Source organism: Dendronephthya gigantea, unplaced genomic scaffold (genome assembly GCF_004324835.1).
Source record: "Dendronephthya gigantea isolate DGI-Jeju-01 unplaced genomic scaffold, DenGig_1.0 000034F, whole genome shotgun sequence".
Lineage (NCBI taxonomy): Eukaryota > Metazoa > Cnidaria > Anthozoa > Malacalcyonacea > Nephtheidae > Dendronephthya > Dendronephthya gigantea.
The window spans coordinates 23,448-566,848 of NW_021163044.1; the positions used below are offsets into that span (position 1 = coordinate 23,448).

Sequence of the window (543,401 nt, forward strand, 5' to 3'; positions counted from 1 at the left end):
ACAAGGAACTGGCAGAAACTTAAATATACAAGACAATATCCTGAAAAACATGTTGTGTATGTGATTATTCAGTGAAAACAAAGCTGTTAACGTTAAATCGCACTCTGTAAACCTCGTAAACATACAAGAAGCAGGCGAAATATTTCGCGGAGAAAAAGCGCCTGTGGAATTAGGCCCTTAAGTTTTGCAGCAGTGAGATCAATGTTTGTGACGTCATCTGAAATGTTGCCAGGGAACGCTGACCAAGTTGTCAAGGGCAACTGTCATTTTTGTGACTATTAATACTTTTAATAATAGTAACACATCTATATAGCGATTAATAGCCGCTATTTTTGAAGTGGTCTATTTATAGCCGTTGAAAAGCTTGACATTTTTTCCCTGACAACTTGGACAGCATCACCTAGTAACATTATTAGAGGATGTCACAATTCACAAACATTGCTTTGAAATACAAAACGTACTCAAAACAATGAAACGAAATAAAACGATTGATGTTTGTATATGTATGTAACATAAAAAAACCAACAGTTTTGCTTTGAAAGCAATCATGAAGTTTGCACGTTTCACAAGTTTTACTTACACACGTTACAAGGTTTCACAGTAATATCCTCATTAAATACTTCTGCACTTCCTGCCATCATATGCTACCATGCACCTTCCGTCTCATATTACACTCCATATAGATGGTTTGTCATTAATTAAGTGTCATTAATTAAGTGTGATTAACCTTATGCCGTCATGTGATCTTCGTATGGTATATATAGCAGTTATCATATGCTTGCGTTCCCTTTCTCCTTCAACTCTTAGCAAGTTCACTATTTGGCAAGTGGGAAAGTTTGTAGACCTTTCGGCACATATATAAATGTCTGACACTGAGGTTAGTAAAGCGAGCAAGGAGATTTTTATTTTTCAATAACATTGAGAATATGGTAATTGGTATCCCTATATTAAATTGATCTTCGTTTCGTATGTAGATTGAAAGTGTTTTAACAATGTTTTGTGTGGCTGGTAAAAAAACTTACTATGGGAAAAAATTTTCCATGTTTGGGGATTTCTCGCTCAAAATATTTGGGAAGCTAAAGCTGAAAGAAGAAGAAAATTCTGCTGGGCATTGGGTTTGCTGTTGTGGTTCAGCCTCCGAAGATGAGGAAACTACGATCAGGTTTGTGTAGTGTTAAACGATATACATTTATTGTTTCTCCGCACACTGGAGTTTTTTATGCATGGTAAATACGCTCGTGCGCACAATATAGTTTTTCGTGTATAAAAACAAATGGAACTATTGAAGTTGTATATACACATTAGGGCAATATATACGAGCGAAAATAAGTCGCAGCTGAAATGACGCGTTGTTTAAACGTCACAAACAATTCGAATGAATAGGAACAGTAAATTTGTTCGCAAACTGCCGCTACAATAAGGCAAAAGTGTAAACCTAGGCCAACATAAGCTTATTGTAAATGGGATTTTTATACGAGTTCTTCGCGACTCATTAAAGTACTGGGTGGTTTCTTGTTTTAGTATGAAAATGGTCCTTTTGTGTCCTTGCGCAGACTTGTGCATTTCCATACATACGATATTAGATGTATACGATTAACAGTCACTCAATTTGAATAAACTAGACCCTATACGAAATGTATTTTAAAATATGCACATCATCGTATATAGCCAGTTTACACACTGAATATAGGCTCTAAACAACCGCGTCATTGTCCATACTAATTTCACAATGCGTTTCCAATGCAGCGGCATGTGTGATAATTAGGGCACATTATCATGGCACCTATATAGATACACATAAAATATGTATCGGGATACAAAAGTAATATTTGATAATATACTTTTTTTGCTTTGATATTAAATGAAATTATTTTCACACCTTAAGATTAATAAAAAACACAAACAGCGATTAGCAAAGGTGTAAGGAACAGGCTTACAGAAGTAGGAGGTGGAAAAATCTGGCATCGCTAAAATACCCGCGAAAGTTTTGATCGCCTTTTTCTCGAAAGAAAATTTCGCTCAGTTCTCTAAAAAAATTAGTTTTCCAGTGCTCACGTTTTGACCAATTTCTGCCAATTTCTTCTTATTTACGTTGATTAATTATAATGTGCCTGATTTTTAAGTACAAACATGTTCTTATAAATAGTTTAGAAGTAGATAGCTTTCAAAGACTACGCGAACGATACAATTGCATGTGCCATCTGGTGTTTTTTCAGACTTATCGTATTGAACGTCAATTGTTTCGACTCGAAGCAACGTTTCATTGACTCATTAAGAGCTGCTTATGGAGAAGGAACGTTCTTATTGGGGCCGCACATGACGTCAGCTGTCGTTCATTCGTACGCCTGCTACCTGAAAGAAGACTTCTCCCAACAAGAGAACAAAAGGGTTTTCCATGAAACGCGTTTCATGGGATACCAAGGGAATAATCAATACTGGATTATTTCCAATGATGTATGTTGTATTACGCTTGTATAAATATTTACCTAGTTGTGCATTTGAAAGAAAAACATAACTATTCTAAAACGAAACAACCAAAACTAGAATATTGAGATCTGTTGATTTCTAAAGTTCGCGTTTAGTTTATATCCCTTCTCCAACTGAAAGCATTTTGTTTAGCCCCTGGGAACGTTCTCTTTATTAGTTTATTTAATTATTCAATTTCAATTATTACAGGTGCATATTGAGAATGGTAAAGTGTTAGATCCAATTGATCATAAGTATCTAATATTGGACAAGTCTTTAAAAAACCACCAATTGCAAATTAACGAAAGCTTACTGAACGATTACGCAAAGTTGAATCGTTCTGTTGCAAGGTAAAAATGCGGTGTTTTTGGGCTACGAAACATCTACAGCGCACTACTAGACTTTTTTGGCCAACTATTTTCAAGTGTCACTTGGACTACATAAACGATTATACCAAATAATTTTTTAATTATATATTCATTTTTTTCTAAGGTGCATACTACTTTCGCAATGCTTGGGCCCTAATATGGACAAATTTTTGCTGGCAACAGCATTCACTGTGGCTCGGTTGCTGAGGAATGCTCTCAATCCTGAAGATGTTTGGAGTAAGTTACTGTTTGAATGAACAGGTAGCTCAATCGCGGAAAGTGAAAGACGTAAATAACTTCACTGTACAGTACTACCATAGACAGTATTACCATTTTGCAATTTCTTTTCTCATAGTTACCTTTGTTTTTAACGTCTTCGTCATTTAGGAGAGAGTTCTATTGGCATGATATTCTCCGAAGAAAGGAGCATAGGGAAATCGGAGAGTCTAAATCTCCTTGCTCAGGGTGTTGGAATTCCCAATGGATCGCACGTAATGTTACTAAGTGGTGGAGACTCCCAGACATGTGGGACATCTACGTGAGTTTCACGTTAAAATTATACGTTGTGTATAAAAAATTTTTTCGCAAATGTTTGAAAAGCAGACTTCAATTATTTTTAATAGAAAGAAAATGCAAGAGATAGCATCGAGAACGACTGGGGTCATAATGATTGATGACCCTAAACCCAATGTTAACTTCAGCGAGTTTCTGCTGCAAGCACAAGGGCGACTGATGTCTGGATTAAATAAGGTGGGGATGACATCCATCAAGGCCGCCACGTTAATATCGACGAATTCTCTCGAAGTTTCCGGGTAGTACACTTATGCAATTATTAATGAATTGTCTTTTAATTCTTAAACTGAAATTACGTTATTAACATTTAGCCTTCGAAATCTGTTTCATTGTAGATTAGTAGGGAGAGTTATTAGGTTTAATTACGTGAGCTGGAACGAGGAACAGAATGAACAAGCCAAGTTTGACGACAAGCAACTGAAGGTTATGCGAGAGTTCATGCAAGAAAACAAGGTATGTTTTAGTCTATATGGAAATGTAAACGTCGTGTACTTCAACTTAACCATAAATTATTTTAGGCTACTATACCTTCAAAATCCATGACCATATATGTCATTGTTATATAGGGTATTTTGCTTGTCTGGGCAATTAAATACCTGGAGTTATGGGCTGAGGTTTTTGAACATGCGCGTGAAATTGTCGAAGAGGTCGTCCAAGCGATCTTCGATGAAAACGACCTGAAGGTGCAGGCAAGGTGGTTGTCTTGTATTGCCGCGGTACTTGTCGCAAATGCTCTGGTATGTGAAACTCAAATAACTCGCAAAAAATAGATCGGACTAGTTTTCAATAATAGAGCTCATTTTTACATGACTTATGTTTCTCATTTAGTTACGTCTCTCGTGTGGTAACCAAGCGAACACCAAAGATTACGTATTGTTTGCATGCGGCGAGTTATTAAAGGTGCAGACAGTCAGTATACGTTCAACAATGCAAAGGCTAGAAGCTACATCATTGAAAAGATAGCCGAGGAAAAAGACCCGGTTTGTTTTCTTTCATTTTTCTATTTACAAAAAAAAAATTCCGGACAAAATAAAGTATTAAATGGCGCCATATACACAGTGTTCGATTTCCTTGGATATAACATTCACAGATTTTGCTGATCTCTTTTAAGATTCTTACATGGCTGCACCCTAAAGTTACTGTCAAAACATCGAAGGGATGAAGGTTCCAGGCATTGCGCTACTGTCAACTGCTGTCGACAGTTTTGTCGATATTTCACATACAGTGAGTAACACGTACAGTGTTGGAGTCTAACGCGGTCTTGTGACTGCATTTCACAAAATGTTTGTTGTTTTAATAGGAATTCAAAGAATTGCAAAGTACGCTTGTACGGGAGCCGGGGACAATAGGGATATACTTCGGCAAAAACAGGGAATGCACCTTGGAGCAAATGATTAAAAGGAAACACGTTTGCCAGAAAAGAGCGTACCGAATTCCTCTGGGGAAACTGATGCCATTCACGCAACATATGATAGCGTGTGGTAAGAAAGTTTTAAATAAATTTCTATGCAATTCTTTCTGGTTCGAAGTTTAGGCTTGTTTTGTATCTTGAATGTTGTTGTTCTAACAATATTACTCATTAGCCAGTGGAATTCGGGATGATGCCCCCAATGAGAGTGATGGAAGAAATCAACAATCCAGCAACAACAATATCGGACGAAGGTTGCGAAAGCTTGGACACTCTCGAAAACGAGTTGAGGATAAAGTTAGAAGGTATACAGAAATAACAGAATCAGATGAGGATTACTATTTGAGTATTTCATCAGCATATTAAATATTTTGAAACCTTTGATAACACATTTGTATAGCATTTAAAAATAGTCAAGTCATGCAATATCGCGAAAATACAACTGCACCTACCGAAAGTGAAGAGGAGCTCGACTTCAGTTTTACAGAGGTATGCAGGCTTACTCAGTTAGGAGATTGTATGAGCAGTTTAACGACTTGTCTAATCTGTGTTTCACGGTGTATCCTTGCTATTCAAATAGAAACTTACACCGAACACAAAGGCTAGATATAACAACCTGACTCCAAGAAAAAGGAAAACATTTGCTTGGGTATGTCATATTAAATTATCAAAACGAATTACTAACGAGTTTTGATGCTTTTGTAGTTTTTTTAATGTTTTTAACGATGTTATAAAGTTTTAAGCGTTACAAATTTTTCTGTGTCTAATTTACAGGCCATTGAAGTCGCGCAAAAAATAATAAAGAGACCCAAAATAGGTTCGTTTTATTTGACTTATTCAGCTTGCATGCGAATATTTATGCTCGTTACAACAGTTGCGTGCACCTAACTCAATGCAATACCTGTTTCTGCCCGGCATACAATTCATTTACGTTATTTTGCTCTTTCCAATTATATTAGATCACAATGCAACAGACGTGAGTACTTCCCAAGACAAAATTCCCGATTCAACCCCAATAGCAACTGGCGATCAAAACGTGTGCGATTAAGCAAATGAAATGCCTGCAAGAGGTAAACGATATACAATGTGTCATGTGTGGTTTGCAGGTACGATTATATAAATTACTGTATATATATAATATATATATATAACATAAATATGTCTATGCCTTTTAACTAATTACAGGTGAATCGCACGCCAGAAAGCGATTATTTGCAAAAGGTGCTATTGGCGTTCTTCCTTGGAGTAAGTAAAAGAAATTCTGATTAACAAGTAACCCGCCCACCGGAAGTGACATCATAATTAGAATAAGTGGGCGTGTCTCATCATGCCCACAAAAAATCGGAAGTTGAAAGTTAAAGCGTAAGGAACTAGCGAAATAAGCCCCGCCAACCAGAAATGACGTCATAATTAGATTAAATAGGCGTGTCTGACCTCGCCCACAAAAAATCAAAAGTTGAAAGTCAAAGCGTAAGGAAGTAGCGAAATAAGCCTCGCATACCAAAAGTGACATCATATTTATATTAAGTGTGCGTGTCTGATCACGCCCACAAAAAATCGGAAGTTGAAAGTCAAAGCATAAGGAAGTAGTAAAATAAGCCCCGCCCACAGGAATGACGTCATAATTAGATTAAGTGGGCGTGTTTGATCGTGCCAACAAAAAATTGGAAGTTGAAAGTCAAAGCATAAGGAAGTAGCAAAATAAGCCCCGTCCACTGGAAGTGACGTCATAATTAGATTAAGTAGGCATTTTTCACCACGCCCACAAAAAATCGGACGTTGAAAGTCAAAGCGTAAGGAAGTAGCGAAATAAGCCCCGCATACCGGAAGTTGCATCATAGTTAGATTAAGTCGGCGTGTCTGATCGCGCCCACAAAAAATCGGAAGTTGAAAGTCAAAGCGTAAGGAAGTAGGGAAAAAAGACCCGCCCACCGGAAGTGACATCATAATTAGATTAAGTCGGAGTGTCTCACCACGCCTACAAAAAATCGAAAGTTGAAAGTGTCTGACCACGCCCACAAAAAATTGGAATTTGAAAGTCAAAGCGTTAGGAAGTAGCGAAATAAGCCCCGCCTACCAAAAGTGATGTCATAATTAGATTAAGTTAGCGTGTCTGATCGCGCCCACAAAAAATCGGAAGTTGAAAGTCAAAGCGTAAGGAAGTAGCGAAATAAGCCCCGCCCACCAGAAGTGACATCATAAATAAATTAAGTGGGTGTGTCTGACCATTTCCACAAAAAATTGGAAGTCGAAAGTCAAGGCGTAAGAAAGTAGTGAAATAAGCCCAGCCCACCGGAAGTGACGTCATAATTAGATTAAGCTGGCGTGTCCGACCTCGCCCATAAAAAAATCAGAAGTTGAAAGTCAAAGCGTAAGGAAGTAGCAAAATAAGCCCTGCCCACCGGAAGTGACGTCGTAATTAGAATAAGTGGGTGTGTCTGACCATTACCGCAAAAAATAGAAAGTTGAAAGTCAAAGCGTAAGGAAGTAGCGAAATAAGCCCTGCCCACTGGAAGCGACGTCATAATTAGATTAAGCGGGCGTGTGTGACCACGCTCACAAAAAATTGAAAGTGGAAAGTCAAAGCGTAACGAAGTAGTGAAATAAGTCGCGCCCACCAGTAGTGACATGATAATTAGAATAAGTGGGCGTGTCTGATCACGCCCACGAAAAATCGGAAGTTGAAAGTCAAAGCGTAAGGAAGTAATGAAATAAGCCCCGCCCACCAGAAGAGACGTCATAATTAGATTAAGTGGGCGTGTCTGATCACGCCCACAAAAAATCGGAAGTTGAAAGTCAAAGCGTAAGGAAGTAGCGAAATAAGCCCTGCAGACCGGAAGTGACGTGATAATTAGATTAAGTGGGCGTGTCTTACCACGCTTTTCGAAAAACCGGAGGTCAAAAGTCAAAGCGTAAGGAGGTAGCGAAATAAGCCCCGCTGACCGGAAGTGACGTCATAATTAGATTAAGTGGGCGTGTCTGATCACGCCCATCGAAAAACCGGAAGTCAAAAGTCAAAGCATAAGAAAGTAGCGAAATAAGCCCTGCGGACTGGAAGTGACGTCATAATTAGATTCAGTGGACGTGTCGGTGATTCACAGCTTTAGGTAAAAGAAATTGTATATTACATACCAAACCCACAATATAAGGACTGCCGATGCTGTGGCTCTGTCTGTATCTACAAAGAAACAAGACAATTGCTAACACTTATATCATAGAAATGTCTTTACGGAAATATTAATTATATGTTTAATTTCAGATATACATGTTTAACTTACATAAGAAAGAACAATATATCTTAAAGCTAGGATCAAGGGCATAACAAGGAATGGCATACTGGATCATCTCTTATTGATTCAGCGTTACTACAGCAGGAAACCTACACAAACTAACTTTATTTACATTGGATAATTCTGTCAGTTCTAAACAGTTCTTCCTGCAGTAAGCAACATCTGTTGTTTAAAATCACCTACCAGCGTAACATATGTTTCGCATCATTCAACCATGAACGACGAATGATAACATCCTTGTCTGCAACAATATCACCCTGACTCTTTTCAATTTGCCCCTAGACAGGTTCAAACAACAGATATAAAGCCCAAGATGATAAGAAGCACACCCAAGATTGGAGTTACCAGAAACACATCAAGTAATAACATGTTTATTTCACATGTTTACATACCCTGTGTTTTCTCTATTATAAAATTATTGCCACCACGAAATGCGGAAGATACATTTGAACCAAGAACATACCAAATTATTCATTAACCTACCATTTTCCTTCTTTTTTAACATATCTGACTTCTAACTCACTGTATGAAATCAGTAAAAGCTTACATAGGTGTTTATTAAGTAGTGTGCTAAGAAATGTTGTTAAGGACCAGATAACGAGGCAATAGATCATAATGAGCTTGCAACTGTATCTTTCACAAATATAGCCAAATATTGGAGCAAATATCATATAGCTTGCAATGAATATTGTCTGGAGAAGGCCTCTTAAGGCATAATTTATGCTGAAAACAGTAATTAAATAATGATTGTGTACAAAAATTATATTGCATTCACATGTGATAGCAATTCTGACAGGATTGGGTAATGATAAAGGAGTGTAATCATATCTTGTGTAATAATTGCAGTAAAATTAACCACCAGCATTTCCAAATTTTTCTTGATTGCATACAAAATATTAGTTGAATTTGAGGTTGATATTGTTATCATATTTTAACTACAATGTATAGGTTGGGATGTTATACCAGGAAATTACATGACAATTATCAATTATATGTCCGATTTTTAGAAGTCTTCACTTCAGTCTCACCATGCACAAATATTAGAGCATCTACGAAATTTTGCGAAGGTGAAGTGTCAGAAGCGATGGTTTGCAAAAGCGATGGCGTGGTTTTTCTTTGTGGTGAATGTGGTTGAATTTTCAGGATTTTTTTTTTCTTGCTCAGAGAAGTGAGAGAACGAATGGTGAAACATCATGTAATACGATAGGTAGCCCAACATTCGTGTTCTGTGCGCGTACATGCTACTCAGTGATTAGCATATATTAATTTATACTAAGGTTGGCAACTTTATCACCAATTATCAATAATGCATACATGTCAAACTTCGATAATTTGGATTCAAAACTATAGTCAAGAACCTCACCTGTGTCAACCGAAATAACAATATCAATTCCAAAGTTTGCAGTGAACCCTCGCACTTAGACCATGTGCTATCATAACTCACAGCAATCTCTGCAATATCTGACTCAACAATGACTGTGCTATTTCCATATCTACGAGACTCATCATCGGTAACTTTCAACTCTCCGCCTAATTCCCAATTATGCAAGGACTGAAATGCACTTGCTAGGTTTGAAAGTTCAATCATTCGATAACCATACTCGCCATCAAAATCCTCTCCTATCTATATCTTCACTTGTAAGCTTTCGTATTGAAGCAGTTTCATTCAGTGATGTTGACCCACATGGCATTGATGTCTATGATGAAACACACTCAGAAGAGCTACTTTGACCATTGAAGCATGATTATCTTGCTCATAAATCTGAATCCTGCAATATTAGAACAGAGTACGAAGGTATTTTATAAACAAAATCATTATCTGAGTATAATCTTTTATCCAAATTTAATAATCATCCAACAATCACTGTAAAAATAATTATACACAGTATCTCAAACTTAGATAAAATCGACAAACTTACAGGAGATATCTTCCAGTAGTTGTTTTTCAAAATATTTATTTGGTTGTCTTTTAAAAGACAATTGTTGAATGGTTTTATAAAGCTCCACTCTTCACTCTTGATGCGTCCGCCATTTTAATTTAGTTTTCTGAATACTTCATGTTGTGCAAATGAAATGGATTCACACCAAAACGAAAAATATAAACAAAGCTCGCACATGCGTAGAAGCGAAAGGAAATTGCGGTGAAGAGCGGTGGAAATTGCGGTGAAGAGCGGTGGAAATTGCGGTGAAAAGCGGTGGAAATTGCGGTGAAGAGCGGTGGAAATTGCGGTGAAGAGAGCCGAAATTGCGGTGAAGAGCGGTTGAAATTTCTTATTTTTTTTGCCTGTTTTAAAGACACGGCTTCTGCGCGTGCGCCAGCCTGGGGACTCCACGGCAAGTTGATAATCCCCCGGATTGTTCAGTCTGTTTACTTTTCGCTATTCTCAGAGGAGCGAAAAAAAAAGCGAACTGCGTCATGTCGTCGAGTAGAAAAGAATATTATGCTAGTAGAGATGCCTCTAAAGTGTATTTGTTGGGTCCTTTCCCTCGATGGAGAGCGTTTAAGGAGCAGCATAAATTGAGAACAGACAAGGATGTGGCGGATATGCTTCTTGACAGCTATCTTGCGATGAATCGTATAGTTTGGTAAGTATAAAATGATAAAACCTCTGACCTTTTTTGTGTGTTATTTGTTTACTTGATAATGCTTTTTATGTATGTGTTGAACTCACTTTAGCAATGCAGAAACGCAAACCGAAACGGTAATGGAATCAACGGATATGCCGCCAAGACGACACCTTCCAAATATTTTTCTTCTCCCAGTAAGAACATATGTTTTAAAGTGCTGCTCCAAAAACGTAAACATTTATTATTTTTTAAAATATTCGCATAAAACATTCGTATGAAATATTTTATAGTTAAAACCTCAACGCCAAGCGCGCACTCAAATCCGCGTCCATTGTCTGCTTTGTCGGATGTTAGAACATCATATTCTATCAGGTAATTTGAAACTTATTGTGATTACTGAGTTTATAATTTGAAACCCATACATGCAAAGTTTCGCGCAGAGAGTATTACTTTTTAAATACGCAATATGTGTTTATATCTCAGGTCGGGTCAGAGTGTGATTTCTGACAGTCGAACATTGACAACCAAATATGATAGTTCTGATGATGATAATGACAATTTTGGTGAACACACTATCCAGGCAGACCAGGTTTTGTCGGACGATTCTCTTGAGTAAGTGATGATGCAAAACCTCAATAATAATCTTTGTGACATTCCTACTGTAATGCTTATTGATTTAAAACATAAATATACACATTATATATCACTGAATATGGCATAAAATATTTTGTCCAATAATATCTCTTACTGCCATTTTACTGTAGTGTATGTCCCCCGGGTTTTGACGTGCCATTACTGGATGACTTGCTCAATGTGAGAATCCGTGGACATGATAGAGATGAGCCCACAGAAGATGTTGGAACCCAACAACAACAACAGCAGCAACATAAGATGACTCAACCAGAATACATCTCTACTGTGGAAGAAGTCAGTCCTGAAGATGCAATCAAGAAGGAAAAGTGTATTGTGTTTACAGACACTCTTATAGCTTTGATAACATCATTACATGGGAGTGTTTGTAAACGACAAGGATGTGGCTGTGTGTTGAGCTATAAGAAAACATATGTTGGAACATGCCTGGTCGTATCCTGGGGGTGTAGGTCTGGTCATGTTGGAGGCAGATGGGCAGCTCAACCCTCTTGCAACAAGAGCAGGCAACCTCATGCTTGCTTCTGCTTTGTTGTTGTCTGGCAATTCCTACGCCAAGGTGGGGTTGATGTTCAACTTCTGTAATCTGCAGTATTTCTCATCAATATTATTCAATCAGTATCAGAAGTTGTACATCATCCCTGCCATTAATGACTACTGGGAAGAACACAAACAGAAATGTTGGAAAGAAAGAGAGAACAAAGAGGTTATATTGAGTGGTGATGGAAGGAATGACTCGCCTGGCCATAGTGCACAATATTGTGCTTACAGCTTGGCTGATACAGTACCAATGATCGTGCCATACTGCAAATGAATGTGGTTGATGTGAGAGAAGCTGCTGGTAAGAGCAATAATATGGAGAGGATTGGGTTTGAAAGAGGGATGGACACACTGCTTGCATCACCAATAGTTATGAAGGAGGTGGTAACTGATGGTCATATTGAAATTGCTGCATTGATGAGTAAGTATCTACATTATAACAATATGGCAATTCCTGAAACTCTAATAGTTCAACCTGTTATAATCAATATTGTCAGACTTTCAATAATTTAACAACTTCATTTGCAGATTGATTACAATGTTATATAATTAATTGTGTTTACCCTTTAAAAGACAGTAAGGGAATATTTACAACATGCATTTGTTTATTAATTAAGCATTATTGCATTTTTTAGAAAGGGAAGAGAAATATAAGGAGGCACACATCAGAATGATGTGTGGCATGGAGCAAAGAACATTGCAAAGAAAATCACTACTGTAAGTGTTGAAGATATCAACCAGCAATTAGTTAAAAAACTTTCCTTATTTAGAATTGATTTTATTCTTTAGGCTGCTAAATCTAAAGACAATGCAGATTTGACCTTGTGGGCACCATCAATAAGGAACCATTTTTGGTATTGTTCAAAAACATGTGCTAATGACTCAAAAAATCTCAAAGTAAGATTCACATTGAAGTACTACTGGTTTTTGCAGCAATACTTATCTAGTTCGTGCAATCTGTACATACATGTGTTAATATGTAGTCACTTTATGTTGTATTTTTTATATTTTTTTAATAGGATAAGTGGATTGGTATTTTACACCATGTTGTTGATGAGCATGAGTGGGTGTTGGAGGAAGGTGTAAATGGTGGAAAATGTGAACATGATCCTCTTAATGAAAGTGAGAGAAAGAAGCCATAACTTAAGAAAGAGTCTTCTGCCCATAAAGCACTGGCAAAGATCATTCTGGACACTTGCTTTTTAAACACTTTGGTGTATTATGTTAACTTCAGGTAACAAATGAGATTGGATATTTGAAAATTTCAGATAAGTTATATCATCTCAAAGTTTGAAATATTTTTTAGGCACACAGGATTTTTAGAGTCCTTTCATAATGTAATTTTGATGTATGCTCCAAAGCGCCATGCCTATTCGTAAGTATATGACATATTATTACAAAGGTAACAGCTAATAAAACTCCTATCATGGTTGATTTCCATGCAAGGAAGCATTGTTAATAAAAGAATAATGATGTTTGTTGTATCTTCAGATACTCAGTATACCAAGCTAGAAACCAGCTTGCTGCCTTGGACTTTAACCACCACAGAGGCCGAGCACCAGCAACTACAGCTGATGGGAAAGAAAGGTACTGATATTGAAATTTTTGTCTTAGTGCTCCCATCCTAAGTGTGAACAACTTTTCAGGTCCTGTGCATTCTTATAGTGTAATGGTACTCATATTGTATGGAATTGTAAAGTTTTTTTTTTATTAGGTACGGTCGGAAGTTCAGTAAGCGTACACAACAGTGGTGCCGTGTTCGTGTTCTTGTACCAAAAGAATTTAGTTACATTCCTGAACTGATGCAGAAGGTTTTTATAAAGAGGATCACATCAGAAGGGAATGTAAACAAAAGACTTGGTATTCCAAGTGATGATCCTAGACAAATTGCACCCAATATTGCCCCTGTTCCTCCTCCATCAGTACAGACACTTGTCGACACACATAAAACAAGATTTTAATGGTTGTGTGTAAAATCAAGTTACTTTGGGTAGGTGGAGCCCATTAGCCATGGTAGGCAGTTCACCTAAGAGAAGGAAAACTCTAATTTCAAACCCCCAGACCCTAGGTCAGGCTGTCCATGTCGGAATCATTGATGTTATCATCATTTCATTTGTGTTTCCTAGGCATTCTGACGAGCTCTGATATAGAGCGAAACAGCCATAAATTTAAGAGCCCATTATCAATGAAATATGACACATAATATCTTAAATGGAATGTTTTATTAAATTATTATGATATATGTATAGGGTGTCCCGAAAAACTAAACACTTTGAAATTGGAAAATTAGCATTTAGATTGATGCTGATCATGCACACGGACAATTACAACAACTAAATCAGCATTACAATGTATGAAATGAAAAATTTACCCAGCTATATATTTTATTACCTTGCTGGCGCAGCCCAATTCTAAAAATGTTCACTTTGGGCCTGCTATTACATCAGACCAAAAACATATTTATGCCCACAAACATCGATTGTGGTTTATTTTGGTCTACTTTTTGGGGGCACTATTTATACTTTAAGTGCTAAATTATCTAAACACGTGCAGGCAAATATCCCCTGTACTGTCCATTAGGTGAAGGATAACGGTTACGAATAGCAACCACACAACAGCTTGGTACTACTCTCCTATTTCCTCTTCCTAATCTACCATGTTGCCATAGAACACACTGTCTATATGCAGCATGGCGAAAGTTTTCATTGTTCCTGACATTGTTCAACTCCAAAACATCTTCTCTGTATCGCATTGAGATCTCCAAAACATTCCCATCAAGGATTAGTTGACTGAAAAGATTTGTTCTTGAGATACAAGAACGTCTTGATCGGGTGCAGCATTTGTTCTCTTCTTGAGTGGGCATAATAATGCAGCACCCACACTTGCACCCAATCTGGAGCATCATTATCAGGTTCTGGGTTTGGTGGTTGGGGTTCATTTCCGCTCACAAGCTCACCATTAACAATGTCAGCAAATGCTGCTGGCTGTCTTCTTAGCAATTCAAGAGCAAGCCTTCTCAGGTTGTCTATATTCATTGCCTCAACTAGATCCTGAAATCAGCAAAAGAGTAAAATATAAGATATGCTGCATGTGGTATTATGTTTTATTGTTTTTACACAAAGGCTTTTAAGAATAATTGTATGAAATCAAGTGTTGACAAAGGCTCATCTTAATTCTTACCACTAAATGCTGCTCATGATCTGCTTGATTTTCAGCAATATTTGGCTCATCTAACAAACGCCCTCTCCCGCTACCTCTACCACGACCTCTTCCACGACCTCTTCCACGACCTCTTCCACTACCTCCCCTTCCACGTCTCTGTGAAGCAGTACCTTGCCCTCTTCCCTGACCTCTTGCTCTCCCCCTTGGACGACCTCTTCCCCTACCACGTCCTCTCTTTTCAATCTGCAGCTGCTGCTCGCCCTCATTCTCACTTTCCTCTATAGTGAACTCAGAGTCCTAGATAATTGCAAATCACAAAGTAAACAAAGTGGAAAAATATTTCCACAATGAAACCAGCCCTCTTGGCTCTCTCCCACCCATATATTTAAAGAATGACATAATCTTACTTACACTCTCATCACTATCGCTTTCTTGAACAAGTCGGTTGTTCATGCAACAGCCAAAGTCTTCGCCATGACACGCGCTCGAACACAAGCTATTGATGCTTCTGCACGGACAGAAATTCCGTCCTTTTTCACGAAGACAGTGCCCTCTACATTTGCACACTGTGATTTTGTCACGGTTAGGCATAGCCGCTGCGTTTTCCAAAACATTAGCTTCGAAATCTTCAAGCGAAAAGCTTCCTTCAATTGCTCCTGCCATGACTGTGAGTGACCACCCTGGTATGAATGAGTTTTCGACGGCGGAAAGATACCGCACAGTATATTTCATTATTAAAGACATTACTAACACTTCCAAGGCTATCAAGTCCCAAATATAAACAAACCAAAAGCGAACCGATTAGAACTCGCGCCTTTGTATGACAACTTCGGCCGCCGCTCCAGCTGTTAATCTACGATTTCAAAGCGGCTTTTCATCCACTGTTGTAAAGTGTTTCCGTAAAATGTTGTATTTGCTTATTTTCGGTTTTTTCTATAGTTTTTTTCCGCAAATATATTTTTGAAAGAAGCGTCGCTCCTCTCTTTTTTTGTACCACTGTGAAGTACGCACCACATTCAACACGACATTCAACACGATAATCAACACGACATTCAAAAACACCGTACGACTCATTTCCATCATTCAAACGTTCGAAATTCAAATACTGTTTAAAACCCTTTCCAAACATTTATTAAGAGGAATAATGCACTAAATCGATCAATTGGGGCTTAAACTTTATACCTTGTAACAAAACAGGCGGAATCAACTTAAAATGTGCCCAAAAAAAGAGATTTTGTACCAACATTTTTATCGCTAATTTTGTAATTCGCGCTGCAAAGAACAATTTCCTAAATTTCTCAACCCCAATTCCATAGAAATCCTTTGAACTTTTATATTTAGTGGAGAATTATATGCTCTTTCAAACGATGTGTAACATGAAAGTGGATTGGCCATAGAAATATATAAAATTCCGTCTTTAAATGAAACATATTTGCACGCGCGTCTCTTATAAGCTAATTAATAATACCTATATTAGCGCGCAGCAAAGCCGGGCGACAGTAATTCCTAAAGAATCACAGTTTTCTCAGCCGCTATTCTATAGAATTTCTTCAAATTTCCGTATTTAGTTCGAAGTAATATGCTCTTTCAAACCATGTGTAACATGAAAGTGGATTGGCCGTAAAAATATGCTCTTTCAAACAATGCGTAACATGAAAGTGGGTTACGCCAGAAAACAATGAAATTCCTTCTTAAAATGAAACGTCTCGAATGTCGTGCGTACTTCACACTTTGGTGCGGTTGTGTTTGAGACAGAATTTCTTACATTTCGAAAGAGGAATCACTTTAACATTACAAACCTCCTAAAAGAGTGTGTCATTCTGTACTATTTACGAAAGTATAGTGAAGTTCCACAGAATAAAGGCTGAGAAAATTGCGATTGTTTAACGAGTAGTCTTTTCGCGTTTTTTACTCTTACTAATGCGCAGGCATGTCTTAATATATTCCAATTTTCTCAGCCGCTATTCTATAGAATGTCTTCAAATCTCCGTATTTAGTTCGAAGTAATATGCTCTTTCAAACAATGCGTAACATGAAAGTGGGTTACGCCAAAAAACGATGAAATTTCGTGTTTAAATGAAACATGTTTGCTCGCGCGTTTCTTATAAGTAATTACTAATTCCAATTAGCGTGCAGCAAAGCCGGGCAACAGTTATTCCTAAAGAATCACGGTTTTCTCAGCCGCTATTCTATAGAATTTCTTCAAATCTCCGTATTTAGTTCGAAGTAATATGCTCTTTCAAACAGTGTGTAACATGAAAGTGGGTTACGCCAGAAAACAATGAAATTCCTTCTTAAAATGAAACGTCTCGAATGTCGTGCGTACTTCACACTTTGGTGCGGTTGTGTTTGAGACAGAATTTCTTACATTTCGAAAGAGGAATCACTTTAACATTACAAACCTCCTAAAAGAGTGTGTCATTCTGTACTATTTACGAAAGTATAGTGAAGTTCCATAGAATAGAGGCTGAGAAAATTGCGATTGTTTAACGAGTAGTCTTTTCGCGTTTTTTACTCTTACTAATGCGCAGGCATGTCTTAATATATTGCAATTTTCTCAGCCGCTATTCTATAGAATTTCTTCAAATCTCCGTATTTAGTTCGAAGTAATATGCTCTTTCAAACAATGCGTAACATGAAAGTGGGTTACGTTAAAAAACAATAAAATTCCGTCTTAAAATCAAACGTGTCGAATGTCGTGATTCCTAAAAAGATTCCTAAGTTTGAAATACCTATTCATTTTACTGCGGAAAATTAAGAAAATGTTACCAGAAACCAAAAAAATCATTTCTTACCGTATTCTAAAAAAAGAAATTATGTGCAACCCAATGTTTGCGCGGTCGCTGCACTGACATGTTCTACCCTTAAATAAATGGGACCGACCATAGAAAAGTGATGTATAATATGCAACATAAGACAAGCAAATATTGAAAAGAAAAATGTACAAAAATTTAGAGTGATGTTACGAAATGTTTACAAAATATTTATAGAAATTAAATCGTAACAACAGGTGAATGCCAAATAGACCATGCATGAAACAAAACCAACTGTGTTGTCTAAATCGCGGGAAACAGAAGACTAGAAGGCGTACACCATTGATATAACACTAATTAAATTCAAATAGCAATTATTTAAAGCTATTTAGCTATTCTCAATGTTTAAAATCGGCATGTTCAACGAGTTACGTCATTGACGTCACACCAGGCATGAATAAGAAACCAACAATCAGTTACGGCGGGATAATAATTCTTCACATGTTCAACCTTATTATATAATAGTTAATAAAACTACATTTACAATATTTTATAACTAATATCAAATAGGTAATCTAAATAACTATTTATTAAAAATAACTTCTCAGCCTCTTCTCAGTTTGCTAATAGTGTAATTGGAATCAGTAATTGATTTATAAGAAACGCGCGAGCAAATATGTTTGACTTGAAAACGTAATTTCACCTTTTTTTGACGTAACCCACTTTCATGTTACACATTGTTTGAAAGAGCATATTACTTCGAACTAAATACGGAGTTTTGAAGAAATTCTATAGAATAGCGGCTGAGAAAATTGTGATTCTTTAGGAATTAGTGTCGCCCGGCTTTGCTGCGCGCTAATAGGTATTATTAATTAGTTTATAAGAGACGCGCGTGCAAATATGTTCCATTTAAAGACGGAATTTTACATATTTTTACGGCCAATCCACTTTCATGTTACACATGGTTTGAAAGAGCATATTACTTCGAACTAAATACGGAAATTTGAAGAAATTCTATAGAATAGCGGCTGAGAAAACTATGATTCTTTAGGAATTACTGTCGCCCGGCTTTGCTGCGCGCTAATATAGGTATTATTAATTAGCTTATAAGAGACGCGCGTGCAAATATGTTTCATTTAAAGACGGAATTTTATATATTTCTATGGCCAATCCACTTTCATGTTACACATCGTTTGAAAGAGCATATAATTCTCCACTAAATATAAAAGTTCAAAGGATTTCTATGGAATTGGGGTTGAGAAATTTAGGAAATTGTTCTTTGCAGCGCGAATTACAAAATTAGCGATAAAAATGTTGGTACAAAATCTCTTTTTTTGGGCACATTTTAAGTTGATTCCGCCTGTTTTGTTACAAGATATAAAGTTTAAGCCCCAATTGATCGATTTAGTGCATTATTCCTCTTAATAAATGTTTGGAAAGGGTTTTAAACAATATTTGAATTTCGAACGTTTGAATGATGGAAATGAGTCGTACGGTGTTTTTGAATGTCGTGTTGATTATCGTGTTGAATGTCGTGTTGAATGTGGTGCGTACTTCACAGTGGTTTTTTTTGTTAATATCATTGCGAATATATGATATACTTCATGTTGTAGAATCATTGCGGATCAAAACAAAAAATGTAAACAAAGCTCGCGCATGCGCAGAAGCCGCTGTAACCTGTCTTTAATATTTATTCGATATCATATACTTTTTATAAAGCATGCACAATACAAAAGAAAAAAAAATTACGCATATAAACTTAGATATAAACTAGAGAAAACTACTTTTTCTTTATATCTTTATCTCCAAGAAGGACTACCACGAACACACACACAACGTGTTTTTTCAAGTCACAAATGCAAAATACACGCATATATTAATAGAACAATACCTATCATTCGCTGCGAGCAAGCCTTTACGTTTCTCCTTCCCCATCTTTCGGCGCCATAGTTCGTTCTGAAATCAAATAAGCAAGGAAAAACTAAATTAAAGTAACCGCTCTCTTGCATTTGACATTTTCAACCGGAATATACAAGATGAAGCAGTAAAAATCGGCAGGAATATCACCACGTACCTAAGCAAGACTTCCAACTTTTCCCGAACTTCTTCGAGACTGCAAGTGCAAAGACTGAGTTTCGTCTAGATTCTAGGTTCAACTGCCTTTTATTACTTCAAAGACAATGTTTTAAACAGTGGTTTTTAAACAGGAGGCCTGGTAAATTTCAAAATTTTCTTGGGGGAGGAGATGGTCCCCCCATCCTTTGTTCCCAGGTTTTTCGAGTACAGGAGATGCCCTTACCCTTGACAGTGCTCTATCCCCGCGGCCCTGACCATGAGGACCTATTACGTGCTAATCCCAATGCCAGATATTTCCTATTTATTACGTAAATTACGTAATGATTCCACAACCATGTTTTTAAAATTCTTTTACGACAGTGTTCTGGGAATCGAACCCAGAAACCACAAACGCGTTTTTATCACAATCAAACAATACGTTTTGGTTTGGCCCCAGGCCAGGACACTGTTTTTAAAGCCAAACGAAAAGGAGGGAAACCGGAGTGCCCGGTGAAAAACCCTCCAAAGGTAACCTGAATTTCAGGTTACCTGACCGGCGGTCCGAATTTGGTATTTTTATTAGAAATCGTCCGCAATGACATGCACTTCAGTTTTTATCTATAATTCATCGTTTCAGTTCCGCTCATTTAAACCGAGTCCCAGGAATTGCCACGCAATTCTTGATCCTCGTTAATTCGATTCTTCTGGTGGTCTAACCTGCGGAGCGCGCGCATATTTAGAGCGCGCAAAACATCATGCTCTTAGACATTCAACTGCGCTTTGTCCGACAATGGCAAGGAAAATTATTTCCGAATTATTCAAATGTTAATTTTATGATAAAAAAATACTTCGTATTCACGACTTGCATGCTTTTTCATATCAAACTGATGTAGACAATAACACTTTTCTTCTACCCCTTTTTTAAGACATGCCTCATGCACTGTTTTTATTTTTATTTTATACGTTCTGGATTACGGTTGACCGAATATGAAGGAAATAAACGTAATCGGGCTGAACATGCAACTTACTCAATATAGCTAATCAATAATGTCGCCTTACCTTTAAATTTTCGTAACGTATAATTACCTTTGGTAAACAATGTATCGAATTTCACTTGCTTCATTGCTCCACTCCAAACAGTTATGTTCTTCAACAGCATCTCGACGGTTGGGCGTGTAAGAAATTAAACAACATAGTAAGTGTGTCAAAATGCAAAGGGTTTTCTTTAAAGGGTTGGCTTTTCAGGCAAGAGAGTACTATAAAATATTAAAACCTACAGTTTAAACATTATACCTCGAGATACCCCCAACTATAAGTCCAGTTATCATGCAATGCAATATGGGAGGTATATTTTTTCCTCTTATACAAATTTCATCAAGTTAGTCAAAGTGATTAGATTACGTTTATTTCCTTCATGTTCGGGATTAATCGGATTTTTCAAAGCTTACAACTGCAAACCACAAAATTAATACGAACAAGGGAAAAAGATGAGTACTAGTGTCTAAACAGCAAAGCACTCATTTTGTTTTCATTTCAAACTTCAAAATTCCATGCTAAGGTATAATTTTTGTTGCCACTGACGGACGGTCCTTCGAAACGCATTATAACAGGCTGAACAGAGAACTTATATAATCATATAAGTACTCGCGATTACCTTCGTATTAATCTAAAATTAGGCTAATACGAATTCAATATTTTCTCTAACAAATTGCATTTTGTTAGTTTCTTTTGAACGCTTTAAAGCCATCATGCATACGCAGACGCTACGTCGTTGGATTTCACACGTATTCACACAAGTGACAAAACTAGGAATTTTTTTATCGAGAAAACTCGAAAAATGCCCTCATAAGAGCTGTGAGAAATTTCCTGTTATCATGCATAGTCGAAAAGATTGAAATGTCACTTGATGTGTGAATATACTAGGTTAGACCACCAGGAGGATCCAATGCCATGCAGCATGCACTAATCATGCATACCTATAGTATATACCTCAACCAGCTTCCACTTGATCCTGCGACGAACCGTGTGATCCTGCGACGATCCTCCAACATCTAATTCATCACTGATCCTGCGACGCTCCTCCAACATCTAATTCATCACTGATCCCGCGACAATCCTCCAACATCTAATTCATCACTGATACTGCGACGCTCCTCCAACATCTAATTCATCACTGATCCTGCGACGCTCCTCCAACATCTAATTCATCACTGATCCTGCGACGCTCCTCCAACATCTAATTCATCACTGATCCTGCGACGCTCCTCCAACATCTAATTCATCACTGATCCTGCGACGCTCCTCCAACATCTAATTCATCACTGATCCTGCGATGCTCCTCCAACATCTAATTCATCACTGATCCTGCGACGCTCTTCCAACATCTAATTCATCACTGATCCTGCGACGCTCCTCCAACATCTAATTAATCGCTGATCCTGCGACGCTCCTCCAACATCTAATTCATGACTGATCCTGCGACGCTCCTCCAACATCTAATTCATCACTGATCCTGCGACGCTCCTCCAACATCTAATTCATCACTGATCCTGCGACGCTCCTTCAACATCTAGTTCATCACTGATCTTGCGACGCTCCTTCAACATCTAATTCATCACTGATCCTGCGACGCTCCTTCAACATCTAATTCATCACTGATCCTGCGACGCTCCTTCAACATCTAATTCATCACTGATCCTGCGACGCTCCTTCAACATCTAATTCATCACTGATCCTGCGACGCTCCTTCAACATCTAATTCATCACTGATCCTGCGACGCTCCTTCAACATCTAATTCATCACTGATCATGCGACGCTCCTTCAACATCTAGTTCATCACTGATCTTGCGACGCTCCTTCAACATCTAATTCATCACTGATCCTGCGACGCTCCTTCAACATCTAATTCATCACTGATCCTGCGACGCTCCTTCAACATCTAATTCATCACTGATCCTGCGACGCCCTTCAACATCTAATTCATCACTGATCCTGCGACGCTCCTTCAACATCTAGTTCATCACTGATCTTGCGACGCTCCTTCAACATCTAATTCATCACTGATCCTGCGACGCTCCTTCAACATCTAATTCATCACTGATCCTGCGACGCTCCTTCAACATCTAATTCATCACTGATCCTGCGACGCTCCTTCAACATCTAATTCATCACTGATCCTGCGACGCTCCTTCAACATCTAATTCATCACTGATCATGCGACGCTCCTTCAACATCTAGTTCATCACTGATCCTGCGACGCTCCTCCAACATCTAATTCATCACTGATCCTGCGACGCTCCTTCAACATCTAATTCATCACTGATCCTGCGACGCTCCTTCAACATCTAATTCATCACTGATCCTGCGACACTCCTTCAACATCTAATTCATCACTGATCCTGCGACGATCCTTCAACATCTAATTCATCACTGATCCTGCGACGATCCTTCAACATCTAATTCATCACTGATCCTGCGACGATCCGTCTGATCCTGCGACGATCCTTCAACATCTGATCCTGCGACGATCCTTCAACATCTGATCCTGCAACGATACTTTATCACAATGATATGACATTAATTTTCAACTCACAAATATCACTTAGGTAGCAATATCATACCATACCATACCATACCATACCATACCATACCATACCATACCATACCATACCATACCATACCATACCATACCATACCATATCATACCATACCATACCATACCATACCATACCATACCATACCATACCATACCATACCATACCATACCATCTGATCCTGCGACGATTCTTCAACATCTGATGCTGCGATGATCCTCCTGATCCTGCGACGATCATTCATCATCTGACAACAAAAGTATGATATGAATAATTTCCAAGAGAGAAATGTCACTTATGTATAAAGCACTCAGGATAAATTATATCGAACCTCCAACACTCCAACGTCAGTCACTCGTGGCCTTTGCATTGCGCACGCGAATACAAAATGTCATGAACGTTTGAATACAAAATGTCATGCACGTTTTAAAACAAAATGTCATGCACGTTTTAATACAAAATGTCATGCGCGTTTTAATACAAAATGTCATGCGCGTTTTAATACAAAATGTCATGCACGTTTTTGTACAAGAAAGCAAGAACACTGGACTATCATTAGAAATACATATTTCATGTTTTTATGTTTTAGGCGCTCTCCGAGCGATATTTTTGTCCGGACTATATAGTCGTCAAGATGGAGAAAACACAAGCGATTGGGGCCCCAGAATCACTTGTATTCACTCCGCATGCGCTTGATACGACCAGACTTCATGCATGCAAAAGTCATGCACAGGCGGAAACTTGGGAATGAAGGAGGTAAACAGAAGAGTGTTCAGTTTATATCTCAGTCTCAAAAAAGCCAAATTCCATGCAATTTTTACTCATGCATATTGTCGAAATCGAATTTTGTATTTGCGTGCATAAATGTCCCAAGGCATGTCCGACATCTATTTACGATTCTTTCGTTCTACAAAAACAGAACTTGGGTAAAACAAAAGGACAGGGAAGTCTAGCATAGTACAATCATATACCAATACAAATAATTATATAGGCATTGAGTTTCAATCCGTCTTTCCCTTTCAAAACGAGCATTCTCTTTGGGCAACCCTGTCCGAAAAACGAATAGGCCAGCCGGGAAAGTTAGTTACAGTCATAAAGTTCGAATTCCTTTCTATATATCAAAACTATTCTAGTCTCGTCCACCCTGACTGTCCGTTAACAAAGTGCAAACGTGTTTTTTCAGGTCACAAATGCAAAATATACATATATTAATAGAACAATACCTATTATTCGCTGCGAGCAAGCCTTTACGTTTCTCCTTCCCCATTTTTCGGCGCCGTAATTCGTTCTGAAATCAAATAAGCAAGGAAAAACAAAACTAAAGTAACAGCTCACTTGCATTGGACATTTTCAATCGAAATATACAAGATAAAGCAGTAATAATCGGCAAGAATATTGCTCCACTCACTAACGTCTTCCCACGCTATTCAAATCAACACAGCGATCAGTCAATTTGTTTACAAAGCCAAAGATCAAGCCAAAAGCTGTTCAAACTAACAATCACCATGTACCTACAAGAATCTTCCAACTTTTCCTGAACTTCGTTGACTAATGCTTCCTTTTCGAGACTGCAACGACTGAGTTTCGTCTAGATTCAACCGCCTTTTATTACTTCAACAAACAAAGAAAATTCCAACGGACAATGAACGCATTGACAACAATAGATAATCAACTAACTCATGGCAGACTTGCCCGGAATGGATATAAATTAGCCAAATAAATATGTTTTGCATATTTCTATTGTCCGTTTTAAGTGATTAGCAAAATTCCTCTCCGTGAAGCGATTAATGGAAAATACTCTTAGCTTAAGATATAAAAGCCTTCTCTTTTCGCGTTAATCTTTTCAAACTAAAACTATAACAACTTTTTTTCTCGGTTCCTGGTAGCAATTTTCTTTTACCATTTCTTTTATTTTTCGATATTTGCAAACGCCGAAATTGAACCACCGAAAATACCTGGTTAGTTTTTGAGTTATTCCAGGGTCTGGTTTATTTTCTCAGTCTGCTTTGTCCTTTATAAGATTCTGAGTGTTTTGTAAATGGAAAATAGCCGTCAGCCGACCCTCTCTGCCCGTGGAAAATTGCACACCTAAATACAAAATTTTATCCTTTTCCAGTGTCATGCCAAACATCTCAGGTATTCAGGGCAAACTTGAAATATATAATGATTTAAATTTCAAGTACTTCATTAGTTTGACTTGTAACAACAGATATACACCCAAGCTTAATTTTTGAGCTCCCCTTTCTTTTTTACTACAATCTGGCACTTGTTTACTGCCATTTAAAAAATCTCATTGTTTCCTTCATTGGTAACTGATGGGCACTCTTAAAAACCTACAGCACCAAATGAATATATTTTGCAAGTTTTTTACCTGCATTAGCTTTCACCTACTCAGTTCATGCGTTTGTTTGCCAGGACGAAGCTCCTTTTTTAGTCCAAGTAATAAAAATAGTTTCCTTATGCGAGCAGCATTGATCTCTGGCCACCATACACTGAAAAGCCTTTCAAAACTTTCTCTAGACTCAACTTAATAACATAAAATGTTTATTTCTGAGAACATTACCAATAAAGATCTTGTTGTAACGAGACACAGAGGTAATTGATGGAAATTTACCAGCATTGAATGTATCAATAAGGGAAGTCATGCCACATGCTTGGTTTGAAAGTCTTTCCAGTTTATGGTGATCTTTGGCCACCATACACTGGAAAGACTTTCAAAACTTTCTCTTGACTCAACCTAATAAAATAAAATGTTTATTTAAAATAAATATATGCAAATTTTGGAATTTCCCCCTTTGTAATCCTGTTTGTTGAAAATTTCACTACAAATCGTCCAAACGAGTTTATTTTAAGCAAAATAGATGAAAATATAGATCACAAAGTAAGGTACAAATATTTGTAGGTTTTTAGGCGAGATTGCTGGAAGGCTTCGATTTAAAAAGCATATGATCGGCAATAAATATCTTGGGCTTGGCTTATAGGAAAGCTTTTGAAATGAACTAAACTTATACAAATATTTCCTAATAAGATCAGCGGAACATGTCAGTTGTGGAAAACAATTGAATACCATCAGTTCGATAGGTATGCAATCTCTTTCAATGATAATCACGAAGATAAATGAAGTTGTTTTTCCAAAAGCTGCTGGTACCACCCAAGGTACCAAGGTTTGCTTTAAATGAGGTTTGCGAGGAAGGTTCATATCAGGAAGGTTTGCGGAATTGCATTGTTAACAACGGACACGGGATGACACAATGGTGCCGTATTTGGTTAAACAGTTGAGATCTACTTGAAAACTTTTGGAGACTTGTTAAGAATGTAAATGATATGTCTCTACCGACTTTCAAAGGATTCAAACGATCTTCGCTGATAAACAGGTTCTGTTTCATTAGATCACTGCTGAACATCACGAGTTTTATGTGGAACGTTTGAAATTTTGCGAAATTGCTGCACAATTTTAGACGGATAGTGGAGCGGTAAAAACACAAACTTTGTTACCGGGCCTCTACTCATCAACTGTTACTATACAAAAGGAAACCTGAACTAAAATAACTTTATTTATACTAGATAGATCTGTCATTTCTAAACTGTTCTTCCTAGAGATCCAGTAACTCAGTAAGCCTAAGGATAATCTCTTATTGATCCAGTGTTACTACAGGTGGAAATCTCTAGTAGTGAGTAGTAATAAGGTGTGTTTGTTTATACAACGTCTATGTCTTTATATATTCTGTTGGATGACTTCAATCTTCTGCGTAAGAGAGGACCTACAGGAATTCCCTAACTTTGTCCCCAAAATTTACTTGTTGTAATTTATCACATTAACACTAACACTGCATTTATTTCAACCGGGTAATAAACAATTATTTGATACGTTATTACTTCTACTCTTCCACATGATCAAACAAGCTACTTCAAGCATTATATATGCGTGACAAAATTAAAACATTCAAGGCAAGCAAATAACTTTCTTCCCTTTCCATATTTCATCCTGAACTTTATCACTCGATGTAGATTTCTCAGCCTGGCCAGAGAATATCGCACACAGGAAGACTAGTAAAGTTCCTCCTAATGCTGAATAGAATGCCCAACCAAGAGAACAATCGCCAAGTTTGAACGCTGACGGTTTGTTTTCATCGTCATTTGGGGTTTCATAACAGTATTTCACAAATTTCTCATTTTCACTTCCCCATCCTGCAGGCCACAATACCAGGCCAACTAGAAGGAACAAACCTATAATAAAGAGGATTAACGTTAAAATACCACGCCAATTGCATTCCTTTGGTTCAAAACCTTGTTTCTACGGGATGGTCTACGTCGCAGCCGGATATAGCGTATGAGAAAAATTCGAATCACATACAATTATTGTAACTTACAATACCTGCAATTGCTTGAACGACTCCTACAATGGGTATCAATGGTTTTCTTCCAATCTTATGGACACAAAACGCAAGCAACGACATACACACGCATATTGCAGTCACGGCGCTACCAAAGACCGTAAAAATGAGACTTGCTTTCCAGAAATTACTGGGTAATTCATCGAGATTTTCGACATATCTGTAACACGACCATCTTGTTTTTCCCGCAGCTAATAACTGTTGGCCACATCGAGAATATAAACCAATGGTCGGTCTTTTTTCTGTGGTATTATAATATCCATCACGTGCAGTGTTCCAGTTCGGTGAAATAATCGCTGCGATTAAAGCCATAGCTGCTGTCAGGGACATTAACATCCATAATAAGTTACGAACGGTTACAATAACGAATCCCATCGTCTCGCTTAACTGTGGTTACGAGTTCAGCTAGAAAATACGTGTATAATTATAAGATGAACATTTAATAGTACTTCGTCGTAATCGATTGGAACTTTAAAAAATCACCAGAGATTGTTAATAACTAAATATGCTATAAATATGCTATAAATTATAAAGACTAAAATAAAGTTATGATGTAGAAAGGACGTGTTTCACCACAATCTGGAAAGACAAAGGCTTTACAGCGTTTATGGATTTACGACACTTTCATTAAAATTAAACTCCGACGACTTATTAAATACCGGTATAGCCTTGGGATATAAAAGAATAACAGGAAAACTTAACCCAGTTACCCTGATTCAACTAATATTCATTCCCGCACGCATGCGCGAGATAAGGATATGTTTTTATTGCGATATAGATATGCCCGCATGCGATATAGATGATGTAGGGAACCGCGTGCATGGAGAAATCTTATCTCTTTAAAATTAAAACTTGCAAAATGCAAATACCTGTCAGGTTCCATATGAGATTAATATAAAACACACCTAATCAGGCATCATATTAAATAATACGTTGAATTTGAAATCCGTACTTCAGATATATTAGTTACCTATAGCTGCATTAACTCGCTACTTACAAATTTCCTTGTTCCTTACAATTAATATTTTTACATCCAAAAACTTTTAGTTTTCTTTACCTTCGTACAAAACATTACTTACAACAGTAGAAAAAACCGAGTCTTATATATTATATATAGACTTTATGACACATGATTTTAAATGACTGCCTATTTTCAAGAAAGTACTTATAAAACCATTATAATACAGAATGTTTCAAATCAGACAAGATGCATGACAGTGTAGATATCATGTTTCGCACGTTTAGTATAGAACAATAATTTAAGTAAAAAAGAAAGGTATATACGCCCGTACTTTACAACGCTCATGAAATAATCCTTACTTTAAATATTATTGGCTTTAAATTTCTGTCACGAAACAAATCTCAGGTAAAGAGATGAAATGAAATATGTGAAATGAAGGTCATGTTACCAGACTTACACATTCATAGCGATCCTATACTTGAGATAGTCGAGCACGCGGCACGCCTGACAAGATTTGTTTGGATAAAGATTCTTTTACATGGATAAAATGAAGCATCGACGTTTCCGTCTCCATTAGACATTCACATCACATCGACTCATAATTATAAACCTCATAATTTCGTACTAAATAGGTATTTTAGATTTTCCTAAGTTATGTCTTTCCCTGTCGAGGGAGACATCTGCGTGACGTCAGACAAATACAATAGTAACGTATTTATTCATGCAGTGGTGTGTAATTTAAATCCGTCGCTTGCTAAGAACTGATAACAGCATTTATTCATTCGAGATGTTTCATGAACCTCTTTTACTTCGATAACATACCTCATGAATATTGACTAATTGTTATGATCAAGTAGCTATTATTTTCCAAGCGTATTTCATAACTGACTCGGCATACGAATACTTGAGCTATTTCTCCTGAGCTCATTTTATATTATTCTAATTCTTTCAACGTTTCCATTTCGATTTGATGAAAATTGCGTGTCATTTTTATTTAATGTGTTTTCATTTCCTTAATTTGTTTTAATTAACTAAGACGTTATAAGGTAACAACTTTCCTTCTAAAAAGTCAAGAGAGCTTATAAATGTCTTTCAAGAAAGATTGATCAAGTATCCGCTATGACATATATAACATATTTATGCCACACATTTCACAGTTTACATAAAGCATTTGGTTGTAATCCGACATACAAGGCTGTTAAATACACGTTAACTTACCTTATTTACTCTGGATTATATCGTCTGTGCCTGAAAGAAAACGAGTTTATTAGATTATTTCTCTCGATATATATATATATATATATATATATATATATATATATATATATATATATATATATATATATATATATATATATATTTATATATATATATCAGAAGAAGAGGAGACATGCAGTTGTTTTAACAAGTTGGTTTTTGTTGAACTTCAACATTGAAGTCGTCGTGATAGACGAACGTCAAATCCTGGTCCCCATTTTAACTTGTTTAAAGGACAATAAATTCGTGTTTCTTACTAACATTCCACAAAACCCGACATTTATCTAGTTGCGACAAAGCCAAAGGCTAAGGTCATTCTGCACCTATAAACTCATCGAATCAACACGAAAATACAGTAACCTTTACATGAATATCTATATAAAGATGTTTTCGTAGTCTCAATTTGGGAAGGAATTAATCAATGTTATCCAAGTCAACAGTTTAGCTGAAACACAGCAGGCTGGCCACATGAAAACCACAAGCCGTGTTGCCTGTTAGGCCTATATATTCGACTAATCACAGGGTAACTCTCATTCAGCGGAAAGATTCAAGTAGATTATTTACTATTGTTGGACAGTACAGATGACTTCTCTTAAACATTCAATACACAAGAGATTTGTATAACTCGCGTTCTGGGAGGCTTTCAAAGTGCGACATCCACATTCAATAATTAGTACCAAATTATTTTGAATTAATGAATGAGACATGAAAACGACGGAAGTCTTATTGTAAAGCCGTTTTCATAATAAATGATAAATGCTGAAATGAATACTTTCTTTTAAAACATGAAAATAAAAATATAGTATAGAAAATTACCATGCAATGTATTTATCTACATCATATATATAATCTATATACTTATATAGATATAAACCAACAATGGATAACACGCGGCTGCAACTTTAACGATAAATAATATAAAAAAGTTAGTCGCTAAATTCCGAACATACAAGGTATCATTTAACCAGTCTATATACACGTCAATGCGCCCGGGCAGAACTTTTACGCACGTATAAACACACGTAAAATACTCTAAAAACCAAGGAATATTGATGAATATATTGAAACCAAGCAGCCAATATATACAGTATCGGGTTTTGTTTTATGAATATGTGCTATATATGAGGCCTGCGTGATACTGGCGGGATAATTTATAATTATCATCTAGACAGAATTTGAAAATTACATGCATGCTCTTTATCTGAATACCATGGTGTCATAATGAATAATAAAAAACAGCCAACTCACGATTGTTGACAGCGTCGTCTGAATAAAGAATTTTATGGAAGACTAAGATTATTTCACTCCACAAATTTCAGTACCAATCTTGTATCAGTTATATGAAATACTAAAATTCTTTACAGTGGCTGGGGCTGCGAGAAAAACAGCGACTCAGTACTGTCTCGGTGCTTGGTATATATATATATATATATACATATATATGAATGGAATGTCTATATAGGGAATAAAACCTAACAACGCTACGTTTTTCACAATGAGCTACGAACATAAAGTTAATCTTTACTTTACGACAATAATCTTAAGTCTTAGGGCTGAATCGGGCTGAATATATTGAATCATTAGAGACAAAATAAACGAATCTGCTTTACCTTTGCAATCCAATGCTATCTTGAAAAGCCAAATGACTAGGTTCAAAGCCAAAGCGATCACAATATTATTGCACAGGAGTTTCTTGTTTAACACGTCTTTTTCAGGATCGTCTTGCTATCTAGTCTTGCTAGTTAAGTCACACGTACGAACTTAGATATATACACACATGAGTTCAACAACATATTAATGTATATAGCTGTGAGACGCGAGTGCGAGCGGATATGACATCACGCTGTGGGTATAAAAACAACACGCCCAGGTGGCACGACGGGAAATTATAAAGAGTTGGTCATTAGCTTGACCACCCTGGCTGGAAGTTTACACACAGCCTTCACGACCAGGTTTTAATTATTCCAATATATATCATGATCATTTTCTTGTGGAAACCAGACATTTTACATTATGTATTTTTCATGCCTATAAACTTTGAATTAATTTGAATTAAAACTAGAATATCCAGGAATGCAATTGTTCTTGAAGTTAAATGTATAGAAATACCTTGACTCATATATTTCTAGTAATTTTAGAATAGTAAGATGTTATTGACTTGTAGTTCAAAATTTCTTATTAAAATTTGGCAATGCTGTCTTTAGTTCTTTAATGGAAGTAGGTAATGATGGTAATGATGGTAAGTTAATGTTGGATAAGTTTGGAACACTTGGACTAAAGTTTTTAACTGCAGCTACTGCTCTTACTGGAGCAGCGGTTATACCAGCCTAAAAAATTATAAAGGATATCATTTTACTCATTTAGATAAATCCTCATTTAGAAAAGTTATACACTTAAAAACTTACTTCTGATTTTTCAAGTTTGTTTTGTGCTTCAATATGACTTAGGATTTCAGACATATTTGTTTCCAATACCATTCCACCCATGACTATTTCAGATAGTATATAATGAACCTAAAAAGAAAACCATGCTCATTGGATATTTTGGAAAATGGATTTAAATCACCCTAGGTTTATTGTAAGTAAAAATAGTTTTAAATGCAAGATGCACATATAGTTTTATCATATAGTTATTACCAATGTAGGGGCAATTATGACTTATGATTTACAAATACCTTATCAACATGAAATATCAAGTCAAGTTCACAGACATTTTCAAATGTCTTGTCAAGTGTTTCAACAAAAACCTGAATTAAAAGATGATATTTTAAATTTATAAAATAAAATGAAACATTGCATCTTATCTATGACCAGTGATCTTACCTGTATCAAATCAAGTATACCAAGTTCACTCTCTGATGAGTCAACACAAAATACAAAATATAATGTAGCATAATGACGATACACAATCTTCACATCTGTCCCATCAATCAAGCTGTGAAATGAACGCATCACAATAGTTAAAATTTGAAGAGATTTATCAGAAAAGCATGGATAAAAAACTAAAGAGAGGGAGAAGAACTGGTTAATTTGAAACCACCAGGTCTCCATCTACATATGAAAAAGAGTTTAACATTCCTTATCACTTTAAAATCATTGTTCACAGGAAATAAAGTATTTTCAAATGCATATAAATGTTTGAAATGATACCTAATGTGTTCGTCTGCTCAAAATTTGGAAAGAAAAGTTCTTTCCTAACATTTCTTTAACTTATCCTAACATTGCATCACAGAATAAACATCACTTGGTAGTTGGTACTAAATATGTTCAAAAACAATTACCTCCCACTTTCCAAGAAGTTACAACAGCTATCATCCCTTTTTGCCAACAAGTGAAACGTTTCTCTTATTATCTGTTGTTGGACATCTTCTGGCTAAACATTTTAATGAAGATAATCACTTTCTCCTTTCTTCATTTCTATATCTGGTTCTGGTATTGTGTCATTTGTGTCAAATTAACCTAGACTCCTAGTACCGGTATTTCAAAGTGGATACATGTACCCCAATGAAGAAAAACTGTCGAATACTTACATAGTATGTGAAAAACTTTGACATTCGAGGTTTTCCATGATTATTAAATATCAAAATTGCTTTTATCATGTTGCTTATATATTAATTTAAAAATATACAAGATGGCGGAGAAGCGAGAAGTCTGGAACGAGTGTCATCTTGACGAGTTCAATGACGAGTTCATGACGAAATTTTATCCTAAAAGTGGATATACCACCATATTGAGAATTTTTAGGGTTTTTCTTCGGCTTTTCCCGACGCTTCACCTGGATACTTCATATTCATATGTTCAACGTATTGCCTTTTGGTTTCTACACTGCAACGTATACTGTGTCCTTTTGTTCCGATTGAGTATGACTATGAGATTACGGCCCATCATATTAAGGGTGATCCATATGCTGCGGGTTTACTGATAACCAGGACACGGCAATGATCGTAGAGGTGGGAAGTTCACTTTGCAAGAATTAGCTTACAAAATCGCTTTAAAACCTTGGCAGAATTATAAATGTATATAATTCCCCGTATATTATACAATATTATATAAAAACTATGAATTCATTACAACGTTTTCTTTTCATGCTATAGAGCCGGAATTCGTCAATGCACTATCATGGTCTTCCATAGTTTAGCACAATTTTTTTTCAGAAAACTTTAAACCTAAAAGGAAATATAAATACGAGTTAAGCTGAGGAATAGGAGATTTAACTCGCAAAAAAACATATTCCATACTTACGTCAGTACATTCTAGATTTTCTTGACTGTCTTGTGTCTCTCTATCGCGATCCAAAGCGTATCCATAATTATCCAGGGTATTTTTAAAACAATGTACATCTTCTTTTAGATGATCTAAATTATCCGCCCTGACAGTTCTATGAACTTCACTTGTAGTAAAACACTCAACAGTTTGTTTCAATACATTTGTCTCACTAGATGAACGAATTTTTAAACGAGGTTTTGCGACAGGACGGATTCTCTTCTCGACTTTAGGTTTCTGATCACAGGATTTTGACGTACTTTCCGTGTACCTTTCAGACATCCTAAGATCACTCAGTGCTTGCAACTTCAATCGTGGCTCACGAAAACTTGCGTGGATGCTCCCATCTCGCACGCATGCGTGTGATTTAAGTTCAAGTGATGACATTGTTCTTCTGCCAATACCCAGGCTGTTCTTATCTTCCTCCTCAATGAGGCTATTGATTCGAGATGAACTCCCACGTGATTCTCGTGCATACAACTCGAGTATTTTATCTGTAGATACAGTCTGTAGGTCACTAAGTCCACCAGATAATGACCGCGGTTTTGTATTCTTTTTTCGCGAGAGAAGTTTCCTCGCGCCGACATTGTCCCAAAATGTTTCCTTTTCAGGGTTTTGGTCTGTAGGCGAGAGATCCGAATCTGAGCTCTCTTTGCTTGTTTTCTGACTGGTGGTTTCATTTTCTTCAAGTTTCGATTGCTTGTTGATTTCTGTACAGGAAGCTCGGCGTTCTAAGATACCTTGGTTTGGTTTGCTACGGTTGAAAGCGACATCACTAGCAGATCGCATGAACCTTAGATCTTTATCACAAAGAGATTTTGGTCTATTATTTTTATTTCTCGTGTTAGATCTTCGCATAACAACAGCGCTATCATCAACTGACGTCTGTGATTTGGAATCGGGTTTAAATTTTCCAACTAGAGAAAAGAAAAAGTCAGCGTTGTTTTTCTTGTCATGTATTTTCCTTAGAGACTTGTTATTGTTGCGTAATTAAATTTACTTAAGAACAATTTTACAGAGAATTATAATGTTAAAGGATCCTCACTTTCAGGTGGACTCGTGTCTTTCGTTTTTTTATTTTTCACAAGTTGTAAACGCCGAGTTGACATCAGCTGATGCGTTACCATGGCAATCTCTTTACTAGGAAAATAAACGAGAAAATATCATGAGCGGATCGCATTAATCCGGACGCTGCGTTTTCAAGGGGCTGTTGTTAAATGACGAGGTTTAGGATAGTTCAGTATTAATAGTTCACTATCAATAATTTTTATAAGATGTAGAATTGTTTGGTAACAAATACGACTAAATCTTTAAGAAGATTTAACAACGTTTGTTAGCAATTGATGAACCTGGCAATAAGAGTTCAACTTACGCCTTGACTTTTTCAGCGGGGGGTATTTCAGCAATGCCTGTTGTTGAAACAACAGGAATAGAATCACTTGTATTACTTCCTTGACGCACTAGTTTAAGATGTTGTACATCCTGTACTTCAGGATCTGAATTGATCATGCGACTTCTTGGAGAAATGTTCTGCGGTCGTCGTTTACTTCAACATTAAATGTAAAAAATATTCTCAGGAGATTTGTCATTAGGTTATTCACGCAATCATACCATTTACACAGAGTATGAAAATGGTTGTTAACTATTCTTTCTGTGAGTCAGGGGAAGGAATTGCTATTTAGAGAACAAGTATGTGAATGTATAGAGGAAAACATCTTTTTCTAAATAAAACTTACTCGGCTTCAGTAAAAGTGCTCTTAGGGCTTTCTCCATCAGGAAAATTACGTTCTCGAATTCCAATCGAAACTTTTTTATCACTTTGAGAAATATCTTCTATTTGATTGCCACATTCATCCTAGAAATTATGAGCATTGGTGATTAAGAAAACAAACGAGTGATTATACGAAAGACTCTATTTAGTATTTACAAAAGAGAAAATCTCATACAACAAGCGCCCCAACAGTCTCAGGTCTATGCGGCAAATCTTTTGGAAACGACTTTTTTCTTGCTTTCAAGTTCTGAAAAAGAGGTAATCCAAATAATAATAGTTGCACCTTGTACACTACCTTGTACACTACCTGTCCCTTACCTTGTATACTACCTGTCCCTTCGGGCGCCGAAAGCAGTTTAGGGCGGCGGGGGCAAAATTAAGCTTTAATGTGAAGTACACACAACTTGGAGATCCACAAGAGAACGTTCCCCGTGAACGTTTCCTCTGACCCCGTGGCTACGGAAACTCTGTTTTAATTCTTAAAATTCCCGTACACCCTCAACTAACACCCAACTAACTAACTTATATAAGCTCCACAATCATCCTAACTATCCCTCACCTCAACAGATTTCTTAAGTTCTTTGTTCTCCTTCTTATATCCGTTTACTTCACGAAACAATGTTGCTACACGAGATGCCAAGATCCAACAAGACTCGGCCATTAATAAATATCTTGAACATATCGATTGTTTTTGTATATAGGCGACACTTGACGCTGTTAAGCCTTCGTGATCTTTCGCCAGAACATCGGCACCATGTTCAACCAATGTTTGAATGCAAGCCGGATGACCCATTTTAGCGGATGCGTGTAGGGGTGATTGCCCAGTTGCGTCAATGATATCTGTAGTATATAAGTCTTTTATCAGAATACACTCCGGGCCTGGTAACGAAGACCAACTGATTTTTCACAATATTGTACAATACCTGTTGTAATCTTGCGTTTTTCCATGAAGGCCAGAAGATAAATCAAACATTGTTCCATTCCTTCTGATGCAGCATGATGTAATAAATGAGTCTGTCCATCTCGTACGGCAAGCTCAACATAAGCACTGCTTTCTTCTACTAACCATTTCAGACAATTCACGTGACCATTCTAGGAAACAGAGAGCAATAAAGTGTTCATCATATCACACATTCTAAATTTCTGTAGTCGAGCATTACATGCCGGCTAGAAAAAATATCACTCTATTGAATAAGACAATAACCTCAAGGCAATTTTTCTTTCTGCCGATTTACTTACTTTTGCAGCATGAGCTGCGGGTGTCATGCCTGAATTGTCCAGGCTGGAAACCTGATCAGGTACTTGGGATGCAAGAAATTTCAGACATTTCAGGTAACCACCCTTGGCAGCCTTGTGAAGTGGAGTCTCTCCATTATTGTCTTTAGTCGTACATAACGCAGTCGAGTCTTCAGAATTTTTATTTACGAGTACCTGCTGTATAACGACAAGGGCTTGATATTTTATCAAAACGATTAATAATTATTCACTGCAAACAAGAGCTTTAGAAAATATTTACCATAGTTCCGAGGTCTCCTTTGTCCGAGCTAACTAGCATTAACTCTGATGCATCTAGGGACCCTAATACAGGTCTTTCCATTTGCGTAACTACTACCTTATCACACGTAACGGTTGCACCCTCGTGACAATCAGTGTCTGTTTGTTGAATGTTAGCAGCCGCCGTAGCAATATCATACATCGTCTCTTTTTTGGCTGGGGAGGAAGCATTGACTTCCTTTCCATTTTGCTTCGGTTTTTCGCTTTCTGACACTTTCCGTTTATCCTTTTCCGCTTCTTTTTTCTTTTCCTTGGCAGAGCTATATTTTCTCGGTAATTTTCGTATACTGTTCCTCATTGTCTTACGAGGTAAGGGCTCCGGCCGGACTACAAAGGGAACTTTAACCCCGGGCAATGTTGCTATGTCACTATAATTGTTTTGCCGGTCAGATTCACTTCTTGAGCAAGTGTCCAAGTATTTGAGCTGTTGAACAAAACAATAAATAATTCAGGTTCGTCGTATTTTCTAGAGTAGAGTGTAGTGTAAATTAGAGTCTAGAGATAAATTAGCCTGAAATTACACTGAGCTCTGAGTAGTAAGAGGTAAATCACAAGAGAACATCAGGTCTGGCAAAGGCACCGATAGAGCAAAAAATATCGTTACCTGACTAGCGTGAGTAGCAAGTATTTCCTTCTGATTTCCAGTCTCCCTTCTTCTACGGTCATTAGTTAAATCACGTCGTATCTCATTAGTCATTGCCTAGCGCATAACGACCTATCAAGTAAATGAATAATTCACCAAGTGAAGTATAACAATAATTTTTATTACATTTAAATGGTTTTCTATTTTTAAGATCAAGCCGAATCACTATAGGCTTGTATTCAGTACACATCAGCCAACCCGACCTTTTTGACCAAGAAAAAGAAAGAAGCTTCGCCTCATTTGATGAAGCGAAGCAATGTAAATGTTAATTGCGTATTTTCATTCAGTTTCCACGCAGTTTGATGTATCTTGTGTATGTAATAAAAATTATATAAACTAAGCACTAGTCCTCTCACCGAGTTTTTAATAGGGACAATCACAGACTGATACAAAACATTTACATAACAACATAGATATAGTGAATATTCTCCATGACAATATTTGTACGGAAGATAGAAATAATTAATGTTTTCAACTATAATAAGCCAGCTTAATCCCATATTTAACCAATGTTATGGTTTTTACATCTTTATATGCATTAAATATCTTGTGAGTAACAAAATATTTGCCCCAGCAAGGCGTAATTACGATAATATGAATACTATTTCCATTTTTGCTGAAAAAATAGGCTCCTATTATAAGACTGTTAATCTTTTGGTACAAAGTACATGTTAAGAATCTACATATTCATCGTTCCCCCTGTTTTATGTCACATTTGGTATTACGTCATTACCATGAAATGATTCGTGACATCTTGTGAAGTAACAAACGGTCAAATTCGCTAAATATATTATCGATTGAATTGGAATAATTTTTGATAAGCCCTGGCATTTCACTTTGGAAGAAAAGAAAGAACATCGTCGGCTAACATTCAAGTGAACCAAATGAAGTACAGCGTAAAATGGCACACAACTTCACACACAGTTTTATACGATGTCAATCCGTCACTTAAGCCTCACGAAGTTGAGTCTGAATGACGCTTTTTCAGTTCTTCCATTATTGTAATATTACAATCTGCTGATCCATTATAACTTTATAAAAATACTCAGCAAAAAGATTTTATTTCAACGTATTTGAATCAATGTCATCATGTAATTAATACGTTCATAACTATAATCTGCTTACTTCGTTATTGGGTGCACTTGACACTCGCACCTTGGATGCAGGAGGCTAAGTAACTATTGAAATCAAGCAATACCATAATTTTTAGCTTACCGTTGAACTCCTTAAAGAAACGTGAACCCTTTAAACCGAATCTGATCATATTTAAATCCACTTTTTAGTACAAAAAATAAAACTAACTGAAGCACAAATGATATCAAACCAGTTCTCACGATTTCTCACGCTTGTACCGACTAACTAAAGACTTGGATAGAAAATAGCCAATGAAAAACGCAATACAAATCAAATAGACACGTGTGGTTTGGCATACACAATACAGCACACCATCAGGGGTCCAATCAAATTGTGATAATAACATCATGGGGGTTGTTCATCTATTCTTTAAAATTGTTGGGAAACACTGATGAATATATCGTGTTCAAGCAAGTACATCGTAAAGAAAGGACCACTCCGTTAAAAATTAACTGTTTGCATATTTGTCAATAGTGAATTATTGGTCACGATAACTTTATATATAGCAAGCATAATAAAATATTCGAGCAAAAAAAGTTTTAAGTCGATAATTTATTGACATAATTTTAACAATATTTCTGGCAAACCATTCAAAAAGAACACCGTCTTACGAGGAATGCCGAACTTAACGACCAGATGAAAGTTAATTCCGACAAATATTGCGGAAGGATTAAAAAGTGGTCATGAACTACAGTCAGTAAACACTTAAAATATTTAGTTTGAATTAAGAACTTTCAATCTGATACCAAAGAAACCGGCGATAAAAAATTCACAATGTCTTTCTTTGAGATTGTTCTAGAAACTATACAAAAGTATTAACTCATAGTGTTGTGTCTTGGAACCCTCTGGAAATAATATAATTTAAATAAGCTTTTCTCTGAGTCAGCAGAGTCACGATTATTAATGGCATTACGGCCTACTGTCAATATTATTGAACCATGTTTACAAAAGATTAACTTTTATAGAGGTATTCATTTTATGGATTTGGCTAAAGGGTATTGCCAAATTCTTTATGATTAGTTGAAATGATTTCACCGCCAAAACATTTGTAAATAAAGGTGCGGAGTATTAAGTCTTTTCCGTAACGGAAAATGAACTTCGGCCAAGGCACAGCCACTGATCTGAAATTTCAGATCAGTGGGCACAGCCTGTATATCAGGTATTGGATTACAGAATGTGACGTCTACCACTGAGCTCATAAAGTGAATGAACATTTCAAATCACATTCCAGACTATTTGATATAGATCATGTGGTGATAACAGTATCTGTCTTTAAATATAAATATGTTAAGAATGTCCTTACGGAATTCACTAAATAGACTAAAACTTAAACTGTTCGACTAAAAAACATCTAAAAATCTTCTTGTATATCTACATTAACACTACCGAGGGACATTTCTCGGACATATTTCTCTCTAGGTTTTTCAATTCCTAGATAATTATATCATCGCTGATGTTATTGTACAACTGAGTTAAGACGTTTTCTTTTAGTTTAATTTATGACAAAAAATTGACACAAAACCGTCATAACATATGTCTTCTGTGTGCAGATTAGCTGATTATAAACACTAAATTGTTTGTCTAAATAAACATATTTGATATCCACAATACCTTGAAGGCCACCACCGATGCTAATAGACTATTTAACTACTCTTTCTCTCTCTCTCTCTTTTTAATAACTCCACAACCAGCGTAAAATATGTCCGTCTTTATACAAGGCAAGAGTAGGAGATCAGTTCTATACAAATCACATGTATGCTTTTACTTCAACAAAGGCGCTCAGACGCTAGATTGCCACTTCATTATGAAAAGTTTCCCCTCAAGAATTTCCGGTGTGACCTGCCAAGCTCACTTTAGGTGGCGTATTGAACTCAGTTGAACTCACATCTTATAAATGTACATTTGTCCAGAACCAATTTCAAGTACAAACAAGATGACTAGCAAACTGATTCCCATTCACTCACTTCATCGTATAACTTCTTTGCCAATCTTATATGGTAATACCATTTTTGAACAGTCTTGAGTTATTTAACCATTTGGTAATGTTAATTAGGTAGCTTAATAAATAGACATGATCTGTGTGTGCATTTAGCAATAATCTACCGCAATGTTCATATCTGATTTTAATCATCTTATTAAAATAAGAGTTACTTTGTCACGACTAGTGTTCATTCAAGTTATCAGTGTTTCATATCCATCCCTGCATGACCCTGTATCGATAAATATTTCTGAAACGTTGTAAATTACAGTCAAAGAACTTAATGACTTGCCAATTTATCACAAATGCATTCACTAGCGTACGTCAGTGATTTTTAAACAGCATTTATTCAAACAAACCAGTAAGGGGTGAATGAGATGATGGTCTATATATCATCTTGCATTGCATGGCTGAATTCAAGACCGGCGAATGCCATCTAATTCACCCGGCTGTAGATCTGCATTAAAACATTTATAGTAGCTAATTACCTAATTGTTACAATATGAAATCTAAACCATGATTGATCCGGAAGGATATCATGTGATCCAGATATAATCAATAAAATTTAACAGAGAAAAATTGTGATTTCCGTTGGTAGAACAATAGTTAACTTGCCTACTAAGGTGACTAAGGACGAATTGAATTAAATATTGTTACTTCCTTTGTATTGTGTGCAGATTATTAATGAGCAATAACTAATTGCTTTCTTTGATAAGTGCTTTCATTCCTAAAGTCCTATGTCTGATAGCGGTTTTTTCAATCCCCTCCAAATTGCCCGTTATTTGGTATAACTTTGATTAAATCTTAGTATTCGTAAATTGATGATCCTCTTTAATAATTGTTGCTTCCAAAGATGAAATTTTATCGCTTTTCGAGAATTGTTAAAACGGTTGAAAAAATCTATGTAACGATAAGCGCAACATCAATGGAGCTGACACTTTGATTTCTAGTAAGTTCGCATTATAAATATATTAACGTTATTATATACTACGTTATATTATCTACGTTACACTGTACGTTATAAGGTCATAAGACTGTTCTGTAAAATCAGAATATTTAAACGGTTTCAAACAACGTCTTCAAAGACAGTGGATAACATTGCAACTGTTAACTTAACGAAACCTGGCAAGAATCGCATTTTAATCTGGTGCAACTCCCTTATTACAATGGTCAAGTTAATGGATGGTGACTTAAAAATACATATTATTTTATATATATTAAAACATCTTCAATATTACCATAAACCTTATGTATACTTATTTCATTGAGATCTCTATAGTCACTTACTTTCATCCCTTGGTTGAAATCTTTTCTTTGGCATCAAGGACTGATTCCTTTTTGTGTTTGGTCGTGAAGATTGATTGGAATAACAAACAAAAAACTAAAATGAATTTACAACATTTGCATAAATTTAAAATAAAAGTGATTTTAGTTATCTGCAGCCAGTTGTTCAAAGCTAGGTAAGTGATTACCCAAGTGCTTCTTTAGGAAAAATGGCTTTTTGTCGGTCCAGAAAATACTTATGAAAAAAGATATTCTACTTTGTAAACACCCAGGGTTAAGCTAACTGGCATTTGAACAACTGGCCCCAGGAAAGGGAAATTACACAGTATGTCAATGAGTTGAATAAAAGTAAATAGACATGAACTTGATAGTGACTTGGGGGTGTCGCAAATAATTTATTCTGGTCTACATTTCCAAATCAACAAAGTGTAATAAGGTAAAATAAGCCCCAAAATATTTTGTGAAAATCCAAAGTATTTAAAACATTGACCAGAACCACATTGACCACATTGAAGTCAGGGTACTTCCATTCCTCTTGTTCATGCTGCTGGTATTTCAAGTACAATAAAAAAATTTTATCATGTTCTTCATGAATTCTTCGTCTACTCATTTATATTCACATATCTTGATTGATCAAAAGCAGTGCAACTACAAAGTGATGATGAAGAAGGAAACTATAGATGTATAAACTTTAGACTATAGTCTAGTCATAGCAATCTTCTCAGGAATCAGTTGTTGGAGCTGTTATTGCTAGGATTGTTTGAAATACTGTTCAAACAACACCACAAGACTCCTGCATATAAAAACCCTAACATAATATTAAAATAGTCAGACAATTCCTGAATCACTCTCAACCTCTTATGGTCTGAGTAAAATACAGCCTTCAAAAAATATTTTTCATCAATGAAACATTATGTGAAAGATGGACCACCTGAACTCAAGAGATCTTTTACTATATGTAAGAAGTTTGATATTTTTCTTTTCCCAAACTATATATTCCCTCCTCTCCCAGTTACTGAGAGAAGCAGATAAGCCAAAATAAGTATATTTACAATATGTTGACCTTATATGGCAACAAACAATATGACCCGAACAACATCTAATTCAGAAACTAATTTAAATCACATTGAAAAATTTATGTAATGTTCCTGAAATATTTGTAAAAGCATGCACTAAACTTGTTTGTGCACCAATTACGGTCCAAAAGAGTTAATATCAAATACCACTTGTCTGTTATCAATATCTATAAGCGATAAACGGTAAAATTGATGATCTTATATCAAACAAGACCCTGTCAATTTTGCCTCCTTTTGTTACGACAAACAATACAAAACATTCGTGTAGCATAAAATAACACGACACGTTTGACAATCTCACTCAGACTCATGCAATACACAGTTCCAATGTATAGCATAATATAACAAAATTGTCGAATACATTGACACTCTATATTCTCGTTTGTATAAGAAATGTTATATATTACAAACCTCAACCAATATTTCACGTCAACAATTTATAAATTAATTTAAAGTCCTATGATCGGGTCAGCAACTGAAATGGACGAATTGTACTCCTTGTATTCCTTTCTTTTTTTCTCAACCGGCAAGCCAGACAATGCTAAATGTCTTCTTGATGTTCTGACAGGAAAGAACAGTCAACGAGCTCACAACTTTCCAAATCTCATATTACAATCTTGAAATTTAATACTCGTTTTTAAAATAATCTACTTGTCGCGGCTCGTGAGTTTTTGTCGCGGGTCGCGGGATTTCTTGTTCGCGGGTGTTTGTCAGAAGAAATAAAAAATTAAATAAAAACATTTTCAGTTTCGGCTTGTGGTGGGGCTTGCACATGCAGGCTGGCGGTCTGTAGGGGGTCATTTGGATGTACTGCATATTAAATGGCTACAAAACTTCATCCACGTAAATATCTCATAGTGTTATCCATAGTTGCCAAATGGGCTGAGTCGCGACACCCCGGTGGTGATCCGAAACCACCAGCTATATCTTTGCACGACTAATGCGCCTCCCAGAGGGAATGTTACATATTGCCAATTTCAGCGAAAAAAGTGGCGGAATTAACTTCGACAATTAAGTTGTGAACCTACATATTAATTTTCCTACATCTATCAATTGTGATATCAATTCTGGTTATCTAAAATACAACGATAACAACCTCCAGGTGTATTACTTACATAGCACTGTATTAAATATTTTACAATAACAAAAACGTAAAAAAATGATAATATTAGTTTCTTTAATCAGTATCGTCTAGGTCGTCTCTAATTACTTACTCAAGGCCAATAACATTTCCCTTGGTGTGTTTGCTTTCCCACCGAATGCAATATTTTAGCAAAGATCTAAATCTTTCTAGGAGAGACTGAGTTTATACGTATATATTTCCATTGGTTTTAGTTTGATTGTTGCATCTCGATCAACTGTTTTAATGTTGTGCATTAGCGTGAGAGATGTTTGTTGAATATTTCTAACCTCAAGATCCTTAAATAATCGCTGGAATGAAATCTGTAAAGAAAAATAGAATTTCTTTCCGATTTCTTCCATATTGTAATGAAGATTTCAGGAGGAATACCTTTCTGGGGAAGATCATTTTGGAACAGATTAATGTTCAATAACAGTGAAGTAGACAGACAAAACTATACACGGAGACAAGCTGAAAAACTCACCTTTCCTGACGTAGTTTTACACCAAGTGGGGAACGAACAATCGTAGCCATGACGACGTAACAATAATGCAGCTTCATCTGTTGGTTCTGGTTCCACACCTTTTTGTATCGTTCTCAAATTCACGACAAACATATCACATGGTAAAGGACGGGATAAACCCGCAAATATAGACGTCAATGTTGACGGTTCAGTATGTGAATGATGTAATATTGATATCGGTTGAGAAAGATGTTGGGAGATTGTATTACTTGCAAGAGAATGGTATGTCAGAGGAACGCCAACAGATGACTCATCTTGTAGTGCTTGAAATTTCTCAACAAATAATCTGAAATTTGCAGGTGTTCTTTTGTTATCCATTACCCCCTGTCCCAATCCTCGGTTATCATCTTGAGTTAAACGTCTATCTAGGATCACTTCAAGGGAACCTGATTTAAGGCTAGCGACACCATTAGCCTGCGCCGAGTGCAATGTGAGGCGAGTTTTCTTATCTTGGATAATCGCTGAGTTTGGCATTGGATAGAAATTAGCTTGTAAAGGAAGCTTGGTTAAAGTTTTGTGAAGTTGCATCTGCAACGGAAGTGAAGGGATAAACATCAAAAGGTTATGGTCGGAAAATATTGAACAAAATATTCATAATACTATGATAATACCTGAAAGCCATTTAGGTCTGTGAATATCTCATTGTTATTCAGAATATTAGTTGAAAATCGCATTGCAAGTTCCTAGAAGAAGAGTAAGGTTGAAATGATCGGACTAGCTTTAATATATAGAGTTACCACGTTGCTAACATACCCTGTTATGTTCCTCTCGTATATCAACAGCATTTTCAATGTCGATAGTCATTCCTTCTGGACCTAAACAAAAAGAAATGAGGTTTATCGTCACTTTTAAGAATTGTCTATACGTTATAGCCATGTTGATCTTAATGTCATACCTGGAACGTTATAAAGTCTGACTCGATGTTGAACAAGGGGTAGTTGTACAGTTAGTTCATTGAATATCCTTCCTTTCAGTACGATAATTCTTGAGTGAGAGGGTAAATTTAATGGCTAGACAGAAAATACATAGAAATTAGGGACTTAGGCCAGGTTAACTCGTCACTATTCTTTCCCAATGACTATGATCACAATATATATAAAACAAACGGACCTGAGCAGGGCCATCGGGAAGGAATAAATACGCTCCACTTCTGTCAGATGCATGAGCTGTGCCATAGGTCATGAAAGCCATAAGTAGATCCAACGTTTTACCATCTTCTACAGTTGTTAGTTTCTAAGAGAAGAAGGTTGGAAAATGTTCTCGCAATAATTAAGATAAGAGACGACAAGTGAGTCCTGACTATTAATTAAAGAGCTAGGCGACATTTACCACCATTGTACCATGTGAACTGTCGAATGTAACATGAAGGGCATCATTTTCCAAAACAATATCTCCCGAATCCCAATCTTTGCGCTCCACTGTGAATTCCTTGCTGTTGGTAAAAATCAAATTTAGGAATAATAAATTTTAGGAATAAAGACAAATCGAGAGATACATACTCCAGATTCACGTCGCCAACGTGATGATAAAGATAGACAGAACTTAGGGAATTCACACTTGATGTCTCTTCAATTGTATACGTCGCCAGACCCAATGGCGGAATATTTGCCACAAAATGAACCTTGAAATGAAAAGTTTCATGTTCAAAAAGATGGGCATCACAATGAGATAACCTGGTGTTAAAATCACAAATGAACTGATTGAAAATCAGTAAAAAAAACTTTACTCACTCTGTAACTGTTTGGCACAGGCTTAAAATCGTTGTCAAAAACTGGACTAACTTGAAAGGAAATTGTGTGTCCAGTGGCATTTGTCACCTGGTCAGAATATAGAAAGAAACAATGATTCATATTTCTTATTGCATGGTCTTGTTTTCATGGAAGAAATTGATGGTTTCATCGTATTTGGACCAGTAAATACAAGTGGAATGATACCTTGATTTTCAGTGTTGAAACTAAAATACTGACTACTTGTACACGATAACCCTCCAGTGAATTATACAGTGTTACTTTTCTAAAATCAACAGATATAAGAGATGACATGGCAGTACATCACAGTACATGGCAGTACATCACAGTACATCACAGTACATGGCAGTACATGGCAATATCACAGTACATGACAGTACATCACAGTACATCACAGTACATGGCAATATCACAGTACATGACAGTACATCACAGTACATCACAGTACATGGCAATATCACAGTACATGGCAATACATATCACAATACTGTACAAGTATGACTTTGTCAAAGACAGTATTTCTAATACAAGCATACCTTGGCTTAGAGCTTTTGACTGCCAGAATCCTTTTTGTAGGAAAGCCATCTTGACCTTTTCTTTCTTCATCCTGTTGTAGATTAAAATGTTCAGATTTGGACATGAAGTCAAGAAGTGAATATGACCGAGAATGGTATACTTACATATTGAACCATAGTTAGCGACTCGTCATTTGGTTTGTAATCTTTTCTGGATTTATGCAACAGAAAATATGACGAATCCTCAATAATACGAGCAGTGTCTTGAAGTGAACGCAACAGTCTAAATGTAATAATAATGTAAAAGGTTGAACATAGATAGTGAAATAGTTTAATGATTAGCTACAATAGATTTTCAACATTGCACCTACCGGAATCCATAATCAACCACAACATGATCCTTAGCTGTCCCTGTGATCCCATCATGATGTTGAAAGACTCCTAAGTTTCGTCTGGCTTGCATCAATAGGTGGAATAAATTAGTTGATGGAAATAACTTCACCCCATCTTTACGGGCATGAGAATAAGCAAGATGATAAATTATTTCTGCAGCTCGCAATCTTGATTCCAGAACACGATCCATATTTTTATAGAAAGGTCTAGTTGTGAAATATCCACTCCAATAATGATCATCTCTGTTAAATTAATACACAAACATTAAGTTTCATATATGGTGTTTTACACTTTCATTAGGAAAATCTATGAGATAACTCTAACCTGTCAGCGTAAGTATAAAAATCCCCACTTAAAGTTGGATATCCTGGAGGTTGTTTCCCAGGTTTAACCCCGTTTTTTTCCCAAAGCTTGTTAAAGTAATCTGACAGTGTTCCAAACTGAGCCTGTGAAAAAAATCAGTGGTAGACAAGGAAATGTTTGGAGATGAAGCGACCAATGATCAAATGAAGCTAGTCTGCCTTCACAACTTGATCAGTTTCATTATTATTACAAAATGGAAACTTCTCAATACCTTAACCTTGAGTTTTGGATGAGAATTCATATAATCAAACAATCTCTAAGAAAATGAAAGAGAATATTAAAATTAACAAACATTCTAAAAGTAAATTAAAGTAAAACTATATTGTGAATGGTAGAGAGAGACCTCAACATTCATCAGTGATTGCTCATCTTCAATGTGATAGATTTCACCTGTAAACACTGACTCTACCTGATAGTTTGAGAATTGTTCTGTTGTTTCAAATTTCATTTCATATCTGAAGTCATCTCCAAGAGGAATTAATACAATGTTACTTTTATACAGGGTTGCCTTTTTTCTGTATTGATCCAGTAACTTTTCCGCTCTACAAACAAAAAATAAAAATATAATTTCATTCTTTAAGAGACTATACTCTGTGAATCACATTGGTTATGTAAAATCCAGGATGCCAATGATTCAGACATAGATTGTATACCTGAGAAATATACCTAGCACTTTAACATTCTACAGTACATATATGATATATATAGCATCATTATAGTTACATTATAAAAGAGTTATTCCAGTCATGATACAAAAACACTACTTTTCCAACTACCTTTGAGCAACATTATTATCATCAATTTTTACAGGTGAAATATGCCAAGGGCATTGTATTCCTCCACCAGGAAGTCGTCGAAAATCAAATTGACAACAAATCTAAACAAAAGCACATTGAGCATTTTTATTTTATTCATTTCCTATGCATTGAACCATTTTGATAGAATACACTTGTCATCTTATTTTGTGTCACAGTTCAAACCAGATATACATATACTATCCAAGCCAGTTTCTATGAATAAACACATTCATTTTACTGTACATACTGCAGGTTCAGGTCCACAAGTGTGTGGTACATCATAACTATAAAAAGGCATCATATGACAGAACATGTCTGTTGAAGAAGAATGATCTAAAAATTTAAGAAATAGTACCATTAATATAATGCAATACAATTATAAAAGAGAAATTCTGGGCATGTTTAACATTTGGGCATGCAATTCTTCAGTGATATTCTGTCTGACAACAGACAATTCACTCAATAAATTCAAAAATCTCTTAAACTAAATCAACACTCTGAAATTTAGAACTTTCAGTCATACCCCAGTTTTGTCTCCACATGAACTCCAGCTTCTTCCTCCGAGCCAAATACTTCTTTACAGCATAATGTGTTCTTTGAATTAACATTGAATGAAAACCAGATCGTTTTAAAATATAAGCCATGGTTGGAGTGTGACCAAAAGGATCTATAGCCCAGCCTGCCTGAGGCTTAACACCTGTTCAAAATTTAGTCAAATACAAATGTCAGCAATCAACATGAATGCAAGTACACTGATATTTTGGATAATGTTTACCTATATTAGCTTCTAGCCACTGCTGTCCTTCAATCAATTGATCAATCATAGCAAAATAGTGGGTGTTTGCCTCATCATTCATTACCCATCCTCCTGTAACAATTTCCATCTGACCATTTTTCACTTGTCTGAAAATATAGTTCAGGGTATGATTTAAGTAATGATTATTAGAATATTACTGCTAGAATATACTTCATTAGCTTTAGGAATTATACAAATTCTAACATACTCTTTAAATAACTTCTTTCTTCTATCGTCCACCTCTTCCCACCACATTGACAGGTAAGACATTTCAGCCCAGATAAATTTCCTTCGTTTATCAAGAGCCAATGCATCAACAACATTGTCCAAAATATGTCTGGTCTGATCCTGATAGTATGCATCCAGTGTTTTTATCCATCCTGGAAGAGATTGTTTAAATTCATAGATGTGCTACCCTTAATCATCCATTATGTTGGGTGGACATTACAAGATATAAGGTGAAAAGAGTGTATGAGTATAATTATGTACAAACCAGGATCATTGTGGGAATGTGGGATAACAAAGACATCCAAGTGTTCTTCATTCTTTTCACGCTGAACATTCCAGCCTTGTTTCCAGGCTCCACCATCTGGGTTATCAAATGGGAGAAAGTCGTAGACATCTAACATCTTTGATGAAAAAATGTGTATTACAAACCAGTTCTCTTCTAGCACCTGTGTTAGGACTCCAATGTGCCATATTTATGCAATTAAATGGAGCTAAATCTCTACAAAAACAGTCTTCTATAGTTTCGTTCTTAGGTCTCTTACCTTGACATCTGAAGAAAGGCCAGAAGGGGTCTTTGAGAATTTACATCCACTGTCATTTTCTTTATCAACATGAACAAGTGACTGAAATGTTTTTCTTGGACTTGTGTTGCTATTAAGAATAGGTTGATCACTGACAGGGTTGTCACCCAACTTTGTTGCATCACCTTTTAATTGATTGACAGCTTTTTCTGACAATTTTATCTTCTTTTCCAGTCTATCCATATCTTTTTCAATCTTCACTAAAGGTTCAATTACCTTTCTATTTACCTGCGGAAAGAAGATTGTGGGAAACAAAGTGAATTTTATTTGGGTAAAATTTCATATACACGTATAGGATAGTGGGAACATATAAACAGCAACAGCTCAGCAGTTGAAATTATTCTATTGTATAATTTGTATTCAATAAATTAGGTGGAATGTTTAAGAACAAAAGAAAAGGACTGTAATATTGTTTCCTATAAGTTGCACAAGTTTGCTTAATGTTTGGACAAGGTCCTACTGATAAAAACACCTGCCAATATCATTTTATCCCCCCCATGCATACTATCATTTAATTTAAACTGACAGACTAGCTGTATTTTCTGAAAAGTATATTATTAAATACCAACATAAAAATATATTTTTTGTACACATGTAGATGAATGCATACATGTATAGTACAATTTTTGAATCTCAATAATATTTAACTTAGTTAAAAATGCATCACTAAGGACAACGTATTTAATTACCTGTGCTTCTATAACGCTTTCATAACTAGGCATTTTAGATAATTGGTCCACAACTAGATATATCGATAAAGACATCACTACGAATAAAGCACCTCCAAAAAATGCTATAGACTTCCGCATGATGTGCTGCTATTCCTTGCCTAATTGGTCATTGATGATAAAAGAAGTTCCTGATACACAAATATACGTTTTCAAGAAGAACTCGAATTATAATTTCAAACTCTAAATTTTATTAAATTACAGGAAACTTTCGGGTCAACTTCGTTACCATTTCGGAAAATGTCGCGATACGATTATGTTCACTGGCGCGACATTTTATTGATATATGCCGTATGCAACTTATTTTTAAACGATAAACAATTCTACAACACAGGTGCAATGGTATCAAACTTTAAAACTTTAGAATTAAAAGAAAATAATTTGAAATTATATCATTTAAAGTACATGACTGGGAAACTGCTACGTGTCATATGTTGCATTACTTCATGTAAAATTTGTCAACTGCCCCAAGTCCGATTCGTGCGCTCCCCCCATAACTAATCAGTGCTTTGATCAATAATTCAGGATTGTACAAATTTGACTAATCTGGTTGCCTTAGGTTCTTGTGTCTTTATCCACCAGTATTTTTGCTATATATTCATCCGCCTTAAGATAGATACGAGCAAGAAATACGGTGGTTTACGACACAAATGGTAAAATATTATGTGCATGATATAATTTTATGTACTGAAATAGATCAAGTCAGAATAACTTCCCGACATTTGAAGTTACTCCTTTGGCCAACTCTGAAGTATCTTTCAGTTCAATGGCTTGTTTTCTAATGCGTCGAGCCTGTAATTTATCTTGAAGTGCCTGATCAAGACGGGCTTTGTTGACGTCTTGTGCTTTAGAGAACTGCGCAACTTGTTCCTCGTATTTTGTCTTCAACTCTTCGATATTTCCAAAAAGAACGTCCATATCGGGAACTGGAGCAAGTTCTACCAATGGCTTCAACTTCATTGCCGTCTCTAGTAGCTCTGCAATCTCTATATAATGCAAGAAAGGTGATTAGGACTTTATATTCTACATATAAAAACGCTGCCCACGTTTCCCACAGGAAACATCAGTCTGGTCTCAGAGAGAGCTGTTAGTAAAATCTTCTTACTAGCGTCATCTTCCTGCGTTTCATTCGTTTCCGCGACGTCTTTACTTGGTTGGTCTGGGGCGGTCTCTGTTGCCATGGTTAAGGCGGGTGATTCTTCACCATCCCCTGTTGAACGCGAAGAGAGATTTGTTTCTGTGTTTGGAGGCGGCGTTCCTTCGTCGTCTTTCCCAACGGGAGTAGTTAAAGAAGCGTCCTTCTCAGGGGAAGAACTTTCTTTAGAAGAAGATGTGTGAGCAGGAACAGAAGAGCTTTCTTCACCAGGAAGAGGAGGAGGAACATCAGGTTCTTCGTTCAGTGACCACTGCGTCTGGCTTAGCGATGTGTGTATCGCTTTGCATTTCAGTCAACTGTTCAGGTTCATTACCCAAGAACAAAACTTCATCTGGCATGTCTTCACTTGTATCTTCACCTTGTAGTTCTTTAATCTTGACATGAATCAATCTGCAAATAACAACAAATTTATAATAGTAAAGGAACATGTATTACGCATGAATTCAAGAAAATCACCAAGAACTCTTCATACCTCAATCGTTCACGTTTTAAAGCTAACACTTTCTCCTTCCAAAGTGGAACAATCAGTTCAAGATCTTTGTTGATGTTTTTTTCTAGTACCATGGTGATCCACAATAGCAGTGAGTTTGCTTTGTTATTGAAAGAACTGTAGGTTTGGAGTGCTTGCATATACGATTCTCTGGTCATTACATCATTGAAGATTGTTGATATTGAGTGGTTCAAAAGCTTAAGAGATGATCATAATTAAGAATTATGTCAACAGAAATACTGCTGGCATTCATGTATCAGATTTTGCAAGGCCAAATTTTCTTACCTTCAAATCATCACTGGTAAAATATGGCAAAGTAACATTGGGTAAAAAACGATGTGTGTTGGTAATATTCTGTGAAGCTGGAATCAAGTAATTCCTTGTTTCCGCCACCATTGAGTATCGAGCCTACAAAGATAAATATGATGGTTGAATGTTTACTGTTTTAAACAGAGATATATACACATGAAGTAAGCCTATTATGTTTTGAATTTACCTGCACCATAGACTGATTGACAGTGTTTATCTGTGCCCATCTTCTAGTTGAGTGTGCAAGTTGTTGTGCAGCATGTTCCATCAGAACTTTAGCATTACTCCAGTAATTTCTTGTTCTAACTATCAGCTCTTTACGTTCAGTCAACAAATCTGCTTCAGTCTCAAGTTGTTCCTCAACTTCACTTCCATATTTACCATTAAATATTTCATGCAACTTTTTCTCATGTTCTTCTCGTAATCTCTGCAACTCTTCACATTGCTTTTGTAAGGACTCAACCTCTGCATAAAGAGCATTATACTCTTGTTGTTGGCTTTTTAACTCCTTTTCTGCAACCTCTTGTCTGTTCAACGCATCCATGTATTCTCGTTGTTCCTTCGCCATTCGTGACTGAAGTTGGTAAATATCAGAAAACATTGCTCTTACATTTGGATGTTGTATGGCGGCAACATCTCCGTATTCTTTAGCTCTAAAAATTTCATCATATATAAAATAGAAATGAAATAAAAAAATGATTAAATGAGGCACACTCTACGATGATTTTTCTCAACTGAAATAAAATATATAATTATATAACTTCTCATCTTTTATGGTCATGCACTCATTGCAAAAATTAATTTAATTACATACGTTTGCTGTTTAAGGCTCTCCACCTTTTTCTGTGTTGCTTGCAAATCAGCATATCGACTAACAAGTAACTTATGTTGTGTTTGATATTGTCCCACAACACCTTTTCTTTCCATGGAACTTAACTCCTTTTCCAAATTGAGAACATTTTGCAATGATTGTTCTGTATATGTAGGAACTGACTTCTTAGTGCTTGGTTCATCCTTCACTGATTTTTCTTTACTTGGCTCAACATTTTTAGGCTCTGGAGGTGGTGGTTTAGAAACTGGCTTATCTGGTTGCTTTGGTTGGACTGGTTTACTCTGTTCTTGAACAGCGTTTACCACAACTTGTTGTGCCTGTCCATTTAAGTCTTCTTTCACATTTTCAACATTATTATTTAACTCTGATTCTTGTCTCATAACTCCTGTACTTGCACCACAACCCATTTTACCACCTCAGGATGTTAATCACCTTAACGTTTGAGAAGTTTTTAATTAGAATATCTACCAGCTGCCTTCATGAACTGGTTAAAATTTGTGTATAAAAAATTGAATGACAAGAGTGAAAGTGTACCATGAACGTCACAGTAACAACAGAGATTCAAAAGCTGCCCATGACAGGACGCCTTCATAAAATACCTTGAATCCACTGAAATTTTGTCCACCATAAGACGTATGAGAAATAAGTCAATATTGAGATGTCAGTCGTTGTGACAAAAAACACTCAAAAAAGCTGGTAATTAGCCCTTTAATACAGTAAGTAGCACGTTATATGAACGTGCTATAACAACGATGTCTCACTTGCTGCAAAACACAGGAATTTGTTGTTAAAATTTGTATTTTGTGTTGCCGTGGTTTTTATTAAAGTTGTAAATGAACCAGTCGTCATAGTAACCAGACGAAATATAACATAATATGGACAAATATACGGGACTCTATGGGACTATTGTGAACAGATAACCCACAACACAGCACTATTTTCTACAAAAGCCTGGCTTGCAAGTTTGGCCATACGCTTCTTTGCGCTAACGTTACTTCAAATGATTCATGTGCATATCATCTCGTAACCTGAATATCAGTCAGGTACTCATCTTGTATCAGGCGAATACGACACGAGCGCTAACAACGCCCCCTCACAAACAAGCGCTGTCAGACCCATGTCAGACCCCAGAGATTTCACCTGGCGCTCCTACATCCCCGTCTTTCGTACGAACACAGTGGTAAAAAAAAACAGTGGGTAGACCCCCCGCCGGAATTGGCATGAAAACCCGCATCTTTTTCATTCTAGACATTGTTCATCTTAACTTGGCAAAAAGTTTCGATGGTTTTGCGTGAATAAAGGAATAGTAGAAAATACTTTTAGAATTGTTAAAAATCCTTTATTACATAGAACATATAGTAACTTTTACATGCAGAACAAAAATCTAATTATTCCAATACCATAATATCTTTCGTATATCCGGCCGTAAGATAAGAACATTAAAATTGCTTGATGTTTGGTATAGGCTGCTTATTGTACCCTTTCCAACATGTAAAAGAGAAAAGATCAGGCCTGAAGGTTCGGCTCTAAAGAAATACTTCGGTTTACAAAAGTGAGAATCCATGAACGATCAAAGCTGTCACAAAGAGTGTTATACTTGATATTGTTTGCGCTGAGGAAGGAAACACCAGACATAAAGCATCAACATTCACTTCTCCAGGAACAAGTCTTGCACTATATTAATCAGAATGTTTGATATATTAGTCAAGTTGTGGAATGCCATAGTAAATTTAATGAGCTAATTAATTCCTTACCAATTCAGATATTGGTTACATTTTTGTCTGGTGAAGTTGGCTACAATATGTTCACCATCACTAGAGCACCATGGATGACGACAGTGTACATTAAGAAGCCTTTGACGACAAGTTTTGTGCAAAGTTAAGTTCACACGGTGTATGGTGACATTTAAATACTGGATAAGGTTTTGATCGTAGTAGTCAATATACCATCTCGGAAGCTAGTAAAATAAACAGGGTAATGAAATTTAAACAATGCATCTATCAAATCCTTTTTCTGGATCATTTCTACTTATACCTTTCCATAATGTTTCCCGTTACATCTTGTATCTAGATCATAGGATAAGCATCTGTCACTCTCCCAACCAAAAGGTGTGTATGAAAGATGATCACAAATAAAGTAATTCGCGCTCATAAACCGCATCGCAACAAGTGAATTACACGCAGCAAAAATTTTCAAACATTTCATCTTGATATCAGGATCATGAACGATGAATCTTTGGATGTCAAGACTTTCATATCTCGGATTGACTTGCTTCTTACATCTCGGAAAAAGTTGTGCACAAAGGAAGGCCTTGTAAGCGTTGACACACTGAGGACGGCTATCCAAGCGCATTATGTCTTTAGATTTTCTGTATATAGTTTCAATCATAATTTCATAGCGTTTCGAGGCATAGTCTGGGACGAAATAATCAAATGTGATATTACAAGGAGGCTCTTCAGGAACACGATTGCACTCGCTTAGTTTAGAAAGAATATATTCTTTGCAGTAAAAGCTTCTAATGGATATCAAGATAGTGAAGATCCATGATTTGTAAGACGCCATACTTGCTTGTATGAAAACGAAGCCACCCGCTTGAAAGTATGTTGTTGTTTAAATTGTGGTTGATATCACTGTTATTTATAGCGATATTTGTCACAATAAAACAGAAGTAGTGTTTTATTCTACAAGATTTGTACTTAGAGCAGAGATTTACATCTTCAACTACGTCTACGTTCTGCCATAAAATCTCTAAAAGGTTTTAACAACGTAAATATAGCCCATATACATTTTAACTCGGTCATTATGTTTCCGCAAAAATTAGTTTAAATAACGTTCAATCAAACTTATAAGACTGTCATACACTGTCTGATCATTCGAGATACTGTTTTAAAAAGGAAAGTCACTTGAACTTCAAAACGAAAGCACACATACATCTTACTTGCCGTCAGCATATTGTTCCAACTTTTCCACCAGCAATGTTGTGTCAAACCTATATACACGTGAAATAATTTACTAGTTTTTACCTCCGTGGTTTTAAGAGTGGTAAACGTCACAGAGGCGACGCGTAATACCTTGTTTGATCTTCAACAACCTCCATGGAGTTATCTTCTGATTCGCTGAGGTAACCTGACGGCGTTACATCACTATCAGTGTCTAAAAGTATTGATGATCACGATCATGAAAATGTCATCATATTCCGTCAAATGCTTTTGAAAAACTCCAAGCATTTTAACATTAATTGCCGATCACAATTTAACAAAACTCACCATTTCTTAAGTTGTTTCTTGATCCTATGGCACTGAAAAATCCAGTGGAATCAGAATCTTCTTTAGCGCTCAGATATAGTGACTCGTCATCACTTTCATCATCTTCACTTTGTTGTTGTTTACTATGGTTCAGAATTTGACTGAAGTTTGCGGCCAACAAACGCTTACCTACAGTATTATATTAAGAAGAAATTGTTACTTTGTTTTACTATAAACAATTCTCATGCATGTTAGTTAGTTAGTTAGTTGACCAATAATTACATCTATCAAATCATTTCAATTCTTTTTAGTTACTCTGACTTTTTGACGTGTATAAATGGTAGATAATGTTTCCTTCCATACCTTTAGGTGTCCCAGATGAGAGACTTCCCAAACTCTGTGTATTTTTACTATCTTGTACTGTGTTGTCTTTTCTTGGAGTCACGGTTATCTCTGAGCTGCATTTTATCAAACCATCGTGTGGAATAGTATCATCTCTGGTAAGATCTTCGGAATAACTGCGACGCAAAACATGGTCTGGTCGTTCAAGGCCGTTATTCGTTCGGTCAAGTTCGTTATCATCCTGATTTGATTCAAGATTATAATCTGCTCGGTGAAGACCATAATCTTGTTTAGCACCGCCATCCGCTCGGTCGACGCCATAACCCAGGACACTATCATCTTCCTTCAGTTTGGTGGTATCTGTTTTCACGGTGATTTCCGAGGACTGGTTCAGATAATACTCGGGGGCTGATGTTATCGGGTGACCACTTGCGAAAGACAAGACGGGAATGTCCTTATTCTCATATAAGTCATCTTTAAGTACGGGTTTTTCACTGCTGTTATTTACCTCCTCTGTGTTTGAGGAAAACGGGATATCTGGCATGAAATGAGCACTTTCAGACAACTGAACATTTGAAACTGTTATGGGTTCCATAAAATTTCCTCGCACATCAACAGCGCTTGTAATTGGCGTCTTTGAATTAACGTTCTCATCTAAATTCATTGATACTAGGTTTGCAAGATCCTTCTCAGATTCTTCATGTTCTTTTTCAATATCTTCTTCAGTTTTGAGTCTCTGATCGCAAATACGATTATCAGAACTACCATGTTCCAGCCTCCCATCATCATCTTTCATGTTTTCAATTTCAGAAATATCTGCACCTGGCACAGTTGTATCCATATTTAACATTTCAAACATGCTGTTCAGTTGAGAAATATCAGCACAAGACACGACCTGGTGTTCCACAGAGGCTATAGGAGGTTCGTTCACAACTTTCTTCTCGCTATTCTGGCTCTCTAAAGATATGGGTGAAGAAAACTCAAAGCTTTCAGATTGGTTCAGTTCAAAGCTGGCATCTTCAAACGCAGGAGACGGAAATTCTTTGTTCATTTGTTTTAAGACATTCTCTTTCTGTTCTGCGATAATTTTGTCAACTACAGCTGGCTCTGAACGTTGAGTTATGGAAGTCTATAGAAAAAACAATAAAAAAACAAAATGTTCATGGAAAGTTGGTACTTTAATTGGAGAATTGTGGTATAAAAAAGATGATATAATTAAGTAGACATCCATCATTACCTTTCTGTTAGTTTCTGTTCCAATGTTTGAGGATTTGTCTTTGTAAATAGCAAAACCTTGTTCTACTAATCTCTTTTCAATATTCACATCCTGGAGAAAACAAACTCCCAATTAACAGTGAAACGTTTTTTTACTTCCAAAAAAAGTTGTTAAAACAACTCTATTGCTCTACAAACACTTGGTTCATATCTCAAATACCAGGAACTTACTTCTTCAGTATTTGTGTCAATCAGTTCAATGCAAGGTACCCCATTGTCATCATAATATGCAACTCTGGCCATCAATGGCTTCCACTGGGCACAATAACTGAGCTTTTCAAACATTTCTGAGGCTTCCTGACTCCAGTTTTTACCTGAAATATTAAGAGAAAAGTGAATTTAGTCAGTTCAGCCTCGTGGTAAATGATTATGACTAATGATAAGGTCATAGACTCTCTCTTGACATAGTAAAAGAAATTAGAGCATACCTGCTGGTTTTACATTTGCCATATAACATTCAATTGCTTGAAATGGCAGAGTGCAATATTCTTCCCTGTAAGATGAGTAATTATCCATTTAATCATCTATGATTAAAACTTGATCATATGATTACTGATTATCAATACCTTATTTCTTTGACATTTGACATTGAAACAACATCGCTATCACCAAAATCAAGATATTGAACTTGAACTTCATTTCTCTCCTCAATAACTTTGACAATCTCACTTCTATACCAAGACTCGTCATGTTGAAAGGTTGCACAACATATGTCACCAACTTTTGGTGGCGTAAGTCTTTTACCATGACATTTATCTCCATAAAACTGAGTCATTTCTTCAACAAGAACATCAAGCTGCTTGGCATCTGATACAATATTCTGTATCCAAAAATGTTCAGGTGTGTCCATGGCTGATACATACACTGCAAAGTAGTCTCCATGAACAGGTAAATGTGCAAAGGTCAGCTTGTTTTTTGCTATAAAGGAGTATATTTTCACATTTAACAACAAAAAATATTAAGATGGAACAGTCAAATTACAATGTATAGACATGTAAGAATGATAAAAGGTTCCTAATATATTTTAATACCCTCTTGAGTTCTTTTCTTCTTTTTTCTGAAATCTTCATCCTCCGCTATCTTTTCATCAATCAATTGCTTTGCACATTCAATCTGTGTTTTTGTCCCAGTAATGTCACATGTCCGTAGCTTGTTTGTCTCATTATCCTGATCAAATTTAATTTTTGCACCTTAAATGGAACAAACAAGAATGGTGCAATGAGAGAAAAAGAAAATTTCATATCCTAGAAGAATTTCTATATGTCAAGTAAATGTGTTTTATAATTTAAAATTTGTGCCTAGAGTATCATATATTTAATATATTTTGATCCACAATGTATTCATACCAGATATACGGCACAACTGTCTAATTGTCTTGCCACCTTTTCCAATGATCCTGCCAATAGCTAATTCAGGTATTTCAACTACAACTTTCTCTAACACAGGTTGTTCATCTATCAATTTCTTAATCAAAACTTCAGCACGCTTTATTCTTTCTCGTGTTCCTCGTATCACAACTGTTCTGACTTGTGGTTTCCCTTCCTCGGTTAGTTCATCTCCTGATTCTTCCTTATCATCTTTTAAATTGATTCGAGTGTCACTTTCTTTTTGTATCTGCTTGATAACACATCCTCCACGGCCTAAGATTGATCAATATCACAAACAAATTACTGTCGGAAGCCAGGTAAAAGACTTCACTATGTGTGGTTTCAAGAGATCTGAAATGATCAGTTGCAAGCTGCAAACTGCAACAAAATTTTAAAAAGGTGGTAGCAAGACCTTTTTTGTGTAAATGCAAGCAGAAACAAGTTTTCAAACTTGGACAGAGAACCACTTTGTTTTCAAAAGTTTCAAACATAAAAAAACTCTTTACATAAATGTCCCAGCGGTATTTGAAAACGACAAATTTTACCTAAATGCAGAATATTAAAGTTGTTTGAAGCATCACTCTTCACAATAATTTGTCATTAATTTAACAATATATTTACTACCACGAGATACTTAAGAAGTAAATTACCAATGATAGCACCAATATGATAGCACCAACATGACATTGAGGTATCTGCAATTCAGACACCAGATCAGCACTGGAAACAAATTCATCTTCTGTGCCAACTTCATCTTCATCATCTTCTTCACGCCATTTTAACAAAACATAAAACAATATTCCAACAATAGGAATACTGACAGCCAAGGCTATCTTCTGATTTGTCGTTAGTGTCGGCATTGATTTAAAATACCAAGTTCTTTAGTTAATTTACCTTCGTAAAAAAACACATGCGTTCAAAAATGACGCCATTTTGTATATTCATTAACAAACATCGCGGTTCCGATGTGTGACGACAAGCAACGAATACACTACGAAGATCTCAATCATCAATCATCTCAATCATGTAAGATTTAGATAGACCACATTGATAAACCTAAGGGTTTCTTGCCTTTACAAAAAAATTAAATTGTACTTTAATATCAATTGAATGAGTGGCAGAAACAAACTTGAGTTACTCTAATACAGACTGTGTTGATGGATTAACTGTCGTATTTTTACCAACCATGTACCTGGAACCCTCACCCTATCCGCCTATCATGAGTATCACCCAGAAGATTGCAGCCAAATTTTTGCGTGTTTGAAGTCTGAACCCCAAAGCACACATGGGAATGCTCAGACTAGAAGGATTAAACACTTCACTCGTGGTTGAGTCTTTAATTTTGTTCCAGTAGCATTTCAGTCCAGTTCGTTTAGAAAAGCACATTCATCAAAGATGCAGACTTCCTGATGTTTAGGTTCGCCTCTTGATAAAAGAACGTTAGAATAGTCGAGTTCATTGCAGCCATCCCCGTTGAATACATTACACTCGAAGTTTTTGTTAAGATACTTTAGTTTTCACGACACATATCTATGATTATAAAACATGTGAAACTCTGCAAAGTCTTTCTTGCCTCATGTCGTAACAGTGGTTTCTTCCAAAGAAATATCGAAACATTCAATATTGAATTGAAAAATATAAAAGAAGCCCCCCAAATTAACAAAGCATTTTGCATCTGCCAATTCTCAGTATCCTTAACAAAAATAAAAACTGACGGTCCTGGAATGAAGCAGATAAAGAAACACACGACTACAAGAAGACACACTTTCGCAAGTTTGATGTCTTTGAGAAGTTCTCGTTTTCTCATTCTTTGGCTCTGTGAGACATTTTCATTATCTGCTTGTGGAAAAACACGACATCTCTTAGAAGCAACAACGACTATTCTTGTATAAGCTACCACAACAAACAATGCACAGGGTGGAAGAACTATCAACAAGAACAGCGTTGTTACACCTTGGTAAAAGAAAGACAAACTCACGACAGTTAAAAAGAAGGAATAAATGATGATCAAAATAATGGTGATTCTTTTCTTCGTGACCTTATTTCGATGGTAGATCGGATGCACTATTGACATAAACCTAAAACGACAGAAGAAAAAAATGGTTAGAGACTTCATGACTCGATGAAATATGACTCAAGAAAACATGTGCCAGGACACGTAGGGACACGGATGATTAATAGAATCATACAGTGCTTACCTTTCGTAAGTCATAAGTACATACATCATCATCGAAATTCCAAGAAGTACGAAGGCAATCTTTACTTCTAATACAACCAAAATACAGTTATTAGGAGCAGAGGATATCTCAGAAAAGACAACATAGGTTGTTAATGGAATATTAAACAGCCCTACGCACAGATCTGCACAGGACTGTAACATCATCACAAAAAAACAGACTTTTTCATAAAGTTTCCTTGATTTCCAGATCGTAACAAAAGCGACGAAGTTTAGATCTACACTTAAAACTGCCAAAATTATATTGACAATAACGTTCAGCGCATTATTAACTATGAAGTTAGTAGAATATTGTCGAGGTATTTTATTTCCTTTCTCACCAAACATTTCACATTTCATAATATGTTCGGTAATGTTTCCTGTCAATGTTGTCTCATTCATAGTGCTTTTACTTTTAAATTTTAGAAGTTTGTTCCACGAAGTAATATTTCATAATGATCATTTTGATATTTTACTTTCCACTCGATAAATCATACGTGCTTGTTATTGTAAACTGACTCTATTGATTAAGATATATTAAGTTGTAAAGAAAATTATCCAAAGGAAATGAAATGTATATATTATTAAAAGTTAAACAGTTAGGCCTGTTCTCCACTTCAATCGTAGGGAACCGTGAGAAATGATATATGCTACGTGTCGCCTCAATACGGTTGAAGTGGAAAACAGACATACACAACTGATTCATAGCAGAATATATTAGGTAAAGTCATTAGATTAATATTCAATATTTTTTTTCCATGCAATAAAACTTTAATCAGAAAAAGTTATACATAATTATCGCGTCACTGTTCTACTAATAAAATCATTTCCTAAAGCTTTATTAAATATTAAAAGCGGTTGGATTAAATATTTTTAACTGTCGTGTTGTTTCCTGTAATTTGGATCAACCCTAAAACAAAATATTGCAATGAAATACTGAATTAGAATTGAAATACCGTCTTATACTTGCCATGCCCATGCTATGCACGTCTGGTATACTGACCTTATAACTTCGTCAGGAATGAAAATAAAATCCGTTTTGATGTAACTTGACAGTTCTTTTAAATTGTTCACAAATTTTAATTTTCTCGCAAAATTAGAGCTAAAGCAATACACAGATCAGTCAGCATAAACTCAATACTTTTGAGGGAGATGCTAGCTTACATTATTACGCATTAAGCAGAGTGAAGTTATAAAATATTACCTTAAAAATGGACGACAAAGTCTGAAGACACTTTTCAGCCAAAGATTAGGATGGACTACGAATACTTTGGTGACGCTCTTTCGTAATCTAAATTACATAGCAAAAAGTCCGGTATTATTAAACAAAGACCCTGTTGTACGTACGTAAACCAGACATGTTTGTAATCATGAAAGGTAGTTAAGGTACTGTAAGGAACTCTTTTCATTTGTAAATGACGTGGAATGACGCATTCCTGGAATGCTAATTTATACACTAACCTGTGGTCAATATACTGGTAATATTTCTTTAACCATGAAAAACTTGGCGATTGATTCTTGCTTGTTCCTCCATGAAAATAGACAAAGATATAATCTTCTGATGTTACCAGTAAATCCATAGTACTGATTATAAAGCTGTGAAAAAAAATATAAAAAACATACATGGGAGAATTGGGAAATTACTTAATTCTCTTGCAACTTGTGCAGAGGACCAGCAATTGAACAAAAAAATTACTATTTTAGTAGTTTGTCTTTTTTAAAAACTTAGTGTTGTCATTCAATGATTTTATAATTACGTCCAATTAAATCTGGTTAATACAAACAAGTACACATGGAGAAATTAAGATTTCCACTTCTCTCCAGTCTGCATGAGATATTTTAACTTCAGGCACTTGCAGCCAGTGTGCTTATACCTAGGATTCCAACATTTGACACTCATGGACTAATGAAATTAGCAAACCAACTTACAAGAAAAGTTGTTCCATCAAAAATGCATATCTTTTCATCTTCTTATTTGGTAAATTACAAGCAGTTAGTACAACAATGACAGTCTTTTTGTCTCCTTCATGATGATACCCTGAGACAAGAATATTAATGAAACATTATAATGTACATTCCAATTTCCAAAGTAAATATTACTCCATATGAAAATTACATAAAGCAATCGAAAAACTGCCTTTACCTCCATGTGTTAACACCTTGAGAAAAGGTTCGAGTAATTTCAAGTCAATGACTTTGTGTTGGCCATTAAAAACGACAGTTTGCCATCTTAATGGATCATTCAATCCATTATATTCCTGAATATCCATTATTTCTCCTCTTTGTGTCTCATTGTGTCCCTCATCCTCCTCATTTACACCTTCTCTTTCTACAATTTCATGTTCAGAGTCCTTCTCCTCCATGATTTCATGTTGAAGTTCTTCAAATGCTGCCATAAGTTCTTCCCTGGTTGGAGCTTTCTTTCGTTGTTCTTTAGCAGAAGGCTTTTTACATTCCAGTGACATTGCCCGACGTCTTAGAGGGCCTAAATCTACAATAAAAGAAAGTCATCAACAAAGTTTGATTACATGACACAACATATAATTCAACGTACAACATATAATTTATATGTACCTTGATCATCATCATCACTATCTTCAGAAATCATTTCACAAAGATCATCAATACTCTGGGACATCCTTTGATTTCTCTTTGTTCTTTCATCTCCTGATTCATTGTCACTGTCATCTTGAACGGCCAAGAACACAGGACATAATAACTCTGGGGCTTTCAAACGATGATGGTCTTCAAAGGATAACTCATGCAGGATAACCTTGTGTTTCTCTAATTATAGTAACAACAAATATGCATTATCACAAAGAGCTTACAGACCATCCAATCACTAAATTCATTTATAGACCAGGAATATATCAAGACTATGACAGATACCTTCAGGTTTTGATTTCATCCTGGTCTCATCTTGCAAACCTTTCATACTGGCCTCCCAATCAGTGTCAAATTCTAAGGTTACATTTCCAAATGCACTTGATTGCCGTGATAGTGTTCTAGGACTGGATGGATCCCCAAGAGAAGACTCATCACCAGATATTTCTTGCAATGTTCTCACATATTCTGCAATATGATGTCCATCTTTAGGTAGGTTTGTATCATGTTCCATGGACTGATCTTGAAGTGGTTTTTGCTGACCAGCACCACTATTGCTACCATATTTTAAATCTTCAGGGATGATGTTAGATGTTTCTGTTGTTGGTAAGCTTATGTCAAGATCATGAGACATGTCATTAGCAACTGGTGTACTCTGACGAGGGCCTGGGGTTATTGTGGTGTCTACAAATCTTTCTGGAGTACTTTGCATTACTGTAGTCTCCTGCAAAAATTCTTTATCAAAATGTAGACCAGAACTTTCATTTGACTGTTCTTGAAAATCATCAGCTGTTGTAAACATTTCCGAATCGATTGTTGTGGTGCCATTTTCTTGGGTTTCATTATTTGTCATTAAGAAACTATTGCTTGACTTGTACATTGTTGAATTAGCTGTAGTGAAACCTGAGAAACTTTCTGTGCTATTCGAATCCTTTTTTCCAACTACTGTTTCTAAATAATTTTCATCTGCAGTACCTCTTCCATCAGGTAAATTGCACTTGTCAATACTGTTACTAATACTTTGCTCAACAATTGACTGATCATTTCCTTGTTGAGTGTCAATGCCTATATTTTCAATATCATTTTCCATATCACAAACCAAAAAAGGATCATTCTGCAAGTGTTTACCATCTGCCATCCCACACTTCTCATAGGCATTTCTTATTATGCTAAGAGATAAATCTTGAAAATAATTAGAGACACCATCAGAATTTTTAATACAATCAAGTGAATGTATTTTCTTTTGTGATACTCCATTATCCTTTATCATTTCCTGGCCCTCCAAGTCAAATATTTGCTGTAATTCATCATAAACATCATTTAATGTAACTTCAACAAGTTTAGAACATCTCTCTTGTAAATAGACACTTGTAATTTCATCAGATGCAATTTCTGGCAAATCATGATAGTGGATAGAACTTGTTTCTATAACTGAATCTTTGAAAGACTCCTCATTCAAACATTCCAAGAGTGACTCTTCATCATACATTATCTCCAAGGTCTGGTCAGCAATCTTCTCAATTGCAGTTCTAACAACATTGGTCGTGACTTGGCTAAGAAATTTGTCCAGACTTATACCATTTGCAGTCATGTTGCTTTCAAAATTTGTCTAAATATATTAATAAAGTATTTCACAAAGTGCAGTATAATCATGATTAATCATTATGATTAAGTATTTAATTCCAATGTGCATCCTATGTAGATAATTTTACAGTAGACTTTTATCATAAAATTTGCATGTTTTAAAGAGTTATTTTTTTGAAGATCTGTATCATATAATACATATATCATACATTGTTTTTCATATGAAGGTTGACCTACCCATTATATTAATTGTAGGGTAAGCTTTCAAATTAGGGTTTATTGATGTGGTTTCGGGGTGAGTTTAGTAGGTTTAGCTTGCTTTTAACTGTCTTTTAATAATAAATAAGAATGAAAACCTTGCTTTGTACTCCCCAGCAATCATTATGTGGTATCATTGATCTCACGATAGATTGCGCAAATCATAATATTCATACATACTGATTTTAATTATTTTAATACTAATCTATTGTCAAAATATTCCGAACACTATCAACTATTTAGCAGTAGAAAGTTTAAGCATTTACTCATTACTTCCTATTTACCTCAATCCCTCAAAGATAAACATGCATAATGAAAACTAACAAGGGTAAAATTATCAACAGTTTAAACGAAATCTCACCTTGAATACACAGGAACTCGATGACAATCTAGGCAATATCACTTTGATTAATTTTCACTCGTCGATACGTGTTTTGACTGTTCTCGTATTACACAAAAATAATGTAGATTTTGTCCTTCTATAAATTGCACACCACAGCGTATCTTCACATATTTAGACAGTCACATCTCTTTTACTTAAGATAAAAAAGAGCAAACTTTTTAAATAATTTTATTTTTCCCCCTTTTGTATCGTTTGATTTAGTTATCGACCTGTTAAAAAGAACAGGGTCACAGGCGGCCCAAAATTTTTGGGCACAATAGCCCGAGAAGCAATTACGCAATAGTGGAGGAGGAATCATGGATGATGTCAGGGACGACGGAACCAACCTCGCAAGTCAGGTTTTTTTACCTAGAAACCATCACTGCCCTTTGCTTACGACGGCGAAGCGGGCGGTGGGGCAACCCCGTGGCCTTTGCTACCATGTCATAGTATCAGACATTCACTAGAGCAGAACTTGAAATTAAAGAAAGTAATTCCACCTTGTCAAACTTTCATGAGGACAGGAAAGAAAATACACTTAACTGGAGATACTTCACCTCTGTCAATTACTTTAGATCATTTCCTACAACTTTCTTAGAGAAATTGACCAATCACGCGTCGAATTGAAACAAGCCAAAGCTGATTGCAAATGATAATTACATTTTCAACCAATCAGAGGACATATTTCTAGTATTACACAATTTAAAATAATAACTTCGTAAAAATAAAGCATATTAATGACATTAATGCCGTAATCAGATGATATGACGACGACGCGGGGAAAGGAAAAATCACTTTTTTCAGTACGTGCCAATTAGATTCATTAACGACGATATACTCTTTTGTAAGAACTGAGCATTCGTTAGCAAGTGTCTTTCAAGCACATCTTTGAAGATTTAGAGTTTCAAATGGTACGACTGAGAGGAACACGCTTGTATTTCGTTGTTATTGGAGTGTTAGTGCTGGTCTTATCTCTAACATTCGTAATTTGTACAAACATAGTGCTTCACAAATATTCGGCAGGAATACAATGGTACTCTCTGTTTTACTTATATGTAAGTAGTAATCAGCTTTCTATATAAGACTATTTGTCCTTTATAATATGTGTGTACTTTTTATCAATTAATACGCTGGCAATAAAACGTATTTAAGACTTGAAGAGGGGACAAGTGACAGCTGCTTGCCTAAGACGAAGAAGCCATCCGACGTAGAATAAATCCAAAACTAGAATATATTAAAACCGAATCATTTCGCCAGCCCCAAAACAGGAACTTCTAATTATAATGTGTAACGTTATTAAAATGAACGTTTAAACAATCTTTTGCAATGAAACAGTATTTTTTTTAAAGATATATGAATATATTTCACATATACAATAAAATATTCATGTTGTCATCTGTTCATTAAAGTCCGCTCAGCCGCCTCTGAAAAAATAAGCTCAAGGATTAAGTTTATAATGTTATGTCTCTCAGTTTTTAATTCAGAAGGTAGTTTCGCCTCATGAAAGATCTGTAAATATGCACTATAACAATTTAAAATCTTGACAAACGAAAGGTTAATTTGTATATAAAACCAAATATGATTTTAGTAGTCGGCGCGCATATATTAGAAACACCTGCCATGAAGATTTTTTCTGGTCAGAAGAACTATATCCTGTCGACAATATATATCTTAGCAATATTTTCTTTCCTCTCACAGTACGCAATTCCCGGGGTGTTTTTAGCATTTTGTCTGGAGTCAAACCACATCTTCCACAATTTATGTAAGTTAACATCGGATATTTTGTTATCCCAGGAAGAGTGGGCCGAAAGGGAAGACAAACACTTCCCAAAAACATAGAATATGTGCATGTTTTATATTCAGAGAATAATTACATATCTTATGTATTTTTAGGTGAAAGCTTCCATTGGATTTCATATCATTTCAGTTGTCGTTTCCACAATTGGAGCTGCAGTTAGCTCAGTGTTTTGGCAGATGTATAAAGAGCCCGATGCTTGTGGAAAGACTATAACAGGAGAATGCATTTGTTTTAAGAAATCGCGTAAGTTTCATGGTAATGGAAGATGTTTTTCATGGATCAACTCCAAAGTTTGCCATAAATATTTCAGTTTGCCCATGCGGGTACAAAACGTAGTAGATTATTTTAACTATGTCTTTAATTGTTTTACCTTTTTTAAAGTAATCCTAATTTTCTATAATTTCTACAAAAATCTTTAGATGCCATAAGTTGCAAAGATGGTGATGTATCACGTGTTTTGCTCTCTGTGTTAACGGCAGCAAACATTCTCATGATAATGACGTCATTTATTGGTTCAATCTTAGCCTGCACCAATGTCTGTTGTGATCCTGTTCAATCAGTGAGTCAGTTTCTTCATCATGGATGCATTCATAGAAATATTCCTTAAAAAAGTGGTTGATTACTATATTTTCTTTAGGATAATACTGTCTCTCGCAACGACACAAGTCACAGTGAACAAACTATCGTGTCCGGCAGTACCCAAGTCTCTCATAATAACACACACGAACCAATTGCTGTATGCTTGAATTCAGTTGAAACAAGTATCGAACTGAGAAATTACAACGGACCATCTTCAATGTAAAAACATTATACTTCAAATATTTCAATAGTTCGTTAGCTGGTGGGTAAGAAAACAGCTTTTTATAGATCACAAACCTTTAATTTATGGTGAAAACGTTAAATTCATGGGTGAGATTTGCATATCGGTAGTCAGGCGTTGGAGGCTTTCCGGAGGTACACGATTCACTGGCGTCGACGTACACTCGGCGACAGATCGAAGTTCGGAAATTTGACGAAGCATTGTCTTCCCGTCTTCACGAGTCTGAAAAATAAATTTCTTTTTAAAATGCATATCGTTTGTTAGTTAATCGTATGTTATCGCTGCTCTCTAGTATTACCTCCGCATAATCACAACATTTTTGGGCAAATTTTGCAGCATCATCATATTTCTTTTTATTAATGAAATGGCGAGTTAAAAATTTTTAGGCACCAGGTAGATCCTCAGTCGACAAAACCTGAAAGTATTTCAATAGATTTTGAATGAGTTTGTCGATATTTTAGCAAATGACTTTCATCTTTCTGGTGGAAAGATAGTAATCAGAGCTCCTCACCCCAAGAACTTCAATCTTTTTTATGTAATTTGTGTAATATTTCTCTGCCTCATCTTCCTCAAGGAGTCGTTCATGCAATCTGAAAGATTACAAAATAAGTTTGAATTGAAAAGTGAGATCGTTCAGCAATATTGAAGTTTCACTTTTATTTTTTTCAGCGTCTTGAGAATAAGGCCGAGTCGCAAATTAATTACCTTGCTAACTGTAAAACAGCAATGCCATCAAAATCCCCCACTGCTATAGCTCGTCTATAACACTATTAACAAATATAAAGTCAGTTAATATACAGATACATGCGTAATAATTTAATCTTCTACATCCCCCTATATCCTTCTATACCTTCTTAGCCTCGTCCACACGATTGAGTTTCTGATAACACTCTCCGAGTGCAACAACCATACGAGAGTCGTTTGGTCTGAACAATTCAATAAAATTATTAAATTAATAGGAATTTGTTTTAACTTTGCGAGATTGTGAAGCTGTGACAAACATAAAATGACGTCTCAACGACTCACTCACTTCAACCGTTGAGCTTGAGAAAAGTAGTACAAACTATACAGCGGCATTTTTAATATTTCATATGTCTGACCCAGTCCATACCATGCTCGATAATCTCGCGGACTAACCTCTAGAGAATTCAGAAACTAAAGTTAGTGAAAAAAGTGTACGTTCTAAAAGGCTAATTTTGCTAGATGTTCATGATGAATGTCGGCAGTTGACAAATCAAAAACGAGGACGTACCGATTGCTTGACGATAAGACTCGATAGCTGCCGAAGTGTTTTTCATTTCCATATATTCATGTCCCATTAACGTCCAAGCTGACAGATATCGTGGGTTAAGCCGTAATGCTCGTTGGAAATAAAGAATAGCTTTCTCATGACATGCTTGTAAACTGTAGAAGTTCGCTGAAATATTTATTATCATAATTAGAGAATAGTATATTGAAGTTCTCTACGCCTATCCCCTTACCCCTTACCCCACCTTCTTTACACAAAGCAGTTCCTACTCACCAACAACACAGCATGTTTCCACTCGGTATTTATTAATTTCAAAACAGTGATGAGCTAAATGACTAAGTTCTGGTTTCATTTCCTAGAAAATATATATTTGTTACAAATACTTTCAAGTAAATTCATGAAATCATTTGACATACAATCATTTATGACAACATACTTTAACATATAAGATATTGGAGTATGTGTCCATGTTATCAACAGAAAACGGATCAACTTTATTAACTTCATCATAGAGTTCAACAGCGGCATCAAAATCTAGAAAATAAAGCAATAATTTTAATTTACCTTAACAACACATAGCGTTGTAACTGGACTTGCCCTGAACGCAATTTACACGAGAGATTTCATTCCATTGCGGACATTACCTTTCAAGTTATACTGTGCCAGAGCTAACTGAGACATAATATATGAACTTCTCTTAAAGCCGTTGTTCAAAAGATCTGTGTACATTTGAAGAGCTTCGTTATTCTGTTGTAGCCCAATAGCTACCTGACCGTCGAAAAACATCCTTATCCAGTGTTTCGGTAACGTTAGATTTTGAACCTGGAAAAACACGCGCGAATTCAAGGTCAATGAACATACGCTGTGATACCTTGAACTAACCAAGCGTGGATCAAGACTGATGGGAATGCAATATCAGTTCAAACTTCACAAACATAAAAAACCGTTGGAACTAAATACTACAGTGTAAGTGAGAATTAAGTGATGTTGAACCTCTTCTTTTGTGTTACAGAGAGCTGCAATTTCTAGCCAACTTGCCCAAAGTAATGGTTCTTTTTGCACAGACTGTTGAAGTATGTCTAATGCTTCTTGTTTCAAGTCTAGCTCCTTCAATACAATTCCAAACCTGCATAATTCATTAATATAACATTATATTCCCTCTCAAATGCTGCAAATTAGTAAATTAATGTACATTTCAAAATTATACTTACATATAAAGACCAAAGCCATCTAAATGTTTTTGCTTTTTAGAAAGCTCTATCTTGAGTAATTCAAGATTTTTGTTAACAATTGAAGTTTTTTCTAAAGGGCCTAAAATTTAAAGAAAAATATATTAATTAAGGTTAACTGTTTACTTGTCCAGTTACCATGCACCAAAAGCAAAGAGAACCTAGGAGCAGGTATATAGTAAGCAAATTTAATGAACAACTACTTTAGACCTACCAAGAAGATCAGTTTTCTGGTCATTTTTCTTCTTCTCGCCAGCCTGAAAATTTAGTTCAATAACTAGTCAATTTTTGCTGATGTCTATTTTGTACATTGCACTAAATATGTGTCATATAACCATGCACCAAAAACTATAAAGTTTTTTCTTTGGTGTACAAAAGCTTTCTAAAGCCACATAATATACTTAATGTTTGTATCATTTTCTCCGTGATTAAAACCTTTGCCCACAACTGGTCTGGAGGCTCGAGCTGAGACTGAACATCATCTCTTGGCTTACATTATAATTATGCTTACCAAATACAAGGAATAAACCTTGAGAAAATAACAATGATGACTTTGACAATCTTCCAAATAAAAGGCAGCCCTTTGAAATTCGTTGGAATCAAAACATGATTTACCCAATAAATAGCGGTCGTACTCAGACCATAATGCAATATCCGGGGTTGTCTTTGGTTGTTCAGAAGGTAGAGTAACATTGATATTTAGGGATAAGTCCGCAGCCCTTCGTGGTAAAAAAAACTTTGTATAAATGTGATAGCATTGCCAAAACTATTTGGGCCCCAACAGAGTGAGTGGGTGAGTTAGTGCAGTATGTAACAGGTCTATCCTGGAGCATGCATTGGGTGCAGGGGGGGAGGGAGTAATTGTTGAGTCCATGAACATGCCTTTAAACTATGGTTGAGCTGATTCAACTATACAAAACAGTTTTTTATTAGTATGGAGTAGAATGAGACGGGAAATATACCTATTTCATGATATTTTTTATAATAAAAATAATTTTCTTGCAGCATAAAAGATGGTCCACACTTGGGGTTAGGTATGAGTGTATGACCTGTGTTTGATCTGTTAGTGTTGTTTAAATTGACTTACCATTTTGCAGTATGGACAAGCCCCCTGGACAAACACTTTTCAGCACAAATACGAAGGTCATTCTTTATTTCTCGTAAGTTATTTTCATTAATCAAATTTACCGCCATCTTGATGTGCACCCGATTCGCATTATTTGTTTTTGGCGAAGCAGGATGACGAACTATTACCATGACAACAAGCACGAAAACAATATGGAGGTCGCGAAATGCAATAAATTCTGCAATAAATGACTTTTTTCATACCAAATACGTTTAAAAACAGTCCAATTGCTTAGGAAATAATAATGGGAAAGAGAGGGAGCGTCGAGAAACCCTCCTCTACAAATATAACTGATAAAAACATAAATGAAGTTAGCAACGAAAGTTTTCCAGATGAGGGAGAGGGTTAGTTGACGTGAATCTTAACTTAGTTTTTTCATGGATAATAAAATCACAAATAAAATAATAAAATCTTTTAACTATCCAGGGTTATATACAGCACCTCGCTTTTTTATCAGGGCAAATTTTTTAGCTAACTACCATTAATTTGAATGACACATTGTAGGTCCGTATGCGTTGACGAATAACTTTGCTCAGGATTTTCATGAATTAGCGAAGAGAGCAGGATTTCCTGAGTTACGAGTTGTACCAAGACCTTGCCGTCCAAAATCTAAGAAAATCAGTAGTGCTGGTCCAGAAAGCACTCAGCCTCCCGCGAAAGGGGATAAAAAAGATGGTATTTTAATACACCTGCTTATGATCATAGTTGACTACCTTTCTTTCACACACGGTGCACCATTTTTTTGACTTAGTTAGACACAGTAATAGTGGATAAAATTTATAGTTTATTCTTTCAAAAACTGTTGGTTACAGTATATATAACAAATTTCAGATAAAAAAGATGATTTAAAAATGGATAGAACCATGTCTCAATCCACAAATAGAAGCGATGTTGATCGTCCACCAGCAACATTCGCTCTCAAAGAAAAATACGAATATTTTAAACCTTGCGTACAAGCTGTTTGGGAAGTCTATGAAGGGACAAAATCCATGGCAAAAGAAGTTTATATCAGAGGATGGAAAATAGATAATCAAATTATGGAAATTTTGAGTTTAACATTACCTACGCAAGACAAATTGGTTAAAATTGAGTAAGCTATGTTATGCCTTCTACATGGTACTAAAATGAGCGTATTACCGCGGTAAATTGATATCTCCACTGCCTTTCTTTTTAGTTTCAATAACACAGGTCTAACTGATCATCTACTTGAAGTCTTGGCAAATGTCATGAAACATTTACCTTTGTTAAGGTGCGTCTGCGTGTCCCAATATCTTTACGGATATATCTTTGATATTCTTTACGGACGATTTTTTTGTCTTAGGAGTCTCTCACTCGATGGCAACCCTGTGCATCTGCAAAGTTATGGAATGTTTTTGCCGGAAGAAAGCACGTATGTATAAAAATGTAAAAAATAATTTCGTGGTATTCTCGTCAGAATGAGAAGATCAGTCTTCGTTATAATGTCACTCCACATGACACGCGTCTTTCTAAAAACTCTATTTATCTCTAGACTACAAAATTTATCTCTGAGGAACTGTTATGTGAATGATCAAGGAGCCACTCGTATTGGCCAAGCTCTGACATCAAACAAACATCTTCTTACATTAAACTTGTGTTTTAACAAAATTTCATGCGAAGGAGTAGATTCGATCGCTAGGGTATGGTAATGATATATTTGGCTGTCTACGAGTAACAATTTGGATGAGAATTAAGGATTCGAAACTATTCCAAACCTGTTATTTTGCGTATTCTTATTTAGGGATTAAGAACAAATAGAACGTTGTTATGTCTTGATCTCGGAAGCAATTTGATTAAAGACGCTGGTGCGATAAAGCTTGCAGAAGTATGTCCCCCCCCCTGTAATTCCGGCAAAGCTGGGGCATATAGTTGATGATACAACATATCTTTTCTCATCTCTCAGGTGATTTCAAAATTTGCGTTAAATCACGAGGAAACTGTCGCTCGTCGTCTTCTCATGTCAAAGAAAAATGTCGAGGAGGTGAAAATTTTATCACATTTGTTGATGTGCGGAAATAAGGTGTTTGACTAACGAAATGCCTGGAGCCAAACGTGTAGCGATTCTCAATAAATCTTTGTTCAGTTTTTAATTAAATAGGTTAAATTACTAATCGTTAAAACCTTTTGCTTAAACGTGGTAAGAAAACAGAACTTAAACATTGTAATAAATAACTATAACTCTAAAAATATAAGTGTCGCAGCGCGTCTTCAAACAACAACTTTACATTAGATGTGGTTTAAAAAACTGCCTAAAATAAAATTTTGTCTATTTCAGACAGTTGCTATACCACATTTTATACTGAAAATTTATTTTATTCAGCAAGTATTTACTAATCCTGAAGCAGTCTTCGTTGCAAACGATCACCACACTTTACAGAAGAGAAAATCTAACCATAAAGTAACATTCATAACCGTAAGTTTTAGCTAATCCTGCGTGCCTGCCTGCCTGCCATGTCAAAAAACTATATAAACCTTCAATCTAACGTCAATTCTCGCAAATAAAACCACGTATCAATCACACAATAAACTGATACAAATATTAAGAATAAAAACGTCCTCAGAATGTAGATCATCTCAGATTACGAATAAGAGTTTTATTAAATCCGGTAAAATTTGCAGCCCGCTGGAACGCCATCGAAATCAGTCAGTCATGGAGTTGGGAAAAGTGAAAGACCTCCCAGTGTACGAAGTGGGTAAGTCCAGGGATGATGGGGTATATTCCAGGGTATATATTGTACAGCAAGACGAATGAATAGGGAACATTACCAAATCTTCACTGATATTCTATGTGTTCATTCTCTCTAACAGAAGTCATCTTGGTAAAGATCAGAAGAAAGACAAACAGAAAGGAGCAAAGAAGGTATGTTAAATCTCCGGAAAAATTTATTCTGTTTCTCTTTTCCCTGAATGTTTCTCTTGGTATCTTGTATTTCCAGGAAAGCAAGAAGATCTCAGTGGATGACAAACCGTTGAAAAAAGGTTTGATATATTAGAAGTTGATTATCAACCCAATCTTACCGTAACGGTAAAGATAAAAACGAAATCCATTGTATTCCCAAGCTTCTTCAACAGACGCGTCAAAGGACGCAAAGAAGGGAAAGAAAACATCGATGGTAAAAGTTGACAGAAAAGGATTTAGTGGAGTTGTTGATCAAGATGTAAGAGTTTATCTTTCGAAAGCTTTCTAAGGATAGTTGAAAGAACCTTTGCATTTAAATAGCATGTTTTCTGTTTGCAGGCTTCGGACGTTGTAGAATTTCCAAATCCATTGTTAGAGCCGGTGGAAGAGATTAAAGGACAACTTTATATCCCTGGAAATAGAGCTCTTATCAATCTTAATGTTTCTGGTAAAATATTGCTTTTCTGCATTTGCTCGTTTATACTATTCATGAGGAAAACCTTCCAGTTGAAATTGTTGTTTTGATATTTAGCAAATAAGATTGGTGAACCTGGAATGAAAAGTCTGCTTCATGCAGTACAATATCAGTCACAATTAGCTGTAGCTCAGGCAAGACATGTTGGCATTGGCTTGCTAAGACTCTCAATAAAGGTAAGACAAATAACGCATGGAATACTAAAATGACATCATTTCTTATGATCTGGAATAAAAATGATTTACTTCTTTAGAGGAATGACATTTCAGATGATAATGTGGTGTACCAGACCTTGCAAGAATTGATGATAACAAGGGATCCATTTTTCAAACCAGACAATGCCTCTCATGATGACGCCGGATCGATAAAGGTTTTAGAAGAATATAAAACATTAAGTTTGTTTATTTTTGTGAAGTTACCGAATAGTCTTGTTTCCTTCATTGTAGGAGATGGAGTGAGGAAGACTTATCTTTGTGGAGAACAAGAACAGCTTCCAGCTTTAGAAAAAGTTCCAGCTTTTCTTCCTGAGTGTGAAATGAGGAAAGATTAAAGATGTTTTTGTAGCTGATGTAAATATTGTTCTCTGTACACGGAGGAAACAAATGAAGGATTTCAACAGTCATGGAGTAAATCAATCCTGGGCATGAATCATTCATTTATCTGATGAAAACTGGTTAACTGTTTATTTTACAAAATATTCAACAAAATATACAGTTCTTTAAGAACTTAATACGTCTCTTTGTTTATGATAACATGACGTTCTTTTATGATAAATAAACCATTTCAAGATCAATGTTGAGTTACTGTACTTATTGAATGATACATACAAAAATTTCACTCAGGAAGGGATATCCCATTTAGCATTTCTTTCACTTTACCAAGGATTTCTTCATACATAGTTGGATTATCAAACATTTTATAAAGCTCTTCTACAAATTCTTCTATGCAATCTTCACTGGGCTCGCGATCAGACTGTGGTAGACGGACATCAGCTAGACTTTGAGCCAACATTTGACGTACATGTGTGAGATTGGATTGAAGTGTTTTATTTTCTTCTCTAGATTTTGACACTTCTTCCTCAAGTTTATCAATAGCGGACTTCATGTTGTCAATATGTTTACTCAACATGACATTCTGCTCTTCATAATCGTTGTTTGCTCTACGCAAATCTCCTAACTTGCGTAGTTCAGCTTCTCGACCTGTCAATAGGAGCATGATTTAATATGCCATATTTCTATTCATTTGTCGGCCATTTGAGCAATAAGCATATTCAAAAATAAGCCTTACTTCTATTGTAGTTGAGAAATTCTTCAGAAAATATAGGAATGTCAAAACTAATTTCACCAAGATGAGCACTGAATGTGTTTCCCTTTTTCAAGTCATTGTTTCCTACACCATGTTTTCCAGTCTCCCTTAATTTCTCTGCAATTTGAGCACTTGTCTCTGTTTTATGAGCTTCTGAGATTTTCTGACTGTTGGAATTTTCATGTTCTCTCTCAGCTGTTAATGTCAATTTCATAACAAAAAAAATTGAGGAAAATAACCAATACTTGCAAGAAAAATAATTTCTAGTAATCTAACCTTGCTCTTGTTTAGCAACAAAGGATTTATAGGCATCAGATTGTTGATATTCTACTAATTCTTTACTGTATCTTTCCTTATCCTTTTCAGCTTCATTGAGGTAGGACTAGAAAAACAATCATATTTTGTTAAAATATTTATGAAGTTCCAATGGCATAAACCGCCTAATACTGAGTAATCAATTATACCTGTTTCTGTTCTTGTGGCATTTGACTCCACATTGTTCCTAGAATTTTTGTGATTTCATAGAAAGGTAACTCTGGTTTTTCCTGACGTACTTTCTCACGATGTTCATTTAAAAAACGAACATATCCAGTCAGTGGTGCCTTAGGGGCATTAGTGTCTTTCATGGATTTCTTACGCTTCTTTCCTTTGGATGCTTTACTAGGAGGTTCCTGGGAGATAATTTAAGTATTTTTTAAAAAAAAACTAGAAGTCAACATGTCAATATTTTTTTTTGTTTTGTACCTTCAATATGATTTCTTGTTTCTCTGGACAAGGACTATTGTTGCTGCTACTTGGAGATACTTTATCAGACATTTGACAGTCTGGTAACTCAGCACCATCATTACTGGAGATTGACCTAGTCAACGACAAACTCAATTAGATGACACTAGCAGGTGTACAATAATTTACAGTCCCTCTTCACTTTAATAGAACCATACATTACAATTCATTAGGTTAATAGCCTTCAATAAAAAACTCCAACAACCTCAGCTTACACCTCTATGACATTATGAAAGGAGGTCCTGATGTGATTTCAAAATTATAAACAAATAAAACAGTACTTTTGCTGACAGGAATTTCATGCAATTAAATATATTTTAAAATGTTTATTGCAATAACAGCACTCAAATATGAAACGTACAAAGCTATTGTTTGTTGCAACTAGCCACGTACGTTAAAAAATTAATATTAAATATAAACATATTTCAACATATCAGACGTGACTTGTATGAAATATGGCACTTACTGCGGTGTTACGGATCGTTCGTCTTCCATTTTCAAAAATACAAGTTCCAGAACAATACGTTCAATTGATAATGATGCAATATTTGAAATACATCCCCATCTTCGTGGAAATATTAATACTATACTTTCAATATATTAGACCATTACAAGTACATAAATTTTTAATAGTCCCAAATTGTAGTACCGTATCATGAAATTCACCTCGCAATTCTTTAATTTAGCAAGGAACTAGGAACTCTTAAATCACCAGATCACGCAGATTGATCGAAATATAATTTTTGCAATCGAAAAAAAAAATAAAATAAAAGCAAGAAATTATTTCTTTCCAACAACATGTAAGGCACGTGCGAGAGGCCTAGACCGAGAACCATGATATCACTCTTTACACGACGTACCCTCATATTCACTACATTTGTTTTGTAAATATATTGCTTTGAAATTTTCACTGCTTTAAAATATTATTCCAGTTAAATAATCACCGAAATGGATAACATACAGGTACAAAGGTACGTACACTGAATGCCAAATATGCTCGTTGTTTTAGACACAGGGTTTTTTTCAACTCCCCCCCCCTGTCCTCTCACAGTATCAACCCCCTTTATAAGGATTTAGATGTACTACAATGCCATTGATTCACATGTAATATAGACATTATATCAATTCATTTGGTTGACTCTAATACTTTTGCTACGCAGGTCTATCGCTGGTACGACCACCCCAGAAATATCTAGTATGACCTCTACAACAGGTGTCATTGGATCTTCCTCTGTTAGAACCTTAGAAACTATTACGCCAGGCAGTACTAGTATCCAGATGCAACCAAAGCTTACTGGCACAACCACTAGTCCTAGTTCATCACTTTTCAGAAGCACTCTTGTTGTAACTAGTGGAAAACGAAAACTCTGGCAAGATGAGAATGCACCTAAAGCTCCACTGAGTGCATACCTTCAGTTTCTAAACAAGAATCGTGAAGCTTTTCGAACAAAAAATCCAAGCATGGGTGTCCATGATATTACAAAATGTCTTGGGAGTATGTGGAGTGAGTTACCCCCAGACCAAAAACAGGTTGGTACTCAAAATTTGGAAGATTTGCAATAAATACAACATGACTTATCCTCACATGGAATTTTAGATTTATCTTGACCAAGCAGAAAGAGATAAAAAACAATATGTGATTGAATTAAAGGAGTACCATAGCTCAGACACATACAAAAAATTTGTTGAAGAACGAGAAAAAGCAATCAAAGGTGAGGAAATTACAGATTAAATTCTATGCAATAATAAAAAATGCTTGTTCAAAATGAATCTCGTTCATCTTCATAGCTCTCAAACAAGAAGAATTATCATCTGTGAGTTAAAATTTGTTACCATAATGGTTAAAACTCAATAATTCACCAAGCACTTGTTGGATGGTGAATTCTACTAAACAATTTTTTTTCCTAACAGCCAGGAAGTCATCTGGTCTGCATTCCATGTAACAAGTGGTTTGAGAGCACACATAACTTTAGAGAACATTCAAAAAGCCGTAAACACCAGCGTAATGTGCTAGAAACTCAAAGTCATGATAGAAAAACAACAAAAATAACTGTTCCTGGAAAACAGGAGCTTCCTGTGGAGGCAGTTAGGGAGAAGAAGACAGTGGCGCAGGGTATGATGTGAAGACTATCACAGTTCTGTTTGTTCTCAGAGTATTTTATTGTATTCTCATCATCAGCTAATGCATGTCAATAGCATTGGTAGATTGCACATTGAAGTATTTGATACCAATCAGAATGTTTAATGGACTTATATTAAACCTCATGCATCACCCTCAGGTGCTCCTCAGCCCAGTACTACACAAGCAAGCAACTTTCCAGATATGTCTGGTATTTCTGAAGCTGATTTAGAAGTTCCTATATTCTCAGAAGCCTTCCTACATTATAATAAAAGTAAGTTACCTATAACAGCCAAGGTAATGATTGCGATGTTATTGCATCAGAGAGGGAAAACATTTATTGATGATGAGCAAACTGGTTCAAAAAATCTACTAAAATTGTTCTTTCCCAGGTCGAGAGTCTGAGCTGCGGAAGCTACGTAAAGCAACAACGGAAATAGAGGAACAAAATGCGATTTTAAGCAAACATATTGACAATCTTAACTCGGCGATTGGTAAACTGGATGATGAAAAAATAGAATCAGAGCAGGACATTAAGGGACTGAAAACATATTTGAAGAACATTCGAGAACTCTTGGCGCAGAGTTTTTCCAATTCCGAACTACTTGACACTACAGATGTTACACTCTCTGAGTTGAGAGAGCTTTTGGTAAAGTTATGTAATTCAAGAGACAATGCGATAACAAACAAAGTAAAAAAAGCCATAAAGGACTTAGATTATCCAAAGTATGCAAAAAATAGTTTGTTGCTCGAATATTACGTTGAAATAAATACGAATCAGGACTTAAGAGTAACCATTAAGATCTAACCATTCTTTTTTTTTCAGCTGTTTGAACAATCTGTCTTGAGACGAACAACGGTGTTTCTGAGAGATGACGTGGACAATTCCTGCATTTTGATCCATGTTCTAAAAGAGTGTAAAAGAAGACTGCTTTTCATGATTCATTCATATAATGCTGTAATATAATAAATGTTTTAACACGAAAATCTGGTTTTTAAATGATTTAGTTTCTGTCGAAACCTATATATATAAACATATACTGATTACTAGCTGTTTTTTAAAGATTTAATCCTAGTTCTGTATTGTTTTAACCACGCGAGTTGGTGGAAACAAACCAAGGTCAAGGACAACTTGCTATGAAATATTTCACACCTGCTCGGGTTGTTAGAGTACCTGCTATAGTTTGGTCTATACAGACAAGGATTTTCTAAAACGGCGTATGTATAAATTTGGTTCTTGAAGATGGATCTCTAGTACAAGAGAAATGTCGATTCCTTGACTCTAGTTTATTCATGGGGTTGTTTCAATCGACTGGACCATTCACATGGGATGAACTTAAAGACTATCAGGTAGTGATAATATATAATATCACCAGGTAATGATAATAACTTCAACATAAACTTCCATGTAAGTTCGTTTACAGCAGCTCGGATGCACTGTGAGAATAAGAGCTTTCCTTGTGGGCAGCTCTTCTCTATTACGAAAACTGCCTTCTCTTAGTTACGCGGAGGTAACAGTATCTAACAGATCTATTAAAACACCTTGTTGAGGTAGATCCTTTAGAGTATCTGGATCTGGTAAAGAGGCACATTCGTCAACTGAGAGCACGGCTAATTCATGGCTGATTTTTTACACCTAGTTTAGGGCAGACCCTCAGAGCATTTTCTTAACAAGCCAGAATCATGAAGAAGATCCTTCTTGATAGATCATTCCTAAACATATAGTTACGAGGCAGACGTATTGGCCTATGGTAGATAATGACAGATTCAAAAAAGTACCCAGTTTAGGGCAGTCAATCAGACCATCTCATTGATAACAGAATAAACGGATCACGTGATTCACGTCGTATTACGTGTGTGGGAAGGTGTAGGTCCAATCAATAAATGAAAAGGGTCTTGAGTCTGCGAAGAAAAGCTAAGACCGCTAGGTTTTAATACGAAAAACACGTGAAAAAATGTCAGCCTCGTGTAAATAATCGCGATTAAGGTAAACTTTCCGTATATACTTTGACCTATGTATGGTCAGTATGGAAGAGTAAAATAATCTTCACGGGAGGTTATCCTCCCACCCACACGCTGATACCAACTTCTGGCGTATCCATATTAGTATCCCAAAATACAAACTATAAATAAACAGCAGGCAAAGGAACTATGAAGAAAGTTTTATAATCTTTTGGCTTTATTGATCGTTAAACTTCCTTAATATCATGGGCTCTCATCATTCACAATTTAGCGAAGAAGAACTTAGAGATTATCAGGTATTTTTTGACCGAAACATTACGAAAATTACTCAGAAAAATGATCAAACCTGACATTACGTGTGTTTGTTTACATTGTATATTTATGTTGTTACCGCTTTCCAACTGTTCATAACCTATGAAACTAGTATTATATATTAAAATAATATAAAAAATAATATTTTTAGGAGCTCACGTATTTTACACAAAAAGAGATTCTTCAGTAAGTGAATGAATGTGTGTTTTTTTTGAATAAAATATTATTCGGCAATTATTAAATTAAAACCACGTTCAATAATGAATTGTTGCATTCTTCATATAAAATTTCTAAATATTCAGTGTCCACAAACGGTTCAGTCAACTCGACCCAGAGGCTGTACGACGAGATAAGAATGCCAAACTACCAATGAGATTAATACTTACGTTGCCGGAATTACATGTAAGAGAACTTTACTTTATATGCTCAATTGGTATTTTATGTTCAATTAGGAAAAAAAATAAAAAATTCTATTGGAAGAGAGAAGTTTATGATGTTGCTTGCATGCTTTTTATTTTAGGTAAATCCTTTTCGAGATCGGATATGTAAAGTGTTTTCATCTTCTGGTGATGGAGCTTTGACATTTGAAGATTTTCTGGATATGATGTCTGTGTTCAGTGAGGCTGTGAGTACATTTCTTTGTCTATGTTGACACAGGTGTTTGTATCACACAAATATTTGTGATAAAGGTTGGATATCATAATACTTACAGAGCAAAAAGTTTGCCACACTTTACTTTATAATTTGTAATGACATCTGACAGACAATACATACCTATCATGACCACAATTTAGGCTCCAAAAAGTGTCAAAGTTGAATATGCATTTAGGATATATGGTAAGGATTTATAAAATTATTTATTGGTTTGTATGTTGGTAGCAAAGCTGACCGACTTAATTCCTTTGTAGATTTCAATGAAGATGATTATATATGTGAGAATGACTTGAAGAAAATGATCACAAAACTTTGTGGAGAACAGAGATTGCCTGAGGATAGCATCCAAAATGTCATTGATAAAGTAAGAAAGTTGCAATAGCATACAACTTATGATCTACCTATTTCATAGTATATGACTTGCTTTTTAGATATTTATTGAAGCAGATCTGGATGAAGATAACCAACTCTCATTTGCAGAATTTGAACATGTCATATCAAAAGCTCCAGATTTTGTAGAGTATGTTTGTTATGTTGACATTAATTGCTCTCACAGTTGTGTATTTTGGTTCTCTAAAAAGACAAAATGTTTCATCTACCTTTTCTTACCATTACAATGTAATACTTTAAAAATACCTGTTCTTTCTTTCTAGTGCCTTTCGTATTCGAATGTAATATATGGTTTATGGATGTTTGACTGAAGAACATTTTATAAATTGTGTAAAATAGTACTTTTGTAGCAATTATAACCAGCAAGCCTTCAGGGATGGTTGACATTCATTAGTTTCAGCTCTAAACTATTTATTATGTATCACTGCTAGTTTGATATGATTTTGCTGCTCTATACTGTTAATTTAATTGATCATGTATAGTGTGATAGAGTATTTTTATAAAAATAAAATGCTGTGACATGTATTAATCATTCGCTTTCATGTCGAATAAAATGATGGTATATTTAGATAGTGGTGAAGATTGACATGGTACATCCTTAAAGAATATGTTCCTACATGTCATGCAACCATTAACTAACCTGTTGAGTCCTATCCACAGTTTCACGAGGTACCATCTTAAAATCTCTGTGGAACAAATAAAAATACTACTAACTCTTCCAGACTAGTACTCCAACTTCAAAAAAAGCAAACGAAACTTGTAAGCCCATCACTGTCAAGACACTGACCTCTAAGCATGCCTGATCAACCATTGAATGTCTACAATCGTCTTGGGTAGAGACATGAATCATCGTACTTCTGCCGGATCGCAGGCAGAAACTTGTGAGGAGGGTGAATAAAATCTGTGGTGAAGATTGGTTCACTCCAAAGACGATAACTCGCAACCTGGCGTATCTTAGCCTAGACGTAAATCTTTTATAGAACTTGATTTCCTTTTGATAAACTGCCAGTCACCTGCTCCTACAAAACCATTGATGTTGGAATTAGACAATTGATCTCATATACTTCGACAGTGTTGCCAAACATTGCTTAAGACATTAAAGTGCCAACAGATATTATAACAATATGCCTTATAAACCTTACACAGTTGATTAGATCCAATTATTCTGTGGCAGAAATTATGCATTCATTGTTTGTGCAAAACAGTGTTACTGAAGGAAGCAAGGAAGCCTTTTCATAGTATAAAGAAATTTTAGTTTCAGATTCACATTTCAAATCAATGAAAACTCTTACTTCCTAACTACAAAAAACCAAGCCAGACATTGTTCTACAAATGTACCATATTAATACACTTACATAAGACGACCAAAATAATTCAATGACAATAACAAATCAAATTTTTCATGTTATCACAAATTAGTTCTGTATGCAAAATCTACTTGGTTAAATATTTATACTTTTCACATTTTCTATAATTATAACAGCAAATTTGAAGATGCTGTATTGAAGGGCATGAACATTGATCGTAAAAAAATGCTTTGCTTTAATTCCAATGTAATTTTGAATTCTATGAGGCTACGAATGTTGTCAAGCACTGCAACATTGAACTTTTTTCTTGTCCATGTCTGTTGTTGGTGCAACATGAATCGTCTGTACATTGTTGCTAGGATGGTTACTTGAGGAAGGTGTATCGCTGATCTGCTTTTGTGATACAATGTGATATATTTCTAAAACAGAACAAATACATAAAGGATATACAAAAACACCTTTCCAGGAAGTATGTTCTAATGCCACAAAATTAGACCAAAATCTTATTATCGCAAATAAGTAATAAAGTGAGAAAGCTTTACCTGTTAAAATATTTTGAAATGCTTGTTCAACATTTGTTGAATCTAAGGCAGAAGTCTCAATGAAAGAAAGACTGTTCTTTTCTAAAAATGAAAAAATATGTGGTTGCTGTATTTGTATTAATTACCATCAGTGAAAGTTCTTGATTTGATACTTTACAAAGTATACTAGTTTTTTTTTTCAAACCAAAACCAGGACTATTTCAGAAGTCTAGTCATCTTATCAGATCACTAACAACTAAAATTATTGTAAGCAAATTTATTACCTGCAAATGCTTTTGCTTCATCAGTTGGTACCGCCCTAAGATGCCTCAAGTCACTTTTGTTGCCAACAAGCATAATGACAATATTACTGTCAGCATGGTCCCGGAGTTCTTTCAACCATCTCTCCACATTTTCATATGTCAAATGTTTGGCAATATCATAGACTAACAATGCACCTACAGCACCACGGTAATACCTACATAATGTGTTGCAGAATAATTAAATTTTTAATCAAAGATCTGTAGTTATGATTGATTGTTTTGAAGGCTTGCTGTCTGCCATTGTAATTTGTCACTTCTATGCTCAAACAGTTTATTAATTAATTTTTACAATATATTGAGCTGCCAATGGATTCTTTGAAGTATCCTAGTCATCCTACTTTGATATTGTAATGTTTCCAATGCTTTTACTTGTATGTGACAATGTTTTCAAATTAATATGTTAGATTTATACTCCAATTATTGGGAATGACTATTCATTTAGGATTTCATTTAGGCTTACAGACAATAACCACAAATTTGCAAGGGAAAACTTGTTCATATATTAGCCTTTGAATTTCAATATAAGACAACATTCTTCAGAGTTCAGGCTTTGCCTATGAAAGGCCTTCTTATGTAATTCTGCCAAACTTAGCTGCAATATGCATTTTCCCCTTTCATAAATCGCCCACATATTAATAAACATCTGACAAACAGTTGAACAATACTTACGCACTAGTTATAGCTCTGTATCTCTCTTGGCCAGCTAAAAAACAAATTGTAAAGCGGAAGTCATATTACCAAAGCAGTATAAAGGTCGTCTACATAAAATTTTTATATTGTCAACTTATTGAAGTCACCCAAAAATTGTTATCGCCCCTTAAAAACTAGACTCAGCAATGATTACTTTTATCAAACATAAATATAGGATCAAAACACAACTTTACATACTTGTAGGCATCAAATGTTTTTTTAAACGGAAGGGCTCGAAGATGCATTTTGTTTGGATATTGCCCAACATAAATAATCTTGAAAAAAATCTACAGGACTTACCCGTGTCCCAAATTTGAGCTTTTATCGTTTTATTATCAACTTGGATGCTTCTCGTCGCAAATTCAACGCCAATAGTTGATTTTGACTCTAAATTAAACTCGTTGCGAGTAAATCTTGACAGCAAGTTTGATTTCCCGACGCCAGAATCGCCAATTAAAACAACTGCATACAAATACAAGACAAAAGAAATTCTTATCATTAGGCAGACGATCGTGCATTTTAAACTCACTTCTTGTCCAAACTAGAAGCGCAATTGTATAACATTAAGTGTAATTCAGAAAAATCACCTTTGAATAAGTAGTCGTATTCATCGTCTTTCGTCCCCATATTTCCGTCAAAGTCCTTGGACTTAAACGTTTAAAATATACCCCAAAATAAAACTGGGAGGCGCTTTTCTTCTTGTCAAGGCTGCGTTAGGATCACTTCTTTGTTAAAATCGTTAACGATCTTGACACAGATAACACAGACAGAAGATTGAAAAGGATTCTCAAAAGCTTTTGAAAATTCAAAACGGATAAATAAAATGGCCGCCGAAGCCGAGCCCAAACAACGTCACGTGATGCATTCCTCGATAATTACGTCATTCTGGTATGGGTACAGACACATTTTCGGCATACTTTGACCACAGGTCTTTGACTCCGGGTCTTTGCAGGTTTAAAAAGTTCTTTCTCGCTTTTTTCTAGACAACAACTTTACTCTACGCAGTTAGCCACATTAAAGCAAGGTCGCAAAAAAATGCGCAAAATGCAGAATGTAAACAGCAGTAAGCAGAGTTGAAAGCGGCAATAATATGAACATGCAGAAACATGTCCCTAAAATGCTGAGGCTTTTTAAAAGTCTAGTGACTTACAGAAGATTGAGTTTGCATTCTTTTGCCCTGATAATATTAACAGAATATTTCTTCTCTAATAAGATATGTTTTTTTTAAAGCAACCGTGTATTGTAGTAGCCTGGGTTTTATCCATAAAAGTATATCTTTAAAAAGTTAAAATATTAATGTTCACAGAGACAAATCTCATTTAGAGCCATGTGGCAGATTCTGATCCTCTGACAATTACATCGTGTGTGAAAGAATCATCTCAGTCGCAATAAAGTCATATTTTATTAGTTCTCATCAACAAGATTCAACAGATATTGTCAGTCTGTCACACAGACCCTCTCAATTTCAAGGAAACCCGTTTACACTACAAGATCTTATATTGTGGTTACGTAGCCTGTCCCATTAGTCAACGGTTCCTTCCGATTGAGCTGCCGGTTTGAAGACGACAAAGACTCGTATGAACTTCGGCGAGAGCCGCTTGTGGAATCTGAGGAGTGAGAAATTCGTCTTTTCTGACAATGACTACAGACTTTATTTCTCTTGATCCAAACCTCGGAGTCGTCAGGGCATTGGCAACGCAGTGAATCTCTTGCACCTTTTTCGTCGTTCAGATCACGATCTGTAAAAACAACACTAACATTAGAATAGAGAACATTAGTTAAGGGATCAATTCATGACAGCAGACAATGTACAACACTCCGGGTTGACCCGAAAGGTGAAAAATACTGAAAGCAATATTTGCTATTGTATTTTGGTAGTTTTTTTGAGAGAGATGTGGAGCTTAGTAAAGGTCAACTATAGAAAAAAAGAATTTAGATTTAAGATTAAAAGATCAAACAGTGGATAATTAATGAAGGAGATGAAGGAAATGATGCAGTATAATCACAAGACAAAAGACGGGAACTTCAATATTTACCAACCTACGCACATGAAACTAAACAAGGAAACAAGCACTATATTCGAAGACAGTATAAATATAAGTTACCACATCCTCAAGGAAAACAATGTTTTGATTATAAGAGTGTTTATTCTCACCGTTTTCTTCGGAGTCAAAGCGAGCAGTTCTCACGATGTGTCGTCCCGATATCGGAGAGCTTCGTGAGCACTCGTCACCAGAACGTGCTACTTCTAGACAATCATCACGACCACCTGTCCCCTTGCGTCCCTCTTTACCCTTTGTCGCCTTCGCAGAATGTTTTGCAGGGATCTCCGAGAGTGGTATGTCAGACGACGTGTTACGCCGACCATTTGCCGAACTTTGACGACCCGATGTGGAACGGTTTAATTGCGACTCCTGCGACAACCTCAAATTATCGTCGATCAGGTCGTCGCCTCCAGAATGTTTTTTAGTTTTTGAAGATGATTTCTTTTTCGTTCGTGGAGAAGAGTAAGAAGCTTCGGATTTTTTCCCACGGGACTTTTCCCCCACACGCAGTTGTCCAACACTACTTGTGAGATCATTAATAACATCCTTCGTGCTCTGATCTCGTGATGTCGCAGCTTGATCATCTAGGGAACTGTCACTTCGTTTCCGATCGTTTGAAGACGGCTTTCGATCTTTTCTTTTGTCATCAGACCATCTCACACCTTTTGTTTTGTATCCAGAATCTGTTTCACCATTCTAAAATTACAATTGAAATATTTTGTTCAGTTAACCACTGTATCTGGTGATATTTTTCAATGTTCCTTTGGTGCTTTGTGCTGTACGATTGCGAAAAGATGACCACAATCATCACAAGAAAATCAAAAACTGACAGTTGACGATTGTACATTACGTTTTAAAATTCTGAAATTATTAAATGACATGCTACAAAGATACGATATTATAAGTCAGCTGTAACCCAGGTTTATAACCAGGAAAGTTCATTGTTCAGAAAGTATATCGCTTTCTAAAAAAGTAAATCATTTTCATTTAAACACACAAACCTCCTTCGTGCGTGAATTCTGTCTTCCAGTCTCTTTCATATCGTCGGCGCTTCCAGTAAAACTATTCAACGAATGTGCATCACGTGATCTTCCCTTGGTTCGAGGTGTTGACGGTGATCCGTTTTCTTGCCGAAGAATACCGTTTTGTTTCCGAGTCTGTGACGGAGAACTCCGAGAAGGATTTAAAGTTTTATAATTTTGTAGGTTCTTGATTGCGGCGCCAGCACCTTTAGATATTGACTTATTCTTGGAACTGACAAATGGTTTAAGTACGGCCATTGCACCCATTTTAAGAAGAATCTCTTGATCTTGTTCGCACCGCGCTGACAGGTTCCATAATATACCGCACGCGTTGCCAATAACACGCAAACTTGGAGAACGCATATTAGCGAGTAACATTTTAAAACATTCGTGTTCACGTAATATCGCGCGGTACTCGGGTTTCACTGCGATTTGTGATGAGAGATTTCGTAAGATTCCTCCACTGCTTTCGACAACAGAAAGAGAGTTGCTGGGACTTTTATAAGCCAACATTTCAACAAGAAAAGCAAGCGCTTTATGAGTTTCGCATATTTGAACTTTGTTCTCCGAGCTATGAGCTGATAGATTCCAGACTGCATAAAGTATCGGGCGTAAAGTGGATTCGCCGCTGACTTTTTGTGCTGCAGTCATCAAGGTTGAGACCGCATTGCATTCTTGCAGGACAAGCTTACTTCGTTCGTCGGATTTACAGGAAAGATTCCGAATTACGCTTGCTGAGACTTGTATAAGACCCTCGTCATCATACACACTCAAGTTTTTAAGCAGAGCCTTAACAATACCTTGTGAGTTGCCAAGCAACGCCTTGCTGCGGGTTTTTTCAAACGTCATATTTGTGAGAGTCATCGAGGCGTATTTACGAACGTTAGAACCTGAAAAGAGAAAAATAATTAAAATATATTTCCTGGACGACGAAGGTTTATCGCATCAGAAAAATTACGCCATTCACGGCTACTCGTCAGGTCATAAAAATACTAAAATAATTCATAAAAAACTTACTCAATGAATGATCTTTGTTGAGACAACTAAGTTCCATGAATTCCCCAATAGCTTCCACTCCCCCCAGATCTCCAATAGCGACGCGATGCTCCTCTTCAAAAGAGAACTTCATAATGGCTGCCAACGCGGTATCAAGGACACGCAATTTAGACGAGCTCGGAACGCTACGCAAATAACGAACTTCGATACAATAAGAACGAACGATTTCTATTAACTTCAACACGCGACGTTCGCGTTTTCCACGTTTATCTTCCATTCCTGCCGTGATAATATTCCTCATTGCTTGCGCAGACCTCATGCGAACCTCGTGACCAACACGTGGGTCTCGTAATTTTGACTTGTGCTGAAGTTCGATCAGAAGAGGGAGACAACCAGATAACCTCATTGCTTGACAGTGTTCTTTGGATGTTGAAAGACTATATAATGTTTGCGCTGTTTCTCTTGCATCTTTCGTGTTGATCACCGCTAAAAGATTTCTTATTTGATCAACTTGCGAATCTAAATCTTGGTGTGTGGATCCTTCGCTCGTAAAACTCATAACACTAGCTGTTTCTATCCCATCTCGATGCGGCGTGGAACAGTAAACAGCAAGACTTGATTGACTTCCACTGCATGTTGACATCACAGGGCTGATGTCACTCTCGGAAACTGTCGTGATGTCGTCGGGAAAGTCAGAGTAGACGCTTGTGTCAGGTATGTTTGCTGGAAAATCAAGTTGATGTCCTGCTATAACACGTTGGTGATCATGTGACATACCTCGGCGACCGTCAGATGACGAGAGATCACGACGAGCATCAGGATGGAAGTCGGGAACACCACCAGAAACAGATAGGACCTCTGGGGCTGGGTATCCCCGCTGGTGTTCTGAGGGGGGTATTTTTCGATGTATTTCAGGTACAGGCCCCCCTCTGGGTCGATCTGGAGGAGGTATGTTCCGTTGTGCCCCTGGGGCGAAATTGATCACTTCATCTTCAGCAAAATCATCAGCGTTGTGTAGAGGAGGTTGGTGCTGAATTGGTATTTGAGGTTGTCTGACTTGATATTGCCAATTACCGGAGTGTCCACCATAGTAAGGTGAATCATATCTGTTTATCGGCAGACGAGGTGGTGATTTTACACCACGTTGTGCACGTGGGTTGTAGTAGCCTCCAGGGTAGGGACGAGATATATTAGAATATGAAGGATTGTTTGGGTTTACTTGGGATCTATTAGGATTCCCTTGAGGTCTTGGTCGAAATTGTCGAGGATTGAAAGCTGGCATGCCATTGAATGATTTTAGACTGGATTGTTGTACGAATTCTCCACCAGAACGAGGCCCAGTATACGACATACGTGTATTTGGGAGACGGTTAGTGTAGGGTGGGTTTAACGGATATGAAGACATAGCCGCCATGTTGGAAGAATCGTAGTAAGGTTCACTACCAGCGTATCGAGGTGATGGGTATCTGGCGTTATTGTAAAGATCACCATAAGCTCTCGTTTGTGGAGGCCTGGTTGCAGAATTTACTATATTATTTCGATCAGAACTTGGTGCTTGGAGTGTTCGTCTCTGCACAGGAAGTTGCTCTGGTTTAGCAGAAGTTCCACTTTCGACAGCACGAAGGTTTTGTGTGGGTTCAGTCAATGGTTTGCTTGGTACAGAGGGAATAAGGTCTGGTTTTAGTGGTGCCTGGGTATGGGTGGTTGTTGGTGTACTAGAGAGGATTGCTGTAGTTGTTGGTGGATCATCAGATGGCAGTTCATTGTCATCTATCACTTGTTCTTCACCATCCTAAAATAGAGAATACACCCAAAGATTTTAAATATTTGATATTTGCAAACAAACATTATTCTATATAGTTCTAACTGTCTTATGCTGGGATATCTTGATTAACTGGTTTACCTTGCAGGAAGATTCTTTATCAGTATCTAACCACGGTGGTGTCAGAGATATATCTTCAGAAGAAGGACGGCAAGAAAGTTCCAAAGAACCCTCCTCTGCATAATTCTACAACATCAAACAAAATAACATTTAGTTGGAGATTATTACAAGTGATTTCATAGCTGAAGATCTCACAACTAACCCTGGTAAAATCCATTGCATCCTCCTCTTGCCAAGCTGTAGTTCCAATCCTGGCATCAGCTCTTAACTTAGCTTGTGATATCATATTATCAACATGAAAGCCTTTTGTTTCATTTTGTGCAACACCAGCAATTTTATCACCCTCTAAGTCTATCCCATCTTCCTCTGGATATCCCAGTGGCCAGGGGGGTGATAGACACAGCTGTTCTTCAGATGGTATGCGACTAATACCTTCACTCTCAAAATTCTAAAGAAAATTCCTAATTTATTAGGTTGCTATAGTAAAAAGTATTGCCCAAAAAAAGGTGAAAATAATCACCACAGGGCTAAAAACTTTAGATATTTTCACAAGCTTGATTTGTGCAAACTGTTACCTTTACTGAATCTACATCATCATAAGGAATTGGCTGACGTATACGTTCCTCAGCAGCACGGATAACAATTGCCTCATCAGTTCTTTCCATGTACTTTTCTTCTTGTTCACGATAATGTACTGTAAAATCCTAAATGGGTGGCATATCCATGTATATTAATAACAAACCTTATTGCCAGAGTTCATTTAACATATCACGTAATCACACTGCCTTTACCGACCTTTACAGAGTCCTTTTCTGCATCATCATCCCATTTATGTCCATTTTGAACAGCCTCTGTCCCTTTAGTTGAATTCTACACATGGAGATTGAATATCTACATATCCTGTGATGAATACCTAACAATGTCACTTGAAATACTTTCCATTGAATAGGGCAAAAATCTCTAACCTGTTTTACTTGTTGTTTTGGCCGATCCTTACAATTCAACAATTTTGCTTGTTCTTCCACTTCATCAGGTTCTTCCTCAGACATTTCCCATCTGAAATATATTAATGTGATATTTTACTCAGAGTGGAAAGTTGACTACCATCGAAAGTTGAAAAACATAACCTACCTTGGTGTCTCACGCTCATCAATTTCATGCATATTTTGTTCAAATATGTCATCTTAAAATACAAGATTAAAGCAACTAAATCAATCATAAAATATTCACAATCTGTACGGCAATCATGATCAAGACATAAACATGGCAGAATGCTGAACTACAGAGGGGAAAAATCAAAGATCTGTAGAAATGAAATGACTATGCCAATTCAATTCATTGTTATGAGTTTACCACTAAGCACAATATGCAGTTTCAGACAGCCTGAAACAGGCAAAACACAATTTGTGACAAGCTACGATACTTAATGACATAGTAAATATACACAGCATGATATTGAGGCTCTAGCTATGGCAGACCAACAAAACACAATGATAAATTAATTTATTTTGCTTCTCTGTACAACACAAATATCTTCGTATACCAACCTCCAATCTCATCATCTCCGTTCTCCATAGTTTTAAGCTTATCACATGAAATATTTTCTTCACAGAAGCATCGTAAAGACAACGTATTGTAGGGTCAATACATAAACAAAATTCATGTTTACATATTTACATTCCAGTTCGGGTCGCTGACAATTCAATGAAAATAATTCCTTTACTGTTCCCAACAGCCTAGCAATTTCATGTGGAAAACCATCTTAAAGCGTTGGCTTGTACAATGAAATAGTAAAAATTTGATATACTTCTTTTAAAATGTACTATTTCTCAGTTTAAACGTGCTCCGAGAGCAAATCTTTTCGTTAAAAATTTGACAATTAATGAATCGAGCAGTCGTGACTAAACGGAGATTGTTCGGAAAGAGTCGTGTCACACGAACAGCATGACGGCAAAGATGGAGTTTGACCCCAGAGATCTTACAATTGTAACACTAAAAGATTATATTTGAAACGGTATTTAGGGCACGTTCTACTTAGTGAAAGTGTAGAACGACATTTTGTAGAGATGATCTAAAAACCCTTGACCTTACGGTTGAGTACTCATTGCTATTTGCTACACCAACACTTCTTCTTGACCGTCAACTAATCCTCCAATCGACACTTTAATTTAGCTGATGGGGACGCCTCTCTGTGGGGCTACCATTTAGTTTGTCTGAAAAAACATAAAAAAATTATCTCTGGCATGCATCAACACTACCCGTGGCCTCGTGCTCAAGTGCACGTTTAAAGCGATGCTCGTATTTCATTGCCAGAAGATTGAGTATTGTCTTTCACATGTGATAGATGCTTATGTATATACATGACAGATGTCAGTATAAATTGTGATGGATTATTGATTTGCTTTGACTGAAGTTGGTTGAAAAGTTTCTTTCTTGTAAGATTGAAATGCCGGAATCACGCATTGGTAATCAACACGTGAAAAAGACGGACAAAATAGGATTTTTGACCCAAAACGGATTACTTGACATATTCATCGTACTATTTATGATCGTCTTTAGACATAAAAACGCCAAATTTAAAAAAAAATTAGCCATTTAATATCCTCAGGTAAAATTTTCTTGATAGTCTACAGCTTAGCATCAAAAGTGGTATAACAACTGCCTAAAATAGACAAAACACTTAGTGAAGGTCCTCAAGTCGAAACGTCGAGAAGTGTAGTTTACAGATCGCGGATCCTCAATAAATCGGGGTTTAAAAACAATAGAGTCTGTCAAGCATGTAAGACGATCAGGCACCAACTCATAACTTATTATCAAATTACATTATCTTTATAGGCTGAACTTGCACTATCGCGGACAGTTTCGGAGGCCGGGATACGACAGAAGTCTTGAACGTTTGCGCCTTACGAAATATATCTGAGATGACCTCAAACAAAGACACGAATGGTAAGTTTTAATGACATACAATATTGTTGCATAAAGAAGAATAGTGAAAGAATAAGTTATCATTAAGACCGCGGCCTTTGGAAAAACTAGCTTGCTCTAAGGCCCTCTACACTAATGCGTTTTCGTTTGAAAAGAAGAACCTTCCGTCCAAACTAAAACAACTGATGTTACCATCTTTATTTTAGCAAGATTCATTAAATTCCGGGGGTTTACATGTTTACAGTCACAAAAAAATTTGGTGTCGTTTTAAATCACGAGTTATCGCACACTCGACTTCGTAGTTCGAGTGTTTAGTGCTACAAATCGTGAAGCGAGAGCATCAGTATTGTTTATAAGAGTAAAATAATGTATTAGATTGTGGTCACAAACTGGTTTTCCAGTTGTAAATGTAAAGTAAATATTAACATTCATTATTAATCTACATTTTCTTATCTATTGAATTTCCTGTATAATATAAATCTATCACCGTAAATCATCTCCGCTCACTTTTTTATACCGTTTTCGTTGTGCAATGATGAAAAAATGGTCTTCACCGGCAAAAGCTCGGAAGCTCTCAACTTTGCATATATATTGTCTTGGCATCATTATATACTTTTTTATTATATTGTCTTGGCATCATGTCTCGACATAGCGTCTTGTGCAAACTTTCACAACATGCACTCGCGCTGGCTCCTCGAATCTTTGAGCGTTTTATTTCGCAATATTAGATATCATGAACGAGATTTTATAAATGTAACTTGGATGCATGTATGCCGCGGGCAACAGATTTGGAAATAATAACATTGCGTATGTAAGAATCTTCGAAAGATTTGCGCTTGAATATGTTGAAAGGTGAGAATCAATCTGACTTTATAGAAATTGGACTGAACATTTAATATTCATGCGGTTAATTGTATACTATAATTGGAATCTTGTTCGTCGTCGTGCATGTAAATATCTCAAAAGGTTCAATAACATATATCAAGTTTCATATGAAAGTTAGATTTTCCTAAATTTTAATATTATACCAAGTAAACCGAGAACGCATATTTTAAAAAAATTCCCCCTTTAATTTCGCGCCCCCAAGTTCAATTCGTTCGCTAATTTTTTAGATTGTTGCATTGGTCCAGGATATGCCACTCCATTGGATGCAATGAAGAATGGTCCTCGAGAAAAAATTGTTTATCTCCCATGTGTTTATCAAAGTACTGGCATTAAGAAACCTGATTATTTAGCTACAGTTGACGTGGATCCACAGTCACTAGATTACTGCAAGGTACCCCAGTTTGTAAAAATAAGGAGAATACATGATTCACTCAGACAAAATATGATTGGTTTTCTAAATATAGGTGATCCATCGTCTCCCAGTACTTCATTTGGAAGATGAGTTACATCACAGCGGCTGGAATGCATGCAGTAGGTTAGTGAGATCAGTTACCTTGACGACGTCTTCCATCAGGTTGTCCAGGATATGAAACAATTATTTTTTATTTAGTTGCCACGGTGATCCAAGCAGAAAACGAGACTCCTTAATAATGCCTTCCATTATAAGCAGTCGTATTTACATCTTTGATGTCGCTACCGATCCTCGGACACCCAGAATTCGCAAGGTATCAGAAGATTATCCTATCACCTGATTCAGAATCTGCTTCTTTCTGCCCATAAATATAATTTAGATGACGTTGAATGATCCATTCCATGTGAATGCCAGAACCATATTATGCTAATAAAAAACAAATATTAATGTTGACTGAATAATGATCATAATGATGTCAAACGCAGAAATCCTGATGTTACACGATGCTTGCTTCGCTCTTTAGTTCGCGGCTCCCCGTCTGACGTCATTATGAGAAAGGTCTATTTTACTACCATTCGCATGATTACCTTTATATAAACACAAGTTACACACATCTGGATTTCTACGATGATATATTCTATCGCATGATTATTGATTGAGTTCAGGTGATTGAGCCAGAAGAAGTATTTGAAAAATCCGGTTTAGCTTACCTGCATACGTCACATTGTCTTGGTAACGGTGACATCATGATCAGTGCAATGGGAGATCCACAAGGCAATGCTAAAGGTAACAAAACAGACATAAAATTGCGTTTACTCGAGGTCGTCAAAGAAATTGATAAGTTCAAATGATAGGCGGGTTTGTTCTGGTGGATGGAAAGGACTATTCAGTGAAGGGCAAATGGCAAGAACAAACTACGGAGTTTGGTTATGACTTCTGGTACCAGCCTCGACACAATGTGATGATCAGCTCAGAGTGGGGAGAACCTAAATCATTGTGCACTGGATTTAATCCGCAACATGTAGCTGATGGTAAGTGTTTCAGCGATGAAAAGCTTTCTTGGAATGGCTTAGTGTTTTAAGTAAGAACAAACCTAAATAATTCCAATTTTTTATTCTTTCAATTTAGGCAAATATGGCCAGAGCATCCATGTCTGGGACTGGACGACACGTGAACTAAAGAAAAGTATAAATTTGGGAGATGAAGGAAAGATTCCACTGGAATTAAGATTTCTGCACAATCCTGAGGCTAACTTGGGATATGTTGGTTGTGCTCTATCAAGCACTGTCTTTGCTTACTATCCGAACAAGGTGATGATAATTCCTATTTTATTTTCTTCTGACGTTGACCATCATTTTCTGACGATCCTATAAACTGTTGATTTAGAACGGTGAATGGGTCGCTGAAAAAGTAATTTCTATTCCAAGCAAGAAGGTTGAAGGATGGGCGTTGCCAGAAATGCCAGGTAATAATGGGCTCAGAGGCTATATAAACTGCTGTAAGTTTTGATTGAGTTACTTAAATGTTATTTATATTCTTGACACTTAAGACGAGAACGAAAAATAAATCTTTTTTTAGGTTTGATAACAGATATTTTGATCTCCCTGGATGACAGATTTCTTTACTTCAGCAACTGGTTGCACGGGGATATCCGTCAGTATGACATCACAGACCGACTACACCCAAAACTCGTTGGCCAGGTGAGACGACGTCACCTATGACATGCAAATCTGAGAGATTATCAGCGTGAAAATATGGATTAATACAATCATACTTCAAATATCGTAACCTATTTCTAGGTATTCATTGGTGGCAGTATAGCCAAAGGAGGAACAGTCAAAGTGATCAAAGACGATGAGTTGAAAGAACAACCCGAGGCTGCTTATGCCAAAGGAAAAAAGATTCAAGGAGGAGCTCAAATGATTCAATTAAGTTTGGATGGAAAACGACTTTATTTAACAACATCTCTTTTCAGCATATGGGACAAACAGTTTTATCCGGAAATGATGAAGTAAGAGATTATTTGAGAATGAATTAAAAGACAAAGAAGGATCACTAGAAACGAAACAGTGGTGCATTGGGGGTTACGACCATGACACTGAGTCTATAAAGGATATAATTATTGATATATTCCATCATTTTCTTTTAGAAAAGGCTCCATGCTTTTAAAGGTAGATGTAGACACAGAGAAAGGAGGTTTAACACTGGACAAAGAATTTGGTGTTGATTTTGGAGAGGAACCTGACGGTCCAGCTCTCGCACACGAGATCAGATATCCTGGTGGTGATTGCTCGTCAGATATATGGATCTAATTCGGTTATTTCATAGACTTATTCAATTATTGATCACTCAAGCCGCGCGCAATTATGTCATATTTACATTTAATAATTTGAAAAATTACTAGCGATAATACAATTAATAAAACGATGGTTTTAAATGAAGTATAAACGGGCTGATGAATAATTAGTTTCAAATTTATAGATTTAGCAAGTTTAGATATAATGAACCATTAAGGTAGCTATCCACGTCCTAATATCGCGACGACCTTCCAGCGTGCCATGATAATTCATTGACATAGACATAGGTGCATGCATGATTATAAAAATGAGCAAACGTCCGCAAGGGGAACCTCACGTGCCGACGCTATTAGTTATAAAATCAGGCAATAAATAAGGATACGGTAAATGTGCACTTTTCACGCGAATAGCGTTAGCAAATGCCATCTTTTTAGTTACCATAACTAAGTCAGTTGCCACGAAATTTTTCACAAAGTTTCTGGCCTTCTCATCCTGGAGTTTCGAACCATAATCAAATAACTTATCCAAATGCGACGAAGCAATATTTGATGTGAATTCTATCTGGTCCTGAAATTGAAAAAAACGGAAAGTTGCTCACAAAAAAATGTGAGGAATATTATAATGATTATCATGGAAACATTGTTATTACCAGAGCTTTGTTTTTGTTGCCAAACATAAGATTTGAGAAGATATCATTATTTTCATCGTCAGCAAAAAGTCTATAAGGAGCATTTGGTAGGAAGCCAGCGTATTCCAACTGAGGGAAGGTCACAGAAGCATGATACCCAGTTGATAACCATAACAGTTTTGAAAGAACGTCTTTCAAGCTTTGTTTGTCTCGTGGAGACCTCTTCACCTGAAATAAAAAATACAAAAAAAAATTCTAAAACAGAAGATTATTAAAGTGATAAAAATCATAAAATGGCTTCAGGATTTCATATGATATCTTATTGTGAAAAATTTGACAATTAATAAAATGGAGTAGTCGTGACTAAACGGAGCTTGTTCGGAGAGAGTCGTATCACGAACAACATGACGGCGAAGGCTATCTTTTAAAATAGGGAACCGGGGAACCGGTTAACAGGGGATCAGGGCTTCTTCCTGTTTCCCGGTCCCCTATTTTAAAGATAGCCTGACGGCGAAGATGGAGTTTGTTCCCAGAGATAAAATTGTAACACTAAAAAAATATATTTGAAACGGTATTTAGGGCACGTTCTACTTAGTGAAAGTGAGGAACACTAAAATTATCAAACATTTTTCCAGAGATGACCTAAAAACCCTTGATTACAGTTAAGTACCCATAATAAGTACTCAGTACGGTTAAGTATGAGTTTATATGACAAAACAAAAAAAAATTAAGACGATTTCAAACCAGGATTGCTATAGATTACTGAAGAAAGAAGCCGACATTGTTGTGGTCGGCCCTTTTGATTTCTTTCGGTAATTCTGTTTGAAACAAAGAAAACAGCGATTATAGTAATGATATTTGGCTAATTTATTCAGTAGTCTGGCAACCCTTTCAAACCGCCATGTTTGGCAAATTATCTCTGGTATGCATCAATACCACCCGTGGCCTTTCATGGAAATCCTACCATTTATTGTTGTTTTTAAACCGATGCTCGTTTTTCATTGCCATTTGCCAAAAGATTAGTGATTGTGTTTTATATGTGATAGATGTATATAGATGTATAAATTGTGATAGATTATTGATTTGCGCTGACTCAAATTTGTCGGGAAAAATTTCCTTAAAAAAATCCAACTTCGTTAGCATTGAAAAGCCGGAATCACACATATGCAATCACACGTAAAAAGACAAAGAAGTTGATTTATTTAATTGTCGATAGACTACAGCTGTAATCTGTCAACCATGTAAGACAATCAGGGGCAAACTCATTACTCATATTATCCGTTTATAGGCTGAACGATCCGCGAATGGTTCCGGAGGATACGACAGAAGTCTTGAACGTTTGCGCCTTACCTACGAAGTATGTCTCAAATGAGCTCTAACAAGGATACGAATGGTACGTTTTTAATGACATACACCAAACATTAAACAATATTGTTCAATGTTCAAGAAAAATGCATCGTGAAAGAATAACTGATTGTCAATAAGACCACGGTCCTTTGGAAAAAACTAGCTTACTCTAAAACTCGTCTTCTTATGAAAGATTTCCTTACACTATGTAGCTGATATTACCATTTAAAGTTAATTTAGCCTTCTTAATTTGAATTTCTCACGAATTTTGCTTAGTTACGTAACTTACGATCTTGCATGCGCTTGCTTTTTAAAATTGCTTACCAGGGCGCTAATATATATAGCTAGGGCGGTGCAACGCAATAACTATAAGCGCCTTGTAGCCCTTGTTGCTTACATGTACGCTTGTAAATATAACGATATTCTTGCATAATTGCTGAAGATGAATCAGAATTGATTCGAAATATACAGTTTCAAGTAATAGTTTAACGCATTTTAATATTACCATTTATACCATCTTTATTTAGTTTCATTGAACCCCGGGTTTACATCGCCGTGACAAAAAAAATTGGTGTCGTTTTAAATCACGAGTTACCGCACACTCGACTTCATAGTTCGAGTTTAGTGCTACAAATCGTAAAGCGAGAGCATCAGTATTGTTTATAAGAGTAAAATAATGTATTAGATTGTGGTCACAAACTGGTTTTCCAGTTCTAAATGTAAAGTAAATATTATCATTAATATGAACTATGATCCTTTGCTAATTTTTTAGATTGTTGCATTGGTCCAGGATATGCCACTCCATTGGATGCAATGAAGAATGGTCCTCGAGAAAAAATTGTTTATCTTCCATGTGTTTATCAAAGTACTGGCATTAAGAAACCTGATTATTTAGCTACAGTCGACGTGGATCCCCAGTCACTAGATTACTGCAAGGTACCCCAGTTTGTAAAAATAAGAAGAATACATGATTCACTCAGACAAAATATGATTGGTTTTCTAAATATTTAGGTGATCCATCGTCTCCCAGTACTTCATTTGGAAGATGAGTTACATCACAGCGGCTGGAATGCATGCAGTAGGTTAGTGAGATCAGTTACCTTGACGACGTCTTCAATCAGGTTATCCAGAATATGAAACAATTAATTTTTATTTAGTTGCCACGGTGATCCAAGCAGAAAACGAGACTCCTTAATAATGCCTTCCATTATAAGCAGTCGTATTTACATCTTTGATGTCGCTACCGATCCTCGGACACCCAGAATTCGCAAGGTATCAGAAGATTATCCTATCACCTGATTCAGAATCTGCTTCTTTCTGCCAATAAATATAATTTAGATGACGTTGAATGATCCATTCCATGCGAATATCAGAGCCATATTATGCTAATAAAAAACAAATATTAATGCATGTTGACTGAACAATCAAACATCACAAATCACTTGACCCTAACACAGAACGTAGACGTTAGTCGATGATTATTGTTTCTCATAATGATGTCAATTGTCAAACGCAAAAATCCTGATGTCAAACGATGCTTGCTTCGCTCTTTAGTTTGCGGCTCCCCGTCTGACGCTATTATGAGAAAGGTCTATTTTACTCCCATTCGCATGATTACCTTTATATAAACACAAGTTACACACATCTGGATTTCTACGATGATATATTCTACCACATGATTATTGATTGAGTTCAGGTGATTGAGCCAGAAGAAGTATTTGAAAAATCCGGTTTAGCTTACCTGCATACGTCACATTGTCTTGGTAACGGTGACATCATGATCAGTGCAATGGGAGATCCACAAGGCAATGCTAAAGGTAACAAAACAGACGCAAAATTGCGTTTAGTCGAGGTCGTCAAAGAAATTGATAAGTTCAAATGATAGGCGGGTTTGTTCTGGTGGATGGAAAGGACTATTCAGTGAAGGGCAAATGGCAAGAACAAACTACGGAGTTTGGTTATGACTTCTGGTACCAGCCTCGACACAATGTGATGATCAGCTCAGAGTGGGGAGAACCTAAATCATTGTGCACTGGATTTAACCCGCAACATGTAGCTGACGGTAAGTGTTTCAGCGATAGAAACCTTTCTTGGAATGGCTTAGTGTTTTAAGACTTAAGTAAGAACACACCTAAATGATTCCAATTTTTTTATTTTTAATTTTAGGCAAATATGGCCAGAGCATCCATGTCTGGGACTGGACGACACGTGAACTAAAGAAAAGTATAAACTTGGGAGATGAAGGAAAGATTCCACTGGAATTAAGATTTCTGCACAATCCTGAGGCTAACTTGGGATATGTTGGTTGTGCTCTATCAAGCACTGTCTTTGCTTACTATCCGAACAAGGTGATGATAATTCCTATTTTATTTTCTTCTCACGTTGACCATCATCTTCTGACGATCTTATAAACTGTTGATTTAGAACGGTGAATGGGTCGCTGAAAAAGTAATTTCTATTCCAAGCAAGAAGGTTGAAGGATGGGCGTTGCCAGAAATGCCAGGTAATAATGGGCTCAGAGGCTATATAAACTGCTGTAAGTTTTGATTGAGTTACCTGAATGTTATTTATATTCTTGACACTTAAGACGAGAACGATATTTTGATCTCCCTGGATGACAGATTTCTTTACTTCAGCAACTGGTTGCACGGGGATATCCGTCAGTATGACATCACAGACCGACTACACCCAAAACTCGTTGGCCAGGTGAGACGACGTCGCCTATGACATGCAAATCTGAGAGATTATCAGCGTGAAAATATGGATTAATACAATCATACTTCAAATATCGTAAACTATTTCTAGGTATTCATTGGTGGCAGTATAGCCAAAGGAGGGACAGTCAAAGTGATCAAAGACGATGAGTTGAAAGAACAACCCGAGGCTGCTTATGCCAAAGGAAAAAAGATTCAAGGAGGAGCTCAAATGATTCAATTGAGTTTGGATGGAAAACGACTTTATTTAACAACATCTCTTTTCAGCATATGGGACAAACAGTTTTATCCGGAAATGATGAAGTAAGAGATTATTTGAGAATGAATTAAAAGACAAAGAAGGATCACTAGAAACGAAACAGTGGTGCATTGGGGGTTACGACCATGACACTGAGTCTATAAAGGATATAATTATTGATATATTCCATCATTTTCTTTTAGAAAAGGCTCCATGCTTTTAAAGGTAGATGTAGACACAGAGAAAGGAGGTTTAACACTGGACAAAGAATTTGGTGTTGATTTTGGAGAGGAACCTGACGGTCCAGCTCTCGCACACGAGATCAGATATCCTGGTGGTGATTGCTCGTCAGATATATGGATCTAATTCGGTTATTTCATAGACTTATTCAATCATTGATCACTCAAGCCGCGCGCAATTATGTCATATTTACATTTAATAATTTGAAAAATTACTAGCGATAATACAATTAATAAAACGATGGTTTTAAATGAAGTATAAACGGGCTGATGAATAATTAGTTTCAAATTTATAGATTTAGCAAGTTTAGATATAATGAACCATTAAGGTAGCTATCCACGTCCTAATATCGCGACGACTTTCCAGGGTGCCATGATAATTCATTGACATAGACATTGGTGCATGCATGATTATAAAAATGAGCCAAAATCCGCAAGGGGAACCTCGCCTCACGTGCCGACGCTATTAGTTATAAAATCAGGCAATAAATAAGGATACGGTAAATGTGCACTTTTCACGCGAATAGCGTTAGCAAATGCCATCTTTTTAGTTACCATAACTAAGTCAGTTGCCACGAAATTTTTCACAAAGTTTCTGGCCTTCTCATCCTGGAGTTTTGAACCATAATCAAATAACTTATCCAAATGCGACGAAGCAATATTTGATGTGAATTCGATCTGGTCCTGAAATTGAAAAAAACGTAAAGTTGCTCACAAAAAAATGTGAGGAATATTATAGCGATTATCATGGAAACATTGTTATTACCAGAGCTTTGTTTTTGTTGCCAAACATAAGATTTGAGAAGATATCATTATTTTCATCGTCAGCAAAAAGTCTATAAGGAGCATTTGGTAGGAAGCCAGCGTATTCCAACTGAGGGAAGGTCACAGCAGCATGATACCCAGTTGATAACCACAATAGTTTTGAAAGAACGTCTTTCAAGCTTTGTTTGTTTTCAAATTTTTGTGGAAACCTCTTCACCTGGAATAACAAATACAAAAAAAGCTAAAACAGAAAATTATTAAAATGGCTTCAGGATTTCATTTGATATCATACCATGCCTCGGGATAACGCTGTTTGATTTCCTTCAACTGACAAGAGATCTGCCCATTGTTGTAACTCCTCATCTTCTCTTAAATCTGATTCAGTTACGTAATATCTGAACGAACAAAATTATGTCTGTAAGCTAGAAATGACTCGAGCAAAGCAGCCTCTGAAAAGCGGGTTTGTAAAACTGGACAAGTCGAAAATCTCACTTACAAATCAACAAAACCATTGACAAAGGATTTGATGCATTCACTGATCAATTTCCCATCATCTCGATACGGATAATACGGAACAATATTCTCTTCATCAAGACCTCGTTTCTAAATGAAAGTTTGACATGTAGTTGACACTAGAAAAATCAACTTAACGCACAACACCACACGTACTTTTCAACTAGTTGTTCCATGAAATTGTGACAGGCATAAAAACTAGCATCCATAATGTCACACCAGGCCGGATAGTTTATTACTTCGAAGTATATTTACCTTCATATCAGACGCTAAATCAACATTATCCATCGTCAGATCCTTAAAATTTTTGTTGATTATTTCTACCGATGTGGAATAGTCCACGGATAGCAAATTATAAAGTGGTCCAGTTGGTCCTACAGAGATAAAACTACGTTACTGTTTGGCCTAAGTGCGAGTTAGTTCCATCTTGTTTTCTACCATGTTTGAACATTCCCATTCGTTTAAAAATATACAATTTTCATGTCTTACCATAAAACTTCATTTGATGTAGTTTATTTGTTTCCAGAGTGGCGCGGCAATGATATTGCAACATGTCGTAGATTGGATGAAATTCAGAAAATATTCGCTCCATGAGAAGACAAATTGGCTCCATAAAAAGATGACTTTTCAACCGTTTGTGGACAATCTACATATAAATAAGTGCGATGATCATGTCAGGTGTCAATGATTCAACATATCAACATTATTTTCTATAACTGTCAGTTAAATGTTACCTGCAAAACATTAAAATCAGCTCTTTGTACGAGAGACTTCGCAAAGAACCATTGTTTACCATCAGCAGGAACAAAAACTCTGGCTTCAGGAATAGCATCAACTTGTATTGCAACCGTTTCCAAGTCTTGACTGTCGCCATTGTCTTTCATTATGAACATTGTAATTGGTGCAGTAAATTTAATCGTAGTTTGATTAATTAAACGTTTGTCTATTAATTGAACATTGTTTAAAGCAACGTCTTCAAGTTCTGGATACCAGGCTACGAACAGCTTGTTTGCATCAACAGCCTAGATTGAAAATAGAAATATGAAACGAATAAGACAAGTGATTCAATTGAGAGTTTGCAACTGCAACATAATCAAAGCATATTTCACCTACCATATCAATAGCTCGCTCATTCTGAGTCCCTAGAATCCCATTCACCGCGGCATTCCAGTCAAAATGTTTGTTTAATTTACTCTGAAGAAGCTCCCAGTCAAGCCCTCTGCCATCTGTGAAAAGAAAAGAAAATGTGTCAAGCCCTTTGCCTTTGAAAAAGTGTTAATAGTTCAGGGACAAACAAACAACATCTGATGTGCCAAACTAGCTTCTTACCTTTGCGACTCGTTACTTTATAAATTTGCCAAACATTCGCTCCGGCAAAACGCTGGTCAACAAATGCTCTGTCTTTAAAGAAATTTGCTTCAACCGACGGATTTTGTTTCAAAACGCTCATTGCACTTTTCGTCTAAAAGTACAACAATTACTTGTCTTCGTAAATTGTAAAAGGCGGCAGGAAAGAATACACTTTCTGTGCGATCTTTACCCTGTGTTGTTTGTAGAAATATTCAAATATCGTCGATAAATCTTTAAGAGTGGGTTGATTATGAAATTTCTTATCCAGTAGAGTAAAATGAGCATGCGCGTTTGAGTTTGCATTGATGGTATCTTGCATCTTCATGTACCATTCTATGGTAAAAGGATTTGTTGACGCTTCTTTGATGAATGATTTGTAGGAATGAACCAACATTTGTGGGATTAATACCGACGTAAATCTAAAAAGAAACAGGTCATAATTTCTTCTCAAACTCAATGCATTTCTCGTCTTATTGAAAACCAACTCAATAGCGCAACCATAAAAAAAACTCTACCTGTTCCGTCGTATGAATTGCCCAGCAGTTATCAATGAAAATGCTTTCTGTCGCTTTTTATGGTCAGTTTGCCTCTTCCTGCGGCATCGCCGCGAGGCGTATTTCAAAAGACTTATGCTACATTGCAACTCTAAGAGAAGATAATTTCAGGTGTTTGTCAGTTTTTATTTCGGAAATCAAAATATTCTCAACTAAACTTACGTTGACATTTTACCCCTTTGTAGTCTTTCCGGCACTTGCAGAAATAACCATCTATATAATTATCATCAACAAAGCATTGGCCATCATGAAGACAGGGTTTGCTGGAACAAGCGTCTTTATTGTTGTTGGTAACTAAAAGAAGAGAAACACCAGCCTTGTGTGAATGAAAAATTGCTTGAACAGTTTTCATTTCAGGTTTCCTAATCATTCCTCAATATCATCAAAAATTTATGGAACGAAAGAGAATAAAGAAAATCAGAATTAAGTCCTCAGCACAACGGCATAAATCAATTGATCTCTTGCATTTAAAAACCGATTCTTGAGAAGCTGATTATTGTGATATAAGTGTCTATCGATAATGATTATCAATCTGACCTACTGTGAAATACTCATTGTAAACAAACAACCTTTTGAGAGTCCAGAAAGTGCTTCATTTCATTTTATGTGTTGGGTACGACCAGTTTTTATGCTTTGGCGTATATTTCAACATACCTATTTCACCTTCTTCAGGATTCCATAGTTTTTCCTTGTTTTCAATAAAGTTATGTAGATTTGCCTGGGGTAGGCAACAACTAATATATATCCCACAAAGAATGTGGAGTACTGAAAAAACAATCCTCATTGTGGAAACTGTTCTTCAGTTATACATTCTTCGGCTACCAAGAGAGTCATTTATTGATGTTATAAGATAAGAACGTGTAATTCAGTCATTTCAGGTGAAACAAAATGGCAGCCATGTTGTAAAGGTAGATCAGGCCACCAGTCAAACGACCTGCAACGGAAATTTCAAACAATAACAAAACGGAAAAAGCTATAATGAAAAAGACAAGATATACGCATGATTGGGGATGTTAGATGAAAGCAATAAAAAAACTCGTAGGGTTTAACTAGAAGTACCTTTCTAGCTTGCAAAATCGTATAGTAGGACAACTACTGGGCATAAAACACAATAATAGAAACTTAAGACACTGACGAATGAAACAACACGATTATTACATCGTGGGATGAGGTATACGAACAATCTTGATAGGTTGTATGAGACTACAGGCCGGTACCTGTCAGAGTGGCCAAACACGAATAAACTAAAGATGGAAAACAAATATCCCTTACTAATATATTTAGAGGGGAAAAAGTAATATTTAGGAACAAAATTCTCTTCAAAGATTTGTCTCAAAATGATACGATGAAAGTACAATTCATTCTTCTTTTGGTCGCTTCAAGTTTTGTTCAAAGTTCTCCCCTGCACGGTAAGCAGAAATCTTACGAATCTTTGCAGTAAATTTATAGACAAAAGACGGTCAAAACAAATCTGTATTTGCAGGTTTTATAAACACTTGGATACGTACACCTTTCTTAAAAGTTTTTGCGCTTTAAAAAAAGTCTTCTCCAACTATATGAGAGACTTTTTGTCCTGAGAGAATTTGCATTTCAAAATACAATTGTCTATGTTCATATTTGTTCCAACGAGCCCATAACACGGATATAATGAAATCTAACAATGAAATTCAATTAAGACAACTTTTTATTAGCAAATGTTTACAAGGCAAATGCTAAAAAAATTTCTCATATACGATTTTTAACATCTTCATAGACTAAACTGTGAAGATTGTATTTGTGATTTCTAATCTTTCCATTTCAGCACGAAATAGCAAAGGATTGACCCGGCAAAAGGCCAATGAGGAAGGTAATTTTTTATCGATAAATTCGGTTCAGTATCATACGAAGATCGAAGACATACGGACCTCTTATTTTGTAAAACATTTTTTTTTAAAGTACGTTCCATCATCTCGGCCATTGTTGATGCTATTCTTGATGGAGATCGAAAAAGAAGATCTGAAGTTGAAGGTAATGAGGCTTTATTTGCAGATAAATAAACACGCAGGCAAGCACGCACGCACGCATCAGCCTTCATGGATATGTTAAGTTTAACGTTGCTCGTTCACCTTAGATTTTGATGATGAAAGTACCCATGACGGAAACCCAAAACATACCAAAGGTAATTTATGAAAAGCAGTCTAGCGTTTTTTTAACGGGTTAAAATGGAAAAACTCTATCGCGACTTGATCAAATTTACCCAACACTTAGATGTGAGAATTGTGCATGTGTTAGACGAACACCGGTACAATATTTTTTTCTATTTTAGTAAATGAAGCACAAGACGAGACAATGAAAAAAAGGAAATTCTCAAAACGTCAGGAAGATGAGGATAACAGCGTACCATTAGCTAACGTCATGGCGACCAGTGATGTGAACTCCACAGAAGATCAAAATGAAATATTCAAGAAAGACATTATAGGACACGTTGATGACAAGAATACTTTGAAAAATGTTTTAAAAAAATCAGAGTATGGTAGCGGAGGCGAAAGCATGGATAATGAAGGAATCTCGGAGATACAGTTACCTAAGTTTCTTTACGGAATGATCAATGATGAAGAATCATCTAGCTCAAGAAATGAGGGGAAAGAATCACACGAAATATCTGCTGAGGAAGGATCTAAAACAACTGCGGATGATACGGATAAGAAGATCAAAAACAAAGAAGGAACTGTCGGGAAAGATGCTGAAAATAATAATAAAAAGACGGGGTCAAAAAAGACAAACAAAAAAGAAAAAATTACACCCGAGTTAAGTCCTTCTAAGAAGACACACAAAAAATCTGCAAAAAAAACTACAGACGGGAAGCGTAAAAAACACGATAATGAACGTTCTGTAGCCGAAAGCTATTCTGATTTTTTGAAAATAGCGAAAAATCCAAACCCGTTAGTAAAACACGAATCTATAAAACACGTGAGAGATGATTCTGAGATGAACGAGGATCCTTCCATCTTCGAGAAGACAACGAAACTGCAAGAATCCGAAGAAACCATGGATACAGACGAGGAGGAGGATGTTTTATCGGAATCAAAACGAAATAAAGACAAAAAAGAGGACGACGATTCCACGGAGGAGTCGAGCGATAAATCTAAGGCTGATGACGATGATCATGGAACAACTAATCAAGGAGAGGAAACCGATGATCAAGATGATGATGACACAGATAATCAAGGTGCTGAAACCAATAATCACGATGGAGACACCAATGATCACGACAATGGGGACACCAATAATCACGATGGTGACACCAATGATCAAGATGGTGAAACCAATAATCATGATGGTGACACCAATGATCAAGATGGTGACACCAATGATCACGATGGTGAAACCAATAATCATGATGGTGACACCAATGATCAAGATGGTGAAACCAATAACCACGATGGTGACACCAATGATCAAGATGGTGAAAACAATAATCACGATGATGACACCAATGATCACGATAGTGAAACCAATAATCATGATGGTGACACCAATGATCAAGATGGTGAAACCAATAATGAAGATAGTGAAACATCAAATCAAGATGAAGAAACAGATAACGAGGATGACGAAACTGATGAGAACGCAGATAATCACGATATGGATAACAGTAAACTACACTTTGATGTTGATTCGACCACCGAAAAGCACCTAAACAAACCAAGAAAGACTGAGAAAGAAACAGCGGAAACACTTCCAAATTCTACAGACCATTCTAAAACGCAATCCGAGGACATGACATCAACGGATGATCCTGACAGAGAAGATAATTCTAATAAAGATCAAGAAACAAGTCATTCTAAAGGGTCCGAAGATGATGCCATGGGATCAGAAGCCGATTCCATGGGATCTGTGGATCATTCACAGGAGGTTTCTGAAGACAAATCTAGCAGCAGTCAAGACGATGAAATGAAATCCGTAGCAGAATCCAATGGTTCCTCAGAGGAATCTCAATCTGAGGAAAAGGATGATTTGGCATCAGGTTCTGCAGACGAGTTAAATGATTTCCACGTGGTCTCTGATGGGTCACAACAAGACTCTGATGGATCACAAAAAGACTCTGATGGATCACAACAAGACTCTGATGGATCACAACAAGATGGAATGCAACAGGACTCTTATGGAACTCAAAAAGACTCAAAAGAAAAGCAAAAAGATTCAAAAGAAGAGCAAAAAGATTCAAAAGAAAAGCAAAAAGACTCGAAAGAAACCCACAACAAGAGTCCAGTGGAATCACAAGAAGAGGCTAATGGATCTAAACAAGACTCTAATGAACCACAGCAAGACCCCAATGGTTCGAAAGATACCAATGGATCACAAGAAGGCTCTGAAGAAAAGCAAAAAGAAACTCACAACAAGACTCCAATGGAATCACAACAAGACTCTGATGCATTGAAAGAAGACTCTAACGGATCACAACAAGACCTTAATGGATCACAACTAGAGTCTAATGAACCACAACAAGACTCTAATGAACCACAACAAGACTCTAATGGACCACAACAAGACTCTAATGGACCACAACAAGACTCTAATGGACCACAACAAGACTCTAATGGATCACAACAAGACTCTAATGAACCACAACAAGACTCTAATGGACCACAACAAGACTCTAAAGGATCACAACAAGACTCTAATGAACTACAACAAGACTCTGACGGATCACAACAAGACTCTAATGGACCACAACAAGACTCTAATGGATCACAACAAGACTCTAATGGACCACAACAAGACGTTAATGGGTCACAACAAGGCACTGCTTTGCCGCAAGTCTCCAATGGATTGCAACAAGACCCTGCGAGATTGGCCTCCAAGGAAAAATATTTAAAGAGTTCTCAGGATCAAGTTGCAGAATCAGGTCCCGCTGGGAATCCCGCGCAATCCAGGGTAGACTCTAGTGATTTCAAAACCCCAAACGCTGCGACAGACAAAACACCACCCATCCTTGTAAATGAGGATAAAACTGATGTCAAATATGTGAACAACGAAGAGACTGATTCATCTTTAGGAAAGAGTTCTGGCAGTGAAGTCGATGATAAGAATAATTTCAAGTATATAAGCACAGAGAATTCCGGAGAGAGTTCTGGCAGAATCGCAGAAGACGGTGCTAAGATCACTGCAAACGACATAAACACAGGCTCGGCAGATATTGAAGAAGACGGTTCAACAGGAAATTCAGAAATCGAAGCCAGTTCATATGAAGACAGCTCACAAGCACCTGAATTTGACGCAAGTTTACAAAATAATCAGGAAACGCATGAAAAAGGAGTTGCTCTAGAGAAGAATAAGAAGGTAATTAGCAATAATATTGACGATGAAGTTAGCTCGGAAGATGATAATTCTAATGATGGTGAAGCGACGGACACAGAGGAACATCAAACTAACGACTCTGAACAAAGCAAAAGTATTGATGAGAATGATAGCATGGACACAGGATCGAGTTCCGAGGATTCCAGTTATGACGACACGACCCGAAACGAAGAAGAAAAAGACAATAACAATACCAACCAGAAACCGTTGAAGATCACTTCAAAAACTAAACATGGTGCGGCCTCCACATCGATAAATGATATGCAAAGTCCTCAAACTGCAGAAAATAAAGATAAAGAGGTAAAGCCAGAAGAAAGCGGAAAGATTATAGAAACGTCGTATAGATTTAATGATGAAGACACGCCTGACGATGAAGATTTTAAAAATCAAGGTACGGGGGGAGGATTGATACAATATATAGGGAGGTACAATACAAGTTTAACTCATTGAAACGTTGTCTATCTCTTTCTCACTTAAACAGGCAATGAAGCCTGGACGGGTAGTTCTAACCAGGATCCAGTTTTGATCGGTGACGACACTCCTGATCTGACTGGAGAGGATGCAGGGATTGCCATGGATGAAAACCCACAGGTTCAGGATGACTCAAGGCTTGTCACAAATCAACCCAGCAATGATAATGGTATATATGAGGATAGTCTTAACAAACAAGCTCCTGATCTCAAGCAGTGGGAACATAGTAAAATGTGAGTATTAATGTGAGTATCTGCGTACTTCATTGAAAGTACAGACATTGATTATATTGTTTTATACATAAACAGGCAAATTCCACCACCAAGCAATGATTACAACTGGATGGAGAATGCTCTGGCAAATAATCAAGAATCAAACTTAGAAACCATTCAAGATAGATTGCAGGATTATCAAAATACGGAGTGGAATGGGAGAGAAACACCTTACCTCAATAAAGGACAAAGACAGGAATATCAAACAACAGAACAGCCAGAGCTGGAGAGGAAAACTTCCATTCCAAAAGGTAAGTTTCTGGGGAAAATATAACCCCAAAATATGAACTCTCTGGATCAACAGCGCAACAGTATAATCAGGGACAGTTATTTAGCCTCGAACCACTAATAGTGGGGGGAGGGAAGAAAGAAAACTTCTAGAAATCAACCAAATACAAACAAGGCTTTTCATTCCAACATAGGCAACAAGTTATCCAACCCTCCCACAAAAAGTCAGCATTATACAGCTCCGGCAGACGCGTTTACTGACAATGATGTATTTGGTTACGCTGGGAGTATCGGGCCATTCCTTCAGAAACGAACTTTTATCCCAAACAAGCTTGGTAAGAATGCTTGTATACAGAATGTTGAGAGTAAGGCATGAAACTAGCACCACAACCGGTTGTCAGACATCTTGAGAATGGTATTTTGTGAGAAAAACCCATCAACATTATCAATTGCAAAACAGAATTACAAATATTTCAAATATTTTAGATGAACCTTCGGAGACAGCAAAGAAGGGCGACATCTTAGAAAGTTTGATGACAGATGTGGATGAACCATGGATCAAGAAATTCTTAAGTAAGACTCTGAAGATGGCTGTCAATGGGAATAAAGAAATACTTCGTTCAGAAGACGATGACAAGAGACAAAGTGAAGGTAATTTAAATACGACGTGTTTAGGCTTTGCTATTAAAAAAATAAATAAATAAGGAAGTAAACACGAACCAGCTGTTTGCGTTTAGACTTTCCAGAAATACGGAGAGATAAAGTGAATCATTTAGAGTCCAAGGCAAGTAAGAAAACTACAGAACAAGATGATGCTATGCCACTTGATGCAACAAATAACAAAGACACACTGGATGATGAAGATGATCCTGATCAACCTGCCACCCATTCCACAGAGAAGGACGACTACAGCATTGGTGATGAATATGAAAAACAGAAAGAAAAGGTCAGTTATGCTATAAATTCTGATTTTTTCTTGTATATCGTTTAGAAATCTCATCTGTAGTACCTTTTTCACATTCAGGATGAAGAAAAATCTGACGATTTAAATGAAGCACTAACAACACATGAGAATATACCAGACAGTACCTCAGAATCAAATGGAAAAATGGAGGGATTGCCCCTGAGCGAGGTTGTCAAACATATTCCTATGTCAAAGTCACCAGTGGCTGATATTGGCACCATACCATCTCAGGGAGATAGTCCTATCAAATCAGTCATTAGAATAACGGCACGAGTTCCATCAAACCCATCCTTTTCAACACCAGAACAGATTCCGTCGAACCAACAAGATCCGTTTCAGACTTCGCCACCAAGATCATCACCAGAAATCATACCATCAACACCAAAACTACCAGAACTAGTACCATTAGATCCACCACCAAGTGTAGTTGGAACGTTGGAACCAAACATATCATTACCACCATTCACAGAAAACCAATCACCAAAACCAGCACCAACATCAAATAATCAAATTGTTGACCCTAGTACACCAGTAGCACCAAAACAAGACGTAACATCAAGTAACCAAGCCAAGCAATCGCCTCAACAAAATCTTACACCAAGTAACCTAGCAGCCTCCGCCGTAATTGGTCCAATTATCAAAGTAATTACGTCACCAGCAAAAACGGTTACAGTCAAAGATGAGAGAGTCGATAAAGAAAACGGAAAAATTCAAACTGAGATAAACAACGCTTTAAACAATAGTAAGTGAATCAAAATCTTGCCGTGTAGGACCTGTTTAATCTAACTTGATCAACTTGATTTACCTGGAGCTATCTTGATCTACCTTAGGTATTCAAAACATCGGAATATCATCCGCAAATGACGTGTTAGAAAACACCATAAAGGAAGCAGAGGTAAGGATGTCATAAACTACTTCAAAACACTGAAGTTACGAAACTCGCTCAAGTTAAACTCACCCCTTCTTTACAGCTCATTCAGGTTCTCAAAGATGCCATTCCAGTCAACCAACGGAGACCAGTTGGAACAGAAGATGATCTAAAACGAGGTAAGAATACAAATTACAAAAAATGAAGCACTGCAATTGCTAGTACGATGTTAAAACTATTTTACCATCTATTCAGGCTTAGATGATTTAAAAGATTATGCAGTTGCGCTGACAGAAGCCAAGGGACTCTCACAGACTCAGAGAAATGGTGTAGTGGAAAAATTAGCGCGTGATCTTCTGGATGAAATGAGAGTGATGGACGGAAGAAAACAAAAATTATTGAACGAATTGATGTCTTTTGTCACTGCCATGGAAGTTTCAACATTCAAAGGTTTTATTTTCTTGTCTAGAATTGTTTTTATCAAAGGCGTGTGGATGTAATAACGTTAATAACGAAAGTTCTAAATGCTTCGCTACCCTGATATCTAACAAAATCTATTTGGTAAAATATATCTTAGTTAATACATTCCTTTACTTACATTGCTTTAGAGCGATTGAAGGAGATAAAATCCCAAGTCATCTCGGTGTCCTCACAGAATCCTGAAGACACTGAAAAAATACGATCAACAGCAATCAAGCTTCTTGATGAACTCTTTGAAGAACTTCCACTACCTAAAGGTCGAATTGAAAAAACAGAAAAACAAATTGGTCAATCAAACTTACTCAAAAGTCTTATAAAAGCGGGAGAAAAAAGAGTTTTAAGAAGTAAACTTAAAAAAGCACTGACAGATTTAGTCGCCGACAAACTTTTGTAGTTTTGTAGCCACGGCTGCATGTAATTTGTAAAAAAGAGAGCAATAAAATAACTAAGACTTGAAATGCAGAAAATAAGATGAACCACAGGATATGTTCGTAATGGTTTCATCGTTCTTTTTCCAAAATTATATAAACTACGAGATGAAACCAAAACGGAGGAACCATGATATAAATAGGAGCAGGTTTTATTTTCAAAATCTCCCGCGTTAGTGACCGCAGGTTTCCAGTGACATAATTTCATACTTGAGTAATTACGATAGCTCAAATACTAAATATAATTTTGCTTGTTAGACAAGCATATAACAATCTAAACTCTACGACATGAAAAACGTGTTAGAAAGATCGATGTAGATGCACAACGGATACTAAATTAAATACTGGCTGTACATATTTGGGAACAAAATATAAAAACTTGTGTTTTTAAGAAGATTGATGTTTTGTCAGCAGGTACCGGGTTGAACCAATAGTTCTGACTGTGTTTGCCATTTTGTCGAAAGATATTGGCGAAAAGATACAATGATCATATAAGAACAACGCTTTGTAGAACTGTTAAACCAACGACTATGAGAGAAAGGTTTCATTTCAACAGGTGATAATATTTTATACTAACAAGCGTTCAACTGTCGAGACATTGAAGACAGAACAATATATTGAAGTACAATAAGGATAATCAAAGAACTAAACAAATCTTCTAACGGATACTTCATTAGAAACACAGCTTTCATTGAAAAAAAGGAAAAGACACTGGTTATTGCAAAGTATTTCTTTGTTTATATGTGATTGCAAAAATTAATGGTGAATAACTGAATGTCCAGAGATTTAAACATTTTAAAGTTTCAGGGATATTTTAAAAATTGTTCACGATAAAAAATTGTCGATCCAAAGGAATTGCATTCGAGAGAAAGATATAGTCCTTAGCCAACGTCTCAGAGGTTGGAATACAAGTCCAAATTTATACATGGGTTTCTATGGGAAATTGGATTACAACGTTTGGGTTACCAGAGGTTATTGAAGGACTCCTGTGCTGTACAACATCAACTGTTAATGCCTTGTGTTCCTCGTGTACTACAAAATACCCTAGATTCATCTTCTCGCTGTTTTTACTTTTTGCAACCGTATCAAGCTTTGTGGTACTCAGTCCTAACATGCGCAGTAGTCTTGATAAACTGCCGTATTTCTGCACCACAATAACTACAGAACAAATGTGTGACAACCTGGTTGGTTATGGTGCAGTCTATCGTATTTGTTTGTCGTTGGCAATATTTTACGGTGTTTTTGCTTTGCTTATGATAAATACAAACACAACAAGAGACATTCGAGTCACGTTCCATAACGGATACTGGTTTTTAAAACTGGTTTTACTGATAGGGATTTTCGTTGGTACATTTCATATTCCTCGTCATACGGATTTTGGTTTATTGTTGATGTACGTTGGATTAACCGCTGGCTTTGTTTTTATCATGATCCAAATATTACTTGTCATTGACTTTGCGCATTCCTGGAGCTTCTCTTGGGCAGAAAAGATGGAGTCTGGGAACAGTTATATTTGGGGATTTGCGTTGGTTTTCTCAACAGTCCTGCTCTACTCAACAGCAATCACAATGGCAATATTTTATTATCTATACTTCACTAATTTACAAAATCTTTCAAAATGTCGAGGAAATATGTTCCTTATATCCTTCAATGTACTCCAGTGTTTATTAGCGTCTATTATATCCATTCTCCCGCAAGTACAAGACTCGGCTCCAGGCTCAGGCCTTTTACAATCATCCATCGTTAGTCTTTACACCATGTACCTAACATGGTGCACGCTGAGCAGTGAGCCTGACAGCTCCTGCAACCCCATGGGTGACGTCATTTTGGAATATGACAAAGTCTCAGGAGTAAATGGTCAGGCAATATTTGACTGTGTTCTGATGTTTGCGCTTTTGATATTCGCATGTAATGTTAGAGCAAGCACTTCTAAACTGGAAAAAATCGGGTTTTCATTATCAAGAAACCCAACAAAAGAAGACCACGCCCTAAATCATCGCGCTAAAAATGATGTCGAAAAATATGCGGAAGAAGAAAATATTGAATTGGAATATAATTATTCTTTCTTTCATTTTGTGATGTTTCTAGCATCGCTACAATTAATGATGGTAGTTACAAACTGGCACAGTCCAGATGATTTAGCTGACCTCAAAAAACTCGTCAAGAATTGGGCGACAGTTTGGATACAATTATCTTCTAGTTTTCTATGCATCTTATTTTATATCTGGGCAACTGTGACTCCACTTCTTGTCAGAACATGGGGATCATGCTTAGGACTAGATTACGAGAGTATTCCTACTGAAGACGATTACGACCGACGACGACGAGAAATGATACAAGCTAAGCGCAAAGCGAATAGGAAGATCGAGGGAAGCTTGAGAAATCCTACCAAAGAAGATAGTAAGAAGAAGATAAGGAGGGAACAGGATTTTGGCTACTCTGAAGAAAATGAGGATTTTGTAGTAGTTCATTCACCCTCGGTTCACGGAGGTTTGGAGTCTGGTAGATATTTGACGAACACCATTACGGAAGAAGATTTGAAAGAGGATTCTGAAGTAAAAAATGATTTTAATAGTTCTCAACAGAGAAATGAGAAAGCGTTCGAAAATTCATCATTATCTTTTTGTAAGAATGAGCGAGGAAAAGTTGAACTAAGAGAAGAGATAACTCAAGATAGTGGGATGTGCGATGCCTCTAACTTAACAAATATTTCCAGATCAATTTCTAGAACAAGCGCGCGAGGAAATCTCTCAAAATCAACAGTTGATGAAAGGCTGGCCTCTGAAAACACACGAGAGTCTGTGTTAGACGACTGTCTGGTAGCAGACAGTGAAACAGAAAGAAAAAATAACAGGATAGAACTAGATATAAATGACTCAGATAAGAAAGAGATAAAAGATCTGAAACTGGACATCAATAACTTTACTCTTTCTGGAAAAGAAAGAAAAATAACAACCAGGCCGCATTCTTCAATGGCCTTTACCAATCGGAAATATATAAAAGAGAGCAAAATTCTAGCGCACAATTCTTCTTTCGTTAAAGAAAATTTGCCAACTAGGCCTATGAGCTGTGTACCATCTTTAAAAATGAACAGAAAACCTTTCCTGACAAAAGGGGAAGAAATTAACGAAAGCCTTTCATTTGACGCAGTTAATATTTCGTCCGAAAGTCAACGTTTTGCAACGTCAGGTACAAGACAGAAAACAGAAGAAAATATTCTAGAAACCTCAAGAAACAATACAGGTACTTGCTCAGTGGACTCACTGACAAACCAACCACATAAAAACAACGTTTTATTATCACAAGAAGATACCATTTTAGAAAACACATCTGATGCATTGCTTCATCAGAGTAAAGAAGAGGTTAAATATGACAATGATAGGCTAGAGCATTGTGATGGACGAACTACTGTTTCAAGAAATAATGATGTGAAATGTGAACCTGCAACAATGCTGAAGATGAAAGACCATTTAAAATGGGTGAAAAGCCTGAAGAAAACAAGACGTATGTTTGGAAATATAGAAACAATCAACAACCAAAATGACAGTCATGGTGTGACAAAGGAAAGTCAAGCAAGTGAAAGAACAAGCCAAGAAATATTAGAAAATAAATCACTTGATGATGATACTGGAAGATTAACCTTGAATGAAAGAAATCTAGAGACATTGGAGCAAAGTTTGAAGATAAAAGAATGTAATACTAATGAAACAACTTGCAATGAGCCTCGCAAGGGTCAAAATGAGTTACAGACACCTAGTGTTGCGAGGGAGATTTTAAGACTTCAGCAGAAGATTTTAAAATTTCAAGCAAAAGTTGTGAAGACACAACAAAGAATATTTGAAATGCAACAGGAAGGTGATGTGTAGAATATTTGTGTAATTCTAGGAAAAATATTTCAACCATCCATCTTGTAATATAGTAGTTATTCATTCCTTTATTATCTGGTTTCTAAATAAAATTAAAAAATCATGATTTTAATCAGGTGTACTAAAATCTTTAATTATGTTTCAAGAAAGTGTGGAACATGCAGCATCAGCTTATAATATCAGTTATATATTACATATTTCTGATTATGCCAGACCTAAATTTAAATGTTCCAACATTTACAATAAATGCAGGTAACAGGTACTGTCATGGTTGAGTAGGTGAAAAGATATCTAATGTATAAATACGGCTTAATGTTTTCCTGCAAAAGTTACCGTAAGTTCAGTCATAGCCGGATATTAAAGGATATTTGGAATGGCATCAAATACCAAAAAGAATCTTTTCAGAAGATGTGTTAATTACATCTCCCAAACATTTACCTCTGGTTTGCATGCACAAGAAACACATAGTTTTAATAGAACTAAAGAAAACTTACGTGACTCTCCATCTGAAATTCGTCTTGAAAGTGACAAAGAGGGAAAGGACATATGCCATGATGAGAGCAAGTCTGCCTTAGTTTTAACCAATTCTTCATCGGAAGAAATAGTTGGGAATATGACTAGAAAAAATCAAGAAAACACAGGTGATAAAGCAATTATAAAAGACGCCAATTCACACACTCTTGACATTGAAAATGAGAAGGAAGTTGATTCAAATATTAAAGAACAAACAAGTGCTGCTAATAAACAGAGAGAACTGGAAATTCTACGTCTACAGGAAAAGGTCTTAAGATTGCAAGAGAAAATTTGTAAACTTCAAAAGAAAGTTTCCACATTGCAAGGAGTTAGCTTAGAAACTTGACAGCATCACTGCCGATATACATGGTTTTTAGTTACCTGATTAGCTGAAGTTGGCGTAAATTTTAAACTTTCCCCTGTAACCTAACCCTAAAGACCACCATCCACCATCTTGTTATTCTTGTATGGTTGTAGTTTTAAAAATACCATCAAGGTTGCAAAATTTCACAGTGCAACTTTAAATAATAATAAATTTGCCAATGCAGACGTGGTTGTCTCCGTGGCGCAATCGGTTAGCGCGTTCGGCTGTTAACCGAAAGGTTGGTGGTTCAAGCCCACCCGGGGACGCAACTTCCTTTTTCCAACCCAAATTTAATCCAATATTTCTATTGACGTTCTTATTTCTCTCAAAACGATACAAAATTAAACTACATTTCATTCAATTAAACCGTTCTATTTTTTCCATGTATTTTTCAGTTTAGAGAAGCTATCTTTGCCCCAGGTCTCAAAAGCCGCTCTGCTGCCAGCTGCGCTAATAATTAACCAAATTTGCATAGATAATTTTTTAATGAAACGTAAAAATATAGTTAATAATTTTACAAAATTGACTAGAATATACTCTACAATATATAATATGCCGATGATAAATATTTTGGGGCATAATTTGATCTGTATCTTCATAAAGCAAACTCTATCTTATTATTTAAATATTGTACTACAAGATATTACAGTACATTCATTTAGATCTCCGACTCTTTATACTTCTCAAAAAATTCCACTTCATCGCGCACGATTGAGGAAGAGCACCGACTAATTTTACAGAGATTCTGATGCTCAGTAAACTGCTTCTTCTAGCAAGTGGCCTTTCCATGTCATTCACCCCTGTTAGATAATAATTCGCAGCTAATATACCAAAGAAGAGGATAAGGCTGAAGGCTTATGAAAGGCTTAGACCTCTAAGACCTCTAAAAAGCCTCTATACCGCATTTGAACCTCTGTGATCGGGATGCGTGCCGTAACAAAACGTCTATAGTAATTGTGTCATTTCTCTTCCCACTTCTTGCATCTGAGAACTTGTTAGAAAAGATGCACTGATGCCGTTGTCAACTTCACCATGAAACTGTTGTATTACTACAGTGCAGTTTCATTTGGGTGAGTTGACTCAGTGTCGTCTTGCATAGAGATTCTATCGCGAAGACTAGAAATCTAACGGAACAGATAAATAATAAAATGAGATTATCTCAGAAGATTAAAAAACAGATAAATGATTACATGATGAAATCTGATGAGATGATCTCACCTGTTTTTCGTGTTTTTCCATCATGGTCATCATTTGTGACTCTAATTTCTTTACTCTTGCTGTATGTTTCTTCTTTGCTTTTTCATATGCTGCAACCAGGGCGCCATTTGCTCTTTTCAAATCAGAAATATACTCTCCAGCTTGTTGATGTCGACTTTCAGTGCTCTTAGATTGTTTCTCAAGAGTATCAACAAGCTCTCTGATGCGAGATTTTAGTTTCTTCTCACGTCTTGCAGCCTCATACAGGTCAGCGGGTATATCTTCATCACTTGTGCGAAGTTCAGCTAATGTGATCGCTGGTGTGGCTGAACTACATGATGTTTCACCATCCTAGATCAAAATATCTTTTTAGTCTGAAGTGAACAACTCGCTATCTGCTTATCAGAAAACCCACCAAGAGGAGTAATGTGGGCTTTCAGCTATCCGAATTGCAACTATGAAAACTTTCATGCATATATATGCTGGTTAATACATATTTAATCATACAATGACTACTTACGCTGGCCTTCGAGCCCTGAATAGCACGAGCAGTCTCCTCCAGTTTCCGCCTTTTTCTGATCTGATCTTTGAGCTCAGTCTTCAAATGTTCAATATGAACCACATAGGCTTGTTCTTGCGCTTCTCTTGATGATAATTGTAACTCAAGTGCCTTCTTTTCCTTCTCTGTTAAATAAACTTTTGCTCTGAGTTCTGCTTTCTCCTCTTTGAGAGCCATTAATTCTTGCAATAATACTGCGTTTTCTAAGTCTAGTTTAGCATCAAGTGAGTCTAACTCAATCCTGGCAACAGGAACTAAAACATCATGAACACTTTGCAGCTCCATCAATGTCGTCCGTACTGTCTCTCTTTCGTCTTTTAACCTGGATAAATAAGCCCTGAGCCTGCCCTCCTCTTCTTTGCTGAAATCTAGTTCAGCGGATGACCCGGTGGAACTCGTGGCGCTAGTCCGGCTGACTGAGGATAATTCTTCCCAAGGGCGATTCGCCCCCGTCGAAACGTTGCCATCAGAGCCCTTGTCGTATTTCTGTAATAAAGACCTCGCTTGTGTCTCGGCATGTCGTCGCCGTTCGTAGCATCCTGACGCCATAGTATCATCATCATCTTCGTAAATGTCCGGACAACGAAGACGAGATTCGCTCCCACCTCGGGATAACGAACGATAACGAAATAAATCGATACCATCAGCATTACAGTTTATACTTAGTACTTCTTGTTCGCTCTCCAGCAAATACACAAACGCCTCGTATCCATCAATCGTGCGATCACAGAGTTCAAGTTCCACTTGCAGGGCCATACATTGTGACTCATACTTTCCTAGAATATTGAATGAGTTTTCAATAAATCTTGCCAAGCTATAGTTCCCAGAAACGTTCAGAAAATAAATCTTACCTATCAACAAGGAAAGTTGTTCGCTGTTGCTCTTGCTTTCATCCATGGACAAAGCAATGACGTTATTCTGCGCTCTGATGTGTTCCAGTTTAGTCTGTAAACGTTCAACTTCAATCTGATATTCATGAATCTGGTCACCAGACTGCTGAGTCCAGTGCGAGTGTAGTGCGTGAAAAACATCACGTAATGTCTGACATGAGTGAAGAGTATTTACGAGAGATTCTGGCATCTTGTCAAACTCTGGAAGTTGATGCTGGAGATAAGACAAAGTATTTTAAAATGATAAACAACATTACGTTGCCACAAGTGTTAAAATCAAGGCAGTTGATAGACGTTCTTTGTAATTACAAAAGCTCAACTATCCTGGTATTATGAGATAATTTTAAAGATGATAAAACTAACCAATATCTTGATCAGTTTCTCCCCAGTAAGGCCTTCAATTAATTCATTTTCTCCATCGCTTTTAACGCTATCCTTTTTCTGTCTGCTCACTAACACAGCATCAGGACAACTGACCACCGAAGATCCCAGATCACTTGATGCGTTCTTCCAACTGCCTTGGGCTGACTTCACTATAAAAATACAGAATTCAATGACTGAGAAACATTGAATAGCGCCATCACACATAACACACTCGTAATTAAATGCACTCACCGCTTCCAGGAGGAGAGTTTTTGATGGATTTCAAGGAAGAGCCAGGACTTTCTCCTAGCGTCCAAGATCTATTAAAACTATGACGTCTTGCTACCGGGGATGTTGGTGTTGTGACATGAGGTCGGTTGAGACGTGGGGAAAACTGAGACGAGTTTTGTTGTGCAACTGGTGAAAAGGCCGAGTTAGTACTGTACGAGCGACTGGGGCGAGGTGATGGTGGCTCACTATTGTCACTGACGTCATTTCTTGAGCCGTTCGTTAAAGAACGGTGGAGCTTACTGCATTCCTGGTGCTAAAATTTTATTATCATTGTGAGAGACACGAAATCACTGATATCAATAACAACCATAAGCTACAGTATAGCCAGACAGACAACTAGCAACATTATGTAAGCATGAATCACCTTTCTCTTCCAACTATCTCGTTCTTCTCGCAATGATTTCGCCATTGATTTGCTGTTCTCAAGTTCTTGCTCCAGTTTTAACACTCGGGCGTTGATCAACTCTCGTTCTTTTGTCATATTTAATACTTGCTGTTGTAACTAATCACAAATGAGATTCATTATTAAGATGGAGATGAACAGGAAGTATTCAACAGAAGATGCAAGTGTTTATACCTCAGCGCCTTCGCTTGATCTTTTACGACTAACATACTCAGCGACGCTAGCTTGTTGGATCTGTTTTTCAACTAGGAGTAAAAACATCAGTACTTCAATTTAATAGCTCATTTAGCTCAAAAAACTCGAGGCTCAGCAAGTTCTCTTTATCCAAGTGCTACAAGAAGAGAAGCCTAAACTATACCTACATACTCAAAAGCTCTATTTTAAAGTGATTTTTTTAGACGTTCATTGAAGAAAATATAAACCCATCATACTTTGATGCTTTCTCTTTTCCAATTCTTGACATTGATCTTTGAGTTCAGTCAGTTTTTTCTGAAGCTGAAGAAATATGGAACGACTCAGTTCCAACTGTTTAGCGTCATCTGGTTTTTCTTTCACCGGACTTGAAACGCTGTGTCGAAGAGATTGGAGTTTCTGGTTCGTCTTCGAGAGAGTATTGAAGTGAACCTCGTCCACATGATCCGAATCTGTGGCTCGCTGTTCGTTCAGTTCAAACACTTCAGCCGTGTCTGTGTCTTCCTGATCACTCCCGCCTTGAGAAGCATTTGATGCTAAATATATGATGTGATATTTACGTGAATATATCGCAAAACTCTAGTTCCAAATAATTGAAATATTTTGACTTACAATTTCCAGCGCCATCAGAACTTGGTGTTTCCTCTTCTTCTTCATCTTCTTCAGCGATGCAGTTGACTGATGCTTGATCAAGTTTACGTCTCAATTCCGCGATAACACTTTGTAACTCCGTCACCTAATATGGAATTAGACAACATTAGATTGATTGCCATTACGTAAAACAGGCAAAGTGTTGAAATTCCAGAGCTGGCTTGCTTGATTACCTGCTGTTCTTGCTCATGTAACCGCTCCTCATATTTCACAATCAGTCGATCTTTCTCGTCCCTAGACTCCTTTAGTGTGCGCCGATACGAGTCTCGTTCTGACGTCACTTTCTTAACTTGTTTTTGTAATTCGTTGATTTCACTCTTCAGCGATGCGAGGGCAGCAAAGTGGAGCTAAAAGGTCAAGGAAAATGAGTATTAGCGATCAAATTTCTGATTCTGTCCACAGATTCTGCATTCCAGGTTATTTTGAAAGTGACAATGTGACATCCTTTATAAGTTTGCTTTGTTAGACAAACACAAAACACAACTTAGCCTGTAGGATATCCGCTGGCAATATAAATAGAGCAGTCGTGGGCTTTTTACAAAATATAACTTTGAAACCACCGAACATTAAAATATCCAAAGATTAGGGCAGACAATCGACAGAACTAAGAAAAGGCCTGTAATTAAATTAGCAACTTTATTATTGAAAGATCAGTCAACACACAGCGCAATAAGACAAGAATATCTGAATATAAGCGAACGTTTCCTATCCTAGAACTTTCTTGAAAGATTTCTTTATATTCAAACAAACAATTCAACTTCCTTGGCTAAAAGACATTTATCATTTTTACTTGCACGAATTATGAACTGTGATGGTGTTCCCATAACAAAAGACTATGTCTAGAGTCAAACTAAAACAATGTGTTATATGATATTATAGATAACACAGCTATTTTATACAACAATTATTCTTAAAATAACGAGACTGACGACCTTTGACAAAATTTCCTCAAGCTTCTGTACACATTTTATTCTACGCTGTTCAATTCAGGTCATATGACTCATCAAATACCCAGCAAAGTATTACATATAAATCATTCACCTGAGCTGCTGATATAAACAGTCATTACAATGGTCTATAAACACGTACCCTTCGTAATTTCAGCAATCTTTGGCGAACAAATTCGGTTGAAAAAAAGGGATAATATTTCTGGCGTATGTCAGAATCCATTTTCAAAGCGAAATAGAAAAGGAATACAAATTGGTCTCTAGCAATTGTCATAAATGCCCTCAAGGTAAAAAGCCTTTGTCAGGAAATTGTCCGTTGAAGAGTCTAAGTACCTCAAGATATAAAGCAATGGTCTTGTGAATAGTTAAGTGTTTAATAATATTCATGATGCGTTGACATGAACAAGGAGGGGGACAATAAACATCATTGGCAGAAGTAAGAAGTTATGAAAAATTCCAGACACACATCCTGACAAAATGTCACCGACACCGGTGTTGTGTGGGAAACGTGTTTCTGAAGATGATCCACAGGAATTTAGGTTTTGTTTTAGGCTCTTAAAATGGTCAAGATTTGATTAGTATTATCGCATTATCCTGACGCCAATGATAAGAAAATTCTGTCTACTGTATTAACATTGTTCTTGATCAAGCGCGCTTTACATGGAATTATTTTATGGCGAAATCCAGTAAAACCAAATAAAACCAAGTCAACCCTGATATAGTCAAGTAAGATCATTTAAACACTGAGAGAGTTTCACTTTCTTTGCGCGTGCGCTTTGCAGCTTTACTAAATGAGAATATTTTGACGTCATACAATAGTGAAGAGTTTTTCAGGAATGATTCGCTTATGTTAAACAGAAAAATGTTTCTACAGTCTTTCATTTTAGGATTTGTATTTGAATTCCACTTCATTATAGGCATGGAATATAGACAGTTTTGTCAAGCAAAAACCTTTGAAAATTTGGTATTCAGTTCATTCATCAAGTAAATTATACATCAACGCTCTTCGCCCACGTAAAAATATCTTACATATAAAAGTACTGTATCAAATTTCCATAAAACTTTATCTTCATATTTCCGTCTTTTGACAGTATTTGTTAGGACAACTTGCGAGAAGGCTGTTATATGATCATTGAATTTGGCACAAGGAGGATGTGTCTACATGTATCAACATGTGAAATCTTAAAGATTGCATCTGAAATCACAGTCAACAATGTATCTTTTCAGAGTATCACTTGATCTCTACCTGAAGATTTTTTTCTATTTGGTTTTGATTGTTTATCATGCAGTACACGTCTATTACGACTGGGCTGTGTACAAAGAATCATCGACAGACAATTGGATTTTAGAAGAGGCCAGTGTTACCATTCGTGCTGTTTTCTTAGGAAGCTGTATTGCTGGGACGACTACGAGTATTCTTTTGGGCTTTATTTATGGTTATTACATTAAATTTCATCGTAGTTTTTTACCAAGCAGGAATAACTACGACCCTCTGGAGATGAACCGCCGCGTTATTACAATGGAACTAACTATCTCATGTTGCGAGCTGTTTTTCAAAGAGCTTATTCAAAGCTCCATATTATTTACAGCATTCAACTCAAGTTTACCGACAACTTGTGTAAGCAAGACAATCAAAACATTCACAGTATGTTGTCTCATAGCAAATATAAAACTGCTGGTTATCTTTTACGCGAAGCTGTGTGGATTTGGGACTGGAGAAGAAATAAAGTCCATTATAAAAGCAATCGTCTGTTGCGTGGGGTGTTCAGGCGCCTTACTTGGCCTGTGGTTTACAGTATTGTATTATTCAGAAATTCAGAATCTCTTTTCGTGTGCTGACATGTAGAGTAATACCATCTAATTAACATATCATGCGATCCAAAGATACATACGCCAAAAAAGTTTTTCCGTTTTGCTCACAGAGGGACTTCCTTAGATTTCCTGAGGCATGATTATCTGACGGGGGGGGGAAGATCCTTTCAAAGATTAGGGGGTATCACAAAAATATTTGAAATGTTACACTCTAAATTAGAGTTAACACCTGATCTGTCTCTTTACAATCAGTAAAATTAGAATATAACATATAATGCCCAGATACAATTTAGAAAATTGTTCTTGTACATACTGAGATACAAATAATAAAATTGTACATAACTTTCGATGTACCATATGTAATAACCATGTTTAATACACAATGAATAATATAACAATTTGTACATGTTTGAATAACTTTTTCCCAACTTGAAATATAATAAAAACTCCATGCTTCAAATCATGCAGAAAATCTTGTTTAGTCATATTTCTACCATTTATTTGAGTTTAGGCAGTGAAAGTCACTAGGTAAAAATGAAATAATAAAATTTGGTGCATTTAGCTTTGGCTGCAATGTAAAACGGACAAGCGCCAGGTTTTAATAATGACTTAATAGGCCTAAATCTACCCTAAAGATCTTTTATAATAAAACATCATTACCTTGGTTGAAACAGACAAAGCAAAGGATATTAAGAAACAGTTGGATACCAAATTGATTAATTTACATTATTTTAATATTGTTTGCATGTGTGAGACATGGGAGAATCTCATGGAATTGTGTCTTGTGAACTTTAAAATATTGGTTCATCTTTTTTATTTAGTATTCACATGCAAGGTCAAAGCTGTAATTTATTTCCACTCTCAGTCCAAATCTCTTCATTATTTCAAGTGCAAATATCTTATATTCAGGAACACATTTGACTCATCCACCAGATTAATTCAATCCACTTTTGTCTCAATAATCATACAAATATATCTAAAGGCTGCCAAGAAACTTTCAATTGTTCAATTGTTTCCACACAAGAATGACTAAGGTTTTAAAGAGACAGATGCTGTGTGCATAATTCATGAAATACTCAAGTCCTATTTAACCTGTCTGAAAGCAACTTCTCAATTTCCAATTGCAGCCTAGTACTCACACACTTTATGACTATGGTTCTTTCAAAAAAATATAGCCATTAAAAATTAGACAACACATACTATATAATGCCAATATTCGAAACCATATCATATATACAAACTTGCTAGACATATTAATATGCAACTCATATAAATATTATAAGCCCATTTAGAGAGAACATGTAGTGCAAATTAATTTGCCTTATTAAAAATCGAAAATTCTAAGTTTGAGATCTTACTAAAACATATTTTAAATCCATTTCTCATTCTATAGTAAAAATTGTAACAATTTTTGAATTCCTAATTTGCAACATATATTGCCACTTCTACTCAAAGATGGGAAAATTATGGTTTAAAATTTCAATACTCGTATTTGTTTATTTAACAAACCCAAAATAAGAGGGGAATATTTTGAATTCCTGCATTAAAATTGTTTATATCTAAGAGGACTACATATGAAAACACACTGAAAGCAACAGGTTAAGATAGCATTCGCATGGCGAGGCATTGTTTGTAGAAATTATTACACAATGACATTATTAAATATGAGTACAGAAGCCGGCTTGACAAATCTATGTTCTCTAAATTAATCTATTATTTGAAACAGAAAGCTTTTGAGATAGGTCGTTAAAACTTTGAAAAGTTCAAAGCTTTCTGAAAACAATCGCGAGACAAAGAATATGCTTCAAATTCCAGTAGAAATCACAAGTCGCAAACTATTTCCAAACATGCAAAGTGACAAAAAAGCAAAATATTTGGATAAACACAATATAAAATATTACTTACGCTGGACAATTTTGGACAATACAAACATATAACGTCAAAGAATACAAAAAACTACTAAAATTTTTATTAAAACATCGATAATGTTTCTCTAACGGTGCGTACTTACTGTGTTTGCGAGTTCCAAAAAATTTGTTCCTCTGCTAATATTATTTCCTACAGTTGACTTTACGATGTTTGGTTCAGCGTTAGATACAACGTTTGCTTTCTCAGAGACACTTGATATAGTAGCTCCATCGTCGATAAAAACATCCGTTGAAGTACAGGAATTTGTTTCACTACCTTGATCTGTGTTGGTTTGAGGGAAACCACGCAGCAAGTCTTCTAAGCATTCAAGTGAGACATCGCCACCTCCTTTTAACTTACTCATAACTTCTTGGATTTTACGATCTTCCATGCCTTTTTGCCGACAAATTGAAGTAGCTTCGTCCCTATTTAATAGCAGAAAAAAGCCTTATATCAACAACTCTTTGCAGCATATACGACCGACAGAACAATCACGCATACAATGAAACGAGACTTCACATTAAGCAGCTTAATAAAATTGCTTTTAATGTTTAAACAGCTACAAAACTAGAATATTTTATATTTGTTTTTTAGCAACGATTGTAACGAAGTAATCGCGTTCCAAAATACTTCTTCAGAACAATTCAGAAATGACAAAATAAGCAGTCACTTGGAAAATAATACAACGTGAATTCATGACACCTATTATAAAGCGGTGTCTTACATAATAGAATACAGTGAGCGTTTGATTTTTTTTTACTTACTTGGTTAATGAAACTTCTCTCGCATTCTTTGTGTTCTGTATAACATTTAACACGTCTTGTTTCCACTGGGAATCGCCATTATTTGTCACAGTTGTCGACACATGTTGGCATTTCGAGTTGAATCCATTCGCTTCATCGTTCGTTTGCTCACTCGACTGCATAATGTATTCAAAGCAATTTAAACACTCGCTCTCTTTCCTGCGGTCTCTAAGTTACAAAGTGGACGAATAAACTACTCCTTTATATTCTTTAACACCTACATTTTAACAATTTAAAGACAAAACGCATGTTTTTTTGTACACTTGCGCTTCTAGTTTGTGGTTGTAAAGTGTGAAGTGCGCGTGGAACGTGTGTCTATTTTAGTCCCGCGTGATTCCCGGGGGAGTTAAGTTATTAAAAAAGGAAATAGCAACAACAGCCGCAATTTATTCAAAAACTCGATTTTCAAAATATGAATTACTTGGTTCTAACTTCTAATAAATATCTCACTTTGGTTAAATTGGATCGAGTCCCAAAAACTGGTAATATATATTCACGCTGATGTGACTATATATTTTTCATAGGTTGTAAAGTTTAAAATATTAACACTATAGGATTTCCTTATATGCCTAATTCTTGTTTTTTTGTTAGTATTACTGGGATAAAAGCAATAGAGCTTCCGGGATTTATCGGCAAGCTGAAACAAACGTAATAAAAATTTGCTTTCGTTAAAGACGAAACATCGTATTTTACATAAGCTTTATCTCTGCCTACTCGCAACAAAAATTTCTTTCATCACACCATTCAAAACTTGATAAAGCAGTTTTTGCTGGAAAACTAGTAGAATTTACTAATACTACACGTGAAATATGATCGCCAATAGTCAACTATGGCCTTTGGATTTTCTTTTTAAATCCATTTTCAAAATCGTCTTTCCTCTTGGGCACGTTTTCTTCCGCATGTTTTTCTTCAGTTTGCGAAAATGCAACGCTTAATGTGTGCTCAAAAACATGCAGGTGTTCATCTTACATATCATGAAAGAAACATTCATAACCATGTTACTAGAAACAGCATGCGCTTTTTCCTACACTCCAGCCAAACATGAAACAACATTACAAACATTTTTTGCTGAGAGAATTATTTAATAATCTTCAAGTTACGGATTATCAATTCAATATTTATTGCTTTTTTCCTGAAGCCTTTCTTTTCTTCTCCACCACTTTCTTTCTGGCTTCTTTGCTTCGCTCCTGTGCAAGAATAGCAGCTCTCTTGGTGGTCTTTGCATGTGGGTTCAACTTCAACATTACACCAAGATTTTTCAGTGGGTTCTTCTTCAGTTGCGCATGTCTAGTTGCCAACCTAATGAAATGTTTCATGTCACATATGAATTTATCAATTTTGCACTCTGGTAAAAGACACACACATCATGACAGTGTTGGCCAAATATCCAAACACTTGTATCAAAAAAAGGCTTGAATTCAAGGCCAATTCATACTTAGCTGGTCGAACAACTTTTTGGATTTCTTCTGAATTGATCAGTCGAGCCAAATCACTGTTCTTCATAATGGGTTTGGGCAAACTATGAGTGGAAAATATATTTAAAATTCATCTCTCAAGTTATAGATATAACCCAGTTATGTCACGGAAAGCAACATTTACATACTTATACGAGGTCTTTTCAGTGGAAGCTTTGCGCCATGTTCCATAAATACCATCAAGCTTCTCAAAGGCACCTTGGGTCCAAATACAGAATCTAAATTTTCAAAGTAAAACTTGGTGAATTGTGCCATCAAAAGAATGGGTTAATTAAGTTAAAAATGTTTAAAATAATTGTGAGAAAAATATTGTCATGTAAAGACCTTCCAAGATGTCCTCCAGGGCATAAATTGAGGAGATTCATTCGGTCAACGTTAAGCAGTTCAACACCAGGCAAATTCCGGAATGCTTGGCGAATGCCATGATCCTCATTGTATATTATAAGCGGACCTTTCCTTTGTACATAACGCCGGTTCCTCATCTTACCCTAAAAAGTACAAACATGTCTTTTGAATGGTGTAATACTTGATGCAACAATGCTACAACTACTACAAGTAGACTCCTGCAACATATAATGATAGCAATTGCATGTCTTGGCTATTATCCCTAATTATAACATTTATAACAAGGATATCCTACCTTTCCAGCCCTAATCTTCTTTGAGTTCTTGCAACGCTTCACATCATCATAAGCATTCAAGTCTTTCAAAAGTTTCACAGCATTTGACGTCTTTTGAACAGACTCAATACCATTAGCAACAACCAAAGGCACTTCAGGAATATTCTCAATACGGTGACCTCGAGCCATGACGAGCGCTGGCAAAGCTGAACCAGCAAGTGCTGAGCACATGGCATAACGTTTCTGGTTCACATTAATCTTACGATGCCATCTACGCCATGTTTTAGTTGGGGCAAACATACGACCTCCTCTACACATCTTTATTAAAGTTAAGCAAATTTATATTTAACAGGTAAAATACTATCTGAATAATTTGGCTGCTGTCCTGGTGTTAGTTTTTTAACACCAACCCTTGGCTAAAACATACAAAACTATCATAAGGATACATTTCCATAAGCACCTTGGCCTGAGCGATGCGTACCACCACCTCGCACACGAGGTATTCTAGCAACAGCACGACCAGTACCCCAAGACTCAGCAGAGGTTTGGTGACCTGCTTTACTGCTGACAGCATATGGCTGGCGCTTGTTTTTTGCCATATTTGTGTGTACAAAATTGACAACATCTGGTCGTATTGGAGCTTTGAAAACCGCAGGAAGGGCTACTGAGTTTGATGTAGCTTCACCTTGCTCATTATAAACTGTTATCAATGGACGAGCAGCCTGTTTGAAATATTTACAAATATTTATTAAATTTGTGATTATGACATGTGTGTGTGTGTCCGATGTCTCATGACTACCTGGTTTTGTTTATCTCAATCTAGATTTTGGTTCAAGAAAGAAAAGCTCAGTGGTAACATAACATCCCAGTTAATGGATATCTACATCTTTATACGGCACTTTTTTAATAATGGCTTAAAATTAACGAATAATTCATCCAGTTTTTATATGAAGAAGTCGTAAATTTAGGGTAGGAATCAGCGCTATTCTAAACAGCTTTAAAGCTTTCTTTGGGGGCTACATGAAACCTTAGACTATATTCTACGCTTTTGTTTCGAAAACTGCGTAAAAACCTGTAAATCGAGCCTACCATGATCGAAATATTTTCAACCAAATCCTAATTTTCCAAAATGGCTGTTCTTTCTCGAAAAGAAAGAATACACGTGAGAATAGGCCACAATGCAGCGCGCGCCGTGAGTGCAGACAAACCCCGATCGGAGAAAGAATACCAGTGCAGTCTTCTCCAACTAACTACAATAACGCTTCTGATAGAAATCGTGCTGTAATCATTTATCGAATTGTAAATGTATTTATACTGAAATTATTCAGGGCATGATAACGTTTATTTTTCAATACAGTCATTCTATACGTTTGTTCAAAATTAATATCTTGAGTACTGTCTCTATATGTTGCCGACCCAGTTGACGTCAGAGAGCAAAGCCAAATCTGAAACTTCAATGCTATATTTTCTTAAAGCAATGCGTCTCTTATGAATCCTCTGAAAATAACGAGCTGCGAAGTCAATAATATCACTGGGGAACTCTTGTGAAGCGGCCATACAGAATCCTTCCATCAGCTCCAAAAACTCTGCTGTGACCTCAATGACAGGTTTCTCAGCGGCTACAACCGGTGCTGCAGTGGTTACATGACTAGTTCCTTCCTCTACAGGTTTCTCCTCCTCTCTGACGTCGTTACGGTCACCCACATCATCTTCGCTTTTGCTTTCCTGACAGATGAGAAGTTGATCACTTTCATCAGTCCTTTCCATCTCAGCGTCTTTGTGTTCAATCATTACGAAATCTTCTTCTTTATTTCTGTTCTCTTCGTTCTTATTTTCCGCACTGTCAGCCAGTTTCTCAATAACCTCCGACTGCTTCGTATTCTGACTCACTTCAGTAGCAGGTGTTGGCGCTTGTGTCCTGAAATGAGTATGAATTTATGTAAGACACCAGCCTATATATTATTGTATACTTGGAAATAAAAGAAAAGCAACAACATACTTGGTTGCTGAAACATCACATTTGTTCTCGCTTTTCATTCTTTTAGGTTCTGCTCTTGTCTCCTGTTTAGTTTCAATAGAAGCACCAAGTATAACAATTGGATCTCCAAATGTACTCTTCTTTTCCTTCGGTATTTTTTCCTGAGACGATTGTCTTGGTTGCTCTGTTGGTGCGGACTCTGTTGTTGAAGTGGCTACAGTAGATTTCTCACAGGCAATATTTTCATCTTTGGATTGCTTCAGAGTTTCAAGAACTTCATTCTCTGACTCTCCAACGTTTTGTATGCTTTTATCCTTGTCTACTCCAATAACGCCTTCATCGTCCCACTCATTTTTACCCTCAGATACTCCTATATTGCCATCCTCTTCTCTATGTTTATCCTCAGATGTTTCTGTGACGACTGTCTCTTCGTCAGGGTCCTTATTCTCAGGTACTTCCATAATGGCTGCCTCTTTTTCTCCATCTTTGTCCTCAGATCCCCTCACATCTTTGTTATCATTTGCTACATTCAAATCACTTTTGCTTGTCACTTTTCCCTCGTATTCGATATTTTGATCTATTTGATGAGATTCTACTCCTTTCTGCTCATCCAACTGACTCATGGGTGCTCCTGAATCTTCACTGGAATCCTGAGTGGTCTTCGTACCTTCACCTTCATCATTAAACTGTTTCACAGGTGTTCCTGAATCTTGAGTCGTCTTTATACCTTCATCGTTAAAGTTCAAAGATTCTCCCATCAGACCAGTTTCGACAGTGTTGTCTTGACTCTCGGGGGATAACACTTTATCTGAATCATTGGTTAGGTCTTGTAAATCGATGTCTTTCTCACCATTCTGTTCTGTGATAGCTGTGGGTGTCTTGTTGTCATCTAATGCAGTCGTTGTTTCAGTCTTTGCGGAATCATCAATTATAGTTTTATCACTGCTCTCATCTAATTTACCATTATCCTGACTCTCTTGGTTTTCAAAGTTACCATCTCCCCTTGGTTCCTCGCTTACTGGTACTTCAGTCTTATCACTATCTTCAACACTCCTTTCAGTTCCTGTTGTGGTACCATCTCCACTTAGCTCTTCGCTTACTGGTACTTCAGTCTTATCACTATCTTCGCCACTCCGTTCAGTTCCTGCTGTGGTACCATCTCCGCTTGGTTCCTCGCTTACTGGTACTTCAGTCTTATCACTTTCTTCAACACTCCTTTCAGTTCCTGTTGTGGTACCATCTCTGCTTGGTTCCTCGCTTACTGGTACTTCAGTCTTATCATTATCTTCAACACTCCTTTCAGTTCTTGTTCCGGTACCATCTCCGTTTGGTTCCTCGCTTACTGGTACTTCAGTCTTATCACTATCTTCAACACTCCTTTCAGTTCCTGTTGTGGTACCATCTCCACTTGGTTCCTCGCTTACTGGCACTTCAGTCTTATCACCATCTTCAACACTCCTTTCAGTTCCTGTTGTGGTACCATCTCCGCTTGGTTCCTCGCTTACCGGTACTTCAGGCTTATCACTATCTTCAACACTCCTTTCAGTTCCTGTTGTGGTACCATCTCCGCTTGGTTCCTCGCTTACTGGTACTTCAGTCTTATCACTTTCTTCAACACTCCTTTCAGTTCCTGTTGTGGTACCATCTCTGCTTGGTTCCTCGCTTACTGGTACTTCAGTCTTATCACTATCTTCAACACTCCTTTCAGTTCCTGTTGTGGTACCATCTCTGCTTGGTTCCTCGCTTACTGGTACTTCAGTCTTATCATTATCTTCAACACTCCTTTCAGTTCTTGTTCCGGTACCATCTCCGTTTGGTTCCTCGCTTACTGGTACTTCAGTCTTATCACTATCTTCAACACTCCTTTCAGTTCCTGTTGTGGTACCATCTCCACTTGGTTCCTCGCTTACTGGCACTTCAGTCTTATCACCATCTTCAACACTCCTTTCAGTTCCTGTTGTGGTACCATCTCCGCTTGGTTCCTCGCTTACTGGTACTTCAGGCTTATCACTATCTTCAACACTCCTTTCAGTTCCTGTTGTGGTACCATCTCCGCTTGGTTCCTCGCTTATTGGTACTTCAGTCTTATCATTGTTTTCGACACATTTTTCATTGTCATTAGAAGATACATATTTATCATCGCCACTGTCTTTGCTCAAGTTTTGCTCCCCCTCAGTGTTTTCTGGGGCTGCGCCCACAGTTTCATCCGTGCTGGTTGGGGATATGTTTGGCTTGCTGCTGTCCTCCTGGGTATTCGTACCTTCGACAACTTCAGATTCCTCTTTATTCTGACTAGCATTTTCGGCTGAATCACTATGATCTTCAACCTTAGCCGTGCCCATTGAGTCATGAATGGTATCGTCATCATCTGGTTCATGAATGGTATCGTCATCATTTGGTTTCTCTCCATCTTTATCATCTACTCTGTTCTCCTCTTCTTTCGTTGTTACCTCATCCTCGTGAGATTTGTCATCTGGGATTGTTGTTGTACGTTCCTCAATTGTTGTTGATATTGTATCGCTGTTTTCGTTGGTTATAGCTTCAACACCAGTTCCAAGGTTCTTCGTATTTTCCGAATCCTTGTCCACATCGTTGTCAACGTCTTGCAAAGCATTTTTCTCAACACCTTTGCTCTCGTCAGTTTCGTCGCCGTTACTGACTTTTACATCGTTCTGAGTTTCCTTTTGGTCGTCGAGTTTTTCACCAGCCGAGATCGTATCCTGATGCGTTGCTTCCGCATTCTCTCTTTCAACATTCTCTTCAGTAGATTTGTTTTCAATGTTGACTTTGTCTTTCGATGAATCTTTATTTTCTTGTTGTTGAGTTTGCTCGCCACTTTCTTTATCTTTTGCATCATTTGATATCATAGCTACTTCAGAACTGGCTGCAGCTGCTGTTTTCGTTGCGCTATCATCTTTCAATTCTTTGCTTTCGTCTTGGTCTAAGTTTACGTTTGGTTCCTTTAATATCAACAAGTTGATAGATTATTAAGAACAAATGCTATCATATAAAGAGTAATCTATTAGTCATTAAAACATTTCAGAAATACAAGGTTAGCGCCTGAACATCTCATCATCTGAAAACGTCTGAACAATTAACTAACCTCTTTCTTCAAATCTCCGCTCGTTTGTTCTTTGTCTTCATTCTCCTTCCCTTCAATGTCTTCTGGAGCACAAACAACATTTGATTCTGCAATACCGTCCTTCAAATTATTTTCACAAGTTGCGCTGTCGTTTTCACTTTTAGAAAGCTTGTCTTTTTCCGAATCAATTCCAGTTTCTTTATCCAGAATTGTGCTTTGGTTGTCATCTTCATTCTTGACAACGGTCTCATTGCTTTCAACCAAAGATTCGGCCATTATACGAAAATTATAAAGAAATTATAGTGTGGATGTTTTGCTTTACGTGATCTTAATTAATTCGCAGATAATTGCCAATTAACAGTACCATGACGTCATGAATGCTGGGAATTACGAGTGACGCACTTATCATGCAGTGCTTGACGTCAGCGGCTACACAGCGCTGGACATCACTTACATATAGCGACCAAATAGATATATACTACAGTATTATACTCTTAGTATTTCCTTTATCCTGAATTTGACTTTTATCTTTCGTTAATACAAAAGAACTCAAAGAGATGGCCATGCATGCTATCATTAAGCATTTCTGGAAACGGTAATCAGACAAACTGCATAGCGAAACCAATTTGTTTGTGACAGCTCTTATTGTTTCACAATGAAGCATGAGACTTAAGTTGAGTATATTGTTATTTAAATTTTCGGTTCAAAGCAATTATGCACGCCTCTTATAACATACAAACACACAACTAAATTCCTTCAAATTTCGAAAGAAATTCTTCGTTACAGAACACAAATTTGGTTACAATCACTGCGATTTTTTGATAGCACTGACGAGCCCGATAGTCCCTTCCCAGTTTGGAGTTAATATGAACTCTCAAGACGATTGTCGCTGATTGTGTGTATTACGAAATAAATAAAAATGTCTTTACCAAATTCTAAATAAGTCTGTAGCCTTAAGCAAATTCCAAAGAGCTATATCTCGAGTTGTGATCAAAGAGGCTTTACCTGCCATTTTGACTGGGCTGTCAAATGAGGGTTAGGGGGTAATTAGGCCCTCATTATCATGACATTTGTATTTACCAAAATAACCAATGATTCATTAAACTAGAACTATATTCATATAGTGTAAGCCTATCCCTAATCCCTAAATAAATACAACAATAAAAAATCTCATTTCACTTTTAAAATAAGCACGCTGATTTTTGCCTGTGTAGCGATTCTAGATCCTAAATGGCATGGTTTAGACGTTTATAAAGGATGCTGTGAGTTGAATTACGAACATTTTCAACCATCTTTGTTCTGGTTAAGATCACAAATTTGTTTCAGCTGAGTTTGCGATTACAGGAATTTATATATGCGAAGACGGGATTTATCAACAAACAAATAAAGATGAGTTGTCAGTGGAATGCATTAAATGTCAATGTTATTAAAACACGGAAGATTGAATGTGCAAAACTTCAACTACCAGCAACTCTAGCGAAATCTTCTCGAAATTCTGCCGCTACACCAAAGTTGGCGCCAACCAGCAAAGAAAAGTTGAATTCATCAAGTGAAAAAAGCAATGAGGCACTTCGTCAAAATCACTCGAGCATAATTGACAGTATAATTCCTCTTTTATCAACTGACGAAAGCCTAAATTCGTCAGCGTATACCGAAGACGAAGTTTTTCAAGAGTCTTTTGAAACTCCTCCAGAAAAGGACAGCATTTTCAGCGAAAATGCAACAAAAAGATGTCTTTCTCTCCCATCTTATTTAACCTTTGAGGAATATTCCTACAGCAGAGAATCCGGTGCCCGTTTTGCACCGAGGCGTCTGTTTGAAGAAGCATTAAATTTAGAAAGTTATTCGGGACGTTTGCCAGCCACCAGGGTTGATTCTGAAGAGTTTAGTGAAGACTTTACTGACCATATATTCCCACGCTTGCAAGAACACATCCTGAAGAGGAATGCAAGCGGAACGGGTCATGCTGGGCAAATGAAAAAGAGCAAATCGTCCTCACAAATTAATTGTGATGACAACAATAACGTTAGATATGATCAAAATCATTTGCAGAGTACTGATATTAATTTCGCAACACAATCAAAAGAGAAATTTGATGTCAGAGATTGGGAGCAAAAGGTGCTAGTGTTGACATCTGATTACGAGTTTGGTACAGAATATAGCAAGAAACCAAGAGATGAAATAGACGCCAGATCAAGGAGTGTTGCGCTGACTGAGAATATTTCTACATTTGCGAGCGATAAGATTTGTAAAGATCAGACTAGCCAAAGGCAAGTTAAATCTGAAACACACTCAGAGATGCCAAAATTACAAACTGTTGTTTGGGATTACATAAAGCGGAGGTCAACGAAAAAGAAAAGAAAGAATGACAATAGTCGTTTAGAACAAAATGATAACCTAAAAGGAGAAAATTTGAAGGCGACAAATCAGGAGAGTTCGTCTGGTCCAGACAGACGAAAGAGTAAAGATGAATCATCTCCCAAGGTGAAAAACGTCCAAGGGGAATCTGTATTAAAATCTGATCGAAATAACGCTGGATCATCAACACCTGGTATTTCGAGAGTAAGTGATAATTTGATGCATTCATTACGAAGGCCTACCTTACATAGCGAGAATCACCGTATGCCGATGGCAAATTATTAAGATACTTCAGAAATCACCAGCCATAGCCCATAAGAATCTTTCCCAATCACATAAGTGATAAACGATATTTCAGTAATCTATATACCTGTATGCATCTCGTTCCTTCATACATCAATAATATATCATTAAATATACTTAATTAAAACTGACATTAATTTTACATTTTCCCGAGTGGGAAATGCAAATATCCCGGCTCGTCTTTTTGAGAAGGGGTGCAGAGATACGTGAGAAACCTGAAGAGGAATATAAACTAGAATGATATGAAGTATTTTTTTAGATTGCTGCTAATTTTGTGGCTTGTACTGCGAACTATCAAACATGCCCTAACTGCCTAAGTTTCTCAAATTGTCTAAAATTTCATATTTTTCGTTGTAGAAATCAAGAGCCATCAGGTCATGGAAGTCAGACCCAAATTTAAACTCAAATCGTCGTAGTGGAAATATCAAACTACGAAGATACAATTCACATAATATTTTGTCTTCCTGCAGCGATAAATTTCCTCCCAAATTACCAAAAATGGAACGCCAAATGAACTCCAAAACTTTGACTTTTCTGCTGACGACAGCACCTGAAGAGAAGTCGATTGAAGAACGAATGATGACGTTGAAAATGTCACGTGAATGGTTGCTCAAGGAGCTAAAAAGCATGCGTGAGCAAGACCGCAAACTTGCAAGACAGTTTATTCACTTACGCAGTGCTATAGTTGAAATGAAAGAGTATTGTGAGAAAGAAGATTCGGAATATGAGTCTGAATGCGAGGCTGGAACACAAGATATACACAAAAATCATAAAAGAAGTGAGATCAGTAAAGAACGCAAAATTCCAATTCACAACACTCCTACAATAAATATTCTAAGTTACTGTTGAGAAATCCAATCTGATTGACAATGATGACTGTGGTATAAAACTGAATCTTTGAAATTTGAACATAAAAACTTTAGAATAAATAATATAGGTTAAATTTTTGAATGAATCAGTAAGTGATTTAGCTAAAGCCTGAAGTGTGAATATGATGATGTTATATACATAATTTTGTAAAATATTTGTAAAAATTGACAAAAATAATACAGCGTACTATAATCGAGATTTTGTGATTGAAAAATCTGTAGTGATATTTATAGTTGACATTACTCTAACTGTGATTAATTTTTATTAAAGACTAACTCATCACGAGAATTTATCAGTAGCCAGGCAGGACACTAATTTTGACTCAGTGTGAAACTAATAGTAAACTAACTAAAATATCTGCATGATCATGCATGCACGTTCTAGATCTGCATCTTGTTCAACGCCTCAGGACTCTACCAAAACTAAAAATATCTGCTCCCTAAAACCTTTTGAACACAATCAAGATGTATGCATGTAAAGTTGCAAAAAAAAGAAAACAAAAAATTTTGAAGATATCGATGACAAAAATTTAAAGTTTAGGCGCCCACCCTAAACAACATGAAGACGACTTGATCACAAAACTTCGAAAGATCAGGGAGTCTGAACACCATTTTTTGTGTTGTAAAAGGAAACACGCAAAAATATGTCTTTCGTTTGATTTCTTTTCATGATTTATTAACCAATTCGTTTTGAATTTATCGTTATAATTCTTATTCGTCAGAGTTTATGGTTTTATATGTATTTTTTATTAGTTCATGCAAAGGTGATTTGGGAGAACCACCTTCTTTAGTTGTGTTTACTGATCCGGCGTCTGATGACACGCTTCTTTTAAAATTATACAAAAGTTGGATTATTTATATGGTTTGTCAAATTTTCTTGTTAGGAAGGAAAACCTCATAGGAACCTTTTTAATATTATAAGACATTTTCAAATCATGTTTACACTCAAACCGTGTATATAGAAATCAGTAAACACTTTGACAAATGTTGGGTGAAGATCAGTAGTAGCCACGAGAAGGACTCATAATAATATATGTAATATTGGCAACCTTAAAAGGTCTTAAATTTTAAAACCTTGAACACGGCGCAATTACTTGAGAGCAAAATCGATTCGTTTGTTTGTAAACATTTTTTCCAGTAACAATAGAATAAAAATCAAACTTCAAAGGTCATTTTCATATTAGCTTGACAGGTGGCTGTTTTTCGCTCAAAAATATTCAATTATTCATCAAGCTTGTCTATTGCATATGCAAATCCACAATAAGACTGCAAACTACTCTCAATACGAACTTCCTGCTAAAGTAGTGTTCCTCCATCTTAACGGTTCAAAATCAACGGTCCGACAAACAAGTAGCGTCGTATTGTATTTAATTACCACGAATATTGTACGAAAGCTTGAATTCATCGACGTTCTGCTGGCTAAGGTGAGATTTGTCTGTATGTTTTTAATATCCGTTGTACATAATGGGGATGAATAAAACAATGATAGGCAATAATAAAATATTGTAAAACCGTAGCTTTAATCTAAGAAATAAAATACAAAACCTAGCTGATATCATTGAATAGTATTTAAGACATGCAGTGATTAAAATTCTGCGTTTTAATGTCTGGCGATCCTTTTCAATTTTCATGCAACAAGGCGACTGCAATAGTTTCAAAGCGTGAGTGCAATTTTCACTGAATTATTATTTACAATAAACCCTACTCCTCATGATCTACAGATGAATTAAGTTTATGTGACATTTTCAAGAAATTTTGAATCTTTCTTTAATAAAAATATATATTAAAGTTGCATTGTAAACTTGAAATAAAAAATAGCTTTATTTCGCCTTCATTGCCAATGGTAATCAAACACAAAGGAAAACTAAGCATTGACGATGCAATTCGTCAAGTTGGTGATGCTTTAGACAAGCCAATAAAGTTGACAACGATCACGAAATAACATGTTACCTAGGACTAGTCTAGGACGCAGAAATCAAGTGGACTAGACACAACACTCTGTTTTTCACGAATAAATATCACGATAATTTAAACTCAAAATATAGAGCGTTCCCCTCCGCCCGGGCAATTTAAATTATTTTGGTAAACCTCCTAGAGTGTTGTAAAGACATAAATAGCAGAGATTTATAACCTCCAACTCTTAGGAGTCCAACTCTAATAAACAACTACAAGTTATCCCTGAGATCATTCTTTATTTTCATCGTTCCTTACTGTATGAAATACAATGCATGCTAGCTATATATGTGTATATTTTCCAATGTATATTCCATCTATATGCAGCTTATAAAATCTTTCCTGTTTGGAATGGACTAACGTAAAGAGGACTCAAAATCTGTTAAATCTTTGTGTAGAGAAATTATGAAAACGTCTTCAAACAGGCTGACTCTTTCGTGTTAAGATTGCGTGCCGTTGTCAAGATATTTTAACTAATTATCATCTAACAATCCGTGCATTTAGATTCGTCTATGTGATACCTAGGTTACCTGACTACGAAAAATGATTCACAAAATTATGCTTTACAACACAAATTAAAATAAATATGACTTGCATGACCACCTGGGAAGACCATGACAAATGATTTTGAAATCTTTTTTTTCATGACAAAACATATAGCTCAAGAAATAGAAAATCTTCATTGCCAACTTCTCCTGATTAAGCATCATCGAGACAAGTCATCATGCATGTGGTTGGCTAAGTAGTTTGGTGAATAAAATCAAGAGTAATATTCATTGAGAATGAATTTATCTTGCACGTTATTACCCCCAAATATTATACCCCCGTCATAAGGCATATATATATATATTTGTCCTAGAGCAGAATTAGTGGACATAAACTCGTAGAAAAATAACGATTCTGAAAAGAATTGAACTGGAACTGTTCAAGTATTTTGTATCCATTAAAACATCTGAATATGGTCAGCATTAAAGTAATATACTATGGTTTGAATTGTGTTTGTACGTGAGCTGTTTCAAAAAGAAAGATGAATGCCCAATCATGGCAGTTAGCTGATGGTCAGTTCTACAAATTATTTACTAGGCCCGTGAAAGAGATCTTTATCAAGAGATATTTAGAAGTCGTTCAAAATGATGTAAACTTCAATAAAGTTGACAAGCTTTGTGCGATGCTGTGATAAAGAGTAGAATATTCATGACAGGTGGTTAAGACGAAATGTGATGTAGTTTCTATAACTCATGTCACAGCCAGTGGTAGTAAGTTGAACATTTTTCTTTCATATAGCCTAAGACTCGTTTTAAACTCAGCCTTGATATTAGCTTCTTGTAAAAAAGAGTCATTCTACTTATGCATTTCATTCATCTATATAATCACCCTCAATCAAATACCTTTTCTTTCAATAAACCTGGGTCACGCCTTTCAGATCGGTGAAGGTGAGAAAATTGTGACAGTTATCTTGCTTCAAGGAGATCGAGTAAACGTTAGAATACAAGTAGGTACAATCCAAACAATGAAAGGTGTTGTTTGTTGTTATACACAAGGGTAAATATAATCTAGCTGGGAGACTAACATACACAGTGATCTCTGCATAAAAAATAAGCTGATGTATTATAGATCATTGGATCAACAATATATTAGTTTCAAATGTTTCAATTTTCGTCTTTCTTTTAGAAAAATGCGATCGGGCAAGAGTTGTTCAATCACGTTGTCAAACACATCGGACTCCGAGAAACTTGGTATTTCGGTCTTATGTTCATCAAAGGTATTCATTTTTCAACTGGAACAAAGTTCATAAATTATAACACTCTTAATCTTAGTCTTGACAATTATTTTCAGACTCAGAACAAGTTTTCTTCAACTTGGATGACAGGGTGTCGAAATTAGCAAAATTCGCTCCGAATCTTTGGCGAGATGATGTGAGCAACGAAGTCTGATCTTGAACGGTGTAATCAAAGATTGTGTGTTTGATACTAAACATAGCGTCTGAAATAATCTCTTCATGTTTTTAGAGCTCACGTAATTCATCTCTCACGTTTACAATGTTTTTCCGTGTCAAATATTATGTCGAGAATATTTGCCTGCTAAGGTGTGTCCTTCCAAAACTCTTTACAGCTTCGTAATTATATTCATTATACAGAGGTCTTAGTGTAAATATATCTGATGCTAGGGACAAACTAAAGCCGAATATTTCTTTGTAGAGAGCAGACGACGCGACATCTATACTATCTTCAACTAAGACGAGATGTATTGGATGGGAATGTTTACGTTCACGAAGAGACAGCCTTACTACTTGCTTCGTACGCTCTACAAGCTGAGATCAATGATCACAACGCAGGCGGACCAAGCTCTTTGTATTTTGCTCCTGAGAAGTACTTACCTCAGAGGGTAGGTGAATTAAGCCTCGTGCATGAGGACAACGTCTATAATGTCAGTAACACGCACGTTCATATAAGCAAAAGAAACAATGCCCTACCTTTTTATGCAGGCCATTATGAAATTGACTCCTGAACAAATACGTCATCAACTTCCCAAGATGCATCACTCTCATCGTGGATTGTCAGATGCTCAGGCAGAAATCGAGTTTTTAAAAGTAAATTATCTCCTATAATGGAATATTAGAATATTCAATCAGGGTACTTTTTAACTGCGGCTAATGTTAGCGGGATCTTTACAGGAGGCTCAGAAACTACAGGAATACGGGGTCTTATTCCATAAAGTTTCCAAGGTTGGTAAACACTATTACATGTTTCCCTATTTTACTGTGCCTAAGAGAAGTTGCGTTGATGAAAATTTATATTTGTAGTACAAGAAAGATAAGCGTGGAGGATTCAGTCTTGGAATATGTGTTCGAGGAATGCTTGTCTATGAGGTAAGGGCCTCGGAAGAACTCAATGACTTTAATAAATCACATTGTAGAAACATTTGAATATCGAAATATATTTTAGGAGCGCGGGTTCATGAAATCACCGATCTTTCGTCATCCCTGGCAACATATAAAAAGGATGGCATTTCACGTGAGTAAACGGTAGCTTGAGAGTTACGGTAGCTTGAGAGTTACGGTTCTTAACTATGTTTAGAATTGATACAAATATATTATTTATGAATTATAGAAACGCAGATTTTTCATCGAGGCTCAGGGAACAAAGGAGACTGAAAAGATCACCTTGTTCACAAGTGGATACAAACAGTAAGAAACCACATTTCTTGGAAAGAGAAGTTTAATAAGGTCTCTAATTATAATAATTTTTTATGTTGCAGATCTAGATATCTCCTGCGCATGTGCACTGACTTCTACAAGTTTCAGTGTACGATGGAGTCCAGTTTAACTGATCTCAGAGATAATCGTTCTGTTGATAGTAAGCAATATAGAGTAACACACGGACTCATAAGAATTATCAACTTAAATTTTTGTTGTATTTTTTCATTCTCTCTTGCAGCTCCTACGAATTGTGTTGGAACAACAAGCAATGGGATAGAACAAGACTCGTTGTAGTAGCCAGGCGAATGGCTCTGCCGTTAACCATCTCACGGTATGACCATAATGCTGTGCATAATTACCTAAACATTGCGTTTGTCTAATTTCATTTATTCTTTTCTGTTAGAGTAACAATTATCAAATAGAACTGAACAAAGTGAACGGAAGTTTTGGATTCAATGTCATGGTAAAGAACCGCAAGTTGAGCTCATTCTTCATGAAAGTTCTGGTAATTTTTTTATTTACTTTTCCACAGGGAGGTGTTGAGGAAGGGGGAATTTTTCTTAAGTCAGTCACACCAAATGGTCCTGCATCAAAATCTGGAAGAATGCTCGTGGGTGAGTGGTGTAAACGTTCTAATTCATATTCAACTAAAATGATTACCATCCTTACATTTTGTTGACACATTCTATCAACAATTAGCCTTTGCTCCAAACGTGCAAGTTCTGATCACGGTTTTTGGTTTATCTATCCATAGAAGACCACATTACAATCCGAACTATGCAGAGTCATCAATGCATTGTCAAATAGGATTAATCAATAGTATTTCATACTCTTGTTAAGGTGACAAGCTCTTAGAGATTAATGGAAAATCAATCGGAGATAAAAGTAGACAAGAGGTAAAATGAATGAACAAAAACGAAATAGTAAACATAAGAACGGAATCCTTGGATTAAGATCTGCAAGTAATTCATGAAATTATTAATGATTTGGGATCTTAACGACAAACAAAATTATCATAATTGCAAGACCACAAGAATGCACCCTCGTAGGCGATAAGTCATTAGGCAGTAAGTTGTTATAGTAAACTTCATGCCTCGTTGGAAATTAGTATAAACTTTTAATCTCTGTCCATATCCATACGATCTTTCAAGACTATCAAGACCTTTGTGAGGTCCTTACGCCGACGATTTAACTAAATTTCGTTACATGACCTACTGTTTATAAAGTTGAAGTGACTTCTTCATCTCATCACTTCATCAGGTAGTTCAATTATTGCGTAGTGGACCAGCGTCAGTCACGCTAAAGATGCAAACAGGAGATGCCTCGTCTCTTTCTTCCATTGCTTCACGGCACCGCACCAGCACGTCAAGCGAACAGCTACCTTTGACTTTCAGAAATATTAATAACATGAAAAGATCAGAGAAAGATGCTCCGGTAAGAGTTGTCGTTTTCTCTTAAGTCTTGTCCTCTTCATTTTTATCAAGGAAATGCGACTCCGTGTCTTGCATGTGATAGTCACATTTTTATAATGGTATATATTCTCTTTTAACAGATTTGTTTGACGATAGAATTGCCAAAACTTAACGGCAGTTTTGGGATCAGTTTAACGGTAGAAGTTAATTTATTTTTAATGAATTGACTTGCATAATAAATTAACGGAATTAATCTCACAAAGATATCCAGCCATTTTAAGTAAATCACTCACTGATATAATTGATATCATTGCAGGGAGGTCCAGAAATCGGTGGGATATTTGTCAAAACTTTACTTCCTGGCGGAGCTGCCGAACAAAGTGGCTCAATTCTCGTCGGTACGACCACAGATCATGTCAATTTACACTCATATCAATTTCTTCTTTAAACTTCATTTGTAACCTTACAATCAATTCTATTTTCAGGAGATCGGGTTTTGGAAATCAATGGGAAAAACTTAGAGCAATATAACAGAAAACAGGTGATAAAACACATTTTCTTACCGTGGTTCGTCTGAAATCACACAATTCAATATTTTCTAATGATTCATTTCCAACACCAATCTTGTGTTCAGGCCGCACAGTTATTACGAGCATCACCAGCTACTGTTAGGATCATTCTTGAACGGTACAAAGGCGCCGGAGCTCAACTGGACGAAAAAGCGATGTCAATTGAACAGGATATATTAAAATCATCAGTATGTTCTTATCTTCAACTCTATGATATATCTGAGAGACTTTATAAAGTTTCCCGTGTTAAATTCATGAACGAGTTCATTGTTGAAAGTATTCTGCGTTGATACTTTATTTTTCACTTCTTAGCCGACCAACATTCTTGTTGAGATTCAAAAACAACAACAAAGTCTGGGTCTGAGTGTTGTGGTAAGAGGATTTCTGATTATCTTTAATGTTTTATTTTTTCCACTCGAGAGTTTGTGGTTCAAAATGGCTGATAATTAATCATGAAAGACTTTTCAAAAAAACTGGCATTTACCGGCAACTTCAATGTGTTTGGCTAATTTCATAACATCGCTCATCTATATTACTTCCATTGTTCTTCCAGGGTGGGGTTGAACTCGGGGGAATTTACGTGAGAACACTGAATCCAAATGGCGCTGCTGCAGCTGATGGACAAATATCTGTTGGTAAGAAACTTGTTTCAACGGTGCTTAAACGCAAGTAATTAAACGTACATATTCTCATATAATAGGTGACCGTATTTTGTGTGTGAACGCAGTGAGTCTTATCGGAGCAAGTAGACAAGAGGTGGGTGACTTTATCAAGTCTCTTCTGGTCATAGCATAATGAAAAAGGTTGTTTTAAGAGACATACAATGGACTCTATATGTTTCAGGCTGTCGATGTGATGCGCAGTGCAGGAAGGACAGTGAGAATGGTGGTTGATAAATGTGAACCATCTCATGATGCAATGTCAGATTCAATGATCAGTTTCCAAAGCTTACAAACTCTTGGTAAACTAAAAATAACTCCTGTATTTATCTGAGTTGTGAAAGAAAATGATGCATTCTATCTTTCTTGCAGAGGAGTTGGACAAACCGTTTGAAGTGATACTTTATAAACAAGACTCTGGTCTGGGGATGCGTCTTGTTGGTGGAGGTCAACATGGTACGAATCTCTCCCCCCTGCATTAACCATTCGTTTGCTCATCTATTATATATTGTTAGGTCCAATATGCATAAAAACTCTAATCCCGGGGGGACCTTCAGCAGACTGCGGTGCCTTGGAAGTAGGAGACATCTTATTACAAGTAAGTGTGTAAATATGAAATATTTTCGTAGATCATTTCTACTAAAGGAAATGCGCTTAACCGGAGATTTTCTTCTTCGTTTTCAGGTGAATGGAAATAGCTTGGAGCGACTAACGTACAAGGTATAGCTACGTTTTCTGAACAATTTTCTGAAACTTCTTTCTTGATTCTTCATTTTTCCTATATTTTTTCTTTGCTATCAGGATGCTCTGTCGATCTTACGATGTTGTCCACCTGAAGTTCGTCTTCTTGTTCAGAGACCAAGGACATCTCTTCTTCATAACAGTTACAATGAGCCATGAGACAGACAGCTCAATTATCATTTCAAATCTTCTAAATTCATTCCAAGTTATCACTGCACTAAGTACTTAGTTCTCCCAAAGTGAACAATACCAAACATCTAACACTTTTTGCCAAAATTTTTTTGTGGTTCAACTGAGGGTTATAGAGTAATGATAGCAGCTTTTTAAGATATTGATTACTATACAGCACATAAATTGTTTATTTCATGTGTTAAATTGGTTATATAGCTAGGCTTAGGATGGCATTATCCATGACATTAAAATTAGTATATATGTATATATATATTGCTATTCATGGTGTAGATCTGTCTAGGGGATTTTTATACAGCTTTTAATTACTGAGGCAAATAATTTCTACCATGTCATCAACAAATTTAATGGAATAAAATCATCATTTTGTTTGATTTTGTAATTGTAGTAATTGGTGTAATTCTTAGAATTTCTGCCAAGACTTATTCAGGTGGTAATGCTCCTTTTACAAGAATTATATTCCCATATAAAGCTGTTTCTCTAAAAGTGAAATGCAAAAACTGCCATCAGAGGAATCACATTTGCTTCCCAGGGAAATATCTGATTGCAAAACCAGAATTTTGACATTATCGACTTTGAGATGTACAAACTTGTACAAAATGTTTCAGCTTTTAATAAAGATGAAACTAAAATAACTTACCCAGTAGCTACAACGGCGAAAGATTTTTTTGCTCTTTCATAAAAAGCAAATCTTTCAATTGTCCCAACCGAAATCTAAATAAGAAAATGATTGTCTGTTGTGGAACTGATCAATGGGGCAGAAAGAAGAAAAATATAGCAGGATAAACTTTACCCACCTCATGGCCTTCAGCTTTGTTTATTTTTTGCTTGTAATCACCCCAAATGGTTGGTGATTTCATTCCTTTTTGAACATCACTTGGTGTGACTTCCATTAAAAGTGCCTAAAGTTTTGACACAACTGATCATTGAGATATTCATCAAGAGTTTAATAATGAAATGCCAGGTAATTATTGCAGAAATCAGTGAATAGAGAGATTGGCGAGAGAGCCAACGTACTGGTGACGGAACATAGGTGTCCAAAGGAAAAAACTTTAATATTGCTTCGAGCAACTCTGGAATACCATGACCTGAAAATTTGATGATAAATTTGAGATTTACACAATTTCGTGTCCACCATGGACTGGATATACTATGCCATGGATAAAAAGATGAAAAAGGAGATAATTTACCATCAGCTCGTATCTCTTCTGGTCCATTGTTGCAAATTGAACTTGATGGAAAATTTGCATCAGCTAAAACTGTTCAAGAATATTGTTTTGTGAGCAGAAAAATGGCTTCCAATAATAACTATCAGCACATGTTTGCAAAACGTACCCAGCTCGTCGCCATGACCCATGCGAGACATGGCATATAGCAATTGAGGTGATAAAATACGTGGAACCCCTTTCAAAACCACCATCTTGAATACTTGATGAAGATATCTCTTGCCCCCCTGAAACCACATGGTGGAACAAACTTTATATATTAACCTTTGCATCTTCTCAGGGGGGAGATTTGAGATATTGAAACCCATTCAGTACTCCAGGTAACTTTATTAGAAATCGAAAATTGCAATAATATATAATCGGCAAGAAAATAAAATACTTGTTTGCAAATCTTTAATCCTTTTGATTGTATTCTCTAATTAATTTATAAATTACTCTTCTATAAATAATCATTATTCTAATTAATATCAAATCGATAATTAAGTTACTTTACAAATTTCCTATCAAATTCTGTACAAAAAATAACGATGATGATAATCTAATGTCAGTTCGATGTCATATTTGTTTAATTTATATTTATAAATGAAATTGAACTGACTACAGATATGCTGCCTCTTTCACACCAAAGACCTCACCTCTGTCACCTCCATAAGTTGCAATATGTTGATGGTACGACTGTGGTTTAGCTACTGGTAAGTTGGGACAACTGTAGTTTAGATCTAGGCTAGCTAGGGTAAGGCTAAACCACAGCTATTATACCCCGACCTATTGCAAACTGTCATGCTGCTGATGAGATGAGTGCTTCAGTGCTTCATACAGCAACCTTATTCTCGTTCCAAAACTGTCAGCTTCTGAAATCGATCATCAGATATCTGATATTTAAAAAAACCCTACATTTATAGCAGAAACCCCTGAACAAAAGCATCATTCATTAGATCACTTTCAAAGAATTGCTATTTATAGTGTCGGGGATAGCTACATTTTCTAGAGACACCGCAGATGCAGTAAAGGTAAATGACACAGAATACGTCTTGTTCGCATCAACCATTAAATACATTGGATCAGTTTCATTGTGAGCCCTCTGTACCACTGCACGTATCACCGCAGCAGGAACTCTCGCTTCACGATCGTTTGATGGCGTGTACATACTCAATATCTTCTGGACCTGAAAAAGAAAGAAAAACTCCGCATGCTGACTGACTGGATGATGGTTAGTGTACTACCAGCTATGGATATTTGTTCAGTATGAAGAGAGATATCCAGATAGCAGGTTCATCTTTGGTAGTAACGTTAATTGAATAAGACTGAATAGTCCTCACTCGAATTCTTGAAGAGAGACTTTACCTGCAACGTGTTTAGAGAACTGCAAACTTCACAAATTGCGTCCACATCGTCCAACGTACTCTTGCTTACTTGAAGTAATTGTGTAGCTTGGATAATACACTTTAGTCCTTCTAGTATATTACCGCTGTCGAGTTGGTTAATTCTCACCCAATCTTCTAATACACTCAAATTAAACCTTAAGAAACAACAAATGTCGTTAGGACTGACTAAAGGAATCTTTCATCTTTGTAACTGAGGTCAGAATCTTGTGAATGTATGGAGTTGTCTCTTTGTCCCAGAGTGGAAAGTAGGTTTATTCTACCAAACATGATCCCTGGTTACCTGGAAAAAAAGCCCCTAACTAGATATGGTACGAAATTGAATTTGCTCTTCCTACCTGATCTGCATGCCCCTGGACCAATGACACATATCTTTCCGAAGGAGAATGTTGTTTAACATTGAGGCACCAATAAAATGAAAGATCTTAATGAAAGTAAAAGAAGTTTATCCTCACTGTAGATTTCATCTGATTCAACAAAGAAATTTTTGTCTAATTAAATGTCTCTTAATCCCAACATGACTTACTTGTCTAAATACTTGCTTTATGATGTCTGGATCAACACAATGTGTATTCAAAATTGCCAACACATAAGATAACTGAAGACGAAGAAGAAACATAATATCAGAAATACTCGTGTTTAGTTTAGCAATGATGCATGTGAAACTTACATATTTTGTGATCGTCTTCACGGTAATGTCTTCATTCTTGCTTCGAGTTCTCTGTCGCATGTTCGTTCTGCCAAACGGTTTGGAACTAGACACTGCAGGAATCGACTCAAACTCCAGTAGACCAGGAACTAAAATAAGAGAATATCACACTTTAACCATCCCAGGCCAAGTATATATCCTTCATCATCACCGTTTACCACAACATCATCACCAAACGTACCAATATATCCTTGGATAGACTCTCTAATTGCAGTCAAGATATCATTATAAATATGAACGGCAAGATCATCCAGCAACTGCCGATATTCTGTGAGATCAAAATTCTTCAAACAATGTTCATTCTGTTCTGGTGTGTTGTGTGTTTGAAATGCCTTGAAAAAATAAGAATGGTAGCTCAGATTGTGCTTCAAAACAACGATAATTCTTCCTCAAACAAATATCCACGGACGGAGCAGTCCACTAGAAATAGTTTGGATTACTTTCAGTAGTTACAGACGACCAGAAATAAGAAGTTTCTCAAGTTGTGTCTTATACCTTGTCCCCACTGTATTGCTTCAAATCATGTAATAAACGACAAGTATTCGACAGCCAGAAAACCAAAACATCCAAATCATTCGGAGATTTCTAGGAACATGAATATTCTCAGTCACAACAAAGGTTGACGAGTGTCAAAGTTCACAGTCCATCGTTACCTTGGTGACAACACCGATAGCACTAATAGCTGACGTCAGCAAGGTCTGCAACTTTTCATCATCGTTCACGTGATCACAGTAACGTACGCACATGAAGAGAAGGTGTGCGGGAAGTCCTGGAATCTGGTCTGACACGTGACCAGGTGACAAGTCATGAATGAGTTGTTTTACGATCAAATCAACATCGGATATGGCAAACTCGATCATTCCTCGTTTCTTGCCTTCCTCAGGAACTGTTGCTTCACCCTAATGAATCAGTGAATGAAATATATTCAAAATGAAAGACTAGACAAATTGGTTACAGCAGCGTCATTGGTGCCAGGAATATCATTAAAACCTGCTCACCGAATCTTTTGGATTCTTTCGCAATAAACCAGCAAAGTTCATCATCTGTAAGACATAGAAATACTCACTTTATTGGCGAAAGAGACTTCAAAATGATGAATGACTTTAATACCTACCACTCTACCGGCGATAGGGTCCAGGGAACTTCTATGACCGGAGCTTGTTCTTCTTCTCAACTCGGCCTCCGCTGTGAAGACAAAGAGATAAGATTAGAAAACATCTCGTTGTTTTTCAGTCACAAACAGGATCTTTGAAAATCACTAGTAAATCTTTAATAACCTTTATTCCACGAGGTTGCTCTCTTACGGAAATTCTCATGTTCGCTTTTAGCTAACGTGTTTTGTTGCTGATTTTTCATTCGTTCTTCGAGCTTCTCTATTTGTTCTTTCAAGTCCTAGAGACAAACGAATGCCTGCATTATTAAAAAGCCAAAGACCTGATGCGAATTCATGTTCACTTGCACTCTCATACTTTGATTTAAGAAAAAGTCTTCAAACAGCTTACCAAATTTTCCTCAACCAATCTGGATATTTCTGATTGTACATCAGCAGTGATTGAATGATTTTCTCCGTGAATCTAAAGAAATGCCAGATTATGAGAGCAAGCACACATAAAGTGTGGACTAGAGCAAGATCAGAAAACATACTTTCTCTAATTTCAGCTTTGCGAGTTCATTCCATAAGTTTTCATGCGCCGTTTGCATATCAGTTTCTTTAGCTAACAAATCCTGCAATTCTCGTTGTAGAACCTCGTTTGCTTGTTCAAAAAAACACTGGCTTTGAAGGATATAGGCGCTTATATCAGGAGATACGTTTCATCTTATCTCCACGTCGGTCAAATCCTTCGTCACGGAAGCAAAACGAATAAGCTCTGAGCGAAATTTCTGATATTCCTGTTTATAATCGTCTCTCTCTTTAGTAAGTTTAGTGATATTATCATCTTTTATTGCGATTATTGAATCGCTCATGTCTTTTTCTGACACCGAGTCACGTCTGTTCACTATTTCACGGAAAATATTCAACTCGGTGTTAAGTTTATTATTTTCTTTTGTTAAAGACTTGATATCCGGTGAATGAACGACTTTTTTCGGGCTATTTTTCGTTTCCAGATCATTTTCTTGATTATTGCGTGGCAGTTCTATTGTTGGAATTTCATTGGTTGACCTGGAGTTCATCTCCAGTTCTCTAATGCGTTGTTTAAGTTCAGAAATAAGAGCATCTTCTTGTTTCATCTTTGGTGATTTTGTGCTCGAGACGTTCTCATCATTTTCTACCAAAATGAAGAAACATTCATTAGTAATAAAGCAACGAGTTGTAATATTTATCCAAAGATATCTAAGCTACTCTCAACACACCTTTCATGGGATCTTTGTTAGGACTCACAGTTGGACTTTGTAAAATTTCCACTTCATCCTGAAGATTTTCATATCTTTGTTGTAATCTATTGTAATCTTTCAAAATACGTTGATGATGCGATCTCTCAGCTTCAATCTCGGCCATGAGTTGACTTTTTTCAGCATCAAACTGCGCTCGCATTTCATCTAAAATATCCAATTTAAAGATAGAATTAGAGGGGTTCAACTGTCAGTGTTTTTTCCGGAGAAATTCTGTTCTGGGTTTCTTACAAAATCCCGCGCCCAAAACAGAACGTCTTTCATCACAGCGAAGTCATATTTCCTCGTGCATTAAAGGAGGGAAACGATGTTCAAACCTTCTTTATCCTTGGCACTCTTTTCTTTTTTATCCTCCAAATTTTTCAAGTCGTCCTTCAACTTGACAATTTCCCAACGTAAGACTTCACTCGCCTTAACGATGACATTAAAAACATACTCAGGACACCTTAACATCACACTGAACGCGCGAGTGACGTCACCACACAGAGCTATATATATATATGGAACGAGAGATGGCAGCTGGAGTGTGTACAGCTTATGTAACAACCTACCTCTTCAATTTCATCTTTCTCTTCATTTGCCTTCTGCAGAATTTCATCTTTTTCAGCTGACATCTTAGCCAGTTGTTGTTTCAATTCACTTATAACTTTCTCGTATTCAACAATCGTAGCAGTTGCTGTCTGATAATCCATCTTCCACATCTTAGCGGCGTCTAGCTCAAGCCTGAGGTCACCAATCTCCTGTAGTTTAGAATTCAGTTCTTCGTTCTTACGGATCTGGAGAAAACGGAAAAGGGAAATCAATAACCTAATTAACGGCACGTTTCCATGCGGTGAAAATTCCTCTGCCTCCCGAAGGTCATGTATAGTCAGTCATTGAGTGAATGAAAATCATTCTTACTTCGCTAGTAAGCTTCTGTTGTAAGGAAATAATCTTATTTTCCATTCCACGGTTGAGATTTTTGTAATGTTCCACAGATCTTGCTTCAATCTGAGAAAAAGCGCAGAAAAGCAAATAGAATCAAAAGTTATGCTTGAGATTCATATTCCAAGAAGTCGTACTCCAAAACACACCTTAAGTTTCTTGAGCTCCCTCTGCGCAATTAGTCTTCTTATGCAACACTGTATCAATATAATCTTTTTACGTTTGGCGATGAATGTACGACGAGCGAGGAAGACCCGAACAGCTCGCTGAAGCACGATCGCTTTGGCTTCGTAAAGTAATCGTTTCTTCAACAACCGCGCCTGTCTGCCACGGTACTGGGACTGAATGACCAGTGTAGCATACCGCACGCGCTGGTAACGACTTCGGGCTTTGTGACATCGCCAAGCTGTTTGTAAAGTGATAGCTGCCTTTGTGCGACGAAGATGATGAGCAAGTCTATAAGAAACGCATGATAACTTCTTAGTCCATAAACAATGATATTTTGCTACATTATAGTATATTAATATTTTTACCTTCGTGCTTGATGACCTCGTGCCCAGGCCTGTAGTACAATAGCAGCATTTCTCATCTTCACATATTTCTTTCTAACTTGCCAACACCGCACCGTCTTCTGAATCATAACACAACTCTCATACATCTTGTCTCCTCGAAGTTTCTCCAGGTATGCCACCTTAACAAAGAGATACTTATCACAACAACTCATATAGTGATGGAAATTAAAAAATTAGAATTTGGATAAAATCTTCAATCACATTGAAGTCAGCGCTACTAACCTGACCAGCTCTGAAGAATATTTTAGTTTTACCGAACTGATACTTGTCTGGATCCTAACGATAAGAAAGAAAATGAAAGATTCTTCTGTCATTTGGTTCATACCAAGTCTCAAACGTTCTTTCAATAAACTCAAATAACAAACAGACCACAAAAGAAATTCTTTGACACCCAGATTGGAAAACATTACTTACATTTAACAAAGTATTTAAAATGTCTTCACAGCTCAATCTGAGGTCATTCTTTTTAATCCTGCTCCACTTTACTAACATTCGATATCGATAAAAGAAATCCACATACGACCATCTTGAGGGATAACCAGCAGCACTGATTTTAATCGTCTCTAGAACACCACACGCTCTTAATTGTTGCATTGCTCGCTTTGGTTCAAAAGTGAAAGCCTTCTTTTCGTCATTTGGTTTAATGCAACGAACGTAATGAGGTGTGGTAGAATTGAGTGTCTCCATCAATTTGGTAAGCGAGTCACGAAACTAGAAGAGAGTTATAATTGGTAAAGATACGTCGCCCTGGTATAAAGGTCTGTCTGGTAAACTGTACCTACCTGTGAGCCGACAGTCTTCTTTGCAGCCGATGCTGTTTTAGTTGCTTTTAAATTCGCGCGCTTCCGTTGTGCTGGAACGGTTGTTTTTTGTTCTGTAAATAATTCTCCAACAAAACTGTGCTAAAAATAAAATAACTCAAAATTAGCAACTCTGAATTCGTAGGGGATTCGCAAGGAAAGTCTCGATACCTCGCTTGCTTTCAACAGTAAAATATGTTCTTCATTCACGTTGTCTCTGTTCTTCTCCAAGAAACCCTCGCTATCATACGTCACAGTATCAGCAAAGTGCACAACTAAAAACGCCATTTCTGACATGCGTGGCTTCTCAAAATGAACGTTAGGTTTCTTCTTTATATGTTCTTGGTAAAGCTTACGAGTCCAGTTTGCATCCGAGCCTTTTGTCAACTAAACAACGTTTTCAGACGCAAGTTGAATGCCAACGATTATTGTTTCATATTCCTAAAATGCTCAAACATCTCTTGCATGAAAAGCAATTCATTCAATTACCTTGCACTCCTCATCAAGAAGGTCTAAGATGCCGAGTTTTCCTTCAATGAGATCAATGCATGGTTGATTGTCGTAATACCTGATAAATGACCAGTCAATTTCTTCTCTTACATATTCCTCTTGTTCCAATTTAAACACATGCTGCGATGAAAAAATAAGAAAAGATTTGTTTTGGCAGTGCAGTCTTTCAGAAAGAAAATCCCAACACCAGGACCAAACCTCGTTCCCAGGGTAAATATCGTCACTTACCATTGTGAATTGTTGTTGAAGTTTTTCGTTCGCGTAATTAATACAAAATTGTTCGAAACTGTTCACCTCAAATGTTTCAAAACTAGAAAATATGGAATTGTACTTTGGATATTCAAATTGCAGTAGAAGAAATGTGTGAATGCCTAATTTTACACTACTGGCAGAGGTTATCCTTGCTTACCCATATATATCCAATACTCCAATAAATGAGTGAACTTTTTTCTGATCCAAAGGCATCAAAGCTTTGTTAATACTTGCAACAATGAAGTTGAATATTTGAGCATATATGTGCTTGGATAGAGCTTCTTTTGCAACAGTTGCCTAAAGAAACAATACCCAAACATTTATTATCATGAATGTAGATCATGCATGTGTTAGGTCTATCAAAAAGGATTTTGATAAACATACTTGTTGCAGGTTGAGATTTCCGATCACAATTTCTCTATGTGCAACAATTTTCCTAAAGCAAAGCCATTTCTGGAACTGAGCTCGATCAATTCCAAGGAGAAAAGCAGCTATAGCTAAGTGGAAGTCATCATTCTAGAAAGAAGGAGGCAATGTATGCAATCATAATTCACATCTCAAAGACTTGGGAACCAACAGTACACTCACATCTATACAAGTGCCTTCACGTCCATCATCTTCTTCAATGTTTATGTTCCCCAAATGCAAGATAGCAGCAAGAACTTGAAATATTTTTGCCTGTTCATCCTGATGTACTCCCAGCAGGTCAAAAGCTTCACATGTTTCTTCAAACAGTTCGGAATCATCAACACCATTTATACAAGGATTCCCACCTTGGTTCAGGTAGAGAAAATCATCTGGGTGGCCTGAAAAAAAACAAAACATTGTCTATAATAATTGACGTCTAGCAAAGAAATATATATTTCTAAAATTAAATTAATGTCATCAAGGAATGTAAGGCTTCATCATCTAGAGGAAAAGAGACATCAAAAAACAACATATTTTACCCAGTCGTAGATTAGTGAATTTTGGTTCCTCCGAATGGGCACACAGTTGATAAAAGATGTGATAATTTCTTTCATCAGAGGCTTGGAACACCACACGTGATTTTTCCAAGAGATAAGTCCGAATATGTGCTCCAATGATATGATGATTTTGGTTGAAGTTAATCTCAAGATACTTCCCAAATCTACTGCTATTGTTATTACGTATTGTCTTTGCATTACCAAATGCCTGGAAATAGACAATTAAATCATAGATTAAGGTATAATTGAACACTCATATACTAGACTAACTACTAGAGCAAAACTCTCACCTCCATAACAGGATTTGAAGCAAGTACTTTTTTCTCAATATGTGTTTCAGATTCAGAGCCTCCAACAGCAGCAAAATATCTCATGGCATACTTTGCACTCACAGTCTTACCAGCTCCACTTTCTCCACTTACAATTATAGATTGATTTTGTTCTTCTCTATAGGAAATAACCAGTTTGATAAACAATCAGCATGTGTCCTATATTGTGCCTATATATGTTTCTCAGATGAATTAATTAACATTATTTTATGTGTTATTAATAATGAATACCTGCTCATAGTCCTGAATGCATCTTCAGCAACAGCAAAAATGTGAGGATCCATTTCCTCCATTGCAGCACCGTTGTATGCAGAGATTATATCGAAACCATAGAGAGGGATCTCTTCATAAGGATTGATAGCTACAAGAACTATACCTAATAATAACATAATATTGATTGATTAAATAATTATATTGTTGGTGAATAAAAACAAATGTTTAACAAATGAAATATTTTAACATATTATAACAGAATTCATTTTGTTCTTTACATCAATATCAAAAATTAAACCACATACCACAATAGGTATAGATTGTGTTGTATTCTTGAAATCTCATTTTTAAGTTGTGCAAAACTGAAATAATTAGGTCATAATTAGTACGTAGGGTGAGGACCAGATTGCCTTCATATTTGATTGATGATCACCTACCAGCTGGTTCGTGAAGATAGCTAAGTGTTGTCAAGTCATTTTCGCCAACCAAGACTTCAGGATTTCTTAATGGAGGTAAACCATTTTTCTCAACATCATAGGCTATGACCTAATGTAACAATTTTAGCTAATTAGTAAGAGAACAAGTCCTTATGCGACCTTTATGCAAGGTGATTGAGCACTGAAACAGGACAAAAGACTCAATCAAAAGCCTGGAATCTCCCCCTGCCCATGTACAATACTAAACAATACAATGTTATAGTCCAGCCTATAGTAAACACCTATTGACTTTTGTAACACATTAACATATTCCATCATAATAGAATACTTAAATTGAAACACCAAACAAAAAATATAAAGATAAGAAATTAAAATGCACAACACAAACAAATCATAATCGTACAAATTACCAACATAGAATATTTGCAACAACACTTTACCTAAATATTGTACATTCCTCATAATATAAACAAGTTCTTTATGACAAGTCAAGTGGGGGTTATAATATATTAAGGACACTTAGACACCCCAAAATATGCTAACTTCCGAAGTATTTTTAATTATATTTCAAGCATATTAAGCAATTTTGTTGGCAGAGACGAAGTTATTCGGTTTTAAAATACTCTTAAAACCTTATTATCAAACATACCTCTCCATCAACTGTTTGAATGCTTAGCAAACTGCTTTCAAGATCATGACAAACTTCCCCTGAAACCCAGACGTTTGTCTCATCAGGAAGCCAAACTCGAGCGCCCTATCCAACAAAGAATAAACATAAACACATATTTGCCCTTACGTGCCAATATAAAGTTGTCATTTCGATGAAAAATTAGTCTTCTTTTTCGTTACCTTAGTATATAATACTTGGGCGCTCATTTTAGCTTTTCTTCGGCGTTATATAAAAGCCCTTAGATTAAGCTAAGTGCAGAAAATTTCACCTATCAATTGTATCGTTCAAAATACAAATGAAAGGCTGCATATTTGAAATGCAAAATATTTATTCATTTAATAATCCTGGAAAATTTATCTAGCCTCGTTATCATGCTATCAGTTTTCCACCGGAAGTCAGTTTGCTGGACCAGCTGGGACCAATTGCTGGGACCTTGCTGGAAGACCTTCTCTAGAAAATCTTTAACACACCTTAGAATACCCCCTTTTAACTAGTTAGTGTTTGTGCATGTTAGTATTCTAGATTTTTAGTCAGAAAATTAAAAAATCAAGCCAGGTAACCCAAATTCTTGATACTTGGGATGGGGATATGTTAAACTTGTCACAAGATCGGAATTAATAAAAATGATAGACTAGTATTCACAGAATTCAAGAACTGCGAAAAAAGGGGCGTGCACTTAGTATATTTGTGAAACACTCGTAGACGAGTTGAGCTCTCTTAGGTTGGATTCCGTGCTATATATCTCAGTTGTATCGGAAACGTCGACACGATATTCATTTGTTATTTATCTTAAGGTAAGATTTGCTCGTATTAAATGGTTACAAGTGAGTAGCGACAAGATTATTTATTATTATATCTAGAGCAGCTAACCATCAGGCCGTTCCTCACCATGTTTACAAACACAGCACAATTCGGCAGTCGATAGAGTAGTATGGATTAATGCGGGGTTGTCATCTTTGGTAGTGATTGGAAAATATCTTCTGCTTTAAGTAAAATATGAAAGTTATCATCACGCAAAAATTGCATTCCCTACTTTGTTCTTAAGAGAAACGATTGTTATATTTGAATCCAGATAATTATCCTTGTTCGGACTAGGAGACGACACCATCAGTATCATCAGTGTTACAGCTGAACTATCCTCTATTCACTGTTGGTTTGTAAAAATTAACCGTAATAATTCTAGCTGGATAGTTTTTAGTTGTTTGAAAGTTTTGGAGAGCACAGCGTAAAATAATGCTGCAAGAATAGTGTGTACTAGAACGATAGTTTCCACCATGTTCTTTGTATTGCGTCGTCGTTTCTAGGGAAACATTGATGTAAGTGACTTCCGTCGACTGGTACTCGCTCATAATTATCAGTATCAAGTTATCTTGAGTTATTTGCAGGCGCGTCGTCCTGTTGAGCGCGTCGTAAAACATAAAATCATACAACCTTATTTGCTTGAAATATTTAAAGCTATAAACGTTACATTAATCATAGTAAACTTCTGAATAATAATACAAACATTTCAATATTGAGAATGCCTCACACGAAGGCGTCGGAATAGCAACGCTGTCGTTGAGCCATCACCAGTCATATGCAAGACTTGAGACGCCTGTGACGTTTCGTTGTTTTGCAAGCGCGTCGTTGAGCTGCATGGGCTGGTCGTAAACTGCATTATATAAGCAATTTTGAAATCGTCCCTGCACAATAGACCGTGCTCCCTCAAGACTGTCATATAACAGCCATTTGATAAAACGTCCAGAGAATTCGTATTTAGCGATCTATGTAACACAACCGCAATAACATAATCATTTTAATCTATTGTTTGAATATAAATTAAAACATTTGCATCTCCCTCAAACATTTGTTATTTGTGTGACACTCCACACAACATCACGGGATTCACGGCCGAAATACACACTATTTCTATGAAATAATGAAAATCACGCAGTGTTTCTATGAAATTGCACAATCACAACAGGCATAAAGTATATATCAACAAGTCTCTAGCTTTTGAAGTAAAAAATGGTATACCGTCATTTATTTATAACAGTTCCGAGCTGCTGAACGTATCAATTGAAAACATCGTTCAACTTCCTGATGCGATCAAAGATGTATCATTCTTGGCTTTCTATCATTGTTTTAACGTTGGTTGGTTTCCAGCACAGTTATGGTCAAGACACCCCAGATTACATATGCGGTGGTGAGGACGACAAGGACGGAAAATCTGTTTGTGAATGCAGCGAGTCCGTTTGCTATTTTAAACTGAATATTGAACACTTTCAGGTTAGACGTACCAGTATTTCGCCCGACCGTTTTTACTTTTTAAAGTCTCTTAATATGATCCAAGAAATTCTGAAGTATGGAATGTATATACATTCCAGACTTCAGAATTTCTTGGATCATTATCGGTTATTGATAAAGCAGTACTGCATTGGCTTCAGTTGATTTCTTGCCCCAATATTCATCACAAGTCATTGTTTTGTTCTTTCATATTTTGATCTTTCCAGACATTCACAGCCTACCTGAAAAATGCACCAATAGGTACTCGTGGTCGAGTTTTTTTTGTTAACGATGCGGGGCAACTTGAATCAACTTTGGAAGATAGTCCAACATCACCCTGCAATGACACAAGCAAGTGCACACAAGCTAACACTGTGGATGGAAAAAGCTATCGATCATTTATCGGTGTGAATAAAAGAATTCCTGGACCGACCATAATAGTTCCTGAGGGGGCTACTGTGGTTGTGGATGTCACCAACAATTTGTTCACAGAAGAAACATCAATCCACTGGCATGGTATGCATCAGAGAAACACACCTTGGATGGATGGAGTAGGCTTCATCACACAATGCCCTATCGAGGCTGGTTCGAGTTTTCGTTACATCTTTGAGGCAAAACCAGCCGGAACCTTTTGGTATCACTCCCACAGCGGTCCCCAAAGAACTGATGGTCTATTTGGAGCACTCATAGTTAAAGAGAAAAATCTGACCGAAGCATTCAGTGGTTATGGTTCGTTTCAAGATCTACCAGGACAACACACTCTATCTTTAATAGACTGGCAAAGAGAATCTTCCCTAGATCTATTTGTCCAAATCCATTCGTCACTAGGCTACTTTGAAGACACGGCAGTCGATGAGGTTCCAACACGACGTAATTCAAGGTAAGCAGTAGCTGGCACAGAATTTTACAGTTATATACTGTAGTGTGCGTCAGAACCACCAGAAAATATATATCTTGCGTAATCCCTGATACATTAAGTTATAATCACTTTTAAAAATGACAGTTCAACACAGGCAAACGTTTTTTAGGTACATGTCGACATGTTCACCAGACGCAGCCGAGGTCGGTCCAATTCCTTATTGGTCAGGAATCATCAATGGTCTTGGAAAACATAAAACAGTACCTTTTAAGAACTCTAAACTTAGCGCGTTTTACGTGAAACGTGGAGAAACATATCGTTTTAGGTTAATTGGTGCTCAGGCGAATTATGCTTACAAGTTTTATATCGGAGGTCATAAACTGCGTGTTATTGCGACAGATGGCTTTTTCATCGAACCAATTTCTGCGGATTTCCTGATAGTGAACACTGGAGAACGTTATGATTTCTTGTTAGAAGCTGATCAAACAAGTGGATCTGATTTTCTTATCAGAGCAGAAACCTTGGAAGTAAATTGCTTAAGTCTCGTGAAAGATGGAAAGTTAGACACGAATGATGCAATCGCTGCATTGAGCTACGGAGGATCTGTAAATATGACAGCCATCGAAGGAGCCTATATCGATGACTTTTCAAAACCACTTTGTATCGAGCAAGCTCCATGCACCATTGTCAACTGTCCCTTTGAAAGTTGGCCTGAACCTGGTTATAAATGTGTTAATGTCGACAAGTTTGTACTGTTGGTACCAACACAGCAAAACGAACTGCCTGTTTTCACACCAGAATGGAGCGCGGATGAAGCAACATTCTTCTTCAATTTTGGTTTTGATAGTATAGAACTGACGAGCACGGTAAACGGACGAAATTTTCTTGTTCCAAATATATCTCTACAAACAGAACCAAAATATAAAAGAGATGTGAGTTTATGTTCAAATGTGAGTAAACCCTGCGAAAAGAAAGATTGTCAGTGTACACAAATGTTGGAGATTGGAGATAAATTTTACAAGAAGCCAGTAAGGTAGGTTTTGAAGCGCTTCTGCCGGTGTGAAAAACTTATTATTTGATGCAATATGACACCTTGTTTTTGAAGTTTTCAAAATCCCTTGCAAACCTATATTATTTCTATGTCTACAGATTTGTGTTTTCATCCTTGAGTGCAGCAAACAACAGTAGATTTTCCCACCCCATTCATTTACATGGACACAGCTTTCACGTCGTCAAAGTTGGCTATGCTGAATATGACTCACAAGGAAGACTCGTGAGAGCGACCCAAGATTTGGATTGTGAAACACCCTGTACGCGGGCCCCGACATGGAAGGGAAACAAGCCTCCTGTTGGTATTCAGGCGCTGAACAGAACCGTGCGCAAGGATACGGTTATTGTCCCCTCAGGTGGTTATGTCGTGGTGGAATTTATCGCCGATAACCCCGGATATTGGTTCATGCATTGTCACATTGAACCTCATCAGTTGGAAGGTATGGCCTTGGTGATAAATGAAGTCGAGTCTCGCCAGAATCCTGCACCAAAAGGAATGGAAAGTTGTAGAAGTTTCACCTGGAGTGTGGAAGATTTCAACGAGAAACGTAATTGGGTTAGTCGCGCTTGTAAACCAGCTGTGAAATATCTGGTTTTGATCATACCGCTCATCGCACAATTCATGACATAAGAACTACATAAAAACGCTTAACTTTGACACTTGTTTTCACATAGTTTAGCTCCATTTATTACTAAAGTAGTACAAAGCTAATTGCATGCAAAATATTACTCTTATTCATTTTATATCATAAATACCAATAGTTTGAACCAATACTTTTAAGTATAAATACTTTTAAGATACACGTTGTTTTGAAATAATTCGTTTAATACATTAGTAACGCTGTAAAAAACGTTTAACGTGGATTCACACACAATATATAATGTATGAGTTACGTATATACATATATATGTATGTGGTAATAAAATGTCTCGTAGTTGGATAATACAAGAAAACAACTTGAATTCCTCGGTTTACTTAATCTGTGAAAAATTAGAAAAAAACTATTATTAAAAGTTTTTGATGGTAAATTTAACAAAGAGACGGATAATCTGATTCTATCTCTTGGGCGGTGCGTCAACTTCCCAAATCTTGCACCAGTAAGCCTTGTGTATAACCACTCTTTCGTGAACGATCTTTAATTTTGGAACCACGCTTTTGAGGCATGACATTTCCAAGCGACCACATGATTGACACGTGCAATCCATACTATTTCGTAACTCTTTTATGCATGGCTCTAGCCGTCTAGGCTCTTCTGCCACAATCCCCCAATGAGGAGGGAGAGTTGTAAAGTTGAAACTTTGTTTATCTGCACATAGGCTAATATACTTCGGTCTTTTAACCTTGTGTCTCATTGCAGGTTATCTAAGCAGCCGTCTAAACAATCTAATCACAGCCACAGGGAGTTTAATCTCTCCTTTCACATGGAATCATCAGTTTAAAATGCAAGTAAAAGTCAGCGTATTTAAAATGCATGCAAAATGTTCAATAATAGCTTAATTCTGGAAAATAAAAAATTCGCCAATGGCTTTTTTTCTACACCACCAACAATTAGAGGTTGGCGAAAGGATGCCATTTTCAGGCCTGATTGCCAAGTTTCCAGGAATTGTTCCTACTGGTAAGGACTAGTTTATACTTTGCATTTTGGTCGCGTCAAATGCATTTCAAACAATAGATAATAAGGTGGTTATAACGCGTGTTTGAGTCACAACTTCCGAGTCTCTCTTTTGTGCTTGAGTATATTTCAGATATTGCTGAGGAAGGTTCAACCAGGGAAAGAATACGAGCTCTAGTAAAGTGCCTCGGAGATCACACCAAAGATAAAAAAAGTATTAACAAGGTAAAGACCGGCATGTGTTATAAAGTGTAGGTATTTTACAAATCTAGGTTCTGTTGAATTAAATATAATTGTATACGTTAAGGTCATGATGCATGACGATAGTAGATAGTCAGTCGTATAAACGTTTCGATCGTGGTATCAATATTTGATGACCAGCTGCTATTGTAGCCTGTAGTTATAAAACAACTCTCGCGTTTCAGCTGCTTTCATACCGTTGAGCCAGAGCCGCCTCATTCGAAAACGCCTATAGAGAATGGCCACACTAGGAACACAAGTTGTTATACATGGCCTTTTGAGATATTGCTTTTGATCTGCAAGCGCGTCGTCAAACTGGGTGCGTCGCAAAACATAAAATCCCTATTTTTCTTGAAATATTGAAAGCTATAGTATAACTTTAGCTATATACGAGATATCAATCATGCTGCACTTTTGAATAATAATACAATACTATCAGTATCATCAGTGTTACGGCTGAACTATCCTCTATTCACTGTTGGTTTGTAAAAATTAACCGTAATAATTCTAGCTAGACAATTATTAGCTGTTTGAAAGTTTTGGAGAGCACAGCGTAAAATAGTGCTGCAAGAATAGTGTGTACTAAAACGAAAGTTTCCACCGAGATTTAATTCTTGGATTAGTATTCTTTGTATTGCGTGGTCGTTTCTAGGGAAACATTGATGTAAGCGACTTCCGTCGACTGGTACTCGCTCATAATTATCAATCCTCTCTTAATTCCTACTGATTATTCAGCGCTGTCGAGAGCAATGCATACATGCTTTATTTCAATGTTCACGAATAACACTGATATTCTGATGTGATTCTTCAATCCGAATTCTCTGGCTTTTACATTCTATAGCTAAAGTTGGACTTTAAATCTTCATCTTTGCAGCAATTTACACTAGCTACAAGATGTTGGCTCAAGGCTGCCATTTCCAGGTCTGATTGCAAGTTTCCAGGAATCGTTGCGTCGCGTCTTATGCATTTCAAACAATAGATAATGATTACATGAGTCACAACTTCCGAGTCTTACTGTTTGAGTTTATTTCATAGATATCACTGCGTGGGGAAGGTTCCACCCAAGTTGCAACGAGGAAAAAATACGAGCTCTAGTAAAGTGTTTCGGAGATCACACCAAAAAAAAAGATAAAAAAGTATTAACAAGGTAAAGACCTGCATGTATTATCAAGTGTATATCTATTTTATTAATTTATAGCTTCTTTGTATACGCAGTTAGGTCATGATGCATGACGCGTTATATAAAAACATGCAGTTTAATTCAGAACAGTAGTATCGTACGCTGAGTTATTATTGTTGATAGAGTAATGTGAAGAAGTTTGAAGTGAGTAGACCATACTTTAATCTGAAACTGAGGAAAAAGAACAAAGAGCTCCTTGAGTTGAACGTCATCACCCAACGCTCTGTCGACGTTTTTTTGACTCAAGTAAAACATCATCGGCCGCGGCATACTGCCAGCAGTATTATTTCAGTTCTGCATGTTTTGTTTGAAATAAGTTACGAGAGATTAATCATGCTGGACTTTTGAATAATCGCCGGCAGCATAAACGTTTCGCGATTGTTTTAGAAAACTCCAATGTCCATGCAGCTGCAGTTCCAATACGTTACAAAGCAACTCTCGCGTTGCAGCTGCTTTCTTGTTGTTCAGCCAAGCGCTGGAAAAATTAATGCCTCATTCGAAAACGCCTAAAAAATGGGAACACAAGACTGATTAATTGTTATGCGTATAGCGTTTTGAGATATTTTTTTTTGCAGCGCGTCGTCGAGTTGAGCGCGTCGTAAAACATAAATCATACAACCCTATTTTGCTTGAAATATTTAAAGCTAAATTAATCATAGTAGACTTCTGAATAATCATACAAACATTTCAATTGTGAGAATGTCTCACACGAAGGCGTCAGAATAGCAACGCTGTAGTTGGGCCACCAGTCATATACACCAGTCATACAGACTTGAGACGCCTGTGATGTTTCTTTGTTTTGCAAGCGCGTCATTGAGCTGCATTGGCTGGTCGACGGCGTCGTAAATCGTAAACTGCATTATATAAGCAATTTTGAAATCGTCCCTGCACATAGCCGTGCTCCCTCAAGGCTGTCATATAACAGCCATTTGATAAAAAGTCCAGGGAATTCGTATTTAGCGATCTATATAACACAGGCCGCAATAACATAATCATTTTAATCTATTGTTTGAATATAAATTAAAATATTTGCATCTCCCTCAAACATTTGTTATTTGTGTAACACTCCACACAACATCACGGGATTCACCGCCGAAATACACACTATTTCTATGAAATAATGAAAATCACGCAGTGTTTCTATGAAATTGCACAATCACAACAGGCATAAAGTATAAGCAACTATATATCAACATTGATATATCAACATTGAAGTCGCACTAGCTTTTGAAGTAAGAGATGAAGGTATAACATCATTTATTTGTAACAGTTCCGAGCTGCTGAACGTATCCATTGAAAACATCGTTCAACTTCCTGATGCGATCAAAGATGTATCATTCTTGGCTTTCTATCATTGTTTTATTGTTGGTTGGTCTTCAGTACAGTTATGGTCAAGACACTCCAGATTATTTATGCGGTGGTGAGGACGACAAGGATGGAAAATCTGAAGCGGAATGCAGCGAGTCCATTTGCTATTTTAAACTGAATATTGAACACTTTCAGGTTAGACGTACCAGTATTTCGCCCGACCATTTTTACTTTTTTAAAGTCTCTTCATATGATCCAAGTAATTCAATGTAGTCAGATATTGATAAAGCAGTTATTCATCACAAGTCATTGTTTAATTTGTTTTGTTCTTTCATATTTTGATCTTTCCAGACATTCACAGCCTACCTGAAAGACGCACCAATAGGCACTCGTGGTCGAGTTTTTTTTGTTAACGATTCGGGGCAACTTGAATCAACTTTAGAAGATAGTCCAACGTCACCCTGTAATGATACAAGCAAGTGCACACAAGCTAACACTGTAGATGGAAAAAGCTATCGATCATTTATCGGTGTGAATAAAAGAATTCCTGGACCGACCATAATAGTTCCTGAGGGAGCTACTGTGGTTGTGGATGTCACCAACAATTTGTTCACAGAAGAAACATCAATCCACTGGCATGGTATGCATCAGAGAAACACACCTTGGATGGATGGAGTAGGCTTCATCACACAATGCCCTATCGAGGCTGGTTCGAGTTTTCGTTACATCTTTGAGGCAACACCCGCTGGAACCTTTTGGTATCACTCCCACAGCGGTCCCCAAAGAACTGATGGTCTATTTGGAGCACTCATAGTTAAAGAGAAAAATCTGACCGAAGCATACAGTGGTTATGGTTCGTTTCAAGATCTACCAGGACAACACACTCTATCTTTAATGGACTGGCAGAGAGAATCTTCCCTAGATCTATTTGTCCAAATCCATTCGTCACTAGGCTACTTTGAAGACACGGCAGTCGATGAGGTTCCAACACGACGTAATTCAAGGTAAGGGTAGTGGACAGTATTTTACAGGTAGTGTGTGTCAAAACTGTATATCTTGCGTAATGCCTGACGCATTAAGTTATAATCACTTTTAAAAATGGCATTTCAATACAGAGAAACGTTTTTTTTAGGTACATGTCGACATGTTCACAAGACGCAGCTGAGGTCGGTCCAGTTCCTTATTGGTCTGGAATCATCAATGGTCTTGGAAAACATAAAACTGTACCTTTTAAGAACTCTAAACTTAGCGAGTTTTACGTGAGCCGTGGAAAAACATATCGTTTTAGGTTGATTGGTGCTCAGGCGAATTATGCTTACAAGTTTTATATCGGAGGGCATAAACTGCGTGTTATTGCGACAGATGGGTTTTTCATCGAACCAATTTCTGCGGATTTTCTGATAGTGAACACAGGTGAACGTTATGATTTCTTGTTAAAAGCTGATCAAACAAGTGGATCTGATTTTCTTATCAGAGCAGAAACCTTGGAAGTGAATTGCTCAAGTCTCGTGAGAGATGAAAAGTTAGACACGAATGACGCAATCGCAGCATTGAGCTACGGAAGATCTGTAAATATGACAGCCATCGAAGGAGCCTATATCGATGACTTTTCAAAACCAACTAATTGTACCAGTCAAAATCCATGCACCATTGTGAACTGTCCCTTTAAAACCTGGTCCGCTGAACCTGGTTATAAATGTGTTAATGTCGACCAGTTTGTACTGTTGGTACCAACACAGAAAAACGAACTGCCTGTTTTCACATCAGAATGGAGCGCGGATGAAGCAACATTCTTCTTCAATTTTGGTTTTGACAGTATAGAACTGACGAGCACGGTAAACGGACGAAATTTTCTTGTCCCAAATATATCGCTACAAACAGAACCAAAATATAAAAGAGATGTGAGTTTATGTTCAAATGTGAGTAAACCCTGCGAAAAGAAAGATTGTCAGTGTACACAAATGGTGGAGATTGGAGATAAGTTTTACAAAAAGCCAGTAAGGTAGGTTTTGAAGCGCTTCTGCCCGTGTGAAAAACTTATTATTTGATGCAATATAACACCTTGTTTTTGAAGTTTTCAAAATCCCTTCCAAACCTATATTATTTTTATGTCTACAGATTTGTGTTTTCATCCTTGAGTGCAGCAAACAACAGCAGATTTTCCCATCCCATTCATTTACATGGACACAGCTTTCACGTCGTTAAAGTTGGTTATGGTGAATATGACTCTGGAAGACTCGTGAGAGCGACCCAAGATTTGGATTGTGAAACACCCTGTACGCGGGCCCCGACATGGAAGGAAAACAAGCCTCCTGCTGGTATTCAGGCGCTGAACAGAACCGTGCGCAAGGATACGGTTATCGTCCCCTCAGGTGGTTATGTCGTGATAGAATTTATCGCCGATAACCCCGGATATTGGTTCATGCATTGTCACATTGAACCTCATCAGTTGGAAGGCATGGCCTTGGTGGTAAATGAAGTCGAGTCTCGTCAAAATCCTGCACCAAAAGGAATGGAAAGTTGTAGAAGTTTCACCTGGAGTGTGGAAGATTTCAATGAGAAACGTAATTGGGTTAGTAGCGCTTGTAAACCTGCTTTGAAATATCTGGTTTTGATCATTCCGCTCATCGCACAATTTTTGACATAAGAACTACATAAAAACCTTTAACTTTTACACTTGTCTTGACATAGTTTAGCTCCATTTATTATTAAAGTAGTACAAAGTAATTGCATGCAAAATATTACTCTTATTCATTTTATATCATAAATACTAATAGTTTGAACAAATCTAGATCTTTTAAGATACACATTTTTCTGAAATGATTCGTATATATATATACAAGAAAACAACTTGAATTCGACGGTTTACTTAATCTGTGAAAAATTAGAAAAAAACTATTATTAAAAGTTTTTGATTGTAAATTTAACAAAGAGACGGATAATCTGAAAAAGCTTCTATCTCTTGGGCGGTGCGTCAACTTCCCAAATCTTGCACCAGTAAGCCTTGTGCATAACCACTCTCTCGTGAACGATCTTTAATTTTGGAACCACGCTTTTGAGGCATGACATTTCCAAGCGTCCACATGATTGACACGTGCAATGCATACTCTTTCTTAACTCTTTTAAGGCTCTAAGCTCTTCTTGCTCTTTTTACAGTCTTTTTCTGCCACAATGCCCCAATGAGGAGTGGAGAGTTGTAAAGTTGAAACTTTGTTTATCTGCACATAATATACTTCGGTCTTTATAACCTTGTGTCTCATTGAGGGTTATCTAAACAGCCGTCTAAACAATCTAATCACAAGGAGTTTAATCTCTCCTTTCACGTGGAATCATCAGTTTAAAATGCAAGTAAAGTCAGCGTATTTAAAATGCATGCGAAATGTTCAATAATAGAATAATTCTGGGAAATTTGCCAATGGCCTTTTTTCTACACCACCAACAATTAGAGGTTGGCGAAAGGATGCCATTTTCAGGCCTGATTGCCAAGTTTCCAGGAATTGTTCCTACTGGTAAGGACTAGTTTATACTTTGCATTTTGGTCGCGTCTAATGCATTTCAAACAATAGCTAATAAGGTGGTTATAATGCGTGTTTGAGTCACAACTTCCGAGTCTCTCTTTTGTGCTTGAGTATATTCCAGATATTGCTGAGGAAGGTTCAACCAGGGAAAAAATACAAGCTCTAGTAAAGTGCCTCGGAGATCACACCAAAGATAAAAAGTATTAACAAGGTAAAGACTGGCATGTGTTATAAAGTGTAGGTATTTTACAAATCTGGGTTCTGTTGAATTAAATAATTGTATACGTTAAGGTCATGATGCATGACGATAGTAGATAGTCGTATAAACGTTTCGATCGTGGTATCAATATTTGATGACCAGCTCCTACTGTAGCCTGTAGTTATAAAACAACTCTCGCGTCGCAGCTGCTTTCATATCGTTGAGCCAGAGCCGCCTCATTCGAAAACGCCTATAAAGAATGGCCACACTGGGAACACAAGTTGTTTTACATGGCCTTTTGAGATATTGCTTTTGATCTGCAAGCGCGTCGTCAAACTGGGCGCGTCGTAAAACATAAAATCCCTATTTTTCTTGAAATATTGAAAGCTATTTACGAGATATCAATCATGCTGCACTTTTGAATACTAATACAAATATTTCAATTGTGAAAATGCCTCATATGCTTGAAGGCGTCGTAAAAGCAGGAACGCTGTCGTAGGCGGCCACCATGCAGTTAGGCATTGCGTTTGAGAAGCCTGTGGTGTTTCTTTGATTTTTTTTTGCAAGCGCGTCGTTGATCGTAATTTCCTTATAATCATATACAACTTTGAAGTCATTCCAGTTTGCTCACACAAGATTCTGTTATAACTGCCAGTCTGCCATTTAATAAAAAGTTCAGAAAATGCGTATTTAGCGACCTATATAAACACAGCGGCAATAACATAATCATTTTGATATATTGTTTAAATAGAAATTAAGATATTGGAATCTGAACTGAAGTACCGCGTGAATATTTTAAGTTCTTATAAACTTGTAGACGAATTTAAATAAAACACCCCATGCACCCAACATCACCGTCGTAAAACATACACACTATGAAATAATGTAGATAACGCAGCTGTTTCTATAGGACATTGTACTGTACAATCACAACGGGCATATAAGCAACTATCAACAAGTCAATTTTATATTAAAAACGTATCTAAAGGTAAAAAAATCGTTCATCTATCATGCTTCTCTGAAAACTCATTTATTTATAACAGTTCCGAGCTGCTGAACGTATCATCGCTCAACTTCCTGATGCGATCAAAGATGTATCATTCTTGGCTTTCTATCATTGTTTTAACGTTGGTTGGTTTCCAGTACAGTTATAGTCAAGACACCCCAGATTACATATGCGGTGGTGATGACGACAAGGACGGAAGAACTGTTTGTGAATGCAGCAAGTCCATTTGCTATTTTAAACTGAATATTGAACATTTTCAGGTTTGTTGTACCAGTATTTCGCCCGACCGTTTTTTCTTTTTTAAAGTCTCTTCAAATGATCCAAGTAACTTCTGAAGTATGGAATGTAGTGTGGTATTGATAAAGCAGTTATTCATCACAAGTCATTGTTTTGTTCTTTCATATTTTGATCTTTCCAGACATTCACAGCCTACCTGAAAGACGCACCAATAGGCACTCGTGGTCGAGTTTTTTTTGTTAACGATTCGGGGCAACTTGAGTCAACTTTAAAAGATAGTCGAACGTCACCCTGCAATGATACAAGCAAGTGCACACAACCTAACACTGTGGATGGAAAAAGCTATCGATCATTTATCGGTGTGAATAAAAGAATTCCTGGACCGACCATAATAGTTACTGAGGGAGCTACTGTGGTTGTGGATGTCACCAACAATTTGTTCACAGAAGAAACATCAATCCACTGGCATGGTATGCATCAGAGAAACACACCTTGGATGGATGGGGTAGGCTTCATCACACAATGCCCTATCGAGGCTGGTTCGAGTTTTCGTTACATCTTTGAGGCAACACCAGCTGGAACCTTTTGGTATCACTCTCACAGCGGTCCTCAAAGAACTGATGGTCTATTTGGAGCACTCATAGTTAAAGAGAAAAATCTGACCGAAGCATACAGTGGTTATGGTTCGTTTCAAGATCTACCAGGAGAACACACTCTATCTTTAATAGACTGGCAGAGAGAATCTTCCCTAGATCTATTTGTCCAAATCCATTCGTCACTAGGCTTCTTTGAAGACACGGCAGTCGATGAGGTCCCAACACGACGTAATTCAGGGTAAGCAGTGCAGGCACAGAATTATGAGATGTGTTGTGGTGCATTCCTTAGAGCTACAATATTTTACAGTTATTATACCGTGGTTTCCGTTTTAAAAATATGTATCATGGGTAATGGTATATGCGCTGAGTTATAAAGTAATGGTACCAGGTTATATAGTATTTCATTTATTCATCAAAATTTACAATCATCAACATGCACGTCGAAACCAGATTAAAAATGGCAGTTCAATACATACAAACGTTTTTTTTAGGTACGTGCCAACATGTTCACCAGACGACGCCGAGGTCGGTCCAATTCCTTATTGGTCTGGAATCATCAATGGTCTTGGAAAACATAAAACAGTACCTTTTAAGAACTCTAAACTTAGCGCGTTTTACGTAAGACGTGGAGAAACATATCGTTTTAGGTTGATTGGTGCTCAGGCGAATTATGCCTACAAGTTTTATATCGGAGGTCATAAACTGCGTGTTATTGCGACAGATGGCTTTTTCATTGAACCAATTTCTGCGGATTTCCTGATAGTGAACACAGGTGAACGTTATGATTTCTTGTTAAAAGCTGATCAAACAAATGGATCTGATTTTCTTATCAGAGCAGAAACTTTGGAAGTAAATTGCTCAAGCCTCGTGAAAGATGAAAAGTTAGACACGAATGATGCAATCGCAGCATTGAGCTACGGAAGATCTGTAAATATGACAGCCATCGAAGGAGCCTATATCGATGACTTTTCAAAACCAACTAATTGTACCAGTCAATATCCATGCACCATTGTGAACTGTCCTTTTAAAAGCTGGCCAGCTGAACCTGGTTATAAATGTGTTAATGTCGACCAGTTTGTACTGTTGGTACCAACACAGCAAAACGAACTGCCTGTTTTCACACCAGAATGGAGCGCGGATGAAGCAACATTCTTCTTCAATTTTGGTTTTGACAGTATGGAACTGACGAGCACGGTAAACGGACGAAATTTTCTTGTTCCAAATATATCTCTACAAACAGAACCAAAATATAAAAGAGATGTGAGTTTATGTTCAAATGTGAGTAAACCCTGCGAAAAGAAAGATTGTCAGTGTACACAAATGGTGGAGATTGGAGATAAGTTTTACGAAAAGCCAGTAAGGAAGGAAGGTAGGTTTTGAAGCGCTTCTGCCCGTGTGAAAAAGAAGAAATAACTGCTTCATCATATTATTATTACACCCTGTTGCATGATGTTATCATTATTTAACTAATATAATTATCTTCTTTTGATTAACCTATATTCATACGTTCGTTTGTCCACAGATTTGTGTTTACATCACTGAGTACAGCAAGGACCAATATTAGATTTTCCCATCCCATTCATTTACATGGACACAGCTTTCACGTCGTTAAAGTTGGTTATGGTGAATATGACTCTCAAGGAAGACTCGTGAGAGCGACCCAAGATTTGGATTGTGAAACACGCTGTATGCGGGCCCCGACATGGAAGGGAAACAGGCCTCCTGTTGGTATTCAGGCGCTGAACAGAACCGTGCGCAAGGATACGGTTATTGTCCCCTCAGGTGGTTATGTCGTGATAGAATTTATCGCCGATAACCCCGGATATTGGTTCATGCATTGTCACATTGAACCCCATCAGTTGGAAGGCATGGCCTTGGTGGTAAATGAAGTCGAGTCTCGCCAAAATCCTGCACCAAAAGGAATGGAAAGTTGTAGAAGTTTCACCTGGAGTGTAGAAGATTTCAATGAGAAACGTGATTGGGATAGTGGGGCTTGTAAACCAGCTTTGAAATATCTCGTTTTGATCATACCGCTCATCGCACAATTCATGACATAAGAACTACATAAAAACCTTTAACTTTTACATTTGTCTTCACATAGTTTAGCTCCATTTATTACTAAAGTAGTACAAAGTAATTGCATGCAAAATATTACTCTTATTCATTTTATATAAATACCAATAGTTTGAACCAATCTAGATCTTTTAAGATATACATTTTTTCAAATAATTCGTTTAATACATCAGTAACACTGTAAAAAATGTTTAACGTGGATTCACTGCACACAGTATATAATGCATGAGTATCGTATATAGTATATACATATGTATGTATATGTGGTAATAAAATTTCTAGTAGTTGGATAATACAAGAAAACAACTTGAATTCCACGGTTTACTTAATCAGTGAAAAATTAGATAAAAACTATTATTAAAAGTTTTTGATGGTAAATTTAACAAAGAGACGGATAATCTGAACAAGCTTCTATCTCTTGGGGGGTGCGTCAACTTCCCAAATCTTGCACCAGTAAGCCTTGTGCATAACCACTCTCTCATGAACGATCTTTAATTTTGGAACCACGCTTTTGAGGCATGACATTTCCAAGCGTCCACATGATTGACACGTGCAATCCATACTCTTTCGTAACTCTTTCAAGGCCCCAAGTTCCTCTAAATCTTTCCATTTTAATTTGCTCTCTTTACTCTTCAATGCTTTCAGCGATTCCGTGACTTGAAAGAGTTGGTTCTCAGTTCCAAACCTACAGCACAAAAGATCAGTCGAAGAAAATTATTCTAACGAAATCTCTGCAGACTCTCTGCATGCAGCCACGATATTACTAAAACTGGAATTATATTTCTGATACTTACATAACAAAATAAGCTTTCTCAGTTTTGAAATGATGACGCAGATACGCCAGTCTAAAGATATCTTTCAAGCATCTTTCACGGAATTGAGAAGAATTCTCAGATTTCATCTTAGCAAGGCTGAGCTCAACACACACGGCAGGAACACTATTAATATCCTGAGGATCTTCTTTGCTGGTGTTGAATATAGCAAAATCGACTGCTCTGGGATTACCACTGATATCTTGGCCCGCTTTTGAAAACTGCTGTACGCTGGCCAACGGGCATTGCATTCTGACGTATTTAGAAGCTCCTTTGCGCTTTGTCCGCCATCGTTCGTATAAACACCATTGAATGAAGCGCTCGTCTTGAAGAACTTCAGGCATTTTTACGATTTTCTGATCCATAACATAGTCACAAGCATTAATTAGATCTTCTTTCCAAGCCGAGAGTGCGCTTCCCATCCTAGAAAAACATAATTAAAATATTATTAAATTACTCTTGAGCTGTTCCACTGATTATGGCCCGCGTTATAACGGGAAAAAAGCTTTCCCAAAAACAAATTTACATCATGGAGGATAATCAACTAAATATTTACATACTAAACGACGTTTTTCTTAAACCATCCCCTTATTTGCCTGTCAGGATTCTTGGCATGACAAGGGAAGAAAAAGAAAAGAAAGAAAAGAAACACCTGAAAATTGAAATATATTTCCTAATTTGTTGAAACTTTAAACGTTATCTCTCAGGTAAACTGGACGATTTCACTGCATCTTCTAACGCATGTGTGGAAACGAAACAAGCATATATAACATAGTTGACGCTGCATAGGTACAACATGACAAAAGTGAACTCTTACCTTACGTAGATATCTTCTTCTTTCGTCAAACGCTGACGAGGAAACAAATTTTAGTTTTTGTATACAGGTATCACGAATGACGCCAAGTTCTTTACGAATACTTGAACGGTGACACTCGTTGTTATTCAGAGCGTCGTTTGTGGTCGTGGTTCGACTGGTGGCAATGCAATTTGACAAATAAAATATCTTCGTGTAAAACTATTTAAATATCACTTTATTATCAACACTCCATTCGAGAATATATTATAATTATATATCATGATGTTCGAAAGGATTTTACAGACTTAACAGTTCAGTGATGTAGATGTGGACTTCCCACTACATTTTTAAATGCTTAAAATCAATAAATCTATAAGCTACTGCATGACATCCTTGCGATAAATACGTCATTCCGCGAAGCAGGGAGCCTGAGTATAAAAGACTTATCGTAAGGATGCATTTATTGAAAAAAGATAAATTTAGATTATGGATATAGCAGTCTCTTCCATCCAACGGAGAGTCTTTCGAGCCCCGAGAACCGGAGGTTTTATTTTTCTTTGAGGACGACCTGAAATGGTTTTGGTTCCAACACCGCTGTTGTAAGTTCTTCAGTGTCTGGTGGCTCAGATCCCACGGGAACTTCAAATGTGAACTCGTGCAGTAGACTGCTGACAAATAGGTATTGTATGGCATTAGATAGACCTTCCCCCAGACAGACTCTTCTTCCGGCCGAGAATGGAATATAGCTACATCGACTAGCTGATGGTGGATCATATTCCCCTTCAGCGTTAAAAAACCGTTCTGGTTTAAATTCAAACGGTTCACTCCACCAATCAGGATCGTGGTTCATTCCCCAAAGATTTAGGAACACTGTGGTATCTTTAGGGATATTGTAACCACACAGTGTCGTGTCACAAGTGACCCGATGTGGAATAGGAATTGGAACTGGGCTGGCACACCTCAATACCTCGTTCAGAGTAGCTTGAAGATATGGAACTGCTTGTCGATCTTTTAAACCCGGTGGTTTGGAGAAGGTAGAAATTTCCTTGTGTATACGGTTCTGAACCTCAGGGTTATTGAGAAGGTATACAAAAACCCATCGGAGATTCGTCGCAGTAGTCTTAAACCCGGCAATGAAACAGTCAGCTAATATGGCTTTTAAATGATTTTCAGTCAGCGAGGTTTTCAAGTCGTTTTCTGAATCCAAAAGCTCACGCTCCGCTTTTAGAATTGCATCCGTCAAATCGCGTATATTATTCTCGTCAAATGTCGCTTTATGCTCGACATATTTCGTGTCTAAGATCTCATCTCTTATAGCAACTGCGTGTCTCAATTTCCGGAGACTGGTCAACGGGAAATTTGCTAACCACGGGAAAACATCCACCAGTTGACCGGGCTTTAGACCCTCAGTGAAGCAGGTATTAAAATATACTATACGTTGAAACTCGTCGTCTTCTGGTTCGTAATGGACTCCAAACAGTAAGCAACATATTACGTTCAGTATTGCTAAATCAATCTCGGGCCCAATCTCCAACGATTTTCCCACGCGTGATCGCAATCTCTTGACAAGTTTCTCAACCTCTGTAGTCACGTGATCCTCCATTGTTTTACCGAAGAAAGATTTGAGAGCTGACTCAGCAATCTTTCTTTGCTGTCTCCATTCTGGTGTAACATCTCCGAAGCCAATATTTCTCCCTTGATCGCCAACCAATTGGCAACCATAAGGCAAATCACCGGGGTATGGTCTTCCGGAGAAAGTATCCCGTTGTCGGAGAATTGCCTCCCGTGCCTCCGTAATACTGCTGATCACAACGATCGGGGTATGACCTAAGAAGATACTGTATACAGGTCCGTATATTGATCTTAGTGTGTTCAAATGCAGGTGTAGTTTAGTTCCCAGGTAATGTAGGTTGCCAATAAGAGGGAGCGTTGCTGGACCAGGAGGGAATCCGGGTGGTCTTGAGGGTTTCGTTAAGTAAAGAACAAGGATTGTGGTTGATAATATTAGAATAAAAATTTCAAACAGCATGTCCACCTCATACAAAGAACGTCTCAGAAGAATATCTAGAAAATAGAAACATAAAAGCAGAGTAAATTGTTTGCATTGTGTAAAACACCAAGATCTATAAACCTTTTCTATACCAATACCACGACTCAGCAAGCTTTACTTTTCTACGTTGTGCTTCAATAAGATCATTAAGATCACATTCCTACCTCTTTTTATTTGTATTGAGTTTGCTGTTGTGAGTTGATTGATAATCTTCCGTCAATATGGTTTGTCATTGCCTTGAATCTTGACTTGAATTCAATACTTTGTAAAATGATTCCGTTCAAAATATTACAAGCGATGATAAGTTTACTTCAGAGATACAAAGAATGATCAGAGATCATCTGTTGTGACTCTAAGTGGTTTGAAATCTTTACAAAGCTGAGAATTGACGTTCTTCAAATGTTTTGGTTGTGATGTATTGAAGAACACAGCCGGTGGTACCTAATGAACTGTGGAAAATATTCATACAGTATTTTATCAAGATAAATAAAACACAAATAATTTGCATGCAGGAAATTGTATTTTGAATGACAATGTAAGACAGACGTTGTTCCAGTTGAAAACAGCTTTAAAAAGAATCTGACGTATCGGGTAAAGCTGTGTTGAAGAAGTCACAAATTGAAATAGATTTTAGATTGATGAGATATTTTATTCATATATAACTTTACAATCTAGATCTCACAAGTCACAAGCTGCAGAAATTTCCGAGCAAAACCTAAAAAAGAAATCATCTTTGTTTAGTTGTCTTAATACTGACGATAAGTACACTTGCATGCCAGTAGATAAAGAGAAGAATAGCTGTCTTTTACCTTGACTAACAACTATACAAGAGATTAGCTTGTTTAGCATCAAGAACGCTCAGTCTTTTTCTCTGTCCAATAGAAACACCAGCTTTTTTAGGTCTGATTGTGGTTTGCCAAGGCCATTTAGCAAAATCTCTCTGCCCATAATGCATTATTGATCCGTAGTCATATTCGACACCGAGATTGTCGATTGTTGATCGTCCATATCTATTAAAGTTGAATTTATTGTCTAGAAAGTAAACAAAAGTTATGAAAGATTGTCCTAACATGTACCTAAAGTTTTCCAAGTTAAGTTATAAGTATCTTTTGCAACAGTGCCGTCTTTAACATTGAGATTTAAAGCATCAGAAGAACTGATAAATAAGAATAAATAAACAAGTTTGCAACTTGTCTTACCTTTTATGATGTTTTCCTAAATATCCTAAAATCATTTCTATCGGGACCGCTCTCTCGCCGATGATAAAATCCAAACCAAAACCTACCTTCTTTGATGTTATCCCAGAGTATTTCAACGTAATTATCTCGATCAGGTCGACTCTGCTCGTGGTAAAATCCTAACGCGTGACCAATCTCATGAACAGCCACACCGTGTGTGAAACAGCCAAACCCGAGAGAGATGGACTGTTTGCCTCCAACACGACCAACATGAGAATAACATCTACAAAAAAGAATTGAAAATTTAGCAGCTATATACTCGTCCTCAGGCTAATATTGGGCAGAAGAACCAGACATTCTTTCCACTCATAGTCAAGACTTAAGACATGGAAATTATAAAGAACTTTCAGGAGAAGCGTCAGGGCCAATGAATCCACAGCTAAATCTTACTTTCCGAAGCCGCCATCAATAAACTCAACATAAGATGCTTGATTGGTTCTTGGAACAAATCTGATACATGTCTTCTCTTCCCATTCTTTCATAGCGCCACGGATAGCGTTCTCAGTTGGACCTTTTAAACCAACAAGGTTTAGAACTGGATTCTCTACAAGACCGAGACAGAGCCAAGTCATTTACCATACTTCAACTTCAATAATCAAATACACCAGATACAGAAAAATTAAAAAAGATCTCATCGTTGATCTCCTAGATTGCAAAGATGTGACATTCATATAACAGTAGTCTAATTTTTCTACTATGAATCCTGTCGGTTGGCAAACTTTAATCGCACATAGGCAGCATGCTATTTCTATAGTTTTGTTATATATTATCTCAAGTAATTTTTGACTTACTGACGCTGCTGCTGAACACGTAGGGCACGACACCGTTTGGCCAGAGTCGATTTCTTCTCGCTTTTCGAGTTCTCCCTGGGGAAGAATCCAAATCTTCGCCATGTATCGCCCTCTCCACTTCCTCCACTGGCATTATCATATCTCCTTCAAACATCATCTCGTTCTTCGTCGCATCTGCAAATACAAAAAGCAATTCATATACGCAAACTTACGATTTCACAACGGCTGTACGATTTCACAAAGTTGGGATCGTTATCTGGATAGTGGAATTGGACGAGCTTTGAGTTACCAATATTTGAAAATCAAGATCTTTATCATATATTTTATTTTCATTCCCGAAGGTCTAGCAGCAAAATTTCTGAAAGCAAACTGTCTTCTTACCTCGTTTCTCCAATGGTAAAGAAGAGACGGAAACCAGGCCAACAAAGATGAAGATAGCAAATAGAAGATTCATATTTTTGATAAATCAAAAAATTTTTTTAGCTCCCTACATACAAGAACGCGTGATTCACTGATGAGGCTAATTGTTGAAAACAATTCTATTTAACATCAAAACGACGAACGAAAACATTAATTAAAATGAATGAAAAGGAACTAAGGCCAATTATGACGTTATTAAGAAGAGTTTGGAGAGCTGTGTTTATTTTTATATAAGTTTGAAAAGAAGTGATTAATAGGAAAATTAAAATATTCACAAACTTTTATATACATTTGCTTATCAAAAATAACATTGAAATCTAGCAAATGACATGTAAACATTTAGCAACTCTAAAAAGGAATCTTAAAATCTAATGAAGGTTGGTTATTCCAGCTTCATAAACATCATTAAAATTTCTCGACTGTGACTGGTTTTGTGTGGACTCTATCTTGGACTCTATCTTATCAATTGATATGAAATATCTTCACTCTGACGTAGAAAATCTTCACTCTGACGTAGAAAATCTTCACTCTGACGTAGAAAATCTTCACTCTGACTATGAATCTTGATACGAGGGATGCATACATATGCTTCTAAACACTAGTCTAAAGCCTAAACTACTCAAAACTAAGCAAGAAAGAGCTTTCCTTCTTCAATTGACGAGTAGTCAGTCCTTCTAACTTCAGAGCAAGCAGTCCATCCAAATGTATCTTCAAATGTTCCATTGCTTTTGAATATTCTGGTTCCAAAACCACTGCGCTAGGTTCATAAAACTTCATTATTTTCTTTTGAACATCTTCACTGGACAAAACCTCAAACCATCGACTGAGAAGTTCGTGTTGAATACATTCGTAGATAAACATGCGAAACTTCTGTTCAATGCCGTCTTCCTTGATTCTTTCCATCTCCTTAAGACCAACAGATGTAATCTAAAAACAAAATTTTTGTTAATACAAAATGTACAGCTATCAGTGTAAAATATACAAGAATAAAAAACGCGGTGATAAATGAAGTTACCTTACAAACAGTTTGACAAATACTCCACACGTTTGTACCAATAGAAAAGAGAGAAATACCAAGAAAGCTTTTCTTTAACCCATGTTCAAGCAACTCGTAAAGAACTTTGCATAAATCGTTAAAAATTAGTCTTTCAACTTCGGCACTGTCATTTTTTACCCTCAGAATCTTCCCTACACATTCTTCAACCCGTTTAGCAAATGTCCATGTTGGTCCAGTGAATTTACATATATCAGTTTCTCCACATTTCCCGGGAACATCAGGGTCCTCATCGGAGTCAATCGGTGGATGCACGTCGATAACTCGTAGAACTTCGTGTTCATCTAGGAACTCCGATTCCGACGCGCTGCATCTGACACGTGAAATGAGCTGTCTATCACATGCTTGTGTGTGACTGTCACGTGCGCTAGTGTCTGTGAACGAGTAACGTATATTTGAATCCGACAACGACCGACGTATCCCGATATCACTTGCATGAGAATGGTTTGGTTGATGTTCTTTTTGAAACAGTAACCCTTCTGATATTGAGGGAAGCAGTAATTTGCCACATGAAATGGTGGATTGACTTGGGTTGATATCAGAATGAAGATTGTCTTTAGTGTGGTTTGATTCAATTCTCTCAAGACTGGGTTGAGGTTCAACTGTGACAATCGACTGGCATACGACTGTCTGGTTTTCATTTGGCTCAGTAAACAAGCTGTTCTGACAGGAGAAATTGTCGCATTTTGCGCTCTCATTAGTTGCATCCAACGAGTTAATTGCATCATTGTTATTCTTAGCATCATCAGATAAATCCGTAATTGTGGCATTCCGAGAAACTAGACAATCACTACCAGCATTGTCTGACATTGGTCTATCATTTTCATTCTGTTTAGCGAAATTGCCAGCCTTTTCTATTTCATTCTGATTTCTGTCATCACAATCGTATTGCGCTGTACATGTACCATTCCGGGAAACCTCACCCCCTGGGATATCGTTTTCACCCGACAAAATCTCGTTGTTTGCACCATTACGAATATCATCGTTTCCAATATCATCATCATTTTTACGAATACTATCATCACTTTTACGAATATCATCATCACTTTTACGATTATCATCATCACTTTTACGATTATCGTCATCACTTTTACGAATATCATCATCACTTTTACGAATATCATCATCACTTTTACGATTATCATCATCACTTTTACGAATATCATCATCACTTTTACGAATATCATCATCACTTTTACGATTATCATCATCACTTTTACGAATATCATCATCACTTTTACGAATATCATCATCACTTTTACGAATATCATCATCACTTTTACGAATATCATGACCAACGTGATAACCAATATCACTGTTACCAATATCATCACTGTTACCAATATCATCACTGTTACCAATATCATCACAGTTACCAATATCATCACTGTTACCAATATCATCACTGTTACCAATATTATCACTGATACCAATATCACCCTGGCGACCATCATCAGTGAATCTTTGCCAATCCTGGAGACGAGGATGCATCAAGTCATTATTCAAAGCAAAATGATCATCATAAAAACACAATTCTTCATCCGTCTTGCAAGATTTCTTCAGTTGATCAGCGCGTGTTTCTGTTAACCAATCACTAACTTTCTTTCTTTGATAGTGCGTCAAGTACTACAAAAAATTTGAAGCAAGAACTAATTCAATTATCAGGGGCCGGTTGTGTAAAACTCTTCCACATTGTCAATTCAAACGGATCACTCACTGACCAGCTTCCATCGTATTTCAGCTATTTTTTCATGATCGGATTTTTTCACGCTGTTTCTTGGAATCAACTTGCTTCTTGCAACAATCTTGCCTGAGAGTTTGAGAAAAGAGAATTAAAAACATTCTCACGATAGAATCTTACTTCAGAATTCCACAAATTTCAACCACAGTACATCAACCTAGTCTATACTACAGTCTAGAGTTCGATACGAGAACAGCCTTGGTGCTTGCACGAATGAAGCAACGCAAACTCACCATCCTTCTGATAACTAACTGGATTGTCATTCATACAAAACTGCAGTTCTGAAAAAAAGATATATATGGAATTAAGTGAGCTTTAGTAAACGACACACTGTAAACGACTCGATGGTAATTCTACTAACCATCGCCACTCTCATAATGTAAAAACAGTCCTGGATCGAAGCAACTCAACTCGTTTAGTTTTGAAGCGATTACTTCAAGTTTCAATATCTGAAAAGAAACATATTAGTGTCGATCTAATAATAGGAGTCATCGATGCTATAGAAAGCTGCTCTATTTAAAAAGTCGGCTTTCTCTTAACTGAATCCATCATTGCTTGACGGTCTGTTGTGGAGGATTCGTTCCCAAACTAACCTCTTTGGCCGTTATTGTAGCCAGAACCGGAAGAACTTCGTAAGAAAAATCAGTGAAATGAACAACGAGAAGTTTCTGATGGTGCTCCATGACAAACAAGCAATTTCCTTCTTTATCCAGAGCGCGCAGAGATTCGTCTTTTCCAACACGTCTCCCTGTTTTAAAATTATGGATACAATGAACCCAGAGATACAAAAAACTGACGAAACTATTCCGTTTGTGTCCTGATGTAACGTGAGCTGTCTATCTTAGGAGAGATGACATATATCTCAATAATTAGTGTACCTGTCCCTGTCGTGTCTACCGCCCAGAGGCCACATGACTGATGACGTATTTTACAAACGGAACATTTGCTTGGCTGACAAGCGAGGGAGAACAAGCGTGTGTGTATGTCAGTAAATGTTGAAGTGTCACTGACAAGAAGACCTGTCATTTCACCATTCCATAATGTAAAAAATACACGATGTTTTTCACCATCCAGGCTGAAACAATTGTTGAAACAAATTCACATCATTTCTGTATTAAATAAGAAATCTTCAAGCTCTCCATCTTAAGTGTCTTACCTTTCCAATGCTTCATCTGGACCCTCCAAGGTCACCTGCATGAGCAAAAGTTTTTTAAAACAAATGTAAGCTAGAGTTAGGAAACAATCCTATTCTTCTGATTAGTCAATGTGTCCAACTACAGACTTTTTTTAAAGGATAATTCTGACTCATCTAGAATGGAAGCAATAACCTAGTTGTATTTACCCTTCGTGGACGTCCATATTGCTTTTGTTTTTCTCGATCAATCCAAAATTTCACAGCATGTCTCAAGTTGTCAATCCATTGTTGAATATTTAAACCACCCTAAAACACAAATCACTCACTCATTTATGTCATCAAATTAGTTTGGAATAAGATAAATGTATACATGTGTTTCTCTCACCAGCTCTTTTGCAGGACATTTAAACTGCTCAACAGCTCCTGTTTTCAAAACTATTTTAAAGCATCTTTTTGAAAATTTTCTTTCAGTTTCACTCACTTCATCAACCTAATTAGGACACAAAAATGGATTATATTTTACACTTGACAGTTGTTAAGAGCTCATATTGTCACAGTGAATATTGTTGTTAGATTAATATATATGAAAAGCATGTTGTACCTGCGTCAGGGATATTTTAGATAGGACCTGGTTTTTATCTTTCCTGCTTCGTGGATAGAGATAAATAGTGTTGGCAGAAACCTTGGGGAAAATGTGGAAATGTGTCTTTAATGTGGTCCTCCTGTTTAGGAGGTAAATGAGTTGGAAGAGAGGGAAATGAAACATTAGAGAATATATGTAATCTCAACAATTTTTCAAATTCAAGTGATTTAAAAAATAAAAGATATGGATATTGAAAATAAAATATCGTGAATGTTAAATCATGCCAATACTCTTCATAGTAATAATATCCAGATTAGGTTAGTATTAGCACGAGTATTTTATTATATAGTTATTCACCTGAAAATATATATCACGCCAAATTAAACCATGTTTCCACTGCAGTTCCCCTCCTATATCTTTGGGTTTTTTCTAGAAAGACAAAAATGAACAGAACATGAACGTTAAAGTCAACAGTTTGCAGCACTGCCATCAGACAATATTATGAGCAACAGACGAGAAGATCAACTTTTTTTTATATTTGAGACACTAACGTTTTCAGAAAACAAGGGAAAGCCTACCCATTGATTTTCACTCATGATTCTAATATTCTTGTGAAAATAAACAAGAACAATAATTTTTCAAAAGTCAAAATTTCAGTTCAAAACAAACTGTTTATAACATCTTTTAAAATTTCGACAACTTCCTCCAGTGAGTAGGATAAAACTCCGGTAATATAATTTAATCTCTCCAACAAAACCAGATGAAAAGACAGATGTTCGTAGAGAAACAAGAGTCACTAAACGTAAACCATTTTAAAGAATAATGGCAGGAGTTATAAAGGATATATCATAAAATAATAAACTAAATAAAGTTAAAACTTTGATCTTAAAACCCGTATTGGCACAGGGCTTTTTACACAGAGGTCAAACGTCGTATGTTTATTTCAACAGGACTTCCGAAATCATTGTCTTTATGTTTGCGCGATTAATTTATAGAAAACATTTCAGCTTAACTCGCAGTTCTTGTCTTCGTTTCATTCAAACAAGAACAATGAAGTTCTTAACACAAGAAGAAGCGCAAAAAATTGACCAGGAGCTTTTTAATGAGTTTGCATTCAGCGTTGATCAATTGATGGAACTGGCTGGTTTTAGTGTTGCTCTTGCACTTACCAAAGCTTATCCTAACACACTTGGAAAACCCAGTGCTGTTTTAGTTTGTTGTGGTCCTGGAAATAATGGAGGAGATGGTTTGGTTGCAGCTAGACACTTAAAAATGTTTGTAAGTAGGGTTAAATACTGTATTTGGTTAATAATTAGATGCAATTAATCTGTAAATTGGGTCATTAATCAGCACCTTAATTGATCTGTTTAGATATAGAACATATAATACTGCCATGACAACATTAACCTATATATTTCATTATTTCAGGGCTATAACCCATCAATATTTTATCCTAAGAGAACTGACAAACAGCTGTATAAAAACCTTGTCACGCAATGTACCATGATGGACATACCATTTATCACAGACCTTCCTGCAGCCTCAGACATTGATGGAACATATAGTTTTATTGTTGATGCAATATTTGGCTTCAGTTTCAAAGGGAATATCAGAGAACCATTTTGTGGTGTTATCAACACACTGAAAAATGTTACAGTTCCTCTATGTTCAGTGGATGTTCCCTCTGGTAAATTCTTGTATTTGGTCAAAATCATCCAAGTTTACTACCATGCATACATAACTATGTTTGCTTTAAGCTTTCCTCAACATTTCTTTTAGGTTGGGATGTGGAAAAAGGTGCCCCAGATGGTCTACAGCCAGATTTTCTTATCTCTCTCACAGCTCCTAAACTTTGTGCCAAATTATTCAAAGGGAAATATCACTATATTGGAGGCAGATTTGTACCAAACATTTTGCATGATAGATATAAACTTGAACTACCTGACTACCCAGGAACTGATTGTTGTGTTAGAGTTGACAACTGATGTGTTCATACAATGCTAAAAAGTGTAGTGATTTGCTATGTACCGAAATAAATATTGTATGTGTCTATTGGAATTTCATAGCAGTTTGAACACTATAGGCTTTTATAGGAAAGCTGACACCATCTTTCCAAACAGCAACAGGCTGAAACAATCTTGTACAAGTCCTCTTGTTCCCCTCACAGTCCTCCATTGCAAACTCTCCTGTTATTAACCTTAGGATTGTGATGTCTGCAAGCGCTCCAATGCTCAATGAGCCAATGCGGTTGCCCCAGCCGATTGCATTTGCTGCTTGTGATGTAACTGCTTTGATAACATCATATATATTCATTCCAAGGTGATAAAATTTTGACATGACTGTTACCAAATCATATGCTGGCCCATTAACGCTTAACAAGTGTAGATCTGTGCTGATGAGATGTGGATAAAATCCTTCATGTGATGCAATATCAGCAACCTTAAAAACATAATTCCTTTTTGAGGCACTTTCAGTAAATAGGTAATAATTATTTCCTAATAGTCTAGTAAAACTAACCTTCCAACTGAAAGAACCTTGCCCATGACCAACATCAAACAAAATTCCATTTTGATTCGCTGTCTTATGAACAATTGGATGCAAGCTATTTCGATCAAGATCAGCTATGGTGCTCTTATGGCCATGAAAGGTGTGAGTGTAGATGTCGCCTGCTCTTAGATTTCCAGGACACGAGAGTTGAACATTAGAATCTAGTAATTATGAGAAAGGCTGACCTTTATAATACAGTTTACATAGTCACAATGTGAAAAAAAATATGGTTATCATTACCTAAAGGGATACTGGAAATGGTATGATGTACCATTAATGGTACTTTAGCTTCCTTTGATGCCATCAATGCTCTCCTATATAAAAGTAGTAAATGTACAATAAATCTATTGTAGTAAACAGGTTAAAGAGAGTGTTTCTGCGACTATAAATACCTATATGCCTCTTGTTCATTTGCACCATTGTTTGAAATACTTTCACTCAATCTAATCTTGATTCCAACAATGACATCTTTGTTGTCTTCAATACACTTCACACATTCGTCCAGTTGCAAATGATTCAGCGAGTCCAATTCTCCACCAGCAGCTAAAATAAAAAGTGGTGCCATTTGATTATCTTTAAATGAGGATCAACACTATTTGGACAAAGTCATAAAAATAGATTTACCATCCGCAGAGCATCCGGCTCCAGCCAGTCCATGTGATGTGATATGGAGAAAAGCCAATACTCTGGTGTGATTTCTCTCTATAATAAATTTCCGAAGTCCTTGGAATGTGCCACACCCTGGAAATTAAGTGAAATATGTCAATCTGTGAGTCCATAATGGTTGGAAGAATTGGGGCTCCCCCCAATGTTGTCTGTGTTCCGATCATACCTTAAGGCAGATTGTTAAGGTCTCAGATGACTGATCATTTCTTAAAAGTAGCAACCAGTTTGAAAGGTTTGTCTGTGGTCAAACTGACCTGCACTGCCTGCATCAACAACTGTAGTTACCCCACGTGACAAACAGGCATCATCAGGGTTGATACCAAGTGATGTCACATGCTCATAACAATGCACATGGACATCAATCAGCCCAGGAGTGAGGTAACATCCTGAAGCATCAAAAATCTCACTTGCAGTATAAGTATTCTCCCCTGGCTTAAATATATTCAATATTTTTCCATCCTTCACTGCAATGTCCAGCTGAATTTGGTCAATATCATTAGCTGGATCAATAACTAGACCGTTTATAATTAGTAGATCACACTCCAATGACATTTTTCTTAATTAGCTTGAATTGCGCAAATGAATGATTGCGTTTCCCGCGCCCGCACAGAGCAGGCAATTTCCTGCTGCACTACTTTATGTCATAAAAACAACGTGTGTCTTCGTAAGAGCGTATGGAGGCGAGGTTATAGATAATAAAATCAAGGATTAGAATAGATCTACAACTTTTTATATATCAAGAAGATACTGAAAATATACAAAATTAGGCAAAAGCTAAAACAAAGTTTTAATATAAATACAGAAATATCAAATGATTAAACTCTTTCAAATATTATACTCCTAAAAGGATTAACTTCGCTGGTATGTTTAATTCATAAATAGTTTAGTTGATCTTGGTTGATCCTGGGTTACACACTACCTACACACGAGTGTTTAGACTGTCCATCCAACAGATCCATGTTTAGACAGTCCATCAAACCATCAGACCAACCACTTTACAACATCCGTCACTTTTTTTTATATAAAATATTTATAATTTACAATCTTTATGCTGATGCAACCTCATTGATCAGGAAGATGAGGATAGAGAAAGCACGTCAAGACCTCAATTTTCTTTCTTCTTTGTCTCTTCTATCCCCTGCAATTGAACGAACATCTGTTTCATTTCATCCAAACTGCTAAGAACGTGGTTGATGAATCTTTCAGAGTCGGTCTGCACGGAGGACTTCTTGGATGAGATGTGGAAGAAGAAATATTTCTCATCTGGTACCATGTATGAAACACCGTAACCATCATCTGCTACTGGACCAAACCCACCTCCAGGACAGATCTAGAAAAATACCACGCTCAATGATAATAAAGTCTAGGGATTTCTATCCTTTTATGAAGATCACCCTTGACTGCATGGGCCAAGGTTTTTTAAAACTATTAAAATATTTGAAGTAGTTGATCTTAGTGAAAAGCGGCGTACTAGATAAGGACAATAACAAATCATCAAGTTATTTAAGTATGACGTGAATGCGTACCAAGTCACGGAACACTGGATCAGATATAGAACAGCCAGGAATTCTGAACGTTTGCTGTTGTGGCTGTTGACTTGTCGAAAGTGTCCATGGAAGAGTTAGCGCTCGCTTTAAGAATTCGCAGTCCTAGAAATTGATAAAGGTCAAACAAAAATTTTAGGGACTCTGAGTATAAAATAAGGGAGATACTGCTTGGAGAGAACAATTAATGAACTTACGTGTCCTTGTCCTTTGGATACAACAAATAAAGAAAACAAGTGTCTATCTATTCCTTTACCATTCATACAGTCTTTGTACAAAACCTAGAAACATATGATAGTCAGAAACCAGAGAATAGTCCCAGTAGATAATCATGTATAATTATTATATCATTCATACCTGATGTCGTTTAACCATGGCACGGAGAAGTCTCACTCTCTCTTCAACTGAAACCTCAGCATTTTCCATTGCCCTGAGTGAAATAACGTGTTCTCATTTTAAAAGGTTACTCAAGATTTTCTTCATGGTATTCAGATTACCTCAGAGTGCATGAGTATATCAGAGACAACCCTAAGTTTGAATGCAACTTACAGTATGAATTCCTTGGACTCGTTGGTCAAAGATCGCACTGTTTCAGTTCTTCCTTGTAAATATAACCTTGTCATTGAACTTTCATAGGTAAGAGGAAGACGGCCGCCACTGTCTCTGTAGTAGGCCAGATGTAACGCAGCTTGAATGAAACCATCAGGGCTCATCTGTAAAAACGTTTTTCATCGAAACATTGGTGCGTTGTTCTACTGGACAGTCAGCGTGAATGCATGATTACTAGCTCATATCGTTATTGCTTTTCCGAAGAACAAGGCAAAACTCAGAGGTAAAACTGAGATATCGATCATTCAAGTAATATTTTGTAGAACATCACGGGTTGGCGATTATATTTACGCTGAGCTGTTTTCTGGTGGGAAAATTAGTGGCGATTATCTGATCTAACCTTACAATATTTCTTGATAAATCCTTTACCGACTCCATCATAGGCCAGAACGCGAAGTTGGAGGTCATCAATTTGCTGGAAAAGAAAAGAAAACATGGGAAATATTTAAGAGTTTGTTTGCAAGCTGAAAGTTTTTATGACTTGGGGTTTGTTTTTAGGCTGAAACCAGTTCACAAATGTCAACTAAACGATGACCAACCTTCGAAGCACGGGTATATGCATCATTGATAGAAGAGGCAAGATTCTGAGTGACGTCAAAATACAACTTCATCGGATTAGCAACTTCGCCTTTCGATTTATGGTACTTCCCAAAAGGTTTACATCTTCCATTGTCGTTGTAAGTGCGATATATAAACCTATCAAAATAAACAAGCCTCCCATATTCAGGATTGGTGATACAAGAAATATAATCATTTTGCAGGGATGCAATCAAAATCATATGTCGATCCAGGACTTGAAGGCTCATATATCGCTGGTGAGAGGTTGAGAAATATCAGAGTTGGACAATGACTTACTCTTCAGTGACCGTGTACTCAATCATATGGCCAATGACGGGGGCATCTCCCCAGGAATGTTCAGCATTCACACCAATTTTACCATCAGCAAATGCCACAACACAGAAGCTTTTATCAAACCACAATGTCTTGCCATCACCATGAAGTAAATATTTACCACGACTGCTAAGATCTGTGAACTCGTGTTCATCCAGAACAAGCTGAAAATGTAGAGATCAGAATCAATGATGACCTTAAAACAAGGCTAATATGAACATGGTTCCAGGTGCGCCCAGGCAAACCTCTATAATGTTACATTCAAAATCATGACTTACAATAAACAAAGCTTTATCAATGATATCTAGAGAATCTTTGTTGATACCATCTGAGAAATGGTCTCTACGGATATTGTACCATTCTGTTCGAGGAAGGCTCGTCAGGGCTGGTATACACCCTTCTGGTGTGTCTTTACTGACTGTTGAAACAACAGAGAAATGATTGAAGCAAATGACAGACATAGACAGACAATTGTTTATCATTTGAAGAAATTTTGGGTTGATCTAAGATGAAAAGAAATTACTCAAACTTACAATCAGAATGGTGAGCATCGTGCTTGATCCATTCCAATTGTTTTTCAAGATCCAACAATGTTATCGGTGAACCATAACTGTCAGAAATTTTCACTTCATAAAAATTGCCGTTACAGAACACAACCAGATGCTAAAAACGGTAGAAAATTAATTTTAACCTCATTTCAAGTATTTACCATGCAAGTGCGACCCCAGTCTTAAAAAAAACAATTGTTAAACTCAAGGCTGCCGGAGAATACAATATATATACCTCATTGAAGGAGTGATCATAGTGAACCAAATCATCTATCTCTTCACCAGGAATTCTATAAAACATAAAGTTATGTTAGACTTGCATGGCACTTGTAAAACCGTGTAGCTAGTATATCTGTTCTGTTTTTTACTTCGATCTTTTCCCAAGCAGTTTGTTGCAAGCTAGACCACACTCAATGTTGAATGCTTGGTGATAATTCATTCACATGCAGGAGCAGGAATGATTTCTAACCTGGTTGTTTTGAAAGTTCTCTCATATTGCCCCATACAGAGAGGTATTGTGTTCCTGATGATCAATGGTTCTAGTTCTTCAGTCTCAACATGATGACGGTACTCCAAGAGAAGAAATGAAAAAACAGCAGCTCTAGAAACAGAACCATGGACTATAGGATGACACAGTAATTGAAGTATTATAGCAGATGTTTGTGGTCCCAGGTATGCCCTAGTCACCTCACCTTGCCGTTTGCACACCAGTGGGTTTCCAGAAGGCATGATCAAGACAATAGTAGTTACTGTTGATGGCAATTGAATCCCTATTCATTAAGTAAACATACTTCTCCCTTGAATGGAAATAGATAAAAATAGGTGCTAATGCATAAATGCAGCAGAAAAATTTGCAATACTATGAAGACTATTACAATTTTGATTTCATTCATGCAATGTAAAATTTTAACAATAAGACAATTATTTTCATTACCACCAGTCTGTGTGATAATTTCCTTTGAACCATGATCTCAGTTGAAGAATAAACTGTAATTTTGGACCAAGATTTTTCTCAAAATCCTGAATGCAGAAGAGAGTTATATATAAGAAGCAAATTACGGAATATAGAGTATAATACTAAATACAAAATTTCAACCTTTGCCAGTTCCTCCATCTCTTTATATTCTTTATCAGGCAAAATATGTTTGACAGATCTCAAAAATCCTTGACAAGTATCTTGCAAAGCTGGCACAGGCATACGCGGCAAGCTGTTCTGGTAACTGTAGAGCCGTGGGTGAGCTCCACCAATAACTCGAACGAGACCACCCCATAACAATGTCTTATAACTTTGACTTCTAGGATTTTCATCTGCAGAAAGAAATGAAATCAGAATTTTTTTCACAATGATACAGGATCTTACATCAACTAGATGTATTACATAAGCAAGTATTTCTATTATTTTTATGGTCTATACACACTTACACATCCATCCTCTGTACGACAACAGTATCCGCAGTGCATATTGCCTGGCATACCAAACAAAAACAAAAAATCCAACTGCTGTTATCAAAGAGATGCAAAAGATCCGAAAAAGAAGATGGTAGGACTGATCAAGGTAAATAAATTTGCCAAGAGACCAGAGTCTTGATGTTATAGGATTCACATATTTGTTATCCCAATATAACATACACACCAAGGCTATCCACACTACTATCAAATTGCTAGGTGATGTTGGCCAAAGGCCATTGGAAATTTGAGCTCTACAAATAAAAATAACAATGTTATATAACTTAATAGTATCTGAAAGTATATTAATCAAAACTTGGAATTAGTTATGTAACTCGGAATGGGGTTTATATCATTAAAGAATGTGACTCTGGACCGCGGACACCAACCAGTGATAAGCGAGATTGTGAGGGAGTGTATAGGGGTGTCAACGACACGTTGTTTTCATGGGATTAAATTTATCTTTTCTACTTTCACATATATTTTCTAACTTTTTCAAATCACCCAACGACAGAAATATCCTACACATTGGCAGTCCAAACAATTATCAGTATAAAAAACCGTTTTAGTTGACAAGAGAAATTCACCCCGAAATCGTGAGTCACGGGACAATGATATTGTGATATTTAGTAATTTAACACTTTTACAGGTTTCATACTGCGTTTTAACAACGTTTATGAACAAAGTCCAACACCAAACTCTAATTTAGAAACAGCTGCATACGTGTAGATATTTTTTTCCGAAAACTACGACTAATATCATTATTGAACTACTTTACGGTGGTTCAAAGAAAACTTCCCATCCAGACTACAATAGTTTATTCTATACGTTTAAATATACTTAAATAACAGACTGGTTTGAACTGAAGATTGTTGTTTTCTAGTTAAAACCATGGTTAGTCTATCATGTTTAATACTGAAGTAACGAGTGGAGTTTGAATAAGGGGAATAAAATGACTGGATGATAGTACAATACGGAATTTACTGTACATATATCGAACAACTTTTACCTGGTGCGTCGAAGGCATTTCTTGGTCGATTTATAAAAATACTTCAAAAACTCGGCTTCTGCTTCAGCTGTGCTCGTCCCCGAGGCTTTGTAATCAACTTTAATCTTCGACACGGCAGCACGAGCTTCAGCCATGTCGGTTTACAATCAACGAACAAAATACTGTATGAATCAAATATCAAAAAAAGTACAACAATTACTGCAAACGTTCTCGAAACCCAAAATAAATTGTCGTAGTTCACCGGCTCAACGACAATACTATATTTCCAATTGCCGACAGCCAATCAGATTGCGTTATGAAAGAGTAACCAATCAAATTTTGTTTTAAAAATACTGTTTATTATGGACTTTGTACTTATACTATTATTTACATTTTCATTTACAAGTTTCATAACAATCAGTGCAGTTGTTTTTGTAGACATGTTTATATAACATAGTGACATAAGTGCTACTTGATATGGCTTCTTAGTGCTCTTTTTATCACCATTCCACCATGCAAATAATTGTTTTCAGATTTCATTTCACCTCGTGCAAAAGTAGCTAGTATTTATGGTAAATTTGCATCGTCAGCACACGTCATCACGATAATTCTGACCAGTTTGAAGAGAGAATGCCGACTTCCACGAAGAAGAAACAGTTCATATATTCCGTTGAAAATTTAGCTAACAAGCTACAGCGCTGGCAACAGAGCTTGACCAGCTTGACATTACAAGGGTGGTGGGCTGGTGGCATCAATTATTGTCACCAGTGTACGCTAATTACCTTGTTGCCAAAATGTTTTACTAGTTACTACAACGACAGTGTTCTGGGAATCTAACCCAGAAGCCAAACTTACACACGCTTCGGCAAGTTTATGTACACTGACAAGAATAGTTCAAGATCTTTGATCGCTTTCGAGTTTGTTTTGAGTTTTTCAAGTGCGATGTTTTGGTTTCCTGTTTAAACAAGCTCGTCTTTATAAGAGCGTCTTGGTTTGGCTCCAGACATGGACACTGTGTACATGCCAAATATGAAAAGGAGGGAAACCGGAGTGCCCGGAGAAAAACCCTCCTGACCGCGCAAAATGAAATCCGGATTTCAAATTACCTGGTCTGGCCGGCGGCCCAATTTGGTATTTTGATTTAAAAATTGCCCGCAATTGAGACAGTACATACCGGATTCGGTTTTATCTATCGATAACCGTTTGAATTACGCTCATTTGAACCGACTCCCAAGAATTGTCATGCAAAGAAGCTTGAATCCTGGTGGTCTAGCGTGCGCATGCGTGCATATCCGGCGTTGCAAACCAGCAGCTGTTAGCATTTTTTAAAATTGAACTGCGCTTTGTCCGACAGTGGCAATAAAAAATTATTTTCAGTGATTACATTGTTGAAATGGTCGAAAAACAATAAAATTTTGTTGTTTTTGGAATTCTGAAGCTTTTGTAATGATTTTTCTTGTGTGATTTCATCTTTATTGATTCACGAGTAGCATGCTTTTTGGTTTTAAACAGATGTAGACAACAACACTCTTGTTTATTAGAATATCCCTCATGCACCGTTTTTTCAGGTTTTTGTGGATTAAGCTTAACTGAGCATGCGGGGGATAAACGTAAAACCCTTAACATCTGGTATAACTACAATGATCGATATTTAATGTCCCTTACCTTTACCTTACCTCACCTTAGCACCTTACAATTACCTTTTGTTGACAGTTGACCAGCAATTACCAGTGTGAACAATACCGAATTTTGCTTGCTTGAATTTCTCTTTCATTCCAAAACTTGCATCCTTTCAGACCTTAACACAAGATCTCAAAATACGGTGAAGCGGATCAAAGGATAAAACAGAAGGGTGTCAAAGGGGTCTTCAGTTCTACAGCACAGATAAAACAGTCTCGATATTATCCACATACAAATTTCATGGAGTAAATGCCTTGTAGGTAAACTAAGTAGGGCCTAAGTATGTAATTTGATGTCAACATGCATGCAAAATTCCAACAATCTTGATTCATGAAGTTAGTGAAAGTGATTTATGAAACAAAATTTAAACGATCAGAAAATGGAAAATCAAGAAGGAAACAGAAGAGTGTTGTGTCTAAACATCAAATTGATTTCTCTTAGTATTCAATGAAAGTTAAAGAAAAAAAAAGTCGAAAGTCAGTTTTTTTCATGCAGTTTTTCGTCGCTTTTAAACCAGAATGCAACATGCATGCACCATGCTCCGGAATATCAAACTGAGTATAATTTTTAATGCCACTGACGTCCTTTGAAAAGGTCGATTTATAAGCAGGCTATAAACAAAGCAACTTATATGATCATATAAGGGCTCGCGATTACCTTCGTATTAATCTAAAGTTAGGCTAATACGAATTCGATTATATTTTTGTTTTGCGTGCGCGTCTGCGTCGACCCATGCGAATTGCGATTGTTAGTTTCATTTGAGCGCTTTAGAGCTATCATGCTTATTACGCAGCCGCTGCGATTCACACACAAGTGACAAAACTGGGAATGTTTTATTGAGAAAGCTCGAAAACGCATGCAATCATCAGAACTGTGAGGAAATTTGGTGTTATCATGCATGCACTGCAGAAAAGAATAAAATGTCACTTGTGTGAATATACTAGTTTAGACCACCAGGATGACCGGATTCCACAACAATCATGCATTACTCTAAAAGCATGTACCGGTACCTCACTTGTAACCAAAATCGATCGGTGCTCCCTCGACGTTTGATCGGTGCTCCCTCGACGTTTGATCGGTGCTCCCTCGACGTCTGATCGGCGCTCCCTCGACGTCTGATTATTTGCTGTCCATCATCGTCTGATCGGTGCTCCCTCGACGTCTGATTATTTGCTGTCCATCATCGTCTGATCGGCGCTCCCTCGACGTCTGATCGGCGCTCCCTCGACGTCTGATTATTTGCTGTCCATCATCGTCTGATCGGTGCTCCCTCGAAGTCTGATCGGCGCTCCAGCAACAACTGATTTGCATTGCTGAAAAGGGTAAAATTTCATTTTGTGTGTGAATACAGTAGGTTAGACCACCAGGATGAACCTGACCAGAACAACCACGCACTTACAAGAAAATAATCATGCATTACTCTATAACCAGTATACCTATAGTATGTAACTCACTTGAATATCCGCTCGTCGACCAACATCAGAGTGGCGATCCATCATCGTCTGATCGGCGATCCATCGACGTCGGATTTGAGATCCTTCAACAAAGATACAAAGATATGAGATGACTAATTTCCAAAAGAAGGAAATGTTACTTATTGTATAGAAAAAATTCAGAATAGATTATCACTCAAAATCTTGTATATCTTCCAACTCTTTAACACGCTTCATCATATTCCCAGTGGGCACGCAAGTACAAAATGTCCATGCATATTTTTTGTTTTTAAATAAAGACAAACCTCACAGTTTTTATCTCTTCAAATTGCTCAAGACACATGTTTGAAATGGTACGTTTATCACCAAATTTTGCGAGAATTAGACTTATGAAATATCATGCATATTTGTTTTAACGATGTGGACAAAATCACTCGACTGTTATCGTTTTTGTTGATTTAATTTTAAAGATCATTTCTCATTTCTGTTTTAGGCATGCGAGCAAAATTTTTGCCTATAGTCGTCCGAGCATTAAGAAAATACAAGTGATGGGGCCCCAAATCACTTATATTTACTCCTTACTCGGGACAACACTAACACCGGAGTTTCTGAAATCCGAAAATTGAAAAGGCCATGCAAGCCGAAATAAGTCGCATGCACACGTGAAACTATTATTTTCGACATTATGTATTTGCGTGCATTTAGTGATTGTCGTAGCTTTACTTCCCTCGTTCGTCTATAAAGAAGAAAAGAAAGGTTGATAAGAAGGCAGTTATACACACAAATGCATGGTTCAGTCTAAATGGAGGGCTTCCAAAAAAACAGCATGCTCAAATAACACGTGGTATCTCAACAGCTATAACCATGCATACAGATGCTTTTCTAGTAACATGAGAAATACAGTGGTTTGAAACAAGTTCAGATGCAATCATGCAACTTGTACCCGACACTGTTCATGAAAGAGTACATCGTGGAAAAGAGCTATTCAGATATAGGATTTGGCTAAAACATTGGCATATAAACCTTGCCTTGCATGGCCAGAAACTTTGGTACTATATTTACGAAACCCGTCCCGCCTGATTATCTCTCAAATAACTTGGATAGGTTTCTGCAGAAGGGACTACACACTTCGCTCAAAATCAAAGATAATTTAAACAATGATTTCTAAAGCGGCGCCTAACGGCAAAACTGTCTTGTTTTATACATGCAATAACACACGAATACTGAAATTGGACTATTGCAACATCGCCATTAACACGAGTGTTATACACTATAACAGCAACAAATACTTGGCAAGCAAGTTAATACCTTTTCCCTGCAAGAAGCACGTTGTCCGTTGTCTTAAGTTTTCCCAGTTTCGTCGACAAAGTTCGGAGCTAGAAAAAAGGCAAACACGAGTAATAATCCGACATTTTAAATCTAAAACTATCGTCAAACGCCAACGACAACTCGTAAGTTTCAATTCAACGACATGCAATGGTTTGATGTGATGACTCTTACATGGATCCTTTGCCTTTGGTGAATGATTATATGAAGCCAGATTCTTCAAGGCATCTTCGATCTCTCTCTTTTAAACTGTTTCTTGTATTTCTTCCGTCGATATTTGAAAGATCTAGCCAAGTAAACGTCTGCGAGAATAAAAACACTTATCCTTTTAGCTGCTTCAATTTATAGACATATGAGCAAACTTGGTCTCGCATGAGGTTGGTGTTGATTGGCCAATGTTCTTGATCTATTATTTGATGATAAACCATTGTTATTCATGGTTAAAGCAGAGCTGCTGGAAAATGAATAAATTAGCCAAATGTTCATTAGTGCAGCCAGAAAACAAAGAAACAAAAGCCTGCAAACAATGAACTAATTTATTCAGCTCCTGTGCTATCCTGGTCATGTAAACGACATGACCCAGTTCAAACGAGATAAACGGCCGGTTTTCCTATGACATAATTCGCTATAATTCGTCGTAATTTCTTGTGATTCGGTTTTCATGACATATCAGTATTCTGCATTACAACGAATCGACGAATTTGACGTGTGAGAACCAGCCTTAAGCAAACCGCGGATGCATGTAAGTATGAAAGTCTTAGCTTTATTAATGACGTTATCTATTGAGCTAACGACCACTTTGGGTATGATGATTCAACTCTATTCATTTGAGGGATGATCTGCCTTGTATAATGAACTATGATGGGTACAGAGGTACAGTGTGTACAATTAAATACACCATGATGGATAAAGAGGTACAATTTGTATAATACACTATGGGTAGAGAGGTGAAATTCTTTCGACTACAACAGCTTGCAAGCTGTGCATGTGCATTTAATATTCGACAGATTATATAATGCGTTTTTTGTGTCTGGAAGTTCTTAAATTTACAAAATAGTTTAAATATTATACAACAAATATATTCCAATGACTGGAATTATTCTCTGTGTTCATTTCAACCTAAATGCTAGGTATACGTTTTACAACAGTTGAATGTTTTTCCCCTCACAAGCCTGTTCTGTTTAATTAAAGTAGGAGTCTTCAGTCTAAAAAGTACTTTTCAACCATGAATCAACAGCGCTCGGGATAAATTCCTTGATAAGGCAAGACGAATTGGTTGAAAAAGGCCATTTTTATCCTGCTCTTCGACCTTGAAAATAGAAATGAAACTAATAAATATGAACCGAGTCACTCATGAAATGTCCACATAGATTTAGACACGTACCTTTGTATTCAACACTGTATCAATATTTTCTTTATCTTCGGCAGATTTATCAGTTTTTCCCAGGTATTCGTCTGATTTGAACGATAGACGCAGGTCCTCAAGACATCTCATTAATTCATACGTTTGTTCACTTGTAAAAATCACCTGGAACATTCATGTATTTCAATAACTTTAGAGTTCGGAGGCTAGGGTTAAAAGCGAGGTTTCACCCATGATAACGTTCCACGCACCTTCTCGTGTTCCAATAATGGCAAAGCATCTGTAAGCAAGGACAACCAAATTCTAGGAAATCGTGAAAATTGAAATATCTGAAGATGTAAACCAGGCTTCCAATAATCCTTCCAAGAAAACAGAACGTCATATCTCGGCTATACCTTTTTGGTGCAAGATTTGATGTTAGTAATGATATGAGGAGATTGCCAGCTTCGATAAACTCTCCATTTTCATACATCAGGTGAAATTCTCGATATTTGCCTAAAAAGGAAAATCAGGAAGCAACATGTATCCAGACAATCTATCCAGCCAGCTGTTTGAGTGTGGAGAAAAATATTGCGAATATTTCGTAGTTTTAAGTAATGATGTTACCAAGGAATGTAAGACGATCACAGAGTAGCATGGATGATCCCAAATTATCAATAAGATCCAGACTGGAAAATTCACCGCTGTTGAAGTATTCGTCCGTGAATCTTTGAATGAAACGGTTACAGGTCAACGTCATCATGCAAAAGTGATACTAAAGAATTATAACAATCCCTGTATAACAATTATTCACCTTTCCGAAATAAATGAAGCAAACGTAGGATCCTAAAACAGAGAATATGCGGATTAATTGAAGTTAAACAACTCTCTCTTCACCTCTCTCTCCCAGTCTCCCTCCTTCCTCTCGCTTTTCAATATATTCAGAAATAGCTAATGCGCATGCCTTTTATTGATAACTTCGTTCAAATGCTTTTATATATTTCGCGATTTCGAAAAGGAAAGTATATTTTGAGACGTTTAATTTGCAATACCTTAGCCTTGATACACCAGGACAATGCTGAGCCAAGTTTGTTGTTCTGATATGCTCTCATTCCCATCTGTTTACAAATACTTAATGCTGTAACGATAAAATTCAGGCTATGAATATAATGTTCAGGGAAAACCTTAGTCATTCATAGGATTTTATACATATATATTTGTTTAAATTGGCATCTTCAATCACCTTGTGTTGGGAAATTTAACTTCTGACAGAGATTTAAGACCTTAAAAGCTTTGAATTCATTTTCTAAAGGAATTTGATCTATGTATTCTTCCAAGTAATGTCTTGATTCAAGAAGAGAATGAACACTCGTTAAAAATCGATCACAATTAAACTGTTTTTAAAACACCATTTTTTCATGGTCCATAATATATACACATATAGTGGTTGTTACCTTCCTCTTGCTGGACAGTTCAAAAAGTAATCAGCAGCAACTTGCCATAAGCTAAAAACCAAAAAATTTAAATGATCCAAGTGCAAGTATTTTAAGAGAAACACAGCTGCAAAGTACCTTTGATGTGACATTAGGCTGGATGCATACTCCAATATAAGAAACTCTCTTAGATCAACTTGGTAGACATCTCTAAATGCAGGTCAGAAATAGCACAGTATAAGTTATATTGATAGTAGGAATATTAGTAATGAATGTTCTCAAAATTACCAGGTAGGTACTTACAGAGTTTGATGTGACTCTAGCTGGTCGCAGTGATGAAATAGATCAACCAGATGAGCAACAAACCACCAGTTGCCAAAGCATTCACTAAGACATAAAAGTTGAAAAAATCAAACAGAGAATGTAGAAAGAAAAAATTTCTCAAATGCAATTATAAACTACCTGCTCAATTTTATAACACTGTGAACATCAAACTCCATCGCAGCCAGCAAAATCTGATGCCACATTTGAAGTGAACCTTGTCCTCCACATAAATCTATGCAAGACTATAAAGGAAAACAGATTGAGTTCAACGATTCTTCATATTTTTCATGGCCACAAAGCAACTGAGTACTGTACCTTAGTGTGATATTGTAATTCATATGACTTAATGGTTGGATTGGAATACAATAATTTGGCAACCATTATTTCATACCATGATAAATCTTGACAGACATCCCTAAATAAAGTACAAGCAAAAATTTATACATAAAAACCCCATGATAATTCTTCATGATTGTTGTTGACTTACTTGACTTCCACAAATGCTTCATTATCACCACAAAGAATCTGTTAAAGGAACAATACAGACAAATCAGAAATACAAGAATGGGCTGCAGCCATAAAATGAACAAACGTAATGTAGTGTTCATTTTACCAATTGAATTATATACATTGTGTAGTAGCTGGGATTATAACCTGAGCAATGAGCAAAAGTTGTGGGTATGAAGACAGTTCACCATGAGAACATCGATTTTGACATTCCTGTTTCCAGTAATTCCATTTCATTGCAAACTCTGCTTGACCAATAAAGGACTGAAATGGAAAAAGTCAATAGATAGATATTGGTATATAGTCTGTTTGGAGCTAGTCTTCTGATATTTCTTAAGATACAGTATTTCTACAAATATATTGCATAAAGTACCTTAAAGGAAGGCATTCTCTTCAAGAGATCATCAACAATTGCAAATTGCTAGAAAGAGATATAGAACAAAACATCTTTGAATATTTCTTGTTGGTTTAAATTAATCTTGTATACAACAAACCATGGATGGACTCACATCCTGACCGTCAGGGTTTCTATCTGGGTGTTGTGTCAATAAATCTCTTGCTTCCTTTATTCGTCCTTGGAATAATAAATGATAAATCTAAAATAAAGTAAACTTCATATTAAACACACTTCTCACTATACCCTACTGTTTTATATAATGGCTCAGTTTTTTCCTTAAATTTTGCTCTGTAAATTCTAAATGAAAAAACTGACATACTGCAGGCCAATAATCACTACTTTCTGCAGGTTCTGGTAAGTCTGCCACTTCTCTTGCAAGTCTATCAGCAGTATCACAATGCCATTTCACCCAGTCTAATAAATGTTGAAGAACTATTCCTCCTGGAAGGAAATGTTGTGATCAGTGTTTGCAGTACAAAGTTTTTAAAATTATGACAGTGATGCCAACAATTAATAATGTAGAACTATATCAACATTGAGGGGATTACCTGGTAGGTTTTCTATTAGCAGGATTTCACAAAGATGCCAAACTAATTCAATAAAGCTCAGTAATTTCACCTACAATTAATATAATTAAATGCATGAGCTGATGATGAGAACAAGATGAATATATTCAATGTTGTACTGTACCTGATTATATTCATCATCTGCATTTTCATCCGTTTTATAAGTGAGTAAACATGCTCTGAGGACAGCTCGATACCGTCGACTGAATGTCACTAAACTAAACAAGTGCATCACTTTTAGTAATTACATAACACACAACAATTATGGACATTATAATAAAATTGATATTTTTTTATACCTGGCTTTTTTTGACTGTGCAGAAGCTTTGTCAAGTTGTTGTAAATCCAAGAATATTCCTAGATAAATTATAACCATAAATACAACATATGTTTGATTAAAAATAGAAATATTTCTGGTATAAATTACCATGTGTTTCATTAATCAATCTTCTTGTTGTCTTGTTTTGTAAATCTGCTTCCATTTTCATTTGGTGAATTGTAGTTGACAGGAACGAATCTCTTGAACTTCCATTTACTAGGCAAAGAAAAACTTTTTATTTTGATACAACACTTTACTTAAAAGGGACACCAAAGTTGGATCCTGCATGGACACAAGATGATGGTGGCATGCACAAAATCAAATCTATCTTATACTTGTACAATAAAAGGATATTAAATCATCTTACAACTATCATGACCAGAATATACCCAGAGAGAATTCCCACCTCCCCAGGAGGCTTGAAGACGTCCTTGTAGAGGTAAGGTTGTAAGCTGACGAAAAATAATTAAAAAATTATCAAATCATATACTCATACAGGTAATTCTGTATGCAACAGGTTTCATTTTCTAGAACAGCACAGCGATTACACTTGTGGATAAATCGCATAACCTTACCATAACAGCATCGCCTGATTGTTCCATTTCACTGAAAAAATTCACAATCTTCTTCTATCTTCACGTTGTATAAATACCTTGGATTGAAATGTGAGTATGTTACCAAATGTTACTGTGGTGTTTATGCTAATTAGCAGCGCAACACAAAGTGAGCGCAACATCATTGGGCAACAAGCATATTCAAAATGGCCACCGCAAAGCCATGTGAAACCACAGAAACTTTATAGTGTCATGTGCACAAATAAACTGATTTAAAACTTGGCAAGTCATGAGATACGCTCAATTGGTAATTGGACCGGCGGGAAGCGGGAAATCTACGTACTGTAGTACAATTGTCAGACACTGTGAAAACATTGGTAGAACAGTGCATGTGGTCAATTTAGATCCAGCCGCAGAATATTTCGATTACCCTGTTTTGGTGGATACACGAGAACTTGTGCAACTCGAAGACGTTATGGAAGCAGAGGACTTGAAACTTGGTCCAAATGGAGGCTTGGTTTTTTGCATGGAATATTTGATTAAAAATATGGAATGGTTAGAGGAACAGTTAGGATACAGTGATGAAGATTATTTCATATTTGATTGCCCTGGTGGGTTAGCAAGCTATATGTTACCATTGATTGCATTCACAACCACCATTGTGACTTATATTTCTTGCTCTGCATTTCAGGACAAATTGAATTATATTCACACATACCTGTTATGCGGCAGTTTGTTGAAACTTTGCAACAATGGGATATTCGAGTATGTGGTGTGTTTCTTGTCGATTCAAAATTCATGGTGAATACTGCCATGTTTTTCTCTGGTGTTCTGGCTGCCTTGTCTGCCATGGTTCAACTGGAGATTCCTCATATCAATGTCATGTCAAAAATGGATCTCCTCAGCAAAGATCAAGCATCAGACATTGAAAGGTAAATAATAAACATTGTGCTAGCAACATCAATCATGTTAGAAAATGACTCACAAAATCTTTTTATATTAGGTTTCTTGATCCAAATCCAAGAGAACTGATGGAAGAGGCATGGCAGAATAAAAAATATCAAAAACTGAACATTGCCTTAGCACAGGTTATTGATGACTTTAGTATGGTTCAGTTTGTACCATTGAACAATACAGATGAAGAATCAGTTACAAATGTTTTGCTACAGATTGATAATGCAATACAATATGGGGAAGATTTAGATGTCAAAGATAAAGATTCACAAGATGACAACAGAGATGACTTTAAATGGGACGGAAACAAGGGTTGAGACAAAAACCCAGACAAGATAGAGGAGAATTTGAAGTAAATTACACTGATAACTATGTACAATACTGTTATGTTTTGGGAGATTCAATGTAAATATTGTTACTTTTTAATACCGTTTTTAAATAGCTGATCCTCATTCATTTCTTTGTTGTTCATTTGTTTGGGTTTAATGATTGGCTGGTAGTGATGCTAGTTTAATAAGTTTTACTGATTAGCATCCTTCTGGGCCACACAAAGGCCGCCATATGTGGCCCGCAAATCTTTGAAGGCTTACTTGGTCATTCATTACAAACAGCTTCCTTCTTTTCAAAAACAAAATATTTAAACTTGATTCCTTTTTCTTCTTGCATTTTTTCAGGCACATCCAGGTCACTAGATTAATATGATAAATATTTGTTTCAAAATTACACAACATAGTGAGAAAATAAAAAAGACAGAAATAAAATTGCATCATAATTGCTATCCATGTGCTGAAGCAGTGTGCTTTGTGTCCCTACCTGATAACATTGAAATCTTCTTTGTCAAAACTAGGATAAAATGTATCGCATTCAACATCCATATGAACTTCAGTAAGATACAATCTGTGAAGATTTGGCATGTTCATTGCTTCCTAAAATAGTTATGGGTTCTGTAAATGTTGCTTATCCAAGGCCAGAAATCATTGAGATATTTACGGTTCATCTATCATTAACTTGGCAACTCTCATTCTCTGTGCAGGGTATACAGTGACTTTACCTTATACACACCATAGCCTCCAGTGATAAAAACATGTTCAATACTTTGATCATATGGGGCTTTAGACAGGACATCCATGGCTTCATTTAAATCTGGACAGAGTAAAACACCCTCTGGTACAGAGCTAGAAAAGAAAAAATAAATGTCACCATGTTATGATACCATCACTACCATGCATTAATTAAGTATACTATCAATATTTTTACCTCATTGTTTTACTAAGAACAACATTCAGTCTTCCTGCAAGAGGCAAATGCTTTGCAGGAATACTTTCCCACGTCTTTCTTCCCATTATAACTGCATTTTGTTTCCCTACACACAATATATTTCAAATTTACTAGTAATATCATGCATGAGAATGATGAGAAGGCTGAAAGCCCAACTTAGTACGCAGTGAATGAAATATCTAACCCATGTTTAATACCTTCATTCTTGACATCTGTTGTAATTCTTGTGAAATATTTCATTTCTGATCTGTGTTAACAATGATTCAAATGCTTAGTGAATCCCTATGGTGCCTGCATGGGTGATGGGGCAGCCAGAGTGGGGCTCCCTATAAGATCATGGTAAGGGACCTAACAGGAGTGATAACTTCTAGTAAAGAAAACAATAACAAACCTCAATCGCCAGGGAAGCTTTCCATCTTTTCCAATGCCTCTATTTTTGCTGCTCATCGCTGCAATACAACTCATTTTTCTTGGCACCATCTTGGAACTTCAGTAGTCCAGTGATAATGATTACTAGAGCTCAATGGGAGACGACACTGAGCTTTAAGAAACCACAAGAAACTGGATAATGATAGCGACACTGAGCTCTAAGAAACTGGATAAAAAATGTATCCAACCAGTAATCTCCATTGATGATAGTAATCTTTTAGTGGTAATAAGGAACCGCAGACAGAAAGCGCTCAGAAATTATTGAGAATTTCAATGAAATGAAATGAAACATAAAGCTCAGTCGAAAGGATTTATTAGAAATCACAATTCTCTATTAAACATAAACTAGCTTGCCTATTTATTTTGACAAATTTACTTTTGATCAACTTTGACATAATCTGTAAGAACAATAGTAGGGATTGGTGAATTGCAAGTTTCCAAGTGACCGTTTTTGTCACAAGCTGCAGATGATGACCCGTGCTCTTGGTAAGGTGTCGTGATGTCATCTTGTGAGGATGACGGAATAATGATGATGTCATCATCATCGCCCTCATTTCTAAGATAAACACGTGAATCCAGAACCATTCTTCCAGCCTGTGACCATGCCATTGTGCGAAGTTCCGGAACAGATGTTGCTGAAATCATATCTTTCCTTTCATCTTCTTCCAAGTGGCTTCTTGTTCCTTCCAGTGGTGGTAGGCAAACACTTAATGAACGAGCGCGGTCAGGAACCAACAGTTCATTCGCAGAAATATCAACCAAAGTACTTGTCTGAGAGCTTTTTACGAAGAGTGGGTTGGTATCTACCATTGGCAGATCAGTGTCGTCTATTGTGATTCCTAATTCACGTTTTTTGCGAATTGCTTCATAGCGTTTTCGCGTTAGGCCAAATAAACTTCCTGTACTTCGTCGTCGATACAGCAGACCAGTGAATTCAGATTCTTGGAAATTGAGGTTTTCTGATAGGTCTAAAATCTCAGCCTCGTTCTCGTATTGTGTACCAAAGATAGTCTTACACAGACCGCAGAGTTGAGCATCTTCGTGGATCTGAATGACATTTTTTGATTGAGATATCTTGCTCGTATTTTCCTGAGTGGCACAGTCGGTGGTTGTGAAAAGAATAGGGGGCTTTTGGAAGAGGATTTCAACGTTTTCATTATGAGGATTGATGGAATTAACTTGGGGTGGCCCGGAATATTTGCGTTGATGTTCTGTAGGGCTCTTCTTGCCAATTGTGACCAGACTAGGGGAACTTGTGTTCCTGGATGGTCGTTTGCGGATCTTTGACGACACTTTGGACTTTTTATTGGTTTCGGATTTATTCTTTTTTCCCAGCTTTTTCTCTGGTTTTCCAATTGAAACATCCTGAATATTCTCTTGGACTGGGTTGATACTTGGCGTTCTTTCCACGTCACGCATGGTCCACATCGTCTTATCCTCCATTTTTCCAAAGTCACGGGCCATCTCTCGCATTTTCCTCTTGCATGCTTCAACAATAGTTTTAGCTTGAACTAAATCCCGCTGCTGTAAGGCATAATCGAAGGCGCACTTGTGACTGCTGTCTTCCAACCATGGGTCAGCACCTGCATTTATAAGATCAAATATTACACACGCCCGCATTATAACTGCATAAATCAGCGGCGTTCGTCCAGTCTCGTCTTTCGCATTAACATCCGCACCAGCAGAGATCAAATACTTTACGACTTTCTCTCTAGTCTCCCCACGGATGTGACACGTGTTGTGTGAGGATAAACACGTGATCAATAACGGGGTTTGTCCGTGATCATTGCGGCTGTCCACGTGTACACCTCCTTCGACGAGTAATCGAACCAGACGAAGCTTGCTGGTCGCGACTGCGTTTAATAAAGCTTGAACTGGTTTGTTTGCTTCTTTACTGACATTGGACATTTTGGTTTTTATAGGTTGTCTTTTTCTTGCAGACGTCCTCACTTTATCTTCCTAAAAAAACAAGAACAATGTGATCGTTACGACTGTTTAGCTCATTCTCAAACTTTGATATTGTTAACTTCTGAACTAGTCGAACGCAGACTGACACACACAGTAACACTCCAGCCTGGTTAATGACATGAATGCACCCGGGGAGTGTGATGAATTCCGAGAAATTTACAGCAAAATTTCTACCACTTCTGCGAGAACAAACATTCTGAGAGCAGAAGAACGAATGTCTTTCTACAAAATTGCTGCGAAGAATGCGCCATTGCTTCAGCAGATTTCATCGCATACTGCATGACTTGTTATATTCAGTAAAAGGTGTTACAGCAACCTCATCTTATCTTTCAAACGTTCACGCAAAATGTGTGGCTAATGAAAGATAATATCTCGGAATGGGGCATTGCCAGTATATAGCTGTGTCGACTGTCGCAGTAAAAAACAGTGATGATTAATGGCTGCTTGCCATAAAGAAGTAAAAGAACGATGTTTCAGCGACTGTGTTGGTTTAAAACGTTGAAGTCATGTAGTGTCAACCTTTTTCAAATAATCTATCACTTCAAGAATTAAATTATTTCCGTGCATATTGATTGAATGCGCCACGAAAACAGTAAATGAGTCGCTATCCGATATGAATTTGACGCACGAGATAAATTGAAATCGCGCAAAGAAAGTGTTTTGTTATTTTGTATTACTTCAACGTTGCATGCGGAGAAACTGCTCTTTAAGGTTGCATTTTGCTTGTCAGTTTTAATAAAACGATATAGGTCTTGGCGTGTGTGCAGGTGTTCCTTTATCTTGGCTTAAAATTGTTAATATTGCCTTCATTACATTTTCATACACGCGTGAGATATAAACTTTGCTGGATAAATTTCACAGATCAAGATTTTTGCATGTCGCGTCAACATTCAAATAAGTCGTTGGGTGTAAATTTATTTGCACAACTAAGGTAAAACTAGGCATGCAAGCTAGCTATAAAAATCCAATACAACGAATCGCTAGATATTTCTATATCTAAATATTCACCCCTGTACTAGAGAACTTTCAATTTGTACCTGCATCCTGTATCAAAACGTTTTCCGTGTTTGTCTTCACCCTTTCTCGCAAACAGGATTCTGAGGTGTAAGTCCAAGCTGTTCGTCTGCACTGGGGCTTCATGCAAACACAAAAGTGGGAAACGATTTTAACACCCTCGCAAACAAACCTGAAAATTCCTTAAAATTTATTCGGTTTTTTCCAAGCGTCCTTTTTAAACATGTACTGAAAGTAGGAGAGATCCAACAACAAAATTATTTCTACTATAGATTTTATCAGAAACACGATACGTTTGTTTATATGTAGTTCAGCAAACGTTATATGACAATTCTTTTTCAGTGAACATACAAATTGAATAGTATTTGCATATCAAGGCATGAATATATATGCTCAAAATCCTCCCACTCAACCCCTACGCTCTTTCTACATGCCGTGTTTTTAAACACATCTGTTGTCGGTGAAATGCACTTTATTATTACAAAATGCGTTTCTCAGTTGTAATGTTTCACATTTACAGCAAAACAAATAGCTATGTGACAAGTTTTTACCTAATCTAGGCTTAGCTATGGGCTTGCACTTGTTTGAAACATAAAGTATAAAGTTAGTATATACGACCGCATTTTAGTTCAAGTGGAAATTTCTGATCTATGCATGCTAAACTATAAAACCTTATGTGCTCCATGTAAAGCCTTAACATCATTGAATGATTTTCCTTCAAAGCCATTTTATTTTACTAAAAGTAGTGTTGCGTGGCTTATTTAGAAAGTCCAGGGAATATAAATAGAAACTACAGGTTTGACACTGCGGTTATCTCCATATGGACAGTGTTTCGTGTCACTACATGCATGCACCTTCTTCAGTAAAATTTTTTTCTTCAACTAACTTGGGGCCTATTTCTAGTGTAAAACGGATGCTTTCTCTGAGCGTTCAGTCGCTCCGTCAAGATTTTTCAAACAATGAGGAGAGAAATGAAATATCAGCTTCGGTTATGCTAAGCGCCAATTAGCCGTACTGCTAAATTTGAGATGACGCCTTGTAAAAATATAATTTTCACATTGAAAGCTCATTGTAAAAGGAGAATTTCCCTTGCTTCATAATCACTCTGCGCGCGTGTTGGAAATATTTGTGGGAAGTGGAAATTAATTTAAACGGCGTTTATCTTCTGCTCATCAAGAATGTGGCCGCGAGCTTTCCCACCTTTTGCTCTTTATGAGGTTTAAAAAAATCATTACGAGATACGTAACAACGGAATATTAATGAACTCTATTTCATGAACAATGACTGTTCGGTCCAAGAATTCAAATTTAATTTGACTGACTCGAATATCCTCAGAATAGAACTATAGATTTATGAATGTTAATGCAGCTGGTGTTTTAACAACTGATATAAATAAGGAATAAAAATTTTATAAAAATCAACTGAATGTTTTTCGCAGTTTAAGGAAATGAAGAAGCTTTTCATTTTTAGGTCGGTGATATCGCTTTGGTTTGCCTGCGATTACATATGCTGAAAAGAAGATTTCATTGTAACTCCTAACTAAAAGAAAAACTTCATTGTAACTCCGAACTAGGAAATTGCAATTGAATACCATTACATGCACGAATAAAAATCACTAAATCATTTGAGTTCTCGAAAATTGTCTTAAAATGCTTTAAAGAAAACATGCAGCAACGTCGACAACCTTTGAAGTTGGTTCATAATTTTAAACAAAATTCACAGTGATCATGAAACATTTTAAATATTTATAATAATAAGATGAAATCAGTCGTAAAAACAACTGATTATGTCGGCGATGATTTTTCTTTGATATCACTACGTCGCATGCAAAAAATTCATGAAACTGTGTTGTCAGAGAGTTAACGTTCTCAGAGAATTAACATGGTGTAGGTCAAGAAACACTCATGCATTTCATGCAGTCAGGGTATCATTTAGGCTTTGTGTTGACTTCATCCTTTTACCTCAAATAATCACACTGACTGATTGCGGCGCTGAGGATTTCTAGTTTATATTAATAAGCATAATCACATGCAAAACTTGGAACGACGATGATCATGTTTTCTTGATCATTTCTGAAACACATTTTGAGAAAGTCATTTGACGAAAAATAAATTGAAAGATCAAAATCTATTCGTCGCAAAATGAGTAACTGAAGGTTCCGATATAATATAGTTAACCTGATCCAAAGGAGACCTATATAGCTATCATATATTGTTATAGTCAACATAACATTAATGACATTTAATAATCTGTAAATTGTAACTTTTCTCTGTACTTACCAGAGTCGAATCTCTTCCAATCACTTTTCCAGTTCTTCAACTTCAGTCTTCTATTACAAGAAGATTTTCTTCGCCTGTATTGCCAGCTTTGCCTTCCAGAATGAATAACGGGTTCACACTCATTGTTCGTGGACTAACCAAATTTGGTTCTGTGGTTTAAATGAAGTAATTAAAGTTTTATGAAGACTAAGATTTGCTAACAACAAACATTCATATGGGTAAATATTTTCTATTAATTCTCTTTCAATATCGACTTTACTCGGTTAACCAAACGTTTTTAAAGGTGATGGATTTTTAATAGTTACAATCCCTAAAATAAACTTTAGAGTAATTTGCTGTGGCTCTGCTTATTTCAATCTCATACAAATTGATACAACTTAACAATTGCTTGCTAATTGCAACAATCTGCGATGTTGGAAAGGAAACATATGTATAACTACACGTGATAATAACAACTGTACGCTTATGACGTCCTTGCCAAAATATCGCTCTGATCTTACGTAAATTCGGGACAGATACCCAAACTTTGATATGACTTTCCCGCATTAAAATCTGGTTTGTTCACGTGTTTTTCAAAATCACGGGGGTTGCGTCGTAATTATGTCATTTCTTTCGTTACCACACGGAAGGAATGGTCGATTCTTGTGAGATTTATAACCTCTGACATCTCTTTGTATGCATCTTGTTAGCATAGCAGGAAACTTAATCCTTTCTATATTTACTCAAGTGTTTCTCTCGATTACACTATCAGCATATTGCAGCCATTAGGTTCATAAGCTACTTAGCGGACGCCTGCAGGTACTGCGTTGTTCATATTTGCTGTAAATAAAAAAACGATGGTGTTTTACCTCAGAACTTTCACTGTTCTAATTCTGGTTGCGTTTGGATGTCATTTCATCGAGGCTAATGATGAAGCAAGATTTGATTGCTATCCAGAGCGTCTGGTGGACAAGGATGCTGTGAATAAAACATTGTGTGAAAAAAGAGGTTGCATTTGGAAGAAACCTGGGAAAGATCAGGCAAGTCTTACTTTGTAGTTTGTATTTATTCTCAATCTCAGCGAGTTTAAACGTCTTGTAAATCCGACGGACATATTACATTGTGCTGTGTGTGAATCATTCTGGGGGGTTAATTTAAAATCTTAAAATCCGTGCTTTTATAAGCAACGCTGTAATCAACATTTATCATTCAGGATTTGATTAGCTTACTATAGCGTCATTTGAATTCAGAAAAATAACCCTCCTATAATTTACCACAAGACTAAAATGAATGCTATTTGATAAAACCGATAATGACATCGATATCTTGCATACCAAGCGTCGCTATTATCGACGTGATCTTATTGTTGGCATGATCACATGCGTCATAGTGATGATAACGAATACTCTATAATTAAAAACGTGAGTATAAAGACGATATCAATTGTAAGCATTGATAAGATAACAAAAGATGCACCAGGGAATTTCGTAATGCATTCTGCGTCCATTTCTCTTTAGAATGCACCATCATGTTATTATCCAGCCAACTTCAACGGCTATAGATTGATAAAGAAGAAACATTACCCCGAGAATCGTACGAGAATATATTCTTTGAGACGTGAAGCCAAGACAGTGTTGTATGGAAATCACAGTGAGAACATTTCTGTCCACGTACAATTTTCTCACAATGACGTTTTACGAATTAAGGTAAATTCATTGTGCGTATCGTACAGGCGGTACAGCATCGTACATCACACCAAAAATCCTGCATATTTCAAATATTTCTTGATAGATCGTTGACAGCCATGAAAAACGTTACGAGGTTCCAGTCAGCATCAGTCCCTCCCACGAAGGAGCGGAGCCGGTGTACGATATCCAGACTGTGGACTATCCATTTTCGTTAAAAATAACCAGAAAGTCAGATAAAGAAGTTTTGTAAGTTTTTGAAATAACGGTAGCACAGGGTGTTATGTTTTAACAAGAGGGAAAACACTTCGCTCGCTGTCAGCGTAGATAATGATGTGCTTCCAAAAAAGAGCGGTAGATTTTTGGGTGTGTCAACCTCCCTTCCTTCAAAAATGTTAACTCCCTCATTTTCGCAAGTATGGCTGCTCATAATGTGCATACATTCACTTAAGGTGGGACACATCCGTAGCACCAATTATATTCAGTGATCAATACATCCAGATCTCAACAAAACTTCCCTCGAAATATCTCTATGGTTTTGGAGAGGATGAACACGAGACGTTTCACAGATCACTGGACTGGCAGACACTTGGCATGTTCTCTCGAGATCAGTTTCCATTTGTAAGTAGACTAATTTACAATGCAAATATACAAAAAAATGTTGAAAGATTTAACCCTATATCGAGGTATATATTTCAACGAAAGAATATCGTTTCCTTGCATGCCATTACAGGCTGCACCTCAACGAAATGTTTATGGCGTACATCCATTTTATATGAGTTTGGAAGAGAGCAGCAAAGCACACGGAGTTGTATTGATAAACAGCAATGCTATGGGTAGGTTTTTGCTTGGCCAACAATGTTGTATTTTCAGCCATTTTCTAGGACAAGCATATCGCTTTTCTCGCCATTTTCTGAGTCGATATATTTTGTATTTTGTATCATTTCTAACATACATAATTGTTCTTATTCACTGCAACATGGAAGATGTGACGTTACAACCAACACCGGCCTTGACGTACAGGACTATTGGTGGAATACTGGATTTTTATATGTTCTTCGGACCAACACCAGAGCAAGTTGTTCAACAGTACACTAAGGTTTGTGTTACATCGCCAGATTTGGACTGCAGTTGATCGCTTTTTAACAAAAACTTTTCCTTGCTAAAAAACGAGTCGCTATACGCTGACCACGAAAACTAATCTGTCATTTTCTCTTGAGATAGTTAATTGGCAGAACAATCATTCCACCTTACTGGAGTCTTGGTTTTCAACTATGTCGATATGGGTATAAAAATCTGGATGAAGTAAAGAATGTTGTCTCAGAAATGAAGAAATATGGCATTCCTCAAGTACGTTGCTGTAAATAGCTGTTTGTATACTAATAAAAACCATCGTATATATCTTTCACGAGGGAAAGACGCAAAGTAAACTCACAAACTACAAGTCATAACTCGCGGCATAATCGGTCATTTGAAACTAAAGTACGAGATATTCCCTCCTCCCGCAGGATGTACAATACGGTGACATTGATTACATGGAAAGACAGTTGGATTTCACTTACGACAAAAATACATTCAAAGGACTACCTGAGTTCGTGGATTCTATCAAAAAAGATGGCCTAAAATACATTATCATCTTGGTGAGATTCTCAGAACACGACCATAGTGCATGAGGAATCATTTCTTTATGATCTAACTCGACTCTTATCTTTTTAAAGGACCCAGCTATAAGCGCAAATGAGACAAAACCATATCCACCCTACAGCGAAGGGGTCAAGGAGGATGTTTGGATAAAGAATAACGATGGAGAAATTTTATTCGGAAAAGTACATAATATATTGGCTTTAGCAAAGATTAATACCGTAACATAGATTAAAATTATTAATATCTACAGCCGGCTATCATCTCAATGAACGTCTTCACCTAGGTATGGCCCGACTATCCAAATGTCACAGATAATGCAAGTCTTTCTTGGGATGAGCGAACAAAGGTAGCTCATTGAAAGTTTCATAGAAATAATTTTCTCATCAACAACAATATTTCCACTCAGCGATGGAAAGTGTCACAAATGAATGCTGTGAAATAATTTTAGCGTTTTCGAGCATTCGTTGCATTTCCTGACTACTTTGCGAAAAACACGACTAAATGGTGGAAATCGGAAATCGAAAAGTTTCATAATATCGTCGATTTTGATGGATTGTGGATAGTAAGATATTTCTTTTATATTCTATCGAACTTTCGTACCAGTATAGAAAACGTTAAAGAATAAGAACCCTCAATTGCTGAAAATGCATGGCTGATTTTTGCTTCTCTTCTATATTAGGACATGAACGAGCCAGCAAATTTTGTACACGGATCAACGAAGGGGTGTCCTAATAACAGATTTGATTATCCTCCGTATAAACCTTGTAGGTATCCATAGTCTTGGTTTGAAGACGATTGTTTATTGATTAACGACCAGACGCGGGAAGTAATTGTACTTTGACAAATTTTGGTGGTTTTAGATGTAATCGGGAACGTCTTAGCGGACAAGACAGTGTGCATGAGTGCCACCCAGGGTGGTGGATTATATCGTCATTATGACGTTCATAGTTTGTATGGCTGGAGTCAGACTATTGTCACACAACCGTAAGATGAATGCATGACCTTATCATTTCTATACGAACTATCCACACCTTGAACCAGTAGATGTAATCCCCCGGAATTTCTAGGATTGTTCAAAGTGTAACCGGTAAAAGAAGTATTGTCATATCTCGATCAACATACCCAAGCAGTGGAAAATATGCTGGACACTGGTTAGGCGATAATCTGTCACAATATTATCAAATGCATCGCTCTATAGTGGGTGAGTTTGAAGGCAGCAATATTGTGCCTAATTTTTTGCATGACAGAGTATTCATTCACACAGAGTATTTCAGTAAAAACTAAAGATGAACGTTTTCTGGTTTTATTATAGGAATGCTGGATTTCAGCTTGTTTGGAATTCCATATGTAAGAAAATATTCATGTATACACTTTGAATTCCCGGCATCTTGGTCAAGCTTTAGCTTGCCCGGGTGGTAACTCAGAGTAGCATCATCACAATAGTTGGAGAAAACCAGTTACCAACTTTAATTCCAAACGTGGATTCTGAAGTGGTTTTCTCCTCATTACTTTTCCCTTAAAGATTGGTGCAGATATTTGTGGTTTTATCGACAACACAACACCAAGATTATGCCAACGTTGGATGCAACTCGGAGCTTTTTATCCATTCAGCAGAAACCACAATGCCATCGGAAACCAGGTGGATATACCTTTCGAATATCGAGAGTATTCCCTGCGATTCTGGTTTTACCTTTTTTCTTCAATTGCAGCCTCAACATCCTACTGTATTTGGTGAAGAAATCGCTAGAAACTCCAGAGATATCCTCCTGGTGCGGTACAGACTTCTGCCATACCTTTACACACTGTTTTACGAAGCTCACACAAAGGGATCAACTGTTGTGCGACCTCTATTAAACGAGTAAGTTTCCTTTCTGAGTCCGAAGTTTGTCAAAAGATTTCCTGTATCGTGACAAGTGGTGAAAATTCACATCAGTCAGTCAGTGAAAACTACCAAGGAAAAGGGATCGAATTAAATCTCTGAGCTTGTTTATCCTGCTTTTATAAGGTTTACCAGTGACAAGAAAACATGGACAATTGACAAACAATTCTTATGGGGACCCGCATTGCTTGTTAGTCCCGCAATGGAGAAGGTGAGAAATGTTTAGGACGACTGGAGTTCTTGTATTAGCCGTTTTCCGGCGAACTCGACCATGGTCGTATTTGCCATTTTCCGGCGAACTCGACCATGCAATAGTCGTATTTATATGGTCGTATATTTGCCATTTTCTGGCAAACCCGACCATGGTCTTATTTGCCATTTTCCGGCGAATATATGACCATGGTCGTATATTTGCCATTTTCCGGCGAATACGACCATGTTCTTATTTAATTGCCATTTTCCGAATACGAATACGACCATGGTCGTGTTTGCCATTTTCCGGCGAACTCGACCATGGTCGAATTCACCATTTTCCTACGAACTCGACCATGGTCGTATTTGCCATTTTCCGGCGAACTAGACCATGGTCGAATTCACCACCTTCCTACGAACTCGACCAGGGTCGTATTTGCCATTTTCCGGCGAACTCGACCATGGTTGGATACGCCATTTTCCGGCGAACAATATAAATTGTATTTAGATTTAAGTGATGTGTATTAACTTTTGAACTTTTTTCATTAAACGCATGCAGAATCAAACAAAAGTGAAGGCTTACTTTCCAGGTTCTCGTTGGTTTGATTATTTTACGGTACGTTACAAATTTCTGTGCGCCTAAATATGTAATTCAGAGCAATTAGATTGCAAGTATATGTCTGAATCATTAAAGAGAGAAGAGGTACCAACAAAAAAGGGATATCACGAGCTACAAACTCCGCAAGATCACATTAATCTTCATCTCCGAGGCGGTTATGTTATTCCAATCCAAGAACCAGCAAACAATACATTCTTCAGGTGAATTTTCTCAAAACGCAACGGCTATTAGTGCATGATTCCCTTTGGCTTATCAATACGCTCAATACTGTCCCTTTTACAACAGTCGACGTAATTCGTTTGGTCTGATTGTTTCCCTGGATGATAATGGCCTGGCAACTGGGAGTATGTTTTGGGACGATGGTGATTCAGTAGGTAGGCAAAACAGGTTGATGGTAGATATCAGTCACAAATTCCATAGTTTTACAGAAATACCAATCGTTCGTACAAAAGAATATATAAAGCAACAGTTTTGAATTCTGTAAAAGACGTCTCTTTCATTTTCAAAATAGATTCCGTGGAGAGAAAGAATTTCCTCTTGTTAAGATTCAACGTGACTGAGGTAAACAACTTGCGCAAAGTATCAAAGAACAATTTTACTTTAGGATTAATGAATTGATTGAAGAAACTAAGAAAGAACGAGAGTTAGGAAAGATGCTTTAACTTTACAGAATAAACTGTCAATAACAGTTGAACAGACTGGGTTTGCTGTTGAACCTCGTCTGGAGAATATTCTCGTGCTGGGTTTGAAAGATGGTAAGGTGAAAGCCTCTGATGGGATCTCTGTGTACCACGAAGAGACAAAGGTAAAATTTTACCGAAGAAATTTAAATTCAACATTTTATACATATACAAATATCTAGATTCTATATAGACGATATATGCATCTCATACACGATTTAACTGGACTGTTCTTTCTTTTATCCTAGTCTCTGAACATCACAAGATTAAACTGGAAGTTGAATGAAACCCATGTGATTTCATGGTCGACAAATTCAACAACTTCAACAACTCCAACAAGCCATGGCTATACAGTGAAATTGGAAGTCTATACGCATCTTTTGTCCAACACATTTGTTGTTTTTATTGCCTTTCTTATGAACAAATATTTGTATTGAGAGCTCTTGAGAACCATGCATATTTCTTTTCAAACAAGTGGTTGTAATAGACAGCTTATATAACAATAGTTAAATAGTTTTTAAGCGCTTTGTATGTTTTTGTGGTATACGTTTGTGTAAGCTTAAACGATTCTAGTGTTTGAATAAATTTTCTAAGTGTTTTTCTGCCAGGTTCCATTACGACAAACTTTATACGGTTTCATAAAATCCTTACCATAGTTTTTGCTAAGGTACTCAGGCACCTTATTAGGACATTTCGTGTTAAATCCAAGAAAACTGCAAGGCTTGATGGGCAGGATGACGTCACGGGTGTATGTAATACGTTCATACTCATCAAACAAAGTAAAGCTTTTCTCAGCAAGCACAAAAACATCTAAGAACAGATCTCTGCCCAATAACACTCGGGCGTGTGGATCTAAAATGGAACAAGGGTCGACATGATCAGCGACAAGATTCCCCCTACAATCTCGCCGGGGTGTACCTGCTTTTGGGTGAGGGGAGTACCTCTGGATTATTAGGTGGGGATCGCCATCACTGTAGTTGAATGGTCTTTGTGCTTCCTCGGGGTCTAACTTTGGCAAATCTTTTCTATAAAGAAATAGAGTGACATATTTTGTCTCATATATCGATCGTTATATTAAAGAAAGGAATTATGAATTTGCTTTGTGCTTGCACGAGATATAATCGATGATTTTGAAGTTCTGAGAAAGTCTTTGAGAATTAGAATCTTTTCTTCGTTCTGTCCTACCTAAAGATGCAGATATCTAGGTCGTGATCGTATGGTATGGCCTGACCATGTAACCATGACCCAAGCAACGAACCAAAACATATGAAATAATTTTTAATCTTCCTCCTGGTAGTGATAATGCTCCAGTATCTCATCAATGTTGGGAAATCCTTCTGTACTTTGTTATTCTTGCATCCCTCACCATATAACGCTTTGAGGCTTCGTCTTCTGGTCGTTTCATTCCTTACAACTTCTGAGTTTCTTTCTCCTGCGATCACGTTTTCTGGGGGTTCCTTGGAGAGTGTCCTCGGTGTTTTTAGGAACCAAGTATTTGAAGGCTTAGTTGTTTCCAAGGTATTAACAGAGGTTGTTTGTTTGACGATCCAATTCACAACGGCATAAAACGGCTTACTATTTTTGAGGAAATTCGGGCTTATTTCACTCCATCTCGTATTCTGACGAGGTGATGATATCTTACGGCTAATAAAGACGTATGTCACAACACACAAACACAGGAACAGAAAAATTATTTTAGTACAGACTCTGCGAGTCATGACACGTCTTGTTACACTAACAAGTGATAAACGCCACTCTCTACTACCTTGATAACCGAGACTATACTATATCAATATACATTATTTTTGTATAGTTAAAATGGTTGATATGAATATTCCCCAGCTGCAACTAATTTATGAGCCAAAGAAGCGGATCATGTTGGTGTAAGTTAATGAAATTTTCTCCTTGAGTTAATATTGTTTTGCGCTTATATTTGCTTTTTGAAGCAAGCAAATTAATTTTACAACAAAAGTAAAAAGTTATTAAAGCAGGTATTCACTTTGACATATTTAATTTTCCTCAAACATTTATTAAATTTGGAAATTTTAAACCTTTGTAATCAAAGTCGCTCTTCCAATTTCGATATCAGTAAGTTGCATGTTTAGTTCTCGAAAATCATCCCTACAGTATAGGCGTGTAGCTCTAAGACTATATGCAAGAGTCTGAGATACAGTGACAGATTTAGAATAATGTTATAAACGACAGATACCTACTAAATTTGCACAAAAAAGGAGCCATGGACCATGGTTAACAAAGAACAAGCAGTTTCTTTATATATCTTTTTAATAATATCAACAATGCTATATTGCATAACAGCATAAGTTATATGTAATTTCTGTGTACCATGCTGAAATTCATATATACTGTCTGAATAAAACTTTGCTTAATTTCCCAAGATACTTTTAGAAATATCAATTAGAAATTTAGTATGAATATAAAACATTTTTCTAGTGAGTGTTGCTGTAAACGAAATTCATTCGGATTTAGACTGACGAAGAAACACTTCCTTTAGATCAGAGATTAATTCTATCGTCGCTTTCTTTAACTAGAAAACGAAAAACTTCCTGTTTTTAAACTATATCTAGGCTAGCTTCCTCTCGCATTAAGTTTATAGAAAAATAAACTGAAGAAATTCTTTACCTCTCCTCTGGAAGAACCCGCGTATTCCTGGAGTTTTCTTATTGAAACCTAAAAAGTATTGTACGCATGAGGTAGATAAAAAACTGATACCGGTTGTCATGAAATGAACTCTGGTCAAAACATGGCAGTTAACTGAAGGTTGGTTAGTGTCTTAGTGAAAATAAAACTGGTGTGACCGTGTTTCTCTTCCATCCAAACAGTTGATTATTTTCTTGAGTAGAAACTAGAGTTTTCAATGACAATGATGCTTACCACTTCAAGGAACTCGTGAGCGAGAGACACATTCTCCGGTTCCATCACCAAAGATTGAATACAACTAAACGAGAAGTTATTTAAAAATGAGTAAATCGCTAAAGGAATGATTCACGTTATCACTAGATTGATGCACGTACTTGATGCAAGACAAGCGCATTTCTGGATCAGCTTCGTGATCTGAAAAGAAAAAGATCAAGGAATGTTTTCAAAATCATCAAGTTCAAGTTCTGTATATCGGAACATTTCCTTGCAATAAAGAAACGCACCTTTTAAAAGATAGCCAAGTGTTGTCATCAAACCTTTTTTTGACATCAAATATTTCAAACCTTTTCTATTGATGCTGTTTTTTAAAAGTTATCAGAAAATAAAGTATAAATAATTTGTTTATTGAAATTCTAAAAATTAATTGCGCTGCTTAGGAAACTAACCTTATATTATACAAAGCTTTTAAGATGAGACTTTTTATCCTCATGCACTGCAGAGCTGGTGTTACTGATAAAAATGAAATCAATGCATTTATTCCTTTAATTCCAGCTTCTTTAGAAGACAAATATTCTCTTCCCAGAGGTGTTGCGGCAATATTTGTAATGATCCCAGCAATAGACAGTACTAAGGTATATTCTTGAGAGTTGCTGTCCAAAACGTTCACTATCTTGTCAGGAGAGTCACCCCTACTCGTTTCTGAGAAACTTGATACAGATTGTGAGACAAATTCTAGGAACTTCACAATGGTTTCCTAAAATGTGGAGATGCATGAACAATAAGTGAAATTTTGAAGTGATAAAATTTGGAAATTTTGAGGCAAAGTGGACAGGTGTTTACCCTAGCGATCATTGATTCTATACATTCGTCTTTCAAAGAACTATGCCAGATCATTGATAAACAAATTGTAACAAATGACAGACATTCTTCGTACTCTTCCGACCTTTCTTCTTGCATTTCATTCAGTTGAGTCTACATGAAGTCAAGAAACTGCTAAAGGATTGTTTTTATCAAGAAAAGAGTTGTCTAATTTGGAAGAATGCTTCCTTATTGGAGGTTTCCTTTGGGTCTTAGGGTAGCTCTATTGGGGATGGGGTTGGTTTATTTGGTAAAAGTTGTTCTTTTAGGAAGGTGAAAGGGTTCTTCATTTTGTGGTGAGAAGCACCTGCATTAGTTGAGATTTTTCTCTCTAATTGGCAATTCTGTGACTTATTGAAAGATATTGAGATAACAACTTAAATATAGGCATTGATATATAAACAGCTGGCATATAAAATATATTAGATTCAAGTGGTATTCATACCTTCAGAAGAAAATTCTCCTACAAAATAAAAAAATATTTTGTCAGCAAACTTGACAGTCAAAAGGACTTACATTTTAGAAAAATAATACACAAATAATAATTTCAAATCTAATACAACTACCTTTCTTAGTTCTTCCACATTGTGCAAGTTGTCACTGTACCGACGTTTCAAAACATACATTTCACTGTTCTTTGTTTGAAGTTCATGTTTTAAATTATAAACTTCTATTATTAAAACAGTAGAAAGATTCCCATATCAGTCAACAGCCCCTTGGGTCGCACCTCTAATATTTAAGGTGGGGCAGGGTGTGTTCATGACCAAATGATCAACTCAGTTAAAAAGTTGTAGCCTAGAAAATATTTTAGAACCTTCTTCCAATGAATGAATCTTCTTATGTAACATCAATATTGTATTGCTTGATAGTACCTAGGGATATTAAACCCCCAAAAAATAAATAAAGGATGATATGGAAATGCATGTTAATACTCCATTGAATGTTTAAATTTACTCCATTGAATGTTTCAATTTCAAAGCAAACAAATATTTTAAGTACCTTTAACAGGGACCGTTTGAGTTGGATAACATCTTTGACTAGCCTGACCAAACCAGCACTCGAGACCTTCACGTACTGGCCTACGAGTGGTGGCCTTTTCTTGCTCATTGCTTTTAAATAACTCTACGGAATCTCCGGGGGAAAAGGAATTGAATGAATAAAGGATGAAAACATACAAAGTGTGTGCATTCAGTATTGTATAAATTTTAGTAGCTGACTTTCAAAACTTTTACTTTTTTTCCACATTTGATCATGTGATTTTGTTTAGAAATTCCCGCTATTTAGTACCTGGAAATATTTCGCGGGTAAATTTCGCGGGTAAATTTCCCGGGATCTTTTCCCGTATATATAATATAACTCTCAAAAACAAATATAGTGAAATAACTCTCGTATAATCTCGTACAACTCTCTTAAATATATTAAATTGTGAGATTGTAGCCAAAGAAATCCAAAGAATCAAAAAAACAAATTCAATTCAGAATTACGCTAATTACGACATACCTTCGGAGAATACCGTGCCTCCGGCCAGTTCCGATACTGATGTAATAATAAACAATAAATATACTTTGTACTCTTATTACGTAAGTTTTCTACACATTGACGACCACAGGATACGATGATTTTGTGCCCCGTTTCCTGTCATTTTTAACATCCTTTCTCTCAAATTTGTTGGTAAAGTTCAATATGGAATACATTTGACAATATCAAGACTGGTTTAAACGAGAAAAAGTGCATCCTTCGTTAGAAGAAGTGGTTGAAATGTAGTTGGATAATTTTTATGAACTATAAACCACTGTAACCGGACTCGTAGCGTTTAAAATGAATAGTGGTTCTAACGGAAATAAAGAGACTACAAAAGATTTGAGCAAAAAGCGACAATCTGGTGAATTTTTGGATGTTTTAACATCAATGACTTCTGGAGCAATGGCAGGTGCAGTTGCCAAAACAACCATAGCTCCTTTAGACAGAACGAAGATTATCTTTCAGAGTAAGATGTTATAAATGCTGTTAACTGTTAACACCAATATTATTAATTGTTCAAACCATGAAATTTGTTAAACATAGGTACCTATTGTACCAGATTGTATATTAAATAGAAACATGTGGAATTGTTGCTATGGCTACCTTATGTCACACCTATAGTGAGGGTGTTACTTGATCTTAACCAACATGAATATTTTTTTTATTTCTTTAGCTTCTGAAATGCACTTCTCTGTTAAGGTATATATATATGAAAGATGCCAGCCTACTTCAAAACAACTTTGCAAAAGTTCACGAAATGTCACTCCTGTTTTTAGAATGCAATAAAGGTGATTACGAACACGGTTCGAGAACAAGGTATGCTGGCATTATGGCGAGGAAACAGTGCTACCATGGCACGGATTGTACCATATGCTGCAATTCAGTTCTCTGCATTTGAACAATTGAAGAAAGTCTTAAGTCCTGAAGCCAGGTACCATCTTTAGGAAATATCTTTTTCAAAATAGCAATGGCAGAATTTTTTATCTGTTTGCCTTTAACACTATAGAGATGGACCAGCTTTAACAAGATTTGTATGTGGTTCATTAGCTGGAATAATTGCAGCTTTTTGTACTTATCCTTTGGACTTAGTTCGTGCAAGAATGGCTGTTACACAGAGAGGAAAGTAAGTTCAACTTGACTATTGCAAATATCTTGTAGTGACGGTAGTGTGGTAGTATTTAGCTTCTGACAATGGTTATTAAAATTTTGCTTATTCACTTTAGATACAATGGTTTATTTGATGCAGTTCATAAAATACATATGGAGGAAGGCACAAAGAAATTCTATCGAGGTTTTGTCCCAACTATGTTGGGTATTGTACCTTACGCTGGTCTTAGTTTTCTAACCTATGAAACGTGTAAGAGTTCATATCGTAAGTGGTCTGGTGGAGTGGAACCTAACTCAATGTATAGATTAGTGTTTGGTGCTTCTGCTGGCTTTGTTGGTCAATCAACAACATATCCACTGGACATTGTTCGAAGACGTATGCAAACTGATGGTACTCATGGCCAACATAACCCAGAATATAGAACTATAGTCAGCACTGTGAGATCAATACTACGTAATGAAGGATTTATCTCTGGCCTGTACAAAGGTCTTAGTATGAACTGGGTCAAAGGACCAATTGCTGTAGGCATGAGTTTTACAACTTATGATTTCTGTCATGAACAATTTAAGAGAGCTTTGGGTAGAAATTCATAGCATTGAATAATCAATATATCCTTTTATGCAATTTGCACAATATTTTTGTAATAGTTCTGTTCGCAATTTACTCAATTGTTGCATAATTGGAGCAACACAAGCAACTCTAGTTAATATGAGAGACTTAACTAAGACAGAACTAAATTTTTGTAGGATATAATTAACTAACAACTAATTAAATTATCGTTAGCAACAATATTTACATCCTATGTCTATTATGTGACAAATAACAGTTATATATAAATTATTTGTTTGTTCTTTGTGAGTGCATGGTATATGAGAATGTCCCAGGGGAGTTGCTTGCTGGACTGAGAGGTTTTGAAGGCAACACATCCGCAACTGACCTACGTAATGATGACGTCGTTTTTTTAGAATTCCCAGTCTTTATAACAGGACGAGAGACTCCCTTGCTACTGGTTTGCGTTTCCCTTTTGGGTGAATGCGTTTCCCGTTTGGGTGAATGCGCGTCGTGTTTGAGAGAACGCGTGTTCTGCATTTTTTCATTCGTTGAACGTTTGTTTAAGTGTCTGTCACTGCCATCTCCGTCCCATTTATTTAACCGCACATCCCGTATCTTTCCATGCGTGTCTTGTACATTTTCATGCGTGGCGCGTCGACGTGAATGCGTTTCGCGTTCATTAAAATGCGTGCTCGCGCGGTGAAACTGTTCACGATTCGCAGTTCTCTCGCTTTTAAAATGTTCTGCCCTATGATGCGAAGCCTCGCTTGGCTTAGTATAATTCTCAACATTTTCAAATGTCCCTCCTGAATTGACAGACATCTCCGACTCAGCCCCCCGGGAATTGTCAGAACTTGACTGGCCTAGTAAGTCTATAACGGGGGGTAAGTCCAGTTGTAGACTCAAGTTAGAATCCATGGATTCAGTAGAGATACTAATACCTTTGCGAATTGATCCAAACTCTTCTCTGTCAGAATGTAGTCCAATATTTTTATCCTTGTGTTGAGTATCTCGGGTTCGCCCTCTTGGAGGTCTAGAACTAGTTTTAATGACGTCACGTCGTACAGGAGAACCTTTATCAGGGCGATAAGTGTTGGAGGGTGATACATTTCTACCGCGGGTTCTGATTGGATAAGGTTCAGCCTCCGGCAGCGATGATACATTTGTCAAAGTGGAATCGTGTGATTTTGTAGTTTCTGAAATAAAATAACAAGATAAATACTCCTACAAACACTATCGAAAAAACATTAGAAGAAAAAAGCACACAATAATCTACCATTTTTTTCTGCAGGTAAAATCAATCTTTCTTCCATAATCTTTATCTTGTCTTCATTACTTCTTGTCGGCAGATTATTCTTATAAGCTTCCTTATCCTCGTCCAAGATCTGTTTGAGACACTCCAGATAATATTTTCTCAGCTGGTTCGCCGTTGAATGTCTCTCCTTCATGACTTCACTTCTATGAGAACACAATAAAGTAGAATATACCCTTCAGAGATTGTCAGGCACTTCAATGATTCATGAAGACAGCGTACTGTAAAATACAACCTGAAATGGTTCTCCACGTTTGATATTTCTTTTCTATGTTGTTCGTTCAGTTAGACAACTAATTTTACTACATTACGATATCTGCGGAGATCTTACATAATCCTATATGAAGTACCTAATAGCTTTAGCAGCATTATTTCTCGTCTCGATGGCATGCTTCATCAAGTCTTCTTTGAGCTGCGCAGTGGTTGCAAGGTACTGCCGACGGAGCTCGTTCAGTTTCTCAAAGTTCGGACTATCATCAGAGATCTCAGTCATAGAGACCCAAGGCTGGTCGTGAATCAAATCAGTCTAGAGAAGAAGTGAAAACAGACTCTAAGTGAGGTCAACTCTCTGCCATGAAATCTTTAAACGTTAACTCATAAAACATAGGAAACTACAGTTTAGCCAAGAAATACCTGCGAAGCCTCATGATTTCTATCTTCCTCCTTGCGCACCAGAGTTTCACTGCACTCCCTTTGACTTTGTTTCAAATCATGTAGTTCATTTTGAAGATTTTCAATGTCCGTTTTGTATCGTTCTTTCTCGTTCTTAAGTTGTTCTTCCAGATGCTTTGTCTTCAACAACTTTTCGTTTTCTATTTGGAATATTCTTTCCTAAAGATGGAATGTTCGAACAAGAGAAATAGAGTGGATTTGTTTGATAATCCTGGAAATCCAGAAAAACAGAAAGAAACCAGATCTTCAGATTATATTAATATAATCTAGTATCTCTCGCACCTCGTTCTCACGCTGGATCTCATTCTTCAATCTTTCTCGTTCTTTTTCTAGTTTTTCTAAATGTTGTTCTTCCACGGCGATCCTCTCTTCCTCCTGCTCAGCTTCCCAGTCATGCCTTGCGCGCTCAAGACTAATTTGTAACTTCTCCTGGAAATACAACAACAAGTTAGGAAGAGATCATCATCGTCCCACAAGACCCAACGACGATCGGAGACTTTACCTTAAACTGGTACTCTAGTTTCTTGCGCGCATGCTCAACACCTTTCTCATATTTTTCACGCATCTGTCGACCCAAACCTTCGCGTTCATTTTGATATTTTTCACGATACGACGCTTCCAACTGCTCCTGTTGTTTTGCAAACTTCTCAGTCCATTCCTCTTCCAGCGCGGCCTTCTTTTCCCGCCATTTTCCTTCAATTTCCTCAACGATATTCTCGAGTTTATTTTGGTATCCAGTCTCCAGTTCTTTCAACTCTATTTCTCTCTCCTCTTGGGACTTCCTGCTGACATTGTCAAGCTAAAAAGCAGTGAGGTAAAAACAGAATATCGAGGTTTACCGTACGTCAGGAAAGTTCAAAAACCTGCAGCAACATTACCTCTGCCAAATGTTTAGTTTCCTCTTCTTTCAACTTCGTTTCATACTTCGTTTTCAGTTCTTCGACTGTGTCCAGAAGGTTTTTCTGGTGTTCCTCCAAAACTCGCTTTAGTTCAGTTTCTCGGAATTCTTTCAAGTTCGTAGAATACTGCGCTTCCAGGTAACTAAACGTCTTGTTCACGTCCTCTGAAGAACCAATGGATTTTCTTGAACGTGGCGATGTCTACGGCAAGAATAGGTGGAGGTTTCAGGCAGGCATTGAGGAAACTGAACGTCTACTTAAAACTAATGGAAACATTGCTAGTTCACAAAACATGTAACAAAACATACGTTCAATTCCTGTTTATTTAAGTTTAGTTCAGTGAGCCATTGTTTCTTGGCGTTAGAAAGGATTTGTTCCATTTCTTTGGCCTTATTTTCATTCCACGTTTCTTTGGCAGAGTGAAGCGACTTAGTGACTGCTGACTCTGAAAGAAAATAAGGAAGAGTTAGTCCAACTCTGGCGGCCAGATTTAGAAGTGCGCCTGAGGAAGAGAAACTACAGTTGCATTATATGAAGTATTTCGACCATAGGGTCGGAAGTTCTCCCATCCAGACAAAGCATTTGAACTAACCAATAGCCGAGTCTTTCTCTTTCCTCCAAGCTGCTTCAGCGAGATCCAAGGCTTCCTTCACGGCACTGTTCACCCTGTTTGTATGTTCGTTATTCCATTTTTCTTCTGCCAAGGACACTGCTCTATCGATTGCTTGTTGTTTCGCCTCCTCAACATCACCTAGCCATTTCTGCTTTTCCCTCGCGATGATGTTTGGAATCTCCAAGTCCTAAATTAACAGATATAAGAAAGATACTGCAACTGCTCTCTTTAGAGATCCTGTAAGCTCTCTGTACAAATGCACTTGAAAATAACCACCTTTTCTCTTTCCCATTCAGCTTTCGCGGCCGTCAAAGCCTCGCTTAAGCTTTCTTCTTTTTCTTTGAATATTTTCTCCCGACTTTCTTGTCCTTTCAACCATTCAATCTTCGCTTTCTTGACAGCAGAGAGTTCGGCTTCGTCCACAATCTTCGCTAACTCTTCTTCCCAGTTGCGTCTTGACTTTTCAATCTCACGCTCAATTTCAACTGCTTTCAACTTCCCCCATTCTTGACGAGCCGCGTTCATGTTCTCAACTTGCTCTTGCATCAGCTTCGTTCGTAACTTATAAGATAAAGGATTAAAAAAATCGTGTAGAAAGGTACTGTAGATTACTGAGTATTAGGATAAGAAGGTGAAGATGTATTTGTATATTGATTTACGCCGGGTAGTAAATGACAAAGAGGCTACATGTTAATATAACTAGGCTTCAAGAATATGATCCAAAAAATCACCTCTTCTAATCTCTGGTCAAATTCTCGTGTTTTTGTTTCCTCCCAATCATTTTTCAAGCTATTTATTCTTGCCTCCCACTCTTCTTCTTGTCCTGGTTTTCCATATTTCGCCAGCCACTCTCTCTCGGCCATACTCAAAGCATTCTCAATCGCTTCATCCCGATGTTTTTGCTGATCCTGGTAGGAGAACACGAAGCATTAAACTAAAGAAACGATTGTTTATCTATCTCGCGTCTATCAAAACCAGGCAATAAATTAAGATGAAGAGTAAACACAAGGGCCATAAGCACTTTTTTAAAACTAAAACTAACATCAACCTTATTCCAATCAATTTTGGCTATAGCGAGCTCAGTTTCAACATTATTCTTTATTCTCAGCTCCTCATTTTCCCGCCACGACGCCCTTTCCCTTTCCACGGTCTTTTCCGATTCTGTGGCGAGAGTTTGACGAAGTGCGAGCAGTTCGCAGGTTTTAGCTTCATCCCATTTGATCTTTTCCTTGAAATACAAATATTCTTGTAATTCCTTGTACAATTTACTCTCAAACGTCAGTAACGTGGAAGGACGGTGCATAGAACAAGCCCTCGGAATATCCACATTTGAAACAAACTTTTCATTAAGTAATAATAAATAGATATGCCGTTACATAGGTCTTACTTCCTTCATTTTTTCGCTTGTTTCTTTCTCACATCGTTCCCGGGTTTGTGTTTCAATCCATCGTGATTCTTCACTAAGTGCCACGTACGATTCCTTTACTTCATCTAATGCTGTTGTTTTTGTTTGAAGTTCATGTCTGTACGTTGATGAAACAAACACAAATGAATACAGAATGCCAGATCACTGCTAAGGTTGATGAAACACTCTCACTTACAGAGCACAGGGAGAGTCTGTATCAAGTCTGGGTATTAACACTTGGTGAAACTTATTACAGGGTGAAAATTTAAAATAAAACGCAGTGAAATAACAGACATTAATTATCCTGCATTGCAACAAACACTCCATTCTTGTTTATCGAGCACAAGTTGAGAAAATGAAGACGAACGCCTCTTCACACAAACCTTAGTTTAGCCAGCTCTTTTTCGTGTTCTGAGGCTAGTTGCTGTTTCATTTTACTCATAGCTTGATCATGAAACTCAAGACAAGATTGCCTGCATCTGACACGCACAAGAGAAACAAATAGAATAATGTTCAAAGAGGTAAGAAGAATCACTTTTACCCTGATTTTTTCTGATTGATTTTGACAGGAACGCTTGATACATTCAAAGAAAGAGTATTAAATGATGACACTAAAGTGTGACTTACTGTTCTACACTGCTCTGCCTGGCAGAATCATGGTCTCGAATCAACTGAAGAACAAAAAAAAAATTTTAAAAATGAAATTTGAACATGACTGAACCATCCCGATAAAAACGTCAGGTTTAGGAAAGTCACCGACCTCCCAAAGTACTCTTATATTAATCAAAATATTCATAGACAATTGTACACTACCTCCGAGATCTGAGTTTTTAATTGTACATTCATATTCTCCATCTCTCGTTCGTGTCTCTCACATTCCTCAAGTTTTACGCCTTGTTCCTTGACAATGAAAGGAAGAAGATTAAGCCATCGTTAGAGTCCAATGATTCATTCATATCAGAGCTTGATGTGACTTGTCATGGGAGTCTATCAAACACATTTCTCTATAGATACTCTCGTTTATACTGAACAGAATGATCCTGAGCCTTCTTGGAAGGAGTAAATGCAATCGCTCATGCCTACCTCAACTAAAGCGCAAAGATTTTGTATTTCATCGTCTTTCTTCTTCTCTCTCTCTTCAGGATTCCTGTTCAGATCCTCCAACTCCGAGATCTTCTTCTCCTGTTCCAAAACTCGTATCTTAAAATACCAACAAAGTTTGATAATTCTTGAGTTCGTAGTAATACATGCGGTTGACCGCCACACACTGCAACCACGCACGTAGCTATCACGTGCAAGAACGCAGCTATCACGTGCAAGAACCTTTTAGGGATTTTTCTTGGTGGTGGTCCACTTGGACAAGTGCTGTTGCTTTACGTCAGAATATCCCAAATATGCTCAATGTCCAATACAATAGATTTAAAGTAGCTACCTCCTGTTTCCTCACAAGCAACCCCATTCTTTCAATTTCGTTTTCTTTGGCGACGAGGTGTTTTTTAACTTCGTCAAACTGGACACGAAGTTGCTGTATCTCTTCTCGCTTCGTTCGATTGGATGCGAGGGAATGCTGGAGCTCTTTTTGAAGACCAACCAATGCTTCTTCTGTTGAAAATTTACTTTCCAAAAGCGTGCTGTTGGAAAACAAACAACAAAATGAGATGTTCATATCATGTAGCACATGCATGCATGGATGCAGCGGGTGAGATGAGACTCACGTTTGAGATGGTGTCCTCCACTGGTCCGCCTCCAAGTTTCGTCGCACACCATCGTTTGCGTCGCTCGTGAAACCCAGTTTGGACATCGATTCATAAATACGGAGTTGTTCTTTCATATCAGCAAGATCGCTCTAGCAAAAAGAAACAGAAAGAAAGCGTCAGACGAAGTTATTGTGTAAGCGGCGATGAGCTCTGAAATACGGACCTCCATTGCTTTGTAGTGTTCTTCTAAATCTTCCTTCTCGTGTTGGGTGAGACCAAGCTGACGTTGAAGTTGAGAGATCTCTTGAGTTGAACCTGAAGAAGAAACATAAAAAAGAAAACTAAGTTTGAATATAAGCTCTATCACTTCTAAACTGGCGCTTTTAAAAGACTACAGAAAGAAACTTGGACTAAATCACCAATATCATTTATAATAGATGCTAGCTCTACCATAACTAAAATATTGATTTATTCCTATTAGGAATAGCAGCCTGGTGGCGTTACCAGAATTTAACAATTCTTCATTTTGTTTCTGACTTTGTTCCAGGCTCTTTGTCAATCTGTTAACAGTCTCAGCTCGGTCCAGTCTCACGCGATCAGACTCTTTTCTTGCTTCAACAAGTTCGTCATGCAAACGTTTCGATTCTTCATCCTGATTCAGGATAGAGGAAAAATAAACTTCAGCAACCAAACGAATTATAACCAACCCACGATACCTTCTGTTGTAACTGTATTACCTTCCACGTCAACGAATTATTCACATCGTCAAGTTTCTGTTTAAGACGAGCAATGTCTTCGTCGTATCTTTTCTTGGTTGCCATGACAACGTTCTCGTGTTGTTCACGTGCACGGGACAAGGATTCGGATTTCTCTAACTCCATGAGCTGCTGATGAAGACTTTCAATTGTTTTTTTCGCAGATTCCAACTCAGACTCGATCTAAGTTGATTAAAAATATTTCAATGTGGTTGCTGTATAGTTTGTAAAAAAGAAATTTTCTTTTTGTTTGTAGACGTCGATTGTCCTGGTTAGTCTAGTCTTGAGAAGGACTGTTGACTGAGGTTTCGACTGCCTTTCGCGTTAGTCGTCTTCAGTGTTGTTTCCAAATTCATGTGGTGAGAGCTCAAATTATACCTCACCATTTTTCTATAACCTCACCTCATTTCTTTCATTATGCATTCTTTCTTTTTCCAACTCAGAATTTTGAACTTTTTCTTCCAGTTCATCCATCTCCTGTTTTCGACCTGTCGCTATCTCTTGCGCATGCTGCAAACTTGACGCCATTCCATCGCGTTCACCTAAAAATAACGAGCAAAATAAACAAGCGACTTGAGAGAAGATTATCAGGGACGACTATCAATGAAATATATCATACACCATGTTTGTACATACAGTACCTTTCATCAATGCTAGCTGATGATTCAGAACTCGTATCTGTCTTTCATAATCTTTTTCCTTGCGTTGCAACTCATTTGTGACCTCCTCAAGCTTCCGTTTGCGCGCACGATGAAGAATTTGCAACTGAGCCAGTTCAACAGTTGAGGGTGATACAGAAGTATGACCTAATAATGCCTCGTTTTGAATTGCCTCATGTTGTGACTCTGTGACTTGAAGATTCTCTCCTCTCTTGTAATGAACCTTGAAGTCATCAATCATATCTGATCCTGTGTCTGTGACATTCTAAGAAAAGAAAACACCACATGGTTCACTATGGGACACGTCATGCCATTAGCTCTTGTTTGAGGAGATCCTCTGAATACATTACTTGATATTACGTTTAATGCATGTTGTTGAGGGAAGTATAATATTATATACTTGTGTCTTGTATAGTACAAAGACTTCCTAAGGTGACTGTCATCCAGTAATGAATGTCTGACTGAAGATGTTTGATTACCTGCAGTAAGTTTGGTAGATTTTCTGGTTTCGTATAAACAACCTGGTTGAAGTTTTCATCATGTTCTGGGTATCCTGTTACACCATAATAACCAGCATCTTCATAACCACCATAATATTCATCACCATCACTCACCACTGGATCATCACCAGCATGGTATGTATAACGTCTTTGATGCTCATCATTATCCTTGGTAAACCCACCTTGACCCTGCATGTAACCATAACTACCCTCATGGTAACCCCTAGGCAATGATTCTGCAGATGGATGAAGATGACTAGTTGATGATTGGGGATGGTATGGGCTATCTGGCGGCGGACTGGTTGTAAACCTTTGAATGAATTCTTCACCACGACGTGTTAGAAGCATGGATATCTTATTCATTTGTGGGTAACCAGGTTGTATGTGTGATGATCCTACCATGTGTACGTCTTCTGTTTTATTGGAGTGTTGCCGTTCACTTGATTGGTCAGACACAAAATCATGTGTTTCATGGTCATTGGTAGAACCACTATGATGCGGGGATGTGAATGAAATATTGTCGTCATCCAGGAGGTCATCAGGTAGTTCGTTAGTGAGCAGTTCATGAAGCTAAAGAAATGTGCGAAGCATTTAAAATTAACCCTAGACTTGCAGCAATGATCCACTGACCCAACAAACAGCATAAAACTATTATACAAAAGTGGAAGAAGTGTCATCATGCATTCAGACCTCACGTTCCCTTTCTGCATCTTCTTTATTAAGCTGTTCTTCCTCGTCATCCCCTAGACCCTGACATGACATGGAAAACAAAACAACACAATGATGACATAAGTTTCCATGTTCATAAAAACTTTGATAAAAAAATACAGAACAAGATTTTTTGAAGCTAAAATTTCAATAACAGTCACGAGTATTTGTTTATATTTTCTGCAAACTTTAGGTTGTGGTGTGAGCGTGTTTTAAACTAATCGCTAATTATATAAGCCCATCACTGAATAACATGTTAACATACAGTACGCAAAGACAATATATCTGTGTTTCACAGATACAAAGATAAAAATCTCAACAGATAATATTGTACCCTGCGTTTCCAGCATCAGACATTAGAATTTAGAGTCGACACAAACATCAAATAACACTGTTAAATGGCCAGTGTTTACAAGAAGCTAACCATAAAATACTCCATATAAACAGACATTAATTCATTCTATTTGGCAGCTTTTTTACAACTTGTTGAAAATAGGACACACTACTGACACTAGCTAGAACTGTATGTATATAAAGAGTAATAAAGAAAAGTAGATATTGCTCACACAATTTCATATAAATATTGTTTATGCTTAAATGAAAATACGTAAATGTAACATAGATAAAATATTACGTTTCTTCCGGATACTATAAAAGCGTTAGTGAATTAATAATTTAACACATAATGATTATACCTGCACGTCGAAGTTCACTTGGCTCAGACCTGTCATCTTTCGGTTGCGATTAAAAGTACTTCTTGACGAGTTTCAATCCAATGTTTCATCTTTAGAGCACAATCGGGTATTTATCTTACTCCAAACGTTAAATCAGTTGCTCATTTTATGCATTAAAGGATCAAAAACATTGCAAATGTTAGACAACATAATAATGGTGAGCAGGCAGCCATATTAATCTGGTTGTCTGAACTTCGCGCTTTCTTGCGTCACGCACGGAGCACGCAGCACGGACCAATCAAAAACGAAATATTTACAACATTGGGTTTTTTATCGAAACTTCAAGTACTTCGCTATAATTCATATACAACCTAGAAAGTTTTGGACAAGTTAATACTCATTTACTGTAACTTATTCCGACTGTATGATAAGAGGGCTCCAGCCTTATTAAAAACATTCGCGGCTTTGAAGTCGTCAAAGTACGATTCGCCAAAATCATGATAAACCCAGATCGATATAAACAGCCCCTAAACCTCTACCACCGCATTTTCACGGCACTTCCACCGCACCTTCACCCCCAGGTGCCCAGAAGTAGGTGTGTCTGGTGGTCTGGCCATTATGTGAGACGTGGGGAACGTAGGGGATTTCAGGGTCCTCTATAAGCGAAATTAGGATATTCAGGGTGACGGACTTGACTGGAACTGGTGTGTAATTCCGCCACGTTTCGTTTGTAAACTTTGAGTATTTTGCAAACTTTTGTGTATATTTTCTCCGCAAGATATTTATGTTTTCATAAAGAAGAAGCCGACAATGTATTTACGTATATCTATAGTGTTTATATGCAACATTTTGGTGTTTATGACGAGCGCGACTGAGCTAACATTTGAACTGGAAGATAATGCAAGACAGTGTTTTCATGAAGTTGTGAAAAAAGGAACCAAAACCACGTTAGAATATCAGGTTTGTAGCTCATACACACAATTTGTTTACGTCCGGTACTCAGTCAATCTTTCTTGAGTTTATTTGTAATACGAAAACAATTATTAACATCATTTTACATGTTTCAAAACCAGATATACAAAGATTTTAAATTGTTAATAAAATGGTGTCTTTTAATAGTTAGCATCATTAATCATTAGACTAGAAATTTGACCATGTCTGCTATAAAAGTATTTACCCTGTCAAGTTTTTGGGGGTGATGAAACAGCAAAAGTAGTAGATGCTTAGTAAATAATTTCATACCATAATCTGATATCCACAGGTAATCAGTGGTGGACAATATGATGTGGATGTCCTGTTAACTGGACCAAATGGTAACACTCTATATGATGAAAGAAAGAAACAATATGATAGCTACACATTTACTCCTGACAAAGAAGGAGAGTATGTGTTCTGCTTTAGTAATGAGTTCTCAACATTCACACACAAAGTCGTCTACTTTGACTTCCAAGCTGGTGACGAGGAACCCAAATGGAGGAATACAGGAGATGAAAATACAGCATTAACTTCCCTTGAGATGTCATCGGTGACCATGCATGAATCATTGAAGGTAGGTTGTTAAAGATTATCAAGCTAAATGTAACCATCAACCTTGGACAATAAATTGTACTGTTATCATATTGATTTTTATTAGATTGTTGTGGATTATCAAACTCATCATCGTCTTCGTGAAGCAACCGCCCGTGACAGAGCGGAGTATCTTAATGAGAGAGTTCAATATTGGTCCATTGGTGAATCTATTCTCATTATAATCCTGAGCATTGGACAAGTTTTCGTACTGCGTAGATTCTTTGCAGAGAAAAGATCAAATATCTAAAAATATGTTGAAATAAAAACAAACTAATATCTGAAGACTAGTTATAAACATCTTTCAGCTGTGATGATGAAACATTGATCACTGTTATTTTATCAGCTGAAAAGTGTTCCAAATAAGTGTGATAATAAAAACCTCGACTCCATTCTAGTCTTCTTCCAGTAAAAATAATGTATGACAACACAGAATAATACATTGTTTATGAATGTGCATGTTTTTGTAAAAATTACGTATATAATTATTACAAACACTTTTTGTGCTTTTGATCTAATTAATGTGTCACTAGTGAAGTAGATGTGTTCTGTAGAATAAATATGACACAGAATTCCCTCAAGAATAGATCTTTATATAAATATATAAAGATATCTCCTTTCTGGTAGTCATGTTGTAAGAGCCATTACTGAACTAAGCAAATGACCATGCAAAACTGATTTTGACATACATTTGCCATTTAGTTATAAACTTAGAAATGGAAAAATTGAAAATGTTTCTGCAGAAAGTATGTGTTCTGTGGTTGGTCTGAATTCTATAAAATATTATACTATATTACAAATACCCTCCCAGATACAAGCAAGCTATGCTTGGGAAGTCTTTTTAAACTCTTACTTAAAATACATAGACTTGACCTAAATTCTAAAAAGTGAATTTAAAAAGTCACTGTCATACCCACGAGACTCAGTATTACCCAATTAATTTTATCTGTTGTAGCTTAGCAAGAACAGTGCGAAATTGTGGTCGATTTCTAGGTTCGTATTGCCAACACTCCTTCATCAGCTCATAGATACTTGCAGGTGTTCCCATAGGAGGGGGCATGCGATAACCACGGTCAACCTGCTCCCTGGTCTCCTATAAAATACAACAGTGATCTAGAATGATTGGGTCAATGTTTTATACCATGTTAAGGTGTTATAGTGCACTGAAATCTCCTGACTCTGTTCTCATTGATAAAGCTAATATTTAATAGACACTGTTACCTTATTTCCCATCCCTGGGTAAGGTGTGTTACCAAGCGAATATGTCTCCCATAAAAGAACACCAAAACTCCACACATCACTTGCTGAAGTGTACTGTGTAAAGTTCAGGGCTTCTGGTGCTGTCCACTTCACGGGGATCTCGCGCATGTTTGAACATTCGTAAAAATCTGGAAATGCAGAAATGGAGAAGAGTGAAAGAAACTCAATTACTTAACCTGATCAAGCCATGCTCCCACCACAGAATCATTTAAATAAACAAAAAACAGTTCAGTCTACCAAGAGAACAATAATACAATCTCTGTCAGCAACTGATAACAAACCTGTTTCTCTAGACATGCCAAAATCAGAAATCTTCAGCACATTCATTTTGTTCAAAAGACAGTTCCTGGCTGCTAAGTCTCGATGAATGCAACCCTTACTCTCCAAATAATCCATGCCTTTGGCAGCATCAATGCCATATTGGAGTAATTCTTTTGGTAGAATTCCACTGCCATTTTTGCGAAGGTGGTTCAGAAAGTCACCTCCTGACATCAGTTCCATTACTGTGTAAAAAATATTAGGTCATATGTGTTGTTCTCACATATTACAACAATGGATATTGTTGAGGAATCTCAAAGGACCAATTAACATCACAAACACAAACAACAAACTTACCAATATAAACTGGATCTTGATCAGTAGCAATTCCAATCAATTTCACAATGTTTGGATGGTCATATTGGGCTAGAATTTCTGCCTCCTGCAAAAACTTTGCTTTGATGGTTTCTATGACATTATCTCTGCATGTTTTCACTGCAACTTCCTCACGACTGTCCTGCAATCTTCCTTTCATCACATCACCAAAATGGCCTCGTCCTAGTTTACTTTCTATTACTATATTGTCATGATTCAAGTTCCTTCCAATAGATTTTGGCCGCAGTATTGGATTCTTTAGAATAGCACTGCTTTTTCTGGTTACAGCGCATTGGTGCTTCTTATGGAAGTCAACAAGATGAGTCACTGTAGAGTAAGACTCACCCTCTAGACGGAATTTACCCTAAATAAATAAAACATGCAGAAAATAATTGTCAACTTTAGAAGTGTAAATAATTTTGAAGAGTGAATGTTTGTCATTCAATTTGTGGAATCATCTTTACCGATTCATCTTGCTGTATAATAAAATGTCGTACAGTCCCCCATCTCGCAGACAAGACATAATTTCCTGGTTTCTTGTTGCTCTCTCTTACTAAATAGTCACCTTCATCTTTGAGCAAAGCTTCGGCATCCACTCTGGATATTGTACCATGGTACCAAAGTTCGTCATAAAGAGGCACCTCTACAGGCTAAATGAAGAAAAAAGACTGATATTGGATTGTCTTTGACACACATGTTGACTATATCCTATATTTTAATGACAGTTCATAATCTCAAAGAGTTCAAACCTCGTCATAATCAGCAGGATCATCATCCGTGTCATCATCTGGGCCTGTGTCTACGGGTGTAACAGGCAAAGGTCTATTGTGACTGTTCATTCCATCAGGGCTTGGCCCTGGATTCCAGTCATGATTATTTGCACCATTATATGGAGTATCTTTCTTAGGGGGTGGGATAGGTTTGGAGAAAAGTTTGTTCAAACGTTGCAATGTCCGTCCTGGTTTACTTGTTGCATCGGGGGTATCACATGACTCCTAGAAACACAATAACATGTCTCAACTATTACTCTACCCTCTTTATACTCTACACAAACATTTGTGCATATAGCCATCTATATCTGTTGAAAAATCTTGAAAAAAATTGCGATTCTTGAATAAATGAATGGAAAAATAAATGATGCACTTACTAAGCTGTTTGACAGCTGTAGGTCAGACCATCTGAGTTGTGGATCTCCATTTTCCAAGGCATAGCTAATAATCTCTCGCTGGGCCTTGGTAGAATACAAGAAATATTCATCATTTCAATATTCCAGGAAAGCATACATTCTACTAATTGTTTTGGTAATGACCAAGACAGAACCAAGACAGTATAGCCACCTACCAGTGCTTTTTCATTGGTACAACTCAGCTCTTTCAATTCACGAGACAACTCGCTCACTGCCATTTGCTTTACGAATAGACTATAGAGGAAAATCAATTTGCATCAGTTTCAAATTAATCATTATAATCGCAGAGAGTCAATGATGTAGGTATTTGGTTTTGGCCAAAGATGAAGAAAATCTATAAAATAACAAAGCACTTTGTTCCCAGTGATTGCCAAGAATAGCAATCACCAATGGTCAGTGATCTCTGTCAACCCTAACATGAAATGCATCTGCATGGTTACCATTAAAAAACATCTGTTGCTGGTGATCTTTTTAAAATGCTTACTCACTTGCTCAAATTAGAACTTGATGATTCCTTGACTTGCAGCAACATCTGTTTTGATGTTTGATACTCTGAACTCTAAATAATGTTTTCATTTAGAAACAGTCAATATCTAAATTAAAAAATAGAAAGATGGTAATTAAATTTTCAAATCTTACCTTCTCATTTAACTCTGTTTTTGTTTCTGTAACAGTTTTTTCCAATAAAGTGTTTCTAAATTGATGTGAGAAAAATCAGCTTATATTCTTACCATTAAAATGAGTGGTTGTTAGGAATTTATAGATTTTGTAGCTAGCAGTAAACTTACTTTGATTTGAGTTGCTCTATTGTCAAGTCATTCAAAGCAATTTCATTCTCCTGCAGATCAGTTTTTGTGATGTTTAATAATGTCTCATCAAATTTGTAGCAAGTCTGTGGTTCATATGCGACCCTTGAGATGGTTTAAATAGTTACAGGTCAATTGATATCGGATAGGAATATATATTTTTCTATAAATATTTAGTATAGGGATGATTATACATCACACAACAAACCTACCCTTTATTGACTATAAATGGTTCATATGGATTTTCATCACTGATTTCTTCTATTGTAGATGTTATGGCATCGGAAAATCTTGCATATTGTTCAGAACATTCTTTTAAATGTTGAGTTAATTCATTCATTATACTTTTCCTAAAAGTGAAATAGGAAAAATCTTTTTCATGTACATCCTAGGACGACTTCAGCGGCAAAATTTCTACTCACCATTCTGCAACTAAATCTTGTTTCACATTTTGCAATGAATTCAAAAGGTTTGGGAGAATTCCTGATTCATAGTGAGTTTGATGTGTTGTTGCTGCACTTAGTGCCAGGACATATTCATTGTGGTTTTGATAAAGCTTCAAGGAAGCTTTTTTGAACTTATCCTGTTTAGTTTTATCAGCTTTTGCTTTTTGTCCTTCCAATTTTTGTTTAGCATTTTCAACTTCTTCAGCATGTTGTTTGTATGTGGCCCTCAGTCTGCTTTCTTGATCGCAAACTGTTTTTAACTCACTGTCAATACGAAATCTGTGGTTTTTATACTGTTTATGTGCTTCTTTCATATGTGTCAACAGTTTTTCAAGTCGAGGAATGAAAGATGTTGTATAATTTGAGGCTAGCTGACTAAACAGAGCTGTAACTTGAATGCATTCTGAGTAAAATACTTTCCAAATCTGCAAAAGAGAATATTCAGTCAATCATGCCTAAAAATTCCTTTGAAAAGTTAGTTTTTTATCTAATTTGATGTGCTAGTTGAGACATGACTAGTTAACAGGTTTGCTTGCTAAAGATCATTTCTACTGCATGATTTAGATCTAAATAGCCGGAAAAACAACTTCACTTGTCATGGTGCATCAATATACAACACAGAGAAAGGAAGTTGTGATTTTTTTTGGCAAATCTGCCATGTCACGAGGAATTATATATCAACTATTCTAAAAAGGATTATTGGAAAACTTTTAATCTGGTAAACAGAGAAGTGAAAATTAAATGTTTGACAAATAGATAATTTGTTTACAATTCACGCAGAGAGTGTAAGGAGTCAGAATATCATACTAGGTCTCATCGTTTTGGTTTGCTAGGCTTTCAATGAATGGGAATAAAAATTTCCGGGCTTAAAATAAGGCAAAGCAATTAAATGATGTAAAGGTGAAATCTTGAATTAAAATCCTGTCTTTTTCCCGTTTGTATTATTAAACTAAATTAGTAATTGAAAACTTTAACTCGGAGTCTCTTGAAATGAAGCCAACTATTAACTATTTACACGAGGATATGTGTAAGAACAGTTTTGCTTTTCATAACCCATTTTGGTTTTATATATGTGCCGTATCTGACGATGGAAAAACAAATATTATTTTACTTTCACAGTTAATTAACTTACTTGCCTACAGTCTGTATCACAAAGATCATGCACACTTAAATATTTACCTTGACAAATGGACTGTCTTCATCTAAACCAAATTTAGTGATATCACTAGAGGAATTTAACTTCTGAATCCCATTGACGTACTGTTCTATGATGTGAAGTTGCTTCGTTGCATATGCTTTTAGATTTTCAATAGTTTTAATTTCACCCTCGCCCAAATTTACCAAGAAATGATGCGATTCGTCGCCCACCAAAGAACTCGCAAAACTTAGATCAGGCATTATTTGAAGAGCGTCGTCTTGATTGATTCTAGGAAACTAAAGATCAGTTACTCGAGATCATTTGATGATACATAACACTCGTAGAAAGAGTTTCAATTCAATGTATAATCTTTTATTTAAAGTGTTCTAATTGCGGTTCGTTGTTCGTCGAGGAGAGTGCGGAATCCGGGAAGTGAATTCGTCATTCTTACATGAAGTGTTTCGCATGAATAACACATGACGTTTGTGTCGTTTTTGGAATCTTGAAATGTTCGCAAAAACAACCAATTAGAAATAAATATTGTTTTGGAACGATCCCCTTTCCTTCGGCACATTTTCAATTGTGAATAAGAAATATTGCTATATCGGTCTGGGACGATTGACATGGAATATATTGTGAATATTTAGGCTTCCAGATAGAGGTAAACAAACTTATATTAATGCTTTGTATCATATCTGATTGCCATAAAATTCCTGAAGCATTTTGTCAAAGTTACGCGCCTCTTATCGACTTATCGTATTATTAGAAGGTGGTAAACAAAGTCCCTGATTGGCTAGCCACTTTGAGGCACAAAAGCTCCAATCAGAGCATTTGATTAGTGTCTAGTTGGCCAATCAGCTACAGTGTATTTCAACACAAAATATCTTTGGAATTGTGTGAATTTCAATTGCAGTCTGTTATTTTAATTCAATTTTAACTCTCCACTTAACGCTATTGAAAATGTGAAAAGGGAAGAGCATGATTCATTTCATCACTAGCATAAATAGAATTTGGCATGAAGCAGGTTTGAGCCAGGTTTGAACCAGGAAGCTACATCAAAGCAGACATGTGCATAACCTACTAAGTTATAACAGCACACTTATGTCTAAATGCAATCTTAACACAACTTCAGTATGGATGGACACTGTTATTTAAAGTATTTTTACTACAGGTGCCATGTCTTTGTCTCCTGACGTAACACCCTTTGTACCAAGTCGGCAGCAACCTGCAAAACCATCTGCCCAATCACACTTGTCAAACAGGACCTTATGGGAACCTTCTGTGGATGTTGCAGAATTTGTGCCAAGTTGGTTAAACAACAAACCTAAGTCATCCACAGAGTACATTGAAACATCAAATGTCAGTGAAGCAAGAAGAGTTTCTGCAAAAGTGGAAGAAAAAAATGGAAAGGTATGTTGTTGCTAACACTGACTGTTCAAATTTAGTTTATTATTGTAGGTAAATAATTGAACTGCATTTACCCCCTTCCCCCCTCTTGCACCCAGGAAATATTGTGATTTCATACTTCATAGGATGAAAAATCTGTAGAAAAGAAGGAAAGGAAGATTAATTCTACAAAGAAAGGGCCAAAACAAAAGGCAAATCCAGCTGCATTAAAAACAAACCATGTCACAAGCTCTAGTGGTAAAGATGATAATTCCAAACTAGAGGGAGATAAACATGAGACTGAAAATTTATCTTGGAATACAGATTTCCCTGCTCTTGGTGCAAAAAGTGGACACTATAAAACACCAATTTGGAACAAACCACTGGGTGTGTCATTTAGTGACAAGCTAAAGACTGGTAACACTTCAAGTTATTCTTACGATGAACCTTCAAGTGAGTTCAATGATAAAACCAAAGAACAAGAAAAGACATCCATAAAAAGCAAAGATGATGAAGATGAGTGTAAGAAAATTGTCAATATGAACAAAGAAGAAGTGGATAGTACACCATCTGAATATGGATTTTCTGTTGTTAAAAGCAAATCAAAGAAGAAATATGAAGCAATGGAACACAGTAAGAAAGAAGGCAAATCTTTTAGTAAGATAGACATTATCTGACCTAAATGTCTCATTTATGTCTGGTATTTAGTGTGCCATTTTTGGTTTATAGGACACAAAAATATTCCTCTTGCTTGGGATAAAGTTGATTCAGATGAAAAGACAAACTCAGTAATGAAGGGAGTTAAGAAATCTTCCAACAACAGAAGCAAAACTTCAGTGGAATGTACTGGGAAGGACTACAAGCAAGATGGCATTGTTCCAAAAAGTAGATTATCTGAAGAGTGGGCTACCGGTAAAGATATTGCTAATGATAAAAGAGAAGCAATGAGAGACTCGCATAAAGGTGCGGATAGATGTGCGATAGATGAAAGTAATGATTTTACTAATTTTGATTGCAACAAATTCACCTTTGGTTTAAACTAATTTGTTTTTAGGGAATAGAAGAACAAAACAGTCTTTCAAACCAGCTGAAGATTACTATAATTTTAAATCTACGCACAGAGGCTTGAATTTGGAAGAGAAACATTATGAAGAGAGTGATCATGAGGAAAGGAGAACTTCTAGGCCTCCTGTGAGCATCTCAACTGCTATGACTACTCCTTCATTATCATACAGCGATATCTTGAAAAGTAAATCAAACACCAAAGTTCCTATTGAAGGCTCTAAAAATGAGAAGGGGTTCTTAAGAATCCCAAGCGAAAAAAGTGAAAATGAGGGAGTAGATGAAAAGGAAGTGGAAGAACAGGGAAAGAGAAAGAAAAAGAAGAAGAAAAAGAAGAAATCTGGAATTGAAACACAACCTCAAACTGTAAAAAAATCTAAGGAAGCATTGACTCTTGATTTTGGCGATATGTTGGAGAAGATTATGGTAGGTCAGGAAAAGTTATTGTAGAATACTTCTATCCAACGTTCACAATCAAAATGTTTAGCTCTCTTTAGGAATCGTCAGCTTCCAAGAAGAAACCAATTATTCGTACCGGAGGATTTCTGCCAGCTCAGGCCCCGTTACCACCCAAAGAAACGAGGACTTCCAGGAGACCTCAGGTTGGATAAAATACGATGTGAGCTCGTTGAGGATTCAAGCGCTGAAATGCGCTTTTGAAAACAACAAAACTATTGTCTTCTCTACCTTTATTGAATTTAGATGCAAGCAGCGAATGTTCTTGACTCAACTGCCCCCATCGTGTTTCGTAGCAAGGAACGGGAATTTCCAAAGAAGAAGAAGCCAAGCGCGATGAGGAAGGTTTGTGGTTTATCTTTGGACTCCGAGGATAACCTTTTTTCTAAACATCCGCTTCGTTTTCAACCAAGTTCCATAAACATGTCGTCCCCTGTTTTGCTCTGATCCAAATCAAATTTTTCTTTTAGATTCTTAGGAAAGAGCGGGAAGATAAAAAGATGTTACGAGAAGGAAAATCGTCAACTGAGTAAGTCCTGGAATTGAAGTTAAAGTAGATTATGTTTGGTCTTGTCTCGCGGCAATCAATCAACCAATTTCCGATGAAATTTTAGGATCCAAACATCCGATGATGAAAAATCTGACAAACAATCTTCAGATGAGCAAGGTCTAGACGAGGAGTGATATAGGTGAGACCTGTTAAAGCGTTAACTAGAGAAAGCTTTCGTTTGTAATTTTCAATTTTAATTTTCCATTTTTTCAATTCTTCTCAGATCCAGCAGAAGTGAAGAAAACCATTCACAGTAGAAAGTTTCGTGAGTAAGTCAGGAAAGACCTTTTTCTCGAAAACCATTTTCCTCTCCGCAAACTGCTGTTCTACTTTATCGTTCACCTTCTTGCTTTACAAGGTATTGTGATCATGACCTCGACTATGATATCAACGGAGTTGTTATTAAACTGCTCAAGGAATTAATAAGATTTCAAGATCGTTTGTATCAGAAAGATCCAATTAAGGTAAGGTTAAAGCAAACATCTCCAACGCACAGCAACTCAAACATGTCGTAATGAACTATAAACTATCAATTTAGGCAAAAGCGAGGCGACGTTTTGTTTGTGGTCTACGAGAGGTGCACAAACATGCAAGATTGAAGAAATTGAAATGTGTAATTGTGACACCAAATTTAGAACCAACAAAATCTAAAGGTTAAGATTCTACTACCCTTGGTGATGTGATTTAACATGATAACATCAAATATATACTGTAAACTTTCTGCATGGATTCCTTACCAGGTGGCCTTGATGATTTACTTGCACGCATCATTCATGAATGTCACTCTCAAAATGTTCCAGTCATCTTTGCTCTAAACAGACAGGTTCTTGGTAAAATTTTGTTAAAGAAAGTTCCTGTTAGTGTCGTTGGAATATTTTACTATGATGGTGCTCAGGTAATGTGGAATAAATTGTGTCAGATGTCTTATCATCACAGGAGCATCATCCTGTGATCCAAGTGTATAAAATGTAATTTACTTGTTTCAAGGATTATTTCAAAACCCTGATGACCCTAACAGAGGTTGCAAGAGAAACTTACCGAGATAAATTTAACACTGCCAGAGAAAAGTTCCTTAAGGTAATAACTGATCAAAAACAACTTGAAACAGATGAAATACATGACAGTCAAGACAATAATGCTAGAGAAAATGAAGCCATCTTTAAAGGGGATTATGGAAGTGACAAAAGTGCAATGACAAAAGATTTTGCAATAATTAATGAGAACATTGAAACACAGAGAGGTGACAATGGTCACACAATATCAATGGGCAATGACAGTAATCAAGAAGGAACATTTCAAACAGATACTTATGTGGATAATGTTGATCTGACTATGAACGAACTGGGCCAACACTGAGTTAGAAAGTGAGGTCACAGCACACTAACTACTGTAAATCAACTAATTTTTGAGTGAATATTGTACATATGTGAATGATTATTTATAAGCAAAGTTTGTTTTGGTATTGACTGTAATAATGAGTTGTTTCTTCACTTGTGATTTTTACATACAAATTATTCACTGTGGTGGTAAAATCCTTGACGCAAAGGTCCTGTCATGCAATTTGTTATATAAAGTGTAATGCATCCACTAATCTTAAGACACCAGTGGTTAATTCCTACAGATAATGGAGATCCTAGTGATCAAACGTAGCCAAATGACAGAGGATGTCTAAAGTCATACATCTGATTAATGACAAATACTCTCCATGCATGGGAAATTTTTTTGTAGCAGTTATTGCAACCAATTGACTTCACAATAGAAGTGTTCCAATAGTTTTTTCATGTCCATTATTGTTCCATGACCATTGTCTGTTTTCATATCAATAAATTCAAACAAATTCATTGAAGAATCTGGAAGAAATTATATGTGACGTATTGTTTGTGTTGTCTCAACAATCTTGTGAATGAGTTGCCTAATTTTGTAATGCAAGGTTTTGGGTAATGCAAGGCTCTAGGGGCAGCTAGCTGAAGATACATAGGTGGTGATTTACATTGAAAACTGGTACCTTGTGTTTTGATCAGTGGATAATTAGGAGGTGGTTTCATCCATTCTCCATCGTTGTTTTTCATGTGGGAACGATCAGACGCAAATGTTTTTAGAAAATACGGTGCTGGAATTACCCGGAAAAACCTAAAATAATCAATGCCAGTCATCAATCAACTATCATGCAATAATGATATGTTTGATGAATAACATGAATAACTTGCCTATGAAAAGTTGTGATAAATTGGCTTTCGTTTTGTAAGGCTTTTTCAGCATATTCTTTGAGATTGCAAGGGAAATCTAGTGTGGTATCCAGGTCATATACATAGGCATCTGTTGTTCTTTTATGTAGTAAAATTACATGATAATCCTATTGGAAATATGACATAAAAATGGATGGTTAGATTAGAATGTGGTGTAGGTGCATTAAAGTAAAGTAATTTGCTCACCCATACAACTGGTTGTGAATTTATTTCACTTGATCTTTGACACCATAAGGGGATCTACTAAAACAAAACAAATGCATGACTTAAAACCACCCAGCTATATTCACTTGTTCAACCAATTCAAGATATCTATCTAATACCTGTTTGCTTGGATTTGAAATAAATACAACATAAAATTCACATAGACGAAGTTTCTCTTTAAAACTTTCACATAATTTCCAGACGTTTTCCTCACTAAGTATTGAAGAAGAAAAAATTAATTAATTACTAATTAACTAATTAAGAATAAATGTATTAACAATTTAGTACTTCGATCTACAAGTCTTACCAAAAACATGAAGTGTAAATGCAATTTTCTGGAGTAATACTGACTTCCATTCACCAACATAAGTAAATAAAGCAGGTGAGTTTCTCAAGAATATTGATAATAGATTTGAAATAAATATAACATAAATAAAATGTGAAGAACAACTTATTGCGCAGGCAGTTGAGGCAAATATTTTGCAACATCTGGAATAGTTTACCCTAAAAACAGGCAAGTCTGCCTCGCCTCAATCTTCTTGTAACTTTGCGCCACGTGTATTTATATTCTTTTCAAAACAATAACAAAGTGAATGCAACAAATCAGAAAGCTATTTTTCGTTTGTGGTCATTTATATATTTTTTATAATCAACTGACCTGCTAGATGGCTGCTGCGAACGACTCTGCCCCGTTTGAACGATTTAAAATCGATGTGAATTTACTCCTTATACCCGGAGCACTATTAGTACTATTTGTAGGTAAGGTAAATAATTCTTACGATGTCGATCGTCAAAAATACCACTAGTGATTTCAATCAAATTGTGAATAATATATACGAAATGAGTATTTAGAGTTGGTAAGCGGTATTTATTGTTTATATTCTACAGATTCTATGAACACTCAGTGTTTCTTATTTCACTGGTTCTTTTTATAGTAACTCTTGAACCTTTGAACAAGAATTGTAGTAATCTATTAGAGGCTTATGCAAATATCCTCTAATCTATAGAGAAATAGTTAACTCCAGCAACTCTTTACAAACAGTGTTTTCTTTGTTTTTTCAGTACTTATGATATATAAACTTTTAAAGAATGAAAGTAATAAAAAGAAATTAAAAGAAGAAAAGAAGAGACAGAAACAGGAGGGAGACATTTATGAATATTTTAATATGTAATATTCTATTATTATAAACTGTATTTACTAGTAAAAGTGTTGGTTAAATTGTCAAAGTTAATTGTTGCTGCAGCATTTTGTCAATTATTTTAGGATGGAATTTTTAAAATTAAGTACAATTTTTATCTGAATTCAAACCATTAACGATGTATTTTTATACAAAAAAAAAACGTCCAAGAACGGCTTACCCCCCGTCAGTGACGTTATCAAACGTCTTAACGACAGATGTTATCATTTCACTAGTAATTGTTAAGTAATATTCTTATATGAGACAGCAAAATTTTGAAAGAACCAATATAAACATAATTTGTTTCCCCTTATTTGATATCGCTTGTATTGGTTTCTTCTTTCTGAGGATTTGTGAAGGTAAGATAACTATTCTCACCAAAAAACCAGTCCAAAATTATGAGCCTAATTTTACGAACGACACGACGATTTTGTATCTTGTTTTGTGAATATGTCGGACCGAATTTGTATTACGAAAAACTTCGTTTTTAAACAATTGTACAATCTCTTTGAGTTGTTTATTTGGATATCAGATTTGCTGGAAAAAATACTGATTTTTAACTCTACAGAAGATAGATACTACAGTAAGACCCATTTCGTAAAATAAATTGCGAATACTTATCTTTTCCTGTTTAATATCACATTTAAAATTATGTTTATTTTCTTCAGACTGTCACCTACAATTCGAGTTAACAACAGGGCATTTAACATCGTAAATTTGAAGTAATCAGATGGCAAGCGAAGGTATGTACTATATATAAATCTAGCTAATATGCCTTTTTTCAGTATAAATATTAATTTTGACATAAATTTTGTTGACCTAAACTGTCACTGATGAATTTTTAGCTGGCCCACCCCCTGCATACAATCCTGATCTCCCTCCTAATAATCCACCATATCCCATTCAACAACCCTACTACCCTCCATCAGCCCCACCAAGTTATACTAGCCATGATCAAACAAAGGCATACCCTATGCAAACAGCAGCCCCCTACCCTCAACAAGGGGTACCCCCAGGATACCCACCTCAAGGTGCTGCACCAGGCTACACAACACAAGGTGTTGGAGTTACAGGCTACCATCAACACAACCAAACTACAATAATAACCCAGGTATTATAAATTTTCATCTCACTTCATTCAAAGAAGCTTTGGTAATGTTCTATTTTTTGCCATGCTAACCTCTTCATTGCTTTTTATACCAAAGTAAAGCATCTTAAAAGAGCATAGGTTTTATTAATATCACAAACTAAGCAACTGTAAGTCTATAAGAAAACCTTATAAATAAGATATCTGTACCTGTCTATAATATTTTCAGCAACCAACGAGTGGGGTGATTATACACACAACTCAGCCTCCTGATTTTATGGTTGTGTCTATCATCAGTATGTTTTGCTGTTTCTTCATTGGGATATTCGCAGTTCTCAAGTCAATGAGGGTAAGCATCAAGTTTCATAAGCCAAACAGGTGATCACAACAATTGACAAACAACTTTGTTAAAATAATTATTCTCTTATAGTCACGTGATTTGTTCAGGCAAGGGGACTATGCTGGAGCACAAGAAGTTGGAATGCAAGCCAAGAAATTAGCTTATGTTTCCATATTTGTTGCAGTTTGTCTCTATGTCTTCATTGTCATATTACGTATAGCCTTGTCAGTGGCGTTAAACAATTAAATTGACTTTCTCGACAATTTTATAAAAGTTTTAACAATATATTTAGCAAAATAGTAGTAGTGGCATATTCCTATGTATTTATAATTACATAAGAAGAATTAGACTGCAAAACTATAGCTGCAATCACGTTGGTACTATGTCTTAACCAGATAAATTTTGTACCTATTACATATAATCAAGACAAATCACTTTGCTCACAGAACATATTATTATCCTTGGCATATATAAATTAGGCCTTATAGTCTTTGGCAAATTTATTTCAAAAGGAAAATGATTACATTTTTTATTGAACCTAAACGGATCTCTATTTCAAGTCCTACAATTAATTTCCAGGTGTATTCTTGCACATTTGTATAATAAATATTTAAAAATAACGTGTCTTGGTTTTTTCCCCTCAGTGAATCCTGATGCTTTTCAAAACCAGTTGGTCTTCTCGCCCAAATAACCATTCAGAAAGTACTTAAGGGATTCATTCTTTGCCTTGGTTCAATAGACTTAGTCCAATACAATTTATATCTGTCTGGGTATGTGAAAGTTTCTAACGTTTATGTGTTCTCTTGTCTCCCCACCCTCAAAAAAGGCGTTCTTTTGAACGCTAAAATTTTCGTCTCTACATCTTTGGATATGCCCTTATCAACGACTACACGGAGGGGGCCTTGTACAATACGATTAGTCCGATCACAGGTCCGATACACGAATACTAATATTATCATAAACTTACTCCCTCTTAAGCATCTTATAAAGCAGAGAAAAGACTACTTTGAAACCTTTTTATTAAACTAATGTTATATTATAGTTATTATTACATCATGCCAGATACACGCATGATTTGAATTGGTTTTACCATGATAAAAAAATTTTGATTGATTGTATCTTTTTCCCGGCACATAGTAATCCGGTTCAATTTCTCGCGTCTGTATATGGGTATATATACCTTGATGTTTTGGCTTGACAGAACCATTCACATGAAGACGAACCCCTATATTAAAGTTCCCTTTCAAACCATTTAGATTGTGACTAAAACTAATTGTTTCAAACATTGCTCCTATCAGTACAATTGAATTAAGTTTAAAAATTTGCAGTATTTTAAAAAAAAAGTCTTTTTTACCCATTTTAAAAGGTATGCGGCTATCCTAACTAATTTGCATCAAATATAGACAGGATTATCTCCAACTGAAATGATTGTAAAAGATTATCTCACCCACTGAAATTTGAATACTCGTTAAACGATTCCAGGACGCTGGTAATAGCTTCATAACAGAGCTTAAATTGTGCCTAAATAACAAAGAAAAAACAATAATAAACTTCACAAGATAATTCTCACTCAGTACAATCGCTGGTTAGAAAATGGAGAATGGGGATAAAGATTTCTTAAGTAATGCCTTACCGCGGTCTCAACGAACTGTGGACGCTTTGCACGGATCAATTTGATGCATTGAAAGACGTCAATGACTTGAACAACTTTCACTCTGTCCACAAGATTAGAAATTGCAATGTACGTTCCACTTCTTCCAGCACCATCGCTAGAAAATATATTAAATGTTTAAACTAATTGACAAATGCTCGTTAATTGATTCTTAATTGACCGATTAATTGATTCTTAATATATTAATTCGACTAAAAAGTCACAAATGTATATAACTCCACACCTGCAAACAACAATGATTGGTCCCTTCTTTTCTGCTGCTCTTTTCGCGTCTTCAACTTCAGACAAAAGTTTCACAATATCGTTAACATTTTCTGGTACTCCATGGTCTGGCCACGACATGTACTGAACCAAACGTACTATACGACCATCTTTCAAATTCTGAAATCGCAAGAGTTTATAATTAGCCGGAGGTTGATTAAGTAGTTAAATGCAGATATTCTTCAAGAGGAATTATTTATGAACACTTACGGATGACGGAGAAACAAGCAATTTTCTGACAACAATATTTCCATTGGTGACAAAGGAATCTAACATTACAGTAATGGTTCCAAACGACTGTGGTTTCGCTCGCTCGGTTGGCCAAAACATGGGGTAATCCTATGGGACAAAACATTCACGATTACAAAAACCCCAAACAAACAGTTCCTTACAAAGGTTGAACCTGCCTTGTCGTTCTCTCGAAGTTGATTCAGGACGACTATAGTCGAGGAGTTGTGTTGGAATACCATCCTCCAAAAATCACTTTTTGTTCTTTGGAGAGGTGTTTGTGTAGCAATGAAGTAATTCTTACCAAGATATCCCTGAAAACAAGAACTCAGTGTTTAAGTTTGCCCATGTTTAAAAGATAATTTCAGAGCGGCAAACTTACATCAACATGGCACGCATTTATATAATCAGAGTTTTCAATGTCCTCTAAACGTTTCAGGCAAACACGAACAGATTCCGCTAGGAAAAATGAAGGAACAAAATTAGAAAGCTTGTCAAATGAACTGAAATAGCTACAATACAGTTCCTTCGATGGGAGATGGATGATCTTGTGTCGTTACCACGTAATAAACGTTTCTTCATATATGAAAAAAGAACTTATATCTAACAGTATAAAAAGAACTCGGCTTTCAATAACGTTGTAACTAAGAGCAATTTTCAGGAAAGCAACTTACTTGGAGAAATTTCTGCATTTCTATTCTTTGCCTTATTTTCAGGTAACAATGCTGCTTCGCAAAGTTCCTTTTCTAATTTCGGCGAAATATTATTGAGTTGCTGTAAAGACAACACGCGGGTTAAGGACAAATTGGAGAACGACTAAGAGGAGAACAAAACTAAACTCTACCTGAAATTTCTGTTCAAATCCAGACTGGCCTTTCTCGTTAATTTCTGATAATTTCTTTATCACGATCATGAGTTGAGTTGCTTCCACTTCATTTGTCCCACACTTGATGTGATCCAATATTGTGTCATGAATGAAAACATACTGTTCCTGGATGAGGGATAACGTAAGATAAATATTATTTGGAAGGAAGGAACTGTTGGACTTCTGAAGACACCGTAATCGACAAAATTGGAAACTAGAACAAATTAAGGAGGCTCACAGCAGTTTGCACCATGTTAACTCGTCTTGTTCTCATGTCTTTTACAAAGCCAAAGACATCGATCACATCTTTCTTTTCTTTGTCAAGATCATCCAAAATCTTGTCCACAGCAATGAACACTCCTGTCCGACCAACTCCGGCGCTGCGATGATAAAAAGAGCTATATATAGTAAAAAATTCCATCTATTTTTCCTATTTTAGTTTCGTAAGCTTTCGCTATGCAAGAAAACTTCAATTATACATATTCACAACTACATATTTTTAATTGAGACCACTTCATTCTGCATTTCAACTACAAGTTCTAAATCAATTCAGAATCCCTGCCTCAGTCACGGCTAAACCGTAGACTCCCAAGTGTCCTCCACATTCCTAACTACCCCTATTTCACCTGCAATGAATCACCGCAGGACCGCTAGTTGTTTCGTGGTAAGATTTGTAATCTCTTCTGAAGGTCAAAATCTGAGTTGGATAGAGAGGAACTCCGTAATCTGGCCACGACCTGAAGTGAAACTGCTTAACCTCAAGTTTATCTTCACCCTGTAATCAAAGCCTTTTGTTATTGAAACAGTGGAAAAAACTTACTATGGACAAAGTATATTTCGGGTAGATAGGGCTAGGAGATAATTATCCCAGATTTAACGAGATACATACAAGTATACAACTGTAGGCTTGCAAGATTTAAGCATTACAAATACCTTTTCAACAATGAACGTCCGTGTAATATAATCAGCAAAAGCTCGACTTCTTGTCGCAGTGACTTTAATTTCTCCATACACTTCGCTTTCATCAGGCCAATATTTCTCACATTTTACCTGAAGTAAATACGATTGGGAGTCATAATGAACAAATGATCGATTTTGATCCTTTGTCTCAAAGAAAGAACATGCTGTTATACTTTGTTCGTCATTATTAACCTATAGTACGAATTATACACGTTATTTCCATAGAAAGGGAGACTAAATCTTAGTAATACCGAGATATAAAGAAGTATGCAAACCTTTCCCATCTCTTTCAATGTCGTTAACATTACGATAGTTGGACATTTGTACTCAAAAATCATCCGCCAGAAATCATTCACAGTTTTTGGCTTTGGTCCTAAGAACACAAAAACGTGAACCTTTTATGCTTAAATGAGAGCTATACTATATATTTCACCAATTCTTCAATAATAAAGATGAAAATTATCATCAAAAAGTTTAGCGACATACCTTGTGTTGCAATGTAGTATTTCTTTTCGATACCCTGCAAGTATTGTCTCAAGTTTATTACATAAATCGGTACAAATGGCCCAAAAGTGTTTACTGGTCGTTAAAGAAAACCAATGTACGGAGAGGAAACAAAAGAACAAAGCAACATTTTTGTGTTTCCAGTGTGTTGTAGTGCGTACGGATAAGACAAACCATAATGATTTTTATATAACTTAATTTTAAGCCTTGAACTTCAACACTTACATTAATGTGGGAAGCATTTATGTAGTCTGACTTTTCGTTACCCGACAGAACGACACGTGAATCATTATCTGAAGCATTAACCACAAAGAGTAAAGTAAAGGTGAGTGATGGTGACCTTCTTGGAAACAACGAAACTAGTGAGCATCGGACTTACAAGTGACAGCGTTCCCAAACCGATTCTTCGGAATGTTAAAAGAAAGCTTGGCAATACTCCAGTTTAATTTTTGTCCAGTTGGAAGATCCTAAAGAAAATTTTTCATCTGTTTCACTACATGCGACTAAAGAAATCTCTATCAAAAGAAGAAATATTTTGTCGAATCGGTTTACCTCGAAATCTAACTTGAATTCTTTCTTATCATTTCGCTTCATTCTGCTAACGTAACCATCAAATTCTGATACTGGGATTGGAAAGTGTGAGCGCGCTATAATAGCTGAAAAAAATAAAAAAAACCGCAAAATTAAAAATCCAGTCAATTCAGGCTATATTCACCTCGCTCGCATAGTTTTGTTATAAACTTTTCGTTTATCTTACTTTCTTGGTTTCCATACAAACTCTCCTCCTTTTTAGGTAAATCTGTCGTGTCTACATTCTCATCAGGATGGCTGTTGTTTTGAAGCGGATAGTCGTTTGGTTCATCATCTTGTGTTTGATTATCGTGGATTTCAAACACCGTGACCGTGTTGTATTTGCTGGATATTTGCTCCTCGGGTAGAAGTTCATTATTTTTATCACCGGACTGTGTGTTACTGCTTTTTCGTCTAAATGATGCAAGATGAAATATTTCAACGCTATATATAGCCAGCCAGATTATATGAAATCAGCTTCAAATCAAAGATAAAGAGCCCCCCTCTCTCAGAAGTTGTAAGACGTTTTAAAATTAAACCAAACAGACGTCAATTCGTGATTATTCGATCCAAATATATTCTTGGTGACATATAATAATCAATGGCGGCCAGGACGGGCTACAGGCATTGTTACCTGGTTTACGTCGCGCGTATAAAATGATATATAGGAGAAATTGATAACTACCTTCTGTACAAGACAACAGCCAGTAAAGTAAAAACGACCAGAAGAAGTAGTAAGGCAATAACTACCCCAACTATCATTCCAGTACTACTTTCATCTATAAAATACGATTTTATACTCTTAATTTACACTCAAAACTATCCAGTTTTTATAGCGAGTGCATGCTTGCAGCATTTTTATATACCTGAGCTTCCTTTTGCTTCTGTAGGGAGATATGTTTTCAATGCGGAGCTCCAATCCGTAGAGTAATTATATCCACCCTATGAAACATAGGTAAATTTCTAGTTGGATGAAAGTCGTTTTGCTGGAAGTAATATAATCGAATTACAGTATAGTATAATTTCATTTCAGCCACAAATAAGGTGTAGTATGTATAGCTGAATTATAAACTTGCTTTGATACCTTGAGAAAAATTCGTTGGAAAATACGGTATCTAGTCCCAGGTTCTAATGGACCGTTATGATAACTATCAGCAGTTGATCTTCGTCTTCGTGATGTTGGAGCATTTGTATTTTTACCATCGCCAAGTATGAATTTTGTCATCGGAGTTTCGCTGGACGTAAATACCGCTGCAATATAAGGCTTTGGGTCAGTTGATTTCTTTGCCGCAGCATACGTCGACATTTCTGCTTTTTTAAAGCTGCTGGAAGATCTCAGTTCTTCGCCTTCTGATGACCTTAAAGCCACTACGTAAAAATGCCTGGGAAATGAAAAGTTTTAACGGTTATTGACCATTGACTGAACATTTACGCGCTTTGCTTATCAAGATGAAGTTGGAATGGTTATAATTTGATCTATTTCTTCAAAGATTTCCAATTTCCAAACATATTGTGTCATCATCAATGATCATAATATTTGACTAGAATAAACCTTACGTAAAGTTTTGTTTGGGAACTTGTAAAGAGAATTCAATAGTGCTTGATGTTATATTCTTTCCAATTCCCGGAGGTTCTACAAAAAACACGATTGTAAATTACCTAGATTAAAATTAAATGTTCTTTTGAGATAAAATATTAATAGTGGTTTAGCAATCTGCACTTCAGGACTTGACTTGACAATACAGTACTTACTTCCATTAGTAAAGACTCCTTCACTAACACCGTATTTACCCCGACCAACTTTAGTACTTGCAAGAACACGAAAAAAAAACATATTTGGTTGATGATTTCAAACTGTCGATGACTAACATCATCTTCTCTGTAGTATGTTCTTTAAAGCAAGGTTTAGTTTCTTCATGTGAGATACACACAGTGTAACTAATAATGACGCCATTTCTTTTCTCTTTTTCAGGAAGATCCCACGTGACTGATAATGAGGATGAACTTTCTGCCGTGACTTTGACATTCAGTGGAGGACCATCTGGAGCTGGAAATCATAATAACAAATATATATATTACACATATACATGCAATTGAGCTAGAAGAAATCTTAAAATAGGAATGATGAAGTTGAGATCCTATAAATCATTAAATGTTTTGATCTTACCTTCTTCACCAGTCTTAAACGCTATCTTAACACGATCACCATAACCTTTACTGTTACCAAGCACCACTGAAACCTCATAGTTCGTAAATGGAGTCAGATCCTTCATGGAGAACTTGTTTTCACCAATAAATCGTATAACCTTGTTTATTAGTCGGACACCGCCATGTTTCAGTATTATCCAAAAGTTGATAACAGGATCTTTGGAAGAAACCACGGGATCCAACCAAGACACTTCTGCGTTTCTGGACGTGATCTTGTTGACTGTCAAGTTGTATGGTCTTCCTGGCTTTATGGCTAAAATATAAATCAAGAAAAAATAAAAACTAAGAATTAAAGAGTCAATATGTTTAAGCTATTTGCGCAACACGAAGCAGAATATAAAACCCTGGAGAACTGGCAGTCAAGTGTAGGAGAAAATATCAAAACACGACTTACACTTTCCACAAATCTGCACTCTCATACACGGCTGAACCATTGAATTAAGCGGAATAAATCTCAAAGCTTTTAGTTCAATATTATCGTCCACAGATTGCCTGACAACATGATTATTAGCACTTCTATTGCCACGAAATATCTGCAAGAAAATAAAAAATAATCGGCGTCGCAATTACAACTAGATTCAATTACTTGACAGACTATATAAAGTCGGAAGATTATTATTAATAATGACGGAAATTAAAGCTGAAATCCAGACGTATTCGGAAGCAGTTTCAAACGCGAAACATACTTTTTTAGCTTGTTTCCATTGTATCATGTCAACCGAGTAATTCAGATGATACGAAATCACCCACTTGCTGTTAGTTCTATCACCAAATGTCGCCACATAATATACAACATAAGATCTTCCTAAGTCAACTTGGAGATAATGTTTGCCATTTGCGACAGGAGCACACCAAGAACTACCACTAGATATCCTTGCTTTGACTGGATTGTGACCACTCAGTGAACCTGATGCCGTGAAGGAGGAGTCGGGAAAATAATCTTTGTATTCTAACAGAGGATTATCGCAAACTGCACCTGGAAATCAGGAATTAATTGCCAAAAATAAGATTTGTGTGTGCAAAAGATATTCACCCATCTTTCTCTTTACATTTTTTACGTTTTGCCCTCATACAAAACATGTAATCTCCCCTTTTTTACGTTTTGTTTGATTTATTCATTTATCACCCTTCACAAAGAGTATCGTTACTATCTTCCTACTTTTCGTCCCACTGTTTCCCTATCTACCCTCTATTGTATTTTTCCCTTCATGAAGTGCTTATTTATACATGTCAGATTTCTTATCCTATCTTCTCTTCCTTCGCATAATGAACCATCATGCTCTCTACAGACTACTTCATCTTACATGTCACGTATGACTGTTCCTTGCAATCGTTGGCAGAACTTCTTGTTGTTTGACATTGTGATAAAGCTGTTTCTCTTCCATCACAGTCAATACTTCCTTGAAACACATCTTCATTACTCTTCGTCGAAACAGCCGAAGTTTCTTTAAGTGTTTTCCAGTAGCCGAGCTGACGGCAGACGATATCCTTGGCCTGAGATTTTAGAGCTTCGCTGCAGACAATTTCGTCCTTATTATCGATAGTGACGGTCAAAAAGCCTTTGTTTGGTGAAGTTGACGAAGTCAATGAGACAGATTCAACTATTGTAGAACGAAATGAAATAAAACTGTTTATTCAACATACGGTAGATTAAAGCCAGGTTCACACTTGTCTTAAGAATGGGCGACCTTTTGTTTGAATTCAAAATGCTTTGTCTATCGGAAAATAATACCATGGATCCTCGATTCTTTGGACCTAGTGTGAACCAAGCCTAAACAATAGAATCATGAACGTGAATGTTTTTTTTAGCTCTTACCACACGGCTTGGTAAAAGACGTGGAAGTATCAATACATTGATATTCAAAGTAAAGATATTTGTTCAATTCAGGACACAGATCACCAGAGAACAAGGTTTCATCCACAGTTATTTTACACTCATGTTGACCATCACATTGTTTCTTAACAAGACATGTTACATCAACTGTACAACTATAATCATCACTCAAACCACATGTCTTTGAGTCAGACATTCCACGGTAAGATGCAGTCTTGACCACCATGAACTGATCTTTAGGACAGGTGGCATTCTCTGTCGTTTTTCCATAACATGCCACTGAACCTGGAAAATAACAATAATGCGGTGATTGTGTGATCCTCTAAATTTGAGACTGCTTCTTCTTCTCTCTAACAACTATTATCGAATATTCTTCTCAGTCTCAGACAACCCTGGCAGGCAGAAAAGATCGCACAGAAACTTACCAAAATTAAAACGTTTATTCTCCCCGTCTTCACAGCTTGTGGTCGTTCTTATGTATCCATCAGGGTCTGCACACCTGGCTGCAGAATTATAAAGGCCATGTAAACCTCCCCAAGCGGTTTGTTTTATAACCCGGTGGTCAGCACAGGCAGATACTTCTATAGTTCTTGGGGTAGCAGGAACGTAGACGTAAAACATTTCAGGAAGCCTGTGCTTTCTATAGATAGCAAGACATCCTTGTCTTTTCAAATTCAACATGGCGCCATTATCACGAAACCGAAACTGAGCAGCTGGATCCAGACAGTTGTTGGTGAGTTCAAGAAAAGATACGCTGCCCCAGCTCGAGCCTCGTGAATGTATTCGTGCTGTGTCATAGATACACTTTCCTGTCTTGACATGTTTCACAAAAAAACCAGCAACAGCTAAAAATAAAGAAAAGTCGATCGAAAACGCCGTAGTTAATACAGAAATGTCAGTCGCAACGTCAAAGACGAAAGACTATGAACGATGACTATGTGCTACGCTGTTATTACATGCATTCTCTCTAACATTTCCTTAATCATTTTCACTTTTTCTGCGGATATTGAAACTGATGTAACGAAATCTTTTCACGACACGACGGCACAAACAAAGCTGTACATTTTCTATATTGTGCCAATAATGCATATCAGTTTAATATTAGGGGAATTTTCAATCTATAATTAAGTTATTCCAAAAACAATATATTTTTTAAAACTTTACTGGCCAACACCGGCTTTTAAAGTTTAACAGACAAATTTGATGAAATATAAGGAAAAAACCAGCTCCGAAAAAAAACATGTTGTAAACTTTTTTACACAATATCTGTCTTGGGTTGTTTCAAAATGATTGACTGAAACAGAAGTATACATGCAGATGCAATGTGGTGCTCTAACCCAAAAACCTGTTGACCTAACAAGTGGCTGTGACCATAACAACGACATTGTTTAATCCTGTTTTCATCAGTGTTCAACCAGGAAGAACCATGCAGTGTAGGGAACTAGCCGAAACAAAATGAGGCCTATATAGTTCAGTCGTAATGTCGTGAACATGCCAAAATGGCTGATGTGTTGTTGTACATGTGCAGTCAACAATGACCCATTTGAAAACAGAAATAAAGACAAGTTTACATCTCGACTTTTTCTCACTGGTGATGGAATGACTTGTTCACGACCATTACGACGAATGGACACCAGTTTAAAGATGACTAAAGCACGTTTAGACGTCACACCATGAGCCGAGTCGAATGCAAATGAAGTTAAACAAAGACTTTAGCTCATTAGGTTCGCCACATGAAAAGTTCCACGTCAGAAACGGACCTTAATTATTTAAGCGTAACAGAAATGAGAAACGTAAATAATTTCTTGTAGGGTAATGGTATATCCAGAGGAATTTACCAGGTGGCTTGCCTTGCGATTTATAAAAACATTTTATTCTTTGCTGAAGTAAACAAAATAGAAAATTTTGAAAGATCAAACATAAAACAACGAATAAACGTACAAATTATAACTATGCATAATTCAAAATTATTTCACATATTATAGCCAATTGTAGCTATAACTATAATGATTAATTTAAGCTTCATCCTAATTCTAGCCTATATAGTCAACACTAACTTTCTCTAGGATCAGACACTGCCTCTAATGAACGTCAATAGATGACAAAATATATGATGTAGGATCGTTTCAGACGTCCAACCTCTCGTGTGCCCGGCGAATCGGATGAAAATGAACTTAAGCCTTAAGACTTAAGCTTTTTAATATCACGTTTCGCATGCATATAAAAACGTCTGAAATAAGCCTTTGCATGCATTATCTTATATATAATAACAACACTGAGTCACTGACCGTGTTGGTGAAAATAGAGAAGATGAGAGATGAACCAAACCAAATTCCTCTTCCAATTATCCCGGAACATGGTTATATCTTGGGAAATATCAACTGTGTATTTCACAGCTAAGCTGTAAGGATTTGTAGTGTTAATTGACCAAAGCGGAAGCAAACAACTGCCCACAAATATAGTCACATATCATTCTTATGAATATTCAACTGTTGCGCCTCCTTACAGGACCCCAAGAGATGAAATAGATCCCGTTGTTTCTAATCGAAAATGAGACTTGTTTGTACACGACGTAGTTTGATACGCCTTGAAAAATATTTCATTTTTTCGAAATTTTGATTTATCACAGTGACGCAAGGGTTCCTCTCACGAAAACTCTTTCAGCTGGTGAAGTAAAAAAAACTTAATTTACTTCAAGCAATGGGAATAAAAAGATTAAGTTCATAAAATCTGATCAGATTAATCATTGTTGAAGATACGTAGAAGATATATTCCTCACTAGCATGTTTTTTTTAACTATTTCTTTACTTCTTTTTTTAATTTATTTCTTTACGAACTTTTAATCGAACTTTCAAAGTCTTCGTATCACGTTTATCTGGTGTTCATCACGAAATTTCTCTTGAATATTTTCCTGTGTCATCCCTATTCGTCGCCATTTTTAGTGAAAGATGAAAATATCACGTCGTACTCTCATTGAGAGGAAAACAATACTCAATATGCAAATTAAATAAACAGATTAAATAAAAAAGGTTTATATATCCGTGTCACAGTAGATCAATATAAGCATTCTAACCAATGACTCGTGCGATGTTCAGCGATACTTCAGCCGAAATAGTGTAGTCGCCTGAAAAATATTTGTGCAAAAGAAATTTGTACTCCTGTAACGCATTCAAAACAGTCAGAAACAAAGGATATAATTGCTGATTCAAACATAAAGAAAGTGCAATTTTTTTTGGCATTAGAGATATTGATGTTGAGAATTAGCTACCACGCAATGACTCTCAAGAATTTATGATTTATGTAACTTGCTTATATATATATAACTGAAACATAAACATGAAGCTATATATAGAGTTTCTTTTCTAGTCCAACGATATTTTGGCCGAGAATTTGAATGCAAACATCGGTTTGGTGAAAATTAAAGGAAAAATACTTTGGCATTAGAAGTACTTGATATTGAGGATTAGCTAACACGCCACTGACTCTCAAGAATTTATAGCTTATATATATCTTGCCTATATATACATAACTGAAAAATAAACATAAAGCTATAGAGTTTCTTTTGAAGTACAACGATATTTTGGCCAGTAATTTAAATACAAACATTAATTTTGTTGAAAATTAAAGGAGAAATACTTGGAAACCAATATCGCCCCGCACATTAATCACCACACACGCCATATGCCGGATGTTTAGGATATTAGTTAATTGTATATTATCTAAATACTTCAATATTTTTTTATGTTTTGTGTGTCTATTTGTTATCCTTACCGCCTTAAATGTTTGTCGGCTTAAGATCACAGCTTATTTGTGTTCAAGTTGGATACAAGTTATTAATTTATGAAGCTCGCTGTGCACAGTCAGTGAATCGCATGAGTCATTGAAGGGCTTATATTGATCGTATATCAATGATGAAAACACTTCTTTGAATTAATTTCATGTTTGTATAAATTTGCATATCGAATACAAGCTTCTCTCCTGCCATTTTCCAAGTACGGCCTGAGAAAGGGAAGTGCGGGTGAAACTGACGAGACAGGAATATATTGCATATAGTCAACATGTCTGTTTTAAAACGTGGTAATCCGGAAATCTTTGTTTAGGATAGACCGGATCACGCGCCTTCGTTAATTTATGTACATCGAAAGTTGATATTGTCTCTATTAATATTTCAACTTCCTCTCTGTTGTGTGAACTAAGGAGGTGTTCATATGGTTTCAGACTCATTTCACAAAATGAGTTATACTCCGTGTGGTATTATTATATTAGCTGCTTATATTAACGTTTTCGCTACTGCTGGTAAGTTTCAATACGATTAAGGACAATTGATTATAATGACGATGAAGATAAGAAAGTTCTTCTGAAACAAAAATTAGTCATATTTTTACTGAGATTATTACCCTGCACGTCACCAATAAAAAAATGATGACCGCATTTTGATAAGTACTCTATATAAGAAGATAGCTCGTGATTCTGTGGGTGATAATTGTTCGATAAAATAACGTAATGGCTTAATTGTTACTTTCGATTCACTTACAGGATATTGTTTCGAATTGGGTGCATCTGTCAATACCTTAGATACGGAACGAGAACAACTAAGGCCCGTTTTAGACGTCGAACTTTTCATGCGCCGAATCTAATGTTAATGAACTAAAGTCTTTGTTGATTTGCATTTGATTCGGCACATGAAAAGTTCGACGTCTGAATCGGGCCTAAAGTCAGGAACAGTTTGAGCGGGAGTTAAATCTGTCTTAAATCTCATACTAATTAGCACGCATTTTATTTCTCAGGTGGTTCAAATTGTCCTCCAAATGGCTGGTATCGAGTCAAATGCTCGTGTTTTATTGTTAAAACCTCAACGGAAAATCTCAACTGGAACAAGGCAGAAGAACGCTGCTCCAGGATGAATAAAGCTAACCTTGCAAGCATTAAATCCCAACACCAAAATGAAATTTTAGGAGAACATTTGTCGGGAAAAAAGAGTTGGATTGGTTTAAGATCAGAAGGGAATTCATCAATATTACTTAAAAATGGAGAGAAAGCGACATTTCTTAGAGGAGTGAAAACGAGATATGACCAATCAAGATGCATTGCCAGTCGTTTAACTAACAACATTTGGCTGGAAGAAAATTGTGGGAAACTGCAAAGATATATTTGTTCTCGTAAACTAGGTAACTATGCATCAACCATGCCCCAATTTATTCGATATTATTTATCAATTTATCATCATTCGAAATTATTTATTAATTTATCACAATCATGGACACGCGGATTACCTGGGCCTAGTTTGACAGTCTGATAGACGTATAATACATATTTTTAGTTGGAAATGAAAGTTGTCGCGAAGGATGGAGGCCTCATCGTAATTTATGTTATCGCTTATCAGTCGAACAGCAAGCATACAAAGAAGCGGGAAAAAAATGTATTGAAATGAATAGCACACTTGTTGAGATTTCCACGAAACAGGAATACGAGTTTCTCCGAAAACGGCTTCACACGGGGGATGAGATTATAGAAGTCTGGATTGGTTTACAAAATGAGACCAGCGCCAATAATTTTGACGCTCTAGGAGGCCATGTGATATCCGAAAAAGGGTCAAAAAACTGTGTTAGGATGGAGCTTGCCAAGACTAGCGTAATATGGGAAGCAAAGAAATGCAATGCGACACTGAAGTCATATGTTTGTGAAACAAGGAATATTGAATTGGGTAAGACTAAAAACATCGTAAACTAAGATAAAATATATTGATATTTAAAAAGTTTTCATAAATTGATGTATACTTTTAAACTCAGTCAAATTTTGTCTGCACAAACCTTTTTTAATTCTCTTCTAGATTTCAAAGTTAACGTGACAAATGTAAATGAGACGTCAGCAAAGATATCTTGGTCAACACACCCTCATGAATGTTTATTATCTAGTGACGAAGAATATAAATTAGAAATACACGAAGAGACCAAATTGAAATATTCAATGAAAATAACCCTGCCTGAATCATCTCAGATTGTAGGAGACTTTAAGCCAAAGACCAAATATCAAATTAAAGTTGCACGGAATAATAAAACGATGGCGGTAAAGAACTTCTCAACATCGAAAATAGGTAAGTTGCTTGATGAAGGAGGCTAGACTTGGTAGATGAGTTCATATACACAACAACAGTTTTATAACTTTGATTTTTAAAGAAAATCCACTTCACGTGCTGGCAAAGATTTCCAGTCAAGAGATACACGCAAAAGAAGGCGATACTGTGAACCTTCTGTGTGCAGTCACAGGGGAACCACCAATACGTTTCAGTTGGATAAAGGACAAAAATATGATGAAAAGCTATGTCGAAACGAAAAATCCTCAACAAAGTTCAATCCTTTCAGTTGTGCTAAAAAATCAAACGCATTTTGGCACATATATCTGTCATATCAAGGATCAATTTGGCAATAAAACCCATGCTATTAAAGTCATTCCGTTATCAGAAGGTAGGATTGCAAACGTAAATGATAGTTCAGTTGTTGATAGAGAAGATAGATGATGGTAATGGCACTGGTGAAGATTGATGGATGGACGGCTGATGATTATTCCAGCAATATTAACAATATTAACATGCAGCCTAATTCAGCAGGATCACACAACCATCACCTAAAATTTTCACTTCTTTTTCAGATGATCAGTCGGAAAACAATTTGTTTGTGATCGTTATTGTCATTCTTGGGATAGCTGTGGCTATCCTACTGGTCATTATGGCATATTGCATCAGATCTATCAGGCGTTTAAGACGTAGACTTGAGGAAACGAAGAAAACAAGTCCAGTGACGTTAAGAAATGTTTCAAAAGAGGGTTTGACTTATGACAAACCGCAGCCATCACCTGGCAAAACAAGTATTGACGTTCGTTATGTTTCGCCCGAGGAGGAAAACGAGGCGTACACGGCTCTGAGAAGGAATGGTGACGAAGAAGAAAATTTTTACTCGCCACTGAAAGACGCACCTCTTTACGTCAATGCAAATGAATTTAAATAAGAGCCCTGATTTAGTCAAATGTTAATAGAAATTAGACTTAGAGAGTCAGCTGACTGTTGTGGATCTTACGAGGCTTGCGTTTTATACTTTATATGGCGAGGCGAATCAGTAACTCGATTTATATAGTAGTGACAACCTATCGATTTGAGCGAAAATGATTCTCTATTATTGCTGCGCTTAAAGGCGATTCTCATTGCCATCCGGTCCCCCCTCGGGTTCCCCCAGTGCCGGCGAAGCGGATTTTGAAAATCTGCCCAGCGACGGGCAGAAAAAACAAAGCCCGCGCGGGCGGAGAATTGCCTTGAGGGCAGATATATCTGCTGGCATTGTCGCGTTTTTACCCCCCTTTTTACCCCCGCTTCGAACCTCACCATTGTTTTTAAGCAATATTATAATTGCCCAGTGCCCACGTGTTTGTCTTATTTGGCAAGATGGCGTCTTGGACCTTCAAAGCCGTTTATAGATGAAGTTAATTGAGACGAACTAGTTTTATAGCGGAGGTTTGCCCAGGCGGATCATATGTTTCTTGTAAAAATTTGGCCAGGTCTTTATTGTGTTGGCAAAAGGGGTTTCACTAAACAGTTAACAGTATAAAACACGGTCATTGTACCTGATTATGGATTATAACTGCACAATCTTGCTTCAGACTTCGACTGTGTCAACTGTTTGACTAGCCAAACAACAATCCCATCACAGAGCCATCACAGAGCATCTCCCATTATTACATGTTTGACTCAAAGATAGCGATTCACAAGCGATTTCACTTGATCCAAAGTACAAAAATCATCACAGTGTAAAGCGTGTTCAAACGCTCTCCTTCTTCCCATGTGCAGAACGCATAAAACATCAGTGATCTCATTCATGATTACCTCATTATCTATTGCTGTTTATGCGTTTGTCCCATGAAAATCACAGCATTGGACATAAACAATGGCCCTTGTTTTTTGCTTTCTCTCGCGGGACCGTTGAGTGGTGATTACTCTGGTAATCAACAAGCTTACCAAGTACTGCAAAATGCAAATTCAAAACTCTTTTCAACGTTCTCAAATATCGTGCTTCTCTTCCTGTCAAAAAATCAAGTTTGTGCAAATAAACTTGATAATACTTTCGGCAACCAAAGGGTCTGAATATTCAAATTTAAAGTTTTTAAAGTTATATTACTTACTTACTTACTATTTAGTTAATTAATTTACATAATAAATGTTTACAAACTTTGTCACAGATAGAACATTATCTTTAGTTTTTCACTAATTTTATACTTTACAGTGCATTAATTTTGTTTTTTACAGCGCTATAAATATACGAAGTTCCCCAATATTATCAATTCTTTAGTAAATTTCTTGTTTAATTTCTGTAGCGATCCAAAAGCTAACACGACCATTTACATTGAGGCCTTAAGAACACATAATGTCTCAGTTTCACTGAGAATGAATGTGTGCCATGATTACTTGTTAAAGTTTGTCCAAAGAACAACGGCGACTGATTGTCTTGCAGAAGCTGGTATGCCTTCTTCTCACAAGGAAATTTTATTTCACCAGCATTTCCACTTTCATAAGAAGATACTCCATAAGGCTATCACAAACAATAGCAAGCTAGGAACTGCGATCTGTGTCCCAGAATGAATACCTCCAACTTCCCTTTCTTGTGTTTTCATTTTTGTTTGCAACGAATGACAAAAAAATTGAATGATCCAAAATAATTGAAAAAAAATATAGTTAACGACGATTTTCACGAACTTTTTGTATGATTCTTACCAGTGGTTGTAGGAGATGGATTTTCACGTTGTGTTTTAATACGTCTGGTCGTATTTCTCTTTTCGGTAAGTATTTCTCTTTTCATTGGACAGTTCTCAGGACCATCTGGAAACAAATCATTCTCAGAATGAATTTTATTAAAAGTTAGATCCTTCAATTAGAATTTGTATTGAGACTTACTGAGTTACTCCACATGAAATTATTAGTATTGTCATCGTCACAGCCATATACAAACATTATTATCATCATAATTATTATTTGCCATTATTTCCAATATTATACCCACTTACCATACACAGTTAAGCTGATCGTTCTATTATGCCCGAACCCGTATTCATTTTGAACAACGCAATAATACGTTCCTTCATGTTTCCTCTTAATCTCAGCGATCGTGAACAATCCTCGGCTTTCGCTATTAGTTCTATCAATATTACGATAAAGAAGATTTCTCCCGTGGTAGATGTAAAAATTCTTCACAGGAATACTTGATCTACTGGTCTCGCATACGAAAGATACTGCATCACATTCGTACACAGTGTTATCCAAAGCTGCAGTATGAAAGAACGATCTTATCCTTGGTCTCTCTGTAATAAGCAAGAACAACAAATATATCACTTCTTCATGCAGTAAACGAATTCATGATGAACATGCCGTTGTTTCGCTGTAAATCAAGATTGCGTCAACTTATGGATTGATTACTTTAGGAAGAGTCTTAACCTATTCTTTAAAAAGACATTTGGGATAGCAAGTAATCTACTACTCAACACCCACCATTGACCACAATGTTGACTTTTTTCCTTGTCTCATTAAATTCGTTCTTCGCGCGACACTCGTACGTGCCAGAATCCGAGAGATTCGCATTTTTTATCTGTATCATGCTTCCACTGATCTTACTCCAGCTATCTGTACGTCTATACCATGATACACTGGGGACCGGGATGCCACTTGCTTCACATGAGATGTTCACGTGATCACCGTCAAATATGGTAATCTGAGGTTCAGGAATGGAATGAATCACAGGAGCAGCTACAATATGAAATTTTATGAGATTAAACAACTGTCTTATGATGCCAAAGCTGAACTAGTGTAGGAAGAATCATGCAAAGAACGAATCCGAATGGAATAAAAAGCTAACAAATTAACTTTATGTACTTACTTCCAACTAATAATTCTGTTTTGCGCCAGATGGGACGGGCTTGACCCTCAATCGACACTTCGCATTTGTAAAATCCGCTATTTGCAACTGTGACGCTGTGTAATGTCAATACACCAGCATCTGTTTCAGTGACCATTCTTGCTGAACTGTCGGTGACATGGAGACCACCTTTGTTCGTTCTGTACGCTATAATCTCTTTAGTACTTTCAAATTGTACGGACTTGCTGTAGTACAATGTCATCATAATTAGTGACTCGTGGTTTCCTAAAGTGAACGTCCAGTTAAAAGTGACATCTTCGCCAACTGTGGCTTGAACTTTCTCAGATGGTTTAGACAAGAACTTCGCTTGATGACCTAGAATAAGAATAATAAAATTAAGCAATAAGGCATGAGAAAGGTTTTCTTAATTCTCAGGTTTCGTTCGGGAATTATAAGACTAATATACAAATACAAATACGGGATCGTCATGGTAATCTTTGCAGAATCTTATAAATATAGGAGACAAGCTAATGCCCAACAAAGACGACTAAGGGGCTGATTACATGAGCCCTGTTACCCGAGATTCAACGAAGCGTGAGATGATTTTGAGGTATTGAGTCTTTATGATACCAAACAAGCACATGCTATTAATGTGGTGATTATACGACTGCCAGGATCATGTTATTTGCTCATTTCAATACCTCAAAATCATCTCATGCTTCGTTGAATCTCGGGTAACCGGGCTCATGTAAACAGCCCCTAACACTAATGCCAATACCAATACCAATGCCAGTGAAAACTGGCAAAGATCATAATGATTTAAACTCCCATTACAGTTCAGTTTCTCTCTGTAAAGATGACTGATAAAAACTAGTATCATCAATGATTTAGTTAATGCGGGAAAATAAAAATAATGACAACTTGATAAAATTAACTTTGACCTCTACGCGCCCACTGAGGCAACTCTGTGAGAAAACCCGGTAAGGAAACCACACACACAGTCTCGTCATGTTTCTCATCTGAATTTTATCATCTTATCACGAATTTGAATAATGTCAAGCCTGAAGCTAGCCTAGTTTTGAGTCAATATTCTTCCGGCCGATATTCGCTTTTGATGATTTATCACGATTAACGATCTCACAGAATTAACAACAGATAGCAAATTACACGTGGTAAAAGCATGAAGATTAAACAGTTTTTTACGACAACAAAAACTTTAGTCTCTTTTTATGTTTTCAGTGTGGATATATATGATCCGTGAGATAAAATTAGCAATGACTACAGCTGATCACATATTAAAAACACTTGAATATTGTTTTCTTGACTTTAAATATAAACTCTAAACCTTTCCATTAATTGTTTAACTTGATAGAAGCTTTTAAAAGGTATGAAGCACACGCCATTAACTAACTGACAGCGACGCTTTCACTTACAGGAATTAAATATCGTGGTGTTAAACAAATTACTTGATGGCGCGCCAAACAGCCAGTGAGTTGAGTAAATGAGGAAGAAATTGCATGAATTATGAATTTCTACAAAGCTGAAAATGCTCCAAACACGCCTATTGCTTTAATAAGCAAAGGTTATATATATCATATGTTCATTATGATGCTATATGGGTAATATCAAACAGGTGATATTTCTCGAAATAACAATCAGAATAACAGCATGAATACAACATTTGTATGCGTTTGTTTAACAACAATTGCCCAAGCCTGGCTCATCATCATTAAAAACAACTTTAGTAACACAATCCACAATTTATTGATCTCAAATTGCTGTGTTTTATTCGCCGTGTTGTCTGGGTGACAAAACAGTGCTGGCTCACGATATATGACGAATAAAAAAACACCACTCAAAGAAGCCTAAACAGAATTATTTCTGCACATCGCACGTTTAAACTGTTGTGAAGTTCATGATATGATCGATATAAGGACAAATCTCTGAGGACAAAGACGATGAAGTATACATTCATCACTCCATGCATTTCTGCAGAGATCAGAGATCAAACGTGGTAGTAGAATTGAACAGGATACATATATACTTATATACTAATATTAATACTTTAGACACACACAAACACAGCCATAGGAACTTATAAAATGCACAAAATAACAGGAAAAATAATAATTATCCAACACTCATTCATATTTTCATGTTTACTTATAATTAGCGAGTGAATTGAAATGGGATATTAATAATCTCGTGTCGCCCAGTTGGAGGTTTCGTACAGAGTTGTACAATTTAAAGTTTTCGTTGATACAAGGTGTGTTTGTCATCTTCGCAATAAAGACTAGCGCATATCAAAGCCTGCAAGTGAATGAAAAGACTGCCATCTTCATGGCTGTTTCATTTGATAAGCGATTCAATTCACATTCGAAACCACAGTGAAATTTGATATGTTTTTTGTGTGTATTTTGTGTAAGGTGTCCGGCGCCCATCGTTCTTTCCTTGCACCTGCCAAAGACAATGATCGCCCAAACGCCTACTCTCAGATGAAACAAGTCACGTTTTTCATAGTTGAACCGTAGGAATGTTTCCTGGCGGAGCTGATACCCGCGGTATAGCAAACTAGCATGATGCAGACCATATGTGCTGATAAATGCATTGTTGTTGTAAATGATTCGAGGTGAAAGCAACCAATTTTATACCTCTTTAAAATGTTTCATGAAATATGTATTCATTCTGAAATACATTCATTTAAGGAATAAAACTTTGTACTTATGTATAGCTTCCAGAGATAGTTATTCGTATTAAAATTAGAGTTCTTGTCAGGTTTTTGACTAAGTAAGGAAATTCAAAGTAAGAAAGAAGAATACAAAACAACTTTGTGTATAATGAAGTAGAACGTGGATAAATTAGGTTGCGATAAATAAAACCTTTGAACATGCACGAAATATATTTTGAAATTCCCGACCGTACGAATTGATGTAATTTTTCATTCTGATTATTCAGAGATTCGCAGAAAAAGTTAGTAAAGTTCAAAGGGGTGGGAGAACGGAAGAAACATAGTATGTTTCAATGCCTCAACCATCATTAGACATTCATGAGGATCCAGTCTCATTTCAGGCTCTCGTTATTTAATACAAAGATCTCGAGATTTTCAGCCCTTGAAGCGTGTATGTACACAGTTACATAATAACGGACATTATTAGATAAAAATTGGTTAACCCTAACTAGACAGAGTTCAATGAACAATCACCTGATCTAGTACAGATAAATCTTGTGTAGGTTCGACAAACATATGAGTGCGGTAATAATGATCTTTCCAATCAATATATTATATATATTACTTAAATATTTGACAAATTACCTTGGAGGAATAGATGGCATAACATCAGGGCAATAAAAGTCACTTCCCTCATCTCCAATAAGCGAAAATTCATCAGATGAAACCTTTGTAAAAGAAGTTCAAATGATTCAGTTCCTCAGCCTTTTTATCCAAGATTTGGAATATAGAGGTCAGCAATTATCACGATGCAATTTAATAAGACGCACAGTTGACGGTCAGCCACAAGCGCGATGCGATTGGTTAAATCTATTTTCTCGACTTCAAAGCGCAATAGGTTTTAATAACAATGTTTCAGCCGTGTGTTTATGCAGTCAATCATGAGAAATGAAATAGCTGCTTCGCTTACAAGAGGTGTGATCCTTGCCCGGAAAAGCAGTGTTGACCTTTTGCGTAAATTGAATACCTGGTGTGTATCGGTCTATCAGAGTTGTTTTCATAATGATAACATCGTCAAAGGCGTATACCGATAAGGCACGATTAATTGTCTCGATTACATCCTCAGATGTTCGATCATCTCTTGGGGCAAAATTCAGAAATAATCATTTACTTGAGGGTTGAATTTTTTATTCAGAACTCCTCAGGTATTGGTCTGACGCGACAGTTCGGAAGTTGTTAGTCATAATCATATCTTTACGCTGCTTGAAATTGCAAAGGATGTCCTCCTTCTAGCACATCGTGAAAGACAAAGATTTTTTGAAACGACACAAATAAACACATTTATAGACACATGCTATCGTTACAATACACGACCAATATACCATAAGCATACATGTGCATTTGTGCGGTGTCCTTTTCAATGGATGTATGTTATTGTTGTATTTATGGATTGCTCTACTACCATGACTACTATGTTTTCCTCACGGAAGCAATATCGCCAATAACGCGCATTGAATGAGAGAAAAAGAAGTAATTTAAAAATAATTCCCTTGCTGACAACATGACGTGATACATGCACGATTTGTTTGAACGAAATGGAAGAAGAAAATGGAAGACGAAGTAAAGTATTCGTAGAAATATAATATCAGATCATATCATACGGATGATCCACAGCTATAGATTTGCTACGGACTACAAGACAAAGTAAGTGGCAAATACGATACGATAACAGCACAAAATTCAGATACAACACAGTTCATTCATCTACTTACATTGCTTTTCGCAGAGTATACAGCATCGCAGACAATTTCCAACAATCTCACTTTCAATTTTCTCCAGTTCTAAATTGCACTTAATGAAAATAAATTAAAATAGCACTTCCAATATTATGCATGATGTTGAAAACCATTATAGGTCTCATTAGTTATTAATACTGACCCGTATGTTTTCAACAACTTGATGCAATCATATGAATGCTGCGTGTGTTTCAGGCCTTTTTAGATGTGTTGAATAATGACCTCCTTGATGCACACGAGTCATCCTATTTACATGCACAAATATGCTCCCAAATGGACATGAGAATGAGACAGTATGTTTTTAGGTAAGTTTTAGGGTAAAGTTGATTATGAGTTCAGTGCTGAAGGAGGTACTTTAGAAATGTAAATGAAAATGTGATGTGTTACTTTCCATAAAATAAACGAGCTCTCAGAGTCTCTGTCGTGTTTGACTGTTTGTCAGCCATAGCTCAATCCTTCTGTTGTAGTTTACTGAATCGTAATACTTACCTTTTTAATATAAGTTAAGCCCCAAAATGTTCCAAAATAAAAAGATTATAGACACTGTAAGATGAGTTGGCTTAAGATATGTTTGGAAACACCGTTATTTCTGATCTAAAATTTACTTTTAGTGCGATGCTCGAGAAATATAAAGATAAAGCAATCTACAAAAACTTAATCTTGACTGCGATGTGTCTGTGTTAATCATAAACTTTGAAAAGAGATGAGTAAACAAACTACATAGAAAATTAAATGGCCGAGAAAAGAGACACATGACAGATATACATCATCAATCATCACTGAGACTGTTCGACCGCGACACAATTCCCAAGGCACTGGGTACGAGGAAGACTTGGATCCTTAATTCGTTACATCCAGGATGAGGAAGCCACGTTTGAGATCAGTCATCTGACTTCGCACTCGAAGGCCCCGCAAGGAAATGACATATTTGGTTTATTTAAAAAAAAAACAAAATCTTTTTCTTTAATAAGATAATATTGTGTTCCAACTTCCAACTATATATAAGCTTGCTTTATTAGCGTTTAAAACCAAGCATGACTAAGATAACGGAATCTCCTTATCTTTAAGCTGCCGACTAGTTTCCTCTTTGACGTATTTCAAATTATAACAACAACAGATGAAAAGCATAATTATGGACGTAGTCTAATATTAGACTCGTTCATGTAATGGACAAGTGCATAAGTCACTTTCAACGATGCGAAATAGTCTTTTTCTATACCCCATTTGTTGTCAGGTGTAGTGTATATACATTAGTCTATACTTGCGGAAGACACAACTCAACGATCTTTTACATCAGTCAACTTGCTGTGTGACACGTCAGTCACGCGACTAAATTGAAAGCAACTTATCAAAATGGCCCAATGTTCCACCGTCTTTTACAATATGACGATCGAAAAATAAAGATTTTGACATCGTTTAAACTGCCGTTCATGGCCTAAAATCTATTTCATGTAGAGTCATAAATATTTCACAGGAAATGCGCAGCTGTGGTTCTATTGATCAGTGCTTCTTGCGCTTTCAAAAAGCCAACAATTAAACTGCATTTGAATGTTTGAAATTCATGTCACTAGGATACGGGGGAAACCCGCGATGCGCCTTTCTTCGCGTTAATTAATCGGAAAATTTATTCGGGAGATTGAAAGAAAGACGACAGAAATAAACGTTTTTCAGGGCTGTTTGTGTATCGCATTACCAAGGAATTTTAGCAGAAAATTGGACAATTTGTGGTTTTTTCACAAATGGAAATATTCATTGTCCAACAGGTGGATGATCCATGGCATAAGATTGATCGTACGCATCATTCTGATAGCAGGTATCATGCAAATTTAAATGATTTCAAGCAAAAGATTAGGTAAACGTCAACAAAAGTGAGAGTTTAGTCTTCAGTTAATGCTTCAAAGTCATCAAAACTCGATAAATAATCTTGACTGCTTTCTTCATTTCAAAAATATCATCATTCCAAGTTTTACTACAAGAATTATTTCCTTTTCTATGAAGGTGAACTATTGAAAGCGATAAGATTTTTGAACCTATTTTGTAAAACAATTGCATTCCACATTCAGAAAAAGAAAAAATATCAAGCTGCGAGAATTTCATTGCTTTGACTGCTGATTTAATACATTAAGTATAAAAGATTAGTATGCAATAAAGATTAGGATAAGATTGATTAGGACGCAGATGATCACAGCAGGATATTGAGTGGTATCAGCAACATCAGGGGATTATAAAACTGTTCTCTTTCGACAGAATTTGAAAGGCCTGCTAATCATAAATTATGGATGCAAAAGACTGCAAATATGCGGAACTTCAACTGCGAGACAAAACCGAAAACCGAAGATCGATTTTTGATTTCTCGAGCGTTGAAGATCTCCGTCGACCTGACGATAATCAAGACTCGGACCCAGTCAAAATACAGCCCACAATACCATTTAAAGAATCGTATATAGCGCATGCGCCTAGTCGCCATTCATTTACACTGAATAGTCGGTATACTTTTTTCGGGGGTTTGAGGACATCATCTAAGGATATGAGCGCATCAACTGAGGATCTTGCAGGATGCAAAGAGCGCCATCTTAGTTTGGGGAAATTTAGTAAAAGTTCTCCAGATTTATTTGGTGCTAGTTATCAGTCCACTCGCGCCGATGCTGGCATCAAACAGCAAACCCAAGATACGTTTGTTATGAATATAGATATTGAAACTGATGATGAAAACGAAAATGGAGGTAGTATGAAACACGAGAAAACTAAACTCGAAAACGATACCCTACGCACGCAAACAGAGCACGAAGCAAGTCCCCATCTGAGTTTTACCGCATTTCAAAATACAAAACGAGATCTATCTTTTGATGATGACGATGATAGTGAGACTGCGCATGTGCAACATCCGGGAACGAATGATGACGACAGTCTATCGATCGAGGGAACATCTGAAAGCATCGAGAAAAAAAGAAATGTTTTTGATAAAGGTTGGAAAACTATTTTATGTTCAGGAAAAGCCGAACTAAAGAAGTCTTTAGAGAATTTAAGTTCGCTCAAACAAGATATGAGCTCTCGAGAAATTCAAAATATTGAAACGTTTGAAGATTCAGTGGCGTTGGAAGAAGATGAAGTAAGTTTGGAACAAGTGAGGGATTTGGTCAATGGCAGAGGTTATGGAACGGGGGACAAAAAGAAAGATGAAACTACGGATTTGAACTTCGAAAAACCGAAAAAAAATTTACCAAATTTCGAAGAAGAAATTAGTTACATCAAAGAAGGAGACATAGGTATTTGGGTCCCGAATACAGCAGAAAATATACTTAGAATAATAGAATCCAGTGAAGATTCAAAATGGACAACACTTGACATGGACAAGACAGATGGTACTGGAAATACTTTGCATGCAGCGACAACACAAGAAGAAACAGCCAATGAAAACGAAGAAAAGCAGGCTGCATTAGCGTGCATCAATGACAGCGAACACTCATCCACTTCAGAAGAAGAACTCACAGGTGTTCACGAACAGTTTCATACAAACTACCGCGATGCGGCCACGTCTGAAGTACAAGAAAATAAAGAAGGCTTGATCACGAACCATAACATAGAATCAACTGCGAACGATTCACAAGTGGACGGAACGAACTGTGGAGGAATAATGGTTGATAACGAGGGATACTCTTCCCATTCTTGTAATATATCCCCAATAACATTACGAGTCTTGAGTAACAGCACTGCTCGCGATGAGAACACAGCAAGACAAAATACGAACCTGTACAAGAGAGGGTGTGACGATAATACAGTCAAAGTTTCAGGTATTCGCCAGTCTAGCATCTGTGTACGAGGGGAGTACCAAAGAGAGGTCGAAAGGGTCGAAACGCACGAACCAAACAGAAATGATCAGAACGAAAACACAGATGAAGATGACGCCAGGAAGCTTGAAACATCGCAAGAGAAAACAGACAATTCTCTTTTGAAGAACATGATGGGCATGTTTTGTTTGCTGGGACTTAAAGATTCTCCTGAAGGTGGATTTTATGGCAACGGACAAAGAGAATTAAGGTCGCTAAAGAATCCAATAAATTTCGAGCAAGAAATTTGTGCGGACGCCGAAATACACGAGCAAACGAAGAAGAACGATGTAGATTTACATGAGAATATTGAAAGGAAACTATTTACTCGCATAGAGAATGAAACAATGCTCGAAGCAAATGAAGATTCCGAAGAAAATGACCCCGTTTTGGATCTTAGCTGGGAGAAAAACGGAGCAGAAGACGCAAAGCTTGGTATTGACAACAACACTACGAAAACACAGCTGATGATGGATGACGAAAGTCCAACAATTATTGAAGAAATAAACAGTGACGTATTTGAGCACGAAGCACTACTTGAGAATAAGTCTAGCGTTTGTGATAAAGAGTTTCTGTTGAATCAAGACTCGGATACAGCAGCACTTTACGAAGCCGGAATTCAAAACGGAAAGGACAAAAACTTCGTCGAATATCGAAATACACAGGAGGACACTGACCAGGGAATTATTTTGGAAACTACGTCAACTCTTGATTTACTGCTTCAAGTACCTGATGATTCAGGGGAGAACTCTGATAGTATTGTACAAAACACAGAAGGAATGGTTGAACAAGGTTTGCGAGAGAATGATGAGACTGATGAGGAAAAACAAAGATTGATAAAGAGAAAGAATTTGTAACCACTCCGGTAAGCACATCAACGGAACACCAAGACACAATGACTGCAACTATCCTAGAAATCAATACAAACAAATGGAGTTGCGCCTATATCATACCACCCCGTTCAATGAATGCTGAAAATTCAGACATTTTCTCAAAAGCATTTAATGTTTTGGTTTTGGATAAGCAGTTGATTCCTACAAGCCCAAAGCTGAAGTCAGCGGTGATCACACTCAATTTACTTCCACAAAAAACAACACAGAACTACTCACTAGGAGTGGGTCGTGAGCTAAGTGAAGTTAAGATCCAAGTAAATGAAAAGCAAGCTCATCTTAGAGAGAGTGAAAGTGATTTTGACGTCTTGGAACAAGATGTAAATGTTTGGACAAATATTGATGAAGAAAATGACCCAACAAGAGAATATAGAGGAAAATCAAAATCGTTAGTAAAACGTATCCTGATACTTGCAATCAGAAGACCACGATGAAAATATCGTCCATTCAAGAAATCAAAGAAGAGAGAGCTGCAAGCGATCCCATCACACAGGACCAAATTTCCAAGAATCCAAGGATGGACAGTTTGTTAGAAACCGATCTCTACAAGTCAGTTCAAAAGGTGGATTTCAAGGCAATGACTGATCAGCGTTTATTTGAACATCTCATTTGTTTTGAAGCGGATGAGTTGGTTGACGAGAGAATTGCTAAAGATGAGAATACCGAACAAACACATCTGTTAAACGAGCTGGATGAAATTTTACTCCCCGGGAAAGAAATACAGGAAGCAATTTGTAAAGAAAAGAGTGAAGGTGTTCGACGTGATTTCTTATCAAAGCTGGACGAACTCCTCGTTGAGGAAGACACAGGGGAAGATGAAACGAAGGAGTTGAAGAAAGAGGTAAATAACAATATCATTCTATCAAAGTGGACGAGCGAGTTTATTCGTCGGAACTTAACACACGACTTGAAATGGCGGATAAAACACAAACATTGGAGGAACTATATCTTTTGCAATCAAATAATGAAATTTCTGAGGTTATCACAAGAACTGTAGGAAAGAGCTGTTTCGAGTATCCAGACTTATCTCAACTTGATGAAACGTTCGAAGCAGATCAAATTCCGGAGATCATTTTAGAGACGAGTAAAGTACAAACTGAAAAGCAAGAAGATTTCTTCTCTGAAATTGACAAATATTTTGACTCTATGGAAGACCGCCAACATCACTCTGTAGAGAAGACAGAAGAACCAGAAACTGTTCGAAGAGAAGAGATAGAAGAATCTCAGGAAGACGCTTGGGACATCACTGTCAATGATCGAGAGGTTCTTCCTCCTAAGGACAAGACGAGAACAATGGCTTATGGACTGTCTGACGCTAATAGCGATCACCCTATCTTCGTTATTTCACATCTGAGTTATGATTCAAGAAATCCTTGTGTTGATGAAGATGATGCTGATGATCGTGACCCGAGTAATGATTAATGATGATAATAATGATTACGATGATGATAATAATGATTACGATGATGATAGTGATGATAATGATGATTACGATGATGATAATGATGATAATGATCTTATGATGCACGACGCCGCTGCCTCGCCTATCCAAGGTGATCTATCATCTGTTTCAAGTAATTATATGCATCAGCAGAGTCATCATCTGAGATGGACTCCCTGCTAGATGACGTGATTGAACATCTTCCTTGGGATTCAGCAGTTTCAAATTCTAACTCGAACACAGACAAGTCCGATTATAAAATATTACGAGCTTCATATGCCAACATACGGTCGCCAGTCGTTTACCAAGTTGATTGCGAAGTTGATTGCGAAGTTGCAATCGATGGTAAAAATGTCCGTGAAAAAGCCATCTATCGTGAAACTTACCCATCTCATCACGACATGAAACAACCTGAAATAAACGAGACTAAACGACCACGTCTTTTCCAAAGGAAGAACAACCTTATGCGGACAAATAAACACAAATACGGAAATCAGTCCAGGCGAGAATAATTATAGGACAACAATGAATATTAAACAAAACGAAAATGAAGTGAATTCATCATACATGCTGTTTCAACGATATGGAAAGCAAGAATCTTCTTGGACGCATTTTGAACTGCATTACGATATGGACAAATGGAAAGTTGGGAAGCAGCTCACTTCTCAAGTGGACCCTGAGGAGTTTGTTGTTAGCTATGCGACCATCGAGCAAGTCAGACCACCATCAACAACTCTGGAATACCTACCAGCAATAAAAGAAGATACATTTGAAGATGACGTTTGCAAAATCCAGGCTACTCAGTTCATGTCTTTACAATCCTTACCATCACCTCCAGCACGACCACCATCACCACCTTTATCTCCATTACTTCAACCACCATCACCCCACCATCACCTCCACCATCACCCCACCATTACCACCCTCATCTCCATTACTTCAACCACCATCACCTCCACCATCACCACCCTCATCTCCATTACTTCAACCACCACACCTCCACCATCACCCCCACCATCACCACCCTCATCTCCATTACTTCAACCACCTCCACCATCACAATATACTGAACCAGGAAATGAAGAAATCACACCAACATACAAACCCAACATTAGAGACATACAAGGAGCAGTACCAGTTACAGAAGAAAGACAACCAGTATGGTCATTTGCGCAAGCTGTATTTCACACTGATGGTCAGAGTAAAACATTCTTTAAGGTGATCGATGATCGAAAAGAACCCTTCCAATCCAGCACGTTCATGTACCGAGGAGAGAGAATAAAAGTTTCCAGAGGAATCAAGGTCACAAAGAATTGTGTTGAAAGTTCAAATAAGGACATAGATGATGACAGAGGCGGGATAAATGATGATTACGAAGAACATCAGATCATGGATAGCAAGGATGAAGAGGACTACATAGGATATTCAGAGATTTGGGATGAAGGGAACAACAACGCGACAACAGGTAGTGTGATCTAATCGAAGAAATTAGTGCATTTCATTTCTTTCTTTCAACCCGAGATGAACAACATCAATATTATCACTACCATTATCACAAACAGCACTAAAATATGAATGCTTTTATCGCCTCTGTCTGAATTTCTCACTTTGTTTGAAAGTTTAAGAGGCTAATTGTATATTTATAATTTTCATAGTTAATAATGAAATGATGGAGGACATGGATGTACCTGTTGCCAGAACAATCACGACATACGAAATGGCGACAGAACAAGACCTTTTCCAAGAAAGAAATTGCTCGTGGTATTTGAAGCTACATGGCTCTCGCGGTGCTTGTGAAATCTCGTCGAACAACTTTGATGCAATAGCAAAGGATGACGACAACACTTTGCTTGGAAGTCTGGCGTTTTCCTCCGGTATCCATCGCTGGGTGATACAAGGACTTGGTATCTTCTGTGCTGTGGGGGTGTGTTACTCCGGGGAAGACGCAAGGGTTGGTATAAGGGCGGTAAGTGGGTGTGGACCACAGATGGTTTGATGTATTCTGAACCAACAGGAATAGCGAGGTCTGATTCGGGCAGTGGAAAAACGAAGATGTGTTGGAAATAACTTTGGACTGCGAGGAACAGCAACTCACAATTGTTAACACCAGAACGAAGGTTGAAGCAAGTTTATACGGATTTCAACAAGACGTTTATCCTTATTTTAATATCTATAAAGGAAGCTGTATTCGTTTGCTAGAAACATCATAAAAATATTCGACCTTGTTTAGGACATAAAGACAAAAGCAACAATAGACTTAACACAATTCGCACACTAGACACAAATTTCATACAATATAATTGCAATATGCATAGAAGATACACCGTAAGTTATATTACAGTGCGGTGCTTTTTCATCTCATTGTGAAGGGAAAGATTCACAACAAAATCACACCTTATTTTTTCATTATAACTGTAGTTCATGAATAATATTATACGTGCTGAAATCTATAACAATTTGATCCGTTAATTTAATTAACCCGAATAAACAATCGTCGCATGTATAAAATATAACATTTGTACAATAAATTATTTTCACACCAGGTAACTTTTTAGTATTGAAAGAATATACGTCTTCACTGTAGATTCGTGGGAACAACACATGATATTTTTAACCAAACACTCGATGATGGATGGCGATAAAGATATTTTTGAAACAATTTTAGCTGGTATTTCGACTAAACATTTGGTCTAGAAGGCTAGAGTGATGATACTACGCGAAACTGTTGAGAACTTTGTTCACAAAGTATTGTTTTCAATGTATGGGGGTGCACAACTAATACCAACTTTAAGGCTGTTAAATAGCTATAGATCTGGGATAATCGCTCGCTTGGAGCGTCACTAGATCCAGGACTCCGGACGTGGTAAAATATCATCGTCTAGGAAGCGGTGGTAAATCCTCGGCAACAGTCTCCGAGCCGTCAATGAGATGTCCCTCATGCCAATGCTGTAAAAAATAAAAAAGAGCGACGATTAGCAAAGGACGATGCTTTACACAAAAGTTTTTTTGTTTTTAAAAAACGGGCCGTTCAAAAACAAAAGTTATCTGCGGAGATAATCTCAAAAAATTCTTATCTCTCACGAAAAAAACGTCTCACCTTCTCAGATTAATTCACAAAATATTATGACCAGAAACTCAAAAGGATAAAAAATTGATAAAAAATATGTTCAAAAACTGATGCGCAATTCTTCCAAATAAAAACCGAATTACTCGACTGCTCTAAACGCGCGCAGCTCACAAGTAGAGAAAGGCATTTTTAAAAGACATCCCTGACACTATTGAAGCATGATAATATTCCACCTAATAATGAACTCTTTCTAACCTGTTGTCTTCGATGCCTGATCTCAACTTACGAGCTCCTAATCCATGTTTTCTGTCCTCTTTCCAAGTTCCTTTGAAAATATGTCCTCCGTGGGATTTCTGTTCACCCACGCCGTGTTTCTGAAGGACAAACAAGCAGTAGGAGATACTGAATGAAACCTGATTAAGAGGAAGAAGCTATATAAATCTAGCGTACGGTCTCGTACCATATTCGCCTTCCAAGCACCCTCATAACGTGTTCTGTAAGATATCTCGATACCAGACCCCTCTCGCATACCGCAACACCAGTCACCTGTAAACAAAGAAATGTCTCAAAGCAATGTCATCACGACACGGGGAGATACATTAAGTATGGTTTAATATACCTGTGTATGAATAGTCAGTGTTAGGGTCCGTGAATACACCACTACCATCAAACTAGAAAAAAATAAAGGATAGTTCACATACACCGATACCCCAACAATCATATGATATCCTTTACTTCATCGAGTAATCTCATTCTATCCTATGTTACCAACCTTATCTAATTTCCATTCCCGATATAGTGGACATTATTTGGATACAGGAGTCTTCCTCGACCGTGACGGACACCATCCTGATATTCCCCTGAAAGAAAGTCATAAGGTCCTTCTTTTGATCGATGTAAACGAGGGTAAGACGCAAGAGTTACGGATGTTTAGGTAAAGGCAAATATACGTACATCATAATACTTGACTCACCCTCGTATTGACGTTTATCCCTGTAAGTAGTTTTACCATGACCTCTCGGCTGAAGATAACAAAATATGAGATATTAGATCATACTGTATGTGCTGATCAAATGCCTTATCTGCTTTATTGCCGTCCAACGCTGTTCTAACGCAGTTCCAACGCTGTTCCAACCTGTTCTAACGCTGTTCTAATGTCGTTCCAACGCTATTCTATTATTAGCTCATCAATATTGTCCTACAACAAACCTTGCCATCACACCAATCTCCTTCATAAACTGAACCATCTTTATAATACATAACACCTTTTCCATTCATAGTGTCTTCCTGCCATTGACCATCATACGTATCACCGTGTGCGTATATTAACTGCCTTTACCAACTCTCTGGAGAATAAATTTGCAACAGCAATTATCATTCTAATTGAAATTAGAAGTGTGTAGAAATTTGAGCCCAGTCTGGTCATATTCTTCATCGTTCCATAATGACTTTTTTACACAATAAAATTATGTTTCTATGAATACTACGTACCATGTTCTGGTACCATGTTCCACTGTATTCATCACCATTAGCGTAATTCATTTTTCCTTGACCGTTTATAAAATCTCTGTTCCACTGTCCTTCAAAAACACTGCCATTGAAAAATTTGAAATTTCCACTCCCATGACGCTCGCCGTTCACCCATTCACCATCGTATTCGTCGCCGTTAAAGTAAACCATTTTTCCAGACCCACAAATACGATCATTCAGCATTTCCCCGCTGTAGAGTAAAATGAGAGCAACAACTGAGTTTCAAGGGAATGTCACGCTGTGCTTCTTACCATGTGCCAAACACATTAACAACAATACAGGAACAGTAGATAATGAGGCACAGTATCTCAACTGATTATCTGTTGTTTGTGATGACTTCGGCAAACCTCATTATTTAAATTAATGAAATATTCAATAATACATACATATACTCGTTCCCATTTGGTAACAACATATGCCCGCGACCGTGCCGCTAAAATAAGAAAGCATACATCAATGTGTTAAATCAATCTTTTAAAAGCAAATTAATTCTCAAGACAATAAAAACCTTGCTTCTTCTCCACTCTCCATCATAAACAAGCCACTTGTCCAGAACACGTCATTTTACCGTTGCCTTCCACTTCATTATTTGACATTTCACCTTCATAACGGTCGCCATTCGCAAAGCTAATTACGCCCTGCACAGGAGGAATGAAGTCGTCAAGCCACAGGTTCTAACATAACAATGATCATAAACTAATGGACATACCCGGCCATGCATCATCCTTCTTTCCATTCTCCTTCATAAACATCTTCATTCACATACGTTTGTTTCCCCTGACCCTCTGAAAATAGATCATGAAAACAGTAGGAAAATCATCACCAAGCTAAGAAGCTATTAAATCTCTTGTTTTTCTAAACAATATGTACATGTAGGTCCACTTACATCGATCAATATTTACTGAGTTTGCTGCCTTTCTTAGAGAAAAAAACTGAACACTATCTACATAAAAAAATGAGCAACACCTATTCCCAACTTACCCTTCTTATCTGCACCCAATTTCCAACATATTTCTCGCCCGTGTAGTAAGTCAACTCTCCATAACCATGACGCTCATCGTCGGCCCAGTTTCCCTAAGATAAGAAACAATATTTCAAGAAGCTGCAGACCTAGTTTATTGTAATTCATTTTTGATGTGAAATCATCGTACCTCGTAACGAGTCCTATTTGGCCAGGCCATAACGCCATGACCATGTCTCTTGGCGTTCACGTAATCCCCACAGTAAACACTACCGTCGAAATACGTGTCAGACGCCTTTCTTTTGGCTGTTAAAATGAAATAAAAGAATAATATAATAATTAAACTAAAAACAACTCGTAAACTCTTCTCAAGATTGAAGCATTGTTGGATCACTTGTGTACTGTATTCAGGGTAACTGGGTAAGGGATATTGTATTCACTTGTAATAAAGTCAATATGTTTGATATAACAGGGTAGATATGGATACTCACAAATATCCATGCCATCAGGATCATCGCAGTCAGGTCCATACAGCAAAATTACGATTGCCGTTCTTAATTTTTGAATCCAAATGCGTTTGTCTGATCTTGAGCATGCGTACATCGTGTAAGGACGATGCGGGGTGTAGAGCTCAATTGCATCACATTGACTAAAAATATATTCAACGGAGATTTAAGCATGATAAACAAACGAAGGACAAAAGTACAAATACAAGCCTGTTCTCACTTGTTTGGGGATCTTGTTTTCTTAAATCTTCAAACCATAAAGTTTTCAGATCCAGCGTCATTTCAATTCACTTCGATTATTTGTGCCTTGTACGGCAAACACCATAATATCGTTGAATAGCAGACACTGGAAGAGAAGATGAATTCGTGTTAGAAGGCAACGACATGGTAAAACTGAAGTCATCCAGGTTAAGGAACTTGCCTTGTACGATTTGTCCGGGTTCATCAGACATACTTCTGCTTCCTTTAACAACGTTCGTCCGTTCACAACATAAGCCTGATGAAATACGAATTTGGAAATTAAAAGAATGTTTATTTAATGCCAATGGAGTCTGCTAGGAGAGTAAACAACTTTCAACAAGGAAATCAGACATACAGATCTATTAAACAAGAAAATTTCAAGCCTCGCTGAATGCAATAACAATACATACAATGTAGCTAGAAAGTTTTAATGAAACAAGAAGAATTGCTGTTGTTTAATAATTTTAATTCAACGAATTCAAGGAATTTGTCCAAGTTGTGAAGGAAAATCTTGTAGCAATAAAACACACGCTATAGCAACATTGTTCCAACAACAAGTCACTAAAACTGAATGTCGTGAACACAAACTCTCATTTCTTTACCTTCAGTCCAATTACCGTCGATCTTAATTCTTGCATAGCTTTTTGGCTTGAACCTCTTGTAATTGACTGTTGATGTATTCGGCAACTTTGTTCTATGAAAAATCAGAAATATCACACTCATGCATGCAAAATTCCATCAGTTGTAAGAAATAAAATAGGAGAGTTGTACTGTACCATTCTTGCCAAAGCTGTTTGTAAAACATCGAAATCCGGATGCGTTGAGCTGTTTTTTTGTAGAAATCCTGCCAGTGGATAAATAATTTATTTGTTATTAATCTGATATAAAGAATATGATGACGTCTGATGATAATGACGTCTGATAAAGATCATTCAAACACACAAATCGTGCATGGGATGTTCAGTTGTCCGACAATAACTTTACCTTTAACAACAGAAGATAACGTGGAATTCTTTGAACAATTGTAATCAAATACGCAGGTAGATCAAGTCCTGGTTGACATAATGGATCTTGGTAACATGTCTAAGATATAAAAGTAAATAAATAGATCGTATATACGACTATACAAGATATTCGGTTTAATTAAGATGATTCTTCTAAGTTTAAGCGAACTGTGGTTTAAGTGGTAACACGACATACCTTAAGAAAACTATCAAAATCTGGTTTTCTTTTAATTCTCTTTTTTAAAAACGTGTCTGCTTTGTCGAAATTCTTGCAGTAGATTGCGTAAATCTTAAACCGTTCTTCCTGCAGATTGAAAAACACCACTACGGTCATAATCACGTCTAGTATGTAGCTAGATCTGAGTTCTTAACTCGAGCATACTTCTTACCATATCTATGAACATTTGTGCAATGCATTGCTCGTTTGACCAGTGTTTGATCTTTTCCCACAACAGAAACAACAAATCTTTATTCACAGCATAAATACTGTTGAACAAACAATAGAAACGTATGTCAGAAACATTTTTCTTAAAAATAACGCGAATATTATGAATAACCTACTCATCAATATTTGAAAAAACTTTCTCAACATCTTTCTCGTCCATTCCACTCAACATTGGTTTCTTAAAAAGCTATATAAAATATAAAAATTAGCTCTTCACTTGTTTGACACAAGTTCATATATTCCTACCTCACTTCTGACGCATGATTTATAGTCTGTTGACTTGCAATGTATACGGGCAGCATATCAAGTAAAGCCTACGCAGTACTGCTTTATCAATAACTAACTACATTCCATACGTCAGAGGTGAAATGGATCCGACGTAATTGGATCGTAAAACAGAGTGACAGTACCTCAATCATAGTTTCCAGACCTCTCACATACGTTCTCTCGGTTGTGAACAGTTCTAGAGCAATCTGCGACCTTCGATCACTCGGGAAGTTTGGAAAAGTAACGGGAACCATATCTGTTATTAATGTTGATGATTCTGCAGGCTGTTAAGAGGAGGAGGGATTAAAATGATAAACTTCGTTTAAAAAATAATGTAGACTTGTTGTCAAATATGAATCCATTGACTGCATAAGATTGAAAACAAGTTTTCATGGATTTCTTTCGAAAGTATACTTTCACAAATATAGTCTCAAAGAAATGAACCTCCTTACTCCTTATATTTGTAATAATATATTTGAAATACTCCAGAAGTGTAACTTGTTCTTATGCCATACGGACACGAATGTTTTAATGAATGATAACATCTGCCCCCATTTATCAATCTACCCAGGATACTGGTGTTATTTATAAAAATGAGAGCAACTAACCTCAAATTTTAATGGTCTAAACACTGTCATGGTTCGTCTTGGGGGCGTGTTTGTGCTTGATGATGATCGCACTGCAGGTGGTGAGGAAATAATATTATTAACTGGTGATGAGATCCCTAGAAGGATTTCGTTTATCTTAAAGTTAAATAAATGAGAGTCAGACAGGTGTTTATATGTAAATACAAACTTACCTCCTGAAAAAGAGTGCGGGTGAGGTTTTTCTTTCTTCCCTTTAGCAAACACATCCGCAGATGTCTGTGATGTGATATCAGACACTGATCTACCTGCGGGCATGTTCACACTAACTGGTGAACTGTCCTGGCCAGACTCTTTGGATTTATCAATTACTGCTCTGTTAAAAGAAATATCTTCATCAATGCAATCTTCAAACACTTCCCCATCACTACCTGGGGACTCCAGGGGGATAGGAGGTGATTGGCAGACTTGAGATGAGGATGATGTAGGGTTACTTATGGATGATACATCATCAGTGACACTCCCCAAAATTACAATTTCATCGTTAACTATTCGTTCAACAACTGGCTCTGGGTCAACAAAAACAAAATCATTTTTTTCTTCATCTTCTTCACTGTGTTCTTTCTTCAAGATTGTATTGGTACTAGGGATGTCAGTATCATTCAATTTTACTTCATTCAAGAATTTCTTTAAGTCTACATCATCTTTACGATTGGATTTTAAATCATTTTTGTCTTTTTCAGCTTGATGGTTGTCACAATAATTGTTTTCATCTTCAGTTGAATCTTGTTCTACAGACACCTCATCACATTGCATAGATACTCGCTTTTTTTCCAAGTGCTTATGACGAACAGGTGGGACTGGATCCTCTTCTGTTTCTGGGCTTTCTGGTTGGTCAACAAATCCATTACCTACTACACTTTCATCTTTACTTTCATCATTATCAACCTTTAGAGAACTTGTGCTTTCATTATTATTCACTTTGACTTTTGAACTACAAACTGCAGGTTTATTTTCTGATGCAACTCTCTTTATCTTTGTTGTGTCCATTTGCAAAGCGCGATCTCTCATGAAAAATTCTCGTTCAACAAGATGTTTTGATTTCATTTCTGTTTTAAGAATTGGAGATGATATCTCAACACACTTAACATTGTCAATTGTACTTGACTCATCTGGTAAAACAGGTTGACGTTTTTTGAAGATTTTACGGATTGAATCCATCCTTTTCAGCTGTGGGTTTTTAGGCGAGGAATTGTTATCAAAACTCTGTGATTTTTTAAGAGGGGTTTTTCCTTTTTTACTCTTCACTTCCATGTATTCTTCATCATCTTTGGCAGAATGCTGTTTACGAAATATCTTCCATCCAATTGATTGTGCTGACTTTGCCTTTTCTTTTCTAATGCGTGTTTTATGTCCTTTTTTGCCAGCCTTTGGGTTAGCAAGCTTCTCAGTGGATTTGCTTTCAGGCACACTGATAGAATTATCTTTAGATTTTTTATTGAATAATCCTTTTTTCTTGTTCATCTTTTTGACATCATCTGTTGTACTCCAAGAGCTAACTTCATTTTCCCTTTTGCTTTCAGAAACTGCTTTGGAAGATGTTTTTTTGACATCCACACCATCTTCTAGTTCCTCCTGAGAGTCTTCATTCACACTCTTTAGTCCACTTTGCTTACAATTTTCATCCATCACTTCTGAAACTGTTTCTGTCTTTGGGAATTTGGCAAGAATATCCAGTGCACTTGCTCTCACAAATGTGTGTGTCACTGTATTTATTTCTGTTAGTTCAAGCTCTTTCTTTTGCAAAGGGTCTGTGTCATCTGCTACTTCACCATTACGACCCTCACACTAAAAAAGAAAGTTCAAAAATGTTGAAAGTGCAGCTCAATATTTCACATTACTTGGAATTTTTGGCAGTGGTAAAGTACTGACAAGACAACTTGTCTGGATATAAACATAGCAAGACACACCAGTTTGACAATACAAATCTCTCAACCTTTCGCAAATTAGTCAGTGCCTTTCCACCGAGAGACAGCATAAAATAGCCTATATTTTATTCTGAAGTAGTTGACAGGAAGTAGGAACATTTGAAATTATTTGGAATTATTTGAAATTAATAGGTTTACTCACAAGGCACTATAGTCACCACCAACTGCAGTAATACAATGGACACAATATAATTTATTGTAAAAAGCTTGGAATGATAGACTCCCTGAGATTATAAAGACCTCCTGGAATTTGATTCATCTTAATCATCCCACTAACCACACTTTTAACTTCCTGATAGTAAATGCAATTTCTTGATGCAACAACAAAATATTAAATTCACCAATAATAACTCAGGTGGCAATTGCAAGGTGTAATAACTCATAATGCCAATATCTCACCAAAACACACCAGCAAGGATTAAATCAGTGTTTAAATCAGGCTTATATCTCATGATTGGCACACATTCAAATGCTAAGGGGGCTAACACAATACTTCATGAATATTTGCTTTTCTTCTCTTACGAATTAAAGCACTTATATTCTATAATCCATCTTATAAACAATAGTGGCTTTTGTTAAAGATTGGTTTTTGAATATAACAAGTGTGATGCCAAAATAATGTGAACTTAACAAAACACAGTAAAATAAAATTAATTTTTCGTGTTTTTAATAATAACATAAATACTATTTACACACTTCCTTATAACAAAACCTGCTCTATATGAGGGCATTAACTTACGTTGTTTTCATCATGGCCTGATCTTTGATCCGTCTCTTTGTCAGAAAATTCATACTTCGAACGCGGCGGACTTTCCAGACATTCGGCAGTTTTATACAAACTTTGTGCCAAAGAGACCTCTTTAGACAGCAAATTTTCTTCAAATGGCTTTACTGTGTTGAGATTTGGTGGCAAGGTAAAAGAGTTTTGTTCGGAGTCAGGTACGTGATCTGGCAGGCATGATAAAGACGACGATTTCTTCTTCACGATAGTCACCTCATCGCATTGAGAAGAAATGCTATCCCGAGACGATACCTCCGAAGAAATACTTGAAAGTCGATTTGCAGTTTCTTCTGTAAATTCCAGGTCCATTTCTTGAACGCTTTGGTATCATTTACATTTACAATTTATCAATCAGCCATGAAGCCCATGATCAAGGATTGCAAAACATATATTGAAGATAACTCCAGGAGAAACAGCTGATTATTTATGTAACTTTTGCTCAAATCAAACCGCACCGTTTCTTTCTCGTTAAAAAGGCGTCAAAATGTTCAAATAGACAACATAAAGTCTTTCCAAATATTAAATTCATAAAATGGTTCCGTCAAAACATGAACTCGTGAAAGCAAAGACAATCAATTATCATCTAAAATTGCGTCTCAAATTTCGCATTTCCGGGCAATCAAACCTTCGTAGTGAAATATACCAGACTTGAAATAAAATTGATTTATAGCAGGAATAGGAACTTGGAGTTATTGAAACACTTTATAGCAGACCATGCTATCATGACCCTTGACTTTTTATTTTCGTTTCACGCCGGAACCCAGTCGGATGTGGAATATTCGAGGCTGGGAAATTTATTGTAAATTGTTCACATTTTACTAAATCTCAAAAATCAGGATTCAAATTTCAAACGAAGTGTCGAAATTGTGTTATCTACGGCCATAAACTACATAAATTCCATGCTAGTTAAGCTGTTGTCATGATTAGAGAACTCATTACTAATCCGTTTATATTTGGCTAAATTATTTACAAATGTAAATGCGATATTATTCCTACTGCAGGTCTGTATGAATCAACGGAAACACTTTATTTATATGTAAATATTCAATGTGTTTAGTATAATATAAACCAGAATATGATCTGGGAACTGGAAAGATTGGTTTATTTACAATACGCAGTAGAAGAGCTAACTACATTTAATTATGTGAATTGGAATGTGAACGATTGAAAATGTTTGAGAAATGAAAGCCTTTTTATCACGAGGAAGATCAACTTTACTAAATAGCTACTTGATATTCAAAAAAGAGGATAATTGAGTTGTAGGAAATGGCAGCAGAACAGTAAAATTTTACGACATATCGATACTGATTCAATGACCCGTTGGCAAAATTACGACATAATTGCTGAAACAGCTCTATTTCACCCCCGCAAAAAAAGGAATTTTTACCTTGACGTGACAGCTGTTATAGAACCATTTTCTGCACGATTACCATTTCTTAATATTGTTGTGAAAAAATGACAATAAACTGTGAAATAGCTATAACGCAAGATAAACTATAACGCAAGGTGATATTTACTTCCTTACAAAACAAATCAATGGTACTAATACTTCCGGATTCCGGTAATTTTCTATTGCGCAACATCAACTTGTGAAGTATGGAAAAAATTGATGGTGGAGATGTTGTAAAGACGGGTGCGAATCTCGTTATTTGCGGGTATCCTTACTGCGGATACACGGGCAAAAACGCAAACGTTGTTCACAGGAACAAAGCTGAAAGATGATACGCAGAACTTCACAGAAATGGTTGAAAAAAGTTGCAATGCAAACAATTACAGTTTACATAACCAGCGGCCGAAATGATTGGTGCATTTTTACTTTCGTTATAGTTATTTGCGCACTGTCAGCAGTTATATTATTATTATTATTATTATTATTATTTATTATTTGATCTTTTTTAAAAAACAACGGTAGCCCTTCAGCATAAATAGGAGCTGTTTTCCAAGGGGCCGTTGCACAATACATATTTACAAGACAAGTTAAGTTATTCAATATAGTATTATATAGTTACAAATTAGACATTACACAAAAATTACAATAAAATGGAAGTCGTTCTCTAATAATAAATCAAAGCATAATTTCTACCAGGGTTAGTAGTTCCAGAACTTCCAGTCAACTTCCAGCCGTCAACGCGTTAGACGCTCAAATTGAAGCGCTGAGAAAAGCATAGTTCTAGGATTTCATAATGAGATACTATCTGCGCTGATTCTTTCCCAGCGATCACTGCCAGTCTCATAATAATCTTCATCAAATGCATCATTATCCAAGCCCTGATCGTTGTTGTATGGCACAAGTTCTGATGACTGCCAACCTTGTTTCCGTTTGGGTCTGTTTGAATCGTGGCCAGGACTAGGAGTTCTTGACCTCTCTTTGGAAGAACGACGCCTGGATCTAGCAGAATGTTGCTGGTCATGTTTTGGTGGTTCTGCACTGGGAGTTCTTGACCTCTCTTTGGAAGAACGACGCCTGGATCTAGCAGAATGTTGCTGGTCATGTTTTGGTGGTTCTGGACTGGGAGTTCTTGACCTCGCTTTGGAAGAACGAGGCCTGGATCTAGGAGAATGCTTCTGGTCATGTCTTGGTGGTTCTGGACTGGAGCTACCAGAACGTGGTCCATAATAGCTCGTGGAAGGAGGACTGGTCATTGACGATTCTCTGTGAATGTTCTCCGCTGTTTCATCATCTGACACTGCAATTCAAGCAAATCATAAATTTTATTCAATATCAGATAGTGAAAGATATTTCCTTTGTCCTCAGTTTAGAAAAGCAACACAGTTTTTATTCAACTATTCTTACCATCATCATCACCATTATCAGCGAATTTCACACTTCCTTTCTCCTTTTTTACGCTTTTATCTCTTCCCTTGAATATAGAGATTCGCGGAATTAAATCACCAAGTGATGTCTTCTTTTTATTTTCTCCAGATTCATCCCCGTCACCATCATTGCTCTCCCTAGATTCAGAATTAACGCGTTCCTTGCCATGAAATGATTGCGCCTGCGGTGTACGAGGTGAAAGATTGTCCGGCTCATCAATTCTGATTCTTTGGGAAAGTTTACGTTGGCGCGTCTTGGCGGCTGTCAGCTTTACTTGGAAAACGTTTTGCACGGGGGACCTGGTGCCAAACATATTCTTTCCAAGCTGTTCCAGGTGCGATCGAATTTTAATTAAATCATTGACCTAAAAAAGACAATAAGATGAGATGGTAACTGAGGGAAGAGAATGTTTGCCAAGATAAATAAATCTGGGGAACAGCCAAGAAAGTGTTTTATTACCGTGCTATTTTGTAGGTCTTTTAATTTTTCCACATCTCCCAACAAAACATCAAAAGTGCTGATCTTGCCTTTTCCAACTTTTCTACTGAACCTCTGAGTCAAAACCTCATGACTTGTCTTGAAATCTTTCTGCATTTGTTCAGCAGATTTTGCGCTCTGTCGCACGTCCGAAGTTATTACTAGTGAAGACGAGGAGACTACCTCTGGACTTGCATTTTCACGGACGTAACGAAAGTATCTTTCTTTGCGATTTTTCGTGAGGAATTTCTCAACAGTAAGGACATTTATTGCCCTTTGCATGCTAGTGTTCTCCACTGCCTTTGAATAAACGGAGGTAAAGGTGTTAGAGAGATATGCTATGAGGATATTCAGACACACGATTACCATAACTGCAACATAGACAGCCCCGAGTAGTCGAGCCATAACGGGATCTGCGGCAACGAGACCTAAAAAAGTAAAGATCTATTAAAGCATGCATAAAGAATCTTTACTAATTCACTCTTATTAGTAGAATTGCATTGCATTTTGCAAGAAAAATTACACCGTGTAACATGACCTTAAGGAATACGAATTGCCTGCGAACTACAGGTATTTTGGTTCACGTCATCAGATACACTCAATCTTACCTTGAACATCAAAATCTTCTCCAACAGACATTTGAATGCCTGTGTAAATCAGACGTTGGGTGGAGGCATAACTGGGGACCTGATTTACCACATTGCCTCCAAAAATAATCCAAAAACAGCTGGTAAATGGAATGAACAATAACAAATAAAAGAAGCCCCAATTTACAAAATCCCGACCGGTTGCGCCAAGAATTAACACTAAAGTACCAATTCCAGGAAACGGACGCAAATACTTCATAATTCGTATCCAGGTAAGAATGACGAGCAAGGTTAACGCACGAATGTAGGCAATTTTTACTGAACTCGAACCATCTATAAAAAATCCTAAATTTAAACCAATTGTAACAAGGATTGCCACAATGATGAACCATTCAAAGATAAACCAGGCATCGATAGTAGAGAGTAAAGGTAATCCTTTTATGAGGCCCATCTCTTCCTTCACATATTTTTCTTCTTGCCATCTCGGATGACAATATTGCAAGTCATCTTTGAGTTGTTGGACGCGCCATTTCATCCACGATTTTTGCCTTTTTTGAGATTTAACTGTAGCTAAAGATAACAGAGAGCACATGTTATCTCTGTATACAGTAGGTCAACGATAAATATCCAAAGTCTGGTGGTATGAAAAACATTTGGATAGTATGATATATTTCTACTATTTCCGATGTCATTTGAAACTATTTTCGTTCGATTTTGTGTACTTACAGATATGACAACATTGCATGCCTTAGAAACTCACTTTTTATTTGTAAATACATCTGGTATATATTGATAAGTATCAGAATCAATCCCAGGACTATACGCCAGGCTTTGTCACTCAGTGGTAGATACAGATCTTTCCCAACAGCAGGCGTCCTGACTGCAAACACAGTGAACAGAATCGCATACACCAGATTCATCGCAAGTTCCAGAATTGTCCACACCTTTCCATATTGATCCCACTTTATCGCCACGAGTCTCTGCATCACAGGATGCATGAGTACATCAAATTGGCGAGCGATAACAGCGGTTTCCAGGGGGGTACGTGCACATCTTGTTTCTTTTTTCAAAAGTGACTCCTCCAGGAGATTAAGATAAAACAACTCTCGTCTTGTGATGGTATCAGAGACGCGAAGCTGGTCTAATGCTTCCACTGCAAGACTTGGAAGTTTCTCAGTTAAGACAGTCATTGCAGAACTTCCATTTGCGTCGTAAATACAGCTTGAAGCTCCTTCGTCGATCAAGATGCGAGCAGTTGCTGCGCGGGAAAGTTCAGCTGCAACCTGAAATGAATAATTAAATTTCGTTTACTGAACCTTCAGGAAGAACAGTTTAGAACTGATAGAGCTATCCTGCCTATCCAGTATAAATAAAGTAAGTTTATAGTTTACTGGAAGAACAGTTTAGGCTGAACGTTATTTCGTAAGAATAAAGGCTTCCTCCACTCTAGTAGCAACACTGGATGATCCTTACTGAACCTCAACATTACGTTGAGTTGATTACCTGCAGTGGAGGGCGACCTCTCTCGTCCAACGAGTCGATATTTGCCCCAAATCCCAGCAGAGCTTTTAACGACAATACCGCGTCATTTTTTGCAGCAAAGTGCAAAGGTGTCTGTCCGTCACCACTCGATCGTGAATCGATATTTGCACCTTTTTGAAGTAAGAATTCCACCATATCTGCATGATCAGCAGCAGCGCTGACGTGGAGTGGTGAGCGGCCATATTTATCCTGTTGGTTGATATCCGCTCCTAGGCCGAATCGTAAAAAGACACTGAGAATTCAGCTCAATCTACACAGGAAAACCAAGCGTACTTACTGAGCAAGGCTACGTACCGTTATGGAGAAGAAATGCTGCAACGTCTAAATTCCAGCTTCTTGCGACCTCATGAAAAATCGTTTGACCATAAGTGTCAACGGCTTCGTTAATATTCGCTCCTCCATCCAGCAATGATTGCACGAATTCATAGTTAAATTCGTCCGTTTCGCTGTTGGATACAGCCAGAGTTGCAATATAATGAAGCAAAGCTCGATTACGGATCAATGTTCGGTCTGAGATGGACGGATAAATTGTTTCGTCAAGATCTTTACCAAGCGCAGCATAGATTGGTTCGCTGTGTTTTCCTGCATAGAATTAATCACACATCACTCCTTCTTAAGTATTGGCTGACAATACTACGAAATTATTTTATCATATTGTGTTAAATGATGGGTCAAACGCATGTATGCAGCAGTATCAAACTAAATTTCCCTGGACACTACGTGACATGCAAGTCTAAATTTTTAGGATAACCAGTGAAAAACAGTTGCGCTAAATTACTACGTAATTTCCATCTATCATAATGGCTGGGTCTTCATTTACAATTCAAACTGATCTAACAAACCTGAATGGACCAAGAATTTAGCAACTGATTTAAAAGGTGAAGAACCGCCAGATTCACGACGATGGGAATCAAGATGAGCACCATTAACTTCCAAATGTTCCATGTTTATATCCTATTAAGTATTGGTAAAGCTATCAATTATGAATAAAATAACAACTGAATAAGGTTTATAAGTTATGTCTAAGGCTGTAACCTCTGTCTGAATATCAGAATTCAATATTCGTTTCTGTAAGGCAATGAGAGTTCTTTTGCAATCAGAGCATGGGAGGATTTTAGGTTCAATCGAAGCTCTCAGTTGACTGGTTGGTCAGAGAATAGTTATGAGGTTTCCTCAATTTTAATGGGTTGATTAAGCTTTTTCTAGGATACATACAGCTGTGTGCATTGCATCGTCACTGTAGCGATCACAGCTGGAGAATTTTAATTGGAATGAAAAAGGAATATTCAGGAATAAACAGTGGATTGATATTAAATTCTATCACCCCTCGTGTTTGCCAAAATAGATTGAATATTTCAACCGTAATTACAGAAATTTCGACCTGTTGTAGGCGGGGCCTAAGAGTTTACAAAATGTTAGCATATTCTGGTCCCTGTCTCGAAAAAGTAGCAGTTTTCAGATTGTTTTTCTGAAAAATGCATCGTGTGACGATTTTATACCTGCCGAGAAAAGACATTATGAAACGAAAATAATGAGTGGCCGCTAGTAGACGACAATATTGTTCAACAATTTATTGCAATAGGGAGTTTAGGATTCACGACGCGCTTGCAAAATAAAGAAACACCACACACACGCGAGATACTGGGTATGCTTACGTGAGCGTAACTTGTTAAAAGCGTTTGCACGGCTTCTCGATGACACGAAAGCAGCGGATATTACCTCGGAGGTTCTTAGTACGATTAAAACGTTTGTGTGCAGCATAAATAGTTTGCTGTGGCTGATTTCAAGCAAAATTTTGACTAGTGATTCGACTGATTTGCGTCGTGGAGCACGTTGAGATTGTTAATTAATAAAGAGTGCTCGAAATGCTAAGAAAACGTTAGCAGATCGTACGAAATGTTTGTATTTGACAACATTAGATGCTTCGGGAGTAGAATTGCACTGTAAGTTGCAAGGAAAGTTGCACAGTGTTGCAGCTTCTTAAATTACGAAATGAACATTGGAAGTAACAAATAAGCACAGTACGGATTGAAAATAATAATATGAAATAAAATGCATCATTACTTTATCATTACAACTATCACTTTATACAACAAACCTGATCGAACAGTGGACTTTTACATAACATAAATAAAGCAAAACTCTGCCGATTGACTTTAGTATTCTGTGAATGACGCCATATTTAGTTCAAAACATTAATCGTCTGAATTTCGACTGGAATTTATACACAATTCAAATTCAAGACGGTAAGTGGACATAAAAGGTTAATTACAGGCCCTCTGGCATGGAAGGTTTAAATGCTTAATGGCAATGAATGATTTATATTTAGGCCAAATCAAGCTCTGGATAAGCTTCGTAAAGCTACACCATGGTTACAATAACTCTCGTTTAAATATACCTTCTGAAGTATTTTCTTCGTCTCTTTCTGCTGAATGTTTTTAAACCACCTTTAACTATATATGTGTACCAGAGTTGAACACTAAAAATATTCCTCTATTTCACAATGTTCCTTCACTTCCTTGTACCGACGAGTAAAGCCATAGCCAGAGGTAGTTTGATGGTCTGATTCGTGATAATTCCCGAACATTGTGATTGAAACGGCTTGAGATAAAAATTTTTGTATGGTTTACGCTTCGCTTCATATAACCGATTAATTTTGCTGTATCTTTGTTCTCAAATATTTATGTGGTTTGATTGAGATCACAGACTAATTCATCATTGAATTTCCCCTGATCACAATCTGGTTAAGTATAGAAATAAATCTATGATTCTATATAAAAACCGTTTTGTTAAATTGTTAAATTTAAGAACGACATTCCGGAGCTGGTTGATTTGCGGGAGGACATTTCTAAATCGGCAGGGAGTGTAAAACAGCTTTGTCTTTGTAAATTAGTATAATTTATTGCACTAATACATTACAAATCTTTTTATTGCGCATCATTTGTGTCGCACCGATGAAATGCTACAAAAGGTTGCGACAAATTTCGCAACTGTAGCTGGGGTACACTATTATGCTGGCTAAATAGGCTTGGTCGTAGTCCAGGCTTTCGCCTGGCCTGATAATCTTGAACCCTCAATATCTGATGGACTTTTTTTAGGCTTAGGATCGTAGGGTGAACGACTAACGCTTATAACGCTTACAAACACCCGTACAACACGGCTCATGTTTATAAACATTTACCCACACTTTGGTGAACAGTGATACAATTTCAATACAGTTTGAAGCATTACAAACATATACAATTCATATACAAACAAGTACGTTGAAACTCCACGTAAATGAATTAAATTTAACCATACAGTATGCAGATATTTGTTTCTTATTTACTGGAATATTGCTCGTTTGTGAAAAGACCTGCTCGTATAATTCTGATTGAATCTCGATTTTCTTCTCCGTTTTTTAAAGCACAAATCAAAAGCATTTGTACTGAGTTAGAACCAGGATTACTGTAAAAAACAGATGATCCATTTGATATGCATTGATGGAGAGACTATCCTTTTTCTCCAAGCATTATACCTGCATCTTTACGTTTTTTATTCAGTTGAGGAAAGTGTCACTTCAGTTTGGTTTGCCCACATTGAGGAAGACAAAAGTTGTAAAATGATTCCGTAAGAAATAATTCTTCATCTCTCCACATCACCCAGCCATTGCATTGAAGATGGTTAATATCAGCTTCGCCTGAGAAATGTGGATCCTGGCCAAAGTAGAAGAAATCATTGACACACTTTCACTGTCCTGTTATTATTTCTATCAAGTGGATTCTGAGAAGAATCTTTGTTGCTCAAGTTGGAACTTACCAAGATTAGAAAATATTTTTTGTTTCCATCTGTAGCTATTCCTAAAAGAGCTTTTGATGCTGCATCTGAATCACCACCTGGATGATTGAAAGAAGTAGAGGAAATGTCTGAGATTGGAATTTTATATGAATGAGTTGACATAGGTAAAATAAAATAATGCTAAATGGTAGCTATGAAAGGATGGGAAATAAAAAGATAAAAAAGGAATAGAACAAGTGAGAAGATAAGTTGAATGAGTAGATGGATTTCTTACCAATCATAATCGGAGAACCGAACATCTTAAAATGTGAGAGAAGTTCTGCAAATTTTAATCCAATTTCTCTTCCACTTCGGATATGAATGATCTTACTTGAAATCTAAAATGTTATGTGTGGTCATGGAAATTTATAAATTAGCAATAAAGACCATGATATAATTATAAAAAAGTACATTGCTTACATTGTAACAATGATCAAGAAATAAGCATATTTCAAAAGATCCAATCCATTCTCTTGAGCTAATAAATGATGAAGGTTTGTCTCCAATGTTTACTAAGGTTTCTTGAATTTTTATCAAACTTGGTGGAGTTCGTAGTTTTGATTCAATATGACAGTTGTTATTTATCCAGGAACACATTGTTTGCAGTGTGCGATAACCACATCCCCAACCCTAAAAACAGCATAGAATTGTTCACAAATATGAACATTAAGGTGTTAAATTACAGCTGAAATCACCTGGTGTTGTGGACTTTTGTGTAGTTGCATCACTGATCAATGTCAGTGCTTGAACATGTATGCTAACATATTAAATAAATCTAGTAACAACCCCATGCAACATGGTGTATTTTGATACTTTAGCTGTTACCTCATCATTCGTACCATCACAGCCGTAATGGTAATACTGATATGTCCCTTTGACAAGAAAACATTCAGAACATGATTCTGGAGGAGACAATCCAATATGAACGTCACTTAACTTCATGACGTTCCCATCAGTTCTCAGTTAATAATGTATATAAATACCTTAGATTAGTTAGATATACATAAATACTTCTCTTCGAAATTAAACCGCCGCCATTTTGAATTTGACCGCGCAGAGACTCGGAAGAGTACTCGGACTTATTTAATTAAGGTGGATATAAGCCGATAAAATTTTGATAAAAGTGTCTTTGAGTAGATTATCCTTGATCAATGATTTTTTTTAGTAACGTGTGGATAATCTTCTGTGTCATAGTCTTACAAGTTCCTCAAGTACATCTTTTGGTGGACGTAACGATTGCTATTCAAACAAGCCACACTCTACAAAATATTCCTTTATTTCCAGTGTAAATTTATACCTAATATCACGTTTTTATAATTTAACAAATTACAAGTCAATAACACCAAAAACACACGTTTTACAAAATATGCATAACTATTGTTACTGGTGTACAAGGGGTTAAACTTGATAAAGAAATCGTGAAAATACCAGCCAGAAATTCCCAAGATTTCATGACTATCTTATAGCCCAATGTACACAAAACAAAATGAAGAGTTTCTAAAACTCGCCAGCCACGAGTTTTTGAAACTTAACTCTATAACATCTTATACTTTTTAAAGACAACATGTAAAAATACATTAACATTTAGAGACATCAAAGCATCTCTAATAAACACAAACAAAATTTTAAGGACTTAAAATGGCTTCATTGTCAAAGTTGCCCAATTTGCCAGCCAGGAAACTTTGCCAAGAACCACGTCAGTAATATGATCAAATTAATCGTCGTTTATCTGCTAAGAATTGTTTGTTTTTTTTCTAAGAAAGACGGAAAACGAAGCATGAATGAAAGCGAATGAGTTAGCGTCACGGGGACATGAATTACTTCTAACATTAAGAAATTAAATACCAATCCTAACATGACAATGTGACATAAAATAAACGTAATAATATGAAAGAAACTAACTACAGTTAATATTCAGGCCCACCAGGACGGTGCAGGCAATATTTTGGCCTGATAATGGCTAGTTTTTAGCTGTTTTTAAAAGGGATCTGTTAAACTTTTTTTTTAAATTTCAGCCTTTTTTCTTCTTCTCTACCGCCCAAAAGGTGATGGTTTACTTCTTCGTTGATTTAGTGGTGGTTTTGGTCGTTTTTGTGGAGGATCGCGGAGTGGTTGATGTCGTAGATTTTGTGGGCGTCTTTGTTCCTCCGCTGCTCGTTCGGGTTGTTGTCGTTGTAGGTCGTGAAGCGCCGCCAGTTGTCGACGGGCTTGGAATTCGCGATGTTGCCGTTTTTGAAGCGGCAGTTGATTTCACGGGAGTCGTACGTGATGTGGTTGATTTCGGTGTTGGGACACGGCTTGTACTCGTGGATGTTCGCTTGGTAGTCGTCTTAGTAGTCGCTGAGGCTCCGGAAGCCTCCGGTTTACCATCGTCGCTGTGGACAGATGTATGACTACCAGCTTTCTTGACTCTCGATGTTGGAGTCGAAGATCTTGGCGAAGCAAGACCGTCTCTGCTACCAGCTTTCTTGAGTGAGCTACTTTTTTCTCCCTTGAGACTCGTCCCAGACTTCTTGCGTGGTTCCATTGAAGGTGCCGCAAGCGAATCTTTAAGATCAGCACCAGACCCTTCGCGAGATATCCCAGGTCTCTTCGTACGGAATGTTCCCATAGAGTGAGATGAGAGATCTGGTGATGCCCCCAGTTTGTGGATGTCAAAGTTGGTGCGGCCTTCGGCTAAAGCAGAGGAAATAAACACTTCAAGTTTGAATATTATGAACTGTATATGATGATGATGTAAAGAGAAGATGAGATGAGAATATATCACGATTCTTTCCCTACCTTTGCAAGGATCGTTCTTACTAAGAAACTCCTTCAATGTCTCCCATCCCCCCCCAACACGAACCATCACAGTACTTCTCAAGATTCTCAGAAGCCGGAGTTTCTGCGAATCTCCAAACTATGAAAAAGAAGAATGTAAGATAAATCTCAGCCAGATTCTGCTAGTTGTTAATTAGTGACAAACATTTTATGAAACCATCACACTGACGTATATCAATATAATATGTCAAAATACATGAACTTACCCGATATTTTCTTTCAGCAACTTTGGTAACCTCAAATTTGTGAGGGCATTCGCATTCTGACACTTGTCGCTCAATTTCATCGTGAATTTGTTCAGCCTCTGTCAAAGGTTTTGTTGACTTTTTCTGAAAGAAAAATTCAAATATATTTTAGATCAGCCTAGCGGAACTAAGGACAATCAACTGATGACTTGCAAAATAGTCACAGAACAGAACAGATGTTGGCCACTCAGAGAGGAATTGTAATTCCTGTGATTCATTTTGTTAATATGTTTCTGATAGATTACCATCATTCAAGATTTAGTAAATCCTACTTATTCTACTGTCTTAATAATTTAAAATTTCCATCGAGAATAACTGAAATATGATACAAGTTTGGACAAATCTTAGTGGGAACAAAAACTAGAAGTTATTTTACACGACTCTTCTTCCTCTTAACGCAACAACACGCGTTACCTTAAACATCGTCACTTTGTGGCGATAAGGTGAAAACGGCTGCTCTGAAAGCATCGAGTCTGGTCGAACTCGAGAATAAGTATGGATGACAAAAGACATTGGAACCAAGTAAAAAGATTTTGGTTCACTTAAATCATCATTTTCATTGTCTGTAATATACTCTTCAGCCTCTACTTGATCTGGTCCTTCATACGCAGCCATTAACACCATTTTCTTGCAATTTTTATTAGTTTAAAACTAACTTGATTTTATCACAAAGCCCTCACACGGCTAATTTAATTTGAAAATAACTGAGAGTGAAGAAGTTGGACTTTATATCGTGATCTTGCGGAATTGGATTGATATCAGGTTATTGAGAGACAATCAGTCCGACATTTTAATGACAAAGAGGAAATAAGCACTTCCTGATATGAATTTTGAGAGACAAGGAAAATGAAGTGCTTAATATTACGATATTCAAGAAAATATAATCATTAAAGGAAGTTGTTTGTAAGAGGCCAAACTGAGAATCAAATGACGATGTACAGTTTAGAAGATGCTAGACGATTGATGTTGTAAAAGTTTCTTTTAGATCAAAATAACTTACAGCTTTCAATGCAGCAACGAACTCTTTGTATGAAATAAGTCCTCTTCGTTCAAACTTTCTCGCAACTAACTGAAGTTCCCATCTTTCCGTCGGGAATGCTGAAACAATACGATGACATCATATATATTACATCGCTTATAGTTATACTAACGATAATTGAAAATAAGTTAGAATTATTGCAATAGTTTATCATAATAAAATGCCACTGTACTCGTTGCTAGGAAGCCAGTTATGAACTGTTCACGTGTCAAGCTTCCGTCATGGTCGTGATCATTTTGTCTGAAAATATCCAGGACACGTGACTTGCTCTCGTGAAGCCAATGGTTAAACTAAATGAAATCAAACGGAATATGAATTTGCAATCCATTTAGCAATCCTGCAAAGCAAAATTAAGAACATTCACACTTGCAGGAGCAAGACTTCGGCTGGAAAGACTAAACACAACAACTTACTCTTTTCTTCCACTCCTCAAAACTAAAGTTCGCGGCTAGTTTCTTTTGAGTGAGGTAATCCAATCTCTCCTGGATTCTTCGCATACGTTCTAGTGACATTAGCCATAAGTGCTGCCAATGTTTTGCGAGTTGTGCACGCGCGGGACTCTTGTCTCGCGTGAACGAGTGTCCACGACTGAACACCGGTTGACTTGACGTTGCACCAGGAGCGTTGCGCGGGATCCGTGACTTGTAGCTAGGTCGTGTTTTACTGGGTGTTTCATGTTTTCTTGTTGCTGTAGGCTCAGCTGCTAACTGCCGTCGTTTAGATGACCTCATGATCTGATCATAGTCGGGTTGTCTTGTTGTGAGATTGTCTTGGAACAACTGAGGAAAAGAAAGAAATACAAATGAAATGGTTGCAGGTGACGATACAGCAAGAACAGCCGAGCACTGGTCTGTGTTAGACAAGAGGACAAGAAAGACTATGAGGGAAAATTCTTTACCTGATGCTCATCAAGTAATGCCTTCAATTCATCGGTATTTTCTTCAGGTAAAGGAATCTTTTCCTTTTCCTGTAGTTGAGCCTCCTTTTCTTTCACCCAAGCAGACAATTCTTCAACCAACTTCTTTTCGTCTTCCATAGTCTTGCGATGTTCATCCAGTCGTGTCTTCCTCTGTTTTGCCCAACTGTTTAGTTCGGCCCATCTCTTCTTCAGCCTGCTTAGCCATGTTTGTATCGTGTGTGTCCCACTGGGATGACAGAATCTCAAAATCATTTCACCTTTCTTGATTGTCACCTTCACTTTATCCTCTTCGGCTTCAAGATCTGCCAACACAACCTCCATCTCTTCAATCTGTTTGATCACGCCATCATAGTTATCTGCAACCGGACCAAACGACCTCAATCTCGCGTCAATTCCCTTGAGTGTCTTCAACTCTTCTTTCACTCCAGATTCAAATTCTTCCGCTAAGGTCAGTGCATTTTCCAGCCGTTCTTGTTTCGTGTTTGACATCATACTCAATGCATCCCATCGTGCAACAAGATCGTCAAGAGTCTCAGCCAAGGCTGCGGGGTCCTCGACTTTCTGTTCTTCAATACATTGTCTTCCTGATTTGACCACAGAGTTGTACGTTTTCTGTCTAGTGGCAAGATCTCGTTGAAATGCCTTAAAATTAGCAAACGAGTTAGTGAATATATGTACAAGGTTAATTCTATATTCTTTGAAGACTAACTACTGTAATAACACAATACCTTATGATTGTCCATTAATATAAGCACAGTCTGTGTGTCACCCATGATCGCTGTCTCACTTGAGAGACCGGGTTCTACTGTTTCCAGCCAATCAAACAACGATTGCAATGCATCTTGGAACATTCCTGTGAATAGCAGAGCTTCCTCCAACTTTTGTTGCCTAGAAATAAGAAAATTGTTTTGTAGAAGATCATTTCACCAAACTATAGCCTGACACCTATTCATCCCAGTATATATAGGACACAGTAGGAAGAAATGCATTAGTTTAATTTTCTTCTATCGTACCTGTCAACAGACAAGGCACACAAGCCGTCCCAGCGTTCTTTGAGTTCAGCAATCTTTTCTTCAACGATCACAGCGTCATCAACTTCGCCCCGGTCGATGAGAACTTTCCCAGATTTTATCGCAACATCCATCTTAGCTTGTTGTGGACCCAACGTGCTCTGGAATAACTAGAAATTGATGGTGGGGGAAAAATTAATTCACAATTGACAATCCATTGTGTCATGGGAGTTTTGTTTAATTCAAGGGAAACTATCCAGCTAAAGGCCAACTAAAACAAACCATGCCCTCGCAAGACTAGAGATCTCTATCTAAGGAAAACGAGAACTCACCTTGTGTTTTTTCAGTTGATGTTTAAGAACAGCAGGATCAGCTCCGATGCTGTCTTCTGCCTGCAACTGATTCTCTGCTTCGGTCATGAAGGCAATCAACTCGTCATAAGATCCAAAGAACTTCTTTGACGCTCTGTAATTATCGTCGACATTTTTCTTTACGACGTTCAAACCGTTCAGCAGCTCCCTCCATTGTTTATCGATATCAGCCATGTTGTTGTAGATGAGAATAGCATCTTCTTGTAAGCAGGACCCGGTCACCTCGTTGCTGAGAGTTCGCAGTTCTCTGTACGGCTCTTTACGGGCATCAACTTGTACGGCACAATTCTAAAATAAAATATGTTGATATAAGAGAAAAATGGTGTGGAGATGATGCATAGTTTGCAAATGTTGAGGTGTTAGTGGTAGGGACTTGTAACGACTGGTATTGAACGGTATAAGAATGGTTTTATAGCTGGGGAAACCTACGTATATTTCGAAAAAAAATTTCCAAACAAACCTTGTATTTATTCTTCTGTTCCTCGACCTTGACAAACACTACGCTGATAACCTCAAATATGACAAGCTCTTCCTTAATTTCAGTTAACCAAGTAATCATCTCCGTTGAGCCATCATGCAACTTGGTAGCCTTTTGCAAAGCAAACTGCAGTTTCTTTCCTTCTTCTTCCGTCTTTGATGTTATCTCTTCCCAGGACCTCTTCACCTCACTCTTCATATTACGTAATGTGTTTGCAACAGCAGGGTCACTCGTCTCCAGGAGCTCGCTGCTTGTTTTCATAATCTGCTCGTACTTAGGAGCACGAGACTCCACTTGTCTGGCAAATTCCTGCGAAAAATTTAAAGTGTTGTTGCAAAATTGAAAACTTCATTAATCAGTTCCAGTTTTTTGTCACTCAGAGAGGTCTAGCAAGGCTCATTTCCTACCCATTCAGTGTTACTACAAGGGAATGGTAAACTAAACTATGTTGTTTTGGATTAATTTCGTCTAGTTTACCTTGTGCTTTTCAATTTGCTTCTCGCAACTTTCCGGGAAACCTCCGACAGGTCTTCGAGTTTTCAGGAATTCCCTGGCTTCCTTCAACCAGCCCAACATTTCTCGGACTTCATTCATAAAGTCACGTGCTATCTTTAAGGAACCAGTAAGATCATTTTCCCTCTGTGCAGACTTGGCGAGAAGTTCTTGCCAGCCATTTTGAAGATCATCCAGTTTATTCTTGAGTACAGCTGTGTCCATTTTGCTCGTGCCTGATTCGAGAAGTTTGTTCGCAGCGTTCGTGATGCTTTTCACGGTCGGCTCGTGTGCACTGATGTCATTTTGGATGATCTATAATAATGGAACGAGCATATTAAGAACACGTCATCCTCTAGACAATCATTACCTTACATGCATGAATGCAGTGACAGGTCTGTACATCTCTCGCTGTGCTTTACTATTAGTGGACGACATTAAGTAAACTAAATCACTTCTTACAGTAGATTGTGTTCTCGAAAATAAACATCGAAAGGCCTACCTTATGTTTCGACATTTCAACCTCAATCGACCTCACGTCACCATGAGGTTTCTGTTCCAACTCTTTGTCTAAAGATTGATTCGTGTGATTGATCCAAGCCAAGAGTTCTTCCAAGGCCAACTGGAACTGTCCCAAGGCAAGCAAAGCTTCTTCAAGTTTCTGTTGTCTTTCCATGACGATCACACGTAAAGCTTTCCATCGATCATTCATTTCTTTCACCTCGGCTTGCACCACGGGAACATCATCAGGTCGGCATTTCTCCATCAATGCTTGTCCGTGTTGGTTTGCAGTTGTCACATGCACTTGTTGTTCTGGTATCTCCCGTTGTAATTCCTAGAAATGATTCATAGAATGCTGGGTCAACATCTCATATCACATGGTGCTATAGAGCAACAATCTTCCACCCTACCCTATGAGCATCTAGTTGTTTCTTTACAGCTTTGACATCAGAACCAACGGAAGGAACTTTCTCTAAATTCTTCTCAGTTGCTTCGAGCCATTCACAAACGGCATTATGAGATTTCTCAAACTGTTCTGCCAGTTTAAACACTTCAGCCAGATCGTTCGTGCGAGCCTTACACGCGTTCTCAGTATTCTCCCAGAGATCGCTGATTTCTGTTACTGCGTTTTGGACAACCAGCTTATCTGCCTGACCGCAATTTGCTACCAGCACTGGACTAGCGTGACAAATCGCGTTTATCTGGTCCTCGTGGCTGTTGAGCTCGCTGCAAAGTTCCTAAAAGATAAACCATATCATCGGTTTGAACACTGTCTTTATCCAATTTCACACAGAATCACTGCAGTTCATAGCATGCGAGTGCCCACCCACCTCGTGTTCATGAATTTGATCCTCGACATAATGAAGTTCCGCAGCAGGTGGATCGTGCGTATCTAGATGTCCCTGAACGTCTCTCAGTGATATCCTCAGTTGTTCCACACCGTCCCAGAACTTATCACATTCCTCCAAGACACTCTCCAACGCCAGTTGACGGTCATTGGTTAGTGCTTCAATCTCAACATATAGACCTTTTACCCGAGACATCTTTTCCGTCATCAGCTCTGCCGTGTTGGTTCCTGGGTTGGTTTTCACAGCAATATCAACCTGGGCATTCGTTTCATCCACCAATATCTTGTCTTCTTTAACACCATTAGCTACATCCTACAAGCGTCAAAAGCACTTAAAGCATATCTACGCACAGCAGATGATAACGGGCTTCGTAATGCAACCACCAATGGCTAAAATAATCTCTTAGGCAAGCAAGCCTAGTTTATAGAAGTTGAATAAATACTACAAAGTTCTTACCTCGTGTGCATGCAACTGTTCCCTTACAACATCACCGTGTATCCCGATGGGCTCTAAATTAAGAAGTCCATCTTTTCTTTTCTCCAGATGTAATATCAACTCTTCCAACATGACTTGTAATTGTTCCTCTTGTTGCAACGTCATTCCAACTTGAATACCGCGATTTTCGATTTCTGCTCTGAGAGACTGGTACCTTTCTCGATTTCGTTCCAGTTCCTTGGCGGCTTCGGCCACCTCATCAGCGCTGCAATGCTTCGCAAGATCGTTGTGAGTCTCTGCGTAGTTGGACATCAAAGGCGCAAGCACAGTTATGCTTTCTTGAATGGCCTAAAATGTCAGCATATAGTTACATAAATACCTGCTATGACCACGGATCTCCTTGGTGGAAAAAGGATAAAAGGGTTAAAAAGGGGCTTATTATGGATAGCTCTTAAATACACACCTTAATCCTCTCCTGTTCCACTTCGGCCGCATGTCCCTTGTCATCCTGCAACTTCGCTACGTTTTCTTCCGCTCGTCCCAGTCTTGTAGTGACCTCGTTCACGATGTGTAAATATTGTTGAGTCAGTAATAATAGTTCAACTAACTGTGCCTGTCTTGACGACGCTTTGTTGTTGATATTTGCAAATCTCGTTTTGATGCGGTCCAATTTCTCCTTCACATCAGCACCTTCCTCTTCACCCAAAGCTATCAGAAGTGTCTGACCGCTGTCGAGAACTTGGTTTACCGTACCAGCATGCACTGCAATGTCGTTGGTGATTGGCTAGACAATTAAATGCAGAATCATTAGGCGAAACACTGGAACTACAGTACAGAGGAGCTTTGTGGTCGGTAACTACAGAGGCTAGCAGTTAAGAAGCTTTGTGATTGGTATTAACTCTGACTAAACGAACTTTATTCAGGGACAACTTACGTTCAATTCTTTAATCTGCTCTTTCACTTTATCAGGTTTCGACGACGGCGCCTCAAGATTTGATAGTTTCGTTTCAGTGGCGGTCAGCCATTCATCAACATTTCCCATGTTTGCCTTAAACTTCTCCAGTTCTTCTTTGCCAGTGAAGAGATCTTTGGCGACTGTCTCAACTCTTGATTTTAGTTTCTTCCAACGAACTTCAATAATTTGGACAGTTTCTTCAATAATCACAACGTATTCGTCGGCGACTGTCTTGGACAATCGAGAACCGATGTCCTGGAATTTCTTGAGGTCGGGTTCTTTGTTTTGGACGGATTGCTGCACAGCCTTAAAGTTAGTTAAAAATTAGTTATAATGTAGAAGTCCTATTTGTTCGAAACTGTTTTCACAAGAGGCTTAGTTGGAGACAAACTCGAGCAAATCCGGCCTCAATCATTCTTTAAAATTATCCGAAGAAATCTTACCTTTAATTTCTGTTGTTTCAAACCATTATCTTCACTTCCATCCACTTCATCCATAGCTGTCTCCGTCACTTCCAACCATTCATCAAACAAGACTTTCTCAGTATTAAATTCCTCAGCAAGTCTCAAAGCTTCGTTCTGTTTGTCTTCAATAGTCTTGACTCTCTTCTCAACACTCCAATATCGCTCTTTAACATCTTCCACTTTCTCCTCAATGATACCAGCATCCTCTTCGGTCGCACACCCTATGAGTGTCTCGCTTAAGGCTTCAAGCTCGGCCAGTTTAGGTCCGCAGGTATTAAACTCTTCAACAATTTCTCCAAATTCATTAATCTGTTCTTTTATCTCTTCTGGTTTCGCTTTAACCTCCGAGAATTTCCCCGCTTTGGCTTTTTTGTCTGTTTTTCTAAGACTATCAGTGAGTTCCTTATTGAGATCTGTGAATTTCTGTGAGATTTCTAACACTTCCTGCAATTGGTCGCCACGTTTTGCAACAAGACCTGTCAGCTCTTCCCATTGGCTGTTGATATCATGCATTTGTTCTTCGATTTCCTGTTTCTTGTCTGGGTCTGCGGTTTTCAAGAGCTCATCAGCAGTTGCTTGCACAGACATGAGGGTTCCTTCACGCTCTTTGATCATGCGCACAAGTAGCTAGAAAGTATAGATGGGTTTGACATACTGGTCTGATGATATGCTATAGTAATATTTGAAGCATCTCCAGCATCACTAAACTTAACGCTCCAAACATCTTTGATGATAACTGATTAAATTCTTACCTGATTTTCCTTAATTTGAGCTTTCAACAGGTTCGGGTCGGCGGCCGACACAGGTCCCTGTGACTCAAACAAATCACGTGTTTCTGAGAGCCAATCAAGAAGCGAATCTGCAGTCTCTTTAAATTTCCCGGATTGAAGAAGGGCCTGGTCCAGCTTCGTCTGTCTTTCCACCAAACCATGAGATATCGCCATGAGACGATGATTGAGTTCTTCAATAATCTTGTCCAGAGGAGTCGCGTCAGAATCTCGGTATCTCGCTGTGAGACCATATTTCAAGTCCTGCAAAGTCTGGATGCTTTCCTGTACTTTAGCGATATCATTCTGGCATGCCTGAAATCGCGAAAAAAACTCAGCGTTTCGTCCGAAAGTTAATATTATAAGTGCCCTAAAACCTGCCCAACCCCTTCCCTGTGAATACAAAAATTCCGTTTCTATACCTTCACCTCCTCCAGCTGTGCATTAATATCGTCAGGCTCACCACCGACAGGTTTCGCATTAATCGCCTCAGCTTTGTCCTCCAGTAATTTTAACTCCTTATCAATGACGTCATGTACCGCTTCGAACTTCGCCACCTCCGCTATAACGTCATCAAGCTGAGCCTGCAGTCCATCCACGCTATCAGTGACGTCATGATATTCCTTACTGATGGTAGATATTTCTTTAATCAAAGCAGGATCGCTGCCTAAACCAGCTCCAATCAACTGTTGACCGTCTTTACTGAATGTTTCAAACAATTGCGCAGTGTTTTTAACGTGTTCTTTTAATTTCTGAAGAAAGAAAAATATTTGAATACCCGAAGAGAAATCGCTTGTTCACACGCCTTTTAATCCGACAAAACACTAAATTTAAAACAAATATCCAACACAAGAACGATAGCTACCTTCACAGCATCATCCTTCTTCTTCAGACTATCCATATCCAATTGACCTGGTTTATTTGCGTCTACTTCATCATGGATGTAATCCAGATCGTTTTTCAAATCTTTAGAAGACTTTGCATACTGCTCCATCTCATCAACCAAATCTTGCATCTTCTTAGTCTCGTCTTTCACTTTTTCATCGACCTTGCTGCACAACTCCTGGAGTTCTTCATTACGTCGTTTCACGTTGGATCCATCAATATCAGCATCTTTTCCGACTAATTCATTTCCATACGCCACAGTGTTATCAAGTTGAGGTTTGATAGCCTCCAGTTGCTCTCCAGCATTCTTGATGCTTGCGAGATTGTTCCGCATTTGAGGCAAGTCCAGAACAAGTGCAGTTTCAGACGGCAAAGCTTTTTCAACCTTACCAATCTTCTCTTGGACAGCATTTGCTTGTTTTTCATACTCAGCGAGGTCGTCTCTCATCTTTTGTAGTTCTTTATCTTTGCTTTCTTTCTCTCCGTTCATTTCATTCCAGTTTTTATTCATTTCATCCACTCTTGCCATCATCTCGTCAACGTCAGCTTCACAATGTTCCGCAAGTTTAGCCGCAGTGGCCGTTACAGACTCTTGAACTGGTTGCTTTTCTTTCACCTCATCTTCAAGCGCCTAGAATCAAAGATGAATGCTTCTAAATCTTCCGCAAACTAGTTCAAACCGAAACATCTGTTACGGTGAACAACGTTATTGAAGCTCAAAGAATATTTGTTTAACTGTCCCATTGAAAATGGATCACCTTACCTTTAGTTTTTCCTGTTCTTTCTCGATAGGTTCCTGATCGTACGAGACGGGTTTCAAGTCAGCCAGTGTCTTTACTGTAATCGTGATAAACGTCACAACAATTTCAATTTCTTCCTCAAATTGTTCACTCAAAGTGACAACTTCCTCAATAATTTCAACACGTTTCGTGATCACTTGCAGAAGGACTCGCCATCTCTTTGTTGTGTCTTGAACTTTCTGTTTCATTGCGTCGCTTTCTGGACCAGGATTTTCCTCAGCCATTTTGTCACTCATCTCAAGTAATTGATCACATGATGACTCCTGTTGGAGAACCTCCTCACGAATTATCTACAGAAAATAACAAAGTTGAAGGTTCACCATCCTGGGCTTCAGACTCAGTACTGTTGAAACATATTGCAGTGATCATTAACAATGACTTTATAACATGAGTAACTGGCCAAGATGAAGGTTCTACTCTAAAAAGGAAACCAATATTATCCATAAAAGGTATGGATCACTCCAGCTACCAGTCTGACTTACCATAAGCTCCTCTTGTTCTGCCTTGAGCTCAGGTAATTTCGTTGACAAGGGTTTGGCATTTTCTAGCCGTTGTTCAAGCGAACCAACTTTATCGTTAAAGCTATCGAACAAAGTTTTAAATTCTCCATGCTTTGCTAAGTTTTCTTTCTCGTTTGTTAACGCTCCGTCAACAAGATCGTTCACCTCCGTATAAAGCTCGTTGACTTCCGTCACCTGCTCGGGGATCTCTGTATTACCATTTTGGTCCCCAGGCGTCTGCTCCAAAAGATCGTTGCCAGCGTCGGTGGTTTCCTGAAGGACGTATTTCAAGTTGGCAAGCTTTGCTTGTTGTTCCTAGTTTGAATAAAAAAATAGTTGTGATTAGCGCTTGTCGTCATATTCATCACTTCTCCATTTCGTAAACAGTCGTATATGTTTGTTGTAAAATGAGAAGGATACGGAAAATTAGGAAGCACAGATAAATCCTTTTTATAGAATACGGAAACATTTTAATTTCATTTTTCTGCCATGTTTCAGATGCGTTTAATATTGTTTACATTCTGCTCACACTCAAATTCGCTGCATTAAACTAAGCGACCTGTTACCACCTGTAAAGATGGGTAAATGCACAGGCCAATATATCTTTTGATAACTATTAGCAACAGACAAGCTGTTGTTTTAAACGCCAGCATGAGATATACAAGCACTCAGTCTAAATCCAACTGTCGTATAATGCCTAAAGGCTGAAGATACCCGCCATGCGATCATAATGTCCTTAAGGAATACGTTTGAAGACGGTCAATATAGTCTACAATGAACGTTGTATAAAAAGATATCTAATTACTCATTTGCAATAGAAAGTAACTATTTGAATCGCATGAGGGTTCACAGGAATTCTGAGGATTTTGTGTTTGCATAAGTCCAAGTGACGCCGAACAAGATTAGGCATAAAAATACAGTAATAGTAATAGATTATATAGCAAACATTAAACATATTCGTCATATCATCGCACTACCTGAAAGCTTTATAAATGCACTCTAAAATTATGTGAGTAACTTGAGTAAGGCATTTCAGCAAATAATTATAAGTTTGAGATATATAATACGTATTACGGAAAGCCGATCCTTATCAATGTTTCAAAATTGAAGAAGTAATTGAATAAGTACATAAGGCAACGTGAACAGGCATGAAAGCGTGATATTAGTGCGGGGACGATATTTATTTAGTTTGTTGATGAAACGCTGATGAAAAATCGCAATTGATGATATATTTTCAAACTTAAAGCACAATTAAAGATTTATGAGTGTACACTCAGAAAAACAGTGGCTTTTAAAATCATTTATAGGCTTTCCGGTCTATGTTTTGGCAAACGTAAAAAGTCTACAAAAGAACAACAATACAAGAGCGATGAAATAGGCATCGTCTACAAGGATACCTCTTTCGGGATTAAAGTTAACGTAAATGGACCAAACTTTGGTGGTTGAACGGGCAACGACTTCTGAGTGATGTAATGATGTCCATTCATGTCGTTTACATCCTCACATGAGTTATGAGAAAATTCTACCGTCATTAATCTTGAACCATTTGATAGGTGAATATCGTCTTTTTGTTTGAAGACACACTTTGAAATTTCCATCATTCAAGTCGTATGCGGTTAACACTAGTTTGCGTGATCATAGACGTTTTAAAAACTCTTCCCATAGAAAGAATGTCTCAAGTGTATCTTTCAGATGCAGTGGAATATGAAACGACGGACGCTCAGGTTCTTGTCTCGAGGCCGTGAAAGTCAAGACACACAAATTTATGTAAATATGTAATGATTCACGAATAATCCATGAGTTCGACAAGCGCCCACTTGAAACGCGCTGATGCCATAGGCAATAAAAGAAACTCCGATATCCTTCCCGCAAACAAGTCCAAATTTTTGATATTTCGCAATTATTTACTGCAATTACAGTCACATGTTTCCGCTGGAGGATTTAAAAGTTAAACAAAATGTCGAACAACAAACTCCGAGACGATTACAGCCATTAAAATTAATATCATGGCGGGATCTAGTTGCCCAGATACAATATTCAAATGTTGGCGTCTCAAAAATGCGATAATTAAAATAATTTTTCAATAGACAGAAAACTTCATTGATTTGTATCCAGGCATTCGTATGGAGTCACAACTCGAAAAGAGTTCTGTTACATGACAATGTAATGAGATTCCTCATCCATTTAGATAGCTTTCAACCGAAAGAAAAGATGTAAACAGTCTCAGCTTGAGTCAGTAAACACGGTAGACAAAGAAAAGGAAATACTCCGAATAAAATCTTTCGTCCTTCTAAATTGTTATGGTCAATTTAAAAAGGTCACGCACCCAATTTTAAAACATCACCGTAAAATATTTTGCGGTCAATAATACACCTCAGGTATGTCAATACAACCCGCAGAAGCATATAGAACGCAGGCATATCAAATATTCTTTTGAAATACAATTTCTTTGGTTAATCTTCTTTCTCTATGCAGTAAGAGGGACTCTTAATTTGGTAATGAAATACGAAGCTCCCTGCTGCCAAACGTAAACACAAAGGAAACGGAGGTTTACCATTGCAATAAAAAAGCGCAGTGTTGGGGTTGGAAAGCGGTTTAGTAGTGACAGGTGAACAGCTGTGTTGGGATTTTCATGACAGCACGCTTTATGCTTCATGATTTGTTATATATTCTGAAGCCTGAACCAACGTTTCGTGTGCCGACTAAGAAGATAAAAGATTTAACGGCAAAGCGTAATATGGCACTGAACCAATGAACTAATGACCATTATAAGTGCACACCGAGATGTGACGTGCAAACAAAAGACTCTCAGTTCTGTGCGATATTTTTATACAAGTTTCAAGCACAATTAATAGCTTTTATAAAACGGTCGCAAGTCGTGGAAATTCGTTTCCCATTCATATTATCACGTACAACCGCACGCAAATGATTCCTTCGCGCACATGTCCACTGTCACAGCTTTTAGCAAGAATTAATCGTAAAAAAAAATAAGTATTATTCACAAGGATCCTCTAAGTCACAGAGTTATGTAAATATTTTCCTACAAACTCCTAATGCGCGCATTTAAAGGCAAGCGCAAAGAAAAGGTTCAAAGCTCAGGACTTGTTGTACAAGGAAACGTTGGCCTCATTTCAATAAACTATTTATACACTGCCCACCACCTATGGTTTTAAGATTGCCCTACAAATAAAGCGATGACCTGTCGGCGTATTATTAAATACAGAAAACAATCTACAATTCAACTTATTTTGCTGCTGAGGGAAATTGCTTATGATTTGCCAGTAGCAAAAACAAGGGGTTGTTTGGGTGATTTTGTGGAAAGATATTTTGTCTGGTTTTAAAAAAATCAAGACGCAGACGGTGTGTGTTTATAAAACATGCACTCGCGTGATCAGTCAAGCTTTCACGCCAAAACAAAGAGTATGAATAAATTTACGCTCTCCATTAAAAGAGCTGAAAGAACGAGTCTTGATCTATGTCAATTCTATTGAGATATCTGTAATACATAGTAGTATTTTATAGCACAAGCTTACGCGATAGAGTTGGTTTGGCCACAAAAGCCATGCAACACATCAAAACAACTGTAAAAGTTACATTACATAGTAATTTGAGTTTATCAAGTATAAGAAGACAGCAAAGAGCGTAATTCATATTATAAATCATCGCGATAAAGCAAAATACTCATTCTTTTAAACTCACTCTTGGCCTTCGAGCTGTGGGCCTTCTGCGTCCCCTTAAACTCCACAGCACCGTGGTTATCAAAGAGCCCATACGATATTCCTTATCTTTCCTCCATATTTTTTTCCTGTCATGCAGTCTTAATATGATGTAGACAACAAGCCTAGAAATTTCCACGTCCACTCCCCCCTTTAGAATATACGAAAGCAGCAGAAGTCTGCAGAATGCATTGAAAATGTTCTCGAATGGCCGAAAAAATTTAAATCAAAAGAGTAAACTATGCCACAGCTGTTTCGACGATCACCAGTCTGTTATTTTTACTGAATAATTACTATTCAAATTGCAGTAACGCAATATATATATATATATATGGCGAATTAGTTACAACGCTTTTGTTTATACTGCAGATGCAATGTTTCATGCATTAAATCATGCGTGTTTTTTTACATTAGACAGATAGGTGACAATACTGTCAATTAAAACTCTTCATCTTAGGAGCGCTTGCATTTGGGCATCCAATTGGACGTATTTGCCGCCAATTTTCATATCATTTTTATCACCGCTGTGTGAAAGTTTTGAAAATTGTCTAATATATTGTCTTTTCTAACTTTATCTCTGTGGTTTATGATCATGATCGGCTGTCATTGAAAAAGCTTTCTTGCACAGTTGCACTACAGTTCGGTTTCCAATCATCGGAAACACGAGAGAAGAATTTTAAAATTCTTTTGAGCAAACATCTTCCAGATGTTCGTATGCAACGTGTGTTTGGTCAGATAAAAATCATATTTGTTTAGTGGCTATTTTCAGTAGGCACTTGAAGATGATACTCTGTGTCAAGTACAGAAATTCTCTCTAAATTTACTGCAAACTAAGATAGAAAATAGCGTTGAAACTCACCTCCAATTCTTTCAAATGTTCTTTAATTTTTTCGCTATCCTTTGCTGCAGGTCCCAGAGATTCCACTTTATCACGTATTACACCAAGTTCAGCCTTCAGTTCATCTTTACCATTCACAAACGTCTTTGTCGTTTCCAACTTTCTTTCAAGCTGTCCAATCATGTCATCCAGTTTTCTCAGAGTCTCTCCAGTGCGATCTTTGAGATCAGAGTAACGATCGTTGACACGTGACACATTATCAGGATTGTTGTCAATCACTAAGATTTCGTCTCCCTTCTCATTGATGCTTGGTAACAGGTTGTTCTCTTTCTCACGCAAGGCATCTCGGGTGTTCTGTAAAACAATGGTAGAATCGTCACCATAAAACGTTGGTCAAGAAGACAGGTTGATATGGTTGCATGGGGTTTCATTCCGGCAATATAAACGGTTTCCTTCAGCTCAACAGCTCAGTCTTATTTAGAAATAGTTTTTACGGTCAGCTTTTTAGATTTTTGTTCCTGATTTATGTCTGTATTTCAGTGTTTTCTACTCTTAATAATACAGAGAGAGAATGAAACGTACTGTCAGTTTTTCCATTTGTTCTTCTGCCTTTTGTATGTCAAGACCACATGGCTCAACTTTAGCCAAAACATCATTTGCTTCACCAAGACATTCTTCCAACGAGTTCACTTTCTCCTCATAAGCCGGCACAGCCTCTTTCATTTTCGGAATCTTGTTTTGAACTTCATGTAGAACGCTACTTACGGCATCCCATCGTTCTTGTATATCGTTAAGATCACTTTCGATTGAGCCGACGTCTGATTGACAATGCTGAACCAATGGTTTGCTTGACGAGACGAGCTGTTCAATAATTGGTTGGCATTCTTGGCTCTCCTTCTCGAGATCCTATCAACAACACGAGAATGATTATTGAAAGCCATGTCTTTACGTCTGTCTCAAAACGATCTAGTAATTTGTGTAGTTTACTACGGATCTCACCTTTGCAGTCTCGTCCTGTTTGTTCATAACTTGACGGTCAGATGATACATCTTTAATCATCTCCACTTTCTTTTCCATCGAGTCCAGTAAGATTTTCACCCGTTCAGAAGCCTCAGCGTACTGCACAGAACATACAACAACTTCTTCTAAGATTGTCAAACGTTTTGTCACCTTTCCCATGATGCCCTCCCATCGTTTGCTGACGTCAGTGATCTTCTCATCCAATTCTTGTTTGTCCGGACCAGCGGCTTTCTCCATAAGCTCCTGAGACTTGGCTTGAATTTCCTGGTAGACAGGCTCGTGAGCAACAATGTCTTCGTGGAGATCCTAAACGATACAATACGATTCATTAGGAAATGTTGGGAAAACAATGGACAATCCAGGATATATCCCTCGGCATGCAGTGAGTGGAACCCAGATTGTACTAACACGATACCTTAAGAAACTTTACAAACCTCAATATCTTTCTTTTGTACCCCACATTCCTCTGGATTGCCAGAGATCGGAGCTTCTTTCGCCAATGTTTGTTCCGTCGTCGTCAACCATCGTAGGAATTCATCAAGGTTGTCATGGAAACCTTGACTCTCGGTCAGAGCACTCTCAAGATTCTCGCAGCGTTTCTTCACATTCAGTCTGATTTCATTCACGGGCTCTTTTACTTTCTTTATTCTTTCATTAACTTCCTTTGTCGTGTCAGGATCATTGCTGTCCTCTGCGATACTCTGACCAAGCTTCTCGACCATTTCAATATCTTTATCACGCTTTGCAACATCTTCTTTTACACTCTATAAAACAAATAACATCAGATTTTTCCAACCAAAAGACTGTTCCACATTGACATTGATAATTGCAGATGCCGTTCAACGAATACAAATCCCAACCGATGCATTTAAAAAACAAAATCAACTTTTACCTCAGCTTCACGGAGTTGTTTCTTGATTTCATCAGGTTCAGTTCCAATTCCCTTATCACTCCAGTTCTTTACGACCTCGAATACAGTAATCACCCATTTCTCAATCACTATAATCTCCTCAACAAACTCGTTAACTTTACCCGAATCTATTTTCTGTTTATCTGCCATTTCTTCAAGGTCAGCGGCTAACGCTCCGTATCTCGTCTTGGTATCTTCTAGAGTTTTATTCACTGGACTGCTGTCGCCATTAAAGAGATCAATCTTAGCAATTGTTTTCTCACCAATCACATCCAAGTCTCCCACATCTGTCTCGATGTTGTTCACTTCGGCCAGAAGCTCCTTCAAAAGGAAAACAAACGTTTGATGGTTGGATAAACAGTTTAGGTTTTCTCTTCTGGTATAAGGACTGGAATTTGAAATAGAGAGAACGGCACTAAAGTTAACCACTTATGGTTCTATCTCATACCTGAACTTTCTTAATTTCTGTCTCGTTTTTCTCAACATCGACTCCAACGGGATTTACCGACTTTAGTCCTTCTTCACAATGCTCAATGACTTCAGTGATAGGTTCCAGTCTCCTGTCGAACTCTTTCAGAAGCATATCTACCGCACTCAATCTCGCTGTGATTTCATTGAGTTCAACTTGTAACTTCTCCCAACGTTCAGCCACTTCATCGAATTCTTCCTTAACCTTCTCGTCGTCTTTTTTGGCCAATCCCGTCACGTCTTTACCAGCATCTTCAAGAGTGGTGAACTCTGGTCTATGGGCGAGTATTTCATCGTTAATCTGCTTCGCTGTTTCATTTTGTCTCTTAACAGACGCCTGGTCACCAACAAGTCCCTCGAAGCTTTCCACTTTTCGTTCAGCCGACTTCAGCCAAACAGTAAAGACATCAGTTGTTTCTCTAAACAGCTTGGCCAAGGGAAGAACCTGACAGAAATTAAATTTATATCATAAAATATATATTACATGTATTGCGTCAAGCATAACTTGGTAGAGTAGAGCTATGAATACGACGTCGAACGTGGAAAGCTATTGTTACACGAAATCTTGTCATACACACACCTCGTCAATTGAAGCTTGGTTATCGGTTGTTCTCTTCTTCAAACCTTCCCATCGTCCCTTCAGGTCATCAATTTTCGACGTCAATTCCTCTCGTTCATCTCCAGGCTCCGTAGTTTCCACGAATTGCTCGCTCGTTTTTATCAACTGCTCGAAAACTGGTTCACGCTGCTGAATCTTATCCAACAAGGTCTGCGAAGTGAATTTACAAAAAAATTTTTATATCTGTGCCAAGAAATTATTTAGATTTATATCTTCATACCTCCAGAGATTGTCTTTGCTGTTTCACAATATCGTACACAGCTGAAGGTTGTTTAATCTCAGCTTCGATATCTTCAAGTTCTTTCAATTCTTTCATGAAATTTTGGAAGGAAACTTCAAACTCTTGACTACGCATCTGAGCACTCTGTAGCTTGCCACAGCGGTCACACACACGAGCATATAGTTCTTCGTAAGGTTTCTTGACTGCTTCAAGTTTGGCGCGAGTTTCAAGCCCTTTCATTGGTTCATCTTTGCATGCATTCACTAGCCAATCACATTCATCTGTGGCCCGCTGAAGTACCGGACGTTTATCCTCCATTTCAGACTTGATGTCCTACAAAAAGACGTTAAAAATGTCGTCATGTGGAAATGCAAAGACACACTTCAGCGGACATCAAAGCCTACCTCGATATACTTAAGTTGATCTTGTACAACATCTGGCTTGGATGAAACACCCTTTTGAGCGTCAATCCTCTCTGCAACTTCCGGTATCCACTCCTCCAATTCTTTCACGGCTGTCCTGAACGCCGTCCCGTGTTGTACTTCATCCTGAACTTTGGCGTGTTTTTGTGCAATACGTTCACTCAGCTCGGCAAATCGTTGCGGAAGTACTCGAGATTTCTCGTGAACATCGGCACGATCCGTCGACTTCTCGTGCATGTCGCTCAGCAGATCGTCTGCGTCAGTATTGACTTGCTCCACAGCTGGAAGAGCGTTGTTCAGTTCCTCGACCATGGCCTGAAAATTAAAGTTTAATAAATAATGGAATCTTTCCATAATTCTAACCTCACAGCCTTCAAATGACGTAAATACTCAAATACCTTCACTATTTCCAATTCGCCTTCGGCCTGCTCGACATCAGCGCCAAACGGTGATTGATTGCTAACAGCTTGTTCAACTTTACTAAACAGTTCTTCGACCGGAGCGAGAGTTGCGTGATATTTTTGGGACTTCGCAATCAGCCGATTTAAACGTTTTTCTTTGTCTTCAATATCGACCGTAAGATCATCGTAGCGTTTCGCTAAAAGCTCGGCTTCCTTCTCTACAACTGGTTGATCTATTTCGGCTGCGGTATTGAGATCTTTCCCTAGGTTAACTAGTGCATCACGATCAGATTTGTGCGAGGTTATGTCTTCTTTGAGTGTCTAAAGTAAAGATTGTAAACTGGTTTAGTTTGAATACACAAAGACGACATTTTTAGAAGCTCTCTAAGCTAAACATGCGGTCAACAAACCTTTAGTTTTTCAAGTTCTTCATCAGCCTTATCTTTCTTCACGGTTCCTGGTTCAATATCACCGACTTCCCGCTCTATGTTTTGTAACCACGGGGTAAAATCATCGACCTTCGTTTTATACTCCTCAGCAAGTGGATAGACTTTATCAATCTTTTCCTTCAAGTCTTCAGCTTTCTTCTTTATATCCTTCCAATCATTATTTAGATCATCAAGTCGTTTCACTAATTCTTCTTTATCCTCACCCTCGTCTAAACTTCCGATCACATTTTGGCCAGATTTACTAAGCTTATCGAACAGTATCCCCTGTTGAACTATATCATCCATCAAGTTCTCTGTTTGTACTTTCTGATCTTTTACTGTATTGTACACAGCAGAAATTGGTTTTTCTAAAATGAAAGCGGTTTGAAGAGATCAATCACTTTGTTTTTTGAAACCATTGCGACGGAACATACAAAATCTGTTTGCACAACATACCTTGAGTGGCGACATCTGATATTTCCTTCACGCTCTTATCAAATTCATCCAAAATCACGTCAAACTCCTCCGTTTGCATCAAGGCGTTTTGTAATTTCACTTCACGTTCATTCACGCGAGCATGTAGGATCTCGAAAGGCGTGGAAACACTCGCGAGTTTTTCATGGACTTCACGTACGACATGAGGGGCTTGGTTTGAGTTTTCAATCAGCCATTGACCAGCATCCTCTGCGTTCTTTATCGTGAATTTCTTAGCTTTAATTTCATCTTGAAGTTTCTGTGAAAAAACAAGGAGCAATTTCTTAAAACAGTTCAAATATTCACTCGTCATGACACTAGATAACGTAGTTTGAATGCTCACTTCAATTTCACTCAGTTGTTTCCTAATCTTCTCCGGATTTCTTGCAACAGGTTCTTTCAGGGCGCGAGTATCTTCAGCATTCTCTGTCCAGTCTTCCAGTTCAGTGACAGCGTCAGAAAAGATCTTGGATTGGACAATTTCTTCATCACATTTTTCAACGAGTTCATTCAACTTTCGTTTTAGTTCTTTGAATGTTTTCTCCGTTTCCGCGACTTCTTTCTCAACATCTCGTCCATCAGGGCTGTCTTTTCCGAGAATCTCAACCAAAGTCTTGCCTGAATTGTCAACCTTTACAATTGAATTTGAAAATTAATATTTCGCCAAAGCATTAGCCGTGTTTGGTAAGAGGATGTACAAACAGAGAGGATGGTGAGACTGCTTTATACTATGAGAAAGAGGTTACAGAGTTAAACGAGCAATTGTTGAGGCTCTCACGAGCACACGTCTCATTTAGCAAAATAACAGACCTTTTTGACATCTCCTTCACTCAATTCCAACAACGCTAGTTTCTCCTTCGCCTTCTCACGCTGTTTCTCCGGAAGATCTTGATCAAGACCAGACGCCTTACAATCCTCAAGAAATTTGTCCACTTCCTCAAACGCCTTCCTACACGACTTCTGCGCATGTTCATACACCTCAGTTGTATCCTTCAATCTCCCAAGTTGTTCCTCCTTCGTATTTAAAGTGTCCATCAATGTATTCCATCGTCTCTGAATGTCCTGTAGTTCCCCTTCAACAACGTATTCATCAGCTTGCGCAAGACCCAGTGTAGCTGTCGCATCTTTTGTCACTTCATCAAATTCCGGAATATGTTCTTGAAGTTCTCTCAAAGTCTTCGTCACCAATTCCTGTTGCTTGGCAACCGTTTGTGGATCACGTGTGATCTCTTCAACAGGGACGACTCTATCTTCAGTTGTCTTAAGCCAAGGTAAGAACTTAACAGTTGAAGAATGATAAGTCTTTGCAACAGGGCGAATCTCCCCAAGTTTTGCTTCCTGTGTTTGAGTTTTCTCCACAGCAGTTTCCCAGCGCTTGTTTGTATCGGATAATTTCTGTTCAAGATTCTCGCGATCCGGGCCTGGTTCAGCTGCTTCTAAAATATCTTTGCCGTTTACCATAAGTTTATCAAACATTGGTTTGTATTGGTCCAAACTGTCTTTCACTTCCTGAAATATCAAAAATATCACATAGAAACACTGTTAACTTCATCATCATCCTCACATATAAAGCTCGTCCATCATTGTCACACGAAGATTACTCATCACTCATTATAACCCCAAACATACCTTGTTATCTTTCGTCTGTTCTTTTACAGTATCATATACAGCCGAGACTGGTCGTTGCTTAGCAACAGCCTCTTCGATGGCGACCAACTTCTCCATGAATGTGTCAAAAGCAGTGTTGAATTCCTGGCTCTCGAACAGGACCTTGTCAAGGCGGGCTTGACGTGCTTGGATCTTTGATAACAGTTTATCCAAGTTGGTGCGAACATTGCTGATCTTCGTGTGTACATCTGGAGTGACCTTCGGGTCATCGTGACTGTGTTCAATCAACCATTTCCCTGAGTCTTCAAGCGAGTCTAGTTCAGCTTCCTTCTTTTCCAATTCATCCTTCAAAGCCTAATAGAGTTAATATTGCTTTAGTTTTAAACTGCTCGTTCAAAAGTAACACAAAAGTTAACGAAATAGCGAAGGAACGATGAGATTTTCAAAACAGTGAAATGATTGAATGTATGAATGGATCATAATATGCCAGAGATAAAATAGTTTATCGCTCCAAATCTACGCAGCATTTAGTGAAGTTTAACAGTAATCTCATGAACATTTGCGTAAGCTACAGCCTGGAAACTTAAACGTCAAAATACGTAATAAATCTTGCTTGATAAACAAAACATCTCGTAAATCCGAGGTGCCTAATCGCTTCAATTAACACAGATTAGCGATCCATAAATGAACAGTGGGTTCTGTTGTGGAGTAGGTCGCTTCACTGGACTCGAATCTTCTTCAGTTTCAGCAGCGTTTACCTTTCTTTCAAGCGCTTTTTGTAAACGGCAATGCAATTCCTTTAACACAACATGCCGGCGTTTTCTGGTGTCCTTGTCTGAACGATTTGAGCAGGTAGAGGAAGACATTTCGTAAACATCATTTTCACAACGAACGAACAAGTCAACAGATTTTACAATACAAGTCAAAACACACGAATTTACAAGCATTCATAGTAGTTCAACAGTTCCACAACATAATAAATTTATTAAGGAAGGTGTGTCAATCACATCATATCAACAATTAGACCGAATTTTGAATCACATGTTGAACACTCACGATCAATTGGATACGCTGACAGGAACGAAAGCGTTCAATAAGCATAAAGCTTTCGTAATGACGAGCTGCCTTCTCATGGTTGTTTGCATGTATTTTTAACAGAAAAAATCAGTTACACTGATTGGATGTGACGATTAATCTGAGACAAGCTATAGTCAGAAGCCGTGAGGAAATATAGAAATTGTTTTAAATGTTGACTATGATATATTGGCCAATAACTTGGCTTTGAGATATTGGCCAATAATAACAATCTTTCCAGAGTAAATTAATCTTTCCATTTGCTGAATTAGTTTTCCCAGGTACTCGTATATAATTTCTGGACTTATTTACAAAGAAATTGACCAGTCTTATGACGGTGGTGTGGGGAATGGGCCTTTGAGTTGTGTTGCAACAGGTACCCGTAAAAGCCGTAATAGCTGAACATAAATGAACAGTTGGGGGAGCTAGACCAAACCTACGATTGCATTTTTAATACATACCCAAAAATACCGACTTAAGTGGATGTTATTTCCTCAAATATCTTGCAAACTAACCTCAGTTTCGTGTAATTGTTCTTCGATAACATCGGGCTGCGTGCTAATAGGTTTCAGCTCCGAAGCTTGCTGTTTAACAATCGGAAGCCACTCGGTAAGATCTTCGTAACATTTCGTAAACTTCACAGCAACATCATCATACTTCTGGAGTCGAGTGATAAGATCTCCAAGATCTGCCTGAGATTTGGTGAAACTGTCAGTGGCGTCTGTTGTGTTGGTTGCGAGGCGTTCAGCTTCAGGTCTAGTGTTCAGTTCTTGTTGAAGTTCCTTGTTTGTTTTTGTCAGTTCTTCAACCACTGGTTCGTGTTTCTTTGCCTCGGCTAACGTTTCCTATGCAATGATATAATAAAAGAAATTCAGGTGTCATTCCTTAACTTCAAAGAATCTAAAGTATGTTTTCTCACATTAGGTTGTAGCTATACCTAACTTGATTTCATAATCCTTATTCTAACTTAATCTCATCACGGTAACCTGATCTTAATCCTAATCAATCCACTAAATTCAGGTGAGATTCAATTCTCCTCGAATTCTTCCTTTGTTTCAAATTCAACCATACCTTAGCCTTTTCCAGCGACTCCTTCAGCTTATCATCATCGAGCTGGTACAAATTTTTTGCATTCACAATTCCCTCCATCTTATCATTCACACTCGTGACATCCTCCAAAGCTTTGTGATGTTTCATCAAAATTTCCTTCACTCTCTCCGTGTCAGCCTTCTTTGTTTCCACTTTGCTCTTCAACTCATTCCATCGTCGCTCAACATCCTTCAAATCTGTCTCCACGATAACAACATCCTCACACACGTCAACCACATTTCCTGCCATGGCAACGCATTCGTCATGCATTCCTTCGTGGGCTTGCACGTCTTCTGCGAGCTCTGTAAATCGTACCTGTATTCTCTCGATATTATCAACATCCAAAGGCACCTCGTCTAAGCTCTCCAGTTTTCGTTCACCCTCACTCAACCAGTTCGTAAAATCATCTTGCGCTGTGCTGTAACTTTTAGTCAGCGGTAAAGCGTTTTCCAAACTGTCAACACGTGTATTCGCCTTATCGAGGACATTCTGCCATTTTGATGCTAAATCGTCAAGTTCCTCTCTCAATGGTACGCCGTCCGTCTCGTCTGGAGACGATTCCAAAAGCGCTTGACCAATTTCCGTGATTTTTTCATAAACAGGTTCTTGTTGTTTCAAAGATTGCACAACACGATCCGCATCTTCCCTTTGTTCCTTGGTTTTTTCATACGAACCTGAGATGGGTTGTACAGTCGTTATACCGACCTCCAACGTGGACAACTTATCTTGCAACTGTTGCATCAAGTCTTCATAATCTTTACCCTTTATTGAAGCAGCTTGCAGTTTCTTCAGACGATCTTCCAGCTTACGGGTAACTCTATCAAGTGGTATTCTCACCTCAGAGATCTTATCTTGAACTAACTTCACCACTTCAGGATTATTATTGTTGATATTCTGAACATCCTCTGCAAATTCTTCAACTGCCTCGACTTTTTCTTTATATCGTTCTGCATCTTCTAAAAGAGCTTCAGTTTCTTGTATTTGAACGGCAATTACACTCGGCTTTGCACTGACAAGAGACAACGCGTCAACCTCATTCAACAAAGATGGTAGTCCTTCCTCCACCGTTTCATAAATCATCCAGAATTTCACAATTGTAAGCACATCGCTTTGTTTCGACATAAAGTACTCCACTAGCTCGTCCTTGTCGATGTAATATCGTTCCATTGCGTCTTTCACTCGCTTTTCAAGCATCTGTGCTGACGGCGAGTTCTTATCAATACGTGTTAATATGGCCACGCTGAATGATCGTACATTCTCCAGGTCTTCTTCACTCTCAGCAACACGCTCCAGCAATCTTTCAATCCATTCAAGGAAAGTTAATACTTCATGTCTGTCGATACCAACACAGTGTTGATGTTTAAGAGTTGCTTCCGCCTCACTTAAAACAACGTCCAGAGATTTCAAGCAGTTGTTAAATTGTTCAACAAGATCTTTTACTTCAGAAAGATTTTCTTGTTTTTCTTTTGATGCAACTTTCAAGGCCTCCAAACGCTTTCTTTGCCCGACCATTTTCGTTTCAATCATGTCCTCGTCAGCTCCACAGATATCAGTGAGGTTTTTACATTTCTCTTCAAGTTTTTCAAATGCTGGTTTCTTTGAGCGAACTTCATCAACAATTTCTTTAAATGCTTTCAGTTTTTGCTCAATATTTTCGTTATCCAGTGAGTCGACGGTGAACTTTTCCACGCGACTTTCAGTCGTTGTTAACCATTCAGTGAATATCTCCGAACTCTTGTCGAATTCTTTGGAAACTGGAAGAACATTCTCAACTAAAGCTCTTCGTTCATGCATCTTGGTATTAAGATTATCCCAACGTTTTTCAAGATCAGATAAGTTCTTTGCCATTTCTTTCTTGTCAGTTCCTTCATGAAGATTATTCAATACTTTTTGACCGATCATTTGAACTTTTTCAACGATAACTTCTTGTTGCTTTATAACTCTTTCAAGTCGTTCAACCTCATCCAGCTGGTCACAGCATGTTGGGTACAACCCAGAGACGGGCAACAGGCCCGCTAACTCATCCTCCACACCCGCAATTTTCAGGCTAAATTCTTCAAAGTAGTCTGCGAACTGTTGAGCTTGAAGAGCAGCGGTCTCCAATTGATTCTTTCGCTGGCTTACTTTAGCACCTAATCTGTCGACGGGTTCTCGTGCCTTCGCAATACGTTCGTGTACTTCCTGGATAACTCCGGAATCACTCGGAAGGTTTTCGACAAGCCATTTCCCAGAGTCTTCTAAGTCTTGTACATCATCTCGACATTGTTCAACCTCGTTGGCGATAGACTCATTTTCATTTATCTGTTCCTTGATGATATCTGGTTTGGTGCTTACTGGAGCTTGTTTTTCAAACCTCGCTGTTTGTATTGGCACAGCTGATTCGAGTTTTCTAAAAACAGAAAGAATCAAATGGCGGTCATTGTATAACCATACGCCTGCAAACCACATAAGCTGACTAGGAATGAAAACAGATTTCTTATTCTTCTCATATAAGGAAGATTGTCTGGTTCTCATATTTATAATTTTCAATAACGTTTGCTTTGCTTCGCTTCAAAACTCACCTGACAAGTTCATTGAAAGTTTCAAGATGATCAACTTCATCCTGCAGTGTTTCCTTCAAAGCCTTCAATTTTTCTGGAACATCTTCAAACTTCATGGAAACATCATTCACAGTCTCTTTCATCGCGACATTTTCTGGATCAGTCTCCTCAGTACCTTTCGTTAAATCTTCGTACAACTTCGGAATCTTTTCGGCCACTGGTCGTCGTTCTTCGATCTTTGAAAGCAACTCATCGATCTTATTTATGTCTTGTTTGACGGCTTCGTCACTTAATCCATAAGGTTTTCTCTCAGCAAGCAAGACCTCGCATGGTTTAAACACTTCGTCGATGATATGGACTCCTTCTTCGAAATCTTCTAGTGCTTTTTGCTGTTTTCCAAGCTGAGCCGTCGCGCTTTCAATCTTTTTCCGCAACGCAGTCCACCGTTTCTCCGTGTTTCCAAGTTCTGCTTCTACAACTTTCTTATCCTCCTGCGCTGCATTGAAAAGTGCAACACCGCATTGTTGAATTGCCTCGTAATCGCGGGCACGTGTGCTGACGTCATCCTGAATCGTTCCCAGTTCTTTCAGAGACTCCTGGATGTTTTCTTGTTTCAAAGCAGTCCCTTCGATCAAGTCTAGTTTTGTTTCAGACGCTGAGAGCCAGTCAGTAAATGGTGACATAGCTTCGTCGTACTTCTTAGCCAAAGGCAGGGCTTTTTCAACCTCTTTTTGATAATCGAGACACTTTGTCGTAGCTTCTTCCCATCTAAAAAAACACAAATCGTGAACTTAACACCAGTGATAGTTGAGCGTTTCTAAACACCAACCCAGAAAAGTACAATTTACCTTGTTTTCAAATCTGACAATTTCTCGACAAGTTCTTCCTTCTCATCTCCAGGTTCCAAATTCTCGACCAGCTGCTCGCCTTCTTCGACAACTTTCTTATAAACAGGTTCATATTTCTTAAGATCTTCCTTCAAACTCTCAACATCAATCTCTTGGCTCTTAACGGTGTCATAAATCGCTGAAACAGGTCGTAGCGTGGCAAGTTTGCTTCCAAGATCACCGAGTTTCGATTCTAAATCCTCGCGATTTTCATCAAACTCTTGACCATGCATAAGGATGTCTTGTAGCTCGATGTATTTCTGATCAATCTTTTGTTGTTGCTCGTCAAGTTGTTTCCCAAGTTTAGCTTTCTGCATTTCAACGTTTGCTATGACGCTTGGTTCATTTTGAGCGTGATCTATCAGCCATTGTCCCAGTGTTTCCAATTGTTGTAAGTCTTTCTTACGATCCGTTGTTTCATCACGAAGTCTCACCAGTTGTTGTAAACGTTTCTCCACAGTCACAGGGTTCGTTGTCTTACTCACCTCAGTGAAGACAGGTTCCTGAGCCGTAGCTGTTACCCAGCCTTCCAGTTGCTCGGCTACATTACCAAATGCTTCATTCTTCTCAATGGCGGCATCCAGTAGTTCTTGTTTCTCCTCCAACTTTCTTTTAGCATCAGAAACACTTCTTGGAAGGTTTGACATATCCTCACGGAAACTGGCCTCCTCCGGAAACTCTCCCAGTTGTAACAAAGTGTTTCCTTTCTTGGTAACCTCACTGATATTGGGTTCAACTCGTTCAACAACATTGAGCATCACCTAAGAAGATATTGTTATTCAGAGTTTGAGATAAAGAACTGGTAAATACACTGAGCAACCCATCGGTTTCTATGAAAGGCTCGTCATTTGTTAATCTTGTTTTACTACAGCAGGAAATCATGAACATGTACACTGATGGATAGTTCTTTGTGTCGTTTACCAGGTGTGCAATAAAACTTATTAAACTCACCTTTACTTCACGTAGTTCCTCTACCAGTTCCTCCACAGGAGAAGCCAGAAGTATTTTGCCTTCAGCCAACTCAACAGCTTCATCACGAATTAGCTCCACAACCTCCAGACTATTTTCATATTCTTTCAAAGCTGCTTGTACTGTGTCTAAATTTCTTACTCTTTCCCCCAGGTTCTTCTGTAAACTATCATATCTCTCGGACAAATCTTTCACCTGTGCTTCCACTATAAATTCATCAGCAGACGCTGTCTTAACTAAACTTTCAACCACATTTCCAACGTTTTTCAATTCGGGCTCGTGTGCAGTGACGTCATCACGAAGTGCTTTAACTTCTTCCGACTTTCGGGTGACGTCATCCTTGTTCAATGTGACTGGTTCCAGTTCTCCAACTCGACGCTCGGTTTCATCAAGCCAGGGTGTTAAAGGTTCAGTGATGTTTTCAAACTTTCTTGCCAGCGGTAACACACGTAGAATTTGTTCTTCACGTTCAGGCACCTTCTCACGTAGACAGTACCAACGTATTTTGACGTCATCAAGTTTATGCTCCAGTACCAACGATCTTCACTCGGCTCCGACGTGTCCAAGAGAGACTGGACAAGATCGACCAGTTTTTCAAACACTGGCTCAACTTGCGACAGGTTGTCATCAATGGTGTCCGTACTTCGTTTTTGTTCGTCCAATGCTGATCTCACAGCTGAAACAGGACTCTGACTGTCAAATTCTTCTTCCAGTTTCCTTAGTTGTTCATTGAATTCATCAAAAACAACCTCAACATCCTTGGATTTCAATTCAGCGATTTGCAGACGGTCAAAGCGATCATCCACGCGTTTTGCAACACGATCAAAGTTCGCGCGTGTTTTCGTCATCCTTCCCACAATGCTGTTTCTCTGCTCGACATCATTTGTGTTGTCCGCCAACCACTGACCAGCTTCAAGCGCTGTTTCAAGAACTTGTTTCTTCTCAATAGCCTCGTCTTGTAGCGTGTTTGCCTCCTTGAGCTGTTCAGCAAGTTTTTCTGGGTTTGTGCTGACTGGTTCCAGTTTATCAAGTATGACCAGTGTGTTCTTGATCCAGATCTCAACTTCAGTGATATTTACTTCGTATATTTCTAGTCGTTTAAGTTGTGACTCCAGGAAGATTTTTCTCATCACGGCTTTCTCACGGGCGTCTGTGAAACGTTTTTCCAAAGTGGCAATACCTTCCTTAAAGACAGCGATCTTTGGAGATTCTTCCCCAACCTCCTTCACTATTTCACTGCCAATCTTTGTTACATTAGTTTTCTCAGGACGAAGTGCATCCAGTTCTTCAATAGATTTCTCAACAGCCTCGAGTTCTGACCTTGCGCTCTCCGCATCAGAAACTGGTGAATCATGCGTTGGAATGCTCTTTTCAGCATTCACCACAGTCTCCTCGATTGGTTCCTTCATTTTGTTGTATTGGTTCACTTGTTCATCCACATTGTTTACTTTAGTTTGCCAAACAGACACTCGGTCAAGGATTGCACTATAGCGTGCCTTTAGGTTTTCAACTTCAGCTGCGACAACTGTAAGATCTGCCAGCGGATTTCCAACTAACGTATTACAACTATCAGTCATTTCTTCGTTTAATGTCGCAAGATCATCGACCTCCTTTCGTAACTGTTCGGCATCTTTCGTTTGCTTTTCCAGGCCGTCTGTATCGACCGACATGTCAGGCAATGACTCCAACTTTTTCTCGAGATCAGCTAGCTTAGGTTCAAGGCTTTGTACCTTTGCTTGACATCGCTTTGCTTCGGGTAGGACTCGGGCAAGTTCGTGATCTCTCGTCTCCGCATTTGCAACGACAGTTTGCCATCTGTTTTCAATTTCACTAACTTCTTTTACGAGAGACTCTTGTTCTGGAGTTTGTTCCGTGTCTTCAATGATCTCTCTCGCATCTTCCACGATCTTCAGATACAGAGGTTCGTGTTTCTTTATATCTTCCAATCTTGGCTTGTGTTCCTGCTGTTGTTTCTTCGCAGTGTCATATACGGCTGACACAGTTTTCTCTTTGGCCTGTTCTTCTTCAACTGCTGTCAACCAAGACACGAGCTCCTCGGATATGGTTTCAAATTCTCGACTCAAAACTAACACAGTTTGCAATTCATTTTGTCTTTTCTTAACTTCCTCTTGTACCTCATCAAGAGGCTTCTTCACTCGTTTTACTGTTTCTTCCATCTCATTTTTCACCTCAGGTTCGACTTCAGTATTGTCAAACAACCAGTCCTGTTCTTCTTGAACACTCTCGAGAGCTTCAACGACTTCACAAACTTCTTTCGAGATATTCTCTGATTCTTGTAGCTGCTTTCTCACAGTATTTGGTCGAGTACTGATAGGTTCTAACGCCTCCACTTTCTCCTTCAACTTTGGCAACTTCTTATCAACCTCTGTGCTCTTCGACTTGAACTCATCCCAGTGAACTGCTACCTCATCTAGCGTCTGTTTTCCATCGTTTAGTCGTTTCAAAAGACTCTCATGATCTTCGTTGGTGTCTGTCATTTGCGATTTCACTTCAGGAGCGTTGGTTTTTTCCACCAAAGATTCGCCTAGTTCATTCATTTTGTCGACAGTAGATTCTCGTTCTTCCATTTTATTCAATGCTTTCTTCAGTGTGTTAATATTGTTACCAATCTCTCCTGGCTTCGGAATTCTTGGAACCACTTTGATATCCTTAACCTCAATCTCATCGCCCACAGGCACATCAAACACGGGGATATCTTTCACGGAATCAATTATTTCATCCACACCGCTACGAAGAGTGGCGACGCATTCTTGGAAGTCTGCCATCTCGTGTTCAACTTGGTCAGCTGTATGCAGTTTCTCAGAAATATCCTGTTGCAGATTTATCCATCGCTGATTGGTGGATTCTATTTCTTTTTCTAAGACTTGGATGTCTTCATTCATATCGAGTTCTCTGCCGACCTTCAGAAGTTCTTCAGAAACTTGGTTGAGTTTTTCATAATCAGGTTTGTGATGTTCTACGGCGTCATGAAGTTCTTCAAGCAACTCTTGTTGTTTCTCGACCGCTTCTTCATCGTGGATTAACTTATGAGTCGTTTCCAATTTCTTTTCTCCCTCACTAAGCCACGTGACAAACTCTTTATTCACGTTGTTGTAATCCTCCACTAGTCCCAGGACTTTCTCGATCTGTGTTTCGCGTGTTGATGATTGCGTGGTGACATCATCCCAACGTTTCTGTAGATCATCCAATCTCTTTCGAAGGACTTTTTTCTCTTTTCCCGGAGCTCTCGTTTCCAGGAGCTCTTCGCCTTTCTTCATCACATGATCAAATGCTGACGTATGATGTGTGATGTCGTCAGCGATAGGTCGATGTTTGGCTTTCTGATCAACAAGCACGTCATATTTCACAGATATTGCTCCTTGCATTTCCAAAATTTCACTTGTGCTCACAAGCCAATCCTTCATGTCATCAAACGCTTCTCGGAATTCTTGTCTTTCCAGTAAAGCCTGTTTTAACTCTTTCTGTCGATCATTCACTTTCTTCGTTAAATCTTTAAATTCTTGATCTAGTTTTCCTAACTTTCCGTTTACTTCATCCTTGACAGCTTTTTCATCTTCACAAGTTGAGATAATTTTCTCACCCAGTTTTTGCGCCTTTTCCAACAAAGATAACTGTTCGTAAACCTCATCTCTCAAGGTCTCAGTCTTATGAATTTGTTCGCGAACTCCATCAGGCTCAATGCTGATTGGTTGATCAAGCTCTGCGGTGTCGACGTCAGCAAGCCACGTCTCAAGAGTCTTAAGGTGATCATGGAATGTTTTGAAGACATTCATATCTCTCTCCATATCCGATTGTTTCTTGTGAACCTTCGCCAGCAAGCGTCGTTGTCTTTGTTTTACACCTGACAGTCGGCTTTGAACAGTTTCAGAGCTGGATGAATCTTTATCTACGGCTTGTAAAATCTCTTTACTGGAACGACGAAGTTCTTTAACGTGAGGCTTTGATTCTTCCAACTGAGTTTTGGCTTCCTAAATTTTGATGTGAACACGTTAAAAACTGTCATTTTTGACTCGCATATCAAAACCTGTCTAAAACAAAGCATTTGGGAATGATTTTTGACTAATCTCACCTTTATTTTCTCGAGATGAAGTTCAACTTCTTGCGCTTCAAAAGAGACCGGAGGTGCGCATTCAACCAGTTGTTCTACTTGGGAAAATACTTGTTCCAAAGGCTCCATGATCTCCTCTGATGTGCTCATTTCTTTTTGGATCACAATCATCTTTCGTTCACGACTCTGGAGCTCTTTCAACAACTTGCTATAGCGGTCAGTCGCGTTAGAGCTTCGTTCTTTGATCTTTCCAACTTCCTTTGGTTCATCATTTCTCGCCTGTGTCAGCCAATCCGCGGTCGCTTGAATGTTGTCGTTCAGCGGTTTCTTAGCTTCAACTTCGTGTAAGATTTCCTAAATAACATTTTTGGTTATGGTTTGCCCTCTAAGTGAGATCCTAAGAACGGACTCTAAGACAAATATCCATCATCTGCTAAAGCCAAGTAGAATCTTACCTGGACTGTTTTAATCTGATCTTTGATTACATCAAGATCTGTGCTCATAGGCTGCATGCTCTCAAGACTCTGCTCAACCTTGGGTAACCATTCCTCCATTTCTGGGACAGCAGTATTAAACTCAGCTGTCTTTTCCATAACTTCCGTCATCCACTGAATCTTGTCTTCCACATCTTCATCCAGGGCTTCTGTTTCATCCAAGAGTCGTGACACACGCTCAACTGGGCTTGAATAATCGATTATTTCGCTCGAGTTGTTCGCAGCTTGAAGACGAGATTTCAAAGGTGCTGCCTGTGAATTCACTGTAACGAGGTCGCTCTTTGCATTCTGAAATGAAATGAAATGCAAGCATGTTCAATAAATAGTTGATAATCTTCACATAAAGAATTAAAACTTGGATTAGCAGTCTCCATGAAACATTACAAGAGCTCTGACACAGTTATCCTGTGAAAACAAAGTTTAGTGTTCAACCTAGTTTTATTACCTGTAGTTTAGTCAAGTACTTCTGCAATGCTTCTGGTTGGGACCCAAGCTCCCTCGGTTTCTTAGTTCGTTTTTCACAGCTCCTGAGAGTATCTTCATAGGGTGATACAATACTTTGGAATTTCTTCACGAGTTTCTGCGCCTCCTGTATTTGTTGTTTTCTCTCGTCACTGACTTCCTTGATCTTTGCCCACCTCTTCTCCGTGAAATCAAGTTTTTCCTGTACGACAGCCACGTCACGTGTGACCTCATCTAACTTGCACGTATCAATCAATGACATAGCAGTATCAATGTACTCTTGGTACATGGGTGTGACGCGCTCAATCGTCTCTTCAGCACTCTGGAAAATATAGAGAGGGTATATTTGAAAGATAATAAAAAGGGTATAGAGTGAATTACATTAGAGAGAGAGAGGTACATTAGATAAGAGAGAAAACAAGGAACTCCAAAAAGTAGACCCCTAACCTTCAGTATATTCTGTTGTTTTGTAAGTCCCTTATGTTCCACGGGTATGGTCGTGATCTTCCTTAATCTAGCCTCGATATCATTCAAGTGTGGCTCTAACTCTTCCCAGGCTTCCTCGCAGGTGATCGCGGCCGGAACAACATCTTCAATAGTCTGTTGATGATCCAAAGCTTTGATATAAAGTTTAGACCAACGTTCTTTGAGCTCATCAAGTCTGTTGCGTGTCTCAGGAGACTGGCCGGGTTGTTCTTGGACTTGTTGAGTGATGTGTTTCAGAATTGTGTCGTAGTTTAGAACTTCGTGATACAACGGCTACATAAAATTATGGTTGCATTAGAAATATGGACAATGTCGTCAAACGGAGTGTTGTTTGGAAACAGTTAAACATTGGACCCTTTTTTCACAAGAAATATTTCAGTAGAACGGTAAAGACCCGAGTAAAATATCTGTTAAAAAGTGTTAAAACATGTTCTACCTCGTGCTGTTCTTGAGCAAGAATTGCGACATCATATTTTGCTGATACAGGTTCAACCTCGCTAAACGCTTTCTCAAATTCTTCTATTTTCTCTTGCACTCCGTCTAAATTCACCTCAGGTTTCAACACCACTGTCACGATATCATACAGCTTCACCTCACGTGATGTAACCTTGGTAACGAGCTTCGTCACAGGCTCTTCTGCTTTTCTGTATCGTCCTTTTAGCAGAGCGACTGTTGCAGGATCATCACGATTACATTCAATCAACCAAACTAGAGTCTGTTCCATCACAACCAGTTTAATTTCAACTGGATGCAGCTTGTTTCTGATAACCTGGATAGGGATAAAAATGCTTAGCGTTTTTCTTGGCGTTCGATGGGCATTTGGTTGTAAAAATTTACCTTTATTTCCACCAACTGCTGGCGAGCTTTTTCTTGCTCTTCACTGACTGGTTCCAAGGCCTCAAATTCGCTCGCAATCTCAGTGGTTGCCGTGGCAATTTCTTGCGATGTCGTATCAAATATGTCCATCTTAGATGATCGTTTTGTGAGCAATGTTTTCCTCTTTTGCAAGTCAATCAGAGCTGCGGTGTATTTTGTGTTTACAGTTACAACAGGTAATGGCATTTCAGCTTCGTGCTCCCCGATAGCCTCAACTTCATACTGTCCAGCTTCGACGTTATGAATTGCTTCCTGTGGGAAGAAATGAAACACATGTCACAACAGGCAGAAATACGTGATATAAAGCAATTCTTAAGTTCAACAAACCTCAATCTTTACAATCTCCTCCTTCGCCAGTTCTGGCTCAGTGACACTTGGTACTTCGCTTTCCAAAACAACACTGACCGCCGACATGGTTTCCTTGACTGGATGAAGAACGACATTGTACTGTTCAACTTTCTTCTCAACTTCACTCAGCTGTTGTTTGCGTTCCTCGAGTGTTGCTCTCAACTTATCATAACGATCAACAATGTCATTCACTTCGCTCGCGACTTCACCAGCCTGATCAGACTTGATGTAATTCTTGTCTGAGATTTTTACAACGCCATCACGTTTGTCACAAAGATGTTGCAATACTGGGCGATGGGCATTCACCTCATCTTCAAGACGCTGTTGGAAAAATAAAAATAAAACGATGGCTTAAACTGAGTATTTTTGTATAGGAGGGGAGTTTTCTTAGATGAATCTGAACTCTCTTCCAAGAGTTTTCTCTTGGAAGATATGAAGAGAATGATCTTCATACAGAGTGTAAATCGAGATGGTTTATTTTGATCTCTGCTCCATCTGTGCCTTGCACTTACTTTAAGTTCAGCTCTTTGCTTTCTCAACTGCGCATGATCACAACTGACGGTCCCAAAGGCCAGCATATCTCTCTCAGCAATTATCAACCATGGTACAAATGACGTCACGCTATCATGATAGTCACGCACAAGTGGAAACACTTCGTTCAATTTCTCTGTACGGTCAGCAGTCTTTTTCTGTATGATTCTCCAGTACTTGGTGATGTTAATAACTCTTTGCCTCGCAAGGTCCCTCTTCACCCCAGGCTCTTCGCCGTCAATGTAATCAAAGCTGGCGTTTTTCAAACACTCGTATAAAGCTTCAGCATTTTTAACGTCATGATTAACGTCCTGTAGGAAACGAAAACATTTCTCAAACTCAAAAACAATTTACATGTAGCAAACGCAAAGAAAATACCCACCTGTATTTTGCGTTGTTGCAAAATAATCTCACAATATTTCAGAGAGACAGGTTCTTGATTTCTCATTATTTTATCAACTGAGACACACCATGCCATAAATTGATCCATTGATATCTCGTAGCTCTGTTTCTTGTACAAAGCAAGCTGCAATCGCGCATTCTTTTCCGCCAACTTTTCTTTCAGATTGTCCATTTCTTGTTCGATATTATTCAATCGCCTGTCCACGGCTGCGTTTCTGTGTTGATTTTGCCCATAATTATCTTTCAACCATAAACCATTTTCTGTGGCCTCGTTCAACTTAACGTTCTTGTCCACTAGCTCTTCCTTCATTTCCTTCATAACACAAAACAAAATTACATTGGTTTTACCAAGACATAAGCTGACAAAGCCATGACCCTCATTAGACGTAGAGCCCTAAAAAATTACCAGCAGTAAAGAAGACATTTCTTTTACAACCGCCTACAATTCGTATCTCACCTGTATCGTCTTTAATTTAGTTTCATTGCTCTGCTCTGCACTATCAATATCTACGTCATCTAGCTTAGCCATAGCAACGGGCAACCACTTCCTCAAATCTTGTATTGAGTTCACAAACTTCTTGGTATGATCGTAAACGTCTGCAAGTAACGCCTGGTGATCCTGCAGTCTTGAATAAAGCTGGAAATATCTTCGTACAAGAGATGAGGTTCTTTCCTGAACTGGTTGGATGTCGACTAATTCTTCGTCTGTGATTTCAATGAGTTGACGCTCAATGTTGAAGAGTTCCCGCAAACCTGGTTCCAGATTTTCCAATTCGGTTGCCTTCGTCTGAAAAGAAAATTACGCACACGATGTTGAAGTCTGCTGGTGTAAATCTCGCAAAATAAACACCTCCTCCCACTTGAAGGCCTACAAATCACAGATGTTTGCTGCAGGAAGCAAGCGAGGTTATCATTGGAAACTAGGATCTTAACTGAATATTTAACAACGGCATAACCAGCAACATCGTACCTTTATCTTTTGCCAATCGGTCAGAGCGATTCTTTCATCAATTACCGCTGTTGACTCAGAGTCCAGTATTTTTTCAGCCGAATTAACAACGTCCTGAACACTCTGGAACTTGTCTTCATATCGTTTTAGCTCTCCTTGAACATTCTCCACGTTATACGTGTCGTTCGGGACCTTCACGCGAGTCTCCCGCCACGAGATATTGTGTTGATTAAACTCTGTCTTGATTTTACCCAGATCTCGTGAAACGCCATTTTCCTCGCATATTCGAACAAGATTTTGGTAGGCTTCCGCATAATCTTCAAAAAGCTCTGTCCCAGTTTCAACATCGGTACAAAGCGCCTAAAAAGAGATTAGCTTGTCGATTAAAATCCCAAAGCAGTGTCTATCTTTACTTAGTAACTTCTAAGCTTCATCCTAAACGAGGTTTTCGAACCTGTTATGAGGTGGTAGTTCAACTCCAAACATCAAACTCGAATCGTAAAATAAATTCAGCTAGAAAAAACTCTCACCTGCAGAGTATTGTGTTGTTGACGAAGTTCTTGTTCTTCAACGGGAACTGGCTGTATTGCGTGTAATTTTTGTTCCACTGTATTCTTATGTGAAACAAACTTTTCTTTGCCCAGTTTTAGTTTTTCTGCAGCAGGCAAGAGATCAGCGATGATGTTCTCTCTGTTATTCAGTTTTTCTGATACAGATGTCCAGTAACGTTTCAGTTGTGATAGTTTCTTCGGGATGTTTGCATCGGGTGCTACTTCAGCTGTTTTTTCCTCTGTCTTGTTTTCGATGAACTCGTGGACTGGTTCCAACTGTCGTAATTCGTTTTTGATAACCTGTAATTTATCGTTTTGTTTCGAGACAACTGAATGTGAAGCAGAGAGCTTCTTTGCTTTCGACAACTTCCTATCAACATCAGCTAGCCAATTAGCAAAGTCATCCAACACAACATTGAATGGTTTATCGTCCAAGACACTCAGCAGATACTGTTGTTTCAGATTTGCTAGCTCACTGTCAATTTCATCAATGTCCTTTTTAACTGACTCTAGGTCTTCGCTAACATCGGATACCGTCGTAGGGTTATCGGGACTGTGTTCAATAATCCAGTGCCCAGCCTGTTCCGCGGTCTTGAAAGTATCATGCAGTTTTCCCATTTCATTCAGGAGATCCTAAATAAAAACACACCAAAAATATTATAGGTTTTCTATGGAGAATATACGCTATAGTTCATGTATAACAACTTACTTCAATTTCTTGTAACGTTTTACTAACTTCTTCAGGTTTTTCTGGGAGTGGACTCTCTTTAATCAACGAACTTTTTTCCTTAATTTCACCCAACCATTGCTTGATTTGTTTAATTAATTCCTCAAATGTTTCCACAGCTTTGATATGGCGCGTTAGTAATGATTCTTGTTTAACCAGCTTATTTCTCGTCCTGCGTTGAACGGACAAGGTGTCCAGAGTTTTTTCACGTATTGGGGCATGTCTTGCTGACTTTACTAGCTTCTCCTCAGCGCTGTCTACTGTACTAATCAAATCCTGAGAAAAGAAAAAAACTTACTCATAATGAAGCGTATAATCAATGCTGCTCTTGACCAATCACGTTATTCTATTAAGTCACATGATGCCTCATTTAAGTTACATGATATTAATTCTTACTCTAACGGTATCGAGTTGCCTCTGTGCTTTGTCTTTGTCCAAACCAACAGCCATCTGACTGACAAATACTTCGTCAGCCTTCGTCACAGTCTCTTGGAATGGTACAAGGGCATCTTGATAGTCTCGTAAACCTAAAAACAATCAAAGAAAAGCGATCAGAGCCTTGCGCTTTGAAAAATAGTTTGAAGTTGAAGACAGCTTGTGATATAATACCTTGTTTGTAGCTCGTCAATTTCTTCGATTTTTCCTTTAACTCTTCATTCAGGTTTTCCCATCTGACGCTCGTGAGTTGGACATCCTTTCTGAGTTCAGGAATTTCTGTTGTGAGTTTCAATTCTTTGCAGGCTTCCATGAGAGACTCTGCCACCTTGTTGTACAGCTTATGAACAGGTTTGTGCTTTCGCACGTCTTCGTGGAGGTCCTGAAGGAAAAAGATTTTGAAAAACATTAAAAACATTAAAAACAAGACTTAAGACATGGCCACTTAGAGCCTTTACTATCCACCTTTTCCGGAGGTTTTATGACCGGAAAAGAAGTTCCTATCCCGTTTGGAGTGAAAGAACACGGGGTAATAAGCTAAAGACTAAAGACATGGCCACTTAGAGCCTTTACCATCAACAAGAAGAGTAGTGAAGGACCGACAGAGCTATCTAGATACAGTTTTACAAACTCTTACCTTAATTTGTTCCAGGTATTTCGGTAAACTGATCTGATCCACCTCATCTGTGGGGACCTCCTTAATAGCAGATTCAGTATCAGTTAACCAGCGAAAAAACTCGTGTTTTGTGTTTTCGTATTCAGCGCTCAGTGGCTCGATTCTGTTCAGTTGCCTCATCCGGTTTTCTGCGTTCCTCGATAAAATATCCCAGCGGCGTACAGCATCGTTAACGTTATCTTCAAGCGCATCACGTTTGGGACTTGGCTCTGTGGTGCACACGACATCCAAGACCATCTCAACTACGTCATCGTACAATGGTTTGTTGTTTGCGATATCCTTCAGGAATATCTGGAAAAAAATTAAACCACTGATGAAACCATGATGTCTGATCCTCTGATAGGATGCATGCCCAGAGGTAGAAAAAAGCATAGAATAAACAATCCTGATGGAATTTCAACATTCTACATCAATCTTTACCTTTTGTTCGTTAACTAAAGAATTCAGTTCATCATCTTTAGCCGTCAGTGGTCTCTGTCTTGCAACAAACTTCTCTTTCTCATCCAACCAAAGACACAAGTCTTCCAAAAGATCTTCGTAATCATCAGCTTCCTGAATGACACTTAGTTTACTGGACGGTTGCCCACTGCTTTGCCGTACAAGATCATTATACATTTCAGAAATGTCATTCAGTTTCGTTTTCAGATCAAGGACGTAGCGTTGATTGTCTCTGTTTACATTCAGAAGCCACAGTCCAGTGGACTGGAGCGACTCCATTTGAGGTTCGATCTCTGAAAGAGCATTTCTCGCAGCCTGGGAAAGAATTAAACCAACACATTATTTATACTTGGCGCTATCGTTTGCAGACGTCGTTAAAATGTTTAGAGATTTCCGGGTATATTAAAGTTCAGGGCCAAAACACCTAACCTAAAAAGGATAACAAGATATATTTCACTGACCTTTAGTTGTTCATTGTAATGTTTGATTATTCTTGGATCATTGGACCGTTTCCGTGTATTTCGTACAATCTTTGCGATCTTAATCAGGTGTCTTTCCAGGGCTTGTAATGTATCATAAAACTTCACGATATACTCAACTTCCTCGCGTGTTGCGATCAACATCTCGCGTGTTCCACGCAACAAGGTTTCGTAACGTTTCATCAAGAATGTCGAGGTTTCTATAATCTGTTGCGTCGCGTCAGAATAATTGATTAGCGTGTAGATCAATTCTTGGCTTGTGCTGTTCATAGCTGCAACGTCCTCTCGTTTGCTTTCGAGTAGTTTAATCAATTCCTCCATTTGATGGATTTCTAGGCGACCTTTTTCGACATTTGAGCCCAATGGACGATGCTCAACATACGATTTCAAGACCTATATGATAAAAAAATTGATACAGTTGCCTTTCAACACCAAATGCAGATCAAAAGATGATCTTTACTGAGACTTTTGTAAGAAAGAAGAGTTTAGTACTGACAGAGCAACTCGGTATAAATGAAGATAGACTCCTTTCTGTAGACTTCAAGGAAGAACAAAGCAGAATTCCTAGATGATATTTACCTGATTAGTGACATCACGAACAGGTTTAACTGCGCAGTGGTACTTCTTGGCCAGCGGGATGATCACACTTAACTCTCGAAGATTTGAACGAACCTTCATCTTTAATTCTCGCCAAAGTGTCACCACTTCACTGTATTTCTTTTCCAGGCCACTGCGGTACGCTCCTGGTCGTTCTTTGTTGATCACCTCACGACTCCATTTGATTGCGTCATTGTACAACGGTTCGTGATTGGACAATTCGTTTCGCAAATTCTTAAAGAGAACAAGCGCGGTCAAACCATTAAACTAAAATAGTTGGAAGACTGCTGTCTGCAGTCAAACATTTTAAAAGCTCTTCCACGTGAACTACACACTCTGATGACAAACACGGTGTTTAATAACTAATGTTTCTATCATTTGGAGGTTTCGTCTTCTGAAACTACATATACAAACCTCGTAAAAGTCACGTAGATTCAACAAGACATCCATGTTCTCCGACATCGGTTTTAACGATTTCATTGCCTTGTCGTTTGCACGTAGCCAGTGAAGCAGATCATCCAGTGTTTGTTCCGATGTTTGGCAGCTTGTAAGAACTTCATGTAGTTTGTCTTTTCTGTCACTGACCTTGCAGTCCAGTTCTTTAACGGTGTCTATCTTAGTGGTGACATTTGGTTCTATCGCCGAGGCAACGTCCTCAGCACTAGAAAAAAAAATGGAATCAAGGTCCCATTTACCCAAAAAACACTGAAACATTTACATAAAAAGTATCCGCGCTCCTGACAAGCAACCACTTGATAGGAAGTTTCGTTGTTTATGTTTGGTCTACGTCTGTCTACGTACCTTGCTCCATCCTTCCTTGCATTTCCAACAATCCATTGACCAGAGCTTTCAACCGTATGTAAAGATGGTCGTACAATATCATTCGTGACATCCTGAACTGCTTGTAACTCCGAGAGTTCATCTTTTATCGCATGAATTTCTTTCTCAATGGGAGCTCTGGCATCCTTCAGTGTAGCAGGATCACACAGTTTATCCTCGAGTTCCTTGTTGTTCCTCGTGTACCTCTCAGCCTCAGCCAAGTGCGCTTGCTTGTTCTCTTCAGTAGCATCAATTTTATGTAGAAGGTCGCTGACCTTAATTTTCACTGTCGTTAACTGCTCTGTGATCGAAGCCATATCGGCGGTGGACTGGGGATGATGAGGAGAGTAGTTATGTTCTTCAATGAGGTTCCAACCGCTATCTTCAAACGATGTTTCACCGTCTTGAACATCTTTCTTCAATGCCTTCGAAAAAAAAGAAAAGAAGTACTTCTCAATGAAAACGTGTGTTAAGCTTAATTCTCACATCTTTTTTATCAACTTACCATTAACATTTCAAGTTGTTGCTGCACTTTCTGAGGTTCTGCTCCGATCACCTCGAAACCACCCAAAGCCTTTTCTGTCTTCGCCATTACTTGAGCAAGAGACTGCAAAGCTTGCTGGTACTTTATAGCAAGCGGTTCAACATTTGTGATTTTGTTTCTACGATCCTGTAGCAGCGTAATCAATTGATACCAAACATTTTTTATGTCAGTCAACTCCTCTTCAATTTCCTTTGCTTCAGAACCGTCCAATTCTTTGACAGTTTTTTCACCAATGTCGAAAATCGTGTTGAAGATAGACTCATATCGTTCAACCTCAGTTTCAAGACTCTGTACAAAAGATAAAATAAACAAGTTTAGCAATCAAATATATTATAGAAGATTTTAATTTTAAAGCCATGATACCTTTAATGCTGTGTCTTGTTCATTCAAAATTTCTATTTCCCCAGACACAGGTTTTAAATTATCCCATTTCTTTCCAGTTTCCATCAACCATTTTAACACTTCTTCATAAAGAATACTCAGTTCACCGCTGTCGAAAATTTTCTGAGCTAGCAGAGAATTTCCGTGAATAACACGAAGGTATATCTCCCGAATGATGACAACAGAGTATGTCTCGACTACTGAAGTGATGATCACGCGACGAACGACGCGGTCTTGTTGTTCAGCGGATGGTGCAAGTAACATAACCTCTGGTCGTTCTTCAGTTGTCTCAGCTAACTCAGCAACTGCTTGATCCATCACGCTCTCTAATGGGACGTCTCTTTCAACTGATGCTTTAGAAAAGTCCACAACTCTATAGTCCTATAAAAAAATTCGGTACAGTGATAAGTATGTGACTATCATGATGTGTGGTATCCCTACCCTAAGACAGGAAATCCCAAATTAGAAATATTACTAAAGGTGTCTCCGTACCTCTTCAGGTAAACGTTCCTCGAACTGGACAGTTGTCACAGACGGTGCTTCTTCATCGGGTTCAATCTTTACAGGAATATTGATGGCATTTTCATCCAGCACTTTATTTAACTCTCTAAGTTCATCAATCACAGGTTTCTCCTCAGTTGGTTCTTGTTCCTCACCAACTATTAGGTCAACAGGAATTTCCTCCAATGACACAGAATACTCTTCTGGTGCCTTGCGTTCGATTGGTCTTCCATCTACTAAAATGGCCTCTGGTTCGAATAGTTTACCATCAATAACGTATACAACATCCTGTTTGGGTTCTTTTGTAACAGTTTTTACACCATTCCTGATGACAGTTCTGGTAACCATTGTTCTGATAATGATCACTCTCACAACTCTGCCTTGGTCATCTGTAAACTCTTCAACTGGTGTTCCCTGATCTAATGGAACGCTTTCATCAAATGGTAGACTCTCAACAGGAGCTGTTTCTGTTGGTGTGATGAACTCTGATATTGTTGGTAAAATACCCTCTGGTTTCTTTGCTTCTACTGGTTTACCATCAACTGTAATGGTCTCTGGTTGAACTGGCTTACCATCAATGATATATACCACTTCTTCTTTTGGCTCTCTGGTGACTGTCTTTTCACCATTCCTGATGACAGTTCTGGTAATTATTGTTCTGACAATGATCACTCTCACAACTCTGCCCTGGTCATCTGTAAACTCTTCAACTGGTGTTCCCTGATCTAATGGAACGCTTTCATCAAATGGTAGACTTTCAACAGGAGCTGTTTCTGTTGGTGTGATAAACTCTGATGTTGTTGGCAAAATATCTTCTGGTTTCTTTGCTTCTACTGGTTTACCATCAACTGTAATGGTCTCTGGTTGAACTGGCTTACCATCGATGATATATACCACTTCTTCTTTTGGCTCTCTGGTCACTGTCTTTTCACCATTCCTGATGACAGTTCTGGTAATTATTGTTCTGACAATGATCACCCTCACAACTCTGCCCTGATCATCTGTAAACTCTTCAACTGGTGTTCCTTGGTCTAATGGTATGCTTTCATCAAATGGTAGACTTTCAACAGGAGCTGTTTCTGTTGGTGTGATGAACTCTGATACTGTTGGCAAAATATCTTCTGGTTTCTTTGCTTCTACTGGTTTACCATCAATTGTTATGGTCTCTGGTTGAACTGGCTTACCATCGATGATATATACCACTTCTTCTTTTGGCTCTCTGGTCACTGTCTTTTCACCATTCCTGATGACAGTTCTGGTAATTATTGTTCTGACAATGATCACCCTCACAACTCTGCCCTGGTCATCTGTGAACTCTTCAACTGGTGTTCCTTGGTCTAATGGTATGCTTTCATCAAATGGTAGACTTCAACAGGAGCTGTTTCTGTTGGTGTGATGAACTCTGATACTGTTGGCAAAATATCTTCTGGTTTCTTTGCTTCTACTGGTTTACCATCAATTGTTATGGTCTCTGGTTTTACTGGTTTACCATCAATCATATACACCACTTCTTCTTTTGGCTCTCTGGTCACTGTCTTTTCGCCATTCCTGATGACAGTTCTGGTAATTATTGTTCTGACAATGATCACTCTCACAACTCTGCCCTGGTCATCTGTGAACTCTTCAACTGGTGTTCCTTGGTCTAATGGTATGCTTTCATCAAATGGTAGACTTTCAACAGGAGCTGTTTCTGTTGGTGTGATAAACTCTGATATTGTTGGCAAAATATCTTCTGGTTTCTTTGCTTCTACTGGTTTACCATCAATTGTTATGGTCTCTGGTTTTACTGGTTTACCATCAATCATATACACCACTTCTTCTTTTGGCTCTCTGGTCACTGTCTTTTCGCCATTCCTGATGACAGTTCTGGTAATTATTGTTCTGACAATGATCACTCTCACAACTCTGCCCTGGTCATCTGTGAACTCTTCAACTGGTGTTCCTTGGTCTAATGGTATGCTTTCATCAAATGGTAGACTTTCAACAGGAGCTGTTTCTGTTGGTGTGATAAACTCTGATATTGTTGGCAAAATATCTTCTGGTTTCTTTGCTTCTACTGGTTTACCATCAATTGTTATGGTCTCTGGTTTTACTGGTTTACCATCAATCATATACACACTTCTTCTTTTGGCTCTCTGGTCACTGTCTTTTCGCCATTCCTGATGACAGTTCTGGTAATTATTGTTCTGACAATGATCACTCTCACAACTCTGCCCTGGTCATCTGTGAACTCTTCAACTGGTGTTCCTTGGTCTAATGGTATGCTTTCATCAAATGGTAGACTTTCAACAGGAGCTGTTTCTGTTGGTGTGATAAACTCTGATATTGTTGGCAAAATATCTTCTGGTTTCTTTGCTTCTACTGGTTTACCATCAATTGTTATGGTCTCTGGTTTTACTGGTTTACCATCAATCATATACACCACTTCTTCTTTTGGCTCTCTGGTCACTGTCTTTCGCCATTCCTGATGACAGTTCTGGTAATTATTGTTCTGACAATGATCACTCTCACAACTCTGCCCTGGTCATCTGTGAACTCTTCAACTGGTGTTCCTTGGTCTAATGGTATGCTTTCATCAAATGGTAGACTTTCAACAGGAGCTGTTTCTGTTGGTGTGATAAACTCTGATATTGTTGGCAAAATATCTTCTGGTTTCTTTGCTTCTACTGGTTTACCATCAACTGTAATGGTCTCTGGTTGAACTGGCTTACCATCGATGATATATACCACTTCTTCTTTTGGCTCTCTGGTCACTGTCTTTTCACCATTCCTGATGACAGTTCTGGTAACTATTGTTCTAACAATAATCACCCTGACAATTCTGCCCTGATCATCTGTAAACTCTTCAACTGGTGTTCCTTGGTCTAATGGTATACTTTCATCAAATGGTAGACTTTCAACAGGAGCTGTTTCTGTTGGTGTGATGAACTCTGATATTGTTGGCAAAATATCTTCTGGTTTCTTTGCTTCTACTGGTTTACCATCAACTGTAATGGTCTCTGGTTGAACTGGCTTACCATCAATGATATATACCACTTCTTCTTTTGGCTCTCTGGTCACTGTCTTTTCACCATTCCTGATGACCGTTCTGGTAATTATTGTTCTGACAATGATCACTCTCACAACTCTGCCCTGGTCATCTGTGAACTCTTCAAATGGTGTTCCCTGATCTAATGGAACGCTTTCATCAAATGGTAGACTTTCAACAGGAGCTGTTTCTGTTGGTGTGATGAACTCTGATATTGTTGGCAAAATATCTTCTGGTTTCTTTGCTTCTACTGGTTTACCATCAACAGTGATGGTCTCTGGTTGAACTGGCTTACCATCAATGACGTATACCACTTCTTCCTTAGGCTCTCTGGTCACTGTCTTTTCACCATTCCTGATGACAGTTCTGGTAATAATTGTTCTGACAATAATCACCCTCACAACTCGGCCTTGGTCATCTGTAAATTCTTCAACTGGGGAACCTTGATCAAATGGTACACTTTCAATCGGGATTTCTTCCATTTGTGGCTGGACTTCTGCAATGGAAGGCAACAGTTCTTCCAGTTTCTTCGGCTCTATAGGCTTGCCGTGGAGCATTATTGTTTGGGGTTCAACTGCGTTACCATCAATGAGATAAACCACTTCCTCTTTTGGTTCTTTTGTGACAGTTTCTTCACCATTTCTGATAACTCTTCTGGTGATAATGGTCCGAATGATTACGATTCTTACAACTCTTCCTAAATCATCAGTGAACTCTTCAACTGGCACGCCTCGTTCTAATGGGAGTTGTTCAATTGGCGTTACCTCTGACGGAGTTATGGCTTCAACTACCGTTGGTAGAAGATCTTCTGGTTTCTTTCGTTCAAGAGGCTTGCCTTGAAGAATGATGGTCTCTGGTTGAACTGGCTTACCATCGATGATGTATACGACTTCTTCTTTTGGCTCTTTGGTCACTGTCTTTTCACCATTCCTGATGACAGTTCTGGTAATTATTGTTCTGACTATAATCACCCTCACAATTCTGCCCTGGTCATCTGTAAACTCTTCAACTGGTGTTCCCTGATCTAATGGTATGCTTTCATCAAATGGTAGACTTTCAACAGGAGCTGTTTCTGTCGGTGTGATGAACTCTGATATTGTTGGCAAAATATCTTCTGGTTTCTTTGCTTCTACTGGTTTACCATCAACAGTGATGGTCTCTGGTTCAACTGGCTTACCATCAATGACATATACCACTTCTTCTTTTGGCTCTCTGGTCACTGTCCTTTCACCATTCCTGATGACAGTTCTGGTAACTATTGTTCTGATAATGATCACCCTCACAACTCTGCCCTGGTCATCTGTAAACTCTTCAACTGGTGTTCCCTGATCTAATGGTATGCTTTCATCAAATGGTAGACTTTCAACAGGAGCTGTTTCTGTTGGTGTGATGAACTCTGATATTGTTGGCAAAATATCTTCTGGTTTCTTTGCTTCTACTGGTTTACCATTAACTGTAATGGTCTCTGGTTGAACTGGCGTACCATCAATGATGTATACCACTTCTTCCTTAGGCTCTCTGGTCACTGTCTTTTCACCATTCCTGATGACAGTTCTGGTAATTATTGTTCTGACAATAATCACTCTCACAATTCTGCCCTGGTCATCTGTAAACTCTTCAACAGGTGTTCCTTGGTCAAATGGCACAGTTTCAACCGGGATTTCTTCCAAAGGTGTAATAAATTCTGTCAAATTTGGCGAAAAATCGTCAGGTCTCTTTGGTTCAATTGGCTGACCATTCACGATGATTGACTCAGGTTTGACAGGTTTACCATTGATAAGATATACCACAATTTCCTGAGGTTCTCTGGTCTCTGTTTTTTTACCATCTTTAGTTACAGTTCTGGTGACAACAATTCGGACGATGATAACTTTAACAACTCTACCATGATCATCAACAAACTCTTCAACTGGAATCCCTTGATCGATCGGTAGGCTTTCCAACGGAATTCCTAAAACAGAGGGATCCGTTTGACACTTGAAACAACATAAGGGAGGTTAAAAAATAGGCAGATGGGATGAAATAGTACGATAATCATAATTCAATAAATGTATTATTAGATCAAGACCTTTACCTGCCAGAACCGGTTCCAGTTCCTCAGCAGACACCTCAGGACTCTCTTCCTCAGGCTCCTGCTCGACTACTTGCTGTCCTTTGATTGTTATGGTTTTTGTAACATACGTCTTTCGCACAATACGCTTCACACGTCTTCCTTTTTCGTCAACATATTCTTGTATTTCACCCGGTTCATCCTGAAAATGAGAGAACAGCATTCGATATCATTTTATGTTGATTCATGTAGTTCACGTATTAAACATTTAGGCATTCTGCTTCACTTTGCCTTATTTCGCCGTGTTCATTTACTTACACTTGAATCTGGTTCCCTTGCAACAAAAACAGGAGCGTCTTTTTCGATTGGTTCAGACACCTTGGTCTTGACGCCATCTTTAGTAACGTGTTTCGTTACCAATGTCTTTCGGGTTACCATGGTGACTTGCTGTCCCTCAATGCCTTTAATATTCTCAACATGAACAGGTGCCCTCTCTGGGCTTGTTTCAAACTCCAGATGATCTTCTGGGACCACTGTGGTCTCCTGAGGTTCCCCGAGGTTCCCATTTACCACAGTTCTTGTTCCAACTTTCTTTGTTGTTATTCGTCGAACTGAACGACCATCTTGGTCAACGAACTCGTCAATCTGAAACACGAGAAAGATTCAGTGTGATATTTTCCTACTGAAACAACAAACAATCAACAATAAGTCCTACCTTATTTGGTTCATCCATGTTGGGATATTCATTTGACTTCCTCGGACCAGCCTCCGCATGTCCCACGCGGCTTTTCTTCACCGTTGTAATCTTAAACGTCAGCGGATTCTCTTTATCGTGCATGCGTACACTGACAGTGTTTTCTTTTGGCTCAGCCACCTCCAAGACGTTGGGTTTAAACATAAATTGTTCGTCAAACTCAGGCAAGGTGTAGGAACGATCAACAGTCGATGGTTTGATTATCTCTTCACTTTTCCTGGGTTGTAATCCAAATACTGGTTTAGCAGGTTTCGCTTCAACAGGTTGGACAGGCTCATCAGGTTCGTGAGATTCATAGCGACGAGGTCTGTCTGAGATTTCAACTGGTTCCCAGTCTGGTAGATCGACTCGTCTTTGTACACGAATGACACCTATACGTTCATCAACTGCTGGCCCACTTGGCTGTTCATCTTCAACGACAGGTTCCTCATAGATTTCCTCACGGGGCTCTTCCACTCGTTCAGGTTTACCATTGATGATCATCGTACGAACTTCCACTGTCCTCCTTATAACTCGCCTCATTTTCCTGCCCTGTGAATTGACATACTCTTCAACCGTTTCTTGTGGAAGCTCGGGTTCTGTTTCCACTTGAGGTTCAGTGTGTATTGGGATGTCAAATTCAATTGGTATGAACTCCTGGTTGATTGGAGGCTGAAAGAAATCACAGAGTAAAATAAGATAGAAGCTGCGGGCAGAGAGGTTTGTTTATCGCATTATTCACTTCAGAGGTGAGGTCCTGTGAAAGTGTAAGAACTGCTTCTTAGGGTATATACCACAGAGTACACTACAGAACCAAAGTTATGTCTTTTAAAGTATGTAACTTCTTTGGGACGTTTTTTCACGTTGTCTAACCTTTTCCTCAGCTGGAGCGTGGCCATTGGTGTGAACGACTGTACGTTTGATAACTCGGGTTATTTTCGTGCTGTCTATAGTCTCTTGTGTGGTTCGTGATGGTTCTTTTTCCTCCGGCATGCTGAGTGGACCAATTGTCTTTTTAACAATTCTCTTGATCTTTCTTCCTTGATCATCGCTGAACTCTTCCGGACCAACTGGTTTCGAATCATCACGCGGTTTCACATGCAGTTTGAATGGCTGGGATTCCAAACTGCTTTCACGAGATGATTCAACTTCACCAGGTACCTAAGACACAAGTTAAAATGATAAACTGTGTTTAATAAATTGCTGCCGAGATCTTTAGCAAATAGGTAGAAAAACAAGCACCAGCATTACAAATATACTCCACCTGCACACGCCTCACAATCCGTTTAGTAACACGCCTCACTTTACGTCCTTGCTCATCAATAAATTCCTCCACTTGTTCTTCAGGCTCGTCGCCATTTTCTGTAGAGTAGCCTTGTGTAGTGGTTGTTTTAAACACTGTCTTTTTGACGACACGTTTCACTTTTCTTCCCTGATCGTCTGTATATTCTTCTACATGTTCGCTTGTGTCCGTTGGTGTTGTATCAAAGCTCTCTTCAGGTAGTTCAGAGAAGGCTTCAACCGCCACGGCTTTCTTCAACAATTCTGCTTCCTAAACCAACAACATTTAGAAATTTACATAACCAGAATACACCGACAAATAAAACAAAACCAAGTTCCTTACTTCAGGTAAAGCTTTTCCTTCATTTACGTGGTTTTTGGTCAATAGGAGCTTCTCCTGAAACTCGTCAAAAGCTTTGCTCAATTTTTCTATCATTGTCAGAACAGATTGTGGATTTTGGTTACTGCTGTTCATGTAGTTGATGAGATTTTCGCCATTTCTTTTGAGATCTTTCATCATCAGCTTCATTCTCTCGTTCTCGATATCAATTTGCTATGAAAACCGAAATCATTTTTCAATTGTGAATTTGTAATTTTCAAGTACGTCCCACAATAGACTCGAGGGAACTGAACAAGGTATTTGTACAAAGCATAAAGATGAAGAACCTCAATTTTTCTTCTGTTTCCAAGCACAGTTCCTTCACCCTGCAACATTGCAGACATAGTATCCCATGATTCTTTAATCCACGAACTGAACATTCGAACTTCATTTCTGAACTGAGACATTGGTCTTTCAGCAGCACCAAGCAATCTGTCTCTGCGAGCACGAACTCGTTCCAACACAGACTCTTGTCTTTCCCGCAGTAGAGATATCTGTTTCTTTACATCTTTGCAACCCGGGGCATTCTCTCGACCACGAATTAATTCTTCACCAGAACTGCACGCGTCTTTCACTGGGGTAAAGTTTTCTACTTTGGCAAGCAGATTCTAAAATCATATTAGGAAGTTTTTACAACGAGGAACTTCAGGCTTCATCGCCCTAAATATAGACAATTGCGGAAAAGTGAAACCAAAAAGGTATGCACCCACATGCACACTGACCTCTGCAGCAACAAGTTGCTTCTGAATGGATGGAAGATCATTAGCAATGGCTGGCTGGTTTGCTAATGTTTTCTCACACTCATCCAAAAATGTTGATGCTTCATTTAATGTTGTGAAGTATTTATCTGCGTTGTCCAGTGTAGTTTCCAGGTCTACTCCTCTTCTTTCAATATCACGCCATATATTATCATAACGATCATTTAATGTCTTGAGATCACGAGTGATTGGAAGGTCTGGCTGTTTCATAAGCTCTTCCCCAGGCTTCGCCGTGATGGTGATAATTACTTTCCCCATTCCCATCAGCATGTCGATGTTGGCTTTGTATTTTATTGCCTCGTCTTGTAATTCCTTAGAAAAAGGTATTTCCAAATTAGTAAGCAACGATGAAACAGTGTCTATATTCCCTGGCCTTTCTCTATCAGATCTAAACCAATCGATCTGTAGATCTACTCTTGTACAGTACAGCCCTTCTTGCTAACGATTTAGTATCATTACAACAGGAAACCTCACTAAATAAAACCATCAAGAGTTAATAATGGCTTCGTATCGGTTATAAAACATTGCAACCGTAGTTGTTTTGTAAAAAATTACATACTTGTTGTTCAGACATTTGTTTCTTGATAGACTTTGGATCAATTCCAAATGGTGGTAAATTTATCAATCTTGCTTCAAACAATTCAAACCATGCAACAACATCCTTTCTTGCTGTATGATATTTTATCATCTGTTCCCGAATCTCGTTGTATTTATAACTGGCATTCATGAGCTGCACTGACAAATCCTGCCAGTCTTTATTCAAGCTGTCTAAACTGCTCACAACAGGAGAATCTTTACGGCGAGGATCCTTGTCTAAGGTTAATAATTCATGAGCACTCTGGTTCACTGCTTGAACTAGTGGTACACGAGAGTCGACCTCCTTTTGAAATTTCTGCAATGAAAGGAAACTAGCGTTAGAACTCGTACCACTGTCGGTTGCATTGCTTGCGTTGTAGTGTTGTTGTTGTCTTCTAGTAAATGTCAGTTGTTTGTGTTCTGGATTGTTATTCGTTTTAAGGTAGTTGTTGTTGTGTATCTGTCAGGGAATTTACCACAAATTATGCAGACATACATACCGACAAATTTTCTTCAAAGACCAAAAGATCACTTGTCAACAGTTCACCCTTTTTAAGTCTATTTAGTCGAGTCACAATCCATTCATCAAACTTCTTCGCTGTTCTCACGAAAACCGTCGTGATTTCAGTGTACAAAGTTGTCGATAGCGTCATCACCTCTCGCCACGTGTTGTTCACATGATCCAATTTGATGTCTTTTGCTTTCACCTTCTTTTTGCGATGAAGTTCGTTGATTGCTTCAACACTCGGACGATGTCGGTCGATGTCGTGTTGAATTATCTGTTGAAAATAATGTTTTCGATTATTCTTCTGGACTGGATTGGACTGAACAAACTCACTTCACTCAGAGCGGAACTCATTTCCTTTGAAAGCGTTTTAGAAGAACAACAATACCTTAAATTGAAGTATTTTATGCTGATGCATTTCAATGTCTTCTTGCAAAGGTCTGAGTCCCTCCAATTTTTTCTTAACTTCAATCAACCATCTCAATAAATTCTTTGCATCTTCTTTTACCGTCTTCGTCGTCACAACGGAGGTCTGGAGCTCAGTGTCGTATGACGTCATTGTCGCCACTAACTCGTCATAGCGTTCGGGGACGGTTTTTCTGGGCGCCGCAGCGGTGGCCTGGGTACTGGATGTTGGAACATTGAGGCCGGCGACTTTAATCGCAACCACTTCAGGATAACGAGCATGAGCCTCGCTTTCTAAGGACTGGAAACAAATGAGAATCGTGAATGAGTTATAAATTAGAATGTAAAGTTTCGGAGACAGGAGTGAAACCTTACAGCAGGTGTCCCCTGACTTATTGCCAATCAAGAGGGAAGCTAGATGATACTTTCAAGAGACTCCCGCTGACAAGATAAATCGTCTGACATTACAATATCAATATAGACGCAATTCAAGTCATTCAACCAATCCGTTTCCGGCACAATTCCGTTTCAGTATTCCGCGATTTCGTCCACTCGTGACCACACTACATCTACACTAAATCTCATCTCTGAATCAACAGGTTGTTTTTTGAAGCGTAATCTAAGCTCATGCAGTTAATTTGTGTTCGCGCCTCTTGCCCCATTGTTTCAAAAACAGAATATTGTCAACACTTAGGGTATTAATTCGCTTCACATGTGCGAGATAAAAAAAAGCAAATTATGGTAATACGATATTAAGAATTCACGGAGAATATTGAATTCTAGAAAGTATGACATAGCATCAAACGGATTGTATTTCACAGCAAGAATTCCTAGATTGTTTTTTTATTTCTTATTGACAGGAAATTCGCAGGCCAGTATCAGAGACAGGTCCTGTTTTGACTGCTTATGACGGGAAAGGAATGTTCCAGCAGGATACTTGATATTATGTAACCTACGTCGTAGACCTCTGAACCCGTAAAAAAAGCAACGTATGGCTTATGAGGTTACAACAACTGAAGCAGATACGATGAAACCATGGCAACCATCCACTCAGAACATTCATTGTGAGGGAGAAAGGAAAAAAGTTATCGAAAAAACAGTTTGCTGAATACCGCTCGCGCAAGACCAGTCAGAAACCTGTGCGTAGTTTTTTAAGCAGAGCTTCTTGCCAGAAATCTATGCGTAGGAAATGCTAATTAGGTGCGGTATTTTCTGTCGTAATATGATACCATAAACCATACCTTTAATTCCTTTAGTTTCGAATCACTATCCTCGCCATCTTTTCCACTAGGATTCTGCATTATAAGCGCAAGTTTGTGTTCACAAGATGATAGCCACGGGAGAAGTTGATTTATCTTGATGTGATAATCGCGCAACTGTAGCCACGACTGATTCAAAACTGATCCTTTCTCGGACAACAAGATCAACAATCTGTTATATCGTTCGTTGATATCTGATAGTTTATTCTCTAGTGCCCAGGATTGCTCTTGTGCGTCTTTAGCAACGCCTTCGAGAAGCTCTGGTTTTTCAACCGCAGTGACGTAATTCTCAAGTTCCACTTGAAAAAGCTGGAAAAAAATAAAACAGAACGTTACAGTAGAGGCTCACCAGTATTAGAGCTGTAAGCTTGTTCACCTTGCATGCGTTTCCTGCACTCCGCGCTCAACCATGTGGAACACATGTGGCTGGTGCAATCAGGATTAACACCGCGCTCCCTGGTGATAGGAAGTGAAATAGACTTGCAAATTTCCCGTTTTGCATCGTCTCATGCACAGCCAATTAACAGACAATATGCAATGTTCGTACATACAGCAATATTATGAGCACCAAATACACGCATTAAATTAAACAAAAAACGAAAAAAATCTTTGGGTTTTTATGATCGTGTAACACGAAGACCACGAGATTCTGGTTCGATCTCCCAGTTAAACAGGTTAATATCCTGTTTATTAAAAATCTCTCAACTTTCATTGACGTACTTGACAGTTTACGTATATCATATGCAAGGAATCATCCCTACCATATATAGATAGTCTAGTGACTCTAGTCTAGAGCCTTCCTGAGCTACGAAATTCATACAATCAAGAAATTGTCTTAAATTCATTCTTGAAATCGAGCTGAAGCGCATCACTCAATGGTATGAATCAAAATGGATGAAGTCATCTGATAGATCTCAATCATACGATACGAATATAAATATATACTAACATATATGTAGATATTCCAGCGAACACGGGGAACACTCAGCCCAATACTAGACGTTACATATTTTGTTATCAGAAATAGATATCATTATAGCACAGTTCCGTTGTGAGTCCATGCATCAATGTTACAAAACAAGCACAATGTCACAAAAGTAAACTGCTTACACAGATTTCAAAACATTGTAAGGAAAAGTCACGACATTGAATATTTTAAACAGACACAACCGAAAGATAATTGCAGGGTATAGCTACTTACAATAGAAACAAAGTGAAACGAAATTCATGAAACATATTCACCTCGAAGATAACAAAGATCGCTCTATCCTCACTCTTATTACGCACTCTTGCTCTGACTGAAGTTTCTTTACGGATATATTCGATATTCTCCAGCAGACAAAGCTATGATGCTATTGATGCGAGAATATTCAAGACTGAGGTATCAATTTGCAATTTTTCGTGTTTACACTGATCATTTCCGACTAAACCAAAGTTTCCTGGCGAGGAACCATGTTTACTTACCTACTATTGACAGCTAACGAGCCAAAATAATTTTGCTGGTATCACTAAAGTCCTTAGGATGTCACCATGTTTAACTAACACCGCATGTGATTAAACCTTATTATACATGCAATTTCTTGCTACTTAATCACTTCAAAGAGCATCTTCCGTCAGATTAATCAACCCGTACTGTTCTCATTATTTCTGGTACAGTCTTACGCTCATGACTGACGTCCTAGCTCACAAAACATGGCCGCTATATTGTTCTTTATGGACTATTCTAGATTCTGCATTTCCTTAAAGCCTCCAAATGTAAATAACTTAACAAGTAACTAAACGTCAGGTAATGATCTGGTTTAAATAATGAACAAAACCTAATGTGCTTAAAAGAATAATACGTAGGCACAATATCGCAATATCTCAAACTTAGGAGATGAGCAGACGTCAATATTTTAAACCATAAATATTTGAGAAGTTTATAGACACAGTTTTGTAGTTAAACAAAGAACGGGTTCAGACATATTTCGAACGAGAAGACGGTGGTCGTTACGAAACCCAGGAAGACCAGATGTTCCCTCTCTCAGTACACGCAATGGCGACAGCATGCATGTCAGCATATGACCTGCGCCTTTCTCAAGTATATATACTATATTCACTCATTATTCAGAGTGTTATTTTTGGTAAACTATGCAAGTGATCTGGTCTAATATGTCCATCTTCTCCTCAACAACTACCTAAATTCCTTAATTTTGTTTCTAACATATTTCTGAAGGACAAATTAACTCCGGATAAGGATTAAAAAATTCTAAAATCATATAAAAACAGGAATTGATCGACACTTTAATTAAATGGAATCTCTATGGAAACGGTGAAGAAAAATGAAGATTCAGGGTGATAATTTCAGACTGATTTATGCGAGAACACAGACGTCAATATTTTGACAGCTAGAAAAACAAGATGGTCAACTTTCAAAGATCGAGAAAGACAGTTGTCTCAAAGTGTGTAATTAAAGTCTTTACAAAATATATTGACTTGATGTTTAGTGGTGAATACATGAAATGAAAATATTTGCTCACTCTACGACTTATTTTTCAAGTTGACCATCATGTGTAGCGAAAACTCTGTCCTTCTTACCTTAGCTTCGTGCAAGAAGACCTCTCCGTTGTGATTTACTTCTTTCAGATCAATTTCATGTCTTTTCACATCAGAAACAAAATCCTAAAGAATCGGAAGTATGAATAATTAGGCAATAATAGTTTCCTGCAGCTAATATTAATGCAGTATGCAGACAATGAACTTCTTCCAGAAGGCTGTAAAACACAACTCTACAAGTACAGCGTCTGGTGTATCTTTTCACAAGAGATGAACGTGTGATGCCCAAAAGAAATAAAGAATTTCCTCTCAAATATCGAACAGTTCTGCACAGATGTTTAATTAATATTGAGTTGCATCTTAAGACTAGGATTGCCTCTTGGGGTATATTTTACCACAATGAGAATTTAGCACGATTAGACTTGATATTCGCAAGAATGTTTGAATGAACTAAATTAGTACATATCACTCTGCTACTTCGCCGTAACGTTTTCTTAACGAAATCTTCAGAAATCAAATTTCTCTGTGCAAACCTCCGCCCCCCTGTGACCAAGAATCCTGATAGGAAACCAGCCTTCAATTTCCGTTTAGAGGAATTTTTGTATAACCTGGGCTCTACATAGTCCAGACGTGTATTGAAGTCAGTGGTGGTACCTTGTGACGTGCCATTCTATCCTCAACCGTATCTAGATCTGAGCCCTCGGTCATTATTGCATCCGCTTGCTTCTCCGCACGACCCAGCCATGCCTATAGAGCGAGACGTTTGAAAAAAACAAATTTAAGTCATCAGTGAACTGGGAGCGGAGTTCTTCTTTGAGACAAAATCACTTAATAAAATATGAAGTGCGTTTGAGCCATCCTCTATTATGGTTTCATCAATACTCGTGTTTACATTGTTTCAAACGGTTTCACAAAAGAAACAGTAAACCATAATTAATCTAGATTTTTCCATATTTGAAAATGACGAAGTGTTATTTTTCTTCTTCCCAAGTAGTCGTTATTAAACGTCTTCTGATTATGAGTTCGTCAGGTGGGATTAGGTTGTTCAGGCTTCAAGTCACAAAAAGTAAATAATCTTTTTATCTTCCCACGCTTAGATAGTTGCATAATTTCTACTTAATAATCCAAACTCTTGTCAAAATAATCGTGAAGTTCGGCTTCAGTTTAGAGGTAGTTAAAACACTTCCCTAGATCTTGTCTAGAAGGTGGAACGGAAAGATTGTGAAGCGAAATATTTCTGAATTATTATTTCAAAGATTGACCTTTAATCTTGTACAAACAATGATCTCGGTTTGGTGTTTAAGCGGCTCGGTTCTTAACAGGCAGAAAAACAAACAAAAACACCCATTAAGCTGGGAGGGTGAAGTATCGAGTTAGCGCACAATCATATGACATTTAGTAGCATGGGAAAAAGTCAAAAAGAATGGATAAACAGAACGATTAGGGGTCCCGATACGGTGCTGTGATTCTGCCCAAATGCAGTGTTTTTTTATAAGACTTGAGGCTTGTAGCCAATCAGAACACGGAAAGATTTCGCTAGGGATAAAATCGCAGCAAGACTTCCGAGTCTTGAAGGCACTGGCTATATATGCATAAATTAGATTCACGATTTTTGTACAAATATGTAATAAGAAAAATATAATGCCACAATCTCAATGGTTAATGCCACTTGAAATGGCACAGTAAAACTTGTTTCACTTTAGTAAATGCGCATTAACACTGTCTAGATGCAAGCTGACGTTTCGCGTTTAACACATTAAATTTGCTTAATACTGTGTATTCGAACAAGGTTCAAAAGGAATTCAATCGTAATCTTCCCTGCACCAAAGCCGATTAAGCTGTGGCCGTTCTTTTGTATTCAAAGTCTGATAAGACACGAATACAATAACCTAGTGATACAATTTTATACTCATGATGATCTGGGAGGTATATAACGAGATTTGAAAGGGATACAATAATGACAAGTTTAGCAATTAAGTGCTCTACTTACTACAAAAGGATGAAGAACTTCCTCAAACGATGACAGTTTCTCATGAATCACGACCAATCGTCGATAACGATTATCAGACTCTCGTTGTAGCCTCATCCATCTTATTTCAAGGCTAACCATTTTCGTATCGAGTTCAGCACGGGCAGAGGTCGGAAGGAAGCTTGTGTTGCCTTCCAGAAACCTACGACCTTGCCGTAATGTATTCTCTACAGGCTGCTGGCTCGCTAAGACATCTTTGGACAGTTTCTATCGGAAGGAAAATAAAAATTAACCAACCTAGCTGCCATACTTGGCTTCTTGCTAGCCCGTTCGTTACCCAATGCCGTATATTCTTGTCAAAACAATGCTTCTATAATAGGATATGAATAAATTACAGTCGAAATTTAGATGTAAAACACGAGAGGAACCGCATAGCATGTCAAAACTGTGTTTGTTGACACACTTTAAACTCAAGAATGCATCAAAAACATTTTAAACTGACCTTAATCCTTGAAAACCGATTAAATTAAAGTCAAAATTATTTTCGTGTTTCAGAAGAAGATTTTAAATGTGAACTATATGGACAAGCATCAGTGAATAATATGTATATTTTTAAGGGTTCAGTGGAATATAAATTCCAAGGCCAAAACCAACATTCTAGATGTGCAACAGTCTCTAAAATATGACATGCATGCGTGCAGCCGCGTGACTGCACATCTGCCCAGACAAAGAGTTAAATATTATGAATGTATGAAGGACATTGTCCCGCACAGTATTGATTTATTATGTTGTGAAAATTATAAGTAGTTTGGTCAAATTTTGTTTCTGTGACATTAGAAAATGTTGGTACATTGGTAGAAAACTTGCAGGAAACTACGAGGATTTCTTTATCAAACTAAAGTTTTGCTGGCCTATTTCTTTACAAAAGATCTCCTCCTCGAAAAGAACAGAGTTCACTTTTTACAAGGATTAATGCAGAATTTAGTTTACGATTGCACGTGTTTGACGAGGATTTTTCGTGATTATGTGATACGAGTGTATTGAACACATCAATGCTAAAATATATAACGTAGTCTGCTTACATCCTAAACTATGAATTAAAAACTAAAGAGACAATATATTCAACGTTAATGGAAGTGCAATATCAGGCCTCGGGTTTCCCATCTTTCAACAACATGCATAACCAGCTTACATTGAACTCATGTCAGATTCAACAAGGGAAATCAGTGGACTACAGATATAGCCTCATCCCCAGACCATCCAAATACGTGCGTGTTTCTGCGCGTGTCCATTGTTCTCTCCCACGAGACATTCATGCGCTGGAAAGTGGTTTTCTTTGAAAGATGTGAACGAGTAGATTAGTTACGGATGTTCATCCAAGAGCTCTTATACATCATAGCATTCGTAACTAATTACTCGTTCACATCTGTCAAAAGTTCACATCTACGACAGTGTTTATCGAGTCTCATATAATTCATATAGCTACAAAGCAAAGGACTTACTCTGTGTCTGTCTAATTGTTCTTTGAGCTCTGATTTGTCTAACGACGGCGCACTCTGATTGGCTAGAGACTCCTCTTGCGTCTCAACCCAGTCTAACAACCGCTGTACACTCGTATTCCATCTCGTAGTCTCATCGTCAATTTCTGGATGGCCGGTTTCTTCCATCGCATGTGAGATCCGGTCACGTGTGTCGTCGGCCAGGACCTGAAGAGCCTGGTACCTTTTTCGAATGGACTCTACCTCGTCCTGTATTGAAGCCTGAGCGTCTGTCGCCTTCTCGAAGATTGAATTGTCTGTAGGATTCTGGACGGTTTTGGAGTATTGCTTCAATGCGTTTTCAAAGTCCTGAGAGAAAATCAGACCTCAAGATTACTCTAAGATCGATTTAGGATTTCTACTATAATACGATTAAAATCCACTAAGATTGCCTGTAAATAATTTGGGTCAACCCGTTGTGACGAGGGAAGCAAATATACCACATCCAGCGGTAATCTCTTGCAGCCCACAGAAATTTTCTTCTCATCTTGTCTGGCACAACACAAGAGAAGACTATAGTCTTAAACAAATAGTTTGCGTACCTTACTGTCGAAGATGTATTGATTTCCTTGAGAAACAACGGTCTCAATATTCTTACCATGTTTCCGAACGTCAGAGAAAATTTCCTTAATTTTTTAAGATGAAGATGTCAGTATTAAGAATGACACTCCCTCTGAACATAAATTACCAGCAATAAATAATACTCCAGTACTTTCCTGAATCAATCTAACTGACCTTGTATCGTCGCAGCTTTATTTCACTCAACTCTCCTGAAACTCTTCTTAGTTCATCTGACGACAGCAGTTCTTCGGTTTGTGTGACCCACAATGCTTCAGTGTCGTACATTGTCTTGTAATTCTCTAGAGCCTCGATCGCGGTCTGCAATCGTCCTGATCTTGCCTGGATTTCATTACTGAGTTTTTCCCATCGCATTATCAGGTTCGCTGCGTGTTCAGATTCTGATGACGTGAGTTTCAAAGTGGCTTGTTTTAATTGATAGATACGCTCTCGTCTTGGCTGCATCACTGTCTGAACCTCCTGAAAGACAAAGAAGAGCATTATTGTACAATCATCATCAGTAAGCTACGACCAAGTTAAGTACGACCATTATCACTAACCTTCAGCTGTCTTAGTTGTTGATGTAAATCTTCATTTTGTTTGGTCAATCCTGGCTGATTACCTAACACTTCTTCAACATGAGAAATCCATCCTTCAAGATCAACCACAATCTCTACGACAGTATGTAGTAATTCCATCCTAAAAATACACAACTTACTACAATACAGTTCTACTCTCAAATGAACTAACATTTAAACAACAGCAGATAACGAGATGATTCAAGATACGCACCTTTTCTGATGGTCTTCAAGTCTTTGACAAGTACCATTCCATTTCCTCTGCAATTGTTCGTATCTCTCCAACAAAACGGGGTCGTTCAATCTTTGATTTTGTAAAGCCTCATACTCTGCTTCTCTTCTAAACAACCGTTCAGTTTGAATTTCCTGAAAAGAATTGAACACAGCTAATTTTCAGGCTGTTCAGACACAAAACAACGGAAGCTTATTATAAAAGTTAATTTGCCTTGACTTCTTGCAGTTCACTGTTTATTGCATTGATGTCCAACGGAATACTTCGAACTTTTGACTTTAAAATCTGATCTGTGGCTTCAACCCAATCGAGTAAATTTTCAATAGCAGATTCGTTGTCCTGGAAGATAAAAATGGATTCTACCAGTCAGTGAAATCTTATTTCGCAAAGAGAATCTGAACTGTGATGAGTGATAAATATTCTACACCTTACAGCTAAAAAATGATGAACAACTTTGAAAGATATCTTACCGGTTCACTGACGGAACTTTCAGCAAACGTTTTGCCAACATCACGACTTTTAATCATAGGTTCTTCAACTAAACTTGGCTGGCTGGTTCGTTTAGTTGACGAGCCCATCTCATCAAAGACGAGATCTTCGCATTCCGTCACTTCCTTTAATAATCTTTCTAAGTCTTCACTCGCTGAGTCATTCAAGTTTGGGAGTTTGACCTAGAGATATATTTCGGCTGAGTATCGGAATTCTGGGGCGAAAGATTTAAGGGACAAAGCCTCTTATGGGATTTGTGGAGAAATTTGGATGGTTAATAATGTTCACGCCCCACTTCTGCCCTCTTGTAATGGAAACTCTGACTATATCCAAGGGTGTGGCTCAGTGGTATGTTTTATAGGGTTCACTTAAGCAAAATGATACAAACCTTCTCAGGCAGTTCCAGGACTTTTACGTTAGAGGATACTTGTTGAGTTGAGAGAGTTTGTTGAAGAGATGAGTATTGACCTTTCCATGATGTTAGCAAATGTTTGTACTCAATTTCCAGGCTGTAAATGATGAGAAATAGTTTTATCAGTACTTCAATTTTGAATTTAGGAAGATAGTTTGAAGATAATACCTGGTCAAGTAGTCTTTAGCCTCAATATCTGGTGCAGGGATAACAAAGCAGACTGACGGTACAACACATTCCTTTCCCTGGCTTGTTAATACCTAGAATGAATGACATCATATTTAGCTTGTGCGGTGGTGTAAGACAGCATGGTACCAGCAAAAATATAGCTCAGGCCAGTTGATCATGGCATGATTTAATGAAGTATAGTATGGTTAATATATGGTTAACTATTGCTTAGAACTAACCTTCCAGTTTTGTTGCTGTGAGTTGTCCAATAATGTACATTTTTCTCCTTGTTTTACCTCATTCTTAAAGAAAAAATACAAAAAGATTTGGTAGCGAATTACAGTTACAATCAATACACATGCCCTTGAATTATCCAAAGCCAAATATAAATGAGAAAATTGAGCAAAACTTACTTGCATTTGTTTATAACTGGTTATTGTTTGTACCACAGTTTTAGATGTAGGAGGAGTTGATCTTTGTTTTATTGGCACAACTCTTTTACCCAGAAGCTTTAATGAGCTCAACTTGTCATGTCTATTAACAAGTTCTTGCTTTAATTCCTAGAAACATATTAAAATACAAAGTCAGGTATCCATTTTCATGTATAACATAAAACTACAGGCATTACAAGTCCTTTAAAATAAGTAATTTAGTATAATTGACTTTGGTATAATTGATTAGAGTGATCACACTTCCCTTTTACTACAACTACATCGAGATGGGGAAACTTGCTCAGGAAGAAATCTCATGTGTTAAGATTGTTTGATCATTTTGTATATTACTGGCTATTTTATGAGGAATAAATGGGGTAAAAAAGGCAACACTGAAAAATCATACTTTGTGAGCTAAAAAGTCAGGCACTATTGTATTGTTGTGCTTAATAACAATATGAATATTAAATGTTGCCTTTTTTTTATACACCCTGTATAACAAATGTCCAACAAATGCATTAAGATGTCAAACTTGATGCTACAAGAAAAAGGCTAAGCTGTACTTAGGCACGTGTGTGTCAATAGAGCAGCATAAACACTAATGGATGATCCATCATGTCCAGAAATTATTAAATAATTAAAGTCCAAATTTAAATAATAAACAAGTTATACTTGGGATGCAAGAGTTGCAGCACTAAATTGTACTGTATGTGATATAATACTGTACAAAATAGTGAGTTGTGGAGCGATCCGAATACACAGATCAACGGCACAAAATTATGAATTCCTACACCGATAATCTGTTGCAAAAAACTCTGGAAAATCCTTATAGTATTACATATTTCCTTACTTATATTTTTAATGCGTCTATATAGGGTTTATCCAGTTAAATATCACTACAGGGGTATTTTTAAAATTATTATTTAGTACGATGCATAGTATCACGATTCACAGAATGTCAATACATTCGAACAACACTTTGCTACATATTGTTTATAAGAACATTCAAGATAACTTTAAACAAAAAGTAGTTTAAATATCCGACGTACGTTTCATTTACATGGATAATTGCACAACTATAATCAAACCCGTATTTATCTCAGAGTGTATAATTATATCTTTATATGTCTGGCCTCTGCCGAATGAAATCGACACTTGGAATGAAATCGACAAACTAGTTCAGTGTGGTTCGGTCAAAGAGTTTTTTACTTAATTCATGCTTATTCAAAGTATACTAACAAAATGTATAAAACATTGCAAGGGAGGAGAGCATTTCGCTTCAAAATATCGCACTGTAAAGAATTACATGGCACCAGGAACACCTCTGTGCTTTGTGAACACAGGAAAGTTAAGAATGATTCCAACTGGACTACCGTGACGACCCAGACATTTTAATGTAAACAAAGAACTGACCTGCCGCACGCTTAAAATATCTTCGACCACCGAGCCAAAATATCGCTCTATTTCACCCTTTGCATCAGGATTAGCACTTTTAAGAATAAGAGCATAACGTTTCCGTCTTCCCCTCCGTTTAGGCGAGCTAGAAAACTCGCTTACAAACTCCTTAGAATACGCTACGACTAGGTCTGATGTCGGTATAAGTCTCGTTAGCGGGAAAGACTCGGAGGCCATGATATCGGTATGCTTAGGCGAGTTTGCAAGCACGACACGACCATAACGATATTTTTGCCATATTCTGTGGAATAAACAAGGGATTAAACGTCGAGGTGGAAAACATACTTCGGAAGTTGAGAGCGCAAATACGAACCTTCTAGGGTAATCGAAGTACCCCGTGACATGCGAAGACCATGGAGTGGATATATCATCAGAATTCGATTTACTCGCTTTTTGCTTACATCTTGATGCGTTTCTACGCTTCGAAGAAAGCGACGATCGATATAAGGTACAGAATAGAAACAACAATGCGATAACAAGCCCCAATAGGCTGAGCGTAACATTTTCTTCCAATGTTAAACCCTCTTGAGACATAATTGTACAGTAATATTCATCTTAGGGACAACGAGTAATGTTGTGATATAAAGAGATGAATGCTTTCGACAGCCATAAGGATTAACTCCACTGTAAAAGTTCTAAAAAAAGAAGCCATTCAATCCGCACTTCGTGGAATCAATGCACATATTACATTTCCGCGTGGAATTATAAATTTTCAACACAAACACTCAGAGAGACAAGAGATGGACAATCAGAGTGACACAAGTGATTATCGATCAATCCCGTTTTAAATTTCCGTCGTCATTGGCGCGAAAACACCAAAAATCCCAAATGCACAAAAGTAATTATCCAAGTAAACCACAATCTTTCTGATTACATTCCGAACACGCGATCGTCGTTCTAATGCACTTAATTTGCTACTTTCTCCACGTGCGAATTAAAAGTCGCAATTATATGCACGCTAACATTCAAGCGGACGGCATTGTTCCTGACATAAAATAGCCACAAGTCCAGAATAATCTAAAATGTAAATGAATAGCCGTTGTTGCACAACGAGCTCAATATTCAAACCATTTGACAAAGAAAACCACAACAGCAGGTGTAAAAAAACAGCAGCAGGAATTATCTGTTCCAGAAATTGCTCGCTTGCATCACTGGCAAGATGGCAATGAGAACAAGAGGTATGCAAAAGATGCTCTTCAGCAGAGTGAGCACAGAGAGTGAGCAAAGAGAAAAGACCCTGGGTACGAGGTTGGCTCTTCAGCACTCTAGTATTATAGTATGGTATGCTCTTATTAAGGATCAAGCACTTAAATATATAGAAACCAGAGCTAAACTAACACGCAATTATCCCCCTTGCTTTCACACAAAAGAACGACACAAAAGAGTTCTTATATAACATGGCGCACAGGTGAAAACAGACCTCCAGTGAAAACGATTTAGAGTCCACGTCAAAGACTTTATACTCTTATAGGCATGCAACTTATAAATAAGTTTTATGTAGTGTAATTTTCCTCTTTGATTATAAAGTAGTTTTTGTATTTCCGCAGCAAACGAGATCGACAGTTTAAAAATTTCACAGATTTTTCATTCACCACTTACCATCAATTCTTTCCATGTTATAGCAATTTCTGCTTTTCCATCGTGGTCTCTTTCAGACAGTTGCCTCAATTCTTCCATCTTCGATGCTAACCATAGCTTGTTTTCATTAGCTTCCGAGTAAAACTAAAAGCAATACCGTATCTTCCTTTTAGTATAACCAGCTCTACCATGATATAAAGAAGTTCACATCTAAAAATCTACGAACCTGATGATATGCGTGCGCATTCAACAGATGTTCCTCTAAAATCCGTGACAGTTCAACTACCCAAGTCCATTGCAGACGCAGAGATGTCACATAGGCCTGGATAAAAGGAGAAGGTGAATCTGAGTTTTTTGCTAATGATGTGAAACGCCAATAATCATTCACCAATCTCTCATAAGAGAACATACCAACCTCAATAGCCTGTGGTGCTGGATGACCAGACTGGATCATATGCTCTCCTTTTCCTACCACAGATCTCTGCTCGATTTCATGCATTTCTAATTCGGTTTTGAAATCCTGAAGACACAAAGAATATACAAAAACATTAACAACAATTCCTCAACGACCTGAAAAGACGTTTTCGCAGTCATTTACTTTTCTGTATCTTTCAGTTTCCTCGAGGTTCAAATCTTGGTCAGCCCAGTCCCTTTGTGTCTCAATTTCCTCTTTCTGGTTCATCCAAATCAGTTCCTTAGTTGCTTCGCTCATGAAGGTTAGCAAGCTTCTCAAATTCCGGGTGCGTACAACAGAGAGCGTCTAAAATAAAGGATAAGTGTGACATGATCGGAATTGTCAAAACTGATCCCGAGTTTCAAGGAGTGCAAACGAGATTAAACATACCACTAGTTCAGTGTACGCCTTTTTCAGCTCGGTTGTTGCTGGGTTAGAACCATCATCGCTCTATACAATAACATGCGGTAAGCGCGATTAAACCCAGGATGATGAATAAAATAAAACATATTTAAGACGAAGGCGCCTACCATTTGTTTGCAAGCTTTTTCTACTTCGTCTTTCAAAGCCATGATCTCCTCATGTTTCTTCTGTTGTTCCTTGTACAGTTGTTCGACTGAATTTAGATCTTGGCCATACAAAGAACTCTGTATTTCATTCTATACAAAGCCAGAATGAGAAATTTTTAAGAAAAGGCTTAGCAAAAACAATCCACAGGAATGAGATACGAAATGGTTGAAGATAGCAACACTTTCTCCACAAGCAAATTTCTCACCAGTTTCTCATGTACTGTAACCAATAGCGAACGGGTATTACTTGTTTGATTGTTTTCACTCTCAGTCAATGTCACCTCAAGTGAGGAATGGACAGGACTGACAGTAGATCTCGTTACAGACACTTTGGATGCAGGTGCCAGTTGTTGTTGTTGCCGTAGACTTGTCTTTGAAACTCTTTGAATGCTGGGAAATTTGAGAGGTGAAGTAACTTTTTGTCGTTTTTCAGCGCTCGGTCCTTGCTGGACATCCCAATCAGCTTTGGTTTTCCTCTCATGCGACGGGACGTCAAAATTTAGGAACAGTTTGGATGACTGAACATTGAACTTTGAAACTCTGCCTAATAAAATCTTCCATCGAGTTTGAATCTGATGAATTCTACAAAAGAAAAATAGGAGTTCGAAATATTCATGTACCCTTCACATTTCATTTACAACTCCAAACAAGATTCGTTTTCACCTTGTTCGTATTTCCTCAAGCCCTTGATAATGTCCAGTTATGAGATACTCAAAATTTTGATAAATCTTGTAAAGTTTGTCTTCAAATATCTGCAGCAGAAAATCAAGAATTATTAAAACAATTTTTTGACGATAAATGTACAAGGGCAGGAGGTTGAACTCAGCTGTACCTTCAGGATGACTTCCAGATTTTTAAACCTCTCGTAAGCAACATCCACATCAAGAGTACTCCAAATACGTTCTTCCTGAGAACCAAAGATATCAAAAGACCAGTGTAGAAATTACTCCAGTACTGTCGTTCAACATCAAATTGCTTGAACAAACCCTTAAAACTCACCTCTGTCACCTTTGCTTCCAGTTCAGGCAATGTTCTTTCCATTTCCTCTGCCTATATTCAAGTCAAAATCTCGGTCAATTGATTTTATCCACCCTCAGTACCAGAGAGTTATCAATCGATAAAAGAAATTGAGAATTATCCTAGAACAAACCTCGTGAATAATTTGTTCCGCCAGCTGATAAACCTTTCTTACTCTGCATTGAAATACAAAAGACATCGTGTTGATCAATGAACCCCTTGAAACTGATCTTTGGAAATTTACATGTGAGTTGTTGCAAAAAGACTACCTTGACATTTCAGTTCGCAAGGTCGAGCCACGTTCTTCAATACAGCGTAAAAGACGTAACCAAAGCTAGAGTGCAAAACGTGAAAAATTAAACTAAGCATTGCTAAAACCGATGCTCTGCAAATTATAATCACTCAAGTTATTTTACCACTTCAATATCTCTTGGATGACATCCTTGTGGGAATTCAAGCCAGCTGGACATTGGACCGTAAAACACCTAAGAAGAGAAACAGTTTAATTTCAATACGAACGAAATCAGAGGCAAACTATCTTCACTTTCACCCGCCATACATGAAGATCTTTCACAACTTCTTTAACATAATTTCGCTTTTCCTCAAGACGACCGAACTCCTCCGAATAAAACTGATCAAAATCTTGAATTACGTCCTAAAATAATAAACAACTAGCCGTGATGTTTCAATTCTTTTCATTTCTTGCAAGTTCCATGAAAAACAAGCGCCAAAGCCTACCTTCATTCCTTTGATGGTTGTAGGAAAAGTTCGACTTTCCAACTGAATCATAACTCTCTTGATCCAAACCACGAGTGCCTCACTCTGCTTGCAATATTCCTCATATTTCAGAACCTTCTCCTAAATAAAAACACGCACATACAGGCTCAAGAGACGCTGCGATTAATGAAATTACTGCTCAAAAAGATTTCAAAAACATTTCCAGGATTTTTACCTCATCTTCGCTGGATTCAAACGAGGCAACGGCTCGGGGAAATTTCTCGTAAAGTGAAGACACGTAAGTCATGATAGACTTTTCATCAGCATGTTCCGTTACAACATCTTCAACATCAAGTAATCTTGGTACTCCTAGTTCCTTCTCAGCCACAGTAAGTGCATTGCTCACGTTAATCTCTGGCGTACTTCGATTCAAGATCGACAAATCTATTAGATCTGGTCTGAAAGCAACATACAAACTTGTATTAAATTTTCCGTGAATACACGTGAGCACGATTATTCAAGTGATCCGTGATAAATAAAAGTACAAAGAAGCAGTTACTTTTAGCTTTTCTTAATAACTTCCTGTTGATACCTGTATCTATGAATGATTGCGTTTAAAGCCAGTCCATCTTTCCATGAAGTAGTAAAATTGAGAACTACAACCTGGGGATATCTAGAAACAAAATAGTGAAATACACACTCTTTTTGTCGTCAAATTGATCTTTATTATCTCCACAAGTTGCTTTGAAAAATTTTAAAGAATTTATATACCTTAAAAACACAAAGATGTACAAAAAATGCATATGAGCAGCTGGTATGCATACATAACATATGACAGGTGGTTATTCATTGAATTATATATTTTGCGTATTACCCTTCAGTTATCCTGCGACACCAGTGTAAAAGTTTTGCTTTTGGGGTCATGTCCTCCACTTGGCCAATAACTTTGATATCTGATATCTAAACAGACAGGATTGTTAAATGATTTATTTGAAATACAGTAGGAAACCAATTAGAGAGATGGCTTATTAGAGAGAGGGGTGATGGGGAAGAGGGGATATATTAGAGAGGGAGGACTGATGAGAGAAAGGGGGCTTCATGGAGAGAGAGCAAGAGGAAGGTAGAACCTGATAGAAGTAAGGGAAGGAGGAGGGGGCTATTAGTATAGGAGGACTTATTACCTTTAAGGGTTATTAGACAGGGCATGGGTTCATTAGGAGAGGTCATTAGAGAGGGGAGTTATGTACATATGAGAGAAAAAAAGGTCTTATTAGGAATAGAGTGGGTTGTCAGAGCATATTGTACCTGGAAATGAAGAATGATGATCCAAATAAGACCAAGAGTAATCTTTGGATTGCCATCAACTATGTCGTCCTGATGAATATTCACAACTTTCACCTTCAAAGAAAAATAATTAACATTTAGGGCATCCATTAATTTTTAATTACTATATCCTAATGGGCAGTGCCTTCCTATCCAGTAATTATATATCTGCAGGTATCAATAATATTCAAACAATTATGCAACACCTGTTTTCTGGAAAGAAAGTTCAAAGCAGTCTGACAGTTTTGTAGTTTGTGAAATCTCAGTTGACCTTTCTCTCTTGGCTAAACAAAAGCAAAACAGAAGAGGTCAGAAAACAATGTAAAATATAATCAAATCTAATCATGGTCAAAACAGGTATGTTTACCAGTTTTTCATCAGTAAGAATCTCAAGCAACAACAACAAATTATTCCCATCTCTGAAATCTTGATACATATCCATAACCACAACATTCACCTATCGTTTGTAAACAGAGATAAAATCAAAAAAACCATTTTATGGTTGTTTTTTTGTACCAGGTAATGTGAATGTGACTTAAAAAAATAATTGTAATATACAAATTTTATAGCTCGAAGTACATAAATTTTACATACACATGTCCCCTTCCCAATTTAGATAGTAAGACGTTTGATGCATCATTCAGGGTTAGAGGCAACTCATTAAAATTAATCAGAAGCAATAACACACGCGGTTGAAAAGGTAAGGGTTGCCAATATTTGCCCTGCTACTAATTACAAGATCAGCACGAGGTTTTTGTCTTTAGACATTCCGTAGGAAATGGAATTGATAATTGCTACATTGATGTAACAAATTAGTATTTAAATGCCACAGAAAGACACGTAAGCAATATCTCGCAAGCCTTGTTTATCAATTTCTGAACATCTTGGATCTTGATATCGCTTGATCACTTAACAATACTGACCAAACTGTGCACACTTGATGCTATTTTAAGAGTTGATATTCAAGTGTTTGGCAAGAAGCTTTCCTTGTTTATCAAACACAGCCTGGTGCAAATTTTTAGATGTAAAATGTTCCATGAATTACCCCGCGATTGTAAAGCGTTTTTTTTCGATAGTGTTTGTGCTGTGTTTAACCTCATGTTGTGCGTCGAATTACGAACTCTGCTGGATTATAAATTGATGTAATAATAAAATAAATATGTAGATCCCACGACAAAAACTAGACGCCTACACAAACCTTCTGTAAATGATGGTTGACCCATTTTGTAAACGTTTTCTTTTGTACGGCGTTTCTTTGGTCTGAAACAGAGCGACGTAAAACATCATATTCTGTCTCTTCGACTGAGCCGGACATGGCTGATGCCAATTTTAAGCAGGAACACTATGACAACACCACTTGGAGTTAGTTCACAGCAGCAGCGCAGAAAGTTTTAATATCCCTTGCATACAACTGTCATTGCTACCCACACGCAAAATTTGTCTTTAAGTTTTAATATGGTTTGTTTACAAAAGCCTTCTTTCGTCTAGTTCAGCTAGGGAACAGTCGAGATGAATTTGAATAGCAAATGTTTATTAACGATTAAAGTGTTCACTTTGAACATCAAGCACTATAAGCACCGACTTTGACAGACATCAATTTTTAAACGACGATTGTGCACACATTGCTGTAAAACACGTGCGTCGTTACCAGATCAACCTTTACAGTAGTTCGTTTTTGAGTGTTCACAGAGAAATAAAAGTCTTCTCAACTTTCAATTTTTTCCCCTTTTCCTAAAATAGGCTGTATATATTGAAGCACCGGAAATTGTTAAGTCCGGTAGAACGCTTATAGACACAAGATTATGTTACAAAAGTCTAGGAATTTATCGAGAATTTCCCAATCGCACATTTCTAATGTTCGCACACGTTTACTGCAGTTTTCATGCACTTGTTCATAGCAATCCTTGCATGCTTTGCAAACATATAAAAGGTCTTTAACCAACCAAGCCCATTCTGTCAATATTTACATGCAAACGCCCCTCGCTTTTCTGCAGAGGCATGTTTCCAAATAAAGAAAAGTGCTTTCTTGGGAAAGAATTCACATAAACAGTGATGTCTGTGCTGATCGCAAAAAGCGAAGTGAATTATGTTCACGGTAACTAATACGTTTACCAAAAGCAAAGCGATCACCCCTCATTAAATTCACTATAATGATTTTCCTTTTTGTAAATATGCAAAACAGGTACAATGTGCATAACCACAATACAAAATTATCATTAAAACTTTGAAATATGACGCTTCGAGACAATCATAGCTTCATAAAAATTTGCATTCTTGGAGCCGCCACAATATTATTAACCAAATTTAATCGTGTAGGTGCTTAATCGATTTAGAAATAAATATTGTAATAATATTGGTCTATTTTAAATTCTCGATGAATTGATCAATTGAGCATGTTTTGTTTATATTCAAGTTTTCCTATTTTATAATTTTAAGATGACTGTAAACTTAAGAATAATTTCACAGGTGCTCATTCGATCATGCAAAATACTATATAAATTTGATCAAAAGATTGATATAAAAATACGACTCCAGCGAAAATTTGTAATTAAATAAGTCAATATTTCAAGTATTTCGAGTCTAGTAATTTAGGCCAAATAAAGCAACGATCGCTAAATACTGTTATTCCATGGGAAAATACGAAGCAAGTTGGCAAAGATGCAAACAGCCAACAATGTCAACAAGATAGTCGAGTGTAATCAAACAACGGAAAATCAATGGCCGCCAGACGGCTGTAAACTACACATATACAAATACAAAATAGGCGATAAAGGGATGTGAATTAAGCTATCAAATTACACATGGCTTCAAAATTAAGCGTGATAAAAAACAGACATAAAGCGCGCATAGTCTCCATATAGCAACACAATGTTTATTATGGATTAACAACAACCTCTGTACAAAATAAAATCTGAGCCTCACAGACAAATACCTGAAATCCTGTCTACATATCTATCGGCTAAAGTTGGACTCTGTGACCTTGATCTAGAAAACTTTAACTGTTCGTTAACTTTTGATAGTCTTGTACGGGTTGTGACATAACTCATTTTTGCTTTCCCAAATGAAAACGTCAATAAATTGACCTCAGTAGCGCCACACTCTTTAGTTTCGCACGATTAACCTCCGTTCCCACAGTCTATTTCGACACAAGGGTCTTTCATATCCGCCTTTTGGAAATATAAGGAAGTTTAAAAGTTGTAATCAATATATCACCTAAAACATCTTATACAGCACTGCATGCGACAAGTAATCTTCCAGTAATTTCGTGTAGCACACGTGAGTTCCCACAACATCCCACGAATGAGCCCATTGTAACAACGGAGCTGTCGGAGCATGCAACCGTGCAGAATATGATAATTAGCTGAAACTTATTCTATGCTAAGATCAAGTACTTCACATTTTGTATGTAATTGTGGGTAAAAGTACACCGCGGTTATAATACAGATAATTGGCGTGGTCATCGAGGGTAATAGGCGTGGCCAGGCGTGGTCCAAACATGTAACATTGTGGAACACTAACACAGTCGTAAGCACGTGCAACATTTAACTCTGTGGTTGCGAATTATACCGTAAGGCTTTATTAATTTAGAACATTTCTTCTCCTTTAATATTACACTCAAATATATATTATGTCAACTACAAGACCTCACAATCTCATAAGCAAAACTGACCTACCCTATGCTATAGGCCCTGATATATAACCCAGAGCAAATGTGATTCGAATCACTTCCTATTACATTACATGCATTTCGCTTGAGACCATTTCATGAATTATATTAATAGTTCTTCTATTTTATAGGTGTGTTTAGTGAAGTTCAGAAGTATCTTTGAATACAATCTCTACAGTCTTTGCATACGTTATAACTTTCTTCAACACTTGCCTTTGGCTTGAATACTTTACGAAGTTGTCCGAAAAGACTCCCATTGTGGCTTTGGTCCAACTCCACACCTGAACAACTTCTGAAATCTCTTGAACTGATACCAGAATCATGTGAATCTAACGTTGAATCATGTAAACTTATCCCCAACTCACGTGAAGTTACATTCGTGGTGCACGAGGAACATACTTTACGCTCACATACCTCGCAAACCGTACAGGATCTGTAAAACAATGAAAATTTTGCGACCCGACAGCAAAAACAAAGATCTCCGTTCCGTAAAGCGTTGTATAAACTATCATCCTCCATGGCGGTGTCAATTTGCAGGTCAGTCAGCACACGTCTTATGCGTTTCGCTTCACGGAACCATCCCAAACTGGAGACAACGGGTTTTAGTTGTTGAGGTTCCTGGTCCAACATCCAGGTGGTAACTTGGTTAACCAGACGCTGCGGTGGACGCAAGACTTTGCGGCCTTTATTGCGGAATATTGTTGGCGTGCTATGATCAGTTGGTTTAGAATGTTCAAAAGCTGCTGGTTCTGGACTTTCCACCTTCTCGTTGATTCTTGGAAGAGTGCTCGTGAATCCTGGAGTATTGACAAGGGCACCAAAAGGTTTTGCGTGGTTCTCCTTCTCGAAGAGTTCTTTTGAGTGAAAAGAATATTCGGCTTCGCCATTATGTTCCTTTATCTCTGACATACATTGTAGCCAGTTACTGATAACAGGTCGAGCCTGAAAGAAGAAAGACACATGCAGTCACATAAAATCGAGCGATTTTTCGAGTGTTCCAAGATGAATAATATTGTCAGAAATAATATTATTCAGGGCCAATTAGAAAACGTCGTTTCTCGTAGGAACCAAACGCATTTAAACAATAGATAACCAGTTGAAATAACGTGCATCTATTGTTCTCATTAATGCGTTCGTCGCACGAGGGGAGCGAAGTTTTATTCTGGCCTGTTTTTCCTCACTAAAGAAGCGTCTTTACCCGAAGATTACCTAAGAACATAGAATAGCAACATTTAATAAAAAAACTTCACTTCAACCTGAGTTAGCTGAAAAGTAGAGAATGCGTCATGTTTGGACTCGTAATGTGAAATCTCATTCGTGACCACAGCTAAGAAATTATTCATTTCCATTGCTTCTTTAACTAACAACTCACAAATATCGCCGTAATAATTTGGCTGTGCCAGATCAGTTTGAGTTGATGCGTGACGTTTACAGTTTGCTGCAACCAGAACCATCCATTGCCGTGGACTTTCGTGAGCGAAATTTCCAAGGAATAAATCATGCATCAGTGATTCAAGTTCGCCACCAACTTGCCGTTTCAAAAAATCTTTAGGGCCACCATTCTCCAGGCAAATGGTTAAAACTCTACCCAAATCATTCATTTGCTTGAAAGAGCTCTCTCGATCTTCATCTTCAAGGATGCCACAAGAGTTGCTGTTTGGAATTAACTCAACCATTCCATCTCTTCGGATATAAATCGTCTCAAGAGCAAATACTATTTGACTAAAGTGCAACACCCTTGGGTTATCGGTCATATCTGAATCACTCGATAAATGTTGACATATTTCGTAGCACAATGCCCATACTTGTTCCTCTTCGAGAGGCCTTGAAATGCAATCTAACAGCTGAGATAGAAGCAAACCAAACTTGTATCTGGACATTTCTAATGACTTTCTTTAGACTATAAGCCAAAAGCTTAGTTCCGCTGCATTTATACCAGGGCTGTTATGACTCCGTTTTGCAGGAGATTGCGCTTTCAAAAGAAAACCGTCAGGCAGAACTGATTTTACACCTTACGCCCCAATTATCGCGCTAGTCACGCCCTGAATATCCCCCAACGCACTCTGCGTCGCGCGTCGTTTTCCATGTGTTTGAGAAGCTGCGCAAACTGGCTTATTATCGATAGGCGTACAATCGATACAGCGTACAATCGATAGGTAATTATTAATTTATTGCTAATTATTAGAATACTTCGAATACATAAATGCAACCGCGTACATCGAAGAGCGTGGGCGTGACGTTTCTTCTCTTTACTTCGATTCTGAAAGTAATATTAAAATTTGTGCGAGGATTTGTGGTCAAATACGAGGGAATTTAAAACCCAAGGATGACATTTGCCGCAGGTAGTATAGCTGGTCATCATATGATGCATGAGATGGACGTTGTCACGAAAGTCGCGGGTAAATTACTGGAGATTCAACACTCGCAGTATTTTGATCGAGCGTCGGTGCTCCGGCGACCTTTAAAGGTGGGTACCATGGGTAAATGTTACACAGTTTAACGAAAAATGCGTCCGAAGGAACGACGTCACTCATTCAACAGACGGCAAACAGTTCAACGAGTTGCTATACTTGAAAAATATCAGCGATTTGTTTAATTAGAAATAAACTGAGGAAATAGATTTCCGTGTAGTCAATGACAGGTGTTATTCTTTAATACAACCCGATATGGTTCTAGAATCTATACGTACATCAGAGTTCATTGTAGTATGAACAATGAACCTTTATGTCCACATTTTGTTTGTCATTCATTAATGTCGAAAACAACATCTATTTCTGCAGTATATAATCGGAATTGAAATAAATAAATTATCGTTAGAAATGACGTTCATCGATTTTAAATTTGCTCCATCTGTGCATGTTTATAGACGTGACATTTAAGTAAATCAATGCTAAATCTCCTGAAAAGTGTCGTATTTTTTCATTTAAAAATAAGTAAAAAGTACCCAACGTATTCTACAAACACCTTTAACGTTTTGAATCATTTGCAATGAATAAATATTTTGTGAAAAAGTATAAAATAAGAATTGAAATAATTCAGTTCTAGATCTTGCCTCTAACAACTTTCAAACAGCAGGTGTCATATTTTATTTAAAAATCGCGTATGTTTTGTGAATTTGTGGCTTTCAGCTTATTTTTGAGGGGTTGTTATTATATTTGTTGTTGCTTTAAATGATTTTATGGAGACAAAGGCATTTAATCCTTTGAATTAAGCTGCTAATGATCCATATTAAAGTATGTAGGTCAATACATGACACGAGGCATTAGACAATAATTGCATAATGAAAAAACACCTTTTAAAAGAACTTGTGAAATTATATTCTAGCAGTTACAGTCTGCTATGTTGATTTTTGTTAGATAAAAATCTTATTGACAGATTAGAATGTCTGGAATTTTTATATGCCAGCTGCAATTGTTGAGGATGATTCCTGAAAAAATCATGTTCACTTGTTTCAACTGTCTTATATTTATAAAAATGGATTTCTACATTTTTCCTTGGTTTAGAAGCCAAGGCCCAAGTGAGGTGTAATTAAGTGCTAACTCTGATATCTCAATAGCTTTCACAAGCATACTGTTTGCTCTGGCAAAATCAAGAAACAGGCGATGTGGAAGGAAGACAAGGGTCTTCGCGTAAACTTGGAGGATGTTTCTTTGCCGTATTGGTTGACCTGATGGCTTTGGGCAAAATTTCATTAGTCAGCGAACACAAAAATAGTCTTGCTGTGCAGGTATGTCACAGCAAATATTAGCCTGCAATGCATGCTAGAATATATTGTTTGTCTAATGCTAGATGGTCCCACCATAGTGTCTAGTCACTTATCATGCCCAGACATGCACTACAGGCCCTACAGTACATATCTAGTGCTGGCCAAACAAAACAATGTGCCATTGAATCTTGTTAGCTTTTTTGTTAGAATTCTTGTTACTTTAGCTGGCAGTGTATTGGACCCAATGTGCCATACATACCTTAGCATTTAATTTAACTCCAGAAAACCTCCTAAAAGAGTATTGCTTGTCAGAAAGTACATAACAAACCAGCATAAAATAATTATCTTCAGACATAAACAGTACTAAATATCTTGCCTTAGGTTGTTAACCAAGAACAAACAGGAACATATCTGGACAGTGTGGTGTTTGATGAAATGGTGAAATATCAAAATAAACACCCAACAAAGAACAAGGAAGTGTCGGAATATATATTGGAAGCTGTTAAACGAGATAATGTGGATAAAAACTGTGCAACTTTGACACTTGATAGTCTTGTTGAAATTGATATACTGGACAAGGAACAGAAGATGTTAGGACTTACTAAGAAATACCCAACTCTAAAATTTGGTATGTTATTATGAACTGGTAATTATACAGGAGAGGAGCACCCTGATTCTGAAGAAGCCTCAAAAATCACAAGAATAAGAAGCCATGTAGTATTAATGTTGTTACATGTCTGTATTTTTTTTCATTTCAGAACCAGAGAACTCACTGAAACATGAAATCTCAGAGATTCTCTTGAATTTTGCAGCACCTGATTCTTACATGCGTTGTTTACTAACAATCCTGAGAACATCAGACAAGCTATACCTTACCTCTGATCCTCTGCTATCAAAATATTTCAGCAAGGCAGACTATGAGAAGAAAGTCAAAGAGAGGGTTGATGTTATTTCAAATTCTTGGTCTTATTGAAAGAGCAAAACTTGTATTAGATTGTTAACTACCATCACGTTGCAATTCTAGCAGGATCGAGGTGCACAACAAATACCTAAATAATTGTGCTATCACTACACATATGGTTTCAACAACTTTTCTTCTCTAAATATATTTTATGTCAGGAAACAAACATTCCCAGATACAGTATTTATAAATGATGTTTCCTCACAAATTATCTTCACATGAAGTCACATTGTTTGCACCTAAATGGTATTTCTAAGTGTTTTCAAAATGTTGAACTGGCAGCATATGTTGCTGCTGATATCAGCAGCAATTCACAGTGTAATATAATTAATTTGATAGAAATATGTACAGAACTTTTACGAAAGCATTTTTATTAAAATATGAACTACATTAAATGTTACTGAATATGAGTACACAAAAACCCAAATTGGACTGGTTCTTGGAAGAAAGAAGACACTGAATAAATGTAAACGCTGATTTCACGTGCACGCTCAACGTACCTATTTTTTACACAACTTTCACAGAAGATATTGCTTCATCGACTTGATACCAGGGATGCAAGAACACGATCCAAAATGAGAATAAAATAATTCAGTGTTGACGATTATTATTGGCATATAAATCACATTGAATATCAATTTCTAACTACACTACATTACACAATATTCCCCCTACAATTAATACAATAATCGCGCTATATACAATGCTGAAGTCACAAAAACAATTGCAACATGTGCCAAAATGATTTCTTGGAAAGTATAGCACACAATCTGGCACCCAAAGATAAAAGAATTTCAAAAGAAATGTCAAAAAGCACTCGAAACTTAGAGGATGTCAGCATGCTTGTTTTAAATATACTGGAGCAAAACCGTCCTTTTCAAAATAGTAAATAGTGTTTAAAAATTACTCAGCTTACGCAATCTGAATAATCCATTCTAAAACGCTAGTCTCTGTTCAATTGGGAAAAAAGAGCAGTCACCTAAACAGATTATTGACTTATGATTATTTCACTGCTCCCGAAACTTTTTCTAAACCGATATTTCAAAGTTCGTTCTTCCACATATGCTGATGGATTTGATAGGTCATCGTTAGTGGTTATAGAAACTTCAGAATACTGCTGTAAATTTTGACAGCAGGTCCAAGTTTGATTTTCAGTATATTAACAATGTCTGCTTGCTGAAGTAAGAGGAACGCCTCGCCATCAATTTGCTACAGAGAACGAACAGGATGTCGCAATTAGTAAATTAGAAGTTGTATGATGGATGCTGTGATGCATGAAGTAAATCATCCTTACCTGATCAATAAAGACTTGGGCTTGATTTACGCAGCCAATCGACCTGATATGCTCAGCCACTTGTTCGCAAGTCCAGCCCAGTACGATGTTTCTTTCGCTCGAGCGAGCGCCGTGGTTGATATGTGGACTAATGCCACTATTATAAACATTGTTATACAAACTAAACGATAGCAAGTTCTTTGAAGACGATGGTGGACCACCACTACCTCCTGAATTATTCACGAAGGGCTTCATTCTCGACCCATCTAAATAATACAACAATAATCAGGATCTTAAAAGCCAACCTTATACACTAAATAATTCTCCCAGGCAGGCCGAAAATCGTGTGCCAAGAGGTCTATTAGTTACGAGTAAATTTCGTAGAAGGTTAAACTATGTGAAAACCATCAAGCTTACTTTCGACTTGAATTCCCTGGTCGTGTTTGCTTCTGGTTTTGTACGAGGGCATTCTTGACGAAGAAAATACAAATCATTATTGTTTGTTTCCTAATGAGCAGCAATTTCCAGGAATTTATTCTGTACTTACTCTGGTTTATTGGTGCTTCGTGTTGTGATGATGCTGGGTCTGGACGATTTGTGACCTTTCATGAATGTCTTCTGATAGCTCGGATGGGATTTGGGGAGAATGGGTTTGTACATCTTCTCGCGATTTACTTCATTCAAAGGACACCCAGATGCACTAGAGAGGAATGAAAACTCATTGTAACAACCTCACAGTGGATTATATAATGTTGCCACGTGTTATACGGCATTAACTAGGCTGGACTTACCTGTGGTGTGTGCTGAATCTTCCTGTAACGTGACCATTGCCGTTGCAGCCTGGAGTTGGACATACTCCCAGACCAGCGGCATAGCCTGGTGACGGAGGTTTGTTTTCTGTCGTTGTAGTATTGTTGCTGTTATGATGAGCTAAAACAGAGTCGTGAAAATCGATTTTAAAACTTGGATGGAATACGAAGATTTATTAAAAGTATAATTAAATTGTAATAGTTACACGAACCTTTCACTTTGCTTTGCTTCCCGAACGAGTTCTTGCGTCGTTCGTAAGACCAATCTGAATCTTCAGCCATAGAATTTGCAGCCAGACGATCAACAAGACACGATTCCTTGCTGAGGTTCTGGAGGGAATATGGACAGCCAAACTGACTGTGATGGGTCGTGTACTTTGCACCTTTGACATGCCCGATACCTCGACAACCAGGCGTTGGACACGCCACTGTGTTCAGCTTGTCTGCACTGGCTGAAATCAGGATATTTTTATGATTAATGCTACTGATTTTAGTTCGGACAGAGAACACCCGATTGCATATAACTAACACAACGATGTTATCGATGAGGCATTGATATTTTAGCAGAGTACATTAACTTAGCAGAGTGCATTAACTTAGCAGAGTACATTACGTGTTTCTGATGATTATTACTACTCAGTATTACTGTAGGTTGATAATCGAATCCACCTGATATGCGGGTTTGCTAGGTTTACTTACTTATCGGTGCTTCCAAAGGATAGTTGCTCTTTTCACACCATCCTTGCGGGTGAAGATCACTGGAATCAGAATCGAACCAATCATCGTAAATCTTATCCCAACCGTCAAACGTTATCTTCACTTTAAGACCATCGATAGCGGAAATTGTGCCGACACGGATCAACGATGGATTACGTTTATCGACGACTTCGAGTTTGTGACCGACTTTAAATGAGGTCGGCGCACGCTGCAAGAAGATATTTCAATCAATAAACACTTTGATTGGGAGAAAAAGGAGACAAAATAGAGGAGAAGAGGGATCATTAAAACTGGATACTCAGGATACCTCGCCCACAGTTTAGAACTGGTTAAGCAATACTACCTTGATTTAAAAAAGTTTGAAAATACAGTAATTTTAAGGGGTTATACTAACGTGTTTGAAAAGATCAGCTGATGCAGCTTTGCAGCCCGTAGCTCGAAGATACTGAGACCAAACAAATGTGTCGACTTCATCGTCTGTTTGATAGAAATAAACGAATAAACAACTGAATAATCTTTCACTGTAGAACTCCGGTGTGAAATAAAATCCAGATCACGATTAAGAGCATGGTAGTAAGAAAGCCTGGGTGATCGAGTAGCCACCATTAGTAGTCTTACCATTCGGTGGTGTTAGTCGTCTTCCTTGCGAGTTACACCAGCCCACAGGGTGGATATACGGACAATCATCGTTGCACCAATAATCATAAGTGTCATCCCACTCATCAAAATGAACAAGGAAACGATTTCCAAGCACGTTCGTCACCGTAGCAACGCATATCAAATCAGGGTTCTTGCGATCTATCGCCTCGAGCTTCATATTTTCTTTGAAGCCATGTCGCGTTGGAGATGGCTGAAGAAGAGGTGAGAATGTTTTCAGTAAACGATGGGATTTTTTGATGGATGTGATGTACGAATTCAAAATAACAGGTCAGATGGTTATACCGGTTTGAATAAATGATCAGGCGCTGCGATTGCATTCGTGTCTTTGAGATACTTTTCCCAGGAGAAGTTACTGGCCGTCATGCCTGAAAAAAACAAAGCAAAGAATGAGTTTCACGAGGACATCACGTGTGCTTGCACGTGTTCCATGTAGAGCGCTTACTTCGAGGTGGATGCAGAATCTGGTTATTCTTCGAGCACCAGTTAACAGGAAAAATGAACTCCGAATCAGCGTTCGCCCAGAAATCATAACTTTCCGACCAGCCATCAAAATGCATTCTCAGGCGAGCACCTTTGACTTCCGCCACAGTCACAACACAGAAATAAGAAGGATGCTTGGGATCTATTGCTTCGAGCTTCATATCTTTTTGAAATTCATTCGCGGGCCCAATAAACAATTCCTTGCCAGGATTTTCCTGTGGTGAATGGAAAAAGGTGTCGAGGATAAATTGATGGAAGTAATTCAATTTCAATCACGTCAAAATATCAACATAATACACTGTTTGTAAAAACTTAGAGAGGCACACACCTGCGCAAAGCAGCTAATATCAGCAGCTTGTGAACTCGTTTTCTCCAAGTATTCTGCCCAGTTGAAAGGTTTTGGAGGGTTCGAGGAATCTGAATGAACAGAAAAGTCATAGCTGAAAGGAAATCCGTGACGCGCAAAATCCTAATCACTGGTATTTTCTCTTAACGACGAACAATTTGCAGTTGAAGACAGCGAGGTCTTACCCATGGTAGCGTTGAAATACTCCAGTTTTCCCTTAGTTTTAGCAGTTCCCGTCGTCTCTGTTCCACCATTTGTAACAACTTTCATCTTCTAAACGAAATGCTCGTTCTAACTACGTGGTAATGAATGATCACGTCTCCTCGATACAACTGCTAAAAGACCCCCGCCCCATGCAGTAAACTAATGCTTAATGCAGGCTCATTATAGTTTGGTTTAAACATTCGAAATGCACAGCATACCCCATTCATCGAAGATTGTTTAACGATGGTCAGTTTTCTGCCTTTTCTCTTCTTTCTTTTGATAACCTTGCCATCGAGAGCCTTCCCGGTTCTGGCAGCTTCGCGACCCTTGTTTCTGCGTCCTGTGTACACACCAACGCAGGTCAGACCACAGAAGCGACCAGACGCACCGAACTCTGAACGTAAGCCATATTTGCCGCAGATTTCACAACAGCAAAACTCGTCGGAGTCTGGGGGACCCTCCAGAAGCTTCTTCGACGAGTTTTCTGTGGTAATTGAGATCACACGTGAGTTTTACTGATTTGAAACGAAACTCTCTGTCCTCCGCTAGCAGAAGGGGCATTCTAGCTCACACGAGACAAGGGGGTGCTCAGGGTGGCGGGGTAATCAGGGTGAAGGGTGCAAGATAAGCCAGTGCAAGGTAAATTAACAGAATGTGTGATGACTTTTTCCCTGAGAAGACAGTCACCATACATTGGGAAAGTTTGGTGGATATGATTAACAGGGGGAACTGGGAGGGTGTGAAATTTGTAAGAGTCCTTACAGAGCTCATGGTTAACAAGGTATTACCAAAACAAAAACGTATACACAAAAAAGTATTTTCTCTTTACCTTCATCTTCTGGATTCTTTTCACCATTTGGTTGATTAGGTGATGGTTCTTTCTTTAGGTTTTTATCAGATGTTGATGTACTGAACTCAACTGGCTTTCCATCCTCTGTTTCAACCGTGCTGATGATCTCCAAACCAAATTCAGTCATTTTGAATTTCAGTTTACTACCTAAAATTCAAAAATTAATCTGTCAGTGTTTTGGCAATGGACTGTCGACATACAGTTAATCAGCTAGCAGTCTGTCGATTAATTGATTGGCAGATCTAATAGTTCATTTATTGGTCAGTCTGATATTGCATTGATTGCCCACAGGCCAGTATTTCAGTTCATTCATTGGTGAGCATGTTATTCCATTGATTGGGCAATGCAACTGTTCATTAATTGTTCAGCCAAGTTTGCTTTCAAAAAGCTGAAATTTCCTGAACTTTTCATCATCTTGAACTCAAACTTGCAAAGCCAACTCAACGTGGATTTCCATAAATTATGTTCAACTTCAATTTTTAGTGTAAAGTAAAGAGGTCATTAGTTCTTCATCTTCCTAACCTGGCAAATCAGCATAACCATCTTTCCAGTCCAACGCAGAAAGAGCATGATCACTATGAGCTTGTTCTCCCTCACCCAAACCATTCGGTTTTACATCAGCATTTCCTTTTGCAGTGGGTACATTGCTAACCTGGCGCACCTTTCCACCCATCAGCTCACGATTCGCCATTGCATTCATTGCATTCATCGTATTCACATCAAAAGGTTGTTTTTTAGGAGCGATATTTTGATACATGGTACTGTTTGGTCTACCAGGTTTTGATGGTGAACTGGAATGTACTTGGAGGTTTAGGGTGTGTGGATGTACTGGTGGGTGATGTTGTGGGATTATTGGAATGAACAATGGATGCAAATGAGCTTGATTGTGGACTGCTTGTTTTAAACGATGTGGGAGTTATATTTTTGTTAAGCTCATGAAGTTTACTTAGTGGATTGTTTGGTGACATGTTATTGTGTATGTTCGCCGTTTGTGATGGTGCTGATGACATAGCTGGGTTGTGGTGTATTGATGCCACAGGGTAACCTTAGGAAAGCAAAAAATGTATATAATCCAACTATATACAGTAATCCTAACACTTCTTGATCAATAAACTATGATCTTAACTAGTTAAACTAACTAAAAACAAAAAATTCATACCATTTTGTCCATTAGATATAGTTGGTTCTGTTTTGATTTTTTTCATTGGTGGTGTGTTAAGATTTGGATCAACCATAATCTGTTTTGGTCGTATCTCCCTTGCATAGCCATAATTTGTTCCCAGCATGTTCTTGTTTGGTCTGTTTGGTGACATCTGTATAAAAAAGTAATAAATATACTGTTAATATACTGTTACACCAAGGTTTAGAGTAACTATACTCCAAACAGATTGTAAATTGTTCAGCATTTGCAAACTAAACACAGAATATTACAATACATAACTTCAACTACATTCTACTGCTTATTTAGCAGACAAAATTAAAATTGGTTTTCTAACTTTCCTTTGAGTTGAAAAAAATAAAATGATAGCAAGGCAGCGTTTTTCAACAATACAATTTTTAGTTGAAAAAGTCCATTACATATAGTGAAATTGAAAACGTTTAATTCGCCATAATTAATATTTTGTAATTTTACCTTTAATTATGGCTAAATAATCTGGTATTTCCAATTAAGGTTTAAATTTCAAAAACTAAATTTTATGAATTTAAGGCGATTTTCAACAAGAACAATATTTCTAAATGAAAAATTTTCCCTCACAATAGCTCATTAAAAGTCGCAGGAACGAACTAAATTACAAGTTCCGTCTAATATTGCTTTTATTTATTAAGTAGCAACAAAACAGAATACAAAATAGAAAATTAAATTCTAGCGTAACGCAGTAATTTTGACGTCAATTTGGGTCGTAATTTTCCACGAAGATCTACAACTTTCGGAAAAAACGCCCCGGAAAACTTGCTTTGTTTTGATAATAATTATTTGAGCATTTCTTCAGAACCGTTTCGGTTATCAAACATCAAAGTGGATTTGTCATTTTATATTAAAAAAAAACTGGTTCTGAATTACCCCAAAAATATCCGAACTTCTATTCTAGGCAAAATACTATTTGAAGTTATAGACTTATAGATCGAGGTCTCAGTAATTAAAACCCGACCAAACAAATTAATCCTCTTTTTTCAGATGAAGTTATTGTTATGCATTTTGAAAAAAAGACTAAGCTTCTTTTGTTTGCATAAATACGCTCGAGTTGCCAAATTATGTACGCATAAAAGCAGAATAATATAGACATTTTTTGAATTGTCGATATTATTCTAAAGAGAATTAGAATAACGTGAAATGTTGCAAATATGTTGCAAATGTTCTCATTGAGAAATGAGAATTCGGACTAAACTTTAAGAAAAGGAATTTTATACCAGCTGTTTGTAAAAAACAACAAACGAAAACGAAATGTATACAACTTACATCAGTAACGCAGAAATCGAGAGGGGCATAAAGCGACATTTCTCGCGACAAAAAGCAAACTTTCCGCTTTCAGTCCTGAAGAAGCAACGCTACATTCATACCTATTTTGAGATAGCACGTTTGAATCCCACGAGTTTGCAATGAAATGTATAAAATCCCGGCAAATTGCGGTTTTATATTTTAAATGTAAATTGAGGTCGTTTCTCGCCACTCGCATCATGTGACCAGATGGTATTGATTTAAAACACCGCTTTATCGTGTTTGCAAAAACATTTCTGGACATCTATATAAATTGTTTGCTTTTAGTTAATTCACGCTGATATTAGGAGCAGAAGAAGGCCAAAGCCTGATCTAAAAACACTAAATTATAGCTGAGTAAATTGAAACTGACAGCTCTGACCTGAACCATAGTTAGAAAACTATTTCTACGAGTATGATAAATGAATGTTATATAACAAGGCAATTCTAAACCACTTTCCGTGTGCCGACGCGGCGAAAACGGCCATTGAGACTCTCTAGACATTGCTATTCCGGTCTTTTCAAAAGAAAACCCACTATTATACTGATTGTATAAGGCGGTAAAAACAAACGAAATCGATCTTGCTATGAGTCGAAAACAAGTTAATATATTACTGCCAAAAACGAGTAAAACTCTCAAAATTTGAATTACAAACTAGGCAGTTTCGCTTCTTATCAACCATCATCATTAACACTATAGGACAGGTCGGCTTTTGTTTCTGAAAAATGTAAATAAGACATAAGTTCTGGTAGTGTCGTGGTACAAGCCATTTTTACATATATGTAAAAGAAAACACGCTTGGGAGAAAAGTATCCTTGTTTTTACCGCGTTTTCACATAGATATTTCGATTGCATTCACCTTGACGACGAAAACAAATACTTGTATGTGAAAAGTGAATATTGTTTCGAAACGCTTTTGCAAGGCCGTACATTTTGCCGTGGGTTGGCTTCGAGTGCATTGTCAAAACACAATTTCTTTCAAGTATAGTGCCTTTATAAGAAAGAAGAATAGTTTCTCGTCGGATAGACGAAATCTGGAACGTTTGAGGCTGATTTTCAAACGAGACATGTGGCATCGTGCAATGAAACTCTATATCCACGCTTGACAGGAGTCCATCGAAATCCTGCTTTGCATCTCGGCGAACATGTGAAGCGATAGTGTTAAAACTCTCGCTAAACACGCTTCGGTTTGCCGAAAAACTAAAGTTATAAACTTAGACCCACGTAGATTATCGACCATTCTAGGGTTTCTTAGGAAAAACATATCGAAATATCGACAATTTAGGCATGTTTTTATTAAAGTTATGAGCTGCGAACTCAACCATCACGCCAACGCCGCGTTAAATATTCAAAATATATTAACTTGCAAAGTTGTTCCTGAAAATTGGCTCAAATTGTTAGTATACGTTCCCTCTTTCATTCGAAACTACCCAAAACGATTCGAAATGGTCTGCCTTCTGTTTTCGACCTAAATTTACTGTCATAAAGCTAGAGAAACCCAAAGAAAATGATCAAACTGCATGACCATATACTTGACCTCGACAGACTCGTGTTCCGGCTGTAGCAGTCGGCTATTCTTGTTTTCATTTTGCCCATCAATATTCGCTTCTTCCAAGGAGGCCATTAGATTCACTTTGGAAATCATTCGAAGCTCTAAAAGGTAACAAATAAACGTTCTGTGAGATAATTGCTACATTTGGGGAGCGATGTCGCAAATTTGAGACGAAAACGAGATTTGTGAAACAAGCTGTCTTTTTCACCATGAACATCATGGCTGACTTATAACAGAGGGCAAAGCCTTCACTGATTCTGTGAAACTGCCCCAAAATCAGGAAAAAAATCGCGAATTTCGCTTGAAAATCGGAGGCCTCGTGAAGGCAAAAACGCCAGAGTGGCTTTTGCTAGGTTTTGAAAGGTTTTTAACGACGAAAAATGAGGAAAACTAGATACTCACCAAAAGAAACAACTGCTTTGTGTTTCTGCTAAAACCCAAGTTACTCTCAGGGGGAGATGCATTCAAGCTTGTCTGCAATTAGCCAATCAGAAGCGGCCAAACACGCGTCACGTGACATGTTTTATTATTATAACAACCTGAGAGGCTAAAAATCGAACACGAAGTCAAATAGACTTGCGTCGTTTTTTTCCTTCAGAAATCAACGTATTTTTCAAAATAAGCACACTTAAATATCATCACAATACACCGCAAACGATTTCTTCCTTAACATTCAAACGAAGTTGTGTTTTGAAAGAGCTTTTTCGGGCGGTTTTGCACAGGTAAAAGATGACCTAATTGAATTTCCGAACGAGGTCAAAATACAATACGTCACGGTTCTTGACAAAACTCTTGTTTGTTCGAAGAAATTGTGACTATCCTCACAATATTTAAACCAATGCAAACAGCAGTGGTAGGTAGATATGTCAGTCGTTCAAACCCCCGAAATTCCGTCGAACGAGCGGCGACAACTCGTTTATTTGAAGATACATAAAAATCCTCAGTTTGCTTTTCATGTATATGTAAGACTCAACAGGTCACAAAAACTAAAGGGGAATATCAATGATATATCAGTGGTGTGCTTATTTGCTTTTCTTTTTAAAAATGTAGATAATTGCCAAGAACAGAAGGCTTAGACAAAATAAAAGAGTCATTTCAGTTCATTACGAAATCTCATGGTTTTTCCAATCAATAATTTCGCATGGACAGAAAATAGATTTAAAAAACGAAGGGTTTTTTAGTCAAACAGTTTAATAAATTTAAATTTACGAACTACATGGGTAAGATGAGGCAATGAAATGCGATTATCCAGAGCCATAATGACCTGTCACGGAATGCTGTCAGAATTATTGTCAGTATTAAATGCATTCCAAAACTTAAAGTGCCACTAAATTTGAACAGTTTAAAGTAGACTAGCCGGCACGTATATTTTGTGTACTCTTGTATAATTTATGGTCAGGTCTTTATGAAGAAACATATCTTTAATTCTAAGTGCCAAGACAATGCACAAAATTTTACGACAGAACGGCTAAGTGTTTTACATAATTTTTTTTCAAACTTGAGCATGGTGTATACAGATCTGAACTGTATCAATTTACACGTCTACACCGTTTAGATTTCTCAACACAGATTTTTGGACAATAGCCAAATACAACAATCTGAAGAATGAATCGAACAAGAACACTGTCATTGGAATCCAATATACATTCCATTTCAAATTAATTTGCTACATTTTCGTTCGATATTGCGTGGCGAACTTGCTCACTCGCAATCGTAGCGACAAATTTATGCAAGTTTACGTTAGGATTTTGAATAGGAAGTAATTTGTGGCTAAATTTAAAGGGTTTTTAATACTTATCTAGTCGTGTATTCTGGTAAGAACAAAACGCTATCAAATTTGCGCTATTTATAAAATTTATATCAGATACACTTACTTCAAAGTGATGTGCAAGCGATAAATTATGCTCAATCATGAAGATACAACCCGAAAATCGTCTTTTAGTTCTACAAAATAATGCTGCACGTATCTCATGAATGCACGATCGACACATTGGTTAAATTGAAAAGGAGTACTGAAGATTTAGGCAAGGGACAAAATTACTACTGCAAACTGGCCTGGTCTTATCGTAGCACCCCGTCGAACTTATAGTGTTGTGAAATAGCGGGACTAGTTTATGGTCTCATCAGTTCATCTTCGTGTAGATCCTCAATTAGGATTCCAAATAAAGGGTATTCGCGGCCATAATGTGTGTGTTTTAGCTACGGCCTGTACAGTCGCGGTTAATAGTACAGTAGACCCATATGTCCATGTAACCTTTGCCTACACATTCACTTCCCAATTTTCATTTTGACACATTCCCAACTCAATGACATGGGAAAACGTGCTTCGGAGGAGTACCACTGCTGTGCAAACATCACGTTTCATCACGACCACGGCTAGAAATATTTCAAGCTCGCGATCTTCTTAGAATCGTTTCAAGAATGTCGGCATGTGCTGTTGTCATGAAGTTTACATAAAGACGAGTAGTTTTCAAACTTAGAGTACAGACTACAGTTCAGCCCAGGTTTGACCAGGGCTGCGACGAATATATTCATCTACTGGTAAAGCTACTTTTTTGTGTGTGTGTGAGACATCTTATTTGTTGATCTGTGCAACTCAAGAGCAGTGGTTAAATCTTAGAGAAAATCGTCGTCATGAACAGCTCAGCATCTAACCACGCTCCTCATATTTCACCCTGGAAACACGCGAGCAGAAGTCCTTCTTTCAAAGTGCAAATTTTAATACCTTAAACAAAGACGTCACCTGCTGTTTGCAAGAATAATTAACCAAACAAAGAAAAGGACGCATAGCGATCACAATTAAATACTGAATTCGTGATTTTACTGAGACAATGATTTAACGACGCCTATAAATACAATTTTAACAACTGATACGATGTTTTTCAGTAGAGCGGACAGTAAAAATTTTGATCAGTTCGCTGTGAATCAGTGAACGGATATTTCAATCTGTCAATTTTTATGAAATTATTCAACTAGACGATATTTTCGGCATTATCGAGAGTTTACTTTTTTGTTTTGAAACTACTTTAAATGTCGATAAAAATGTTCATGTTGTTGTATAAATGGTTTGATTCTAATGCAGGACCGTTGAGAGCGCTATTTCTATGGCGAAAATACTTCGCTGGCCATTTTCCCAAACACACAAATCGCGCGTTGTTGTGACCGAGTCCAATCTGTCATTTGCAGTCTAAGTCCCAGTCACTCCTGGACAATGAAATATAGGAAATATACGATCGGGAATGATTATTTAAATCAGCACCTGAGTGTAAATGAAGATCAAGAAAAAAACACCAAATGATCTCTCCCAACATCTACATCCCCCCGTTGGCAATCGTGTAAAAGTATTGTATATGAAATAAATATAAATTACTTTTGTTTCATCGCGCTAAACCTCTTTGTTTTAAACAGTTTGAATATTAAATATATAACTTTTGATTGGCCTAATCTTTGATATGTATATTTTGGATATTGGCATTGCTTTCTTTACCGCATTTTTCTGCTGTTCAGTAACTTTCGTGAAATCAGCTGAAACGTTTTTCCTCGAGTATAAAAAATACGACCGATGAACTTTCATTTGTTCATTCTGCCGATAAGAGCGAGGTGATATGCGTGTACGTTGAATATTAAAACAGTTCTTCACCGTGTTCCGGGCAGTTGACTCTCTCAACATTGGCGCATAATATATCAAAGAAGAATAATCATTCTTGACACTTTATAACTATTCCAAACCATTTTTCAGCTATGTGTTAAACAAGTTTGCTTGTTGTCATAACTCATAACTCTCTCGACAGAACTCAGCAAAATATAATTCTCGTTTTACAACGCCGACTACTTGACGAAGTCAAGCACACAATATTAAAGTATCTTGGCTAGAATCCAGAGTTCGCCAACAGCGTCATTGAATTGATGTTCCAATGCACGTTGGGTGAACAAGATGTAATATTGTTCACAATGGATCAACACGAGTCTCCTCAATATCGCATCGTGAAAAGTCATAATGAAGAAAGTCTCGACAGTTCTTCCTAAAGACATTTGTTTTTGTCTGAAGTGTTTACATTTGACGAGAACTCGTAATGAACATTTTTCACTCATTCACAAGATCAAGTTTCGTCTGCGTGTTCAACGGACTCATCCACGCGTGACATTCGCGCACAGAAGCAGCTAGAGTACATAATCTCCCGTCGGGGGTACCCTACGTAAAGACAATACTACCTAAACCTTACCGACCTTATACTTATTGTCTTTTCCTGTTTGAATTTGACGGAGGAATCCATATTGTATTGCTCGTATTGATTTCCAAAATCTGCAACGTAATATGAGGAAGTTACATCGCAATTAATATGAATCCAAATGTGGTCAAGATAATAAAAAGTATACTCCAGAGTTGCAGTACAAGCTGTAAATATATATAAAGCGCACTGGTCGGTATTTAGATGTCATTCAGGACGGTTCTTGTTCTGAATAGTTTCAATATTTTCGAAGATAAGAACGCTGTTGAGCCAATATACCCAGGGATTACAGTTCGTTCCCCCCACCCCTCCCCCCCACGGAAGTATAGTGTAAACAAAGGTAGGCGCATTAATGTACAAAGACAAGCGATCGCGTGAGGTCAATACCAGTCGACTTATCACGCGAAACAATTTCACAACCGCCTGATTAACTACGGCACCTGAACGAACCAAAGCAAGACAAACGGGATTCTTCGTCGACCTTTTGCCAAGGTAAGTCATCACAGCTGCACGTACAAGTGAAATGCTTGCACTTTTAGCCATGATCTCATTCGATGATCGGGCGATTTTCAAACCGAACGCTATGAACTACACACGACAACGCGATAATCTCATGTTCGCCCGGCAAGGGATAGCGTTCCTTGTAGGGCTGGAAATCTGATCAAATAAGCATGTATATCTACACGAATGGCCTTCTAGCTTACTCAGAGGCCAGGTTTAAGTGTTGAAGGCCAGAAACCTCTGGTGTATTCGAGGAATTTTGCGTATTTGGGAGTACGCCGTTGTCGAGATATCAAATTCTGAACTAAGAGCACCTGGTCGATAGAAACATTGAATGAATCACTTGACGGCCGCGAATGGCGAACATGTCTTGAGATCGCCACAGAAGGTATTACTGAGTTTCGTGACAGCTCTGAAATAAGCGAGCTTGTAGCGTGTTTTGCGAGCAGACTAAAGGGTTCGTGAGGTGTCTCTGACGGCACCTGGCCTCTATTGTAGCTGTGGTCAAATCACAATAAAGGCGCCGCATCGAGTGCTCGCTGAAACTCGAAAAAACGCACGTTGCCTCGTGCTTTCGTATGAAAACCATTTCCCGTAACGCTGGACGACGCTCATTCCCAACCAGGCCTATTTTGGGCCGCTCTAGGGCGGTTTTAAGCACTGTTCTGGCGTACACACGCGAACAAAACTCCACATGTTGAATATTTAATTTGGACCAGAGATTCGCAATTAACACGACGAAGACACGCGATTTCTGTTACCCAAGCAGGAAGAACTAGTTGAAAACCCATAACCCCGAATGTGTACCGTGTTCACAAGCTAAATTCATTAAACTAGGCTGCTAGTAACACTCGCTAAGCTTCAACAAGCGGACATACGATATATATCGTAAAACTAATGGCGGACATTATTTATTCATAATGCTAGAATAATTATCTATGTGTCCAGGTGAAATTTACGTTTTTACAAAAAAACAACAAGCCGTTTGTTTGAAGTGAACAAGATAGGGTTTCCCTAAGCGTAGCTTAAGTTATATCTCGTATTAATATTGGGATTTATTCCGTTTCTGGCGATCTCTTAGAGTGGCGCGCTCGCTGAAATGGCGTGTTAGATATTGAGTCATGTTTGTACTGTATATAAATCGCGTTTGTACAAATTTGCTTTTAGCGTTCATTGTTGTTGAGTTATAGAATACATTCCGAAAAGAAAGCTTTTTCCACGAACATGCGTTCGAAAAAGAATAAGGCGCTTTTCTAAGAAAAGCCAGGAAAGCGCCACAGTTGAAATGAAAAGTGATATTTAGGATGGCAGTCAGTAGCGGCTTAACCGGGCTTACACACCGACGTACACAGCCGGGCTCATTTCCTTTGAACTAAATGACACATGTGCCAAGCGACAAGCACTCGAAAAGACAGGCGCTCGAGCGTATGATATTCGTAATGACTCATCTCGCCCACAGACACAGTGCATTCCGCATTTCACGATCCGAAGCGAAAGTTGGAAGTGCAAAAATGTCTCACGAGATAACGAAATCGGCATCAAAGCGAAAACTGTTAGCCGCGAAACTGCCCCCCGAAGCGAAAATGCTCAGCATTATGAAAAGCAAACATTTATTTGCGTCTGCTTTGATTATAGAGACTAACTACGGGAAAAAACTGCTGGAATATGAAAAGCGAAGAGTACGATACAGAATATACAAGCATCCAAGAGGCACCAGAGATTGAGGATAAGCCTGTGAGAAGAACATATCCTGCTTTCATTGAAGACAAAACCTTCCTTCCAACATTCAGCCTTTCAACAAAAGCACAAGTCCTGGATGATGAAGAGGAGGATTATAGTGAGTTTACACTAGCAGATCAACTCAACGACAGTCCATCATTCGCCTCAGATGTCCTTGATGAAAGCGAGAGATGGCATGTCTGTCATAAATGTAATAAAGTATTTGGAACGGCCAAGGAGTTGAGAAGACATTTACCTCGCCACAAGATATCGAAGAAGGTGTACGAATGCGAGATATGCTACAGGACCTTCACTCAGTCTAATCATCTCAAGCAACACATGCCTGTGCACTCAGGTAAGACTGAATTATAAAATATATTTGAACGGCCAAAAGGTCGAAAGATTGAATAACTTGCTTCGCGCGCTCGTATGCTGTGATATCTCTTACTATTTGATATCGACAGGATATAATAAGATATTACAAAACGACTCGAATTACAACAGTCAATAGCTAGAGGGCTCAAGGTGTCAGTTGCTTATACGACGCTATCTGACTCCTGAAAGAGATACACGCTTATAGATACTATACACAGCATGCTTCTCGGCAGTGTTGCTTCGTAGAGACCTAACCGAGACAAGATGTTCACTCGCGCGGTAGCCAGGGCCCAGGTATGAACAAACCACCGGTTTCAGCCAATGTTAGCCGGGATCCCTCTAATTCACACAAAGACGTGAAACACTAACGTTAATACACAGACATGTTAGTGAACTGCACATGCACTTTGTACCGGATTCGTGGATTGTTCAACGGTCGATGAAGCTTCAGTGAAAAACAAATCATATTCCCCTTCTTTATCTTCTAAGTACCACTAAAGACTAAAGGATACTAGAATTTTTCCGCCTACGCTTTCATTGCGAGTCGTAAATCAAACGAAACGAACGACAACAACCACAGAAAGCGACACGCACGCACGGGCCAATATAACAATCATAGGTTATGTGCTTGCCAACAAATTATATTATTTCTTTTTAATTTGAGAGAATTGAGCGAGCACGACACCAGCTACCGCGCGCAAAATTGATATGTCGAGTTCTGGACAAATTGAACTCTTTTTTTTCGTTTTTCAAGTGCGTCAGGATAGCTTCTTTAGTGGGAAAGTTTTCAATTATCCACATGCTGTTATCCCTCCCCACTGACAAGCTGCTAACATCTGATCTAACTTAATGAGAACCCGAAGGCTAATTGCGAGGATGTTGACTCATTTAAACAGATCCTATAGCATTCATGTGTGTATCGTTTCTGTCTTAAAGCAATGTTCAGCGATCGTATGGGCTCAAATTTCAATTCTAAGGCATTTCAACGCGCTAATTTACTCAGTTTGACCCAATTCACGAGTTAATTTTCCTCTTGTTTGGTCTACGGAAGGGAAAATTGCAAATAACGCGAAAATACACACGATACATCCCATATCTGGTAGTTCACAAAGCTCTTGTTTTCGTTGCCATAATGTGGGAAAAAATCAAAAGAAATAAACCAGGCGACAGGCAGCGTGTCATCTTAATGAATCATGTTTCATTTTAACATTCCTTTTCACTAAGATTTTTTCCTTAATGCTGAAAGATTCTGGCCAGGATTTCCCGCAACGCAATTTAATAGCTTTCAACATTGTTTTTTTGTGAGTTATATTTTGAGATACGGATGTCAGATATGCAAAAACCTTGTAAAATGAGAGCAAAGGTTTTTGTAAATATTTGCAGAAGGCGGTTGACTCCAGTTATTGTTATTTTAATGAGCTGATAAGACGAATATTTTGGCCTTACTAAATTGCCAACAAACACTCAAAATAGCCCATTGTCACAGACCTAGTGCTTTTGTGAAGGAAAAGAAAGGAAAGACAATCTAAGAATTACTTTCTGTGGAGTTTTAGGTATTTTGAAAACACACTACTGTCTACTAGAGATATCTCCATCCAATCACAAAATTGAACCAATTTGATTTCAACTTTCAGACTATATACCTATATAAAATTTAACTTTCAAAGTTCAAACCACATACCTGCTGTTTACCATTTCGGAAAATTTCCATCTCTATCACCATGTTGTTTACTTCTGATTTCTCATAAACCTGGGAAACAGAATAAAGCAATGACATAAAAACCAGTACATCTTATCAGGTTGTAATGACAGTACTCTCATAAAACACTCAAAAGCCCCCTCACACTACTAGAAGTCCCACAGCTAATGGTATGATTGATTTAAGAAAAACTATTCAAAATCAACATAGACAGGCTGTAATAGAATAGCTCCTGGGTGATTATCACCATCTTACACGGCAATGAGCAGGAATCAACTCCCAAAAGACGTCTGGTTAATTAAACTGTAATTCCCAATACTGCTGGCAGCATGCCCAATTACAAATGTGCCCCACTTTACCCTGATCCTAAACAAAGCTACCAAACAACGGTGTATATGCTTGTCTTATCAACAAGTTGACTTAAAAAACAATCATCCCGCACTGATTGTTATTTAATCATCTGGTGTACTACCTGTGTCCGTCATATACGAGACCAATCACTTTGCTATTTTTTTACAGGGGAGAAACCCTTCAAGTGTCCGCAATGCGACATGACATTTACAAGATCAAGTAGTCTGACACGACATCAGATTATTCACAGTGGGAGTAAACCGTACCAGTGCAAAATATGCTCAAAAGGTTTCAATAGGAATGGAAACTTGAAAGATCATATGTTCACTCATGCTCAACACAAGCCCTACAAGTGCAAAATCTGCGCTCGGGAATTTGTCCAGTCCAACAAGTTTAAGTCTCATGTGCAAATGCACGCTGGAACCTCCCTTGAGGAGTGGGCAATGTTTAATGTGAATATTACCGACGAAAGTTTGAGGGAGTCACCGTGAAGGAAAATGGATTTGTGGCAGGAAATGATCGATGAATGAATGGTTGGTTAAGAGAGCATGTCAGGATTGTAACGGGTCAAACATGTTCAGAAAGCTCCTTAAAAGCAGGGACACTTAGGAATGAATTTGGTTTTGCAAACAAGTTTCTTGAACATGCATCACTAAATTAATCCTAAATAAGCTAGAATTAGATTTCTGGATAATTTGTTGCAGTGTACCAGAGGATGGCCAGTTGTATAAAGCTACGTTCTTCATTCTCAATTCTAATAATTTTGCTTCCAAATACAAGATTATTAAATCTATTGAAATGAATTATTACCACCATTTTGAACCTTGTTGAGTTATGTACAGAAATCCCAAAACAACACTCAGTATTTTCATAAAATACAATACAATGATAACTGCAATGAATGTAAGCATTTTTATTTTCCAACATTCTAGTCATTCTTAATAATGGCTACCTATATAAAATCACTGTGATAAAGTTAAACTTGTAAATAATAATGCTAACATCATTACCATTGAATTGTATTTTGTACAGACGTGTCTTAAGTTATTAGCTGTGTGTATAATATTTATACAAAACATTAGATAGTTATAAATATTAGGGGAAAAGAACATATTTAAAACGTTGGAAATATAGCTAGACTGTAAATTTGTATGAAATGAACTTTAAAGGAAGATGTATTTTTTCTATGTAAAATTATATTAAATATATAGGCTTATTGTGTTAAATTTCTTTTGAAAATGTGAAACAGAGTGCATGTAAATATATAACAATTACATGTAATAGTTAGAAATGAAAATATATCGCATAATCTAGTTGTATTTGTGATATTATTGCAAAGTGTATAACTTTACTGTCTTTACAGATAGAGCCCCTTTAAGTCATCAACCACCCAGCCAATCGACTAAAAAGGAGCGTCTTGTTTGTATATACCAACCAAACACATGCTTTCTTTTACTCCTCACCTTACTAAAAAGCATCTCCAAAATAGAAAACAATCAAATTGAATCCTCTTGAGTATTCTTCCCCTGTTTTTAGTTTTTGTAAAAGTTAACGGTTTTATTTAAGTTCACGTTTTAGTGCGCTAGACTATATGCAAACACCTCCAACGAAATACTGCTGACCGCTGCCATATTGGAAGGCCACTGATCTCACACTCGCAATTTTTGCTGCATTTTCTTCTTTTGATAGATATGAAAGAGTGAATTAGTTACGGATGTCGAAATAGGAGCTCGTAGACATCACAGCATCCGTAACATATTACTTGTTCACATCTATCAAAAGAAGAAAATCGCACAAAAAATGAAAAAACAATGTGCACAAAATCTCTAAAGAATAAAAGATGCATTTTATAAAAATGTGACATCATCTTGACAATAAAATAGCTATCACGAACAGCTAATAGCAATATAGATACTCCTCCTAGCCTACGGTCTATAATATAAGGGTAAAATTTTTGCAGATTATGCATTTAAAATATTGCTGAATTTACACAAGGGAAATGAGTTTGAAAAGTAAAGAGTTGAGATTTCTTTGTACACAAATGGCCTGTTTTTGCTGCTCATAGTTGTTGGTTTTATTTTGTTTCCATTCATTTCTTCTTTTCTTTAATAGCCTAAGTTATAATCTAAAAAAAAAGAAAGCAGACATAAATTATTAATGGTTAAGCACAGTTTTTGCAAGAGAAGATCCTTTTGAATTTACCTCCTTAACTGCCTCTTTGATAAATTCTTTACGATCAGTAAGATCAAAAGCCGGATAATGGTCGTAAACCTGTGATAGAAAAACACAATTTTACACAGTTATTTGTCTCATAGAAACATGAGAGATTTCTCATCGTGTTGCTTACCTGTTTGCATACAGATTTCATAGTGATTTTTTCAAGGTCTGCTCCATCTAATAGTTCTTTGACAAGTTCAACAATTTCCTCATTGCTAGGTGGAGATTTCTTTGCCTTTTTGCTTAATGGTTCATCATCTGAAGATTCATCATTGTCTGGTTCTGCTTTTTTTTCTTCAACAAGGAAAATAAAAATTTTAAAAAAGTTCATGTCATTTCATGTACCTGTACGTTGTTACTACCTTTTGTTTTCTTTGCCTTTTTTCCAGGAGATATTTTTATTGAAACAACCTTTTTCTCTTTTTTTGCAGGCTTTTTAGTTTCCTTCTTTTCTTTTGTTGATGATTTTGCCTTTTTCTTTGGAGGCTGCAAAAATGAATTTACGGAATTGCTGATTAAATGGTCAAATAGTAAAAATCCTAATCTTAGGACAAATCTCTGATCTTTGAGAATCTGAAACCTGCGAAACTATTTTTACCTCATCGTCCTTCTCTTCATCACTATCTTTATCTGACTCAACATTTTCATTCGACTTTGCCTTCTTTGGTTTCACTTTCTTTGCCTATTTATCCAACATGCAATAACAAGATAATAAGACAACAAGAATAGTCTTACATACTGAAATATAAAACACAGTTCAACACACCTTTGATTCCGGTTGTTTCTTATTTTTCTCTATAAAACAATAATACAACTTTACCACCTGAAGAAATCTTTCAAACAAGTATTCAAAGAATGATTTTTGATCTATCATTTAACCTACTGTTTTTAGGGCCTTTCTTGACAGGTACCTCCTGAAAAGAGTTTTAGAATTTTGTAAAAACCATTTATAGCACACAACTATACCATGACAATAGTACAGCAAATAGTACATACCTTTCCTGATGCTTTTGGACATAACAGGAAGTCCATAACTCTTTCTAAAACATCTTCCTATTAAAAGATTTAGAATGAAATAGTTTAGTTTTAGACATCACTTCTGGAAACAGAAAAGCCTGGTACTGACTTGTGTGGGATATTTTCAGGAAGAAAGGCCACAATTAACTATACCCCACCTTAGACCCTTTTTTTTCAACATCCAAAATTTCACACAATCTCTTCATACTATCCTGTGTAAACCGATCAACTTGCTCCTTTTTCACCTGGTATTCTTTCGAACCCTGCAGCAAAATGACAAAATTTATCATCCAAATTATCTCTGTTGGTGCACACGTTTTTAATTCAGATATTTAGGACCTTAATTATAATTCTTTTTACTAACCTTCTCAATATTAAAGCCATTAAATTGTTTAATATGTTTCTTTACCTCTGAGGCCTGAAATCAGAGACAATATTCATATTTTAAAACACTGGCATGCAAGGGGAAGACAAACTCCGCAAAACAAGCTTTAAAAAATACTGAAGTACAAGCACTTACAGTTCCTGGCCTGCCGAAAAGTATTTTATGAAGTGGTTTTAGTTCCTCCCCAGGAATTTTACTTAGCTGTAATTGAACTATATTTAAAGGGAATTAAAGACAGGTTAAGATACTGATCTAGGAACTAGACTATATCTGCAAGTTTCATCTGTGCTGTAAACCTACCTCGTGGCATTGATCCTAACTTTTCACCTTTTCCCTGAAAGAGCAGAGAACAAGAAATAAATATATGTCAAATCATCAAAACATAAATAGAGATAGGAAATTTAGAAGTACCTCAGGAATATCTGTCTTTCTTCTTTCTTTACTTTGAGGTGCTGTGATAAGACTTGAAAGAAACTCTGTTGATTTCCTGACACGTTTTCCTTCCACTACAAGTGGTGCGTCCAGTATTCCTGATAATGTAACACAATGTTTTATGAAAAACAACATAATATCTCAATGATGTCCTGCTGATCTGATAATGGTAGTAGAATGTCTGAAGAGGGGATTAACCTTCTTTTCTTTTTTTATGAGGAAGCATGCATTGGATAATGACCCAGTTTTGGATTTATAAGTGAGCGGACTTGCTGGTCATTGTGATTTCCACTGTACCAGATCTTGCTCTCGCCATGACCTGCTCTTCACAGGTAATGCTTTTCCACAGGCTAAAGCTTCTTTACAATTTTTATTATAGTGCATTGCACACAGCTGTAACTGCAAGAATTCAGGGTATTTACACACTGCTAAATATGTGTTGTTGTGATAATTGAATCTGGTAAACATGGTGTTGAAATCTGTTCTGAGAAGCCATGCAACAGGGGGGAAGGAGGTGAAAATCAAAGATAGTTGTAGATGTTTATCATTGAAGCGATAAATGCCTAAAATGAAATTTACTGGGTCACTAGGTCTGGGCACCAACAATAGATGATTGTAGTCATTTAACAGAAAGCAATAGGTTCTATCCAATTGGTCTTATCCTGCAATAAATCCACAACTCATCTAAGTCCTGCTATTACACTATTTTATCTGGCTGAAGAGTTAGCACAAAGATAACATGAAAGAAAAGCAGCTGGTTGCTCCAAAATTCATATAAATTATCCCTTTCTTAGATTTTAATACCGCATATTAGGCTTCAAGAATCTTTATAAACAACCATTAACAGTCCATAATGCTGTACGTATATGTAAATTACGCAAGAGGACTCCCCAAGAGACCTGTTTTGACTTCAAAACAAATAAAAATCAGCAGCCGGCAAGATTTATCTAAATAACATTAAATTCTATGATTCGAAGGTATTTAAATTCCGAAAATTTACAAAATCATACCAACTAATTCTTCATCATCACTGCTTTCCTGCTCCGATTCTTCTTCTTTCTTTTTATCTTCCTTCTTTTTATCTTCTTTCTTATTCTTTATTTCCTTTGCAGGTTTTTTAGCTTTGTTAGGTGAATCATCGCTTGACTGTGTTGTATCGCTTGTCTCGTCTTGCGATGCGGCAGATTGCTCCTAATAATTACGATAATTTAAGGCTTTCAGCAACGAAATTCAAGCATTCAATGCCGAAATGGTAAGGCACATATATTCTGTTTATACTTTACCTTTTCACTGCCGTCTTCCTTTGTGTCTTCCACGTTATTTTCGTCAATTTTTTTCGACTTTTGATCGGCCATTTTTGCAAATTTGCAACATCTAATGATCAACAAACATGTGTATCCTGAGCATTGCGCGCCAATTTCTTCCAACGGAGACTATTTCCCATCATCCAGAAGGAAAGATATCTGGTCTCAAAATCATGTCGGGTAGTATCGTATTCATTCGGAAAATAATCCCCATCCACTACAAGTTGATTTCGGAACTAATCGGAACAGAGTCGATGCTCATCGACTTCCTTCGGAAACTAAATTCATTTACTTTGACTGGACTGAACACTCCGTGAACTCTAGGTAGAAGACCACTGTCGACTTCTCTAAAATGGTCTAAGCTATTCCTAGAAATTTCTCAGAATAGTAGAAACAAGGTGGCGTTAAGGAGACATGCAAAAACCCAGCGTGTCACAGAGTTACATCACTTGATAATTAGAGAGGCCGCCTCCACATTCTTCATTTCAAACACATAATGAAGTCGGGGGGTTACTTTCTTTTCCTGACATTTTCTCGTACCTATTGACCTATAGCGGTTCATTGCATGTTATCTCTGTAAACGCAGCCCCGAGGTATATTCTGAATGCGCGCTATGTAATATGAAACTTCAAAAGAAAGGGCTAATCGCTTTGCGAACAGAAAAAATGTGTGGCTATTATCATAAACGCACCATGACAACAAATCATCATGTTTCAAATTACAAACATTAGCAGGGATTAACTTTAGCGTCCTTTCAATATGGTATGCTATATTTATTATTCCTCTGTGTAAATCACATCAAACAGAAGTGGTGATTTAACCAAAGTCGACTCTTCTTGTAGAATGTAGAGAGACTATGATTAGGCTTAAAATTCCTCAAACATTTGGGGAATGTCATAATCATTCATCACTATTGATTACATGACTTGTAATATCTACTGGCAACAATATGGCGACTAGAAGATCTGGCATTCCAGTAAAGTCTGGTAGTGGACTTAAGACGCAGACAAGCGTCGCTTTGCAGTCAAGTTCTCCTCGAACGTCAGGTATTCCGGTCAAGAAAACGAAGGTTTGTTAGCTCATCCTATCTACGTTTGACGTTGATTCCCTACAAGTCATATCTCAAAATATAGTACTGTATCAGTATTATTATATACCCATATCCATAATTTGTTAAAACAAAGTATATGCCGGGTTCTCCTATCGAGACGATCTGCGCTAAGATAGCATCTAAAGATATATGCAACCATATCTTAATTTGCGCGAGTTTTCTTAGACGTCTCTAAGGAGTATCAGGTAGATGACAAATGAATGAACTGATTCGTCTAATTGAGAATTCAGGCCCACGCTGAGCAGTTCATTGATTAAACAGCGTCTTGGGAGGTTAGCAAATGCGCAGTTATCCAACAGAGCAAGATCTATTTTCATAGAATGTGGCTCCCAGCAAATCATCCAGCCTGGCTCAAACAAGCAACACTCCAAAACGCGAAGGTGATTTACAGGAAGAAATACAAAGGTTGGAGAATGTCGTGAAAGACAAGGATTCAGCCATAAATGATCTAAATGAAAAGTTGATGGAAAGAATGAACGAGTGTCAGGTTTTACGCGAGGAGAACGAAGCCGCCAGGGAGAATATTAGTTTTTCAACTGACGAAGGGGTAATTCTATAGACAATGAGAATGAAACCTCGCCTGGATGTGATTTTATACTGTATTTATTTATGTTCGTATAATCTTTTTAGCAATTACACAAAATTAAAGATCTCGAAAATCTCCTCAGTGAAAAGGAAACATTCATTGAAAACATGCTGATTAAAAAACAAGAATTGGAGAGAAAATTTGAAGTCGAACTGGATATGTTGAAAAACCAACACGAAATTGAGATGCTTTCGTTGCAACAGCGTTTAGAAGAGAAACATGAAGAAAAGATGGATGAACTGCAAGAAATGCTGAAAAATCAAACAACGGTTAACGACCAACTTCAGCGAGAGATCAGTGGAAACCATGACCAAAAATCTTCAACAGAAATTAATCGACTTCACGAGGAACTGATGAGCACGAAATTGAGGTATGAAAACCAGATTTCTGAATTGAAGCAAGAATTGGAGATGGAGCAATCAGAAAAAGATGATTTGATCGTCAAGCAGGAGAATAGCAGGAAAGAGATTGACAGCGTTGAGGAAAGGCATAAAGAAGAAACAGAAACGCTAAAATACATCATTCAGGAGAAGGATATGCTGATTGATGAGTTGAAAAACACGACAGAGAACGGAGATGAAAAAACGCTCGACACTAAGCTTTATTCTAAAGAAGATGTTACAAAGAAGCTCGAGGAATTGCGACGGGAACTTACGACGGAGCACGAGCATAATTTGGAGTTAGCTAATGAACTGTGGAGGAAAAAATTTGAGGAACAAGGTACAGGTAAGGAAGAATTGAGTGGTTCAATTGTAGACGTTCTTGCTGTAGCTTGCTGTACTTCTTGTAGATACAAGACCTCGAAATCAAATTCGCTAAACACATCAGTAAGATCGTAATAGATATTTTTATTGCCTTTCACAGATTCAGACAAAAATGTTGAGAAAACGGACAAGTTGCTTGACGAGATTTCAGATCTGAAAGACCAGTTGCAAGAGGCCAATGATTTAAATGATGAACAGACGGAAATCTTGGAAGTTCAAGAGAAAGATATCGAGGAATTGAAGGAGAGCAACAAAGAATTCCAAGAAAGATACACAACTCTTTATCATGAAATGGAGTCAAAATGGCAGAACGAGTTTAGCGAGAGTGAGATTATTGAAAAAATAAAAAGCCATTACGAATTGGAAATTGAACGTCTTCATGGAGAGTTGGAAGATATTCAAAATGAAAACAGTAATCTTAAAACTGAGGTAGATTTGATGGCTCATGACTTTGATGGAAGTCATTCGAGGGCAGGTGCTCCCGTCAGAAAATCCTCGTTCACTGCCAGGTTGGATATGAAAGCAGAGATTGAAGATTATAAAGTGCAAATAGCAGCACTTGAACGCGATCTTCAGCATGCTTTAAACCAAAACGAGAGATTGAAAATTGAGAGCGGAGCAAGAAACGAAGCCGGGAATGAATCTAAACTTGAGGAACTTTGCCAGTTCAGTAACATGATCGATGAACTTCAAACAGAACAAGTCGAGCTCCGTGATAAGCTTGAGAAAAGTAAAACAGATAAGAGAGAACTTGAAAGAGATTTGAAAAGTCGGGATGAAGAAAGAAAGAAATTTGAGGAGGAAATGAATGCAAAGATAAAGGAAATTGATTTACTTAAAGATGAACACAAAAAGAATATTGAAACATCTGAGGTGAAGCTTTTGAAACTGGAAAAAAGTGTTGATGAATTAACAAATAAATGTGAGAGAAGTGAAAATGAACTTACAAGGATGAGAGAGACCTTAGAAAACTCGGAAAACCACGAGCGTGATTTGGAGGAAGCTCTTCAAGAGTTCAGGGACAAGGAGGAGACAATGACTAAAAAACTTCAAGAAGCTAAATGTAAAATTTCTACTCTCGAGGATCAGTTAAGTAAGATGAATTCAGAACGGGAAGGCGCTGGGGAATCAAATAAGGTGAAAGAACTGGAAGAACAACAAGTGACTGAAGCAAGAAAAAGAGTGACTGAGTTAGAAAAAATGTTAGCTCAAAGCAGAATGGCCAGCGAAGCATTACAGATGAAATATGATAAACTTTTGTCGGAGGGGGAAACAAAAACGTCTAGAATTCATGAACTTGAGGCGGCTTTGAGTCAGCATGAGAATAACTTGAATCCTGAGTTTAAGAACGACGGAATTTTAACAACAGACGATGTTGGAGAGCGTGGTGAAGTCGAGATGCGACAAGCAAATGAGGAATACGAGTGTCTGAAGAAGAAATACGATCAAGAGAACGAAGCGAACAGTCTCAGGATCAGCGAGATAGAAACGTTATTTCGGCAGAAAAACATGGAATATGAGACACTTAATGTGAAATATAACGAACAATGCAAGAAAAACGAGAGTTACGAATCCAGGGTTGTTTTCCTTGAAGCAGAAATAAATGAGCAAAAATCTAAATTCGTTGAAGTGGAAAGTTTAAATAGTAATTTGCAAAATGAAAATACAGCAATGAAGTCGAGGGCTCGTGAGCTTGAAGCTTCTTTGGAGAAGTCCCAGGATGAATGTGTCAAATTGACTTCGGGAGGAAATGAAAGATATGAAAAGTTTTTGGAAGAAGATAAGTTGAAAGATACAAAAATTGACGACTTAACGAGAGAGAGCAGTCAATCGCGAAAACAAATCACAGCTTTTGAGAAGAAAGTGGCAATTCAGGAAAGAGAGAAAAAGAGTTTGGAGGAGAAGATTTGTTTGTTTCGTAAAGAAATGGAGGAACGGAATGAAGAGGTTGAAAATTTGAAAGAGAAATGCGAGTCCTACCTCGCGAAAAACAAAGAGCTGAAGGAAATAGTGGAAACTCTGAAAAACAGTGAAGAAACGTTGAGAACATACAAAGAACGAAATCAAGAGTTGTTGAGTGTCATTGAAGAAGCAACTCGTGAGAAAAAACATATGCTCGCTAAACAAACACTGCTGATTGAAGAGAATGAGGGACTCAAAGATGAGAAAGACACGCTTAAAAACGAAATGGAAGTTTATGAAAGTGCGAGGGAGAAGGATACTTCGACTCACGAGCAGAAATTTGAAACACTACAAAAGAAGTTGAAAGAAAAAGACAGAGTTGTGAACGAGACAAAGAAACACTGCAGACAGCTCAAGGACAGTGAAAAGGATTTGAAACAGAGAGTGGATGAGAGAGAAGAGAAATGTTTAGAGTTTGAAGGAAAAGTTGAGGAATTAAACGGGAAGTTAAAACACTTGTTAAAAGAGAAAGAAGATGGGGATAAAACAAGAAAACAAAGTAGAGATTTGAAAGAAAGCCTTGAAGAAAAGAACAAGAAATGTTTGGATCTAAAAGAAAGACTTGATCACACGAATGGCGAGAATACAAAGTTGAAGCAACTACTTGAAGAAACGAAGATAAACCACAGTGAAAATGAGCAGGCCTGGCAAGAAGAAATAGCAAGGCAGAAGAACACTTTCGCTCGTGAGTTAGAAAATATCCAAGAAAATACGAAGCAGTCAGCTCAGGAAAGCGGCAACGAAAGTGAGGAATTACGTCGAGAGATGTCTCGACTCAGTCAGGAGAATCATGCATTGAAGATACGACTGGACGACTTGGCGATTGAAGTCAGCAAAGAAAAGGAAGAAAAATATAAAATGGAGAAATTAAAAGATCAGTTTAGGTTTCGAATGCAAGGAATACAGGAAAGATTCGAGGCTGAAAACGAGAAGATGGCTACGCTTCAAGACGAACAACGACGAGGAAAGAAAAAGATAAATGAAGAGAGGAATAAAGTAAGCCTTGTTCTTTGTAAAATATAACTCAATATAAAGCTTAACTCAGATGTTTACTGAGGATTGATTTATGCAGAACATCATCGTATCAGTTGATTTCTGGTAAAATAGTGAAACTTTAGTATTTTGTTTAACCAGATAGGTCTTTTTTGTATTTTTTTCAGCTGCTGGAGACACTGAATGAATACGAATCAAAGAATATCAAGTTGATTTCTGACATTGAGAAAGCATCCAGCGTTTTGATAACAACCAAAGAGAAGTACGCGAAACTGAAAGAAAAATACAGCGCGCTTGCTAAAAAATACACCAAGTTAAACAAAGAAAAGATGAACAAATCCGACGTACAGGTTGGACCTGATGCAAGCGTTGATTTAAGTCTTGTTGTGGAAGATTTACAGCAGTAAAAGCAGCGAGGAAACGAGCTTGAAATTACGAGCTGAGTTGGACAGACTACAAGAAGAAGTCGGGAGAAACGAGTATCAGGTGAAAGCTGTGAGAAAGGCGAACGTTGTTTTGATGAAACAAAGTCGGTGTTTGTATCAAGAATCCGAGGAGCATAAACGAGTAGACGAGGAAAGGAGGCAGGAGCTCCATAAATATCGTGAAATGGAAACGACTTTACAAAACGAGAATGAAACGTTGAAAAAGCGACGGGAAATGTTGGAAGAACAAATTACAAAATTACAAGAAGAGACAGCTAAACTGAGACAAGAGAATGATGAATATTTCCTAGCGAAAAATAAGACTGAAATAAGACTAGGGGAACAAGCCAGCGAATGTGTTTTACATTCTCGTCAGCTAGAAAGATTAAAAAGAGAAAATGAGTTTTTATACAACCAAGGCAGAAAGCTGCAAGCTGAATTGGACGTCGGTAGAATGAAATCGATGAATGTGACGGCTGGTAAACCGGATGAAAAGGAGAACTTCCTCCACGGTTATGAGACGGAGGCATTGAAATACCAAGAAGGAAAGGAAACTGTTACAAACATTGAAACAAGAAAATTGTTGCAAGGTTTGAAACTGAGTGAATCTGTGAACAGTAACGCGTATGAACTAAAAAATTACACCCCTCCAGTGTTCAACAATGAAATAACTCTTGGAGATAAGGTAACGTTTTACATCACTAGACATTTTTAGCTCAGGATAAACGATTGAATATATTTCTTTCTCCCTAAAGGTTGTTGAACTTTCAAAGAATAACGCAGACACAGCGTCGTCTCCTTCACACAAGAATTACTCCGGAAAAGACACAAACCTGCAGATTTCAAGAAATATTATCAACAACGATTTTGTCACTGAGAAATATCTTGGAAAAACCTACTGGGATACCCTGGAGTTTTTAAAGAAAAAATAGCGTAGTTTAATTAAGAAATATAGATAGAACTGTCTGTATATTAACAAGTGTAACTGAATATTCAATTCAGACTCTTGCAGTTGTTATGAAAATGCTTTTAAAATACAGTATACTGTATGTTTGGTACAGGCTACAGCACTTGACCTCTGCCAAATAATACTAAAAGAAAGTAGCATGCATATGTGATTTGCACGAGATATCCCCGTGACAATGTCGCAATTTCCGCGTATCGTATGTCACGTATAAAGAGGTCCAATATTTCGTATGTATTTGAAATCAGATACTTAGAAAAGCACGGGAAAGTAGGCATTCATAATTTACTCTACGCAGTATTTGTTCACTGACAGGCAATAAAATACTAGAAATGCGCAGGGATTTTAGTGACAATTCATTGGTTTTCTTCAATATTCAGGTGGGTACGTCAGGGAGTAAATTCTTGCGAACATTATGTGGTGTTGGTATTGTTATTGGAATAGCAATATCATGGGTTGGATCGACGCAATTCGCAAAGAGTACATACACAAGTACATTTAATGCGCCGTGGTTCGTCGTTTGGTTTTCCACCAATTGGATGACCTTAAGCTTTCCTGTCGTTTCATTTTGTTATCGACTTGCGAATGGCAGCAGTTTCCTCAATAGCTTTGGCAAGGCTGAAAGTATCTTTGGTGAACGAGGGTTATGTCCATACACGTTATTAACGCGTTGTTTACCGTTTGCCGTACTCTGGGGAGCTTGTAACTACATGTATACCAGATCGCTTTCATTCTTATCTGCAACAGATGTCACGGCGCTGTTCAGCTCTACGCCAGCCTTCGTCTTTGTTCTTTCACTCCTCCTTCTGAAGGATGAAATATTCTCGTGGCGACGTCTCCTGGCAACGCTGATCTCTATAGGAGGAATAGTAATTATCGCCTATAGTGATGGTTTTACTGGACCAACAACGACCGGCGTTCTCCTAGGTGTGGGTTCTGCTGTACTGGCTGCGATGTACAAAGTGACATTCAAGATCTTCATTGGAGAAGGTGATGTTGGACAAGTCAGTCTATTCCTAACTTGTCTTGGTTTAATAAACCTCCTCTGGTTTCTGGCCAATATTAGAAGTTATTTATTTTACTCACTATGAACATATAAATTGGCACCATATTCCTTGGTCATATCTGTGTGGCTCGGCAGCATTAGCATTGCTGTTTAATTTTCTTATAAACTTCGGGATAGCATTCACCTTTCCTCTCTTTATCTCTCTTGGAACCGTTCTGGGCATTCCTATAAACGCCGCGGTTGACGCGATCTGGCGAAGTGCGTCATTTTCGTGGTTAAAGGGGCTCGGTGCTGTTTTGATTATTCTAGGATTTTTTCTAATGTCACTGCGTGGTAAAAACGAGAAATCAGAGGAGCAGCCAAGAGTACCTCAAATGAGTTCAGCTTTGTTTGTCCATGACACAAGAGAACACCTTCTAGATTCTTCTTAGCCCAACCAGCAGTCGAAATCTATTCGATCCCAAAGGCAGGGTACGAATTGTACACGATTAACTTGGATTGTGTGAACAGGCGTTTAAGAAGCACACACAAAACCGTACAAATATGTGAATCTAATCTAATTCGTCTATTGAGAACACTGTCAAGGAGAAATTATACTTGAATGAAAATATTTATAACTCGTAGAAAGAATTATACCGCTCTAGAACATCGCTAACGAAGAGTCATCGAGAATTTGAAAAACAACAAAAACGACACTCGCGAGTTTTCAACTTTAGCAAAAAATTAGAAATTAAATTTACTAACTGACCCTGGGTCAGATAATTAAGAAATATGTACAATAAGCGCTCAATTTAGTAAATATTTTTAAAGAAATACCTAGGGCTAGGATAATTTTATGATAATAATTGTGTATATTAGATTTGTGTTTTATTCCATCCGACCATCAGTTTCAATTGTAACCAATTCTTTCACAATTGCAGGACGAGGTATCAATAAGATTCAGGATTTTTTATGAAGTTCATGAGAGGGCTATTGCCTTTTAAAAAGTGTAAAGTGATGAAAACTCTTAGTACAGTACATTGCCTAAAGTAACCAAAAACGATTTGATTTCTGACAATAAATTCAGACATTGCAAAATACCAATAGCAAAATTAGAAAGTCAGATTTGTACATGACAATTTCCTGGAATCTTCAATCACTTCAGGAGGATTTTTTGAAACACATCAAGACTGGAGTCACAACTGGGATTTAAATAGTCAATCTTTTGATGGGAGGACTCCTGAAATCCATTCTTTTATATCTGACATTTCCTGAAATTTGGGATTGGAATCAAAGTCATGTAGATAGACTGTGGAATATTATAATTTTGTGAAGGATATGATTGCTAACAGTTTTAGATTCTTCTCTGGATTTATTTTTAACTCAGGTGAATGTATAATTGGACAATTGCATTTTGTTGAATTGAATATTGCACGGATAGATATTTGAGACCAAATTTTCACTCTGTTAAATACTAAAATTATCTCTTGCACCAACCTGTTCATTGGAGCTATGCCCAAGTCCAGGATATGTTTTGAATTCATTGTTTGAACTGCCTAAGGATTTGATAAGGTCAGAAGACATTTTTCCAAAGGAAAATGGTACCATTGGATCAGCTTCACCTGTAGACAAAACAGTATGTTTTATGAGGTCAAAAAAATCAGTAAACACTTCATTATAAAAACATAATTTTAAAAGGTTATTTTACCATGACACTGCAATACTGGTGTACTTGAATGCCATTTCAATGCCTTAAGAAAAAAAAAGTTATTTTATAGTACTATAGATAATTTTAACAACAAGCTGTGCCCAGCATGTGGACATAAATGCATATACCTTTGGGAAAGTTTTATGTAAGGGTAGCCATGTACTAAGGCAGAGAAGTCCGCCCAATTGTTTATCTAATGTCAGAGCTGTGTACATTGATACTGCACCACCTTGAGAAAATCCACCTGGTATAATAAAATATAAAAATAATTTCATGCTGGACCATTGAAATATAAATCACTATTTCAAAAATCTTCATTCCAAGAAACTTACCAATGATAATTCTATTGCATGGCACTAGTTTCTCTTCCTCAGCAATCAAACCTTTTACTATGAAGGTAAAGCATGGCACATGAATTCTCCTCAACTCTTTATTTTATACAATATATATATCCTAGTTGTAACTTGTACATACATTTATCAGCGGCTTTTTTTATTCCAGCTTCATCTTCTTTGCCAGTTGGTGTAAGAGAATAAAGATCAAACCTATACAAAAACCAGTAACTTTATAATCCTTTGACGCAATAAACTACAGTATTTCTATCGACAATCTTACCATGACGGCATCATTAATCCACCATTTAATGTAACAGGCATGACTGGGCTGAAGAATGATATAAAATGTAAAAACAAGAGAATTTTACAGTTCTTATTTCCATTAAAAAACACCTACGCATTTGGGAAGACATATTTGATATGAGGCTCTTTGATTGCCGAGAAGCCTTCGGACCAACCATAGCCATTATCTCCAAGACCATGTAAGAATATTACCTAAAGAAACAGCATTATAGCCATGAATAAAATATACTTTGTCTCTAAAGAAGACAAACTCAATCAATATTTATGCCTGAAGAGTTTTCTTTCATGAAAAGTATTGTAGTGTTGGGTTAAGAAAAGGAAGTGTCTTTTCTTATGCAGTGCTGGTTTGAGATGGGCATCTGTTTAGAAAAGAAGTATTTTCAAAAGGATGCTTCATCTGGGCCATTTTTTAAAATACCAGGCAATAAACTGCAGGAGGTCAAATCTAATCAAGATTTGATAGCAATATAAATTATATATTATGAGAGTTTCTCACGTTGAGATGAGGTCATTTGGCCTAAAAGGTTCCTTATGACAATCCTTTCATATTTAGATATAAAGATTATGAGCTGCTACTAACATTTGCCTGCAGCAGAAGGGAATTTCTTGACTGAAATGGCTAATTTGACACGATAGGAACTCCAACAAACAAAACACAAAGACCAACATAACATCTCTTTGTCGAATTGTTGCGATTATATAAATTGAAATACAAAATATTGAAGTCTTGCACAAGTAAACAAACAATCACATTTTAAAAGCACACAAACCTAAACCCATGCTGGTTTGCTGTTAGTTTTATATCGCTTCATTTTTTTAACTTTCATGAATATAATAACACAAAATGATTTGAAAATTGAAGTATCAACTTACCGTGGCAGTATGCCTTGCAGTTGGCTTCACAGTAAAGTTTGCAGCCATCTTTTTAGCAATATTTAACATGTACAAAACCAATAAATATATATAAAATAAATCCAGCCTTTTTCTTCTAATTTTACACTTTTTTTTGAGATAAAATTTGAAGACAAAACTTTTAAATTTCTTCTCAAAAACTGAGACAAAATTTCGAAGAGACGCGCGGGGACTAGGTCGAGCGCGCAGGATTCCAAGATGGCGGAGAAAACACAAGGAAAGGCTCGTAAAAGAACGCATTTTGAAATGGAGAGATCACGGCAATCTCCCTTCCAAAATCCCACAAGGACCGGAGAGTCTGCTGCCGTTGTATCCAAAGCACCTCGCGGTATCAATTCCGCAGAATTTGCCGAGTCGAGAGCTTTGGAAATTCACAACATGTTGCAGGCTCTATCGTCCGCATCTAAGCAAAGTAATAAACGGGTTTTTCAATCATTACCTCGGCACATGAGGCGACGAGCTGCAAGTCATGACTCAAAGCGAATGCCTGTTAGACTTAGGAATGCTTATGATAGGGAGGTTGGTAGAAACTTCAGTTACCCTTGCAAATACATACGAATATTTTGCGCAAAATAAAGTTAATAAACTCGATATTAAACACACGAGATTATAAAACGATTGGCCACTATTATATATTTAAAGGCTTTGAAGTCTCAGGAGAAATCAAAAGAGCCTTCAAAGCAAAAGAAATCGCGCAGGCACCGTAGAAAACGCAGCAACCTACTACAAGAATACAATAGACGAAAAAGGAAACATGCCTGGCTCGAGACACATATATGGCACGCAAAAAGATTTAAGATGGTAGAACAATGGGGTTACAAGATACCTTGCCACCCAAATGATAAAAGTGTGAGAGCTTCTTACCGTGCTATGGCGAATGGTTGCTTATTGCAGGTATAAATAAGTAAGCCACTGACAGCTGGATAACTCCATCCCTCCAAAAATAAAGATTTAGCAAGTGGGTTGTTCTCTGCCTTTCAGGATATTTCTTATTATCAATGCACTGAAGTTAAAGGGAGACAAGAAATTATCATTGCAGCAATGAAGCACTTGATAAGCTCAGATATTGGTAATTACAGAGAAAACGAAATAGTTTATACCTGCATTTTTATAAGAGTACATGCATCATGTGGTTGTATTCAGAACTGTACCATCAAAGCTGGTTCATTTTCTTGTAAGGTTTGACAGTGGTTGGCAAGGAGTACTTAGATGGTAAATATGAATCTGAAACGATGCTGTATAAATATGACAGATATCCATACCAGGCAATTGGTCCAGTCATGTGTCTCTGGGAACAGCAGGTAATCTTCATAGAGTTGACTGCATTTACGTAAATCACAACTGAAATTATATATCCATCCATTCTCTCTTTCGAGGTCAATCCTGTGCCAGACATGGTAACAAGACTTTGGCTGTGGTCACATCCATCATGTTCAGATGAGGTTGTAAAGGAAATTGTACATGCTTGCAATCTTGAAGAACCAACTGAATATATAGACACCAAACCATGGTTGTCTGAAGGACATAAAGAAGAAACTGAAAATAAGGTGTTTTGCTTAAAAATTGATCTAGAGAAGACACTATGATCATAATAATATACTCAGTCATGGTTTCTCTGATTAATTAAATCATTTTAGGCAAACACATCATCCCCGAAAGCATCTGAACTCACAGTTACAATCTTACATGAGCAACTGGCTAGATTACGTCTTATTGGTCCTAAATCTCACACATTACTTTCATGCACACTGGAGTTGTGTGACTGGGGGTCTAAGAACCGTGGATCTCGATGGTGGGAGGTGTACAGCAAGGGTGAAGAAAGGATAAAGATGTTGAATGAACAGAACAAATCCTGGGAAGACATGAAGAGTGTTTCTTCATCAGGGGTGTTAAAGTCTGGGTCTGTCATAGCATTAGTTGTGAAAGACCCAAGATTAGGCTTGCCTGTTAGGAAATCTAGTGTTGATATGTCAGCTGAAGAAATATACAAAGGTTGGCATATAAGATCAGTGCAATATCACAATTAAAAAGCTAAGCAAATTGTAGATGTAAAGTTATCTATCACTAAAAAACCTTACCACGGAAAATCCTTGAGAGTTGCTTATCTGATTAATATTGTATTTAAGGAGAAAGTGTGAAGAAATCAATGTTAACCAGTATTTCAACAGCTTCTGCTATATCACCCCTCTGGGACACCACAGTTCGACAAGAAGTAAAACAAAGCAAAATGCCAGAGAAAGATTTGAATGATCATCGTTCTAAGCAGGCTATACCTGGCTCAAAAATTGATCTTGGAGATGATACATCAAGAATCCCAATGATGTTGATTCAACAACCTGGTAGTACAGGTAGGGATGATTGTTGCTTCTTACAGATGTAAAGTCATAACCAGACAAGGATTCTAAGATGCGTTGTTTTACCATTCACTTCTCAGCCAACCACAAGTCTGGTTCCATCAACTTTGGCAGTGGTTATGACATCATTTTCCCGGCGGGTTGGAGCATGGCATTCTGGATAGCTTTCGTGTATCGTGGCGCACGCGTGGGTGGAACACGAGAGTTGGAAACGTGCTCTCGCGAACAAGGAATCCCGCATTTCCCGCGTGATTTTCCCGACACGCATGCCGGTCGTGAGTTCAATGAAGAGCAGAAAAAGAATGGTGAAGAGAAATACAAGCGTTATCCTCCCGCTAAGCGACCAAACTATAAGAAATTAGGCATGGCAAGTCCATTTGCCCCGGACTGGAAGTCCCTTGTTAACGAATGGAGTGAACGGTTAAACAGATGACGTGAAAAATGAAGTCGCTAGTGAGAAGTCTTTAGATCAGGATAGTCAGTCTGAAGAATTGAAAAATCTTGAAGTGAAAAACAAGGAAAAGAAAGTTGAGGAAGATTTTGAGAAACTACCAAAGCAGGATAGTTTAAGTGATGATGAAGAAGACAGGGTGGATGCAAGTCATTGTGTCACAGATGATGAGATTTTCCATAGTAATCCCAGTAAAGGCCAGAATACGATAAACAAGAGAAATACTAACAGTGTAGGCACTAGTGGAACTGAGGATACATCAATTTTACACAAGAGCTCACCTGATAGTTGCGAGAAGACTGGTGTTGAAACACTTCATGTTATCCGGTCGTTTTCCGCGCGTCGACGTCTTCAAGAAATCACATTCAGCCTCAAACAACCTAGGACAAAGAGACATGGAAAAAACAACATATCTGAAGAGGAGATTATCGAATATCTTGCAAGAACTATCAGTACTTACCCTCGTTCGTTAGTCTGTCTTACATTACAACCAATAAAAGGCTGTCCGGAGGAGAATGCAGTGATATTCATTCCGTCCACTGAGGATTTAGTGAAATTAAAGCAAGACAAACGTTATGAAGGTCCTACGGAAGACAACAAATATAAGAAAAATTCGACTTTGATTGATCAGTGTTCGAGAAAGGCTATTGGTTGGATCACTTCGGGCCAGTTCTCTTTCTCACGCGGTCAAGGTTCTGCTATTGGCTACTGTTCATACCCAGGTTTCCGTGAACTTATAATTCAGGCGTTACAAGAAAACTTCAGACCAGTAGTGCTCGTACGAAATACAAAAACTTTTCAATATCGCTTTGCGGACATTGCAGTTGTGTGAATATTAAGATGTTGCATGAATGTTGAGTTATTTATTGATAAAAATATATTATTTCTCAAGTGCTGATGCTGTTTTTTTTTGTTTGGGGAAATAGGTAAAGATTTTGTTTTTAAGGTTTGCTAAAATCGCCAAAACGTTTCCACATGCGAAGACCTTATACCTTATACGAATCAAGCTTACCAATCTTCTTTTGTATCCAAATCAATAATTCTGAAAGAAATACATATTTCGCTACAATTGAAATCATTATTGAACTATGTGGTTGAAATAGAAAACATGTTTTTAAATTATTTTTATCAGTGCAAACAGATAGCGACGAGGAATTGAAAACTTTGCCATATGATAAATGACGCGAGTTTCTCGCAACAAAAACAATTATACCTATCGCTTTGTAAATCTAAAACATAATAATTACAATATCCTTTATGAAATTATATACTTCGGCCAAATTATTATTGCAAGTTCGGTATTTTACTGTCGACGAAAAGAAGTTTTAATATGCTTATTAAACACAGAAGAGATATTCATCTTGGGTCATTTCAGGGCTTGATTAGACTTTTGAAGTTCTAAAAGAGAGGTGGCAGGTGCATATTGTATGTACATTAATTTCCATACGAAGAGACAACTCATCCCGCTATGATATGTAATGAATATTTTACTAGTTTATTTAGAGGAGATAAAAAATTAAGCCCACATTAGCATCACACAAAGAAGGGACGAATGCAAGATGTTTCATCGAGTTTCCAGCTTTATTTTCGTTGCTTTCTCACTGGCAAATACAGTTTACAGCAGAGAAAAACGATCTGAATTATGTTTTCGTGGGGAGACATCCATCCACGAGTTCAGAGATCAAGATCTCAAAGGTCGTATTGTGGATTTTAATAACTACAGGGACAATATTGTATTGCTCGTGAATGTAGCGACATTCTGTCAATACACGTTTCAGTATTTGGGTTTGAATAAATTGCAAGAAAAATACCAACGTTCAGATCGATGTGGTTTGAAGATTCTGGCGGTTCCATGCAATCAATTTGCGCATCAAGAACCAGGCAATAATGCAGAAGAGATATTCAACGGTCTGAAATACGTTAGACCAGGTCGAGGCTTTGAACCGCAGATGTTGATGATGAAGAAACGTGATGTGAATGGAAAGAATGAGGATAGTTTGTATACATGGCTGAAGGTAAAGTATTTTGATGTGGTCTATGGCCACTTCATTTTCAAATTTGGCAGCAGTAAAAATGCGGGAGATCTTTAATAGTACTTAAAAACAGAAAGACATTATGTTAGAACAATCCACGGAACTTTTAGTCCTGAAGTGGAAAACTCTAATTTAGGACTCTGCAAGATTCGTTTTATAAAGCACACGGTCTCCGAGACACATATTATATGTTTTAGCCACACAGGCCTGTGAAATGTTGCTTTCAAACAACTCTATAGCATTTCCAAATCACATCGCTTGTTCATGCTCATCATTTATTAAAATGCGATGAAAATATCGAACGGAAACGTAATGATCTTCATTTATAATAAATAGGTTTACTCATTATTTTTCCTGCATGTCTCGTTATTAAATTCTTGCTTACCAAAACTACGCAAGAAATACCAGAGTTTTGGACAGAATAACAGGCAGAAAGACAAACAAATTCGTATGTGATAACTTTTCAAGCTCGTTATGTAAATATGAGGGACAATTACCTATCTTTTGATAAAAAAGCACGTTAAGAGAACCCATATTAGCTGTAACTGTGTTGAAGACAGGTGAAAGACAGCGTGAACAGTGGGAATCTTCATAGGAAGCGAAGGCAATGAATATAGGACACTCTTAGTCGAGCTCTTAGTCATTAGATCCCGATGAGATTGCTGTGTTACTGAACTTACGAAAACATTTTTTCTTTCCTCAGGCCAGCTGTCCTTCCCCAAGCCCAGAGATAAACGAGAAGTCAGACATTTATTACAGTCCAGTTCGAAATGATGACATCAGCTGGAACTTCGAGAAGATCTTACTGGACCACAAGGGACAACCAAGGAAACGATACACGTCAGCCGTAGAACCTGAAGAACTTGTTTCCGACATCGAAGAATTGATTGACATGTGTCTACCTGAAGACAGTTAAAAGGACAAGACGAACAAAACGAATAATGCTAATGCTTATGTTATACGATTCTGAACTTTGGAGCCTTCCGAACTTTTGCATAGACAAGTAAAAATATAAATATACACATTGAAATTGATTTCTCCGCTTGTTTTAAGGCAACACTGCCATTCTTCCGATCGCCATATTGTTTTAATCTAAAACATAAGACTCGCACATTAAATCAACAATTATTGAAAATTTCGATTTATTTTACCGTGATTGACTACTACAAAATGTGCCGGACTGACAGCTATGTCTACAAGACTACAAAATTCTAAATTCCAAGAACAAATTCATTATTCATTGCGCTGGAGTCGGCGCGTCCTTGTTCCAGGCAGTCCATTGAATAAACCAATCACCATTCACTTTCTTCCACAACGTTATCGACCTGGAAGAATCAACCGAATTCGAAATCTCGTATTCTGTGACATATATGATACCACAAAGCTAGACTTGAGCTGTGAAATTGGCAAGAACTTACTTGCTGTTATCCATGACTTTGCCATCTTTATCGTAAGTAACAGCCGTATTCACAGATGTCGCCTGCTCACCGAAGGCGACAACATCAATAACCTTATTGTCCACCTTGCTTATGTTCGCCATAAACTGCTTCATCACCCCCAAAAAGCCTCTGAACGCTAAGTGAAGAGAATAGTTTAAAAGTTTATGTTGGCAAGGCTTTGAAACTTGTGGGCCAAAAAGTGTGGTTACACCCATGCAACATTCCTTGCAACTTGCTATGCAATTCTACCCCCTGAGGCATCTGAAGTTGACAAATACGAATATCTGTTACGATTTGCAGCGCTTTTATAAATAAATAATTAGGTTTCTAACTGTGTTTCAGTCGTATCAAAGTATAGACATGCTTTAGAAATAAAAATGTAGTCTGAAAGGTATAGATCAACGATCTACGGCATTTCTGCAGTTGTCATGTAGTTAGCTTTCGGCTATTTAAAAAGAAAATTGATGAATAACTTATTCATATACTCTCTGTCGTATTGACAGAAGACAGGAAACATGTACAGACTTAATTTTTGCGCATAATAATAACCAAGCTCTATCACAGGTAGTCTCGAATTTTTGTTCTTCGACTTATCCAGGCTAGTTGTTGAAACGCAGAAAAATAGAGATCTAGAAATAAACTTTGCTAAATTCTTAATTCCTAAAACCTGCGGGCAATCCCGTTTTATTCTTAGACAAAACAATCAGGATAATTATGAATGATATGGTCCGTTGCCGACCCCTAAGTTATAACTCCGCATTAGAAAATACGACTGTGTGAAACACAGAAAATATCTGCAAACTCTTTATGTCTCTAGCCAACATAGTCTTTTCCCTTCGACAAACAAGCGCAGAAACAGTTAACTTAAGAGTATATATACCTTCTTTTCCGACAATCATGGGTGCCCCAGCAGGCAGGACACGGCAATCGTCCGTGTAACACTTGGCGATATCATCTGGTGTTGCTGTTAAAAACATGTCTTCCATCTTCTTAATCTGTGCTTCAATTTCTGCCTTGACATCTGTAGAACGATCAAAAAGTTACCACCATAGCCAAAGGAGACATTGGTGCGTTTAAATACAGCTATATACATGTTCATGAGACTAAATACTGGGAGTTCTTCATGTAAAACTGGTTAATAAATAAAGAACAGTGATTCACCGAATTTAGCAGGAATCGTACACCAGTAACTGTAAATTTTAAATCCGTACCTGCCATTTCGATGCTAATTTTGAAAATGATTTTTGTTCAAGGAAAAAACGAGACCAACTCCTTTCGACAGCAAGCGCAGTGTGTGTGTGCAGGACGTTTGCTTGGCGAGTTGTGGGATGTGGCTTTTAAATAAACAGGAACCCGCCTCGACCAATAAAAGTCATTTCTTTAAGACAACGATTACACGTCGAGGTATGCTTCAGTGGTTCTAGTCGGCAAAAACTTATTGATCTTGGGATTAATATAATTAGCAATTAACGAAAGAAGACAAAACACTTGAAGGAGCAGAGTGGAACCTCACCAAAATGATTGGCTTCATGATTTGTCTCTAGTGCAAGAAAACCTCGTCCTCACCTTTACAAGTGAATCTCTTCGAAGTTCGAAAAGTAATAAAACTGCTTTGAAGTGTACAAATTTAGACGAGACGTCTTTACGTCCAAACAAAACTTCGTGGATGAAATTTTGTTTTTTGATGCTGGTTGTCAATGCAAGACTTAATTGCCTTGCGTTTGATTTGTGATTGCGATTCAAGCTGCGTGCTGCGTGCGTTATCTTTTTTCGAGCTCTCTTAAGAAACGATAGACATCTTTGTGACATTAAGTGGAGTAAAAAAGGCTTAAAAAGTAAAGCCGACAATGCTGGAACCAAATCACAGCAAGGCCTCAAAACCATGCCAAGTTACAGCCTCTCAAAGTCGATTTTTCTTAATTACCTATAATTATAGGATGTTGAGAATATTTCAATGACATTGTGAGATGCACACTTACAGTGTGTCGTCATTTTACTAGGTTCTTTCACTATTCGTATCTAGAAATAATGTAATGATCTAGAAATACGCCTTTGCAGCGATATTATAAGACAATCCTATCCTAACTTAAACCCAGTAGCGTAGCCAGCTTGATGATTTCTCTCGCTATGCTAATATTTTGGGGTTCATTGACTGTAAAAACAATAAATTTCTAAAGAAATGGATAATAAACCATCACGCTGGCTACGCCATTGACTATCCTGTTATTTAATCAACCTGTTAGTTAATCTTTTTATACAAAAGCTTTAACTCTTGGCGTTGTCCTTACTTACGCTTGGATTTCCCTACCTATCTCCTACCACTCAATACCTCAGTTATCCTTAACCATCCCTCTGTTAACCGTCATTATCCTTCTTAAACAGCAAGCCCAAGATAACTTTTATCTCGAAACAAATCTTTAGTCATCTTTTTCAGTAACTCTGGTCCCTCGCGTAAACAGTGTTTAGGATTGAGGATGAATGAACACGCGAATTCAATCTGTTCTACGAGACCAGAATATGTCTTGTTCAACCGTAATGATTGCAAATTATGAAATCCTGAATTTGTTCGTTGCGAAGCACCAACACCTGATGTCCCTTCCTGAAAATTAAATATATATTTGGGCAAGAAAATCAATAATGCATCAAGAGAGAAGCTAAACTCACTGGCTATTTAACAAACTGAACTAACTAGAATGCTCTATCAGTTCTGAACTGTTCTTCTCAGTAAGGATTATCTCTTATTGATCCAGTCTATTATTTCTAAAGTTTTCTAAAACATACTTTTTTTGCAGTGGCTTTAGCTTCTCCAGGGGCGTTTGCCTTCACTCGTATTTGACCATTTGATGGCAACTGTGCCGAGAGGAAGGTTGATAATGCACGACACAGGAAACGGAAACTACAAAAGAGAAAAACAGAGTTGTCTTTAGCGTAAATCATTGCTGAAGAATATGAAGTTGATTTGGGGTGCAAACCTTGGAGTTAGTGTAGACTTCCTTCCTAGACCAATTACTCCTAGTAGTCCCGTTGTATCCCTGTCTTCACCAGCATGAGTAATATAGGGTATCAAGAAGTCAACTTGTTGACTGAGATCACGCAGGTTCACTTCATAATCGACTTGTCGTACAAGAAGTTGTAAGATCTTGTACCACAATAAAATAATTTTGCTTTCAGTGTCTGGATTACTGTAAAACAAACATCTTTTCATCAGCTCAAGAAAGAGGGTATATTCAGTCAGTCATGAAGGAATGACGTAAAACACAGACTTACTTTTTACAATTCTCGCTGATTTAATTACTATACCAAACTAAATGTATTTATACTTGAATTCTTTCTTACACTCCAGTGAAAGGAAATAACAGAAACGTCGTCCTAACCTTGGCTTAATACTCGCCGTCCAAGCATTGAGTTCTTTCAGCATTATAAATTCTTCAGCAGCACTTTGAGATCGAGACAAACATTGAACCGTGTGAGTGAACAGTGTCAAAACTGCGCTGTGATTAATACATTCTGGTTGGGAAATAAAAAAAACATCAATTGTTTGTACGTGTAGATTTCAAGTAGTAAGAATCAGTTTATCCTGGACTGTATAGATCCCAGCTTTCAAAAACTATCTTATGTTGATTTTGTATTGCAAGGGATAAATAAAACGTCTGAGAAATACTCGGAAAGTATTCTGTTGTAACTGGTTTACATGCACAGGATTCATTATTCTCTCAAATTTTTACTAACCTTGAACAAAGTCTCGTTGTGAGAGCTCAGGTACGGTGACTGAGGCGAGAACATCAGACCATGGTTCTACCAAACTATCCTGCGAGACATTAGCGTCATTACTTGGCGGTAGCTTGGTGTTATTGAAATGTGTTTCTACCGCTGCTTCAACGACCTGCACCATGAGACTAATACTGGCTAAAGAACGACAGGCAGCCATGATCATTGCTAAGATAACATTGGTCTGAGTAAGATCATGAATCTTCTCCTGAATAGTTTCCAAAGCAAGAACAAGGATCTTTTCTTTTGGTGATAGGCTGTTGAGGAGATTAAGAATTTCCACGTAAAGGTACATAACACTCTGGCTGTTTGTGGCATCTGAAAATTTGAAGAAAGATAAAGAAACCAATGAAAAATTTAGTGTGATTGAAATGATTAATTTCAGTAATTTTACTAATTTACATTCAGTTTTTGATGCGATGTTCGTTGCGTTCATGCGATGTTCTAACTTACCTGAGGTGGAAGCCAGCAGCACACTGTCCATCAGCTGCTCAATGACAGGGCGATACAATCCAGCCGCGTGCTCTGGATTGGCTGAACATTTGCATAGTAACTTCACCATACTATTGAAATAATGAAGCCGTTTCTCTGGGATGTCCTGGACAGAAAGAGAATCGGTAGACATTGAAATAGAATGGCTGGCAAATAACCACTGGGTTTTATTACTTACTGCTATGCAACAGAATGTGGATAACTTTATAAGCTATCATGGTGGAGTTTATCGGTTGAAAGAAAGTGATCAAGTTGCTTAAAGACCAAGAAAGGCCAAAACATTTCAACAGATTTTGTATATTCTCTGTTGTCCTTACTTACTGAATAAGAGCGCTCGCTTTTCGACGATGAAGTTAGCAAACAAGCAGCTTCAAGCAATCTTGAAAAACATAAACAAATATTGATAATCGTTATTGCATTAGCCATATTAGAATGACTAAAATTGTGTCGTCTTCCTCACCGGATGCTCTTCCATAACAACGAAGAAGGTTTTAATATTTGAACGAAATCACAGTTCGATACCAACCAATCACAAACCGCACGGAACGTGCTGCACAAAAGAGAGAATAATAGCGTTGATCATCACGTTTTTGTTGCTGTTTCGAAGGCTAGCTTGATTTCCCGGGCAATAATTTCTGGGCTTTCATAAATGCAACAGTTCAAAACCGGTTAAAATACGATTTAATGATATGAAATATTCGATATACCTTCCACTCATCAGGTCCCACACGAAATTCACGGCATTTTCAAGAAGAGATAACATTTTACATTCCTTGAGGTAAAACAGAAATTATTTTCTTCTCTCTTTTATTCCTTCTCTTAAAAATATCTTCGGTTTCTCACCTCATTCTGAATGATGGATTTCTCGTTACCAAGGACAATGATTAGGTTAAAAAGACGATCCTGACATTCTCTGAGCGTTGTAGTTCCTTCGACACTTCTAAATTAGTTTTGCGATTAAATTTTTACCAATTCACCTGATGCACCGATTAAATTTAGTTTTATTACAAGATAAAGATACTTTTCCCAATTGATTCTGATTTACGTGCATGATATTTGACGTAAACCTGGCAAACATTAATACATTAGAATATAATGCGCGTAAATTCTTCATTAACATTTAACAAAAGCCAAAGTCACCGACAAATGGTATAATTTTATTGACCATTTGTCGTATAAACATACCTAAACCTTTCCAAAACTTCTAACCAGGATATACTGGGAAAGATTTCGATTAGAAAACCCCGACAGCTACCACTGATGGAGGAAATCTGTGAAAATATCGAGAAAAAGTTGATGTTTCCAAAACTGATAAATTGGTTCATTTTAGAGTTGGTGCAGGAAAATTGATGTCGCGTTCAAACCTGTAGCATCGACTCCAAGTGGGACACGTTTGGGGAAAACACATTCCATGACAAGCACGTGAAGCTGGCGTGGTACACTCGCAGGAAATGACCCGGCAAAGAATGTTTCGTTGTCATTGAGCTGTAGAGGTCAAATACCAGGGAAAGTATGTTCGGTTTTCCATTTAATGGGGCTGCAAAATGGTGGAAAATAAAAACTTCTTAAGATATGAACTACAGTAGATTCCTCCTTAGGAACGTTGAGTAATCATGCAGTAAGCAACAGTCGTTTTCTTACCAGGAAGAAAATTCTGAAAATATACTAGAACTCTGATGTAGAGTCCCACAAACTCAAGAGCTTCTGATTCCTCCATCTCGCTCCAAGGAAGAACTAACTCGCTGTATATGAAGATGCATTGAAACGATTGTTAGATCAAATATAAAATAAAGGTTATTCCGAGTAGGCTCATTGTTATTCATTCACAAAACAGCTGGAAATGGTTCTGGAAAACACACCAAATAAGAGAGCGAATGAGATTTACAATATTCACAATATATTTTACCTGTTAACTTCACATGGCGAGATCCAGGGTGAAAAGAAATCAGAAATCCTGTTCCACAGAAACTTAAGAACTGCAAATGCATGAAGTAAGCGTTAAAAGATGCTTATAGCTTCCTTAATTATACTGGGTCCTCATTGGAGGTAAATAATAATATGATAGTTATTGCAAGAATAAGAACTCGGTGAGTATATGACTACTAGCTATGTGTCAAATACACCGTAGACAACCAGCTCTTTACCTTCGATGTTATTTTCAGCAAGCTGGTGTTCGTGAGCAGCAATTGTATGACGGGATATATATTCACACAAGGCAATCAATGATGGCAGATACGGTTTCCATAATGTGAGTATGCCTTCATTGGAACCAGCGGCACATGATAACCGCTGATCATGGAAATATTCCATGAGCCATATCATTGTTTCGTTGACCTAGAGAAGCAGAATCCAATTAATATTGAGTCGTAGTGGCTAACATCGTTTCAAGATTGCCTGGATATAGAACTACCTGTTCATTTTGAAGTAAAAACGGTGGAGTGGTATTCAGTGTCAGCTCTCGCTTGGCCATGTCCTTTACTAAGACTTTGGTGGTGATTAAGAATTCATTCCACGCGTTCAAACACACAGCGTGATCAGCAGAACCTATGCAAGTTAGAAATCAGGAACAAATGAAAGTACAGGGCATTTAAGTCCAGTATCACAGTTTCATATTGCGGTCTGTGGCAGACGCATACTAATTACTAATTGTAGTGTCACTGACCAGAGTATGAAACTGGATAAACACTTGGTGTTTAACCGTACTTACCATGAATCAACAAACTCAAAGTCTCCCCAAATAAATCAGGAAATTGATGTATCAAAAGCACGCTCACTTTCCTCAGGTAAATCTGATGAAATATGAAATAGAAATTTAAAATTTTTTTTGCAGATTAAACGGATCTGCGCTAAAATTTAATCCCTTAAAAATAATCCCTTAACAAATCATTTGACTTCATTTTGTTGTGAAAATACCAGGTGTTACCTCTGACAGCATAGTTGTCTTGGCTGGAGGCTCAAATCCGCAATCACAGAGAGCAGCAAAGAGCACTTTCATCATCGCCATACGCTCGGAAAGTATCGGTTTTGATGCGAGCCAACTTCGGAAATCAAACTGAAACAAATCACTCCAGTTAATTCCATATTTCTCCTACTCTCTGTCCAATGAAATTCTGTTCAATTTCATTCTTTCTCGCTCCACCTTATTCCACTCTATATCCTAATTTATCCTAACATATCAACGTATAGTCATGGAAGAACTACCTTTGAAAGTAGAGAAAACTTGACTTCGATATCCAAACTGGTCTGAATAACATTTTCGTACATCTCCGTGAAACTATCCTCACATGTGCCGGGTTGAAATATCGGCAGCAATAAACCAACGATTTTCGGTCGTGCCAAGATGGTTCTTAACAATGCCTCGGTTTGTGTCTTATTCTCCATGATGAATGTCTAAATAAAAAACAACGAGTGAAGTTCTTTGAGATGACAAAGCGTGTTGAGGTTGCGAGCAGACCAGAGTGCCTTGGCGCGTCATGACGTACCCTGCCAATCAGTTCAACACAGGTTGAGAAGAACTGCATCGTTGGAGGAAACTGGCGCACGGGATCAGAAACCATATCAATGAACATGTAAAACGTCCTGCAACCAATTTCTTCAAACGTTTCTGCGAAAGAAAACCAAATATTCTGATAACTTCGTGAAGATTAAACTAAATGCATTCATCAGAGCACGAAAATGTTATTATAAATGATATAAATTTCATATTTAGTGGAGAAATTTAGTGTTTGTCAATAGTTGGACCTGGATATATACTGACACAAGTACAAGTACGCTTACTAAGAATCAACGGGTTTTGACAACTTTTCCATTGTTTAAGAAGCAACCTGAAATGAATTCATAAAAGCGATCAGTAAATATGACAAGGAAAGCAAACGATTGCACTCATCAAGTTCATTGGCGAGACAAAAAATTCGTTTCTAAACTTACGTCAGTGTTTTCTCGACGCTCAGCGCGTTAAGACAGATCTCAGCTGGCATCTCATGCAACATCTCACGCATCAGAATCTTGAACTCCTCACGATTTAAACTGGCACGTTCACGAACTGGATCGCACGATTTCTTTTCTCGATACTGTCATAAAACACGCACTCAATTAAGCAACAAACAATGAGAACTTGATGAGCATCACAATATATAAAACTAGGGTCACATCAGGTCCATCTAGGGTCATCTCGCCCGGCGAGGTAAAAATTTCATCCATAAACGCACACTTCACTGCTTCTTACCTTCACAATAAGACTGGCAGCACCTTTGCAGCCTTTCCTTGAGGTACTCTTCTTATGACATGGCATGGCTATTCGAAGCTATCAATAAAGTTAACACAGAAATATGACCAGTTCTCCAGAGGCATGCAATCTCTCAAAAATGCATTATGAATGTGAAATACCTCCGTCTCCACGTTCTCAAATATATGACGTAACATGTCCATGTATTCAAAATCAAGAGCTGAGTTTGTTGACAGTTTCATCATGAATTTTCTACGACAATTAAACAAGAAGATATTTGATTTGTTTTATTCGATCATGGTAATGCATTTATGTATAGAGGCTGCATTGCTCTCTCTAGGATCATACAGTACAACATTGGTATATTGTTCCCATGCAATTACTGGATGAAATGTAGATTAACGAATGAAACGGATTACCTTGCGTAATCGGAGAGAACAGCGAGGTTTCTACCTAAGATGTCCATGATTTTAGATCTATCCATGAGCACGGAGACCGGACACTCCGGTATTGGAGTTGACAGGACTCTGAATAATGGAGGTTCCATGATGTCTTCTGAACTTGATGATTTATGAGGTAGTCGTGCTGCGGAGGAGAAACAAAATACATATCAATCCACCTTTCATGCTTTGATCCACAGTTTCAAGAGCTATATTCAGAGTCAATTTCAGAATCTTACCTGGTTTTTTAATCAAGTTTCGTTTTTGAATTGCGACAATCTTCTTCTGTCGTTCCTTATTAAATCTGATCCAGTATTGAAGCGAACCAACCAACTGCCAGTCGATCAATCCAAGATCGATACAGTCCAGCCACAAATTCTAAACAAGCACATTGCAAGACTTTTACTATTCTCAGCGTGTTTTATAGAGATGAAACTGGTGAGGATGGTACCTCAAATCGTTTTAATATCTTCGTCAAGCGATCAGGATCATAAGCTGGTGGCAATCCTTGTATAAACAACGTTGGATCGTGTAGACGTGATTCATCAAGCCATAGAGCTAGAGTTTGAAATAATCTAAATAATAAAAATGCGATATTGAGTCTTGGATATATATTGACCGGCCAAGCACTTCACTGTCCAAAGGCCTCACAAAGGGCTTGATTCATCGTCTTTTTCATCATCAACAAACCTTGCTAACTTTTGGTGAACCTCAACACTTGTTTTGTACCCATTTTGTTCACCTCCTTCATCAGTTTCATCGCTTAAAATACTCCGTTCTTTGTGATACTCTGCGGTACCCATCAATCTTGCCTTCAATTTCTTTTTAAAGAATGTAAACTCTCTTTGTTAACTTTCCTAATTCAGCGATGCAATAATGTAATTGTGAAATATTCTCCGGACCATTTACCTTCAGATACGTTGTGTTTGCTGTACTTTCAAAGAACCGTATTCCAACACTGCCACGCTCAGGAAGGCTAAATAAAGAACAAACATCGTCACGGTATAAGAACAATGATAGGGAGCTTTAGCAGTATTACAAGTACACGATTCGTCATTTTCGCGCCAAACTCTGTGCTTTTGCCTACGCCATCTGACGAAACTCGTAGTCGTTGGGCATTTGAATACTGAATTTATCGACAAACTCGTACTCAAAAGCTCGACGACTACGAACGAGTTTTGGGTGATGGCGTAAGCAAACAACAACTATGTCCAAAGTCGTATGTTTGGTGGTTCGTACCCAGGACCAGCAGGAACGCGACGCAAAAATTGTAAGAAGAAATTTTGCCAGATGACGGCCAGTATTGGTTCTTCATGATCCGTTGATAATGCCAGATCTGCCCAGCGGTATATGTCCAAGTTGCAAGCTGGGATAGGAATAACATCTTTCAACGATGATGAGGCTTTCTGCAGAAGAGAGCAAAGAAGGCTTATTCAAGGCCTGGTAATAAACAACGACTATTCATGACATATCTGATTAGACAAATAAATAGACGAAAGCTCTTTTGTAAAGAGTTTCTCTGAGCACGTAATAACAAACCTTTACGGCAGTTTCGATACACATCTCTGGCTTATCATGAAGTTTGTTAGCAAGACTAGACTTAAGACCGCATTGCTCTTGATACGCAGACTCAGCAGAAAGAATGAAATAACAGAAATACACGAATTGAGAGTTTGTCTAATAAAAGAAAAAGAAAAAATAAGCACTTTAAGGTGTATTTTCCTAGATACTTTAATCAGTTTGGAACTGTTCTAGAGATCCAGCATTTATTAATCCTATATGCTAGCATTGCAGAACTAGTACACGAATTAAACCCAATCTAAACTGGATAGCTACACGTGTTTTAAAGTGTTTTTCTCAAGGATTATCTGTCCTTTTCTGATCCAGTAATACAGCACTCAAGAAGGCTATAAGACATAATAACTTATGGAGAAGATATTGACTGATACACTTACTTTAATATCGACCAAATTTGCAGATGATGGATATGAAATAACGAATGAAAATAGTGACGACAGGAAACCATGATCTTTCAGGCTCTTCAACGTGTCCTAAGAGTTAAAAAAATACAAACAAATAAGCTTGCTTCGCCAACAACACGAGTTGTTTACATGCATTACAATACCTGATGTTTTTTGATAAAGTAATCCAAGACTAACATATGAGCGTCAGAATTTCTGAACACACATTTTAGTAGATTGTTTAACAGTTGTAAAACGTTCGCATCTCTGTAAAAGAAATATTGTAAATCAGGTTACTTCACTTAGAACTATACATTAACATTGATAGGGATTGTACGTGTAACTCACGTATTCCAGTTTGGTAAACAACACAATGCTCTTAACCAAAACTCAGTCGCAATGAGAGTACGGTCAGCATCGGGAACAACGCTTGATCTTTTAACGTGTTTCTGAAAAAATGGGTTGTAAATGTAGCATTTATATGAGGCTGTTTTATGTAAAGTTTTGCGTCATAGTCGATATTTGATAATCGTTAAATTTAAACCTGAATAATTCCAGACAATATGTCAACTACGTCTTGTTCTCTCCATTGTACTCCAGAATGAATTACACTATCGATGATCCTGGTAAATCTATCAAATTATGGCAAAATTGTAACAAAATATTACGACAAAGAACCAATAATCACACTAATTAACTGATTATTAAATATATTAACAAATAAACTCAAGTTGATCTGTGGACCACGCATGCATACCTGCTGTTTTCCGAGAATGCTAGCAGCTCTTTTGTGAAGAAAGTAGGAACAGTATTTTCTATGATTCTACACGTGGGGAACACGTGACCTTCGTCCAGGATGACTGACATATAGGTTAGACCAACGTCGCTAATCTTATGAGGACTATTGAAGAAAAAGAAGCAAAGATGATGAATGAGTGAATGATCCATTATGAAACACGAAATTACATGAAATTACAACTCACTCATGACCATATGTTGACAGTTGTAATGCCACAAAACAAGCTAAAGGTCCATCTTTGTTTGCTGAGGTTAGGACGTTCACCAGAGCCTCGTCTGTATCCAAATCGAGCGGTTCAGGTTTAGATAAGTTCTTAAAGAACTCGCTTTTGTCGTAACTGGATGTAACTGCAAGATTTAAATACATTAAACTTGTACTATTTTCACCTCAGCCATTATCAAGATATGAACACAACTGTACCTGACTGTTCAGCGTTGGATGTACTTGCAGTGTTGGTAAACTCCATGACCGTCGGAGGACACTCGACTTGGTGAAGATGTAAAAACATCACGACCTCCCATAACCACTTGTAAAGTTCTTGGTCGGTGAAATGCTGCAAGATACGTTGGTAGGGATGCGTAGCCACTTGCGTTACCTGAAACACCAATAGAAATATGATAAATACTACAAAGTAGTTCAAATTAAGATGAAACAGTGAACCATACAATTCACTGTAACCCGCACGGCTTACCCGAATTCGTACTATTTCTCGTTCAACTTTACAGTTTTGTTTATCAAATCATGACTGGAAGAAATATCGTTTACCTGCTCAAGAATACCAGGAGTTTCTTTAAAAACATCCACTTCAATGCCACCGGGTCTATTTGATAACCGTAATGCGCATGTCTCAACAAGTAGTATTGCTATGGCTCTATGGATGCACTGAGGTAGGTAGAGGGTATCGCTGTCTAATGCCTAGAAATTGGAATAAATACAGCAGGTTAGAATAATAACAATCAAACCTAAGCCCCGATCAGGCCTGAGCGGTGCTCGCTCAAGATGAAGTACGGTATGTTCGTTGATACCGTCTGCTATAGTGCAGCATCAAACAGAAATAAAAACGGGGTATTTTTATAATCGAATGTTATAAGATACTGGGAAACGCATGAGCCTGATTCAAACCTGATATTGCCAGTTAATATTCGTAAGTAAATAGCGGGATAGTTGATGTTCAGAAGACTCAACTGCTGAATGAAGCAGCCAGTTTCTAATGGTGTAAACATCACGCACTTTAGGTCTCCATGTTTCTACTGGCAGAGCCTGAAATAATCCTACGCATTCCTGTTGAACAAACAAAATAATAGTCCCTTTACTATTGACACTGATCACTACGACACAAAAAGACAAGTTCAAGACGACGCTAATGCCGGTATTCTAAAAGCTCACTCACACTCAAACTCATTGAGTGGGAGATCTTAATCTTCTCATAAAGTTTCAATGGCGGTATTTCCAGCCGAATAGGGGCTTGATTTTCAGTGATTTACCTTATATCTTTCCATCTATTCAAAAAAAACTTTCTCATTGATCAGCATTAACAAAATTGATATGTCACACTCAATGAGTATGAGTGTGAGTGAGCTTTTTGAATACAGGCGTAAGTGTAGATTACACTGAAATGAATCTGGAGAATTCATCCTCAGATGAGGATTGAAATTAAACATACTCTGCCGGAAATAATGCAGCAAACAAACCTCTCTCACACTGTCCAAGGTTGCCTCAACTCTTTCCAACAACAGAGACATCACAAACGCATGTCGTTGGCAGATTGAGCCAAGGAGATCCTTTCCTGTTTTAGGAAGAAAGTCTGGCGCTCCGCTATTGAGATAGCTTACCTATTCATGGATGAAATATGTATGATATGGTATGCAGTAGCACTGGTTTCAATTGAATTGTATTTTTGGGCATGGGTTTTACCTCGTATATTTCACGTACAACAGCATTGATGAAATCAATATCCACGGTAGACCGTTCCCTTGCCATGTTTGCAAATGTGGTCAACAAAAAGACAATTTCTGGTTCAGTCATCGCTTTAAAACTTTCCAATAAACTTGCCGCTTCTACAAGAAAAACACGAAAGTTATTGCCTCTTTAGAAATGAGACAAAAATACGTAAAAAACCCTACCGTTTTGATCGGTGTGTGAAGATGCTATGTATTCAGAAAGAGAGCTAAAGCCTGCTTTATCTGATGTCCCTCTGTGAAGAAATCGATAACAAATCCAGGTCATCCTTGATGATAGACTATAGAATGGCATATCGATAAGAAACTGCCACACGCCAAGCCTGAAATATTAAATATAAAAAGAGTCACAACAAATCGTGATTATTGTATATTGTATATTGCATCCAGCAGTTCATGATGGAAAAAAGGAAGATATATTCTGTCATTATACTTGTTAGCGGAAAGAATCTGCTGTGAAGCTCTGATGAAGAACTGGTCGTATTCCATCTGTAGCTTTTCCAACGAGTAATCTGAACCAAACGCCAGATGAAACGTTATTTCATTGTCGCCATATTTGTTCACATAGTCAGTTTTGTATGAGGACCAGTAACGTGACACGCGCATCACTATCGAACTAAATAAACAGAATAAAATATTCTCAACTTCATTTTGCAAGCCTCTGCAAGTCAACTTGATCACGAGAGGCTATATGTTACGTCATAAGCTATTTCATGATTACCTAATCGCTCGACCCAATCTCTTAACAAACTCTCGATAACGTCGCATACTGTAAAGTGTGAAAGCTTTGCCTAACATTTGAATGAGACACGTGGAAAAGGCGAACACTCGGATAACTTTCGTCCCCTTCTGGTGTCCCACATCATGAGAACCCCAATCGGGGGTATGAGTACCTATAAAGCAATAATAGATTTTGTCAGGGTTCCACAAGAGACGAGCCTTTAAATAGAGGACCTTAAAGTCTATCTAGGGCCTGTTTACATGGAGCGAGTTATCCCGGCTAGGCGAGGTGAAAACTGCATATAATGGCCTTAATGAAAGACTAATCAGGTTAAACCTTTGATGTGATGCGCTTTTACCTCGCCTGGATCGCTCCATGTAAACAAGCCCTAAGTTTAGTTTGTTTCAAGAATTGAGACGATGATTAAAACATTACCATCGCGAGTGTCTCCTCCAATGATGATCTCAAACAACGCATCGAATGCGAATTGGGAAAACAAAGCGACAAAATCATTTTCTGGAATCAACATCCACGATTCTTCAAGGTTCAAATCCTAAGATAAACATTGAAAAATATCTTGAAACTATATGAATACAGAGCCCACGAATAGCAGTCTCAAAAATGCTTGCTTTATTGATCAATAGAATATTGAATGTTTCCAATAAAATCAGATTGAACATTAGATCTCCGAACCTCTTCTCCATCTTCATCGACCATCACCCAAGAAACGATCGTCGGACTTTCTGTTATATTAAAAGTAATTTTCATAAGATTTGAACGAGAATTTTTAAGAGAACTTGTATTTCACATGTCGTGATCAACAAACCTGAACCATCCGGGGAAAGAACAGACTTCATCAGTAGCAGGTATTTCTCTCGTAACCTTTGGGAAAATATGAAAGATGTAACGGTATATGGATTACTTTCTTGTATAGAAATGATGGCAGAAGCAGCAGATAAAACAAACTCACTTTATTGGCAGGAGTAAGTTCGCTAACATCGTGACAAAATGATGCAAGAGCGGATTTTGCCAGAAATACTCATCGTAGCTCGCAACTGGTGTCCAGGTATGAAGAAGAAGCGGTTGAACGAAGTGCGCTAACTTTCGAGTCACGCCCGGAGGACATCGGAGCACGTGATTTAGAATAAACACGTGATCTGGAAGAGTCGCTACTCGCAGTAGTAAACCAACCTAGGAAAGTAAAAAACAATATTTTATATTTGATAAAAAACTGTTTTCCTTCGGGCTCGGTAAGAATCACCTCCTGTTGATCAAGTGTTGGTACACTAGAGAAACATGAAACTATACAACATTAATTTACCAAATTTTCAAGCCACAAGTTGATATCTTTAATGAAATCCTCGTCGTCGGTTGGTTTCCTCATGAAGTGAAACAGAGCGCTAATACAGTCACGAAGATGTTGTATTTCTCCAAGCACGGCGTGAGATACTTGAGATGGATCAACTCCAGCGACCGGGGAATCTTGAGTCACACCACAGAACACGGGAGACTTTGCATGAAGTTCGTAGATGTACGACATGATGTGTACTCGCGCTAGTTCACCGGAGTATTCAGCCAGGGTGAATGTCTACAAAAACAGGCAGAGTCAGAGAGGTCTATCTTCGATTGAACATTACATGAAAAGCACCATTACTACAGTATATCCAGCCACACATTATCCTGATGTCTTGTGAATATATCACGAGTTTGATTGGCTAGTTAGTTTAATAGAGGAGCCAATCAAACTTCGTGTACCAACAGGCGTTTGACGTCATCACGGGAAAGGTAGATTAAAATGCAGTTACCTCATGAACGGTACTTTTCAATGTGTCCAGAGTTCGGCTCATTTCCTTAGCTTGTTCCGAGTTAAACACGGCAACCTCGTAGGAATGAGTATAAGATACCTTCTGAAAATCTTGACAAATACCCTGAAAAAGAAGACATGTCACGTACAGCAATTTCTGCACAAATCCTTGGTATCAAAACCTACGTTTCTTTGGTGAAGATCCTGATGCATGGATGGGGAAAAGACTCTACCTGCACCGTTGCCGTTTTCGTTTCAGTCGACCAAATGCTCTTCTTCTGATCAACACATTTCAACCGTAACAACTATACCAAGAACATAATTACTACCGATTAAGAAAACGGAAATCATTTGAAATATTTTGGGGAAAATTATTTATTTATTATATTTATTATAATGAAAGTGTTGATACAACAAAGCACAATACCTCAATATCTTTTTTAATGCTGCGTAAATTTTTGGACGTGTTTTGATATGTATTTAATAACTCGAAAAATTCACTTTCTCGTCTGGGTTCCAGAGTTTCCTAGCGAGAAAATTGAGTGAATTTTATAATAAGATGATGGAAACAGACTATATTATAGTAACAAAGAAAATATTGACTATTTTACCTGTATAAAACTCTCTACACATTCCTCAAGATACAAAAGACTTGGATTGTAATAAAATGACTTTAAATCATCTTCCGTGAATGCTGTTATGGCCTCTCTTCTAGCTGTTGACACTTTAAAGGAAATGTCATTTGGTTATACATGAGAAATACAAATGAAATCAAAGTCTTAGTGAGATGAATAATTTGTGTTGGATGCATCATCCTTGTAAAATCTGAATTCACATACTCAGGAACCAACTACGCTAGATTACCTTGTTGCTTGCCAAAAATATTATGAATATTTTCATATACATTTTCATCTTGAACAAATTTTTCCACTGGAGGGATTTGTTCTGTTACAGAAGAAGGTACCTCAGACAGACCAGGGTCTGTCATATTCTCCTCCGGCATCGATGATGATGCTAAATCTTCTTGAGGTAACACCACACTCAACCCACTCTTTTCTTGAACTAAATTATCTAATTGTTCTCCTATTTCTTTCATTTTTTCACTTGTATCACTCCCCAAGTCATTAGTAAATGTAACCTCCCCAAGTGACCCCTCTTGTCCTTCACTATTAGGAATGTCATTTTCTTCAGATACCCCCTGAGCCACCCCACTATCACCATTTGACTCTTCATGTCTTACATCGTCCATTAGCCTTTTATCTGTCTGATTTTCACTATCCACATTCAACACATTATGTACGTCACCTTCTCTAATAATCCCATCATCCTGAACAATTCCAACATGTTCCTCAGTGAGGTTTTCATTGCTAGATTCATCATTATCTACTACAATTTCCGTATGTATCTCATCAATATTTGCCTCTGGGTTGTATATTTCACTACTAATGGTTACTTCTTCTAGGATTTCATTACCAGCATTAATCTCTTTATGATCCTCCTCAACAATAATCTCAGAGGCTGGAGACTCGCAAGAAGTTGGATCAATTCTAGGCTGCCCTTCTTCTGAACCTATAACATTTGCTTCTTGTTCTGGTGCAGTAGATATTGACGCTTCATGATCTGGGTGTTCAGCGCTGTTATTCTCATCAGCCTTAGTTGGATCAGCATCATGTTCTGTTACGACTGCATCTAAATTGAATGGAATTAATTGCCATTATTTCCTAGTATCATATATACTTCTTTGTACACTTTGTACCCATAACAAAATTACATCATCCGTGATTTAAATGACGTGACTAAATTTCAGCCCTTTTCGTCCTTCACAACCACTATCCTGGCTAGAATTCAAGCACACTGATTGACGATACCTCATAACATATTGCTGAGTGACCTACTAGTTATGAGGAGAAAGAAACGCAATTTATGGACTATAAACATTAAACACATAACTACGCAACAAACAGTCAAATATCATAACACTCATGAATAAAGATGCCTTTTTAATAATATTTCAGATGCATGCACCCCGTAAACCCTTGCAACACCTCTTTTGTTTTCAGCTGTATCTTCTCCAACAAATCCAACGTTTCTTGTGCTTTCTGCGTGTGTTTTTTTTGCCTTTCTTTTCTTCTTGACAGGACGCACAGCTTCCGCCATCTTGTGAGTCTAAGCACAGTGGTCTAAGGTTATAAACATTACGCAATATAATTTGGATACTTCAGAATTTGGTTTACAGCGGTTCTCAAGGCAAATGCCTGAGGGTGTTAATAGTTTATAATTCTGTGGTTTAACCTGTTCATTTTCCCCATGCATTTACATAAGAACACTTACACTTGGAAGATATTTAATTTTGCGTCTTTCATTTTTAACGAATTTCCAGACATTTTTTGGTTTTTTAGTTGTAAAAATATCCGGAAGTTTGAATACGCAAATAAGGTAAAGTCATTGTAAGATATGGGAAATAAAAATAGCAACACATTGTCACTGAAGGTAAACATGGCGTTCAAAAGGACAATCGCTGTTTTCTTGTTGTTTTCAATATTTTATTTCTTTGCACTGGGCGAAACGAAGAAGAAAGACAAAGAGAAGACTAAGATAGGCAAAGATGTCTTGGATTATACAGAATCTGATATATATCGCCTTGCAGACCAGTGGGATGTGAGCTCATCAATTGTTTCATTTTGAACTCGTAAATTTCTACTATTAAAACATAGCTGGTTAATTTTGTTTGTACACGTGTTACATACCTTTTGATTTTTACGAGAGAATGTCGTATACACTGTATTTTACAAAGATAAGACATCCAACGATCGTTCAACTAAACACACTGAAACCATCTGCTTCTACTTGAGTTGTATTCTTTACGAACATATTGTTGAAACCATTGTCCAAAGACAACTGACGTTTTTCATTAACGTTTCTAGGAGAATGATGAAGAATATGATCCAGATGATTACGATGACAATGATCCAAGAAAGCCTCCTCCCAGTAACGCTGGTTTTGACCCGTCGCAATTCAATGGTGATCCAATGGCTATGATGAAGCTTGCTAAAAAAGGAAAAACTGTCATGGTCTTTGTGCAAGTTGGAGAAAAATTTGACAAAAAGGAAGCTGATAAAATCACAGAAAGATGGCATCATAGCTTGTTTAATGCTCAATTTCAAATACAAAGGTTATACCACTCATCATAGAATTTCTGACACCTTTAGATCTCCCAACTCTATTATCCACCTATACCCCCACCTACCCACCTATACCCCCACCTACCCACCTATAACAATGTTTGGGTAATTGATTCAGTAACTTACCAATCCTGGTCATATTTATTCCTATAGGTACATGGTATCTGATCGCAGGGCAATATTTCTGTTACAAGATGGTAGCACAGCATGGGATATCAAGGATTTTTTAATTAAACAACCTGAATGTGAAAGTGTAGAATTTGACAATCAAAAATTTCCTGGTTCAGCTGCCAAACCAGACGGTGATGACCAGAAGACAGAACTATAAACACATGCTCTGAATTTTTTAACTTTAGTTAATTTGTGGTATTTATGAATATAAAATAAAAAACTGAAACTTGTAGTTCGGTTGTTTCTTTATTTTCAAAACACCTCTTCCCACTTCAGTTCACAAGAACAAATCCTTTGGTTTTACCTAAGTCCTAAACTAAGTACAAAATATCAACTTTGTATTTATAAAATTTACTTTATCTTCAAAATGAAGTATTAATTAGTTACTTGTTTTAAAAACATAGTTGACAATTTTTGAGAAAATTAAACGTTAAAAACTGTTTCAGCATCTTCGTTCATAAGCATAGCTATCTATTTTCTACATCATAAACTGTTTTTTACGGTTATATCCTGATTTTCTTAACTCGTTAGAATGACTAGTTATTCAGTGTTGGTGGATATTGGTGCATTTAACTAACTAGCACTAATTAACAGTTCGCTTTTATGATTGCAACCGAGTTTTGTGCACTGTGAACTACATAATTTCACTTTTATTTTGCGACGTTATTTCCATAATATATGCTTTTTTCTTTCAAATACGTCGATAAGATACATAATTACTTTCTAAAATACATAAACCCTACATACACATTATATATGTATATTTTTACATTAAATATAATAACAATACCATTGACTATTAAGACTCTTAGTCCGAAATATCCCGCGGTCCAAAAGAGGCGTATATTCTATAATTTTAGACCACAGTTCGAACTCTATATTAGTTACATAACTTCACCAACATATTTTAATAATTTATAACTAGTACTTTGTATAAATAGCAAAATAAATAAAATATTCTTAACTTAAGAGTACTGCATGTACAACACTTCATCCGCATAAGGATACAATTTCTTCTCAATTTGCGAAAGTACTTTTTCTCTAGTCTAATACGGCAAACAACTACTAAAAAACACGAACGTTTCAGCGTTCCTTATGTCACGGATAAAGCGAAGAACATCCAATACTATTAGTCTTAAAGACTAACTATGATATGATTATATCAGTTGATATTATACAACAGTTACATATTGAAACTTTGGTTCCGTCATATAGACAACTGTCGTTTGAGTTGGAAGATCATCTTGGATGAAAACATCATCATCAACAAAATCTTCAGACATTGCGACCGACAAAGCATTATCTTTACCGAAATAAAGTCTTAATGCTACTATACAAGAAGCTAAAGCTGATATTCCAGCTACTGTTCGCATTACAGGACTTGAATTTCCTGCGCTGTCATAGATCCACCCTGAAGCATAAAGATATTGAATGTTAGTGACGCCCATGTTAGTAGTGTTTAGCAAAAGCAAGCAGCATTCCGTAGTTTAACTCTCGTCAGTCAAACAAGTGAAAATTTGAAAGTGGTTTTACCTAAAAATGGCGGACCTCCAAGAGTAGCGAAGGAGCCTATACAACTGAACAATGCAAAGGCATGTTCCGAAGGTAGTCCGTTTGTTACTTCAGTAACGTGGAGAGGTAAAACAACCCAGTAAACACTGTCCACAACGGAGATAAATCCCATGTATATCATCATAAATGTAAAGGATTTTGTCGTTGAGCATAAAAAGGTAGCGATACTAAACAACGCCATAACTGATAACATAAGATATCTGACTTTTCTTCGTCTTGCTGCCAGATCCCCAAGACGTCCAGCAAACGATCTAACGACGACAGCAACAATTCCTCGTACAATCATCAGCCATTTCGATGTTGATAATGGATGACCGAGATTCGTTGCAAATTGTACCTGGAAAGACAAGGAATGGATTAGATTTTGTGAAAGAAAAACTATTGAAAATTGAAAGAATGAATGGATTGAATGGTTATTCGCTGAAATTAATGAAGAACGAAAAGAAAAATGATTTGGAAAAGGGAGACTCACCATGAATACAGGAGGCATAAAGACGACAATCACGAATACAGTATGAGCCAAGAGAAACACCAACAACTTTTTACTCTTTAATAGTCTACAGTAAATACTCAGATCATCCTTTGAGAACTCCTTCGTGGGCAAACTGATGACTGTGCTAACGCTGAAAATCCTTTCGCTTGGATATTCCTCGGCTTTCCCGGAACCGTGGTACACAAGAGCATAACAGATTGTAATAAAACTTATGCCAGTCAAAATCCAAAATGTCCTTTGCCAACCAAGTTCTGAGAGCAATATTGGTAAAACAAAGGAGAAGACAACAGTGCCAAGAGCGTTCATGCTGGATCTTACACCAAAAGCGACGCCTTGATAGCTTTCAAAGCATTCCTTAATAGTAGTGAACGTTGCACATCCAATTACTGAACACGCAAAGGCGATCGGGATAGAAAAGGTTAAAAACAAGTAATACATATCTGGGACCATCGGTGAACAAATAAACACGGGAAGAAGGAGTATTCCAGCTCCGATAACGGTTGAACGAATCCCGTATCTGTAGCGCATACGTAAGCTCCATGGGTATAGAAAGAAACAGCCAAACATTGCGGATGAACCAACCCACGCTATACGAGAGAAATAAGAAAAAAGAATTCATGATATTTGTCTTTTGAAAAAAGCCTATGCTTATAACTTTGTAAGACCTTTTAAACTAGACTGTTTGGACTGTTTCCTAATTTTAAAACTGAATATAAAAGACCAAAATATATTATTCTATTTCTAGACACGATAATTGAGAATTAAAGCTTTTCACATAGATAAACTGTATAGTATAATAGTTCACAGTTGTATATGATTTGTGTCTTTTTATATAGTTGTCTACCAATAGATTTGATTATGGTTATTGTTCATTGGCGAATAATAGGAGCGTTGTATTAATAGCGAAGCATAGTATAGCGATATAGGTTAGGCTACGTTTTTTTGTAATACAACTGGGCGAAAATAAACCGCATTGAAAACCACTTCGTCATATTCATGAAGTTGTTGTGGTCGTTTCAGCGACTTTAATAAATAAAGCCAACGGATAACTCTGTTAAGATGTAAATGTTATTACAACATTCCTGGCATTTCTTTCAAGAATTCCGTAGATTCATGACAAGTACTTTACTAATGTCAAGTTTACTCTGTAGCCAAGGAGATTGCGGTATTCAAGGATTATGACCTTAATTATTTAATGAGGGGTAATTTTATTTAGAGCTCAAGGCGACATTGGGAACATTTTACGATTCAAATAAATGGTCCAGTTTTTAGCCGTTTATGCAGAATGCTATTGCGGCTTAAAAAAAACTGTAAAGTCATACCATCGAGAGGGAATTTTTTTCTCAGAAAATGAATGCCAAAACGTCAATACCATGCACTGCCCACTAAGTTTCTTTCACGTATCTTTCATGTATTTCCCTCGGTATCTCGTAGCAGCAATGACATAGATACTGCCCACATTTTACGATCTTATTTCATAAACTTGCTTCCTTACCTCACCTGCCGAGGTGGGGGGCTAATTCTGTCCCATGATTACGAAAGAGCTCTTTTTTCCGCTTTTTTGAACTTTGTACTAGAACAGTCTTGTATTTATATATTCCGAAAGCATTATACATGAAGAATCGTTGTTAAAACGTTTGATACAACCGTGGGTTAGACTTTAGAGAGCAATTTCACCATGATTCACTTTACCAATCAAATTAAATCCCATGCATGCAACATTCATTATGTCAACTCAATTATTGAAAACCTGCCGATGACTACCATCAGTCTTTTGTATCTCAATATATTCTTATTTAGATTTAATATATATATAGAGAGCAACCCAAATATTTATGTATAAAGATGTATAAACATCTGAGTTGTCAGTCGACATTTCTGAGAGGCTCTCTATATCGCCAAGACGATATCAAAACTAGCTCGATAACCCTAACTTAACAGAATTAACTAAAGATTATCGAGTACACTTTATGGATATACCAACCTGCCATGCTGGTTTTTTCATTAAAATGTTTCACGAGAAATACCATCAAAACGCCGTAGGAATCAAGAAAGCCAAAGACAAAAAACGTAATCAATGATGCAAACGATAAATAAATCCATGATTGACAACTGTCCTTCTTGTTCTGAGATTCAGACATTGTCGTTTCGTTGTGTAAAGAAAATGCGTCTCTGCTATCTACTTCACGCGTGATTTCAACTCGAAACACGTGGGAATAATGGTTCTTTATATGTCTCTGCTACTAACGTCAGCAGAACGTCTGCAATTAAAGAATAAATAGCAATTTAAAAATATTGATAAAATACAAACAGGATACATAAAAGATATTGATCTCCCCAGACATGCCTTATTGCCTTTTTATTCTCCTTTTATGAAATAATATATCCTTAACATCCAATTAGATCGCCGGCTATAGCTGTGCGTTCCAGTTTAATATGAGACTTTGTAGCAGAATCTTGGAATTTATAGCTAGTGTTGGTTTATGCGGTGGGTGTATGTGCATATATATGAGATACGCGAAATGACGTGTTGACTCAGCAGGTTACGAACTGACAGGAACTATGATGTTCTCATAATCTAATTATACCAAAATAAATTTAACGATTGATAAACTGATTTGCCTTTTCAATCATCTACGAAACTTTCGACGTTTCCAACGTAATCCGATGATCGACATTTTGCGGATCGTTTGATGAAGACTACCTTCAGGAATGGAATTCGCTTCGAGTCATTGATAAAACTTATTAAAACTTAGGTCAGTCTTAAGGTCATTCAGTAAAAAGCCAGATGAGAAAGATTTCTTATTAGATTAGGTGTATTAGGTGTAATTCAACGAATTAACAAAAGATGGAATAAAGAGATGCAACCATCCTCATCAGAGCTTTGACAAATCTCATTACTGCATCGGCATCGGATGAACTGAACTCATCAAGAATTTAGAAAACACATCAGCAAACAATGTTTATATACATAGCTTCAAAAACTAATATACATATGCACAGTCTATATTCATTAACCATTTAAAACGGACACCAGCCTGTGATGTTTACTAAATATATTCAATTTGATTCCGTTATGTAATTAAAAAATAGCGGAGGAGTTATCGTGGATGGTCGAAAGTGACTGGCGCCGAAAAGTCAGACACTATAGCCGGCCTATAGTTGTTTAGTAACACCAGCGTGGCGTAATCGATTGTATTTCTGAATTGAGGCGTTCATTTCCGAGTAGGATTGTGTGAGAATATATCAATGAAAATGATTCAATATATGCTATATCGATGCGATTATTTGAACTGTTCATAATACCAGCGAAACTGCGAAAGTAATACGTGCGGGTGAAGATTTCAATCTCGCAATCCTCCTAAACAGACGTGACCATGCATGCAACTGAGAATGATATATGATTCAAGGTTATCATTATATATATTGGTCAACAACTGCCAATAAATGAACCTATATTTCCGCGATACGCTCTAAACGTGCTGCCAAGCCTTTACACATCTGGTGGCGTGTGTTCAGCCTACAAGGTTACAACAATCTTATCTAGCGATTAATCAACACTGTGGACGTGGGTTCTACGTGCAAGAAAACTAGACAATAGACAACGTATGATTCCGTATTGTGTTATGTAGTGGGATTTTTAGGTAGAGTGATGTAACCGACGCAAACATTCATTAACATGAGAATGACCGTTATTCTTTTTCCAGTGCCTGTTTGTTTTTGTTATATTTTCAATGTATTTACGCTGTACATATCTAAACCACATGCATGCGTGGATTTAGACGGCATGCCTATATACGCACTGGGCCACCCGTAGCTTCTTCAAGAGCGAACCTGTCAAGAGAGAGCCGCTGCGCAAGAGACTGAAAACCGTAAACGTTTGACGGTATATTCAGCCTCGTTTAAAAAAAACTACCTATCTCAAGTAAGCAAACATTATTAGACATTCTTTCCATAGCATTGATTTCCTTACGGAAATTCATCTCTTATATTATACTAGCTTGCGCGGTCTCATTCTCACTTGCATTTGCCAGTTTTATTCAATTCTACACAATAAATCGCGTGATTGTATCCCAAGAACGGTGATAAAACGCCGGAACTAAGCTGTGGTGGATTTTAAAAAATGAATTAAAAAATTTGCTAACGGGCACTCAAACTGAGTAAACAAATTGAAATAGGAACAATTATCACTCCTATATGGCTTGTCAGCTTGACGAATTCAAACGACTATAATATTATAATATACAAAATCACAAGTGTCAATACATACAGTGTCTATAATGTTGTCGATTTTATCTTTTCATTTACTTCACTCCAGTATTTAGCTAATGATCTCGTATTCGTTTCACTTCTGCCTCCGACACGAACGATATTCCTGCTATAGTTCGCAGTTGACCTTAAACTCTTGCAAATCTGATGCCATGAAAGCGTAAATGGAATTATTCCGTTACACGGTGAGGTATTTAGTTGGCAAGTGTTTAAAGGCAATCAATATTTCATACGTATGCGTCTACCTGTTTGACGTCATTCCAGCACAAATCTTCCAATTTCATAATCCCAAAGATATACATGAGGGTGACAAGAAAAGATAACTGGATTACTTATCAAATTCAGGACTGTGTCTTCTCACGTTACTCAACATGCATTTATGTTGTATGAAGACGTAAAATCATTTAATGTCATATTTATTCAATCCTGTTATTCTAAAGCGTATATCACTTTTTATTATTTGCAACTAAAGTCAGATACTGGCCCTATTAGTATAAGTAAGTATTTATATACTAAACAAAGAAAATATTCAACCTTAGTCACTGATGTACGTGTAGTTTTAAGTGAATGCTTTATGATCTTTATACAATATTACAAAGATAATTATAGGGTGTTTTATATGCAAGATTTATAATCGAGTCTGACCGCAGTACCAAAATGTCTGGGATCTATTTTAGTTGGTTACTGCACGCCGAGTTCCTAAAATTGTGTTGCGTGCGTGAATATATTTCAACTTCCTAAATATTCATGGGCGTGTTTGAGAAATGGGAGAGCAGGGACGGTTTGCAGACGAATATTACTGCCGCATATTGTATTTTCGTCTTGTGTCCAACTAAGTTTTCTGGAACATTTTCATAAATGGGAAAACATCATCGTATCAATTTCAGCCTGCCCTAATATCGCGTCGGTAAATTTAGCTTGAACCGATTGCTAGTTCCTCTTTTAAAATCTTCACACGAATGTACGGAAAGGATCTCAAATTTTTAAAATTGTGTGTGGATGAAATGCAGGATATAAAACACCAGGACACGTTTTTGGCCTTTCTGACGTCAAACAAAGACTAAATTTTATAATGTCCGTGAGTTTCTGGCAAGCACCGTTTCAACCGGTCATCCAATATATTGTGAACAGCTCGCAGTTTTCTTTTAGTTTACACCATTAGCCAGGAGGGAGGAACACTGACTTATAAAGGTTTAAAGGATGAAGCCAAACGAAGCTCACAATCGTCAGATGTGAAGATTTATCTTCTAAAATAACTAAAATATAAGCATTCTTATCTCCCGAATTGAGGAAACGTAAACTCAGGAAGGAAGGAAGCAACGTCTATCAAACTCAAGGGAATCTTTATAAGCAAATTTTAAAATGGCGTCAAAAAAGATGTCTTTATTGGGAGTACTTTCAAAACGGAGCTTTTACTATATTGGACACCGTAATTCAGTCTCTTGCATGCTCAGCATCAGATTCTTCACATATTTGTCCCTTCATATCTACACAAGCAATCTCCTTAAAATGCCCGGAAGGCTTATTTCATTTTTTTATTTGTCGATACGAGTCATTTGACTTTGCTCGTTTAGTTCAAATCTATTTGAAACAGATTGAAGATTAACAGCGCACTTTGCCGTTTTTGAACAAAGATCTTCTTCCTGATTTTCTGATCGTTATTTTTACTTCTATATAGACCTCATTCCCTGCCGGTCACGTATCCTCAAAAAGCACAAATGAATTTATCGTGAATTTTGAAATCGAAGTTAAATAGTTTCCTTGAGAGTCACTATCCAAATTTTACACTGAAAACCTGTGGATAATTAGCTCATTAACGCCATACAATTAATCATTAATTAAGAAAATCCAATTTACCGAAGTCTTCGACTGCGCCAATCATAGCCGGTTATAGTTACGTTATCATACCTACATGATAGCTATAGCATCGCAATCAATGTATACGCTTGATATTTTGTAAGGAAACTAGGGGCGACAATTGTTTATGTTAAGATGGTGCTGACTGTTAAAATGATCACAAGGAAAGCATAAGGTATAAGGATGGAATAATCTAGAAAAACCCCTCAAAAAAAACTTGCAGGAAATCATTGATGCCGGAAACATCGTTTTGATGAAGTGTATAGGAAACTGACAAGCGACAAGTCATTGACCCGAGTAAGATTATAACAAAAAATCACATGTGTTGCTTTGTTTGATGCATATATCGAACGCTACATAACTCATACTTTCTTCATTGTTCCTCCTGGTAGTCGCTAAATCTCAACCAGCCTCACTCTTCACTCATTACTGTACGTAATTTCCTTACAATGATGGAGAATGGCTTAACCGCATTTGTCTGACTGTTTCAATCCCATATGTTACTGCATGCGAAGAAACGCCATCGTTTATGATATCAGACCTCCACTTAAAGATTTGACAGTTCGTAAGGCGCGTCTCTTCACAAGTTATATTAATCACGCCAAGGTCAGAACCTCTTAAAGTAAAGTATCATCGCCTGTAGGTATTTATATGACCTTGATGCTGGCTTTTGCTAAAGATTACAGCGCGGAGATATTTGCAATCGCAATTTTGGGATTATCTTTGTACCTTTCGCTTTTCACAATGCCGACTATATATTCTAGATAGAATCACGAATGCTGCAGGGTCAAAGTATATTGCATTGATTAATGATGAAGCAATTTTTGGTTTTCTTGAATAATTGATGTCCGATTGTGCGGTGCCTTATAAGATCTGCTGAATTATGACATTCTGACCACTGCAGTACTCAATTGCTACGAAACTGGCAAATCCACAGTATATTGTTTGTGGTACAGTATTGTAATGCATCTCACGGCTCCACCCGTCGCATCCGTGCCGTTATATACTATCGACTTGTTGTTCATATACACTCCTTTTTTAAACGTCAAGTTCAGCTCTAAAAGGATGGCTGGGGATTTTGCCTGTGGCTTTTTGTCCACACCCGCAAATAACCGATTAGGAAAATGAAACAAATATATATTTGAAACGAGAAACCGCATTTAAAAAAACTTCATGAATGAAAAGCGTGAACAACGATCACATTAGCTATCAGTTTTTGTTAACAATTATACTACGTCAATACGGAAAAACCAGCTACGTTGTTGTTGGAATAAAGCACGCTGAATTGAGCGAACGTTTCCTCCTATATCTGCCCATGCAAGGTTGAGAAATGAGAGAATTATATCAATGACATTTAATATGCACTGATATGCAATGGTAATCATCCAGCGATACACTTTTACACTCGTGGTTAATTTGAGCTCGTCACTTTTAATTCATTTCTTCAAAAAACTTTTCATGATTAGGTTTTCATAACAGATTGCTCGAAGCGCGTGTTAAAAAAAACAAGAGGAAAACCGCACTCGTAATCACATTCTGGGATCAATTTCTAACACCTCGACTTCATTCCGTCTCAGTTCTCAGCTGCAAAATATCTGCAATCATTGACTAATCTATATTAACATTATCTGTTTATATGTAATCCGGCAGTTCCTTTCACAAAATCAAACCAAAGCCAATGATTCAAATATGTTTACCGGTTGAGTTAGTCTACAGGCAGCTACCACAGAGTGCATGTTCATGCGCCGTTCATCTCACATTTACGTACATAACATAATTAAAGGCTACCTATAATACTGCTTCAACAAATTAGCCGCGAATGCTTTTAAAAGATTTAATTAGTATCAATTAAATATAGAATCGGTTCCCAAACCAAATTTATGCTTTATATCCTATAGTACTAAAAATAAATCGCCTACCAGGCCACCCCAATCAAGAGAATACGCTCAATCCAAATTTCCTTATAGCTTTTCAAATCTTTAACCCAAGGTTTATGCATATAACTCCTCCAACAAAACGTCTCTGGATATTTCATCAAACCAACTTTAAAAGAATGTTATTTCCTCTCCTAAACGAACTTGTTTACTGAGTTAGGACTACGACGCTGTTTGCTGCATTCATATCAGTTATAGAGCTCAGGATTTATGCATGACGCTTGCAAGTCGTTAAAATGACAGCTCGGCCAAGTGGCATGTGAAGTAGACTACTTATAATTCCTATGAAAGATATAAAGATTGTTTACGTCTTTCCTTTATCTGATAAAAATTACGAATATGCTTGGCCTCGTTTCCACGAAAGACCCCGATTAGCAGTCTGCATGTACAAAAAACGCATGTAAAAACCAGTTTTCAACTCATAGACTAGAAAGAAGCATATGCTTTATTTTACATATTTCCCCAAAAAGACTCATATTTTACGACTTCAAAAACACTTAGGAAATATTATTCCCGCTATTTGACATTGAGATCTTATCCGTAGCTTTTTTTTTGCAGAATCCTTGCTGTTCTGCACTCTACGCTAACGACATCACACCCGTTGATAGTTTTACGATTAACGATATAATCCTTGCCTCGTGCATGCGTAGTTAACATGGAAAGACGACGTTCACTGCATGAACTAACGAAACCGTCAGTGTGTCTGTCAGACGTGCTGCAAAGCCAAGGTCACGAAACTATATTTAGTTGCCTGAAGGCATTTGGAATATTGAACTTATTACATCCTAGTTTGCGTTGAGTCAAGACTGTTCCCACATTGTTAGTAACGACTAACAAACAATATTTTTCAATAATGAAATCTGAGCAAAGTGATCAAATATGGCACAACTTATTTTTGATAAAATGATGTTCGTGACTTACGATCGTCACCAGTCAGTTCCTAGCGTGTTCACAGGCGACTTTCATTCCCGCATCGCATGCTAATTAGCTATAGTCCACATGCAAAGGAGCGACTCTCAAGGTTTCAAAAGTATTTCTCTTTCAAACTGTGTTATTCTTCTAACACACCCACAAATTCTCTGTAGGGAGTTTTCTTCGAAACTAACAAGACAGAATATCCACGATTTCAATTAAGAAAAATATTTTGGTGTATTTGAGTCTAAGGTCGAGCTGTGACAACATCGTATGGATTACAACGTCTTCTGAGCTGGTAGATTTAGCAAAAAATGACCATTAGCGAGCCTAGCTCGTACCCTAGCTGTCATTTTAGATCGTTTGTTAACCAAACATTAAATATCAACATAGACACATACATGTTGTTATACTAACACCTCTACATCAGGTGGTAATTAAGAGATGAAACATATATGAGACGGAAATCATGCAAACACATTCAACACTAGGTGCACTGTTGATGGACCAGAAACTCTTTTTATATAAACAACAACAATAATACAGATACTCCATACATAGCACAGAAAAAAGTCTTCCCTTACCCGCTGTTCAAAAAGATACCTAATATTTCTTTCAATCATTCAATATAAATCCTTTTATTTAATTTAACGGTCCCTGCAGTTTCAAACAACGTCTGTCCTTATCACTGCACAGAGCACCTTTTTTCATTGAGATTTTAACAAATCCTCTCTGAATGATCAGATGATTGCGTTTCCTGGTTTTGATCACGAGTAAGTCAACATGCCTCACATCTAAAGTTCTCATGTGTAATATTCTATTCTGTCTGGGTCTGTCCAGTGAAAAGGGCGAATAACAATATGAATTGTACCTTAGCACCAAACAGTCAAATCCCCTCGGGAAAAATGCACACTGCTTCAACTTGCAGGCGATGACGATCGTTGGTATGTATTCTCTTTTGGAAGAAGGCAAATGATTGACTGAGAGCAATTTTACAATGTTGAGACACTTGTTTCAGTCGCTATATATTCAGACGAAGTACACTTGCTTCTAACAAGACCTAACAGTCAGTGATCTACTTACAACTTCGGCCGAGATTTTGTATCCTCCGGACACTAACGTAACCTCACGCGACACGTGTTTCCTGTTTCAAAATATTCCCCTGCCAAAATTAATTGGCGCTAACAAGCTATTGCATAATGTAGTTTTTTATTTACAACAAGAACGCCGGCAAAGAGCAAAGATAAAGCCATAAAGCGGCTCATTTTGACGCAAATAGATTTGTTCCTGGTTTTAAGGATGTTTACGACGGGTTTTGTACTGATTAAGTGTTTTCATAAAAATTTGGCACGAACTAAAGCCGCCATGAAAACACTGGTTGAGTTCTTTGTTTACAATACTGACTTAGATTTTTCCCACCACTGCATTAAGTGAGATGACAAGAGGAGAGAAGGACGAACTAAAAATATCCCTTAAACATGTTTACTGAATGTGTTTATATTTCAGTAGTTTGATGCATGGCTAAGTCATTATGGAAAAAACAAATGGTAAGGCGATAAAGAGTAATGACTTGTCAATGAAGACCCCATTAAAAAAAGATTTTCAAATTTTAAAAAGAACAGATAGACCGGAGACCCCTTGTTGGGAAGTTATTGAAGGTATTTAATGGAGTGGTTTATAATTCCAGCATATTCAAATTGATCGAACCGCAAGTCAGGAAATCGCAGGATGATTCACAATCTTCGAGCAGAGGTGGCCCTATTACATTCTCTTCATAAGGCCAGGATCGCTGCAACCACAGGAAGGTATTGGAGGGGGGGGGGGAGGGGATTGAGGAAGGGCAGTTTGCGCAAACTGAAAACCTTTGCAAACCATTAGCAGTTGAACTTGGCTTCATGGATTGCAGGGTGCTTCTGGGTGCTTCTGGGTGCTTCTGCCCAACGACTGTGCAACAACAACATAGCTCGTTGACTGCGCTTTTTTTTTAAGCAGACACAAACCAATACAATATCCTGCAAAGCTACAGCATCCTCAATGGATTTCATAGTCGTAGTGTACGTAATACAAGCTTAATTAATGAAAATCTAGTAACATAATACAAGCTTAATTAATGAAAATCTCCTTGCCTGATTCCTGATTGCATGGTCAATTCATGTGTGTATGATGAGGTCGTATATAATGGCGCTGAGTGCTAAATACGAAAATCATTAGAAGCAAACGTTTGCGTTATATTCTTAACAGCATGATTTTATCCTGGTGGTCTTTCAAGTAATTCTTCTCTCATCAGTGAGATCACACTGACACAGAACAGCTTATATCTGGTATCCATCAACGTAATGCATTACAAATACAACCACTATTGTAATCGTATTGATGGCAAAAAGCCACAAATATTTTAGACAAATATATGGAAGTAAAAATAGCTTTGAACTTCAATATTTATTCTCACTGTTCATTCAGTTTCATTGCTGCTCAGTCAGGCCCGTTTTAGACGTCGAACTGAACTTTTCATGTGCCCAAACGCCGATACCAAAGAAAGACGTTCGCTGCATTTGGTTTGACACATAAAAAAGTTTGACGTTTATTTAATGCATTCTTACCGCAAAGCAATGCATGACCTTGGATATTAATGCCTCCATTTGTTAACAATTAATAGGCATTTTGTTCGAGTATATCAAGGAAACTGTGATTCCAACAGTGATTTGTACGACATAAACATCCTGCTAAACTTATGCGAGGCAATATGCTTTTAATAAGGTGGACAGTTTTGTGGAAAAAATGGGCAGTATGTGTGCAATGTTTGTATATTATTAATCAGTTTACTAATAAAGTACTTTAGCTAAACTTACAAAAATGATTTAAATGCAAACGAGTGCAAGTGTAAATAAAGGTGGAGAGTCCCTCGAAAGGGGGGGGGGCGGGTTGAGGGGGGAAATGCAGAAGGGTACTGAGAGGTATACACTCAAACCAATAGAGGCGCGTGGTATTATAGGAACTTCCTATTAATCGGAAATTCGTAAAGGTCAATTCGAGATAAATTCCCTATTGTGAAGTTATTTATTTCCTTACACAGCTGCCTGGAACTGATTGAAAAATGTGGTGCTATATGTTGAAAGATGAATCCCTTGCATTCAGCGCAATGACGCATTTGAGTTCTCGCGGAACGTGCATTCCCGCTATGATTACAAAGTAGCATAATTTGCGCTGCTTGCCGAAAAAGTTAATAAGTATATCCTTAATGATTGATTAATGAATGTTTTAACATTTGACGCTGAAAATACAGTGTAGGTTTTCCTGCATTTGAAATCTATACACGGTGTTAATAAAATATATTTTTTCTCACATAATATCAAACACTACACATGCATGTAGCTAAAACTGAACAGTTGCACTGAAATCTGCAGGAAAAAATAGATATGAGAAAAAATTGCAATTAATGAATGAATTACTACCAATCAAGATGCGCCCGTTTTTACACAGTATCTCGAGTCTATTAGCTATCATTCAGTCTGACAGTTCCCCTTTCGCAAGCAATTGTGTTTTGTGATATTTCATATTTGCGTTTAAATATTTCATAGTTAATTTTTTATTTTAAGTACAGTTTTTAGAATAAATACTACTTGTAATATATTATTATAATGAAACTTTTATTACAGCAATCTACGACGCAGACAGCATATAGCTATCTCATATAGCTATTAATATATAACCACTGATATGCGCAAACAAATTTCATAAAATCTTTACTACTCAACGAAATTAATCTGTAATGATTCCTACCTTGTGGATTAAGTCTCGGTCTTTTTAGCCTCGTTTTAACGCGTCTGATGAATGAGTATGTCGATGCATCAAATGCAATTGAGTTTTATCCACTAAGAGTTTGATATTTTATGCGCACTCTGACGACAGATCGTGACCCATATATTTAGTTCAATGACGCAATTTAAATCGGATGTTTTTTGGGGGTGCTCACATTACTTGACGTTGTTAAGGGTGGGGGTCAGATTGATATGACATATGTGAACATGCACACCGGTTTTCCTAATCACGAGAAGCCACAAAACACGTGAGCAGTTGGCGTAACGTTCTAATGAGAGTTCTTTAGGGAACGGCTATTGTGTATTTTAACCTCGGACGCGTGGTTTGCATAACCCAAGTTTGGATTTCTTTAGATTTTATCTTTTATTCTCAGAAACGTCAAAGGGTATTTCAGTTATTTACTTATCGAAAGCCAATGATATCGCCAAATAAATAGTAAACCCAGAAAGGACGGAAAGGAGCGCCGTGCCAGCGTCTTCAAACAGCCTCACATTAAATGTGGTATTACAACTGCAGAATAGACAAAAAAACTTCTCGACGTTTCGACCTAAGGGCCTTCGTCAGGCCGGAGAGTTGGTTAGGGGCTTACTAAGGCGATTCAGCTGAAACGTCGAGAAGTATTTTTGTCTATTTTAAGCAGTTACTTTTGGGAAAAAAAGGTAGAAGAAAGTTGGGAGAAAAACGGTTAAATCGATTGGTTTATAATGTTTTGATGACTCTTTAAAAAAGCTAGAAATAATATTAAAGAAGACATAAAAATTAGGATCTCTAAGTTTTCATAGCAACTATAAAAAATTATAGTGAAGTTTACGTCATAATTCTGCCTCCACAACTTCCCATTTTTGAGAGAAAGCTGCCGAAAATCATCTTTTCAAAAGATGTCCTAATGTGGTAATATAATTGATGAAACGATTAGGGATATCTCATCAGTTTATCCATCTCATTCCGGAAACATACGCATGTTGGCATGGTTTAAAAGCCATAAAAACATCCTACTGAAACACACTGAAACCGGACGAAGTATCATTTCTCAGATGTGACATCAGAAAATTTCTGGTTTTAATAAATTATATGACTACAATACCATAACATTTGACCGCAGGGAAAGAGTTTTTCAATAGCTTGAAACATATGCTGGAAACTTCATGGGAGAAAACGCAGTCTTTACTGCTAGTTATAACGAAAACGAGGTAATACTGAGTTGATCATACCCAGCACATGACCGTCCCCCAGTCTTTTCCTTCCCACACCAAATTAAAAACACGATATGCCAATATTCGAAACTAACCCAGCCCTAAAGCGCTTCTTTTCCTCAAAGAGGATCTTTTAAGAGCATAAAAAACCGATGACACGACAATATAATAAAATTCAGGCACGCCACAGATCAAATGACGTGAACTGAATATCTCCGTTAGTCTTCGATTAGTTAGGTTTTTCCGCAATCAAGAACTGTAGCATAAGGTGCGAGTATATAGTGATAGAGTCTTTATAGAAGCAAAGACTTCCGTTGAATGTTCCAGCAAAAATCTTCACAGACAGAATGACAGATCACGGGGTGTAATTTGACGATTGATTGAATATGATGATAGCTCACGCGAATCGCCCTGAAGACACGACCACGCATGTCCACGCTTCTCACCAGCCAAGTTGGCTGTGAAACAAAATTACTTCCAATCTCTGAGCTTCTCAAGATCAACATATTACATTAACACCCACACTGACTGGATTGGAGCCCTCATCGCTGACAAGTTGGGTTAACCAAAGATCGATTTTTTGCTTATCAAATTTTCAAATTATTGGATTATCTTAAGTCGATAACTTATATAACTGTAGAAACTTATAATCACACTTACTTATCACTGTTCCAAGCACAGTGGAATGTAGAATATCTGTATTTCAATCACAACGCAAAGTTAATTCAGGCTATAGTATAGAGCCACAACCGAAATCCTTCAAAGTTCTTTAAACACTTCAATATTATACCAAACAGACCTTCGTTACGTTTGTTTTGATGGACGTTTTTAACATTATGCTCGTCAACGTCTTATTTATTTAGTATCATCGTACGTTTGTTTTAGGGCCTTCCCATGATGTAACGTTGAAATCAGCTGAGTATTTGAAATTCTAAGTATTTTGTCAGCGACTGAATTACACTCAGATATTGCGACTATAACCTTGAAAAGCTTTTTAACACATGATACAGTGTGTCACATCTTTGATGACTATCTTATTTTGTTACTGACTGAATTATATACACTCAGATAGATTCAGATATTGCGATAACCTTGAAAGACTTTTAAACAGATGATACAGTGTGTGTGTGTGTGTGTGTGTCGCTACTTTAGTCGCACCTTTGATGACCAATATGGAGGTATTAGAGCTATTTGTGATTATGCTGAATATACAGTCTGAGATGTCACGAAGTTTGTTCAGGTTTTACGATGCGTCTCGTGGTGTTTTCATGTTGTCAAAACTGAACATCCAAACACACGAAGTTTGCATAGCCTGGATTTAAAAGGAATGTATTTACGTAACAAAACGTTTAATTATGGACAACCAACTACTGACAATGAAATCATTGTCATACGATGAATTTGGATAAAACGAGACAACAGGTCTCTTCAACTCTTATCCTAGACCTAGGGTCTGTTGTCTCTTTTTCCGAACGACCAGAGCATTTTGCGCATCGTGATTAGAGCTAGCGGGGACTAAGCGTTAGACTGACAATATAAGTTTTGCATAATGCTGAGATAACACAAAAATGAGCAATGAAGCATATCAAAGCAATCTGTTTATTCCGGCCAACGAAATCAACAAAAATGAAATCATCTATTATGGTCGAAACGAAAATGAGAAGATATAGAGGCAGAAACAGGAAGAATATTGATGCTTCGACCTTTTTTCTTGCCAGAAAAGGAGGCCTCGCCCTTTGCAATGACCTTGGCAATCTTGGCACCCTGTTTGTATTTTATTCGATATTTTTTGTAAGGTATATGTATGTAGACTAAGCTTTCACTACAGTACTTTTTCACCACGATCACATCGCCACACACAAATCACTAATGTATGGAAAATCTTTATCAAAATCATGTATTTCAGACCTAGGACTGTCTGGAGTGTCTGCCATAAGTCTTCACAATCAAGACCGTGAGAATATTGCGTGGTGGTACAATCTTCACATTTAATTAACTTCCAATGGATACCTCACATCTCATTGTGATATATATCTTAAAAAATCCATTAATTTAAAAAAAAAATCAAACTCTGGAAGATGAACAGGCACCTGCGAATGTCTTGAAACTCAAAACTGCTGCCGATAAGGACTTCGTTATCTTTACTTTCATTTGTCATTAAGAGCAATTAATTCAAAAATTGATGAGATTGCCTGCATTCGCGTGTCAATATTAACTTTTCCAGTTTGTTGATAATAAAACAGTCGCACCATCCCGCTAGTTGGAATAGTTAAACACCCCATGTCAATGTTACTGCACACATATACTGCACTGATAGATATGATACTGTACAAAAAGCAATAAACTATATATTTCGTGACAGAAAGTACGTGCGATTGTTTCGTCAATATCACGACGAGTTTCTTGATACGCTGCACACTTTTCTTGCCGGATACAAGCCAACGTTTATGGTTTTGTGAGCCACGGATATTTGGCAAAGCAAATGCAGAAAAGTGTGAATATGACATTACGTCATTCTACTCAAAATTTTTCCTCTTAACATGTATTTTATTTTAAATTCAACTCGACTGGCCAAATAGAGTCACGTCGCGTTTCCGGCTGGACAGTAACTGGGCTATACCTAACTAAAGTCGTGCAAGAATCACGACAAACGAGCAAGAAAAATCGTCAACAGTGGTTTTAATTAATACACCACTCTACCATCAGTATGCTACAGACGACTATCAACCTTGCAGCTGTGAAAAGGTCTCTCGTGCATAAGTGAAACGTGCACGTCATATTCGTATTTCTTGTGTATATCAGAAGAATACTTGGAATAAGAATAACTGAGTGTTTGCTTGAATATGATCTCAATAAAAGATCAACTAATATCTTGATCAAACTGGGCGCATATATAGATAAAATTCATAAAACAATACGTAACGAATATATATACAGCTACATTTGAAATATCTTAACATACCGAGATGTAGGTCACAGCACTTGCAATCGTGTCGATATTAGTTCTACATGCAGCCAGAGTACTTTAAAAATGGACAGTTCTGTAAAAGGAAATTACGACCATCAGAGTTTCTTCCCTCACCATTCAGATCTCATTACAGGTGATGGTAAGAAAACATATTACATCGAGTTAATACTCTTTGACTCGGTTATGTTGATATAACAACTGGGGCTGTGGGCGAAAAAAAATAGCGACAGCGCTATATGTTCCGGTTTCTAGTGTTAAACACGAGATTTAATTGAAAATTTATCTTTCCACAACAGATATAATCTACTATTGGTAACCTAATTTTATTTTCACCTCCTACAACAACTTACATGGGTATAATCTTTGTTAAATACGGAAAAGTCCATACCTTTGAACGAGCTTACAACAACACGACCATTTCCAACGCACTCGCGAGACGAAATGAACTTTCACCTGCGTTTCAAAGAAGCACTTTACAAGAGCCTTTCTTATGCAAATGTTTTAGGCAAGCTAACACACGTCTCAGGGGAAGGCTAACAATTGAAATGAAAATTAGCAAATATAAACTTCATCTAATAAATCATCCGATAGCGAAGGATCATTGACTCCTATCACACCGTTTGAAAAGATAATCTTCGACAGGAAGTCGGCTCTTGCGCTTGTGTTCTAAACATACAAAGATCGTGTACAATGTTTGCTTTGAACTTTCAATAGAAACACTTTATTTGATAGAAATCACTTTAGGTCCCTTTGAATTTGATTTCCGGAGCAGTTAATATACAGCATGATTGGATAGCAGAATTATTCACATTCTTTGGTGAAATTCTCTAAATTCCTTTTAACATCTCGCTATGATGGCTCGTTTAAACCTGTTCTGAATCGGATTTTACCGGCACAAAGTTCGAGTACCGGGTATTTATATAGAACATGATAGTTCACATTCAGTCTTCTTAAAAGATTGTGTCTGCTTGTTATATGTCTGCATGTTAAGCTTTAGTTGTGTTCATGTTTAAATTATTTATTTCCTCTAGTCACTTCTGATAAATACCATGTCTACATATTCCAATAATTATTACGAAACATTGGTTAGAATTATCCGGAAGAATTCCAAGAGAAGACTTGGAATCATGTTTATAATTTAAAGATGAATACAACAAGAAATTTTATTCAATAGTGCAATTTGGCACACAGGGTATATGTTCTCATTAGCGCCGTGTGCTGCCTCCTGCTGAGAACCTGGATATAAATAAGATGAAATCATTTAATAGGAGTATCGCTTCTTTAACTACATTATGGTGATTTGCAACTCTGATGGGGTCGTGCTTTTCGCCTTTAATTTTGCGTCTCTTCCTGTGGGAGGATATCATAGGAACACAAGGGAACCCACAAATTTTGTTTGACGAAGTCGTTTTAACGCGAGTTTCCTGGGTGCAGTGCTGGGTGTAATGTTTGAACGGTCAAAGAATAACGATTGCTGATGAATTGTGGTGCAATAGTTCTCGGTGTTTACGATATTATAATAAAGTGGGTTGGTCAGTAACTTTTACCACCCTAACGTGATATCAAGTGGGGATGAGTGGGGATGAGTGGGGGTCTGGGTGGGGTCCGGGGGTAGTGCAGTTGATACCGTTTCTCGGTTTTTCTTGAAATAATCAATCAAGACATTATACCCATCAACACTTTATTATCTCAATTCTCACGTTGCTAAAGAAACCTTGACCAGCCGGCCATTTAGAGTTAGCTAAAAGAGAAGTCAACACATTCAAGATATTTTGAGGAACCACATATGATTCATACACGGTTGATTACATTCCACAGATATCTTGTTTTTAGAAATTTGCTTTCTGACATAGCTATAACATTCTAATGCTGCCGTTTCATACACGCTGTTGGGTTGGTAAATCTGTCGAGATTTTGATCTTCCATTTCCTGTGAAATTAATTAATCCCAATCTCAAGTTTTGACATCATCTTCCTTGACATTGATGACTGGATAAATCTGCGAGATTCTTTGCTCCGTGACTGACTGTGAGACTAACGCGGACTCAAAAGATTTAACCCACGTATAACGTCCCAAAACACTATGGTGCAACAACAACATCTAAAACCGTGGGACTGAAACAGGAAAAAATCAGACACCTTTTTTTTGACAAAACTCCGTGCTTTAACAAGTGTTTGCCATTACTTTATTAACTAAATATTGAAACTGATTAACACCATAAAAGGGTTTTCAGGCGAGTGCGGAAGTCAACAGCTTTGGCTAACACCTTTGGCAATTTCTAGCATACTTTAAAGCCAAGGTTATCATGGAAAACTGTATGAGTATTAGAAAAATGCCGAGAAAAACACCAATGCACCTGCGTATACTTTTAAATTTATTATCGTACGTGGAAATATTAAAATTTTAGTCTTAAACCAATACTATTATTCTGTCACATCAGAAAACTGCAACGTGCTTCTTCTGAAAAATATTTTTAATATTTCAACGAGGATTATGCAAAGTCAAGGTTACAAGGACGCAACAGGAATCGGAAATGGATTTTTGCATATGTAAGACTCTTGAAATCAATATTTAACATCAAGCCGATAAAAAACGTCGCCAAAAGTAAACATATTTATAATGAATGACTGAAAATGCTTTTAACTAATTATTTGCTTGTTAATGGCCATTTAGGTATTCCGTGAGGCCTGCGGTTGAAGTTTTTACTGAAGATAGCACGGATTGTGCAATATGAACCTCTTTCATTCGGCACGTGTTTGTCGGCTTACAGATATAGAGAGATATATATACCTAGATAAGATAATACTTTAATCTTTAATGCTTTAAATAGAATAATTGCCACTGGCAAGTTAATCCGAAGATTGCTAGTCAAGGACATATTAAAAGTCACTTTAAAAAAACCCGGTACAAATTGTATCACACTTATACCCTCATCAACACGCTGCTCTATCATGTTTTCCTTATCTGGAGGACAAAGTAGCGAAGGTTTCATTCAGATCACCGGAGGGAAATGTGCTATTATGAAAGCAGTTTATTTGTGAATCGACTCAGCACGATGTCCGTTCTCATCAGAAAACAGTACAACACCTGCTGGTATTCGCTTACAGTGAATCTAGAGTTATCCCTGGAAATATTTGACCGGGATTTTACATGGGAAAATCGTAAACCACGGGGTACAACTTTGGTTGGGAAATGTAGAAAAAAATTGTTCTGGTGCAAGAATATGACTGAAAATCTATCTCCAATTGAGAAAACGAACCTGGACATTTTAAGCCAAAGTTCAGGCGAGATAGAGAGGGCAAACAAGCAAACATATGTTCATGTGAATTTTTTCTAGAGAATATCCTCCACAGGGGGTACTTTCCCTTGTTTCTATATTAATTATTAACAACCATTTCTATATAAACCAATCACAATGCCCTATTCAAAACTGCGGAAAAACAAATTCAGTCACAAATGATCTTTTTTACTGCGGAATGCATTCTGATGCTATAAACAAGATTAAAACCGCGCATGAGGTCAGATCTCTGACGAGCTAGAATAACCCTGAGGGTCTATTTATAAAAGAGTTTGTACCAAGGCAACAAGTTGACTTCACACACGTCGACATACTCATATAAACATGCCATCAATTTGTAATTAGATTTCTATGAGAGAAAAGACAAATACACGTTGTATCCCTCCATTGTAAGTGCCATGCACTTACAACCGAGGTTTAATCCATGCATTTATATATGAAACATGATTAGAAACTCAATGTCTGGTAATACCCTCTGATAAAACTCATTATCACTAAACATGAACTATTTTTTATTTCCAATATTCTTACAGTTTTACCTAAATTACTAGCTCATATGACAATCTATTTGCATAATATTTTAGTAACAAGAACAAAACTAAATCCAAATTTTCACACGCCAATATTCAACTAATCTATAATTCAAATGTGCTATCTTTCATTCGGTCTTGTCGGGAAACCTTTATGAAAAACATTTCATCTGGAAATTTCTATCCTAATCTGTAATTTACTAATACGGGAGCATGCTTATTCTATTTGGGGTATAACAGCTACTGATAGACTAGACAGTTCACACATATTGAGATTGTTTATCTTATAAAGTTTATGGCTTGGACTAATTTGAAATATTTCTCATTTTAAATACACAGTCCAGAGATCGCGTTTGCAAAACAACCCCTTCCACTTCAAAGCAGCACACATCAATTATTTCCGGAGAGGTAACGGGGTGAGAGCAGTATTTTGTTTCTTATAAAAAATTTCCCAACAAATCTTGCAAAAAGAGGGATAAATGGGGATATTTGGGTATAACAGGATTGGATACATTGGGATCATGATGAATCTTCATCGTCTTTATATCTCGCCTGTCGTATCTGCATGAGTTTCTTACGAGCGACCTCCAGTTCTCGTTCTTTGCGAATGATTGCTTCTTGCGCCTGGATTTCTTGGGCAATACCGCCGACCCATTTTTGGTTGATGATTACGGTCACGCTTTGTTCCTCGAAGACTCGTGCATTCTGTGCGGCCTTCACGAGATCATCCGAGGCTTTCCTTACAGCCTTTCCTGCGACCTGAATAAAATGATTGTGTTAATGAATGACCTTCACTGAGACAGATAATCAATATTTACCTGTAATCTTCTTTGCCCTGCGCTGTTTGGATCAGCCTTCACTCGACAGGCAAGCAAAAGTTGCGCGGTTGAATTCGACACTTGTTGAGCTGAAGCGATCAACGTCTCTTGTGTAGCGTTTCCTTGAACTGTAGCGTTGGCGGACTCGCAAAGTGAGTTCACTGCTGTGGCTACCAAACGAGCCTGGGAAAAAGTGCGGGAAAAACAATCTTAGGAACTGCTCGTCATATATGATAGAGCTTAACATGAAGTACAAAAACTTACTGCTGACACCAATCCTTGTGACCACTGTCCATCCTCGTTTCGATCACTACTAGCTGAGCAAACCTTTAAAATATTTTAAAACTTGTTATAGTACTTCGCCAAAACGTTTGTCGACATTAAATAGATAGACTATCTCTCACAACTGGATATAGCTAACAATAAATAAACAATATCAGAATGCAATATGTTTAAACAATTACGTGTCACCTACCACACCAGAGGCGACTAATTCTCTCTGAGCTGTAGCAGCAGACTTCACCAACGCACTTGTCGCTGCGGCAATTGCTTTCGCAGCTTCTAAAATTTGTTCCTCGAACGCCAACGATTCATCTGCTTGCTGAACAAGACAAGTAAACACGAGTAAACAAATGAAAAGTGAAAATAATTTTCATCAAAGACAGGAAATATAAAACAAAGCCATCTGAGTATCTCACTGAGCGAGGAAACTAATGGCAACAACAAGAAACATACAAGCGCTGTCCTCCAGCAAACAAACTTACTCTTGGTCTCTCACGAGGTTTGAGTTCAGCCAGTTTCCTCGCGGCAGCTTCGATGGCAGAGGCTGCACCCAGCAGTTCATTTTCAGCGATCACATTCGGGTCTTCAGGATTGACCCAATCAGAACCTAATGAACGACAACAGTTTAATCACCCTTCATCCCCCAAACTACAACAGAAAGAGCACATTTCTTGAATGTTTTAATTTTACCTTTCAATGTTTCAGCAGATTTAACTAATGCTCCGAGACAATCAGCGACCTTCCTCGATGCTGCTACCAGACCTTGCTTCTTGTCATTCGTTGGTTTTTGTAAAACCTGGGGGATAAAAAATAGCGATTCAAGCAACTGATACAACTGAAAACAGAATACTAGCATTGTTAACACGGCAATGGTAAACGCTGGAAAACACTTACGATGTGAACTTGAGCGAGCATGGAATTAAAAGCAGTTCCACTTTCTCGACCAGCGACTATCACAGCATTTCGTACATCGTCGGTTTCTGCTTTGGCTGCGGCAGCCTGGGGGGATTCCAAGAAGAATATTTAGATCTTTCTGATCTGAGCTTGAGTAAAAAACCTGGAAATAGCTAGAAAATAGTAAGAACTTATCATTTCATACCTTACAAGTTGTTAACAAGTCTGTCACGGCATTGCGCCCCATGTTTGCTGCGGCTGCGATATCTTCCTGGTTACCAGAGTTACCGGCAGCCACGACCTTAGCTGTTGCCAAGGTGACTGGTTTGGTACTTCGTATAAGATCTTCAGGCGAGGCTTCCTTCACTGGCATCGTTGGTGAGTTGAGGACCTGGGAAGAGGATTGCATATTAGAGGATGTTTGAACTAAGACGATATTCATCGCAATACACAACACAAGATTTTAATTAATAAAACTATAACAAATTAAGTTTCCTCATCTTACTCTAATCGATTCTAATTAAACCACTAATTGAAATTAAATAGCAACATTTGGCTCCAATTAAACTTAATAAGTATTACTAATTATACTCTAATAGAGACATAATTACTCACAACAACAGCCTGTTTAATGGCGTCCATAGAGGAGTCTAAAGCTCTTGCACCACGTGATGTTTTATCCTCGACACTCTTGACTGTCATTAATAATGATGAAACCTTCGAAATCATGTCCTGTAATAACATTGAGTTAAGTCACAATGATGTGGTAAGTCAGAACTAAACTCTGGAGTAAAGATTATAAGATATTATTACCTTGGTCGCGTTCTTTAAGTCTTCCCCGGTCGCAGGACCTTCACCGTGTTTACCCGACGAGTTCTTAGCGCTATCAAGAAGATTGAACAAACTAGAGGCAACATCTTTGACAGCGTTTAACAACATGACTTGTGCGTTCGTATCATCAGACCCAAGTGCAGCAGCGCCTAGTTTCACAACGTCTGATAACTTATTGATGCTCGTGACGGCAGACTGCGCTGCATTTGCCAACACATCTTGGGATGCCTGTGCCGCAGGAACCAGAGCTTTCGTATCTTCCACCAAAGCTTTAGCATTCGTAAGAATTTCCTCCCTGAAAACAGACGCAGGACAAATTTAGAGACAAGAGATGGTGAAACATTTAGCAGTGAAACAACAGATTAACAATATATTTTTTACACAACGTACCTATGGTCAGTGAATTTCTCGCCATCCGTCTCCGGGTTCAAAGTTCCGGCAGTGGCAAACATCACTGTCGTGTCCAGGTCACTCACGATTCCTTTGATGGTCGTTGCGGCGTTGATACAAGCCTGGGTACCACGTGAGCCAGACTGGAGTGCGGCTAGAATGTGAGATATCTAAACAGAAAGACAAAATGTTTTGTTGTTTTCCGACGTTCTCTGGCATTACAACTGGAGGCTCGTAACAGATACATTTACACTTATTCTTAATCATATACCTTTTCTGCGACCTTTCGGGCAGCGTCGGCAAGGTCTCGCATTGAGATCGGATCCCGAGGGTTAGCTTGGACATCGCCGCCATTTTGGACGAGTTTCATGCACGAAGCTCCAAGGGCTTGAACACCAGTCCTCACTCTCTCAGCCACCTCAGGACTTGACGCAGTCTGGATGGCTCCCTGAGCGTCTTTAGTGAGCGCGTTGTAGAGACGAGTGACATCTTTACCCAAGGGACCGAGTTGGTTAGGATCTGTTCCTGCGCGACCAACCTTTGAGAAAGAAATTTACCAGTGTTACCACAAGAGGAAAGCAAACTAAACGAGCTTTTTGTAAACTGGAGTACACTTCATATGCAAGGGAAGCTACGGTACTCCATCACCTACCATCTCCTGTCCTTTGCGAGATAGATCTTTCATTGTTTTGGTCATTTTCTCTTGGTAGTGAACAAATGGTTTGGTTTCCTCAACATCAGGTGGAGCACCTTGTAACGCCTGTGTTTTCATGATCGCAAGTCAAATATTGAATCAAACATTACAAAAGTTTGTCCAGCATTAAGAACAACAAATAGCGCGAGAAGCTGTTGGATGACTATGGTTATAATGGACAAATTAAAGGACTTCGGAGGTTACGTAAGGGCAAAAAGGATTAGAATAGTTTAGATTAAGTTAGTGTTAGTATGATGAGGTTTGTATTCGTTATATCCAGGTCAACGTGGCCAATGAGAAATTATATCTTCCTGGTGTAAATCTTATTATATCTTCCTGGTGTAAATCTTACCGTTTTTCCGCGAGCATTAGGCTGCATCCATACATTGGCTGTATTCTGCTCAAACTACAAATATTTTATCATTGATTTGATCGATTAAATAATCATTGATTAGTTATTAGTGATATTATAGATAATCAATAGATAATCAATCATTGTAATCATCAATATTTATTTTAAATTGTAGGTTTTCCTGGACTTCTAAGACGCTATTGCAATGCTGCCAAGCATAATGACACATACCTCGTTCATTGCCTTGCTAATGGACTCAACAAGACCAGTGACAGCTCCAGTTTCGCTTGCGGCTTCCTCCAAAGTATCAGTGAGATCTTTTACAGCATCTTTCATATCATTAGCAGTGTCGTCCACGACAGGGTGAGTGTTTGCACTCTGGATAAAATTTTCGTCAAAGTATTCATCATTAGTGAAAGAAAAGTGAAACTAGAACGAGTTTCAGGCTGTTTTGACGAGAGGACAAGCATTATTATTACTACAGAACTCTAACAGTTCAGTTGGAACTGGAACAGGTGGCATTTAGTGCCAAACTGGCGGCGTTTATAAAACAGACTATATTACCTTGGGATTGCCACCTGCATCTTTAACGGCATAAAGCAGTTCGGTTGCGGACTCTGCCACAGTTTTCGTCTGATCGAGTAGATCTGTCTGTTTCTTCGAATGGGGCATCTTTGAGGCAGCGCTGATGGCAGCCTCCGCCACTGGTTCGATGAAATTGGCGAGTTTAGCAACCTTAAAGGAAATATTGAATGTTTTTAGAGAGGAAAATGTAAATAGTTCTTCTACGAGAACTATCATTCACGAAGACTACAACACAGTCTATAAATATGGCTGAATACGACTGCCCTGTTCAAAGATGAACGTTCACACCTACCCTATGGCCAATACTCTCGGGCGTATCTTTAGCAGCGCTGGCGAGAGGATCAATGGCATCCCGGATTTGAGCGACACTTTGTAACATACGATCCTGGAATTCCTGTGGATTAGACACGAGAGATGATCAATGATATTTCACTTTATTCAAACTCTTCAACTGATCTAAGCATCACGATTTTATTAGGGTGAAATAATAGCTGAGAGTTAATTTCTTGGGAAAGAGCTTAATTCCTGGGTGTTAAAGATAGAGATTTAAGTTACGAGATCAAAAGATCAAGCGAACGAGGTTAAGCGTCAGATGTTTTAAACATAACGGTTTAAATATTTTGAATTTCTAAACACGCATTTGGAGGTAAGATCGGATCTTTGAATTAAATTTGACTAGAATTGTTTATTCTTGTTTTGTTTAGCCACAAATTTAAAAACCTAATGACCGATTTATAATTATAGTTCCCACGTTTAAATGAAGATATTTTCCTATATATTAATTATATTAAATACTATTTTAATTCGGTATCATCAACACTTTTAAAAATAGACTGTTTTATGATTTCTATTGAGGAGGGGTCAAAGGTGTAATATTCGGACCTTTAGAGTTCCTTCAGGGACTGGTTCAAGGTTCTGTCCAATGGCAGCCAACGAAGCCTGGTCAAGTTTGTTTATGGTACGATTGATGTTCTCAATAGCTTCTTCACACTCCCTCTGACCTGGAGCACTGTCCCTAGAGGGAAGACAAGTCTCGAGGTGAATACACTGCATCCTGTTAGCCCAAGAAGCCAAGAAACACAATACTTACTTGATAGTTTGTAGTAAACGTTTCATAGCATCAGCCAAGGCTTTGCCATGTTGGTTAAAGAGCGGCCATCGTGAAGCATCGTTACGATCCATTCCTAAAGCATTTGCTGAGTTGAGATAATTACTGCTTGAGGTTACCAACGATCGTCCAGACATTATGATTGGAACTTGGGTTGAACGAGCCTAAAAAATGAGAAATTAATCTTCGAATTAGCTCCTTGGCCACCCACTGAATCTCTAGTAGCTTCAACCCATTCTATAACTACACTTATAACTGCAAGCTTCCTCCTGGGGTAACACAGAACAAATAAGGGATGATCCTCATTGGAACTGTTGAAGAACAGCTTGAAATAGACGTTATCTATTTCCTACTGTGGTAAACACTAGTTAAAAGGCACAATGCCAACACTTACTTCCTCGCTGATTTTGGCGGGAACAGCGGCGAATTCAGGTGATGATGCGTATGTATTGAGATCATCGACGCTGTCTATCAACGGAACAATGTGTTGGGCACAATCCTTGCGGTTGTCGCTGTTTGGTTCCTTTGCTAAAACCTACAGCACAAGGAATGATTGGTAAGCAAGCGTGAATAATCTCCAGGATTATGATATGAGAAAGAAACCAACCAAGTCTTACCTTGATGGATTTGACCAGGTTCGCTGTGTTGTTCGCGATATCTTTGGCTGCTTGGACGAAATGTTTCTTTGCCACAGGATTGTTAGTTTTTGCAGAAGCTGCTTTACATACGTTGCAAAGATTTGAAGTATGTTTGGCAACCGCTGTGGCCGACTGTAATATCTAGATTAGCAAATCACAGCTTAGTTTACATGCTTATAGTTAATCCAGGCGTTAATCCTAAATTTAATTCATAATCATGCGGGAAAATGGCAAACATACGTGCAGTTAATCAAGTAGTAAGTCCATGTTCAGTATCCACGAATATAATCCTAAGTTTAATCCTAAATATGACCCTAATCCTTACCTCGATTACTAACCCCAAAGGATTAGATTAAGGATTAAACTGACCTGTTGTTGAGTGCTGGCTGGATTGAGCAAATCATCGCAAGCTTGCTGAATGTCATGTCGTGCTCGAAGGAATTGATTGGGATCAACCAATCCTGGTTTACCAGCGACACTTGAAGGATCCGAAATAGCGACGAGGTACGCAGCCTGTGCAAGAAAATACAATAAGATTATTTAACTATTAAGAAAGTCTCTTGTTGGAAATCCAGCATAAACAAAGTTGGTTCAGTTGAAGTTCGGTTGTACGGTACCTGAGAAGCGGCCTCAGTAAGTTTAATAACAGCATCAGCAACTTTCTTGATGGCGTCATCAAAAGCAGGCATATCGCCTTTCTTGGCGTTACCAGAAACATCCGTCATACCATCCCGCAATGCTTTTGAATTCTCACTCACAGAATCGAGGCAGTCAAAGAATGAATAATCATTAACTGGTTCAACAGGATTCTCCAGGAGATTCGACACGGCCTGGATGGAAAAGGAACATTTACAGAGCATTTTATAAAGGTAAATAAGAAAGCATTCTGTAAATGATGAAATACTAACTGTTCCTGGATTTTCAGGAGAAACTATCATTTAACCAATGCCAACAAACCTGGATATTTCTAAGTGCACTTTCACATTCTTTCTGGCCAGGAGCGGCCGTCATTGCTGTGTTTAATAAGTTGTTAATACTGTCTGTAACAGCCCTGAAATATAACAACACATTATTGAAGTGAATAAATAAAGAAAGACACGAACAACTTAATGTAAAACACGAACCTTGCAGCTCCAGCTAGAAGATTCTTAGAATTAGGAGCGTTTGGATCAGCGGCGAGAGATTTGGCGGCAAGAAGAAGTTTGCTCGATGCCGTTGACGTGTTCTTCAAGCTTCGAACTAAAGCTGACTTCGTGTCCTCGTCCTAAACGAAAAAACAAAGACATTGTCAGACTATGATCTAAATATATCCATCTATTTTCCTTCGCTCAACGAACCGTAGTCTGTCCAGCCAGTTGCATGCCGGGATTCATGAGATTCTCAAACGACTTGGAGTATTTCTGAGAGGAGACGGCAAGCTCGTTTGGTGTACCACGTGAAGCTTGCACAAGATCACTTGCGGCGAGGTTTAATAGAGCTCCAGATTCATTCACTTTATCTTGGAGTTTCTGGTAACTTTCATCACTTGGCGGGAACTAAAGAGAGATTGGTAGAATATCACGCGTCACGAACTCGCAGCGATGAAAAAGGCTTTCAAAGTTCTTACATCTTCAGCAGCAAGAAGTTCACTGGCTTTAGAGACACGTTGGATTGCTTCGTCAACATCTTTCTGGCCAGGAAGACAGTTGATACAGTTCTTCAACGACTGAGAAACATCTTTCGCCACCTACACGTAACAAGGAACTGTGTAAATCTATCCACACAAGACCCACATAATTCTAGTTTACCCTTATCTGTTCCTTCTAATCCATCACAGAGAACCACTTCTACATCCAACATTATCCCCAAATATCCCTTCATATCCTAGCTCAATCCATACACAATCCATTATACCCTCACCTGTCCTAGTCTCTGGGGATTGTCAGGATCATTAGGGTTATTGGTTGCTTTCTTCGCTTCCTCCAGCAACTTTGCAGAAGCTCTCATCACTTCTTGTGCGGCCTTGATAATATTCTTTTGATCATCACGGTCTTCCAGTGCGGCGGCGACTCCTCGTACTGCATCGGTAAGCACTCGGAGGGCATTCGCGGTGTCTCGGGCTGCGATGCCTGTGTAATTCTCGTTTGCCTGGTGAATAAAATGAAATAACTTGCACTCTTAAGGTCTCAATTTAAAGAACGAGGAAATAAAGCAGCAATCCTTTAAAATGTTTTGTTTACTTCAACTAGATTGTTGAAATATCGTCAATGCGATTTCCACGCACTTAAACTGCGTTATGCTACAACTTTCAAACAAAATATAATTCTTAATACCTGAGCGGCAGCTGTGAGCAACTGAGCCATGGAAGATCCAACTGTTTTTGATGTTGCACCAAGATCTAATGAACTGCTTTCCAACTTGAAAAAAGAGAATTAAAGTTCTAAACAACTCTGCTGGAAGTTGATGAAATGTAAAACACAAACGTACTGATTCGCCAGGTAATGGCAGAAGCTTTCCTTCATCAGCAGATTTTTCCAGAGCCTCCAAATCATTAGCCAACGATCTCACACCTTCCAGTGCGCTATCAATCTCAATTGACCCGCAAGCCTCAGATGCCTGGATGAAGTTTCATTACGATATATTTTAAAAACAAGCAAGGCACGATTTGTGAACATGTGAACATGCACGAGAGATGATAATACCTTGTTCGCGGCGTCTCTGAGCTCAGCTAATGCTGCTGCAGTTCCTTTGGCGAAGGAACCCAGTTGTGTGCTTGCTACAGGATCTCCTATGGTTGGTAAGGCTGCTTTGGCTGCAGCTACGAGTTTTGTACCAGGCTAGAACACAAAGGACATTGATCGAATCTCATACTGTGTGGTCTAACATTAAGTACTACAGAATGAAAGACCACTGAACATACCGGAATAAAATCTTTTGAAGTGTTTATCAAGTTCAACTGTGTAGTTGGATTATTAGGATTGTTCATGCTGTCTTGAATAGTTTGGTTGAGTTTTTCCACATGTTCTTCCACAGGCTAAAACAAGAAGACAGCCACAGTGAAATATAACATGATACAAACTATACTACAACACACAGCGTATGTTTACCTTCAGTTGATCTTGAAGCATTTGTTGTGAGGTCGGATTACGGTTGGCTTGAGATGTGTGGTCAGCGGCAGTGAGGAGTTGAGTTGACATGGCTGAGGCCTGTTTTGCGGCGTCCTGGAGGAGATTATGGTTCATTTAGGGTTAAGAAGACGGGGATAAGGGATAAGACGGTATGATGAAAGGAAGATAAAGTATTAAAACATCACTGCTGACCTCTAATCGTTTTATCAATTTCTTTTTCAAAGCATTATTCGCAGCGGCATCTGTGGCCAGACGAATATCATGTGCTGCTTCACGTAACTTCTGTTGTTCCTTAGCATCATTAGGATTCCTTGCAGCACCCTAGATATCCCCACGAAGTAAAAAAATGTATGTTTATGTTTCCTGGTCAATCATAGGGAAAACATGGAAGCACTTCTTCGTTCATTCAACTGACCTTGGCTGCCTCAACCATCTTTGCTGTGGCATCAGCGAGGTTCTTGGCTGCAGCTAAAAGCCGTTTCTGTAAATCAGCGTCTTCTTCGCCCTCTGCTTGAGCTTTGATACCGTTCACAAGGAAGGACATTGCCTAGGAAAGAGAACAATGAATATCTGCTTCAATATCTCAATTCTCCATAGAGTTTATTATCTTCTAACTAACCATCATTTGCAGAATGAGAGGACTTGAAATCAACTTCTTCCTGCATAATAAACAACTAAGTATCACTTTATCTTACCTGTGCTAATACTTTAGCTTGCTTCACCATCTCTCCAGCATTACCCATACTGTTAAACATGCGGTCAGTGGCTTTAAGAATATCATCACACGCGTCATCATATGGGCCCACGTTACGATCATTTGGTGATCCCTCTTGTACTTTATTTAGTAGGTTGTTCAATGCATCACGGACACCTTTGGCGGCATTGGCTAAGTCGTTCAATAGGTTCGGATCAGACGAGGCGTCCTAGAGAGAAAAATGAAATATTGAAAACGAATGTTCTTCTCAGAGGAAAACTGTTTATTCATCAACAGAGCACCAACCTTGCAAGCACCTTCAGTTCCCTCGACAGCTTTCGACACCAGCTTGGCTGCCTCAACAACCTGATCTTTGCAAAGCTGACTGTTGATGGACGGCGCCAAGACTTTCGTACACGCCACCAGTTGCGACGTTGTCATGGCAGTATCTTTAGCTGAGCCAATCACCTGGCTCTGAAGTGTCACATCATCACACTTGCTGGCAATGGCTTTCGCTTTCAAAACCAAGGCGGCCGTGGCGTTCGCAACAGCCTGAGCAAGAGCTAACAACATTTCCTAGTCGGAAACGACACAACGTTAATTCCACAGTTCAGGATTCACCAATATTTCAATATAAATTACCTGAATTCCTGACTCCACTTCTTGCTCACCACCCATCGAGTTCAGGACATTCGCGCCAGCAGTACCAACATCACCAGCAGCCTCCAGCAGCTTCTGACGGTTTTGCTTGAAAAATATAAACTTCAGGATCAAAGCAAAGAACTTAATTTATACAAAGTTCATTAAGTTTGGTCTTCAAACCGCGCCGACGATATTTATACGGATATGATTGTGGGAAAACTGAAAGAAACTTTCATAAACGCAGGAAATTTAAATAGGAAGAATACTTATTACGGGGAAAAGGGCGGAGATTGATATTGAAATGGGAAGATTTCACGAAAGATTCACGACTCTCAGTAGATATTAGATTATCAACATCGCCTCAGTCATATGCACTAAGAACGCTCACAAAACACGATATATTCCCTTAGGGTGGTGTTAATAAGGAATGGCCTAGAGGCTACCGCGCAGGGCTAATATTGGAGTAAACATGACTTGCTTACATTGTCAGGTGCTCCTGGACTTCCGTGAGCGGCTTTGAGTAGGTTAGCAAAAGCATCAGCAAGATTCTTCGCGGCATCTTGAAGCTTGTTTCCATCGTCTTCATCATCCATTAACGCAGCGATCATTTGAATACCTTTCGTTAACTCCTCAAGATTGGATGAACTAATAACGAGATACAAAACTCAAAAAACAACTCGTGATCAATAATAGTTAGGGATCAAAGAAACTTACATTGTATCAACAGCTGCGCTCGCCTTGTTGTAACTGGATTCATCTGGTTCACCTGTGATAAAGAAGAAACGTCAGTTGATAGATTTTGACAAAGTTTTAGAGTGTGCAAGATGATGAATAATCAATCGCATTTTTCCCTGAAATGCGGTGAAAGAGATCTCAGAATTATTTTAGACTATATACCTGATGTTAAGGTGACAATTGATGCTGTCGAAGCAGAAAGAGCTGCGAGACGGTTGGAAACATTTTGTCTGTTTGCATCCAGATGATTTTGTTTCCACTTGAGTGATTGCTGCACATCAATAACGAATAAACAGACATTAGACTGAGAGTAACTAAAGTATGCTTCAGCCTCATAAAATGAGAAGAATCAATAAGTATCTCTCCAAGTTTCTCATGGTTCCACTCACCGGATCCTCCCCTAGCGGAGGCAGGTCAGCGGATTTCTCCATCTCGTCACGCGCAGACCTGACCGAGGTCAATCCCTGACTCACGTGTCCAAAGAACGCTTGTTGGGCGTTTCCAGGTTTATGGATCTTTGGTTGAGTTCCACCAGTCTAAAATGTATTAACGCATTCAAAATAAAGTGATGTTCACCTTCATAGACAACGTAGGCAATGTAGCCATTGCTAGAATGAATTGAGGTGAAGATGGGAGCTGATGCTTACCATAGGTGCTTGATGACCTGACATAGCTTGACCTGACTTTGTGCCATATTGTGGTGCCTGCATCTGACCTACATCAAACTGGGTTGCTCCAGGCCCACCAGCTCGCATGATTCCAGGCAAGGCAACTGAACCTGGCTCAGCATGTCCTATCTTGTTACTTTGTCTCTCAAGTATTGTACCCCTAAAGAGAAGGTTTACCAGTTTAGATACAGTATGTGTCTTGAAAGAAATACACCTGTCGATACCATATTAAATTTTCTCTATACTAACTTGGAAGGAGTTACAGAGTCTTCCAACATAGTTGATTCTTCATCAGCATCCATATCAAATCCCTCCGTTCCACGTTTCTATGTAAAAGCAATAGTTTTGCAATGGATATGAAAATATACAAACAACTTGGTTAAACAAAAGACCAACCTTCTTAAGAATAATATCAATATAACCAGCAATGAGCTGGGATATTTTCTCTCCTTCAACAGTTTGGACTGAATAATAAGACTCAGTGTAATCACCAAAATCCTAGGAAAGAAGACAATGCAATGTAATGAACGAGGGTCCAAAAATCTTCTTTCCCAAAGGGCAAATACTTTGCAATATCACAGAAAATAAACTAGTTGTTAAGAAAAATGTTAGAAAAGATAATTTATCTATGCTACAAAGTCATGTTTGCATTTTTATTGTTTCATTTGTTGAAATAACAAACCAGTGTGAAGCTGTTTGGTGAAGCAGCCCATCTTCTCACTGTGGTAAGAGGCCACGTTTTCAAGATCTAAAATTCACAGTCAAGATACAGTAAGGACTTTATTCAGTACTTATAAAGCTTGGCTATATCTTGTTCCAGATATTGTTGTATTTTGCTAATGTTTCTTCACCTCTTTTGTTTTTTCATCAAGTCTCAGGACACTTTCTTTAGTTATTCCCAGCAAACGTGGAACAAGTTTGTTCTTTCCTTTCATCTTTTCCTGATGTTCCAAATACAAAAAAAAATGTCAATGAAGTCACACAACAGAAAGGGCATAACACTCTTCCTATATCCCTGTAAAGCATCTACCTTTACTAAGAAGAATGTGACACCATAAGTCTTCAAACTCCGACATAATTGCACATATCTAAACTTGGCTTGGAGCTCATCAAGTCCATGACATTTCTTATGTTCCTGAACAAAAAAACACAGATATTATAATAAACGAACATGGGAAAGTTTAATAGAAAATTCCTGAAACATACTTCTTTGATTTTCTTGTCAATTCCCTTTGACTTTCCATATTCCTTAGGCAGCATTTCTTTAATTCTTAAAAAGTTTTGAAGTATTTTCTTTGAATCCACAAATCTTGCTATGTAATAATATCACACTTTATCGAACTGAGCTAGTTAACTTACTCAATTTTTCCTGATTTATAGAATTGCTCGGAGTAATCACCAAATTGCAGTTGAATTTGCAATGCTCCAAGCTAGGAAGGAGTCATATATGAAGATCAGATCAGGTTCAATTCATTTCATAAATTTCAGGTTAAATAATTTCGTTTACCTGAGCTGCTTCCTCTTGGGTGCAAGGATGGCTTCCTTTGATGATTCCGTCACGACACTAAACAAGAAAAGTCAAATTTTGAAAATCACATATGTATTTTATAATTCTGATTCCCGCCACATTCAGTGTAGAAATTACTACCAACCTGCATATACAGAAGGTTAAGTTGTACAGGATCTTTGATATCAACATTTTGATCAGAATAGAAGAACTTTCTTTTTAAGAGCAGCGAATGACTGTCATCAATTCCTTGTTCACGCAATGTTTTGTCAAGATCAAGCCACTCAACTATTGAAAAAAAGCAAAGTTGAAGACACGAAAGCTTTCACATAATACATTGTAAAGGTTTTCAATTGATTCGGGATACCTCAGGAGACTACTCCTGCTCTTAAGGTGGTATTCAGCAATAATTTTTACCTTCATCATCAGTGTGAAGCTTCTTCTTCATTTCATCCATCTTTCTTCGATCTCTTTCTTCAATTTTTTTCATAGTCACATCCTTGGCTGAATGATGTCCTCCTGTTCCTGCTTTGTCCTGGAATTAAATAATAATAACTTACATAACTAACTCATATTCATAGGTAAAGCTTGAAAATTTCATAAAACCCAGATCTACTTATTAAACAATAAATCCTCACTTTTTTCAAAGTCCCTCTGTTCAAAGTGGCAGTTTTCATCTCTTCCTCCTCCAGAGTGTCCTCATACAGCACCAAAGAAAACTCTTCTGCATTTCCAACACCTGAATAAGACATCTAGGGTTGGTATCTTGGAAAGACACAACTTTATATTTACAACAAAAAATGTATAAATTGAATGGTAGTTGAAGTTATTCTGTCATGTTTGTTTTATTTAATTCTTACCCATCTTTGTACACACAGACTGTAGAATATCACCAACTGTTTTACTGTCATCAATCTATTGAAAGCAATTTCTTTTTTTTAGTACTCCCAGTAGGAGGGAATATACTAGGGTCAATCTCTTCAATGATGAAAAATAACAGAACCACACTCACCTGCACTGTCTTGACAGCACCATCCATTGTGTAAACCTTCAGGAGACGAATCTTGCTTTTGTATTGTACCATATCCTGAAGAAAGAATTTTGTGTAAAAAGAGGGAGCTAGAGGGTTCGCATTGGGAGATAATTTGCCGATACAGGGCTAGTAAATGAAAGAATATAAAAAAAGGTAAATGGTATATCATACCCCACTTGCAAGTGGATAGAAGTTAAGTTGTCTTGACGGCTCCAACCAACGACCCCTCTCATTTTCCTCTTCCAAGAATAAGCCATAATTTGTTCCTGAATTATAATAACATTGAAAAGGATTGACAAATCTTAACATAATAAAAAAAATAAATAGAAGTAAAAGCTTTCTCCTGAATTGTATAAATTTTGAAACATCTACAGGTACAAACTTACTTTCTCCTTCAGTAGCCTGGGGCACTTTTTCATCAATAATCCTTAACGCATCTTGGACTAATAGGGTTGGTTCAAACTAGAAAAAAATACTCACTATTAGTACTTTACCATGCAAAGCATTGTCGAAGAGTTCAATTGTTCTGCACATACCTGTAATGTTTTAATGGTCTTTTGTTTCACTAAATTGACCTTCAGTGAAAGGGTAGCCATGTTCAAAGTTTAACTATAAAAAAACAAACCAGTTACAACAGATTTGCCATTCAATCATACTTCATAACAATAAATTGTTGCAAATTTCACAATGTTGACATGTTTTACAGATATTGACATGTTTCACAAAGTTTTGACATGTTTTAAAAAGTTGAAACTGCTCATAACTATCATATACAAATATAAGACCATGTATAATGAAAGAAAACAATCATAATATACAAAAGCATTGTGAAATAGACAATAGTTGTCTTCCTTCACAAGCATGCAGGCATCTCAAAATTTTTGAAATAAAAACAAATTAGTAAGAATTCAATATTATCCTGTGTTAAACTGATAAGTTTAATTCAGGTCAAAACATGACCACATTTGGATCAATAACAAAACGTCCGACATTTCTATAAATCATTTTTAAAAACAGAAAATGAAAACTTTGAGGAAAAGCAAATAATCCACAACTAATTGCTACATTGATCATTAATTGATACACAAGTCAAACAATGTTTATATGTTAATAAGGAGATTCCTAATCAACATTTTCCAACAACTTCTGAATTACTGGCCAATTTTAGCAATTGTTTTAACACATATTTTAATAAACAGACTTCTTTAAATAGCTAGCGCTAATATACTGGAAAACGTTGTGCCAAAATACTTCGCATTATATGAACTAATATGGCCTTTCAAACGTATCTAAAAAGATCCGAATGAAAACAAGCCGTTATTTTCTGAAGTGTGCGTATTTCCGTCAGGAAGAGGATGACCTCAAACCTCATACAACGATAGGATTTTACAGCCGAATAGTCTGATATAATTAGTAAATGTGGCTTTGCATGTTTGTATCGTTAATAGACTAAAATTACCTCGTCTAAACCATAATTCTACAGTTGAAAATATGCACGAATATACACCTAGTTTACATTCACAGGTCACACGGGGAACCTCTTATGTCTCAAACATATATTTTCAATAAAAATTGACAAGCGTAGTACAACTTTCCAACAAAATTTTCATTCCACAAACGTGACTGTGTATAAAATATACATATTTCAATTCATATTCAAAACAAATCTACGCTCCTAATGTCGTCAAATTGTACATTAAACGTATACTGACAAACAGAGAAACAGAATTAAAGCAGAATACAAATTGTACACACTTTCTCATGCACATTTAACCCGAAAGTCGAGCGAAATTATGTTCCATTATACTCGCGTTTGATTGATAATCTGTCGATAAAATTTCACTTACAACTTATCCGATGTCCCCTGTTCGTGTTCGACGTTCAACGGCGTATCACAAAGTGCTCAAAATAAGGGAAACAAGACCAAATATTCAAGGATTTCTTGTATAAATCTTAGACGAAACACTCCCTCGTAAGATATGTCTGGAATATTTCGGGATATTTAATACCCGTTCCGAGCGAAATGTAGCGAAATCTGGGGAGAGTTCATCTCCATCCGAAAGAATGACGGCGCATTCCGACTCACAACGGAACTTGATGCGTGTTTGAAGCAGTGAACGCAATTTCGTTTTAACGAAAACGAGTTAATTTGTTGAACGTCCGAGATGAAACCTTTAAATGTAGATGTTAATGTTTTTCCACACAAGGCAACCTTGCCACCAACGAAACAGAAGTGATTCTGTTTCATTTTCGAGCTGATAAATCCCTAAAGGTTTCGTTTCTTGTAGTTTCACTGTTCACTTTACTTTGAGTTTCAGAATCCAAACGAGGCTAGGAAAAGAGACAGAAAATCAGAAAATAAAAACAAATGTACACCTCAAACTATTTTAAATCTGCGAAAACGACTTGTTTTAAAAACTACGACAACAAGGAAACATGACGCATTACTTGACTCTTGAAAGGGTCTGTGTCCCTGTGACCGCAATTTTTGCAAATTAGGGTGTGTCAATTGATCTCAAAAGAGTAACAGTCGATTTGAGCTCATACGAATAATCTGCAATTGATATGTAATGGATAACTCAAGTCCATGAAAAGTTTCATCTACTTAGGATTAAGGATGTGTATTAAGAGATAAATGTTTAAGCTTTAAGTGAACCCAACAGGGATGCATACAGCTCAATGTCTCTAAGCTTAGGAGAGAAATAAAGCAGAGAAATACGGAACAAATTACAAGTGTCAGTATCTTTAACCTTCTTGCAAAAGAGACGGTGATTTTTCACACGTTGACCTGCCGCAAATTAGTTAATCACAGGCTAATGAGTTTTACAGTGTTGACAAGCAAAATCTATGATCTAAATGCGTTCAGTTCGAAGTTTTGATCCAAAATTAAATACTGTAAAAGATACGCAGATTACAGTTTGAGTGTAAAATCACCTGCAAACACCGAGACGTATTGTTGATTTTCTTACCAAACTTTCAAGAAATCGACTGACTCCGACCCTCGGCTATCAAAAGGTATTTGGTTTCGTTCAAATTGGAACGTTTTGCGTAATTCACAGCTGGTATGACGATGCAAGGAATGTTGTGATCTCAGGCTGACTTCATTTATCATTTAGTGTTGTGTTTCAACGGCACAAACCTTCAACGGGAACTGTTGGGCGGCTTTCATATCAACCATCCCCTTATTTTGCAAAAGTTTGGGGATACTGCTTTGAATTGAATGCAAGGCGAATAAAGAATAAAAAAAGAACAAAAAGTGAGTATTTTCCTGTATGACCTTCAATTGCGCTGTGCAGTATGAATATAAAAGCATCTATTTTCTGTTCCATCATTACGGGAAATATTTTCAGCTAAATATCACGCAATGTATTAAAATTTGTCACTACAACTCTGCGTGATCGCGTGTAAATGTAGCAATGGAAAATATGATAATCGCGCAAATTCCAGCACGACAATGCCAACGATTAACATTCGGTGCGGCAATTTGCGTATACTTCATAATAACAAATCTAGAAACCATTGTCTATATGGATGCAATACAACGCAACAGTCTTACAGCCATAATAAACATGCATGATATACTTTTTTACCTTAGAAAGTGTAAACGCATTCAAAGCGGACAATATTTGTACAAAATCATACGATGTCGTATTCACATAAATATATTTAAGATCATTAAAATTCACGAGAAAAATTGAAAAGAAATGACTGTTTAATCATCGTTTGTAACTCGTCTACATATTTGTATTTATTTACAGAAACGTCATCTTTCGTTTTCTTGGCATTGTAAATGTTTATTTTAAAATTACTTTGCCCATGACCTCATATGACGAGTCGTTAAAACAAGAATGCTCATGTTATACATAGTAAATCAGTTCAAAACATTTCTGATTCCACAGCTGTTGCCTCGGGTAGTAAAGCACTTCGACAACAACCGTGCTTAAAAAGGTCACGAAGGATTAAGTGAAGTTGAACATATATAGCAAATAGTGTTGAAATTATTGACAAACCAATTCAGATGGTCTTTTCCGGCGAATAAGTACTCTACTTTAACTAAATATAACGGTTTATTCACTACATATCTCTGATAGTCTTTCAATAGTAAAAGCAAAAAAAGTTGCAAGCTTTGCACATGTGCACGCCACGAGCTTGACTTTAAAGTAAAACTTTTCCACATACGTTTTTGAATATTTTAACTCTCTTAATGCCCACAGGCTCTAGTCAGTTTTAAATTTTTTATGAAGAACTTATAACCCTGGAATCGGCGAACTAAATACTTTACCAGCTCAGCTCATAATGTAAACTTGTAATTTTGTGCAAATACTCTCTACAGCTCTGACCACACTACCACTGAGAGCGGAATTTGTAATATTCCATATTGGAAAGTAATTAGCAACTTGTTCCACACCTCTTAGATGTCGATTGTTCATAAACGATGCTTACGTCCTTCTTTAAAAAAAACGGGAATAAATCAAAACGACTATTTCCTTCATATAGTTCGTCAAAAAGAAGGCGAGATCTCGACCTTTGCCCTGAGCGAAGGATTTGCCATTTGGAACAAATTTCAGAGCTAAAAATTTTCTTATTTGTACGAAAATCAATTATCATCTTCCCTGGCCGTATGCACGACAAGCCGACAGATAAAGAATTCATTTCAAACTCAAATGTGGTCGGGTGTTGGCAGATGAGTGATTAATTTAATTTATTGGTCGCATAAATACCTAATATATCTATTATTAAAATGGTTTAGGAACATTGGCACGTTGGGCTGAGTGGTTGAGAATTTAGTCTGAGTGCAAAATTCGATTAAGGAGGAGATTAGAAACACATTTTTTTAAAACGCAATGATAAGGCAAATCGGTTTAAAACTTTTTAATCTTGAGAAACTTTCAACCTATTGTGAACCTAGCTATTTTAACATGACAGCTGCTTAATTTCAAAGTTTTCTCATCGTTCAAAAGCCGTGAACGGCAGCATACAACAGATAGAAGATAGTAGAATGAAATAAGCTCAAAACAAAACACCAGGTGAAATTAGGGGTCATCCAACATACTATGATTGATTTGATCCACAACAGAAACGGTCGAGATATGAAACAACTGCGAACACACGTCCATCTCAGAAGTTTCCATTCCCATTTCATTCCCATTTTGGGTCCCGTGCAAGATTTCCTGCGTCGTTGTGTAACCAGACCTTAATTGATGAAAAAAAAAGTTCATTCGTCATGGGTGGTTCAAATTGATTAAAGGAGAAAAAAGCATTAAATTTAGCTTATTTTGATAACGTAAATATCCTTCTATTCAGCAAATGAGGTGAATGGACGGTTGCTATCTTGAATATTTATCGATAAAATACACGCCCATACAGTATTTCTCAAGATTCTCAAGTCTGTAGTTGTTATTTTCTGCCGTGTTGAAACATTGGGCTGGGCACAGTCCGTAATTCAGCCTGTTCTGAGAAACCTTGTAGCATATCTACAATTATAACAAGCACTTAAGTATTCATAGAAGCTATGGTTATTCGCCTGCTAAGATTTACGGGTAAAAATAGGTTCGTCCAAACCTGTCTCTCCTGATTTCCCAGCGAGGATGTTGAAAAACTAATACATAAATACATTGTTTACGAGTGCACTAAAAATAGCCGTACAAAATGCATGGGTTGATTACCTTATACCGTCAGATTGTTGGTAATAACGGAAGCATATTTCTTCACAGGTCAGTTAAAGTAATTACTTGTAGTCGGAGGTGTGGGTCCGCACACATTGTTCTGTAATGGAAGGACAACAACAACTTCTTTCAGAAGGTAAATTTAGTTTTCTGTGGAAAAATTGCTCATGCTAGAGGTTTTTTAAAAGAGAATAAGGTTAGTCCTGGTATCCTCTTTGTTTGGATCTTCACTCCGTCAAGTTAGCTAATAATCTCTTGCCTAACAAGGCGGACTAAACCGAAGCTAAACTGGGTTATTTTGTTTAGAAACGACTGGATATAAAGGTATAGAAGCACCCAATCTAATTCGAAAAGACATCACATCAAATGAAGTGGAGTCTACAGAACAAGATGTGAAACTAAATGAAGAAAAAAATATCATCTTAAATGGCGAAGAAGCTAGCTCCAGTGAAACAAAACAAGATGGCGAGATTCACGTCAAAATTGAACCTGAAGATCATGCACAAGAGGAGAAAAAATCTAACAACGAGGGTAAGGAAAATCCAATTTTTTAAACAGAAATTACATGTAGGTGACTTTCACACTTCTTAATCAATACCGGCTGTAGCTTTTGTAATTTCCGTTTCTGAAAATTCAAAAATACTATCAAAGCTGCATTGAAAACAACCTGTTGGTTTTAAGATGGAGACACTGCTATTGGCAACAACGACAAAGACTCGAGCTCAGAAAGCCAGACGAAGGCGGACGAATGCACTGCTGTTGAAGACGACGCTGCCAGAAATGATCAGCAGACCTCAGAAGAAAAAGAGCTTGAAACGAACGACTCAGAAAAGACGAAGAATACAAAGACAGAGGTGAAAGCAAAGGAAGAAACAAAGAAAGGCAAAGAAGAAGCTGAAGAGAAAGTGAGAAATGGTAACCATGACGAAGTTGTTGTCGACGATGGAAACAACAACGAAAAAAGAACTCGTTTCAGTTCAGAAATCACGATACAACCAAAAGCATATTTCCGAGCGGGAACTGAAACTGTAGTGACAATGGTAGGTCGAGTTATAATGAACACCATGCATTATATCATCTTCTGTTATTCTGACTAAAAGGTCATTTGTTTCTTCTCAGTCACCAGGGTCAACGTCAGATGACGTATTCAAGAACGAGTCATGTGAACCAACAGATTCAGTCCTCCCACGAACATTTTTACCTCTTACCGTATTCACATGTCTGTTCTGCCCCATGATCGGCTTATTTGCAATATACAAATCTTATTCGGTGAGTAAAAAGTCGTGCTAGTTAGATATACGATAGGATGATGCCTTGATGGTATCGATGGCAGTGATCATATTAATGAGTGATCATGGAAGTGATCATATTAATGATCACATCAGTGATCATGGAAGTGATCATATTATGATCAATAATCACAGTCGTCATACCATTGATGCATTGTAATGATAGTAGTGGTCATGCAAACGGAGGTGACGAAGGTTAATGTTGATTAAGTATTGATATTTTTAGGTGAAGCAATTTATCAAGAAAGGCGAGATAAGACGGGCGAGGGAAGCATCCCAACACGCAAGGCAACTTGGTATACTTACTTTAGCCATTGGATTCTTCTTTGTCCTCGCCATTATAACGATCGCCATCTTGGTCAGCACTCTGACCTGATTCTTGAAGATATGTACGAAAATAAAGGAGAAAATATTAAAAATAGTATGGTTATATTATAAGCCTCTCATGGCAAACACAGTCAACGCTACTTCTACAAGACCTTTCTACTACCGACATTCCTTTTCTTGTAAATATGATAAGCAAAACTATCTGTAAATATTTTTAAATACACTGGAGTAGGAAACTTTTCAACTGAATGAGTGTAACAGGGTGACTGACTTTTTGCTTAATATGACAGTTACCAATGAATATAATAAGATATACGGTGGGGAGTTAGGTAGCTAACTAGCTATAGAGGGAGTTTTACTCTTGCCTTGGTATTCCTTGAGATGAAGGACTCATCTTAATGCGAGTCTTTGTTGACATTTTAAGCATGCTATCCGCCTACTAAATCTTAACTAAACCAAAGTTGAATGAAGTTTTAGGCTTAATAAACTAAATAAAGGTCCAAACTTGGTACAATCAATCTCGCACTTATACAATAAAAACAGAGCCAGAGGAGAATGCATATAAACAAATGTATCAGAGACTTAGGATTACTGTTGTCTACAAACTTCCGCAAATGTTTTTTTTTATTTTATTCTGTTTGTGTACGTAAAGCTTATTTAGACAAAAAATGTCATTGATGTCCCGTTGCGATGCAAATATATAAATGTGATAAATTTAGTGTCAAATATCAACCTTCTGCATTTCGCAACTGCGTCTTAGGCGGTCGATGGAAAGCCTGTGGTTGACTTTATGAATTTAATTTAAATGCAGAAAAGTCTCATTTTTTGACGACGAAATTCGACAACTGCTTCATAAGATACGACATTTATTTTACTCCTGGTGTACGGCGCGATCAAGAATACTTTTATATAAAGCTTGATCGAAACTGATTAGTCATGACAGGGCAGATTTTAGGGTTGCCAGGAAGGTTAGCGTCCTTTTGGATACTTCTTGGCATAATTCTTGCGCTTGTAAAACCAATCGCATCCCTGAATCCTAATGGTAAGAATGTTTGCAAAAAAGAACAAAGGTAAGTGTGATTTTGGTATACATAAAGAATGCATCATTATATTTTAATGAGCCAGCTATTTATATAAGCCAGCTATTTATATAGCTAAAACTCCTCGAGTAATATACTGTCCTAGTAGTGTGTGTTGCTTTCCTTTAATAGTCGACCAGAATTATCGGTGTGAAAAGGAATATTTCGTTAGTTTAACAGCGAGAGTTTGAAACTTCTGTGGCGCTACAAGCACAAGTGAATAATAACGACATAAGATGACGCGACGGGATCTTGAAACTAAAGTCTAAATACATCAAATCATCAATATTCGCGGCTGTCTGTACTGAAAAACATTATGACGATTCTGCCCGTCTCTCTCGTGGAGAGCATAGCGCCGTAGGTTGTGCTATGTGTAATCTTTTCAATTTATTTAAAAGGTCAAGAAAGATTCTTTGCGTTAAAGGTCAAACTACCACGAAAATCTCCACTCGCAAGTTCAGCCGCAGTTTTGTGCGCGCACCCCGTGCCCTGCGTATTACATCCGCAGTTTCTCGTTTCTTGCTTCAATGCTTTTTAGACATGTTTAGCAAAAAATCCTGACAATATTAGCGATGTGCGAGATTTATTCCTCGGCTGAGCGCGCTGTCTCACACATTGCTAATAGTCCATTACCACAATGCATGTCAATGGTGATTTTAGATATTTTAGAAAGGAGTGATACACTACGTCAACGGGTAATACTTTTTTCTTTATTTAGATTCTATGTGCAGGTTACTAAGTCGCGCACGATTCGTGTTAAAGAAAGATATACAACGACATGCTGGGATTGGGATTTCAAATGCACCAGATACAGGTAGTAATGTGATCATTTTGATACAATATTTGGTGAACAAAGTCAAAAACAGGGTCTCCAGAACTTTAGCAGGGAAGGCCTCATCTCGCAATATATCGATCGCACCTTAATTTATTGTTCCGGAAATTAATTTCTTTTTTCCCATAATATAAAAATCATATATATAAAGATTTGGCGGAAGAGCACGAGGTTCCCTCCGTCTCGTAGCTAACAAGACACAATCGATATTTTTAGGTGGGTGAATAGGCAACAGTATTATACAGTGATTGAACCGAGGACAAAAATTGTGCATGTGTGTTGCAAAGGTTGGATGATGAATGGAATTGATTGTTCAATCGGTGCGTATATTAAAAGCTTAATTCTATAATTTCACTTGTGTTTTATTATAACAAATATCTAATAATATATTTACACTTGTTCATGTAGCAATCTGTAGCAACGGCTGCCTTCATGGCGTGTGTGATAAACCAGACAACTGCTCGTGCAATAAAGGTTACTACGGACCATCCTGCAGCAGAGGTTAGGAAATTCTTCAGTAATTTAGTTCTACAATTGGATTGATTTTATGGAAAGAGAACCCGGTCTCCGGCCTTTTTCACTCAGTAAATCATGTTTCATTTCCAGTCCCTAATATTTGTTTCATTATACTGAAGCAATCTAGGACGTTCATAAAATTGTGTCAATCAAATATTTTGATTTTATTTCAGGATGCCCGTCTCATAAATATGGCGCTCACTGTCGTAAAGATTGCCAGTGCAAAAACAAAGCGAAATGCGACTCTAAGGAAGGGACATGCGAGTGCACAGAGGGTTGGTCAGGGGTAACTTGTGACCAGCAGTGTAAACTTGGGACTTATGGCAAGAGCTGTGCTCATCAGTGTTCATGTAATTCCAGCAATGTCGAGACACCTTGTGATATAAAAACTGGGAAATGTTTTTGTCGTCCAGGTTTCACAGGTGGCAGGTAAGTTCATCGATGTCTTCCGCGGTAGCGGGGTTGAACTGTGCATGTTTATCATGTAATATCTGCTGTCATCTCTGATATATCGCGTAATTCATGCGTCTCAGCATTTGGTTCATTTATGAAAGCATCTTATATCTGCTTTGCAGTTGTGAAAAGAAGTGTCCTCCGAAATTGTATGGCCCTGGATGTAAGCAGACGTGTCAGTGTGTAAATAATGGAACTTGCAACCATATTGATGGAAGTTGTACTTGTTCTCATGGTTGGACGGTAAGACGAAGGAGAGACCAATTCTAATCTATTGAGTCCCAAGTGCATCACATAACCACACCCTTTTGTACCCGTTAGTAAATCATTCTTGTTCCACTTTACGAATAATTTTGCGCCTAATTCGTTTCTTCCCAGGGATTGATATGTTCCGAACATTGTCCAAAAGGGTTCTATGGAAAACGCTGTTCTTTAGAATGTAACTGTACGAAGTCACCATGTCACCACGTGACTGGTAAATGCCAATGTCTGGACGGCTACATTGGTGATAGGTCAGTTATCTCAGTTACTTAAACAGCACCTTGTGTCTTGTGATACCAAATGATGGGACCGAATTTCCTGATTTTTTTCAGATGTCAAGAACCGTGTTCGAACAACACTTTTGGACCAGGTTGTCTCAAAGAATGTGACTGCATTCACAACAGCACGTGCGCAATTGATACGGGGCAGTGTAATTGCACGGCTGGATACGCGGGGATAAGGTGTGAACGCACATGTGATCTAGGAACATCGGGGAAAAATTGTCATACCAAATGTAACTGTACTACTGGACAAGGACAATGTAATCCTTTTACAGGCGTCTGCAGGTAACTCACGCGAAATCTTGCATCATCATGAGTGGTTTCATCCAGTCTCTTGTTAGATCAGTTATCTTTAATTTCAGCTGTCATCACGGTTTTAATGGAACCTCCTGCGAAGACCGCTGTCCACCAAATACATACGGCCCACGGTGTATGGGAAGATGCGATTGTGATAACAATGCAACATGTCGAGTGGATGATGGATCATGTGATTGTGCTGAAGGATGGACTGGGGTCAAGTGCTCTCACCCATGTCCTCTTGGGTAACGCTGATACACTGTACTGTAGATATACTGGATTGTGGATACACTGGACTGCATTGTATCAGATGTGCCCGTCCTGCTTCGCCAAGCTTTTTTGTGAAGTTATTCTTTATATTTAGAACGTATGGAAAGAAATGTGGGGAGAAATGTCGATGTAAAAACGGGGCCGTCTGTAATCGTGTTGATGGAAGCTGCACATGCGCTGGAGAATGGCAAGGAGTTTATTGTGACGAAAGTAAGTTCCAGGAAACTGCTTACTTGTTGTGATTCATTATCGAACTGCGTTGAGGACGATATTTCAGACGTACTGTAAAGGAAGTCATATATGTACGATAAGATTTCAGGTACTATTATCCAAAAATGTTGTAGAATGCCAAAACTGGACGTACGGAATAAATTGTACAAAGAATTGCACTTGTGCACGGAACACGACGTTGAGGTAGGAACTGATAATGATTCGGTAACGCATAACATGCTTATCTGATAAGATCGAAATCTGCGTTATCTGAGGCGCGTCATTATAACCTCTTGCAGTTGTCACGGTATAACTGGTCATTGTGAATGTAAACTAAACTATATCAACGAAGACTGTAGCAAAAAGCAAGGTATACTCTTGTTTGTCGATGTTAATCTAACTTACTACTCCAAGATTTGGTCTTCACACTATCATCCGTTGTGATTAATATTCTTTCATTTCCTGTAGTTTGCAAGAAAGGTAAATTCGGGAAGGATTGTAATAATCGTGTCGGTGCAACGGCTTAGGAGCTTGTGAAAATGACAATGAATGTTTTTGTGATGATGGATACGAAGGAGAGCATTGTACAACATGGTGGGTTATTTGAAGGAAAACGTATGACTGCAATGGATGTCAAAATTGAAACCATACAGGTTTATTGTAAGAGATATAAATTATTTTTAGACACAATCTTTATCTAGGAATCTTTATTCTGTATTAAGAGTGCCCTGATGGAACGTTTGGAAAGAAATGCCAGCAGAAATGCTTATGCGAAAAACACAAACAATGTAATCACGTCGATGGTTCATGTAATTGCACTCTCTATCCTGGTTGGACAGGACCAAGATGTAATGAAGGTACAACTAGTGGCATAGTTCTTAACAGGTCATGTAATATCCCTAATTCACCACTGTTGCCACAGGAGGAGTGCCCCAAAAACTGCTTTCTAAGAATTTCAAACATAGATGGTCTTGTTTTAACGGCTTCCAATTTTAATGCCTTTTTCAAGGTTGTCTTCCTGGACGATACGGCATAGCATGTAATCAGACGTGTAAATGCGAAAATAATGCAACGTGTGATCAGGCGACAGGCTCGTGCGAATGTCTTGCAGGCTGGAATGGAACTTATTGCGACCAACGTAAGTATATTCATAAGACACATTTATCACGAGAATGTTCCTATAAATTTCCTTGAATTCTTGCAATGTTTGCTACCGAGTTTGGACACGTCATGCTCTACCGCCATAGCTTGCTCAAAAAACAAGTACGGACGAAACTGTGCACTGGAGTGTCAATGTTTCAACGACAACACACTTTCGTGTCATCCAGCCTCTGGAAAGTGTAGTTGTAAGTCTGGTTGGACTGGTGACGTTTGCACGAAAGGTAAGCGATGAAAATACATGTAAATAAGATGAATTAACCGTTAGACTTTACTAGATGTTTACCTGTTTAGAGTGCTCTGATTATTTCCATGGGTTAGACTGCGTTCAGCCATGTTCTTGCAACAAATCCAACACTGCTTGGTGTGAATCTGAAACAGGAAAATGTCATTGTCTATCTGGATGGAAAGGTCGAAACTGCAACGAAGGTTAGACCTTTGTTGCGCGTCCCGCTTAGTTTCGAATCATATGAAGACGAGTTGTGACAAAGAATAAGTCCTATATTCATTCTTCCTCTTTCAAGCATCCGATCTTAATTTATTTTCAGTTTGTGGAAAAGGCCGATATGGTTGGAAGTGTGATTTAGAATGTAACTGTACAGCTCCGATGCATCAAGATGGTATCTGTAATCACATCAATGGAACATGCCTTTGTCCTGAAGGACGATACGGAAAGTTTTGCGACGAGAGTAAGCAGATTTGTAATGCCTCAATACAATTAACAGGAGAGCATGAACTAAATTGATTTTCATTCATAGGCGCTTCTAATTCTGATGCCTCACTTGGAAACGAGGATCCCAGTGCTGCTGCAGTGATAGGCCCTATCATAGCTATCGTCATCATCAGTGTCATTCTGGTTGTAGTAATGATTGTATACGTTCGGAGACGTCGCACAGGAGAACTTAAATGTCACAGAACGAATAGTTCAAACATTGTTAATCATGAAGAAACGGGAGCAAATGAAAATGAAGGAACAGGTACACGTATAGATCTAGTATCAAAGTATCTCTCCGGAAAACGCAGTAGAACTAAGAATTTGTTTTGAACAGAGTCCAGAATTCCCAACCAAAATATTCCTGAGAAACAGACACATTTCACATGCATGCGAAGCTCTACTCTATATAAAAATCTTTTTAAATTTAGGAATTAAAGTTATATGATCTCAGACTCTGGGTCCCTTCTCGAGACTTTGAATATCATCTTTAGTTATCGCAGTAGGAAAACTATAAAAACTTACTTTGATAAAGATACGTCCTATTTCGTTCTTTCCTATTAAAAGAAAAAAGGAGAAATGAACCATACATTGAAAATAGATAAGTGATGAAACTTTTACAACTTTATTTCCGAATAAACCTTAAAATTGCAGGAGTGAAATACCAAAATATTTACTCTTTATCATCTTTTATTCCATCTGTTCAGGGATGTCTAATCCAGCATTTGATAGGGATATCACCTTCAATCCACTTTACGAAGGATGTGATTTTTTGGAAATAGAGAATCAGCCCGAGTTTGCTCCATCTTCACTTGTTTCGCCCAACCCCTTATACGGCGATATGGATGATCTTCCGAGTCATTTGACCAAGCGTATAGGTAAAGGTTTTTGACTTCGGCTGTTTGGAGTATTGGACGGCGTTTCCCTAATAGTAACACTGGATTAATACGAGATATGTTAGTAGTAACACTGGATTAATATGAGATATGTTAGTAGTAACACTGGATTAATACGAGATGATTCTTACTAGAAATCTGAGAGCAATTTAGAGCTAGGATTTAGGAGCTATTACTCAGTACTTAATCAGTTTCTTGATAAAGCCTTACTGGAAAGTCATAACATACCCAAAACTCAACGCTACATCCATCGTTAATTCAGTTTCAGGTTCCTCTGAGAACGCTCTGTACGACTCTGGGGCTCCCCAAGAAAGACCCGAGGATGAAGACAATTACGCCTGTATCAGTGATAACCCAGCACCGGCATTGCCCAAAAAGAAACAGGAGAAAAAACCTATTTGTCCAGTTAATAACCTATACAGTTTACCAGTTAAAAAATCGGACCAAGAGGTCCCGACAGCCGGCCGACATGCGGTGATGAATTTATGTGACGAGGATGCTACGATGAACCCAATCTATGATTCTGGGACTGCCTAATTTATAGATCGTAAAATAATGCAGAATCTACTATATTATATAACATTCCATAATAAATATTACACTGGGTAAAATTGAATGATATTGTGATTCGAACGCACATCAGGTGGTATAATTCAGGTGGTACTCGTCCAATTCAACGAAAGGTTCTTCTACACAACAATTCTTGCGCAGGATACTTGAGATATTGTGATGAAAAATTTAGCACCTCTTTATTACATTATGATTGAAGATATTTATATTATTGCATCATTATAATGGGTAGTATTTTGTACCTATTTATCTATGAAAATCAACTTAACAGTGTATACATAATACAGTGTATGATACGAAAATAATTTTCTGATTGAAATATTGGTTAAATGTTTCTACATTGTGTATAATTGTCGTGAATTTAGTTGTCAGTACTGGAATGCCATAAATACTCTTTAATTGAATAATTTCTAAAATTGTAGATTATATTGTTGCATCATGTACGTTATCATTCATTGCCTGGTTTGATTCCTTGCGACTTGAAATAATCCACACATTGTTTTGGTACTTCAGCAAGCACGGCTTTGGCAAGAGCCACAGGATCCTGAGCAAAGCACAGAATGTTTTTGCATTCAAATCATACATACATTTAGGCCCGTATTCAAAAAGCTCACTCACACTCACACTCATTGAGTGTGACATATAAATTTTGTTAATGCTGATCAATGAGAAAGTTTTCTCTCAATAGATGAAAAGATATAAGGTAAATCACTGAAAATCAAGCCCCTGTTCGGCTGAAAATACCGCCATTGAAACGTCATGAGAAGATTAAGATCTCCCACTCAATGAGTTTGAGTGTGAGTGAGCTTTTTGAATACAGGCGTTAGTCGTGCAGAAATAGAGAATACTGATCAATGCATACAAGACATACAATACCTGTTTAAAATCTCGGAATGGTACAAACTGCACAATATCTCTCACAGCGCTCCCGCTTTTCGAACTACTGAGGCTAAAAAGAATTCAGAATTCTTCAGTTAAGAGCCAATGTTTTGTTATAAACATCAGAGTTCAGACCATCATTCTGCAATTTCATTCTGCAAAGTTAACCGTTCTGCAAAAGCAATATTATCAGATCACTTACAATCCTTCATCACAGTCAAGAGTGTTCATATCAGTGAAGTCGGCTTGTCCAACACCGACGATAATAACAGACATTGGTAGTTTCGAGGCACGCACTAGCGCATCAATGGTATCAGACATGTCTGAAAGTACGCCATCCGTAAGCAATAACAACACTAAATACTGCAAAAAAGTACAAAATCACGAGTTAGATATGATCTAAGTGTAATGAAGAAAGCCTTTTCTGTATGGAAAAGAAACGAAAGAAGAATATATGGACATACCGAGCCTTTTCCAACCGCTTTTTCTGCAGAATTTGCAACACAATTTATGATTGGAGCAACATTAGTTGGACCATAGAGCTCAACAGATCGTATACAGTTCTGGTAGGCAGCCACCAAACCTGATATCTCTGTAAAATATAATATAGAAACAATGTCAGTTTACGGCCCACTTTTCAAGACAGATTGTGGTCCAGCTTCTAAAAGCAGTTTAGATATTGCTATTGGAGATCACTCACTGCCTACCTTGACAGTTTGGATTGCTTGGATTGAAATTGAGTGCAAAATCATGCAAAACTTGCCCATTGGGGGGTAATTTGGCCCCAAAACCATATGCAGGAAACATCTTGTCACTAAAAAATCAATCGTCAGCGTCAACTAAAAGGACAACTAAAAGGACAGCTAAAAGGACAACTAAAAGGACAACTAAAAGGACAGCTAAAAGGACAGCTAAAAGGACAACTAAAAGGACAGCTAAAAGGACAACTAAAAGGACAACTAAAAGGACAACTAAAAGGACAGCTAAAAGGACAACTAAAAGGACAACTAAAAGGACAACTAAAAGGACAACTAAAAGGACAACAAAAAGGACACTAAAAGGACAGCTAAAAGGACAACTAAAAGGACAACTAAAAGGACAACTAAAAGGACAGCTAAAAGGACAACTAAAAGGACAACTAAAAGGACAACTAAAAGGACAGCTAAAAGGACAACTAAAAGGACAACTAAAAGGACAACTAAAAGGACAGCTAAAAGGACAACTAAAAGGACAACTAAAAGGACAACTAAAAGCACAGCTAAAAGGACAACTAAAAGGACAACTAAAAGGACAACTAAAAGGACAACTAAAAGGACAACTAAAAGGACAGCTAAAAGGACAACTAAAAGGACAACTAAAAGGACAACTAAAAGGACAACTAAAAGGACAACTAAAAGGACAACTAAAAGGACAACTAAAAGGACAGCTAAAAGGACAACTAAAAGGACAACTAAAAGGACAACTAAAAGGACAGCTAAAAGGACAACTAAAAGGACAACTAAAAGGACAACTAAAAGGACAGCTAAAAGGACAACTAAAAGGACAACTAAAAGGACAACTAAAAGGACAGCTAAAAGGACAACAAAGGACAACTAAAAGGACAACTAAAAGGACAACTAAAAGGACAACTAAAAGGACAACTAAAAGGACAACTAAAAGGACAACTAAAAGGACAGCTAAAAGGGCAATTAAAGGACTGCTAAAGGACTGCTAAAACTTAACAAAATAAAACTCATTCTTATATATTCTTGCATATTCTTACGTATCATAATCCTGACAAACAGTGCCCACAGCAACCAAAGCTTGGACATATTCATTTGGACTGTAAGGACTTATAAAATGGAGTGAAGTTGGATTTGTTGGATTGCCATTTGAAGCAGTAAAGTCAACACCAACCTACAACAGTATGAAAGACAATTTAATTCTGATTCCAGTTTAATTTAAAACGAATGACAAGTATTTATGAAGAGCTCTTTCACTGACCGTAAAATTAACTTGACATCCACCCATAATGTAATCCAAAAAAGTATAATCCTTTCGCACATTAAAAGTTGATAAATAAAGTACACCAGAGTTTACATATTTTTTCTTCTTTGCTTTTTTTTCTTCATTGATCAGAGGAAATGAGATCTAAAACATACAGATATGCATTTTATCGTAAACCTGATGCACCCTAGCTTATGTGTATGTACAGTGAATATATGTATGCACAATACAAACCTCTCTGTCTTTAGCTGGGGCAAGATCTCTTAGAGTTGTTTCAAAACATCCAATCATGTCATGTTCAGTATCTTTGTCCCAGTCAAAACAATCAATCTGTTTTGAAACATTTTTACCAGAAAAAGTTAGAGAAAAAAATAGGAATAGCACAGTTTTAAATAACATCTATAATTTACCTTAATTTTCTTGTCATAATCAGCATTGCATAATTCTGTGAGAGAAATCTCTATGATTTTGAAGGAGGGATTCAATGTATTTTTACAAATCTATAAGTTGTAAAGAAATATTTCATCATGTTGCAATTTCATCCATTGCTGACTTATGCCATTACAGTCATACAGTATTGACTTATTTCTAAACACTCTGATATTAGGAATTTTCCTGATAGTCAATCTGTTCAGGAGTGACTTGTATTAGGGATTGGCTCTCAAAATATAAACCTGGATATTTACTGTACCTCAGTCTTATGGACAGCCACTTTTGTTCCGTCTGGCAATTCTTTTGATATAACCAAGTATGGATCTGATTTACCAAGGAGATCCTATAACAAAAGATTGTCAAGAAATGCAAAAAGGTTTAATATTCTTCAATAACAGAAATGCATAATTATCAAAATAATTACTTTTTTGTCCAAACTTTTTCCATGGAATAGTAGTTGTACTATTTCATTTGACTCATTTATTTCTTCTGCAACAACCTGTGACACAAGAAGTGGAATTCAAACATATTTAATGGCTGATGAACTAGTAATGATCGACACACATTTTAATCAGAAATAAATTTTATTTATTAAATATTTCATGCTAAAGTATGAACTTATTATGAACTGTAATTTTGTGCCAGGCTGAGTGATTACATAATATTAAACATACTGTAATTGTTCCAGCATTTTTCCCTTTTACTGTCATCTTTTCTGTGTAATTCTTTCTTGAAACAATCTATTATGAAGAATAAAGTATTATCCTTATGACATCCCCCCCTTCTAATGTAATTTAATCATTACTTACTTGACCTAGTGTGCATTCCAAGGTACCCAGGAGGTCATCATCTTCAAGTTTTGCAGTCTCATTATCAACATCATAGACAACAAACTTCAATTTTTGCACCATTTCAAAATAGTAATTAATTGTGATGGTTTTGGTGAATTCTGGATTGAGGTTATTACCCACTCTCTCAGTTCGACCATACTACATCAAAATATTTCACAAAATTCAATTGTTTCATATGAGCATACCAAATGGTATTAAAGAATATTCATACAGCATCAACAATCTAACAGCGCATTGAGGAGTGTCGGCTGTTCAAGCGGATTTATATACTCCATGGTACTCTTAATCAATTACAGTAATATCTGCACAGATAAAACAATTGATTAATTCATGACAATATTAGTGTTTGTATGCAGCGATTTTAGATACATTTGTTTATTTAACTAAAGACATTTTGGTATATACAAAAAATAATGAGAACATTATTAGAAGATTCTTATATTCATGTATCAATTATCTATTTGTTGCAAATCATGTTTATACCTCAGTCCAATCACTTCCTTGTTGAATGTAAACAGCGCACAGGGGATCAGATTTTGAGAGAGCATCCTTGTCTAAAAGTCCTTTACAAGATATGTGTAACGCTACTTTAGTGACACAAGTTTCCATTATTTGTAAAAATGTTCGGAAAGATGATTTGGAAAAGGAAATTGAGAATATTGAAGCAATTAATGTGACCTTCCTTTTGATTCGCTGATCTTCGGTTAACCTTCGGCTCCACTTCGGCATGATTTGGACACTCCATCAGCATGCACGACGTTTAGCGCAATGTATACGTTGAACTTCTGCGATATCTTTGCCAGTTTATCTGCCTAAAACTCCATCTCTTTTGCTTGTGAGAAGAGTTTTTTCTGCTTTTTCTGCTATGCCACGTGTTTTCATCCAAATACCATGTCTTCTTTTCCGTCTTTTTTGTACCCCTTTCTTGCAGAAGGAACCATAGTCAGTGGAGGGGAGGAGGTTAGCTTTGTTGGACCTCAGCTTGTGGTTTGGTACCCCTACGATGCTTCTTTTCTGCGTCACTCATCTAGAACCCTTTATGGCAAAACAATCTCGAAATTTCTAAAGTATCATTTTACCCAAATTTATTGAAATGACTTCGTTACCTGCTGTGAGGGCAACAGGGGTCAACAGCAAACTCTGCGAGGAAAGTTGACACAATTTTCTTCAATATTTGCCGGAAGAAGCTGCCTTTCATGTTTTTACCAAAGGTAGGTTCTAGCACAGTTTTGAGACATCAGAACGACAAGAAGAATAATTATAAAACACTCAAAGAAATCGTGGTACAAATAGAAGTCTAGTTTAGCCTAGACCGTAATCCTACGTAGGCAAATCTTTGAACAACAAAACATTTGTATAATAAACTCTAATACATAATCTGTCAATTGGTTTTCGTTAGTTAGTTAGTGATATAAACAGTCTATGAATGTACCGGCAGTTATATCCAAATTGTATTCATAGACGTATTTAGATTACAACATTTCTGCGTCACAATGTTGCTAAATGCAACTCTATGCATAACACTATTCATAACTATATCTGGGTTATATATTCCGCGATTTGTATTATTGTGTGTGGATGTGTGACAGTAGCTATAGAGTGAGGCTGAGCTAGATAAAAATGATCTAAGCCCTTGAACGAATCGGCATATTGTCAAACTATGCAGCCGTACCATCGTCCGATTCCATTTTATGGCAAATTCATTTGATTTTTGAGACTTACATGATGATCTATGAAGCCGAGTTCGCGCGGTAAATCTCCAACAATCATCCTAATTTTCAACACTCTAGACAAAGTACACAATAATACATATTCCACTAGAGAAAAATGACGGAGGATATTGACGAAATATTAGAAGGACTTTCTTATGATGACCTGCAAGCATTGTCAGATGAAATTGATCCAGAGGTAGGCTCATAAAACCTCGAAGTACGACCATTCATGAAATGTTGAAAATGTATTTTATCCTTCCTGGTTTAAATCATTTTCCAAGTCCAAGTCATCTTCTATGCATCACTCAAATATAAAATATTGTCCCTTCGTCTTTCATTCAAGCATCATCACATAGTTCCAATTTCGTCTCATCTTCGTTCAAGGACCATTCTGTCAGTCTCGTTTATAACTTCGTCTCATCTTCGTTCGAGCACCAACCAAATAAGTGTTCCAAGTTCGTTTCATCTTTGTTCAAGCACCATTCTGTTCTCGTTATAACTTCGTTTTAACTTCGTTCAAGCATCAATCGAATATTGTACTCCCAAGTTCGTCTCATCTTCGTTCAAGCACCATTCTGATCTCGTTATAACTTTTTCTCATCTACGTTCAAGCACCATCCGAATATTGTTCCAACTTCGTCTAAACTTCATTTAAAAACACTATCAAAATGTCGTTCGAACTTCGATGAAACATCCTCCAGAATTCGTTACAGTTTCGTCTCAACATCGTTTGAACATAGTCCAAATCTCGTTACAATGTCGTTCAAGCATCATCCAAATGCTGTTTCAATTTCGTCTCAGCTTCGTTCAAGCACCTTTCTGATTTAAGCATTTCCCAAATATTGTTAATCAAACTTTGTGTTAGTTTCGTTTAAGCATCATCCAAATATTGTTTCAACTTTGTCCTAACTTTGTTGAAGCATCACCCCAATCTTTTTCCAATTTTGGTTAGCAAAATCCTCCCAGGGGTATATGACAAGAATCCATGAACCTTTCTTTATTTCACAGCATGAACTTCTACCGGTTCATGAACGTCAACTACAACCACCCTCGTCCCACAAGTTCGACATTAATAATCGAATTAAAGAAATGGAGAAACTCTCTATTGAAAGTATCGAAGGCGACAACTACCTTCCGCTTCATGGTCGAGACTACAAGCCTCGGCCGGAGGTTAGAAAGAAAGAACCTGAAGTCGTACTTCCTGATGAATGGGATGAAGCTGTGAACCAGGCAAATGAAAAAGATTTGCAGGATCTTGCAGGTAAAAGGGAGTCTCTTGGATCGGGTCGTGTTGAGACAGAAAGTCGTGATCTTTCTGGGTAGAAAAGGAAAAGCAACTTTCCATAACATAACGATATCTTCATTTAAAGGTATCTTAGGTATCCACAGCTTGCTAACTCAAGAGCAAAGTTCGTCAACAGAGGCTGGAGAAATGAAAGAATCATTAAGAGAACTGGACGAGAAAAAAGGTGGGTTACTAGGTTGCAATGATGCGGCGCTCCTAGAAAATATTTGTATTCTATAATGGGGTTACGTATACTGTCGATGTCGAAAACATGGAATTATGAACTTGAATCGAAGTATGAGTATTGAGTATAGCAACTTCATTTGTCCAGATAGCGCTTGCAGCTCTTAAACGTTTTTATCCACGTAACACCATTCATCATGCGAAGATTTTTGTCCCTAGCGGATCATGCAGTATATTCCATCCTTCAGGAGAAGGTTTCCATTCAGTTGATACTTATGTGGATACGTTTAGGTCAGTCATACGAACCATCCCAAGGCGTTTCGGATTACTACGGAGAACTGCAGCAGGTGGATGTGACTGGTTTATTTCGTAGACTGAAGGATTTTGATAAGACTTTGACAGAAATTATGTTGAACAACATGAAAGAAGTGGACGACGTTTTGGTGGCCATCGCAGAGTTCCTTGCAAGAATGGATTGTGTGACAAGAATATCCGTTGCAAATACGAAAATGAGCAACAACATCGGATTGGTAGGGATCACCCCAACTAGTAGGGATCTCGGTGTATATGACTAGTAGGAATCCCAGTGCCTGGTTGGTAGGAATCTCAGTGCCTGATAGCTTGGTTTATAGCTACCAGTACCAGCTGTTTGCTGCCTTCGCCCTAGTCAATTTGTTTTATCCCAATATTTTTTATCGTCAAACTCCCTTTTCTTTCACAGAAATTTGCAGAAGCATTACAAAATAATAGCAGTCTTGTCTACTTAAATATGGAATCCAACATGTTGTCAGGAGATGTGATTGTGGTACGTAATCCATGCTTGTTTGTGAGTTCAGTTCCTCGACAATATCGCAGCTTAACCAAACGAAGCTTTGCTGTTATAGAGAATACTTGAAGTCTTAGAAAACAACACAACACTAACAGAACTAAAGGTGGCCAACCAGGTAAACAACCGGAGAGATCTCGGACTAACTCTGAACAACTTTGGAAAAGAATTTAGTTTAGTTTAGATATGATCTTTATTCGCAGGATTCCAAGGAAGAACAGTTTGGAACTAACAGAGCTATCCAGTAAAAATAGTTTAGTTTTAATTTCATGTAGACTTGATGACGAAGCGTCGATTCTTTCTGTGAAACCAGTTTAGAAGTAATATCTGGTTGCAGTTTACACAAAGCTAGTAGTCTACGTTTACTTGTGAAACGTTCAAACGGAGAACTTTCACATTTTTTCAATCATGATTTCTCCATCACATTTTGACAGTCAAAGGCGGCTGGTGCAAAAAGTGAACGCGAGATGGTGAAAAAACTAGAACAAAACCAAACTCTGCTCAAGTTTGGCCACGCATTTCTGACACCAGGCTTGGGAAACATGGCGTCTCGACTCATCTTACGAAACAATGACAGAGGTATTTGCTGATTAGCTGACTGGGTTAGAATTCCGAGGTGTGAATAGTATTTCTTACTACCTCATAAATGCAAATATTTATTTTATTCAGCACGTAAAGCAAGACAAGCAGCAGCAAAGAAATGAATTGCCACCGAGGCTGAAGAACAGAACAGATCTGTGGAATAGAGCCACTAAGCAGCATTGTCTTGAACGGGTCAAGTGAGATGGTTTGCACAAGGATTAATTGAGTTGGATTTTATAAGTTGTTGTATATATGTGTCGTTTTTATATTGCAAATAATATAAAATAAAGTTTTTTATTCTTTTTGATGTCTGCATTTAGCTTTCTGCATAAAACGGGCGGCCAATTTCACAATTGTTAAATATATTGTAGCAACCATTAATGCTAAAATTTAATATACAATATACATAAAATACATTACATTATTGCTGACAAAATACCAGCCAAAATATTATAGAATTGTGCAAATTGCAATTTCATTACCGGCAAATTCTTCCAGGCGTTTTAAAACCGTTTATATTTACATCATTATTATCCTACCTAACTAAAATACAAGAGTTTTATCACAGTATAAAGACATATGTCTTTATACTGTGGTTTTATGAATCGTTTATTATTAAAAGGCATTCAAACAAATTGTAGATCATTCAAGGATGACGGATCATCTCTCACGTCAGGCTATTTCCAAATGCACTTAATAACCAGAAATTTAACGAATATGATACCGAAAGTTCCATAGTGAAAGTTCTTGATTAGAACCGCCTATTTTATAGGACTAAGTTGGGTAACTCAAGACCTTTGTTTTGATAAATAATCCGCCATTTTCAGTATCGTTCATTTCACCAAACTCCTATTTTGAGTTAAAAGCAACAATCGATTCTTGAACAACAGACTTATTTTATACTTTGCTGTTTTAGCGTTTAGTTTGCCGGCGAAGATTACTGATTCTGACGCTACTTGTGACGCTGCTGCATGCAAAGATTAAATATTCAACTGCTTGGCAGAGTTTCTACGCGAGAAACAAAGCTTTCTGGTGCATGGAAGCTTGCTTTCAGCTTCTTCGTTTTCAATCATGGGAATTTCAATCGTCTCTCGCCAGTATATCAAATTATTCAGTTTCATTATAAATGATGCTCTAAAAATGTCAAAACAGTCGCCTCGTAATGTTCAGAGGCCCTTGCTTGTCGTATGCCGTGACGCTCACACGGATAAACCTTTAAAAAAAAGTGTAGCCATATTGAATCGTGAAGGTAACGAGAAGGTAAATCCATAATTTCCAACGAATAAAGTATATTATAGGAGCTACAACAATACCTGAAGTTGATAAGGCTTGCCAACTTTAATCAAACGGTCAATCAACAAACTTGTGTGATGAAAATGGACATTTTCATCGATTAAACCATGAACAATTAACAAGCGATGTTCTCTTTAAAAAAAATAAAAAAAAGACCTCAGCATTTCTCTGCCAACGCTGATATATACACTGTTTCATTACACAAAATCTAAATACTACTTCAACTTACTGGTCTGGAAAATTCATAGCCTTGTTCAAGATTGAACTTTCCTCGTACGCAATGGGATTGTTCTGTGGCGTGTTCATGTAGCGCTCGGTATAACCAGTATCGTAGGCCTCCCAGTCCGTAACCGGAGCTCCTGCAACTGCCACCTGAAGGATGGTAAATAGCAGAGATTGTTAAGTTGGACAGTACAGAAGTATAATCATGTAAGAGCAATTCTAGTTTGATTTTATCATCGAGTGCTAGTGGTGAAGAGTGCAGTGTGTTTCTAAAACTTTCCAGGGCAGAAAGACACTACAGTGTTAAACTATCAACCATTCTCACCTTAAAGATATCTGGTCGTTGGATCAGGCCTTGCAATGATAGATAGCCACCTTAAATGGAATGGGAATGTTAATGAAAATGGCACTCAACGCACTCACGTAAACGTCAAAGCAGAAAGAAAGGTGTGACCGCTGCAAGTCTGAACTCTGCTGGTTAGCGAAATAGCGAGAATTTAAAAACAAACCTACCATAGGACCATCCGTGTATAGCTACGCGGGTTATATCGATATAGTTAGTCTGCTCAGTAATATAAGACAGAGCCTCGACCTGATCATCAATCTCCACGCGACCCTGGGAAAATGCAGTGAAAATTTAGCTGCGAAAGAAGCAAGTAACGATGTATACTCTGCAGTTGTAACCAACCATGTTAGTTATGTATTATATAAAATACATTGAGTGACAATGACCCTATTCATGTCTGGGTAACAGTGGATTACAGATATTAAATATTTGATATTTTAACAAAATATTAACAACTCACTAAGCTGCTCTTAAGATGACTTTCAAACAGTCTTCCTCGATGAAAGGAACCTCGGCAATCAAACGCTAACACGACATAGCCCAGCATGGCCAACGTCTGCAGACGCAAGAATTGAATACCTTTGTGGCAATCAGTCACTAGCTGTAAAGAAATAACATTAGTAAGTAGGTAGGTGGGAGGGGGGGTAGGGGGATTGTAGGTGGGGGGTTGTAGCTGGGGGTGGGGTGAGTTGGGTGGATATCCGTTCCGACACTAGCAAAATGTTTTTACAAACTACTAACTTGAACAGCTGGTCCACCATAAACGAACAGAACCGTAGGATATTTCCTTTTCGGATCAAAACTCGGTGGTTTGAACACCATGCCGTAAACATCGTGACCTGTAAGATGATGTTACAAAGATTTAAAAACGAGACATGCAGCACGCGGCAACGTTTCATGATTTGATGCTGAGTATAACGTACCATGTTTGGGACTCTTGAAATTAAGCAATTCAGGACAAAGTGTTTCATTCAACTGGCCTATACAGCAAATGATTTGGTCAAATTATTTTTGTATGTTCAGTTTACACACGGAAGAGATACAAAACAAATATTTTACGCGCACCCAATATTATTATATATACTGAAAAAAACTTCGTATCCAGTACAAATCTGACCGTTCTTACCAGGAGGTTTGATATGAAAACAAGGTCTAGCAGAAATCACTGATCCTCGACCATGAGGTAGAGGAGTATGAACAATCTGATAGACGGTCACTGCAGGTAGATCTTTCATTGATGAATACACAGTCACAAACAAGCTACATTCCTGGAAAAGCAAAGAATGTTGTAACATGAAACAGGAAAACTGTTCAAGATTGCAAATTGCAATCCCCCATGTGAGATAAAGGTATATTATGTACAATAATGTACAGCAGTGTACCTCGTTCATGGTTACTTTATGATGGAATCCAGGTTGGGTAAGTCGTACAGCTTCTTGAGAGGGGTTCTCATATGAAGCAGCATAACTGGCAAATTATCATAGAATTGAACTGTTAGACATCTTAAAACACTGTACATAACTTCGAGGAATAAATGAGTATAGAAATACTCACAGATGCAGTTGAACAGGCGTGTCTTTAGTTCCCATGAAGTACACAACACTCTTAGTTTCATCCAACCAAATCTACAATAGAAAAGTTGCATCATTAGAGGCAATCATTGAATCCCACTGTACTTAATGATATTTCAACTGGTGATAGCATACAATAGGTGCCAAACTGAACACACCTTGCTACCATCTACTTCCCAATCACCAGACGTAAACTGGTGATACGTTGCTTCGTGTTTAGTGATATCATCAAAAGTTTGTTCCACAACTTGGGAGCAATTAACATGAACAAGGTAGAGATGACGAAATCCTGACATTTCGCTTGCCCACAGAAATTTGACGTGATTTAACCCTGTGGTTGGTTGTGGAAAGAAATGCATGATATCACATACCTAAAATACAGAACAAAAACAATTTGCAAAGCTGTACTATTGTAGGACCTGGAGGTTTATACATGTATTTGCCAGTAAAGGAAAACCTGCAGTTGTATCTTAGTTATTATTGATTTCAAATGAAATAATTCCTGCAAAGTGTACAAACTATTGGCCTTCAATAGATGACTGGCATTTGTAATTCTGGTTGTGTATACTTAATATTATTGAACCTACATTTATCCAAACATCTGAAGTCTCATCAATAAGGATCTTTATGGTATCAGAGGGATCTGTACCATCATAATCCATGCTATTCTCAGGCATAGTTGGGACAAAGAGGGACACAGGTATTACAACCAACACAAGGCGTTGCTGAGACCTGTCCAAAAGTTGTGCCCAAATACTAAAAGAAGAAAACACAATAAACCATCTGAATGACTGGCCAAAGGATGATAAAGATTGACTTGGTCGTACCCTTCACCATCTGGCAGCCAACCACAGCGGACAATATACTCTAACCAAGGGAATACTTCATGTAACGAAACTTTCAATTGATATATAGTTGTCTTCTCAGAGAACTGTAGCACAACAAAAAAATATGAGGTGTATAATAACATGTACTATTGCCTGCAGATGCAATACAATACAATATACATTGTCTAATGTTCCACCTAGGGTGGTAATCCAAGGTCTAATCACACAATGCATATTTCAAACTAATTTTGTAGCAACCAAGCTCACCTGTCCGGAATCCTCAATAGAGAATTCAACAATCTTCAAACATGATGTTGAATTTTGTGTCCCTGAATACAAACAAAATTTACAAACTGAATATGGGTGCTCAGGGGTGTAACCAGGTGGCTATAAACAACAATAACTCACCAGCTCGAGGATATCTGTATGACTCAGCAACACATGGAGCTGTCGCCTCAACGCTTGGCGTCATTGTCAGAATCTCAACCTCACTTTCATCAACCTAGAACAAAACATGTTTCCCTTTCTGTTTAAAACTTAGATTAAACTTGTTGAATAATGGACATCTGATGATTTAATGGATAAAACTTCATCATCTTATCTTATAAAAGATCTGTTTTTGTAGGAGATTTAAGCAATGATAGAAAAAATGTGGGAACACCATACCTCTTCATACAAGATGCAGAATTTGTTATCACTTTTCATTTTTGGATTCCACCAGTACCCTGTGTATCGATCAAATTCTTCCTGAACTACAAATGATGGAACTCCTGCAGAAACTGTTTCATCAACAGCGCTGCTTTGTGGCAAACCAGAGTGAGTCCACGTTAATTGCTTTTCTCGACCAGTTGTTACATTACAAACCCACAAGTCTTTGTGATGGATAAATGCTATGATGTTAGGGTTGGAAGGGGATAGTTTGGGATCCATTCTGGATTCTTTGTTCTGAGTTTTTACCTCACCAGGAACGAGAGGAACATTAGAGTCACCAGGATTCTGGGAAATAAAATTCATGCTGTGTTTAACCCATGCAGATATCATACCAAAATTAGATTCACCATTAGGGGAGGATTATTCCCTGTACCTCTAACCATTCACAATGCAAAGGGTTAACTACCTACCTACCCTAGTAAATCAGGCAAATGCAGAGCTACATATTAACATATATAGCAGGAGCACTTGATTCAGGGGGTGTGGACTAAGTGTATACTAATATTAATACACAGTATCATTGGAACTATCACTTTCAAAAAAAATCAGAAAGGGATTTAAGACAAATATATGAATATGTACCTCCCCAATTCAGCATATAGCTACAGCACTGATTTACACTACTTTTGCATTTTATTTTATTTTTCACTTCATTCTAAATACAATTCATGCTCTCGTCCGTCTCAAATGAAATACTTACCGACGGCAATACATGATCTCGGCACATATATAAACTACTGCACGCTGGAAATAGAATACTTCTTGAATTTTTATCATATTCATACGACGTAATGCCAAAGCTTCCTAAGCGCTTGCGTTCCCTGAGCAATTGTTCTTCCCGTGAAAATCCCTGAAAAGGTCTAAGACTGTCCAGGTCCAGCAGCAAATGCCACTTGGCTGTAGGAACTGCAACCAACTGTTCTGTCTGTTCTCCAGGCTTCAAGTCCACATAAAACAACGTATATTCACTACGGTTCTCTGGCAAGGCCAGAAAGTATAATTTTGTATCGCTAAATGTAAAATTATTTGGGGTTCGGCTCGACTGTCTTAATGACAAAGTTCTGGTTGTTTTAACAGCAGTCAAGAGCTCGCACCAGCTACGCTTGCGAGAAGTACCGTTGTACATTATGCTTTGATATATTGTGGATTAAAAACAGTCGTTATTTCTTTCGCAGTTTGTCAAAAACAAAACATATTTTCGTCATTGCGAAATAGTGACAAATTTCCGCCATCTTTTCCTGTCAGAATACTCGGTTTCAGGCCCCCTCGTTACATTGGCGCACCGAGCTCTATATATCATTGCTCACTGGATTGACTCACTCAGCACTGAGCGATATATATCAGAGCTCACTGGATTGGCAAAGTGCTGAGCCATACAAACTGAGACTTAAAAATTAAAATATTGTACACTATTTTAATTAAGTTCTATTATTTACAACTTTAGTTCTGATCACGATCTGCTTGCAATGAAAGAACTCATTCACATGATTAGAATATCCGCATTTTACAATATGTGTGTCAAACAATTCTTTTATTTCATAAATAGCCAAAGTTATGATCAACAACAACTGCTTGGTTCAGGATTTGGCATACGCAGAGAATTGTTCATTTCATCTGGAAGACTTGCCTCCTGCAACAAAATATAAGAATAAAAAAAAATAAAGATGGGAATGAAAAAAAAATAAAGAAGGGAATTCTTTGATTTGAAGAGTTAGATCACAACAAACCTTGCTATCTTTAAGATCTTTGATCAAATGTGCTAGACTTTTGAATGCCTTCAGGAAACAAACAACAGTGTTTAATTAAATGAGAGATGATACTGTTCAAAGGCAATTTAAACAAGTACCTCTTTGACTCCCATGTCAGTTTTTGCACTGGTCTCAAAAAACTTTAAATTATTATTCTGTGCAACCTAATAGAAGTAAATCAGAGTTTTCAAATGAGCTACATACAATTTTTGTCTCACAACGCCGGCAAAAAAATGAACAGGCATTTCATTACCATTTCCCCTCTTTCTTTTGATATCACTCTTTTGTCATTAAGATCAGCCTTGTTACCAACTAGCACTTTGCACACATCTGAACTTGCATTCTAATAATAAGATATTATACAATATCATTCTTAAGACATGTTTTGAAAGTGAAATATTCTCCACCTACGCAACACATATAGATTACAAAATGAACTAACATCATCAATGTTCCTTAACCAAGAATTGACATGACTGAAGGATTCTTCAGCTGTTACATCATAAACAAGAAGTACGCCCTACAAGGGTAAAAAATTTACAGCTTCAGCCTTCACTCCAAACGTGTCAATTAGATTGAATAACACATGCTTGCCATTGCTCCTCTGTAGTAAGCACTTGTCAATGTTCGGAACCTCTCTTGGCCAGCAGTATCCCTAGTATTAAATTGAGACATTAGAGAGCATTAGAATCACTAATTGAACATGAATTAGAAATGTGTATGCTGCAAATCAAGTCGTACATTAATGTCATCATTATTCATACCAAATTTGCATCCTAACTTTCAAGTCATCAACATTTAGCATTGTAGTACGGCAATCAATACCTGCAAAGAATAAGTAAGATTATACATGCCAATATGAGAAGCCTGGTAAACAAAAGTGAATGTTGCAATTTTTGTACAATGTATCAATTATGGGGCTGAAGAACCCACCTATGGTGGAAACATAAACATCAGAATATATTCCTTCGGTGTAACGATAGATTAGACATGTTTTTCCTACGCCACTGTCCCCCAAGACTAGGATTTTAAAAGTGGAATCGTAATCATTGTTTGTCGACATCTCCACCAGACCAAGATATAAATTAAAAGTTTGTTTCACTTCGTTTATTTACAACCCAGATCACGAGACGGTATTTACTTCCGTGATGAAAAGCCTCAGGGTATCCAGCAGGGGGCAACGGCCTCAACGCGAATGATTCTGAGATTATTTCAGAATATTATTTAACCTTTCGCATTTTGATGCTTGATCTCTTCAATTCAGATGCGTCTTCACAAAGGCAAAAAAAAAGTAAATCGTTGTAAAAGTAAAACTGCCCACTTGCAACTTCTCAGTTACTATTCGTATTTCCACGGTTGTCGAATAAATTTCACCAAAAAAAATCTGAAGATATTCGCCTCGATTTCGATTAACGCATGCGTGAAGTAACTACCACGCACTTTTGGTCAAGCATTTTGGGTTGGGGTGAACTCAAACCCACTCAGTGAATCACAATCGCGCATAACGCAAATCTATATGTAAGAATCTCAAACTTTAATATCGGTTGAACGCCGGCACGGATTGGGTTGCAAACGCTACCACTTTTTTCCTCTTATAAAATACAAAATTATATCTTTTAGAAGATACTTTTATTTAAGATTCCTTAATATGATGATTTACACGCCATGTTTCTTAAAAAGCCCCTCGATGGTTTGGTAATCTTTCAACATCTCGTCCGCGTCAGCGATGATTCTTTTTCTTACTTCCTCATTAGCAACTTGGTTTGTCTCGTCCACCACTTCAGAAACATGCATTCCAGCTGCTTCAATGAGTATTTTGCTAACGGTCAGAACTATATCACGAGAAATTATCATGGATAAGGCGAACTAATACGAGCATTTTGTTTCTCGTATTACTTCGTTAAGTCATACAATAGAAACAGATAGAAAATATGGAGTTGTTACAGAACTTTTTGCACAGTTTCCACGATAATTTGAGCAGAGTTTTCCCCAGCTGAAGATGAAAGAGTATGGATACCTACCGTATGGATTATCGTTTCCAATATCATTAAACTTCAACAACAATCCTTCAACACTCTGGATTGCTTTGATAATAGCTGCTGAGGTTGTCTCGTTGTAATATTGAATAAAAGATAACGATGCTTTGATCGCTAGAGCTTCAATATCTTGCTCGGCTTGATCAACGTCTGAAAAAATAAACAAGTTTAAGAATTCGTGGGATACATGCTGTCTACCTGGGTTTGGCCTTGGGCTTCTTTCAAAATGAAAAGTTAATTACACAGACGGACGAAACTCTCACCTCCTTTAAAGTTCGCCTTTTTAAACAATTCTTTCAAACGTGATGCAAAGAAGTCCATGACATTCTTGTATTCCTTAATGCTCGTAGTTACAGCCTCTTTCATGGCATTCCTCACCTCCTCTGAAGCTTGAGAGAGAGCGTCTTGTATGGCATAAGCCGTTCCACGACGTGTCAATTCATCGCCTGAGAGGAAAATACCAATTCACGGATTGCATTCCTTTCGGGAACGACTACAAGCCAACGTATAGGATAAATTGCATATAATTTATTGCACACTACCTTTAGCAATGTTTAACACCTTGTGCAATATGCTTAAAGCTTCGGTCTTTATTTTTTCATTCTTGATATCAGTGTTAACAATAGCGAGTGCAATGGAAGAGCGAATATTCTTCTCTGCCAAAATGATTGCCGCGTCAATATTCTTTGCTGTTTGTTCAGCAAGAGCACGGACTTTGCTTTGCATATCTATAAAACAAAGATTATGCTGAAATGATCGATCAATGAATGAGATTCCGCACCTTTCTACAAGAAAATAACCTGGAATTTGGTAGTTGCATCAAGCACCATGCTGACCACACTAACCTTCAGAGCTGCGTTTCCGTCTGTTCTTCACAAAACCTCTTACATCATCAATTGTGGTAGCCATGGTTGAATCCAGGATCTTTTGAGCTTCGTTCAATGATGTAAGCACTGTCTCTTTAACCTAGAAAGAAAACATGGCATGTTAGTGTCTATAAAAATTGCGAGGAACAATTCAAAGTAATCATTTTATGGTTCAGGTTTTGTGTTGACGTGGAACTGGCACTACAGGATTCAAAACATGGTTTCTTACTGATGATTTGAACAGATTAGAGGGATGATCTTTTCAATGAAAAAAAGATTTAGAGCAATCGTTACCTTGACGTCGATATCACGGACGGCATAACGAAAGATGAAAACGGCAGATTTGATGTCATCACAGATCGAGGTATCAACTGACGCTGGCAGAATATTTTCACACGTGAGTTGATCTGTTTGCCAGGATAAACTTGGAAGCAGCAACGCAATCACAGAAAACGCTAAAATCATCCTGAAGATAATTTCCTGAAGAGTTAAATAAAAACATGAATCACATCGCTTCGTAATAAAACTGAAAAACACTCATTACTTGACTACCTTCTACGACATACCTTGTGCTACGAATGCAATCAAATTCTTTTGACTTCTAAACACAGTAAAAATGTTCCCCTTTTTTCGCTTACGCGTCACTTATGAAAACTCAGATTTGAAAATCTATTATCTTTTACTTATAAATCTTCACTAATTTCCACAGCTGTTCGGTCAAACCGTTAGCATTGGCTAATACCTGTCTGATGGAAAACAAGAAACGACACAAAACAAACAAGTAAATAGCAATTTCATCGTTCAATTTTCTGAAAATACACGTGAATGCAAATTTGTCAGACTGTTTATAAAATTTATATATATACAGAGATTGATATATTGTAAAACTCTATAACTCCCCCATGATATTCCTGACTAGTTTTGTATCAATCAGGCGAATTTCTCTCCCTCGTCTCCATTCAGCCCTTCCGAAGGGGTCTCGGAAAGAAAGCGGAGAATTGGGGGAGAAAATTTCGCCAGGAAGACAACAGCGTCTAGCGTTCATATTAATAAATTTCAACTTGCCGAATAATTATAAAACGACAAAAGATTAGTGGATTGCATAGTCTACACTTGTTTATCTATAATTAATCTAAACAAACAATTATTAACAGTGTTGACAAAATGATTACTTTTCACGTATTGCTTTCGTTAGAATCGACGATTGTGGTTTTGCATATTGAAAATTTATCGAAATATTTATATTTTGCTAGTATTCTGAAATCGATCCATTTTACATTTTGAATTATGATTATTTTATAATTACGATATATTAACGAAAAATCTGCACCATCTTATGGCATTTGCTGTCTAAACTGATCCAGTAAATACATTGGAACATGTTCTTCAGCCACCTGTGAAAAGATTGAAATATTAAGTAGTTCACCCAGCCTCGTTCTTTCTAAAACAACCGAACTAGCTTTGCTATATTTCTGCTTCAAGATCTGTCTGGTTCTAAACTGATCTTTCTGAAAACGACACTCTTAAAGCAGGATGGAACCAGAGCGTTTGCATTTAAAGACGAGGCCGTTTGGTAGAGTCGAACAGGAAGTATTTTTCCAAGTGAATTAGTTAAAACTATTTTCGATGTTTTTCACTTCCTATGCATGCAAAACAAAAACAAGCATTGACCTTTCTCGATAGTTTACTGTAGTGCAAGAAATCTTCGAAAAACGCCAGAGCATTCACAACATCATCTGGAAGGTCGACAGTTTTCCCACTACACAAAAAGTCGAAAGAAAGTCAAAAACAGAACGAGGTTAAAAATCACAAGTTAATATTTCACATGCAGTTCTCACCTTGCAGTCGAGTCTACGGATGATTTAATATACTGTCCAAGACAGGCTAAGAATTGATGAGTGGTTTCGACATGGTATTGTTTCAAAGCTGTGATTATACCAACAATAAAAGGAACACAATCTACACCTTCGCCTGGCTTCCGTGGGACCATACCAGCTTAAAATGAACGGAATAAAGTCGAATGCAGTTCTTTGTTTCCTGTACTTTGTTGTATGGTACTATATAATTCGTACTCTTACCATCCAGAGCTGTACTTTGTTGTGCTAGACTGTACTCTTACTATCCAAAGCTGTATTTCGCTGTACTGTACTGTACTGTACTATACTGTACTTTTACTATCCAAAGCTGTACTTCCCTGTACTATACTGTACTTTTATTATCCAAAGCTGTACTTCGCTGTACTGTGCTGTACTAATGACGAGTAGATTATTACCACTAAAAGAGAAACTTACCTAAGTGTTTGACATAAACCAACTTGGGTAATTGAGAAACGACACATAGCGTAGATAACAAAGGAAGAAATCCAGTTCTTTGGGTTGTAATATAGATCTACATACAAACAACACAAACAATGAGATAAATATAAAGTTTTTCTAAAACTAAAGAGGTCGAATCTCAGTGATCTACATTGCAGGACAGAAACTAAGACAAAGAAACAGACCTTCTTTAGCGGATCGTGAACACCAGCAGACTCGAGATATGTCGACAGTTCAGACATCAATGGACTGTCTTCGCTTGGGTATGGTTTATTAGGATCTTGATAATGTGCTTCAATATCTTTGATTAAAGATCTGCAAAAGCATGTTAGGTTAAGATCACTATAGATTTAGGATTAAGATTAAGATGAATCCAAGAGGATAATTCAGGACCATCCAGTTTGCCTAAGATCATATACTCACTGGTTCATAGTGTTTAAACTACTTTCAAAATGTTTCGAGTCAAATTTACAGGAGAAGTTTAACTCGTTTGCAATTTGTCTTCGTAATAACTGCATCTGGCCAATCTAAATAATGAAAGTACGGTTAGTATACGCGACATCACCCCCGGATCAAGAAAGCGGGGAGATTATTTTCAAGACATAACTATACCTTCATAATAGTCTCAAGAAACTGCGGCCATAGCTTGGCACACTTTTGACAAGCTTGTGGATAGACTTTCAGGGGATTTGCTGGAAGTAAAAAGAAATCATTTAGACCCAGTGCAGAGAATTGGAGAGAAGAAGGAAGGTGGAACACCTACCAACAACTTTCTTCACTGGCGTCAAGTTCGCAGCTAGGTTTTCAAGAAACCCACGAACTGCTGTATCTTTCTTCAGCGAAACTTGGACGATGCGTACAAACATCTAAAATATACGGAAATAACTGGTCATCCCCTCTCTGATGCAAATCATTCAGGCAATTTAGTATAATTTTAACGCCTATGACATGAACTACGAGATATGCAGTATCACGGACTATGTATTATAATAATGATCTAAAAACGTCATTAACCTGTAGTTCTTTGACAATCATAAATGAAAGGAGTTTGTCTAATCCAGTCAAACCAAACGAATCAACGCTGTACTGTAGTTCGCGAAATAATATTAAGTTTACAACTTCTTCTTTAGTTTTGAGGTCGTACCAGGCTCCACTTTCCTCGATATAACACGTCGACCTAAGCCACGAAAGAAGCAAAGATCCTCAAAGTGCTTCCACTATAGAGATCCTTTATAGTACAGTATACTAAACACTTACTTCCACTTTTTCGAAGTGGAAATTATGACTTACTTTGGATCGGTGATTCTTAAAATTTCTCTGGCTAATCGTCCAATGAAATTTACGGATTCGTCAACGGGCGGGAAAATAGGGATTGGGATGGTCGTTGATTGGTAGATCGACTGCCAGTCATAGACCTGCGGTACAGTAGATCATCCTGACGTTAAAGCTTTCTAGGAGTCTTACGTTTACATCACGACTTGGGACAAAAACTGTGGGGCAATACACACCTTGGTTCGTAAGAAGCTATTGCATTCTTGTTCAACATTATAATTAATAATCCTTGAAACTTCCTCCTGCCAAATCTTCAGGCCATAAATATTCACATAATCCTGAATGTACTCAAAAGATCTCTTAAACGCGTCCATTCGATTACCAAGTTCTTTCAGCCTTGGGCGAAGTTCCGTCTGATTAAAAAAAGGCAATTTTGGAATGTCGATTAATGTAATGTAACCCCACAGCCAGTTGTATAAAACCTAAGAGACTTAGGAGTCTTATTACAACTACCCCAGATGTGTTTTACAAACACACTTTCTGTATCGAAAAATACCCAAAACGTACTTTGATTTTAGGATTGAAAATCAACCCCTGATGCAAAGCTCCAGCCACTTGACGAACGAGCTCCTTTCGAATACCATCTTCCAAAAGTTGCTTTGGATCCACCTAAAGAACCAGCGAGATTTTGTCAAAATATATCTTCTTGCGTGTAGCATGTCCTGGGCAACAGTGAGTGTACAGTACGTATATGGTCTCTTCCCGCTTATCTTTACCTTAATTATCCCCACCAGTGTTGTTTTCATCATGAGGATACCTTCAGTGAACACGGAGATGCTATGCGTGAGTCGAGCAACCTAAATAAGATGACAAGATTAAGACCTTGCATAATTGTGATAGTTTGTCTTGGGATGTCGTAAATGAAACAAACTATTGCAAATTACAAGTCAGAGGAATCATACCATGTAGCGTTCATCAAGTTGAGCATATTCACGAAGTTTTTCCTTTTCCAATCGCGTCGGAACCTGTCGAGATTATATAAGCAAGACTAGTGAAAGAAATCTATGGTGCTCTTGGTGAGAGGGGAATTGGAGTTTTAGATACGACGGGTCAATAGATTAGGGAAAAGGCGCATCTGTGATTGGGGAGAGGGGGGTTGGTAAGCTTAAGCTTACTGTACTGTACCTCTTTCATTTTGTTACTCAAAATTTGAATGATCTGTGCAAGAAGACCAAACATTGATTCGGGGATGATTTGTAGAACCTGTTGGAGAATTACATAACCATCTTTAAACTACTGTGCAAACAAAATACAGTCAAATAATTTACTGTGGGAACACATTACCTTCCTAACATAGCTCACAAGTTCACCAGAATAGTATTGAGACACGCTGACTAAATCAGGACTATTCGCTTGACCGATCCGAACGAGGGGTAGATCAAGTGCTGATGCCATCTGAAAAGAAGATACAACCGTCCGTGTCTTATTTCAAGTGTTGTTCAGAGTTGCACGGTGATATATACAAACCTTAAGAAACGTGGCTCGTAATTTTCGCACAAGAGAAGGACTTTTCTTAATTCCCGATTGCATGTTCCCTGTATAACTGAGAAGAAAATATCCTGTAAAAACCATGGTGTATACCAGCTGACAATTTCAAGAAACACAAAACAAAACCGAATCCGAAGATTAACATCTTGAAACACATCATTCTTGTCTTGTTTTAACCTATATTTTGGGTTTCAAGATGTTAATCTTTGGGGATTATGTTTTGTTTTTGTATCGGTTGTATCCGATCATTCACACCTGTCAATGATAATCCAGGCATACGAGAGATCAGCGACCAGCTGAATGACAATTAACACCTAGAAAAAGAACGAAATGTTTACGAAAACATCAAAATAAAATCAATACAGATTACCCTAAAGTTGCATAAACATTCACCTCCTCTTTAATATTGATCGTCCTAATCATTTGATGAAGAAACATCCTTGTGTCTGCTAGAAATTGACAAACTTGCAGATTGCTCTCAAGCTGATGAAATTCCTGAACCTGGAATGAAATATATCAATACGTTTTAGCTGGTCTTTTTTAAATGCTAGTATCTGAAGTCACCCCACAGACTGATGCGAAATTGTCCAGATTTAAACCGTAATATTTTCCTATCGATACATTTGAAAACCTTTTCGAGGTTTTGTCAATTGCATCGAGCGCACGCGATTCCACGTAATTTCCCATGTCATGATATTTCAAACAGATGTGACTATGTACTAGATGTCTTCAGTTTACCTCTTCGAGAGCTTGCATCAATTGTACAATCTTTCTACCGGCTGCCGTCGAATCTTCGTAATCCAGGGACTGGATTTGAGTTGACATCTCTCTAAACCACGCTTGCAGGTTTTCTGTTTAGGAGAAGAACTGAAACTCAGATGGAAGAAGGATACTTTTTTGCAAAACTCCAAAACCTACCGTTCTTCTGAACTCTGGTAAGAGGCTTCACTCCAGAGAAAACATCAGCCAGTTCATCGATTCTGTCAACACTTTCCTTCTTGCTCAATTCCCATTTCTGTTGCTTCTGTGAGAGCATTTTTTTAAAAAGTTCTTTGACAACGTATTCAAACTGTGCCGTATTCAACAGCATATCAAACCAATAGTTGGCATTGTAACCGCTTGTCAAAACAATTTCACGTATGGCACGACAACGCTTCTGGTTCTCTGAAACTTTAAAAACAAATAAATTTGCTTGAAATTTAGTTGTCTCAAGCTTCTCTATCGGGCTATCCTCATAGAATAAACTATCTTCCAGTTCCATCATATATATCTTCTTCTTTATACGTCAAATTATTAAGAAATTCGACTGTACAACCTCACCCTACCTCCATCAGTGGTATGCAATAAAACCCAACGTAACGTGACGTTACAATCACGAATACAGTTCATTAGTTTTGGAATATTGTCCAGAACATACTCCTCAGTAAGAAAGCCTTCCTTGAGAAACTTCAAAACCTTCACCAAAAAACAAAATTATTTACTCAAAATGATTAAAAATACATGTGATCTTTATTGTCTAAACAATTTCATTACCTGTAGATTTAATTTCTGGACATTACCAATATGTCGAACAGCCTGAAAGGCAAAACCCACAAGAAAAGAATGAATATTTTTATGGTATATACTAACAATTTCTTTGCATTAGTTCTAATTGCATATAATTATACCCTAATTGCTATATAATTGCTATATTAAGCTCTAATTATATTTGTAGGGTTTATTTGTATAAATTATCAAATTTCTTCTAACTCACAAGATCTTTCACATTTGCTAATTCAACAGTGTTATTCAGGGCAGTCTTGGCAGCCCTATAAGGTTCCCATTGTTCCACAAGATTCACAATTATCCCCATGTAGATATTTATCACCTACAAAAAGGTTCATTAAATCATGCTTGTTTTACGAACTTTGTCACACCATTACTGGTGATTCCTGTAGAGCCCTGCCTGAGTCACAGAGTAAACAAATTAATGAAATTATATATAAATTATATTTGCTACGTTAAAGTGAGTTTGCTGCACTCAGAAACATGGTCAGACATGTTAAATATCTATGAACACTATACTGCCAAATGGAGTGTGAATCTGAATCCAAACCCATTCTGTCAATTGAGGCGGTACAGGTGTTTGAGACTTACAGCAGAGCATGATGGAAGGATATTGTTTTGGGCAAGACCACAAGAGATTTTAATAAAACATGACAATGCTTAGGATGCATTTCTAATAGATATAACTTACCCAATTATCAGGAAAATGTTTGTCAACAATCTCTCTCATTGTAGCTTGCTGGGAGTTAAGAATATCAGGAATAAAATACAGTATAACATACAACATTGCTGCTTGCGTTGCTAAGGCTGTGCTCCTGTGCTCCGGAAGCGGATAAGATGAAACCTAAGAATATACATAAATTATCATTTTCCTCCTTTCGCTTTCTACACAAGGTTTATATAATTAGACTACGAGGTCATATTACTGGCTGATAGTTACCTGATTATATATATCATCTGAGCGAAGACGTCCAACCAGCATTTTGATAAATGTTTTAGATATTGGAACACGACTGAATAAAATAAAAATCTGTTGTTATTGCTGTCAGAATCAGCATAGGATATACAGAGAAATGAAGCTTAACTTTAGCCTACATATTCATTGAACAACGAATTGATTAAATGTAGAAGTACCATACATGTGGATAATGTGACAAATCAAGTACACGTACCTAAAGTAATCTTCAGGATACTTAGGTGGTCTTCTTCCAGGTGCAAATCCTGTACTACGAAGCAGCTTGCATACATCATCTATGTTTGACTCAATATCTGCCCTTGAAGCACTAAAATTGTATTGAATAATTTTGCATGATAGTCGATCTTACCCTAACGTGAGGATCTTTTGAGTAATTCATACCAGTATCTATAGTAGGAGACCAGCATTCTTTCTCGTACTTCACCATCAAATTTCATATCAATAAGCAATAACATTACACCATAAAGATACAGTGCCTCTGCCTATAAACCAGGCAACAAAGACATTGCATAAAATCATTTATTTGATATGTGTATACTGGTACTTTTATCAACATGGTAACATTTATTAAGCACAAACCATGAGTTGTTTTCCATCAGCATTAATAAGCAATGTCTCTAATGTTTGTTGGATGAATACACCTTCATCAAGTTCCTCTAAAAATCTATAATCATTTGAATCAACTTTATGACTTTGTTCTGATATTGTATTGATATCATGCACTCATGGCTCTCAAACATCCGCTTTAGACAGTCAACCTACCATAGAGGTTACAGTACATGTATGCATTTATCATACTAACCTGTTTAAGTCAGTGATATATTTATAAACACTCTCGAAGGCAAGAAAAAACCGGGTTAAAATATCAATGTGATTTTCTCTAAATTCTGCATCAAGGTCTTGTAGTTCCTATTATGAAAAACAAAAACAAAATATATCACAATATCCCTTCAGCAACAAAAAAGGGGGATTCAGTCATTTTGATCCAGGTGCATTCCATGGCACAGATTTGCTGACAAGGTTAAACTACAAATGGATCTCCTATCACTATGGTAGCTGTAAGAAAGGTGTACTAAAGTTGCAAGACCTTTCTTGTTGCTTCAGTGCATGGAGCTGCGAGTAGAAGCATGTCTCCAACAAGGTCAATTGCCAACCACTTACAAGTACAAAACAGCACAATATGCCAAGTGGTATCTAAAGTGGGGATATTTGGTATTTTCTACACAAAATTCACCCTGCAAATTACTGGCAAACCATTATTGGTTGCATATTACATATTTAAGTCAACTTAAGCCACACCACGAAAATTATAACCATCCATAGTACACCACCTAATATTAAATTTCACTATTAAATTCAATTAATTCATCATGAAGTTTTCCCATGTTGCTATTATAACAACAAATATCTATCGATCAGAGGAGTGACAATATATTCATTTACACAATAAAACATGCATGAGAACCTATAGACAGTGCATACTCACTGGCTTTGCATCGATTTTTGCTTCGTAAAAATCAGGCCCACGGAAGTAGGAGAAATCGGTTAAGACCTCCCCATATTTCAACTGATTTCTTTTGTTGTCAAGGCGAAATTCTGGAGGGATAAAGTCTGAAAGACGTAGGAGCTCTGCAATGATCGCATTTCCTCTGCTAACAAGCTTTAACAGAGTTTGACCACAAAGATTGTTTTCAGCCAGAAAATCCACCATCTTGAACCCCTTCGGTGTGACCAGTGACTTCAAGAACCGACAACAACCGACAAGTACCGACAACAACCGACAATAAACGACAACAAGCACATATTATGGTAATAGGTAAACCACTTACCCACACCGCCGATTTTTTTGTTGAAATCAAGAGTGAAGAGAAGACTTTAATATACCCTGAAAATGAAACAGAATCAACGAAGATGAAACAATTAAAAATGCGCAAAACTGTAGACATGAAGTCCAAACTCCGAAGTCCAATTATCTTGAAATCAGGAAGAAAGATCGGACGTTAACATTCCCCGAAAATAAAACAGAATCATAACTTAAAAAACGTTTAGGCGTTTAAATCTTGACATTTCCAAGCGTGTGCCACATTAGTTATTTTCTGTGGATATACTTGTTAGGGCCCGCCTCCCGAGACCAGGAAAAGCTTAAATACGTTAAATTTATCATCTATCTCAAGGCTAGCCACTGTAGCTGATTCGTCTATGACGCTAGGCTTGTGGCGATGCATACTCTGTTTCTCACTGAGACGTAACGGTTAGGTGCACATACATCATGGTCTGGGGGCCGTAGTGCATCTCCCCCTTAGACGGCCGTTAAGATGTGAGTTATGGGGGGGAGTTCTTCCTATAGCAACTGTCCTTGCACCTTTCGTAGTTGTAACTATGCTGAATATTGCAGCCGGTTGTATAACCAGGTTAGATTGTGGCATAGGTTGGATGATCTCTTTTACGTTCTTTCCCCAATTTTTTTTTGGCGTGCTTTCTAAATTTTACATACAAAAATATACTGGTATTAAACATATATGGAACGGATATGGTTCGAAAAAAAAATTATATCCGCTTACAACTACCTTAATTTATCCCCGAGTACTCTCCCCAGTCCAAATCTAAAATGGCCGGAAGGCGCTGGTGAAATCACGGTTGTGAAATCGGACTTTAATATAGAAACAATAGAAACTTCGCTATACTAAACACAAAATTAACAAAACATTTTAGCAAGCTAAGCAGTTTAGTAATTTATATCGAGTTTCCTTTCCGGCGAGAATGATGACTATTTTGACCTTAAAAACCCAACAAGGATTGTTTTAGAACACCCAAATGAGTATCAAAACACGAAAATTTCAAATTCTCGCATAGGATATATTATTTTCTTGCTAAAAACACTTGTGTGTTTATGTCGCTAGGCTACTAGTAGGCTTTGTTGCTTGACGACCATTGTGTTGCCCAGTTATAGATTATATTCAGTTATCACAGTTATCCAGGTCAGCGGACATCATCGTAGACTTTGTCCATTTCAGCCCCTCGATTTCGCCGTCATCCCATCCTATTTCGAACCATCTCATGCTACAGGGATGCTGTAAAAGGGAAAATATTGGGTTACGAGAGCTTGCATAGTATCTTGACTGCCTTGGAGGTTAGATTATCTTAGGTTACAAATTGTCGACACTAGACTGAATATTTGTAATTGATAATAACACTGATCCATAAGATCCATGACACTAATCCATAAAAGTTCTACCGATTTTTCTTTATGCTTGGAACTTCTTGTTGAAATCCTGATCGGTGTTTCTCAAACTATGAATAAAACAATGGAATTAAAACATTTTTATTGTTGCAACGAACCAATATCTGGTCCTTAATTTGAACACGTCCCCAGCAAAAGATTACTGAGTTTGTTTTAGTACCTGTTGTTCTGTCATAGCAACTCCATCGACCACCACGGGAGATTTCATTATGTTACCTCTTTGCAATTCGCTTACTTTACTGCGATCCATTAATCGTACCGTAGAATTAACCAAAAACTTTCCACCGTGTGATTCAGTGGTTGTCACAGGAGCTGTATTCTTTAAAGCAATATTCACATTCACTTTGTTAGGAATTTTACCATTCGAGAAATTTGCCTTAGTGAGTAAAATATCAGACGTGATGCGTAATGCCATAAATGGACTGTCTGTGGTTTGACCATCAGTCTGATCTGAATTTTGGTGCTTGACAAAATGTTCCAAGGCTTCGACACGCGATACTAATAACCTTGCTTTTTGCATTCCGCTACACTATATGAGAGGAAATAAACAGTATTTGAGATACAGCTAGCTAACTGTCTAACAAACTAGCTAACAAACAAACTCACCATTTCCACTGGGCAAAATCCTGGGTTGCCTTGTTCACCCTGTGGTCCTCGAAGTCCTGGAGTTCCTGCTGGTCCTCTGTCACCCTTTAAAATACATCATTTATACTGCAGATAAACTTGTGTTATATTAAATATATCATAACATCCTCCACTTCACGTGCATCAAGTCATCTGACGTCATTATTTATGGAAAGTAAAACAACTCCCACCATTGGCCCATCCGTTCCTGTTGATCCATAACGACTTTTCAAATGCAGTAAAATCTTTCCCTGAAAATTAATTCGTTTAAAACGTCATTGTGAGTGAGATATATTTCCCTTCTTGCTGTACGTTTTACTTTTAATAATAATAACTTACATTTCCTGCAGGTACAGCTTCAATGTTAAATCGCTTGTCTTGTAATTTCGGAGGAAACAGGAGCGATTTACCAAGTAAATTAGACCAGATATACAAACAAAGTAGACGAGGACAAAAGTTTAAACATTTAAGATGCATTTCTCGCTTCGAGAACAGCAAAATACCGGGCTTGTAATGTTATTTGTGGTTATTTACGTTTGAATAAGCACGTAAAATCACAGTGTTGTTAACACAGAGCTTTAGAAATAAAGTTCACACATCCAAATCTTTGTTACAGGTCAATTCTGCGTGTTGATAATTCAGTAATAACAGTAACTACCATATTCTTGTACATTAAAATGTGCGATGTTTCTAAAAGCAAAGTTCAGTTGAAAGATTCAACTTCATACCGTACTAAAATAGCGGGTACCTGCAAAAAAACAGTGGAGAGGCAAAAACACGAAATTGATCTCTCCAGAATTGACCGTATAATTTTTATCATCGCAGAGTCATAGTGTAATCATTCGCGTGCTAAAATGTGGAGAACCTACAGTAGCACAAATTAGTTTCTGCGTATATTACAACGAGTGGGGAGTGCGCGAAAAGAAGGCGGCGTGATTCATTGTGCAGGCAGCTCCCTACCTCCCCTCGCTGTTATGATTACTGAACTATAACTGTTTAGCTGGAATGCGCAAATGACAAGACCGCGTATTCGTTTATTACAATTAAATATATTGATAACGAGTGCTTTGACTTTGGTGAACAACTACTGCAGTATTTTTTAGATGTAGTCGTGTGCCTTTGCTTGTGGCGAAGAAAGATTCTGTTGTATGTATCAATTGGAAGGATATGTCATATGAAAAACCTATCATGAAATTATTTAAGAATCAACTTGACAGTGCAAAATAATTTAAAATTCGATTATTACTGATAATAATGTTTTATCATGCTCGAGGAGTTATCGCGTTGAGAAGGCACGGTTATTGTGTCATATATACTATTATGGTATTTTTCCATTTGTAGTTGGTCAGATGGAACATGTGGTGTGGACCTAGGGGAAAGGAAAATACGCATTAGAATATATTTTAGGGCATGTATAGACTATATACTCAAACTGACAAAGTGAAGTGGAGGTGTTCAGTGTTTCTTCACGTATTTCATTTGTCCCGTTTGCATGAATTCAACTAAATGTTTTACTTACAGTGACACCAAAGCAGCCACCATAAGACAAGTCGCAAAAAAGAAAGACACTACAATGATCACCAGGGCCGCGACTAATAAATATTTCACCGTTTCCACATCGTCTTTCAAAACTTAAAGAAACAAACAACATTTTAATTATATATATTCCCCATGCAGGCTGCCTTACGCAAATTTATGCAAGTGGGCTCGTTTGAAAAGACTTACCATAAAAACCTTGGTCAATATCTAGAAAAAAAGAGGCGAAGAGTTGTGGAAATTGACTAAAAATCAGATCTTTAAACTGATATCTACATGAACTAACAACCACCATTTCAAATTAAAATACTCGCCTAAAGACAGTAGGTTTATGTTAGACACGTTTAAATTTCCAAATGCTCCATTAGAAACAGCATCTTTAACCTCTTGTAAAGGTGCTGAGGAAGGTTCTTTCAGAAGGACTGTCACATTTGCTTTAACACTACCAAGACTAAGATAACAGAAAATAATTTTGATGGACTTTCAGAGAATACGGACACTGATTAGCCGAGAATATCCTCTTCTTTTTAGCTAGAAACTAGAGGAGATTTTCTCGGAAAAGTGTACATACCTGAAGTTGTTGATAAAAATACCAATGTAGAGAGGATTATTTCTGTATGCATTATCAAACTAGAGATAAAAAAGGAGAATAGTATGTCAATGTCCTTGGATCTAGTCCATCTACCGGCCTGGTAGATGCAATCACAAGAGACGACTGATTTGTTTATATCCACCTACCGCAGTTGTCACTTGAAATTCAAGCCTCACAAACGAAACACTATATCTGTTATTCAATTCTGGCGTGAATTTCTCGTCAAATGTCAACTGGACACGATACGAAACAGCTGGAAATGGGGACGAAAAAAACTGAGGAAAAACGATGAAAATCCAATCCCAGACCTGTTCACTGAAAACTTAAATAACAACTTAATTATATGATCGCAATTTAGAAGAGAACAACATTTTTGACATCTGTTATCGTTTAGGTGCAAATGGCGAGACCTTTTTATAAACTATGATCTACCTTGTTGACACGTATATGAACCTTTACTGTTTTTGCATCTCTCTCCTGCGCTGCAAATATCAGGATCATCACACTCGTTTATGTCTGCAGAAAAATAGGAGTCTAAGGAGCCGGAATTGTTACTTTGGAAACTTGGACTACAAGAATAACATTGTGTTTCTATCAATAATACGAAAAGGGATTGCAAATTCCTGTTCGACATTTCTTACCAAAACAATTTTCTGTCCCATCTCCAGTATAACCGATCAGGCAGTCGCAGGAATGTGAAACTTGTGTATCTCGACAAGCAGCGTCAGCATGGCATGGACGGGAATTGCATTTCACAGCTATGGAAAATATGAAATGAAAGAGTAACATATTCAAATTGAGAGGTAGAAGAAAAACGATTAATCAGCAGAGTCTTAGATCTTTAGGATTGAGATCCTTTGACCCAGTGTGTCTCAAATGACTACGATATCAAATGTGAAAAAACGCCGTTTTGTTTATAATGAAATCACAGGTTAATACATTGCTACATTCTATTCCAAAAACGCTATATTTGATGAATAAAAACTTAATTTACTGATTTAAAAGACGCGCGGTACTGCGGTACTGCAAAATTAACAACATTACATGTAATTTCATACCTTGACAAGTGACACCATCCCAAGCGAACCCAGGAGAGCAAGTACAAGTATACGAAATTTCAGTGTCTGTACAAATGGCGTTTTCATCACATGGATTGGAGTCACACTTGACAGATGTTGTTGGCTCTACAATTGTCGTCGGCTCTTCAGTTGTCGATGGAGCTTCAGTTGTCGTTGGAGCTTTAGTTGTTGTTGGAGCTTTAGTTGTTGTTGGAGCTTTAGTTGTTGTTGGAGTTTTAGTTGTTGTTGGAGCTTTAATTGTTGTTGGAACTTCAGTTGTTGTTGAGCTGTTGTTGTTGTTAGGGCTTCAGTTGCCGCTGGGACTTTAGTTGTTGTTGGAGCTAATTTAGTTGTTGTTGGAGGTTCAGTTGTTTTTGGAGCTTTAAATGTTGTTGGAGATTTAGTTGTTGTTGGAGCTTCAGTTTTTGTTGTAGTTTCAATTGTAGTTGAAGCTTTAGTTGTTGTTAGGGCTTCAGTTGCCGCTGGGACTTTAGTTGTTGTTGAAGTTTTAGTTGTTGTTGGAGCTCCAGTTGTTGTTGGAGCTTTAATTGTTGGTGGAACTTCAGTTGTTGTTGGAGCTACAGTTGTTGTTGCAGCTTCAGTTGTTGTTGGAGCCACGGTTGTTGTTGTAAATTCAGGTGTTGTTGGAGCCTCAGTTGTTGTTGAAGCTTGAGATGTTGTTAAAGCTACAGTTGCTGTTGGACCTACAGTTGCTGTTAGAGCCACAGTTGTTGTTGAAGCTTCAGTTGTTGTTGGAGCCACAGTTGTTGTTTCAGCTTCAGTTGTTGTTGGAGTTTTAGTTGTTGTTGGAGCTTCCGCTGTTGTTGTAGCTCCAGTTGTTGTTGCAGCTTCAGTTGTTGTTGGAGCTACAGTTGTTGTTGCAGCTTCAGTTGTTGTTGGAGTTGCAGTTGTTTTTGGAGCTTTAATTGTTGTTGCAGCTTTAGTTGTAGTTGAAGCTTTAGTTGTTGTTGGAGCTTTAGTTGTTGTTGAAGCTTTAGTTGTTGTTAGGGCTTCAGTTGTTGTTGTAGTTTCAGTTGTTGTTGGAGCTTTAGTTGTTGTTGGAGCTTCAGTTGTTGTTGGAGCTTCAGTTGTTGTTGGAGCTTTAGTTGTTGTTGGAGCTTCAGTTGTTGTTGGAGCTTCAGTTGTTGTTGGAGCTTCAGTTGTTGTTCAGTTGTTGCTGGAGTTTTAGTTGTTGTTGGAGCTCCAGTTGTTGTTGGAGCTTTAGTTGTTGTTGGAGCTTCAGTTGTTGTTGGAGCTTTAGTTGCCGATGGGACTTTAGTTGTTGCTGGAGTTTTAGTTGTTGTTGGAGCTCCAGTTGTTGTTGGAGCTTTAATTGTTGTTGGAACTTCAGTTTTTGTTGGAGCTCCAGTTGTTGTTGGAGCTTTAGTTGTTGTTGTAGCTACAGTTGTTGTTGGAGCTTTAGTTGTTGTTGTAGCTACAGTTGTTGTTGGAGGTACAGTTGTTGTTGGAGCTAATTTAGTTGTTGTTGGGGGTTCAGTTGTTGTTGGAGCTTTAGTTGTTGTTGGAGCTTTAAATGTTGTTGGAGCTTTAAATGTTGTTGGAGCTTTAGTTGTTGTTTGAGCTTCAGTTTTTGTTGCAGTTTCAATTGTAGTTGAAGCTTTAGTTGCTGTTAGGGCTTCAGTTGCCGCTGGGACTTTAGTTGTTGTTGGAGCTTTAATTGTTGGTGGAACTTCAGTTGTTGTTGGAGCTTCAGTTGTTGTTGAAGCTTTAGTTGCTGTTAGGGCTTCAGTTGCCGCTGGGACTTTAGTTGTTGTTGGAGTTTTAGTTGTTGTTGGAGCTTTAGTTGTTGTTGGAACTTCAGTTGTTGTTGGAGCTTTAGTTGTTGTTGGAACTTTAGTTTTTGTTGTAGTTTCAACTGTAGTTGAAGCTTTAGTTGTTGTTAGGGCTTCAGTTACCGCTAGGAATTTAGTTGTTGTTGGAGTTTTAGTTGTTGTTGGAGCTTTAGTTGTTGTTGGAGTTTTAGTTGTTGTTGGAGCTCCAGTTGTTCTTGGAGCTTTAATTGTTGTTGGAACTTCAATTGTTGTTGGAGTTACAGTTGTTGTTGGAGGTACAGTTGTTGTTGGAGGTACAGTTGTTGTTGGAGGTACAGTTGTTGTTGGAGCTAATTTAGTTGTTGTTGGAGCTTTAAATGTTGTTGGAGCTTTAGTTGTTGTTGGAGCTTCAGTTGTTGTTGGAACTTTAGTTGTTGTTGAAGCTTTAGTTGTTGTTGGAGCTTCAGTTGTGGTTGGAGGTTTAGTTGTTGTTGGAACTTTAGTTGTTGTTGGAGTTTTAGGTGTGGTTGGAGCTCCAGTTGTTGTTGGAGCTTTAATTGTTGTTGGAACTTCAGTTGTTGTTGGAGCAAATTTAGTTGTTGTTGGAGGTTCAGTTGTTGTTGGAACTACAGTTGTTGTTGTAACTGCCGAACAATTGAGACCACTATCGATACTTCCACCTGGACCGTCATACTCTTCAGTACAATTCGGACATTTCCATCCTGCATCACAATGACAATTTCCATTTTCATTACAGACCTATATTAACATAAGAGTGAATGAAATTACTCATCACGTTGCCAACCACCAAGAAGGTCTGAAGTAAAACTTACTCCTTTTCCGTTACAATTGTTCGCACAGGTTGGTTGACCAGCATAAGCAACTGTCAGTGAAACACACTCATGGCTTTTACAAACCTACACAAAAATAAACTAATTTAGCTGCAACGTAAAGGATGAAATGGCTGTTTTAAGATGTGGTAAATTGCAGTTAACGGTAACGTCGATGGACTCTGGTTATCGGATCTCGCTGTTTTCCTGGACGTACATTGCGCGTACGTTTTCCGACCCTATATATTTGGTACTATCCTCACCATCTCGTTTCCACATTTTGTTCCATCTAGTACAGTTCCTAATTCTGTTAAATTGTTTGACTGGAAGATTCTCGCAGACCTACAATTCGGAAGAAATAATGCGTCGCGGAATTAGGCGTTTTCTAACAAAATAGAGAGGACAAATAAGTAGACTTTAGAAGGTCATTTCTGCGCAATGCGACAATAGAGCAGAAACATGAGGGTTCAAACATCCTTTTGTTTCTTTTGCCGGAGTTTAACTCTGAGACAAACGGTAAAAAATTAATTGCATGAAATGTAATTGCGAATGTGAATGGCAGACGTAATTGTTTACGACTAGCCCTACATTTATAGGCGCAACAAACGCCAAATCTAAGGGAAAAAAAAGTTATATCAATATTTCTGAAGGTATTTTATAATTTTTTAACGTACCAACACAGGACCGTTGTGCCCTGAAGAATATTTTTAGGACTAAAGCCATTGCCAAAATCTTTTGGTGTTATAGTACCATTAACACCAATACATTGCAGTTTACCACATTGAACATTCCTAGAAAAAACACGACAACCATTGTGCCTTAAGTATGCTTACACTTTCTCAATGCCACTGAGAGTGTTATTTTAATCAGTAATTGAGGCGAAGGTATAGGCTCAAATGTATGATCATGTTTCAACGCTTATGTGCCACAGGGGTGAGAAAATGGTAGAAAATTACACATATTTGCCGCCAAGCACAAATAGTGACGTGGAATGCGGAAAGGCAGATGTTACAAAGATTGATTGGCTCGCTAGTTTCGTGGAGGCAATCAAACCGGCTTAGAAAGGCGTAACTGACTTCAAACACCGTGTCCTGATCGCACCCCACTGGAATCATGACACAAGAATATGAAGGCCAAATGTATAATTATGAAACTGATTCACTTACCCTGAGGTACAAGGAATATATACACCAGCAGCAGTCCTGGTACAGTAACCTTCTTCCATTCCATAGGTGTTTCCAGCTGTGTAACAAATTTCTTGTGCTTTAACCGCGCCTATTCAAGAAAAAGAAAATGCTTCCACATGAAGAGTATGCTATTCACTCTAACGGAAAACACAACAACTTAGCCAAGCCAGACACACAACTTGGTCGGAAAGTTTACGTACCACCATTCCATAATTCGTCACACTGGTCATCGTGGGTTGAACATTTCCCTTCGTAACAATATCCCTACAAAAGAAAGGATCATTGGAATTCATTTGACAAAAAACTGCTTTAAATTCTTCTCAAGCAATTTCGATTACTATAAGCAAATCCATTTCTCCACCATTGGAAAAGAATAAGGATAATGCCTGTGTAATGAAAGTTTTCATGATCAATCTTACCTTATCATCACCGCACGATCCACCATTCAGTGTAACAAGATCAGGAGGACACTAAAACATCAAAAAATGGATGAATGTGACTTGACGTCAGTAATCAGAAAACGAACCGAGCGAAATTCGCCTGATTTCATCCCAAGACAAACTTTTTCTCTTTGCCCAAATTTATCCTGTCAGATCATTTCTCTCTAGTAAATTGAGCCAATATTGTCACCAAAGACACTCACCACTTCGCTCGTACCATTGCAGTATTCCGGCACATCACACGAGTTTACAGCATCACGACAGACAGTTCCCCTTGTGATAAGCTGGAAGGAAAGCCGAAATGCATGGCAGTGAATCACTAGCTATAGTCAGGATTTACAATACCGGCGGAGTGGAAGTCAATGGTAGATGGAAATTGAGATTTAGCGTGAGTGTTTTAATCACTCTATTTCTCGTGACGCAAGAGACACGGTAGACTCAGAGCTGTATTTATTTATTTCATACCTTGCATTCACTGCAGCAAGCGCCGTCTGAACACTGAGCATCGTCAAACAGCTTACATGAGGTATGATTACAACAAAATTCATTGACACGTTGACAATCCTGAAATATATTGTGGATGCATGTAGATCGAGAGCCAGGCCATGGTTCTGATATTAGGGCCGTGATTTATTTAGATAATATTTAGATAAGAAAATTTAGATAAGATTTTCTTTTCGCTCGCAATCCCGTCCTCAAAATCTCACAAACCTACGGAAGTATTGAACTGAACAGGCGTTCTAGGGCCATCATTGTATGACAGTTGCATTGACGCAAAAAACTATCGCCATCTTTTTCCATGGCATGTCAGCAGAAGTGCTCTTAACTTCTCCATTCACCGTGCGCAAAATTTTGTCCTAAAACTAACGTCGTCTGTATTCAAAACGCTCACTCACACACACGTTTATTGAGTGTTACATATAAATTTTGTTATTACTGATCAATGAGAAAGTTTTCTCTTAACCAACTGGAAGACTTAAGGCAAAACCCTGAAAATCATGCTCTTAATCGAGTGAAAAAACCCTCATGAAAACGGTTAAAAGAAAGAAGATGAACATCTCATAATCACTGAGTTTGAGCTCAAGTGAACTTTAAAATAAAAGTAGCCTTTATTTTGTGAATCACCTCAAGAGTGCCACAGTCACATTCTTCTCCAGCTTCGAGAAAACCATTTCCACATTCAGGGTCTGTCGCAAGCTGAAATATAAGACGAATATGGGGGACTCACGTAAATCAGGAATTACAGCGCCTACTATAATTCCAACGTTTTCAACAATTCAGAAAGTCCAGGGTTTCAAATCAAACCATAATGATTTTCCTACACATCTTCGTTTTGCAAAGTACCTTCTTTGGCACGTTGAACAAGCAGTGTCCCACATTATCATCAACTAACAAAGTCCGAAGATCATTTATGCTGCATTGGGAAAATGTGTCCGGGTTTGTACTTCTAATAAAATAGTAAAAGGGCAAATATTTAGTTGGTTTTAACTGGCATAATAAGTTGATAAACAAGACAGTGAAAGAAAGATCAAAAGAATACAAAACCACCTTAGAACAGAGTTCATTAAACAGCCGTCAGGTGAAGGACAATTTGGGCAGCCTATGGAAACGTGGAGATTTTTAAACTAATTTATCAATTGCTGAATTGGCGCGTTGAAAGCCGTTGTTTACCATCATCATGGCGAAGACCAAAGTTGTGTCCCATTTCGTGAGCCATAATCGAACCAGTGCGAGGCACGGTGGAGTTGAAATCCTGACAAAATAAAAAGCGACGACGCATGAACCAACAGTTAATAAACTGAGACTGTAGTGAAACAAAACAACAACAAAACACGTCAGAATAAAAACAAACACGATAACATACCGAGGTGACACCCACAGAATTCGAAATACATATTGTTTTTACATACGCAATCCCAAGCACGTTGAAATCAAATTGGTTATTTCTGTATTTAGAAAAAAAATATTCACAATAAGGAATTATTAGGAGGCAATATGAATTTATCCTTTTTAACTATAGTTTTCCTTATGGTGCACCAATTCTGCGGTAACACTATCATTATTTAGTATACACCTGACTATTGTCTATTACAAATCCTACATTCTGATTGGCTACTCAACCATCGTCTATTCGTGATAGTGCACGTTTGGGAAAAATTCGCTCGCGCGACCGTATAAAATTGAATTAATTAAATTATTTTTCGGTGAAATTTTGCGGTGTATCGATTATTTCCTCGAAATTAATATATCTAAGTACAGGGTGTATACTAAAACAATTAGACAACTCGCCTTCGTTGCCTATGAGCGGATAGTCAACTCAGGCTTCGCCTTCGTTGACTATTCGCTCATAGACAACTCGGACTCGTTGTCTAATTGTTAAATAGGACACAAAAGGAAATGGAAGAACTCTCTATTCTATTCATCGCAGAAATCGATCGCATGCAAGCTCCCTGCGAGAAATTTTGTCCAACCTCGATGATTGACAGTTTATTTTAAACACCCGCAGCGAGCTTGCGCGTTGCCGATATTGCGTGTGGGAAAAAGCCTCATTAAAGACATGCATCATCGTTCCAGTTTGAGCTACTGTTAAAAAACAGTCCTCTGTTTAAAGGTCTGTCGAGTGTCGTATTTTTGAATCACGTACGATAGAAGTTGAGCATTATCGTGATCTTTTGTTTCATTCATCGCATCCAAGACGTTAATTTTGTAATCTCGAAAGTTTATCACTGTTGTCTCGGAGTTGCCAACAACTTGTATTTGATTTCCACTTGACCACGTCTCAATCATTACCAGAGCAATTCGGATATTAAATACTACTTTGTAGATCTATAATACAAATATTATTTACAGAACTCGTAGGAAAAAAGATATCAAAATAATACAGAACTCGTAGGAAGAAAGATATCATTTAAGCTGATCAAGAATCATCTTGAGTTTCCAAACCAATCTGTTTAAAATGATAAATGCAAACTCACCGAATCCACAACATTGACAACACTTATAGCTCCGAGTTTCGTTTTAGCAATATCACTTTCATAATAAACAAACTGAGAATAAAATTTAAAATATATTCGTTAATTGATTTCACTTGAATTTAGGAATAAATCTAAGATGAAATAAATGAAGCCTTCATACCTGACTATGGTCATTCACTAAAATCAATTCTACATATTTCGTCTCAGTTAAAACATCACGGCGAACCTGGAAGACGATAAATAATCTTTTTGACATCAATATTTGTCGTCGATGCATCATGATTGTAAAGCATGAATGTTAAGTTGCATGTTCTGAACTTCTCAAAACAATTAGTACTCACTCGATGGTGTTTTTCTTTGGAAATCTGATTCAAAAAATCGTAGTCGTGATGAGCTGAATGCATTCCTGCATGACCTGAGATTAATACAATGATATTATCATTTAAACAGCATATATAAGCCGTTCACTCTGCCTAAAAAATATTATTTCCATACTTACTAAAGTTACTAGTTCCTCATTACTTACCGCATCGAAACTTCTTCCCTGTAATATCTTCAGGAGTATAGACGATATGGCTGACCAACTATAAAGAAATGATAGCATGAACAAAATGACTCTATCGTCACATCGTCTGATCTAAAAAAAATTTAGAATCGTATACCTTTTGATCCTGGTCAAACAGCGGCTGGATATAAAAAGTTTTTTCATTTATTCTGAAGTAACCACTGCAAAAATAAAGAGACGACGTTAGCCAACTTCAGCGGGAATGGACATATTTAAAACTGGCGTGCATGATACTGAGGTATTCTTGTATGAAATATATATTTGATGGGAAGGACGGAAGTCACGGAACTTACTGAAAACCTTCGCAGGTGGCCAAAGCTAGATTTGAATCTTCTTCGCTTCTTGCATGACCGTGAAAAAAACAATCGTGTGTTCGCTGAAATAAGTGATTTAGGATAGAAATAAATAATCGGTACTGAAAACGAGATGTGTATATAATATTAAACACGACATAGTGAGATGTATTTAGAATGTGTCCAAACCTTTCTTAGTGCAACTTCTCCATTACGAAGAAAATACCTCTCTTTATATCGAGGCGAGAATAGGTTTCTGAAAAGTGTTGAAAAATGATCGCATTTAGCAGTAAGTCGTGATGAATTTCTATCAGAATGATGTCTCCCGCGGGTGTCCGTCACTCATGGTCATGCCTCTCCCGCCTGGTCCGACTTAACCGAGTATTTATCTGTCCTACCAGAGTCAGTCCAAAAGAGAGCACTTAAAATTATCCTCCCTTTTGCCTCATATCATGAAGCTTTGGTTCTTTCTGGTTTGGATAATCGTCAACACTAATAAATTAGATCAGTTGTAGGAGGAGAAATCATGTATAGTTTCTAGGTTTTCCCATTCTAGGCAGTTATGAAGATGAATGTTCATGAGTTGTCGGGCGAAGTTGATATACCTGTTAGGTACAAGATCAAGAACTATGTTCTTCTTGTTAAGCACAAAAGATATACTTCGCTCCACTTTTTCACCCTGCATCAAAATATATTTAGTTTAGACACGAATCAGCAACAATGACAAAGTACAAGACTGAAAACTAAAGTCTACTTATATTACCTCATCGTAAAAATCTGGAAATTCGTTTGAAATTGGCGAGACATCGTGGGGATGAATAATTTTATAATTCTTCAACCTGTCCAGGAGATCTTTATCTTTCGGGTTAAGTTCTTTGTAAAAGCTATTAGAGATTCGCTCTGTTTGTTTGACATCTATAGTGGATATACATTTTCATTTAGAATTGCTGGCAGGAAGCCATATTGTGTTAGTGTTTGATGGTTAGTGTGTTGAGAAGGTGATCACAGTGGCGCGCGTGGGCAAGTCGTTTCAGCTTAATTGTATTAATAATGATGTGTGTCGTTTTAAACAGCGCCTAACTAAAACACAACAGGCACATGACGAACTGAACTAATTTGCTCTCGTGCAATTTTTAAATGTCTATAAATGGGGTAAATGCATCAGTGTCTCCGCTCAATATCGACGACATTTGTCGTTGAGAAAAGGCTGATACAGACGCACTTGTCTCTTACCATGACAAAGCAATGTTGAAATGAAAGAAAAATGCAGCATAAGCAGCACCTAAACATGAATAAAATACGTTTAAATTATCATCAGTAACATTGTCATGAAAGATTCTATTACAATCTTCCCCTGCATAAACAACGTATATTTTGTTCTGTAATATGCTGAGTTGTGTGATGACAACAAATAATTCAGCGCAATTATAGTTTAAGGTATTTTTTTAAGAAGGAAATGCTTTTTTTTTTCAAACCATTTCAGACAAAGAACCGCCACTTGAAACGCCGAAAATTCTCGATGCACCCATGACCCAAAGTCTTGGATAAAAAATTTCTCCTTAAATTTACAGTATAGGTCCGATAATTCGCATGGTTGGACGAACACGAGTCTTGCCTGAGACTTTCTACTAATTACCGAACAATTTTCCTGCTTTCTTATGTTTCTTGACATGCAGAATACACAGATGAATTATCGAACTAACTGCCAGTTTCTCACCACTGGGGCAGGCGAGTGATACCGTCATGCAGTCTCCTATAAATTTGGCCGCAAAACGTTGAACAGACACTTCAAAACACGGAACTAATATGTGTTTAGTTTAATTCACTTGTATACTTGACATT

The 543,401-nt window shown here is 37.4% G+C and overlaps 82 protein-coding genes, 8 long non-coding RNA genes and 1 other non-coding gene across 133 annotated transcripts; 38 read left to right on the forward strand and 53 right to left on the reverse strand.

Moving 5' to 3' along the window:
* Window positions 1-2,437: 2,437 nt before the first annotated feature.
* LOC114525333 lies at window positions 2,438-4,370 on the forward strand. The gene is made up of 8 exons (XM_028546591.1): window positions 2,438-2,454; window positions 2,677-2,816; window positions 2,959-3,071; window positions 3,222-3,372; window positions 3,458-3,646; window positions 3,743-3,860; window positions 3,974-4,144; window positions 4,236-4,370. Exons 3-8 carry the CDS (start codon window positions 2,993-2,995, stop codon window positions 4,368-4,370), a joined length of 843 nt encoding a protein of 280 aa, XP_028402392.1. The 5' UTR covers window positions 2,438-2,454; window positions 2,677-2,816; window positions 2,959-2,992.
* A 183-nt stretch (window positions 4,371-4,553) lies between these two features.
* Window positions 4,554-5,028, forward strand: LOC114525557. Of its 2 annotated transcripts, none has more exons than XR_003687212.1 (3): window positions 4,554-4,631; window positions 4,708-4,883; window positions 4,991-5,028. It is a non-coding gene; the product is annotated as an uncharacterized LOC114525557 (long non-coding RNA). The 2 variants fall into 2 exon arrangements; XR_003687211.1 differs by having other exon boundaries at window positions 4,708-4,888; window positions 4,991-5,026.
* Window positions 5,029-5,032: 4 nt separating this feature from the next.
* LOC114525558 lies at window positions 5,033-9,221 on the forward strand. Of its 2 annotated transcripts, XR_003687213.1 has the most exons (8): window positions 5,033-5,120; window positions 5,216-5,304; window positions 5,396-5,464; window positions 5,590-5,632; window positions 5,775-5,921; window positions 6,001-6,060; window positions 8,388-8,464; window positions 9,113-9,221. It is a non-coding gene; the product is annotated as an uncharacterized LOC114525558 (long non-coding RNA). The 2 variants fall into 2 exon arrangements; XR_003687214.1 differs by lacking the exon at window positions 6,001-6,060.
* Window positions 5,562-10,250, reverse strand: LOC114525556. 2 transcript variants are annotated; one of them, XR_003687210.1, is made up of 5 exons: window positions 10,025-10,250; window positions 9,550-9,874; window positions 8,289-8,383; window positions 7,948-7,993; window positions 5,562-5,876 (listed from the first exon to the last, which is right to left on the reverse strand). It is a non-coding gene; the product is annotated as an uncharacterized LOC114525556 (long non-coding RNA). The 2 variants fall into 2 exon arrangements; XR_003687209.1 differs by lacking the exon at window positions 5,562-5,876 and having other exon boundaries at window positions 7,896-7,993; window positions 10,025-10,248.
* A 78-nt stretch (window positions 10,251-10,328) lies between these two features.
* LOC114525455 lies at window positions 10,329-14,081 on the forward strand. 5 transcript variants are annotated; one of them, XR_003687192.1, is made up of 12 exons: window positions 10,329-10,691; window positions 10,783-10,867; window positions 10,964-11,045; window positions 11,157-11,285; window positions 11,438-11,459; window positions 11,492-12,282; window positions 12,497-12,578; window positions 12,651-12,758; window positions 12,881-13,095; window positions 13,168-13,236; window positions 13,353-13,448; window positions 13,576-14,081. XR_003687192.1 is itself a non-coding variant. In XM_028546813.1 (4 exons), exons 1-4 carry the CDS (start codon window positions 10,522-10,524, stop codon window positions 11,178-11,180), a joined length of 360 nt encoding a protein of 119 aa, XP_028402614.1. In that variant the 5' UTR covers window positions 10,329-10,521; the 3' UTR covers window positions 11,181-11,395. The 5 variants fall into 5 exon arrangements, 1 of the variants encoding a protein (XP_028402614.1); XR_003687190.1 differs by having other exon boundaries at window positions 11,438-12,282; XR_003687193.1 differs by lacking the exon at window positions 13,168-13,236 and having other exon boundaries at window positions 11,438-12,282; window positions 13,374-13,448.
* A 230-nt stretch (window positions 14,082-14,311) lies between these two features.
* LOC114525454 lies at window positions 14,312-16,006 on the reverse strand. Its single transcript, XM_028546812.1, has 3 exons — window positions 15,435-16,006; window positions 15,042-15,320; window positions 14,312-14,911 (listed from the first exon to the last, which is right to left on the reverse strand). The coding sequence occupies exons 1-3, from the start codon at window positions 15,765-15,767 to the stop codon at window positions 14,636-14,638; spliced, it is 888 nt and encodes a 295-aa protein (XP_028402613.1). The 5' UTR covers window positions 15,768-16,006; the 3' UTR covers window positions 14,312-14,635.
* An 11,074-nt stretch (window positions 16,007-27,080) lies between these two features.
* LOC114525277 (AP-3 complex subunit sigma-2-like) lies at window positions 27,081-33,952 on the reverse strand. 3 transcript variants are annotated; one of them, XM_028546522.1, is made up of 7 exons: window positions 33,567-33,952; window positions 33,318-33,409; window positions 32,860-32,971; window positions 32,712-32,783; window positions 32,443-32,550; window positions 31,648-32,364; window positions 29,994-30,028 (listed from the first exon to the last, which is right to left on the reverse strand). In XM_028546522.1, exons 1-6 carry the CDS (start codon window positions 33,633-33,635, stop codon window positions 32,203-32,205), a joined length of 615 nt encoding a protein of 204 aa, XP_028402323.1. In that variant the 5' UTR covers window positions 33,636-33,952; the 3' UTR covers window positions 29,994-30,028; window positions 31,648-32,202. The 3 variants fall into 3 exon arrangements, with proteins under 3 accessions (XP_028402322.1, XP_028402321.1, XP_028402323.1); XM_028546521.1 differs by lacking the exons at window positions 31,648-32,364; window positions 32,443-32,550; window positions 32,712-32,783; ... (1 more) ...; window positions 33,318-33,409; window positions 33,567-33,952 and adding exons at window positions 27,081-27,652; window positions 27,801-28,224; window positions 31,286-31,425 and having other exon boundaries at window positions 29,999-30,028; XM_028546520.1 differs by lacking the exons at window positions 32,443-32,550; window positions 32,712-32,783; window positions 32,860-32,971; window positions 33,318-33,409; window positions 33,567-33,952 and adding exons at window positions 27,082-27,652; window positions 27,801-28,224 and having other exon boundaries at window positions 29,999-30,028; window positions 31,648-32,198.
* An 88-nt stretch (window positions 33,953-34,040) lies between these two features.
* Window positions 34,041-44,390, reverse strand: LOC114525276 (protein phosphatase 1 regulatory subunit 12C-like). 4 transcript variants are annotated; one of them, XM_028546519.1, is made up of 13 exons: window positions 44,151-44,390; window positions 42,667-42,760; window positions 38,229-38,339; window positions 37,587-38,048; window positions 37,310-37,501; window positions 36,994-37,162; window positions 36,630-36,910; window positions 36,246-36,317; window positions 36,036-36,154; window positions 35,672-35,845; window positions 35,345-35,439; window positions 34,279-35,216; window positions 34,041-34,202 (listed from the first exon to the last, which is right to left on the reverse strand). In XM_028546519.1, exons 3-13 carry the CDS (start codon window positions 38,319-38,321, stop codon window positions 34,197-34,199), a joined length of 2,601 nt encoding a protein of 866 aa, XP_028402320.1. In that variant the 5' UTR covers window positions 38,322-38,339; window positions 42,667-42,760; window positions 44,151-44,390; the 3' UTR covers window positions 34,041-34,196. The 4 variants fall into 4 exon arrangements, with proteins under 4 accessions (XP_028402320.1, XP_028402317.1, XP_028402319.1 ...); XM_028546516.1 differs by having other exon boundaries at window positions 37,310-37,504; XM_028546518.1 differs by lacking the exons at window positions 42,667-42,760; window positions 44,151-44,390 and adding an exon at window positions 41,013-41,396 and having other exon boundaries at window positions 37,310-37,504.
* A 378-nt stretch (window positions 44,391-44,768) lies between these two features.
* LOC114525319 (alpha-mannosidase 2-like) lies at window positions 44,769-52,914 on the reverse strand. The gene is made up of 25 exons (XM_028546573.1): window positions 52,637-52,914; window positions 51,493-52,517; window positions 50,765-51,031; window positions 50,488-50,623; window positions 50,203-50,374; window positions 49,974-50,101; window positions 49,722-49,895; window positions 49,446-49,531; window positions 49,178-49,278; window positions 48,811-48,943; window positions 48,613-48,657; window positions 48,363-48,484; window positions 48,017-48,280; window positions 47,811-47,928; window positions 47,667-47,737; window positions 47,317-47,395; window positions 47,113-47,199; window positions 46,882-47,003; window positions 46,712-46,814; window positions 46,493-46,615; window positions 46,278-46,392; window positions 46,136-46,197; window positions 45,994-46,065; window positions 45,344-45,910; window positions 44,769-45,182 (listed from the first exon to the last, which is right to left on the reverse strand). The coding sequence occupies exons 2-25, from the start codon at window positions 51,610-51,612 to the stop codon at window positions 45,030-45,032; spliced, it is 3,420 nt and encodes a 1,139-aa protein (XP_028402374.1). The 5' UTR covers window positions 51,613-52,517; window positions 52,637-52,914; the 3' UTR covers window positions 44,769-45,029.
* Window positions 52,915-55,660: 2,746 nt separating this feature from the next.
* LOC114525512 lies at window positions 55,661-61,471 on the reverse strand. Its single transcript, XM_028546888.1, has 13 exons — window positions 61,215-61,471; window positions 60,527-60,823; window positions 60,212-60,370; window positions 59,747-60,098; window positions 59,609-59,673; window positions 59,352-59,494; window positions 59,143-59,232; window positions 57,927-59,034; window positions 57,585-57,752; window positions 57,390-57,471; window positions 56,353-57,307; window positions 56,073-56,275; window positions 55,661-55,992 (listed from the first exon to the last, which is right to left on the reverse strand). The coding sequence occupies exons 1-11, from the start codon at window positions 61,405-61,407 to the stop codon at window positions 57,253-57,255; spliced, it is 2,712 nt and encodes a 903-aa protein (XP_028402689.1). The 5' UTR covers window positions 61,408-61,471; the 3' UTR covers window positions 55,661-55,992; window positions 56,073-56,275; window positions 56,353-57,252.
* Window positions 61,472-62,946: 1,475 nt separating this feature from the next.
* On the reverse strand, window positions 62,947-68,305 carry LOC114525288 (protein prune homolog 2-like). Its single transcript, XM_028546536.1, has 9 exons — window positions 67,570-68,305; window positions 65,652-66,975; window positions 65,337-65,546; window positions 64,906-65,253; window positions 64,692-64,800; window positions 64,224-64,358; window positions 63,967-64,053; window positions 63,766-63,864; window positions 62,947-63,672 (listed from the first exon to the last, which is right to left on the reverse strand). Exons 2-9 carry the CDS (start codon window positions 66,955-66,957, stop codon window positions 63,636-63,638), a joined length of 2,331 nt encoding a protein of 776 aa, XP_028402337.1. The 5' UTR covers window positions 66,958-66,975; window positions 67,570-68,305; the 3' UTR covers window positions 62,947-63,635.
* A 1,007-nt stretch (window positions 68,306-69,312) lies between these two features.
* LOC114525293 lies at window positions 69,313-70,270 on the forward strand. The gene is made up of 4 exons (XR_003687179.1): window positions 69,313-69,352; window positions 69,484-69,631; window positions 69,808-69,947; window positions 70,026-70,270. It is a non-coding gene; the product is annotated as an uncharacterized LOC114525293 (long non-coding RNA).
* A 71-nt stretch (window positions 70,271-70,341) lies between these two features.
* Window positions 70,342-73,937, reverse strand: LOC114525291 (cell division cycle protein 23 homolog). Its single transcript, XM_028546539.1, has 15 exons — window positions 73,774-73,937; window positions 73,198-73,405; window positions 72,901-72,943; window positions 72,669-72,768; window positions 72,451-72,583; window positions 72,102-72,279; window positions 71,894-71,991; window positions 71,731-71,812; window positions 71,461-71,625; window positions 71,239-71,347; window positions 71,059-71,134; window positions 70,914-70,975; window positions 70,720-70,798; window positions 70,507-70,623; window positions 70,342-70,430 (listed from the first exon to the last, which is right to left on the reverse strand). The coding sequence occupies exons 1-14, from the start codon at window positions 73,878-73,880 to the stop codon at window positions 70,591-70,593; spliced, it is 1,473 nt and encodes a 490-aa protein (XP_028402340.1). The 5' UTR covers window positions 73,881-73,937; the 3' UTR covers window positions 70,342-70,430; window positions 70,507-70,590.
* Window positions 73,938-73,958: 21 nt separating this feature from the next.
* Window positions 73,959-77,986, forward strand: LOC114525289 (leucine-rich repeat-containing protein 71-like). 2 transcript variants are annotated; one of them, XM_028546537.1, is made up of 17 exons: window positions 73,959-74,156; window positions 74,317-74,487; window positions 74,644-74,902; window positions 74,987-75,061; window positions 75,134-75,202; window positions 75,323-75,470; window positions 75,572-75,655; window positions 75,734-75,811; window positions 76,151-76,243; window positions 76,450-76,523; window positions 76,639-76,690; window positions 76,767-76,809; window positions 76,891-76,988; window positions 77,069-77,177; window positions 77,262-77,380; window positions 77,458-77,574; window positions 77,651-77,986. In XM_028546537.1, the coding sequence occupies exons 1-17, from the start codon at window positions 74,057-74,059 to the stop codon at window positions 77,660-77,662; spliced, it is 1,701 nt and encodes a 566-aa protein (XP_028402338.1). In that variant the 5' UTR covers window positions 73,959-74,056; the 3' UTR covers window positions 77,663-77,986. The 2 variants fall into 2 exon arrangements, with proteins under 2 accessions (XP_028402338.1, XP_028402339.1); XM_028546538.1 differs by lacking the exon at window positions 76,151-76,243 and having other exon boundaries at window positions 77,651-77,985.
* On the reverse strand, window positions 77,569-80,095 carry LOC114525292 (high mobility group protein 20A-like). 2 transcript variants are annotated; one of them, XM_028546542.1, is made up of 7 exons: window positions 79,759-80,095; window positions 79,254-79,368; window positions 78,974-79,180; window positions 78,786-78,891; window positions 78,492-78,704; window positions 78,032-78,403; window positions 77,569-77,728 (listed from the first exon to the last, which is right to left on the reverse strand). In XM_028546542.1, the coding sequence occupies exons 1-6, from the start codon at window positions 79,785-79,787 to the stop codon at window positions 78,039-78,041; spliced, it is 1,035 nt and encodes a 344-aa protein (XP_028402343.1). In that variant the 5' UTR covers window positions 79,788-80,095; the 3' UTR covers window positions 77,569-77,728; window positions 78,032-78,038. The 2 variants fall into 2 exon arrangements, with proteins under 2 accessions (XP_028402343.1, XP_028402341.1); XM_028546540.1 differs by lacking the exon at window positions 77,569-77,728 and having other exon boundaries at window positions 77,879-78,403.
* A 64-nt stretch (window positions 80,096-80,159) lies between these two features.
* LOC114525255 (SWI/SNF-related matrix-associated actin-dependent regulator of chromatin subfamily E member 1-related-like) lies at window positions 80,160-82,385 on the forward strand. The gene is made up of 8 exons (XM_028546485.1): window positions 80,160-80,263; window positions 80,453-80,822; window positions 80,890-81,004; window positions 81,081-81,106; window positions 81,204-81,405; window positions 81,572-81,685; window positions 81,804-82,137; window positions 82,238-82,385. The coding sequence occupies exons 1-8, from the start codon at window positions 80,241-80,243 to the stop codon at window positions 82,257-82,259; spliced, it is 1,206 nt and encodes a 401-aa protein (XP_028402286.1). The 5' UTR covers window positions 80,160-80,240; the 3' UTR covers window positions 82,260-82,385.
* Window positions 82,082-85,826, reverse strand: LOC114525259. Of its 2 annotated transcripts, none has more exons than XR_003687177.1 (3): window positions 85,517-85,826; window positions 85,370-85,415; window positions 82,082-82,318 (listed from the first exon to the last, which is right to left on the reverse strand). It is a non-coding gene; the product is annotated as an uncharacterized LOC114525259 (long non-coding RNA). The 2 variants fall into 2 exon arrangements; XR_003687176.1 differs by lacking the exon at window positions 82,082-82,318 and adding an exon at window positions 84,700-84,912.
* Window positions 82,617-85,265, forward strand: LOC114525257 (calcium and integrin-binding family member 2-like). 2 transcript variants are annotated; one of them, XM_028546487.1, is made up of 8 exons: window positions 82,617-82,761; window positions 83,837-83,871; window positions 83,988-84,087; window positions 84,206-84,310; window positions 84,480-84,522; window positions 84,594-84,703; window positions 84,771-84,859; window positions 84,993-85,265. In XM_028546487.1, exons 1-8 carry the CDS (start codon window positions 82,705-82,707, stop codon window positions 85,012-85,014), a joined length of 561 nt encoding a protein of 186 aa, XP_028402288.1. In that variant the 5' UTR covers window positions 82,617-82,704; the 3' UTR covers window positions 85,015-85,265. The 2 variants fall into 2 exon arrangements, with proteins under 2 accessions (XP_028402288.1, XP_028402289.1); XM_028546488.1 differs by lacking the exon at window positions 82,617-82,761 and adding an exon at window positions 83,510-83,669 and having other exon boundaries at window positions 84,993-85,263.
* A 208-nt stretch (window positions 85,827-86,034) lies between the features above and the next one.
* Window positions 86,035-88,416, reverse strand: LOC114525256 (ras-related protein Rab-11A). Its single transcript, XM_028546486.1, has 6 exons — window positions 88,158-88,416; window positions 87,871-88,032; window positions 87,550-87,583; window positions 86,842-87,035; window positions 86,579-86,659; window positions 86,035-86,455 (listed from the first exon to the last, which is right to left on the reverse strand). Exons 1-6 carry the CDS (start codon window positions 88,195-88,197, stop codon window positions 86,316-86,318), a joined length of 651 nt encoding a protein of 216 aa, XP_028402287.1. The 5' UTR covers window positions 88,198-88,416; the 3' UTR covers window positions 86,035-86,315.
* A 362-nt stretch (window positions 88,417-88,778) lies between these two features.
* LOC114525251 (adenomatous polyposis coli protein-like) lies at window positions 88,779-97,968 on the reverse strand. The gene is made up of 13 exons (XM_028546479.1): window positions 97,879-97,968; window positions 95,607-95,728; window positions 95,063-95,251; window positions 94,647-94,698; window positions 94,481-94,571; window positions 94,311-94,385; window positions 94,091-94,219; window positions 93,718-93,963; window positions 93,537-93,641; window positions 91,655-93,425; window positions 90,617-91,527; window positions 89,726-90,311; window positions 88,779-89,309 (listed from the first exon to the last, which is right to left on the reverse strand). Exons 3-13 carry the CDS (start codon window positions 95,088-95,090, stop codon window positions 89,065-89,067), a joined length of 4,239 nt encoding a protein of 1,412 aa, XP_028402280.1. The 5' UTR covers window positions 95,091-95,251; window positions 95,607-95,728; window positions 97,879-97,968; the 3' UTR covers window positions 88,779-89,064.
* On the forward strand, window positions 96,207-100,140 carry LOC114525254 (methanethiol oxidase-like). Its single transcript, XM_028546483.1, has 11 exons — window positions 96,207-96,461; window positions 97,553-97,716; window positions 97,790-97,860; window positions 97,936-98,050; window positions 98,403-98,523; window positions 98,592-98,768; window positions 98,866-99,047; window positions 99,124-99,202; window positions 99,316-99,437; window positions 99,537-99,748; window positions 99,887-100,140. The coding sequence occupies exons 1-11, from the start codon at window positions 96,437-96,439 to the stop codon at window positions 100,047-100,049; spliced, it is 1,431 nt and encodes a 476-aa protein (XP_028402284.1). The 5' UTR covers window positions 96,207-96,436; the 3' UTR covers window positions 100,050-100,140.
* On the reverse strand, window positions 100,109-109,316 carry LOC114525253 (arachidonate 5-lipoxygenase-like). 2 transcript variants are annotated; one of them, XM_028546482.1, is made up of 14 exons: window positions 109,037-109,316; window positions 108,545-108,676; window positions 108,344-108,473; window positions 108,019-108,247; window positions 107,808-107,940; window positions 107,592-107,704; window positions 107,213-107,500; window positions 106,968-107,124; window positions 106,734-106,852; window positions 106,462-106,568; window positions 106,258-106,360; window positions 106,155-106,182; window positions 100,684-100,871; window positions 100,109-100,601 (listed from the first exon to the last, which is right to left on the reverse strand). In XM_028546482.1, the coding sequence occupies exons 1-14, from the start codon at window positions 109,164-109,166 to the stop codon at window positions 100,368-100,370; spliced, it is 2,091 nt and encodes a 696-aa protein (XP_028402283.1). In that variant the 5' UTR covers window positions 109,167-109,316; the 3' UTR covers window positions 100,109-100,367. The 2 variants fall into 2 exon arrangements, with proteins under 2 accessions (XP_028402283.1, XP_028402282.1); XM_028546481.1 differs by lacking the exons at window positions 100,109-100,601; window positions 100,684-100,871 and adding an exon at window positions 105,358-105,884 and having other exon boundaries at window positions 105,967-106,182.
* LOC114525258 (methanethiol oxidase-like) lies at window positions 101,968-105,431 on the forward strand. The gene is made up of 11 exons (XM_028546489.1): window positions 101,968-102,055; window positions 102,782-102,945; window positions 103,021-103,091; window positions 103,167-103,281; window positions 103,706-103,826; window positions 103,895-104,071; window positions 104,176-104,357; window positions 104,434-104,512; window positions 104,597-104,715; window positions 104,815-105,026; window positions 105,165-105,431. Exons 1-11 carry the CDS (start codon window positions 102,022-102,024, stop codon window positions 105,325-105,327), a joined length of 1,437 nt encoding a protein of 478 aa, XP_028402290.1. The 5' UTR covers window positions 101,968-102,021; the 3' UTR covers window positions 105,328-105,431.
* Window positions 109,317-109,379: 63 nt separating the features above from the next.
* On the forward strand, window positions 109,380-117,912 carry LOC114525250 (dentin sialophosphoprotein-like). 4 transcript variants are annotated; one of them, XM_028546476.1, is made up of 16 exons: window positions 109,380-109,553; window positions 109,708-109,791; window positions 110,184-110,228; window positions 110,318-110,389; window positions 110,493-110,540; window positions 110,688-114,113; window positions 114,204-114,426; window positions 114,502-114,716; window positions 114,888-115,028; window positions 115,180-115,344; window positions 115,431-115,639; window positions 115,718-116,399; window positions 116,488-116,552; window positions 116,629-116,704; window positions 116,781-116,975; window positions 117,134-117,911. In XM_028546476.1, the coding sequence occupies exons 2-16, from the start codon at window positions 109,728-109,730 to the stop codon at window positions 117,397-117,399; spliced, it is 5,892 nt and encodes a 1,963-aa protein (XP_028402277.1). In that variant the 5' UTR covers window positions 109,380-109,553; window positions 109,708-109,727; the 3' UTR covers window positions 117,400-117,911. The 4 variants fall into 4 exon arrangements, with proteins under 4 accessions (XP_028402277.1, XP_028402278.1, XP_028402275.1 ...); XM_028546477.1 differs by having other exon boundaries at window positions 109,380-109,791; window positions 115,470-115,639; window positions 117,134-117,912; XM_028546474.1 differs by having other exon boundaries at window positions 109,380-109,791; window positions 117,134-117,910.
* Window positions 117,913-118,192: 280 nt separating this feature from the next.
* On the forward strand, window positions 118,193-121,375 carry LOC114525252. Its single transcript, XM_028546480.1, has one exon. The coding sequence runs from the start codon at window positions 118,369-118,371 to the stop codon at window positions 121,297-121,299; it is 2,931 nt and encodes a 976-aa protein (XP_028402281.1). The 5' UTR covers window positions 118,193-118,368; the 3' UTR covers window positions 121,300-121,375.
* Window positions 121,376-122,368: 993 nt separating this feature from the next.
* Window positions 122,369-122,442, forward strand: Trnan-guu. The gene has a single exon. It is a non-coding gene; the product is annotated as a tRNA-Asn (tRNA).
* Window positions 122,443-122,708: 266 nt separating this feature from the next.
* LOC114525300 (colorectal mutant cancer protein-like) lies at window positions 122,709-132,480 on the reverse strand. Its single transcript, XM_028546554.1, has 13 exons — window positions 132,154-132,480; window positions 131,493-131,814; window positions 126,896-127,069; window positions 126,684-126,807; window positions 126,311-126,607; window positions 126,054-126,124; window positions 125,841-125,978; window positions 125,438-125,729; window positions 125,186-125,355; window positions 124,784-125,036; window positions 123,894-124,708; window positions 123,395-123,724; window positions 122,709-123,300 (listed from the first exon to the last, which is right to left on the reverse strand). The coding sequence occupies exons 1-13, from the start codon at window positions 132,312-132,314 to the stop codon at window positions 123,226-123,228; spliced, it is 3,222 nt and encodes a 1,073-aa protein (XP_028402355.1). The 5' UTR covers window positions 132,315-132,480; the 3' UTR covers window positions 122,709-123,225.
* Window positions 132,481-133,253: 773 nt separating this feature from the next.
* On the reverse strand, window positions 133,254-135,451 carry LOC114525301 (60S ribosomal protein L4-like). Its single transcript, XM_028546555.1, has 7 exons — window positions 135,376-135,451; window positions 134,733-135,008; window positions 134,308-134,604; window positions 133,992-134,155; window positions 133,796-133,885; window positions 133,628-133,711; window positions 133,254-133,491 (listed from the first exon to the last, which is right to left on the reverse strand). The coding sequence occupies exons 1-7, from the start codon at window positions 135,376-135,378 to the stop codon at window positions 133,311-133,313; spliced, it is 1,095 nt and encodes a 364-aa protein (XP_028402356.1). The 5' UTR covers window positions 135,379-135,451; the 3' UTR covers window positions 133,254-133,310.
* A 236-nt stretch (window positions 135,452-135,687) lies between these two features.
* LOC114525334 (biorientation of chromosomes in cell division protein 1-like 1) lies at window positions 135,688-140,152 on the reverse strand. The gene is made up of 3 exons (XM_028546592.1): window positions 139,368-140,152; window positions 136,286-139,224; window positions 135,688-136,204 (listed from the first exon to the last, which is right to left on the reverse strand). Exons 1-3 carry the CDS (start codon window positions 139,620-139,622, stop codon window positions 135,688-135,690), a joined length of 3,711 nt encoding a protein of 1,236 aa, XP_028402393.1. The 5' UTR covers window positions 139,623-140,152.
* Window positions 140,153-140,184: 32 nt separating this feature from the next.
* Window positions 140,185-143,121, forward strand: LOC114525474. The gene is made up of 2 exons (XM_028546838.1): window positions 140,185-141,908; window positions 142,365-143,121. The coding sequence occupies exons 1-2, from the start codon at window positions 140,736-140,738 to the stop codon at window positions 142,854-142,856; spliced, it is 1,665 nt and encodes a 554-aa protein (XP_028402639.1). The 5' UTR covers window positions 140,185-140,735; the 3' UTR covers window positions 142,857-143,121.
* A 1,032-nt stretch (window positions 143,122-144,153) lies between these two features.
* On the forward strand, window positions 144,154-151,693 carry LOC114525335 (tyrosine-protein phosphatase non-receptor type 13-like). Its single transcript, XM_028546594.1, has 30 exons — window positions 144,154-144,300; window positions 145,913-146,085; window positions 146,253-146,321; window positions 146,501-146,591; window positions 146,666-146,745; window positions 146,839-146,915; window positions 147,028-147,214; window positions 147,315-147,419; window positions 147,504-147,554; window positions 147,633-147,698; window positions 147,775-147,843; window positions 147,940-148,016; window positions 148,088-148,199; window positions 148,306-148,359; window positions 148,432-148,491; window positions 148,561-148,642; window positions 148,869-148,924; window positions 149,289-149,462; window positions 149,581-149,637; window positions 149,757-149,838; window positions 149,926-149,981; window positions 150,075-150,197; window positions 150,322-150,381; window positions 150,563-150,644; window positions 150,710-150,765; window positions 150,853-150,970; window positions 151,041-151,124; window positions 151,184-151,266; window positions 151,353-151,388; window positions 151,470-151,693. Exons 2-30 carry the CDS (start codon window positions 146,068-146,070, stop codon window positions 151,566-151,568), a joined length of 2,364 nt encoding a protein of 787 aa, XP_028402395.1. The 5' UTR covers window positions 144,154-144,300; window positions 145,913-146,067; the 3' UTR covers window positions 151,569-151,693.
* A 283-nt stretch (window positions 151,694-151,976) lies between these two features.
* Window positions 151,977-153,040, reverse strand: LOC114525532 (fucose mutarotase-like). Its single transcript, XM_028546913.1, has 6 exons — window positions 152,934-153,040; window positions 152,789-152,857; window positions 152,616-152,686; window positions 152,396-152,500; window positions 152,239-152,312; window positions 151,977-152,078 (listed from the first exon to the last, which is right to left on the reverse strand). The coding sequence occupies exons 1-6, from the start codon at window positions 153,016-153,018 to the stop codon at window positions 152,021-152,023; spliced, it is 462 nt and encodes a 153-aa protein (XP_028402714.1). The 5' UTR covers window positions 153,019-153,040; the 3' UTR covers window positions 151,977-152,020.
* A 190-nt stretch (window positions 153,041-153,230) lies between these two features.
* Window positions 153,231-163,301, reverse strand: LOC114525310 (unconventional myosin-Vb-like). Its single transcript, XM_028546565.1, is given in 34 exon segments — window positions 153,231-153,989; window positions 154,169-154,343; window positions 154,545-154,630; window positions 154,733-155,004; window positions 155,097-155,247; window positions 155,411-155,500; window positions 155,569-155,814; window positions 155,914-155,958; window positions 156,030-156,100; window positions 156,193-156,307; window positions 156,418-156,489; window positions 156,560-157,182; window positions 157,268-157,453; window positions 157,624-157,717; window positions 157,858-158,082; window positions 158,207-158,296; window positions 158,380-158,686; window positions 158,764-158,921; window positions 159,025-159,078; window positions 159,217-159,513; window positions 159,585-159,704; window positions 159,774-159,989; window positions 160,092-160,232; window positions 160,341-160,422; window positions 160,522-160,661; window positions 160,749-160,880; window positions 160,953-161,170; window positions 161,312-161,537; window positions 161,620-161,776; window positions 161,890-162,034; window positions 162,177-162,233; window positions 162,309-162,417; window positions 162,958-163,062; window positions 163,158-163,301. Coding segments are annotated over 34 exon segments (5,466 nt in total). The 5' UTR covers window positions 163,185-163,301; the 3' UTR covers window positions 153,231-153,755.
* Window positions 163,302-163,683: 382 nt separating this feature from the next.
* Window positions 163,684-168,036, forward strand: LOC114525413 (laccase-4-like). Its single transcript, XM_028546744.1, has 5 exons — window positions 163,684-163,772; window positions 165,014-165,246; window positions 165,471-166,123; window positions 166,272-167,135; window positions 167,252-168,036. Exons 2-5 carry the CDS (start codon window positions 165,061-165,063, stop codon window positions 167,781-167,783), a joined length of 2,235 nt encoding a protein of 744 aa, XP_028402545.1. The 5' UTR covers window positions 163,684-163,772; window positions 165,014-165,060; the 3' UTR covers window positions 167,784-168,036.
* Window positions 168,037-168,878: 842 nt separating this feature from the next.
* On the forward strand, window positions 168,879-174,343 carry LOC114525422 (laccase-2-like). The gene is made up of 6 exons (XM_028546756.1): window positions 168,879-168,990; window positions 170,041-170,152; window positions 171,456-171,688; window positions 171,845-172,497; window positions 172,626-173,495; window positions 173,612-174,343. Exons 3-6 carry the CDS (start codon window positions 171,503-171,505, stop codon window positions 174,138-174,140), a joined length of 2,238 nt encoding a protein of 745 aa, XP_028402557.1. The 5' UTR covers window positions 168,879-168,990; window positions 170,041-170,152; window positions 171,456-171,502; the 3' UTR covers window positions 174,141-174,343.
* Window positions 174,344-175,112: 769 nt separating this feature from the next.
* Window positions 175,113-179,147, forward strand: LOC114525421 (laccase-4-like). Its single transcript, XM_028546754.1, has 5 exons — window positions 175,113-175,222; window positions 176,254-176,476; window positions 176,635-177,287; window positions 177,541-178,410; window positions 178,572-179,147. The coding sequence occupies exons 2-5, from the start codon at window positions 176,291-176,293 to the stop codon at window positions 179,104-179,106; spliced, it is 2,244 nt and encodes a 747-aa protein (XP_028402555.1). The 5' UTR covers window positions 175,113-175,222; window positions 176,254-176,290; the 3' UTR covers window positions 179,107-179,147.
* Window positions 179,148-179,427: 280 nt separating this feature from the next.
* Window positions 179,428-180,866, reverse strand: LOC114525423. The gene is made up of 3 exons (XM_028546757.1): window positions 180,752-180,866; window positions 179,917-180,357; window positions 179,428-179,807 (listed from the first exon to the last, which is right to left on the reverse strand). The coding sequence occupies exons 2-3, from the start codon at window positions 180,354-180,356 to the stop codon at window positions 179,534-179,536; spliced, it is 714 nt and encodes a 237-aa protein (XP_028402558.1). The 5' UTR covers window position 180,357; window positions 180,752-180,866; the 3' UTR covers window positions 179,428-179,533.
* Window positions 180,867-181,015: 149 nt separating this feature from the next.
* On the reverse strand, window positions 181,016-183,232 carry LOC114525429 (steroid 17-alpha-hydroxylase/17,20 lyase-like). Its single transcript, XM_028546762.1, has 2 exons — window positions 182,945-183,232; window positions 181,016-182,794 (listed from the first exon to the last, which is right to left on the reverse strand). The coding sequence occupies exon 2, from the start codon at window positions 182,757-182,759 to the stop codon at window positions 181,278-181,280; it is 1,482 nt and encodes a 493-aa protein (XP_028402563.1). The 5' UTR covers window positions 182,760-182,794; window positions 182,945-183,232; the 3' UTR covers window positions 181,016-181,277.
* A 184-nt stretch (window positions 183,233-183,416) lies between these two features.
* On the reverse strand, window positions 183,417-185,338 carry LOC114525285 (zinc metalloproteinase nas-15-like). Its single transcript, XM_028546533.1, has 6 exons — window positions 185,191-185,338; window positions 184,810-184,983; window positions 184,409-184,562; window positions 184,066-184,241; window positions 183,590-183,812; window positions 183,417-183,495 (listed from the first exon to the last, which is right to left on the reverse strand). The coding sequence occupies exons 1-5, from the start codon at window positions 185,261-185,263 to the stop codon at window positions 183,595-183,597; spliced, it is 795 nt and encodes a 264-aa protein (XP_028402334.1). The 5' UTR covers window positions 185,264-185,338; the 3' UTR covers window positions 183,417-183,495; window positions 183,590-183,594.
* Window positions 185,339-185,453: 115 nt separating this feature from the next.
* Window positions 185,454-190,537, reverse strand: LOC114525283. Its single transcript, XM_028546531.1, has 13 exons — window positions 190,321-190,537; window positions 190,100-190,171; window positions 189,761-189,841; window positions 189,545-189,649; window positions 189,367-189,465; window positions 189,181-189,215; window positions 188,903-189,099; window positions 188,618-188,772; window positions 188,386-188,473; window positions 188,258-188,305; window positions 188,005-188,093; window positions 186,245-187,909; window positions 185,454-186,156 (listed from the first exon to the last, which is right to left on the reverse strand). The coding sequence occupies exons 1-13, from the start codon at window positions 190,336-190,338 to the stop codon at window positions 185,845-185,847; spliced, it is 2,964 nt and encodes a 987-aa protein (XP_028402332.1). The 5' UTR covers window positions 190,339-190,537; the 3' UTR covers window positions 185,454-185,844.
* A 60-nt stretch (window positions 190,538-190,597) lies between these two features.
* Window positions 190,598-191,747, forward strand: LOC114525286 (NAD(P)H-hydrate epimerase-like). Its single transcript, XM_028546534.1, has 3 exons — window positions 190,598-191,020; window positions 191,171-191,429; window positions 191,522-191,747. The coding sequence occupies exons 1-3, from the start codon at window positions 190,715-190,717 to the stop codon at window positions 191,725-191,727; spliced, it is 771 nt and encodes a 256-aa protein (XP_028402335.1). The 5' UTR covers window positions 190,598-190,714; the 3' UTR covers window positions 191,728-191,747.
* Window positions 191,748-191,784: 37 nt separating this feature from the next.
* Window positions 191,785-193,519, reverse strand: LOC114525284 (deacetylase Oant_2987-like). Its single transcript, XM_028546532.1, has 6 exons — window positions 193,210-193,519; window positions 192,914-193,030; window positions 192,682-192,832; window positions 192,530-192,603; window positions 192,260-192,450; window positions 191,785-192,181 (listed from the first exon to the last, which is right to left on the reverse strand). Exons 1-6 carry the CDS (start codon window positions 193,505-193,507, stop codon window positions 191,792-191,794), a joined length of 1,221 nt encoding a protein of 406 aa, XP_028402333.1. The 5' UTR covers window positions 193,508-193,519; the 3' UTR covers window positions 191,785-191,791.
* Window positions 193,520-193,724: 205 nt separating this feature from the next.
* LOC114525287 (carnitine O-palmitoyltransferase 1, liver isoform-like) lies at window positions 193,725-199,237 on the reverse strand. Its single transcript, XM_028546535.1, has 17 exons — window positions 199,003-199,237; window positions 197,970-198,247; window positions 197,644-197,855; window positions 197,482-197,567; window positions 197,240-197,344; window positions 197,017-197,148; window positions 196,783-196,837; window positions 196,533-196,662; window positions 196,278-196,417; window positions 195,964-196,163; window positions 195,648-195,804; window positions 195,449-195,523; window positions 195,049-195,212; window positions 194,857-194,929; window positions 194,697-194,780; window positions 194,482-194,604; window positions 193,725-194,285 (listed from the first exon to the last, which is right to left on the reverse strand). The coding sequence occupies exons 1-17, from the start codon at window positions 199,134-199,136 to the stop codon at window positions 194,061-194,063; spliced, it is 2,373 nt and encodes a 790-aa protein (XP_028402336.1). The 5' UTR covers window positions 199,137-199,237; the 3' UTR covers window positions 193,725-194,060.
* A 5,130-nt stretch (window positions 199,238-204,367) lies between these two features.
* On the reverse strand, window positions 204,368-209,680 carry LOC114525448 (nuclear pore complex protein Nup85-like). 2 transcript variants are annotated; one of them, XM_028546804.1, is made up of 25 exons: window positions 209,581-209,680; window positions 208,884-208,960; window positions 208,676-208,760; window positions 208,417-208,524; window positions 208,289-208,346; window positions 208,114-208,207; window positions 207,972-208,041; window positions 207,743-207,864; window positions 207,536-207,622; window positions 207,400-207,447; window positions 207,174-207,290; window positions 207,007-207,044; window positions 206,835-206,934; window positions 206,658-206,761; window positions 206,499-206,582; window positions 206,334-206,405; window positions 206,217-206,267; window positions 206,006-206,106; window positions 205,815-205,900; window positions 205,577-205,608; window positions 205,390-205,490; window positions 205,179-205,278; window positions 205,035-205,086; window positions 204,805-204,948; window positions 204,368-204,729 (listed from the first exon to the last, which is right to left on the reverse strand). In XM_028546804.1, the coding sequence occupies exons 2-25, from the start codon at window positions 208,908-208,910 to the stop codon at window positions 204,640-204,642; spliced, it is 1,971 nt and encodes a 656-aa protein (XP_028402605.1). In that variant the 5' UTR covers window positions 208,911-208,960; window positions 209,581-209,680; the 3' UTR covers window positions 204,368-204,639. The 2 variants fall into 2 exon arrangements, with proteins under 2 accessions (XP_028402605.1, XP_028402604.1); XM_028546803.1 differs by lacking the exon at window positions 209,581-209,680 and having other exon boundaries at window positions 208,884-209,055.
* LOC114525449 (GPN-loop GTPase 3-like) lies at window positions 209,083-210,149 on the forward strand. The gene is made up of 3 exons (XM_028546805.1): window positions 209,083-209,473; window positions 209,554-209,794; window positions 209,866-210,149. The coding sequence occupies exons 1-3, from the start codon at window positions 209,152-209,154 to the stop codon at window positions 210,131-210,133; spliced, it is 831 nt and encodes a 276-aa protein (XP_028402606.1). The 5' UTR covers window positions 209,083-209,151; the 3' UTR covers window positions 210,134-210,149.
* Window positions 210,150-210,236: 87 nt separating this feature from the next.
* Window positions 210,237-211,574, reverse strand: LOC114525450 (dihydrofolate reductase-like). 2 transcript variants are annotated; one of them, XM_028546807.1, is made up of 7 exons: window positions 211,486-211,574; window positions 211,292-211,341; window positions 211,074-211,179; window positions 210,868-210,991; window positions 210,630-210,742; window positions 210,407-210,504; window positions 210,237-210,321 (listed from the first exon to the last, which is right to left on the reverse strand). In XM_028546807.1, exons 1-6 carry the CDS (start codon window positions 211,572-211,574, stop codon window positions 210,411-210,413), a joined length of 576 nt encoding a protein of 191 aa, XP_028402608.1. In that variant the 3' UTR covers window positions 210,237-210,321; window positions 210,407-210,410. The 2 variants fall into 2 exon arrangements, with proteins under 2 accessions (XP_028402608.1, XP_028402607.1); XM_028546806.1 differs by having other exon boundaries at window positions 210,312-210,504.
* Window positions 211,575-211,829: 255 nt separating this feature from the next.
* On the reverse strand, window positions 211,830-216,929 carry LOC114525397. 2 transcript variants are annotated; one of them, XM_028546726.1, is made up of 2 exons: window positions 216,785-216,929; window positions 211,830-213,482 (listed from the first exon to the last, which is right to left on the reverse strand). In XM_028546726.1, the coding sequence occupies exon 2, from the start codon at window positions 213,429-213,431 to the stop codon at window positions 211,896-211,898; it is 1,536 nt and encodes a 511-aa protein (XP_028402527.1). In that variant the 5' UTR covers window positions 213,432-213,482; window positions 216,785-216,929; the 3' UTR covers window positions 211,830-211,895. The 2 variants fall into 2 exon arrangements, with proteins under 2 accessions (XP_028402527.1, XP_028402526.1); XM_028546725.1 differs by lacking the exon at window positions 216,785-216,929 and adding an exon at window positions 214,529-214,665.
* A 575-nt stretch (window positions 216,930-217,504) lies between these two features.
* Window positions 217,505-224,064, forward strand: LOC114525400 (maltase-glucoamylase, intestinal-like). The gene is made up of 24 exons (XM_028546730.1): window positions 217,505-217,803; window positions 218,281-218,469; window positions 218,555-218,697; window positions 218,901-219,069; window positions 219,182-219,284; window positions 219,435-219,547; window positions 219,673-219,798; window positions 219,957-220,088; window positions 220,167-220,274; window positions 220,376-220,438; window positions 220,541-220,654; window positions 220,772-220,856; window positions 220,953-221,076; window positions 221,160-221,293; window positions 221,405-221,439; window positions 221,615-221,731; window positions 221,802-221,950; window positions 222,098-222,182; window positions 222,723-222,779; window positions 222,858-222,982; window positions 223,068-223,156; window positions 223,294-223,343; window positions 223,453-223,587; window positions 223,711-224,064. Exons 1-24 carry the CDS (start codon window positions 217,621-217,623, stop codon window positions 223,897-223,899), a joined length of 2,817 nt encoding a protein of 938 aa, XP_028402531.1. The 5' UTR covers window positions 217,505-217,620; the 3' UTR covers window positions 223,900-224,064.
* Window positions 224,065-224,200: 136 nt separating this feature from the next.
* Window positions 224,201-225,625, reverse strand: LOC114525399. The gene is made up of 3 exons (XM_028546729.1): window positions 224,648-225,625; window positions 224,404-224,487; window positions 224,201-224,314 (listed from the first exon to the last, which is right to left on the reverse strand). Exons 1-3 carry the CDS (start codon window positions 225,178-225,180, stop codon window positions 224,254-224,256), a joined length of 678 nt encoding a protein of 225 aa, XP_028402530.1. The 5' UTR covers window positions 225,181-225,625; the 3' UTR covers window positions 224,201-224,253.
* A 99-nt stretch (window positions 225,626-225,724) lies between these two features.
* Window positions 225,725-228,417, reverse strand: LOC114525398 (heat shock factor 2-binding protein-like). Its single transcript, XM_028546727.1, has 11 exons — window positions 228,197-228,417; window positions 228,012-228,069; window positions 227,764-227,867; window positions 227,643-227,660; window positions 227,180-227,311; window positions 226,786-227,093; window positions 226,624-226,697; window positions 226,495-226,534; window positions 226,355-226,418; window positions 226,103-226,150; window positions 225,725-226,007 (listed from the first exon to the last, which is right to left on the reverse strand). The coding sequence occupies exons 1-11, from the start codon at window positions 228,302-228,304 to the stop codon at window positions 225,936-225,938; spliced, it is 1,026 nt and encodes a 341-aa protein (XP_028402528.1). The 5' UTR covers window positions 228,305-228,417; the 3' UTR covers window positions 225,725-225,935.
* A 331-nt stretch (window positions 228,418-228,748) lies between these two features.
* LOC114525396 (mitochondrial coenzyme A transporter SLC25A42-like) lies at window positions 228,749-230,585 on the forward strand. The gene is made up of 5 exons (XM_028546724.1): window positions 228,749-229,184; window positions 229,392-229,417; window positions 229,495-229,649; window positions 229,725-229,841; window positions 229,942-230,585. Exons 1-5 carry the CDS (start codon window positions 229,016-229,018, stop codon window positions 230,417-230,419), a joined length of 945 nt encoding a protein of 314 aa, XP_028402525.1. The 5' UTR covers window positions 228,749-229,015; the 3' UTR covers window positions 230,420-230,585.
* A 12-nt stretch (window positions 230,586-230,597) lies between these two features.
* LOC114525395 (centrosomal protein of 152 kDa-like) lies at window positions 230,598-240,546 on the reverse strand. The gene is made up of 27 exons (XM_028546723.1): window positions 240,294-240,546; window positions 239,581-239,640; window positions 238,870-239,460; window positions 238,373-238,655; window positions 238,134-238,273; window positions 237,714-237,914; window positions 237,481-237,628; window positions 237,200-237,291; window positions 236,995-237,125; window positions 236,712-236,910; window positions 236,363-236,479; window positions 236,093-236,179; window positions 235,907-235,950; window positions 235,663-235,758; window positions 235,262-235,397; window positions 234,923-235,102; window positions 234,606-234,782; window positions 234,151-234,435; window positions 233,854-234,061; window positions 233,570-233,706; window positions 233,241-233,462; window positions 232,865-233,161; window positions 232,645-232,791; window positions 232,324-232,521; window positions 232,041-232,216; window positions 231,655-231,836; window positions 230,598-231,574 (listed from the first exon to the last, which is right to left on the reverse strand). The coding sequence occupies exons 1-27, from the start codon at window positions 240,327-240,329 to the stop codon at window positions 230,664-230,666; spliced, it is 5,481 nt and encodes a 1,826-aa protein (XP_028402524.1). The 5' UTR covers window positions 240,330-240,546; the 3' UTR covers window positions 230,598-230,663.
* A 409-nt stretch (window positions 240,547-240,955) lies between these two features.
* On the forward strand, window positions 240,956-242,298 carry LOC114525281 (transmembrane emp24 domain-containing protein 7-like). The gene is made up of 3 exons (XM_028546528.1): window positions 240,956-241,232; window positions 241,534-241,821; window positions 241,906-242,298. The coding sequence occupies exons 1-3, from the start codon at window positions 241,083-241,085 to the stop codon at window positions 242,086-242,088; spliced, it is 621 nt and encodes a 206-aa protein (XP_028402329.1). The 5' UTR covers window positions 240,956-241,082; the 3' UTR covers window positions 242,089-242,298.
* A 31-nt stretch (window positions 242,299-242,329) lies between these two features.
* LOC114525278 (tyrosine-protein kinase Fer-like) lies at window positions 242,330-247,776 on the reverse strand. The gene is made up of 14 exons (XM_028546523.1): window positions 247,349-247,776; window positions 246,146-246,594; window positions 245,936-246,073; window positions 245,706-245,828; window positions 245,557-245,611; window positions 245,406-245,476; window positions 245,073-245,151; window positions 244,879-244,962; window positions 244,481-244,726; window positions 244,196-244,381; window positions 243,714-244,095; window positions 243,380-243,601; window positions 243,060-243,226; window positions 242,330-242,931 (listed from the first exon to the last, which is right to left on the reverse strand). Exons 1-14 carry the CDS (start codon window positions 247,565-247,567, stop codon window positions 242,767-242,769), a joined length of 2,586 nt encoding a protein of 861 aa, XP_028402324.1. The 5' UTR covers window positions 247,568-247,776; the 3' UTR covers window positions 242,330-242,766.
* Window positions 247,777-247,881: 105 nt separating this feature from the next.
* LOC114525279 (selenocysteine insertion sequence-binding protein 2-like) lies at window positions 247,882-251,159 on the forward strand. 3 transcript variants are annotated; one of them, XM_028546524.1, is made up of 11 exons: window positions 247,882-247,968; window positions 248,479-248,717; window positions 248,840-249,350; window positions 249,423-249,668; window positions 249,748-250,181; window positions 250,253-250,357; window positions 250,458-250,556; window positions 250,682-250,740; window positions 250,826-250,900; window positions 250,985-251,030; window positions 251,120-251,159. In XM_028546524.1, the coding sequence occupies exons 2-9, from the start codon at window positions 248,484-248,486 to the stop codon at window positions 250,893-250,895; spliced, it is 1,758 nt and encodes a 585-aa protein (XP_028402325.1). In that variant the 5' UTR covers window positions 247,882-247,968; window positions 248,479-248,483; the 3' UTR covers window positions 250,896-250,900; window positions 250,985-251,030; window positions 251,120-251,159. The 3 variants fall into 3 exon arrangements, with proteins under 3 accessions (XP_028402325.1, XP_028402327.1, XP_028402328.1); XM_028546526.1 differs by having other exon boundaries at window positions 249,423-249,656; XM_028546527.1 differs by having other exon boundaries at window positions 248,840-249,326.
* A 986-nt stretch (window positions 251,160-252,145) lies between these two features.
* LOC114525282 (protein N-terminal glutamine amidohydrolase-like) lies at window positions 252,146-253,653 on the reverse strand. The gene is made up of 6 exons (XM_028546529.1): window positions 253,519-253,653; window positions 253,331-253,424; window positions 253,194-253,247; window positions 252,969-253,114; window positions 252,767-252,891; window positions 252,146-252,611 (listed from the first exon to the last, which is right to left on the reverse strand). The coding sequence occupies exons 1-6, from the start codon at window positions 253,566-253,568 to the stop codon at window positions 252,493-252,495; spliced, it is 588 nt and encodes a 195-aa protein (XP_028402330.1). The 5' UTR covers window positions 253,569-253,653; the 3' UTR covers window positions 252,146-252,492.
* A 1,415-nt stretch (window positions 253,654-255,068) lies between these two features.
* LOC114525459 (spore coat protein SP85-like) lies at window positions 255,069-256,436 on the forward strand. The gene is made up of 4 exons (XM_028546820.1): window positions 255,069-255,132; window positions 255,235-255,500; window positions 255,706-255,825; window positions 255,907-256,436. The coding sequence occupies exons 1-4, from the start codon at window positions 255,120-255,122 to the stop codon at window positions 256,060-256,062; spliced, it is 555 nt and encodes a 184-aa protein (XP_028402621.1). The 5' UTR covers window positions 255,069-255,119; the 3' UTR covers window positions 256,063-256,436.
* A 50-nt stretch (window positions 256,437-256,486) lies between these two features.
* LOC114525458 (receptor-type tyrosine-protein phosphatase S-like) lies at window positions 256,487-262,699 on the reverse strand. Its single transcript, XM_028546819.1, has 22 exons — window positions 262,629-262,699; window positions 262,434-262,509; window positions 261,961-262,258; window positions 261,743-261,818; window positions 261,562-261,655; window positions 261,064-261,290; window positions 260,859-260,962; window positions 260,686-260,773; window positions 260,532-260,599; window positions 260,289-260,322; window positions 260,078-260,175; window positions 259,776-259,892; window positions 259,469-259,617; window positions 259,081-259,222; window positions 258,822-258,968; window positions 258,652-258,751; window positions 258,360-258,436; window positions 258,157-258,291; window positions 257,960-258,088; window positions 257,712-257,869; window positions 257,450-257,585; window positions 256,487-257,337 (listed from the first exon to the last, which is right to left on the reverse strand). Exons 3-22 carry the CDS (start codon window positions 262,180-262,182, stop codon window positions 257,260-257,262), a joined length of 2,379 nt encoding a protein of 792 aa, XP_028402620.1. The 5' UTR covers window positions 262,183-262,258; window positions 262,434-262,509; window positions 262,629-262,699; the 3' UTR covers window positions 256,487-257,259.
* A 6,413-nt stretch (window positions 262,700-269,112) lies between these two features.
* Window positions 269,113-273,089, forward strand: LOC114525555 (secretory phospholipase A2 receptor-like). Its single transcript, XM_028546941.1, has 6 exons — window positions 269,113-269,214; window positions 269,706-270,086; window positions 270,239-270,622; window positions 270,749-271,012; window positions 271,095-271,382; window positions 271,567-273,089. Exons 1-6 carry the CDS (start codon window positions 269,127-269,129, stop codon window positions 271,920-271,922), a joined length of 1,761 nt encoding a protein of 586 aa, XP_028402742.1. The 5' UTR covers window positions 269,113-269,126; the 3' UTR covers window positions 271,923-273,089.
* Window positions 273,090-273,250: 161 nt separating this feature from the next.
* Window positions 273,251-279,618, reverse strand: LOC114525336 (hemicentin-1-like). The gene is made up of 7 exons (XM_028546595.1): window positions 279,252-279,618; window positions 278,125-278,207; window positions 274,833-275,186; window positions 274,448-274,702; window positions 273,967-274,260; window positions 273,677-273,781; window positions 273,251-273,315 (listed from the first exon to the last, which is right to left on the reverse strand). The coding sequence occupies exons 1-7, from the start codon at window positions 279,275-279,277 to the stop codon at window positions 273,251-273,253; spliced, it is 1,182 nt and encodes a 393-aa protein (XP_028402396.1). The 5' UTR covers window positions 279,278-279,618.
* A 1,251-nt stretch (window positions 279,619-280,869) lies between these two features.
* Window positions 280,870-284,310, forward strand: LOC114525567. The gene is made up of 2 exons (XM_028546952.1): window positions 280,870-281,088; window positions 281,523-284,310. Exon 2 carries the CDS (start codon window positions 281,551-281,553, stop codon window positions 283,957-283,959), a length of 2,409 nt encoding a protein of 802 aa, XP_028402753.1. The 5' UTR covers window positions 280,870-281,088; window positions 281,523-281,550; the 3' UTR covers window positions 283,960-284,310.
* Window positions 284,311-285,475: 1,165 nt separating this feature from the next.
* LOC114525322 lies at window positions 285,476-287,751 on the forward strand. Its single transcript, XM_028546581.1, has 2 exons — window positions 285,476-286,898; window positions 287,089-287,751. The coding sequence occupies exons 1-2, from the start codon at window positions 285,959-285,961 to the stop codon at window positions 287,427-287,429; spliced, it is 1,281 nt and encodes a 426-aa protein (XP_028402382.1). The 5' UTR covers window positions 285,476-285,958; the 3' UTR covers window positions 287,430-287,751.
* Window positions 287,752-287,870: 119 nt separating this feature from the next.
* Window positions 287,871-291,837, reverse strand: LOC114525323. The gene is made up of 15 exons (XR_003687184.1): window positions 291,718-291,837; window positions 291,483-291,640; window positions 291,182-291,297; window positions 291,012-291,104; window positions 290,740-290,815; window positions 290,539-290,668; window positions 290,417-290,463; window positions 289,992-290,220; window positions 289,710-289,846; window positions 289,474-289,522; window positions 289,273-289,360; window positions 289,120-289,171; window positions 288,961-289,046; window positions 288,756-288,874; window positions 287,871-288,379 (listed from the first exon to the last, which is right to left on the reverse strand). It is a non-coding gene; the product is annotated as an uncharacterized LOC114525323 (long non-coding RNA).
* An 80-nt stretch (window positions 291,838-291,917) lies between these two features.
* Window positions 291,918-297,665, reverse strand: LOC114525321. Of its 2 annotated transcripts, none has more exons than XM_028546580.1 (11): window positions 296,765-297,665; window positions 294,253-295,885; window positions 294,062-294,132; window positions 293,597-293,737; window positions 293,303-293,373; window positions 293,131-293,227; window positions 292,938-293,045; window positions 292,722-292,820; window positions 292,514-292,581; window positions 292,340-292,431; window positions 291,918-291,993 (listed from the first exon to the last, which is right to left on the reverse strand). In XM_028546580.1, coding segments are annotated over exons 1-10 (2,640 nt in total). In that variant the 5' UTR covers window positions 297,116-297,665; the 3' UTR covers window positions 291,918-291,993; window positions 292,340-292,430. The 2 variants fall into 2 exon arrangements, with proteins under 2 accessions (XP_028402381.1, XP_028402380.1); XM_028546579.1 differs by having other exon boundaries at window positions 294,062-294,177.
* A 1,027-nt stretch (window positions 297,666-298,692) lies between these two features.
* LOC114525550 lies at window positions 298,693-304,857 on the reverse strand. 2 transcript variants are annotated; one of them, XM_028546935.1, is made up of 10 exons: window positions 304,626-304,857; window positions 303,070-303,181; window positions 302,522-302,809; window positions 302,189-302,436; window positions 301,446-301,968; window positions 300,707-301,255; window positions 300,081-300,526; window positions 299,601-299,985; window positions 299,250-299,493; window positions 298,693-299,168 (listed from the first exon to the last, which is right to left on the reverse strand). In XM_028546935.1, exons 2-10 carry the CDS (start codon window positions 303,170-303,172, stop codon window positions 298,985-298,987), a joined length of 2,970 nt encoding a protein of 989 aa, XP_028402736.1. In that variant the 5' UTR covers window positions 303,173-303,181; window positions 304,626-304,857; the 3' UTR covers window positions 298,693-298,984. The 2 variants fall into 2 exon arrangements, with proteins under 2 accessions (XP_028402736.1, XP_028402735.1); XM_028546934.1 differs by having other exon boundaries at window positions 298,693-299,493.
* A 263-nt stretch (window positions 304,858-305,120) lies between these two features.
* LOC114525477 (ufm1-specific protease 2-like) lies at window positions 305,121-307,020 on the reverse strand. The gene is made up of 5 exons (XM_028546841.1): window positions 306,869-307,020; window positions 306,464-306,673; window positions 306,279-306,381; window positions 306,026-306,102; window positions 305,121-305,922 (listed from the first exon to the last, which is right to left on the reverse strand). The coding sequence occupies exons 1-5, from the start codon at window positions 306,983-306,985 to the stop codon at window positions 305,782-305,784; spliced, it is 648 nt and encodes a 215-aa protein (XP_028402642.1). The 5' UTR covers window positions 306,986-307,020; the 3' UTR covers window positions 305,121-305,781.
* Window positions 307,021-307,301: 281 nt separating this feature from the next.
* Window positions 307,302-337,658, reverse strand: LOC114525551 (microtubule-actin cross-linking factor 1-like). Its single transcript, XM_028546936.1, has 44 exons — window positions 337,238-337,658; window positions 336,248-337,047; window positions 335,421-336,167; window positions 332,842-335,248; window positions 332,286-332,615; window positions 330,718-331,050; window positions 329,899-330,597; window positions 329,432-329,719; window positions 329,071-329,347; window positions 328,597-328,982; window positions 328,184-328,507; window positions 327,768-328,100; window positions 327,364-327,696; window positions 327,105-327,293; window positions 326,505-326,969; window positions 326,039-326,377; window positions 325,581-325,910; window positions 325,126-325,452; window positions 324,709-325,032; window positions 324,148-324,480; window positions 319,555-319,887; window positions 319,036-319,362; window positions 318,253-318,903; window positions 317,810-318,139; window positions 317,373-317,702; window positions 316,600-317,247; window positions 316,136-316,462; window positions 315,665-315,985; window positions 315,223-315,549; window positions 314,749-315,078; window positions 314,329-314,655; window positions 313,920-314,252; window positions 313,403-313,732; window positions 312,908-313,234; window positions 312,409-312,735; window positions 312,080-312,246; window positions 311,795-311,954; window positions 311,046-311,708; window positions 310,561-310,926; window positions 310,320-310,437; window positions 310,109-310,206; window positions 309,070-309,192; window positions 308,825-308,942; window positions 307,302-308,719 (listed from the first exon to the last, which is right to left on the reverse strand). The coding sequence occupies exons 2-44, from the start codon at window positions 337,042-337,044 to the stop codon at window positions 308,097-308,099; spliced, it is 17,565 nt and encodes a 5,854-aa protein (XP_028402737.1). The 5' UTR covers window positions 337,045-337,047; window positions 337,238-337,658; the 3' UTR covers window positions 307,302-308,096.
* Window positions 337,632-382,257, reverse strand: LOC114525552 (microtubule-actin cross-linking factor 1-like). The gene is given in 77 exon segments (XM_028546937.1): window positions 337,632-341,244; window positions 341,346-341,678; window positions 341,780-342,106; window positions 342,264-342,602; window positions 342,728-343,039; window positions 343,203-343,535; window positions 343,604-343,894; window positions 343,970-344,311; window positions 344,503-344,832; window positions 344,904-345,236; window positions 345,381-345,710; window positions 345,894-346,232; window positions 346,403-347,056; window positions 347,133-347,426; window positions 347,547-347,677; window positions 347,760-347,967; window positions 348,223-348,552; window positions 348,682-349,014; window positions 349,161-349,571; window positions 349,758-350,009; window positions 350,190-350,436; window positions 350,577-351,019; window positions 351,100-351,426; window positions 351,502-351,900; window positions 352,012-353,387; window positions 353,390-354,136; window positions 354,139-354,474; window positions 354,477-356,999; window positions 357,123-357,300; window positions 357,417-357,743; window positions 357,814-358,503; window positions 358,705-358,992; window positions 359,096-359,383; window positions 359,456-359,665; window positions 359,779-360,099; window positions 360,214-360,561; window positions 360,809-361,141; window positions 361,326-361,604; window positions 361,719-362,036; window positions 362,977-363,303; window positions 365,572-365,655; window positions 366,184-366,276; window positions 367,520-367,765; window positions 369,001-369,345; window positions 369,579-369,662; window positions 369,772-370,074; window positions 370,155-370,293; window positions 370,387-370,538; window positions 370,618-370,743; window positions 370,875-371,075; window positions 371,282-371,402; window positions 371,474-371,565; window positions 371,713-371,775; window positions 371,887-372,033; window positions 374,959-375,081; window positions 375,164-375,259; window positions 375,353-375,457; window positions 375,536-375,697; window positions 375,782-375,841; window positions 375,922-376,050; window positions 376,167-376,542; window positions 376,624-376,712; window positions 376,793-376,867; window positions 376,960-377,010; window positions 377,111-377,153; window positions 377,247-377,311; window positions 377,394-377,462; window positions 377,537-377,632; window positions 377,716-377,835; window positions 377,930-378,152; window positions 378,287-378,367; window positions 378,569-378,654; window positions 379,000-379,092; window positions 379,224-379,301; window positions 379,385-379,474; window positions 380,216-380,277; window positions 381,950-382,257. Coding segments are annotated over 77 exon segments (24,798 nt in total). The 5' UTR covers window positions 382,065-382,257; the 3' UTR covers window positions 337,632-337,656.
* A 364-nt stretch (window positions 382,258-382,621) lies between these two features.
* On the reverse strand, window positions 382,622-384,564 carry LOC114525509. Its single transcript, XM_028546886.1, has 2 exons — window positions 383,941-384,564; window positions 382,622-383,626 (listed from the first exon to the last, which is right to left on the reverse strand). The coding sequence occupies exons 1-2, from the start codon at window positions 384,562-384,564 to the stop codon at window positions 382,832-382,834; spliced, it is 1,419 nt and encodes a 472-aa protein (XP_028402687.1). The 3' UTR covers window positions 382,622-382,831.
* Window positions 384,565-384,920: 356 nt separating this feature from the next.
* Window positions 384,921-387,749, forward strand: LOC114525296. The gene is made up of 4 exons (XM_028546548.1): window positions 384,921-385,151; window positions 386,241-386,411; window positions 386,772-387,018; window positions 387,149-387,749. Exons 1-4 carry the CDS (start codon window positions 385,011-385,013, stop codon window positions 387,361-387,363), a joined length of 774 nt encoding a protein of 257 aa, XP_028402349.1. The 5' UTR covers window positions 384,921-385,010; the 3' UTR covers window positions 387,364-387,749.
* On the reverse strand, window positions 387,741-405,281 carry LOC114525294 (lethal(3)malignant brain tumor-like protein 1). Of its 3 annotated transcripts, XM_028546544.1 has the most exons (20): window positions 405,225-405,281; window positions 400,947-401,022; window positions 396,705-396,820; window positions 393,850-394,003; window positions 393,213-393,735; window positions 392,670-392,837; window positions 392,059-392,324; window positions 391,822-391,909; window positions 391,619-391,707; window positions 391,253-391,505; window positions 391,093-391,175; window positions 390,769-391,000; window positions 390,545-390,627; window positions 390,133-390,358; window positions 389,646-389,885; window positions 389,416-389,554; window positions 389,172-389,324; window positions 389,042-389,094; window positions 388,646-388,890; window positions 387,741-388,560 (listed from the first exon to the last, which is right to left on the reverse strand). In XM_028546544.1, the coding sequence occupies exons 5-20, from the start codon at window positions 393,445-393,447 to the stop codon at window positions 388,447-388,449; spliced, it is 2,667 nt and encodes an 888-aa protein (XP_028402345.1). In that variant the 5' UTR covers window positions 393,448-393,735; window positions 393,850-394,003; window positions 396,705-396,820; window positions 400,947-401,022; window positions 405,225-405,281; the 3' UTR covers window positions 387,741-388,446. The 3 variants fall into 3 exon arrangements, with proteins under 3 accessions (XP_028402345.1, XP_028402344.1, XP_028402346.1); XM_028546543.1 differs by lacking the exons at window positions 400,947-401,022; window positions 405,225-405,281 and adding an exon at window positions 397,122-397,999; XM_028546545.1 differs by lacking the exons at window positions 400,947-401,022; window positions 405,225-405,281 and adding an exon at window positions 397,122-397,743 and having other exon boundaries at window positions 391,822-391,906.
* Window positions 401,320-406,827, forward strand: LOC114525295 (zinc finger protein 681-like). 2 transcript variants are annotated; one of them, XM_028546547.1, is made up of 3 exons: window positions 401,320-401,440; window positions 403,085-403,523; window positions 405,762-406,826. In XM_028546547.1, exons 2-3 carry the CDS (start codon window positions 403,115-403,117, stop codon window positions 406,082-406,084), a joined length of 732 nt encoding a protein of 243 aa, XP_028402348.1. In that variant the 5' UTR covers window positions 401,320-401,440; window positions 403,085-403,114; the 3' UTR covers window positions 406,085-406,826. The 2 variants fall into 2 exon arrangements, with proteins under 2 accessions (XP_028402348.1, XP_028402347.1); XM_028546546.1 differs by lacking the exon at window positions 401,320-401,440 and adding an exon at window positions 401,540-401,837 and having other exon boundaries at window positions 405,762-406,827.
* A 591-nt stretch (window positions 406,828-407,418) lies between these two features.
* Window positions 407,419-411,382, reverse strand: LOC114525414 (protein DEK-like). The gene is made up of 15 exons (XM_028546745.1): window positions 410,928-411,382; window positions 410,655-410,835; window positions 409,624-409,742; window positions 409,513-409,546; window positions 409,348-409,424; window positions 409,192-409,245; window positions 408,986-409,090; window positions 408,807-408,863; window positions 408,694-408,724; window positions 408,577-408,605; window positions 408,409-408,492; window positions 408,173-408,296; window positions 407,941-408,104; window positions 407,796-407,864; window positions 407,419-407,718 (listed from the first exon to the last, which is right to left on the reverse strand). The coding sequence occupies exons 1-15, from the start codon at window positions 410,997-410,999 to the stop codon at window positions 407,707-407,709; spliced, it is 1,212 nt and encodes a 403-aa protein (XP_028402546.1). The 5' UTR covers window positions 411,000-411,382; the 3' UTR covers window positions 407,419-407,706.
* Window positions 411,383-411,685: 303 nt separating this feature from the next.
* Window positions 411,686-417,739, forward strand: LOC114525303 (trichohyalin-like). The gene is given in 7 exon segments (XM_028546557.1): window positions 411,686-412,017; window positions 412,379-412,606; window positions 412,690-413,371; window positions 413,510-416,367; window positions 416,532-416,767; window positions 416,769-417,474; window positions 417,545-417,739. Coding segments are annotated over 7 exon segments (5,007 nt in total). The 5' UTR covers window positions 411,686-411,897; the 3' UTR covers window positions 417,722-417,739.
* A 329-nt stretch (window positions 417,740-418,068) lies between these two features.
* On the forward strand, window positions 418,069-418,947 carry LOC114525307 (solute carrier family 35 member F4-like). The gene has a single exon (XM_028546562.1). It carries the CDS (start codon window positions 418,086-418,088, stop codon window positions 418,842-418,844), a length of 759 nt encoding a protein of 252 aa, XP_028402363.1. The 5' UTR covers window positions 418,069-418,085; the 3' UTR covers window positions 418,845-418,947.
* A 561-nt stretch (window positions 418,948-419,508) lies between these two features.
* Window positions 419,509-422,285, reverse strand: LOC114525305 (acyl-protein thioesterase 2-like). Of its 3 annotated transcripts, XM_028546561.1 has the most exons (10): window positions 421,958-422,285; window positions 421,665-421,760; window positions 421,179-421,276; window positions 421,062-421,109; window positions 420,921-420,991; window positions 420,779-420,835; window positions 420,575-420,690; window positions 420,447-420,489; window positions 420,236-420,360; window positions 419,509-420,009 (listed from the first exon to the last, which is right to left on the reverse strand). In XM_028546561.1, exons 4-10 carry the CDS (start codon window positions 421,100-421,102, stop codon window positions 419,956-419,958), a joined length of 507 nt encoding a protein of 168 aa, XP_028402362.1. In that variant the 5' UTR covers window positions 421,103-421,109; window positions 421,179-421,276; window positions 421,665-421,760; window positions 421,958-422,285; the 3' UTR covers window positions 419,509-419,955. The 3 variants fall into 3 exon arrangements, with proteins under 3 accessions (XP_028402362.1, XP_028402360.1, XP_028402361.1); XM_028546559.1 differs by lacking the exon at window positions 421,665-421,760; XM_028546560.1 differs by lacking the exon at window positions 421,958-422,285 and having other exon boundaries at window positions 421,665-421,939.
* On the forward strand, window positions 422,185-424,863 carry LOC114525304 (ribonucleases P/MRP protein subunit POP1-like). The gene is made up of 8 exons (XM_028546558.1): window positions 422,185-422,515; window positions 422,639-422,890; window positions 422,978-423,065; window positions 423,176-423,297; window positions 423,373-423,543; window positions 423,634-423,988; window positions 424,123-424,344; window positions 424,431-424,863. The coding sequence occupies exons 1-8, from the start codon at window positions 422,195-422,197 to the stop codon at window positions 424,781-424,783; spliced, it is 1,884 nt and encodes a 627-aa protein (XP_028402359.1). The 5' UTR covers window positions 422,185-422,194; the 3' UTR covers window positions 424,784-424,863.
* LOC114525309 lies at window positions 422,802-427,569 on the reverse strand. 3 transcript variants are annotated; one of them, XR_003687180.1, is made up of 6 exons: window positions 427,332-427,569; window positions 425,814-425,843; window positions 425,262-425,385; window positions 425,083-425,181; window positions 423,097-423,511; window positions 422,802-422,999 (listed from the first exon to the last, which is right to left on the reverse strand). It is a non-coding gene; the product is annotated as an uncharacterized LOC114525309 (long non-coding RNA). The 3 variants fall into 3 exon arrangements; XR_003687181.1 differs by having other exon boundaries at window positions 425,794-425,843; XR_003687182.1 differs by lacking the exon at window positions 425,814-425,843.
* LOC114525308 (glutathione peroxidase-like) lies at window positions 425,854-427,963 on the forward strand. The gene is made up of 2 exons (XM_028546563.1): window positions 425,854-426,816; window positions 427,538-427,963. Exons 1-2 carry the CDS (start codon window positions 426,361-426,363, stop codon window positions 427,748-427,750), a joined length of 669 nt encoding a protein of 222 aa, XP_028402364.1. The 5' UTR covers window positions 425,854-426,360; the 3' UTR covers window positions 427,751-427,963.
* Window positions 427,960-446,606, reverse strand: LOC114525302 (ectopic P granules protein 5 homolog). The gene is made up of 59 exons (XM_028546556.1): window positions 446,487-446,606; window positions 445,306-446,130; window positions 445,053-445,165; window positions 444,869-444,967; window positions 444,675-444,746; window positions 444,443-444,565; window positions 443,959-444,225; window positions 443,608-443,828; window positions 443,464-443,519; window positions 443,331-443,380; window positions 443,073-443,190; window positions 442,638-442,809; window positions 442,350-442,532; window positions 442,082-442,239; window positions 441,873-442,015; window positions 441,650-441,790; window positions 441,081-441,239; window positions 440,724-440,873; window positions 440,379-440,553; window positions 440,143-440,305; window positions 439,917-440,060; window positions 439,704-439,791; window positions 439,508-439,608; window positions 439,324-439,426; window positions 439,154-439,249; window positions 438,738-438,875; window positions 438,438-438,604; window positions 438,108-438,174; window positions 437,889-438,019; window positions 437,650-437,773; window positions 437,438-437,576; window positions 437,178-437,343; window positions 436,920-437,010; window positions 436,759-436,836; window positions 436,461-436,603; window positions 436,311-436,357; window positions 436,016-436,137; window positions 435,735-435,923; window positions 435,457-435,585; window positions 435,241-435,322; window positions 434,944-435,077; window positions 434,678-434,867; window positions 434,440-434,509; window positions 434,175-434,275; window positions 433,898-434,070; window positions 433,719-433,804; window positions 433,377-433,473; window positions 433,241-433,305; window positions 432,994-433,083; window positions 432,855-432,912; window positions 432,495-432,639; window positions 432,003-432,359; window positions 431,648-431,780; window positions 431,246-431,455; window positions 431,055-431,169; window positions 429,485-430,872; window positions 429,154-429,294; window positions 428,253-428,409; window positions 427,960-428,159 (listed from the first exon to the last, which is right to left on the reverse strand). The coding sequence occupies exons 1-56, from the start codon at window positions 446,596-446,598 to the stop codon at window positions 430,648-430,650; spliced, it is 8,094 nt and encodes a 2,697-aa protein (XP_028402357.1). The 5' UTR covers window positions 446,599-446,606; the 3' UTR covers window positions 427,960-428,159; window positions 428,253-428,409; window positions 429,154-429,294; window positions 429,485-430,647.
* A 314-nt stretch (window positions 446,607-446,920) lies between these two features.
* LOC114525502 (LDLR chaperone boca-like) lies at window positions 446,921-448,041 on the forward strand. Its single transcript, XM_028546878.1, has 3 exons — window positions 446,921-447,099; window positions 447,366-447,613; window positions 447,777-448,041. Exons 1-3 carry the CDS (start codon window positions 446,938-446,940, stop codon window positions 447,949-447,951), a joined length of 585 nt encoding a protein of 194 aa, XP_028402679.1. The 5' UTR covers window positions 446,921-446,937; the 3' UTR covers window positions 447,952-448,041.
* Window positions 448,036-467,460, reverse strand: LOC114525500 (monocarboxylate transporter 10-like). Of its 6 annotated transcripts, XM_028546873.1 has the most exons (7): window positions 467,200-467,460; window positions 466,806-466,884; window positions 457,905-458,201; window positions 451,844-452,120; window positions 449,839-450,446; window positions 449,328-449,703; window positions 448,036-449,205 (listed from the first exon to the last, which is right to left on the reverse strand). In XM_028546873.1, exons 4-7 carry the CDS (start codon window positions 451,998-452,000, stop codon window positions 448,967-448,969), a joined length of 1,380 nt encoding a protein of 459 aa, XP_028402674.1. In that variant the 5' UTR covers window positions 452,001-452,120; window positions 457,905-458,201; window positions 466,806-466,884; window positions 467,200-467,460; the 3' UTR covers window positions 448,036-448,966. The 6 variants fall into 6 exon arrangements, with proteins under 6 accessions (XP_028402674.1, XP_028402673.1, XP_028402675.1 ...); XM_028546872.1 differs by lacking the exon at window positions 457,905-458,201; XM_028546874.1 differs by lacking the exon at window positions 457,905-458,201 and having other exon boundaries at window positions 467,162-467,460.
* A 2,975-nt stretch (window positions 467,461-470,435) lies between these two features.
* On the reverse strand, window positions 470,436-487,634 carry LOC114525275 (talin-1-like). Of its 2 annotated transcripts, XM_028546513.1 has the most exons (60): window positions 487,465-487,634; window positions 486,154-486,226; window positions 486,004-486,079; window positions 485,789-485,883; window positions 485,597-485,671; window positions 485,445-485,499; window positions 485,223-485,323; window positions 485,002-485,119; window positions 484,730-484,872; window positions 484,585-484,641; window positions 484,437-484,507; window positions 484,284-484,347; window positions 484,108-484,212; window positions 483,929-484,018; window positions 483,760-483,825; window positions 483,474-483,575; window positions 483,327-483,403; window positions 483,057-483,237; window positions 482,799-482,945; window positions 482,572-482,680; window positions 482,389-482,440; window positions 482,157-482,319; window positions 481,675-481,779; window positions 481,339-481,608; window positions 481,034-481,261; window positions 480,754-480,885; window positions 480,531-480,659; window positions 480,318-480,431; window positions 480,131-480,244; window positions 479,913-480,047; window positions 479,698-479,826; window positions 479,544-479,627; window positions 479,131-479,358; window positions 478,838-478,957; window positions 478,569-478,766; window positions 478,356-478,495; window positions 478,189-478,282; window positions 477,849-478,061; window positions 477,601-477,744; window positions 477,211-477,372; window positions 476,988-477,128; window positions 476,576-476,757; window positions 476,368-476,500; window positions 475,778-475,879; window positions 475,465-475,635; window positions 475,132-475,278; window positions 474,901-474,954; window positions 474,507-474,614; window positions 474,126-474,392; window positions 473,855-474,024; window positions 473,447-473,759; window positions 473,249-473,365; window positions 472,839-473,024; window positions 472,634-472,738; window positions 472,430-472,535; window positions 472,222-472,346; window positions 471,933-472,058; window positions 471,722-471,784; window positions 471,458-471,640; window positions 470,436-471,398 (listed from the first exon to the last, which is right to left on the reverse strand). In XM_028546513.1, exons 2-60 carry the CDS (start codon window positions 486,211-486,213, stop codon window positions 471,159-471,161), a joined length of 7,785 nt encoding a protein of 2,594 aa, XP_028402314.1. In that variant the 5' UTR covers window positions 486,214-486,226; window positions 487,465-487,634; the 3' UTR covers window positions 470,436-471,158. The 2 variants fall into 2 exon arrangements, with proteins under 2 accessions (XP_028402314.1, XP_028402315.1); XM_028546514.1 differs by lacking the exon at window positions 474,901-474,954.
* Window positions 487,635-488,389: 755 nt separating this feature from the next.
* On the forward strand, window positions 488,390-491,809 carry LOC114525490. 2 transcript variants are annotated; one of them, XR_003687200.1, is made up of 4 exons: window positions 488,390-488,632; window positions 488,734-488,873; window positions 491,332-491,419; window positions 491,590-491,809. It is a non-coding gene; the product is annotated as an uncharacterized LOC114525490 (long non-coding RNA). The 2 variants fall into 2 exon arrangements; XR_003687199.1 differs by having other exon boundaries at window positions 488,390-488,873.
* Window positions 491,810-494,992: 3,183 nt separating this feature from the next.
* On the forward strand, window positions 494,993-500,474 carry LOC114525337 (multiple epidermal growth factor-like domains protein 11). The gene is made up of 19 exons (XM_028546596.1): window positions 494,993-495,130; window positions 495,219-495,311; window positions 495,500-495,755; window positions 495,902-496,022; window positions 496,158-496,291; window positions 496,373-496,606; window positions 496,684-496,863; window positions 496,983-497,098; window positions 497,233-497,302; window positions 497,398-497,468; window positions 497,567-497,611; window positions 497,818-497,955; window positions 498,108-498,236; window positions 498,346-498,480; window positions 498,551-498,685; window positions 498,805-498,945; window positions 499,015-499,233; window positions 499,676-499,846; window positions 500,127-500,474. The coding sequence occupies exons 1-19, from the start codon at window positions 495,103-495,105 to the stop codon at window positions 500,399-500,401; spliced, it is 2,691 nt and encodes an 896-aa protein (XP_028402397.1). The 5' UTR covers window positions 494,993-495,102; the 3' UTR covers window positions 500,402-500,474.
* A 112-nt stretch (window positions 500,475-500,586) lies between these two features.
* Window positions 500,587-505,675, reverse strand: LOC114525261 (copine-3-like). The gene is made up of 14 exons (XM_028546492.1): window positions 505,066-505,675; window positions 504,541-504,720; window positions 504,406-504,471; window positions 504,156-504,230; window positions 503,991-504,074; window positions 503,710-503,799; window positions 503,534-503,629; window positions 503,297-503,443; window positions 503,076-503,209; window positions 502,021-502,127; window positions 501,778-501,905; window positions 501,516-501,676; window positions 501,311-501,383; window positions 500,587-500,978 (listed from the first exon to the last, which is right to left on the reverse strand). The coding sequence occupies exons 1-14, from the start codon at window positions 505,309-505,311 to the stop codon at window positions 500,883-500,885; spliced, it is 1,683 nt and encodes a 560-aa protein (XP_028402293.1). The 5' UTR covers window positions 505,312-505,675; the 3' UTR covers window positions 500,587-500,882.
* An 18-nt stretch (window positions 505,676-505,693) lies between these two features.
* Window positions 505,694-509,430, forward strand: LOC114525262 (tropomodulin-1-like). 2 transcript variants are annotated; one of them, XM_028546493.1, is made up of 9 exons: window positions 505,694-505,793; window positions 506,404-506,490; window positions 507,303-507,555; window positions 507,665-507,763; window positions 508,054-508,292; window positions 508,484-508,567; window positions 508,647-508,706; window positions 509,023-509,167; window positions 509,258-509,430. In XM_028546493.1, exons 1-9 carry the CDS (start codon window positions 505,779-505,781, stop codon window positions 509,290-509,292), a joined length of 1,017 nt encoding a protein of 338 aa, XP_028402294.1. In that variant the 5' UTR covers window positions 505,694-505,778; the 3' UTR covers window positions 509,293-509,430. The 2 variants fall into 2 exon arrangements, with proteins under 2 accessions (XP_028402294.1, XP_028402295.1); XM_028546494.1 differs by having other exon boundaries at window positions 505,702-505,793; window positions 506,373-506,490.
* A 13-nt stretch (window positions 509,431-509,443) lies between these two features.
* Window positions 509,444-515,373, reverse strand: LOC114525260 (dipeptidyl peptidase 9-like). The gene is made up of 18 exons (XM_028546490.1): window positions 514,841-515,373; window positions 514,096-514,425; window positions 513,838-513,931; window positions 513,697-513,758; window positions 513,430-513,533; window positions 513,190-513,358; window positions 512,761-512,973; window positions 512,586-512,656; window positions 512,414-512,498; window positions 512,158-512,299; window positions 511,955-512,011; window positions 511,773-511,870; window positions 511,492-511,632; window positions 511,199-511,301; window positions 511,011-511,060; window positions 510,693-510,835; window positions 510,484-510,595; window positions 509,444-510,383 (listed from the first exon to the last, which is right to left on the reverse strand). Exons 1-18 carry the CDS (start codon window positions 515,264-515,266, stop codon window positions 510,291-510,293), a joined length of 2,493 nt encoding a protein of 830 aa, XP_028402291.1. The 5' UTR covers window positions 515,267-515,373; the 3' UTR covers window positions 509,444-510,290.
* A 177-nt stretch (window positions 515,374-515,550) lies between these two features.
* LOC114525472 (ras-related protein Rab-8A-like) lies at window positions 515,551-517,058 on the reverse strand. The gene is made up of 8 exons (XM_028546836.1): window positions 516,822-517,058; window positions 516,653-516,713; window positions 516,483-516,543; window positions 516,331-516,408; window positions 516,142-516,231; window positions 515,987-516,052; window positions 515,868-515,915; window positions 515,551-515,770 (listed from the first exon to the last, which is right to left on the reverse strand). Exons 1-8 carry the CDS (start codon window positions 516,949-516,951, stop codon window positions 515,699-515,701), a joined length of 606 nt encoding a protein of 201 aa, XP_028402637.1. The 5' UTR covers window positions 516,952-517,058; the 3' UTR covers window positions 515,551-515,698.
* Window positions 517,059-517,514: 456 nt separating this feature from the next.
* On the reverse strand, window positions 517,515-519,460 carry LOC114525410. Its single transcript, XM_028546741.1, has 7 exons — window positions 519,357-519,460; window positions 519,085-519,270; window positions 518,770-518,890; window positions 518,467-518,652; window positions 518,188-518,370; window positions 517,910-518,074; window positions 517,515-517,720 (listed from the first exon to the last, which is right to left on the reverse strand). The coding sequence occupies exons 2-7, from the start codon at window positions 519,253-519,255 to the stop codon at window positions 517,545-517,547; spliced, it is 1,002 nt and encodes a 333-aa protein (XP_028402542.1). The 5' UTR covers window positions 519,256-519,270; window positions 519,357-519,460; the 3' UTR covers window positions 517,515-517,544.
* A 112-nt stretch (window positions 519,461-519,572) lies between these two features.
* Window positions 519,573-528,566, reverse strand: LOC114525409 (WASH complex subunit 5-like). Its single transcript, XM_028546740.1, has 31 exons — window positions 527,933-528,566; window positions 527,249-527,355; window positions 527,026-527,110; window positions 526,828-526,928; window positions 526,643-526,753; window positions 526,411-526,483; window positions 526,162-526,314; window positions 525,679-525,792; window positions 525,459-525,500; window positions 525,251-525,380; window positions 524,844-525,095; window positions 524,664-524,776; window positions 524,319-524,426; window positions 524,181-524,239; window positions 523,905-523,980; window positions 523,722-523,832; window positions 523,563-523,640; window positions 523,340-523,402; window positions 523,154-523,234; window positions 522,945-523,046; window positions 522,614-522,790; window positions 522,396-522,520; window positions 522,120-522,282; window positions 521,869-521,971; window positions 521,718-521,797; window positions 521,529-521,632; window positions 521,291-521,420; window positions 521,082-521,178; window positions 520,629-520,785; window positions 520,462-520,549; window positions 519,573-520,184 (listed from the first exon to the last, which is right to left on the reverse strand). The coding sequence occupies exons 1-31, from the start codon at window positions 528,155-528,157 to the stop codon at window positions 520,125-520,127; spliced, it is 3,468 nt and encodes a 1,155-aa protein (XP_028402541.1). The 5' UTR covers window positions 528,158-528,566; the 3' UTR covers window positions 519,573-520,124.
* Between the last annotated feature and the right edge of the window lie 14,835 nt (window positions 528,567-543,401).

Bases quoted from the DNA above. Each gene is read 5' to 3' on its own strand.
- LOC114525283 (XM_028546531.1), bottom strand. The intron at 189,650-189,760 runs GTACAACATGCT...TGTCCTAATTAG, and splicing joins CTAAAATATCCCTGACGCAG to GTTGATGAAGTGAGTGAAAC. The intron at 186,157-186,244 runs GTAACTTCATTT...TTTTGTTTTTAG, and splicing joins TTTGTCAAACTGTTTGTAAG to ATTACATCTGTTGGTCTTAA.
- LOC114525288 (XM_028546536.1), bottom strand. From the start codon at position 66,957: ATGACTGCAAATGGTATAAGTCTGGACAAATTTCTTAGCCAAGTCACG. The intron at 65,547-65,651 runs GTATCTGTCATA...TACTATAATTAG, and splicing joins GATGAAATCAAAACCTGAAG to AGAAACACAAGGTTATCCTG. The intron at 64,054-64,223 runs GTTAGTGTATAA...TATGTAATTTAG, and splicing joins TACCAGTATATTGACCACAG to ATTACGAAAGAGCGTCACCA.
- LOC114525289 (XM_028546537.1), top strand. From the start codon at position 74,057: ATGGGAAAGAGAGGGAGCGTCGAGAAACCCTCCTCTACAAATATAACT. The intron at 74,157-74,316 runs GTTAGTTGACGT...GACACATTGTAG, and splicing joins TTTTCCAGATGAGGGAGAGG to GTCCGTATGCGTTGACGAAT. The intron at 75,656-75,733 runs GTATGTCCCCCC...CTCATCTCTCAG, and splicing joins GTGCGATAAAGCTTGCAGAA to GTGATTTCAAAATTTGCGTT.
- LOC114525262 (XM_028546493.1), top strand. The intron at 506,491-507,302 runs GTAGGCTCATAA...TTTATTTCACAG, and splicing joins CAGATGAAATTGATCCAGAG to CATGAACTTCTACCGGTTCA. The intron at 507,764-508,053 runs GTGGGTTACTAG...GGATACGTTTAG, and splicing joins AGAACTGGACGAGAAAAAAG to GTCAGTCATACGAACCATCC.
- LOC114525294 (XM_028546544.1), bottom strand. From the start codon at position 393,447: ATGTATCAAAATATCGCTCCTAAAAAACAACCTTTTGATGTGAATACG. The intron at 392,838-393,212 runs GTTAGGAAGATG...TTTGAATTTTAG, and splicing joins TGGTTATGCTGATTTGCCAG to GTAGTAAACTGAAATTCAAA. The intron at 392,325-392,669 runs GTAAAGAGAAAA...CAATTACCACAG, and splicing joins AAAGAATCCAGAAGATGAAG to AAAACTCGTCGAAGAAGCTT.
- LOC114525321 (XM_028546579.1), bottom strand. From the start codon at position 297,115: ATGGACCTGGAATTTACAGAAGAAACTGCAAATCGACTTTCAAGTATT. The intron at 293,228-293,302 runs GTAGGTTATTCA...TTTGTTCAACAG, and splicing joins GTTTTTTCAAATATTGATGA to TATTTATGCTGTGAATAAAG. The intron at 292,582-292,721 runs GTAAAGTTATTG...ATCCACTGGCAG, and splicing joins GTTATCTTCTGTTGTTAAAG to GATTTCTACAAAAAAACAGC.
- LOC114525450 (XM_028546807.1), bottom strand. From the start codon at position 211,574: ATGGTGCCAAGAAAAATGAGTTGTATTGCAGCGATGAGCAGCAAAAAT. The intron at 211,342-211,485 runs GTTTGTTATTGT...TTGTTAACACAG, and splicing joins AAGCTTCCCTGGCGATTGAG to ATCAGAAATGAAATATTTCA. The intron at 211,180-211,291 runs GTATTAAACATG...TATTGTGTGTAG, and splicing joins AACAGATGTCAAGAATGAAG to GGAAACAAAATGCAGTTATA.
- LOC114525278 (XM_028546523.1), bottom strand. From the start codon at position 247,567: ATGCCTGATCTAAGTTTTGCGAGTTCTTTGGTGGGCGACGAATCGCAT. The intron at 246,074-246,145 runs GTGAGTAGAAAT...TTTCACTTTTAG, and splicing joins CAAGATTTAGTTGCAGAATG to GAAAAGTATAATGAATGAAT. The intron at 245,152-245,405 runs GTGAGTAAGCAT...TTTCCTCTATAG, and splicing joins TCAAGTTCTAATTTGAGCAA to TCTATTCGTAAAGCAAATGG.
- LOC114525257 (XM_028546487.1), top strand. From the start codon at position 82,705: ATGGGGTTGTTTCAATCGACTGGACCATTCACATGGGATGAACTTAAA. The intron at 82,762-83,836 runs GTAGTGATAATA...TAATATTTTTAG, and splicing joins ATGAACTTAAAGACTATCAG to GAGCTCACGTATTTTACACA. The intron at 84,523-84,593 runs GTAAGGATTTAT...ATTCCTTTGTAG, and splicing joins ATATGCATTTAGGATATATG to ATTTCAATGAAGATGATTAT.
- LOC114525448 (XM_028546804.1), bottom strand. From the start codon at position 208,910: ATGGAACAATCAGGCGATGCTGTTATG. The intron at 207,291-207,399 runs GTACTTTATGCA...TTTCCATTTCAG, and splicing joins AGAGAATGCCTTCCTTTAAG to TCCTTTATTGGTCAAGCAGA. The intron at 205,901-206,005 runs GTGATTGAAGAT...TTATCGTTACAG, and splicing joins GTTAAATTTCCCAACACAAG to CATTAAGTATTTGTAAACAG.
- LOC114525502 (XM_028546878.1), top strand. From the start codon at position 446,938: ATGGCGTTCAAAAGGACAATCGCTGTTTTCTTGTTGTTTTCAATATTT. The intron at 447,100-447,365 runs GTGAGCTCATCA...TAACGTTTCTAG, and splicing joins GCCTTGCAGACCAGTGGGAT to GAGAATGATGAAGAATATGA. The intron at 447,614-447,776 runs GTTATACCACTC...TTATTCCTATAG, and splicing joins GCTCAATTTCAAATACAAAG to GTACATGGTATCTGATCGCA.
- LOC114525286 (XM_028546534.1), top strand. From the start codon at position 190,715: ATGTTTGCGCGATTAATTTATAGAAAACATTTCAGCTTAACTCGCAGT. The intron at 191,021-191,170 runs GTAAGTAGGGTT...TCATTATTTCAG, and splicing joins CTAGACACTTAAAAATGTTT to GGCTATAACCCATCAATATT. The intron at 191,430-191,521 runs GTAAATTCTTGT...CATTTCTTTTAG, and splicing joins TTCAGTGGATGTTCCCTCTG to GTTGGGATGTGGAAAAAGGT.
- LOC114525255 (XM_028546485.1), top strand. From the start codon at position 80,241: ATGGATAACATACAGGTACAAAG. The intron at 81,107-81,203 runs GTGAGTTAAAAT...TTTTCCTAACAG, and splicing joins AACAAGAAGAATTATCATCT to CCAGGAAGTCATCTGGTCTG. The intron at 81,406-81,571 runs GTATGATGTGAA...CATCACCCTCAG, and splicing joins GAAGAAGACAGTGGCGCAGG to GTGCTCCTCAGCCCAGTACT.
- LOC114525307 (XM_028546562.1), top strand. From the start codon at position 418,086: ATGCGCAGGGATTTTAGTGACAATTCATTGGTTTTCTTCAATATTCAG.
- LOC114525472 (XM_028546836.1), bottom strand. From the start codon at position 516,951: ATGTCGACAAACAATGATTACGATTCCACTTTTAAAATCCTAGTCTTG. The intron at 516,232-516,330 runs GTTAGTTCATTT...TCTTATTATTAG, and splicing joins GGTTAAGGAACATTGATGAT to AATGCAAGTTCAGATGTGTG. The intron at 515,771-515,867 runs GTTTGTTGTGAT...ATTTTGTTGCAG, and splicing joins AAGATCTTAAAGATAGCAAG to GAGGCAAGTCTTCCAGATGA.
- LOC114525252 (XM_028546480.1), top strand. From the start codon at position 118,369: ATGGGAAATTGGATTACAACGTTTGGGTTACCAGAGGTTATTGAAGGA.
- LOC114525319 (XM_028546573.1), bottom strand. From the start codon at position 51,612: ATGCGGAAGTCTATAGCATTTTTTGGAGGTGCTTTATTCGTAGTGATG. The intron at 48,281-48,362 runs GTTAGAGTTATC...TTAATTTAACAG, and splicing joins TTTTATACTTACGCTGACAG to AGATGATCATTATTGGAGTG. The intron at 46,066-46,135 runs GTATGTTAGCAA...CTCTTCTTCTAG, and splicing joins TACGAGAGGAACATAACAGG to GAACTTGCAATGCGATTTTC.
- LOC114525296 (XM_028546548.1), top strand. From the start codon at position 385,011: ATGACATTTGCCGCAGGTAGTATAGCTGGTCATCATATGATGCATGAG. The intron at 385,152-386,240 runs GTGGGTACCATG...ATATCTCAATAG, and splicing joins TGCTCCGGCGACCTTTAAAG to CTTTCACAAGCATACTGTTT. The intron at 386,412-386,771 runs GTATGTCACAGC...ATCTTGCCTTAG, and splicing joins AAAATAGTCTTGCTGTGCAG to GTTGTTAACCAAGAACAAAC.
- LOC114525555 (XM_028546941.1), top strand. From the start codon at position 269,127: ATGGTTTCAGACTCATTTCACAAAATGAGTTATACTCCGTGTGGTATT. The intron at 269,215-269,705 runs GTAAGTTTCAAT...TTTATTTCTCAG, and splicing joins TAACGTTTTCGCTACTGCTG to GTGGTTCAAATTGTCCTCCA. The intron at 270,623-270,748 runs GTAAGACTAAAA...ATTCTCTTCTAG, and splicing joins AACAAGGAATATTGAATTGG to ATTTCAAAGTTAACGTGACA.
- LOC114525459 (XM_028546820.1), top strand. The intron at 255,501-255,705 runs GTATTATAAATT...TAATATTTTCAG, and splicing joins AAACTACAATAATAACCCAG to CAACCAACGAGTGGGGTGAT. The intron at 255,826-255,906 runs GTAAGCATCAAG...ATTCTCTTATAG, and splicing joins CAGTTCTCAAGTCAATGAGG to TCACGTGATTTGTTCAGGCA.
- LOC114525322 (XM_028546581.1), top strand. From the start codon at position 285,959: ATGAATATTAAACAAAACGAAAATGAAGTGAATTCATCATACATGCTG. The intron at 286,899-287,088 runs GTAGTGTGATCT...TAATTTTCATAG, and splicing joins GAACAACAACGCGACAACAG to TTAATAATGAAATGATGGAG.
- LOC114525295 (XM_028546546.1), top strand. From the start codon at position 401,784: ATGAATCACTTGACGGCCGCGAATGGCGAACATGTCTTGAGATCGCCA. The intron at 401,838-403,084 runs GTATTACTGAGT...CTTTGATTATAG, and splicing joins TCTTGAGATCGCCACAGAAG to AGACTAACTACGGGAAAAAA. The intron at 403,524-405,761 runs GTAAGACTGAAT...ATTTTTTTACAG, and splicing joins ACACATGCCTGTGCACTCAG to GGGAGAAACCCTTCAAGTGT.
- LOC114525477 (XM_028546841.1), bottom strand. From the start codon at position 306,985: ATGAAGTTAAGTGACGTTCATATTGGATTGTCTCCTCCAGAATCATGT. The intron at 306,382-306,463 runs GTAAGCAATGTA...ATAACATTTTAG, and splicing joins TTCTTGATCATTGTTACAAT to ATTTCAAGTAAGATCATTCA. The intron at 305,923-306,025 runs GTAAGTTCCAAC...TACTTTGGCCAG, and splicing joins AAAAATATTTTCTAATCTTG to GATCCACATTTCTCAGGCGA.
- LOC114525474 (XM_028546838.1), top strand. From the start codon at position 140,736: ATGAGTTGTCAGTGGAATGCATTAAATGTCAATGTTATTAAAACACGG. The intron at 141,909-142,364 runs GTAAGTGATAAT...TTTTCGTTGTAG, and splicing joins CAACACCTGGTATTTCGAGA to AAATCAAGAGCCATCAGGTC.
- LOC114525455 (XM_028546813.1), top strand. From the start codon at position 10,522: ATGTCGTCGAGTAGAAAAGAATATTATGCTAGTAGAGATGCCTCTAAA. The intron at 10,692-10,782 runs GTAAGTATAAAA...AACTCACTTTAG, and splicing joins GCGATGAATCGTATAGTTTG to CAATGCAGAAACGCAAACCG. The intron at 11,046-11,157 runs GTAATTTGAAAC...TTATATCTCAGG, and splicing joins AGAACATCATATTCTATCAG to TCGGGTCAGAGTGTGATTTC.
- LOC114525399 (XM_028546729.1), bottom strand. From the start codon at position 225,180: ATGACTCGCAGAGTCTGTACTAAAATAATTTTTCTGTTCCTGTGTTTG. The intron at 224,488-224,647 runs GTAGGACAGAAC...ATTTCTTTATAG, and splicing joins CTAGATATCTGCATCTTTAG to AAAAGATTTGCCAAAGTTAG. The intron at 224,315-224,403 runs GTACTCCCCTCA...GTTCCATTTTAG, and splicing joins CCCCACCTAATAATCCAGAG to ATCCACACGCCCGAGTGTTA.
- LOC114525256 (XM_028546486.1), bottom strand. From the start codon at position 88,197: ATGGGGACGAAAGACGATGAATACGACTACTTATTCAAAG. The intron at 88,033-88,157 runs GTGATTTTTCTG...ATTTGTATGCAG, and splicing joins ATACGACTACTTATTCAAAG to TTGTTTTAATTGGCGATTCT. The intron at 87,036-87,549 runs GTAAGTATTGTT...CACATTATGTAG, and splicing joins TACAGAGCTATAACTAGTGC to GTATTACCGTGGTGCTGTAG.
- LOC114525302 (XM_028546556.1), bottom strand. From the start codon at position 446,598: ATGGCGGAAGCTGTGCGTCCTGTCAAGAAGAAAAGAAAGGCAAAAAAA. The intron at 437,011-437,177 runs GTAATCCGTTTC...TAATTGTCGTAG, and splicing joins GTTCTCTCCGATTACGCAAG to AAAATTCATGATGAAACTGT. The intron at 435,323-435,456 runs GTAACACCTGGT...ATATTTCATCAG, and splicing joins AGACAACTATGCTGTCAGAG to ATTTACCTGAGGAAAGTGAG.
- LOC114525292 (XM_028546542.1), bottom strand. From the start codon at position 79,787: ATGGAAGACGAACGATCCGTAACACCGCA. The intron at 79,369-79,758 runs GTAAGTGCCATA...GTCGTTGACTAG, and splicing joins GAACGATCCGTAACACCGCA to GTCAATCTCCAGTAATGATG. The intron at 79,181-79,253 runs GTACAAAACAAA...ATTATCTCCCAG, and splicing joins AACAAGAAATCATATTGAAG to GAACCTCCTAGTAAAGCATC.
- LOC114525409 (XM_028546740.1), bottom strand. From the start codon at position 528,157: ATGGTGGATTTTCTGGCTGAAAACAATCTTTGTGGTCAAACTCTGTTA. The intron at 523,833-523,904 runs GTTTGTATATAT...TCTTCTTTTCAG, and splicing joins TACGAGCCACGTTTCTTAAG to ATGGCATCAGCACTTGATCT. The intron at 521,179-521,290 runs GTCTGTTTCTTT...GTTTGTATGTAG, and splicing joins TTCACGATCCGCTAAAGAAG to ATCTATATTACAACCCAAAG.
- LOC114525454 (XM_028546812.1), bottom strand. From the start codon at position 15,767: ATGTCTTTAATAATGAAATATACTGTGCGGTATCTTTCCGCCGTCGAA. The intron at 15,321-15,434 runs GTAAGTAAGATT...GCAATTATCTAG, and splicing joins AAAGCGATAGTGATGAGAGT to GACTCTGAGTTCACTATAGA. The intron at 14,912-15,041 runs GTAAGAATTAAG...TGCTGATTTCAG, and splicing joins ATCATGAGCAGCATTTAGTG to GATCTAGTTGAGGCAATGAA.
- LOC114525396 (XM_028546724.1), top strand. From the start codon at position 229,016: ATGAATAGTGGTTCTAACGGAAATAAAGAGACTACAAAAGATTTGAGC. The intron at 229,185-229,391 runs GTAAGATGTTAT...TTATTTCTTTAG, and splicing joins AACGAAGATTATCTTTCAGA to CTTCTGAAATGCACTTCTCT. The intron at 229,650-229,724 runs GTACCATCTTTA...TTAACACTATAG, and splicing joins GTCTTAAGTCCTGAAGCCAG to AGATGGACCAGCTTTAACAA.
- LOC114525284 (XM_028546532.1), bottom strand. From the start codon at position 193,507: ATGTCATTGGAGTGTGATCTACTAATTATAAACGGTCTAGTTATTGAT. The intron at 192,451-192,529 runs GTAATGATAACC...CATAATTACTAG, and splicing joins CATTTCCAGTATCCCTTTAG to ATTCTAATGTTCAACTCTCG. The intron at 192,182-192,259 runs GTTAGTTTTACT...TATGTTTTTAAG, and splicing joins AAGGTTCTTTCAGTTGGAAG to GTTGCTGATATTGCATCACA.
- LOC114525395 (XM_028546723.1), bottom strand. From the start codon at position 240,329: ATGACAGGTCTGAGCCAAGTGAACTTCGACGTGCAG. The intron at 238,274-238,372 runs GTACTGTATGTA...CGTTATTTTTAG, and splicing joins TCAGCTAGCATTGATGAAAG to GTGAACGCGATGGAATGGCG. The intron at 232,522-232,644 runs GTGCGAGAGATA...TTCCATCTTTAG, and splicing joins AGATCCAGCGTGAGAACGAG to GAAAGAATATTCCAAATAGA.
- LOC114525551 (XM_028546936.1), bottom strand. From the start codon at position 337,044: ATGCTCAATGTTGTTGAACGAGTTGAACCCAATATCAGTGAGGTTACC. The intron at 316,463-316,599 runs GTAAGATTTCTT...ACTAACTTTAAG, and splicing joins TGAAACAACAGAAATTAAAG to GCTGTGCAGCAATCCGTCCA. The intron at 315,550-315,664 runs GTGTGTATTTAA...CTGACATTTTAG, and splicing joins TGGAACAGGAGAGGATTAAG to GCCATTCAAGAAAGCATAAC.
- LOC114525423 (XM_028546757.1), bottom strand. From the start codon at position 180,356: ATGGGAAGCGCACTCTCGGCTTGGAAAGAAGATCTAATTAATGCTTGT. The intron at 179,808-179,916 runs GTAAGTATCAGA...TTTGTGCTGTAG, and splicing joins GAGAAAGCTTATTTTGTTAT to GTTTGGAACTGAGAACCAAC.
- LOC114525429 (XM_028546762.1), bottom strand. From the start codon at position 182,759: ATGCTGTTTGAAATTTTTATTCTAATATTATCAACCACAATCCTTGTT.
- LOC114525398 (XM_028546727.1), bottom strand. From the start codon at position 228,304: ATGAGCAAGAAAAGGCCACCACTCGTAGGCCAGTACGTGAAGGTCTCG. The intron at 228,070-228,196 runs GTACTTAAAATA...TAATATCCCTAG, and splicing joins TCAAACGGTCCCTGTTAAAG to GTACTATCAAGCAATACAAT. The intron at 227,094-227,179 runs GTAAACACCTGT...TCCACATTTTAG, and splicing joins TAGAATCAATGATCGCTAGG to GAAACCATTGTGAAGTTCCT.
- LOC114525550 (XM_028546934.1), bottom strand. From the start codon at position 303,172: ATGGAACATTTGGAAGTTAATGGTGCTCATCTTGATTCCCATCGTCGT. The intron at 302,437-302,521 runs GTACGTAGCCTT...GATTCGGCCTAG, and splicing joins AGCATTTCTTCTCCATAACG to GAGCGGATATCAACCAACAG. The intron at 301,256-301,445 runs GTGAGTTTCTAA...TGTTATCTTTAG, and splicing joins GATGTATTTACAAATAAAAA to CTACAGTTAAATCTCAAAAA.
- LOC114525308 (XM_028546563.1), top strand. From the start codon at position 426,361: ATGTTTCATCGAGTTTCCAGCTTTATTTTCGTTGCTTTCTCACTGGCA. The intron at 426,817-427,537 runs GTAAAGTATTTT...TTCTTTCCTCAG, and splicing joins GTTTGTATACATGGCTGAAG to GCCAGCTGTCCTTCCCCAAG.
- LOC114525567 (XM_028546952.1), top strand. From the start codon at position 281,551: ATGGATGCAAAAGACTGCAAATATGCGGAACTTCAACTGCGAGACAAA.
- LOC114525301 (XM_028546555.1), bottom strand. The intron at 134,156-134,307 runs GTAGGATATCCT...TGTACTTTTTAG, and splicing joins AGAAGATTAGGGCTGGAAAG to GGTAAGATGAGGAACCGGCG. The intron at 133,886-133,991 runs GTCTTTACATGA...TTGAAAATTTAG, and splicing joins CCTGGAGGACATCTTGGAAG to ATTCTGTATTTGGACCCAAG.
- LOC114525251 (XM_028546479.1), bottom strand. From the start codon at position 95,090: ATGGAGAACGGAGATGATGAGATTGGAG. The intron at 93,642-93,717 runs GTTAGTTGTGAG...TTGATGTTGTAG, and splicing joins ATGCAATGGATTTTACCAGG to AATTATGCAGAGGAGGGTTC. The intron at 90,312-90,616 runs GTTTGTGTGTTT...TTGTAATTTTAG, and splicing joins AGAATTCACGCACGAAGGAG to AATGGTGAAACAGATTCTGG.
- LOC114525335 (XM_028546594.1), top strand. The intron at 148,017-148,087 runs GTAAGAAACCAC...TTTATGTTGCAG, and splicing joins TTCACAAGTGGATACAAACA to ATCTAGATATCTCCTGCGCA. The intron at 148,360-148,431 runs GTATGACCATAA...CTTTTCTGTTAG, and splicing joins CTGCCGTTAACCATCTCACG to AGTAACAATTATCAAATAGA.
- LOC114525250 (XM_028546476.1), top strand. From the start codon at position 109,728: ATGAAAGTACAATTCATTCTTCTTTTGGTCGCTTCAAGTTTTGTTCAA. The intron at 109,792-110,183 runs GTAAGCAGAAAT...TTTCCATTTCAG, and splicing joins TCAAAGTTCTCCCCTGCACG to CACGAAATAGCAAAGGATTG. The intron at 115,029-115,179 runs GTAAGAATGCTT...CAAATATTTTAG, and splicing joins TTTTATCCCAAACAAGCTTG to ATGAACCTTCGGAGACAGCA.
- LOC114525254 (XM_028546483.1), top strand. From the start codon at position 96,437: ATGACCTCAAACAAAGACACGAATG. The intron at 98,051-98,402 runs GTATCAGAAGAT...GATTGAGTTCAG, and splicing joins GGACACCCAGAATTCGCAAG to GTGATTGAGCCAGAAGAAGT. The intron at 99,438-99,536 runs GTGAGACGACGT...ACCTATTTCTAG, and splicing joins ACCCAAAACTCGTTGGCCAG to GTATTCATTGGTGGCAGTAT.
- LOC114525281 (XM_028546528.1), top strand. From the start codon at position 241,083: ATGTATTTACGTATATCTATAGTGTTTATATGCAACATTTTGGTGTTT. The intron at 241,233-241,533 runs GTTTGTAGCTCA...TGATATCCACAG, and splicing joins AAACCACGTTAGAATATCAG to GTAATCAGTGGTGGACAATA. The intron at 241,822-241,905 runs GTAGGTTGTTAA...GATTTTTATTAG, and splicing joins CCATGCATGAATCATTGAAG to ATTGTTGTGGATTATCAAAC.
- LOC114525400 (XM_028546730.1), top strand. From the start codon at position 217,621: ATGGTGTTTTACCTCAGAACTTTCACTGTTCTAATTCTGGTTGCGTTT. The intron at 219,799-219,956 runs GTACGTTGCTGT...CTCCTCCCGCAG, and splicing joins AGAAATATGGCATTCCTCAA to GATGTACAATACGGTGACAT. The intron at 222,983-223,067 runs GTGAATTTTCTC...CTTTTACAACAG, and splicing joins GCAAACAATACATTCTTCAG to TCGACGTAATTCGTTTGGTC.
- LOC114525336 (XM_028546595.1), bottom strand. From the start codon at position 279,277: ATGCTGTATACTCTGCGAAAAGCAAT. The intron at 274,261-274,447 runs GTGGGTGTTGAG...TGCTTATTACAG, and splicing joins AGTCAACATTGTGGTCAATG to AGAGACCAAGGATAAGATCG. The intron at 273,316-273,676 runs GTAAGAATCATA...TGTGTTCTTAAG, and splicing joins TCCATCTCCTACAACCACTG to GCCTCAATGTAAATGGTCGT.
- LOC114525449 (XM_028546805.1), top strand. From the start codon at position 209,152: ATGAGATACGCTCAATTGGTAATTGGACCGGCGGGAAGCGGGAAATCT. The intron at 209,474-209,553 runs GTGGGTTAGCAA...TCTGCATTTCAG, and splicing joins TTTCATATTTGATTGCCCTG to GACAAATTGAATTATATTCA. The intron at 209,795-209,865 runs GTAAATAATAAA...TTTTTATATTAG, and splicing joins CAAGCATCAGACATTGAAAG to GTTTCTTGATCCAAATCCAA.
- LOC114525287 (XM_028546535.1), bottom strand. From the start codon at position 199,136: ATGGCTGAAGCTCGTGCTGCCGTGTCGAAGATTAAAGTTGATTACAAA. The intron at 197,568-197,643 runs GTTGAAATTTTG...TTCTGCATTCAG, and splicing joins AGATGGAGGAACTGGCAAAG to GATTTTGAGAAAAATCTTGG. The intron at 194,286-194,481 runs GTACGCATTCAC...GTATTTTTCTAG, and splicing joins ATCCAGTGTTCCGTGACTTG to ATCTGTCCTGGAGGTGGGTT.
- LOC114525413 (XM_028546744.1), top strand. From the start codon at position 165,061: ATGCGATCAAAGATGTATCATTCTTGGCTTTCTATCATTGTTTTAACG. The intron at 165,247-165,470 runs GTTAGACGTACC...TGATCTTTCCAG, and splicing joins TGAATATTGAACACTTTCAG to ACATTCACAGCCTACCTGAA. The intron at 167,136-167,251 runs GTAGGTTTTGAA...CTATGTCTACAG, and splicing joins TTTTACAAGAAGCCAGTAAG to ATTTGTGTTTTCATCCTTGA.
- LOC114525260 (XM_028546490.1), bottom strand. From the start codon at position 515,266: ATGTACAACGGTACTTCTCGCAAGCGTAGCTGGTGCGAGCTCTTGACT. The intron at 512,657-512,760 runs GTGTGTTCAGTT...TTTCTATTGTAG, and splicing joins GGGAAGTAGATGGTAGCAAG to ATTTGGTTGGATGAAACTAA. The intron at 511,871-511,954 runs GTACGTTATACT...ATCATCTTACAG, and splicing joins TTTCAAGAGTCCCAAACATG to GTCACGATGTTTACGGCATG.
- LOC114525334 (XM_028546592.1), bottom strand. From the start codon at position 139,622: ATGGCCGAATCTTTGGTTGAAAGCAATGAGACCGTTGTCAAGAATGAA. The intron at 139,225-139,367 runs GTTAGTTAATTG...TTGATATTAAAG, and splicing joins GCGGAGATTTGAAGAAAGAG to GAACCAAACGTAAACTTAGA. The intron at 136,205-136,285 runs GTATGTTGTTGC...TACTCATTTCAG, and splicing joins TGTGATGTTTCAGCAACCAA to GACACAAGCGCCAACACCTG.
- LOC114525500 (XM_028546872.1), bottom strand. From the start codon at position 452,000: ATGTCTGAATCTCAGAACAAGAAGGACAGTTGTCAATCATGGATTTAT. The intron at 450,447-451,843 runs GTTGGTATATCC...TCTCTCGTATAG, and splicing joins TGAAAAAACCAGCATGGCAG to CGTGGGTTGGTTCATCCGCA. The intron at 449,704-449,838 runs GTGAGTCTCCCT...TTGTCTTTCCAG, and splicing joins TTATGCCTCCTGTATTCATG to GTACAATTTGCAACGAATCT.
- LOC114525421 (XM_028546754.1), top strand. From the start codon at position 176,291: ATGCGATCAAAGATGTATCATTCTTGGCTTTCTATCATTGTTTTAACG. The intron at 177,288-177,540 runs GTAAGCAGTGCA...CGTTTTTTTTAG, and splicing joins CCAACACGACGTAATTCAGG to GTACGTGCCAACATGTTCAC. The intron at 178,411-178,571 runs GAAGGAAGGTAG...GTTTGTCCACAG, and splicing joins TTTTACGAAAAGCCAGTAAG to ATTTGTGTTTACATCACTGA.
- LOC114525410 (XM_028546741.1), bottom strand. From the start codon at position 519,255: ATGATTTTAGCGTTTTCTGTGATTGCGTTGCTGCTTCCAAGTTTATCC. The intron at 518,075-518,187 runs GTGAGAGTTTCG...TTATTTTTTCAG, and splicing joins AAAGGCGAACTTTAAAGGAG to ACGTTGATCAAGCCGAGCAA. The intron at 517,721-517,909 runs GTAGGTATCCAT...CTCGTGATATAG, and splicing joins TGGAAACGATAATCCATACG to TTCTGACCGTTAGCAAAATA.
- LOC114525258 (XM_028546489.1), top strand. From the start codon at position 102,022: ATGTCTCAAATGAGCTCTAACAAGGATACGAATG. The intron at 103,282-103,705 runs GTATCAGAAGAT...GATTGAGTTCAG, and splicing joins GGACACCCAGAATTCGCAAG to GTGATTGAGCCAGAAGAAGT. The intron at 104,358-104,433 runs GTGATGATAATT...CTGTTGATTTAG, and splicing joins TTGCTTACTATCCGAACAAG to AACGGTGAATGGGTCGCTGA.
- LOC114525333 (XM_028546591.1), top strand. From the start codon at position 2,993: ATGGACAAATTTTTGCTGGCAACAGCATTCACTGTGGCTCGGTTGCTG. The intron at 3,861-3,973 runs GTATGTTTTAGT...ATTGTTATATAG, and splicing joins AGTTCATGCAAGAAAACAAG to GGTATTTTGCTTGTCTGGGC. The intron at 4,145-4,235 runs GTATGTGAAACT...TTTCTCATTTAG, and splicing joins TACTTGTCGCAAATGCTCTG to TTACGTCTCTCGTGTGGTAA.
- LOC114525279 (XM_028546524.1), top strand. From the start codon at position 248,484: ATGTCTTTGTCTCCTGACGTAACACCCTTTGTACCAAGTCGGCAGCAA. The intron at 249,669-249,747 runs GTGCGATAGATG...ATTTGTTTTTAG, and splicing joins GCATAAAGGTGCGGATAGAT to GGAATAGAAGAACAAAACAG. The intron at 250,182-250,252 runs GTAGGTCAGGAA...AGCTCTCTTTAG, and splicing joins ATATGTTGGAGAAGATTATG to GAATCGTCAGCTTCCAAGAA.
- LOC114525275 (XM_028546513.1), bottom strand. From the start codon at position 486,213: ATGGCTACCCTTTCACTGAAGGTCAATTTAGTGAAACAAAAGACCATT. The intron at 476,758-476,987 runs GTAAGTGTTGGC...CTCATTTTTTAG, and splicing joins CCGCCAAAATCAGCGAGGAA to GCTCGTTCAACCCAAGTTCC. The intron at 476,501-476,575 runs GTAAGTATTGTG...TCTTCCCTCTAG, and splicing joins CGTTTACTACAAACTATCAA to GGACAGTGCTCCAGGTCAGA.
- LOC114525285 (XM_028546533.1), bottom strand. From the start codon at position 185,263: ATGAATCTTCTATTTGCTATCTTCATCTTTGTTGGCCTGGTTTCCGTC. The intron at 184,984-185,190 runs GTAAGAAGACAG...TTGTATTTGCAG, and splicing joins TTTACCATTGGAGAAACGAG to ATGCGACGAAGAACGAGATG. The intron at 184,563-184,809 runs GTAAGTCAAAAA...TCGGTCTTGTAG, and splicing joins CGTGTTCAGCAGCAGCGTCA to AGAATCCAGTTCTAAACCTT.
- LOC114525337 (XM_028546596.1), top strand. From the start codon at position 495,103: ATGATGAATGGAATTGATTGTTCAATCG. The intron at 495,312-495,499 runs GTTAGGAAATTC...ATTTTATTTCAG, and splicing joins CGGACCATCCTGCAGCAGAG to GATGCCCGTCTCATAAATAT. The intron at 498,686-498,804 runs GTTAGACCTTTG...ATTTATTTTCAG, and splicing joins AGGTCGAAACTGCAACGAAG to TTTGTGGAAAAGGCCGATAT.
- LOC114525422 (XM_028546756.1), top strand. From the start codon at position 171,503: ATGCGATCAAAGATGTATCATTCTTGGCTTTCTATCATTGTTTTATTG. The intron at 172,498-172,625 runs GTAAGGGTAGTG...CGTTTTTTTTAG, and splicing joins CCAACACGACGTAATTCAAG to GTACATGTCGACATGTTCAC. The intron at 173,496-173,611 runs GTAGGTTTTGAA...TTATGTCTACAG, and splicing joins TTTTACAAAAAGCCAGTAAG to ATTTGTGTTTTCATCCTTGA.
- LOC114525532 (XM_028546913.1), bottom strand. From the start codon at position 153,018: ATGGTGGTTTTGAAAGGGGTTCCACGTATTTTATCACCTCAATTGCTA. The intron at 152,858-152,933 runs GTACGTTTTGCA...ATTCTTGAACAG, and splicing joins GGGTCATGGCGACGAGCTGG to TTTTAGCTGATGCAAATTTT. The intron at 152,501-152,615 runs GTACGTTGGCTC...TCAAAACTTTAG, and splicing joins ACACCTATGTTCCGTCACCA to GCACTTTTAATGGAAGTCAC.
- LOC114525414 (XM_028546745.1), bottom strand. From the start codon at position 410,999: ATGGCCGATCAAAAGTCGAAAAAAATTGACGAAAATAACGTGGAAGAC. The intron at 409,246-409,347 runs GTAAGTGCTTGT...CTCTGATTTCAG, and splicing joins TTTTCGGCAGGCCAGGAACT to GCCTCAGAGGTAAAGAAACA. The intron at 408,864-408,985 runs GTGGGGTATAGT...ATCTTTTAATAG, and splicing joins TTGAAAAAAAAGGGTCTAAG to GAAGATGTTTTAGAAAGAGT.
- LOC114525291 (XM_028546539.1), bottom strand. From the start codon at position 73,880: ATGGCGGTAAATTTGATTAATGAAAATAACTTACGAGAAATAAAGAAT. The intron at 73,406-73,773 runs GTAAGTCAATTT...TTTACCACGAAG, and splicing joins CTTGTCCATACTGCAAAATG to GGCTGCGGACTTATCCCTAA. The intron at 72,944-73,197 runs GTAAGCATAATT...CTAAATTTTCAG, and splicing joins AGGTTTATTCCTTGTATTTG to GCTGGCGAGAAGAAGAAAAA.
- LOC114525282 (XM_028546529.1), bottom strand. From the start codon at position 253,568: ATGGAAGTCAGTATTACTCCAGAAAATTGCATTTACACTTCATGTTTT. The intron at 253,425-253,518 runs GTAAGACTTGTA...TTCAATACTTAG, and splicing joins ATTTACACTTCATGTTTTTG to TGAGGAAAACGTCTGGAAAT. The intron at 253,115-253,193 runs GTGAGCAAATTA...TATTTCCAATAG, and splicing joins ATTCACAACCAGTTGTATGG to GATTATCATGTAATTTTACT.
- LOC114525300 (XM_028546554.1), bottom strand. From the start codon at position 132,314: ATGCAGTCGAGTGAGCAAACGAACGATGAAGCGAATGGATTCAACTCG. The intron at 126,125-126,310 runs GTATGATGGGTT...TTTTACTCCTAG, and splicing joins GGAAAAGAGAAAGCATCAAA to TTGAAAAACAGATCCAACAA. The intron at 125,356-125,437 runs GTGAGTGCATTT...GTATTTTTATAG, and splicing joins AAACTCTCCTCCTGGAAGCG to TGAAGTCAGCCCAAGGCAGT.
- LOC114525253 (XM_028546482.1), bottom strand. From the start codon at position 109,166: ATGAGGATTGTTTTTTCAGTACTCCACATTCTTTGTGGGATATATATT. The intron at 108,677-109,036 runs GTATGTTGAAAT...CTCTTCTTTTAG, and splicing joins TCCTGAAGAAGGTGAAATAG to TTACCAACAACAATAAAGAC. The intron at 106,183-106,257 runs GTATGATATCAA...TTGTTATTCCAG, and splicing joins CAGCGTTATCCCGAGGCATG to GTGAAGAGGTTTCCACAAAA.
- LOC114525261 (XM_028546492.1), bottom strand. From the start codon at position 505,311: ATGCCGAAGTGGAGCCGAAGGTTAACCGAAGATCAGCGAATCAAAAGG. The intron at 504,231-504,405 runs GTATGTTTAATA...CTTGTGTCACAG, and splicing joins AAAATGCTGGAACAATTACA to GTTGTTGCAGAAGAAATAAA. The intron at 502,128-503,075 runs GTAAGAATATGC...TTGATTTTTTAG, and splicing joins GTTTGTCAGGATTATGATAC to TGACAAGATGTTTCCTGCAT.
- LOC114525512 (XM_028546888.1), bottom strand. From the start codon at position 61,407: ATGCCGACACTAACGACAAATCAGAAGATAGCCTTGGCTGTCAGTATT. The intron at 60,099-60,211 runs GTATTAAAATAT...ACTCCTTTATAG, and splicing joins GAAGAAAAGAACTCAAGAGG to CAAAAAACAAGCTGACCTTT. The intron at 57,308-57,389 runs GTATTACGCGTC...ACGTGTATATAG, and splicing joins GTTGTTGAAGATCAAACAAG to GTTTGACACAACATTGCTGG.
- LOC114525276 (XM_028546516.1), bottom strand. From the start codon at position 38,321: ATGACTAATGAGATACGACGTGATTTAACTAATGACCGTAGAAGAAGG. The intron at 38,049-38,228 runs GTAACGATATTT...TTTGTTCAACAG, and splicing joins TTGCTACTCACGCTAGTCAG to CTCAAATACTTGGACACTTG. The intron at 35,217-35,344 runs GTGAGGATCCTT...TCTTTTCTCTAG, and splicing joins AGACACGAGTCCACCTGAAA to TTGGAAAATTTAAACCCGAT.
- LOC114525277 (XM_028546521.1), bottom strand. From the start codon at position 28,194: ATGGGATTCGTTATTGTAACCGTTCGTAACTTATTATGGATGTTAATG. The intron at 27,653-27,800 runs GTATTGTAAGTT...TCTTTATTATAG, and splicing joins AGTCGTTCAAGCAATTGCAG to GTTTGTTCCTTCTAGTTGGC.
- LOC114525509 (XM_028546886.1), bottom strand. From the start codon at position 384,564: ATGTCCAGATACAAGTTTGGTTTGCTTCTATCTCAGCTGTTAGATTGC. The intron at 383,627-383,940 runs GTTGAAGTGAAG...TTCTTCTTTCAG, and splicing joins CTACTTTTCAGCTAACTCAG to GCTCGACCTGTTATCAGTAA.
- LOC114525458 (XM_028546819.1), bottom strand. From the start codon at position 262,182: ATGTCGACGTATGCTGCGGCAAAGAAATCAACTGACCCAAAGCCTTAT. The intron at 259,893-260,077 runs GTTTGCATACTT...TATTTACTTCAG, and splicing joins CATTGAAAGAGATGGGAAAG to GTAAAATGTGAGAAATATTG. The intron at 258,969-259,080 runs GTGAGCCTCCTT...TCCCTCATCCAG, and splicing joins TTAACATGGTGCAAACTGCT to GAACAGTATGTTTTCATTCA.
- LOC114525305 (XM_028546559.1), bottom strand. From the start codon at position 422,236: ATGCGTTCTTTTACGAGCCTTTCCTTGTGTTTTCTCCGCCATCTTGGA. The intron at 421,110-421,178 runs GTAGGTGTTTTT...ATCATTCTTCAG, and splicing joins AAATATGTCTTCCCAAATGC to CCCAGTCATGCCTGTTACAT. The intron at 420,691-420,778 runs GTAAGTTTCTTG...TTATTATACCAG, and splicing joins ATGCAATAGAATTATCATTG to GTGGATTTTCTCAAGGTGGT.
- LOC114525304 (XM_028546558.1), top strand. From the start codon at position 422,195: ATGGCGGAGAAAACACAAGGAAAGGCTCGTAAAAGAACGCATTTTGAA. The intron at 423,989-424,122 runs GTTGGCATATAA...ATTGTATTTAAG, and splicing joins AGCTGAAGAAATATACAAAG to GAGAAAGTGTGAAGAAATCA. The intron at 424,345-424,430 runs GTAGGGATGATT...TTCACTTCTCAG, and splicing joins TCAACAACCTGGTAGTACAG to CCAACCACAAGTCTGGTTCC.